Source organism: Apteryx mantelli, chromosome 3 (genome assembly GCF_036417845.1).
Source record: "Apteryx mantelli isolate bAptMan1 chromosome 3, bAptMan1.hap1, whole genome shotgun sequence".
NCBI classification, from domain to species: Eukaryota; Metazoa; Chordata; class Aves; order Apterygiformes; family Apterygidae; genus Apteryx; species Apteryx mantelli.
In genome coordinates this window covers 1933381-2406002 of record NC_089980.1, presented here as the reverse complement: position 1 = coordinate 2406002, position 472622 = coordinate 1933381, and the positions used below count along the sequence as shown (strand labels likewise).

Sequence of the window (472622 nt, the reverse complement as noted above, 5' to 3'; positions counted from 1 at the left end):
CTCCATGTCCCACTCCCAAAGGCTACTTTTACACTCCACAGCACAGCCAATAGTCCTGCTGCATAACTGTCCAAATTAATTCTGTAGAGAACGGTGTCCAAGGGACCATGATGTGCACCCTTCTGTCTAGGAGAGAGGAACGGTGTGTCCTTGGTGTCATCTTGCCCTGGGATCACAGCCTGGACACTAGAAAATTTTTATAGAACCTCAGCATCTTTGACACTTTGTGTCTTTGACGCTCTCTCCTATAACATCCTCATAGCTGAGATGAAGTACGGGCTAGATGAGCAGCCAGTGAGGTGGACTGAAACCTGGCTGAATGGCAGAGCTCTGAGGGTTGTGATCAGTGGCACAAAGTCTAGTTGGAGGCCTGTACCTAGTGGTGAACCCCAGCAGTTAATACTGGTTCCAGTCCTGGTCAACTTATTCATAAGTGACCTGGATGAAGGGACAGAGTGCTCCCTAAGTGTGCTGATGATCCAAAGCTGGGAGGAGTGGCTGATACACCAGAGAGCTGTGCTGTCCTTCAGAGGGACCTTGACAGCCTGGAGAGATGGGCAGAGATGAACCTCCTGAAGTTCAACAAAGGGAAGTGCAGGGTCCTGCACCTAGGGAGGAATAACCCCATGCACCAGTACAGGTTGGGGGTTGACCTGCTGGAAAACAGCTCCATGGAGAGAGACCTGGGGGTCCTGGTAGACAACAAGTTGACCATGAGGCAGCAATGTGCCTTTATGGCCAAGAAGGCCAATGGTATCCTGGGCTGCATCAGGAAGAGTGTTGCCAGCAGGTCAAGGGAGGTGATCCTTCCCCTCTCCTCAGCCCTGGTGAGGCCACATCTGGAGTCCTGCGTCCAGTTCTGGGCTCCTCAGGACAAGAGAGACATGGACAGACTGGAGCAAGTGCAGTGAAGGGCCACAAAGGTGATGAAGGGACTGGAGCCTCTCTCATATGAGGAAAGGCTGAGAGAGCTGGGCCTGTTCAGCCTGGAGAAGAGAAGGCTGGAGGCAGATCTTATCAATGTGTCTAAGTATCTGAAAGGAGGGTATAAAGAGGATGGGGGCCAGACTCTCTTCAGTGGTGCCCAGTGATAGGATGAGAGGCAACAAGCACAAATTGTAACACAGGAAGGTCCAGGCACCTCCAATTCCCGGCAGCTACTGGACCAGATAGTCACAGTTTTGGTTTTAGGCACGTACATCCTGCCTTAGTGCCAGCCTTGAATTAGACTTCTCCCAAGCCACAAGCAGGATCAAACCCTTGCAGTGCTCTGTGGTAACCTGTTTTTACCTAATGCCTGAGGAATTTAAGCGCTTGCCTTCCTTTCTTTTCATCTAGCAAGCAGGAGGGAGTTTGAAGACAAGCCCTCATCCCTACTCCCCACAAATGGTTTTTAGCCTGGTGGCAGCCTCCCAGGACTTGAGCATTATAAGCTGCATGTGCTTGTACGCAGGAGATTCCACCACCACTGCTCGGCATCCCCCAAAAAAATGCAATCCCAGTTCAGTTGCCAAGAGCAATGGCCAGAGACATCCCTTTTAAGAGAAGCGATGGGGTTACGCATTCCCCAAAAGGCTGCGGCATGGAGTGCCTAGACATGTTAACCACCCCCCTGCAGATCAGGTGCCTAATGGTTAGGGCCTCCAGTGCCAAAATCCTATATCAGGCAGCCCTTAGGTTGCTGGGGGGGCTTGCATGGTTCTTCGAAACTTCAGCTCCTAATTCGTGGTGCCAGGAGGTGGGTGCACACATCTGCTCCCAACACGTCATGCTTTCTAGAAAGCTCCTGAAGCAAAGAGGCAACGGATAGCCACGTCTCCGAAAGGGAAATAATGCAGACGCAGGACTCGGGACAAACTGCAGGTATGTTAATTTTCTGTGTGTGTGTGTTTTTTTCTCCCTGCTGCAATGGTAATCAGCCCTCTTTAGCACAGCTGAATATCTGCCCACTTCCCCTCCAGCTGCTCTAAGTGGGCTGGAGTTTGCATTCAGTGAGAAGGAAACTCATCTTAAACCTCTGACTGCTGCGAACAAGCAGCGCTGTGTAATTGGTGTGAGCCTTCTTCGCGGTGCCAAGCAAATCACCAGAGAGGAGTAGCACGGAATAAACAAAAACAATTAAATACCACAGCCTGGAGAGAGCAGGTGCAACAAAACCACTTCAAAACGGCGCTGCTGCTTACTGTAACTGCTCACACGAGAAGATTTTACAAGTGAGCCTTTAAAGAACGAATGAAAAAAATGTGGCATAATTAATGTGTCAGCTGCAGTACAAATGTCTCAAACGAGCAACATTAAAAAGGGACTCTGCTATTATTTTTGTGTGTGTGTGCGCGCACTTAAATCAACGCTTTTCCTGCCTGAAGTTCTTTTGCGTTGGCTGCAATAAGAGCTTGGATTTTAGAGTTATATTTTCTAATGTTGCAGAGCAATGCCATCTAGGGCATATAGACTTGCAAATACCAACAGGAATACTATCCATCCTTAGTGACAGAGCTTGCCGGATTGAATATTAATAACTGGTTCATCGCATATGCATTAGGACTGCTGGGATTTGCTCATTTTCAGTATCTGTTTCCAATTTTCCAGAGTGTGCTCTGTGTCAGATATTAATGGATAGTTTCGTCTCAACTGGAAAATAATGAGTTTCTGTATATACCTTATTTCCTCCTTAAGTCCACTTAATAGCTTTCACCTGTGTGGCACAGCTGGGTTTAGTGATGGGCTCCATAACTTTTGACTACTCAAGAATTCTGCTGTGGCTGTGATTACAGCAGTGAGACACTTGGGCAGCAGATTAAAATATTAAACATAATAGGCCAGATCTTGGCATCCTTACTCGGAAAACTACTTACTCCGTTACTCAGATCCTCCCATTCAAACCAGGCTACTGGTAGAACATGAGTCTGCTTTAAATGAAAATGGCTGCAGGAGTCTGACCGTGTTTTAGTTCTGTCATCACTACTAGCTATCACAGCTTTCCCCAGGCTGTTTCAAGTCACAGAGAAGATCAAGGTCCAAATATAAATAGGGAGCAATTTCCTGGGCTCAACGGAGTGCTATGGCTGTAACTACTCAGAACCTGGCCTTATATGCATTACACTTTAAGTACTGCCCTGTCCTCTTATTTCTTGCCGTTTGACTTCATTACGCTTGGCCTTCCCGAGGAATGGTAGCACTATTTAGCTGTACTTTAGGACACTGTTATCTCTGTAACAGGTTTTTATTCTACACAGGCAAGTTTGGTCCCTGCTAGAGAAGAACATGGACTTTACCTCTCAAATCAATCTCAGGAGATCCTTCAAACACCTAGGCTGCACACCAGCTTCTGGAACAACCAGCTTCTGCCCAATTCTGCAGGAATTATACTCAGAGATGATCATCCTCAGGTTATTGGCCTTATATGTCTTAGCTGTTTTTACAGGCCATTCCAAACTGAAGGCAAAGTCCAGCTGTATTTGGCTATAACTTGATAGAACATTGGGAAATGTTAATACCTCCACTAAAAAATGACAAGAGCTCTTAACATAGCTACCGGCATTTTTTCCCCTTGAATAATGGCACTCGTTGCTACCCAAGCAAATGGAGGGTCTGATTCCCCTCCAGCTTTCTAGTGGAATTCTGGTCTGGCTGCCAAGAGATAATAAAGTAAATGCCTTCTACTACCTTAGGATGGCATTGCCTACAGGCACAAAAATGCACATGCACGCAGGCATACTGCAGCAATGGATGCCCTCAAATGCAATGGGCAGATGTCAATGGTGCTAATTAAGAAGCAGAAATTACCTTAATTCATTTTTGTTGAGTTTAATTAAACAGTGCACTGCTACAACATCATGCTGAAGTGACAGGTAATTAGTTGATCACAGTTCTCCTTAGTGATTTGTTTTCCTGCAAATTAGTATTGCATATGTTGTTTCTCATTCTAACTGGAGGTCTGAAGCACAGTTGACTTTATTTAGCAAACAATTTTACGGCCAGACTACAAACAGGGTCTTTTGTTTCCCCTTTTTTCTCCTTCAGTAAGGTTTTAAAGATGAAAGGATGACTCACAATCATTACTTTTTTGCAATTGAAGACAGACCCAGAAGTATTAGTGGGAATGCCAGCATCTGTTTTTGGAAGAGGATGAGAATATGTTCTCATTCGCAGTACCACTACCACCATAATGAAGGTGGAACTAGTTTACTCCTTAACCGGTAGTTCTGAGGGCTTTAAAAATGATGTCAAAACTTTAATCTACTCAAATTGCTGTAATTCAGAGGTGAGTCTGAGACGGCATCAGCGATTCAGAACTGAGATGGAGCAAGGAAACAATTTCCAAAATACACGTCCTGGTACCCGTTCCCTCCCCCAACTTGGAGTCACACTAAAAAAAAAAAAAGATATGTGTTCAGTAGTGTTTTCCTGTGATCAGAATATGGCTCTGATTTTTCCCCAAATTCCTCATGATTAATCTCAGCTAGTATCTGGCAGTCACTGTCTCTTTGGACAGAGATCTCATCTTTACTCTCATGTCACATTGGCTCAGGCTATAATGCAAGGAATAGTCTGGCACATGTGCAGCTGGAAGGAGCTTTCACTGGCAGCCTGAGGATCGTTCGTGCTCCTTCCCTTCTCACACCCTCATCTAACCAGGCTGCTCGAGATGGCACCTGAGGGCCATGGCACCTGATCTCTCCTTAGGCAGCGCTCAGAGCGGGTTTGCCTGTGTCAGTTTGCAGAGAGGGCAGAATGTGTGTAGAGCACTTGGGTTGTTCCCAACTTGCGCTCTAAAGGGACTTTCTGAGAAATTTAGGGTTCCAGGTCACCCAGGATTTAAGAGCTGGTATACCAAAGTGTTCCCAAATCGGTGTACAGATATGCATTTTACTGTTTTCAAGAAATATTTTGAAATAAAGAGAGGGAAGGTAAAAAGCAAGTGCCACTGCGCTTGGAAACACAGTCATGCAGCATTTCCACTTGTTCGTTTCCCAGCTAACAGGAAGAAGTGTGAAGACTAGCCGGCTGTTGGACCTCTCATCAGCACTCAACGATGAAAATTCGTCTTGATGTGGGGAGTGCTGAAAATCAGTTGGCCAGATCAACCTTTAATGGGACAACGCTGAGAGAGATGAACTTAGAGCACAGAACCATGAAATAATAAAAGAGTAATCTCTTCCCAGGGGTGTAGTGACTAATGGTCATAAACAGCTCAATTATAGTCCTCTGCTATCAACCCTGAAGAAGGGGGGGGAAAAATGAAGAATCAAAAAAAGTGGCTCTTCCATGAATGCAGAAGATAAAAGACAGAAATTTTCTTCTTCCATATTGGAGAGGCCATATGAAGAAGTGGAAGAAACCTTTTCCTTTTTTCCATAAAATTTGTCCCGCCTGATTTTTATTCCACTTCTGTAGCCTTTAGTTCAATAAATGCAAGAGCACTGTTAACTATTAATGTTTAATAAATGCACGCTCACACCCTGCAGTTAATGGTGTTACCAGCAGAAAGAATTAGTCGTTGAGAATCACATCGGCAGAGCTGGGAAGCGAAACAAAATCTCTTGAGAACCAGGCGAAGCCGCAAGACATCTTCTCTTTCAAGAAACGTTCTTAAATGTCAATGTCATGCTTTTCATTGACAACAAGTAGCCAGCAATTAAACATGACAAGGGAGAATGTGCCAGGTTCATGTGACTGCCAAGACAAGTTTTTGTGCGATAAAGAACATTACCAAAATATGGTAACGACAGGATGCGAAGCAAACTGCAGTACTGGCGAAACTGCCGTATTGCTCAAAAGGGAGACCTGGCAAGGAGAGAGAACCTAAGTCCCTGTTTTGAAGTTAATCACTTTGCCTGACACCAGGGTCGGTGCTCATGGAAATGGCAAGAGGTGCCCACTGGCCAGAAGTCAAAGGGTTCAACCTTCAGCCTTCCTCACCCTCAGGGATTAAGTCAATGCCGTTTGGCTGCTCCATTCAAACACCGGCTCTGTCGGAGCCATAATTCAGCTAGCGCCAGCCAGCAAAAAAATTAACTGCTTTCTCATCTAGAGGATGTCAGCATCTCGTCTGATTAATGTCAGGCCCCAGCGAATTAATTATAAGCTCTATTTCATTCCAATATTGGCATGGTATAGCTGAGCACAGGCTATCTGAGCGGATCAGGATCACTGTAGAATCAGGATTCAAAGACCACACAGTAAAATTAGGTCTTTGCTTCATTCACACTGTGCTGTACTGTTCAAGTAGTGTAACAGGGACAGAAGGTTGCTCTCAAAGGGCGCAGTTATTTTTTCCCTGTTGAGGGGGAAGCCAAGATGGCTCTGCTACGTGTACCAGGCAGGAACGGGTCTGAGGCAGAGCAAGTGATGCTCAGGGATAGCCAGCCCGGACTGCCCCGGCAAGGCTACACTGGTAAGACTGGTTTGGGGGAATAGCTGGCTAGGGGAAGGAGCAACTAGGATTGCCCTGGCCTGGGATCCAGCTGCAAACTCTTGAGTTGTATCACAGCTCATGCAGGGCTGGAAGTCTCTGCTGCCTGGGACCTTCTCTGGGCACCCACTCTGCTTTTTGAGGTTCATGGGGTGTATGTCTTGTGGCTGTTGACTCTATGAAATTTTGGAGTGTGTGGCTTATAGGATCAGGATAGCTGACTACCTCAGTACCAGCAAATCCTGAACTTGGACGTAGTCTCTGTGACAGCATCATTTTGATGAACATGAAATCTCCTCTGCATCCAGAAAATGAAGCGGTGGAGTAAAGAGAGAGTCCGGCTCACCATGCACAGCAGGTCATTGCTGATCCAAGGACAGCCCAGGATTCCAGTACCAGCATCACTAAAGCTTGCAGAAAAACAATTGGCTCAGTTGTGTGAGTTTTGTTTGCTTGCTGGTTTGTGGGTGTATTCTTTTTCCCTTTCCCTGTATCTGAGTGTACACGTCCCTTCTGCTCTGTAGACTGTATGAAGTCTAAAACTAAACAAAACTCTAGGTCTTTTTTGCCGTTGGGCAGTTTTTGCTGTGCCTCCTTCAAGCAGTTTGATGCTGGTCTCCCTCCTCCCTTTGTTACAAAACATCCTAGTGCCAATGTTGTTTTACAAAGCAGAGCAGGAAATCCAACTTATAGCCCAAAGCATAATACACACAACAGGTAGGATTTGAATGTACTGAATCATTGGCACATGCTGTAAACTGAAACAGAAATCCTGTTTTAAGGTGGAAAAAAGATCACACTGTCTTCAGGGAACATGGCCAGGCCCTGGAGGACTGGGGGGGTGCACTTCCAGGGCTGGGAGATCATAGAGGTCTTCCTGCGGTGTTGGAGCAAGGTGTTGAGCATGGAGGACATCCCATCGACTCTGCCTTTTCTGTAGTGAGGCTAGCCATGCTGCAGCTGCACTTCTCCCCCTTGCAGAGCTCATGGGGATGTGGCAGACTCCTAGGAAAGCAGCCAGCGGAAAAAGGGTGTATCTTGACATAAGAATTTTGGCCACCACAGGAGAAGCAAGCTGAAGGATGTAACAGTCACTGCTCCTTGCTACAGCTGCCAGGCTGTGACAACAGATAAGCAAGTCTGTTTCCTGTCCACTCAATGTCTGCTCAAAACACCGGAGAACCCCATAACACTGTCTTGCTCTGTGACTGCAGTGGAAATAGGAACCAGGCACATTTTGATTTTTACAGAGCCAAAGTACATGCTACCCAGGCTCATCAAAAATGAAATTAGATGGGAAAGCCCATGGGGTGTATAACACAGCAATGCAGCAGCGCTGGGAAGGCTAGGTGCCATTTCTTGTCCAGACTAGCCAAGTCCCCTGGGGCCTTCCACCGATGCCTACAGCTGTCTGTCTACGTGTTGGTCTCTGCCCCACACCCACGTGCTGACAAATACAGCCCAGCAGTTCAGATCCTAAGTTAGGGCTTGGGAAAATCTGCTTTCCTGCAGGCTTGCTGTATTTATAGAAAGTCATGCCAACCCACGCTCACAACTGGCTTTAGGGCATCTCAAACAGGGATAAATATGAAACACAAGCCATAAAACTTCACCCAGTGTCTCGGGTACTTGAAAGGCTGTTTGTGGCCAAGTTTCTGCGCTTGGCTTTATGAATCTGAAATGGAGAGGCACACCTGGCGTGTAGTCCTGGGCCAGATCTCATCCTTATCGGCTCCTTACAGAGCCTGCAGAGGTATGCAGGTTTTCTCTGGGGCTAGCAGGCACCTCAGTGAATGCTCTGAATTGCTTTTTGGGGGCAGTGGTGTCTCACCGCGCTCCGTATACGTAAGCCAAGCGCTCTGACTAGCTATGCCGTGCCAGGCACTGCAAAACTGAGCTTTAGGAGCTAGACAAGGCCACCTGAACAAACCCCTATGTGTCATCAGGTTCAAGAGGTAGCAGGACTGGAGAGTAAGTCATAGCATCCCTTGTTGTAAGTGCTTTTTAACGTTTAAGCGACGCGTGGTATGCGTGGCATGCGGGCTGGCACGCAGGAGCGGAAAGGTCGGGACGGCACTTGCGAAGGCTCGCAGAGCTCACCAGTGTTTTCCCAACCCGCCGACAAGAGCGCTTCAGCTCACGCCAGGAAAGTTTCACGCCGCTCTGGCAAAAAATGAGAGCTGCAGATTACATCAAAGCAGCAGCAGCACCACCACCACCACCACCACCACCATGAGCTCCTCCTAGGCGCTGAAGGGTTGCACCCACGGGCTGGCTATTGCCTGGGGATTCACGGCCCCTCTGACAGAAGCCGTGGGTTAACGTAAATGCCCGCAGTGTCGCTTTGTCCCAGGTCCCCCAAGCTGTTTAGACGTCCGCCTTTCTTTTTTGATGGTCCGGATGTTGGATTTGTGGCCTCTGAGGAGGTTCCTAATCCTGCTCGACAGGTCAGCTGCTGTCTTCAGTGGGGATTGCTAGCATTTTTGATGATAAGCTATTTATGGAGAAAGCAGCAAGCCAAACTGGCAGGAAAACCTTGGTCCCACCGCTTTGTTACTGAACCAGACGGGGTAAACTTGTGAAATACTGAGCGCTAGGGGCTCCTGGAGGGAACTGAAACCCGCACGCCCCGGCCGCACCGACGCGGCAGGTCACCTTCTCTGCTTCCTTAGCCGCGGTCAGCGAACAGGAGCGCTCCTGACTAATCCTATTTACGGCGAAATAAAAAGGTGTGAGAAAAGGGAAACAAAAATAAACCAGGAACCCAACTGCGCCATCACTAGGCGGGGGGGGGGGGGGCATCGCGTGCCTCCACACGCAGCGAGCAGCTCGGACGACGGCGCGAGCAGCTGTGAAACGCTCCCCCCCCCCCCCCTTTTTCAAAGCGCCTCAGCCGGAGCAGCGGGGCGCGGGCCCCACCGGCTTCCCGGGGCTACAGGCGCCGCCGCCCGGCCCGGCCCGGCCCGGCCCGGCCGCAGTTAGCCGGGGCCGCTGCTGCTCGCGGCGCGGGGAGCCCCCAACCCGCCGTGGGAGGGGGCGGGAGGCGCCGGGCGGCCGTTGTGGGCGGGAACATGGCGGGGGCGGGAACATGGCGGGGGCTGTGAGGAACGTCCTCCCCCCCCGCGCCGGGAGGGGACGCACGTGGGGAAGGGGGAGGGCTGCCGGGGTGAGGGAGGGGAAGGCGCATGGCGCAGGCGCCTCGCCCCCAAGGGGGGAGCCGGCTTCGGGGCCACGGGAGGGGGCGGGCCGCGGCCAGCGCGGCGCGGCGGGTAGGGTCGGGAAGAGCGGCGGGCACAAAGCCCCGGCTCCTCCCTGCCTCCCTCCCCCGGCCCCGGCGCGGCTGCAGCCCGGCGGCGGCTGCCGCCGACCTCGGCTCGCTCCCGGCCGGCGGGGCGAGGTAAGGGCGGGCGCGGCGGCGGCGGCGGCGGGGAGAGGGGAGAGGGCAGGGGGGCGCCGGGGCGAGGGCAGCCTGCGAGCGAGCCGCCTCGTGTCCGGGGGGAGGAGGAGGAGGGCGGCTTCCTCGCCAAAAAAAAAAAAAACCAAAACCAACAACAAACAAAAAAAAGCCGTTTCTGGGCTGGTGGTTTAGGGGCTTTTCGCCGACAGCAGCGCGGGGAGTGACAGCGGCGGCAGCCGGGCCGGGGGCTCGGGAGCCCGGGTCGGGGCTGCCCACGGGGCCCCTTCGTCCCGTCCGAGAGCAGGTAGCAGAAGGGGAGGCTGAAGCCAGCGAAGAGCCGCCGCCTGGGCCCTCTTGCTCGCCTGTCCCGCTGCCCGGCTTCCCCCTCCGCTACCTGCCCTCCCGCGGTGCGCGCAGCCCAGGGGAGGCGGCTGGGGGCTTGGCCGGTGTCCTTGGGGGCTTGGGGGCAGCAGGCCTCCTCCTGCGCCCGGGCATCGCCGTCCGAGCAAGGGGCCGGAAAGGTTTGGGAGCCCCTAGGCCTGCGAGCGAGCGAGCGCAGGGCCCCGCGGCCCGCGACCGTGCCCACGAGCAGGGAGCGTGGCATTGCCTTCTGCGCGATTCCGTCGTGCCGACTTGGAAGCGGAGACTCCAAGTGTGTTTGCAACGCGAATCGCCGAGGGTAGTCGGGCCAGGTGTAGTGAAGGGTCCTTGGCCTGGCCATGGGACAGGTACATCCCTTTTCCGACTGGGAAGGGGGTTCCTGCGTGCCAGGAGAGGGGGTTAAAACACGTATCTTGCCCGTTCGTCCTCCTTGACGTTTCCTTGCAAACCTGATTGTAAAAGTAGATTTTTAAACCACGCAGATGGGATCGCTTGTGGAAAAGCAGAAACCTGTACTTTCTCTGTTGGCTTCATTTCTTTGTCTCCTCACGCCTCCAAGCAGTTCATGCATTTCACTTACCTACTGCTCAAAGTGCAACTCTTAAGCGCTTTCAGGTAGGCAACATCTTGATGTGCTTTTGCCAGCACAGCTGTGTTGGTTAGGATTGAGCAAAACATGATTTCCAACTGGCGTTTCTGTGCTGGCTAAAGTCCCTAGGGTAAACATGACAGTGCTTGCAGGAGTGCCGTTAGAGCATAGTTTATGGAGACCAGCTGAGGGACTCATTAAGTTAATTTTGTTTACAGAGGTGCACCCTTGTCCAGGTGTGGATTATATGGCTGCTTTAGAACAGCTACTTGGAGCTGTGACTATACCAACCTGCAGCAACTCCGTTTTCAGTTCAGCTACATCTGTCCTGGCTCTTTTGCTGGGATAAGGTGTGCCAGCATGGCTGTAGAGCCAAGCTCTCGTCTTTCCTTGGGTCAGATCTGTGTTGTTTCATTAGTTTTAGATCTGTTTAGCGCTCAAAATATTTAGTTGTTAAGGCCCTTACAGATCAAGTATACTATTGAATGTTTAATCAGATGAGGAGAAAGACTATGCTAACTAGAATTGTCTATTAAAAACACACAGATAACCAAGAAAATTGTGCTGTGATTCTGGAGACGTTTATGTGGCACAGTCCCCTGTGTTTTACAGTTTGAAATACTAGACTGCATTTGACTTCATTGAGAGGATTTGTATTCTATCCACTGCCTCATTCTTTGTGTTAATTAAACACAAACTTAAGTAATAATTACCAAGAATATCAGCAAATATTGACTCTTCTGAAAATGAAGGTGAAACAGCTATGTGAAACACGGTTCCTGTATCTTGCTAGGAATCCACCTACCAAATCACTTTTGAAGCTTATGCTGACTCTTTCTTTTTGAAGAGATTTCTGTGGATTGGATTGCTTATATTTAGTAAAGGGCGTTTGGTGGGTTTTTGGGTTGTTTTTTTTTCTCCTCCTCGCTAGGTTTGCAGACCAGACAGTATTGTTGGAAATGGGCTTCCAGGGTAAGGTATCCCTGGCAGGTCAGGCTGACAGGACTTACTTGTACAGTAGCCCAGTAGCAAAGTGTTGTACGGTAATGTAGGTTACCCCTTTTGCTAAGGGTTTAAGAGGGCAGACACAGTGAAGGTCAACCTGTGTTGAGCAGCTGGTCTTACTCAGCTTCAGGAGTTCAAGGTTGCTTGAAAAAACCTCTGGTGCCCTGAGAAACTTTTGTGCTGGACACGGTACAAACCCAGGAATGAAAGAGCTCTGCTATTTGGAGTGCAGGTGGCCCAGCTGTGGGTTTCTGAGCAGCTCAAAGTCTCTTATGTCAGGACTACGCTATATGGGTGATATGAGGCTCTGCTGGCAAGGGGGCTGTGGGCAACTTGCATTCCTGGCACAATTTGGTAAGGGGCTATGGGGGTTGATTTTGGTAGGTTGCTCTAAGGCTCTGCTCTAAGACCAAGCAACTTACTGTTCGTCAGTCCAACCCCAAGGCCCCACTGGGAGATGTGGTCATGGTCACTGCGTGAAACTTGGCTACAGCGTCCTTCTCCCTCGCGTTCTGGAGTGCACAGCATGCGCTCAGTCATGTAAAGATTTTGGTTTTCGGCTGACAGGACCAGGAAGGCTGGCTGATGTCGCTCTGAAGCGTATGCCTAATGTAGGAGAAGACCGCTTTTTTTTTTTTTAACCTCAGGCTTAGAGGATTTTTTGGATTGTTTTCTAAAGATAAAACAAAATGTGATTTCTAAGGCAGTGAATGAATAGTGGATTGATTTTTTTTTTTTTCTTGCAGGAGGGAGCTACTGCTTATTTTAAAAAGATTAAAAGCAAAACAGTACCGCCAATGTACCTATTCAAGGGCTTCTGTTATCTACTAGAAAATGTGGCTGTTGTGCCTTAGTGCTGAGTAATGTAATTCATCTCCCGTGAGGCGCAGTGAATTCGGGCAGTGCTAGATAAGGTAGGTGTGGTCGCAGGCCTTCCCCTAGCAAACCTTTCCAAACCGCGGCCACCACTAATCAGCCCTGTAGGATCACTGAGGGCTTTAGGATCAGAAGCCGAAAGCGGCTCAGCAGCAAAATCGCGGTCTTACCTTCCGGACGTTGTGACTCCAAGCTGAGAGAGGGGCACGTCAGTGGGGTAAGGTGCAGAAACCTGGTGCTGTTGTCATGTGTACTGCAGGCTCCGTGGGTAAGCAGTACTTGACTGCGGCTCCAAATACTTGGCCCATCATGCAGATGTTGAAAATAAGAGGCTTATGATACCTCTAATCTGTAGCCAGAGATTTATCACGGTATGCAAGTGTCTGGCAATCCCCCACCCTGCTAAAATTCCTTACTTGAGAGTTGCCTGGGGAGAAGGCTCTTCAGGGCCAAGTGTTGCCAGTTAGACCATTTGTTTTGTTCGAGTCGTTTATCATTAAATTGGTAGTGTGTACTGGGAGGGGGGAGGGAAGTGTAACGAGGTATTTGGCACTGTATGTGAAATTAAGTCATCTGGTAATGAAATGCAGAGATGATGTAGTAGGATTTGGATGGATATGAGGCTTTTTATGAGCATGTAATATCCGATACATTTCTGAATTTAGAACACTGGAAAAAGTGTTTTCTGACAGATAAAATGGTACAGCAGGACACGTAATGTAATTCAGTTATTTCATACTGTTGAAGCAGCGTGTTCTTCGTATCAAGCACAGTACTGAAAGCTGGAAAGGATGTCATGTCCGCTTCTCAGCGTTTTTGGTGCTTGTGACCTAGAATAGAGCTACTTATTGTCATTAGTTTTAACTTTACCACCTGCAGTTACCCCAAATCTAAATCATGTTATGGTTCAGCCTACGGTGCTTGTTGAGGAACCTGAGCAACTGCTGTTTGGGAGGATGAGGAGAGGGGGTCGGCGGCGATGTGGAACTTTCTTCTTCGTTTGCCTGGCTGCCGTGAGCCGCAACGCAGTTTGTTGGTGGATCAGCGGCTGCTACTGTTTCGCCTTCCTGGCTGTTGCATCTGAAGTGCTTTAGATGGTCAGATCCTGCTTTTCGTCGAGGTGATGTGATATCACAGCCTGTTTTGAGGATCTCTTATAGGCTTCGAGGCTCTCATAGATGGGCTGAGATGACACATACAGACCTCTACCCTCTTCTCCCCTATGCAGTTGTTTAATGTTGCAGCAGAAATGAGAGGAGCTGAAGGACCTAGCAGGCACCACAGGTGAGTCTTAGTCCATAGCTGTTTCCACACTGGATTTCTTGCCCTTAAAAGCGCCAGCTCTTCCAACTGATGATTTGGTTGCGGAGATGGACACAACGGTAGTGCAGTATGGAAACGCAAGTGTTTTCTTCATCTCTAACTGCTGCGTTATGTTTCCTTGTGAAAAGCATGCTTAACAGGCAGCAAGCCTGCACTTTAACAGGAGGTGCACGTGTCCTCTGTGGAGCCAGCACAGCAGGAACGCAGTAACAGGGAGGTGTTTGTGCAGCACAGGCCATTAGGCAACCCTTGGCCCAGTGTAATCTGAGGGATGTTACCCTTTGGCCTGTGTCATTTTATCACGAGGATGAGGATGGAGTGTTTAAGCAGAAAACATGCCCTAATAGGCGCGCTCCTCTGTGCTGCCCATCCTGAGCAGGAGGGGGCTGGCTGCCAGGGAGGGGTGGCAGCTGCCTCCATCCGCAGCAGCTGGCCGTGCCCCTCCAGCAATCCCCCTCCGGCCGGCCCGATGCCTCCGGGGCATCTGGGCCAGCTTCCCTTTCGCTGCTGTTCTTGTGGAAGTTGGGCTGAGCTGCTTTGCCCCTTCACGGGGCAGCGTGGCGGAGAAGTGTTCCTGTGCGGGAGTTGGGTGAGGAGATGCATGGAGAGGCTGGTGGCCAAGAAAGGAGCTGTCGGGCTCAACAGCAGGTAGATGCAGTTAGGGGCATTATACCAGAACCCGTGTCCGGTGCCCAAGGCTTCAGAGGAAGGGGGAATCATAGCATGCAAGTGTTATAATTGCCTCTCTCCTACCAAGAGTTGTTTCTTGAATTTTTCAGAAGAACAAAAGCAGAATGATGTGAATTTCTAAGACTTAGAAAGTCCATTATTTGTGAGGATCACTCCTAGCTCAAGAGAAGACAGGCCTGATTCTTCTCTCTTTATGTGAACGTTTACAATTTTACATTTCCATTGACTTCAGTGGAGTTGCTTCTGAATTCATGCTATTAGTTGTGAAAGCTGAATCAGGCCCAAGATTTTGGTCTTATCCTTATAACTTCTTTTTGCCGTTTGTAATTTTTATGTGAGCCTATATATGTAGAGCCCATGCTTAACTTCTTTAAAATTGAACATTTATTTTGCAGGTTGGCTAAAACTGTATTTCTGTGCATTTTTCCCCCCTCTCACATAACACTGGTCACTTCTCTTAGAGAATACATTAAAATCTTTCTGCAGAGTTGCAACAGAAATCGTTTGTCTTAACCTAGCAAGACTCTGGTCTTCAGTGGCCTTCACCCATTTGTTGTATAACTTAGAAGTTTGGGAATATTTTTGCCTACCGTTCATTCTGAGGTAATTTCATTTGCGATTATTTGAACGCAGTATTGACATAGGGTGTCTTGCTGCAGTTATAACTGCATGTGGACTTCAGTGCTTTGATCTTGAAAGGCTGAGGAGGGTCTTGGATTTTTTTAATCATGCAGCAGTGTAGCGTGACTCACACGTAAGCATCGCGTTCGATTCATTTGAATGTTCGCTCTGTATGTCGAGTGCTAAGCCGAGGCTTGCGATTCTGGGTTTTATCAGCCAGAGTCATTTGTCTTTGAAAAGAAGCTGGCTGATAAAATAGGTGTGGGGGTTTTTTTGGTGTTTTTGTTTTCCTACCTTGAGATCAGCAGAGACAAATTATACATATCAAATATCAGGGAGAGGAAATTTAGGAGCTCAGTCCCACTCTCTCTGTAGTTTTTTTAAACAACTGGTTCAGCTGAAAATCGCTGAGCATTAATGCTACACTGTTCCCTTGAATTTGGTAGGGATTCTACCATTGGCTTAAATAGGAAGAGAAGTATAAAAATCTCACCATGAGAGAGTGAAAGTGTAGCGGAAGCAAGTTATTGGAGTCCAAACGATCATTTGACAGGAAAAAAGTCTTTCCTGGCATGTAATTATCATAATATATGATTTGCCAGCAGTGAATCCCTTTCTGTTGGGTGCTGTGTAAAAACAGAGTGAATGAAGCTGCGCTATGGAGGAGTATGACCAGAGTAGGATAAGATGAAGGAAGCGCATTCTCTTTTTCCCTGCAATCTTGGAACAATGTTTCCAAAGACAACCTTGCAAATGAACGTTTTTGGAGGATCCTGCATCTAGGTTCCTGTCTCTGAAGAGTCAAAGTCCAGCTTTACTCATGGGCAGATATCATCTTCCTGAGTTTTGAGTTTCCTGAGTGGAAATCACTGAATCGTTTTTGTAAGGTATTTAAACACTAAGGGACAAATCCCTAGCTGGAAACAAGTGTAGCTCCGTTAGAGCCAGAGCAGCACCATAAGTTGCCGCTGGTGAAGGATGCTAACAATCGGTTGTTCCAGTCTCGTGTTTACAGATTTAGAGGCTGAAGCAATTTAATTTTGAGAGGCTTTCCTCAAAAGAAAGCTGTTTTTGCTCCTTGCTGCATCAGCTCCAGAATGTGAATGCCTTTTGGCTAAATGCCCAGGACTAGACACAGTACTCTAAACACGGTCTTACAAGTGGCTTGCAAAGCGGGGAGGGGGGACTTTTTGGACTTGTAAATGATTCTCTTACTTTTTTGCATCCTAAGTGATTTCTTTGGCTGTTACTTTATATTTGCTGAATACAAATCCCTACTTTCCAATAATTAACTCCAGAGCTCTTTGACCTGGAGTTTTTTGAAACATACTTTCAGCATCAAAATAACCCACTGTCCTATTGGTTTTCCTCTCATGTCTGATGTATTACATGTGATGACATTCCCTTTCTTAACCTACCTGAGGATCCTTAGCCTTGTCTTCTTCCTTTTAATCCTTTGCTTACTAGTTCCTGTTAGTAGATATGAGCGTATGTCAAAAATACATTTAAATACATAGGAGAATGAATGTGCGGAAAATGATTGGAATATTTGCTTGACTGACTTGAAACTATTGTGTTCCTCACAGAGCTGGTTGGTTCACATGAAGACTTAGTTGTGAAGCGTGGGAGAATGGCAGAAAGCAGAGCCGCGGGACTGGTCTGAATGAGCGATCAGAGCAGCACGCTGAGTCGGTGCACGGAGAAATAACTTGCTCTGTTAACAGTGTCCTCTTCTATCATCTTTCTTCTTGCCCTGCAGGTGCCTGGTCAGGTGCTTAAGGCAAAAGCCAAGTGCTGTGGCCCAGCGTGGTTTCCCCTACGTGGAGCAAAGGACAAAATTGTCAGCTCTTATTATGCCAGTGCAAACTGTGCCCCGGAGCCAACGTGGCGGGGTGCTGCTTTTTCCTCCAGCTTCGTGCTAATTCTGTAATTGAGCCTTGTGATAACTTATACTTGGGAATTAAATAAGGCCCAGACGGAGGTGTGGGTATGGAACTACTCGCCTAAGAAATGGCTCATCAATTTTGGTGAATAAATTCAGTCTTTGAACTGAATTTCTCGTCGTAAAAATAACGTAACCATCACAAGGATAAACATACATCCCTTCCGGTTGGGGCCTTGGCATGCTTTTGATGCATGACTTACTGAGACTATAATTTCTAGGGAAAACATTTAGATGTTGGCAACTGTGGAATGCCAACACACACTAGATTGTCATAATAAGCTATTTTGGCTGTGGTTGGGGATTTAAACAAAAAAATGGCTTCTCAGTGTTCAGAGCAGTTAATGCAAGATGGAAAAACGTGCTAATTTAAACATTTTGCATAGCTATGAAGAAGGAAGCCAGGGTTCTTGCAGCATGTTTGCTAAGGACCACACCTGTTTGGTTCGTGTCTCTGGAAGAACTTCAGGATACTGTGTGTTATTTATGCTGTGTCTGCTCATGTGCCAGATTATAAACCCTGCTTTGTAAACAGTTTTTATTACGGTCTAGAGACAGCCGTATAAATTGTGGTTGTTTTGGAAGTTGATCAAAAACTCAGTGTTTGACAAGAGTTTCAGTTTTGGAAGGTATGACTAGAAAATGTAAATTTTCAGTCCTATGACTTTTACTGCTAGTAACTTTAACTTGACTGATTTAAATAATAGCTGCAATAAAATTCTTAAGTGTTTCTCTGAACGTGTGTTAGACCTGGGAGTTACCGCTGAAGTCTTCATAAACTGGTTATAAAAAAAACAGAAATTTTAGAAAATTATCTTTGGGTAGTGAGTAAACTTTTCCTCTAGTTAAATATGTCAGACTTGTAAAACTCTGCAGTTAAGTCAGAATTACAAGTGAGGATCAAGAGTCTGTTAGCCTCCCTCCTGTGTCCCAAAAAGGCGCCACCTCCCTTGTGAAAAATAGACTACAGCTCTAGTTTAATGTGGGGTGGAATCTAGGAACTTTAAATAAAATAAAAATGATTAACAAAGTTAATGAGCAATAGAAAAGCTTGAGTCTTACCGACTTATCGTGAGCAATTACACAGAGAACCGTGGCGCTAGCTTGTGTTAGTGCAGCGCTCCTCATTTTATGTAGTAAATACTTCTTTGGGAACTAGGTTACTTGGAATTTTTGGCTTATCTGATGGGAATCTGAAGATTCAGCATCTAGAGAGCAGTAAACCTTCCTTGGGTTAATTCAAGCTTTCTATTTAATGAGTCCATAAAAATTTGTAATTCATGTTTGATTTACTTAGATAAATGCACGGCTCATCAATTCAAAGATACTCCTTTTATTTATTTTATTTTATTTTATTTTTTTAGTATGTCCTTTAAAATATTTAACTTTATTGCAATCTTTTTTCTTTTTCTGGGAGGTATGAGCTGCCAAGATAAATATCGGTTTATTAGATTGTGGACTCGCTTTTTTTAAACGTCTAAATGAAAAATGTTATTTCGTCCCTTGGTATTTCATGAATGATAGGACATATGTTAGCTATCACTTCAAGTGTATTTCCCATATCGTTAACAACAGCTCTAGAAGCCAGAAAAGCGTCTTGGCTCCCTCTTGCCCATCTTGTCCATGGCTAAAGATAGTATCCTAATGCGTGCACACCCTTTTTGCAGACAGACTGGGCATCCTCCCTTACTGCTCATATTCTTCTATTTGCCATATGTCAGTCTAGACCTGCCTTGCATTTACTGCTCCACAGTGTGCTGGAAACATTTTTTTTTAATATCACAGCTTGAGAGCTATATTTAAATTTAAATTTTTATTTTATTTAAGCTTTGTTTCAGGCCAAGGAACTCTCAAATATTCTGCCAAGTTCGCTGATGCCTTTTGTGGTGTTTGGGGCCGTATGTTTAACTGCAGATTGCTGGACAGAGGCACTAACTTATAAGCAGTGAACTGAAGAAAGTTGTCTTAAAATGTCAATGCGTAGTTTCATATCGCCTTTTCTTTCACAAATAAATGCACATTCTTAGCAACACAGTTGTAAGTCCTCCTGCTAGGAGGCAATGCATCAGTTGTGATGGGCAGACTCCTTGGGGTTGGCTGGTTGGCTGTTTTTCCTTGTACCTTCCAGTTCCCAAGCGTGGGTGGGTGTTACATTCCCTCTGCAATTCCCATTATAAGGATGTTTCCTTTCGGGGGCTGAGGCAGGGACAGACTGGTTACAAACGTTTCCTCCCTGTGAGTTATCAAAGCTGATCTGTCCTTTTTTGAGTCGCGCAGAATGGGTGGGTAGCCTTTATTTAACTAGCAAAATCTGATTTGGAGTATTTTACTGCGTTCTGGTGCGTTATCTGAAAGAACAACGAATTTAAGAAAGGTAGACAATCTGTTCAGCCCATCTCATACTCAGTAAACTTTCCATTTGGCCAGGTGTGTATACTTAATATATTATAACTTTAGCTCTGATGATCTGTCAGTTTTTCTCTGGCCATGCTTTTCCTTAATTGCTCTTTATTAAATGAGCTCTAGCGGAGGATAGGCCAACAGATTTCGTTTAACTCTTAAAACTGCTGTAAAGGTCCTAGCAAAAATAATGCATCAAGTCTAGTGACTTATGGGTTGTATATACTATGCTTGTCATTTATAAAGCTGTATATATTCTGAACGTACAGTATGCAAAGCATGGCATTTCGTGTAAATGGGGAAAAGGCTCATTATGTGTTGTATCTGTGAGTAAAGCAGCTTGTCCTCTCAGCTGAGGAAGCAGGACTCTATAATCACGAGTCTGAGGAGGAAAACAGATTGATTACAACTTTTTTTCGTGGAACCAGACCTGAGTACAGGGCATTAAGTGGTCCAAGATTTAAACGCCACAAAAAAATTGTGCAAGTGATGAACAGGTCCTTGCAATTGCACTGATTATTTCTGCTCTCTGTCTCTCTAATTTACTCTTTATGGCTTTAATCCAACAAGTGTAAAAAAAAACAGAAGACCCTTTTCTATCTCCAACTAGCTGCTCGGTTTTCAAACTCGGAGCGACCTGGTTTAATGATTCCAGCCTTTCCAGAAGATTTTGGCCCAAATTTTCAGAAAAGTTGGCTGAAGTGAGGTTACTAAGTCTCAGCTTAGACGCTTGCCAGACCTTCAGAAGCGTGGGGTGTTCTGCAGTTGCCAGCGATGCTGACAGTGTTTTCTGGGTGTGCAACAGCTTTTTAAAAACCAGGTGCAAGTTTAGCAGACTGAGTAGGGACATAAAAGCGTCCTTTAAGGCAACCTTTTGCCTAGGAATGGTAACTTAAACCTACTAACAGTTAATAGGAATCGGAGGTTTCCCTCTTTAAATGCAGCCTCTAAACTGTTAGATAAATATTCGGCGAAAACTGAACAGTGCTGAGCTTTGATACTCCAGCTGAAATTGTGGCTATTTAATGCTTCCTAAGACAATTTATAGAAGTTACATGACTTCATCTGGGGCATCTAGTCTTGAAAATTTTTGTCGTTATCCCTTTTTCTGTACCATGTTAATCGTAACAACTGTTAATTAGGCCCATATAACTGCCTTAAACTGATGGGCCAGCACACTCGGTATGAGAAGAGTTTGGGTTTTGGGAGAGGACTGCTGGGAGAACTGCCAGAGAGCAAAACATGCATTCCTTAAACCCTCAGTGTCGTTTAAGTTGACGTTCTTATTTCTAGGCTTAGAATGACCTACAGCTATCAGTCAGCAAGCTTGATGTTTTCAAGTGCAAATGAAAAGCTGCTCTGGCTGGCAGGCAGGCAAAGCCTAATTAAATGGAACTAGTTTGGGGTTAACCTGACCTGATGAACAATAGGCTTTTTTCTTGTTTTTTTAACAGTTGCGCAGCTGGCATCCAGAGCTGGGCGTGAATATACCAAGGCTGTGTAAAAACCAGATCAATGGCCTGCCTGTGACAACAAAGTAAGTCAGAGCCGTGTGCCAGAAACCCGAGGCTCCCTCGGCGAGCAGGTAGTTGGGAAGAGGCTCCCACAGCACTGTGTGATATCAGGTGTCCTGTGTAGGACGAGATACGTTAGTTGACTCCGTGGCTCTCTTTAAAGTTATATTTATCTGCAGATTTCCAGGCAACGCTGTGAAAATAATGCAGTCATTATAAGCTTAGCTGTAGAGCCATCTTTGTAATGAGTTTCCAGTGCCAGAAAAAAGAGAAGCAGTGTAAGAACGAGACCCTTATCTTTTACCTAATGCTTATTTGTGTCATCCCGGTTGTGGAATATCAGTGAAACAGGAGGTGGGTGGTCTCAGTTAAATACAGTAAGTAGTCTTGTAGACCTTTTGTCTCTAAGAAGACAGATATAATTGTAGCCCCAGTCCCCAAATCATCTGCCTCTGTTACCGTGCTTTGTTATCTAAGTGTTTAACGTGTGCGTCAAACTTTGCATGGCAAAGAGCGTCTGAACAAGAATGATATTCAGTAGAGCCTGTGATGCTCATCAGTGGTCTCTACCCTGAATTTGGATTGTGGATTGCATCCGATTTCCATTTCACTATCTGGTAGTCTGTTTTGGTGCTGCACAAATTTGGGAACTATCAGGGTGTGATTACTGCCCAACTCTTACATTTCAAACTTGGAGACCATGGAGAAGGGCAATATTATTTAAAGTGATTATTTTTTTTTAAACTTTTAAATTGTTAGTCAAATGTAATGCAGTATTTGATGACAGCAGGAAGAAGCTTCTTGTGATGTTCATGTCATGCATCTCTGCCACCATTTTCTCATGAATTCTGCTGAGAAGTAGAGACGTTTATTCCTGCAGAAATGAGGAGCACACTTGATTCAGTGCTAATGCTGGGGTAGAGCAAACTTGTGTCTGTAGGGTGACTCACCTTTTTGTGGAATTCCTTGCTTTTATTCATCCAGTGACCAGTGGCAGGCATTGGTTGTCAGTTTTTATCGAGCGTGCTAGATTTTAGTTGAAGGCGATACGGTTATTTGCTTGGCTACCTAACTCTATTTCTAGGCTCGCGTCTGCTCCCTGCCTTTCAGACAGTCATTAACCCCAGCAAGGCCATAACCGTTACTCTGTCGGATCCAGTTCAGTGTGTTGGAGTCCTTGGATCTGTGTTGGGAACGGGCAGGCTCATCCCTGAGGGAAACTAGGCCATTTTCTGGTACGTGAAGGCGCTCAGTCCAACATTAACGCTTGACAAAGTATATTGCACAGCATGAACCTAGGAAAAGATCGGTGCAGAGGGCACGTGTTGTAGTGAGATTTTCATTCGTGGTCCGATCCCTCAACACCGTTGTTACTGATGGTGGTATAGCTGAATTGAAGGAAACACGTTGAAGGTGACGCTGCTGTGCTGCAGAGGTCGAGAGTCGTGATGGTAGTGGGCTAAAGTGTGAGGACTGTTGTACTGAGTAAAGCTGTAGCCCTGTGTATCAGAGTCTGTCTTTCTGGCCTGACTGGCTTGTCTGGTGTGGCTTTTTGTGGCTGCGAGGGAAGCTACCAGAGCAATTTAAATGTATGCCAGTGAGTCTGCGAAAGGTGGGATTCCTTGCTTTGACAGCTTGGGGTGGTTGCGTTGACCCACATCAACAAGCCGAACGTCTGGAATAAAATGCGTAATTCAGAAATGCCTCAGATAACTGAGGGTTCTGTAGCGGCAGCATATGCAATGGGAGTAAATCCAAGCAGGTAAAAGAAATGTTAATCATTTTGGTAGTTTTGATAATATAACCGACTTTTGCTCTTTTTGAATTGTCAGAAAACATGCTTGTCCGTCAAATAGCTAGTAAGTGTGGGAAGTTATTGCCATAAATAAAGTTTACATGTTTAGCAGGAAAACCCCTGCAGATCAAACATTTTTAAAAATGTTTTTATTCCAATTATTTTTGTACACATTTGTCTTTAGAGATGGGTATATTACTATTGAAAGCTTCAGCTCTTCTGATAACGGAAATTATGGAAAAATGGGTCTTTTTGTTTTACTTCTGCAAAGTGCTTAAAAGAGTTTTCTTGCGCATAAAAGGGTCATAATTTAAATTCTGGTCTCCCAAGGCTACACATAAATAACTTGTGTTGTTGGGAAGGGGCAACATTATCATTTATTGTTTATCTCAGAGCTCCAGCCTTGCTCATGAAATGACCAATTAAAGTGTCACTGTTCCAGGCCGGATGACAGGATGGTGATGTCAGTGTAACTTGGGTGGGGGCACGAAATATGTGCCCAAGGGTGCATACGTGCCTCTGTGTGCAATTGCACGTTGGAGGAGGCTGGAGAGATGCTCTTTTGTGTGATGAGCTGCTCAGAGCTGAGGCAGCCGCTTGAAGCTGCTCGTGGGCAGGGAGCACGTTTCTGATCAAGGGAGATTAATGAGCAGAAGGCGTCAAAGGTTCACCAAACCTGCACTTCTTCACATGGATAGTGATGCTCTGTCAGGGCGGTGGCACGTGGTTGTCTACCTGGTTGGTCTGATGCCGTGCAAAGAAGCAGTGGTAGAAGGCCTAGCAGGCATCTCGCTGGCAAGATGGACAAAGCGTAGAAGGAGAAACGGGCTCGGAGCGTGGGAAGCGATTTGCCCACCGGTGTGGTAGATGTATTTAAAGTCGGGGTTGCAGCCTGGGCCTCTTTCCGCTGAAGCGCGTTGCTGAACAATAGCTTCCCTGGACAGGAAGGACCACAGCAGTTCTGTCCCGCGGAATATGACTTTTTATCTAAAGGGGAAAAGGAAAAAAAAAAAAAAAAAAGGTTCCAGCCCTTCAAGCTAAGAATAAACTTGAAAACTGTGAGCTGAATGCACGCAGGGTTGCAGCTGACGGCGGCTGCTGCTGTTGCACCTTGGGCCGCAGGGGAGAGGTGAGAGCTTCGCTTGCCGCTTCAGCCCGTAGCGGCATCAGGAAGCCCAGCTGGCTGCAGCAGTCCCTCTTGGCTGGCGAAGGAAGGCATGGGAAGAGCGGACTAGCAGTCCCTCTAGGCTCTTGCTTTCCTGGTCCACAAGGGTTTCTCTGTGCCGAATGCCAGCTAATTACTTGGGGGGGGGGTGCCTTTTGACCCCAGCCAGGTTTTTATGTGCAGCTCCAGTTATCCTGTAGCCAGGCTTTGGGAAGTAACGGAGCGTGCTTGATTTCTGTCTTTAAGGGGGAAGCTCATAACCAGCTCCTTGGGCCTCGTGCATGGTCATCTTCTCCAGCAAGGGGTGTGGCAGGGCTTTGCAAGGAGGGGAAGACACAGGACTTGGCGGAGGCGGTGATCCTGCACGTGTGAGGCCAAGGTCCAGGGCCTGCAAAGGGGAGGGAAGGCAGAAGAGGAAAGAGAGAGTGAGTTTTAGAGCTGACTTGAGTCCCCTTAGCTCGGTTGCAGGAGGTCAAGTTACTTGCTCAGAGAGATTTGTGACTCCCTGGAGACGTGGGTTTGTGTTTATGCAGATGATGCCGAGATGCATAAAAACAGCGAGAGATGAACTTGTTGGTGTTTATTTTAAGAGCAGTTGATAGACTTTGTCAGTGAAGATTTGTTTTCCACTGCACAGAATTGATACAAAGAAGCTGTATAAAAATTGGCACCAAATGTAGGAGCAATAAAATGCCACATTAAGTGTAAGTCTTGAAATTGTGGTACATAACCACAAGAACTGTTTTCACCCATAGGCAGCTTTCTGTTTATTATCTGCGGAATAACTTGTTTCTGTTAGCTATGTTACTCGAGTTAATTTTTTATTTGTAAAAAGAGCAAGTAAACTTGTATCCCAGTGTACCTGGCAGTCTGCTCCAGCTCCCCACGCACTATTATTGCCAGTGTTGTTGGTGCTAGCAGTCACAGGAATCTTCTGGCACCCATGTGGCAGCAAGAATTAAACCTAGAAAATGTCTTGTCATCTGACTGGTACCTCATTTTCTGGGTTTCATCATATGATTCGGATCAAAAATACAAAAATGTGAGACTAAGACTCTTTATCTAACCTATATACATAACAGAAACCCCTTGATATAGTAGACCTCTGGAGTCATCTATGTGTTTTACTTTTGAATGGTCTCCTGTAGTCAGTCCTTTGACCCAGTTTCACCATTTCACCAAACACAGCTTATTCCTCTAAAATACCTATTTCGAAACTCTTTGTCCCGGGAGAGAGGAGAAAACAAATTGTTTACACAAGCAAATGAAGACTGGAGAATTAAACACCCACACTTCCTTCTTCAAGAGATCTCATACTAGTAGTTTCTGCGAACTCATAAATCCAGTGGGGAAAGAGAAACTAAGCAGTAATCAAATGGTTCTTGATGCAATTGCTGGAACTGCTGGCGAAGCAAAGTTTGGAGGTGATAATCCTCCCTGTACCCTGGGGGATCAAAAGTAGCCCAGGCAGAGAAGCAAAAACTGCTCATCTCAAAATCTAGGCAGGGGAGGACTATTTTTTTTTTTTCTTGTCCAGATGAAGACAGCCTGGGAGAGGTCAGTCAGTGGTAGCTGCATCAGTTCCTCCCTCTTTTTCTGTATGAGAGTGTATATATATATCCTTATCTTTGGAGAGGGACCTGAGGAAGGAAGTGGATAGGCGTGTTGTTTGGGTGAGTCTTGGACCATATTCTCGAATATAAGTGTGATGCTGAAAGATTGGGGAGAGATGAGCAAGCTTTTCCAGCTTTTGTGTAGTGCCAGATCTTGGAGATGTTTTTTATAAAACGAAATACATCTGTCTTTCCAGGATCTTTAGGCGAATGCTAGGGAGAAAGGGGGAGAAAAGGAGAAGAGCTTTAGTAGGGAGTTGAAAATGGTGAAAACTGCAAAATGTGAAGAGAACTGAGGTGGTGGACGGGAAGAGGAACATTGCTAGGAACATGCCTGAAGGACAATTTACAGGGAAGAAGGCTGGCAGAGTCATGGGGCTTCATCCCCAGGGGTTCAGCTGCAAGAAAGAGAGGGCAAGGTGGCCAGGAGAGGCTGGGGCTAGTCAGGACAAGCAGAGTGAGCAGGGAGAGCCAGTAGTGGACCTCCTGATAGAGCAAACAGCAGCTGGGGAAGGAAAGAGGGTCAGGAGAGCAGCAGTGACCTTGGTGATATTGAGGAACTGCATGTCACTGGTGACAGAGGAAGGAGCATTAAGTTGGAGGGGCCTGAGATGGTTACTGGAGAGAGAAAACTCACAGGGAGAGGTCAAAGGGAGTAATTGCCCTCTGGAAGAGGGTGAAGAGGAGCAGCATGAGGATAGGAAGGATGACCTCTGTTTGCAGACTTAGACCCCAGCCAGGAAACTTGGTCGAGGATAACATTGTCTGTCCCGTAGTGTTTATGTAAAGAAAGGAAGAGGAGTGGGATTAGCTTGGGACAGATATTTCAACAGGCTCCAGCTTTGAATTTCCTGGGTTTTGTCAGCATGTGTCATAACCTTTCTGTTTTCACAACTTATTTTTTTTCTGTCAAGAAATGGGAGGGAAGAGGAAATAATAAACATCGTGTTTATCAGAGAGTAGTATGTCATGTTTGGCTTCTCTCTCATGTGGTTGGTAAAAGTATATATTTAGAAATTAAACAAATTTTAGTTTCTAAATATTTGAGTCCCTCAAAAAACCCCTTCCAAACACCCCCCCCAATAAGAAACAGTTCAGTTGTTTGAAAAATCTAATTAAAATAATATTTTGGAGAACAGTTCAAAGTTGTGCAAGTGAATGCTCCTCATAAAAACAATCACTCTTGTAACTGGTCTCAGTCCTGATCCTTAAGAAAAATGTGCAGATACTCCAGAAATGAGTTTGGTCATTAAATTTCATAGCTAACTTTCATGCTCTACATCAAAACCCATAGATTGAATAGAGATACTGGCTTGGTTGCATGTTATAATTGCCCTCCCCTTCTGCTAACCACTTGCTGGTCTATGGAACATTTACTATGTGTCTCTCCCTTTTCCGTAAATAAGCACTCTATGACTCCTTTATATCTCTTTCCATCCACCCCCCACTCGCACAACTAAAATCCCCTTCGCTCTTCTGATATTAATTACCTTTTCTTTCAGAGAAAGTCACACTGGTATGTACCTTAGGGGAAGAAAAAAAAACAGAATTTACTTAACTTGTAATTAGTTTGGAAATTCTTACTCCAGTTTCAGGACTGAAAAAGGGATTATGAGTTGAAAGCCTGTCTAAGCTACACCAGTTGGCCTTATAAAAGGTATTGACCCTATCTACAGACTTCATTCTAAAGAACTGTTAGACTACCCTGTTTTTTTTCCCCAACACACCAGATCCTCAAACAGGTGAGAAATAAAAACTGTTCAAACTTTGTTGTTTCCCCAGGCTCTTGCGTGTGTGGTTCCCCCCCAGTAATTGTGAAATATATCCGTGCGTTTCACCTCCTGTGCTATATGACATAGCTAAAAGGACAAGGGCTGGGCTTTGGGGATCGTCCTGGTTGCTATGTTGGCACGCTTGTACAGCACGGAGCTGACTCACAGGCATGGCTCAGTCTGTTTTTTCCGCTGTGCATAGTCAAGAGAGTGTGATTCAGGAAGAAATTACACATTCTGGGCTCGATGGCAATTTTCCCTCTACATGCCACAGGTTGGAAAGCGCTGTTTTTTTAACAGCCGAGAAGGTGTAAGGTCTCTAGTGGCGCTAACCCACTCCACTTGCTTCTATCCAAAGCCAAGGCAAATAAGTATGGAAGCTTTCTTTACCAAGTAGCTTACTCATTCAGTGCTAGCAGCTCCTAACTAGATCAGGCCAGTCAAAGCTCTCTCTGGTTTGGGCATATGTGCGTTGCTACTGCTGTATTTACATGGGAGGTCTGTCTTTGTATGGAGAACAATCAGTTCAGTTTAATTAAATGAAAGACTTTTTCCTTTTTCTAAGCAAAATAAATAGATCAAGACATAAGCACTATTCTTCTCATGTTTTTCCAGTGAAAATCTTTTATTTTGTTCACTGATAAACTCATCTTTTCCTTTGTACTCAACATTGTGGGTAATTGTGCAGTGATTCTGCAAGAAAAATTGGTAACAGCTTTGTAAATATGCTACAGAAAGAAGGATTAAAAGCAGCTGATGGTTTTCTGCAAAAACTTACAGGTGAGTGCTGAGTGAATAAAGAAAGAAAAAAGTGCAGGTGTTTAAGATGAACAGTAAAACAAAAATCCCCTTGTTCATGGGTGGTTTTTTTTTTTCCTCTCATATAGCTTGTTTAATTACATTAATCTCTTGGTCAGAAAGCAATAGCAGAAATGTAGCTGATGACATTCAAGTATAATTATTCGTGGACAAAAAGCAAATCCACAACTGCAGAGCTTAAAACCACTTAAGTTAGTCACTTAGTGACCTAGTTCAGTTCAATATGTAGGAGGCTTTGCATTCCTAAACAGGCATGGCGAAAGCTAATCCTTTTAAATGCAAGCATTCCAGTGGATTTGCACTAGCTGGCCCTGAACACTTAGTCTTTATTTATTTTCAGAGGGGGAAATGAAGTTCAGTCTCTCTACAACTTTTCATTTATTTAAAGTAAGATAAATGTATTGTTCTGCATATCACTCACTGGGTCACTGCTGGTTTTTGTACGTGCTTGCCAGGGGTGGGTAACTAAATAGTCCTGGTTTGTTTAGTAAAGTTGTCCCTGTAGGCCATGGACCACCAGAGTTGCCTCGCCCCTACTGATACATCCATCCAAAAGTGTGTCAAACTGTTTGCTCAGAATTTAGAGTTTCCTGCACCTGGAGGAGATATTTTCTCATCCAGCTCTCAGGTGTGTATCACGGGTGTGGGGATCAAAGGGCTGCGAGCCCCAGCCATGCGCACTGGGTGCATTTTATATTTAAACAAGGAGAGTTGCTTTCTTCTCCCACCTCTCGAGCATGGTGCCCTGTTCTGTGACCTTGCGCTTGAGCCCATGGAGTGCCCCATAAAGTCTCACACGGTAGATACTGTTATCGGATAATTATTTCCAGGAATAAGCTTAATGCATTCTTCAGTAACTTAAACAGCATGCTGGGACCTACCTGTTTTAAAATCAAAGTGTATATCACTTTTGATTTCAGAGGTACTAGAGTTTCATACTAGACATTTGCCTTCCACCTGTCAAATTTCTAGGAGTTACTGTTAAGCATGTTTTCCTTTTCTGGTGCAGTAATGTCCCAAGGAGAGTAGCACGGCAAACAGAAGGGCAGTCTGGCTGGAGAGCTTCTTCATTTCATCCCTGTTCTGGTGTTCAACAAAATACTTTCGTTTGCTGATAAATACAAAGGCACAAATCTTATTCAGTAAGCATTTAAACTGATATGGCACTTTTTGATTTTTGTAATGTAGTCATTCCTGTGTGATTAAAAAGTGAAGGGGGGGGCATAAACTATAAGAAAGAAAAAAATATTTTTTCTCCAATAACTTATTCTTGCTACTCTTTCCAAAAATACCACAGTTGGGAAGCAACCTGGAACATGAGGTTTTATACTTGACTTTGTTGTGTATGAAATAGAAGTTCAAGGAAAGATTCCCCAGTGGTGAATGGGAACACACATCCTAGGGGAAGTCTTGGCCGGAATCGCAGAGGCCGGAAGGGATCTTCCAAGGTCAGCTAGTCCAGCCTCCTGCTCCGAGCACTTCCAGTCTGATCACGTTGCTCAGCGGCTTTGGCCGTCACCAAAGATGGTGACACCTCAGCCCCTCTGGGTCCCTATTCTAATATTTTCCCTTATATTGAGTCAGAAATTCCTGTGTTCCCGCTTGTTCCCATTGCCTCTTGTCCTTCCAGTATGCGCCTCTGAGAAGAGTCTGGCTCAATCTTCTCTACACCCTCCCATGAGGAAGTTGTAGACAGCGATAAGGTCTCCCCTTAGCAGAACGTTACAGAACAGAGACGATTTCAGTGAACTGAGCCAAATGGGTGCAGCACTTCTTTGCGGTGGGGGGGTAATGTGTGTGTGTGTGTCAGAGGAAGCGAGTTTCCTTTAGGCACGCTTTGGATATTTATTCTTTCGTGTTGTCTCCTCTGGTTTCTCTGTGGTGTGTACCAGTCCTCTGTTCTTACCTTTCTTTCCTCTATAAATGGGCAGCAGTGAAGGGTTATCATACACGAGCCCTATCATTACAGTATCCGAAAGCCTTGCGGTGTTAAATGTATTACTCCCTGAAAAAACCCTGTGAGGTTGGACGGCGTCGTTCCCAGGCTTCATGGGAAACAGGGACTGGTCGTATATCCAAGTTCTCACCGAATCTGAGATTGGTTCCCTAAAGCTGGAGAGTGCATTAGCTGCTGGGACTTTTCCCTCTCCTGCCAGCTGGCTTCTGTTTGTCTTGACAGAGCTACGCAGGGGGGCAAACAGCATTTTCTTCCCGAAATTGTGGAAATCCCTGTTTTTGAGATGATGCTATACTCTTTAGCTTTGTATTGTACACAGAGAGTGTGAAAAGTGATTGAAATGCTCCCCTCCCTGTGGGCCTGAATTTCTTCAAGAGCGGCTTGAGGCTCAGGTACCAGTAGGATTTGCAAAGCGAGCCGATGCGGGATGCTGGCAGTGTGTCGGAGTGCTTCCCACCCGTAGAAACGTGGGGCAACTTTCTACGCTACTGCAAGCAATGAACATTGTCACTTTTGCACTTCTGATGCTGCTTTTTGTATTGTTTTGGTAACTGAGCTGCTGACTGATATGTAATCATTTAAGTGAAGGCTACGAAGGCACTAATATTTTATACAGGCTTTCACAGGCGTGGTACTCAACAGATTGCGTGCCTTGGGATGCTTTATTATGCAGCTCCTTGATACTGTGCAAAAAGATTTTGGTATAGAGCTGAAGTTTATACTGTCCACAAAACTACTGTTTCATGTAATATGCTAATAGCTTGAATTAAAAAAAAAAAAAAAAAAAGCATGAAATTGTTTTTGACTAATACTGAGGGCTAAATTGAGAAGTGGCCCAGGCAGTTACATGTCTTAACAGCTTTTACCAAGAAATTCAAATATTTGAATACTGAATACTGAAATACTACTACTATATAGTTAACTGCCTTAACTTGCTGCGCTCGGAGGAAGAGCAGCCTGCGTTCTGTAGAGCGGCAGCTACTGCCTACTTGGAGCTATGTGAAAAATAAGATCTCGGGGTAGTGCAGTTCTGCTGGCTTGATTCACTAGTTAATAGATAAAACATTAGAGCAGTGGGAGCCCAGCTTACATATTTTCTTTTGAATGTATTGCTTAGAAGATGGGTTCAAGGTCAACACTGCAGTAAGAAAAAGCAGTTCTCTAGCAAATCATTACCGACAGCTAACGCTGTGCTGAAGTTGTGCACAGCAAGGACACTTTGGGCGTTTGTGTTCAGCAGTCTCAGGACGAGGAGTGCCGGCTTTTGAGTAGAGCTGGGAATTTCGGACGTGCTCAGTTGATACGGGCTTTCTTACTGACTCGCCTTGCGTGCCGTTTCGTGCCCGCTATGCTGAACCTCATTCCAAGAGCTGTGGGCGTTGATGGAAATCTTTCCTTTGATTTTAACGGGCAGGGGATGTGACATCTTACACATTAGCTACCTCCTGAACAGTATTGCACCCTTTAAATAGAGTTGAGCAAAGAGTGATCTCTGCAAAACAGTTCTTGAGGAATAAAAAAGACAGTTGCTTACAACTATAAAATAGTTATTTTTTATAGGAAGATGATATGTATTCAGCAGATCAGTGATACAACAAACATACAACTAGAAAGTGCTGTTGCATTACAATTGAAAGCTATGTTTTGTTATTGTTCGCTGCAGCTCAAACTATTTGTTTTATTTTAAAATAGCAAAGAGACTAAAAAAGATCGTATCTTTCCATTGAAAATTTTTTATGCAACACTTACAGTTGTTTTCAGGTCGCTAATAATCGGTGTTTATTTTTTACTTTTAAGGTAAACAACTCTTAATTCTGTTTGGCTTTTTTTTGTTTTTGTTTCTTCTTGTGCTGTTCTGGGTAAACAAATGGAAGCCTTTATGGTCCATTATATGAAGTTTTGGAAACCAACCAAAACTTACTGCTCAGTATTTCTGAAAACACTGAGCAAAATGAGTGAGAGCTCTGCTGTACTTAATACTGTGCCACACTGGAGAAGTGCTTTAAAATGGGACTCATGCATGTTCTAGAGCAGTGGGGAAATTTAGTCCTCCGATGTTTATTAACTGGTTTAGGCCCAACGATGAGTACTAGAAGGGCAATCATTACTGCTTATGCTAACCCAACTAACGCTGTAGGACAGTATATGTAGTCTGCAGTGGCAATGCCTTCTGGTATGATGAACACAAAATATGTATTGGAATGTGTTGGGCTTGAGAGGAGACTGTAGAGAATGCTATAAATAGTGTGTTTGACTGTGCAGAGCAGTTGTGCTTCTGTGGTCAGACTAGGAAAATAGATAAAATTCATTCCTGGCTGGTTGATCTCAAGTCTCTGAGATACTTAAGCGGCATGGGAGGAATTTGAGATTATCTGAAGAAAAGAACATCTTGTGTGTGAATTATTGATACCCAGTGTAAGATGAGTATGTGATTCCCCCTGCCCTTAAGAGAGCTGATCACTGTTTTGTGATGTTTCAAGTTACCCTGAAGTCAGTTTTGATTTAAAAAGCATTATCATAAGGACTGAGTCTCGTTTTTTTAAAAAAAAAGGTGGTTGGGGGGGCACAAAGAGCGTTTGCCATGGCCCTGTCCTTTGTGTGGCTGGCCTGGTTTATTCTGTTGAGTTTGAAGAGGCTTGATGCATGCCTGCGAAGCTTTCTAAGGAGTGTCTTTGGGGTCTAAGAGGTGAACTGGCCAAGGTTAACTTTGGCTAGGGCAACTTACCTCCCTAGGCTCTCCCTCTAACCAGGGAGGAGACAGGGGGTCCGGGAGAAGTCAGTGCAAAACATCCCCTTTAAGGGTCTTTTCTGAGTCCTACTCTCAGCAATTACTCTTTTTGCACTGACTGAGGGGTACCCAAGAGAAGTTGGGCCTCTCTGAACTGAACTTGGTCCTTGTGAGTGCCCCTGTGAGTGTCTACTGGCAATCTGGAAAACTCTTCAAACAAGGAAAAGTAGACTATGTATGGGATTAACCGAATTAAGAAAGAAGGCCCGCAGAGTCTGACACTTAAATGATAAACTACAGGGCATCTTTCTTTCTGGTACTGAATTTATTGCTGCTTCAAACACATAAACCACAACCAGTAGCCAAAGAAACTTGTTATGCAGGAAGCCTCTTGCCATTGTACGGATGTAAGTTCAAGTCCGCTCTCTTATATTAGGGTATTGCAGGATTTTTCTTCTCTGTGTATTGATTGTGAAATGACACTAAAAATTGACAGCTCTGGAGAAGAGGCAGAAGTATCGCATAGTAGTTTTAAGAATGTTGGTGTCCATTTTGGCAAGCCCTTAAAAATATAGGGGAAGGTATCCCTTTTTTTTCCATCAGGCTGTTTATTCTAGGGGGAAAATGTTATTCGTGACTTCTTTTTTTTTCCACCCTGTCTTCTAAAGTTTTGTGTATCTACAGATACTGTGTTTATTTTTAATATAGTGGCAGGTCGTAATTTTTTTCTCCACCCAGAAGCATTCTGCTGTCTCCTAACCTGGCTGCCAGTAGAGTCGGCAGTAAAACCTGGCATGATCTCAGTGGCATCAAAGTTAACCCTGTACAGAACCGGTTTGAAAAACTTTCCTTTCTTTTCTTCTTCCATTGTGTTCGAATTGAGAGATACAGGAAGGGGAAATGCTGTTTGTCTTCATTATAGTAATTTAAGTTGCAACAAGAGGAGGACAGGAGATAGAAATCAAATGCAATTTCCATCAGTGTTCATAGTGCAAGTTCTAACTGAGCATGCCTATATATTTCTTTTTTTTTTTTTTAACAGGATGAAATAGAAATTATGGTGTATATAAGTAATTGCCAGGGGCAAGAGAGTAAATGATAGAGAAAGGTGCTATGCTACATGCTGCTATCTAATACCAAAATAAGCCTATATAATCACTTAACCCTCAATCATGGAAATAAGTGCATAAAAGTTTTTAACCTGCTTGAGTGAGCAGTAGGTCATGTCCGTGCTTCATCTGTGCTTAAGGGGAGAAGGTTATCTCTTCTTGGTGCTTGGCACCTTCATGCGAGAAGGTAATAGTTACTACCTGGAAGCCGAAACTCTCGTCCTTCTCTGGGGTTCATGGTACAGGAGACAGAGATGCTTTTCACAAATGCCTAAAACAACCCACGGTCAAGCCCAGCAGGTGGTCTTCATGTGCATCTCCATCTAGATGGAAGTACTGTAACCATCTCCCTCTGCGTATGACTTTAATGCTTTGGTATGACCCCTGAAGTTTCCGTAGACCTTGAAGCTATATTGTGATTCAAGCGATTACTGTTTCTTTCTTCCTCCAATAACTTCAGCTGAATGTTGAACACTTTTTATGAGGCTTGAAAACATATTTCTGAATGTTTGCACATTTAATATTTCCTCCTTTTGGCAGGAATAACAAATGGAAATTACTGAAATACTGCAAGAAATTCTAGTTTTGTGAGATATCCAGGCCAGGCAGTTTAGGATGAATGTGAACCTTCTGAAAGGTTGTCTAAACCAAAGCCAATCTTAAATGTATTGCTCTGACATACCTAGAGGCAAAAACAAGACGTGAACATATCAACATACAGTCATTTTCTTCTAAAAGACAGGATAATATCCTTCACAATTAAATGCTGTGCCAAGGGAAATTACTTTGGGCTTTTTTTCTTTTTTTTCCCCTCTTCAGTAATGTGGAAAGTATGCCATGGAAGCAAGCAAGGAAGAGGTGGCTTAGTGCATGGGAGGAGGAGGAAGCCGTTTGGAAAGGCTGCAAAGAGACAGCGCTAGCAGCAGACAAACTTTGCTCAACATGGCATGCTATCAAGAAGATTAAGGGTTGGATTTTCTGAGGCGCTCAGTGTTTGCCTAACTGTACGCTCCTGTTGGAAGCAATGATGCAATGTCTGTTCGTTTCAATGGGAGCAGGGTCGGGCCAACTCTTGGAACACTTCTCAGATGGGATTTTCAGATGCTTTCTTTTGTGCATTTATAACTTCAGCGTAGATGAAAGACTGTGTGTCTGTGGGACAGTGGGGGTAAAAGACAGCTATGAGTGAGACAGCACATCTATCCAAAATCTAATGACACTTAAACCCTCTCCTGAGGCTGCTGTGCTGAAACATGTTTCAAGTAGTTCCTCTTCATCCTTTAGTATCTTAAAAGGCTGCCAATGAGCAGGTTCTTGAATTAAGGTGAAAAAATAAGCCTTTAGGCAGAAAGTTGGTTGGGGCAGGAGTGATGACTAGCTGAAACCAAATGTAGAAAGAACAATTTATAAATTTGGCAGTGACTGTTCCCGCTGTTGGTAAGTCACCTATATATAAACAGGCCAGTTAGACTGGTTCACAGACCCTGGAGATCAGTCTGTCAAGACAGTAATTCCTTAAGCAGTTACTAATATTCTATGGCTTAACATACAGTGAGGAGAAAGAGTCCTTGGAAGGGAGTCCTTGGCTGTGATCTTAGCAGTGTTGTTACGTTAACCAGGATGACAAGAAGAGTTGATACTTCGGGATGCAAATACAGGTCTCAGAAATGATCAGCTGAGGAAACTGAAAAAGACTGAAGAGTAACCTTCATGTAACCTTTCCATGATGCAGTTCGATATCTAGGAGAACATCACTGTCTGTAAGCTGTAAATGGGGAGTGGGGGAGCGTTCTTTTTGCCAACTGGTTGTTTTAGGAAGAAGGACTACTAGCAAAAGAGCAGCCATACAGGGTCCAAGTGAGGGTCCATCTAGACCAGTATCCTCCTGTGAAGAAGAAAATGAAGGCTGACAGAAGGTTAGCAAGTAAAAGATGAGACAACATGTCAAAAAAGGCAAGATGACAAAGGCTAAGGCCAAGTCCTGGTTTGCCTGGGCTGGTGTCTAGTTCCCTGTAGTCCGCGTGCATCGTCTGTTTGTCCAGAGCTACTATATTGAGTGGGTTCGTCCTGGCATCCCGGTGTATCTGCTTGCTGTGCTGAGGTTATCAAGCTGGCTGTGAATGTGATGTAGGATAACAAGCAGCTCACCGCTTGCAGCTCAGCATCCACAGCAACGTTTTGAACAAGCTGGTAGGGAAGTCACTGTTGCGCAAGGTTGCACAGTTTTGCCCAACATCCGGACTAGTGGTGCTGAAAAAAACCCAAGAGCCACAAGGCCAAAGAGCAAATAAATTAACCATTGAGAAAAAGAGGTCTCTGGGCCAAAGCAAAAAAAAAAAAAACGGGGGACATATTGGCATGACACTGCAGGTTGTCATGTCCATCTGGCATGCTCTGTAGCACTGCAAGTTGTACCCAGAACTGGTGCTGTCTGGTGGTCAGATTGCCAGGTGAGAGGAGGGAATCTGGGTTCTGGCTGGACACGTGTGGCCACTGATGTAGGCAGGAGATCATCTGTAGGACGCTGCAGTGAAGAGGAGGGTGATGAGGAAGGCTGTCCCACAAGCCTTGTGCAGAAGAGGGCTGGGTGGGAACAGCTACTCGTGCTCAGAGGGTGCTGTCATGAAGTCAGCGAGTCTAGGCAGCTCCAGCGTAGACAGGGCCCTCAGTGGCTACCTCTGGGAAGTGTGGGCCTTTCCACACTGCTTCAGGCATGAGGGACAGCACATTTCTGTGCTCAGAAATTGCCTGTTGCCTTTCCAGGGTGAGACTGCTAAGTCGGGACTCCGAACACTTCACTGCACTGCCAGAAACCATGTCTCACCCCTTAAACTCATTTGCCAGGTCTCAAGGCATCACTTCTGTCTCCTGGATTTGCAGCTGCACCACAGCTCCCCGTCGTGGAGCCAAGGCGAGAGTGTTGGGCCTTGGGTGACGTGTGCGAGCCCAGGCCATCCTCAGGGAGCTGGCACGGGTGCAAGCACCCCCAAAAGCTTGTGTGCTCGAGGAGGTCGGAGGCTTCTGGGGGCTCTGGCCTCCTCTGTGCAGGCCTCCAAGAGGTTGAGGAAGCCAGAAAACAGGGGCCCTATGTGAATACCTAAGGAAGTGTAAGCACAAGTCTTCTCCCATATTTTCCCAGCCTCCAGCTGTTCTCTTCATGGGTGACGTCCCGAGCCCCATGCCATTGTGCAGGTTTAGCGATCTTCAGCACTTTTACTTGTCCTGTCCTTTCCCAACCCATGGAAATTCGGATCCCAGATTAGGACTGTGAATGAAATAGGAGATAAGTGTTACGGTGGCCTTGGTGAAGTCCATGCCTTGGCTGCTTTTCCATAATTCCTGTTTAAGAATGGGAATATCTAAATGACTGTCCTGGTAAAGGTCTTGATTATAGCATAGCAAAAGGCAAGGTGCTCCTACAGAGGCAGCTTTGTGCCGTGATCCGATTGCTCCGTGATGTTAATAGCCCGCGAGGAACAGTTACTGCTGCGGGGATATGCAATGTCTTGTTCTGCTGATACCGCAAAATGGGATTTAAGAAAGAAAATACCTAATGTAACAAATGTAGAAATCCAAAACACTTGGAAGCTAAGCCGTTGTGATATAACTGAACCTTATTTCACCGATTAAAATACTTGCACATTGTTTAATTCTGCTTGTGGGCTTTAACTACCTCGTAGTTGTATCTCCTTTCCCTTCTTGAAGGGAAAGGTAATGCTTTTCCTTAGGGGGCTTTAGTGAGGTAAATAACTTCGTTATGCCCAAATGCATGGGCCTTCAGCTCAGTGATGCTGCCTTTTGAATTTTGCAAAATGCATTTTTTAAGAGGCAGGTCAGGGGAGCGGTAAGCACTGTATCGTCTCACTGTGGTAGTGGGAGCGCTGCGTATTTCTGCTTCCTCTCTAGTTTTTCAAGAGAGTATTGTTTCCTGGAAAGGATTGCACATAGTCGTTTACGGCCCTTCTGCCTATGGGTGCAGTGAGTGTCTATCCTGGTAATATTTTTAGCTCAGTATGGGCAAAAATATCGTTGCTCACTGAGTGCATACTGGTGGCAACCAGGGTCTCTCTGAAGGAGTTCACACCAACTCATTACATTCAGGTGGCAGAGGCAGAAGTAAAATCAGTGCTTAAAAGGAGATTGATCAAGGACTGCTTATTTCCAACTTTTTTTTTTTATTCAAAAATGTTTTAATTAAAATGGCAAAAATGCGAAAATGTGACACTGCGTAAATACCGAATTGCTGTCATTTTTGCCGTATGCGTTATTTGCTTTGTGCGAGTACACATAGCGTGCTCTTGCGTTATCTGGAAAAAGAAATGACTGTAAACCCTTTCTGCAGTCCGAAGAATGGCGGAAGTTAGAGTCCCTTTTCGCATAATCCCCTCGCTTTTTGCTTGTGGATACAGCTGTGCTAACACAATGCGACGTTTGAGTGGAGAGGTCTGCAAAATCCTGGCACCGAGGGTAGCTTTCGGGCTGAGGCTCTTAATTGATAGGTTTTCAAAGTGATACTGTGTTCGGTTGTATCTGCGCCCCCCCTTGAAGCAGGCTTTCAGCTAACCTCTCAAAGGAAATACTTTCAAAAGGAAAAGTTTAACTTTGCCAAGACCCAGATAAGGTCAGAGTAATTAGACAAACCAGCGCTTTGTGGATTAGAGATAAACGCAGCCCTCTCTGTGGGGTAGTGCAAATGAGCTAAGAGAACAGGAAAGCAAAAGGCACAAGGCTGCTTAAATTCGCTGAAAAATAGGAAGGTTTGTGTACATCTCCTACCATATTTTCAAGCGTAGGCTTGAATTTTAAAGTGTTCTTTCATGTAAAAAAAAAAAATTTATATATGATAAATATTTATCCTCCCCGTTTCTAGTAAGACCATCCAGTTTAACCCACCAGTAAATAGGTTTCACTGACATTGTGCGACTTTGCCGTGTTTTAAAAAATGCCATGTATTTATAAATTATCATCACTTTGTGATAATATTACAGTAACTTGCCATAGGCTGTTAAGTACACAATGTAGTAGGCTGTACCTAGCTTGCTTTCATTTCTGTTACGGGATGGTAGGGATTGTATTTCGGCTCCTTTGCTGTACCCTGCTGCTGGATAGAGGGGAGGCTTAGGGACAACATTCACAGCTCTAAGTGGGTATGTTTCTGCTGACCTCAGCTGATTTGTGCCATTTACTACTAGAAGGAGGTCCGGACTAATGTTTTCTCCTGTTCTGCCTAGCTGCAAAATAGTAAAACCCTTATTTGTTTGCCTAAAAATAGTTTCTGTGCGTGTCTAAGCTCAACGGTGGCGTGGCCCATACAAATTGAGAATGGAAGAGGACAGCCAGCTCTTTCAATCTCATAATATTTTAAAAATACACACACGCACGCACACACACACACACGTGTGCACACACACACACGTTCTGCTAGATTAAGGAGGGTATCTCTAAAGCATCGATTTGGTCATCAGGGTTGGCTATCACTGGCTTACAGTTGGGTCAGAGCGATCTACTTTGGAGTGTTTCTGCACAAAGTCTCGTGAGCTAATTAGGTGATAGCTGTGAGCTTCTTTCTAGCAACTTTATTCAGTAAAGGGGAAAAAAGATTTCTGTGTTAAATGTTGTATTGCAATAGAGCTTTTTTTCTCCTTTTTTTACTCCAATATTTATCTCGGAGGAGTCACATAGCCAGCTCAGGGGCTGCATCTGTGAATTGTGATAGATTGACATAGCACGCTGAGAAGGCGGTAAATGCCTAGCATTAAAGCCTTCGGAGGGCACTTCTTAGCCAAAAGTGAATGCAATCGATTCTCCGCTGTCCGAGACATTCCCAAAAAGAGCAGTAAATGGGGCGCTTGTTTCGGAGGCGGCGAGACACCTTTACTCGCTCTCGTGAACAGTTTCATCGTAGGTCGCTAGATCAGGTAGGGGATTGGGTGGGACTTCCAAACTGGAGCTGGCTGTCGGGTTTTGACAGCCGTGGAGAGAGGCTGTTCTCTTCATTTCGGCTTTTGGGATTTGGTCGCTAAGACTGGTTTGTGTGAAGTTGAGACACTGGGAATAGAAGAAACAGGAAAGGTTTTTTTTTTTTCCCCTCTTCCAGTTTGCGAATTAATAATAATAATAAATGAAATCTACTGGTTCTAAATACTGAAGAATATTGTTCCTAGATACTGGCTTTTTGGTTTGCTCATTGGACAGCGCTTCTTGACACATTAGTAAATTTTAAACACAAAACAAGTATATCAGTTTTTCCCATTCTGTCCCTTAACAGTTTTAAGTTAATTTCATTTAACTACCTCAAAATGTCTCACTTGGTTTAACCCAACTTTTTATCTGAATAGACATGGAGAAACTTAAGAGGTAAAAACTAGTAATCAGCAAAAAAAAAAAAAGCCATCATTTGCTTTTTAAACATGAAATGACAAAAATTTGAACATTAAATAGCTTATGTAGTTGCTTAAATACAACTAGGACATCACTAAGATTTTGAAAAGATACCAAAGTTATCATAAAGGCTATGTTATGTTTTTAAGATACATTGTTGAAGAGAATTTACTTTTTAAGAACATAAGAAAAATGCAAACCAAGATTAAAATAAGTAGTGGTTTTTAAATGCGTTCCCTTGCTTGCTTTATTCTGAATAAAATGACTTGGCCGTTCCTCCCAGGCTTGTTTTCAAGCTCCGGTGCCGGTTTTTAAAGGGAGGCCTCTGCGATGGATAGAGGGGTCTGCTCTAACGCCTCTGTAACCTCTGAGCCGAGCCCTTCGGATACGTGCATAAAAGAGACAAGCACGCGCACGGCACAGGAGAGGTTCGTGCAGGCAGATGCCCATGTTAGATGTTTGCTGAAATGTTCCTTGGGAACGGCAGGAGGGGAGGGAAGAGGGCAGACGGGGTGGCAGCTCCCGGGAGGTGGCAATGGCAGAGGCAGGGGGAAGGAATGCAAGGACAGCGGGAAAAATGGCAGATTTAATCCAAGTAAAAGGAAGGCAGTGATAACAGAGCACAGGTCAGGGAAGGAGGAGGTCTCGAAAGTGAAATCGCCTGTATGAATTGCATGAAGGGAAATTCAAGTGTGGCTGGTGAAGGGGATTCAGTTTGAGAAACTCGCCCAGAGGAGCAAGAGAAAGAAGGTTTTACATGCGCGCGTGGAAGACAGTGCAGCCGGCAATGGTCGTAATGAGGCTCAGTTTTCCGGGCTGGTTCCTTGTCCTTTACGCCACCCCGCTGCCAACTCCTCAAGAGCCTGCCATGGGGCAGCGTCCTCACCAACAACCCTGCCTCCTCCCTCCCTGGGGCTGCTCGGATGCCCTTGTTCTCCCTGCCCCTTCTCCAGCTGCTTTGGATTACCCACCCTGCCTTCAGCTCTTCGGTTTTATACCTCCTGCAGCGTACTTTTCCAGTGCAGTCCCTCTGGGTTGCTCTCCAAGCTGATGATTAGCCAAGCCGAAGGAAGGCTAAATAGCTCTCCTTCAGCGACAGCCTGAACAGAGTCTCTTCCCTCTATCCCTTTGCCTGTGTTCATAAACAGAGACTCTTCTCTGTCAGCTTTGGCTAGGTTGGCCAAAAGGTCAAAAATCACAGTTAGGAAATAAGGAGGAGCAAGGCGGTGCAGTTGTATAGCCCGGATTCCTTAGGAAACCGAGCTGGTGGGGGCAGGGTTGGTGGCTGGGGACTTTTTAAGTTCACCAGATCCCTGTGGCTTTTGCCCTCTGGCTCCAGTGATGAACATAGACTTCTCATCTTTGCTAGGACTTTTCGATAAAGAAAGTGGGATTTTTGCCCTGTAAAGGCAAGATCGGATTAAGATAATGAAAACACGAGCAAGGCTTCTGAAGCTAAGGCTGGGCAGCAGATGGGTTGAAGGGAGGGATGGATCATGAGCAGTCCAGCAAGACACCGATTTGCTGCTGTGCTACTGTTAGTAAGTATAATAACACACAAGTACCAAATAAAATTGCATATGAGAGAGGAAAATAGGAGCTGTTGTGACAAGAGGAAAGTCCGGAGTCTCGGTTACGTTAGGCGCCTGAGTGGTGCTCTGGCATTCTTGTGTAAATGAAAAGCAGGAGGAGAAGGGATTGGAAGAAGCAGCTTGCGTGGGAGTCGACATCCACGGAGAGATGTTGTTTATAGCATTGTATTTCTGCGGAATTAGCCAAGCAGACAAGTCATTCCGCTTTCCTGTCCTGCCTTGTCCTTCACACACGCATACTTTGTCCTGAGTTTGGAGAGCTGTAGGAAGGCGGTGCTTCTTGCAGTATAGACTATCCCTGCTGGAAGGGAGCCATCCAAGCATTAAAGCAACAGCATTCGCAGGCAGAAGTCAAGTAAGATCGTAGAGCTAGCACCTGCTACCCCTAGAGCGAAGGTCTGCATGGACTGCAAAGTAGGCAGGGTACTGCCTGCTTCAGCAAGTGCAGCAAACGCCACCTTGCAGCTGGCTAGACGAAAGCTTGCGGAGATTATGCAGCGGGCTGGCTCCTGTGGCCTAATCGCAGTTTCAGATGGATTTCTGAGCGCTCGCCCAGACAGTGTCTAAACCCATCTATCCGGATTCTCTGCCTCAGTCTGGAAAACATAAAGGAAGGAGAAAATACCAGCCTCAAGTATGTGTAGAAATAGGCGTGCTTTGACATTTCTCTCCACCCAACTTCCCAAACACAGAAGAGAGATTTTTCCCTTCTGTCCATCTCTTGCTATCAGGACTCAACAGGGACCACTTCAGAGCAGGGGTTTGCAAGCTGGTCTGGACCTGCAGAAATACAAGAGACAGACAGCCATGGAGAGAAATTAAGCTTCCTGACTGTGCATTTGGTTGTCTTCGGTGGGTTTTGTGTACATTTTATGTACCCTCTGAACCCCAAGGTTGAAGAAGGTGAAGAGTCAACCCTAATTCTTGGGAATGTTCCTCCTCCCCCAGAATACTTTTTACTAATGGACATTTACATCTATTTACATATTTTGTAGCCTAAATTGAGTCTTCTTTGTGACAGCCCATAGAAACAAGAGAGTCCAGTTTGTTTCCTGGATTCTGGGGTGACACTGCAGAAGTGTCAGTTTGAAAAAACAGTGTTTCACATTGAGTCAATTTAATCAGGAGATATGGAAAAACATCAGACATGGAACAGTATTTAGGTCATCCTAAGGCAGTTTGAAATTACACTTAGAATTTATCTGATTGCAAAGCCAATTTTTTAGTATGGATTGGTTTCACTGGCTATGTAGAGAGCTGGGAAGCACAAGGCCCAGGCTAGACCCAGGCTCAGTTCAGGCTCTGAGTTATGATCATAGAGGTAATAATAATAATAATAATGTTACATACATAATAATAGCTACAGAGAAGCATAAAGCCTCAGAACTTCCAGTAGGAAAAATAGGCAGTAGTCTGAAACTTCCTTCTTTCTCCTGTCTTAGAGACCTATACCATTCTTTGAAGGACAATTTTTGTGTGTTTGTATGTTTGCATTCTTCTTTATGCACAAGTGTGGAAGCTTATAAACTTCTGTTGTGTTCTGAAATAAGACGAACTCAAAAATCTTGGCACGGTCTTGTTTTGGTAATAGTATTGCATGTAGATGTCCTTGTGGTTAAATTAGAGAACAAAATAGATTTCCCATGAAGGGGTCATTGTTTGCAAATGGAATGATTAATGGCTGAGAATAGAGAGGCAAATTTAACTACATGATCATGCTCATAAACCCCTAGTGTAACTCATTTGAAATCTGCGGTTTTACTGTAGAGTTGAATTTGGCATTGTCATTAAAAGGATAGCATCAATTTGGAAAATTGCTTTTTTTTAATCCTAATTCCTTTTTTGCTTGTATGTTACAAATAACACTGATCATTTTGGAAAGAAGTTGGCAAGGAAATACTTTTTCTCTTGTTTCCTTCGCTTCTGAACTCTGCCTCACCCTCACCTACTGCAAACTGCTATGATCCCGGTGGTTCTGGTGCTGGAAGCTGATGTTGAGCCTCTTAGCTAGTTCTTCCCCATGTTTCCCTGCTGCTGTGTGCAGAAGGAGGGGGAAGTGGCAGATGTGCCTTTTTCCAGGACCTTGCAAGTTGGTGCTTGTTAATAGGAGCAGAACACCAAACTTTTCTGTCTGAGCACACAAAAAAACTGGGACCCTATGAACCATCCAGAATGAAAGCAAGGGGCAGTGCTAATCCATGTTTCACTAGGAACTTAATGAGTTGGTGATGCATGTTCTTGCCCTTTTTTGGTGAACTTTTCCTGGCATCACACTTGTATGCATGAGATGTCCAGCTTGGTGTGTCTCTAAATATAGAATCTGGAATATCTGTTTTTGCCTCTGAAATTGTAGGCCCCATCACAATGATTGTTTTTGCTAGCACCATCTTGGCAGAAGTGGAGAGGGAAGATCAGCAGAGCTGTTTTAAACACAAGAAGGGCTAGAATGAGGATCCAAGCAACTACAGGCCTGTTGGCTTCACCTCAGTCCCCGGTGTTGGAGCAAATAGACCTGAAAACCATTTTGAAATACGAAGGACAAGAAGGTGATTGGGAGTAGTCAGCATGGATTTATGAAGGGGAAACCATACCTGACCAACCCGATAGCCTTCTGTGATGGAATGACTGGATCAGTGGACAAGGGGAGAGCAAGGGATGTTGTTTTTCTCTGCTTTAGCACGGCGTTTGACGAAATCTCCCATACAGTCCTCACTGGCAAACTGATGAAGTATGGCCTAGATAAGCGAAAAGTGAAGTCGAGGGCAAACTAGCTGAACTGTCAGGCTCAGAGGGTTTTGACTGAGCAGTACAAAATCCAGCTGGAGACCAGTCACTAGTGGCTTTGATACTGGAGCGACTACTGTTTAACATCTTCACTAATGGCCTGTATGATGAAAGCAAGTATGATGGGACCTTCAGCAAGTTTGTAGCCAATAAAAAATTGGGAGGAGTGAGTGGTGTACCAGATGGTTGTGCTGCCATTCAAATGGACCTTGACAGGCTGGAAAAATGGGCCAAGAAGGATGTCATGAAGTTCAACAAAGGGAAGTACAGAGTCCTGCTTTGGGGAGTAATAACTCTGTGCACCATGCAGGCTGAGAGACAACCAATTAGAAAGCATCTTTGCAGAGAAGAATCTGGGTGTCCTGGAGGACAACAAGTTGAACATGAGCCCTCAGTGAGCCCTTGCAGCAAGGAACACCAGCAGCATCCTGGGGTGCATTAGGAAGAATGTTGCCAGCAGGTCGAGGGAGGTGATCCCTGCCCTCTGCTCAGCCCTGGTGAGGTCACACCTGGAGTGCTGAGTCCAGTTCTGGGCTCCCCAGCACTAGAGAGACGTGGACCTGCTGGAGAGAGTCCTGCAAAGGGCCACGAGGAGCCACTGGAGCACCTGGCATACCAGGAGAGGCTGGGAGAGTTGGGACTGTTCAGCCTGGAGAAGAGAAGGCTCAGGGGGATCTTACTAACGTGCATGAATACCTGATGGGTGGGACTAAGGAAAATGGAGCCAGGCTCTTCTCAGTGGTATCCAGTGACTGGACAAGAGGTAATGGGCACAAACTGAAATACAGGAGATTCCTTTTAAACATAAGAAAAAACCTTCTTTACTGTAAGGATGATCGAACACCAGAACAGGTTGCTCAGAGATGTTGTGGAGTCTCCATCCTTGGAGATAGGCAGAACCTGACTGGACACAGTCCTGAGCAACCTGCTGTAGTTGGCCCTGCTTTGAGCAGAGGGGTTAGACCAGATGGTCCCCAGAGATCCCCACCAACCTCGACTATTCTGTGATTCTGAGTTTTGAGGATTGAAGTATGCAGAGAGAAAATGAAGGGGGAGTCTTAGGAGATGATCGTGAAACCTTGTTGGATTCACCGGTCTAATCTGTTTTACAGCACTTGCGTTGTTCTTTTGTGCAAGGCAGGTTGCAATGGCAGCCTGTGGCTCAGACGATGGAGAACATGCGCAGCTACAGCTGGTGGTGAGCCAGTTTGTGTCAGAGCAACCAGCACGTGTGAGTTAGCCATATGTCTGGCTGGGAGCAAGGTTCACAGAAGTGAGTTACATGCCGTTTAAGCTTCCTAATCAAGATGAACTTGTGAATTTAGTGCCAGAAGTTTTATTCTTTTGGTTTGTGGTCTGGGACCTCCACGAAGTTCAGGACAGGAGGAGGCTGGGGGGTAAGAAGAGGATGGATTTCCTGTACAGATACTTAGTAAGATACTGTCAGAGGAGGAATGATACAGGTATTCTTGAGAACTGATCAGAAAAACTCTGATCAAAGAGTTTGGGGAGTTTGGGTTGGTTATTGCAAATGTTGGTGGTTATTGCAAACAATTTAAAGTCAAGATGTTTTGTAGGAAGAGTTTAGTTTTTGGCAAAGTACCTCCCCTTTGGTGGGAAGCTGTTTGCTTTACCAGTTGCTCGGCAGCCCAACTAAATGGCTTCTGAGGAGCCAGGGTATTTGGGCTCCCAGCTCTTTGACTCAGCTGGTAGGTCAGGGATGCTTTGAAAGCTAGAAGACAGGAATCTTGAAGAAAACGGGAAGGGATTTCTTGGGTTTCCCTCCACCTTTGGCCTTTCACGTGAAAATTCCCTTTTCAGAATTAACTGAAAGAAAACGTTTCCGTTTGCCAAGCTTTGAATTTTTTTGAATGGTTGATATCAAATAGGAGGAGCCTTTAAAATGTCTGGTATTCCCCAGGGTGGAAGAGCTGCTCTGTGCCCAGCTTTCCTTATTGCTGTTTTCAATGTGGCAAACGAAGGCACAGAGCCCTACAGAGCCCTACCCTACTAGATGTAGTAGCTCCTGCAAACCCACCCACTTCCCTGGACTTCAGCCTCTTCCAGGATTGGCTCGGTCAACTCGTTTAGATGCACTTTAGGTAAGCACTGTGACCTTAGTCATTTTAACTGCTTCATCAGGGGTTTATTCCTTTACATGTGCTGGTTAAAAAAGAAACTATGATTCTGAGCACTGCTTTGGGGCTTCTGCGGGCCGTCCTCCTGTGTTTGCTTTGCACGAGAATGAAGAATTCAGGATTTTTCCTTGCACCTTTAAAGCCTGCAAACTCCGCCTGGAAAAGGGGCTGCTTCATGAGCTTCCCAGCACAGCTGCTCTTTAATCGGAACCCGTAAATGGAAAAATGTAACCTTTTCTAGTGCTGTGGTGATATGAGCTCTAGAAATGGGGGGAAGGAATTTTAAGCTTCCCACTGCATGTTGAAACCACGAGAAGATATTTCTTTTCTCCTGCTTTTACCTCTCACCCTTTTCCAGTGCTTGTGCTTGCCAGGCCTTTTCAATAACCTCCCACCCCCCCCCTTTTTTTTTAAGCTCCTCCTTGGTCCTATTTGCCCTTGTTGGTGCTTTCTCATAATGCATTAGAGGGAAATAGAAATGGGGGTGGGGGAGCCTCCTTTTTTTTTTCTTCTTTAACTCTCAAAATTCGTTGCTTCAGCTGCTCCTTTTGCTCACGCTTCATCTGCAGCCACTGTAAGCTCGTTCCTCACTGCTACTCCCTGCCATTTATTATCATTTACATGTGTATCACATCAGAAGCTGTGCCTCTACCTTAGCCTGTAATGCTTTGCACTTGCAATATTTGTCATGTAGTTAGCTGGAGCTTCCAGCAGAAATACCTGCTATGTGGTCCCTAAATGTGTGAGGAAGAAGAGGAGGCTCTTTAAAGGCGGTTGAAAGTTCGCTGTGGACAGTCCTGGGAGGTGTTCTTAGCTGTGGAGCTCAGCTCCTGTTTAGGTCAGAAATTTGTGCGCAGATTACTGGGGCGAGCTGGTTGTGACTTTAGAGGACTTGCGCTCATCAGCTACGTGCACGTAGAGATCGCCGCCAGGGTGTTTCTGGTTGCCTGCACGCGCGGGCTAGCTGTGCGCCCTTCTGCTCTTCTGGGTATCGACCAGTTGGGTCAGCTCACGCGTCGATGGGAAACGCTGCTTCTTCCCAGCTGCATCTTCAGTTTCTCTGTGTTTTAATAACTTCAAGGATTTTCCTTTTCTTTTCTTTTCTTTTTTTACGTTTATGATAATGTGTTTTCTCCCATGCGGGTGATATTTTTTCTCCCTCGCAGTTGGCCCCATCAAAACTGTAGCCCCCGAGAGCAGACTGCGGTGACATCTAACATTTGTTCTGTTTGTACTGCAGGCTGAGGTCAAGCAAACAAACAAAGCAATCATTATGCTTCAGCATTCTTCCTTAACGAGCACACTAAGGTCTACTCGGAGCTGCAGGATCGGTTGCGCGGAGAAGGGGGAAGCATGGGACTCCAAGCACTGTCTTTTTGAAGCAATCTATAGGAAGATAATAGGCTAAAAGGATATGTAAGGGCTTTGGTACGAAATAAATGGCACTGTGTTGTTGACGGAAAAAAATCTTGGCAGAAGGCTTGTTGTGACTGTTTCTGTGGCTTAGAAAGGCATTTCCTACAGACTGGACTAACCATGAAAAATGTCTCTGCTTTTAGGAGTTCAAGGCATTCAGTGGAGTCTTCCCAGGAAAGATGTCGTCTTTGACAATGGAAGCCCGTTGTCTGGACAAAAGAGGAAGTTTCTTTAAGGTAAATGGTATATTTGATTTATTTCAGTAATTAGGAGGATGCATTTGCTTTGAAGTGCTAGGTTGCTTATTTTCTCTTTAGCAGCTGTAAAGAGCCTTAGTGTCTCTGACAAAAAAAACCAAAACAACCTCCCCCCTGGTCCTGAGAAAACTTATATTATTTTTTACTGGCTCTGGGTTTTATATCTTGGTAGACCAACACAAAACATAAAGCACCTGGGTTTCTGTGCACCTAGTGCTGCAGAAAGTGCAACAGAGTCTGTGATATGTAGCCCATCTTTTCTTTAAAATGGGAAGCATTTCACTGAGGATCTCTTTTACAGGTTTTATTTGAGGTTAGATTGCCGTCCAGTTACTTCATGTGTATATGGTTTTCCTGCACACTGGATAGAATATCTGGTGCAAAAGGGCTTGTGGCTTTCTTTGCAGCTGATCCTGAGGATATAAGCTTTATTACACACGGGCATAACATGATCAGAGCTTTCGTAAACTGAATTCTTTTAGTTTAAAGTTGTGTCGTTACTGGATTAGTTTTACTTGGGGCGAGGGGCTCTTTGTTTTTGTGTTATCCAAACACAAAAATACTATCTTTGTCGTCCCAGTGTATATGTATCAGTCGGGTTTTTTTATTATTCATTCATTTAAGTATTTAAGCTGAAGCGCACTTCATTTGAAATCAAGAAGAGGAACCTAATCCCTCCTCCCTTAAGATACTCAGCCCAGCTTCCTGGGTCACGCAGGCACTGAGAGTTAGTGGTTCTGTTCTGGCATTCACGTGCTTGTACAGAGAAAACGGAAATAGTTTCACTTAGTGTTCTTGTACTCTGAGTGCTGTTTGAGATGCCTGACACCCCGGGAAACACCTGTGGGCAAAGCAGCGGTGGAGGCCTCATCGGATTTGCGGCAGTGCTCAGAGCCGCATGAAGGCAGGGCTCTGGCTCAAAGCATCTTCTTCCCCTCGGGTACTCCCTGGAACTCTTTAGAAATGCGTTTTTCCCTGGGTATTAACTTTGCTTTTTTCCCCAGTATTCCCTGCGGAGTTAAATTGCATGTTTGGCCCCAGATCTGAGCACCAGCAGTAGCTTAGCTCAGGCAGGAGCGATCACACTGCAAAAGCAAACAGGGGTTACTGTGTCCTCGCTCCTGCCGCCCGCTCTGTGCGGGTTGCTCCAGCTTGGGAGGACCTGTCAGAGGGTTTTCTGTGCTGCGATGAGCTAACCCTTTTCCAGGGCGACGTGGGAACCCGTTTTGGTCCTTTTATGCGGTAGGGTGGAGAGGCTTTGGAGAACTGTCAGATCTCAAGTTGCACCTCCACTGCAAAAGGTGGAGGTGGGGTAGGAGTTAATCAGTACGGCTTTCAGAAGACCGCTGGATGCCATGAACTGTGTTTTGTTTACGTGTACCGAGGGAGGTCTGGAGGCAGGGCTTGGGTTAATTGCAGAGAAGGCTGTGGTTAATGTTTTGTTCCAGAGACTGCTGGCTCTGCGGCGAGGTTAACAAAACCTTCCCGTGCACCACGTGAGTACGGCTGCGGACACCATGTACTCCTAGAGAGCAGGGCAGGGAGAGCAGTGCCACTCAATTGAAGGCATCTGACCTAGCGAAGTGCCGTGTCCTACCCCTGCCTGGGGACTATCTGCATATTTTTCAGAACTGTTGCAAGAAAGAGAGTAAACTGTCACGTAGGCCAGCTTGGGATCGGGGTTAAATACGACAAAGCTGAATATATCTGTTCTGCGCTAGCATTTTGCTGTTAGCGTAATGCCAGGGTCACAGTGACCGCCTTGTGAGGCGGAGGTTCGCTCTAAGGAGCGATGAAAAAGTTACGGGTGCTCCTGAACACTGGATTAGCTTATCTAGAGTCTTTCCCTCAGAGTATTCACCTCCAGCCGTCCTTCCTGCGAAAGATGTTGCTGTTTGCCGCCATCTCAGCTTATATTAAGGAAAAGAATACTGATCTTCCTCTACCGTTGCAGTCAATGTGATTGAACAGCCCAAGCTTTAAGTAGAGGCAAGCGGTTGCCGCTCTGCTGATTCTTCTTCTTCTTAGTTTCTGCGTCCCCTGTGGTACCACCACGTCCTCCTGGGTTGTGCTCCGTGTGTCACAGGTGTTGCCGTTTCCATTCCCTGTGTTCCTGGGTGGCTGAAAGGCCTCTCCCTTGCCTGAATCTCACCTTAATTCTGTCTTTTTGGGTTTTTTTCCTTTCTGGCAGATAGAAGAAGAAAACTCATAATAGGCTATGGGGAAAGGGGAACGAAGCAGTTGTGCCTAACGTCCCAGCTGTAATCACTACCAAAGGAGTGCGTGGGACCACTGTTCAGGCCAGCAGCTTCACAGTGCAGTTGTAGTGACCCGTACACACTGAAATGCCCCGTTAATGTGTTGCGTGTTCTCTTTATCTTGAGGCAATCTTACCAGGCCAGTCTTTAAGAAACGAAAGACTGGTGCTGCAGCGACTGAGTATTTTCCTCTTTGACTCACTCTGAGTTTCATGTGGTCAGCAATAAGCAGGAGTCATCTGGGGACAGAAACTGCTTTGCAGTTTTGCAGTACGCTTTTGTTATGTCCTCTTTCTCATAAGCACAAACATTACCTTGTTTGGTGGCAGTCCACAGCTGTATGGGGCGAATGGTCCTACTTTCAAATCATAGCAAGAAACTGTTTCAATGATGAGGAATATTTCTAGATTTTTCGCTTATGTGTGTGCTGAGGGAATAATGATGTTGGTGGAACTGCAAGTGTCCAAGTCATTTTCCACAGTGCGTTGATTTCTTCACCTTTAGGTAACTCTGGGGTGGTCTATAAACACTGAAACGGCAGCTCTGTGTAGCTCCTGATCTCGCTGGTGTCATGGATGGAGTTACTCAAAATGATTAGGACAGCGGTATGCCGTAGCAATTTCGTGATGCCAAGCTGTTTTAAGGCTATCATAGTGTCAGCTGAGAAACTCTTAAGGTTCATCTAAATTTTCCTAGGGACAGCCTGGCAGGGGAATGCTCTGAAGAATAGTGGGAATAAAAGATGCCTCAGAGGTATGTTTTCAGACTTCTCATCCTCTTGTGAAATCATGAGAACAGTTACTTTGGCTCTGAGCTGGATGGGTTAGTAAAGGCACTTCACCCATCAAATTCTTCTATCTGCATTACTTTACTTTTTTTGTTGTTTTTTCATGTGTTCTTTAGATGCAAATATTTTTTCCTTGTCTCCCTTTGTGTTTTGGAGACCTGGTAATTAAGAGAGATCCTCTTACCCATGTTACCTGTGCTTCAGAACGTTCTCCAGATGTTCTCCCAGATTGTGCATGTAGAGTACTTCTGCATATGGCTCTTGTGTTGTACATGGTAATTTAGTTGCCCAAAATACCTTTAGTGTGCTGGGCTACAGTTTCTCAGCACACTTCGAGTGCTCATAAAAAGTGTCTTGCTATTCTCGGTAACTTTTACTAGGAAATTCATTGGCACATACCAATGGGAAATGCCAACTTGCTCTTTCTTCTTGGTTGTACTTAAATAGTACCCATTGCTGTAGCTTCTAGCCGTCTCTTTGTTTTTTTTCCACATTCATTCTTCAACCATTAGTACGCTAGGAAAAGACTATTGTCCCTCTTTAACAAAGAGTGAAGGCCTGTATTTTTAGAGGCTAAATTCTGCCAGGTCTTTAAATGTAGTACTTGATGAAGGCTCGGAGCCAGCGAGTAGCAAAAGGGAAGCAAAGATGGAGTTTAGGCTGGGTAATTGCCTGAATTGCCAGTGATTACAGAGGGAGTCTGTGGTGAAACAAGGAACTGAATATATGTCTCTGACAAACATCCTTTTTACTGAATCATCCTTCTTCTCATCAAAATATTATTAAGTTCCAGACTGTACTGACCTGACATCTGAAATGTTACACCATTAATGCTTTTCTGTCCTAAAATCAAGCGTCAGCTAAAACTGTGTTGCTTACTGATGAATAAGATCCTGAATAATGTTAGTGGTCTTGGAAATTCACCGTGCAAAATGACCAGAAACTGCAACCGCGTATCAAAATATTTAATTGTGTACAGACATTTGGACAAGTCCAGAAATAGCATTCCCCGTTTGGCTCGTGCCTCTGGCGCCCCGCCAGCTCCGCGCACAGGGTGCTCTTTGAGGGTTGCTACACTCTGCTTATCAAAACAGGAAGGCGAAGACGAGATGCCAAATAGGATGCAGGGCTCCAGCAAGAATGAAAAACGAGATGCTGGCGGGAAGAGGGGTAAGTGCTGGGGCGCGTTTCTCCAGTCGGACACTGATGCCGGTTGTCTTCAGCCCGCGTGCCCTCTCCGGGTCAGAGACGCTGATCTCACCTTTCCTCTTGAGCTGTTGTAAAAGGCAGAGCTCGGAAACTCTCTGCAGTGGTCATCTCCGTTGTCCCCCTTAACGCACTTCTAAGAAACGTGGCAGTTTCATTAATTCTTCACTCGAGCTTATTTGCATTTCAATACAGAAAACAGGGATTCAATTGCCATGCGGCAATGGCTGAATGATTTTCTAAAACGTCCTGCGACAGCCGTCAAGTCTAAGCCACCTGTCATCCTCTTAGGACTGAGAAACTTTGAATGAATAAAAAGACCCGTAGCTGTGCCAGGCTTCAGCAGAGGCGCCGGACTGTGCCTTCGCGGGGCCGCGCGTTGCCTGGAGCGCTTCCGAAAGGCGCCTGTAGCTCCCGGAGGGCGCGTTGCTTCTTACGCACGCACCGGCGAGCAGCTTGGAGGTTGCTCTGGTTTTTGATGCTCACAGGACATCCTGAAGGATGTAGAACATGGAAAATGCTCCTTCTGGTGAGCGAACCCCGTGGTGCGCTCTGTTTTGTGGGCTGTACATCTAAATTACGCTGTCCTCCCTGCCAGCTTGTAAAAGCGGAGATGAGTATTGTTCAGTGAAGGCTCAGCTGACGTTAAGCATTGCATGATGCATTAGGACAAAAAATACTGCAGTTTAAGTTGTTTCCATTTCATTCTTTCATTCCTGGATTTTAGGAATGTAAACAGTTGGTACTTGGGTATTTGGGGCAATCTGATGTTTAGGATAGGTTTGGTTAGGGAATATGGTACTGCGCTACTGTGTGACTTCATGCTGCCCGAGTCATTATTATTGGGGTTTACAGTGGCTGTATTTTATTTCACATGAAAACAACTGGCTGAGTGGTAGAACTGTAATTTCTTTTTTTTACTTACAGAATAGTGCTGCCTAACGAATAGTAGACAAACAGTTAATAACATAAAGTTATTTAGCACGTTACGTATTTGTACGTTAGCTTTTAGTTTTGGTTCTTTTTGCTGTTAACTAACTTCCCGCCTGAGAAGATGTGATGCTTTCAAGCACATTTCTTTTTGTGTAAACCTCTTGTTTCTGTAGCGTAGCAGAGTAACAGCTGTTTCCTAGTCCTAAATAATCTGTGACAGATTTCTTCACATCACTTTTAAGGCTTGAGACTCGTGTGTGTTATTTTACACTAACAGGCCTCTGACAGAAATATTTCCCTCTCTGCTTCAGTCATATTTCCCTTGGAAACTACATCTTCTGGTCTTGATTTCAAGTCTGTTGAAATCGATGAGAGGCTTTTTCCATTATTTTCAGCAGAATAGGAATCACGGTCTTGTGAGCAAATCTGAGAAATCTGTCTGAAGAATTAAAATACCCTGAGCCTTGTGCTGCAAGGAAGGCAGCCTCCTGCTGCCTGTCTTCTAAGGCCTGGACCTAGTCATCTTGCCCACGCGGGATCCTTGCTATGTTTTCTTGGAGAAACGTATTATTAAAAGCTCCTCTTGCAGCAGGCTAAGCACGCAAGCATCGCTTATGCTGTATAATGACCAGGAGTTTTGTTCATCCTAAATACTTCAGAAATTACGTCATGTAGACATGACGGCACCTCACTGCTATTTTGATGGAGAATAATTGGTCAGGTGCTGCTGGTGTAACAGCACGTGGCAATTAATTGCAAAAATGCTCAAGGTGACTTAACTCCAGAAAGATTTTTTTTTTCCATCAGGAGAAGAGTAACGTGGTGTTTTTTTTTTTGAATGAAAGAAAAATTTTTCACCCAAACCAGAAAAATTCTGCTGAGGAAAGACGTCTTCTAGGAAGTTCTCTTTAAGGCAGAAATACAAATCAAACAGCATGAAGATGGCTTAATGTCTTCAAGATAAAACTGTGTAGCCATCCTTGCCTTACTTGAAGGGAGTATATGTTTAAAATCTCTTTTTAAACAGTTATTTCCGAGAGCTTTAATTTTATATAAGCAAGCGTCTTTCGCAGACAAGGGTTTAAACGGCAGTTGCGCGAAAGAGGCCAAACACATGGCTAGCATGCAAAAATGACTACAAATACTTGCAAAGACAAAGCTGGATATCGGAAAGCAGCGGAAGGCACGGTGCACAGCAGTTGAAAAAGGCCGAACCAAGGAGCCGCAGCCGCTCCGAGTGGGAGCGAGCGATGCAGGGAGCCTGCCCGGTGTCTACGTTACCCTCTCGCTCTGCAGAGCGGTTCCTGCTTCTGGGCTCACGCTGGTACGTGAAGGTGTAAGACCAGCTTGAGTTTCTGAGCCTTATGTCGTGCTGCTAGTGCAAGTTGGATGCGATTTTTTTTTTCGCCTCCCAATTCCCTGAGATTTTTATCTGTTTGTTTGGGAGGGGGCTGTTTCCTGAGTTTTTTTCCCCCCGATCCTGGCTGAAGCACAGCCGGTTAGCAGCAGGCACTGAGCTGGTGGCCGAAAGCTGCTCCCCGGGCACGGATGGTGCGTGGCGCTCTGCGGAGGAGAGCAGCCTCCGTCCCTCCGCCGCTTAGGAATTTTTGTGGGCAAGGATGTCCAGGCTGCGGGGCTGAAGGCGTGTGAGTCAAAGGCAGCTGCTGGCGTGACAAGCGGTTGCTCCACTTCGGTCACCGTTTCCCCTTGCCGCGGCTCAAGTGGCGTTAGGAAGATGTTTGCGAAAGACCCTGGGAAGCTTTTGCCAGAGCCAGGTTTGGGCCTGCCTGTGAAACCTGCAGCTCCTTTTTAGCCAGCGGAGGGGAACGAAGCTGTCGCAGGGTGGGTGTTTGCTTGCTCGCGCCTCGGTGGGGAGAAGCAGGACTCGGGAAGGATGGTCGTGACGTGAGGAACGCTGGTCAGCATCCCTCTCCTGCTGCGAGAGGCTCCCTGCAGACCGCTCTTCCCCTCCTGTGATTTACTCCGGCCTCCTGCAGGACCTGCCGACCCTCACGGATAACCAGGACAAGCTGAAGGAGGAGCTCGCCGTTGCCACCACCATGGTGGTGTGCCACCAAGGCCAGGAAGGCTTCCCGGGCCCAGCCGTCTGTCTCCTGCTCTGCTCAGATCTTAAGCAAACACCTGAGATTTGAAGGAAGACCATCGCTGAGAGAGAAGACATGGAAGACCATGTGTTGCCAGGCGAAGCTGTAGGAGCCTCTGCAGGAGGTTTGATGGCAATCCCTTGGAAATGAATTGGTTCAGTGAGGAGATCGCTCTGTTGGCCTTGCTCATCATCCCACGCTGCGGAGCTCATGCTTACAGCTGCTCCGTCTCATCAGCAGATTAAATCCTTTAATAATGCTTAATGATGCAGTGAAATCCGGCTCCTGATTTGCATCATGAGTTCCTGTTTTCAAAGCCGGACGCAGTTGCGGGTCGCCGTGGCTGGGTTGCGAGAGCACGCGAGGCTCCAGGCGCCGACGCAACGTCTCCCCCGAAGCACGAGTGGCCCTTTGCTTCGCAGTGGCTAAACTTGGAATGGTTTTGTTGACCCAAGGTACGCTCTGCTTTATTCCTGTGTTTGTCACACTCGTTACTGGAGAATGGCAAATTGTATGTTCCTTTCTGAACAGCTGTTTATCTGGAGTTTTTTTACTTGCATTTCACACATCTTGATACAAGTAACAAGAAGAAATACACCGAAACAACGTTTTAGAGTGGTATTCGTTATTGAAAACTAACTTTCAGATGGTTTATGAAAAAATACTCATGTTTAAAACCAACTGAATAGTTGAGAGTGGTTCTTGTAGCTAGGGGATGTAGTGGGTTGCTTTGGGTCATGTTCCTCAAGGTTCAGCTCTCGCGGAGCCGATCATTCTGCTCCCCTTGTTCAGTCACAGCTCGGAAGAGAAGCGCGGTTGTTCCAGCTTCCTACACCGCCAGGTCTGGAGTTCACGGGCTCTTGAGCCGGGTGATCAGGAGAAACGGGGGAGCGGAGCACTTTCTGCTTCCAGGTACAGGAGGACTACCGCTGTCAAGAGTTGGCCAAGCACACGAACAAGCTCTGGGTTGGGTTTGTAGCCGAGGGCTTTCCTTAGATCAGCGATTTCATCTTCTTTTAAACGTGGGCAGCGATCACGTGATTAAATAGCTCGTCCTGATTTCAGGTGTTATTTTAAAAAGGAAAAATAATTGATTTAAATACGCTGGGAGCTGTTTCTTCAGCTGTCACCCCCCTCTGAATACAGCGTACGATAGGAGCCTGCAGGTCCCTATTCCCCACGGAGGCTGGTGGTTGCATCTTTTTGCTTGGCGAGCGTCAGCCCCAAAGCGTTTTATTTTTAGCGTGCAATTTTTGTTGGCGTAGGGGGCGCGGAGGTGCCGAGCCTTGCCGGGAAGCGAGAGCGTGCGGGGGCCCTGGGCCGGCACCTTCCCTGGGCTGCCGTTTCTCGCGCGCGGGAGCGGGTCGCTCGCATCCCCCTGCGGCGACTCCGACTCCGTCTGGAATAGCTTTGCGTAGCGCAATAGCGGGGTGCAGCGCCGCCAAGGACTCGGACCTCGAGAGGAAGAAGCCTATGGGATGAAGGCAGCGTAATTCTTGCTTCAAGTATGCTTAGCAGGGTTTGGCCCGTTGTAAACGGAGGGGGAAACTCGAATTGATCGGAAGAACGCGGCACGGAGAAAGAGAGTGTGAACAGCTGAGGCAGAGGAAAAGAAAACGTGCTATAAAGCGAGGTGGTAAAATGTTGCCTAATTATGATAATTCTTCAAAAACCCTGCCCTCCTCGAGCTACCGGTGCCACCTGGCCTCTAAGGTGGTGCCTTGCAGGTGACCGTGAAGCCTTGGGACGTGGGTCGGAAAGCGGGTTTTATTTCCCTTCTGAAATAACTCGTGCAGCTCAAACTCCGCTAACTTTGCTTTTTGTTTTGCTTTGTGGAAAACAGATGCTACAACTGACCGAATCGTTTGGTTCTTTGGAGTTATTGCGTAATATAACTGTCTTTTGAGGCTGCAGAAAATAAACAAATCCAGCCTGGAAAGTTGTGTGCAGGCACACAAGAAGAGCTGTTCGTTCTCCAAGAACAGTTATAAGTGTCCCCAACCTTTTTCCTTTACAAGGGGAAATCCGCATAGGGTGGGATTTAAAAAAAAAAAAAAAAAAAGGTTGGGATCTCTGGTGACTAAACTTGCCCGGGCTCCTTTTCCACGCCTCTTCCACTCGCTTGACGTCATACTATTTTTGTCCCTTTGCAGCTCATTGACACAATTGCCTCAGAAATCGGAGAACTGAAACAGGAGATGGTACAGACGGATCTGGCGCTGGAGGATGAACCCGGCGGTTTGCAAAGGTGATGAAAAATGTTTATTTCTGTAGCTCCTGGCGGGGTGACAGGGCAGGCGTGCTTTCACGGCGCTGCTTTCCGCGGTGGCGCACGCCCTGCCCCGGTTCAGCCGGGCAACCCAGAAGCGGGTAGGTAACATCGCTCTTCAGCACCAGGCTTTACTTTCGTGCGGGAGGAGCGTCCGGAGAGCCGCTTGTCCTGTACGTTTGCCTTAACAGCTTCTAAAAGCAGCTGAACTTCGCTGCTACTTCCTTGTCGCAAGGGTAGGACGCAGCCGGGCGTCCGAAGGAGGAAATTCCTGATGTTATTCCCGTTGTGCGTGGCAGCGCGCTCTGCCCTCGCGCTGAAAAAGCTGAAAACGTCCATTGCTCCGGGCGGCTTGGTGAAGAGTCACGATAGCTTTCGCCCAATAACGTAATTTATTTATGTTCTCGGGTTAGTAAGTAAAATAGCGGTATGAGCTGACCTGTGTCGTAGGAATATTTGTGGGGTATGTGTTTAAGTTGGTTTATATGTGAGTATCTTGCACATAAAAATTAGCAGATGGATGCATTTTGTTAACCTTAAAATGATTCGAGATACAGATTATAGTACAGATAAAGATCTGGTGTTTTAAGAGATCATGCCATGCAGGTAAGGACTATGGAAACTTGTAGTCCAAGCCTGTTGCTGTAAGAGGGAGCAGTTGGGCTGTGAGGCTTCGCTGTCAGCGGCTGTTTGCCAAATTGACATCCAGAGGATATCTGGTATTTTAATCATTGTGTTAAGTACAAAAATGGGTTCTCTCCTTAATGACGAAATATCTGTTGCAAGGGGAAAGTCACCAGTGCCAACATTAGGTTTCATCTGACTGCGCTTGGTGGGCCAGTTTTGTTGCTGGTGGACTGTGTGTTACAAGGCAGCGAGTTAATGAAGTGGATAATAGTTCGTTATTCAGAATTACATCCATGTTTTTCGCTAATTTTTTCTTTCTCTGTAAATACTTTTGAAGTGCGCTAAATCTCACTGCAATTCGTTTGAATTATTTACATTAATTAAAACGTTGAGCAACACCTTTGTTGCCCAAGCGGTAAAGAACAGCAGACGAGGGAACTAATTAGTGCTTGGCGAAGCCTCTGGTCGCGTGTTGTTCAAGTGCTAAAGCTTTTGACAGCACGGTTCTTTCCAGGGCAGAAAGGATACTTTCTCCATTTCAAAGGGTTCAGCTAATTAATTTCAGAGATCGTTAGCTAATTTTCAGTTGAGAAAAGGCCTCTCCTTACTTTTGAATGCAACGTAAGCATGGGAGACTAAGACCTACGAGTTCTAAAATCTTGGTGGAAGCACTTAGCTGGGAACAGTCAATTAAAATCTCCTGTTTTACACATAAAAGGGATTTTTTTTGCTTACTGACTCAATTTTGAGTGCGAAGTATATTTTGATTAAAATATGCAAATAAAACTAACCTAAAAAAGTGAATTTCTATTTCTGTGAGTATTTAATTGAATTCTGATTTGCATCAAAATAGAATTTGATGCTAAAACTAGCCATCCAATAAAAAAAAAGAAATTCATCCTTTTTCTTGTCCTTTTGAAGATGATAGATATAAAATAGGAAATCTGAATAAATGAATTAAGGTGAATTTTATATAACTACATACATCCGAAGTTTATGCTTCTGTGTAAGTAAAGGTTGTATCAAAGTTAATATAGATTATATAATTAGTGTATACTGATATATTTTGGTTATTTAGAATTACCAGGCAAGATTTCAGTCCTTTCAGCTAAGGTTTTCCAGGGTGCTCATCTGAACTAGACTCCCATGACGGATGTGTTTCCTCTTATGACTATTTATACCTCTGGAGTTATTTTAAAACTTTGTAATTAATGTAGGTTGCTTTTATTACTGTATATTTTGTTGTTCAGGAGTCAGTATCTTGATACGGCATTTGGATTTGAATCTAGAGAAGTCCAAGCTAAAAGTTGTGTATTATTCTTGTTTGCTTTTCACCTTAGACTATTTCCACTGCCCCCGGAACACTTTTGTGAAGGCGGCGTTTGCAAGAGGCCTTAATTGTATTCAGAAAAATAAGTACATGAAGTTGCATGTCTGCAACTTGAGTGTATTTTTGTGCTTGTGTGGTGACTTTCAGGTTTATGCTCCCGGACTTTTGTATTTTGGATATTCCACTCTTTTTACGCCTCCAGCCCAAGTAATATTGAGCGTGATTCAAGTAACGGGGCTCGCATATATTGCTTGTAAGCATGTAAATGCCATGCAAAACAAGCAAACAAAAAAGGATAGCCTGTCAAAATGGGCCACTCGGGTCACTGGTTTCAGTAGTCCATGGTGTTTGGTGCCTGGGCCTTGTTCCCAGGGCAGGAATACAGCTCGTTCCTGCAGGTGAGTGGAGCTGTCAGGAAAGGGCATCACGAGGATGCGTTTCTGGTCGGTGCCGTGTCGGTGGCCCCCGTCTTCCCGTGGCTCGTTGTGCCTGCGCAGTGGTTGGCGGTGAGGTGCTGGGTGGTGGCAGCTGCTGCAGCTTGCTCCCTTCCTGCTCCATCATCGTCACGGAAGTAAGGGCAGAACTTTGCCCCCTATCCTTCATGCTTTACCTTGGACAGCCCCTGTGCCTATATGTCTTTTACATTTTTCCGCATTAGTTATTAACTGAAACAGAGTTTTCACCCGTGTCTTGCATGGTGGATTACTTCTGGTGTTGTCAAAGTTATTTAACCTTCTCCCCTGCAGCCTGGTCCTCTCCCTTCAGCTGCAAGGGGATGGAGAAGTGTGCGACAGTGCAGCTGCTGAGGCGTGGAGGGAATCCTTGGAGCCTTGCTCCCTCTGCCAGCTGCTGCTTGACATGACCGTACACGCGAGGCTGGTGCGGTTGAAGGCTGCTAGTTGGTAGGATTTACAGAAGTGCAGATGCTCTTGCAGTGGAGGGTCAGCCAGGAACTTGCTTTAACCGCGCTGGCTGTGGGCAGCCTTTGGCAGCACTGCAGCAAGGTCCGCGCTCCTCTCTTTGCAGCTTTAGCAAGACGCACTTTATCTCCTCGCCCTTGGGTCTGGGCAGGAAGCAACCGGGAGGAATGTCGCTCGCCACTGAGGAACAGCGGGGTGAACGGTGGGAGAATCATGCGTCTGGCTGCAAAGCCGAGCCGTGCAAACCTCTCCGCCCTGGCGCAGAGACGGCAGCACGGCTTGTTAAGCTGCATCTGCTGGGGAGAAGCTGAGCGTCCTACCAGCAGGGGCAAAGAAGGGACCTCTGCCTCTCCCTCCCTCGTTGGGTAGCGTGATCCTAGTGTGTGAGCATCCTCAAAACAGAGACCAATCCCAGCAAACAAACAGAGCAAGGTGCTATGGGCACCTCCAAGTACAAGTTAGACCATATCGTCTTTCCAAGATTAATCTGGTCTCTTGCTGATGTTGTCCCTAACCCTCCTGACTGTGCACAAACCCCCTCTTCCTGGCTAGTCTCTTCATCTGGGATGAGATGCTGAAACTGGGTGGCTGTTTCATTTGGGCTGATAAGCAGCTTTCTCCATAGCATGGGTGCAGACTCAATCCCTCCAAGGTCCTTCAGGTCCTTCCTCCAACTCATTTCATGCCCTCACAAGGACAGGTCAGTTCTTCCACTGTTTCCAGTGGAGGTGATAGTCCTGGAGCAGCTTAGTTTAAGGGCAGTGCGGTGAACCCATGGAGCAGCACTGGTCATCCTAGTGGGATGCAACTTCCCCAAGTTAGCAGTCCCAAAGAAAGACATCCTCTCCCCAGGCCAGTGTCTGTCCATGCGGGAGGTCTGGCGGGGTTAGAGAGCAGATAAACTACGTTATCCCAAGCCCTACAAAAGAGGCGGGAAGAAAGGTGAGAAGTTTAGGTTACAAGGTCAGAGCAAGAGATACAGACAGGGTTTGACAGACTGAAAGAAAAATTCACATAGAGCTGGTGCACGGGGAAGGACGGGAACATTTGCTTTGCATGGACGTGATTGAGGCGTACGTTGCAGCCCCGTAGGTATGAGGGAGAAGATCATCCTGAGTTACAGGCTTCAACCTGTTCTCTGTCCTTTTTACTGTGAGCCAAGCGTAACCAGGACGTAGCAGTGTTGTTGATCTCAGCCGTTATCTTTGTTTACTTCCCACGTGCTTTTGGGTTTCCTTAAATCTAAGGAGACTTGCATGAATCACGTATTTTCGTTAATCCGCTGTGAATAGTGTGGAAATCCCTAGGAGGGTATAAATCTTTAGGAGGGCCCGGTGTAGCCGCGCCTCCGCGTTTAAGCAGGGCATCCATGCAGATCCGTTTGGTGTTTGGTTTTGCGTGACCTGGTCACTTTGTCTTTTACCGGGAGCTGCCCTGCAGAAAGCAGGAGAGGAGGTAAATCGTTGCGTGAGATGCAGCCCCATCCCACCGGGGCCTTTGACAGCTCCTTATTGGAACTGATCCTCTCCCTGGTGTCGTTTTGGGCGTGTTCGATTTGCAAATTTGGCCACCTTAAAGCACTAGCAGAGAAGAGGAACGCCGTGACTTAGGTGGGTGCCCAAACTTTTACCAACTCGAGCCGATTTCACGGTAAGAAGCAGTGCCTGGCCCCATAGCAGGTACCGGTACCAGGGAATTAGAAATAGCCTTACCTCGTCACGCCTGCAGCCAGCGTCGGTGTATAACCCTCCTTTTGCCCCGGGTGTTTTGGGTTGGGCGTTCTGCGTGGTGCAACACCGGGTTTTGCTGAGACCGGGCCTGAAAGGGGAACCTCCAAATCCTATTCGGGCAGTTTTCGGAGCCCCGGTACAACTTCCGTAATAGCACTTCCCCGCCGCACAAGCGCGTTCCCGCGTCCTCGGCGTCGCGGGGAGGCGTCTCGGCGGTTGCTAATGACCCTCGGGGAGGATCATCTGCTCTGCGGTCGCGGCGCCTTGCGAGGCTCGAAGGCTTGCCTGGGTGCACCAGTTCTCCTCGGACCATGCAGGGAAAGAGCGAGCAAGCGCCCCCCCCTCCCACGCGCACCCGGTTACTTCCCCTTCCACCCCATCCGGAGATGCTGCAAGATGCTGACCAAAGCTAGAAAAAAAATAAGTTTTTTTTTTTCCTTTCCTTTTTTACCCAGCACTCCCGTGCTTGTGAAGCCTCTACCACGCTTGCTCCGGCTGCGGCATCTGGCCTAACGAAGGTGGTAGGTGCTGCTGACGCCGCTGCCTGCCTGCCAAATCCCCGAGGGCCGCGGGGCAGACTCGCGGCACGATCGAGCCCTCTCCTGCCCCTAGGAAAAAAAACAACCTCGGACGCCGGCATCAGGAGCGCGGGTCCCCGAGCGGCTGTGGCGCGGTGGTTTCTCCTGACGGGGAAGGAGGGATCGCAGGACGTGCCCGCGGCGGGACTTGAGCCAGGGCACGCGTGGGCGATGGGGAAGCTTCGCGTAACAACAGCAACTCTTGGACTACCCAGTTTCTTTAGATTTTTAATACCCAACAGGTATCTGTAGCCTCCAGGGGTTGTTCTTTATTACTGAATTTAGCAATAACTTTATTAACTGTCCTGCCCCTAAATGTATCTTGACCTTAAATTAGTGTGCCAAGTTCACACTTAGGCTGGCTTTTGCCTCTGTTCCTTACACAGGAGTCGATCCAGAACCAAAGGAAGTAGGAGCACAAATATATAATTCCTTTTTCTGATCAGATTTGTAGTTCTAACATGTGCGGTAAAGCCCTTTCTGGGCAAAACTGTCAGTATGCTGAGGACTTTTCTTAGAGCACGGACCATGCAAGTTACTACCTCTGTGGATGATTTCTTAGGAAGCTGTGCCTTACGGAGGGTTATCTGTGGTTCGTTTTCTTCTCTTTCCTCTGCCTTTTCTTTTTTTGTTTTTCTTTTTCCCCCCCCCGGCGAGATTTCTGACCACACATGAGCGGAGGAGGCCAAAGATGGATAAGCAGCTGAGAAGCTGGCAGGGCTGGTGGAGCAGCGATGGTAGTCAGGCTCGGGATGAGCTGCAGGGAGGTTATTTTGAGCAGGCTTCCTTTGTGAGAAAAATCCCTGCGGGCGGAGAGAAAAGAAAATCATGTTTGGTGCTGCGATGGCCAATAAGTAGTTCAGCGCTCCGTTGCCGGAATACTGAGCAGGTTTGCTGGCAGGCAGGACAGAGGGAGGTTTCTGTGCGTCGCAGCTTTTGCAGTCTCGCTGGGAATAAAAATATCTGAATTGCACGAACGTTAGTCTCTGAAGATAAAGCTCTCCAAATGCAAACGTAACAAGGAAATGGGATTAAGTGTTTAATCAGTTCATACATGCCTGTACACGCGTATCTGTTTGAGGTGACTGCTGAATTTCAGCAAGCTAAAGGAAGAATGCTAAGGCTTAGCTTAAAGCTAGCTGTCAAACTGAAGACAACTGAAGAAAAGAAATCATGCAGATATGAGAAATTTTGTCTATATTAATGATGGGAATTCTCAGTAGAAGAAGCAGCAGTCCAGGGTGCTGGCAGCACCACTAGCGTTGTGATAATTCTGTTTGCTGGATTGAGTGATTGCTCATGGGAGATTTGCATGTCTTTAATTTCTTTTTTCTTTCTTCCTCGCAGCTTAGTAAAGGACATGGATAATGTCTCTCCTGAGAAAAAGGATGTAAAAGGCTGCCCCCGGGACTCTGGCTACGACAGCCTGTCCAACAAGCTAAGCGTATTGGACAAGCTTCTCCATACTCACCCTGTGTGGCTGCAGCTTGGTCTGAACGATGCTGAAGCCGTGGAGATCCTGCAGACCCAGCCGCCCGGGGTAAGAAGTCACATTCCCGATCGCTCGATGCAGCTATTGTTGGAAAAACTATTTCTTGTGTGCTTTCTCTAATCCAAGTGAAGACTAGTTTGGGGTCTGCTGGAGCTAAGAGCTGGACTGCTGCCGTTGGAGCTCCAGAGCAGGACCTTGCTAAGCAGGACTGTAACAGATATATTTCCCTCATATGGAGAGAGAATTGCTAAATAGGAAATTTGACCACATTTTCTCCTCCACCAGTGCCTGCATTGAAGATGCTAAGATGGAAACCAGGCGCTATCTGCTCAGATAAGGCTGGTGGCTGTTTCTGCACCCTCCTGCCTGCCTCCCTCCTGGCGCAGGAGAGTTGTGGGAATAAGCTGCTGGGATGCAGGAGCTCTTTCCCATCCGGCTTCCCCAGGCTCCGCGGCCTGAGCCGGGGCTGGGATTTGCTGTGGGTTAGACTGGAGAGGTCACAGATGGGCATGATGGACTCAGTGTCACGTGCCTGTGTTATATGAAGACGAGATGTTTTTCTAAATGTTTTGGTGCTGTTTTGCACCAAGTTGTTGAGTGAGTAAAATTCTGAGATGTTTCATATAGAAAATCCGAGATTTTGAGGTTGTTACGTTTCCTTTCATCTTTAATATCTCTGTCTTTTTAAGGCATCTTCAATGAAGCTAAAACCTTATCCTTTTGCCTTCTCCACCACAGATATTTCTGGTTAGGAAATCAGCAAGACTGCAGAAAAAGGTCATATCTCTGCGTCTGCCCGGTGAATGTGGGTCCTGCCTGAAAGAATTTGCAATAAAAGAAAGCACATACAGTAAGTTATGAATTACAGACTTTTCAGATAGCGGTCACCGTGTACGAGCCAGGTGCTTTGCACTGGTGAAACCTGCAGCAGAAAATCATCCACAGTCATGGAAACACAAACGGCCTACAGTGATCTCTGCTGAGGGCATGAAGGCAAATCTATTTGTTTAGGCAAATCTAAGAGCGGGTCAGGTATGTCCCGGAGAAGGAAGATATGCAGAAACACCTAAGCCTGTGTGGGGGACACGGGAGTATTTTCAGGTTTTTGTACCTTGCTGAATTGGAGATGCATTGCGTCGTATGGGTAGATATCCACTTCTGGAGGAATTAGCAAATAGCAGAGTTCCTGCAGTTTTTGAAACAACACTGCGCTCATCTCTTCAGAGAGAGGAGGGGAGAAATACTTTTGATATGAAGGAATGAGAAAAGGAGGCTGCAGCTGGTGAGCGTATGTGGTGCAGAAACCGCAAATGAAGAAAGGGGCTTATTTTAACAAGATGGTGAAAACTGGAGATAAAATTAGCAACAGCTTCAGTTAAATGACCCTGAGGTGGAGGCTCTGTAGTTAAACTCTATCATTCTATTACTGACCTGAGTTAACTTCAGTTATTTTCTCCTTTTTATCTCTCCCTTCCCTCCCCACCAACAGAAAGTTAATTCTGTGTGTCTGATTTTGGTTTTGGTTAGAAACAAGGCAGATAAAGAAGTTGCTAGCTTTCTCTTCTAATATTTAATCTGTGTGGTCTCAGGCTGTGTCCTCAGGCTTGTTACACTAACGAATTCCCTCTCTCCCCTTTAGAAAATAAAATAATTAATATTACGTTGTCTTTCATGCATAAAATTTTACCACAAGGGGGAAGTATCTACTGGTGTTTTTACCCACCAGTCATGGTTGAGGTTTTCATTGTAATCTGGGATCTGGACACGCATCTTCTCTTAAACTCCCCCGCAAGATCAGCCACCCGTACACCATGTGCATTATTAGTGTGCCCTTTTGAAGAAATTCCCTTTTTGTGGGCACGCAAATGACCAGCTTGGCCTGTCCTTCGGCGACAGTACGCGAACAGGCAGTGAAGATCCACCTGAGGGCTCTGGCTGCTCTCACTCGGAGGTGGTCAGAAGCAAGGAGACCTCACTTTCCCCCCCTTTGCAGAAGTGGTCTCAGGCTGTGCAGAATAGGCGTCGGTGTATTTTAGGAATCTGACCGGCACAACTGTTGTATTTCATAAATGCCTTCCCTTCTCTTATTCTGGTCTCGGTCGTGCAGTGAAAGACCTAGGTGGTGTTCATCTGGGAATTTCCCCTGCTCGATTCCTTGAGCTGCTGGGTGAGATTTGTCGCTGGCATCAGAGCGAGCTTAATGTCAGCGAAGTGGCAACCACTTATGTATCATTATTACTGTGAACAAGCATTTATAACAGTAAGGAGGAATGATTTGGAGAAAAAAACATTGTTCATGCCTTTTTTTAATTGCAGAGTAACATTTTGGGGGGGGAATCTCTAGAAGAGTTTTGATATAATTTTACAAGGGAAAAAAAAAGACGAGTTGAAACTCAGCACAAGGCAATGCTGTGAAGCAGAGTTGTCTGGGTTTTCTCAAAGGCGACAAGCGAAGGAAAATTCATCCTTTGCCTTTATGTGCTAGCACAGCTGGGGAGCAGACAAATGAGTAGGAAGGACTGCAAGAGGCGGAAATAAAGATTAAAATTAGCTTTATTAGTACACTAGGTAAAACAAAGCCTCAATGGTTGGTTCGTCTGATAGTAAAAAGTCGTGCATTTCTAATCCCATTTGACCTGTTTCCCAAGAATGAGAACATATTTTTGGAATGCAAAAACAAACCCACCACCAAGACTCTCAGGACGGTCTTTACAACGCCGTTAGCGTAGACACGTGCTCCTCCGCACGGTCGTGTCTGATTAACCAAACGGTGGCTAGTTTGGTGCAAACATGTTGTTAATTTTCTGGGGGAAAAAAAGGGTTTTTTATTAAGCTTTTCTACGAAACAGTGGATATAGATGTGTGATTCTTTCCCTCTTGTGACTTTCTTCACAGCTTTTTCCTTGGAGGGGTCTGGAATAAGTTTTGCTGATTTATTCAGGCTCATTGCTTTCTACTGTATTAGCAGGTAAGATGGTGTGATGTTCTGGGTTTCATTTGCTGGACTATCCTGAAAAAAGAAAGAGTCTCAAGGACTTTCCTGGCTCAGCATGATAAAAATATTACTGATCTATAAATATTCCTGGGCGGTCATAGCAGGTAATGGGCTAAATAACAGATGAGAACTGGAAGTAAGGATCTGTTGTATTTGCTGCTGAACATTGAAAGGGTGGTTTTATGTTGTCCACCCAATTGTGAGGTGTTGCCAAGTATAACTTGACTTCAGCTGATATCTTTCAATGCTTTCTCAACTGCTCTATAACTCCTTTAGCAAGCACCATAAACTATCAGCCATCTTGCAATGGCCGTTTCTTGGAGTTGCTAGTAAAACACATTTTTGGAGCATACGGCATAAAGGTCCGATCGCACTGGAGACCGTGACAACTGAGAGGTTCCGTAAATTGCAAACAACAAAAATGGTTTCATCGGCTTTCCAATTTACAAGTGCCTGGCTTGTTTTTCAGAGAAAAAAATGCCTGATGTTTTGTCTTTTAAGTTGGTTTTAATTTGAGTTTAGTTCCCTAGTGACAAATCCCAGACAGATGCTCACGTCCTACGTTTATCCACAGGTGGGACACAGCCAAGCTGCACGCCTAGGTGCATTTTCTGAGGGATGGGGACAGGCATTTTGAAGGTCTCCGGCCTTTCGCTGCAGCACGGTTGCCAGTTAGAGCTGACAGTGGTGATTTCTGGCGTGGGAAATGCTTGCTGGCCGAGGATGCACTTGGGTCGTGGGGCTTCTTGCTGTTTTTGTGGTGGAGAAGCAGCTAGAAGCCCTTGGCTACAGGCCTCCGCTGCGCCAAGCTGTACGTGCGTGTGATGAAAGAAGCATTTATATCGCAGAAGTAGCTGGTCAGCACTCGGAGGGGAAACGAGCTGAACTGCATTTAAAAGCAGTCTAGTGATGAGACGGTCTTTATCTTGTCACCCTTTCTGTTCTCGCTGGCCCTGGCCAAGCTCTGGTAACTCTCCGTCAGGGCATACAGGGAGCTTGCAGCAAATGTAAAGTTATTTGCAATAGTTTATCCCTTTTTGACCGCGGGCGCAAAGTTGCTTCGGATTTGCCTGGGCTGAAAGTAAGCCCGCAAACGTGCCGCAGTCTGTTGCCTTGCTCCCGTGTCTCAGCCCTGAGAGTCCCTCGCGTGCAGTAGCTTTAATTTTATGCACGGTATTTCGGTCAGCGCAGTGTGAATTTAAAACGTGCGTCCTGATGCAGCGCGGCCCCCGTTGAGGTGCGTAAGAGCGCGCGCGAGACTTCACCCGTGTGTTGTCCTTGTTGCTCTCCTCGTTGCCCTTTGAGGAAGGGAAGGCAAGTGAGAGCAGAGCGGCGATCCCAGCTTAGACACGGCCATAAAGATTTCCCAGCGTTCATCCTGCTCGCTCTTAAATACAACTTCAGCTGCAAACCCGTCCAGAGATAAATCAGTAAATAAAGCTCGCCTTTGGTTTGTGGCGTGCTCTTGGAAGCTGACGCTTGCTTCCCCGTTCAGTGTAGAAGCATCTCAAGCGTTTCTGTTTGCCCAGTGTTTCTTAAGTGGCAGCAGCTACCTGGCTTCCTTGTCCTCCTTGCCAGTGGCGTGGGACCGCTGGGGATGCAGAAGGTGCAGGCTGCTTGGGGACACAGGCGGGCAGTGGTCGTGACGGAGGGTGTCCCGTTGGGTGCGTCACAGCGAAGCCGGAAGGGTTTCCTACATCCAGAGGGAATTTCTTGCTGTAGGTACCACATCGGTGTGTATGAGGAGTCAAGGGTTACCTCTCTTTGTGTTTAGCTGGAAGGTGTTCTGCGCTGGTATAAATTGGACTGGATTTTACGTGGTACGTTGCTGAAAATGTCTTTTCACATACTTTCTAGTTAGCGTGTCAGCCTCGTGCCTATGGTAGATTGGAATTTGCTTGATTTTTCATCAAGTTAACATGCAACTTGGTGATATCTCAGCATTTAAAAACCATGTCTGCCTGCTGCAATAGATGGTTGGCTTGTCTGCAGCTTTAAAAAAAATGATCCTGACGCCGGTTGTACGTAGGATTTCTGTGCTCCGTTTCCTCTGATTTACTCTAATTACGTAGGTACTTCTGTTACAGATTTTACAGCTTAGCATGCGCTATTGCTTGAGGATGTATTGGTACCAACTGGGTGGGCGAGAGGTATGCTATCTGCTGATGGTAGTACTTGTGTAAATGTAAGTAAAGCTAAGTAGTTTTGCCTCTTAAAATCTCTGTCCAAAAGCTTTTTACACTAGCTTTGGCTTACGTTATGCACATTCATGCATCTGCCTTTGTAAACATCCATTGACCTTCTAGTATTCATATAGTTCTGGTATAGAAATCAGATATGAGGATAAATTATGAAGACTTTCTTAAATGAAATGTGTTTTCAGCCGAGGACAGAGTATCACAGAACGGTTGAGGTTGGAAGGGACTTGTAAAGATCCTCTAGTCCGACCCCCCTGCTCAAGCAGGGTCACCTGGAGCAGGCTGCCCAGCACCCTGTCCAGATGGCTTTGGAATATCTCCAAGGGTGGAGACCCCACAGCCTCTCTGGGCAGCCTGTTCCAGTGCACCAATACATCCCAGGTTAGAAATTTTTTTAAACTAGCCACCCAAATACTCATTTATTTTTATTCGGAGAACTAGGTGTTCAATTTTGAGAGCACTCAACAGTGTATTTGGAAAATACGAAGCTTAGTTAAAGGGTTAAGGGCAGATAAAGCTTTTGCATCACGCTGGCTTGCTCTTAAAAGACCAGGTGTTAAAGCCTCTGCTATAATGGGAGGAAAATAAGGTGGGGCTGTAGAAGGGAGCCCAAAGAAAGTCCTGGGGACCTGACTCTCATTTGCACTTCACACCGCTTCCCAATGTAAAGGAGCCTTGGGGTTGGGACCGCTACATGTCTACACTGCATGCTGTATGTTTAAGGCTCTTGCTACCTGCCATAGCTCAAAAAGAGAGTAAGAATCTGAGCTCGACTACTGCCTGTGTTTGAAACAAATACTTCTAAAACTGTGGATGTTGTTGTGAAAATCATTATTGTTTTTCTGTTCTACAAACAGGGATGTCCTGCCGTTCACCCTGAAGTTGCCTCATGCTATTGCAGCAGCAAAGACAGAAGCTGAACTTGAAGAGATTGCTCAGCTCGGACTGAGTAAGTAGCTATCTGCATAGCTCTCATTCCCTATAACTTTGCTATAAGCTTGACGAAACAGTCTGTATTGGTAAATAGTTCGTTTTGGTCAGCGATGATCCAGATAGCATTTGGAAAAGCAGCTTCTCCTATTGGGAAGGCCAAAGCCTTGTACTCGCCAAATGGAGACCTTGGCGTTCTTCCATCCTTATGTGCCTTGTGTGATATTCTTGACTCTGTTAGTGTTGTTTCCTTCCTTCCTTCCTTCCTTCCCTCCCTCTCCTCGCTATGCAGCCCCTGGGCTGACGCAAAGCAAGTCTTGCAATCGCCAGGCAGAGGTTTGAGTTAGCTTGTCCTCCACGCTGGAATATTGGCTGTGGTCTCATGCTGCAGCCTTTAGCTGGATAATTTGCTGTGGTTGTCAGTAGGGTGTAGGAACTGTAGTTCACTGTTATCAAAACTGTCTATTCAGACTGACGTGTGATTATTTACCTTGGAAAGGCAATTTTGGCATCAGTGGCTTAGTGCGGTAGCGTATTAGTACAAGGAGGGGTGTGTGCATAGCATCTGTAGAACGTGCCCGTGCACTTTGGTTTGGTGAGGGTTTTTAAATCAAGAAAAGAAAATGCTAAGAGCTGTCTTTGAAAGATGCACAGCTTGACTGCTACAACCAAATACAGCTTCATTGCAACATGCCCTTTGAGCTTGCAGCAGATGCAAAGCCTGGCAGGATTTGAAACGTGGGCTTGACCCAGATGAAGTGTTGAGCAACTCCTGCAAAGTGCTGAATGGCCTTATTTCCTTTTGGAGGAGGAGAGGGCTGACTGAGGGCAGTCTTTGTCCCAGTAGATTTTTGAATCATCTTCAGTTTAGAAGCGGGTCTTCATTAAATCAGGGTCGTAACACAAGGCTCTCCAGAGATGTTGGCTGTTGGATTTTGCAGCAAAGTCGTACACAATGAAGTATTGTATTGCTTTGCGTTTTGTTTTGCTGCACTTGCTCTGACAATCAGGAATTCACTTTAAAGAGGAGACAGATGTCTTCTGTGCTGCTAATCCGCAAGGTTAGGTAATTAAATGAAAGTATGGATTTTCATGGGAACGCAGGCAAATTGGGAGGCGGTGTAATGAAGACAGTCCCCCCTAGAAACCTAGAGGCCCTGAAGTAGCATTTAGACAAGTGTCTCCATAGAAGCTAATAATGGTGGTGTTGAGCAAGCTCTCCAGAGTAATCATGCTGTCTTTTGTCCTCCGTACCGGAGAGCACCGTGGCTTACATGCCGCAGGCTTAGTCCTGTTCTTGAACCATCTCTGCTGTGTTTGCAGCTTGTGTTTTACTTCTTTGTTTTAAGCTAATGCACTTGAAAGCTGGAAGGAGACTGGTGGCTGATCGGTGCATAACTTCACGGTTGGTGTATTTGCGGTCAGTGGCCTGCTGTATGCCAGACTAAGACCACAGTTTCTGTGGGCAAAAAACGGGCAACAAAGCTGAGAATTTAGCGGAGTTCTAGGTGACTCCGTACAAAAGAGCACACCGGAAAGCCAGGCCCGCAATGCTGTTGACCCAAGAGATGCCTAAAACCGCTCCGAGGGGCCTTCCAATTAAGTGTGAGCTTTCCTTAAGCAGCAGACAGGCACAAAACGGCCTGATCTGAATGCTAAGGACCATAGCTCCTGCCAGAGCTCTGTTATGCTCTAGGCTCAGAGGAAGCAATACGCAATGCGGGTCAACAGCATGTAGCCCAGCAAACCGCATCCGGAAGAACTGGTGGTAAAGGCTTCAAGGCTTTTGCCGACCCTTTTTTGGTCTCTCTTCTCACGTTTCGCCCGCTGTGGTGCTTATCTCATGCATGTTTGCAGCAGCCCACGCGCCAAGCGCGCTGACCAGCCCACTGCAGGATCTGCAAGCAGGGTGTGAAGTCACGGAGCAGGAAAAAACCGGCAGCATTGCATGGCCGTGCAACGTGCCTCTCCCTACAGACAGCCCCTGGTATACCCCCTACGTAATTCCCAGGTATATTCCTTGGGAGCAGCCTGTCACCTTGGGCCGTACTCTTGTTTTCTGCCCCGTGGGCAGGACGCAGCTGCCAGGCAGGGACCCCTGTTGTAGAGCTCAGTATGAGAAATTCATGCCGCGGGCTTCACAAGGCTCATTTTTTACCCAGCGGCCAAAAAGGGGAACTCTAGGAAAACTCTAGGGACTCTAGGAAAAGGGGCCACGTCAGGACTGGCAAATTTTACCGAAGCCTTCCTCTGGCGTTCCTCCCTTATTTCAGTCTGATTGCCGTCCCAGAGGGCCCGTCTGGTTTCGGCTGTCGGAGTCGCAGGAGCCGATGGGCTTTGCTGTTAACTCAGTTCGGTGCACGCACGCGGACGCTTTGCTGGGACAAGCCAGGAGGCTGCGGCGGAAATTTGCTGGTTTAGCACGGGGTTTCCGCGCCGTGCCGATGGGACGGCACGCTCAGTCCGTTTACGTGCTGCCGAGTGTCTGAAACCTCCGGCGGACCGTGCAAGCGTTACAAACGCGGGGCTGCGGGCCAGGGCTCTTAAAGAGGCACGAGCGTTGCATCGGTGTAGCTGAAGGTTGGTTGGGCACCCGGCACGGCAGAACGTGAGCCGAGCTTTCCTACCTAGTTTTATTTGTTCACTATAAGCAGAAACCAACCCCCGAAAAATTCTGCTTTTGATGGGTTGCCATAAGTGGCTGTCAGCTGATGTAAATCAGCCTGACTCTGTTGGCTTGAGTGGAGCGAGTTTATTAACACCAGCTGAGAATCGGAGTCTTCTTTCTCCCGACTGATGTGCTGGTGAGTAGTTTTTGTCCATTTTAGCCTCAGATCGGGAAGAATCGCTATGTCGCGATCTCTGCGCCTTTCTTTGCTTCTCGGTTTGTTTTTTAGCTTCGTTCTGTGGGCTGATTCGAAGCTACGCGTTGGCTGTGATATTTATAAATGAATAGGAGCAGCCCCGGGAGTGCGACGGGCAGTTATGTGTGACAGTGCTTTAAGCAGCTCACTAGGAATGCTATTCATCTCGCTTCCTTTTTCTCCCTTGAATTATAAAAGCTTGCCTAAATTTCTTAATGCTTCAAAGGGGTTACGTTGAGCCGAGTGGTCTGAACGCCCGTCTGCGTGCCGTTTGCCTTCTTACGTTAATACAATGATGACTTTCAGGTTTTTGGAGCTCGCCGGCTAACAGCAACCCCCCGAATCCTTCGCCTCCCCGCCGGCCTGCGCCCGCAGACAGCGCTCGCAAAGACGCGCGCCAGCTCTGCCTTATAAATGGCGTGCACGCTATACGGACCCGGACGCCCTCGGAGCTGGAGTGCAGCCAGACCAACGGAGCTCTGTGCTTCATTAATCCCCTCTTCTTAAAAGTGCACAGCCAGGACGTTAGCGGGAGCCTGAAAAGGCAGAGCCCGCGCGCTCAAGACGCGAATGGCACCGAGAGGCCTCGCTCCCCCCCGCCCAGACCGCCACCTCCTGCTATTAATAGCAGCCTGACGAGCCCGCAGCTTTCCCGGACTATAAAGCCGGCGAGCATGCCAGCGCCGGTCAGCCAGAAGCAGCAGCGAGACTCGGGCGCGCTGCGCAGCAAGCCGGCCCCCGTCCCGCCGCCCCGGCTGAAGAAGCAGGCCGTCTGCTCGGAGGCGGAGGGCAGCGGCAAGCCCGCGGCGGCGGCGGCGGCTGCAGCCCCTCGGCCCGGCGGCGGCAGCCCCTCGGCGCGCGCCTCCGAAGCGCCCGGCGCTGCAGGTGCCGCCCCGCCTGCGCAGGATCCGGCAGCCTCCAAGAAGAGCCCGGCGGCGGCGGCGGCGAACGGTGAGTCACCGGCGCAGTGGGATGGAGGCAGGCAGAGGCTGAGCGACATGAGCATTTCCACCTCCTCCTCCGACTCGCTGGACTTCGATCGGAGCATGCCCTTGTTCGGCTACGAGGGGGACACTAACAGCAGCCTGGAGGATTTTGAGGGGGAGAGCGACCAGGAGAGCATGGCCCCCCCTTTGAAGCCCAAGAAGAAAAGAAACAGCTCGTTTGTTCTCCCCAAGATTGTGAAATCTCAGCTCCGGAAAGTTAGTGGCGTTTTCAGTTCCTTCATGACCCCCGAAAAGAGGATGATCAAGAAAATCGCGGAGATGTCCCGGGACAAGCGCACTTACTTTGGCTGCTTAGTGCAGGACTATGTCAGCTTTCTGCAGGAAAACAAGGAGTGCCATGTCTCCAGCACCGACATGCTGCAAACGATCCGGCAGTTCATGACCCAGGTCAAGAACTACTTGTCCCAAAGCTCCGAACTCGACCCCCCGATTGAGTCCCTGATCCCCGAGGACCAAATAGGTAAGAAATACTGCCCTGTCGGCTGGGGGAAGCTGAAAACGGGAGCCGAGGCTAGACTGAAAGTCTTGGTGCCGCTTTGGAAGGGAGGGAGTTGGCTTTGCTAGCGGAGTTTAAGTCGTGGATTATTTGAGTTTTAAAACAATCAAAAAAAATAGAATAAAACTGCAGCAGCTCGGAAAAACTATGCTACAAAGAGTTGTTTATAAAAAGTTTTCCTTACAATTAATAGTGGTGAGCGCTGGATTTGATTTACCTGTGATTTTTTTTTTAACTGCTGTACTGTTAACCCCCTATTTGCTGGCACGCACCTATTTTTCTCTGAGTTGTGTTGAAATAGTTTTAGATGCTGCAATGCACCAATTTTAACCCTATGTTAAGTATGCGTTGGAGCCATAAAGCCAGAATTTATTAGAAGCCAGCAACAATTAAGAGCAGAGAAACGTTTCTTAGCAATTTCCTCTTGAAACAAATCTCATTCATCCAAACAAATTCTCATTCACTCCTAGCAAAGCTGCAGTGTCCCTACCCTGGAGGCTAAATAAAAGGATATGTAAGTTTAAAAAAAGGAAAAAGGAAAGAAAATGAAAAAGGAGAGAAGAGGATGCCAGTTTCTGCATTTCTATACCTCTCTGTTGCATGTCTCTGTTTATAAATGGTTGCCGCTGAACTCTATATTTGAATGCATGTTTTACCAACAGAGAGAGACTTGTGTATCCACAAAAGTGGAATCGTTGTTGCTGCATAAAATCTCTCTGTCCCGCTGTCTTGCCGAGCCTGAGCAGTATTTGTAAAAGAGCTTATAAGCCACATTGAGGAGGTAAACATCCCTCAGGGCAAAATACTTTCCTTGTGAGCTCACTTCAGTCCTCATTTGCTTGTTTTTCCTCCTATACCCCAGTGTCCCAACAGTTGGCCCGGTACAAAATTGGCAGATAGTTCTTTCCCTGGGAGTAGCTGGGGATTTTCTTTTGACGTTTTTGTCCGTCCTTGACCGAGGCGAAGGATTCTCTTGTAACCTCAACTTCGCTTGCACTGAGCCGAGCCAAAGCAGCAAGCGCCTCTAAAGCGAGCGCTACGCTACTGAGAGTTCCCTCAAAATCGAGACTCCCTCAAAGACGTGGAGTAGCCTCGCTACAATAATAAAGAACGTTACGTGGGTGTTGTGTGGAAGAGAAAGCAAACTGAACGGTGGCGTGGGTTCCCCCCACGGGCCCTCCGAGGCTGTCGGACAAAGAAATACAGGACTTCTGCGCTTGTAGTTTGGTCTGACTTGTGCTTTTCATCGCAAGGGTGCGGTTAAGTCCGACCGTGGGTCTCTAGGGACTGGCAAAACGATGTCTGCTTTTAAATGTCGCGGTAGCTCGGAGTAGCTTAAGTTACTAAGCTTTATAACTAAACTACACAGGTTTTCTTCAGCGACAGCAAGTCTGACTTTGATCGTGCAATTAAATCTAATTAATTAAAGCAGGGTAGTTCAAACAAAGAAAGAACTTGCTTTTGAGTCATCTGCTGCCTACTCCTGGAGCCTGCGAGCAGCCTCAGTGGATCAGGAGCATCGGATGGTGCTGATCTAAGCAGATAACTATGCGACAGCCAGATTTAATCATCCCTGTAGAGCAGAACTTCTTAGGCTAAAGCAAAAAGTCAGCCCTGCCTATCATCTTGGGGTTTTGCTTGGCTATTTCAGTGCAGCATTGCAGCCCAAACTTGAACTTTGTAAATGGTCGTTTATCCTTTTCTTTTTGGTCTGTGCAGTCGTGGTGCAGGTTCTTCCTCTCGATGCGGCGGCTGTAGCTTGCAGCCGCCCCTCGCGGCTGAGCCCCGCCGCCGGCGCAGGCGGCACGAGGAGGGAGCCCGTGAGGGTAAATCGTCGGCCGTCTCGGCTCCCCGGCCCTTTCTGCTCCTCCCGGAGGAGCTCGAGCCAACCCTGTCTCCCTCTCCGCCGCCCCGCAGGACAGTTGCCTGCTCAGGCGCCTCCAGGTTTCGCGTTATCCCGCTGTCTCCTGACTTTTAGTACGTGCCAGAGCAGCATCGCCCACGGCTTCTCGCAGCCCTTGGTGTCTGTTTAACGACCGGGGCGACTGCGTAGCTTGTCTTGCAGCGCTGCTTCCCTCGCTTCTCTGGCCAGCGAAAGACTTTGGCGGGAGATGTTTGAGGTTTCCCGGAGAAGCGCGTGCATCGGCCTTTCTCCTCGCTCCTGACGGGCGCCTCCGAAGCTCAGTGCTGCGGGCGGGCTGTCAGCCCCTTCCGAAACACCAGGATCCCCAGCGTTGGGAGGGAATTAAGGCTTAAGGTATGCTGCTCTTTATCATTTAAGAATGAATGCAAAATAAACTTGTAAAAGTTGTCCACGCCTGAATACCTGTCCGCAGGATAAAGACCTGGACCGAGTCAGTGGAGATCCGGACAGAGTCGGACAGTCTGCTGCTGCTCAAATTGCAAATGTTTAGGAGTTTTTGTTTGTATTTCCCCTTTTCCTGGCTGTGGGCAGAAAGGAGTCGAGCTGAGTGTCGTCATTTTGTCAGGTGATCACCGGACAGGCTCTATAGCATCCGACCAACTTCATCGCGATGCCCAAACCCGGGCCTAACCCAAGAAACGTCTGACTTGAATAATGTGGCTCTAAGGTATTAACCGATGGTGCCTGAACGTCCTCCCTATCATTTGCTTTGGTATTTCTAATGCACGCTGGATTTTGAAATAGTGGATTTTCAAACAGGCTTAGGCAGAATGGGGCCTGGAACGACTGCTTCCACCTTGCGTTTGGGGGGTCTTTTCTTACAACCTGTCGAACCGCTCGTCGAAGTCTTCGGTTTGCCGGACTCTGAAATCCCAGCTTCATCTTCCGTGGCGCTGCGAGCTGCTTCGTTGCTCTCCGCTTTGCGCTTTTGCCTTTGCGCTCTTCTTGCTGGAAGGCAATGTTTTGCTTCTGTCCCTTATTAAATTCCCTCGTTAGCTTTAGGCCTCTCCCCAGCTTACGAAGATAACTTTGAACCTGCTCTCCCCAGAACCGGCGATGTCTTTCTCCCGCCCCCGCCGTGATATCGTATGCGGGTTTTGTATGTGAACTGCCTTATTTCATCATCCAAAATTCTTAACGCAAATATTAAGTAGCCCAAAGCCCAGAGCTGACCCCCAGGGGACCTCTTCTGAAACGTCTGTGTGTTTGACAGTGAACCATTGATAGCTGGCCTCTCAGTGCAGTATTTCAACCAGCCGGGCACCCACCTTATGGTAATTACAGCTAGACAGTATTTCCCTTGTTTGCTTATAGGAAAGTTGCATGGAAGAGGGTTAAAGGCCTTTTAAAAAAGTCAAGACATGGCCCAGCTCCTACTCCACGCTTCTTTACTAAGCCAATTATCCTGTTAACGGAATGAGAATGGTATGTCGTTATTTACTCTCGAAAAACTCATATCGCCTGTTTTTTAGCGCTGTGATTTTTTTTTTTTTTTTTTTTCCAAGGGCCTTATACATCTGTTTTGGGTCCTGCTCCCCGCTGTTCCCCCTGGTATCTCTTCATGTTGAGTTGAGGCTGGGGGACCCGGTCTCCCCCGTGATCTTCCCTTCGCTGAAAGGGGGAGAGGGCAAGGAGGAAGCAAGTGGTGCAGGCCCTGAGCGGAGGCAGACGGCCTGGTTGCCCCTTTCCCCGTCATCCCTTCCGTTTGCTTTGTGACTTATTTGCGGCTCCTTCATTGCTACTTTTTCAAGAGAAGACGTGTTTCCCTCACAGCCATAGCATGAGTTTTAATTAACCCACAGGTGGTCTGATTAAAACAGAATAAAGCAAACAGAAATGTCTGTGATTCACTGGTGTGTGGTTTAGGTAGGTAAAATGAGGGGAAGTTTTATTATTCTAGAGACCTTTCTTGCCTGGTTGCTCTGCCGGTTTGCTTCTCCTGCCGCTGGTCCGCCGTCGCCTCTCCCCTCCCACCGCTGTCCTGCCTCTGCCTCCAGGGCTGTGCAGGTGAGCAGGGACCATGGGTCGTGGGAGGTCTCGTCTTCAAGCCTTGCTCCTTCTGCGGAGATGGCTTTGAGCCGTGGGCCGGGTGTGTGTGCGAACATCAACACCCACCAAGAATCGGCGACTTGGCCGTTCTGACCGAAGCTGCCTTAAAATAGACCCATGTTTTAACAGTGCCATTCTGCAAACACGCGGGATACTGGGGAAAATCCCAAACGAAGCAAACACGGCATGGTCAAGCGCCCCACGTTTGCATGCCCTGTTGAACCTGAGCGGCGTTGTGCTCTCAGCCCCCCCGAGCAATGCTGCTCGTGCCGGACCGCGCGGCTCCCGGGAAACGGCGAGGAGGAGCGTGCAGTTTCGGGCTGCGAAGAGGCTGCCTGAGGACGCTTGCTGGGGCTCGTGCGTTGTCCTCTCCAGGCGCAGACTTGTGCGGTTTGCAGCGAAACAAAACAGCGTGTCAGCACAGGATACAGATGTGTTTCCACAAGTCACAGCGAAACTAGCTGGCTGGCCTTTGCAATTCATTTATCAAGGCACTTCCAGTTCCCATTTTGAGGCCAGAGACTAATTATAAATATCACTGCAGGAAAGCTAACTGGGACTTCACTTAAAATAATAATCAGCTTAAAAAAATATATATCTGAAGCATGTATGTTTGCTTTTGAAATATTTAGCATCCGAGGGGAGGTTTGGAAACACTTTGCTTTTGCTGAAGTTAACAGGAGTTTTTGTTGCTGGCTTTGGTTTGATCTGAGAAATACAGGGAAATGTTAACTCAACAGATCAGTCCGCAGTTCGCCACTTGTAGACACTAATTTGCCCGGGAAACCCTCCCGTACTGCTTGGGGCTGCTAGAAATTAAAGAGCCAAAGCTGCTGCTGGCCGGGAATCGCTTTGCGGGGTCATATCCAGAAACGCTGTCTGTGAAAGGGGCAGCTCAGGAAAAAAGGTGCCTAGTTGGGTGATGTGATAACACTGAATATTGGGCTGAGACCCAGATCACAAGGGATGCTGTCCTTCCACGCTTCAAGAGTAATGTAGCTATTAATATGCTGCTAAAGCATGTTAATAGCAAAGTTTTTGTATGAATTAGGATAAATATGGGTATTGTTATTTACCATAAAAATGTCCAATCTTTCCGACGCTTGCCAAGTTCTTGGCCTCATCAGCTTGCTAGAATTTGCTGCCTTTTAATTGAGGGCAGAACTGCCTGGTTCTTAGGTCTGTTCCAAGAATTAAGAAGGAAGAAGAAAAGATTAAGGGAAAAAACCTGTGGACGCATTGCTGTGTCGTCTTACTATTGACTTTCTGCTTGCTGGTTAGTTCTGTGCAAAACTGCCGCAGTGAAGTGCCAGGTTCTCCCAGTCTACCATTACCAAGCCTAGCCAGCGTTAGCGTCTCTTTGGAACCACAGATATATGTCTTTTATTTAAGTTATATCCTATTAGCTGTAATGTAGTCACTGAAAGCACTGAAGGAGGCTCTACCAGATAGCCCATCCGATTCTTATTTACCCGATCGGGTTAACAATACGGAAACCATCAGGAACAGCCGTGAGTAACGATCCATGAGGAAGTTACTCGGATGCTTTTGCCTCTTCTGCTTAGCGGACCAAAGGCGGGCAGCTGCCGCGCGGCGCCCCGCGCAGAGCTTTGGCCATGCCTATGTGAGCTGCCTGCTCTCTTCCTCTGCGCGGCTTCGAGGCAGTTTAAGTTCCCTGAGAAACTGGGGAATGCGACCGAGTAAATGTGAAAGCGATTTCTAGGCGCTGCTCTAGGAGCCTGGGATGAATTGCAGATATTAAGCAACTCCTCCTCCCCATCTTGCAGAGCCGTAAAAACCTCTGTGATTCATCTGCACTGGAAGCTGTGGGAGTGGCGCTGACTGACTAAGGGTTGAGGGCAAAAGACTCGACGCTTCCATTTCCCACCTGCAGACAGCAAGGCCGGCACCAAGGAGAAGGTTGGGCTCGGTGGGAGGGTCTCCCGCAAAGCCTTCTGGCAGCTCTTCTCCGCTGAAGGAGCGCCGGGATGGTGCAGGCAGCGGTCGGGCCAGCTTCCAGCTGGAGCCTGCAGGGATCAGCCCCAGGAGCAGCCGAGTTTCCCCATCTCCCGTCCCAGGCCAGGGGCTCCCTCCCTCCTCATCCGACCAGAGGAATTTGAGGATCCGCACTGAATTCTTTCCTGAATTTACTGAGCCTCCTGCTACCAAGTATGGTGGCGACCCACGTTATTTCGATGAAGGGAGGCTGACACGAGCTGCCCGTGCGCAGGGCTCCGGGGGAAGCCGGCGGGAGTTAAAATTTCACGGGGATGCAGAGTCCTCTCTCCTCATGTGCTGTTTGCCAGCACTGGCTGTCTTTAAATCTGACTTAAACAAGAGCAGGCAGCTGGAATGCAAACAGCAGAGGTGTTCTGCTTACAAGTAAAGCCATTAAAGGGGTTTTGCTATTTAAAAAAAAAAAAAGGCAGGCAGTAAAAATAAATGAAATAAGCTAAATTGCCAATAAAAATATGGCATCAGTGAAGCCAGCAAGGAACTGTGTGTCCCATGTAGAAATTAGCTGGCTAGTCTACCCCCAGGTCAGAACTGTGGCTTTTCCTGGGTGGAAAAATATTTTTCCCCGCTGTCTTGAGAGTGACTTTGATGGCAGGGAGTTTTGGTTGCTGCGCAGAGGGGTGCTGCTGCTGCTTTCCCGACCAGGTTTGGCAGTGCTGTCCGTGCTGGCTGTGGCTCCGCTGAGTGCAGGAGATAAGGACCGGTCATCTGAAACGTTGCCGCTTGTTGTCTGATGGGTCGCTCTGATCCGCTGAGACGCTGGATCCACCCTGCACGCTGTATGTTTGTCCACCTAGGTCGCCGTGAACATCTGTCAGGCCGGCTGTGCCTTTCCCGGTGCCCTAGGGACATCTGGAAACTCGGAGCACAGGGGTGCACAGGGCTTGGGGTCACCACTAACAGCAGGAATGCCCGCTGCTACCTTGTGTAATCGTGTGGTCCAGCAGCACCACGCTCGCCGTCTCTCCTCTTTCCACTGCCGGTCCCTGCGCGCGCTTCGTGCATCTGCCTAGCTTTCCCTGTTGATGTGGTCCCTACTTTGAAAAGGGAGAATGTTTGTTTAAGAAAAACCTTCAGTAGAACAGGAATTAAAAAAAAAAAACACCCTAACTCGGTGGTTACTGTGCCACGTGCCCACAGTGGCCAAACAAAGAACCTCAGGTTTGATGACAAAGCTGTATATAAGCTTGCATGATGAAATCTGAAGCTGGACAAACACAGCTTGGTTTTCATTTATAGTCGAAAGCCCGTAATCTGTCCAAGTTCCATAAAGATTTTGGCAAAGTTGAGCCAAGTTTTAGGAGGCCTTGGTTGAGTTACAGTTTCTGATGGAAACTATGTGAAAAGGGCTGGTTTCCATGCCAAACCAGACAGAAATTATAGTTTTGACTGTTTTGCTTCAGGTTTGGAAGTTCAGGTCTAAAGCTCAAAGTAAAAGCAAAACACAGAGACTTCTGGCCAAAAAATAAAAATAAAAAAAGAGTTAACTGGAGCCACAATACTTTTTGACAGTCTGTAGCCTGTCTTTATGCTGTGGGGTTTTCTGCATTGTCCAGATTGTATTCCATCTGAACTGATGGCAGATTCTGCTCTGCCTTTTGTTTTCTTGTTAACAAACATCTGGAAACTCAGCTTGTGCAATAAATAGGCCGTGGTGAGTAGTTTTTGCTCTCCGAGGTCTCTTTTGGGAGTGGGTATATTAATCCTGGCTCTGCTCTAGAGGAGGAAGTCAGCTGGACCTGTGTTTGCCGTTGCAGATGTGGTGCTGGAGAAGGCCATGCACAAGTGCATCCTGAAGCCGCTGAAGGGCCACATTGAAGCGATGCTGAAAGAGTTTCACACTGCCGACGGTTCTTGGAAACAGCTAAAGGAAAACCTGCAGCTGGTGCGGCAGAGGAATCCTCAGGAACTGGGTGTGTTTGTTCCAACGCCAGACTTTGTGGACGTTGAAAAGATTAAAGTCAAGTTCATGTCCATGCAGAAAATGTATTCACCTGAAAAGAAAGTCATGCTGCTACTGAGAGTTTGCAAATTGATTTACACTGTTATGGAGAATAACTCAGGTATGGTGCTTTCTCTGATAAAAGCTTGCTGATATTCCTAACCTGGGGTTGTCTTTTGGTGCAGGAGATGAGGTCACTGGACTCTGCAGAGACAGATGCCTCTTTCTCCTTGAGCTCTTGTAGTGTTTCCTCTTAGCCCTTCTGAGAGGGAATCTGCCTCTCCACTTCTTTCCTGATGTGTCTCATGCTACTGGCAGCACATCTGCAAAGTGTGTGTGAGCACATCTGCAAAGTGGGTGTGAAGGTGAGGCAGAGCTGTGGAGCAGCTTCAAAAGGACAGCTTTACTTAGCTGTTGGCTTTTGAAACTGGCTGTCGGAAAGCCTGTTCTGTGAGTCTTGATTTGACACTGAGACGAAATGAGTATTATTCTGGAAGCTGTAGCAGAGGCGGTTAAATACACCCTATATTTCAGTATAGTAATTGAACAGTGTGTATGTAATGCCACAACCACAAGGGCTCTGTGTAACTGGGTGGAGAAAAACAGCCCCTGATCCAGTACTTCTGGCTTCCCCTGAATGTTCTCATTTGGACATTTTCTTTAGTGTTTTTGGAACAGAAGTAACAATATTGACTTCTACTCTGTAGCAAGTGTCAAAGAGTGACCTTGAAAGCTAGGTAGCAAAATGGAACTACAGAGTAATGAGAGCTGCTGAGCCATTGGTGACACACCATGAAAACACTGTGTTAGATGGCATGAAGTCATGCGTTGCCCAAAGTCCTATCAGACATTGCTGTAGTAGGTCATGAGCTAAGGTGAGCAGTGCAGGTGGTGGGAGATTTTTTTCCCCCCCCCCCCGTGGCAAATCTAAGCTGCTGCAGGTGGTTGGCAGATTGAGCACTGAATCTGCAGCTGAGCCTGGTGCTGATCAAGACACCTCCTTTCTTGTGGAATTTGAACGATTGTGGCTGAAGACCCTCAAGCACTTTTGCGAGAACCGGGTCCAAGCTCCTGCTCAGCTTTATTCTGTGCAAACTCCTCCTGCGTTTTGAAGTGGATATAGGAATCCTCGCCCCAGAGTGCTGTAGGCTCTTTCTTCTGTGCCATACTATCGCATTGAGTAAGGTGTTTCCAGTAAGCAGAAAAAAATACTAAGCAGGCACTGCCAGGCAATTACTGCCTTGAGGAGTTTGGGCTAGGCGCGGCAAATGCTCCTTGGGTTGTACTGTCACGTGAGGTTTGTAAAGCCTGGCACTGAGCTCGCAGCTCTTTGAGTATCTTTGTTTCATCTTGTGCTCTCAGCTAGGTAATAGTGTAATACCTGGAGGGTGTGCCTTAGCTGGCCTAACTTTAGATCAACCCTTCAATCATCTGGAGTTTCATCAAAGATTAAGATGGCTCTGCTCTTGGTGGTGGTAGGTGACCAGCACACCAGTTCTACAATGAACACAGATTGCCCAGATCCAGATTGTATTTTCTACAAAATACAGTCTGTATATACAATATTTTCCGTCTTGCAAATGGAAAGCTTAAATATAAGCAGTAGAAGCACAGCCAGGTGTAGCTACAGCATGGTCTGTGCATTAACTGTGTGCTGCTCTTGCTGATGCTGCTTCCGCAGCTGCTTGGAGACGATGTGGGCTTGTCAAGGAAAGGAGCTGAGTTTTCATGTCAAGTCTTACTGTTTTTGACAAAAGTCTAACAGGCCTTTGTATCCAGGCTTCTGTGCTGGGATTCAAACTCAGAAACTGGTATCTGGTTGGATCTTTCCAGAAAGCAGATGTCCTTGCATATATAAAGAAAATGTCTACTCATCTTCTCCTAGCTGGTGGTAGAAGTGCAGGTGGGATTCAGGTCAGACCTTCATGGCAGACTTCTGTGAAGTGACCAGTTGAGCCAGTGGCCACTGATGCCAACGTGGGCCCAGTCTTTAAATTCCCTTGCAAGCCTGCATTCATTATCAACATCCGATGTGTGCTTGCTGGAAGTACAGGATCAAGCTGGTGTTGGTCTCCTGTCCAGCGAGTGTTGGATGATGTTCTGTTTGCCACAAACGGAAGGGTGTAGAGCAATACAATTCTGCTGGTCTTTACTAACCAACCTACTACTCCTGCCTTTACTAGCAGCAAAATAACGCTGTGCTTTGAAACTCTGAACCTGGTAAAAAGGTGTGGTTTGTCTATCACTCTCTGTGTTCCCTTCACCCCAGGGAGGCTGTATGGAGCTGATGACTTCTTGCCTGTGTTGACATATGTACTAGCCCAGTGTGATATGCTAGAGCTGGATACTGAAATTGAATACATGATGGAATTGCTGGATCCATCTTTGCTGCACGGAGAAGGTAAATTTCCTTTTTTTTTCCCCCCTTCTTTTTTAATTAAAATTGAGTAAAGGACTAGGGAATGGAGATTTTCTTTGATAGTACAGTTGCTATGACCTTGTTTGATTGGAAATCTCTTCAAGGAGAGTATTAAAGTCAGTGATGTTAGTAACATAACAAGAGACTCTAATTATTTCTACCTTAGAGTATGAAAAACCCTGACTTTCCTGGTGGGATGTGCAGAGCGTAGACTTGGGTGCTCTGGGAATCTACTAGTGTATACTTCCTTATGAGGGAATGCCATTTTTTTTCAACCGAGAACGGAGAGGCATCATGACTTGGCAAGCAAACCCATATACCATGCAGATGCCGAATGTGTTTATCCTTCAGTGCCTGAAAATATCTTGAGTGTATTTATAGTGCCACAGCATTCAGTTAAGTGGTGTGACTGAAAATGGGGCGTAGGGTAGATACTTTGTAAAAGCTTCTGGGGGAATTTTCTGCCAGGGAAGTGCTTTTGAGAACGCCTCCCCCTTGACGCTCTTTGCTTCTTTCCAATATTTGCTTCTTGCAAAATATTTTATGAGCCCCAGGAATGAATTTCTTATGGCAGGCATGACTGAAAGCTGAAGCCCACTAGAGGCAGGGAAATCTGCCTCCCTCTCTCTGCTTTCATGGTGGTGTTTTTAGCACAGAGGTATCCTGCAAGACCTTGGTAGGCCCCAGAATCCACCACCTTGTGAGGAGGTTAAAAGGCTCTTGTGACCAAGCTCAGCTGTGAGTTTAAATATATATGTGTATATGTTTCCTGTCCCTGCTATCTTTAGACTTGGAATTGCTGTATCCTCTTGCAAGCCGGTATGTGTGAGAGAGGTGCGCCAGGATTCCTCCCCTTTGGCACTAGCCTGTTTGCTGCCTTTGCATACAGAGCATCCTCTAGTGCCTTGTTCAGGAATCTTAGTAGGGAAAATACTTGAGATGTGAAGCTGGAGATCATTAACGTGCTTGAAAAGCAGAAACATCTACTGAACTGTTAAGTCATGTTATTTTTAATTCAGCAAAAAGGGGTCCATCTGTTGGTTGGCCCTGTCTTTGGCACCGGACGCACTGTGCCGTGCAGGAAAAATTGTTTAGTGCTTTGGGGTTATGCAGTTCAAATGTGTTGTATCGTCCAATTTGGCTCACGGCTCTTGCCTGTGTTTTATATATAGGACTTGTTGCAAAGCTAGAGGCCAAGAGGATGCTATCTGTCATACTGAAAATACTCCTGTCAGCACAGAATGCATCTGTAAATGACAGCGTGGATAGACTGTGCCACTCTTAATTGGACACTCCCACTTAACTAGTTCACGTAGAAAATGAAATAAAGCAGAGCATGCCTTTTCCCCAGGTTGCTGGGGGCTCTTAGCTCATGCCGAGACGCCTCTTCCTTTGCGCACTGCAGCTTCTTCTGTATGTCAGCAATTGTCTTGGCTTTATTGAATTCATTCTCCATTCATGTAATGAAGGTGAAGTAAGGAGGATTGCAGACATCGCCTTCTGTGCTAGCTGGCCATGGTGGGGGATGCCAAAAAATGGCAAAAAAACCCACATGAAGTCTTCCTTTAAAAGAAAGAGCAAACAAGCAGCAGAACTGCTAGAGCCAGGCTTCTGGCTAACTGGTTGGATTGTGCATTCAAACTATGGGAAATGCTTTTGGGATGCTTCCTGGGTGTTAATCACACTCCCAGTTGTTACTCTGTTGCCATTAAGTATAGTTACTCTTAAGTTCCTGAACCATGGTAGATTGTCCTTTATTTTGCTTAAACAGCTATGTGTATTCCGTCTACATTTGAAACTTGGGAAGAAAATAAATCACTGTTTGAAAATTGATTAGAAGAAAACTCATGTCCCAGCTTCATTAAAACGTTCAGGAGTAAGCGAGCATCTTACACGAGACACTTAAGTAACTAGCTGTCTCCAGCACTAGTGGACCCAGAGGTAGATGTAACTGCACCCCTTGATAACACGCAGTGCACGTAACTGCTGCATGTCCCTGAGCAGCTCAGAACACATCATCCAGTATTCAGAAGGCCCGTGAGCACACACAGGTCAGTTCACATAACCAGAAACACTGAGCTTATCATAGCTGTGCATGTGCAGAGTCCATGTCTCCAGGATTTCCAGACATCAGGAAGATATGTTGGCCCGATACCCGTGTTACTCTTGGAAGTAGGAGAGCAATATGTTAATAGCGGTAACTGCTGGGCAATGCATCACTTGCAGGGCGTTGCGCTGCTTGTAAAAGCGGCAGTCTGAAGTATGGAGCAGTTGATTGGGTAGTACAGAAGAAAAGCTGAAAAAGAAAAAAATGTAGTAAAGAGCAGTTCTAATCACGTCACCAAATTTGCTGCTGTAAATTACATGTCTGTATGGTAAGAGAGATTATGAATTATTAATTTTTATTTTCCCTACGAGGGTCAGTAGTAGTAGTATCACCTCATTGCCCAGTTGAGAATGCTGGTTGGGGGGAAACGAGCTGCCTGCGACCTTTCTTTACATACAGATATTTTGACACCAGAGTGCAAGGACTTTCATTCGTACACATACACACACAGATAGATAGATATAGCAAACGCGTCTTTTCTTCTGTGACCAGTCAGAACGCCTGGCGCCCTGTTTGTGACCATTCTGAGAAGTCCTTCTCTTGCTGTCCTTCGCAGGAGGCTACTACTTGACAAGCGCATACGGAGCACTTTCATTGATCAAGAACTTCCAGGAAGAACAGGCTGCCCGACTGCTGAGTTCGGAAGCCAGAGATACCCTCCGGCAATGGCATAAGAGGAGGACAACTAACAGAACAATACCTTCAGTTGATGATTTTCAGGTACAGCCCGGGGCTTAAGGAAAAAAAAACAGAGGGAGCAATTGTTTTGTTGGAAATCTCCATTTGAGAGGTGTGATTCTTTGTGATTCCCTTGGGGGCATGAAGGAAGTGAAGCAGTGCTGAGAATATGGCTTACAAGTTTTCCCCAGTTTTTTTAAGCCTTTGCACTTTTTAACAGAGTTCGATTGTGATGGTTGGAAGAAAACACTAAATAATGGAACTTCCCCCCCTCCTTCCCCCACCTTTCCATGGACAAAGTGAATCATATCTTAGATTTAGCTTCTTTGTATGCCTTACTATTAAAAAGAACAAATCCAGATTTCCAGTGCTGTAGATCAGCACAGCTCCCCTGGTAGGTAATGGTGGCATACAGCAGGCAGCAGAGGAGAGAGGTGGGAAGAAAGCCGGTCTACAGTGTTGATTAAAAGTTAAGCAAAGACCAGAGTTCTACACTATGAATGTCTTCATCTTTCTTTTTTTTTTCCCCCTCCATTTCTTACTACTCTTTCAGAGTAGGGCAATAACTTCAACTGAAGAATAACAGTCTGGATTATTTCATCTTCTAAAATCAGATCTGCGGGTCTTTCACATAAAATCGTAGTACGCTGTTGACTGGCTGTTCAGATACATCAGTTCCTGGACTGAAGCAAGGAAGATGTTGAAATCGAGAAACAAGGATTTATTTCTTTGGTTTTAGCTGTTTCCTGTTGATATCATAGCCCAAAGTTTCCAGACTGGCTAATAACAGCCATCGATTAGCTATGATTTGGTTAAGATCTTGAGAAATAAAGGTGGAGGGTCATCAGAAGACAGTGAAACTTTTCAGTTGAGGCTCCTTGTGCTTTATCAGTGTCCATGCAAAGCACTAGAGAGCAACACTGAACAGGAAGGAGCTGGGAAAAGAAGCGGTCTTGCATGATGTGTCTCTCTGTGGGAAGAGAATTGATTAACAGAGATCCTGAGCTGTGGCCACAAAGCTAGTCCATCTTGCTGGGATCCATTTCCTATTTGGCTTATCTGTAGTTAGGGGAAGTCTCAAGCTATTTGAATCTGACATTCCAGCAAAACAGGGCACCGTTTGTAGGAAAGTTCATCATCTTGTCTATCCTCTGAATGACTAAATCTCAGAGGGTTCTTTTGGCAAAATCTCGTATTCTGTTTCACCTTGGCACAAATTCATGCACTTTGCTGCCTGCTCAGAACGCCAGTTTTCAATCTAATTCCTCCGCAATCTTCAGTCCTGAAATAAAGTACCTGCTCTATGGACACATACGTAACGCAGCTTCAGAACAACTAATCGTTCCCACGTTGGACCAGGATGCGCTCACTGTATTTCCATGGTGCAGTCTCACAGCCTTCTCAGCTTCTGGACTCTCAAAGGCCTTCTCCTTCCGTCCCTCCCTCAAGAGGATGGAAAAGCAAAAATCCCATAAGGCGATGATTATTAAATAGAACTTTTTGATACTGCATAAACGAATTTGATACTTATTATATGAGTTACAAGCATTTGTGTAACCTTCAGCCTCTTCTTCAAGCAATCCTGTCTGCTTAAAAGCACATACATCTAAAAAAACACATCCTTTGTGTGTTAACTACATTAGAAATTAAAATTGTGGTGCATTTTGCCTTATTTAGGGCTGCTCATTTATTAGATCCTTAGGCTGGATAACAAAAATGGATTCGTTCTGTTCAGCCAGCTTCAGTCCCAGTGGTTTAAATGCTGCTGCAGAGCTTCAGTGTTTCAGTCTGCAAGAGCTATCCGGGAATGTTTATTTAAAAAAAAGAAGTGCTCTTTGGAACTTAAATAATAAGTCATATGAACATTCCCCTTGGTCTTAGCTTTTAATAACTTGTATGAAATGTAAATTTTTACCATAGTGATTTGGCCTGCTTAATTTATTCCGCATACAATCATAGGTACCAGCTCATTCAATAAACAGTTCTTTCTCACTGTCATCCTCTTACGCTTCTCACCTCCTTTAATTTTACCACTTCTCATAGTATTTAATTCCAGATAAACTTCTCTTAATGAAGCACTGCACAACAGGCTGCCTCGTTCATGTGTCCAAAATGTGACTTTGCCTTTTACTTTACTTTTCGAATGCTTTTTGGAAGGTAGAACTGTGCCTCTTAGGGCATATTTAGCATTTCTCCATGTTCTCAGAGCTGTGGGCATGTGTGAATTTCTGTAGGAAAAAAAAAAGTCCAGTTTTTGCCTCAAGGTTATATAGATTCATTCAAATGCTGCACAGTAAGCTTTTTTTCTGCAGCATCCCTCTTCTTTAGAAAAGAAGAATTAAGAAAACCCTGTCGCACACAACCCATTACCTAAGGCTCAGACCCATGACCAATTACCACTGGATAATTGATGAAAATGCCTTAAATGAGATGGCATTACCTTTTACACACTGCAGGATAAAAGCGCAAACAGATGTTTATCATGTAGTAACTTGTTTTCGGGTCAACACCCTTGCTTTAAAATTGGCAGAGGATTTGGGGTGGTTTTTTTCTTCCTCCTGACTAATGTAGTGTGTGAAGCTTCTGTACTCTAGGCTGACCCAGCAGTGGCAGCAGCATCTTGTGGACGTGCTGCCTCAGAGGTTTATTTTGCTTCTCAGCATTTTATTCCCTCGTAAAGCCAGGCATGAAGTCCCATTAAAACCACTGGGGCTTTCCACGTGCTCAAGGCTGTCTCTGCTGACTCTTAATTGCAGGGTTAGACTGTAAACCACGGGGAGGAGGACGAAGGCTTACCGAGTTTGTCATGCCCACCACATCTGCCACAGTTTCACACCGCCATCGTAATCGGCAAGGTGGTCATAATTTACAGAAACCGCCGGAGTCCGTTTCACGGTTGGAACGGGAAGATGCTTGCTGTTTATTGCTGACTCCACAATTTTCAGAGGATGAGTTTCATGGGGGGGGGGGGGTGTTTTATTTTGGTTTGGTTTTTTTTCAGTTTCTTATGTCTGTTTTCTCATTCTACAGAACTACCTTCGCGTTGCATTCCAGGAAGTTAACAGTGGATGTACAGGAAAGACCTTGCTAGTAAGACCATACATCACTACGGAAGATGTGTGTCAGCTCTGTGCTGAAAAGTTTAAAGTGGACAATCCCGAAGAATATAGCCTGTTTCTTTTTGTTGATGACACCTGGCAGCAACTGACAGAAGATACCTACCCTCAGAAAATCAAGGCCGAGTTGCACAGCCGCCCGCAACCCCAGGTCTTTCACTTTGTCTACAAGCGCATTAACAGCGATCCTTATGGTGCCATTTTTCAAAACAACGATGACTCTGCTTCTTAAAACCAGCAACTCGTTGTTTAATTTCTGTTGCTTGTTAACTGTTGGAAAACACCTTTGCTGCCTACCTGGGGAGGTAAAACAGTCTATGCAGGTCTTAAACCATAAATGCCTAGTAAAACACGTGCAGACGCTTCTAGCGTTGCTTACAGAAAAACCATGTAAACCATGCGTATGGCCAGTCGTGTGGAATATTCAACCAGCGTGTTTGAGTAAACAGCCCATGAAGCGGAATTTCTGGTACCGCAGTCTTCTGAAACATATTATGCTGTGGCCCTCTGCAGGTCTTTTGCTGTAGTGTGCCAAAATCTAGCTTCTTCCACTCATCCTTTAGCCAAATGTCATTCTGATTTAAATGTATGTATGCTAGACAAATGTTGCAGTGAATTGGCTGGTACATGCTCAGTTTGACCAGCATGAGTTTGACAAGACTGTCCGATGCAGGGCATCAGTTAACTCATAATTTCCTGGATGGTTGCATCCTTTTCTAATTTTTTTTTTTTTTATTACAGAAAATCTCCATGTTTTTATATATATTTCATAGAAATTTTATAGCAGTTGCAGGTAAACTGTCAGGGTTGGTTTTTTAAATATTTTTTTAACTATAAAGTATTCTATAATTATGCATGTGATTTTAACATTTAATATACAAGAATAAATCTCTTGCTGGTTTTAGAGTATTGCATTAAAAGTCTCTGTGGTTTCTCTTTTTTCATGTTACAGGAGGGTTTTTATGAAAATTCTGTTATCTGTAAGAAGATTGTAACATTGGTGCTGGTGATTTCAGTGCCTTTATCTGAACTTGATGTACTGTTGCCTGGATTATTGTTTATATGCATTGTTTTAGATAAAAATATGGTTTTGGAAGAGGAAGATGAAAGAAAAGGATGTAGAGAAGGGGTAGAGAAAGAATGTAGAGAACCTAATTTAGGAATAAAATGTGTTAGTCTGCTGGTTCAGGCTCCTTGCAGAAAGAGAGTGAAGGAGGTTGGTAAGAAACTTTTATGTATACAATATTGTAGATATGCAGATGGATTTGACAGCACCTATCCCAGATATTATTTGTGTTAGCAGAGGATTAAATATCAATAAAATGAATGGGAACACTAACCGTTTTGTATAGTCTGTCAGCAACATCAAAATGTGCTTTGGACTGAAGAGTATGTTGTAGCATTTCATGATTCTTAAGTTACTGAGCAGGTGACACATGAAAGTCAGAGTCCTAAATACACAAAGGTAAAATGGTATTAAATGTGTGTGTTCTTGTGACTTGTCTAAGGTAGTAGATGCTGTGGGTGACACTCTGGTCCCTACTTAAGTCGAAGAGGACTATTCTCTTTACAGGGACCGAGGGCTCTCCTCCGGTCCTTGGAGCGGTGTAACTTCAGGCGGGTGATTACAAAAATGCGTCATGAGTAGCATGTATATTGTACATATGAAGATCTGTACCATTTTTAATGTCAGTTTGCCATGTATCTGAAACCTCTGGCACATGTTTGTATTTCATTTTGTAAATGATAAATGGTGAGTTTTGCACATAATACATTGTAATAATGAACTGCAATAATGGGATGTTGTGTGCTTTTTCTTAGAAATAGTTTGCACTTGAATGTTTTGTGTGTCAGTAGACTCTTATGATACTGCTTTTTGTATTGCTTGGCCCACTCTAAACTCTTTGAAAGGATGCAAGAAGTGAGCTGTAGCTTGTGTAAAGTAGTGTTGTGAGAAGCTGGTCACAGTAATTAGTTTGACGTCAGACCACAGGAAAAAATTATTTTGATGTTAGATGGCAGCAATGATATTCCCCAGGCTAGACTTCAATTCACTGATTCTTCCTCTTTTTACAATACAGTATTAACTACTGTATCATCATTTTGTTAGTTTTTTATACAGACTAGTAATGGGCATATGAAAACATTTGAAGGTGTCAGATGCCTGAGCCAGTCGTTCCACTTTGTGTGCTTGACCTAAACAGTCAGTAGAAGCCGGCAGGTATCTTGGCTGCTGAACCACTTCTTGCAAAGTTCAGACTGACATTTAGATCTAATGAAAATCCCACCGCTCTCATTTGATGGCGACTCTGTTGAGGGAGGGAAGGGCTGGGACGGAGAGGGCAAATTTTGAGAAACTCAGAACTTCCAAGCGTCTAACAAAGGAAAGCAAAAAGGGCAAAAGGGAAGCACGTGCCCCAACCACCTCAAGCTGATTCCGCTGCCCGTTCTTGTGCAATTGTTTCTTTTGAAAACCTGACCATTTTATTCACTTCTCTGTGCAAAACACTTCTTACTTCTCATAATGCCAGGAAACAGATGATACCAAAACTTTGGAAGCAATTTGCACTTGTAAAAATAAGCTATTCCATCTTCTCTGATGAGAAGCGTTGGATGTTATGAAATACTGAGAAAGAAAAGAGAAAAGTTTTTAACTGAGGTACTTTGGTTTTTTTAATTATTACTGTCTCTTTTCTGAAATAGAGAAGTAGCTGTAAAGGCTAAAGGAAACTAAGCTAAGTAATTAATCCCTAAATCTTACTAATAAAACAGGCTTAACAGGAAAGTTAACACTGTTATTAGGGAATTAGGGATGTGAATGCACAAGAAGCAGCACATCTTGCAAAACACCAACCGGAGCAGCTTAAAATCAGGGCTGCCTCTTTGCTGTCATTCCCCCACGCTCCCTTTCCGAGGGCGAGTCTCAAAGGCCGCCATCGGCCTCACAGTCCCAGCCCTCGGGGCCAGTCTCGCGTTTAGGCGCTTGCTCTTAAGTCACCGCGTCAAAAACCAAGCGGGAGTTCGTTACAAAAGGGCAGGGGCTGCCAGCCCATTGCTGCAGTGTCCGAAAAATAAAGCCTGCTGATAAATCAGCCTGATTTCCCTCACAAAAAAATAAAAAATAAAAAAAATCGGCATTCTGTATCCGCGTAGCTCTTGCGAGCTTCCTTAATGCCGAGGATAAGGGAAAGAAACCCCAAAATGGCGCGGCGCCGCCCCGCTTCGCCAGGCCCCGCCCCCTCTTGGCGTCGCCTAGCAACCCGCCACGGGCGGAAGTGGCCCGCGGCCGCGCCGAGTGGCGGAGGGAGTGCTTCCGGGTCGGCGGCGACACCGGCGGCGCCATGACGTCGCTCCGGGCCTTCACCTGCGACGACCTCTTCCGCTTCAATAACATGTGAGCGGCGGCCGCCTCCTGCCTTTCGCTCTCCCTTAGCTTCCTCCCGCCGTCCGGGGCCGCGGAGCCCCGCGCTCGCTCTTCAGCGCCGGTTGGGGGATGGGGGACGAGGGGGGCGCGGGCCCCGCCGTCCCTCAGCCGCCGCGCGTCGCTCTGCGCAGGCGCCCGCCGCCCCGGGGAGCCCCTCGGCCGGGACCGCCGCGCCCTGAGTGTCGGTTTCTCTCCCCGCAGCAACCTGGACCCGCTCACGGAGACCGTATCCTCCTCCCTCGTGGCAGCCGCCGCCGGCAGCGGCGCGGCCCCGTCCCGCGGCGCCCTGCGGAGAGCTGCCCCGTCGCGGGCGGCGGCCCTTTCCAGTCGAGCCATGTTCCTTAACCAGGCGCTTCTAGTACGGGATCCCCTTTTACCTGCAGTATCTGGCCCACTGGCCCGAGTATTTCATTGTCGCGGAAGCACCCGGTGGAGAGCTAATGGGTTACAGTGAGTGGCAAAGGGGGGGGGGGCGTTTACATGCTACCATTCCACTGCATTTCGATGTTTTGGGGGTCACAACTCACAAGCTTCTTCTTACTCTCCACATTTTTCTATATGTTCAATACTGAAGAGGAGCATTATGTAGTAACGCGTTGTCTCACGAATACCTAAGGGCATTATATAGGTTTAATAGCTTTTGTTTTGATGTTCATATCGCATGGCAAAGGCTCATGACTGTGGTGGCACCCAGTCAAGCTTTATCCTTGTAAATGTATGCAGATAAACCTTTATATAAGCAGGAAATTGAGTCATTGCACTCAGCGTGATCTAGCATGCTTTTAGTCAACCGTGAGTAAAAATGCTGGGATTGGCATCGTCCTTTAAGGGAAAGCTCTGGGTCTGGACTTTGATTACATTTGCTTATTTGCTTTGTGATATTCATATTGCTCGGGACTCATTCTAAATAGAGCTATTTGTTTGCTTATTCCTTCCTTAAAACAGCGTGGGTTTTTTTTCACCCTCTTTTCGTGGTCATAAAGCAGGGACCTGGGAATTAAAGTATTTAACAGATTACGCTTAAAGCATTTACGATACAGAGGCTTTTTCCAGACCTGCCGCTTCAGTTTATTAGCAGCAGTGACTGTGCGCTGTTAATAGCGCTGTATGGGATAGGAAGTGTGAATGACCGCCAGTGAACTAACCCTGGACTGGCACTATGCAGAAAGGGAAGGAACTACAAAGAACCTCCCCCAAAACAGTCCCCCCTTTCTTTCTTAAACATACCATCTTTGCAGGGCCTCAGCCTTCCATTGCCAGGTTGGCAAAGCTTCCCAAGCTGTACTCCCCTTAGTGACCAAAAGTCTCCAATAGTGGGCATGATGGTTAGTTTGGGGTTTCTGGTCCTCCTTCCCTTCATTGTTTCAGTCAGATCCTGAGATTCTGCTCAGTTAAAGACTCACAAGAGTCGCTTAAAATTTTTATTTGAAAGTTAGGCTTAAAAAATGAATTTTCAAAAATGATTTTTTTTTTTTACACTCATCAAAAAACTAGCGTAGAGCTTGTGCAGAATGACATTTTCAGTGGAGCTATAATGTGAACTGTTTGCCTTTTCTACAGTCAGTTGATTTTGATGTTGCAATAAACTCTCTCCACATGCAGCTGGCAGGATGAGGAATTTGGAGGTTAGGGGGTCTTTCCAACAGAACTCACCTTATCCAGGTAGACAAGGACCTTGAAGGTCATGTTTCCAGCTTTTTATTAAACTGTGGTGTACGGAACAACTGTACGTAGTCACTGAATAACATGATGATGCAGCCATCACTATTTCAGTGTTTACCACGCTCACTGCAGTGCTTATTTAGAGAAGAACCAAAGCAATGTATAAACACGTTTAGCTGCGCTTTATCCCAAAAGCGCTACTGTCCTAAGTGCTCCGTGTGTTTGCAGTAATGGGTAAAGCAGAAGGCTCTGTGGCCAGGGAGGAATGGCATGGACATGTTACTGCCCTCTCTGTTGCACCTGAATTTCGCCGGCTGGGTTTGGCTGCTAAATTGATGGAACTACTGGAAGAAATTTCAGAAAAGTGAGTAGTGTATTTCCTCTTAAAATTTATCTCACTGAGTCATCTTGCTACAGGCTCCTGTCCGTGGTTTAGATATTTATGTGGAAACAGACCCAGACTTTTCCACTAAGCAGTGTTGTGATGCACTGAAATTCCCTGTGGTTAAAGAACAAGAATATAAGGGCCACTTGGCAGTTTAAAATCTCATGTTTTCCGTGACAGCTATCTTGCCAGGTTAAGTAGGGAGTAGCTTGCTTTCCAGTAGAGGCAGTCTATAAAAGTTGCCAAATAAAAGTTGTCAAATAAACCGATGGAGAAATGTCCCCAACTCATGCCGGTAGGGCAACCCCACTGTAGCTGATAAAATCCAAAAATAGTACAATGCTTTGAAGAACTTGCCTTGTGAGAAGTGCTATCTCCAGGTGGGGAACTGAATTTCATGCCTGATTTTTTTTATTATTATTATTATTATTTTCCTCCTCTGTATATTTTAAATGAGGCAGTCCCTAAGTTAGTGCAATCTAGAATCTTGGATTCTTTTTTAATTTCATTTCTTACAGTAATGAGGCTTGTGTGGTTGTTTAGCTTGTCTTGTTCTTTTTCTTAATACTTTTGAACCTGCTGGCTGGTGTAGAAGATGGTCATGTGACAAAAATATACTTGTGCCTGTACAGGATCTGTTCCTTGGAAAAGGAATGTGTCTGTGTTTACAGTATGAAAGGTGTTTTATTAGTGTGCCACATCATCTGACCAGCTTCTGGCCTGATTACAGGCTATGGGTTATTATTTGGAAATACGTTCACAAGCTCTTCCTTACTGTCCTTTATTTATTTTTACAAAGAAAGGGTGGATTTTTCGTGGATCTCTTTGTGCGAGTATCAAATCAAGTTGCAGTAAATATGTATAAGCAACTAGGCTACAGCGTGTACCGGACGGTGTTAGAGTACTACTCTGCTAGCAACGGAGAGCCAGACGAAGATGCTTATGGTGAGTACTTGTTCCGCTTCTAGCTGAATGGGAAGGTTCTCAAGTTGTGCATCTTTGGGTTTGCTTGTTCTTTTCTAGATGAAGCTAAGTTCAGATAGCTGTTGAAGAGTGGAATTTTGTATGTGACTTTAGATAGCTTTTCCTACGGAAGATTACTTCAGTTACAAAACTTAATCATGCAGTATATGCGTTCTGTACTATCAGTGGCAAAATAAACTACCAAAGATGAATAAATTAATAAGTGCAAAGATGTGCCATTCTGTAGGTAAGATTAAAATAAAAATGCAGTTAGTTATCCAATTCTTTCCAAAGAACGCTCCTTCCAGGTGGCTGTATTTGTGGAATACGTTGCTGGGATCTTTTTTTGTTTTTTTGGGGGGGACCTTTGATAACAGGAACTTGAAACTTTTTCCCCTTAGATGTCCTAATTACAAACTTAGAAGTATTTATGGTCAACAGTGACAAAATCAAACGTTAGCATGTTTCATCTGCCACTGGTAGATTTCTCACATTTCAGAGCTTTCTTCAATTTAAAGGGGAAAGAAAATGGAAATGTAAAGTATGTTACTATTGCTCTGTTAACAAAACTGAAATACTAGCTGCTTGCTATTTCTAGATTGTCTTTAAGAATCCTCCAAAGAGGCTTATGTGGCCACATTAGGCATCTCTTCTGTTCTTGCACTGTTCATTTGATTTGAAGGAGTCCTGTGAAATACAGGGGCTGTTGTGGCAGATGCCTTAAATCCTTAAAGTCCTTTTAGCTTGCCGCTTCCCTTACATTCTGTTGAATTTAGTGCAGTGATTGAATTTATAATGTTGCTACTGGAATGTTCTTGATGAAAAATAATCTTACTGTACTAGTGAATTCACTTAATATGGCTTTGGGTAATGGCTATCTTGCTATAGTAACATTTATTTCTTTTGAAACAGATATGAGAAAAGCTCTTTCCAGAGATTCAGAGAAGAAATCAATTATACCTCTACCTCATCCTGTGAGACCAGAAGATATTGAATAGCTGTAAGCTGTGATTCTCAGGCAACATACTAAGAGCATCAGGTTTCTTTTTCTCCTTGCCCTTGAGCTTAAATGGATGAGAAACCTTAGGCTCAATACACCCCCTCCCTGAACTCCATAAGTAAAATACTGAGAAGTTTACTTACATTACTTCCCCATAGATTATTTAAATGTTGTGCCACCATATTTTACAGTAAATATTAAAAAAAAAATCCAGACAGGAAGCAATTTTTATTACTGAGCCTGAGAGTCACAGCTATGCAATTCTTATTCATCCCTCCTGTTTGAAATGGTGAAGCTTGAAAAATCTTTTTTGAAATAAAATGGCTTGTACAATACAGACAGACTGTGTGGTACTAATTTCTATATACATTTTCTTTCAGGGGTTAGTTTCAATATATTTAGCTTCTGTTATTGTCCTTTCTGAATAGTTTCTGGGATAAAAGCTTACTTTAGTAGGGAGTTGAACAGGTTGCAGTTGTCAGCAGTATTTATTTTGTTTTCAGCTATCCTTGTGATGAATACATATTTTACAGAACTACTGGAAGGCATCTTTCTCCTTATAGAAAGGAGATCTGGTGTCCTGCCATGTTAATAGCCTTAAATCAAGCAATCCTGTGACAGTTTCCTTAGAAGAGCTGGTCTTGTGTTTGAAAACAAAGCTGCAGTCCACTGCTTCTTACACTTCTCACACATTGGTAATAGCTGCAGACTTCTGCACTTGCCTGTGACTTTTCCTTTCAGTTGTTAGAAATACAGACTTTCAAATGGAATCACCTTAAAATATGATTTCTTTTTGCAAACCAAAAATTTAAGTCAGTAATAGTAAAACTCTTCAAATACATTTATTCATCATCAGTGAAAATACTGTACAATATCCCCAAAAAAGGAGTGGGAGAAGGCAATGTTTTAAGACTGGCTTTCATCAATGTCTTTGTCGGGATCCATCTCTGCAGCTTCACTTTCCTGTTGCTGTTTCTTCCACAGTTTAGCCATAGCAAGTAGTTTGAGATTAGGCTGATTGGCAGTATCTTCTGGGAAAATATAATCATAGTATTCCTCCCAGCCAGCATCAGACTAGGAAAAAAATGTAACAAAGAAAGCTTAAGCTGCATGTTAATGTCAGCTGTTAGAATGTGCTTCTAATGAGCATAACAATAAGATGAAATTAAAATCAGTGTTTGTTAAACTACCACAACAGCTAAAACCAACTAGCTGGAGACAGTACTACTTCTACTATGGATAATGAGCAGAGGAGGTAGATCTGGTGGACTGTACTTTTCCCAACAAAGCTGAGAAACAGATACTACAGATGTACAGTACTACCTGAAGCTATTTTGAGATGTTTACCATAGCAGGTTGAAGTAAAACTAATTTGGTATGAGTGTTTTGACTTGACTCAATCTCCCACCTGGACATGCTGAAGAGCAAGGAGCTCAGCAGCATCTGTTTCAGGCCAGTGCTTTGCTTCAGCTACTGCAGTAAAATTCCTACACAGTTACAGCATCCATCCCAGCTGAACCTGGTTTGTGTCTGAGATAACAGCATAAAGCCACCAAGAATTCAAGATAGTTACTTGCATAATTTTTATTCTTACCCCATCTTCAGCCTGAAGTTTTCTTCTCTTCTTTATTTTTTCAGGCATAAGTTTATCTATCCTCTCTTTAGTGGTATCAGTTCCAAACTCCTGTTCAAAGCTTCTCCAGGATTCCAGAAGCATGACTCTCTCCTCTTTCTCCTCACAGTTTCGCATTGCCTTATTAGCCTCTTCGTAAACTTGCCGGCATCTTGGCAAACTCTCCTCCTTCCCTGCAGAAAGCTCAAACTGCGCAAAACTGATCCATACCTGTGGTGAAAGCAAATGAAAACCAAGGATGTTTTGTTTTGTTTTTTAATAAGTAGATAACCCTAACCTTCATGTAAGACACTTGGACAAATTTATTGTAGTTGTTTTGAGTCATGATAAATTTGTTTGAATTTAGTCAAACTAGAGCACCAAACTATATCGCAAGGAAAAATTAGTTGTGATTTTTTTTCCCTCCCCCAGTGTTTTTGTAATTAAAATTCCAAAGCTGCTCAGTAGGAAAAAGGCTGCTTTGGAAAACTTTTGCAAAGCTCTCCTTCATATAGGAAGAATAGCTGCTGTTAAACATCATTGAGGGTTTTTTTTCACATTTTCATGGCACAGGCCGTGGCACAGCACTGGGAACTTAGGTTCACAGCTGATCTGAAAAAGCCACAAAACCAAAGCAGTCAAGGCTCTCCCTCCAGCATGGACCATAATCAAGACCAAATCCGTGTTCTGCGTACGTGTACCTACTTTAACATGCTGCGTCCGCTGAAGTAATCTGCGGTAAAGGTTTCTTGTTTTCTCATACTCTTCTTGCTCAATTTCAAAGTCAATATAGGATTTCCAAAGCACCTGTAAAAGAGAAGTGTCTGCTTATGTTCACAGCATCTTCAGACAACCCTGTATCTAATACTGAGATAATGAAAACAATTTTTTTTCCTTTTTCTAAAAGGAGGAGCATGGGTAAACAGGAAATTTGTAGAACTACATTTCAGAGCTCTGTGAGTATTAATTGACCGTACTACCTGGAATTAAGGCTAAGTAATATCAAAGCTTGTGCACATAATCCAGTCAAGAACTGGCTGTTTAGGGATAGAAAAATATTACTGTAAGCATGTTTCTCCCTCTGTGTTTCATCATGGATTTTATAGCCCCAAGTAACCTGTCAAGAAACATGCTAAATAGATGAGAAGCAGACTAAGCCACTAGGATAAGCATTTCTGTTCAAACTGATAGATTATCTGTATTTTAATCAGCCACACTGGGTAATAAATGCCTTCAAATTTCACTACCTCCGAGTTCATCTACCCCCTTACCTCTGGCATGTCTAACCGGGGCTGGCCAATAGCCAGCTCATATATCGCACGGGCTCTGTCGATATCACCGAGAATGGTCTCTAATTCAGCAAATTTAATCCATGATGTGCAGTTTTCTGGTGCAAACTCCAGGAATTTTTCATACAGCTTTCGGCAGCGATCAAATTCTCGCAATTGTAATTCCAATTCAATATAACCTTTAAAGAGTTTGTTTTTTGGACATTTCCCTATGGATGTCCCCTGTTTAAAAAACAAGAACAACAACGACACAAAAAACACTCAGAGGTCTTGCAAAAAAAAAAACCACCCTATTTTCTGAACAATCTTTTACTGTTCAGTATTTGAACTAAAATTCAATTTTGAGCAGTTTCTCAGGCTGACCAGGACCAGTATGAAATACAATCAGTGTTTACAAAGTGAGTGTGCATCCATAAGCTATCAATGGAAACTCTGAAAACAGAAAACCTTCTAAACTTGTTTGATGCTTTTAAGTAATAGGGATTCCCCATGGATTATCAGTTGAAACCCTGACTCATCAAATAAACATTTCATCTTGAGTCAAAAGCTGAAGAAAGCACAGTAAGCAGTTCCTGAGTATCTTATATTACAAATTATATCAAGAGAAACTGGCTCCTGGCCCACCACTGCTATTTACCATTGCACAGAGAATTGTCCACACTCCCTGCCTGCTGACTTACAATAGTGGATAGATAGATAAATATGTTTAAAAAAATATTTTGGTGCCAAGCTGTGAGAAAGCAGTTTCTGATTCTTATTCTGGGAATCTTTTTGAAGAGTTAAGAAGGGGTGCACCTGAGACAGGTACACCTACAAGCCTGCAGCGAGCTTCACTCTTTGAAACGCTTCTGTAGGCAAGTATTGTTAAGCACTGGAGCCTCTCTCTTCCTTCAAGCTGATTTGAGCAATTAATTCAAAAATCAAACTTCTTTACTGTGATTCTCCCACACAACTTTCCTACACATTGCCTACCTCAGTACTTACTAAATGGAGGAAACCACTATTTGGGAACATCGATTTGGTCACCATTATGGGTCTCTCTAGCTCCACAGTTGTCTTCTCTATTTCAAAATATGCTTGGTTCGCCCCCATTACTATTTTCTGAAGTAGTGTAGGCTCCGCCTGATCTCCTGTCATCCCAATTCCAGTTCCTCTCAAACCGTAGGAAAGCAAAGAACCCACACAACATGTGCAGCCAGTGAAAATAGAGCAGCATGCTGTCCGCATACTGATGAGCATTTCAGCAAAAGGCGCTGGACCTCCTCTTCTGCACAGTGACAGTGTGGGACCCAGATACCCTCACCTCAGGACAGAAACGTGGTTCAAAGTCAATTCACTGGGAAAGAAGGGAACTGCTTGCCAAATCTAGGTCCAGTCCAAAGAAAGATTATGGCTGTATCAAAATCTGGTTTCCAAAATATGGTGTGACATACTAAAAACAGGTCCGTCAAAGAAATAACAGAAGGAAAAAGGACTACCAAAAAGAGAAGCCTCAAAGAAATCGAGGAAACTAGACTTCCAGACAGACCAAAGCAGCCTTTCCAGAATCCACTAAGTCATTTACCCCTAAAAATGAAGGGTAGAGGCAGGGTGATGATCCGTGAATATGCTAATGTTTAGCCGTGGTATCTTAAGCCAAGTCTGAACAGCAGCACGCTTAAGGACAGATGGTTGTGTTCTCCTGCAGGGAGGCATTAACAATCTCACAGTGGACGTAATCCCTCTGCTTCTTTTTTCTGGTCAAGGGCAGGAGTCCAGCTCACCACACAAAGCTTTACTAGCACATTAGGGGGCAAACATGGTCCAGTGTCAGCTACAGGAGGCCATTCGTGTTTATGCCCCGTCACCGCTGTGCCACAGATAAAATGGAAACCCCACCAATTTTTCTCTTTAGCGTCAAACCACCTCAACTGTTACCAATACTGGCTTTCTCTCCAAATGCTTCATGCTGTCACCCAGCTTATTTAAAATATCCGAAAGGAACATTTTACATTCCAGAAGGTTTTTCTGCCAAAACGTATTCCCTTATTTTCTGACATGATAGCGAATTCAGTACCGGAGTTCAGTTCACTCTCTTAAGCCTGTCCAAAGCCCCTGTGATTGCTTCTGTTAGCAATCTGCCAGCTGGGACTCAAACACTCCATTGTGTAAATCTCAATTTCTCAGAGTCAAGAACTACCGATTTTAAAGTGTTTGTTAAAAAGCTATTTTTAGCGCAGGCATCATTTAAACAAATCAGCAGCAGCTAAAAATTTACAAGTGCACTAAGCTGATTTGGGTACTGTTGCTGTTCAGATGAGTGTTTTGCCTGCTGAAATGAGAAAGCTGCATTCATTTCAGCCAGCAGCTAATTCACCGCATTTCAAGCTATGCTTCTTTTTAAACCATACATGACAGTAAATAGTGGTCCCTGCAGATTTCCAGGATGCTTTATTTAAATGGATAAACCAGCAATTTATAAAGGACAATTTAAGATCTTTTAATGCCATTCCCTTGCTGTTATTAGTTAGTTAAGGCAATTATGGAATTAAGCCCTTCTTTTACTTACCAAAGCTCTTCTGGCAAGTGGCAGATTTTTCTGTCGTATTTCAAATTGCGCATACAGTAGCCATATTTTGGCAAATGTAAACTAAAAGAAAAAAAAAAACGCGATGCCTGAGTTGGAAGCTTAATAAATGATGCTGCATATGTTCTTTAAAAAACATCACATAGACTACACAAAGAAATGTTACTGCTACCTCAGTTTGTTGCATTTTACCTCAGTGTTTTCCTGCTGAAAAGCTGGGAGTTCATAACCCCAAACAACCTTTCTAAGAAAGGACAATTTTCTCCACCACGGATAAAAGTGAAAATGGCCAGCACAGGAAGTTTTCTCAAGCAAAGACGATGGTTAGTTTACCACTAAATCAATTAATAGTTAATCAATTCTTAACGATTACAGATTACCTAATCCACACATCTGGTATGCAGATGACATGATTAACATCACATTAGAAAAGGAAATATATATTGCCTAAGATTTTGTGGCATTCCAAGGCAAAGCTGGTTGACTGTTTTAAGGGTTGGGCCATGTGGCAAGATTAATTAAAGCTCACTGACAAAAAAGAGAAAGTCAGTCTCGAAGAGGTGTAACCCTGAAGATGTTCACCAAATGCCCCTTCCTCAGCTGGGACCATGCAACCAAGTAAAAACAGTAGCTATTAAAGGCAGCAGCCCCCTGCAAAACGGAACACTAGATATTCTGCAGCGGCTGTGAGCCCGTAGGCTGAGAACGGCTACGAAAAGATCAACCTGAGGAGGAAAACAAACAAGGGGAAAAAAAAGAGATAACAAAGTTCTCCCCTGCTGCTTAATGGTACTAAGCTATCCTCTGACTTCATGCTATTTCAGCTTTTTAAAGCAAATTGGGTAACTTGAAAATACTGAAAATACCCTTGCATCATGTCTGTCCTAGGCAACAGAACATCAGTGCGTGGCCTGCTGTTTCCCCCGATGATGCAATTTGCAGCCATCTAACACCTTAACTGAGGAAAACGTTGTCAATTTTGGAAGAAGAAATTAATGCTACTGGAAGGGAGTCCGCTTAAAATTTTGGATAAATACCTCCCTTGTTCCTGAGCAGGAGCTTCATGAATGTGCCAGTAGTTGTTTGGAAGGGTGTACACACCTGAACCTTGTTCTCATCACTGCAGCTGACTGTGGATAATCCCAGTGGCTTCAGGGCTAGGAAGTGGTGGGAGTGGGGAAAGAAAGCTCAAGGATCTTGGTCTTGGGGATTTTAATCCCAGACTTGAGACAAACTATTAGAGAAGCCTTACCTTCTTGTGTGGAATGAGCTCAACACATGCCTGATACACCTGCCTGGTTCGTTCTGGATCCTGTAAAAACAGGCAAGATTAAATACTTCATTCACTGCTGAGATTACATTGGGTTTTGAATGAGGCAATAGTTGCCAAACTCCAGAACAATACTAGAGTACGTTTAAGTCCAGTTGTTTAGAATCCTGTGTTCTTAAATATATATATGCTTACTTATTTCTGTGCATAATTCAAAGATGGTAACTTCTAAGAGTCAGTAAGAGTCATCTTTTCAAAACAAAATTTAACACTAAGATTTAGACAACAAAACTAGGAGTGGCCCTCCTAAAAAACTCTTTTGGGGGAAAAAAAATTTTTTTCCTTTAACGGACTCTGAACAGCTACGAAATAAAGAGCAGCTGGAACATGAAATGATTGATAACAAACACAGAGAAGAAATACCTACGCAACCTCAGAATTTCTGGCTGCTTCACAGAACAACTTCATAAATTCTTTTGTTCAAGACCAAATTGTTTCACAAGTTCAGACCACAGCCTGGAACAGGTCATTCAAACAGAGCTAGGAAGACCTACTTCTGTTTTTATTGATCAGCATATTTCTGGATGACTTCGTGTGAAAGGGAGATACTCTTTTCCCTCCCCAAGCAAGGGAGGGGATGCTACACACAAATGAATGGAAAAAGACCTCTTAAGTAGCAAATCCTGTAGCTGATTACACAACACAAGATATAAGATGTTTAGCTCCCCATTTTCTTATTAAAATGAAAATATCTGTAGCTACTTACTGTAAGGAAAGTATCTGGAAAGGAAAGAAAAAACCCCGAGTTCTTACTACTTGCCTTTGCCTCCAGCTCTTCATATAATGCATAATTGATCCAAAGATAGATGTATCTCTTCCAGTGTCTCTTCTCTTGAATCGGGGGAACATTGGCAATGGCTCTTTCATACACTTCTCGGACAGTGTCGGCATCTGCATCGCTTTCAACTAACCTCAAGTAGTCAAACCACGCGTCATAATTATGTGGATTCGCCTTACAGAAACATGGGAGCAAAGAAATGGGAAAGAAACTTCAGTAACTTTTAAGTAAAAAAAATCCTGTTCCTTTACATACAGCTTTTATTCAGTTTCTCCTTTAAAAATGGCTACTGAAATATTAATGAAAACTGTCAGTCTCAGGCATACTTAAGGCTTTTGAGGGGGTGGGTTGTAATTTATTTGTTTTTATTTTATCTACAAAGATTCTTTGAGTGAAGACAAACAAACCAAACAGTGAGAGGGTAAGGGGAAATGATGAAAATCTGCAGTATTCAGCAATTCAGTGAATAGTAGGCAGGTATGGCACACTTACTTCCTCACCAAAAGGTATTTATACACAGACAAGGACTCCTGTAAAAGTTACTACGTAACAAAAGTGAAATAAATTACCAGCTAAACTGCACGTCCCCCTAAGATGACTGCAAAGAATACTGAGGTCTCAGTGCAATCAAAAATTTTGGAGCCACAATCTATTTAGACTGCAGAAAGAAAAAAGCAGTGAAGGCAAGTTAGGTACCGTTCTCTCCTCTATAGATTGAGTTCTGCCTCTAAAAAGAATGGAGGGGATTAGGGATTTTTTGCCTTGAGCATCGAGGGTAACGTAAAATTAGTTAGCCTTTGTATCACAAGGTGCTCGAGTAGCTTAAGCAGCACCTGTGTGTGTGATGAGCCCAGAGGATGTTTACAATACATACCTTTACTTCCTCTTCATACTGGAATCTCCTCTTGCTGACAATAATGTCTTCAATTCCCCTTCTGTCCCCAAACTTCTTCTCAAAGATGGTGTAATTCTTGAAGAGATTTTGGGCTTCCTGTTTTGGAATTCTATCCAAGGCATATTTGTAGATCACCCTTACTCTTTCAAACTGAAAATATTAAATATCACTTGAATTAGATTTACAAAACAACTTCTCTCTCCTCCCCCAAAATCTGTGCTTTAATTTCTCAGTCAGCTTTTGACAAAATTTAATGTAAACAAGTGTTTTAGGACATGACTAACGGATCTCCCTGAAGAGTATGACTTGAAAAAACTGATTCTGTAACAGGTATCACCATCTCGCTTACTCATTTACAGGTTTGGGATGCTTAGAATAGTTTTAAGAGGCTGTGGCGTGGGGTTTTTCCTTCCCCTTTACAGAATGTTTTCAATTGCTTAATGTCCTGGGTACTTTCAAGCTGGCATCTGGGAAAAACATGGCTATTTCAGCATTTTTATCATGTAGATAATCGACCCACCATCTCATAGAAACTTAGAAATCTGAGGATCTGTATTAGATCCCATGGCACTAGGACAGATTTGGTGCCTATCTTTCTTAAAAGATATTTCCTCAATGTCACCAAATGGCAAATAAAAAGTAGGCAAAAAATTGTCTCCTGAACTCAGACTACAATAACAAGACCTCATAAGGTGCTGAAGAAACACAAGTTTTGAAGTAATGTTAAATGCCCTTGAGTTTGATATTTGAGAAGAAATCTTGTGGGAGTGGTTAGTATTAATCCCGTGTATAATCAAGAAGGTCTTACTTCTTTCTGGTTCTCCTCAAATTTTGCAAAAGCCACGTACAAATGCTCATCCATATGCTCTTCTCCAAAGAACTCCACTGCCCTCTCATATACTTTCCTTGCGTGAGCAAAGTAACTGTGCTTCTCTTCAAAGCGGGCATACTTGATCCAGTTTTTAACATCAGGATGAACAATAACAAGTAGAGTTATGTTAAAGAAACGGTAACAGTTGAATTGGACATTTCAAATTCCATTCCTCCCAGGGACTACAGGGTCACGGACTACAAACCACCACCCAAAGATGATATATGCAAGTGATACACCTAGGAAGAAGACTCTTCTGAGTTCTGAGCAGGCAAAGGCTTCATGTTCAGTCCGGAGAACTTAAGGAGAGGAGGAAAAAAAGGAGGTGTGGGGGGAAAAAAAAAAAAAAAAAATCAGGCAAGGGTCATGAAGAAGAAGGAAATTTGAAACAAATTATGACTGCAAAGAAACTGGAAACGTGAGTACCGTTAAATAAAAGAGAGGAAGAATCCAAGCCCAAACCTGGGTAGGAATCACAATGCGCTAGAAAGGATATATCTCTCATAAATGGTACGTGCCCTGTCCACCTCCTTGTATCTCAGCTCAAAGTTAATATAGGAATGCCAAGCTTGCTCCTCTGGTTGCCACTCCATCCAACGTTCAAACACCTGACGTGATCCAGCAACATTCCCCAACATCTCTTCCATGTAAGTATACTTGTACCTTAGGAAACAAGATCAAGTGTTTACAATCATTTAGTAAATACTTAAAAGTACAATGATTTCTTGAGTGTTCAGTAAGAACGTTACTGAGATTTCGCCACCTATTCACCACTTGCACTCCAGAAGTGCCTATAGATACTGTTGTGATTGGCAGCATGCAGACACACAAACATCCTTCTCCCACTACTGTTAACCACTTGAAAAGTACAAAAACTTTCCAAAACTTAAGCCTTTCCATTTTGGGGGATTAACCGGAAGAACTGCAGAAACAGAGAACACAGTGCACTTTTGCATGATGCCTAAATAGAAAAATGACACATACTCTTTGAGAGTAAAAGCAATGCTGTACTCTCTGAAAACATACCAGAACTGGTTGACCCTGGGGAGGGTAGTAATGGCTCGATCCCAAATGTTTCGGGCATGATTAACCTGGCGGTTCTTCATTTCCATTTCCGCATATTTCAGCCAGAGAGTGACATTTCTGTAGTCTACATCTAAAGCACGTTCGTAAATGGAACGAGCTCTGGAAAGTAAAGAGACATGGTTGAAGTATGTTGAGAACATAATGTGCCCCCAAGACTTTGATGGTATTTGTCAGCATGTGTCTAAAAAGGTTTAAAAAGAGATGCCTGCAGCTATAGCATAATTACCTTTGTATTTCTTTTAAGCTCTCCTCCCATTGTGCGTACTTTATCCAGTTACTGATAACAGTTCTGTTTTTTCTTATGTTATCTTCAAAAGTCTGAGGAGAAAATTATTTCTGTAAGTAGGAAATTCCTCTGTGCAGAATGATCTTGTTATAAACAGCTTACAGAATATTATTGTAACTGGACTACATTCCAAATATTACATCTATGCAGATGTTGAAACAAGTCATACTCAATAAAATATTTTCTAAAAATTGCGTAACAGAGCAGCTAGAAGCAGAGATCAGTATATAGATGAGGACTAAACTCAAATTCCTGCAACTTAATACATAAAATACTGAGAGAATAATAACACACAGCACTCAAATCTTTTCCTTTTTCACCCTCAATCTCCTGGTTAGCTATTTCAATAGCAACATTAACTGGACATACAGAATCCAGTCATTGCAGACAACACTGAATATACTTGGATGTGTCAGCAAGAGTTTGTTCGCTTCGATCTGTTTGTATCATTGCGCTCTCGCGCGCTTTTTTTTCCCCCTAAAAAAAGCAAGGTGCATTATGATTATTCTCTTGATTTAATATTCTGGTGTCAAATGTGCTAGACAAATTTCACAGCTCATGAAATGCAATGGTGAGGGCCTCTTCAGTGTGTTGTAGACTACTGTCAGGATCACTGCTATTGGTATTTAACATGTGGCTAAACATGGTTTAACACACACAATTAACATGTGGTGTTTTGTTATGGCTCTTCAAACAAGGGATGAGAAAAATGTAACATCAAAACCTGTTTTTGCAGTGCCGTGATGTTGATCATCTAACTCCAGTTGCCCTGTACGTGCCTGAGTGAGATAACAGCATCACCATCCGGCACTGTAAAGCTCTAAATCTTCATTAGGAGTCCTAAACATGATTGTAAGAGCGCAAATGGACACCCACTAAGGGCTGAGTACACAAGTGCCATCTGCTTGTGCTAGAACAGTCACCAGTTCTGAATATACACATATGCTTCAGCAAATGATGTTCCTAATTTATCTCTAGATATTGGTTCTATCTTTAGACATTGGCTGTATCTAAAAAATAACTGAGTTAGTCTAGTTGAAAACATTTAAAGTTCACTGTTAGTGATATACTTGGCCTTTGCTTTCTTTTGATCCAGGACAGGAACTGTCAAAGCAGAAAGCAGATCAAAACAGCACGCAAGTTTGCACAAGCAAAGGAGTTCTCTTTTTAAATAAAGAAGAAAAGTTTATACCTAAAGTCTCACAAGCAAAATGGCTAAGTTTGAAGGCAATCATCAAAACATAACCATGATTAATGTAGACAGTTATATTCTAAAGTCTGCCCAATAATAACATCATATGGAACAGGAATATCAGTTGGAAACCCATACTCTTATTTTCTACTATACAGTTGGGGGCAAAATAGCAGCATTAGTGTAAAGTTAGCTAATGTTATGTCATACTGCCTGGAAAGATACTGGGAACAATGAAAAAACTCCTTATAAACCATGCAAGCCTTGCAATGTTCTCAACATATATGTGATTGTGTTCAATGTGTTATGTACTGCCAAATTTTATGTTAGACAGCATGTTTACAACTTAGAATTTCTGCATGAAAGTATCCAATTTTCTATTGAAAATGTTTGGATTTTTAATAATTGCTATTAACCTGAAAAGTGCACTAGTAATGTGAAACACATCTTGCTTAAATTAAGAAATATTAAAATTTTAGTGTTTTATATGAGCAGCAATACTGGGGGGGGGGGGGTTGCCTTTACCTTCCTTTTCCGAAGTTTATAGTCATTTAGCTCCTCCTCATCTGTGATCTTCTGCTGAGGAGGCGGTGGAAGAAGTTCAAGCTCCCTCTCTTTTGCTTCTCTTAAAAGCTGCTCTGCTGTGATCTGAACTTCTGCAGGTGCTTTATTTTTCACCTGTAAAGTAAAGGGGGGGGGGTTCATTTAAAATTTTCCACGTTAACGACAAAACTGAAGCATCCCATCGTGAGCAATTTAGTCCAGCAGGGACTCAGCGCGTTCAGTGCTCACCAAAGCGGGATAGGGGGCCAAGCTGAGAGAGAAAAGCGTCTTATTGGGTTTATCAGCCCAAATCCGTGCTGCTTCTGCCCGCAGCGCCAAAAAAAAGGGGGGGACGACTTCCTAAAGCCGCGAGCCCGGCGCGGTTCCGCCGCGGAGAAGACGGGGATCGTTACCGACCCTCTCGTGAGGGGGGAGCGCTCGGAGCCCGGCCCTCGAGGCCGCCCCTGCCCGGTCAGGCGGCTGCCGGGCGCCGCCGCGGCCCAGCCCCGACCCCGGTTTGGGACGACTCCCTCCCTCCTTCCCCCCCCGCCGCCGCCGCGGGGCCGGGCGCCCCGTCGAACCTTCGCCACTTTCGGAATCCGCTGCTTCCCGGCCGCCGTAGACGCCATCTTGCCGCCTCTCCGCGCCGGCCCCAGCCGGGGCCCCCGTTACCCTCTGACCTCACGCAGCGCCGTTGCCGCGGCAACGGCGGCGTCGCGTCTAAACGGCGGCTCCGCGCGCGCACGAGAGAGAGAGAGAGAGAGAGAGAGAGAGAGAGAAGCCCCCACCGGCGAGGACAGCGTGCGCTCGTTTCTCTCTCCGCCGGCCCCCAGCCCCCCCGCCTTGCCGCGCTGGGAGCGCCGCGAAGCGGGGAACCTCCGCGTCGCAGCCGGGGGAAGGTGAGCGCACGGCGCGGCGGCGGGAGGCGCGGCAACCTCCCCCCCCCCCCGACCCCGAGCCCCGAACTACATTTCCCAGCGCCCCCTGCGCGCCCTGGCTCCCGGCATGCTCCTGGCGGCGGGGCGCGGCGCCCCCTGGGGGCCGCTGGCGTGAGCGAGGTCGGGCTCGGGTTGGTCTGGATTCCGCCTGCCGCTGCAGATTAATTAATTAATTAACGAGCTAGAGAGGAAATTGTTCTACGAACTGGCTCAGAAAAGGAACAGCTCCTTATCTGCTTGCTTTGCCAATTTTCTTAGCTGTCATGTGCTGTTCTCCTAATATAGCCACGGCAGTTATGACAGGAACAGTACATTTTGTTTTTATGAAAACAGTACATTTTTAGTGTATAAACGTTACTTTCTGTCAGTCATAGTTGCACTAGTGTTTGAGGGGAGGCGGGCTGGTATTTTTCAGTGCATGAAGCTAAACAACTAAATATGGAAATTTGGCAAACTGCACATTCCTCAGCTGCAGTAATCTTAATGCTGAAGTCAAACTTGCTGACAACATTTAAAAATTCCTGGTTTTTTTGATTTGTGGAGATGAAATTAATAAAAATTAACCTATTATTTTAGTAGTCTCGTAGTTTAAAGTTACTTAGTTAAATGCATAAGTGAAGTATGTGGACATTTTGTCTGCTCATTTTAGGAACCATCCTTCACTTAGCCTTAGTATAATCGCTTCCACTGCACTAGAAAGAATATACGTGTCTTACAACTTAAAACATCAGAGAAATTGCCTATAAAAGCTAGTGGGTTTTTCTATTTTTGTAGATGTTGTTGTCGTACTCCATATTAAGTACGTACGTTCAAGCCTAGCCGGATGAATGAGGCAGGGGTAGGGCAGTGGCCGTAGCTATCTCTGTACAGGGGTTAAAACCGGTGGACATGTATGATGCTTATGTACGTAGAGAAAATCTCTCGCTCGCCAGACATCTGGAAGACAGAAATTTCCCTTCTAGTCATTAGAGGGAAAACTCATGAGATTCATCTCTCTGCTCACTACAAGAATGGTAGTTGTGCATTCCTAGGTATGCAAACCAAAACTGGATTCGTTCTGCATAACAATTCTGTCCACTAAGCCCGTGCGTTAAAACCTGCTGAAGACGTTTTGCCTCAGGTCAGTGCCAGGGCCTTTTTGCAAACACAAATTTGCATGACTGGGACCAGTGGTATTACATACAATAATCTCTTGACTGTGTATGAAAGATGTAGCTGTACACGTGACTTTGTATTTAAAAGGTAAAAGATTCAGGATTTCCTTCATTATCTCATTTTGGTTGGGATCTGGGGAGCACAATTGGGTGATTGGCATCGTATCTGGGTTTGGAGCTGATGTTGGAATGGCTGTTGTATTTGGTAGATTGGTAAAAGAGTTCTGCTAGTCTAGATGCGTTGGCAATATTGACTTTTTCTTTTTTTGGATTAGCAATGCAGTGTTTTACACACATATATTTAAGAAATTGCAGTAAATGACTGTGTTTGGTCCATTTCTATATTTTTACCTGCCTAATTTTTATTTCCGTTACAACAGGGTATAGTGTGTCCATACAATAATGGGTGGCAACACAGCTGAAAGATAAGTGAACTGTTAGTTGATAGTCACAGATTGGCTCACTGCCTGTTGCCCTCTATGTTCCAAAATTGTTAGACGTCTTAATAAATCACTTGGGACCTGACAAACTATGCAAATGTGGAACCACACAAATATTTTCCTTCTGGGCAGGGAAGCTATAGAGCTTTCAATTCCTTCTGAAGTTTAAACATCAGTGTTGATTTAAAAAAGAAGCTTGAGGAGCTGTTTTGGACAAAATGCGCTTAACTCGTTTGAGGTTGCTGTTTAACGTTATTACGTCGTTATTATTCTGATCGCTTGAGCTGGTCCTGCCAACCCTCTAGACTGAAAGCTCTTAAGAATTTGAAATGACTAACAATGAGTACTGTTCTGATAAGTAGCATGTGAATGCCTTTAAATAAAAAAATAGACGCAAAAGCAGTTTGTAGTCCATTAAAAACACTTCTGTGTAGCATGCGGAATACATACAGTAGGTATGAGCGCCTGCTGTATTTCCACACGTGTGCGCTGTATCTATATGCAGGGAGTAGTTGTGTACACGTGCAGAGGCCTCCAGGAATTAGGCACTTACCTTGCAGTCTTCCCAGTGCTTTAAAAAATTCCATTTCAAGTAACTACGTTCAACAAGGAATCGCTGCAGGATCTGCTAGAACAGCAATGTCTTCTTTCTCTTTGTTACAGTCCATAAAATGACTGCAATAACTTCATCGAGAGGAAACACAGAAGTGGTCAGTGCCAGAAGGACAGAATCACATGATGTTCCTGATATTATCAACCTCATCAGCAATTCTACAAAAACAACTTTTGGAAGGATTAATGTCACATACCTTTTGTAAGTAACTCTTTAGGGATATTATATTTCTGTTCTTGCAGGAAACGTCAAGAAATTGTGTTATCTTTGAAAGAGCAGACGAACGTTATGAGCCTTGACACAGTGTAGCGTAGTGGCTTTTTATGCCATTCATCGAAAGGGAAAGAAAATCTGCTTCCCTCTCCTTTTCCGCTACAAATGTGCACGACTGCGCTACCTCGGATCACTGCAGCCGGGGACAGGATTTGACTCTGTCCTACCTTGCTTTTTATAAAAGTTCAGAAGAAATACTTCTGCTTATTACCTGATGAAACCATTGGATTCCAGTGTCTGCTGTCTGCTTCATCTAATTGAAGCCTTTTGTCAGCTGGAGAGTATTTGCAATAGAGGGGTGGGGATTAGCGGTTTTGATCGCTGTGTGGCCGTGACCCTTCTGTTCTCTTTCCTTGCTTGTGTCTAAACATTCCCCTTCTCTGCCGGTGTCCCCTTAAGGAAAGGAGTTGTTCGGGAGGGGGTTTCGCCTCTCTTGTTCTGCCTTGGGAGACAGGCTCTCTCCATCTGCTGTAAAGTGTGTGTTTCAATGTGCCTCTTCCTTTGTACTTCCCTACCACGGCGATACTTAATATGCCCCGTGTTAGGACATCTGTATCCTAGCTTCTTGCACGGCAAAGCCATTAGCAAAAGCAGGTCGTTGTGGAAGCCTTCTGCTGTAATATGTGCAGCGCTGGAGACTTTCTTTTCTGTGCAGTGATGTATAACCCACAGAGACGGAGTGCGTGAAATGCCAGTGGGTCATTTCAAGCTTTTTTGCACTTGTCCTTAAAGGCAAATAGATACCAGCTATTGGGGAAAAATAGAATTATGAGGAAAAACACAAAGAAGAGGGAACTTTTAACTCTTGCATGCCAAATATGTAGTAATTGAGAGTTAGAAAAATCATTTGAATTGTTATCATTTCAGAATCCACTAAATAAATAAGTGTTTGGAATTGAGGTATTAACAGCAAGTTAGGACTTAGGTGATGACGTTTTATTGAGGCTTGAGCCTCTGAGCTCTTTTGAATGTGATTAATTTTACAGTTCTGACAGGCTGAATTATATGCTCGGTGCTGCTATGCATGGTAGTTAAGTTGAGTACATGCATGTGCAAGATTAGAGTCTGGAGAACTTGAAAACAGAGAGAGAGAGATGACTGAGGGTCTAAAATCTAGTGATCTTTATTTTCCCCATTTCCAACTGGTAATTTATTGATGGGGAAAAAAGGGAAAAATTTGAAGAGAAGGAGAAAATAATATAAAACTGGCTTTATAAAGGGTTCTCCTCCTCTAGAGAGACGTCAGTGAAAGACAATCAAAGAAGATTCTTTTTTATTTGGTGCATCTTAAACAGGTAGCGACATCAAAGGAAGATGCAAAGGGACAGATCGTGCAAGTGTGTAAACGGTTCGTGGGGGTATTCTAGGATTCCATGAGTTAGAGGTATACTTTAAGAGGTGAGGCATATGGAAGGGAGGGACTTGTCTTTAACGTTTTCCCCTTCTGTCAGAAACTGTCAGCTTGGGAGAACAAGATAGATACATCTGGTTAAAAACCAAAACCAAAAAAAAACCATCCACAAACAAAAAGCCTCATAATTTGTAACTTGTGTTTACATCTATGTATTACATATTAAGAACCCTGTTTGAAGAATAACTGAAGACCCGTATTTAAAGTTAGAATTTATGGCAGCAAATTTGTTCCAGCCTCTCTGCTGCAGTGAGAGGTATTGTATGTTAGGTCTGAAAGATAGAGGCTTGTGGAAAGAGTACAGCTTGAGTTTATGAATGAAAGGATAAATCTGAAATTGGAGGAGGGTCTACAACGTTCTCTCAGAATAGTACCTCTTGGTTCAGGACATTTTATTTGTGCAAGGCCTTTTGACTTAGCCCAGTTGTGAAACGCAGTATTTACATTTGTATTCACCTTTTATTCCAAGGTGCTTTGGAAACTGTGTCCCTAGAGGTACCTTTGCTTTAACAAGGGAGTTGTGCGCAGGCTGACTACTGCTTAGGAATCCACCCAGGGGCACTCTGAGGTCAGGTTTCAGCCTTCATCCCTGCAGGATTTGCTTTCAGTCCATGCAAAACAAAGCAAAAATAGGACTGTCTCAGCAATAATATAGAGATTTTCTTGAAAGTAAATAAGAGCCTGTTAAGAGCGAACTCATTTTTGAAGATGTTTATTTAGCAAGATACTATATAGTGTGAGTACTGCTGTTTTATAACTCAATAATTTCACTGTTAATATTTTTAAATGGCAAATATTTTTCTTGATAGTTTACAGAACTTATTTTATATTTGCATTGTTTACTGGGTTAGTATTTTGAAGTGTGGGCATACTCAATGGATATGACACACACAGGCTGCCTCTAAGACAGATGAAAGGGAACTACAAACAGCTATTTTAATGTCATTATACCCTTCTGACTGTTTTTGTATCCGTTTTGAATATTTCTAGAACACATCCTGGTTACTAAGTATAAAACTCCCCTACACTTTTTTTTTATGTAATTTCTTCAACTTCTGCATTTAAATTGTTTTAACAGAGAAAAATCAAATCTTGCTGTGACGCTCTGCAATGAGAAGAAAGAGGCGATTGCCCATGCTTTGTTTCTGGACTATCCAAATTGGAATATCACTGATCAGTCTGACTGGGAATCATTCTTACATGAAAACTACATTAACAACAAATGCACTGTAAGTAAATTGTGTAATTTTAGTTGAGTTTTCACTTAAGGCTCAGATATAAAAATAGGCGTAGGCATCTAAAATGTAATTTAAGTAGAATTTAGACACTCGGATTCCTCACTAAACTCTCAGTTGCTCAGAAGTTCGTGCTTTTGCCACTAAAGTAACTTAAGGTATCTGCCATTCTGACAGAGGCCATTCGGGAACTGCACGTTGAGTCCTTTGCTAGACATGCTCGGAACACGTCTAGTGGACCGTGATAGTACTGAGAGCAGCGTGAATCGTAGTTGTCACCAATACTTTTCATTCAAAATGCTGTCCAGCTCTGGTGTCATCCAACAGAGCGTTTTTCCAGGAGAAAGAGACCTTGCTCTAAGGTTCTTCTCACTGTAGGGGACTTGAAATCCTCATTTCTCACCTTTTGGAGTAAGGCTTGCTATTTTATAGAATGGAATACTAATTTAATGGGTTCAGAGAAAGAACAAGGGACGGGGAGTGTAACCCTCTTTGAAGGATGGTGAGTTAGGCTGGGCAGAGGACACTGCTGACATGAGTGTCCCGGTTCTGGAGCTAGCTTGTCCGGCGCTGGTGTGGCGGTTGCTGCCCTCCGTTCTGCGTGATGGCAGTTTTCATACGGGCTCCACAGCCAGGTTTATGGATTTCCTTCCTCGAGCCCAGCACTTAGAAGTTCAGCCCACCCGTGCTGCCCATCATTCAGTCCATCTGGGAACTGGCTCTAGGACTGTTGAAAAAAGATGGAAAATGCTAACCATAAACACTCAAACCCTAGGCAGTATATGCCAAAATAATATACTGGCTGTATGGAAATTACGTCCAGACAGTTTGTTCATCAGTTTTCCAGTGTTGTCCTTGATGATATTAAACAACGGCTTGCAGAAAAACTGGCAAGTCAGCAATTGCATTTGAAAATGCTGTTATGTGCTGCTAAAAGAAACTGAAAATTATTACAACCAAAGCGAGCGTAGAAAAAACATGCTATTTTCTTATAATCTGTTGTCTTTGTCACTTGACAGCACTTTGTGTGCAGGCATATGGCAGGCACAACCACTTCATTTACTGTGCAGCTGCAGCTGCCCGCGCTGGGTCGTGCTGTGCTGTCGGTTGTGTAAGCTCTTCCTCAGGCTGTGTGCTTGACAATATCTCTCGCAGTAAAGCTGCAGCTGACATCAGAGCGCAGGGGCACGCAAAGAGAAAAAGAAACAAAAAAAGAAAAAGAAAAAAAGAGAGCTTGAGCATGTTAGTAGTTCCTGCTCGTAAACAGGAGTGAAAGATCCTTCTGAATGTTAACAAGGAGCAGAAGAACCCTTGCTTTTCTAAAATAGATTATTTTCTAAAATCCATACCTAACATTCAGTAGATGTTTTATGCTTCTGCACTGGCAAAACAACTGAACGTATTCTGAGTTATAACTACATGAGATATTGTCAGTTAACTGCAAGTTAAATCCGTGCCGAGGTGCTTAACAGAATTGAGACCTTTCTGAAAATAGAGTTTCTTGAAAGTGTAGTTGACAAGAGTCGTCTCAGAAGTGCTCAGAGATAGCTTAAGGGTCTAAATTATGAATTGGCTTGGGCAGAATTTAATTAGTGAAGCTGCTTTACGGGATTGTCTGGTTACCATCGCTATTCAGAACTGGTTACAAGTCAAATTCTTGCCTCCTGGTCCTCCTCTTGGGCCTCAAGAACAAACCGTTATTTTTTTCTCCTCCTTTCTCTTTCACATTTTACAAAAATACATAAAAAGTCTGATTTTAGAAATGGCTCTTGATGTTTATTCATTACGACAGCCTGTTGTCTTTATGCTGTTCCATTACTGCAGACCTCTAGTAAAATCGTTCTTGCTGTAAAGTTGCCAAAATTCAGTGGTGACTCTAGCCATTACATTTAACTGAAGATTAAACTATTCAGAAGACCGGAAGTTTTCCTATTTAAAATACTTTTTATAGAAATACCTCATCTACAGATGGACCTGCATTGCCTCGACACTTGGAGTAAATATGCAAGAGAAAACAGCTGAATTAACAGCAGTTACTGTTCCAGTACAAGGGTATTCCTTTGCTGGAAAGCCGATTTTCCAGGTTAACTGGAGTCTTTTAGTATGCCCTGTTTCTGACTGGAGATGTAATTGTGCCTAATAATGTAATCTTAAGTTTTTGTTATTTTTCTTCCTTCTTTTAAAGAAAACGGTTTTTGGAGTATGTGAGACTCATTTTTTAACCTGGAAAGAAAAAAAAAAGTCTTTCTTCACCAGCCAAATGTTAAATTAAATGTTGCTAAGATTTAGTTGTTAATAGTTGTTGTTAAATTAAAATGTTGTTAATGTTGAATTAACATTGTTAACTAAAAACAACAGCGATGCGTGTAAAATGTACTCTAACGAGAGTCAGCTGGAGTGTAAATCAATTATCAAAAATATTACAGAAGCACAAATCATGATATTAAAGAGCCTTTATGCACATAGCTTTATCTACCCAGGCACTTTGGAGGCAGCAAGTTACTCATATGTGAAGCTACTCATTTTGCATGCAGATTATATAAATTGGAAATAAATGTGCATATTAACATTTGTATTGATTTAATAAATACTGTATGCCTGGTGTTTAGATTCTCTTTCTGTGTATTGCAGCCTTTGAACACGTTGTTCTTGCATCTTTTTGTGGCGAGAGAAGAATATGCAGCTGGATGTTCCCAAGAAATTGTTAGGTGAGTTAATATGTAACTTTCTGTAGTGAAGCATGTACACTTTCCTCCCATCATTGGGGAGGCTATGGAATTAAAAATGCCTAAGATAAACACTGGACCAGAATTAGCTGTCTATCTAAACAGTCTCAGAAGGTAATAAAACATAACCCTGTATTAATCAAATATGCACTCTCGGCTTTGAAACCAAACTGTCCCAGTTCTGAGTATATTTTCCAAACAGCGTTAAGCATTAGCTGTATCTTTGCTATAATTTTCCACAGAAATATCAGTACTGCAGTTGCAAGGCAGATTGCTTTTTAGGAGTGGAAATTTAGGCAAAAGAAAGATCGAAACGCGTGACTGAGCAGAAAGCGTAAAAAGCTGTGGATGTGGCTGGAATATGGTTGTTCACATGTGGTCTTTTGGAAGTTTGTTAGCTACAGATTAAATAGTAGAGAGACTACACACTATACAGTACAAACAGCACTATACATCATTGCGTTAGCTCACTAGTCAAACAAGCGTTGCTCAGGTTATTTGGTATAGCTCACAACATCCCTACATAAACAGAGTAAATTGCATTTGGTGCTGTTGCTGTCAAATTTACAGTTACTTTGTAATGTCCAGCAAGCTCATCCAGATGCCAGGTCAGAGATCTGCCAGCAGATATCTGGCATCTTTAATTTTTTTCTCCACTGGGGAACTGATATAAAAAGGAGGAAGTATGAAATCTGAACATTGGGAGATTAAAAAGAAAAATGGGGTAGAAAAAAATAGTCAAAAATGCCCAGATGATTTTCATATCATCCTATTTGTGACAAATAAAATGTTTTAATTTTAAGCCATGTGGATTTATGAAAGAAGATTAAAGACACTGGAGAGTAAATTTCTTACATTAAAAGATTTACTGTTGTATCTAATGTGTGTAGTGATTGAAGACTGAATATAATTATGTTATTTGTCCAGGACAATTTTTAATGTAGTACCAGAACTGCAATTTGTACTTCTCTTCATACCAGCTGATGAGAATTTAGGTAAGAATTTAATATCATTTTATTCTTAAAATAATGAGAGCAATTTCAAATCTCATTATCATTAATATACACTATGTTATTTTTTCAAATACTAAGAACAGTCATCATTTTCTAAACATGCAGAAAATTCAATCCTAAAATACCCTTTAATGGTCGTCCCTTGTGAAAGAGGTTTATGTGGTTGCAGGTTCCTTCCAGCAGTCCCTTCAGCGATCTATCCGTTTCGTATAATCTTGGAACTCATAACTTTTCCAGGCAAATTTAAACAGAGGAGTGGAGATCTCAGAAATGAATTGCTGCAAGTTTCGTGCAGTTGTGGCTGAGCAGAGAGAGGGGATTGAAATCAGTGCTCATACTCTGGCGGGCGGTGGCTAACAGGTCACTCAGCGTACGGACGCACACTTGTCCTCCGGTCGTCAGACCCGTACGTCTGAACCCATACATCCCATACTTTCTTTCGCTTAGCCAGGTGGCTACAGGGGGAGGAGAGGACTCTCTGGAGTGGGAGAGGAGGAGTGCGGGAGATAAGAAACTAGCCAAGGTGCAAAAGATGGAGAACGCGCATCAGGAGATGGGTCTTTATTAGCTTCGTTGTTCAGAGAACAGTGTGTAACTTGGAAATTCAGTCCTGAATTCAGACTATGAAACCAAGCATCTGGTTAATGGCTAATTTTTGCTTGGAGCTTGCCTTGAAGTGAACTGGAACCTTTCCTCATACGTTGATTTCCAGCTAGCTTAGGTTCCAGGTCATGTTACACAACTGCCTTCCTAGTGGTACGTCAACTACGGAAAAGAATAACTGAATAAGGGGGTTTGTTGAAACTACCCTAACAACAAATCTCAGCTTTCCTTCAGCATAACAGCTCTTGACAGAGAGAAAGAGATTCTCCAGTGGCCTACAGTGTTGGTCATTAGGCTGCTTTTTCTATAGGGATTTGCTCCTGCCAATTTCTGCTTGCCTTGAAGCTCATTCAGGTTTCGGATGCTGGAGGCTGACTCGGCTCTCGCCTCTTGTTCCTACAAGGCCCTAAGGAAGTAGACACTGGTTACTTGGAGGAGCTAAAAGAATTGACTGAATAATCATTAACAAGTTAATCCATTAACAATTCTTTCACGTTTATACTACTGCCGTTTCAGCTTCATTGCTTAACTTAAAAAGACTTAGAGCATTATGCCATCTGTGATTTAAATTCAAAACTCCATTTTCCTCAGACAGTTCTGCTGATGATTTGAAAGTTTGCATAATACAATTCCTCTGTCGCTCCTAACAGATTTGTGTCATTCGCAGACCCAGCCTTGGGAAATATCTTTGAAGAGATGACGACTATGCCAGGTTCCACAGTGGATCCGAACTTTACTTTGCTTGTGTGCCACAGGCATCAGTATTGCCCCCAGCTGTACATTCGCAAAGCAAGGTAATGCGGTTCTGTCTCTCCTACTTCTGTGAGTAGGTCCGGGTCAATTAAAAAAACTCTCTTTTTTGATTTTTCACATCAGCATCTTAGTTCAACTGCCATTTTTCCTTGATAACCTAATTAAATAGTTGTTTTATGACTGTGCTGTCTTTATTCTACTTCATCACAAGATCAACTGTATTTTTTGTAAAACTATTTTTTTTATAAAAAATAATTCAAATTTTCAGCTGTGATGTTTAGTCTGCAAATCTATTGGCTTAATCACCTGCTGCATATTTTACTCAATGCATTTGAGCTTTTTACTATAGTTTCCAGGTCTCTTTTTGAGCATATTACAACTAAATTTTCATTTCTCTTGTTATGTCATATTCTGACCAGTTAAGCAAAGTCTGAAGAGGAGGATTTATCATCTAGAGGAATTGTGTAATAGTAGAGAATCCCTAGTTCCAGCAGTCGTGCAGACATGGAGAGTAACCCTTCTGCTTTCCTATGGGTTTTTCAGTGTCAGTACTTCGTACATCCTCTCTCGCTGTGTTTCAGGGGAGCAGTAACGTTGCCGTTAGTACTACTGTACCTGCTTTTCTTTTTCTTCCAGTGTGTCATCTGTTTCAACGCGTGCAGTCTGGAACAAAGACTCTTTCACAATACGCCCATACAAAGTGCCATTTAACACAGCCTTGTTCTTGTTTGGGGATTTTAGTCATAAATGTCGTTGAAAAAGTCGAGAAAGAAAAACATAATTCCGAGTCTAGCCGCTTAGCTGCCCGTAGCCCGTACCAGATAGAGAGATGCAAGTCGCTCGAGCAGCCTTGCCTGCTGCCGCCTAGCTGCCCGTCGACTCTTACCGCTCTGTTTTTTCTTGCCGTTTGGATTGTGCTGCCTGTGCCAAATCGCAGCTCTCTGTGCTTGTGCCAGCATTGTGTACAGTAAACCAGAAACGCAGAGTTTCTGCCCTATTCGGCCCTTGATTTTTTTTTTCTGGGGAAATTGCTGGGCCATACACTCTCTCGTTACTCTGCCGACGCTTCCCTGTAGCGCATTCAGAGCGTATCTATCACATTTGGGTTCACTCGCTTGTCCTCTTCACGCTGGGAAGAGTGTATGTATTTTATGTGGTAATATTTTTCTTTCATTCGGATTCATTCTGGAGTTGTTTTTGTTTGTTCTAAGCGTAAGCCTTGCTATGTGCTTATGTAGTAGAAGTATGACTAAAGAAAGGTTTCTAGTACTCGTAGCGGAAATGGATAAAGTCTGTCATGGTCCCCATTTTAGGGACAAGCGCATCCTGGGTGCCTACATCATATGACACTGATACGTGGTCCGTACTGACCAGTGCTAACAGGGAAGCTGATGCCACATTAGGCACGTCTCTCTGCCTGCTAAATCCACTTCTTCTTAGTTCGTGGGGTAGCTGATGCCACTGCCTTGGACTGGATTCTGACAGAAGTCTGTCTGTCGTAGAGAGATGTTTTAACCAATTTAATTTTACCAGACAAGCCTGAAACAGATTGATGGATTGGGCTCTTTATCCATCAGTTTCAGTTAATGTTTATGATATCCTGAGACTTGGTTTTTGAGCATTTTGAGTGTAAGGACTGAGGTCTGACCTGGACCACTTTACACAGTCCTGCTATAGCTCTGGATGTTTCAGTGTGTTACAAAATCATTTGCGTGCTAACTTGATCTACGCTTTTTAGGCTTTTAAAAAGTATTTCCTTTTAATTTTCTACCATCTGTCTATATGTTAAGGAACCTTAATACTGAGGAATTATCGGTAAGTAAACTAATTCCTGCGGAGTTAAAGGTTTTCCATATCCCTTGCTTCTGCCCATTATGTTTGGTTTTTATTTAATTTGAATCGCATTCTTTTGATGGCCAGTAGATATTAACAACAGAAGATATTTTTGCTATGACTGGAAATGTCAAGAAGACTGTTCCAGTATTACACAGAAGAGATACCATTTTGCCGGGGACTTTTGTGGTTTGTTATGAATAATAACGATGATTTGCTTTAATAAAAAACAAATTAGAAAACTAAGCAGGAAACTGCTTATTTCTTTTAAATCACACAGATCTGGCGATGTAAAATTCATACTAAAGTATTGTCTATCAATAGATTCTTTGAGTCAGCTAAATTATATTTTCAGGAGATGCTTTGCCTGTCCTTTTCCTCTGTATTCACCTTTGTACTTCATTGGCATCCATAGTAACATTCACTGGAAACCCTTTAGAGACTTATCTGTGAAAGCTGTCCCCAGCCACCTGCCTAGCAACATGTTCTGGGTCAATGATAGGAGATTAGGGTAATCTCTGTTCCCTCTTCCTTTACTTACAGGGGAAAAAAATGCTGTAAATTGATACTTTGCTTAACCATTATTTTCTGAAGTTATTCTTTATCTGACCTTTATAATGCGAAATAAATCTGTAGTGTGCCAGAACACGGTCCACTGAGCTTTTATATTTAAGTTTCTTGCTGGTATATTATGTTTAGATTTTGTCATCCTTGTTTTTTGTACCAGGTATGTAGAAGATCACAAATTTGCGGTTCTGTGGAATGCCTTTATTGTGCTTTTTCTCTCAGTCTGTGAATTTTGCTGAATTTTTATATTAAAAAGCTATTATTAAAAAAAAAAAAAAGCAACCCTATGGTGGTGGGGGAACTGCAGAAATAAAAACAGTCCTGTTCCTACAGTTTGTAGTACGCGGGGAGATGATTGCACCCATGCGGAGCCCCGTTGACTGTCGTGAGTTCTTCATACGTGTAGCAGTCTGTCTGCACACTGCAAATCTGCAAAATTGCTGTCGGCGTCTCGCTCCGTGGCCTCACGTAACGCTGTGTGTTGCAGAGCAGAATGGTTTAAGGGACTCGGAGCGTCAGCATAATGAAGCATCGCATTGACGAATATATTGGCAAAACATTTAGTTTGGAGGTGGTGCACGTGTTATCTGTCCCAGCAAAACAACACATTTCAGTTACAGTACAGTCCCATTCCTTTACCCCTAAATTACTTTGGCTTGTTTGAGGTTCCATAATGCATTAACGAATTTGCTATACTAATTGATTGTGCTAAAGTAGTGAAGTTCTGATGATAGAAAGCCTTGCTACTGTTCTTCCCTTGAGATGTTGCCTGAGAAGAAGAGAAAGACTACCATTTTGATTTGAAATATAAAGTATTAAAATTATTAGAATTCTTTTAACAAGATTTCATTGTTCTTGGAACATCATTTTAGTTGAAGCTTTTGTTCTTGGAACTTCATTTTAGTTGAAGCTTTTGCATTAGTGCTGTAGATAAGAGCTTTATATTGTGTTATATTTTCAGGTGGTAATTTTTTCTTACATAGAATTTATTGCAATGAAGACTCTTGCTAAAACTGGAAAAAAGAATGAAAAAGTGTGGTGCTTGGAAATTTGTCGCCACTGACAGCTGTCCCCAGTTTTGAGTGGACAGTCACGATATTCATCTCTGTTGGATTCTCAAGTTGACTTTCTTAACTTAAAAACTGTATGAAAGAACCTCACGACTGCCCTTCAGAAAAGGAATTAAATAATTTAAAACTCCTGGCAGATGGAATAGTACTGGGACTTGGGACATCCTAAAGGTCACAAGTTAAACATTTATCCGCTCTGCTAAAAAGGCTGTTAGTAGGACTGTATGTAACAGATACTCGCTGCAAGCTCAGACAGCTCTCCCGTACTGTCCATCCCGCCCAAACAACCCGCTTGCTTGACCTGAACAAAAAGAGGTCGATGCAACTGGATCGGGCATGGAAGGACGTTCAAGGCCTTATCTGCAGGCTGTTCCCGAGCAGTGGGAGTAACAAGAGTAAGAAGAGAGCTTTCAAACAGATGGCCTGAAAATAAAAAAAAAAAAGAGAAACAACGTCAGAATAAAAGGGGTCACTGGTCCCTCGTAGAAAGGTAATCTTACTCTGAAGGCCACATTCATCCTGGCGTGTAGGAGCAGCAGAAATCATCGAGATACCACTTAAATTGTCCTTCAGTCACGTGTCAAAGTCTGTCCGTACTTAGAAACTCAGACCGGGTTTGTGATGAAGTTAGAAACACAGGTTTTGGCCCAGTTGTCCTTACATTAAGACTTCTTCAAAATCCAGAAAACTATAAACAGCCGAAATTAAATCAGTTAATTTTATTTTTCTGAACTGCTGCCTACACAGAGCTAAGATATCCAAATTATAGGTACAAGAATTTAGATACATACAAACTTGAGCAATAGGAGCCTGAAGCAAAGAAACATTTTTCCTAAAACTGAGGGAAGTGTTAATAAGCATTCCAGCTTAGCTGTCTTGAGCATAGAATAAAATAGCTGTTGTTTCTACAGTATGTAAAATTTTTAAAGAAAAGAGAACTATTTTAAAATATTCCTCTACTGACATCTTATTTTAGGGAGATTTAGAAAAGGATATTCCAGGCAGAGAATAACGGTGGTGTGGAGTGATAGCTACATAAAGTCATAGTCATGTTGTGAAGGATTGCTCAGAGCTACAAGACTTTTAGGGCTTTGGGTTATTAATCTTAAGAAATGTTATCCTCCTTTCATGCCTCAGATTCATAGTGTGGCCTCCAGAGGCCACAGAACCATTTAAGATCTTTCAAGAACCATGGGGTCCTTTGTTTTTTTTAAGCTGGGAATTAAAAAAAATTGTCTTAGTACCTGATTCATTTTATTTGTGGGATAGTGAAAACCAAGAAATCAAATCAAATTTAAAAATTCAAATGAAATCAAATTAAAATTCAGAGAGGAAGACAAAACCCAAACGTATTAGGCTGGCTGTCCTGCTGTTGATAGTTATTCAAATAAGGCGCAGTAACCAACCAAGGAAGCAAAACATGAAACCGCTTCGAAATTGAACAGTATCTTGAAAAAAATTCATTTGCAAGGGAACTAATGTGGCTTACACAACTGCCCTGTTTGGGGAAAGAAGAAAGGAAACAAACAGTGCTTTGCTTGCAGTCTGTAAAGCATCGCGAGGGCCTTGACTGGCGAGCAAACACAGTGTCAAAGAGAGTTGTTACCACCATCAAAGCCCTAGCACCTAAAACATAAAAATGAAAGAAATGCAAATAATTTTTTTTATGATTTTATCCAGGCCTAAGTGTATGGCCTTTTGCAGCAGAAAGCATAGCACTGATTAAGGTACTGTTGTAATGACATCTCATTTCTACCTTGTTTTATTTTGTAGATCGCTATTTAAAAAAACCTAAAAAATATTTATTAAAAATGCAGGAAAATGTCACATGATGTATTTATATTAGTCCTGTTTTCTGTCATCTGGCTGAGAGATCGAGAGAACCAAAAACATTTAAGGGAAGGTATTATATTACATTAGGGCAACTTTTATCCGGGGAACCGCAGGTTGTACAACATACAGTACGCTCAGATCTTACAACGATTTGCAAAAAAAAATGCTTGTCAGAGGGTTTAATCTCTCCCAAGTAATGAAGTAATGAAGGAGAGACTCTAATAACAGCTAAGAGTTTTCAGACCACGAAGCCTCCGAGGGGCTGAAAGTATGTGACTTTGGTCCTTTGAAGATTTTTCGGCAGTTGATTCAGTGTCTTGGGGAACAAATATGAGCCCTCTACCACTAGAGGTCATTGGAGACCTTGCAACCAAACGGTTTCTTGCATTGCTTCATGGTCACAGCCTAAAACCCACAGTTTTGTTTTTATCATAGATACTGATCCAGTAGGTAGGACCTAGCACGGACCCCTACGGGTCTCCTTACTGAGCAGGTGTATATGATAACACCGTGACGGAGCGCGGACCCTCTTTGTTTAGAAAAGTTTGCTTTGCTGTGCTGTTGCTTTTCCAGGACTACTCCTGGAGCTCGTGGCAGCAGACTCCTAGCCAGCAGCAGGAGATCCTTCTGCTTTTTTTCATCGGCTGCCGCAGCTATACATAGAAAAAAATGAGCCTCAAAAGCAAAGCACGATTAAATAGTGTTATCAATGCTATAACCAAGAAGATGCCTATGCCAAGGAGAAGGCTGCACGCTGCAGTTCACAGCATGGGCAGAGGACAGGCTCACCCTGACTCGCTGAAGACTGTAATATATTACAGCAATTAGTCACGGGAGCGTACTGTGCTTGTAGGATGCAGCCGCTGCTGCTGCAAAAGAGCCAACTGTGGCGGTCGCCGTTCCTCGCGGGAAGCGCGGCTGTGTCACAGCGTTCGATGGAGTGCACTGTCTACTCCCCTCGGTTTAAATCTGCTCTCCCTTAGGGTTCGTCCTTCTCCTTGCATGCGTCCGTGAAGGCTGAAATTACCAAAAGCATGTTTTGTAGCAGCCTATTTATGGCATTGAGGAGAAAGTGATTTCTTCTAGTAGCGAAAGTCATGCCTTCTCGGGGTCCGTCACAGCCGGAATTTCTGGCTCCCTTTGCAGTTATAGAATTGTCCGTTGGACTGCTGTTACTTGTTACGGTGTTTAGCTAGATAGATAAGAAATGGGCTTTCATCTTCCCGTTGAAAGTAGCTCTGTGTTAGAGCTACGTAGCCGTGGGCCTTCATGCTGTGGTTGCAAGCACATTTATCTGTTGAATTCCTTCCTTGCACTTTCTGTACATTGGTAAAAGCATTGAAATTTATTGTTAAGACTTGTTGATCCTGGTTAAGAATTAAAACCAAGTTATTTAATGGCAAAGAGGGTGTTTATGTCTATTTAAATAAAAATCCGTGCCCTGTGGGACCTATATGGGTATCAAAGTGAAAGTTGGACTGATTGGAAATCAGCTTTTACAGAGACAGTGTTTACCCAGGCCGGATGGAGAACAGACGGGAACAGTGGAAGCGGTTACAGCCTTGATGCCGCGGGCTCCCGCGTAGGCAGAGGGATGCAGTAATTGCACTTTGGCCCCTGGGTCTGTTTTAACGGTGGAGCATTAACTTGACCTTACAGCGGCACCGTGGCTCCGTTTCTGCCAGGTGGCTCTGCACCACTGTGCGTGATAACTGTAATCTCACCCGTGTTCAGCGCTCTTTCTCCCGTACAGGAAGGCACTATTTTGTCTTTCTTTTCTGAAGAACTGATTTTCTAAATTGCCCTGGTGTAGCTGTTTGAGATCTCTGCCAACTTTAACCAGCTGATGGTTGGATGGACTCACTGAATACAAATATTGTAAATGAGCCCAAAAGCCCAGGTTCATCTGGCCTAACTCAGCTGCCTTAGGCAAGAGAATTTTGGTGTGGGCTACCCTCGTGTTTTGTTGGAGAAAGATGAGCATCTCCAGTGGGCAATCGAGCTCTTAGGTCGGTTGTGTTGCCTCCGTCTCTCCTCTGGTGTTGAGGCTCCCAGCTGAGGGTTAGGAGTTTTGGCTCGGACGTTTTTAATATTTGTCAATATGCTAACACAACATAAGGGAACGGGGACCTATGGATAGCAGAGCTTTAGGACATTACGTAACCTCTGTTCCCTAGGTTGGAAGATCATGACGATCTCCTGCCAATCTTGACGTGCCACAGTGAAACTCTGAAAGAAATCTATGGTGACTATTTCCTTGCTGATCTCTTAGAAACTCAGGATGAAGAAAATCAGGCCGTTGTTGGTGAGGTAAGTCTGTCACGTGCAGTTTTGTCTATCCCTAATGTTAATGATGTCGTGTGTGAATAACAGCTCACCGTGCAGCTTACTGAATAAAAAGATGAAGCTCACTTCTGGAAGGTGGGATCCACGGTTTGCGTGTACGCGATGCCCTCCACCGTTTTCTTTGTGACTTCCTGTTCTTTAGGAGCGATGACTCCTGGTAAATAAATGAAGCTGCAATTCCCAATAATCGTGTAGATTTTTTCCAAATAATTGGAACGAGCCATCTTGAAACAACTATGTAGCCATTTAAGACATTTTGCATTATAGATGACCAATTTTCATTCCCTGTAAAATAAATATTGCATGTGAAAACTAGTAGCCAACAATACTTTCACAGTTAAAAATGCCCCAGATTTTTTTCCATCTCCTGGCTCAGGCAGCCAGATTTTTGCTGAAGTGAAAACACAAACCCAGGAATTAATTTCAATAAGAAAGCGAGGTGGCAACGGTTATCCTACCGAAAATTCCTGTTAATATTTTTACGTGTTCGTAACTGTGTGCGGTAGTGTAGGCTGATGGGCAACGTAACCTACTTAACTCTAGAATTCCGCTTTCTGCGGCGAATGATTTTAGAAAACCTTCGCATGTAATCGCTACTATTGGAAGCCAAATGGGAAACAATCAACCATTAGTGTAATAGCGCAGCGCAAATGGCTATCTTATAAATAATACATTTCTATTGTACGTTTATAGCTCAATATGAAACAAGCAAAAGGTGTTTCGGGCCCTCGTAGTTCCGACTTGCTGCTGCTGCTGCAGACTGGAAAGACGCCTCCATGTGAACCAAGATAGATGCCAATTTTCCCTGCGGAGAATGAGGCTGGCAACCTCTTTTTGCACATATGGTAGATGGATTGGTTAATCAGCCTCTGCTGAGCCTTGGGCCTAAAATTACATAGCAGCCAGACAACTGCGGCGACCCGGCTTTTGTTCGGTTAGGCAAACAAACAATCACTTGTTGTTTGGGGGAAAAAATAAACTATATATATATTTTTTATTTTTATTGAAGTGCTGATGGCCTGATAAAACAGCCAGACAAATCCAGCCTTTGGGTTTTCATTATGTTGATAAAGGATGTTTTCATTATACGTATTAAGGAAAAAAATTTTTTGATTGTTTTGTGTTTTATCAGAAAGTTGCATAGAGTACTAAAAATTCTTCCAGGCTGGCTTTAGGGGAAAAAAAAAAAGAAAGCCAACACGCTGATTCTGATTTCTCAGAGTCTGTTTCTTTTTGAGCAGTGCAACTTTCTGGAAAGTTTCGGTAACAGTCAAACACAGAGTAGCATGTCATTTCAGCGTTGCCATTCGCATACTTTCCAGGGCTTTTTTTTGAAAGACTGGTTCTTTCAGATACGGATATTTCTGGATATTTTCAGAACTTGAGAATATTTATATTATTTATAATTACTGTATATAATACATACCATATACTATATTAGATATTGTTTATATAGTATGTAATTACTTTTTTGAATGAATCACTCTCTTAGGAAAATAAAATACGTTTTCAGTTTGAACACAATTGTGTTTGCATGGTAGTGTCTAATAATTAGTCAACCATTAGGGTTAGCTAAACCTAGATTTTACTGTAGCTACACTTTAAGGAAAAATTGTACAATTTTTGGAAGTCTGTAGTTAAAAAGTTACATTTTTTCTTTGCTTACTGTCATAAATGTTTTATTGCAACAACAGATCATCATTCGGTCCATATAAATAATCTCAGTCCCCCTACAAATTGAAGGTAACAAAAAATTATAGCATCTAATATAGAGGGCCTAATACACATATTGCAAGAAAAATTAAAAAGGAATGCTGAATTTAACTTTTGCCAAAATAGTATCTTTATACTTTTGTATTGTGCACAGCCAGAGACTGACCATTGTTATTTTTATGACTTACCAATCTTTTGTTTGGCTGAAGTGAGCTGCTCAACATTGGCATATAAAAATGTGACATTGTTTTTCTGTTTCAGGATGGTGGCACTGCAGTGGGATTCATGAGCTTGTGCTCTCAAGTAAATATTTCCTTGCTTCACGAGTGTTTTGACTTAGGGCCCTTCCATGGACTCTGTAAACCGCATCCTGATGATATTCTCAAAATGCCGCAGGAACCAAACTTTCAAGAAGGTATCTATATTATAGAATGCTGTATAGGCTCAAGGTGCATTTGTTTCTAGCTTCTGATTAAGCTATTGAAAAAGATTGGAATAGGATGTAAGTTTATATCAAGGAAGAAAACACAAATGAATGCAGCTGTTTTGGAGGTGGTTGCCTGTTGTTGTTTTAATTCAGGAGAGAAATTTTGATGGCTCTGATCTTTGACTGTGAAGTGGTTGCTGTTCTTGGGGAACTGGTGTATACAGGTTTGTCCGATCGTAGGCTGTCCTTGGAACAGAGGTATGGGATGAATATGGGTTTCAGGTTTCGGAAAGCTACAGCATTAGGTATATTTCCCACTAGTTAGCTACTATGGTACTATTAATTGAAGATGTAATTTTGAACTTCGGTTCTAATGTCTGCCAGTAGTTAAGCAGCCGGTTAACTGTGGCTTTTATGTTGTCCTGTTGGCTTGTGTCCTCTCAACTTCCATGTGGTCCACTGTCTGCTTTCTCTGCGTACTGTTTGCAGAGTTACTCCAAGGTTACAAGATTTGGGGGGATCAGGGATGATCCTTGTTTTATTTTTCTGCATGGCATGATATGACAACCCATCTACAAGCCACCTTACTGCAAATAATATATGTCACCTGTTTGTAGAACAGAAATCTTGTCTGTGATTTCTGTTGTCATCTTTATTTTTCAGTGTTGAAGAGGTTTTTTTTGTCCTGAAGAGCAACTTTTTGCTACCTATTAATTAGCAGTAATAGAATTAAAAGAAACACTCTTAGGTTTTTACATATCTGCTTGTCTGAACACAAAGCATCAGGCAAAAAAGGCCACTGGACAGGCTCAGAGCAGTCGCCAGCTGGTATCTTAGAGCTGACAACCATGGAACACAAAAGGGAAAGGAAGAATCCTCTTCCAGCTACTCCTGTGAACTTCTCCTCCCTTGCAATGAAAAATCTTGCTAATAAAAGAGTAAGGAACCCAGCTACCTTCTCCTGTATCATTCCGCGCTCCTGGAGATTCAGGAGTATTATTTCAAAATAGGTGACAGACATATGTTAGGAATATAAATAGGACAGAGAGGAAGAAAGATCGTTTATGATAGTCTCTTCTGAAAACTAATCTTTCCTTTCCTTTCCTGGCATTCTGGGCTAGCCTCCCTTGCACTGTTTGGCCAGGTGCAAACAATGTTTGAAAAGATCTTACCTACCCTAGAAAGTCGTGCAAATTTGGTTTAGGATTAGATCTTAAAAAAGCTGAGAAGGTGCTGAAAAGTATTAAATATCTTTCCTTTTAAAACTGCAAATATTACCACTTAGTATTTTAAATATCTAGTAAGTGGGAGAAGTGTTCATTTCTTATTATGACTCCTGTTTTACTGCTGCAGATCAGATCTGATCAGCAGGAAGTCTGGACGTGTGTATGGACCTAATCTGTCAAATTTGGTTCTAGCAAGACCCTTAGTTACTTATATGTCTGCTTTCCTTGTCCAAGGACCTCAGGAGGTAGGCCCATATTCTGTGACAAATTCTGTGCTACTCAGCCTTTTAATGAATATATGGTTAGAGATTTTAACCATACAGCTGTTAGATCTGTTAATTCTTAAATAATATTTATATAATAATTATTCTAAATGTGAAAAATTACTATAAAAAAAATTCTCTTCAGGCTCTTAGATGACTCTTGTCAGCCTAGCATCTGAGTGCTTTCCAGAAGCTTATTAAGCAACCTGGTTAGCGTTCTCGCATGAGATTACCTTTCTTATTTTTCCTCTTCATTTAAAAACTACGTCGTTTTTGATGGCTGGTTTTGATTTGCAATGCTGTGTGTTTGCTTTTGAAGGAAGATTGAAAAAAAGCAGCACCATCCCTCTATTTGGAATGGCAAATTAGGTTTTTATTGCGCATCCTGTGAACTACCTACGGTATTAAACCATTTACCAAGTTCTAGCTCCTGAGCAGAGTGATGTTAGGCACGGCGACGACCCTGCCTGCTTTGTGCCTGCCTTGCGGGCAGCCTGCAGGATGTGGCGGCTTTACACGTTTTAGAATATAAATGAACAACCACAACATTTTTAAGTGCTGTTTGTCCACATTGTGATGTCTTGAAACATCATCTCTGCCCAGTATAGTCAAGCAGAAAACAAGGAAACTAAAGGCTGTGGTACTTGAGTTTTAAGGAAACGCAAAAGAAAGAGGAAAAAATCAAATACATGTTATTATTACTCTAATTTCTAATACTGGTTGAATAAGGTATTACTTTGTCACAGGTTACAGGGTCTGTTATAGTTTGTTGAAAATATATGCTTTATATGATAGCTATTTGTAAAAGGAGCTTTTCTGTCTGCTGTTTGTTAGGCATTTAAGTTAAGACTATAAACAAAAAGCCCATATTTTTTAAACAGTCGAATAAAAAAACTATTTCCTTCTGAATGATTCAAGTTTCATTTTTGCAGCAGAGGTGACTCAGTCACATCTAGACTAGTTAACCAGTCATTCATAAAAACTTCGAGGAAAAGAGTGATGTTTTGTTTTTTATTAAGAACGGAAAAGAAAAAAAGCACACCATTTTAATAAAGAAGTTTACAGGAAAAAAAAAACCCATAAGCACAGTTCCCCTCCTCTCTGACTTTTTCATTTGCTTAAAAATGTAGTTTGAAAAGGAAGTTATGTCTTGATTTTGGTAAACAGAGAGCTCGTATATAACAGTTGCACGTAAAAAATTACAATGTAAAGTCAGTGAAACTTCACTAGACACCTTACATCAGCCGAGGATATGGACTTTCTTCTAATGAATTCGAAGGCTGAGATTTTAAAATGTAAGCTACATTCCTTTTAGAATAATTTTATATTCCCGTTTAAATAGTATTGAGAATTTTTCAAGCTCTGTGGCTTGTAATAGAGACCACAGGTTAATATTATTTTTCCTTTCAAAATGTAATACTCAGTAATAATGAAAGCGTGCACAAAAATCTGTGTTTAACACAATATTGATATGCCACTTACGTTTCATGGTAATTACAGTAATTTGGTTGTTACTCTATATGGTGTCATGAATTAGTAGCTAGAAAACATTACGATGCAGCGCGAATGATTCAAGGGCTTTTCATCAGGCTGCACGTTGAACTGGCTTTTTGCTCCTGCTGACTGTTACCTCTGCTAACAACCCAGCAATCACAGAGTTATTTTAATTCGCTTTTTGTTCGTGTTCCTCGCTTCATTTAGCGCAACAATATTTACGTTCTTCCCCATCACGTGTACAGCATATATGTAAACAACAACGATGCAGCTATATTTGACAGTAGTGGATGGTGGAGCCATTAAGGGACTTCATTTTAGTATAAAGGCAGAAGCAACATATCAATATTTACATGACAACGAGAGGCTTGTATTAATTAACTTCTGACACCTGCAAGGCTGCTTATAATGAGAAATGTTGCTGGGTTAATCAAGACGACATTTGATCATTTCTGTGAAGTCTCACATCTGTGATACCCCCAGAGAAGCTGTGGTTTTTCTAACCCCTGCGTTGCTCCTTGCCCTGCGCATTGCATCTGCATTCTTTCCTACTAATGGAGAAACTGATTTTCAGATCACCGGTTTTTAAAAAAATACTTTGGGCTGAAATATTTTAAACCTTTGAGTTTAAAAAAAAAACAAAAAGCTCATCACTGTATGAAGAACAGTTTATGTCAGTGAATGTCATTCAGATGGATTTTCCAAGGTAAAATAGAGAGTCCCACAGGGCTGTTGTGCGTTGCAGCTTAATATAGTTAAGGCGTGTGCCTATCCTGGTTAAGTACTTAAAGTCAAATGTTCCAGATGGGTTTGGGACGTTTTTGTCCTGGTTTCTTAACATTTTAGATATGAAGGCATGACTCTGGGCCGAATCCTCAGCTCACGTCAATTGGCAAAATAGTGAAGCTAATTTATCCCTGCTCTGGATTTGGCCCCAGCCAGGGAACAGAATGGCAGAAAATACGTTTACATCAGTATTCAACGGGACTCCCTAACATACAGGTGTTTGCTGTTTAAACAGCTTAAGCACTTAACCAGAAATGTTGTATATATACCTATATATATTGTATCTCATATGTTTATATCATGGCTGTTTATCACATCAGTCAATGATTAAATATGAATTGATTGATCTGACGGCTACAAGTAATTTCATCCTATCACCTTAGTTACCTGTTTTGGCCACAAAAATGTTATTACTCAGGTTAGGCTGAACTCGATTAGAACGCAACTATAATGTTACTGAGGACGGTAGGATGATCTGTTAATGCAGATTTAAAACTTGGTTTACATTAATTTGATTTTTTTTTTTTTGGTAAATTTTTGTAAATTGCCCTTCCTTTCAGTGGAGCCCTTTTATTCCTTCCTTGTGTCGCTGCTGTTCGGAAGCTTACCAAAAGCTGTGGTCGCCGCTGCAGCGGGCGTTCATTATGCGGCTCAACCAGTGCCTGTTTTTTGCTCGAGTGTGACGCCAAAGATTTGCAATGGTTGGCTGACAAAAAGTGCTTTGAAGCGGTTCCTTCGGCATCCAGGGGAGCAGCTCTCTCACGTGTCTAAACACAGTATCTAAACGGAATGAAAGCAGCAGGCGAGGATTCTTTTAGACAAGATAAAGGGGAGGAATTAGACAAAGCGAGAAAGATTGATGAAACAGCAACCACCTTTTATAAGAAACGAAGCAGGGATTAGAGAGGTTAGTTAAGTTTAGCAGTTGAGAGGGGAATTTCAATCCTTGTTTCTCATCTCTATTTCCTCCTCTAGGTAGGGATTCTGGCTTGGCCAGACTTTGTTCTGAGTTTCAGTCCTGGTAGGGGATTTACTTTTAGAATCAAGAGCCCTGCTCATCCTTATGGTCATGGGAAAACAAATTAGCAGCAGACATGGGGGTTAAGATATCAGTCAATACTCTAATTACTTCTATTTTTCTCTTCTGATATGGGTCAAAATTGATTGCATATAATATACTAGTTCAGAATTGCTTCCAAAGTGTGTCCTGTTTAATTTTTATTTTAAAACTGCTTCTCTGATTTTGTCTTAAGGCCAAATAGTCTGCTGAAGTTCTAGCTAAGTAAATGTCTCTTTTAACTGTGGCTGTAAAAATTCTTTCAATAGAGGCAGTCTAGCACAAGTTACTCTTTAGTTATTGCTGTGATTCTGATGGTTAAGCTCACATTTTTAAGCCTGTTCAACGCATTTATTCTTTTTCATTACTCAGATGAAGATAAAAGCAAGCAAGGGAGTCCAGAAGCAGAATCTGTTTCATCTCAAAACTCTGAACGTATTAGTGATCCAGATGCAGCTGTTCAGGTAACACCACTGCACACAGCGATGCTGATCAGCTCTTAAAACTAAATTGAAGCAGAGGTGGAGGTTGCTAGGACGAGCAATGCTGCTTGTTTCCACTCCTGCACCGTCCCCCGTAAGTGCCCACACAGTCGTAGGTGCTGTTGTGCAGTGAACTGGATCAGAAGGTGCTCTGGAAGACAGAGCAGAGTTGGAAACACAACTTCAGGTGGGCTTTGCTCTGCAGATTTAGTGTTCCTCAGGAACAGACAGGATATGAGTTTCTCTACTTTTAAAGGAATTTTGCCTTACTGTGTTACTGAACATCAAATCTATTACTGACAGCGAGCTACCGAAGCTGTTAAAGGCAGCAGTATAGCTTCAGTTTTCCCCCCTAATCTGTAGAAGTAAAAGGACACATGTTCTGTCTGTGCTTCTTCTACTGTTTCCGGTAGTGAAAGGTATAGCATAGGGACAGGTCTTACAGATTGAGACTGGCAAATCAGATGGTAAGAGGATGGAGTAAGGATTTCCAGATTCCAGTCCAAGGAATCAGAAGCTCCGTCCCTCTCTGGAATCCTGCCAGAGGAACGTGTTACAAAGAACTCAAGGTCATCACACCAAAGTGCTTCTAGTTGTGTTTACTGTCATTAGCCTAATATTATGTTGCCTTTTCAGACAAAGAAGTTGATTTTAAGCACTTTTTTTAACAACTGCAAGGCTGTTAAGCTTTTACAGTTTTCCACAGATGGAACATTCAAAAACAATACAAGTCTTATCACCGATTTCAAAGGAAGAAAAATTGAACCCATCAGATATGCCCATTGCAGTATTTCATGAAGAATATCCCTTAGCTTTAAAATGTCATAATAATTTTATAAAAATATTATCTAGACAGCCTCCAGCAAAGTAGATGTTATCACAGTCTAGACATAGTTTGACAGATGTATGTGATGAACCAGAGAGAGAGGCTGCGTATATGTTGTCCTTGAGAGAGGTGGCCAGAGAGTGGACCAGGGAGTAGGAAGAACACGGCAGGCAGCCTGTCAGCCCAGTGTCACTCGCCTGCTGGGGCCTCAGGGACAGAGGGATGCGAGGTGACTTTGAAGTTGTTTGAAATACAGATTTAACTAGCAAATTTGGGGGTTCTTACTTGGGACCAAGCAATGACTCAGTGGCAACCTGAATTAAAACTCAGGACCTCCTGTATTGCGGTTTTGTGTGTCAGAACTTCCGACATGAGGAACATTTTCAGGATAGTCCAAAAAAACAGATAATTTGCTGGTTTGTGAATGTCAACTTGTGTTATTGCTTGCAGTCAGTACAGGTTGATGCTAAGACTGAGGATGTCATTTCCCAAGCTTCAAACACAGTTTCTTTGCAGTCTACAAGAGAAAACGTTCAGACTAGTGCTTCAGAGGCAACTGTTCTGATATTTGAAATCTTTCTTAAAGTCCCAAACCTTGTGGTCATATTGTTAAAACAGAATTTCATTTTCCAAGAAAAAAGTAAATTTCTGAACGTCATGTTCTAAAGCTCAATAGAAGAAGTTGAAAACCTTGCAAAAGCAAGGTTTTTTTCAGCCTAACCGCTGAAAAAAAAAGGAAAGGTAAAAAGAACTTAGGAAATTTAAAGCAATCCTATGCAGTATTGAGGCCGTGTTTAGGAACTGAAGGTTGAGAGTGAATAACTCTGCTTTCCTCTGCAAACTGAGCGTTGGATTCTAAATGATTCACGGTAAATCAGGTGAAGGAGACCCCTTGGTATGGAATCGAGATTGATCTGGTTTCTAGTAGCCAGAAGCTTTGGCAGAAGGGCTGAACTGCATTTTGCCACAACCAGATAATGGTAGACTCTGTAATTCTCTCTCCTCCTTCTTTTAAAACAGCTGTATGATTTCCCACCATATCCTATTCACTTGGGCTTTTGTGTAAGGGAGTGTTCCTTTCATTCACAGTAGATCTGAAAGAAAACGCGAACTGCTGATTGTTTGCTTTTGGTACCGACTGTGAAATTTCTTTTCATGCTTTAAAACAAAAGACACTATAAATTAAAATACTATAATTCAATATTTTTATGTAGATGAATCAGTTCAAAGGCAATACATTGCTCGCTTGCTTGCTTTGTTTCTTTTTAAATGAGGCATGTAATGTTTTGGATGAAGTTATTATTTCAGAGCTAAGCCGTGGAAGTTGTCCTAGTAAATCCGACAGACAGCGTTGTCAAAACAGGGCTGTTATTTTGTTCTGTATTTGTATAGCGTCTGATGTGACTAGGGCTCATACAGTAATATAAATTGTAACACCAACTCGGACATCATTTGTGTAGGTATAAAAGAAGGATTTTGTCTAAGCTCCTTTTCTGAAGCCGCAGATTTTATAAGTAAAAATATTAGTACATAGGAGATTAAAATTTCTGTTAGTGCTATGATCTATGTATTCATGAAATGTTAAATTATGTAATGATAACACCACTAAATTAATTTATCTTGGGCACAATATGAATCAGCGGAGAATTTATCCCAAGAAATCTTGTTATATCTGTCTTGTAGTCTCTCTTTCAGTACTGTATCAAACTGCTCTGGTTTTCTTCCGATAATTGTTCAATTCCATTTCCACAACATTCTCTGCATTGATTCCATTTTCTTTAATGTAACACGCTTTAATTTTCACATAGTTTCAATACGCATCTGGAAAAAACATTTTTATATTGCAAAGCATTTCTGAAAGATAAATATTTTGTTGCCTCACAAAGGGATTCTGGAGAAAACTATGAGTTTGTGGATATATTGCTCTCCCGCAAGAATTGCTATATTCTTTTAAGACCATTTTTACCTACTGTTTCATAAGCAGGTAGATTTCACATTAAAAACACCTCCTTAACCTTCTGTGTTTGTGAAGATGCGACGGGTGAAAAGTACATCCCTGCGTGTCTGCTTGGAATGCTCTGAGATAGGAATGAGGCGAGACCTTTTCATTAGAAAATGGAAATGTCTTCTGCAATGTTGTCAGTGGTCACTTGTCTCTTACTATTCCAGAAGGATGGAGTGAATACTGTTTCCCATACTGAACTGCCATTAGATGATGTCAGAGGCAAAGATTTTAAATTCTCAGCAACACCTGTCTTGGAGACTGAAGAAGAAGATGCTTTTCGTCCAGTGTACAGAGGCGCTTCAAATGCTTTCTGTATTCGTCTGTTTTGTATAGACGAGAAACATGAAACTAGGCAAGTATGGAGGAATAGTTATTGTTTTCCTAATCTTATTAACAACTTTATGTTGCATTTTTAGGACAAATCTGAACGTGACAGCACCTGGTGCAATTAGATTTAATTTTTCTGACCTCTTTTTTTTTTTTCCTTTTCTTTCTTTTACCTTCACCAATAACTTGCTGAAATTTTCATCATCCACCTGCAACTTCCCACCTCTGGTAGGACTGTGGGGACAAAAATTTATAAATTTCCAATACTACAAGTAATTTTTGTTGGAAAAATACTTGTTGAAATTGTGAAAAAAGGCTGCTTGTTTCCAAAAAGAAGCATTAATTCTGAAGCTGGTTATCAGTGAAGAGAGACAGACGTTAGGGTGCTGGTCACCTGTGCTACTGGGGAAAATGAGGATGTTTTTAACTCTGCAGTTAAATGTCCTCATTTCCAGACACTGAAAGAGTTTTTCATCACTGAAGGAGTTAATTTGGTTTTCTAGAATCTACCAAAGTTTGAAGAGAACAAAGACTTTATACCTTAAAATGCTTGCTGATGTTGACCTTGGACTCTTAGATCTTGGGGGAGTAGAACCAATCCATAAAACTGCTTTAGAGAATTTTTTACAAATTTCTTTGCACCCTTAAAGAATGAGCCCATCCTCAACCACGTCAGCAAACCTACTCTAGGAACACCAGCCCTTTCTGATTGTAAATGTCACTGAGCCCTGCACTTGTTGCTAGATCCTAGAAAGAAAGATAAGACATGTAGATACTTACAAAAAGTAGACAGAAAGAAGCTTGGTCTATGCAAGATCTTCCACACCTTAAAATAAATCTAATTTCTAGAGACAGGTGTTGGTAGCAAGGAATTTAGTAAGTGTTGAGTTTGACAACTGTAATATCATTTGAAACACCATCTTTCTACATGAAGTAGTAGTCATGGGTGACAGAAAACAACTGATCTTATCTGGCTTAAAGGAAATTTAGGAACAAACTGTATTAAGAACAGAATTCAGAACTGCCCCAAAATTAATTGGACGTATTAAGCTGTTTCCTGCATAAGGACGGAGCCTACTCAAAGGAATTAGACACTGTAAATCTGCTAGAGATGCAAATATCCAAAGTTACTGAAGCAAAGCAACCATATAGTCTTCTTGGTGCATATTTACCTAGTAATTTAGCTTAAATTCATTAGGAAGAGAAGGAATACAGTTTCATTAAAAAGTGATATGAGTCTCTGGTCTACTAAAAAGCATTCATCAATGTATATACAGTAGAATAATTACTCTGCAGAGAGTCTGTTCCAGAACAATTAATATATGGACAACGTATTCTAAAATAAAATTGAAGTGAGATAATTATTCCAGAATAAAACCACTTTTTATTTTAAAATAATATTGAGATGAGGACTCATCCATTATACTGAAATAGCAACGGAGGACTGTGATTCTGCTGTTACCATGTTGGGAAATAATCTCTCTGTAGACTAGTCAAGCTCTCTGCTCATAGCATCCTGCACAGGATAAGGATCTTTCATTTCTTTGCCCACTTCTGACATTCTCTCCTTCATATGCACCGTTGTTGCTTCTGTTCAAGGTATGTCCACTGTGTTTATCACTGAACACTGCAGATTGTCGTCTCTCTCTCTTCCCCCCCCCAGAGACATCTCTGGAACAGTTCGGATTCCAAGATAGATATCTGTGGGGAAGACAGGATTCCTTTTTGTAGTCTTTTGCTAAGATTAACATTTATTAACATTCATGCAAGATCCTCTCCTCAGAGCTGAGGAGCCTGCAGATCTTGGTATTTTAAAATATGTATTTTTCTTCGTATACTTCCCTAGTTTGCCTTGATCCTCCTGTCTGTAGAGAAGCAGACAGAATAGCGAATGTATCTGAGAGGGTGGCATGAGATAATTTTGTCGGGGATCGGTATCTGAGAATTTTGTCCTAAAGCAGTTACTGCTGACCCAACGCAACATGGATCCAGAAATAGTAATTTGCTTGAAATGTTGGTACGATTGCATCTTAGCCCTCAAGGGGAGCTTACTACTGAGGAATTTGTGTTATCCAGTAAAGTCGCCAAATGTTTTCATCTCTTTAAATCCGTAGTTGTCATGTGGCTAGTTAGTGCACTGGCAGTGAAATGTGAAGGCACTGAACTGCTAGTTGACCTGCAGATGTTTGGTACCTTTTTAAGCCCCCTGAAAAATCGCCCTTCGTTCTTGAGTTCCATGTTGCCAAGAAGGTACTAGATGCTGGAGAATAGAAAATTACATTGCAATAGCTTTTCCTTTCCCCCATTCAGCTATGCTATTAACTAGTCGTGATTACGTATTATATAGGTCACTATATAATACCCCAATCCAAATCTGTATTCATAACTTTTTTTTAGTTTTCACATTTTTCACTCAATTACAAATATTTCGATTCAAAGTTATTTCTCTTTCAATCCGGTAACATTACTGGTGAAGAAATAAAAGTAACTTGATTATTTTAATTACAGGTCTGGAGGGGCGAGGTATTTGTCAGTATTTTTAGGTGATGTATATCTGTACTGAATATTTTCAAAAGACATTTTCTATTGTGGGAAAATGCTTCATAAAGTTTCAGCATAACTCTATTTGATGGGTTTAGAGCTCTTTGATATTCTTACACATAGGAGAAACAGGATGAAATCGTTAGATTTGTCTTGTCTTTTTAAACTCAAATATCACATTTCACTGTCACCATGGAAAAGAGAGTGGAATTATTCTAAACCAATAGGTGTGAATTGAAAAAGAAGGAAAGTGTTCAAAAACAATTTCAAAGTATTGATGTTCCTGTTAGTCTGATGAAGTCTATTGGGTAGATTTACCGAATGGATAGTGACAGAATTCTTGGTACATGATGGAAATAACATGGACCGTAGCAACAACTGTTTGTAACCTCAATAAATATGTTTACTATATATCAATAGTGCTCTGGCAGTCTATGAAAGTCTTCTGAAAAATGCTTCTGAGTGAGCAGCATCTGACTCAAATTTTCAGTTTTTCTTTTCAGTGAAGAGACTAATGTTTTGATATGAATTCAAATGTTGATGTTTATTCTTGTTTATAGTGCTACTTTAAGCATTCAGAGTCAACAGCTGATGTGCGTATACATCTGCAAGTGATTAATTATGAACCAGAAGAAATTTCTGATTAGCATTGTGAATAAGTGTTCCTTGCATATATGGAGAAGTAAATTTTTGGAAATATATAGTGTCTGTTTGATATGCACTCTATTTATGTAACAATGTTTGCTTTTGGTTGCAGATCACTGGATTTATTGCATTATGTTTTCCAGCTTTTTCCAGTACGTATAAGCAAAGTTTTAAGGTGAAAAATGTATTTTCTTTTAAGAAATGATAAATAATATTATTTTGCCACCTGTACATACTTACTCAAATTTCTCTCACCTCCGGAAAAATGTATTTAGGTTCTACAAGGAGAGCTTGATGAGGTTTCCTTTATTATTGTGGGACAGTAGCGCAACAACACATAAATTGGAATTAGCTCACTAGTTTTTACTATGATGTGCTATGATATTCACATGGTTGTTCTGAAAGTCTTTATAATCAGCTTGCCTCTATGAGGCCTATGTAGAAGACTTCATTATCCAAACGAAAGGTTATTTGAAGAGTTGTTCAAGGAGTTCTCAAGATAATGCCTCATTTAAACAGTAAAGTAAAGTAGTATTTCCCCTGTCTTTTCACATGTCTGAATCTCAAGCTCTTGCTCTGGTTTGTCTAGCGTTGATACTGCCTATTTCCATGAGTGCCTGGTGCTTACAAAAATTGCTTACGATAAAAACTGGACCTGCAGTAGATCTGAATCAGGTTGAAGAGCCAGAAAAAGCAATCTGTGTATGCATGGTGGGACAATAGTGCAGTTGTCATCCAGGATGTTTAGATATGATCTGAAGCCTAAGTGAATGATTCATAGGAGTATGCCATGGGCAGTGACGTTCAGCTGTATTCATGACCTGTGAGCCATGAATCTCTCCTTGGCTGCTTTTGGACTTCATGTACATAAGTTCTTTGCTTGCATCCCATAGGAACTCTTCTGAGATGCAGATTTAGAGAGCAAACTCCTCTAAATTCATATATAAACTGAGACTTTGTCTAAATTAAAAATAAAGTCAGGGAAAACACATGAAAGGCGAAGAAATTAAAGCCTAGAAAACAGCAGTATTAAGAAAATTCATATTCTTTGCCTATATCCTAAACAGTTGGACTGAAAGCTTACGTACAGGGCAAAGCTAATAGGCAGCTAAGGAGGCTGTGAATTTACAGTGCAGTAACTATTTCACCCCAACTCCCTCCATGATCAATCTTTATCTAAAGTAACAAACTCCACTTTCTAAGACAATTTTAATGCACACCGCAGTGTGTTGTAAATTCACACTATAAATTACTGCATAGTAGCATCCCTTAGAGACAGGTCCTGATGACCAGAGATACAGAGTTGGTCCTAAATGTCATCATGTTTAAAAGTGCTCACCATCAGGAATTTTCCTAAGTGGAGACTGGAGTAACATCAGCACTTAGGAACATGTTAACTTATGTTCCTAAAGATGCTGAGCACAGAAAACATTTAAAATTTCAGAATAATTCATCCATCCAACAATGCACCTGTCGTCTGTAGTGCCTTGAAACAAAATGTCGTGATGGAATCACCAGGCAGTAATCACATGGTATTCTTGAAAAGAAGAAAAGGAGTGAGATTCAAATGGTACCTTTCTATTGAAAAGATCACAGACTCACAGAATGGTTGAGGTTGGAAGGGACCTCTGGAGATCATCTAGTCCAACCCCCCTGCTCAAGCAGCATCACCTAGAGCACATTGCACAGGATCGCGTCCAGGCAGGTTTTGAATATCTCCAGAGAAGGAGACTCCACAACCTCTCGGGGCAACCTGTTGCAGGGCTCTGTCACCCTCACAGTGAAAAAGTATTTCCTCGTGTTCAGATGGAACTGTCTGTGTTTCAGTTTGTGCCCGTTGCCTCGCGTCCTGTCGCTGGGCACCACTGAAAAGAGTCTGGCCCCATCCTCTCGACACCCTCCCTTCAGATACTTGTACATATTGATAAGATGCCCTCTCAGCCTTCTCTTCTCCAGGCTGAACAGGCCCAGCTCTCTCAGCCTTTCCTCACAAGAGAGATGCTCCAGTCTCCTAATCACCTTTGTAGCCCTTCGCTGCACTTGCTCCAGTAGTGCCACATCCGTTTTGTACTGGGGAGCCCAGAACTGGACGCAGTACTCTAGATGCGTCCTCACCAGGGCTGAGGAGAGGGGGAGAATCACCTCCCTCAACCTGCTGGCAACACTCTTCCTAATGCACCCCAGGATCCCATTGGCCTTCACGGCCACAAGGCCACATTGCTGCCTCATGCTTAACTTGGTGTCCACCAGCACTCCCAGGTCCTTCTCAGCAGAGCTGCTTTCCAGCAGGTCAACCCCCAACCTGTACTGGTGCATGGGGTTATTCCTCCCTAGGTGCAGGACCCTGCACTTGCCTTTGTTGAACTTCAGGAGGTTCCTCTCCGCCCACCTCTCCAGCCTGTCCAGGTCTCTCTGAATGGCAGCACAGCCCTCTGGCGTATCGGCCACTCCTCCCAGTTTGGTGTCGTCAGCAAACTTGCTGAGGGTGCACTCTGTCCCTTCATGCAGGTCATTGATGAAGAAGTTGAACAGGGCTGGACCCAGGACTGACCCCTTGGGGGACACCGCTAGCTACAGGCCTCCAACTAGACTCTGCACCGCTGATCACAACCCTCTGAGCTCTGCCATTCAGCCAGTTCTCAGTCCACCCCACTGTCCACTCATCTAGCCCACACTTCCTGAGCTTGCCTTGACTGTCAATACCAGATTCTTATGCATATGTACCCTGGAGCGCATGGACACTAGCAGTGCCAAATTTAGGACGAGCTGGACATTGCTGTACATATGCAAACCCAAATTCACCAGGTCTGCAGTGAACATGGTGTAAAATCAATCCATGCATGCACACGGACTGTTTGTTCAGGGTTTCAGGACACGCTGCTCTAGTTGATGTTCTAACTGGGCTGCAAATGTGAAAAAATCCCAGACAGACATCCATTGTCCTAAAATTCCACTGCAGCAGAATTGTAGGGTAGAAAAAAAGGACATTGCAAGGAAAATACATTAGATGTGAGCATAAAGATAATCTCTACTGAGGAATAAAAAAAAGAAGGCCATTTAGAGAATTTCAGGATCTTAACTCATTAGCCTCTTCTACTGGAGCTGAAAGATCCATTTCTGTAAACCAAATTTGTCTTGAGCTCATCAGTCCTAAAGAGACTTTGCTTTCCTTTTATTTATTTATATTTATTATAATTGCTGCCAGACATCATGCTGTCTAGGTAGAGCAATGCTTGCAGTGTACATACATTTTAAGTATTGCATTGAGGTGTGGGGTTTTTTTTTCCTTCCCTGTAGTCAGAAGCTTTTGTGTAAAGTTGGTGTTGAGATTACTAAGAGTCTGTATTCTTTGCATATGTTTTCAGGACAAAGACTTCTGTATCATCGTTGTGCCACATCTTGCACCAGAGTTCCATCTGATCCAGAGTTTCGTTCGAGTTGTCCCTTTCTCTACTTCCACATTTAATCATGAGCTTTACGTATTCCACCGTGCTGGACTGCTCAAGTGAGTCATGTGCCTTGTGACAACAAATATTCTCTGAAGTACTTTTATGGAATATACTGGCATCATACAACCTAGCACCAGATGGGTATTCCTTCATTACCTTAGAACAAGCTGGTATGGCTGCGTGGTACAGCGTGACGTCTTGCAAAAATGATAGCTTGAGTCCCAAAAGCAATATAGCTGAATAGCACAGGACTGTTCCTAGAGTAATTAGGAACAGAGCTTCCGTATTTCCGCCCCAAACCTCAATCTGTGGCTTTTATTTGCATTAATCAGCAGAGTGCTTATGGATGTAGGGATGGATGTTGTAAGAATCTTGTGATATTCAAGAAGACAGTAGATTTCACCTAAATTAACCCCAAGTTTTCCATATTCCCCTCCTTAATTCTTTATGGTGCTGTGATCTGTTCCTTCTATTTATGTTAACTACAAGAAAAAGGGCCTGTGTCTTTAGTCTCTAACTGTCCGATGATTAGGGAGTAATGAGATGCTCATGCTCTGTAAGGAGGATGCTAATAGCGACTTTGGCAGTTAGTGGGGACTTGCTTGGTTTCTGCCCCTGCCCTGGCATTTTTTCAGCGAAGGTGGTGGTGGTATTTTTAAAAACTTTTTGTTTTTTTTCCCCATTTTTTGTCGGTTTGTGGAGTTTCTTCCTTTCCATTTTTGGCAGCTTGTTTGGGATTCTTCCTTTTTCTTATTTTTTTCTTTATTCTCTCAATTTTTCCATGGTTGGGGAGGGGTCAGATTTCTTTGCATGTTTGTTTGGGTTTTTTTATTTATTTAACTAGGGGAGTTTTGATGGGATTTTCTTTGGGGATTTTTTTTCAGAGTTTTCTTTTCCTTTCTTTTCCCTCAGCAGTTCTCGATGGGTTTATTTATTTAATTAATTTACAGTTTTGAGGGGGGTATTTACTTAGAGAGGGGTTTTTTTTAGTTTTGTTTTGTGTTTTTGATGTTTTTGAGGGAGGGAGATTTCAGCAAGTTCTCTTCTTTTCCCCTATTTTCCCCCCAGCAGTTGTTTGTGGGGTTCGTTTGTCTCTGTGTTTATTCATTTATTTATTAGGATAGGGGTTACCCTTTAGGCAAGGGGATTTTTGTGAGGTTTTGAAAGGTTTTTTGTTTGTTTTTTTTCCAGCAGTTTTCTTTAACTAGTAGTTATTTGTGGGGTTATTTATTTATTTATTTATTGTGGAGTTTCATTTACTCTTTTGGGGGGGGGCTGAGGGTTTTTTGTTGTTTTGCATTTTTTTTTGGCAGCTTCTCCCCCCACCAGCAGTTGTTGGAGGAGTTTATTCCCAATTTTATTTATTTATTTTAAGGTTTCTCAGCTGCACTTTTTGCTAATTCTCCTTCAGTAGCTGTGTGGCTTGTTAATTTATTCTGGATTCGGTTTTGTTCCGGGTTTTGTTTTCCCGAAGTTCAGGTTGCTGCTTTTAGTTGCTTCTGGAAGTTTCCAGGAGCTTCTGCAGCTTCTGTTAGCTGTTTTTTGATTAGTGGGTTCTCGATTAAAAACGTGCGTAGTCTTTGGCGGCCTCGTGGCACGGAGCTACGGGCTGGCCGTCTCCAGCGGGGACACCCCCAAGCTGCTCGGGGGACCACGGCAGAGGCACACCACCAACCTCCACGGTCGGCATGGCAGGGGGACCTGGGGAGCCCGTTGCTGCTGGACGGGATGGGGACAGACTGCGCAGCGTCGGGGAGGAAGAAGAGCAGATAAGAGGGTCGTCACGGGCACCTTGCCGAGGCAGGAGCCCAAGCTCCCAGCTGCAAGGAAGCCAAAACGGCTGGAGGCTACCACTGAATGAGTGATGGCTGGAGGCTCCCAAGATGAAGGAGGCTGGAAGCCTGTGGCTGCTGGCAGTGGGAGGAAGGCTCCTTCTCCACCTTCAGGGTACAGTGCCGTAAAATAACCAGTGAAGGGGAACAAGCTCCATTAAAAGAGGTTTCGGAGCCAGCTGGACCTGACCTGCGCATTAGCACCAAGAGGAGGTGTCAGGTGACAGGGGTTGGAGATTCCCTTCTGCAGGGGTGGAGACACCCATCCGCTGTCCCAGTGTGCTGTCACTGGAGGTTTGCTGCTGGTCTGGTGTTGTGGAGAGACTGCTGAAGCTAGTCCTGCCCTCAGGGCACCCGTTGTTGTCCATCCATATGGGCACCAAAGACACTGCCGAGTGAGACCTGGTACAAATAAAGAGGGACTACAGCACTCTGGAAGCAAAGGTGTAAGATACGGGCATGCGGATGGCATTCCCATCAATCCTAAGGTGAAGGGGAAAAGCTGAGTAGGAGCAGTTATATCCTGAGAGTTTCCAGCTGGCTACATGGGTGGTGTCACAGGCAGTGCTTTGGCTTTTATGACCATAGGTCCCTTTTAGAGGAATGAGGACTTTTAGCGAGACATGAGATTCACTCGACAAAGTGGGATTAGAGCAACTTTGCTAACAGGCTTGCCATCCTGGTGAGGAGGCCTTCAAACGAGGTACATTGTGGATGGGGATAACAGCATGCAGTTAAGAGAGGGAACAGAAGCTGGGGCGGTAAGTTCACGGAGCAGGATGATGGGAGCGAGAAAGTCCTTTGGAAGAAGAAAAAATTGAAAGGGGGCCCACCTCAAGTGCTTGTGCACGAATGCACACAGCCTGTGAAGCAGTCAGGAGGAGCTAGAGCTCTGTGTGCAGACGCAGAGCTGAGACATGGTGGGACACCGTATGTCAGGAGATTCTGACCGGATATAAAGAAGAAAGTTTTCCTGAAGAGAGTAATTAAGCACTGGAACAGGTTGCCCAGAGAGGCTGTGAGAGCTCCATTCTTAGGGTTTTCATAGAATAATTCAGGTTGGAAGGGGCTTGAGGAGGTCTCTAGTCCCACCTCCCCTTGCTCAAAGCAGAGTCAGGTAGGAGATCACGACCAGATTGCTCAGGGCTTTATCCAGTCAGGTCTTGAAAAGCTCCGAGGATATTTTCAAGCAGCTTGGTCTAAATTCAGTGTTAGTCTTGCTTTGGGCAGGAGAGTGGACTAGATGACCTTCCAAGTCCCTTCCAAGCTGAATTAAGGAAAATGCTGTAAAAAAAACAGTGGAGGTCTTACAGCAAGAGCTCTGAATCCAACCCCTGCCCCCATCCCTTATGTTGTCAGTGGAGAGATACAAATGTTTTTAGAGGGAAATTCAGAAAATCTGAATTAATCTCTTGTTCTGAATCTTCTCTGGGGTAGTCTGCCTCTCTTCATTCAGTATATTGGGAGCTTAGAGGGTTAGATGCCTGAAGTCAGGTATTGTGAATGCTCCCCAAATTTTCCATAGCTCCTGTCGTTGCAGACCACCTGGGTTACAAGCTCCGTCTCTGCCTTTCTTCCTTACTGCGTCATTCCATCTTCATCAAAGGGCATTTATCTTTGAGGGAATGCGTTTCTGGAACATACAGAACACACCTTTAACCTCACTGTTGAGTATCTATTTTATCACCTTATTGATCTCTGTTTTTTTCTGATGAGTCATGTATTTCATATTTTTCAAATTTTGCGATACTCTGACATTTCTGTTGTCTGAAATACTGGTTAACTGGGACACAGAACCTCTCTTGGCATGATTTCTGTTATGTGGTACAAGCTTTCCAATGCTCTGTTTATATAACAAGGCTATACTTGCCCAAACACCAAGCTTAAATTGTGGTAGAGTTAGAGATTTTCCTTTTGTTTGTCTTATTAATGTAGCTAAATGTTGAATGGTTGCAGAGAAATACTTCTATTTTAATTGCATACTTAATCACCTTTGTTATGCAAATAACTCACGCAGGAACTGGACAGCTACTCTTGGACCTATGCAGAAGCTTTTTTCCACGTGATGAAGTTGGGCTTCTACGTATTATGTAAGAATCCACTTCCTTCTTCCAGCTGGCCACTGGAGTAATTCCTGTTAATCTCAGTCACAGCTGTTCAGTAATCCGGCACTAGGGTTGGTAGTCATAGTTGTTTTGCTATTTTGGTCAAAATTAAACTTATTATCAAGGTTTTTTAAAGACCTTACAATTTTGATTAAATTGTGCATATTCCAAGGGATACCAGCCTTTCCATGAAACCAGAATAAGGCCATTAGTGTCTTTTTCCAACCCCCCTGCAGCTGTGTGAGAAAGTAGGAAAAAATAGCCTGTGAATGAGGTTCAGGATCAGAAAAGCTATGGAAGAAACTAGTTGAAGCGTTTTGGAAGTTTCTGAAGAACAGAAAACTCAGTGCACAACAGCAAATACTCCCTTAGATAAAAGCAAAATATGAAAAAGTAAAAGATCAATGTACTGTAGTTGCACTAGGAGCTTTCAAAAGGCACGTGAATGAAAAGAAAGTCACAGAAAATGGATTAAAAGTAAAACAGGGATGAGAAGGTGGGAATGTAGAGACACGAAAGGGCAAAATCAGAAGAGGCATAGGCACAAAATGAGATACTGATTAGCAAAGGTTGTAAAAGGAATAAGAAAAAGTATTAAGTACACAAAAAGCAAGAGTGCTGCAAATGGAAGTGTAGGTCTGCTACTTAACGGTGAAGGAGAACAAATAACGACTGACAAGGCAAAGGCTGAAATGCTTAATGGATACTTTCCTTCAATTTTCACCAAAAAACATAATAATAATAATGATAGTGTCCTGGCTTCTGAGCAGTCAAAGGAATTGGACATTTAGAATGAGTTAATCATTGCTGGAAGAGAAATGAGCATGCACAGACCTTGGATAATCCCTCCTAGTCTTTCTTACTCACGGTGGATCTTGTTGTTTTAATTTTTTTAAAGCAGTTTCCATTTTTGCATGTTCTGTTTTCCTTATGCTAAAAATTACAGTTCATTATCGGTATGATTGCCTTCTCTTGTATATGTCGCGGAGTGGGGGGAAAAAACTCAGATGCTGGGCTCAGTGGAGTGGCAGGAAGACAGCGTGCTCATGGGTTGCAGAACCTAACCAGATTGCTGGTCCTGCTGACTGCTCCATCATCTTCAACCGCTTGTTTGACCTTTCAATCAACTGTCTGTGGAAATGTGTGAAAAGCAGAAATTGAGCTGAAGCTCACTCAGAAATTCAGGGTTAGTTTGTAACTTGGATGTTAACTACAAGGTTTGTTACGCAATTTAGGAATCAAATGTCTGCTTCTGAGCCCTCAATCAAATTGAAAATGTTCAATTAAGTTTTAAGCTATGAAATTTCTCATATCATTTTGTATTTTGTAGCTGTATTTTTTAAGTTATTAGATCTAATTTTTATTAAAACCATATTTCACAAAATCAACGTGGATGTGACTTAACAGGCTGAACAGGCACATAGAAGTTTAAATTGAAAACAAGAACAGGATTGGAAACTACTACATGAATTCCAAGTTTTTGTTAACTGGGGATAAATGATCTTATTTCTTGGAAATTAAGTTATAATTGAGTTCCTTGAACAGCAGCACTCTATAAGCCTTAATTATTTCAGCCTTGCTTAACCAGGAAAGATTGATGTCTGTAAGAGACAACAAGAGCAAGTTCCTCAGCTGCTGTAAAATGTCACAGCTACAGTTAATGGAGAAGAGCTATGATAAATTGCACCAAGTGAAGATCTCCTCAGTCATGGGCTAGAGTTGATGGGCTTAGTCCTGTGTATTCTTTGGGTCAGCTATGGCCTGCCTGTGGGGCGAGCTCATGTACTTCTGTAAGATGTGTTAGCTTCGATAAGACTCTCGTCATCTCCTTCCTGTAGAAATAATTGGAGTCCCCAAAATCAAGTACTGTTGAGCTTTGAAGTTATAAAGCTGTCATGCCTTCTCAGTTTACACTTCTCTAAACATCTGAGTTTCTATATATAGGCTCTTGTTTACTTAGCTATTGCGTATTTCACCACCACCACCTTTTTCCAGATTATTGAAATAGGACCAAGTCCCAGCGATTGGCTGAAACTCAGCTTTCTTCTTTGCAATCCTGATAGCACAGGCACCTATGGATGATTTCTTACAATCTCAGACACAAAACTTTGCATCTTTTTTGAGTTGAGCTTGCTGCCCAAAATCTGTATGCTTGTTATCATCTATGGAACGGGCTATCATGTTTTCTCTGCCTTGGAGCCATCGGTCAAGGGCAATCAGACTGCATCTTTCCAGCCAACAAGTCATGTATCTCCTGTGTAGAAATACTTGCCACAGATGAATCATAAGGAGTCTCTGTATCCCCTACTGAATTCATGAGAAGATTCATTCCACCCAAATAATGTGTTGCTTCATTTCACAAATTTGTTTTCCTTCTCCTCCAGAGGAAGTGTCTTTAAAGTCTCAGCAAAGAGAAAAACACTAGTTGCCTGTTTATTTAACCTTTTAGAAATGCATTTGGTAAATTTGTCAGAGTAGTGATAATTTTTTCTTTAATAATTACTGGGGTGCTGGGATGTTTTATAGCTGAGTGGGTGAACTAGGTCAGCACCAGAATGTTCCTGTATGTAGTTGCCGTGTTGCTGGTTGTATATACTGCACAGACGTTTTAATACCATGTCACTGTTCTGTGGTTATTAATTGGCAGTCTAATGTTTATCAGAGCCTCTTTTAGTCAAAGTAAGTTTATTCTCATATATTTCTGTTAGAAGAATCAAGGCCTAGCACAACAGTTAGTTGTTTGTTTTTGTTGGAGAAATTTCTGTACTGCATTGATGTTCCTTCCATCCCGTTGTACAACATCCTAGTATGGCAGTTGTCTCTGCTTATTGGTTTTCTTTTTCCTCTCTCTCCTTTTTTTCTTATTTTTCTACATCTCTTCTCCCTCTTTTCCCCATGTGTGTCATTGTGCAGGTATGGACTCTATTTTAGGAGATTTTTTGCTTCCTTTCTCTGCTGGCTCACTCTTGGTCACATGGCGACTACGTGATACCTGTGGTTAAGGCTATGGCTAGCCTTTGCTTTGGGCTGAGTGCTTGGCAGCAGTTAGAGCAACGTGCTTGAGGAGTTTTAAGGAGATGAAGTGTGATCTTTTATGTAATTATGCAATAACTTAACATATGCATTTGAAACGATTGACATACATCACTCAATTTCAACTCTGGAAAGATGCGCGCTCGGTGCTTGTGGAAGGCCCATCCTCACAGGCGTGGGAATTTGATTTGTTGCACAGCTAACTTTTCCTCTTTTTTCTTTCTCTTTTTTTTCTTATAGGTCATTTAATGTAAGAAGAGCAACAACTAATGATATACTTGGTGTTGAAATGCTCATTAAAACTCTTAGCTTGAATGAAAGTATATTAAATGACTTAAAGATGTTTACTCTGGCTCGCAAGGATCCAGTGAGTATTTGTTGCAAATATATTTACGATAACAGAATGGGTAAATACTGGTAAAAACACCCAGTATTTATTCTGTTGTTCTAAACTAATACACTATATAATACATAGGTATTCAGCCAACAGTTGGTAGTTTGAATTCAGCCTGACTTGATAGTTCTTCTTACCTGTGGTCTATATCAACTACCTCAACTACCACTTTAACTGTGATTGTGTGGTGAAATACAGAGTTATGATTAAATAGTGAGATATGTAACGTAATGAAATAGGAAGTGTGCCTATATTCTTTTTGCCTTGCAGGATGGGACCCCAGTGCAGGCGTTCGTAGCAGAAGCTTTGGATCAAATAGTTGGCATTTCTGTCATTAAAGATGAAATGGTAACTTGTATTTATATTTTCCCGGTTTGCTATGTTTGCGTTGTATGAACACTGTAGCACCTAGACAGCCCTCACGACCAAAGGCTGCATTCCATGCTTGTCGCTGTACATGTATGTAACAGAAAATATACATAGCAAAAAATACTGCTTCTATAAATTTACAGTCTGCATAGTCAGTAAAGAGAGAAGAACAATTATTTCCCTTCTCATAGGTGATGATTGGATACACGGGTGAAAAAATCATCCTCTCATTTGCAAGAAGCCACTGATGAGTTTTGAATCTATACCTCCTGCGCCTCTTTTTGGTTCTCTGTGACAAAGCCATTCTGCCTCTAAATATGTTGCTGCAGTCACCTATTTTGCTGCCCAATTTCCAAAGTCAATAACTGTTTTTCCATGGCATACTGCAAAGGGTAGCAGCTGTCCTTCTAAATTTACTTTATTAATTTTTTACTGACAGTGGCTTCTGAGCAGCATGAATCACACACAGTTAACTTCAGAAAATCTTATTCTTTATTGCGGTACAAAAAAGAAGACAGTTATCCATTATTCATGAGAAAGTAAGCATTTGTTAAGGCTTTTATTTGTTTTGTGGCATTCTTCTGATATTGAAAAGACAGATTTTAGATCTTTCAACACCTGTGGTGCTCAGTTTTTAAAATAAAGAGTAGTCACTCCTGTTTTCAAAGTCACTCCTGTTTTCAAAGACAGTTCTTAATTATATCAAGAGCATTGAGTTAAGAGGTTACAGCAATTTCTATGGAGTGTATATATGTGCAGAAATCTCAACTTTTACCACTTTGACAGGGAAAACTTGTTGGAATGATTTCTTGCACAGCTCTTCTCTGTAAAATTCCCATCTTTCACTTTCAGTGCTGTGAGAGGGCGACCTAGGTTTCCCTGTCTTGAACAGCAAAACAGAGAATTGGGCTTCGTTTTGTTTTTTTCCAATAATGCCCATTAAATTGTATCAGACATTCTTGTGATGGGGTCAGATATGCATTCTCTGTAAATAAATGGGGGCAATTTACAAAAATAGATTTTGGTACAATGAGAAGATTGTCAAGAGAGATGTGTTCGGTCAGTATGTTTTGACTGAGAATAACTCAAAGGCCTTCATATTGAACACTTCATATAAGTGTTCAAATTTAGTTACTAAATGGATAAAAAGCAACTTGTAGGCTCTTTGTTAGTCTTGCAAAAGTAGCTGTTTCATCACTGCTGAGATTTCCAAATTCTTATTTTCCAGGATATTGAGTATATTCATTCACATTACAACATTGAAGATTTTATGCATTTTTATCACCACCAGCGAGAGGAACACGGACATCTTTATCACTTTGTGTTAAATCCCATATTTCATCACTATACCAAACACTTTCTAAAGGAGATTCTTCGCTTGGCCCACAAGTCTTCTCTTTACTACCCTGTTTATCCACAGTATGTGGAAGGCAAGGTAAGAAGGAAGTGATTTGTATTTTATTTATTAAATATTGTCACTGTTGCTCACTTTGTTGTTTTTTTTGCTTCTATGACTATTTATCAGTCTTGCATGTAAAGTAGTGCATGTAAATCCAGACTAATCACATACCTTCAGGCACATGTTTGAAGTGTACTTGGCCTTGGCTTATTACATAGTCTGTGAAGAGAGAGAAGCTCTTCCTAAGGTGGTTCCTTCTGAGCTGAATCATGCTTTAAAAATGCCTGTTTTTCAATTGAATTTAGAGGGATACGAGGGCAACTGAGCTCTAAATGTAGTTAGATGTCTTAAGTTGCACACATTGGTATGTTGCCCTGGGAGCAGCACAGTAGAGGAGTAATTTGTTTGCTATTTTCTCACTTATCTCTGGGAGAAGTAGATCTGCTTTTTACCCACATAGGTCCTCATACTGCTGCTGCTTTGTGCATTGCTTCAGCCCCCTACGTAAATGTGTTGTAGTAACGATAGTCAAGTTTCTGCCTTTCCTCCATTCCCAAAATAGCTGTTCCAGGAGGAAGTAGCAAGCATCCAGTATTCCCAGTCCTGCCTAAGTAGGACCCTGTGTCTGAGCTGTAACCTCTAATCTGGGTTTGGCTCCATCTCTTGGATGGATATAAAAAGTGGATATAAAAACTCTTCAAAAGTGATTTAGGTATTTCAGTGTGTGTTTCTTCCAAAGTCAGTGAGACCTGGTCACCTCACTCCCATTGAAAATGAGACTTGTGCTTCTGCAAGTGCCACTGAAGAACCGTAAGAACTTAGTGCTGTGTGACAGAACGTACGTTTTGGGGAAGCACATAATTTGTGTAAGTTTAAAAAAAAAAAAAAGTTTCTTTTGAAAATACTCCCATGTCTGTCTTGTCATCAGCCTTGTGTCAGGCAAGAAGAGAGGACATAAGGTAAAATTTTCAAACATGTCATCTCATTGATGTGTAGCCATCTAAAAGCTGGTATCTGGTCTCGCCTAATCGCCTAGGCTCCAGCGAGAATTAATAGAGAAAACATGGTGCCTCCAGAAGGCAGTTCATCCATCAATCGTAACTACATATCTTAGGATGGAAAGAATTGCCCTCTGGAGATACTCATCTCTTCTCTAACTCTGGGACATGTCTGCATGGCTAGCTAGACTAAGCGCCTTGCTTTTAGATGGTACTGAGATTAATTATATCCTCAGTAACTTACGTGTTTTTGAAAATGTCACCTTTTTGTAATATAGGAATTTTGACAGGTTAGACATACGCACATTTTCAGAAGGATGTTTTTTCCTGCTTTGCCAGTGTGCGCTTTTGTGGAGTTTTAATAAGTGTTCTTTTGAGAAACCAATGTCCTTGTGTGGCATTAGGTTCTCAGGTTCTTCAGAGGCACTTATAAAATTGCACTTTAATGGCAGTGGATGGAAGAGAAAAGTTAAATCTTACTAATGATTCCAGTTTGGTCTATTTTTAGGTTAAAGTGAGTTACTTCAAGTTACTTTAACTCATTGATGCTTTATAATAAGCAGTAAATGTGATATTTTACTCAGTTCTCAACATGGTAACATTAATAACATTAAGGGTTTTTTGATATTTGTGGGTGGAAAGGTACTTCAGTGTAATTTAGTTTGCATTAATGTTCATTCTCCATTTCCTGTAATTCTCTTATTTTTCCCTTTTCATGTCATAAGTTATGACAGAGCCAGTCATGCTGTAATAAATGGGATAAGGCTTCTTCTAATGATCCATGCTATTCACATTAACATTAGGGTTTTTGTTCACTTCAAGTTTATGCCAGTTTATTAACATTTATCACTTGGACAAAATTGACATTTTAGTCGGTTTAGAATTTCTATATAAATTCATAACCATTCTTTGCCAAACAAGCAAAGGTTAGCAGTAAGCAGATAACATAGCTTAATGAGGTCAAATCAAGCTGATTCATGATCACTATGGAGAAAAGTATCCTCCTGGGGAAAATACTTGTGCTGAAAAATCCCATAAACCAAACCACTTGTTTATCTGTCATTCCCACAGAGATAGTAATGTAATTACTCTCATAATTATCTTCATTAGTGTCAGGAATTATCTGCAATTCATTCCTCTGCTCTGAGTATGTTTGTTTATTTGCTGATTTTTCTCTCAGATTTAGCCAACAGAGCTAAGAATTTTGTATTTGCAAAGCCGCACAGCAGACATCTGTGATGCACTGTGCTGACATTCTCTCTGCTAAAATATAGATTGCTGTCTTTCAGTTTCAGAATCCCTGTGCCCATTCCCTGACATCTGCCCTTCATTACATGGTTCCCGTGCGACCAAGACGACAGATTGTCTATCCTCTGGAAGAGCTTGGCATAAACGCTCCATCAGAGCAGGTCTCCAAGGATCAGGTGGGTAACAGAAGCAGCAGCAGGCACGAGGCATAGTGCCAGCTAATGCAGCGTTTGGCAGATGGGATGGCATTACCATCTTAGTGTTGATAGGTTGCTTCTTAATTACACTGAACACGGTGTCCATACCCTTACAGTCCCAGCTTTGCTTCGGCGCTGCCATCACTTCTAAGCTTGAATTTCAAACCGAGCGTTACAAACAGCAGTCACTGAACTATAACATTTACCTACTAATACTTACATGTTAGCAATATTTTCCGTGAAATAACTTTCAAGCTCACAGTACATTTTAAATGTTTTGACTTACTATTTAGTCACTCTTCCTGGTAAGCTTATTGAGGTCTTCTGCTCTCCAGCTGAAAAATACTGTCATGCTTCTGACAACTGCTGTTGAAATTGCTTAAATAAATTTATTCATCAGTTCTGAAGCCAGATTTCTTTCATGCACAAGATGATACCTTCAAAAACACTTCAAAATGTCAGGAATGATTCAACATTAAAGGAAAAGATTCCTTTCACTACCAATCAGATCGTATTTATATAGCACTCTTGTAGTCCAGAGGTTCTAAACTGGAAGTCTCTTAAAATTTCATTTGTTAAATTTTATAGTGTCTTAAATTTTTAAATAACTAAAATTTGATGTAAAGATGGTTCCCTCACAGAAGTAACTAGTGAAGCTGAAATATTAGGAAAAATCCCATTAGTGATAGATACTCTCAGTATGTGGCTGTAATTTACTAAAGAAACATAATTAGGGAGCTTTATGTCTGTCTGCTAACTTCCAATTGGCTGAGATAGGCTCTCATATAATATTTTTAGTGCTGTCCCTTTCACAGTTAGTCAGTAATTTTTGGCATCCAAAACTCTTAATTAGGCAGCGATTGGCAAAGCAAAATCCAGAACATGGCTGAGGCAGTGAATTGAGTTTGGCACTATGGAGCAGACTTCCACTCAGCATTCACATCACTTCTCCTACCTTTCTCTGCTCTGCAGAATAAATTATCTAACCTTTTTCTTTAAGCTACTTCCTATTCTCTCTTTAAAATACACTGTTTCTGTCTCAGTAGAAGAGCTCATCTTAGCATTTTTGTCGGAGCCAGAAAATCATAGACCTTTTACCTCTGAGAGATTTGAAAAGCTGGTGTCTGCTCTGATCCCAGGTTCTTCCTGAGGATTTTTGAGAGTTGCAGATAGTGAGATAATTGTTTAAAACATCCCAAGGTTAGTGAATTCCTATTGAATAAAATGTCCAGGATTTTCAATAACATAGTTTTGCTGGGAAAAAAAAAAAAAAAAGGAGGCTAGTCACTCTATAAGGATCCATACATATGCATCAGCTTTAAATATCAATTTTTGACAGACTGTTCTATCAGAACTGACATCTGGGGTTGATCCCTAAGTGGTAACTCGAGCATAAAGCTAGTCCACTACTGCTGTGCTTTTTTGTGGCATACCAAGAATTTGAAACCACGCAAAGCTAAATTGACTCTTCTGTTGAGTGAATGAAATGACCTTTGGCCACCATAGTTTGGGAAAGCTTTATAATTTAAGAGGTGACCAACCATGGGGGACTGAGCATGCTAGTGAGAGTAAGGAGCTAAAACTGCTTTCTCATCTGGGATGTTTCATGAACTCTGCTAGGGGCCAGGTGTAAGGCATTTGCTCTCTCCCTACTCTGGTATTTCAGAAAGGGAGGATTGATCTCCATCAATAATCCTGCTCTTCCCTGCAAAATCCTGCAGCTAAATTACAAATAAAGTATGGGATGCATTTTATAAAATTAATAAAATCAACTGTTAGTAGATACAAATTGATTATACTTTTACATTACTGTAGCAATCAAAACGCCTGCTCAGACACTCGGTAAACAGAATGACACGATCCCTGTTGCAAAGAGCAAAAAGTCCCACTAAAGAGTTAGATGTGTTACCTCCACAAAATGGAAAGGTTGAGACTCGTCACCTTTAAAAATACTGTGAGACAAGGTGATGCACATATAGTCTTAGAAGAAAGATGCTAGCAGGCCAGAAAGTGAAGCAAAAGAGAAATGGAAAAGGAATGTCAGAAGGAAGGCATGGAGAAGAGAGAGAGAAAAATGAAAGGCAGGAGAAGATTCTGGAGTAGGATGTAGTGGGAAGCTGTTTGAGGCAAGCACTGGGTTAGGAGTAAGGAGAAAATGTCCACTATTATCTTTGTATTACGGTGGTTTTAAAAAAGATATTCCTCAAGCTGTTGCATCGATAGGGGCACGATCTTGCCAGGTCTTAAAACCTTGGGGCAGGCAGCGATTCCAAGTAGTTGGGACAGCTCCTGGGTTGTCTTTGTCACACTTCTCTGTTCTGGCTCACCAAGCTTGTTTTCAGTGAGGGAGCTTTGAAAAAGAACTTGGAGGTCTGATTATCCTTGTAGTTCATATTCTAGGTAGTCCTGCAATGATGGAAGTTGTTTTTCAGATAAATTACAACACAAGGGTTGTAAATACAAGTCGCTTTTGGAAATGTAAAATTTTCATTCGGCTGCCCATCCTAATTAATTGCTTGAGTATCTCTCTCTTATGATGGAGATAATCGTAATGAAATTTTTGCTTTGATACCCACAAGATGCCCCTTGATATCCACCCATCAACATCTGCTTCTCATCTCCTGCTTTTGCAGCTTTCTGCTTTTCTCTTACTCCAGCCTCTTTTGAGCTCTCTCTCTCTCCTTTTCTTGTTGCAAAATTTATTCTTTACCAGTAACAGCTTGGGTCTCAGCAGCTCAGCCATTTGGTGTCTAAGCACAGCTCTTGATTTGTGCATACGTATCTCTGTAGGCCATTAGTAGCTTAGTGTCTTAGAGAGAGTGCACAGTGGGAGCCCTGGGGCTCAATCAATTTGTATACCTCTTTAATATGTTCCAGCCCGCTTGTGAGCATGAAGAGATTCACTCATAAATATTGACCTACTACAGATAACTCAGGCAGGACCCGCAAGGACTCTCTTCCCCATTTCCTTTCTTCAAAGCTGGAAGCTACAGCACTAATCTAAATCAGAAAAGCTTTGCCCTCAGCTAATTCCCACACTTTGCCAGTCCAGATGGAACTCAGTTGTGCTGAAGACAGTTTTCCTGCAGGTCTGGACCAGTTGTGTCACAGACAGATGAGCACCAGAAGTTGCCTGTTTAAGTCTGTGATAATTTGTTTTCTTTGTCCTTCTGTCAGATCTCTCTATTCTACCTCCGTGTCTGGAAAAAGAAAAAAAAAGGTGACCCCCCCCCCCTTCTGCCATGGATTCCTGGCCTGCTCTCTCCTGCTTCCAGCAGACTGAATGAGCTCCATTTCATGGTATCTAAGAAAGCATGGGTCCATCTTTCTGTAGTCTCTTTGTGGAGAGCTAGATGTAGGACAGAGATATTTTTGTTTAAAATCCAGGAATTTATCATATAAAATCATAATTTGCTGTAGTGTGAGAAACTATTTAACACCAGTTATCCAGCTTCCCTGTTCTCTTCATGTCCATATCATATTTCCCTGGCCCAGTATTGTTTCCAGTTTGAAACTTGGCTTTTGGGTTATGGTTAAAATGATTCTCCAAAGAAACAGAGAGTTCAGGATCTCTGCCCTTTCCTCCTCTCTGTTGCCTGGCCTTCTTATTAAAGGTTGGTCTTGGTTTTAAGGCAACCACAAAGTTTTTTCACTGTCTATCTTCAGCCACAACTCTATGCTTTGTTTTCGTCTTATGCTTCAGAAGACCTGTCATTTCCCTAGCAGTGGCTGTCGGTTTCTTAAAGGGCTGTGAATTCTTGTGACTGTCCTAACCACTTCCTATAATAGCGCCTAATGGCAGAGGGTGTTTTTGCCCCACTTTTTCAGCTGGCAAATACATTTCGCTGCTGACCTCCTGTGCCTGTTTCTACAAAATTCTGTTTCACATCGCTCTACTGATAAGATGCTAAAGGTCTTATTTGCATCTAGTCCTGGAAGTGCCCAGACTTTGGGATGCCTGTTCAGACCGAGCCTCTGCAGCAAACCCATCAGAGGTTCCGCATATTAGCTCAAAATTTCATCAGGCTATACATCTGCCAGGCTATAGAGTTTCATGACGCAGACCTGAAAAAACTCCTGTCTGCTCATTAGATCAAATCCTTTCTACAGCTGTTCCAAACCAAAAGGAAAACTCTGAATTTTGTATTCTGAATCAGTAACCGGTATTGAAGCACCAATTGGCAAAAGATCCAAAGATTCAGAATCTTAATTCCCACAGTGATAAAACAGATTAGATTATTATCATACATTGCACATCTGTCAGTCATTTTAGTAAGGTTATAGCAAAAACAGTTGGTTATGACAGAACACTAAACATCTTTAAAAGTTCTGCTGGCTTTTAAGGTGCATGTAGTAATTGGTGGAATAGAAAACTATAGATAATTAAATAATTTTTAATGATATCTTCATAAATAAACAATTTATAAACTTGTTTGCTTTCTCACCATCTGGGAGCATTCTGTTATCCATCTGCTTCATGTAATTATCAATAAAATGGAAGAATAGGTGATATAATTAACAAGAATAACTGATCCACAATGAAGAATAAAAATGTCACACATCTGCTGAATTATTTTTTTTGTTTCTGCCCTTTCATTATTATTCATGTGGTTGGATTTTTTTTATTTTTACTTCTTATTTCATGATCACATTCAAGCTATCAGGTTTTATTGCACACGTCAGAACTAGTTTTTCTTCTGCTACAGCTCATAAAAAGAAGGCAGAACAATTATTAAAGTATTGCAGAAACCCACATGGCTTCGTATAAATTGATAAAAAGCCTCTTTATCTTTCTCAGTTAATTTTGTGCTTCTCAAGATATGCTATAGGTGCATTACAGGAAATGTTTAAATCGGGACAGGAAGGAGGGAGTGGCAAAAACCTGGAGTCAGATGCTCTGCGTAGCTTTGACTTCTCTGGACTAGTCCACTTCAAACTTGTTCAAGAGCTGAGTTTTGCCAGCGTGGCTAGATAGATGTACAGGAATTGACAGAGGAAGGGGAAGAAATGCCTCTACAGTACTCCTTTCAGGAGCCACGAATTCATTTTTGTGTATTAAACGGTATATTTTCTCAGCAGTCCATATCTGACTGCAAATTCCTCGATATTCTTTACTGGAAGAAGTTGAAGAGGATCTTGAATGCTTTGAATGAACCATTCAGGGTGAACATAATTCGTTGCACTGACCTATCCAGGAGGAAAAGTAGGAAGGACTCGGAATGGAGACGCTGACAGTTGACACCTCGCTGCAGAGGTGGAGAAAAAAAGGCAGAGAAAGAGGAAGGGATGTTCGCAACGCGCAGCCAAGGCCCCAGCTGGTCCAGAGAGTGCAGTTGAAAACTTAGCTTAGGTACATTAAAGGATAATAAAAAGTAAGCAGATTTTAAAGCATGGTGGGAGAAGCTGTGAACACCAGAACAATCTGTTCCAAACACAGCTCTTTGTTTCTAACTGAGCAGTGGAAAGAAATTGCGGGAGCAAGCCTTTTCCCTCCTTATACAGCCCAAGAGGAACGTCAGGAAGGGGGACAGGTATGGATACAAGTACTGTGAAAGCACCAAAGCTGTGGAGTGCATGCCCACCTAAAGTGCAACTCAGTGCGGTTCCTGGGAAGTATCCATTCCCCGTCTTGGTCTGTAGGCATTACCAAAAAATAGTTAGCACTGCCTCTGTGTATTCCTTCTCTCCAGCTTTACTCGGTAATTAAAGTTGAAAGTGCACTGAATTACTAACAGCAGTTAAGAAAAGCTGGTGGTGCTATTTTACTTTGTAGCAGTCTGCATTAGAGCAAAGTATATTCTGATTTTGGAGAAAATCTATAGTGATAGGAGGTTTCATTTTGGCCCAGTTTCAGTTCTATATGGATTGAAGTGAGGCACGGGAATGTGCTGAAAGTGGCTACAACATGAAAGTGATTTTTTGCTCAGCAAGCCTCATATCACTAAGATGATATGGCAAAAAAGCCTAAGTAGAATGGCAACAGAATTCCCTCATTTTTGAATATCAGGATTAATATATTCAGGTTAAAACAGGGCATTCCTACATGCAATAGTTTGTATGTGAATGAATCGGTATTACAAACAACTGCTTGACATGTGTAGTTTTCATTTAACCAGGAAAGCAATATTAATTTTTAAAGAAGTAACTGTTGCTTAAGATGCTATTGTGCCTGAATAATGAATTTTTAATGCTTTTATAGTACATGCATGGATTAAAATCCATTATTTATTGTACTTCCACTTGCCTGGTAAAGGTGATGATTTTATGGCGCTAGTAGTCATGCAAACACATCCATTCTGAACTGATTGCTGATAATAAATTTCCTTACTGTAAATGTCAGTGGGTTCTGTGTGTTGCTGCCATTACATCTTGTTTGGAAGGCTGAGTATTACACAATTATGGGAGGCACCAGATGGCATCATTAGCAGGAATGCTCTGAATGTTTACCACTTATGTGCATGTGTGAAATTAAAAGTAAGATGACCTATCTTTATTTTGAAAGCATGATGTCAGTACTATACAGGTGTTAATGACATTTAGAGCAAGCTAAAGTAGTCATTCCTGCTTAGAAACGGGGCGTTCTTGTTTTAAAGATTTTTCAAAGATTTTGTAGATTGCTTTTGCAAGTAGCATAATTCCAGCTTGCAAGGAGGGAATAGATATTTTTTCCGAAGAAAAGTAATGTTCAGTATTACAAAATAAAGAACCCCAGCTGCTGTCACTAAAATATGACTCTGCTACAGTAAGTTGCAAATCAATCTCCCCTTTCATCCTGGTACTGTTATTTAGCAATGTTGTGCTCATTATTTTCAGTATGAAATGCGACGTTGCTTGCTCTGCTTTTTAAATTTTGCTTTTAAAGCTTATAATTTTAGACATGTCTTACATTTTTCAATGGATTCAATGCTTGAAGGAAATAGCTACTTATGTTGCCCTGTGCTGTAGGCAGAGTAGGTACCAGAGACAGAGGTGCTTCCGTCTTCTCCCTTTCCAAAGCAGACCGGTCTTGTTTTGAAATGGGTGTTGGAGTAGTCATGATACGCTGTGGTGGTGTTTACTAGCAGTACCTGTTACTAGCAGCCGTGGCTTTACTTCTCTCCAGAGAAGTCCCCCGAGGGAGACCTTCCTGAGCCAGGCAGCGTTGCGAGATGTCTGTGGTTAAGTCCCGGCCGGGATGTTCACAGCATCTGCTTTGTGCCTCTCGGAGCTGAACCAGAGACATGAAGCAGGAGCTGCTTAAAATCAAAGCTTAAGAAAGTTCTGCCTTTCGTTCTGGAAGAAGGCAATTTAAAACCAGGAAATGTTAGCGATAGTTTCCGTTACCTGTAATTTTGCCGTTTATGGGTAGTTCCTAATTTTACTTTATTTTGTTTATTCTACCTGAAGGCAACATAATCAATGTGTACTCTGGTGGCACAAGAACTCAGTAAAATAAACCAGCGAAGTTAAGGAGACATTGTTTAAGCTGATGGTGATCTTTGATCAGACATAGCATAGAAAACTATTTTCGATATCCATTTACACTCAGATCCACTTGGAATAAATTAATGTTTTGCCATTAATTATAAATATCTTTGGTTCAGGGTGGTAGACCCCAACTTCTCTTGTGAAATTTTCAGTAAAAAAAAACATCTGATTTAAAGTGATGTTATTTGCAGTCTACTTACTTACTTACCTAGTTAGAGTGAATTAATCGTGCATTAATAATTATGCCACTAAAAGTCGGATTTGAAGACTTGTCTGTCAACTCTGATGGCTGAGAAGCTTTTGCGTATTCATTTGATCCTCCAGGCTCCAATCTTCCCCAGGCAGGAACACAGAGCACCATCATTTCGATTTTGGTGCAGAGAAGTGATAGGGATCCAACCACAGGGACCCACTTGTTGGCTCAGGACTGGAAACTTTCTGCCCCAGCCAGCACGCCCAAAATATCTCTGAAGTATCTAGAAGATCTAGAAATACACTGTAAAGACTACACTCAGAAATTGAGGATGTGTGACTCGGTGAAAGCAAGCTTGGTTATTCCATTTATGTTATTCAGATGTCTTAGAAATTTATTTGAAAGATGAGAGTTACCAAAACTAATCATATAAATTATGTGGTTAGTTCCAACCATTCATTTCGGTAGTTTTCAACTTCAACATTATTTGGCAAATATTGTTCATGTTACTCAATTAGCTTATTATGGCAGTCTTAGTAGGCTATTAAAGAAAATCTTCACCCTTTAGCAGCTTTCTCCGTTAAAGGTACCGGCTACAAATCGTCTTTTGGGGCGGCTGTTTGGTGAGCCTGGCGAGGCAGGAGCCCCAAGGTGCTCGGCACGCTCGGCCTCTCCAGAGCCACCATCTCCCGGTGGCCTGGCGTGACGCAACGCGGCACAGCCTGGGATGGGCTTGGAGGTCAGTTCTTTGAAAGGACTTCTGAAGAGCGGGAGAGTGAGACAAGCTTTTGGCATTGCACCGGTGGAGTCTGTATGACGACTGCAAGCTCCAGCTTTGCTGTTGTGCCTTTGGGCACGGCTAGATCCTCACTTGGGTTAAATTGGCATAGCTCCTTGATGTCACTTGGAGTAAACCTGTGACAGTTGATGAACTTTAGGCGTACAGAATCAAAAGTCGACCAGCTCAACCTCTCCTGCATTTCCACATTTACACTGGGAATCCAGAAGAGTCCAGCTAGATAATATCTGGAAGGTGTTTCAGGCTGAAGCTCCTAGATGTTACTACATTTTCATGTATTTCTTGAATCTTAGGAAAAGAAATGTATGTATTGCCTATTTTTTAACTACTCCCACCCCAGCCAAAAGTACCTTGTGGGACAGAAAGAAACAACAGGCCAAGATGAATTGGGAAGCCAGGACTGCCCTCAGAGGATTAGCGACTTAATTAAAACAAGAAATGAGAATCGTGACCTCCACAAAGCGGTTTTCTTTATCTTAAAATCTGGGGAAACAAGCCATGAGAGCCAAGCCCCGTGCTTCACCCGCTCGCCAGCTGGAGGGGCTTTGGTGAAGTGCCTTGCGAGGCACCTTCCTGCGCCGCGCTGTCTTCTCCTGAAAAGCAGGGAAGAACCGAGCTCTTTTCGGAAACGACACCAGTTGGACTTTAGCCACTTGCTCTTCGAAGCTGAGCAGCTAACAATCCTATGGTCTTTATTCAAGTATACACTGTCCAGCCCTCTTTGGGCTGGGAAGCCAAATGTTAATGCTCAAAGAGAAAAAGAACAGTTTCTTACCATTGTAGCAGTGGTTCTGCAAGGAGGTTAAATATACGTGTCCACGCTCTGCTCTCCTTCCCTACTTTTTGGAGTTTCACAGCAAATCCCTGGCTTCCCAGGGAGTCGCAGGAATTAGCGTAAGAATGGCCTTCAGTATGTAGGCTGCGTTTTTCCAGAAGACTGAAGGTGAGCATTTCCCCATCTGAAGACTGACATAATAATCCTGACTTCATTTATAAAAGCCTTTGAGGTCTATAGATAGGTCTAATATTATATAAAGGCTAGGTGTTATCATTGCAAACATTTGTGTTATAGAGTCACAGTTAACTGAAGAATGGTTCTTTGACAAAGAGGAAGAAAATGATTCAAGCTGCGTTCTTCATCACAGTGGTACTTCTTTTGCTTTTGCCTTTGCCTTCTGCTTCTGGTGTTTGTGTAAATCTGTGAAGGCTTGGAAACACCATTTGAAAACATGTTTACAGATATTTCTAATGAGACTTTTTGGAATGTAGGTTTTTTTTTTTTTTATCTTAATGGAAGCTGAAAAAGCATGCACTTTCCAATAATTTTTGTTCATATCACCTTGGTAAACATAGATTTTTTTTTTTCTTGTGATTCAAATGGAGCTTGAAATTAAAATAGCTCTGTTTGTTCACTTTCTTGTTTGCCTGCCACTATCGCTGACCTCAGCACCAGTCTAGGAACAGGTTTGTTAATCATTTTGTGCTGCCTCTGATGGTTTTTACAGTAGCAGAGTTCAAATTGCGTACAACCGGTATAGCGGTAACTATCATGCAGTTTTCTCGGTGACAAATGCTAGATTAAAACAAAAGCCTTGCAGGCAGGCATAGAATCATATAAAATGGGGCTGGGAACGTCCCTCCAAGCAATTCACTTCTCCTGCCTGTGGTTTATAAAGGATCTCTGAAGATGCTGAGTACACAACAAATCAGTCAATCCCATGTTTATCTTTAGTACCCTGAACGGTTCTCCTGAATTCAGTGGCACTTTTGCATGCTTAAAATTAAGCGAGCATTTAAGTGGTTTTACCTGGATAAGGCCCAGTTCTTGGTGTCTAATGAAACAAAGTCCAAACTCTGCTGCTTTGTTTTATGGAGTATCTGCATGAACAGATCTAGTGATGACTGTAACAGCTTTCCTTGACACGCTTCTGTTTTTTTATTAGAATATATTTACGAATGCTCAGTTCAGAACATCCCACTGTTCCTCTTCCCTCAAAGTTGGAAAAAGTTCTGTCCAACTTGTTTTTTTCATTCTTGTGTGCTCACAGTTTCCAGGTTTTTCTGTTTAAGTAGAGGTGACATTTGATCTAAAACCAGAGCTGTTTTAGAACATTACAATAACTATTTCTAGAAATCCTCTAAATAGCCCAGGGTGCAATTTTTAAAAGCAGAATCTACAAAGGAGCTACAAAATATTCTCCATCTGAGTTTGTGCTATCAGTGATATCAGTATATTGATATTCATTTATGAATATATTGATGAATAAATGGACAATGAATACATTTCCAGGCAATACGCAAACTCGATAGCTACCCAGATAGGAGATGTGGGCATGCACAGTGAGTGTATGTGCTTCACCTGGTCTGAAAGTGCAAAGGAAAAAATGCATACAAACGTGCTTGCTAAAACCAAACAATTCTTTCATGTATTTTTTTTCCACTGGTTACTTAGGGCAGAAGGACGTGGGGGACTTTTTAATGCAGCAGAATATCTTACTCTGGCACATATCGTGCTGTGAGATCATGGGTGCGAGACGTGATTCACAGGCAGGCTTCGTGTTTTCCGCGGCGCGTTCTGAGAGTTGCCGAAGCGTTTTTAATGGAGGTAAAGTACGAAGGTCTCTAAGTGGATGGAATTGGCTGTTCACATGCAAAATCAGCCCCTGTGGTTCAATCCGGGAAAGGCACCTTTGTCCCAGCAGCTGGACTGGCGGCAGTAGCGGGGCGCTCTGCCCTCCCAGGTGGAAGCAATGTGGCAGGTGGCAGAGCCGCGGAGGCTGTCGGCAGCGCCAGGAAAAGGCGGAAAAACAGGCAAAAAGGACCCCACCGACACAGTTTGATAATCAAGGAATATACTTTTTTTCTGAGCTGTGTACGCCTCTTCTAACGACGGCAATAATTGCTCTCTGCCTTAGATTAGTTAGCGATTGCTGTTTTATTTAATAAATTGGATACAAAATAAACTAGTTAGAGTTTGCTATTGACCTATCAATTATGATGTCTGATTACTCCTCTGGGGAACATATGTAGTCATTTGTCCTGACATTTTGCTAAAATAAGGTGGTATTATGGGACCAATCCACCTAATTCCTTGCTCCCTGGGGCCATTTAGTGTACTTAGCTGTTAGAAAGGTGATTTCTGAAGCATGACAGCTGTTGGTGTTGGGGCCATTGTGTGGTGAACAAAAACGGTTATATTCTACTCATATACTGCCTTTGTATCGTTGATACAGAAGCCATTTCATAAATTAGATACAGCTCTTCCCTAGCAAATTGTATTACTGCTTTATATTTCATTGTTGGAGTACATTTAAAAAAAAATAATAACAGCACTGCAGTAGAAGGAGATATTTGAACTTGGCATTGCTGTAAGGTCTATTTGGTTTATCCTATTAGCTGCTGACATTCCTGTCTGGTTATTTTTGGTTGATTAGATACATTAGAAGAAGTTTCTCGTTGTGTTCCTTTTACCATTTTATTAATTTTGTTAAAAGCCGCATTTCAGTAAAAACCTCATAATAATTTTTCCCCAGAAGGCACTGCTTTTTCAGAAAGGTACAGCGCTCTCGGTGTGCAGCGTCTAATTGGAAAAAGCCTCTCAAAATCCTTGTCTGCAGAGTAAAGGCGTATTCAGTGCATACATACATATGTGCCTATGTAGCGACACGCAGTTTGCTGCCAGAGTTTTGCAGATGATGTTTATCCAGGGGAGCTGTTTTATTAGAACAACTTTTGGAATGTGTAGGCACTTCCGCGGGAGCAGTAGGTAAGTCTGAAATCCGGCTCACCCTCTTCGTGCGAGGATTTCTTTCACCCCTGGTAAATGCTTAAATGTCGGAAACGAGAGGGATATATCTGAACATTCAAATGGCATTCTCACTGTAAAACTGAGGGCCTTCTGATTTTTGTCACTTTAATGACCATATCTATATATATTTATATATGCTGATGTAAAAAATTCTTGCTGGACAACGGACCTTTTAGCTCAAAATGCCGTTAACAGACTATTTCAAAATAGCAGTTCTACCTGAAAGCTTTCTTCCTGTAAAGAAAATACCTGCCTAAACTGGCGTTCGGGATACGCTTGTATTCCCTGTGTTTTCAACACGTTTGCTGCGTGCGTCTGGCAGCTCCTTATTCGCAAGCGATGAACACTCACCCCTGGGCCCGTCGGATAGGTGGCCTTGGCTCAGCACACGCGTGTAGGTGAGCTTAACCGGGAAGACAATAAGCGTTCTACGGGGCGGTTTTCCTAGGGCAGATCCTGAGGTGTTTATGTGTTATATTTCCAGTTATTTTGTTGGAGTTGCACCAGTGGGGTAATGAGAAACCTAATATACAAATGTTCTCACCATTTGAGTGGCCACCAAAGCATCACAGCTGCTTCCAGGACCACAGTAAAATTCCCCTGCTTGCGGGGAGGAGATAAGAATTCCCAGACAGATTCTGAAAGAGCTGCAGTATCTAAAATGACTTATGATTTTTTTTTTAAATGGACCAGATTTCGAGTTAACCGTCCCATTGAACCTGATGATACTCAGCAAATCCCTTTTAAGAGGTTTCTTTTCACAAACTCAAGTAATTAGAGCGCAAAGGTTGGGGTTTAACTACAGGAGCCTCAAGACACGGTTGTGGTACTATGAGATTTCCATGTCAACGCTTGCAGAACAACGCCAAATGCTGGAGTCAAGGTTTACCCATTTAGCATGTTGCAAGAAACACAGTACAAACTTTATTTTAAGCGGTGCTTTTAGATGGAGGGATGCCATTAATAATTTTCATTTGTTTTTTCGTTTTGAAAAATCTTTTCCAATGATTTACAATGTCGAAATGTTATAGATATATTTTAATTTATACTTAATTATAAATTAATAATAATTAATAATCAAACTTTTTTTTTTAGCAAATCCTGCCATAAGAAATGTTTAACCACCTTAAAAAGTGCTGGCTTTGTGTTAGGTTGTTAAGCTTGCTGGTTTGTTAGTAGAAACCTGTGTCTTATATATAACAAGAATTTGGGCAGCATTACGGGCTGTTCTGTGGCTTAGTCCTGATCAGTCAAACCATTTCTCCATGCGGGGTTGCCTGTGAGACTGTGGGAATGTGCTCGATTTCATACACATGACTTTGGAATTAAGCAGTCCACTACAGGCCATTATATTTTTGAGGATATCTTCTGGAATTTTCTTAGCGGAGTCCAGTCCCTGAGATTAATCTGGCTCACCACTGGATGTCATCGTTGCACTGTAAAGAACTACAGCTGGAAGAACATTTGTCTGGCAGTAAAAAAAAAAAATGTTGCCTGACCACACCACACATTTAATTCTGCAATCTTCTAAATTATTTGCCAGACAGTGATGACAGTTTGCAAGTACTTGACCCATATTCCTCTCTTAAGATACGGGAAAGCACTCTGGTGTGGTGTGCGGACGGTTCCCCGGCTTCTGTGGTCAGACCTTGCTGGACTCTCGGTGGTGGGTCGCCACAATTGCAGAGATGAGGTGCCAAAGGTCTCTTGGGAATCTCAGTGTCCCGTGTGCTTCTTGAGAAGGCCAACATCATTGCAGTAGCTTTAAAATCCAATACTCAATCTTCCTATGTTAAGTTATTCTGTCAACTAATACACAGAGAATATATTTCTACTGTAATTTTGTAGGAGAAATTCAGAGGACTTAATGTTATTAACCCTCTGTCTCTTATTAGTAAGAGAGGGAGACCCGTTAGAAGTCTTCGATTGCTTCCTGGATAAGTGACACTGCAAAAATATATAGGAGGAGAAGAGTGTCTGACAAATAATAGAAGTAGCTCTGTTTTCTATTTCTCCCTTCAGTGCATCTATGAATCTACAATTATGCTTTCTGTGAAATGTGTACAACCCAAAGCAATAACAAAGATGCCAAGTGCGTTGGGCTTCAAGCTGGAAAATGCCTCCCTGTCTTTCATTAGAAATTCGGAAACTATATGTAGTCCAGGGCAGAAGAAAAAGTATTTCTGTCAAATCTATTTCTCTTTTTCTCACTATTATCTCTTGACCCTTTCTATCGTGTTTTTTTTTCTGGAATCTTTCAGTTAGCTAGCGAAACCTAGAGGCACCGATAAAATATACATGGAGTTTATTGTCTCTACCACTGTATGTATTAGAATAATGGAAACTGTGAAGCTACTAATTAAGTTATTTATAGCAAGATTTTTGGCCAGAGGATTGATCTCAGTGGCATTGTTTACCCTTTTGACAGCCTGGTTTTCAATGTAGCTGTTCTAATAGATTTAAAAAAAAAGGTTAATTTTATCATTTTGGGAGAGAGAGGGTTTTCAACGTGCTAATTGAACCCATGAAGGCATTCAAGATGTAAGGTCTTAATTAATTTACAAGTAACACCATTTCCATAAATAAAACAGCAAGAGAAAAAATTGCTCCAGAAGGTACAAAAATGGTCTCAACATCATGTAAATATCTGCTCCCCAGGTGTTAGCTAAATGGTAGTAAATTACAGAAGAGGCAGTGTTTCAGCCTCTTGTACAAAGACTCCATCGCCTCTTTTCCAAGAGAAGCCAGACCATTAAGCTCTGCTAGTTTTCTGTGACCTATTAAAGATGCACGTATTTCAACATTTTTAGTACCATTTATCTACTGTGTTATCTTGCGGTGCGCACAGGAAATTCATAATGTTAGTCATGTCCGTGAGCCATAATAAGTTTTCTATGAATGCAAGGTAATGCATTACTAATGGCTTAATAATTCCTGGCAGACTTCTCTTGTTTTTTTTTTAATGTATTTCTGTGTCATTGTGCATTTCTTTTGCAGTTGGGTTATGCTCTGAACTACATAAATCGAAAGCTGACGCTAGAATCTAAGGTGTCTATCAACACTAGAATTGTGGTGGTTGGTGCATCCAATGTTGGAATCTCTTTTCTGGAAACGCTCATTTTTTGGTAAGTTTTTTATTTGGCTTCCTTTACCGAGAAGAATATGCTACCTTTCTGAAAGGGCTCGCGCGCTCCGTTTAAGATTCAGCTCAGGCTGTTTCTTTTGCAAAAATAGAAATGTACTTTGAGCCTGTATTCAAATACTAGATGTTAAAGCTGTAAGCGTCGAATCTGCAGATGTAAAGACATGGGTGTCTCCACCCTGCCTGACTCTGGAAGTCAAAAGCGCTAATAACATTGCCTGAGCGCACCCTCAAAGTGAAGGCACATTGAAAATGAGAATGCCACTGCAGCATACTTGAAATCCCTTTGACCACTGTTCTTATACAAAGTTACTGCAGATGGAGATTAAGTTCATAGCCCTTCATGTGTACACCAAAGTCCTATTGATCTTTAAAATTAATTCTGCCCAGTGGAGACACAAACCAGTGTCTGAATCCCTCCATTCTTTCACCTCATTATGATATATTGTTTTCAGAGCTATGCAAAAATATCCAATGAAAGCTCAGTCCTAATCTCACTGTGATGCCTTTAAGCAAGAAGTACCATAACTTTCATTCTGATGAGTCTCGTGATGTTTGGGAGTGTTTGGGAACCATAAAATTGCATAAAATTGTAAATCAGCTCTATGAACTGACTGAAAAGGGGAAAAAAACATATGCAACTGTTTAATACCTACCACTGTCTGAGCTACAGTAAACTTCTGCGTGTGTCAAATTTAGTTGTTTTAGGGACTTTCCAAAGTTAAGCGCAAATGTTATTTCAGGTCCAGTTAAATCATAGCCTTTTCACTGGTATATTTAAGCACTCATTTTGGACCAAATATTCATGATACAGCAAAATGAAAAAAAACGGTCACCATCTCAGGACTGGATATTACACATTTCAGTACCTTCAGCTACCCACCAGTGGTATTTTCAGTTTCTCCTCTCATTTGAATTGGCTCTTATGAAGGGATGGAGGAAAAATTGGGTCTGCACAAATTTCATTTGGGTCTGCACAAGTTTCATCAAGGCCTTGGACACTGGGGTCTGAGTGAAGCTCAACATCCTATGGTCTAGGGGAATTCAGAACAGATGATCTGATGGCCCCATCTGGTCTTAAATGCCATGATTAATAAGAACATAAAATAGCCGGTCTATGTGAACAGAATTTAGGTCAGATTCAGGTTATATGAAGTTTATTGAATGACTGTAGGAAATTTATTCCATGATGGCTATGACCATTGGATATAGCAAAAGGGGCATCCTATTTCACAATAATACACTTCCCAAAATAAAAGGGTCCAATGTGACAATCATTTTCCTCATTGTTTCGTGTTTCTATATACTTTGCATATTTATGTAAAGTTCATAGGTTAATTGCAAAGCAAAACAAAATATCCCTGCAATTTATCATCACTGCAGGTTGTATGAGTGTGCAGGTAGCAAGAAAGGAGGTTCGTCTTAGAGCCCCCCTTCTCCAGTGGCCCTCTCTCTGATATAGCACTGCTGACTCCTTCTATTCCAGTACACCTCCATACCAATTTTATGGGTTTATCAGAAGGTCAGATTATATATGTGAGAATGGAACTCCTTTTATACAGTTATTATTTTCTGCCTAGATTAGCTGTACATAAAGGTGTACTAGAAACGCCCTGAAAAGATTACAAAATTCATATAAAATTCCAATCTTGAATGTGGTCATGACAACAAAGTGCTTGCTACAAAAACTGAGGGAGTTTGGCCTTTTTACGGTGGGCAGAGAATGGAGAATTTTGCCCGTTTTTTTCAGTTAAGCTACAAGTTTGGTATTTCTACAACCGTTAGCGACATCACAAGTTAAAATATCAATATAGTGAGAGAAGACAAAGGTAAATTGTTCTGTGGATGTTATTGAGCAGTGAAGAAAAAATATCTGATTCTTGCTCTTTCTTCTTGGTCCCTGACTTTTTCGTATGGAGCAGCCCTCTTGGGCTAAACGTTTTCTTCTCATCCTGCTGCCCTCAGCACCCTTTAGACTTTCAGCCCCATTCAAAGTTCAGCTAAAAATGTGTTTTAGAGCTGCTAACCGCTTCCTTGTTATTCGCCCCGTGCTGTTTATGATTACCCTTTCAGTATATAATACGGTGAGGGGAAAATAAAGCCCATCTCTGCCTGCGTTACAAATGAGGAGCTGAAGCCCGTCAAGACAGAATGTTTTGCCAAGAGCAGACAGAAGGACCATAACGCATCGAAGCTCCACGCACCTCGGCGGGGAGCTGCCTTCTTGCAGCAAACAGGACGTACGGACGGTATCATGTGCGCGGGGAGAACCTTTGTGCTTCTGAGACGTCGCCTCAGCCAAGACCTTTCAGCCACAAGTACCTGTTTGAACCGTATTCCGGTGAAGGGTTCCGGCAGGACGTGTCCCTCTTGTGCGCAGAAGTGTACTTGTCCTCGGCACCTACAAATGGAGCGCTCGCTTTCGGGAGAAATCGAGTGTTGCTCTGAGAACTCAAAGAGCAAGCAGGCAGCGCTCGGCGCAAAACGCTACAGATCTTCTACTAATTTAGGTGCGAGTTTACGGAAGATTTCGGTTTTAATTTTCACACGAGCGACAGATAAAGAAAGTCCCCTGATCAAGGCGGAGACCTTTTGATACGATTTAGTTTAATTTACTCGTAATTTTCTAATATTCTTTGCAAAGGTTGCGTGCACTAAAAATAGCTGGATTGAATCAATTTGTAAGCCCCTAATCCTTAAAAAGAGGAAGTAGTTTTCGCCTCGTTATTCTTCATACTTAATTATTTTACATTAGCGGTCACCATGGAAACAGCCGAATGTAATTCACTTACCTACATAACAATTATTAGGACTAGATTTTACAAGTGATTTCAACTTGAGACTGGAGAAATATGTTTTTCATTAAATCCTGAAATAATAATGAGGATTATGTCTCTTCGCTTGCGAGACGTGGCAAGCTGCCTCCGAAACCCGTTGTGCTCCCGGGCAGCGCTGTAGTTCCCAGGGCGTCCGTCCGCGGCAGCGCGTTCCCGTTATTTTTTCCAGGGAAGTTCAGCGTTCTCGCTGTTCCAGCGGTGCCCCAAAGCAGCCTGGAGCATCGCTACCCATCCGCCGGGACCCAGAAATGAGCTTTCTAAGCAAACTGCTCTCCTGCAAACTGCTCTCTTGCAAAAACGCTCCTTGAGCCTGTCCCTGGCATTCGTCACCCTGCGCTGCGGAGAGTTAGCGTTTCGGGAAACGCAGAGATCGGCGCAGAGCGCCGGCACAGCAGGACACCCCAGTCGGTGTCAAGTATTTCACGGGACAGCGCTAAAACGCCGAAAATGAGTATATAGAGTGACCTGCCAGGATGGGAAGCGGCTTCCTAACACGCAGGTGCCCTGAGTGCATTGCACCCCCTGTGCTTAATCTAATGGGATGTGAGGGAAGGTGATCCCCTCATTCCCCTTCCACCATTCCAACAAATATCTCATGCTGCTGTTTTTCTGGAGCGTACCGCTTACGTTTGCAGTAATATGAGCAGCTGACTTTGAAAAATTATCGCCGATCGAGACCCTGAGAAGGAGCCTGCCTTAAGCCTAACAGAAGTTTTAAAAAACAGCGCGCGCATATTTCGTTCGTAAATGGAAAACCTATTTTAAATGTTCAGCTGTGAAATTTGTATCTGAAAACGATTTTCAGGTGTAAAATCTGTTTTCATGACTACAGAATACGAGTAAATATGCGAAAAGGAGTAATGTATTATGTTCAGAGTTCTGAAAGTATCGGTCCTTGGAGGTGAGGTTTGAGCACGAGAAGTATCAACTGCAGTTAAATAATTGATTTCAAAAGGCTACGAACAGCTGAAATCCGTGAGAAGGAGCTGAATATTCCTCAGTTGGATCACTGTTGCCCTAAATGCGGCCCCTTATGAATGTAAGCTACAGCACAGCATTTTAATCTTTCCCTTTTCCTGGTTTTGACATGCGCTAGGAAATAACCTCATCCCCAAATGCTGATTTTACCAGGAGGGCAGGCTTGTTTTTTTCTTCTTGTTTTCCATCAAGTCTTAAATCTGTTCGAATTTAAGAATGACAATCACAGCAGCAGAGTTCGGCCGGAATAGCATATAATTCAGAAATAGCCTTTCCGGTTTATTCTGCTGGGTGATTCATGACTGCTCCGCTCCGGCAGCAGGTGAGTGAAGTTGGGCTGCAAGAACGCGGAAAGCGCTCGCAGCGGTATCTTGTCATTGGTTCCAGCGCGGTGAACCAATTAGCTTTTTATCCACCTCTTTGCATATAGCTGTGGAAAGTGTTATTGTCTTCTGATTACGGGGAAAGCCCTTTTTAATCCGTGATTTTGAAAACCTTCTTAATCCAACCTCTGGTGTAAACAATGGCTGATTCTCTGAGGACACCGGAAATATGCATAATGTGCTATACAAAATAGCAATAAACGAGTGGTGGCTGCGATCGCAAAATTCTGTAGGAAAATGTTGTGAAATATGTCCCTATCTCCAGTTGCATATGCGAGAATGATTTTTGCATTAAAAAAGCAATGGCGTTAATTTTTGTTAAAACCCTGCGTCTTTCCCTTAAAATAGAACTAGAGTGTTTCTAACGTTGTAAATCTCCGAGTTTTTGTCTGCAGGACAGATTCTCCCTTTCTGAATTAAAGGTGTCTAAGATTAGCTTCGAAACGGCAGGGCTTTTTTAACACACTATTTCTGACAGAACAGCCACGACTCCTGTTATCTGGCAGCGCAGTATTACACAATATCCTGCACATCTGTCCTGCTTGGCAATAGTTAGCATAATGCTTGCTGTTTAATTAGGCTTTTTATCTTTGCATTTGTCTGCGAACATCTGAAGCCTTCCATGTTGCCTGTCACTAATTAGTTGACTAATTAAATAGTTAGTGCTTACTTGCTGATCACAGAGCTAACATGTAATGAATGGTTTAGCGATCTTCATTGTTTCATACTATCTATCTTTGCCACATGAATTGATATACATGTGCTTCCTTTTGACTGCCTTTTTTTTTTTTCATACCAAGGCAAATCCAGAACAATGTTGTAGTCGACCATGCGGTCGGTGTCACCGGGCCTGTGTCCTTCAGACGTTGCTGCCTTCCATCATTTCCAGTGAATAGAGATCGAGCTGTGACAGAGATGAATAAGATAGGTCATATCTTGCCGTGTTGTTAAGTCAGGGTCACAATGAACACTGTCCACGACTGATACTAGACGTGAAGTATGGCAGAGGCGTGTGGGTCAAGATCATCCTTCCTAACAGCCATTTGACATGCCTCTGCCGAGAAATGATACAGTACGTTATTATTTTATAATTATATTCTTCTGTTAGAGCCTGTTTTCATCTTTAAATGAGATTATTTCAACTTTAAATGCTTGCCCTTTAAACGTACGCAAATATTTGTCTGAGCCCAAACTATTCTTCCGCACTTTGAATTTATAGGTTTTCTTTTATGTTAATATTTATATATGAATAGCCCTAACTTCTTTTTGTGTGTCAAAACTGATATTGGAAACAGTAATTTTCTCATAAAAAGGCCTGTTTCAAAATTGAAATGAGTCAAAAATAATTTTTATAGAATAATCCTTTATATTTTTTTAGAATCCTTTATATTTTTTAGAAGCCGGGTGACTAGATATGGTATTAGCATGATCATTTCATCAGCTCTTCGCAGAGCTTGGTAACGTGACTACCTGAAGCATTTGGTAGCAGTCTAATCAATGCAGTTCAAAGTAAATAAAAATAAATTCCAAGTGCAAACGCTGCATTTAGCTTTTTCAGTTCTCTGCTAAGCGATGAAGGAGATGTACTTTCTGTTTTGTTCATTATTATTTTTCTTTGACGTTTCTTAAAAAATATTTTTTACCCAGAGTTGCTGCAGAGGTCTAACTACTAAGCTCTTCAAAGCAGTCAATAAACTGCCCGTGAGTTGGTTTTGAAGTAAAGTAAACTTTTCAGATTAGTGGAGAAAAAGTAATTTGGCTGGTTATGTTGTGATTCTGCCCTCTAGTGTTTAGTATAAATTTAATTCCTGTTCATAGATACATATTTTAACATTCAGTGTGAGCGTTTTGAAAAATGAAGCCGACTATTTGAAGATACTTGCTTATTTTTTTCTATATGTCTGAGGAATTGAAATTTTAAGGTTCCTTTGTGGACTGCTGTAATTACCCTCCAGATCCCAGGAAAGAGAAGCGTATGAGTGCAGTTTACACTGCAGCGAGAGCTGGGGGTGCACAAGACACGGTAATGAGGTGGTGGGTCTTTACTGCAGGCTGGCTAATCTAGATCCCCCGAATTGCTAAGAAAGATCGGCTAGCTTGGGACTCCACTGCATTTCTGTGTGAATTTTAACCCATTTTATCGTGTAGTTTGTTCCCCTGGGAGTATGGTTGCCAGTAGCATCCCTGCACCATTCCAGCGTAATTCCAATTTCCTGTGAGCTACAGGGCACAAGGCTGTTTGGGAAGGAGGAGCTGCAGAAGTTTCATGTTGCCCTGTGATGGTGCCTCCAACCATACAACTTTTACGAGTGTGTTCTCTTTCTGCATGTTCTCACTGTCGAGAGGAAAAGATACGGTCCTTGACTATAAGCAAGGACCAAAATGCTGGCACAAATCTCAAGCCCATCAAGTTCAAGGGGAGTCTTGTCTCTTTTGACGTCAGTGGGCTTTTTTAGGGTGCATGCTTTTGCTCGGTAAAGGCAGCATTGCCACATCCGCACCAAGCAATATCAAAGAGTCAAAATATTATTCTCACCTGCAATAATACGGAAAGTCGGGGTCTGGAGAATAGACAGCCATAAAAAACCTTACTTTTGACTTAGGTGGTTGGCCAGTAAGATTGAGAATGTCCTGTTAACAAGCTGGACTTTGCACTGTGTTTTGCTCGCTGAAACGTTCATACAGCAGTAAACAGAATAGCAAAATCTCAACCACACTGTAGTTGTACAGCCCAGTTTATGGTATTTTTATTTGTGGAAAATGCTGTTGATGCTCCTCAACTGTGATTTTGAATCTGCTTGGTGATTAGATTTAAACAGCTAAAGACTGTAACTACCAAGGCCATCCTCGCATATCGCTCATTTTCTGTCTAGAAAAATAGTTGCCATGTTTTATAGTTTAAAGAGAATACAATATTTATGGAAGGGAAGTTGAAACTTTAGTAAGGAAATACTCTCACTAAAATGCTAATGGTTAGATGGTACTTTGGCTTGATCAAATTCAAAGCCAACGTGCGTTCGGGATGATAGTGCTAATCTTGTAAACCATGTAGTTAAGGATGTTCCCACATAGGTTTATGTACCTGCCTGCTTTAGCTATGTGTTTTGCATGGGCCAAGGAAAGAGCTCTTCAGATTTTCCTGTTCGGTCACATAAAGATTTATAGTAGAAGGACTTTGCCACGCTAATTTTCATAAGCAAGATCCTGTAAATGCCAACTATCATGGGTCAATAGTCTAGTATTGAAAAGGACCTCCTAAGAAATCTGCAGCTGGGTTGTCTGAGGAGTCACAGTCTGGATTATGCTTCTCGTGTGCTACCCAAATGCAGTGTGTGCTCCTGGGGTTCCTCAGTGCCGAACGGTAAGGCAGCTCAGATTTGAGCCCAAAGTGAGGTTAAGATAAAGGAGGGAGATGTAAATATGCTAGCACTTAAGACTCAGTTTTAAGTTGCAGTACAAGTTTGCTCTCGATAGTTGTAGTGCAAGTATTTGAATGTTAGAGTTTCATTGATATGCACGTCCAAAGCCTGTTATACACTTTACAAATGCTGGCAAGCTGCTGAGTAAAAGTGTTCCTGAGAAGAACGCTTAACAGGAGATGGCTAAGGGCAGGGAGAAGAGCTTAGAGGGAAAATTGCAAAGGTCAGTATGGGTTGAGAAGCAAAGTGTAGAAGAGAATTAGTCAAACAAAGGACCAAAGGCTCACCTAAATTGCAGCAGAGAGCCACAATCGCTAGAGAAGAATGGTGCGTGCAGGAGTAGGGAAAGCCGAGCTGACATAGGGGAGGGAAGCAAAGCAGTTGCTGGGACGTGAGAGGTGGTTAGAAGGGATAAATGCAGTGGTGGGATAAAGGCAAAGGGAGGCTGTTTTGTTTCGGAAAAATTAGCTATGATATGGGGATTTGAAAGAAGAAACTGGAAAGAGATGTGCTTGGTAAAGTTCAGGGGAGGAATAAAGACAATGAGATGATCTAAAGCTACCTAAAAATAGGTGAAGTGAATAAAAGAATTAAAACGCGGCAGTGTCAAAGTTGCCAATATTTTTTAATCATGTTGTCTGGGGAAGGGGCCAGCATAGAGGAGAAAAGAGAGAGAGAGATAGGTATTAAAATTACAAGATAGAAGTGAACCTAGGAGTAACCACTCGAAGGAAGAAAGCAAGAAAACTAATTGATCTTACCTAGCAGGGAAGTCAAAACTTAACTGGAGAAGAATGTTTTTTGAGGCAGGATGTTGAAGAGTGATCACTGAAGGAGAGAGACATCACATGAGCAAGGATCAGAGGAGGGAAACAGGTTTTAGGGAGAGCAAGGAAGGAAGCAGAAAATATTTATTGGACAAAAAGAGGTGAAGTGACAACACTGGGGCAACAGAAGCTGTGCAAGATTAAAGCCTATCCTAAACATGAGAGAAAGCAGCTGGCATGTTTTTTGGTCTTGTGATAGTAGAGACTAGACTTCAAAACCAAGGAGGTACCTCCAAATGCTGTGTAGAATAAAGCAATCAAGTGCAAAGTTTGGAGAGAGAGACCCAGTGAGGAGAACTGCCCGTTGGGAAGAGAAAGAAATTCCGGCAACATCACTGGAGGGTGTTGGTAAAGGTCAAAGTAAAAATCACTTTCCTCTTTGAAGGGATTCTTGTTGAGATGTCAAAAGTGCTGGTGGCTGCTTTCACAGCCTGAGCATATAGGCTGCTGCTCTTCTTTGGAAGAAAGAAGGTCTGATAGAATTCATAAAGAAGATGATCATCACCAGCAAGTTTCTGAAAAAGCAGCCCTTTACTGCAAAGCACTGTTCCATCAAAATCTGAGCTTTTGAATGGAATATGTTTTATTTGATATTAGGAGAAAATAGTTGGCACATGGCAAAATATTTTGTTAGGGTGTCACTAAAACAAGAAATGGCTTTTTTTGCTTTTAAAGACATTTCCTCTTGAAAAATTTTAAATCAAAGTTGGAACCAAACATTTTCCTTTTAATCTGTTCTGAACAATTTAAAGAGTGTTTTCTGAAATTAAACTGGAAGGTATGTTTCACCAATGTTGTGACCCCTCTTGGAATAGGAACAGTCATGTTCTGGGTAGAAAGAGGTGTGAATTTCCCCCATTGAAGTCTTTGACTGAAGTATCTATCCCCTGCTGTCAAAATTAGACAAAATTAGACTGACAAATCAGCCAGATTAAATGAGCTACTGACAATTGGGTTCACTTATTTTTTTTATTTCTGCTGGTGTTCTTCTTGATAGTTCCTTCTGGTTTTTGGAGGAAGACTCATCGCAGACACAGTTTACTGAGCAAAGGAGTATGTGGAAAACCTGGAAAACCACTTCCTTGACCCCTGCATGGAAAAGTGTCCCAGGAAAGGCTGTACGGATATTCCCTCTTTCTTTGAACAAATTCATTCACAGTCTTAACACTTTTTCTTAAGGTTGATGCAAAGGACAACTGGCTTATCTTTGTTTACTCCTAATTAAAGAGGGATGACTTCTACGTGGACATCTGTCGGTCAGCAGTTGAGATGAAATCCTGTTCTGCGATCTGTAATTGATGCACTTACATAACGTTCTGGAGAACAGGCGCTTTTGGTAATTGCTGATACAAACAATAAACCCTTTCTGCTTCTTCTGTTACTGACTCTCTTACTAAAAGCTTAACAACCAAGTAGTGTAAGATCAATTGCAGAGCCTTCATGATGCCAGAATGGTGTAATTTAGCATCATACAGGGAAAGAGTCTTGCTATGTTATTTTCACATATCTTCATACTCGATTTTGTGTTGATTCTTACTTGTCTGAGTCAAATATATCTGCCTAAGAAGTGGGAGGTAGTGGAAAGGTATAGGCTTTATTTCAGCTTGGCCTGAGAAAGCAATGTGCTTTATCCACATGAACATAAGCAATTTAGGATAGTGGCGGTATGAAAGCACATATTACTCATAAAGAAAGTCTATAGTATCAAGTAAAATATTTATCCTTTAGTGAAAATATGATTTTTTTTTGCATTATCATTTGCTTCCCTTGTTAAGCCGAGCATTTCTATTTGTAATTTGTGTAGAGCTGGAATTTTTTTTAGAAAATCTTTTCCTTTTGGAAAAGTCTATTCTCCAAGTCATGTTCTGATTGTCTTCTTGTTGAAAAGTTTGGGGTGTAGATCTTTCCTAAAAACTGCTTTGGATATTACATTATTTGGGCCAAGTAGAGCTACTGTCTATGTAACCCTTCTAGACTGAGACTGGCCACTGGGTACGTTGGGTTTCTGTGCCCTGAGCCCCAGGTTGGTGGCACTCCTTTCTCATCGTCTCTCCTTCTGCACCCCTTCCTCCCCCCAAAATCTTAAGCTCTCTGTTTTGTTGCAAGACAGAGTGAGGAAATTTCTCCGATTCCAAAGTTTCATTAATGCAAGAATTACTCACATCTGATTCTTGATAGTAGTGAAAACAAGCTACTTGTTACCATTTTTAGACTCATCTAGAGCTGTCATATTTAGAACGGCTCTGCTGCAGCAAAGCTGAGGATACAGTATAATTATGACTTTGCCTTTGCATAGGATATAATGCCAAACGTTAAATTGTTTAAAGAGCATGCTTAAAGGAGATTAATGCATGGAGTTACCTATTTTGGTAATCAGATAAAGCATTATCCTCTGTCACCCTTTTTATTTTAGTTTTTATAAATGACTAATTCAACCTTTATCTAAAAACCTGTGATGTTCAGTTTCAAATAAAAATTGAAGCATTTAAGTTCATGTAGACTAATTTCCTGCATTTTATTTTTTATTACGAAAGTTATTTGACTCATCATTTATCATAATGAGTGATTTAATGAAAGCACTTAATTAAATCATTTGTTCAGACAGTTTTCACCATCTAAGCCTCCCTCCTTCCCCCAGCCCCCGAAGAAGAAAATGCTAGCAAGACATCAGGCAAAAAAATCCGGAAAAACTAACACGGACTGTTCTAACAGATTGGCAAATGCCGGGATATATGTGAATAGCGTGCTACAACTTTTTTGTTTGTTCCCTTGATTATGCTCACGATAAACTGGCGATCCTATTTTGTTTCAAGTACGAGGGTGTTTAGACCTTCTTTTGTAGCTGTCCTCCAGAACTGTGCAATGAAACCCGATACCTTTTACTTATTTCCCTAGATACTCTAATCCCTCCCTGCTTTACCAGTATCTTTGAGCTATTCTTCCCTTTTGTATCCACAGCAACATGAATCCCTGCTGGAATTATTTGCTTCTAAAATGCAGGTGCTCTTGTTTCACGTTGCGTTGGTTCAGGCTCTTAACTTGAAGACTTTTTTCGCCAAATGGGCACCTCTGCTTTTACCACACTTCAGATTAGGCATTGTTATACATATTAAAGTACATATTAAAGCACATAAGACATTCTCTCTTCTAATGCACGGTACCTGTTCCCAGATCCTTTGTTGTTTTTCAGTTATTAGGGGCTTTTAGGCAGCAGCGAGGAATCTATAACCATAATAAATAAGCCGTCCTTTTTTGTTAGCCTGCAAATAAGGATGCTATTTAGAGAAGAAGGGAGAACAATATAGAGTTTGATAACGTGCATTATAGTCACTGGGCAGAATATCCAAAGCTGTGATCTGTCTGTAACTTTATATTTCAGTGCCTGATATTAAATGTTGCTAAGCACCTAGGGCTTGCCTGTATTTTTCCGACTTGTATTTAAGCACCTGTATATGGATTTAAAATCCTAGGGTTAAGCATCCCAGCTCCAGTTCTCAGTTCAACCTTTGTAATTTAGCAAGCCAAATTTGTGCCATAGGGCTAGTTTTTGTATTCAGTTTCATGTTTAAAGGTTCTGATAATTTTCACAAGTGCCCGTCTCTGCTTAAACACTTAGCAAATCTGAGCCTTAGCTGCTGAATAATGTTACCTGCCTGTTTGAAAATCTGACCATTATTTGGACGAAATGGACAGAAAGAAAGATTTGCTGCTTGACTTTTTTTTGGAAGACACTGCAGTTGTCATGTTTTCGTGACACCACAAGCATCTACTCCTATGTTTCAGCAATACCTGAAGGCAGTGGGTTGTACATGCGAAAAGCCCTCACTGCAGTGAGTTTTACAATTGCCGTCTCCTAACTGTGGATGAATACGCTTCCTGTTGTCCTTAAGCCTTTCGTTCCGGAGTGGCTCCGGCGAATTTAGAAGCTCGCTTTTCCACACACACACATCCTTTTTCTTAACAGAGCTACCGAATATGAAGTTTTACAGGGGGATGAACATCCTGGCTCTTCATTGTAAGGTTTTCACTGGGCAATGCCTATTTTTAAGGGGGCCGATTACTTTCCATTATAGAAAATGGCTTTCCCTTCCTCTTAACTTAGCCAGGCCTTACTGGTTCAGGCGGGGGCTTCTTGGGGCCACAAACGAAATCCTTTTAGAAAACTGCCACACAAATAATTGAGCCATTTCCTAAAACAAGAGTGAGGAGCAATGCGTGCCCGTTGTCGCAGGTGAGAATGTTGGGATACCTTCCTCCGATTAGCTGCAGGGCAGAAGAGCCCAGCTTCACGTTGGCCAACAGCGGATCCCTTCCACCAAATAGTGTTTAAGGCACTGCTCCTCGCGCTAACTTCTTCCACTGGAGAAGCCCACAGTCCCTGCTGAGGGGGCAATCCAGAAGGTCCTCTCTCTCAGCTCGTTTGGCTACCACTCTATTACTAGACAAGATTTTAGGGTAAAGAATACGTTTCATGTATTCTATAGAAGTGTAGGGTTAGACATTTGTTTGACAGGGTTGGAAGCAATGTTGCAAGGGAAAAACAATACACATTTATCGAGAAGATCCTCTGAAATTGTCCCCATGTCTCAGCTAGATGGGGGGATGCCTAATTTTCCTTCTCTCCAAGATTGGCACGCACTGAAAAGCTGCTGGGGTTCTTATCCATTAAAAATGAGGATTTTCTTTAGCTGTTTTAGACAGTTGTTGGTGGAGCCCACTGCATTCTCCTGGGATGCTTAGAACAGCTCTTTCTTCAGTTTCCTTCTTCTCGCCAAAGTGGAATATTCCCTTTTCCTTCCTCCTCCTCCTCTTCCATTTCCTCCTGAGATCATGGTTTAGAGAAATACTACCTTAAGTTTGCTGTCATCCTCTGTTTCTTGGGACTTTATCACCTAGATGCAAATGTAGTAGGCAAATACATGCTCCCCTTCACTGCTTGGGGGTTTATTTTGTGCCCTTTCTTCTGTGTTATTTCTTAGTTCATGTTTCAGAGATACTTAGTACATTCCATTAACCGGAAGACTTGCTTTTTCTGTTTACCGTGTACTTAAGACTGTAATCATTTATCATTTACTGCACACTCTAGGAGGTATAATTTCCCCTCAGTTGAAGTCCACATATGAGGAATTAGTAAAATAAAAGAAGGCTTTGGCGTTAAGAATATTTTTTCTAAATTAGATTTCAGGGCTTTACCATCACAAACTACCAAAGAAATAACTTATTTTAATATAATTTATTGATCATATTTAAAAATAATAAATACATATAATAAAGTATTATATAGAGAGAGTTATATATATATTATATATGTGTGTGTGAGAGTGTGTCTGGGTATATATATGTGTGTATATACATATGTGTTTGTGTGTGTGTGTATAAATACAAGTAAAAGAATACAAGTACTTCTGTACAACTCCAGCACTTTTATGTTTTGCAGCAAAGCCTTGAAATCAAACAAAGAAGTCATTCTCCTATCAGGGATGGCCTTGTGTTCTCCCACTAAAATAAATAAAAATAATAATACAAAATGAAGCAACCCGGTAATTGAAGCCCTCATGGTGATGTGTCAGTAGGGGCAGATCCAGAGAGACTGAAGCCAACTCTTCCGCCATCAACCCTGGGAGCAGAGCGTGGGAGCGTGCCGCAGAGCTGCCCTGCTGCCGCCTGAACGCAGCTGGTCAGGCTTCATGGTGCTCTGTTGCACCACGTGGCCGTACAAGCACAAAACGCCGTTTCCTAGCATAGCTATGCCCGGTAGGGCCCTTGCACGATTTGTTTCTGAAGCCGAAATGAGCTCCATGAATAACGTCTCTGCTCCGGAGAGCTGGAGTCTCTACGGTTGTGCCGACGCGCGCGGGTAGTGCAGGCTAATAGAAGCAGGCGTGCAGAATAAACCCATTGGTGCTGAGGACCCAACATCCATGCCATAAACATTTCAGCGGGGGTTACCCTGGCTTAACTCTTTTGCGTTCTCCTGGGTTGAACTCCCGTGAAGAGGTGGAGCTCATTAGATGTCCTCTCGGAGTTCATTTCCAGTTTAGTTTCATCTAAAGGAAATCCAGTTCATGCCACCCACGCTGCAAGCCAAAGTGTGATTGGGAGAGTCCCTTCAAAAGCAGGCCCGGATCTAAACGGAAACGCTAGTGTAGCGTCCGTTTCCTCTTCTGCCCCACGATACCTGCGTAACGGTGGGCAAGTTTCATAAGTCAAAGCGTCTGCAATTGTTCGTTGCTTATTTTGAGAGAAAATGATCGGAGGTGGCAGGAGCTGGACTGATGGACGTCTTGAGCTACGCCAGCTTCTCTGGCGCGGGAGGGGAGTGGGACTGTACTTTGAACACCGGGAAGGCAATCTTTGGTGTCCGGCTCTGGTTCTCGTCAATCGGGCCTCCAAAATCAGCGGGCCTTTTTGAGAAGTTTAATCTGAATTTCTTTGTGCCGTGATTTTCTAGATGTAAAACGGGAGTCGTAAATATAACTCATTTCATCATGGTATTCTAAGGAGACGCTAATCAACATTTTTATGCCTAGGGAATTAATGCATGAGAAACATGAATTAATGTTTGGGGCCCATGGGAATGCCATGGGAGCACTGAAGTAGAAATTAGTAAATTGTATAGAGTGAAAATCTTGAATTGAAGCGGGGAAGAACGGAAGAGATATCAAATGACTGTGGAAATACTGAATGACTGTGTACGGACCAAATAGCGTAGAGCATCTGTAGAAGAAACTAGTATGTGAGCAGATCAATAAGGATGGCATCCTACTGCACACATACAAAAGAGGCAAATTAATGTTGCCGGGGACCTTCATCCTACCATTTGCCGATGCTTGCTTGCATCATTTTCATCCTAAATATTGTTAATGTAATTTAAACTTACTGTTACTGTAGCACCTGGATTTGGAGACCCATTAGGCGAGAGGCCGTGCAACATGTACAAAGACACTGTGCTGTGAGGGCAGGCAGGATAGAAAAATGTCTTGGAATAATTTTCCTCATTGTTATATGTAAACTAAATGCCAAGGAATCGTACTTTTTAGGTGAATACAGTTAATCGTATTTATTCACATTTGCGCCCCACGAGAAGTGCTTCATGAGTGCAGATGGCTTTCTGTACACTTTAAAATTCAGCTTAATGTGTTGGGCCAGACTCTCATTTATGTTAAGACCACTTTATATCACTCAGCCAGCATAACGTGTCTACAACTGAAGAGCAAAATCTGTTTACACCCACCTCTGCAGAGTGACCTTAATTTAAAAGAGAATCAGGCCCATAATCTTTATAAATATATGCACTTTGTTACATTAAGGTTATTTATTACATTGCACTCATCCTAAGTATGCATGGAGATTTACCATAGATAATCCATAATCCAGAATTAAACTATTAATATGCATTTTGAGGGTGGCAGCCCTAACCTTGAAATTCCTTGGTTTAAGTGTGACCTTTAACTTTGTTTGAATATATTTTTTTAAACGTATGAATAACAAATTAACATTGGTTGATAAAAAGCATTCTGATTCCTTTGTAGCATTTGCACCAATCCATACTTAACTTACACAAAGCCTTGAAGATTAGAAGGCTTAATCACTCATAATATTTATTTGTTTTTAAATGTCAGACCACATTTAGTTCAACATAGTGTCAGTCCTATTCCTCCCCACACTCCAGTGTTAATGAAACTAAGGTGGAAAGTATTCTTTTTGTGTCTGAAGACATAGGCGTCTTAGAAAAATGATAAAACATATTGTATGGCCTATGTAAATGAATTGTTTTCTGTATCCTGCTGGAGCTGGAATTAAAATCTGTGTTGTTTCCTTCATAAGTCCTCCCACTTCCAATAGACCTATTGTAGGAAGTGGCCAAATTAATGGTCGTGGGGATTTATTTTCCTGTCCTGCAGCCATGTCTCTTCCTACAGAAGCTGGGCTATAAACAGCGAAGGCACAATAGCTGTTTTTCTTCTCTTCCGCCGAGAGAATGCCAACTTCCTGCCCTTTTCACGTGTTGTGTGATGGTATATTGGAAAGAGTAAGTTACTCATGAAAACATCATAAAAAGTACCCAGTTCCAGACACGCTGCCTCATGTTTTAGATCCCGGCTTTAAGCATAATACATTGCACTGTTGCAGAGGTCCTACTTCTTTTTCAGTATGTACTGAAAAAATCATGTAAAACCAGTAATTGCAGTATTGCACAGATTTTTCCAGCAGCTGTCCGAATAACTGCAGATTTCCAGCATGGTTTGTTTTTTAAAACGGTTCTTCTTGAGCTCTAGTTCCGCAAAGCTCTGAGCACATTCTTTAATCCATATTCCTGTTAAGCAAAGCATTCAAATCGGTGAGACTCCAGCCTGGACGTATGAATTAATTTTTCTTTCTTGTAAGTTGGTTTTCTCTATTGCCCATTTTCCTTGGATTCAGGTGTGAAACAAGGAGCAGGTGCCGCTTCCCGAGTAGGTACGTGTGGACGAAAGGAAGGGGAAAATGGGAATGACGGGGACCCTCTTCTCTGGAGCTAGATGCTATACAGCTAACGGAAATGGCACAGGGATGGACTGGGAAACTCAGCTGCCTGCAAACACTCTGTATAACCATATGTTGCAATGCGCTCACGTTGCAGCTGCACCAGACTGAGCCTCAGCAAACTCATATTGACTTAACTGTGGCATTTTGTTTTTCTTTTCGCAGTCCACACCTGAGGTTTAACAATCTGACCTTGATTTCAATTCATGGACTTCCAGGGAAGAATCTACCTGGCTCCAAACATGGAAGATTTTTAATTAACAGGTTTGATTTAGTATCTAAGTACTTCCATAGCTTCAAAGGGAAATATAACACTTTGCAATTCTTTGTGAATTTGTCCTAACTTTTAGATAGATACTTAGACAGATAGATAGCCTCAAAGTAATCCCGCCTATCTATAGAACATGCATTCACCTGTGAAACAAGTCAAATATAATTATCCCCAGGGCAATACTGCAAAGCATAAAGCAGTAACATAGGACAGCAGCCCATTGCATTACACCAGGACACTGGCCTCTCTGCTTTCCGAGACCTCTTGGACAGTTTAGATCTCTGGGTTAGAGAAAAATGAGAAAAGTTGACTTTTGCTTTTTTAGTATTTAGTTTTTAACTTGGATGAGTTTTGTTCCAGATAGATAGCGCTGAACCAAAGGGCATCTAAGACTTAATATTAGCAAGGTGAATAGTGATCTCCTCATAGCAGACACGGGGTAAAATGCAGCACCCACTGATGCTGGTGGGAATTTTGCTACCAACATCAGCATGCTCAGCGTTGCACCTCGCCCGGGGAGGGCCAGGGACGAGCTCTTCCCACGTTCCATCCCTACTCATGTAAGAAAGCCCGGGGTGGCTGAACGTCTTCCGCAGAGGCCACGCTGTATATGCCACTTCTTGTGACCTGCTTATTGTTTTTCCCAAATCTTTTCATCGGTAAGCAGCAATACCCTAAGGGACCGGCTCTTTAAACGGCCAGACAACTCAATGGCTGCTTGCTGAGCCTTGAACGTGAAGTCTCTACAGAGACATAGGCGTGAAAATGTTGTGATGCTTACCAGTTTCAAACGAGCTCCCCTCATTTGCAATTTTGCCCTGTCAAGGAATTTTTGATAGATAGTGACCTGAATTAATTTTTCATTGCAGGAAGGTATGTTTTTTAAGTACAAATCTAGTAAATGAAGGGGTTATATGTACAAACAACATGCACACACTGGCACTTATTAGGTAAAACACTTCCCTAAGCATAATGTAAAAAAAGAGTTATACTGGTAATTACAAAATACGTATCCCAACGGAAAGTTGTAGTCCATAGCTGCCTCCCCAGAACTAGCTGTTAAAATTTGAAAGCAGATTAAGGGTGAAAATTGAACTCTGCAGGGTATGATTTTTGAAAGCATCCCTGCAATTCTGGATTGTCAGTCTCCTGGGAGCCGTGCACCTCAATTATGAAGGTGCTTTTGAAAAGCCTCATCTGTCCCTGATGTCCATTTTATTTATAGATTTCTGCATGATTATGGTTTAGAATTGTCAATGGTTTTCTTCCCTTATTTATTTCCCTCCAGTGTTTGTGAATACAGAGAATGCAGAGCACCTCAGAAAGCCTGGTCATTCAGTTCTCAAAGTCGTCAGGTCATGAAAACAACTTTATTTGCTTCTGTGGCATCCTTTATGACAGTTCTGGGAACTCAATAGGAGCAATTAATCTGCAGCAATCAATTCTGATGATTTAGAATGTATATTCTGGTACAAATGGCAAAATAAGAGCAGTTATTAGTGCTGGGTCTCTCTCCAGTATTCTCTGTTGCAGTCACATGATAGGGTATAAAGGCATCAAATGGTCAAGCACGAATCGAGTCCCCTTTTTATTTAATCATGCTGCATTTAGTCCTGTTGAAGAAAACGGAATAATTTTTGTCCCTCAGCATCAATAGAAAGTAAAGTTATGGAGCCTCTCAATGCCAGTGAGCTTTATTTGGTAGATGGAACATTTTATTCCTGCTGACAGTGACTTCAGATCACAGACTGAGTGAAGTCCAAGATTTTTTTAGTGACCTTTCTCATCTTGTCTCAGAGGCATGAGGTGCTGCTAGGGGTGAGCCCCAGCTTCCTTTCAGGCTTGACGGGCGAGTCCCCCCTTCTCGCCATGTCACTTCTCTGATCTCGTAAACTAGGCTTTTCTGTAACATGAGCCATTCATCTTTTTTGCTTTTTGCTTGTTTAGAACCTGTGTTACTCTTCTTCACTGGATTCTGCAGGTTCATCCCTCTTCAAGGCTATAAACAGATTTAGGATTAGCATTAATTTTCAATTCTACTGAAAGAACCTTATTTTTAACAGCATTTTCCCCGTTTTAAGTTTTCAGTGTCAGGAAGGTATTGAGTCTGGCTGGATTTGAAGGATGGCCAGCAATCTGTTATTTTCATAATGGGCTATTGCAAGGCTCAGCGGTGTTCAAGAGTCATCATGGACCAGGCTGAGAGCATTATGCCTCTGTTCCTCCATGCATTTTATAGTGATGTGTCTATTATACATCTGTGTTGAATTATTTTATCTTCAGGAATCTCTGGCTGCAGGATCTTTGCCTTTCCAGAAGCCTGTTAAGCAGAGAGGGCAGTATAAATGCCATAATAAATAAATATCCTGGTACTTGTTCATTTGGGCAGGATCATAAGAGAACTTTTTAATCTTTTTAATTCCCATTACTGAGGCAGTAAGAGAGTTTTTAATTCCATTCCGATTTTGCTTTAAAACTGGCTTTTTAAACAGCAGCTTCTAGATCTTTGATACTTCCATCCTATGGATGGATATGTGTTGTAGTTTACATTTAAAACAGGCTGTAACACCTCTGAGATCTAAGAGCTGCAGAAGTAGATCTTACTCCAGATTTTCAAAATCAGCAAGCGATTTGGGGTTCCGTAATTTTTTTGGTGTCGATGTTGAAGCATACTGCCAGAACCTGATTCTCCGAATGTGCATACCATATCCTCCCTGAACATCAGAGTCTTATCAAGGTGTCGCATTTGGACACCAGGACCGTGGGACCACCAAAATCATCAGTGACTTGTGTAAAAGTTTGATCAGGCTTTCGTTTCAGCAGAGTCACTGCTTTCAGTTGGGCTTTCCATCTAAACTTTGCAATGCCGTCGAAGCTCGTAAGACTGCACTCTATAACCAGGGACATCATCTGTCCAGCAGAATTTTGATTGCTAAGATAACGCATGGTGCAGGAAGGGGAATATCAGCTTGCTTCTTAGATACAGACATATGTTTGCGTCTCTAGCTGTTAGGGAAAGAAGCAGCACCTTTGGTTTGGACTTAGATCACTGACACTCCGAGTAAATGTGGAAATTCCAAGAGTTGAATGGCTGAAATAATATCTAACCAAGATGGCCAGTATAATGACTGTTTGCTATCTCAACTTACGAGCCACTTGGTTTAATTTTATGTACCTGCTTTCTGAGTTTCCTTAGAAATCAAAACATATTTGAAAGAATCTACTTTCCATTTTCAGAAGTGACGTAGCAAGTTAAACAACTAACAGCCACTAGCATTAAATGTTTAACCTGCTTGGAAACTTTTGAAACTCTTAGTCCATTCTTGTCTGTATCATTAGCCGCTTGTGTATCTTCACAATCTTGGTTCTGTCTTTCAAAGCCACTTTTAGAAGTAGGACTCAGACTTGTGTGCGCCATTGACGTTTACAAAAATATGACCTGCATTTCTGGTGTCCCCATAATTCAACCTGTTCAAAAGCAGGAGAAGAGTAGGGAACGTACGTCAACAGAAGAGAGTGACTTCAAATCCCCTTTCTCACTTGCCTAGGAGATTGAGGGACAAAATGCCCTGGAAACCATAATTACTATGATGTGGAACAAGGCTTTGCTTCTTAAAATGAATAAACAAACCTTTGCATTGCTTGTTAATTAGCACTGAAGGTAATTTCTTTGAAATTATAAAAATTGCATCTCCATGCAAGTTGAATACCAAATGAAGCAAAAGTGGAAAAAAATTAACGAAGGAGTCTTGCATAGGAGAAAAAAATAGCTAGCTAAAATACTTTACTTTCTTTTGCAGGTGCAAAAGCCTGCTTGTCGCATCACCCTGCAGGTTAAAAGCAGAGTAAAGCATATCTTTCCGTCTTCGTTTTTAAATTCCGTGGTAGTATGGCCCAACACTGGGAGGCATTATTTGGTTTTAGCAGAAAGTTGTCAATTTGTAACTGAGTATTTCGTAATGAATACTCTTTTACTATAGACTTCTCGTGAGCTCACAGCGAGAGAACAGGCTTGAACCACTCGGGGACTTCAACTAACTCACCAGATGTCTAATTAATGCCTGCTGTCAGCTGCTAAAATGTCACTTACAGATATTCTTTCTTCGCAGCCACTGTTTTAATGATCAAGATTATGCACAGATGTCACTTTGTTCCTGGGTTAATGTTGTGGTTGGTAAAATGACTGGCATAAATCGAGCTGCCAAATACGTAGTTGTTTCCAAGGGGAAAAAAGTGCCATATGACCACCTTGTTCTCTGTACCGGACAGCAATACCAGGTAAGAGTGTGCGCAGGCACACACGAGATCAATATGTTCGGTGTTTGCAGCGAATAATGTTTCTGTGGTTAGCAGAGGAGGCGAGTACTCCCTAGCGAGGGTATAACCAGAAGGTTTGCAGCCCTTCGGTGGAGCAGGTCGTGCTATTTCGGTGCACCTATAGCGTCTGGAGAAGTAAAATATATTCGAGTAGATGACAGAGGCTTTACAAAATTTTCTACCAGTAGTGTCAGGATCAGATATTAAGCAAGGCTCCTAGTGTTTTTTCCACCGTGACCATTAAACCTGCTGAAGGGTAGCCCCAATTGATGTGGCAAATTCGCCCCAGCCACCAGAGACGTGACTCCAGCTGGTCTGACACTGTTTGACCTAGTTTTGGCAGTGGGGGGAATTCCCTATCAAATTAATTACTCAGTTCACACGATGCCTATGCCTGGGCACATGCACGGTGCTATATATTACTGTAGCACGTGCTTCAGTAAAGGTCCAAGTGGGGTAAAACGCTACAGAGAAGGTGGGCTCTGTTGCTCAGTGAAGTCCTGCAGCATGTGTTTTGGGGGATGCAGTCTCAGGAAGCGAGGGTGACGAGAGAGAAGGTCTGCATCTCCAGCAGAGGTGGCTTGTTTGGGCCTCGGTGGAAACTTGTTTGGAAACTGAAGCAGTTCTCCCATTGCCCCAACTTCAGCAGCAGCTCTGGTCTCTAAAGAGGCTGTGTATAAAATGAACTCATGCAGAGTGGGATTTAGTGCTCTGTCTTGCTCCTCAATAAGACCTCTCTATACACAGATAGTTGCTTCCAGGTTTGTATCTCTAGTGTAATTCTAATTATAATAATGATTATAAAAAAGGCATGGAGCAGTTCCATGTAACTTCAGCATTAAATGCATCCAGTAGGAGAAAGTGGTCCACAGCCTGCCAGAAGAATTGTGCAAGTGGCTGAATGGAAAAGTGTGATATGATGGGCTGCAAAAGGTGGTCTTCTCCTGTCTTTCTTTTTTCCCTTGTTTTTTTTTCCACAGCTCTTCTTGTCCAAGTTCTTTTTTGTTTTGTGGAGAAGAGTTAGCTGGCAATTGCTCCGGTCAGCTTAAGTGAGCTAGCTAAGGAGACTTGGAGACATATTTAGCCACTTTCCAGGGTGCTGATAGAAGTTCCCCAGATCTGGAAGAGCTCTGAGAAGAGTGCTGCTGGTGGGGAGAAGCTGAGAATCTGGGGAGCTGTTGTGTCCTTATGGCTTCTTCTCTATCCAGTTTCTGGCTTGGAATATAGCATCGTATCACACTTATGAGATAAAGCATATTGAATTTATGTAGGCAAGAACCACTGATTGAAGCAGACCCATTCACACTTAGTTATATGTAAAATGTGGATTCAAGCTCATCCCTAGCCCTACAGACTCTGCTTGGACTTGGACGCCCCAACCAGGGTTCATTTTTTCTTGTGCATCATCACATGGCCCTCACATTATATTAACCAGATGGCAATATCATCTGCATAGCCCCACTGCCTGCAATGATTTTGCCTTACTGATTGGTTTTGAGTAGAAATCACGAGCAATGTATTTTGCCTTTAAGTCAGCAGATGAGACTGAGCATGTGTCTACAGGTTTTTTTATAGTGCTCCTCATCATAAGCCACAAATATTAATGTAAGGTATCTTCAACTCCACAGTTAGATCTGTATTACATGCACGCAGCAGATTTGTGGAGCAAGAAAGTCCCATTTTTTTCTGTACTCACTTTTCAGAGTAGAACCATACTTTAAATGACAAATGATGTTCTCTCTTCAGCAGGGATGAAACAAAAATTAAATCAAAGTATTATCAGAATGAGTTTAAGTGCCCCTAGAAAAAAAAATATTTGGGGAAAACTCTATCACTTGCAAAATAAGTTATGGGAAGTAACTTCCACTGGAGGAGAAAGAAAGATATGGGAGGCAAGGGAAAACTCAGGTTTTATCTGCCTTCGAGTCAAAAACCTAACATCATCTATTCTTATTTTTAAGCTGTACAAAAATTAGGAGGGAGTTATTTTTATCACCTGGTTTCTATTTTATTATGTAGAGCCAGAGTTCATCCTTTTTCTAAGTTGTCCCTTATTTGGTAAGAAGTCAAATTAACGTTAGAAGGCCTAGTGACTATGTAAAACATTATTCATTATGATTAAGAGGATTTACTTTTGGGGTAAGACAGATCATTTGATGTCATGCCTGTTCTTACATGACTGAATCATATCTCAGTTGGTCCAAGTGGCAGTGAGGACATTGTTAAGGGCATTAATCCCTGGTGCTGTACAGTCATAGGTGAGATTGCCTTTCATGTTCAGTATAATGCAGATTTGTTGCTCTAGTAGTAACATTATACAATTAACACTTTACTGAATCTTGGTATTTTAACCATCAAGCGGGTTTTGCTCCCTTTCTCTTGGACAAAATCCCTCTTATTTTAGAAAGTTGTGTTTTACTGCAGAAAGAATTTTAAAGTGTCATTTAAAAGTCCGTATCAATCAAATAACTGCAGAGATCCCTCAACTGTGTATTTATGCACTTCTGCTGGTTGTTGTGAAGTCCCTCGCATTTGCATTTTGCCTCTGTTGTTATTTGCTTGCTCTGGCACTACTGTTTAAAATGGTCCCTTAAGGGTAATGGTGTTGAACAAGTGCGAGTCTCCTGGCAGCCAGTATCCATCGCTGTTCCTTGCAGGAGCATGGGAGCACACCGGCCTTGAACGCGCGACGCGTGTTTTTTGCTGTGCCATTCTCTATTACCCACTATTTTTAGCCCAAAGGCAGTTCATTTGCAGGAACACGTGCGTCTTCCTGGCGAAACGCTGTCAGCATTTTTTAAAGCATTACAAAAAGTGAATTAGACCTAGTAGACTGCTTGAGCTCTTCTTGCATGAGGCCACGGGAAGAGGGACCCCAGCTAGATTTCGGCAGCCTTCCTGCAGTCGCAGGCTCCGTGCCTGGCTGTCGTGCGAGCCACCCTGCCTCCTGCTCGCTGCGCCACCGAGACCAGCCAGCTGCTGGTTTGCAGACTTCTCCCAGGCTCTACCAAATGTTCTTCTGAAATGAAGTACATACGGGGGAAAGGCTGAAACTCGCCGTCTCTTCTCTGTCCCTTAAATTGTGTGTGTTTGGAAAAAAAAACACAGCAAAAATTGGTGAAGCCTTGCAGGTCTTTCAAGAGCCTGCATGCCTCTGCAAATGCCACGCAAAATCTGGAATACACCCACGCATCCGTGTACGCATGCCTACGTGCGTGTGTTTGCTTGAGCTAGCGCTGAGCTAGTCTCCCCGTGACCACTTCTGCGTTTGCTACTGCCCAACGTTAGGAAGGGTTAACACGTGTCACGTATTCTTTCCTCTGCGCCAGGTCCCGTGTCCCACCGGAGCAGACATCAGTAAACTCCCCACGAACAGAGAAGTCGCGAGGAGACGTCCGCAAAGGTACGCGGGGAAGGTGCCTTCCAACCTTTTCGTTCTGCGCGACGATCAGGACTGCTCGAAGGCGACGCGCTGGCTACAAGAAAACATTGTCAGTGCGGAAGGTAAGGGTTTTGGTAAACACACATGCGCATTTGCGGAAACGTTTTCGAGGCTTATTGTTCGCTTAATTCCATGGTATAATTGGTGCCTGATTAATTCGAACAAAGTCTTTCATCTGCTGTGCTTTGTTTTCCAGATTAATTTACAATTTGTTGTCATTTTTGATACCCAGCATATTTAGCTAGGAAAAGGAGGCTTGAGATAGATTAATTATCTATAATTATTATATAAAACAGAATGAGTCCCAAATGCAAAGCTGGCTGGAGTCATTAATTAGCCAACTAAATAATAATTTAATTAGTGATGTGTTTTTCTGTTGTATAGAAAAATGTCTAGACTTGAGGCATACCACAAAGAAAAGAGATCTGTATTAGGAGGTGGGTTTTTTCAGTATTTGTCATCTTTCCGTTCAGTTACATCAGTTACAGAGTCTCACGCAGAACTGCAGGCTCCCAACGTTTTTTTATTAACCATGAAAGTCACACATTTATGCAAATTTTTACCCATCATATTTGTAGTTCCTCAACCTGTTTCTATAAGTAGTAGTCTTTGACTTTAAAAAAAAAAAAAGGTTATTTTACTGGAGTCTTCTACATTTGTATGTGCATCGTTCATATGTTCGTTAGTTGAAGGAATGTATATGCTGTAGAAAATACCTGGAATCACCCAGGTTTCCAAGTTAAACTCTTTCAACTACAGAAAAAGAGATCAAGGAGTAAAATGAACTGGCATGACATGAGTGGTGTGTACCACATATGAGCTGGGGCACTTCCGAGGAGGAAAGCTATAGAAATTTATAGAAATTACGAGTGACTGATTGCAACAACTGAGTTTCCTAAAGGCGTAGTGTAGCCTTCACTGACTCGTCTTCAGTTGTAAACTAAATCCGCAGCTCCTGATGAGGTCAATCTGGAGGGACCTTTTAGAGACGTGGGCTGCGGGACACTTGGTGCCACCCCCTACTTCCCCACCCCAGCTCCAGTTCCCTCTCATTTCTCTTCCCGCCTTATGTCCCCTGCTGCTGCAGACGTAAATTATAAACCGTGCTGAACTGGAGAAGTCCCTCTCCACCCTCTCCAGTTTCCTATCTCCGTTTCTGTTCTTCACCACTCTGCTTCTTTTTCTGCTTATATTTCTTATGAATCTTGTTCTTTCGGACTTAATCATAGCTCTGCCTAAGATATCTACTCTATCTGAAAAACAAGTGTGCTTTTCAGCAGCTAGCCTATTCTGGAGGTGAAATCTAATAAGCGCCTGGGTCGGGGAGATGTGGAAGCAGGGCTCCTGGTGAGTTCAGCAATTGCCTTGGACGTCTGTCAGCTCTCTGCAGGCCACGCGATCACGTCTGCTGGGATGGCTGCAGTTTTGTGCTTCCGTTTCGTTTCCATCTCTACAATTCTCCCCGTTTTGCCTTCAATAAACAGGAGGGATATTAATCCCACCTCATGTATTTCTGGTGTTCAGATCTCACCCAAACTTTGATGTACTGTTTGTCAAATTCTACTAACTTACTTTAAAAATGTTAGCATTCAGAGTTTTTCAGATAATATTGGATATTAAAAAAATAGGATATGCATATGTTTAATTTAAGAAAGAAAATTAACTGGCTAGTAAAACTGTATTATACTGATTATTGTAGGTGCACAGAAATACACATTTCATCCTTCCACTTCAGGTATAATAATAATTCTCCTCGACTTGTACTCAGTCTTCTTCCCATACAACTTTCTTCCACTTTGTGCTACTCTTATTCAGCTATTTACTGTTTTTATCGAAATTTGTCTTGAGCCCGCTGTGTCAAGCCATGGGTTTTTTTGGCATGGGGAGGGTGCCTTATTCAACCAGTAGTTAAGTGTGTTTTGGGATCCCGTAGGATCAAACCCCTGAGAGAGCTCGGGCAGAGGAACACCCAACGTGGGAGCTTGGGCAGCTCCAAGAGGGAAGGAGGCAGCGTGGGCCAGTGCTGGGCTTGCTTGGGAGCCGATCTCTGGATGCCTGAGGAACTTTAGAAAAAGAAAGTCAGCTCCGGAGGTCTGACCCTTCCACGCCAACATCCTAGCTGAGCTGTGGGGGGTCAATTTTTAAGTCAGGTACCTAGAGTGAGGCTTAACAGTTAGCCGAGATAACTGACACCAGTCCATCTGGGCTTCTTAGTCAATGGCAAGAGATCCTAGCAGAGGTCCACATGCATGTCGAGTTTGGTTTCTGCTCTCAACTACCCCCAGCTACACAGCGAGCCGAGGAAGAAAAGCCCCAAATCAGGGAGTGTGAATATTCCTCCCGTGGTTCTGGAGGTTTTTAAAAGGAAAGTGTTAATCATTGAATTTTAACAATTTGAGTCTCACTAGGCTAATTGGATGAAATCTTCGTTTGGTAGCACTGATTTTGAGAGCAGCTTTTAATTAAGAGTTAAGGTAGGGGTTTTAATTGCTTTTCCTCCCCTCTGCGAGCGCTGGAAGCGGCTCCGCTCTAGCCGGAGTCGGCGGATGCTTTTTGACGGACGTCAGGCAGAGCGGGATCAGCCTCGTGGCACACACGGGCGCGGGAACGGCTTGGCAGGACGCGGCGGCCGGCCCCCCCCGGGATGGGGCCGGGGCTGGAGGCATCTGCCATCTGCTTCCCGGGGGTTTGCGCAGGCAGCTCCGGAAGGGCCTGCCGACACCGCGCGCCCAGCAGCAGGGCGAGCGCCAGCCCTTGCGGCCGGCGCTGCCGCTCCTCTGACGAAACCCAGCCGCCTAATGCATGTAACCTATTATAGCTGTAATTGCGACTAATTGAAATGCATCTCCTATTAGCTCTGCACTTTCCATGAAAATAAAAAAGTAGGATGGGAGTAAAGTCAAGAACGAAACTGCTTTAATGGCCCAAAATGGAGCAATTATTTTTTTCTCTTTACCTAAACATAGTTTACTGCCTTATTAAAAGCATGTTTGTAGGAATACTATCGCATTAAAATTCCAGTGCATGAATCACCAACCAGAGCCACAGTTGCTTTAGCTAATACTGGTTTTCTCCTTTAGCTTTTGCAAACCAAAAAAGATTCAGGTCATGCTGGGGTCATTGAAATCTTGTGCTTCCACTTATGGAAAATGAATGATACTGTTCTGCAGCAGAACGTTGGCATTCTAGTAATAAATGATAAAACTACTCTAACAGTCTTTATTTATGGCTGCTTTTTTCCATGGAAGATTATTATGTTTACTCGTAGATAGATACATTTCCATGCAGTTAAGTAATAAAGGCATCTTGAGGAATCGCTATCTGTCCGGTGAACATAATTTCAGTCCATAATGAATATCTGTAGTTCCTAGACTACTAGCACTGTAATCTAAAAGGCCACTAATACTGTAATAAGCAGAAACCGTAAATTGTTGATTTACAAGAGGTCAGTAAAGGAGCATTGCTTTCCTTAATCTAATGTAGTTGTATTTAATATTACCATATAAAACAGAATTTTAATTTTCCTTGAGAAATGCAGGGCTTGAATTTGATCTTGTATATACAGAAATGCCAACGTATAATACCTCTGAAGAAGCTTATTCTGCCAAATGGCTCAGCTCTCAGTCGCCCAGGCTTGCGTGCCTTAGTCAGAACGAAGCTTTGCTAGGCTGTGTCCTTGCTAAGCGCTTCTCACTCCCCTTTTCCAGCCGCTGCATCCTCTTCGGCTGCTCATGTTCTTCACCTCTCGCTAATTAAGAATGTCTAAATGTAATGTGAGATTGTCAGCATACGCATAGCGTGTTCTTACCTGCATTATTAGCACATTAGGTTATTAAAAATGAATATATCAAATTTCACCTTTCACCGCTGCTTCTGTTTATTTACTTCTTGCATTACACCCTGCCGCAGCAGTGAAAGAACGGATCAGTCTCACTTCTTCCTTCCTTTTTGGCTCTCTGATGAGGACAGTCCTGCCTGCAAATAGGTGTCCTGGCAGCTCTGAGCAACTGAAAGGATTCTTCCGGCTTGAAAAGTCAACTTAGCAACTTTACACATTGGACAGAATTCTCATTATCACACATTATACATATTCTGTATTATATTTATGAAAGCAGTAGAGTCTCTTTCTTCTTATAATTTCAGATAAATACATTTTTGCAAATAAAATTGTTCTGTGTCTCTAGTCACTCACGTGAACAGTAAAAATATGCTTTCCATCATTTCTGAACATATATAATCATGGGGCAAATCTTTTCTCTGACCATTATGAAGACATATGTTTATTTGGCAGCTACAAGTAGCCAAACAGATGCGGACAAAAAAATAACCTTCTAGTTAAAGGGGAATAATAGAATATGCTAGCAATGTTAACATTACTGTTCCCGGGAGCTAGAGCTCTGTGAAGTCTCCGTTTAGTATTGCTCTGTGTCTCACACAGTATAACATGGTTCCAGGGAAATTAGTTTAGCCTATGAAATAATAAGATTTAGGTTGTAGGGGATGCTGTCACTTGTAGCGAGACCTAAATGCCAATGCCGAGAGAGACGTACGAGTTAGTTGCATGAGGCACTCTCTTACCTTCTCATCACTGCTTACCGCGGTGCCAGCAAGGAAAACAAGCCCTGCCAAAAATAAAGATCAAGCCATGTGTGTAGGAAACTCAACTGTGGGTCCAAATTCTGGTCGCAGTTACTGCTACATAGTCTGAGGGTGGCCAGTGCCAGCCGCTCTTTATGTCAGTTAAAAGCCATTTCTGAAACACCTCACGTGTTTCAACACTTTTTTAGTACATTCCTCCCTACACGTTTCCTTCAGTGCCAAACCACGGGCTATTTTCATAGAGACCACAGAGAAACTTTTGCCATATCATCCCTCTTCCCATAGAAGGCCATATTTCCACTGTGTTATCCATCAACTTCCACCTGAGCCTGGACAAGGCTGGCGTGGCCTGGGGTTTATGCATCGGCTTTCTTCTGGTTTACGGACATCACCTGGAAAAGCAACACTAGGGCATTTTTAGCTGTCCCGCAATTCCCATTCTCTCACTTCCATGCTGGAGTGTATGATGTCCTCTACTGCAAGCACGTTCACATGTCGGCTTGCATAGGTAGGGCTCTATTATTTCCTGTTTCTGCCGAAGTTTTCCCAGAGCGCGATGAATGCACCTGCTGCCCAGCTGCTCTGCCCAGGTACAGGACAGCAAATGCACTGTGAAGATGCCCTTGGTGCATCCTTGTGCATATTGACGGCGCAATGCAGAGCACCTTTGGGCACCAGCCAGGGTAAGCGTGCGGAGCTTTTGCAGCACGTCTTCCTGACGCTTGCTAGAAGCTGTGAACGTATCGCATAGATGGAGCATGGCTACGTTGCATGCATTTCTTGAAAGTGCTGGACAGACTGCACACCAGCGCTGTATGGCCTAGGGGCACATGCAGACACTTGTGATTTCTGGTTACGGGATGGTTTGGTAGTGGCTATGACACAGTGGGTCTCATCAGGCTGCCATGCATCTGGAAATCTTGCAAAAACATGGGAAGTCCTCAAAATCTGAATGGAGAACGTTTGAGTGCAGAAGACAGGGTTATATGCATGAAACCAGAGACCTGCGTTAGTCTTTGGATAGATCCCATGAGAGTTAGACTAAATAGACTCACCTTGCTCCAAAAGATGTCAGAATCATGCCCTTAAGTTGCATATTTCACCTCATGGCTATGAAGGGAGGCTGCAATGAGCCTCTCAGAAGTGGACACACAAAGTCAGATGAGATGACTCTTACTTCCACTTCAAATGCCAAAGTCCAGAGTTGTAATCTCAGAATAATCACTCAACTGCAATATAAGGAAGTGCCTAAAATCCCTGGGTATCTCGGTTCTGCTGGTACCTTTCTATAGGCTCTGTATATGTTTCTTGGCATACCGCAAGACCTGAACACGTAGGAGCTTATGGGTCTTATGAAGGCCTGGCCGAATTCACAGGCTGGGTGCTCCTCAGCCCGCCTTGGCCTTGCAGCTTGGGGCGAGCTGTCCGAGGGGTCGGACACAGCACAGAACCAGAGCTGGGGGTTGTGTGACTGCCTGCTTCTGCATGCCGGGTGTATCCACGGAGGAGCCTGGAGGCCTGGGTTCCGTTCTCCCCTCGCTTGGGGAGGAATTCAGCTACAGGCCTCATGGCAAAGCATCCGAACCACCAGGAAAGCAGTTCCCAGTCCATCTTGCAGGAGCTGTTCCGTTCTGCATAGATTATTTGAAGGCTTAGTTGATCACAGAGCAGAAAAATGCTGTCTATCCTGAGCAGGGGGACAGAAGGAACAAGGAGGAGAGAAGCAGGTTTCAGTCCCTGCTCAGAGGAATGTTTACATGTTTTATATTAAACCATCCTTAGATAAAACACCTAAATGTTCCGGTGTATCCTGCCTCCCTTGCCCCCAGGAGGGCTTTAACCATTAGGCTGCAGAGTCACGTTATATTCGCGCAGAACCTCCTTCCCTCCCTTCCGCACGTCTTTACTCTCCTCTCGAACTATGCAGCGGGAAGGGGAACTGCTTCAGTAAGAGGATCTGCAAGATGCTGCCGTGCAGCCTGCCGCTTCGTGGTTACGGGCAGAAGAAGGGAGATTGCAAAAAGCAAGGCACCTGGGTACATCTGCATGGGTGTCAGCGTTGGCCTGAGGTCAAGCTTTTGCTGAAGGAAGCGGCAGCGCTGGTGACCTCCCATATTGCACGACGGCTTGTTTTCTATAACTTGTTCTTTCTGTAGTTTGCATTTCTTTTTCCTGTGTGATGAATTTAATTCGCTCCTGTTTCTCCCCTCTCCCCCCCCCAGTAAGTGCTTTGAATAAGCAAAATTGAGAAGGGAGAGGAGAACAAAATTAAAAAAAAAAAAAAAATCCCCCTAGAGGATTTTCAATCAAAATAATTTCAAATTATGGGGTCAGAATGAATGTCATACTTCTATGTGAAGTACTTGCCTACTTTGTGGGATGTTTTGTACAGATTCTTCACTAAATTATCTTAGCTACTGTTGCTAGGTAACATTATTTGCTTCATAGCATCAGAGAAATAAGAGGGTCAAAGAGAGCAATTTCATATTATTATCATCTGAGTTACACTAATAAGGTTTTCATTGTATGTCTTAGAAATTTTTCCCTGTTTTTGTTTTTTTTTTTTTTTCCCTAGGGAATGTCATTGTCTATGGGAACACAATTGACATTTACACCACAGTGGAAACCCTCTTATCTCTTGGAATTGATGGTTCTCGCATACATCTCGTGCAGCCTCCGCTTAGCTCGCACGTTACTTGCCTGAACAACAGCGCGATCGAAAGTGCCGTTGAGGAGGCGCTGGCGCAGGCCGGTGTGTCCGTCTATTACGAGAGCATCCTGGCAGAGTGGAGTGAAGGCGACCACCCGGGCCGCATGACGTGGGCTTCTTTCACGACTAACACAAAACCGTTTAAATTGCACTGCTCAGTAAGTATACGCTTTCGTTGTATTTCCTTCTGTTTTTTTAAGACAAAGACGGTCAGACTTAGCTAATCCCTCATTGGTTTATCTGTTTTCTCGTTGTCTCTAGAAGATTTAACGTTCGCTTGTTAATCTGAAGGATTGTTTTTTAAAAATCCAAATAAAACCGTTGTTGATTCCCTGGCTGATTTGGATTAAAATGTATTTAAGTCAGCTGACTCACAAATAGTTGTTCACTGATGAATGACAAATACTCTTAATTCATTTTCTAAATCATTCTAGAGATCCTTTTATTATTTAAATGAGTACAGTAACTCCTGCCTGTAGTTATGTGAATTCGATTAAGAATCTGAAATAAAGTCATACTAGAAGGCAATGATGTTAGGACAGAGGGGCCTACTGCGTAACTTAATTAAAATGTATTTTCGAACAGTTCTTTCTCTCTCTACATTTGTGACTGCATTTTTGTTCAACTACAGTATCAATAGCTTACCTACGTATATTACACACACACGAATGCATATGGCACCACGGGGAGATTTGGGTCAGTTTTTAACCTTTCCTAATGGGCAAAATAGGCCTACTTTCCCTTATTGGGCTAATCAGTGCGAGCGAGCACTTTTAGTAGGATCATTTCAAAACACGCATCCGAAGGAGGCCTTATGGCCATCTCAGAACATCCCCTCTGCGCGCCCACTCCTTTTGCGTCCTAATTCTGGAGAGGAAGGACCATGTGCTACCCCCCAAAAGCGCTCCAGGAGTAGGCGTTCCCTCCCAGCTCCCCTCCACTGGAAAGCTGTAAAACACTGCTTTTTTTCCAACCCTTTTCTTTTTAGTTTATGGATACCTAAATCTTTCCTGATGGAGGTGAAGACCTTGCATGGCATTTTTATCCCACTAACAGTCAGCTGACTTAGTTCTCTTTTCGGTCCGCTTATCAGTAGTCCCGGGATCTAGTAGTCTAGAGGTCTTGAGACCAGGCTGAAGCCCACGGCTTTGAACCTTTCATTCTCCCCAAACTTTCCTTCCATTCTCTCCTCCTATGCAGCTTTTCAGTTTCTCTCCTCTTTCCCTGAAATCCCTCTTTTTTTTATCGTTCTTCCCCAAAAATATTAAACTGGTTCTTGTTCTTACAACTTAACGTTCGTTGTCCTCACCACCTCCCCCTAAACTCCCTTTCTTTTCTCCGTCACCTTCTCCGTGTGACCTTTATCTCTTCTTCAGTGGCCCCGTTTCCTAGTCGTTCTTTTCTTCGCCCAGCGTCCCTGGTTATGGTTATGGTCCTTTCCTGTTACCGTCACTCTTCTCCATCCTCTAGGAAGAGGAAGGAGCAATTGCTTGTGACACGAGGGGCCGTGTCCTCTCCCGGAGCAGTTCAGCTGTCCAGCTGCCTTCTGCACGGAGAGCCACCTGCACGGGGAGGCTCGGCGGCGGAGGAGGGATCCCGTGGGGATTTGAGCCGATATCCAATGTTGATTTGGCACTTCTGGGGGGGCTTAGTTTGCTGAGACCTGCAGGACGAAAATGACAGGAGAAAATCTCCTCTTCCCCTAAAGCAGCCTCCTGCCTGCCTGCCTGCCTGCCTGCCTCCCTGCTCGCCCTCCAGGGCTGACAGATGGCTCCCAGCCCGGCGGCTGCAGCGGTCCCCTGCCACCCGGTCGGTGACGAGGTCCTGCCTGCCAGCAGGCGCAGTGCTGGAACGCGCCGGTGCACAGAGCGGCCCTGACCTCAGAGCTGCTACGTGGCCAGAACTCCTTTGACTACGCTTAGCTCATTCGATGTCTTGCACACACAAAAAAGCACAGCCTTCTGCTGCTGCATCTCCGTTTCAGCAGCGTTGCTGGACCTTCATGCTCTCTTCGCTTCCCTCTCCTACGCCTTTTCTTCTGGCAGCTCATCCAGTCAACCATCAGTGTCTGAAGCTTGCCTGAGTCCGTAGGAAGGTTCTTCAGTGGTGTTATTGGGCAGTACCTTTACCCAGGTCACAACTCTGTCCACCCTGAGGCGGACCACAAGGGAAGTATGTATTACTGACGCTGTTTTACCCTGATGCAGTTATGTCTCAGGCTGGTTGAGATGAAGGCAGTAGGACAGCACATGCTCCTCTGATAATTTCTTTCACCCTTTCCTCAGCCTGTGCAGCAATATTTCTTGATGGTAGACAGCAGCACTCATCTTGCTGTATAACCATTTTGAAAACGGAGGGCGCTGATTAAGGGGAAGACTCCTTATTAAGGGCCCGGAGCTTGGCAAAATGTACTGTAGCAACGAGGTGCCGTCAGTCTTCATCTCTATCCTTCGCAGACCATCTGACGGTGTAAAGTGTATCTCAACTTTGTCCTTATTACCTGTAACCCTGAATGTCTCCAGTCTCCACTCTTATTTCTCACTGTTTTGGGAACCTCTGTTCTCCCAGCTCTCGTCCCATCCTTTATAACATGCACCTAGGAAGAAGACATTGCTCATAGTTGTAGCTCTTTTCATGACACGGTGGAGGGGAGACCAAATAACTCCGTCTCTATAGCTTATGTTGGAAATATCAAATGCTCCCACAGCACCCTAAAACTCCAGCTCAGCTTTGGTCTTGTCTCACCCATTCCAAAAATAGCCCTTGTAGCTTAGTGCCGCCCGCTGGGGACCCCGATGCTGTGCTCAGGTGCTCGGCCCAGCAGTTGATCTCCACCCTCACTCAGGTTTAGGAGAACAGAAATCCTTGTGGTTTGCAGCTGCCCGAAATCTCTCTTAATACCAGATAAGTGCTAAACTGACAGTAAAAAGCAAGTATTCTTTAATACTAATGCAAGTCTTAAGATTTACTCTATGCGGAGACAGGCACAAAAACAAATTAAAGCTATACTTCGGTTTCGTTCCATGAAGTAATTCAGCTAAAAGGCTGCGACATCCGCTAAGATCCAGATTTTAGGCAGGATTGGTTTTGCTTCCCCCGCGCAGGCCGGTTTAGGACTGCGGCATTGAAATCTGCTTTCTCTGCTAGGTTCAAGCTGCCGTTTTCTGGTTTGCTCTACACCGGGAATCTCTCCCGCTTCTGTTGTCTAAAATGGCTTTTGGAGAGAGCAGCAAATACGGGGCAGGGACTGCTATGTGCTTGTGCCCCTCCGGCTCCGAGCTGGAACGATTCAACCTTACTGACCTGCTCCTCGTCTCTTATAGCTTAGAACTGGGACATCTCCAGGTGACATGAGGGTTTTACGTTCCCTAACTCCTGTCTCACCTCGACCTGAGGAGACACCTCTTTCCTTAGTGAGCACATTCTTGGTTCCAGATCTCAGCCTGGTTTTTGCCCCTCTAAAATCACTTTCAGACAAGGTAGCAAACCAAATAAATCACATATCAAGAGAAGCGTTGAATGCCTGCGATCCTAAGTCAACTGACAAGTTTCTCTGTCAACGCGCAGAGCCTACGCAGAGCATGCAAACAAAATGAGGAGCCATGTGGCGGGAGCCCGCGATCGTCCCTCTTGCAGGGTCTGTGTTCGCTTTCGGAGCAGCTTTGGGGGCACCTGGGACATTTCGCTTGCCGTGCTGTGGGCCCATCTGTTCCACACTGGTGCCTAACGTGTCAGATGAAATGGTGGCCACTTCCAGCGCTGCCTTCTTTGCGATGCTCGGCATGGTAGTGCTGCCCCGGACGTACCCCAGCAGTAACTAGGTGCAGGCTAATCTGCCGCCTAAAGCAAGTGTCATCCAGAGCTCGAGCAGTTAGAGGTGTGTTTCAGCCTTGACAAAGCTTGGATGTTCTTTCCAAAATTTAAGTCGCTGTTAAGTATAATAAATCTGACTGCTTTTCATTTTCCTGTAAATATTCGGTCCTTTTGCAACCCTCACAAATCTCTTGGCCTCCACAGCTTCCCTTGGCTTATGTTCTGCCTCTGCGCTTTGACTGAGGATGACATTTCCTCTTGACAACTTGAATTTCCTATCTTCTCATTTAATTGAATGTCCCTATTCTGGTAGCCATAGTAGCGTAGTTTGCTGGTAAACAGTTAGGTACAACAGTTCAAAAATTATTTGCAAGATGGAGTTAGCCTGCTAAAATGCAAAGTACATCATTACTTAGTTTTTCAATTGGGCTTAAGCATTTGAAAGAAAAAAAGCAACTTTTTAAAGAATTCCAGTCTATTTCATATATGCAAACTAACACAGAAAATATGCTAATCCACTCAGGCTATTTGAGATAGTTAATATTAGAGTTATTAAAATAAAATTAATCTAATTTACCAGAAGTAGATGAGTCTAGTTTCATATTTAATAGTTATAAATATGGGATCAGTAGGATATATCTGTGTATATAAAATCATGCTGTATTTCATGTTCTTGTTTGTAAAATAAATAACATTCAGAATGAATGTTTTTTCATTCAGAGTGAGGATTTTATTTATGAAACCAGCCAGTAACTAATGTGTAATAACCCACGCTTACTGACATCTTTTTTTTAGGCATTTTTTAGCTTTGCCAATAGGACGGTGGATTATGAAACCTTCAAGGCAATTAATGATGCTTGCCTTGTTTATGATGGAAGACTTGTGATTGATACCAATTTCCAAACTAATGACAACAGCATCAGGGCTGCAGGTCCCTTAACAAAGTTCTCCAATAGATACTTTGCAAATGAGTGGACTCACAGCAACTTCAGTTCGAAAGAGATCGGCTTCCACCTTGCTGTGTCTATGCTGAATCTCCTTGATCCAACCCTTGAGCCCCTTTCTGAGCCACAGAAAGACGTGGATAGACTCATCCCCCTGTACAAGGGGTGTAAAATTAAAGGTATGTCAAAATGGAGTTCTGCCATACTTTCATACCCTCTTCAGTATTTTCGCTGTTACACGGCAAAGGTAAGTTCATCTCACCTAAGTAGCCATCTAACAGCATCAGCCGAAGTCACCAAAGCTCCCTAATGGTCAGTGGCGCCTATCGGAGAGTGCCTCTAGGTGACACTGGGGAGCGATTCTGCTTGCATTAAGGGAAGGATGCATTTCCCCTTGGTATCACCCAGCTCAAGACAGCTAAAAGTTTTATCTCTATGCCAGATTATGTTCAAGTGAGAGGAATAGCAGCATCCAGAAAATGAGCCATGCTGTCTACTACGTGAGATCTCAGAGAGGTGGGATGAAGGGTTTGCAAGAATTCCATATTAACCGTTCTTCAGCTGTCTTTAGCTCCATAGTCTTATCTAGCATTTGCAAAAAATAAGCTTATATTTTAGATTTTTGCTAATAATGGACCAAGTTGTTCTTTCATTTATACTGCTGTGAATATGGAGTGATTCCAGTGAAAATCAGTATCTTTATTCCAAGTTCAAGATCAATAAAGCCATGATCAGAACTTTTCACTGTGTGGCTACTGCACCAGAATATATAAAAGTACAAAAAAATATATATATTTAGAACATGAACTCCACTTAAAAAAAAAGATCTTTGTTTCCTCTGTGATTTAGTGAATAAATACATGATTATGGGAGAGGGAGGGCAAGCAAACACTTTATTTTCCTTTTCTTTTATGATTGAATAAATCTAATCTTTTAATTTATGGCAGGAGGTGTTCTTCCAGGAGGTTATAATTACTTGCATGTTTCCAAACCAGAAATCCCTATGTGCTTGGACATACAACTTGCACAGCCTAATTATGTAAGTTATATTATTTAACTTTCCTTTGTTTTGCCCTCAGTTTTGAAAGATGTTCTTATTCAGAACACAAAACCAAAAAGAGATAGATACATAAGTATCACGCGTCTCAAAATATATCTTGAGTAAGGGCGGACATCAGCAGGTAGTTAGAGGCCTTCTGAGCTGGGACTCAGCAGCAGACTCTGGAATGGAACAAACTGCATTAAAGCAAGTCTCTATGTATTTAATGTAATTTAATTTACTTGTAAATTCACTAGCACATTGTAAATATAGTATAGATACAGATAAGATTAAAGCTACATCTGACCAAGCTCTTTACTTCAATTCTTTCTTCTTTTGCCATGAAATCTATCAAAATGTAACGATCCTTGAAGGCAGGAGGTAGCGACAAAGCCCTAAATCACCCAAACTCTTCATCACTACATGTGGCACTTCTTAGGATTCACACAGTTCCTCGATGTGGCACTGCAGCCTGACTGCTTGACCCTCTTTTTGGAGCTGGTGGCTCAGTGCCGTGCCTCTCTGGCCACCTCTGGAAGAGGTGCGCTCCGTACTTTGCTAGCAGAAAGCACCTAACGCTGCAACCATGAGTCGTCTTCCTTTGGACAGCAGAGAGAGAGAAGCGCGCTGTGCAGCTGCGCTACGTGGGAGAGTCTCCCACGGCACAAATGGGGAGAGGCTTCTCTTCCTGGAGAAGCGGATTTGTGAAGCAAGAAGACTTTAAGGCCAGAGAAGACCATGCCTCATCAAGCTCCTGCTTCATAGAGATTATAGCTTGTTCCTCGGGGATTTCTGCATCAAACTCATTCTTGTGGATGATCTAAAGAGTGTCTTTTAGAAGGCTGCTTCAGTGTTGATTTTAAAACTCAGATAGTAGCGATCCACAGAAAGAAGAGATCTTTTTAAAAAGGAACCCAGACTTTAGGAGGAAGAAGAAAAAATCAGAACGTGGCTCACCTTTTCTCCTAACTTCGCAGTCCAGGAAGAGCATTATGGGGAGAGGAAAGCCGGGTCCGGTGGCTCACGTTGCTGGCACATGACTATAGCATTCTGCTGCTGCACCTTGGATCGCCGTTTCCTATCCTCTTTTCAGGGGCTGCGTCGGGCAGCATCTTTAGAGCCACTCCAGAAACTTCATGTAAAGCCTAAAAGCCCTTCCTAAGAAAGAAATACGAGAAGCCGGTGAAGCATATTACCTGCGAGATGTGGAAATAACAAAGGTTACTGTAGCCTAGCAACAGATTTTTAAAAATATATAGAAAAGGAACATGAATACAGCTTTACAAAATAGCTTCGAGCCTTTGATCACCTCCCGGCGATGTGAGGTTTGAAACACAGTGTTATATTTCTGTCTTCCATTAATTTTACCAGCTGATTTAACCAGCTGAAATTTCCATGATTTAACCAGCTGAAGCTAAACACTACAGTTTGAGCATCAATATTATTATTCTGTTGTTAATAGCAATGTTAGTATTCCAGCAAGAGTCTGCAGCCCCTGCTCAGGTTAGCAAGGGGGTGTCGCTGTGCCGAGGAATATTCAGTTTATAAAGAGAAAAAGAGGCTGCCCGGGGGAGGCAGAACCACGAGGTGGAAGGCTGTGCCTGAGATTGCACCGTACGGGGTGGGGGGCGAAACGAAGACCAGCGCCGGTCTCCTGCACGGGGCACTGCGCGACCCGACTGGCAGCTTGCCAGGCTGCTCTGCGGGACTGCAGCGAGGAGACGATGGAAAAACCAGTGCGTGTAACCCGTGAAGCCTTGAATAGGCAGAACTTCTCGCGTCGATGGGAACAGTTTTTGTGGTTTTGTCGAAGCAAAAATATGCTCTTCAAATAGCTGATCAGTGTCGTATGTGTTTTTTATTTACATGTTATTATATATGTATTTATATATTTACATATATAAATATATTATGCCTATGCATATACATACACATATATATATATATACACACACATAAACACATGCACACATAGAGGCGATACTAATTCATCAGTAGTAAGGCTAGAAGATAGGCCCGAAGGAAACATCCTAGGAGATCAAGTTCAGCCTCCTGCAGCTGCAGGCAACCATCTAGCACGCGGTGCCACTTATAGCATTTATAACCTTTGCTGCAGAACTGGACAGGGTCCTTTTTGATGCTTTTTCCTGTTCCAGTAGGTCACCCCCCTCTGACTACCGGAAAACTTCTGCACAAAGCCAAAAAGGCTTGACTGATATGTGATAAATCTCTGGTTTAATATCAAAACATGTTTGTACCTGATTAATAGGGTGATGTGAACCTTCTGCCTGTGGTCATGTAGCTACAATGTGCCATAAATTTAGACTCTGCAGACATACCATATATATATATGTGTATATATATACACACACATATGCATATATATATTATATATACATATAGATAGAGAGAACGAGTGTAAGTATACCAGTGTGTGCTCGGTTCCGCAGGATGGTGCCCTGTAATAAGAAGTCATGCAATGTGCATGCAATAATACAGATACTGTGCAGTAAATTAGGATGAATAGGGTTCGATTCAGTAGCTTTAACAGAGGCATCCAGTGTTGTCTAAGATGCCCCAGGGCATCCCTCCCGGCCTCCAGCTGCTGCTCCAGCAGGTCCCCAAGGCTCCCATGGCTCCCCGGGTCACCGTCGTGCGCTGCGCAGTCTGCGCGCCGTTAACCAAGGCGCAAACCGCACTGCACGTCTGTGTGCCCAAACCGTGGCAAAAAAGGGCCTTGTTGTATAAATCGGGTTACCAGGAATGGACAGTCTTGGTTAAAAAAAGGGAATTGTGGATTTCGAGAACTGGCGCACATCAGCGCGGACACCCCGCCTGAGCCTGTACGTAAGCCAAGTCAGATGTCCACAGCTTCCCTTATGTTTGCTCTTCCAGGGGACGGAGATTATAACCGGAGAGGCAAGACACGGGAATTATTTCAGGCTGCATGTCAATGAATACAGTATGGTCGAATCCATCACCTGCTTCTCAAAGGAACCCCTTCCTGTCTCCAACTACGTTTGCTTGTACGGGCAGCATGAGCGTCTTCTCAACGACCTCTGTTCCCGCTGGAAGGAAAAGCTGATTACAGATCTTTACAGGTAGGAACTCAGCGTTGTGCACAAAATCTACATTCTGGCAGAATTACAGTTTTCTTCTATTACGGCTTATCATCTATTTTCCCTTAGAACTCCAACTAGTTTTTTAAAATAATTTTCCATTATTTAGCAAAATTATCAGTGGCAATGCAAGCTCTGAAGTCCTTCCTAAACAAGCTCCATCTCTGAGATTTATTTAGAGAAGCAGCAGTGGTTTGCTTCACCAGCTGTCATATGAGAGCCCATTTCAGTAGCTTCATAACTTCTGCTTCGACTGTTCAGTTGGCTTAATTCATCAAGCTGCCTGAAGGATCTTTTTTAATGAAGGTTCGTATTCAGGAATCATTTTTTAAAGTTTTTTAGTGATCTGAAATCGAATTCTTAAGCCACAGGCTTCTAGGAAGATTTAAATCACATATGATGATAGTCACACTGAGCAGCTTACCTGCTTATATGGTGATAAAACATCAAACATGAACTTTATCCTCTGGCCTGTGTTCTCTGTGTAACGACCCCAAGGGAGTTATTTTCACTTAAAATTAACGTTATAGCTGGAAGCCGTGTCAGGACTCTGTATACCTAATGGAGGGTCCCCATCCGACTTGCAGGATTTTCCCCTCGAAAGCAGGTCCCAGCAGCGAAGCAGGACTTGCAGGTTTTCTTACGCTGCTCCCCTCTGCCGCCTGCGTCTGAGCAAGGGCAGGGAGGCGTCCGGACTGGACGGTCTGAGGCCAAGGCAGGTTCTCTCAAGTAGTAGGAGACGGTAAATTCGCTTTTGGGAAAAAGCCTGGTTATCTCCAAGGTTTACGTGCCACCTCCTCAGAGAGAATTTTTCTTTGCTTTTGAAAATGCAAACTTAATTAAAGAAGTTATCATGGGCATTTGAAAACCCAGATCTATGTCTTAAAATCTGTGCTACTTCTCATGAATTTCATAGCTCAAAAAATTACCTGGCCTAAAACCTCCAGTTTGTTTTATTTCTTATGCCTCAGTGAAAGTAAGTGTTTTTGAGGTCAGGCTTGGCAAAGAACTCCCGGGTTTCATTCACGTGCTAGAATTCTTTGAGCATGTAGTTGAAATAGTAGGTAAAGAAGAACCGGCTGATACATCTTATTTTGATTTTCATTTAAGAAAATCCCTCCCAAGTGGTGTCTTGGGAACCTCAGTTATCACAGAAGCAAAGTACTGCCTTGCATAAACTGGTTTTGAGACAAAAAAAAAAAACAACACAGAAACAAACGGTAAATCTTCCTCATGATACAAGGCTGATCTGGCACCTTGAAAGTTTTTAAAGTTTGTTCAATATATTTACAACTGATTTGAAGAAAGGCATAAATGGCAGTAAAAATTTCAGATTAAACAGTATTATTTAGATCACTCAAGTCTGAGAGGAGCTTCAGAGGGGGCCAGTCTACGCTTTGTGAATATGAAGCACTGATGATAGCAAATGAAATGTAATAATGACAACTAAATAATTCACACAGGAAGCAATAATTCCAGCTACTCGTACACACTGGTATGAGGTTACAGTAAGTGGTGCACAGCTGATTCACAGACCTATTTTATGGATGTAGCATCTTCAAGTAAAAGCTTGATGTAAAGGATGCACCGTGGTCCAAGAGAAACTTTGCGTGATAGAAGCAACCCAGCGGTCCCAAAAAAATCTGGAAACGTGTAAACCAAGGTCTCACTCCTCGAGAGGTTTTAATGGCACAGTTCTCCGGAGGCGCAGTCGCGTTGCTCTCACTGAGAGTTATTACATGCCTCCGTAGCAGAACGAGGCACCTGGGATCTTGAGACGGGGACTGAAGAGCCCTTGAGTTCCTGCACCTCTTTCTCCAGCTTTTGCCCTTCTGCTGGTTCCACGGCGAAAATCTTCGCCAGAATATGGATGAGACATCGTACACTGACAAGGACAGAGAAATAAGAATTCCTGCTGAACCTGGGGGGGGGGAAATCCAGTCGAGCCCTTCACTTAATGACAAAAGACTGGCTTGTATGCCAGATTTAGAGAACAGGGGTTTCAGCGGGCGGCTCCAAAGGTGAATCCCCCTGGAGAGGACTCAGGACTTCCCCAGGACTGGATGCGCATCTTTTCCAAGGCTGATGTGTTCTGCAGCTCTCTTCCCGTAGTGTCTCCTCATGATAAATGCTACAGAGTACAGTGCTTCAGTTTTTGATTCTCATCTTGTACGAGAAGACAGAGATGAACCCAAACTTCAACTGTTGGGTTTAAAGGTTTCTTGGCCAAAAATGCTTCTTTGCAAATTGCCCTCCAGGAGAGCCACTGCTGAGAGGCCCGTGAAACTTGTGAATTATTACCACAGCAGAGATTGAGGTCGATTTATGGAAACTGTTGGGCTTGTTTTACAGGAAGGGAATGGCACCCAGCAAATGCAAAGTTCACCTAAAGCGCGTATGGTCAATAGGTGCTAAGTAGAAACCGAAGGAGGCTGACATAACTGCGCGAGATAGCGGCTAAGATAATTTTCTGGCACTGCCACAGCTGATCCGGTTCAGCTAATATGTTTTGAGCACTGGGAAAAACTCAATATTCAGATCGTAGCAAGGCAGCATCAGGTTTTTTCCATGGTGTTACAAGCTGCAAACACAGCTGCGACCGGATCTTTTCGATGAAGCACGAAAGCTGCCAGACCCTGAGGCCTTTGCTGCGTGCCCAGACGCGGCTGCGGGGCGGTCGGCGCACGCGCTAGCAAGCGTCCCTCCAGCGGCAACATCAGCAACACCATCTCGCTTTGGGACTTCTGGCTGCGGCGTAGCTAGCAGGAGTTTCCTGACCTTGACAAAATTAGTCTCTGCACCGCTGGGGTGTTTTCAGCACACGTTACCCAATCGCTTCTGCAGCCTCCTTTGAACCGCGTGTTTCTCCAGGCACTGACTCAAACTAACGCTTTTAAGGACCCAAGGGCAGAAGCGATGATTTTGGCAGCACCGGAATAATCGCAGCGGTGCAGGAGAACGAAGGCAGCGTGACCAGAAGCAGTTACCGTTACAGCAATGACAGAGCAATTCTGCCAACCGCTGCGGTAAAAATGGGCAGCGAGTTTTCTTCTCCACATCTAAGGGCATAGACCCTAAAAAAAAGAAGTTCTGAAAGTGTGATTCGTTATTGCTGGCCTGCTGGGGGAATTAGCAAGCCACATCTGGGGACAGGGGAGAATTTGCACTTTCTTTTTTTTTTTTTAAAGCACTTAAAATGCCTTTATGCAATTACTGCTTAATGGACATTTATATTCAAACTGCTGCAGAATCAGTCAGTCCCATGGTACTGTGTTCTGTCTATTCTTCTATCAGATGAAAATAAAAGAGGCTGTTTTTAATGGCTTTGGGCAGGTCTTCTACTGGAGAAGCCAGGGGCAATGTGGTGAAGATGCTGATTATCTTCATCCACCTGAAATCAACTTTATCACCCACCAATCTGATTCAGCCTGCGGCGGGGCACAGATGAGGACTGCCCAATACGTTACCTGGAAAGCAAATAAGGGAACTTCAGGAGAGCGAAAGGATTGTCCGAGTGGACATGCCTAACCCCACTGCAAAATCTGAAGTATCTGCCCAGAAAAAAGATGTTAGAGGTGAGAGAAGCAGCCGTTTCGGCCTGCAGCTTGGGAGGGATAAACAGTGAAAGACAGCAAAAAAGGGAAGGGGGAAGAACAATAATTATTTCGGCACTGATCACTTTTAGCAAAATAATATAACTGCTGCTATGCCCACATATGCCATTTCCGCTTGGGCCAACAATTCCACACCACACACACACTAATAAGCTTTTGAAAGCTTCATTTGAAATAAGCCCTCATCAAGAACTTGTCCAAACTTCTACTTCTTCGAGCTTTAACTCTCCCTCTTGTAGGATATCTTCACCCTACCGCAAGAGCAGTGCTCACCTCGTTCCCTTCGCAGCAGCCCGGCGTAGGTGCACGGAGGCATGCTGACGGCCCTTCTCAGGCGAGCTTTTGCAAGACTGGACGCATTCACATGAAAGCTGTGCAAGCTTGCTCTCCCTTGTATGACGGTTTATAATCCTCCGGTGTAACAGCTCAGCGTCCCACGGGCACCTGGGTACAAGGAGTAAACCAGGACCCCTGCGTAGCTAACCCGCAGTCCTTGCTCTCAGATTTTGAAGAGATGACACATTAACTTTCCAAACGGACAGCTTATTTCGTCGTGAGAGCAATTAAGAATGTATTAGCCTCTTTGGCCATCGTGATAGGATCCTCACACCGTGCACAAGCTGATCGGGGGATTACAAGCAAGGTCAAGTTCTAAACAACCATAGAATTTTAAAAATCTCAAGAGGGATGAAGATCCTGGTGATGATCTGTTAATAGGATGAGTTGGGCCAGTCAACATTATAAGACTAGGAAGGACAGCTTCATCTTATCCCAGCATATATACTCACTGGGGAAGTCATGAGCTTCTGCAGAAGACAGGTTGTTTCTTAACTGGCCTTAGCCGTGGTTATTTGTTGGCTGAAACTCCTAGGACCTTACCAGGGTTGAAGTTTCGCAAGGTCAGAGGTCCTCTCACATCCACATACTCACAAGTACCACAACCTGCGTGTCCAAGTGGTCTGGCCAAGATCACTTGTGTACAACACAGAGGGACGTCACTCATCAGGTCTTCATCACATCTCTTGAGCTCTTCTTAATTAGTGATGATGAACTGATTTTGGACTTGCCTTTTATATCCTTTAGAGGTGGATGTTCTCTGGGATCTTCTGCCTCATTATTTCATCTCACCTCTCATAAGTCTGGGGCAAAATTCCTGAATTTCAGTTGCTATGTTTTCCTTAGCTGACTATTTTATTATCTTCTTTATGCCTTATCTTTAGGTCAGTTTGTTCCTTCTCTTCTTGCTGTTTGGTCATTTGAATGAGATCAAACATATGGTGCTCTGTAGCAATTAACACGTGCTGTTCTTCAACCCTTGTTCTGTTGTTTCTTCTGGTACTTTCGCACACATATGCGCACACGTGCACACATACATACATTTCCGTTCGTAGCAATCTTAATATTTCAGTTACAAATGTCTACACGATGAGGAGGATAGCTTCTCCAGCTGGTTTAAAAGATGGAAGACAGAGAAGAGCAGCCCACTGCAGCAAGGGACACCTCCCCCCAGGAGCTGTCACCTTTGCCTGCTACTGTTGTTCCTTCACAGTCAGCCAAGGAAGAGTGAAAGGTCTAGTGAGAAAAGGAAGAGACAGTGAGAGGAGGTAGAAAACTGCCAGTAATCTCCATGTAACAGTCCTAGCACAAAGCAAAACTGGCACTGGGAATTGCTTCTCTCAGGAGGAGGTAGCACAGTGGAAAAAGGCTGGTGCTATAACACAGTCTCATAATCTATAAAATTACATATGCAATATATCAAATGCAATTAATATGCATATACATATAATATACATACATATGATACAATAACATTGCAGTCCAGTCAGCTGCTTTCGTGGGTGCTGCTGGGCCAAGCTATTTCTAGGTTGCTAAATTCCCTGTACTCTAAAATAATTGAACAGAGTATGTGATGCTGTCTACCCACTAAACATTATGTAAAGCTAAACTTTGCTTCCAGATGACCTGCATTGTTCTGAAATAGTTGCATTTGTTTCTGAGATAGTTGTGTCATTCTGTAAAACAACTATGAAGTTACTTTATCTTCTGATATATTGACCGGTAGCAAGAAGTTGAGGACATAGTAGTATTTTACTTCCATCTCCTGTTTCGTTCCTGTAGAGTGAATTCATGCATGATAACACGACCATAAAGCCACCATAGCCATCTGCATTTTAAGGTATTACTAATTATTATACATCGTGAGTACACATAAACCACTATCAGGTTGAATTACAGCTGCACAGACAATGTGACCGAATTCTCGTCTTTCTAAATTTTTGGCTGTTCAGCTTTGCAACCTCCATAATGTTTAATTTAAACTTGATAGAGTTTTCAGAAAGGGTAAATAGGCATGTGGCCGGCACCTGTGCGAATGTCTATTTAGTAGGACAGGAACATCTATCCATACGCGCCGGATACATCTATCCGTTGCCCCCTGAGCTGATGTGATGACTAATAGCAGTAGTGTCTTGCCGAGCTCGTTGTGGCCCCTCACGAGAGGAAGGAGACCCTCCCAAAACTATTTCACACCTTCCCGGCAAACCCGGTCCGACCTGAACTCCTTGAGGCTCTTAGCGAAGATTGCTCCCTCCATGTACCCAGGCCATGTTTCCTCCTGAAAAAGGTTTCTTTTCTTGAGGCTTTTAGGCAGATAAGAAGTGGTGACTTGTCTTCCTTTGACAAGGAATATGAAAATGTATTCAATGATTTCTGTGTGCGTGATAAAGAGAAGAAAAACTGGTTTGGGTGTTCTTCACATGAGCTCTAATGATTTCACATCGCTGCTTGAATGCAAGCCTGATGGGGCTGAATTTCTCTTTCTGACCTTGAAAAAAAAAAGATCCTTTCAAACTAGTACACATTACACCTACATCCACTTGTAGGATCTTCCAGCAAGATGTAAAGTGCCCTCAGTGAAAAGAAAATGTAGGCTGTGGAAATGTTTGTGGTCCGTTAGTTAAGCTTCTAGACGTGCTGATTGAAACATTAATTTCCCTCGCCCCTCCTTTATGCTTCCATTTTGGCGAAGGCCCTCGTCTAAGGCAAGAAAGTACAATGTTTTAATCTTTTTTTTTGGTCTGCATTTAGATTTCCCAGCATGACATCTAGTTCCAGGAATGGACACAGTGGAACAGCTGTCACCTGGGAGCTAATTTATCTCTAGGCAGCATGCAAATTATCTTTTAAATAATTAGAGACTGCACCTAGCAATGGATTTCCTCACTGATTTGCGTTCAGCATAAAGGCTGAAGGTTAACCCCATGATACCGGATCTCCTGACCGTAATGTGCCAATGCCATTTTCAAATTAGCATTAACAACAGGCCCTCAAGATTCTGCTAACTTGAAGAAGTAACCCCTTCCGGTTGCGCGCGTGAAACTGCCGCTAATGGTAATAAGAAGATAAATAATGTTTCCTTTTGTTGAGGGAAAAGTTCCATTGATTTCCGTATGAGTTCAACATGATTAAAAGCTGCAGAACTTGACCCACAACCAAATTCAAAGATCAAAACATTTCTCTCACCTTCTCTCTTCCCCCCCCTACAGTAAATTTACTCAGTGTAGGGAACCAAGCAGGTTGGTGGGGATCCATCCCCCTAGCCATGGTGGGAACCTCCCCATCGTTCTCGAGGAACATGTTCTTGCTTTGGCAGTGTGGGAACTTCTCCATCGGTCTCAGGGAACATGTTCATGCTTTGGTGGTGTGGGAAGCTCCCCATCGGTCTCGGTGAACATGTTCTTGCTTTGGCAGTGTGGGAAGCTCCCCATCGGTCTCAGGGAACATGTTCACGCTTTGGCGGTGCGGTGGCCTGTTCCTTCCACATCTCCTTCTGCACTGAGGTGTGAGGAGAAGGTACAGTTGCATCTACAGTCATCCAACCCCCCCCCCCCCCGAAAAAAGATGGATCTCTCTTATCCCAAGGAAGAGCTGTTTGGCCCTGAGAATGCAGCTGCACTTGTCAAATTGATTATAATTATTCAAAAAGACTTTAATAAGTTCATAAATTTATGATCTCAGCAGGCAATAATCGAAAAACAGCATAAAATCATCTGACTATAGTTCCACAGTCACTTGGCTACAAAATGCACCAGCGTACTTCAGTCTGAAAGTAGTGGAAGCTTTTAGTGCGTTAAATACTCCTCTATTACAGTACTTTCACCGCTCAGTGAAAGCCGCAGATGCTTTTGAACTAAATTTTTTTCAGTGGAGCAGTGCTTTTAGTTTTCACAGTTAAACCGGTCAACGCTATATGTGATGGAACTAATCAGTTTTAAAGTTCAAGACTTCTCCTTTCTCCTTCTTCAGCAGCCAGTTACTATGGACTTTTTAAAGGAGGTCTCAGGGCAACTTTACAAGTGCCCAGTTAAATGCTCCTCAGCACGCTCACCTGCCTGAGCTGCGATCCCAGTGATACAGATATTAATGTGAGAATAGCAGATGTTAGGCTTTTCAAAACTTTGCCTCTTGGCAGGCTGCTGCAGCCATACTTAGGCCGGATTCTCTGCTCTAGCTTAATTCAGAGTAGCCTTTGAGCGGGCTCAGTTCATTTACTTAGCTAAACATGAATTTAAGAGCCAATGTTTTTGTTTCTAACTACACAGACAACAGCTGAAGAAACAGGCTGTTAAGCTAGAAGATGAACACATCCAGTCAAACAGGTGTCTCTTCTGACTGCACCACGGTGGGATCCACTTCATCCCTCTGACTATTTTATAAGATGCCAAAGTCTACTCGGCAACTTGTCAAGGTCTTGGACAGGCAATATTTATTGACCAAGAGAAGTTCCATCCTCATTTGTCATTATGCTACAAGAAAAAAGGCAGGATTTGCCATCAGGGACAGTGACTGGTCCATCTTTCTCCTGCCCCGCGTCGGGTGGCCTCCATCAGGTCCCTTAGCTAGCGTGTTCCTCAGCACTGAGATTTTAAGCTGTGGTTGTCTAATGCCAGGGCAGTTAAGACACCAGGAGCCAAAGACACATTACCCTAAAGCTGAAGATTATGTATATGAGTCTGTTATGTCACCTGGACATTTACGCTAGGCTAGCTTAGGTATCCGCTCCAGGAGAGAGTTTTTGTAATTTTTATTGAGTTAATTTCTCCTAAGGTTGCATCTTAAAAAGGCTCAACTGGAACTTGCACTCCCAAGAGCCAGGCTCTTCCCTGACAGGAAAGACTTTTCTTCATGGAAAAAGAAAGCAAATTCCAGTAAGTTTAATATGAAGTGCTCCCTATGCCTCACTCCTTCAGTGCTCTTGGAAGTCTCTGGTTCTTCCTGAAAGCCTTCAAATTCTTGCCGTTGCCACAGCAGCAGATAAAAGGCGGGGTGAGGGAGAGAGCTCCAAAATATTTCTTATATTTTATTTTAAAGCGCGTGGATTTGTTGTTGGTCATTGGTGCTTCACGGCACTTCACAGGAGAGGAATGTGCTAAGTTTTGCCTGGCGAGGGACAACCCTTTTGTGTGCGGCGGAGGTAAAGCTGACCGTAAGACAGTTGCCAAGTTATAGGACGCATCCGTAGAGCAGTGGAATCTCCCTCGGCTGCATCTGAAGTATCAAACAGATAATTAGAGGGGTCTCCTGATACCTGGCAACCAAACGAATGCTCGCTGGCATCATGCCTTTAATATGATAGAAAAGCGCTTCGTATATGCTCCGTTCGGCGTTAATGAAAATCAAATTTACTAACATAATGCGTAAAGAGCCGGCCCACTAGTTTCTAAAACTACTTAAGTAGTTTATTTATCGGATTAGGTGCGAGTGGTTTTCGTACTTGGGATTTTGCAATGCCGTACTCGCGAATCGGTTTGCAGTCGCGGCCCGCAGAAGATGCCGGCCGCCTGGCGCTGGCGAGGCAGCAATCCCGACGACCAGGCGAAGAGGATACGTCCTGCGGGCGCGTGGCGGGGCGTGCAGCCGAGGCGGCGCCGCTGCAACGAGCAGCGCCCGTTTGGGCTCCCAGGGAGCGAGGGCAACACCGTCACGCCGATGGGTTTTTAAGTGGCCCGCGGGAATTTCGTGTTGCTCAGCCAGCCCCTTTTCACGGCGCTTCTCGTGCCTATACGCCTGGTTTGCTCTCTGCGTACTGCTGAAGTTAGTAAAATGTTGTATGTTGAACACCTTGTGTATTTAACAGTTTCTAAAGCACGGTGGCAGACTAATGTATGCCGTAGCAACCCAAGTGCTTGCAATAACACGTAACACCTCCCAGAAGAGCGCCTTTTATATTGCTGCAGCGTGTGTATGGGAATCGCTAGTACGATACTACTTCATTTGCCAGGACGGTCGTGTGCAGTTATCGATACGTCACGTGCAGTTATCGATACGTCATGTGCAGTACCTCGCTGGCTTTCAGAGGTCGTAAAGTTATCAATATCAGAACGATGGGCTAGTTAATGCGCTTTCTGACAGGTGACACACCTGGGATATTGCCAAAGTTAAAGAAAAGGGTTTCCAGCTCCCGTTCTGTTGCCTGGGGAGGGCTTCCTTCAGGGCACAGTTTGGTCAAGTTCCCAAGGCTGGTCAAAATAAGAAGAGGAATCAGTTTGCCTCGTGGAGCAACCTCGGTGCCGGTAGGCTGGAGATCTTTTAGAAGAGACCAAACTGCAGGATGCACCTCAGGAGCGGCCCCCAGCTGCACACTCCGTGAGATCCTCCTCTTCCCATACGCAGCCGGCCCGTTATGGGTATTTCTCATTTCCCGGAAGGTGGATTTGCACATAAAAAGTTTAGACCGATGCGCTGCTGGGCATCCCCACCACCAGAGGTTTAGGCTTTTGGAGCAGAGCGGGGCGAGGTTACACGGCAGCTACGTGACAGCTCCTGGGGGCCTTCCGCGGACACACCGGTGTGCAAACTCCCGTTCGCTAGGATGCGTCGGGAAATTCCACCCAGAAACTATAAAACTGGATAACGTCACTGGGTGTGTCGGTAGCTGTTCTCATTTATGCTCATGTTAAATTCTTTTGCATTAGTTATGCAGGCTAAAAGTGCTCGAAATACTTCTGATCAGTGTAAATAACATTCGCTTCCTTTAAAGTAACCACTTTGACTTTCCTGCTTCAATTCAATTCACACATCATAGCGCTATTTGCATTAAGCTAAAAGTGATTAAATAATCATCAGTGTCATTTTATGAGAGTTTAAGCAGAAACACCCCACTGGATTGTTTAATGACACAATTTTAATAAATCTCACAATGTAACAGAGAAACTAGGGAAAAACTGAACGCTTTTACTTTTTTTAAACATTATTTTTAAAAGGACTAGCTAAAGATATGAATTTAAGATGATTTATGGCCTGGGTAATCAGGGTTTATTGCAACATGAACTAGATGCTAGGTACAAAGGACAGTTTTAGACCAGGCTTTCAAAAACTAAGAGCGATATTGTTTATTAAAAGAAATACTAGACTGCATCGCTGTCTGGAGAACGCGATGGAGCCCGTAACGTTAGCACACGACGATCACAGTTAAGGGATTTTGTTCATCCTGCAGACCACGAGACCTGTCTCCTGCAGGTGGAAAAAAACAAAAGACAGGGTATGATGTGGCAGGTAGTGAGCGTGCTTAAGAGGGACTAATGCTATTCTACACGTTACAGCCTAATTAGAGGAAAATTCATGTGCTTTCTATGAAAAGAGAGCCGGAATAAGGAAAAAGGAACACAGGAAGGGATATTAAAGCACTCTCAGCTTTTTTTTTTTGAAGGGAATTAAATGCTAACCCCAAGGTACACTGGAAGAGCTGTACTTACCTAACAAATCAATGTAAATAACAGACCCCTTTAGGTGGCTTTAGATTTATATATATTTAATTAACATAGTTTTTTAAGGAACAGCTAACTTGCTAATGAGGAGCTAGGTTACCGAGAAACCCCACGTTCAAATTAGTACGGAAGGGCCAGTCAACTAAATCTTACCGTATTAATTTGCAGTCGAACCTTGCTGATTCATATTAATAATTATGCAAACCATTATGAATGACTGAACTCTGCGAATTAATAAACAAGTAATTGTGGGAAAGCAATCATACCACTCCGCACAGCATATTTGTTGACTTTGTGAGTCAGGTTTAATTTCCTTTTAATTGTTCTTCATAATACATTACATGTGATATAGCATTATGTGAAAAAATGCAATAAACCTTACTGCAGGGTCAGACGTAATTTTCTTGTCCAAGCAGCAGACAGCAATGATTTTATACCAACTTTAAAGAGCACAGAGTTTAGAAAGTTTAAAAAGCAGTTTAGCAAGGATCAGCTAGCTACCAATGACTGCTACCGTTTAGTGAAATATATAAACTTTATGAAACGCCAGTGCTGAAATAATGAAGAGCATCTCTCTAGGCTACTTCGAGCAGGAAAGAACTGCAGTATTTCAACAGGAAGCAAGTATTGCTAAAATTTGTTTTCTAATGGGGCCCGTAGGTCACGAGACTTTATGACCTGGAAATGTAACGTTTCCAGGATATTGAAAATACAGAAAACAACAGACTTGTTGGCCAAGATGGGTAACCAGCCCTTGCAAACGGAAGATGCTGGCAAGCAATGCGCACAGGTATATTACAGACCGTGACCCAAACGCCATTCGCGGCAGCGTGTCTCTGCGGCGACTTCCGTGGGGTTTTGGACTGGGCCCAGTGGGATCAGGACGGACCTCCAGGAGGTTTGGATTCAGTGGCCGTTTTTCTTAAGCAAGAACTGCAGGATGAGCTATGTTTTGCTACTGCGGCTACAGACGAAAGGGCTTTATATCTGTCAGATTTTAAATCAGTCGTCTTTGAAATAAAAGACATTTGCTGGTTTGGTCATAGTCCTGTTAAAAGTAATAAATAAGCGCAGACTTCCTCTCTGTGATTTATTTATCTCTGTTGAAAAAGTGCAAGAGAGATGTCAGCCTCTAAATTAGCGTAGCATATCGTTATTTTGTAAATCTGCCCAATAAAATAAATCACAGAGCCAGATTCAGTGTCCATTAAAGTCTCCTGCTCTCACTAATGGCTAGGTCAGAGCAGTAGCAGCCCTAGCTCAGTGAATTTAACAGAAGCACCTAAAACGCAGGCACCAATAGGTGTCCAGTGAGCAGAACTACAGAGTAACCAGTTAAGCATCTCTCTTGCTACAGCCATGCTGGTTTTTCAGCATTTGTTTCATTGTTCAGCAACTGTAAGTAAATCTTCAGAAATTACAAAACAGGGAACGTTTTTGCTTTCTTTGTGATTTAAGAAAAATGCTTTCGGTTGATGCATTATGGGAGTTTACACAAATTAATCTTGCTTTACACCTCCGTATACAAGCTGCCTTTTGAAATTATCGGTCAGCTGATATTTAGCAGGAAATATTCCGTGTTTTTATTTATGCTGTCATTCATTATTATCGGCAAGTAAATTTATACTGTACGATTCCTGGTCCAGCTATGCAAGGAAAAGCTTAGAAATATGCTCTTATCCTTTCCTGGAATCATCACCATTTCTTTATAATTAAGAGTCTCAAACATATGCATATATTTCCCCAAAACAATGCATCTCCTCTTTTCCTGGCAAGATGGGACCTTTCTTCTTACGCGCGCTTGTGTCAGAGAAAAGACATAGGTGCCTTCACAGGTACTTCTAGCATAACTGAAGTTATACCCGAGCCCTCGTCAGCTAGCCAATCGCTTCGATTTCATCTGTGTTTGTCCTGCTGTTTGGGTTCGTGTTATTTTTAATAGCAACGGTTTTCCTCTTACTGAATACACAGTGGCAAAATCGAGGAGAAGCAATGAAGCAAAGGCACACCAGCACTTGCGTAGCTTTTTCCATCACGTGCCAAAAGCACCAATGAGAAAGTCAGCTGCCGTAAACTGGTAAGATCACTGCAAGTTTAAAGAGTTTAAACATATTAAGAAATAGCCTAGAATATTTTGAAATCTGAATATTTGAGAACTGATACAGTATCTTATACAGATGTAGAGAGATCTGCATTTCAAGCATTACATTTCTTCTTAAAAAAAAATGTTTACACCAGAAAATGAACATCTAGCTTGGCTATTCACTATATTGTACTAAGCGTGGGAAGCTGCGGAGAAGAGAGGGGACTTTTTAAACTCATCCCCTGCAAATCTGTGCGTAGGGCATCAGTGACTCTGTCTTTCTTACTGTGTGCCTGAAAAAAATTGTGCCAAAAAGGAAACAGAAAAAGCCTACGCTAGGTTTACCGCCTGCTGGAGTTACGCCAGGTACGTAAAGCTGTGGAGCCACAAGGGGACAGTGATCGGATGGATGTGTTAGGCTGACGTGTATCGTGTCTTCAGCACGCTGGTAGCATATTCCGATTACGAGCTATTCAGGGCAAGTATTTTTTTCCTCTGCCTCTGTAAACTGCCCAGAACGATGGATATTTTGCCACGGATCTAAGAGTTACCGCAGCGTGAGTAAAACGGCACGGGATAATCCGTGCTGGACTCAAGATAGCTCTATGCTGAATTTAGGTTCTTCCCGCATGCGTGTGTGTGTGCACGCACACGCACGAGCGAAACAGTGGCGCTACCAGGTGAGCGAGGAAATTGCATTTGCTTTTATTATTGCTGCTTCCATAAAAGCTGTAGGCAGCAAGAGAACACCAAGAACGGACGCAGCATCCTCAAAAGCTTTAGCTAATAACGTAGCAGCAAGCCGTGGAAGGATTTTTTTCAAAGGCGTCGTCACAAGGAAGCGGTGCCCACCTCCCCTCCGAGCTTTCCGAAAATCCCCCCGCTTCGTCCCCGTCTTGGGGCAGGCAGAAGTTACCGAGAGCGTGAGACAAGGCCGTGGAGAACACCCCGCTGATCAGGTCCGGCGTTGAAATCCTCTTCGCTGGATTCTGCACCGGCGGGTAGCCGTCTCAGCGCGCTCATGGATCCCGGGAATTCAGCAAGCTCACCTGCAGGAAGGGATTATTCCGCGGTGCTTTAATGAGCCACCAGGTCTGCGTTTCCCAGGGCATAAGGTGTGCCCACAGGCACGGTGGCACCCGTTATCTCCGCTGTCATCTCGTTCACAGAAGAAAAGGAATTAAAGCAATTAAAAACGTATTACCATCCCCGTATTAAAAAGAAAACCACTATTTTTAGGCTATAATAATGAGATTTACTTGCACATAAAAAGCAATAAGAAAATTAAACCTTTTTAAGATTTGGTTTCTGATTTTTTTTGCCACTTTAGTATGTTCACATCGCTGTTTTGAGTTTCTCCCTCCACTAGCGATTTTTTTTTTTTTCTGAGAGGATCCTAGGATTTCAGTAGCTGAGATTTCCCAAGAAAAGTATCAAATACGAAAAACATAACGACAAGGAAACACAATTGACAACAATCCTCATAAGTGCATCTGATATGAAATGATACAATATAATATAATTGGAAATTATTCAGGCCTCATCTTGTCTCATTTTCATGAAGGGAAACCCAAACTGCAGAAGTTTGGAAAACATGACAGCGGTGTGGTAAGACTGGTCTGTATTAGTACTACAGTTGTGCCGAGCTTGCAAATGGTATAGGATCATGTCTACCGGAATAGGTAAAGTCTGTCTATGGAGCTCACCTTTACTTTGTTGCTGCGGGACTTTTCCTCTCTCTCCTCCTGGGATAATTTTTTTAAATTTTATTTCTCGCCTTTTATTTTTGTCATAAGAACTGTGTGCGTTTTACTCTTAAGGTTTTCCGTTCGACGGTTAGAGTCGGCGGCAGAGCTCGTGCCTGTTACACGCGTGACGGAGACGTTGCCCCCGGGTCAGCGGCAAGTCCCCCCCCACCCCGTCCTTGCTCGGGAGGGCCGGTACACAGCGGAGAAGTGCCGCAGCTCCCTAATTAGCTTTCGTGTAGACAAAAACGCTGTTCTCTGAAAGTGGTGTGGAGCTGCAAATTAAATGAGAGTCTGGAGAATAAATGTAGATAGCTCTCAGACCGAAATTCATTCGCATGCGTATTCCGTTTTTGTTGGCTCGCGGTGGCCCGCTTCATCCATTTTTTTTTTTAATGCTGTTATCTCTAGAAGGGAAAGATTCCATTCCTTTTGTATAGGACACCACTAAATATTTTCCTCCTTCCTGCCTTTCATCTAGCGCAGGCTAACACATGGCAAATGAGGCAGAGCCGACTTTAAATACTGTTTGCCAATGACAGGCGAGAACAGCCTCCTAGCGACAAAAAGGCTGTCGGGTTTTTGCCGTCGGAAGGAGACCATTGCATGCCGGTCTAGTTACGGACGCCTCGCAATGATAGCTCCTGCAGGTATGGAAGTCCACCAGCAGGGGATCCCCCCCGTTAGGAGTCTGGAGAACCCCCGTCGCGCTCCGGGCAAACGCCGCCGTCTCCTACGCGTTTACGTGGATCTGCTTTCTCAAAAGCACCACGCGTTCTGTTAGCAAGGTGATCCTGTCTAAAAAATAAGCAGATTAAAAATGCAGAGCCAGCAAACAAAAAGTGAACCGCTTGTATCTTTAAATTGTCTTCGATGGTTACGGTTCTTCCGCTGAAGGGAAGCAAAGGAAATCTGGGAGTAAACGGTTGCTTACGGAGAGCTCCTCTTGCCAGACTAACCGGCAAATACAGGCATTTTCCGTTCCCCAAATAAAGGCATTTTATTTGCGTCTAATATTGTAAACCGGTGACAAACGTCAGGTTTCAAGCTCCAAATCTGGGAATACCGAGATGAACAGTTAAAGCTGCACTTATCAGCCGAACTGGTAACGATAGCAATAATACGTAGCATCCCTAAAGCATTTTATAAGCATCGCTTAGTGCTCACAGCATCTCGGTGAGGCAGCTGAAAAACTTAATTAAGGCGACGCAGTTAAAAGATTTGCCTCAATCGAGAGATGAAACCACTATCGGAGTCAGAATTAAAACTAAGATGCTAGCTTGAAAAGATAAAACAAAATGCTCGGCCAGAGGAACATGGCTTTTAGCAGGGCATTATCAGTAAAAGTACCGAGTCTTTAATTATCTTCGTGTTTTCTAGTATGCAATCCGCCCCCCCTTCCGCTGCTTTGGTATCTCGTACCAACGTTAAGTTAAAGGTTTGGGTGGCGGGTTTTTTTTTTTTTTTAATTGATGTTTGTTTAAATATTTGGGGAATATCCGTTTCCAGCTCTCTGCACGTATTGTAGGCATGTAATTACTTTAATCACGATACTTAGAGCCGAGCTCGTCTTTTCCAACGTTTCTAACACCTGGAAGACTAGCTGCTCTCCGTCCTGGCGACGCGCCGCCAAGCCTGCTGCCGGAGGCTCCTAGCGTTTGCCGTCACAAGAGCGCGGGAGTCGCAACAGCACCGGCAAATATTTATACCGCGGCAGCGCCTAGCGGGGGGGGTCCCAGCGCGCCGCTTGCTGCACCCGCCTGCAAGAGAGGCAGCCCCGGCGCCGAGAGCCCGCGATGCCCGGAGCAACACGGAGGGACGGCGAAAAAACGGCGCGTGATGGGATGAGCATATTAAAAAAAAAACCACCCTGGCAACGTGCTGCCAGGTACCCGGCGCGGTGGCCTTTTTCCCGCTTTTTCACAAGGAGGATGTTGTCACGGATGCTGGCACCGAAAGAAAAAGGAAAAGTTGCAAGCGCTTCCTCCCCGAATCGGTTCAATTTGGCGTCGGTGCACTAGTGCAAAGAACATATTGCAACACCGCGGTGGCCTGTTTTTCTGGCCTTTATTAATCCAGAAACCTTAATGATGAACAACATTTGTGTCATTGTCTACACAAATTTAATTTGTTTATGCAGCAGTTCAGTTAATCCTGCAATCTGCTTTCCTCAAATGAGGACAGATAATGGAGACACCGTTCTTTACAGGTCTTCAGGCTTTTAAATTCTGATAAAATCAGGATTCTTCACTGGGTCTTGCCACAGCTCTGAATTAAGCCACTTTAAATGTAATTACTGAAGCTGGCTGTACATCAGGAACATCCATTAAAAGAATTGATTGACCATGCTGTTACGGGAGGCATTTTATGAACAAACGATCATGATGGGTCCAGAACTGTAATTTATAAAGGCAAAAAAGCAGGTAAATACTTTATTAGTGGTTAATGAGAGGTTCACAAGATAACTAAATTTCTTCTCTTTTAACCAGCTACTTCAGGGAACCTTGGTCCATGGCCATCTATCACGATCGGTTTATTGATCTTAAGAACGAACTGCGCCAAATCCTAATGACGAGCGAGGTAAGAAAAATGACTGGAGAGGGCATTTTATTATTTGGGTAATTTGTTACTGTTGTTCACTTTGGTTTCTTTTCCCATTTTTCTCCTAAAGCTTTACATTTCTGTTTAGCTATTGTCTTTGGGAAACCTGAACATATTCTATGCCTAAAACAGAGGGATTTCACCAAGTTCAGCATATGTTTCATGTTTCAGCATGTGTTTCAGCAGTTTTGTAATTTTTACATATTTTCAAATTTGCCAGTAGAACTTGTAATTAAGTTACTTTGTTTTCTTACACAGCATTTTTGCATTACATATGCAGTTTAGTACAACTCCCTGGCAAAAATCTGTAAGCTTATGCATTCAGTTATCACTTTTTTTTTAAAAAAAAAAGGTTTCATAATATGAATACCCCAAACGCCATCCTAAACTATCTGGACCTACGAGAAGTAAATCCTTCAACATCCACCGCTTCTGGGAATGGCTTTTGTAGCTGACAGAGGGAAATCAGCTGGCTTTTTCAGTCATAACTGGATTTCCCGAGTAAGGATGAAATGAAAATGTTTGCTGCTGCCGCAGCTTCAGTCTTAGCACTGTAGCCCTCAGCATAAAGGCTCAGTAGTCCATAACTTTGCCTCCTCAAAATCTAAAGCGCACTGCATTGCATGGAAAGCACCCACAGACCACAGCAGATTTCTAACGATTTTAAGACCCCCCCCCCACCCCAAATATGAATTTCTGGCTGATCTAAAACACAATTACAGTCTGAGTCTCGATACTTCCAACCCACTATTTGGGACCAATTTACCCTATTCCTCCTCGTGCCGCTTTTGCTTTTGTTTCACATCCCGAAATTCTGCGCGACTGCGTTTTTTTCAAGCCTTCGCGCTACAGAATTTTTAACAGCGTAGGAAACGAACAGAATGAACTATAAGCAGATACAAAAGGAAGGGACGCCGAGTGGACTGTAGCCCACTCATTTATATGGCCCAAACCGTGGTGTGCTGTCATGTGTCACAGCTGTAGCTGCACAAACGCCCGACCCCTGCCTCCTCCCAGAAGGGCTAGATGTAATTTTCCTCCTATTGTCACGGTAGAGAAGGTGCCTCAGTGCAGTTTTATTTTAGATTCTCTTGAAAGACATCTATAAAAGAAGACAAAATGAAATCCTGTGCAGAATGGGAGGCCTGATGAGAAGTGTTTTTCTTGCCATCACTCAGCCACGCTTCGCACGCTGCAAATGTGAACAGCTCGAGAGAAAGGGGAATTGGTGTCCTACAAATGTCAGAATTAAAGACTCGCCTGCCTCACCCTTTTCTCGTTGGCAGCAGCCCTGACACACAAAAATAGTCTCACTGAACTCGCTGAAAGCACCTCTATGAGTCAGGATTGCTTACATGAACGTACATTACCGCATCTGCACCCGAATGCCCATTTGTCACTACTTTTTGCATTTTTATTCCGATTTTCTTCATGGTGACGCTAACTATCTTGGTATTTACTAAATGTCACATGCGCACCTATGGAATACATTATAAGAGCCTTGAAATCGGCTGTATTTCTATATGGAGCAAAAGACCTACTGCCTTTGTTTCCTGTGGCTGTCATTGCAGCTCGTTTAAGCACGCAGACAAACTAGCAGCGAAACGTAAAAATGAGGGGAAAAAAATGACACATCCGAAAGAGATGAACGTAAGAACGGCACGTGTAAATGTACAAAAGGCAGGCAGTTCTCACAGAGACTGGAACTGGGTCTCCTATACTTCGGGATAACGCATAAGTAAGCGTACGCTAGTCGTAAGTCATACGGGCGCAGGAAGCACAGAGTTACAGCTGGTTTGGGGGCTAATTCTTTAAGCCGTGCATTGAGCTTTTCACCCCAGCGCTGCCTTTGATTTACGACTCGGGTACAGGATGTTCTCGGCCGCCGCTGAAAGCCGAGCGATGGCGCTTGGCATGTTTACCCTGCCGCAGGACCGCAAACATGTGTTTATTTCACCATGCGGAGCTCCAGCTATGCAAACATGCAGATGGCGGAGCCGGGTTTCCGCACCTCCATCAGCTGCCGGAGCGGCACCGCAAGGGCGCACGTGCGCGCCGCGAGATTTTCTGGAAAAGGCACTTGTCCTCGATAAGAAATAATGGTCTGGTTTTTCAAATAGCAGCTGTGGCTGCTCTGAAAAAAAAAAAAAAAAGAAAAAAGAAAAAAAAAAGGGGATCAGGAGGAGCCGGTAAATTAGACCGCAGGCTCCGATGTAGCGGGTCGGTGGCGGGCCGCAGGGGACGGGCGGGCGCAGCGTCACCCCTCCGCCGTCCTCGCCTTGCAGGTGGGCGGCGGCGCCGGGCCGGGGCCGCTCCTCGGCCGCCCGGGCGACGGCGACAGCGCGGACGAGGAGGCGCCGCCGCCGCGGCAGCTCCTGGAGAGGCACCTGGCGGAGATCGCCTTCGAGCGGCGCGCGGCGGGCCGCGTGCGCGCCTACCTGCGCGGCCACGGCCGCCACCTGCCCATGTACGCGCTGCCCGCGGGCGGCCGCCGAGGGGCCGCGGCGGCGGCGCCCGCGCCCCCGCCCCGCCCCGCCCCGCCCCGCTCAACAGATGGCACGTGAGGTTTGAATGCCGCGGCGCGGCCGTTAATTGTTCCCGCCGAGCGCCGGCCCCGCGCGGACAGACGGCGCGGGGAGGGGGGGGCGGGGAGGGGGGGCGCGCGGCCGTGACCCGGCAGCTGCGGGCGGGCGGGCGGGGGCGCCCCCGGGCGGCGGGGCGGGGCGGGGCGGGGCGGGCGGCGCGTGCCCCGCGCGGGGGGGGGGGGGGAAGGGGGGGAGGGGGGCGCAGCTGTATGCTAATGGCGCCCGCGGCAACGGCCGCTGTCGCCGCCGCCGCCCCGGGAGCCCGCGGGGCGCGGCCGCCGCCCCTTTGTGCGCGGCCCCGCCCCGCGCAGAGAGGGGATTTATCCCCCCCCCCGCTTTATTTTTTTGTGTTTTTTTTCTTTTTTTCTTTTTTTTTCCAGCTGGCGGGGACCAGCAAAACAAGCGCAGAAAGCAGCCTGGCGGCACCTCCGCCGCTTGCCGCGGGTTAGAACTCGCAGTTCGGTGCGCTTTCGCCCGCTTTTTCCCCCGCGAGGTCAGGGGGGCAGGTTGGGCTCTTCCCCCCCACACACACACACACTCCCCAAAGGGTCCGTATTTCGCCTCGTTATCTAACGGGTAAAGAATTAAAAAATTAAAAAAAAAAATCAAACGCCGGGAGCTGTGTGCTCGCGCCGCCGCCTCCAAGCGCCGTATAGCGGGGAAGCGAGGACCGGGCGCGACTCGCAGGGTAACGACGCGAAGTGGAGCAGCGGGGAGGGGGCGCGGACGGACGGACGGACGGACGGACGGACACACCGCAGCGGCGAGGGGCTCATTCCCCTCACAAAGGTGGCGGGGGAGCCGCTCGGACCGCGCTCCGTCTCGCCGACTTTGGGAGAAGGAGCGTTTCCCCGCCAGAGGAAGCGCGTTCTCCGTAATGACAACAATAATAAAAGTTTTCTTTTTCACATCGAGTTTTCTCCCCCCCCCGCCCCCCAAAAAAAGGGGCACCCCCAACCCGTTCCACCCCGACGGACCCTCAGTGGACAATTCGTCGCTCCCGCGAGCGTGGCGAGGAGGCCGGGTGGCACCGGCTCCGGATCCCCCCGGCGCTCTGAGGGGCCGCAGCGCCGCCGCCGCGGCTCCCCGGACGGGCCGTTGCGCGGCGCTTCCCGCCCGGCGCGTGTCGCGGCCCCCCTCCCCCTCCCCGCCCCCCTTCGCGCGGCGGGTGCGCGGCGCGCGCCGGGCGGGCGCACAAAGGGCGGGCACGTGCGCCGCGCGCGCGGGGGGGGGGGGGTGTGTGGAGGGGGGTCGGTGGGGGGGGCGGGGCGCGCGTGCCGCCGCCCGCGGAGAAGAGGGGGGGTCGCGCGCGCGCGCCCGGGGGGGGGAGGGGCCCCCTCAGGTGCAGCCGCGCCGGCTCCACCCCGGCGGGCGGCGGCGATTGGCTGCGCGCGGCGGCGGGCGGCCAGAACAATGGCCCCCGCCCCGCTTAAAGGCGGCGCGGCGGCGGCGCCGCGGGCAGAGGGGACGCGTGTGCCTCCGCCGGCCGCCGCCCGCTCCGCCGCCGCCTCCGCCGCAGGGGCGCGGGAGGCGGCCGCCACCGAGGCGCCGCGCCCCCCCCCACCCCAGCCTCCAGACCCCCCCCCCCCACTCCTCTTCCCCTCCCGCCCCTCAAGTGCCTTCGCGGCGGCCCGAAGATGCCCCGCGGCTTCCTGGTGAAGCGGAGCAGGAGGCCGACGCCGGTGTCGTACCGGGTGCGCGGCTGCCGCGAGGCGGCCGCCGCCGCCGCCGACACACCGCCGCCGCCGCCGCTCCTGGCGCCGCCGCCGCCGCGGCGGGAGTCGCCGCCGCCGGTGCCCTTCGGCACGCCCGATGCGGCGTGCCAGGCGCTGCGCAGCCCCACGCGGCCCGTCAGCCGGGAGAAGTACCTGGAGCGCGGCTTCAGCCTGGGCTCGCCCGTCTCGGCCGAGTCCTTCCCCGCGCCCGCCGTGCCCAGCAGCATGGACTCGCTGCTCTTCGCCCCCGCCGAGCTCAAGCTCTGGGCCGCCGGCCCCGCCGAGCCGCCGCCCGCCGCCGCCGGCCCCGCGCCGCCGCCGCCGCCGCCTCCTCTGCCGCCCGCCGCCCGCCCGCCGCCGCCCGCCAAGCGGCCGCCGGGCCCCGCGGCGGAGCCCGGCAAGCCCAAGGCGGCGGCGGCGGCGGCGGCGGGGGGCAAGAAGGCGAAGGCCATCCGCAAGCTCACCTTCGAGGACGAGGTCACCACGTCGCCCGTGCTGGGGCTGAAGATCAAGGAGGGCCCGGTGGAGGCGCCGGCCAGGGCCCGCGGCGGCGGCGGCGGCGGCGGCGGCGGGGGGTGCCGGCCGCTGGGCGAGTTCATCTGCCAGCTGTGCAAGGAGGAGTACGGCGACCCGTTCGCGCTGGCGCAGCACAAGTGCTCGCGGATCGTGCGCGTGGAGTACCGCTGCCCCGAGTGCGACAAGGTCTTCTCCTGCCCCGCCAACCTCGCCTCGCACCGCCGCTGGCACAAGCCGCGCCCGCCGCCCGCCGCCAAGGCGGCGCCCGAGCCCGGCAAAGCGGCGGCGGAGCGGGAGGCGAGTGGCAGCGGCAGCGAGCGGGACACGCCGAGCCCCGGCGGAACCTCGGAGGCCGGCGCCGAGGAGGGTCCCTTCGGCTGCCCGCGCTGCGCCAAGCGCTTCCGCCGCCAGGCCTACCTGCGCAAGCACCTGCTCGGCCACCCGCCCGCCGGCGAGGAGGCGGCGGCGGCGGCGGCGGGGGGGGGAGCGGCGACGACGACGTGCCGCCGGTGCCCGGTGTGCGGCGAGGCCTTCCCCAGCCGCAGCGGCCAGGAGCGCCACCTGCGCCTGCTGCACGCCGCCCAGGTCTTCCCCTGCAAGCACTGCCCCGCCACCTTCTACAGCTCGCCGGGCCTCACCCGCCACATCAACAAGTGCCACCCGTCCGAGAACCGGCAGGTCGTGCTGCTCCAGGTGCCGCTGCGGCCCGCCTGCTAGGGCCACCGGCCCCCCCCCCCCGTGTAGCTTTAACGCGGCTTGCGAACTGCCGGAGTCCGCCTCTGCGCCTCTTTCCCGTCGGGTTTGTTTCCCCCCCCCCCTTGTTTCCCCCCCTTCCCCCTCCTCTCTCCTCTCCTCTTTTTGTTGGTTTTTTTTTTTTTTCTCCCTTAACGCGAACAAATCAAACCGCTTTGAAGAGCGACTCTCGGCTAGTCGCGGCCACAAATGCCTTGAACTCTCCGCTGTTGGGTGGTCTCCGGAGGAGCAGAGGTGATTCCGAAGAGGAAAAAAAAAATACAAAAAAAAAACAACAAAAAAAAAGCTGTAGAAACTGCCTTAACTGTGACACGCCAACTTCCCGCTGTTCCGCCGTCCTTCTTCCCCCCCCCCCCCAGGTAGAGCCCCCACCGGTTTGACTTTTTATCTGTATATGTTGGTTTGAGTAATTATGTTTATTTATTGGTTATTTATTTATATTGATTATGGAGATTGATCGATTGATTTAATTATTTGGTCGCGGATGTTTTGATGCGCTTTTTGTCTCTTCCCCCCCCTTCCTTCCTTCCTCCCCTCCGCTCCGCTCCGCTCCCCCGTCCCCGCGCCCTCCTGCCATTTCACTGTGCGTTTTAGAAGATCTTTTTCTTTTTTCTAAAGGGATCTGCTAAAAAAAAAAGAGGGGGGGGGAAAAAAAGGGAGGGGAAAAAAAAAAAAAAGGTTTTAACTTTTATACCTAGAATAACACACGATCTTAACCGTTTTATCCTGCGCAACTGACAGCTCTTACTTTTAGATGCAATCTCTTTTTCTACACACATTATTTTCTTAACTGTTAGCTATTTATAGAGTGCTTCGATAGAACTGTTTCGACTGTATAATTATTTACTATTCAAAATAAAATATTTTCAAATTCACCTTCCCCCCCCCCCCGCGCTCCCCTCCGCCGCCGCCGCCGCGGTGGCGGCACCGGGCTGCTCAGCGCCCCGTAACGAGCTTCATTAAAGGGGAATTAGCGGGGAGGGGGGAGGCTCGGCGCATCCCTTTCGGAAGGAGGCACCGAAAAAGGGTCTGTTTCCCCTTCCTCCCCCCCCCGGCAAGCCAAGGGGTGAAAACGCTGGGATGGGGAGGGGGCGCTTTGCGGGGTGGGGGGAAAAGTGGGAAAATGAGGCGTTTTGCTGCTAGGATGGTGCCCGGTCGTTGCCTGGCGTAAGCGGCAAAGCCGTGTCCTGCCGCAGCCCCTGCGCTCCAGCCTGGTCCTGGCTCGCCGCTGCCCCAGGAGCATCCGTCGGGAAGGCCCCTGTGCTGCGACTCCGGCCGGGAGCGGCCGAGCCAGCGGGGCACGCAAAGACGGCTCGCTGGGCCGGCGGCGAGCGGGATGCAACGCAGCCGCATCCCCCGGGCCGGGACCCCCCTTGTCGATCCGGTGGGAACGGGCGATCCGGGGCTCGTGGCTGCCAGATGCAGGATTTGCCCCGCTTTGCTGGGAAAGGGAGTCCTCGGATTTGTTAGCGAAATCCCTATAGCATCGGTATAGACCGGGAAGAGGTGAGAACGTGCGCTGGGGCAGCGACACCTTTCACAAGGTGACGTCTTTCCCAAAGAAGTGACATCTTTCCCAAAGTGACGTCTTCCTAGCAAGTGTCCCGGCAGAGCCGCGCGCTTTCCCCCTCTCGCTCCCTCCCCTGCCGCAGGGGCGACCTGACGGCGCTCGGCTCCCGCTCGACCGGCGGCCGCGAGTGCAGATGCCTCGCTGCACACGCGCGCGCGCACGCGTTAAGAGCCCGGTTTGGGCTGAAAGATTGCAGTTTGGGCGGTTCGGGAAGCCGCTCCTGCGGAGGCAGCGCGCCCCGCGCGCCCCGACGGCGGTGGCGGCTCCCAGCACCGCCGGGTTAATTCGGGTAATTCAGCAGAGTGTCTACAGAAAGAGAAATGAGGCTTTTTTTTTTTTTTGCCTCACTGGCTCAGGCTAAAAAAGCACCAAAACCAGTAGGCTCCCGCCGCCCTGATTCCCAGGAAACCGAGCTCGTTACACCGGGACTCAGACGTCCCAAGCTAAGCTGCGGTTTTGGCCGTAAACTGATACATCGGGAAGGAGAACGGGGCCTCGACACCCCGAGGGATGCGGGCAGCCAGAGGCGCCTGGCCAGAAGCGCTGTTTATTCCCTGCCTCTCCAGCCTCGGAAAGCCCCGGGTGCAAGCCGGCCGCCACCTGGCACGGCTTCTCACGGGCCAGCGAGCGCCACGCATGAAAAGCAGGAGCTGCTCCAAGGACGTCTTCAGGGCGCTACGGAAGTCCCCTCGGCCGGCGTCGGAGCCGGTTTCCCAAGCGATGCCCGGGGGCATCCGCTAGGGCGGCCGGATGGGGGGGGGGAAAACGCGTCCTCCCGGGGGTGTCCCAGCGTGGGGCGGGTGGAGGGTGGTTACGGGGGCGCCCGTGCCCAGGAGCAGCAAGGCGAGATGAAGACTTGGGCACCTTGGGTGGAGAGGCCAAACCGTTGGGCTCCCCCCGCCTCATCTCACAACCTGCGGCGTTAGGGAGTTTGGGGAGAGGCGGGAGGTTTCACGGAAGCCCTTTAGCTTCTTCTGTGGTGCCAGCAGCGAGGGGCACGGCCACCACGGGCCACCGCGCTGGAAGAGGAGAGCAGGCTGCAGGAGCTTCGAGGGTCTTTTGGAAACGCAGCGCAGAGGCCACCGCCGAAGCGCGGGTGCAAAGCTCGGGCTAGACCAGCAGCGGCCCCGTGGCGAGGGGCAGCGCGGCCAAGTGTCGCGACAGCGATACCCGAAATCCTCGGCAATGGTACGTCTCAAACGTACGTGTTCTCTTTCTAACAGTTTTGACCTCAGCAGAGCGGTCACCGAACAGCAGCGCCCGCAGCCGTCGCCTGCCTTTGCCTGGAGAACTAGCTGGAAAACAAAACTGCGGGAAGCCAAAGGCTTTGCAGGTGGCATGCGTGGTTGGGATGTGTGCTTGGGATGCGTGGTTGGGATGCGTGGTTGGGATGTGTAGTTGGGATGCATGGTTGGGATGTGTGCTTGGGATGAGTGGTTGGTTGGGATGTGTGGTTGGGATGTGTGGTTGGGATGTGTGGTTGGGATGTGTTGTTGGGATGTGTGCTTGGGTGTGTGGTTGGGATGAGTAGATGGGATGCGTGGTTAGGATGTGTGGTTGGAATGGGTGGTTGTGATGGGTGGTTGGGATGCATGGTTGGGTTGCATGGATGGGATGTGTGGTTGGGATGCGTGGTTGGGGTGTGTGGTTGGGATGTGTGGTTGGGATGCGTGGTTGGGGGTGTGGTTGGGATGCGTGGTTGGTTGGGATATGTTGTTGGGATGTGTGGTTGGGGGTGTGGTTTGGATGCATGGATGGGATGCGTGGTTGGGATGCGTGGATGGGATGTATGACTGGGATGTGTGGTTGGGACGCGTGGATGGGATGCGTGGTTGGGATGTGTGGTTGGATGCGTGGATGGGATGTGCAGTTGGGATGCGTGGTTGGACAGCCTTTCCAAACTTTATTATTTGCCCGGCCTCCCCGAAACACGTCCCCGCAAGCCTCCCCCGCCTTTGCTGCAGAGGCGCCTTCCCGCGCACCGGCGGGCGATCTGCATCGGAGCTGCGGCAGCTCCCCCAGCGCACCTGGCCGCGGAGACGGAGGAGCCGGATGCCTGGGCCCCTGGACGTGTCCCCCCACCGCAGCCCGCTGCGGGGAAGCCGGCGGGACCCTGGCGCGGGTCCCACGCCGCTGCTCGGCCCGTTCCTTGCAGCTAGAAAGCCTCATTACAGCCCTAACTGCTTTTAATTAAATTTAGTTTGCGATACGATTCGCATAAGAAAGGGCTGCCGCGTGGAACCCGTTGATACGTTAACCGGGAAGACGGGCACGGCTTTTCCATTTCGCAGGCGTTGTGATACACAGAAAGGCACCCGAACGGGACGGAGCCCGACGGAGCCCGACCTGCGCAGCCTGGTCTCAGGCCACCCTGGCGGCACAGTCCCTCGGAAAAAACGTGTCGCTGGACCGGCGGAGGTGGTCCATACCACGGGGAAACTTTTCAGAAACCCTCCCGCAACTACTATCACTCTAAAATGATTTTTTTCTAACAGTTATCCTCACACTCCAATTAAATTACCTGTGCCTACGGTTCCCTTTAGAAAAGAATCATTTACTACTTTTAAAAGTAATGAAAAAAATCCCACCCTACTTGGAAGCTTATGGAGCATAAATAACCACGTAACGGCCACGATGTCTCATGATGTTCTCCATATTCCTTATCAACGCCCTTAGGACCACAGTAGCTTGGTACAGACTTAATTTTTTAAACCGTTTCTCACGGGACTGGAAAGTTGATTCATGAAACTATTTTAAAGCAGAGCAAAGACTCCCTTCTTTCTCCAGCGTACCATGTTAGCGTAACTTCAGGGTCCGTTTGGGTCTCCGAATTGATGAGGTATCTGCCGCAGTAGCAAGGCAGGGGAGAGAGAGAGAGAGAGACAATAAATGACATAATTGAGCTTGAAATCAGAATGCTTTGTTATTTATGGGGGTAAAGAACTGAGCCATCACTTCATTTTCTACTTTTATGGTTTTTCATATGCAAATTAAATGTATTCCAGTAGTAGTTCAAAAGAAAAACAGCTCATGAAAACATCTGCAGCTGATGGTTCCCGAGGTTCTGATCTGGAAAATAACACACACACATAGATATATATATTTAGGATCCTTTTTCCGCACGTTATCGGAAGCTGGTGTGTTTGATAACTTCGGCTCCGATTCAGAAAACATGCACACGCATCTGCTCACACTAACTCTTCTTCGGCAAGGAACACAGCCGTGCGCGTCCCAGCAGCTTCCGTAGGTCTTCTTCCGACCAGGGGTGGAAGCCGGGGGTCCTAATTCCTGCTACCTGGGTCAAGTTATTTCCACAAATGGTGACGTTAAAGAACCGATCTGGCTCCATTTCCGACTAAAGCACCTGAAGGCAATTCAAGAGGGAACTTCTTCATCTGCGTTCAAAACACCGCACCGGCAGCGCAAAGCCCCTTTTCCCACTGCCAAATCATCTCATATCGCTCGCACCGGCACAAGCGGGAGTTAATGCACACGCACCCCTTCATCTCCTTAAGTAATGCCTCCGTAAGAGTGGAAAATCACCATTAGGAACATATTGTTTTTAATGCTCATGCAAATCGCTCGGCAAGAAGGCGGCACGAGGCTCGGAACGGGCCGCCTCGCCATCGCGCGTTCCTTGCCGTGAATAGCTTATAAATAACGTCTTTGGGGGGGTTAGTAACGGTCTGTAATTAGTATTAGCGAAATGCCGCATTCCCCCCCCTTCCCGCCCCGCTTCGGCGAGCGCCGAGGATGCCGCCGCCGCCGCGGAGCCGGGAGAGGAGATGTGACCTTGCATCTCACCTTAAGTCGGTGCTCCAAGGTTTAACCGGTGTCGGAGGAGCGACGGGACGGCTCTGTTGTTTGTTTTATACCGCAAAAGCCCACCAGAATTTCGCAAATAATGAAATTTTTTTAAATTTTCAACATCGGGAAAATAGCAGTTTTTATTGGCATTTTAATTCTTCCCTGAATTAGAGATTTGCATTGCTCTAAAGAGAAAAATTTAGTTTTATTCGGAAAAAAATGCCCTTGATATTAGTTCAGACAGTTATTGGATAGCTACGAACAAGATGACAGCCTCTCCTATCCCGTCAGGAAAATACAATAGCAATAAATTAAAATACACATTTTATTTTCTAACTCACTTTACGGACGCACGGTCAGTAGAAAGCAGAAGCAAAATCCAAAGCGGAAGATCGAAAGGGCAGTCGGAAGCGACGCTTGCAAACGCCGCCCCTCGCCGGACCGCTCGTCCCGCGAAGCGCTGCCGTCCCCAGCTCCCGCTCGGCGTGACCGGCACAGCCGCTCGCAAGCTCCCGCGTGTGGTTAGGCCGGGCTTGAGAAGCTGGTTACTGCTAGAACCAAATAAACCACTGCATAAAGCTAATAGCACAATGTCAAGCTATCTTAGCATTACTGTAAATATTTATCCAATAGTATTCCTTATTTACAGGGAAATAACACAGACTGCTGCCGGCATGAAAAGAGACAGACGTTCACGTTAACACATAAGTAGAAGTGCAAAAAAAACGGTGGCCCAACGGTGCGTTTTGCTTCACTTCAAAATAAATCCCCTTCGCTGGGAACGAATCACATTAGGTTTAAAGGAAGATGTGCATATACGTGCTAAATAATAGCATAATAATAATAATAATAATAATAATAATCGAACAAAACGCAACAATTTTTGAACTCGACCTGAGGAGGATTAGGAAGGCTGGAGGTATCTGACACGAAACTCAAACTGGGGCACAGCCGCTAATGTACAAAACATCAAAAAAAGAAAAGAAAAGAAAATTAAAACAGTACTAGTTGTTTTACAGCTGTCTCCCTCGCTCATCCTGGTGCATGAAAACCCAGTGCTGGAAGCGGCCCCCATCCCGCAGGCCGCCGCTTGCCGGCCCGGCAGCATTTCCGAGGCGGAAGCTCGCAGCCGGTCGCCTGCGTCGCTGCCGCAAGGCAGAGCCTCGACGAAGCTTTCCCGTAAGCCGCACATCCTTCCGCACGCGAAGGCTTCGAGCTGTTACAGTACGATGGCTCTCGTTTTCCTTATTTTCATAACGCAGGTTTTTTTTAAGCTAGGAAAAAAGTTTCCACCTCTAAAAACGTATGACATACGTAGACTGGAATACGTTTTCTATTCAAAATAAAGTATTTGCTTACTAGGCAAAGTGCCAGCAGGACGCTGTATGTCCTCAAAAACTTCCAAGCTTATTTTACTCCGATCAGAGGTGCTTCACCTTGCAGCTTATTGCCCTGATGCTGCGGGAAGATGAGGCGGGAAGTTTGCTGCCTCCTAACTAGCCGAACCTTGGCGACGAGCAGTTATTGCAGAAGTGCAGCATCTGCGCTTCAAAAAGCAGTTTTGGTTGTGTTTATCCTTCCATGCACCTAGAAAACGTGGCTAATTCACGTGACGCAGTTGTCACGTGCAATAGTCCGGATGAGGAAACGCTCCAACGTTAGTGCCGGGAGAGAGGGTTTCCGTCGTAAATAAACGGGCAGGTGGGAAGCGGTCCGAACCCAAGTGGTGCGGCGGCTTTCGATGGGACCGGGCGCCGATCCCCTTCCACCGCCGCCTCGACGGCAGCCCGGCGCGGGACGGCGCTTCGGGACGGGAAAAAACCTGTTTAGACAAAATTCCCTAACATGCCGCTGAGCGTTGACCAGCCAAAATCAAGGCTCCAAGAGGACGCTCCACGTCGGAAACGGCCCGGCGACGGGCCCGGCGACTTCCGCGGACGCGCCGAGCGATTTAACGCGTTTCAAGGGTGTTTTTTGTTTGCTTTTTTTTTTAAAGTTCCCGGGAGGGCGCCCCGCTCCCGAAGCGCTTCGGTCGGACTTGCCGAGGGCGCCGGCGGAGCGGCGAGGCTTTCCCTGCGGCTCCGCTCCGGGCGGCGCGCGGCGGGGCTGCCGGGGTCTGCAGCTCGGCGCTGGCACCGGCGGCGAGGCGGCCTGCAAGAGAAAGCGGGCAGGGGGGAAAAGCTGGAATCGGGCGGAGGGGAAAAGCCGGAATCGGGCGGAGGGGTTGGGTGGCCGCGGGGGGAAGCAAGCGTGCCGTGGGCCGGCGAGACCGGCTGCAACGCGGGTGCTGCCGCCGCACGCCGGCCCCAGGGCTCGGGCACCCGATGCGCCGGTGCCTGAGGCCCAAGAAAAGCCACGGAGGCAGCGTGTTGCTAAAATCATCATTTTTTGGGGGTTGCATTGCACTGAAAGGCTCTTCTGCATTCAGCCTGTTGCAGAAAACCCAGTTTCCTCCGCGTGAATAGTTTCGTGAGGTTCTGCCCAGGATGAGCCTTGCTAAAGGAGACAAAACCCCCCCCAAGTTTCCCTGATTAGCTCCACCGCGGAGCTAATCCGCGTGATTCTCGCACTCAGGAGCGCGATTTGAGAGCGTTACCCGCAGCCTGGGAAAGCCTGAACGGCTGCGGCGCAGCCTGCGCGTACGCGCGCTTCGCTGCTCGGCAGCGTCGAGTTACGCCTCGACTATTCCCCGAAGGCGGCTGCGGCTCGAGGTCACCGCCGAGCAGCTCGCCGCGGTGCGAACAGCTGAGGACAGAGCTATTAAACGAGCGAGCGAGCGAGCGAGCGAGGCGGGAGCGCGTGGGCGCCTGCCCTCCCTCCCCCCCCGCGCAGCGGCAATCCCTCCGGGAGGAACGGGAAAGCGCATGTTGCAACCCGGCGCCGTTGTTGCCAGCTCGGCTCCGGCTCGCTCCGGGACGCCGCCGCCGCGCGCGGCTTGCCGTTTCGTCAGCCCTCCCGCGGCACGGCTCTCCTCCCCGCGCACCTCGCTATAAACACGGCTTGGCGATGGTCTTGAAGCAACTTCATCAACCCAAGGGGACGCGTTGAGCGCGCAGAGAAAGCACCGGGGGCGCAGCCAGCTGCCTGGCTGAGCCTGCCGGACCCGTTGCCCATCGCACCGGGCAGGAATGGAAAATCCAGCCCCAGGATAACGGGGTAAAACCTTGCCCTTGGGACAAACACTTCCAGGCTCATGCAGGACACACACATATGCGGGCAAGGTCCAGCACCCAAGCTGCCTCCTAGGCACGAAGAGTTGACCCAGCTGCGCTCCGGACATGCAACTCAAGCGATGCCGGGTGCTTTCAACCTCCCTCACCCCCCTGGCTCTTCTGATAGCTGCGATAAAACGAAATGGGCCAGATTCCCCAGGATCTTCTGCATAACGTTCGGCATAGTGATGCAAAGCGGCTGTAAATGGGTGCTTAGCACCGCTGAGCACCATGGCTGCGCTAAAGGTGGTGCCGCGCTCCGGGCTCTTCGCCGGGGCCGGGGGGGGGGGGGGCTCCAAAAACGGGGGGGTGCTGCAAGGTTTAGAGGATGCTGCAAGGTTTAGAGCGCAGGCCCCGCCACGGAGGCCGCGTTTCGGCTGCCTGCGGACGCCTCGGCAAAGCAAAGCGCTGCCGAAACAACGCCGAGGAGCGCCCGGCTCGCCCGCAACGCCCGAGCCGGTTTGCCAGCTCACGGCTGCTTTTCAGCTAAAATCCTCCGCTCAGCGGAGTCGCGCTGCGAGGCCGTTGGCTGAAGGGAAAATATCACATTAGAGAAAGGTGAAAAACGGGATTTAACGTGCAAAGGCACGCGCTGTGAAAAATGGGGACCTGTCCGTTTTGCACGAAACCCCGAACCTGCCGCGTTTTCCTTCGGGGGGAAGGGGTGGGAGGGAGGTGCTGGCTTTGCATTCCCGCAGTTAAGCAGGACAGCAGGTGGCCCAAATAACGCCGTTTCCACCAGGCGGGCAAGCTCGAGCGGGGCTCGCGCGCCCCCCGCGACGGCGGGCTCGCAAGCTTTGGCGCCTTGGCCTTCCCCGGGTCAGGACCCGGTTGCGCACGCACTAACGCCCAGCCCAGAGCACGAGCACGGCGCTGGCACGGGGACGCTTGGGATCGGCAAGGACGGGGAGAAGGGTTTTGCCTTCTCGCCCCCGCCGCGGAGCGTTATTGGAAGCGGGGCAGACGGACCGGCCCGCGGAGCCCACGAGCTTTGCGGCGGCTTTCGCGGTAGTGAAGCCAGCAGCGTGCCGTAGCGCAGCCTGCGGGGAGCGTTGCTCTTACCTTTCGCGATTACCGTAAGGAGACCTTCACATGTTCTAATCTAAAGGGAAAGAAGGGAAAACGGTGTAAATACAGGAACAGCACAGCCGTTGCTCTACCGCGAAGCTCGGACCGTTGCCTACGCGCGCAGCGGAGCAGGAACCAGCGTTGCACGTCCACGCACACAAAACCCCCGGCTTAACCAAGTTCCCCTCAACGGAGCATTAGGGAACGGGAGAGAAACGGGTAATCGCAGACTCTTTTTTCTTGCTCCTGTCAGTTTGCTGATTGAAAAAAACAGAGGGAAAAAACATGGGGAAAAATTAGAATGAGCGATCATTTCTCCTCCTCTCTTGCCCGAGCTGCGGGCACGGTGGCACCGCGAGACTTCGGCCGCTTCAGCTCCGCTCCCAGCACGGCAGCGGTCGCGGCGCTCCAAGCCCGCTAAAACCTGCGGCGTCACAGACACCCAAACAGCTATTACCCTGTAGCCAAGTTAAAAACCCCTGCAAGCGACTAACATACAAATCGCCGTGCCATCCATACGAGCTCCGCTTTCGTAGCGCGGAAGCTCACTCGCGGGTGCACAACTCCATGCAGTGGGACGCCCGCACCTGCCCACGATTTGCACGTCCGCACGCAAGCAGGACTCACAGGAGCGAACGAGCAGGTTCTCAAGCCGACGACGCGTTCACACCCAACATTTCCTATGAGTGTAGCACACACGTCGGAGCGCTCTGCAAAGCGCTCCAGTAACATCTGGTGTCGTAACTCCCCCCCCCGAAATTCCCAGCTCCAGGAATCATGTTATCGAGTAAGAAAGTCACTGTTTTTTAAGTGAAAGTTTCTAATCCTGTCACTAAGATGAAAAATGAAGGCTCAAAAGCAACAAAGCAAATGTTTATTTCAAAATACGTTACGGTTCTCAAACCAAACTCGTAATTTTTGCATGGTGACCGGCGTCGCTGGCTGTTATTTCAACACCGCTCTCTCTCAGACGCGGCCAGGGATTTCAGCTAACGTGCTGCCATATGAACCATCTTCTGCCAATTCTGTTATGAAAACGAGACCCTCCAGCAGGGGCAAAGGGACAGCTAGGAGCGTGTAACGTTGCACATCAGTGCAGCAAGATCAACCAGAGCTTGCCTGTCCGTCAAAGCTCACAACCTCAGCGTCTTCCCCAGGCTCCAAGATCTTGCTGCGCTCTTGTCTGTGCTTAGTAAGACGGAGATAAAACGACGACGTCCCAGGCTTGCCACCTGTATGCCAGCCTGCTTTAGCTGCGCCCTGTCTTCATCACTCCGATGACACTTCTTTAAAGGCTGTTTCACAAGTCCTTGAAGTATTCTTCTCTGTCTCCTCCCATAAGACTACCAGACTGTTTCCTTTCAAAGACACAACAAAACACCCAATTCCAAACAAGTCCACACTTAAGGTATCTAATAAAAGCAGAGGAAAAAAGACCTGATTAAACCAAAGGAAATGACTCGCATTACGAATCTCTGCTACGGGCTGTGTAGGTAGCCACCATTTGGACGCTTGCAAGAAAACAAGCCGTACTGTATGTTTTCCACGGTACGTCATCCTTTTCCACTTCTGAGCACATCAGAGATCATCCTCTTTTCAGGGATCTTGCTTCATTGGCCTCCTCCCTACTGGCTTTGCAACTCTCACGTGTTTTTAAATTCTTTGGTAGAACTTTTCAGCCGGCTCAGATGCTGGCAGTCCCCATGCTCCAGTAGAAGGAGTTTAGCTCTTTCCCAAAGGCATACGCTGAGGAGATCACAGTGCTTGCAGAGGTCTTCATTTTAAGATACGAGACCCTTACTGAAATGCTGCAAAACTGCTGAAGTTTGTTTTTAAGAACAAAAAAACCAAAAAACAGATAAAACTTGTGTATTATAAAGCTACTGAAAATCTCAGGCGAAAAGCTGCTCATCGCTGCGGAGATTTTCCACTAAAAATGTATGTAAGACTAGCCAGTGGACTACTGCTAATTCTCCTGTGGCTGTCCTGCCCTCACCCCCATCCCAACGCGCAAGTACAAAAAACTTTAATCTCTTTAATCATGTTGGTGCACAGGTTTGAGAAGCTGCTGGAGTGTCAGGAAGCTAGTTTCATTTCTTGACACGATCTCTATTGCATTACTCTTCTAGCTTTCTCTGAAGCTGGACACTGCTCCAGACCCAAGTGTTTATAACTAGAGTTCGATGGACAAGGGAAAATCCTTAACAACTCCTTCTTGCGTTTGGCTATCGCCATCCACCTTCTTAGCAGCACCCCACAGCACCGCTATGACCTTTTCCTTTTCCTTTATCATCCATGTCAACTTGGGGGATTTTACAAACTAAGCAGAACGTTGTTGTTCTTCCTGAGTAAACATCCCTATCGTATAAGAAAAAGACTAAGAAAGTTGGGTTATAATATGTACCACTTAAGTATACAGAAGAGGATTTATCATCATGCATGATGGTTAAAGAGTTTAAAGCTTTATACTTAAGAAGATGCATGAAGTTTTCGCATTGGCCATGACCTATCCACCACCACCCCCCAATCTAACTGACCCATCAGTCACGACAATTTGGTGGAAATCTTTGTTTTCTTTCGTAGTAAATATGAAGTTAATAATAAACTTCCATAGAGAGTCAAACCAGTAAATCTGCTTAGCATTTTGTTATGCTCTACTTTGAAATTCGTTGAAAATACTGTATAATCAGACATCTTGAGCCTGTACGTTCAAGTGAACGTATTTTGAAGAAATCGTCAATAAATAAGACAGCTGTGGCTCTGTGCATCCACAACCAAACATGTTTAAATGCCAGTGATCAGAAATCGTCACAGTACAGTAACAAACTATACATTAAGAATGTAGGGGATCAAATAATGGGAATTACATTTGCACCAGATGCTCCTTTGGTCATCTGTCTTGTCTACTATAATCTGATAAAAGATTTCATAATGTTTATGAGTAACAGCTGTTCAAAATCTACATTTAGATCTTTCATTTATCTTACACTTTGGAGCAAAAACCAAAGGGTATGTGGTTCGACCTCAGCAGTGACCGAGATTGGATCCTTTGGAGGAAAAAAGGTGGGTGGCCAAAGGCTGGTAGCTGGGCAATGATATATCATATAACTGAACGTGTCACTTATAGCTTTATTAGCTCAGTTAACATGACCTACCCCGAAATCCGTGAAAACGAAGCCTAAGAACGAACGATATACGAGTTCGCTACCCCAAACGTGTAACAGCTGCCGTGCGGCCAGTTGAGCAGGGCCAGAAGAGCACGAAAGCTGCCCCTCAGGAGAACCTACGGAGGACACGAACGCGGAAGGGCAGCGCAGCCCTGCCCGTACCGGGGAATCGAGCGCGACAGAGCTCAGGCTTCGCTTGCGGCGCCCACCAAAGCCAACCGTGGTTCTCGCGGCTGCTTCCTCGGGCGAGGGCAGACCCTTGACGAGACATTGCAGCACAGTCTGAACATCGGCAAATGAAGAGGTTTGCGCCACAGTTACTTGCTTATGAAAAAAAATAATTAAATAACGGCTTGAAAAGATACAACTTAAGCAGTAAGAAGAGCCTGAAACCATAGGTTAATTAAGTGTCCAAACAACCCTGAAACGGCAGATAAGCACTCACAGCCCCCAGCGCAGGCAAGGAATGCTTGGCACCATCAGGTACAGGGCCCTGACAGTTATTTTAGAGATTCTAAAATAAAAACTAGATGTAGCCATCAAAGCTTTAATTAGTCACGACTTTGAGTAGTTCTAAATCAGTTCTGCACTGGTTTGCAAATCAGAGGGACCTCGGTAAGTTTGAACAGTCGTTCTCCTTTGAATAAAGCCATCTAACGTGCAACGTGGTCTTAAAATACCACCCAAACCTTCCCGCTTCCTAGGCTGGGGCTTGCGAATGGAAATGACAACGCTACCCGGGCCATCGCCTCCGTGGCTGGCTGGCTGACATTTGTCAGTTAAGAAAAAAACGTAATGGGGCCGCATCGCCTGGAGCTCTCTTGCTAGCTGACAGCTCTAGCAGCTGGAGCTGTCAGCCCAGCAGAAGAGAGAGGCCCGTCAAGCTAATATTTCTTCCCATGCAAACGCCGATTGCTGGGGACGAAGCCCTCCCCTGCCACTTCCCCTTCCAGAGATGGCAGCGAGGAGAGCTCCCTCGGAGACCATCAATTACGGAAGGGCCCCGGCTGAAAGCCCCGCTGATGTTCTCGCACTCTCTCCACCAGAGCCGCAGACCCGAGGTCAAGCGAGCCGTGGGGCGGAAGCAACGCCAGCACCGACACGGCCTTGCGGGACAGGTACGGACTGTACGCAATCCCGTGCCACGGGCAGGAAGAAGAGTCATCCTCATCTCCCCCAGCAGGCTCGCAGCCTCGCGGTGCTCTTCGCAGACCTGGCTGTGCGACGGCTCTCGCCTCCTGCCCACCTGGGGTAAAGCCTCGTCTCGGGCCTCGCGGGGACTCCTCCACCGCCCAACTTGGCCAGGGCGTCCCGTCCGACCCTTGGTGCGAATCTGCATCCCCACCACTCAAGGCAGAGGAGGTGCCATCGAAGGAGCTGCCTCGTGGGAGTTATCTACGACTGTGTCTTAACTTAATAACAGAACATTTCTGACCCGCACAGGGAACTAAGAATTTTACTAATTAAATACAATTTTTCTCTTTCATGAAAAAAATGCAAAATATGGTACTTCCAACATACGCTATATTGAATTCTTTAAAAATGTTAAGGGCCTGCTCAGGCCACAGAATCAGCAGCACGGCGTGTTTAAACTCCTCAGACTACCGACAGCACGAACAGATTAATGAACTAAGGAAGACATCACAGCCTGGAAAAGATTTGCACTGAGCGACTGAATCTGGAAGAAGAAAAATAGCGGGTTTGAGCGTTAGTGTTGTCTTTGCAAGTGTTAACGTGCGCTTCTGCGCGAGAAGGGCTGCGCTTCCACTCAGGCATTATTTGATTCTTTGGCAAAATTATAATTTTGTTTATAGTATCAATCTGCTGTCCTAGAAATTATTGTGATTTCTCAGTTTTGCCAGGAGAAGATCCAGAAGGTGGATCAAAATCGCTGTGTCATGTTATTTGAATACGCTCGTGCTGGTTTCATAAATGAGAAGGAAGGAAGGAAGGAGAGAGTGGAAAACGTGAAATGGATTTATTTCATGTGTCTATCTGAAAGGCATCTCGGGGGAGAAAGGGTAAATTTGGGGTTTCTGCAGATCCTCCTGACTTTCCTCCCTCATTAAACCAGGTAATTGTGCTTGATCCAATTGAAAATTTCATTTGGCACCTTTTCATTCTCTACTATCGAGCAGCTATTACCATGGGCCAAATGACCGTCTCCCGAAAGAGAGAAAAACAAAACGAAACAAAGAACCGATGTGCTCACCGGGCTCCGACTTGAGCAGTCAGGCCAGGCTTGCTATTAATCAAACTGTGGGTACCGAAAGATTTGCGCAGGGAACTACTTCTTGCACCGATGATTCTGAAGTTCACATGCCTGAAAGCTGCATCAGAGGGAGCTCCACCTTGCACGTGATAAGGATATGCTGAAGCATGGCTGGAATGCCAAGAGGTCGCTCAACAGGCCTAAAAAAGTTCTCTTGTTGTTCAGGGAGAAATGAGCTTCAGCATCTCTGGGCTCTGGCCACTTTTAAAATGTTTCTTCAGTGCATACACAAATACATTTTGCAGTAGCCAAACAGGAAATGGTTTACTTCAGATCAGGAAACAAAAAGTCTAAGACTGTAATTTACTGGAGGTAGAACTTCAAGATCCCAGCATCTCAAATGAAGATCAATGTTCTGGCATCTGTGGGCCTCACCATTAATTCCAGAAATACAGATGGAAAATGGGTTAAAAAAATATGCAAGAGGAAATTAAGAAGGGCAACTGTCATGACAGGAGCAGGTTGCTGGCTCACCTATTCTTCCTGCAAAGGAAACGTCCACCACAGTGAGGTCATTTTACTATGGCCCCTCGCCTCCCCCAAAAAGCAGATGCTTGAAGAAGGAGGTTCAGAGCTCATAAGACAACTGAGACTCCAACCCAAGAAAACCTGCTACAAAAACCCTGCGATATATCTAGCAGTGCTGGAGTCAGCCTCTTTGCAATGGTGAGATACAGCAGAGCCTCAATGAATTCACCCCAAGATCCAAGGAAGACTTTCTGCATGCTTTCCACATTCCAGTCCTTTGCCCAAGCATCACTCCAGCCTGAAGTGGCACAACTGCCTAAAAAGGTCCCTGCAAATCTTTTGGAAATACTCCTGGATACTTCTCCTACTTGATGCATTCAAAGAACAGAAAGCAGAAAGGTGAAAATCAGGATACAGAATTACCAGTGCTGAACAACAGCACCTAAAAGCCCACTAGGTAATTGCTCCGGTTAGCATTCTTTTATCTGTTTTTGACATTCTTACAATTTGTAATAGATGGGTTGATAGCGGCCATGAAAGGTATCATGGAAGAAACCTTTCGACAGGGTATCTCCACATTCCTGAACCAAGGGCTTCAGGACTGGCAGAGATGAAGATAGTTATTAATCTGCCATTCCTGCAGATGACTTTGAATGTGGACTTGCATGCACATAACACCACGGACGCTGAAAACTGCCCCAGAATAGTTTTCACTTCAGCTTGGCAGAAAACAGGGCCCTGTGCATTTCTTATGGCGTTCCCTGCAGGGGCAAGAAAGTCCAAACAGCTGGTAGCCCTATTCAAGAAGCGCAAGAGGCCTATCTGCAGAAAAGCCACGTACGGATCATTAGGGTCGATAAGCACGACCATCCCGGAAAGGAGTAGCTCCTCAGCCTCCTGGAGAAGCTGCAGCCATCTTGGCTGAAAGGGAGGTCCTGGAGCGCCTGATCCCTTCCAAAGCAATCACACTAGCCGGCTGGGCCAGGCAGCTAACTGAAGAGTGAAAGCTGCTCTAGGTTGAGTACTAAGTGTAAGAGCTACCTGATTAAACCAAGAGGAGAAGCAACCCAGGTCCCCACACCTCTCCTGAACGTGCTTCACAGGGAAGACAAAAGAGACAGGACCTTCAGCCTTGGAATACCTGCAGTCCTTTCTCCTTTGATAACTCTTCCTGCTCCTTTTTTCCACCTTCTTAGGCTTTTCCCTCTTTATTTGCTGCCTGGACATCCTCAACAGTGCCAAGGTTTCAAGCATGTGCGTAAACCGGCCTTCTCACCGGCCTTACGCACGGAGGCAGCCTGGCTGAGCTGACTCAGACGTCGTAACAAGCTCTGTGCTAATTAGGGAACTTCTTGTGTTTTCGCCCATGCTGGAAAGGGAATGCTTTTCCTGGAAAATGAAGAATTTCCAGTGGTTCATACACGTCTCAGGAAAGCACTGCATGTAGTTCCATAACAGAGTGCACCAGGATGATCTGTAACAACGGCCAGACAATTCCCGTATCACCTCTTTTTTTCCTTTGAAAAAACAGACAGTAGCTAAATGTACTTACTGGGGAGCTGCGCAGCGGATTTACAGCTACTAGACTATTACCGAATTCTGCAAGTCTGAGTTACTAGTAGCTACTTTTCAATTTTAGGCAAATTGTTCAAGCGCAACACTTGGCATGTGCTGCGTATGCTGTAATATGGCTATTTATTTCCAGACGTGTTTTTTCTAATATTCAGCTCCATCCAGCTTCCCTAAAATATATTTAAAATCATTACACAGAACCTGGAGATAATTTTATTCCATCTAGAACACAAAACTGACAAAACACACTGCTGACATTCTGCAGATTTTCAAGGAAAAGGCACAGACAAGAAAGTAAAAAAAAAACCCAAAACAAAACCCCCCAAAACAGCAAAACCAAACCAAACCTAAAGGAGACATTAGTTCAATTAGCTTTAAAAATAAGAAAATAAGATAAGTATGTTTAAGACACCAGTTACTCTGAGTTCCCATTTTGTCCTATCAAAAACATATTTTAAAATTACATGGCCATTTGAAATATTCCTTCTCCTTCAAAGAGGAAAACATAAAAGCTCAGCACTTCACCAAAAGTGTTTTAAAAATACACCAAATCTTGTTCGTTGCATATTTACGTATTTCTTATAACAAATTTATGTGTATAAAATTCTGGAAACAAAAGAAAAGCATGTGTCACCTTTTCAACAAAAAGCCTGCAAAATTTCAGCTTTATGTAAATAAGCAGGCGAGGGTTCCAAAGCTTTAAAACCTGGGAATGCTGAAAATGTCTACAGTTCCTCAACTCAAGTGTTGCTCCTGGGCAATGCTATAATATTCATTAAAGAATCCATTTATCAACAGATACCACATGTCAGAGTTTTTCCAGCACAGTTTTCCTGCCGCTCCACTGAAAAGGATGCTTTACAAAAAATTAAAATCGGAAGAAATAACCTGAGATACTTTTGCCTTCCTTTTCACTCCACAACAGCTATTAGCAACCAAAAAAAGTAAAGATTTACATTATATCCTTTCTGATAACGTTAAGCATTACGCTTTATTTTCCAAATCATTAGCATGCACAAGAATGACCTCATGGTGAACAGATGCACTTGGATATGGCAGTGATTAGATCAGTCCTCTCAGCAGTCAAGTGTGCCCATTTCAATTAACCCTTTGAAGCACTAACTGCACATCTACAACGCTGAAAAACAGGTCTGTAGGTTCTCCTGAAAGTAGAAATCTACTCTTGTAAGCACAAAATTGTCAAATATAAAGCTTTCTCCGACAGAACAGCTATTTTTTCCCTTCTAGAACCTCCTAATATTTCCATCTCCTACGAGTTAAGACCATTCTCTGGCTTCTGATCTTAAATCACAAATATAATACTCTGTAGTCAACAGAGCTAATTAAAGTTGGATCGTTTTGGTATCTGTTTGTACGTGTTTAATAGTAATGATTTTTTTAAAAGAACATATCATCTAATTATCTTCTAAAGTTTGTGCACAGTTTAAGCATTTTGTTGAATAATTGTTTTGATTCTTTGGCTGAGGGAGCAAGAACAGGAGAAGACAGCAGCTAAAACCCCCATCCTTAAAACGAGAGAAATCTGCAGAGGGAGAGGATAAGAATAATTCAATAGCGCTGGATTACTGAGGATTTCCTGGGTTGACTCTCATACCCAGCCTAATTAAAATACAGCATGTAATGTACCAGTTAACAACAAAGGCCTGTATTCTCATCTTTTGTTCCTAATCTGCACATCCCCTAAATGAGTTCAGGGATGTTCATTCTGCCTACTGGTCTGCATTTTCAATGCTCGAGATATACAGGGATATCGGTGATGAATATAGGCGGTTTAAGGCTCTACTTCTGAAAACAGCAACAGAGGTCAATTGGACTATTCTCATGCAGAAAATTGAGCACCTGCAAGACTATTTGTGATATGGGAGACTAAGCTGGAGCACACTTTAAAAAAACCCATATCGCATTTGAATCTAGGGGAAACGTCCCCAGAGGCAGTATCAGAAAAAATAAAAACATTTAATTTCAATAAATAGATCATTGTTAATAATGCACCAATAAGGTATGCCATTAGCAGCTATATATTCAGTTCATATAATGGTCTTGATTAGCTTCTCATACTGCATGAACTACTAAAAACAAACTTAATTTTAATAAAAAGTATACTAACTCATTGACCCTTTCTACCGCGCACATGTATACGCAGTGATGGCAGGGTTACAATCAGGTGGTATTAAGAATAAGATCATGGAAGAATTAATCATAAATTTACCCCAAAAGTTTAAGCTAGACGGGGTTAGTACTTCCAGCTGGCTTGTTGCTTGAGAAGGGAAAAACACAGATCTTTGTCAGCTCCATAAATTTCTCCATGTTTCGGAACAGAAATTCCCCTTTTACGTGAAGAAAAGTGTAATGACTGTTCCTTACATGGCAGACGGCCACTTTTGCATGCACAGTGCGCGTGAATCGAAATAGGGAAGAATTCTAACTACATGAGACATACGGGAAAATGGACCATTTACCGAAAAATACAGCGCTGTTGCAATCTGCAGACCGAAATCATGTTTGGTACTTGGTTGTGCTCACATTTACTGTGGAACGAATGATTTCAAAACAGTTTTTAACCCCTTTCTCACCACCGAAAAGGAACGAATAGATCCATGCAAATTTATTCCAGCGCATTTCGTAGGAGTTGGTTCTTTATTTTAAAGAAAAGATATTACAGCCTAAGGAAAGGTCAAAACACGCCATATCTTCAACGAGATGCAAGTGTCAACGCTGTGTGTCTAGTTCACAACGGAAGATGAACCCCAGAGCGTTAGGTATTTCTTGGACGTCAGCGGGGTTCATTTTCCATAAACACGGCAGTATTGCATAGGGATCTGAGCGCCGTCGATCTCGGAGGCAGAGCCCCGCGAGCGCCGCGGCAGCTCTGCCGGCTTTCCCGCAGTGCTTCAGCACGGGAAAGCCCGACCAGGAGCCCTGCTCGCAGGACGAGGACTCGGCCGAACGTCCGACTACTGGGAATAGTCAGCAGCAACCGTAAAACGATGAGTCTTGCATTCGGTCTCCTTGCTGCTTTACCTTACGGCGTTAAGAGAGCATCCGATGAAAAAGTACATCCTAATGACATCCACTGATAGAACTTGTAGTAACATTCGACGAAACATTCAGGTAAACTTGTAGATAAATGCGGGGAGACCGTCTTTTAAATGGAGGGACTTTCCTGAGACACGGATTCACATCTTTGCCAAGACTGACCTGCCACATCCAGAAAACTGTGTTTTAAAACACCGAAGAAGTTACTCTTGCCTCGTTCAGGGCCGGCAGTCTTGCACGGTTGTCTTCTAAAATCCAGAAGGGAAATACGTAGCTTGCTATGTCAAACTTCCAACATATTCCGATGGTCAGAAATTGCTTTTACAAAAGCCTCCGTTTCGTACAGCCTTCCGCAGGCTGGAGCTTTAGTTAGTTCACGCGAGCCTAAAACTGGTAGGAGAGGGGCAGGAAGAGACGCAGGACTGGGATGTTTCTAAATTCAAGCCTACCTTTGAGCTTTTTGTCTTTGTCCACGATTATTCAAAAAGGATTTGTGAACTGATAACTTGGGGACAACACGTACAATACGATTTTGACTCCAAAAATCACGACCGGCCTCTAGCTTCGTTAAGAGCATGAGCTAAAATTCTGACCTCAGATGTTTGGAAGTCCGAAAAATCAGGATCTGGTTGTGACAAGTTTTACTCTAAGAAAAAATAAAACCATGAAATCATAAAATCACATTCAAGTACTTATTATTTTAGCAATGTTCTGAATAACTTAGGTAGATATTCATGAACTTTTAAAATATTTTTTGCATACAAAATATACTGCAGAATTTGGAAAGTATGACCAGAATTCAGAGCGTATGACTGCTGCGTTATCAAGCGAATCTCTCCTTTCTTGTTATACTGCATTTGATTAGAATAAGATCATTAAGTGCTGTGATAAGAATGTGCAAACAACAAATGAAAAAAATCCCGCGCCGAGCAAAACATTTAGACTATAGCAACGTATCTATATTTTTACTTGCTGATACGCAAACAGATAAACGATTCAAAGTGCTAACAACACCGGGCAGCAAATCTACATTTCTATTGAAATCGATAATTTTTTTTTTTCGTCTCAGACTTTTGGCAGAGCGTATAAAAGAATTTAATTCACAGCTGTTCTACTTTTTAATGTAGAAAACATTAATCAAAGCTTTAAGTTATAAGCTTTTCTAACGCCGTTTAGTATTCCAGTTCAACAAAGATCAATAGAGGCCATCCCTGTGTTTCTTGACGCCTCTCCAGGAAGCGGAGGCGCGATTATGTAAATCGCCCTGGCTCCCCTTTACTCCTGCCAGCTTGCTTATCTCCAAAGCCTTCTGCCTGCTGCTGCTGCTGCTGCTGGCGGCCGGCACCGCTACACGCGTATACCTCTTATCTCCTAACAAAGCTCTGAAAGCTCGAGGAGCGCGGCCAGTAATGTTAAACAATGCTGCGCGGCTGATTTTATTTGTAAGTGATTTATTTTAGCAAATTTAATTTCTTCCTTCCAATTTTTCAGTTTAGATGGAAGATATTTGCTAACAAGTCAGCCTAAAGAGAAACAGAGCAGATGTCCCGCAACATTTATACAGGTTTGAAATAATCTATTAAACAATCCAAAAGAGTATCAGGAAATAATTAGAAAGGGCCGGTTTCACCCAATGAGTGTAAAAAGGGGATTAGGGAGTCTTTATTAGAGAATCCATCATACAGTGACCATCCGCCTCTTTGGAAGATGGAAACAACAAAACTTGAGGCTACGAGAAACCTGGATTTCAGAGACAGCGCTTCCTTTCAGAAGATATTTATTTAAGCTTAATTAAAATAGCAAAGCAGTAGTTCATATCCTACTGACAACTTAAAAACTCGGTAAGACACACACGGAATAAATTCACAGAATTTTGCATTCAATTTCCATCTTTCAATAGGGCTGATGAATAACCATTAGCATAAATGGGTGCATATATACGTATATGTATGCATAAATATAAATATACGCGCGCGCACACACACACGACCACACACATATACATACATATTTATAAAAAAAGAAAACAAAACAGGCTCCAAGCGCAGCGTTGGAAGGAAGTCTGAAATTTGCCCATATATAAAGAAGATGTTAGCATACCGCACTGCTGTTGTGATTTGCTAACAGAACACTATTCTTACATTTCTTTTGCATTAATCCCTGACCCCGGTATCTCAGCAGCATAATCCCCATTTAGCATTAGTAGCAACGGCTTCTGCTGCGAGGAACTATTTGTCGATAAGTAAGCACCGATTCAGGCGTAGCTTTTGAACAACATATTCCCAGCTCAGCAAGAAACCCACACTCCTGAATGAACCAGAGCACATTACTGCGAGAAAGTTCATTAACCTTGCTAGATTCGGGGGTTAACAGGATAGCTGAAGAAAGGAACTGAGTGAATAGCTCTGATGCAAAACAAATTAAAATGAATGTCATCATTCCTTTTGATATTCATTAGTTGATTCAGGGGAAGAATGGTCGTCTTAAATTTGCAAGCATTTATCTACAAAAAACAGGTGTACATCTGCTGCTCAAGTGCTTCTTAGTGCTAAAGAGAAGAAAAACGTACAGAGACTCACCAGTTCCACTGAGGGAGTAGCTGGGAGAGGGAGAAAAGACCTGAGCTGCAAAATCTTCAAATGTCATCACTTCTTTGTGATTCTGGATTATTGCTTCAAGATACAGAGCTCTTTCCTCGTAACTGCAACGACCAGGTTAAGGAAACGTAGGCACAAAATCCAGCGCGGTTACACAACGTCCAGGGACGGCAGCAGTTCAGATCCACAGGAACACACAGAAAAAGCTGTACCACGGGCACGGAAAAGAGCATCCCAAAATTTCATACTACTACTTAACATTTCTGAACATGAGCAGCGAAGAGCAAAAACACTTAATTGCTTGAAATCACGAATAACATCTTTATCTTCATTACCGAAAGGGACTGACTCAGAAGAGCCAACGGATTGACAAAGTTACTGATGGCAAAAACAAAGCCTCCGGACCGCAGGCTTTTTTAAACCCCAAACCAACTTTACCAGAAAAGCTACAGCACTTTGCAATGATCCTTGCCCACAATATTTGTAGGACTATAACCTTCTCACACCAGAAAAATAATTAGATTGTAGGCACAAACTACAGGAAAGAGGAAAAAAAAAAAGAGCACATTTAATCGATCACTGTACTCTTAAAACGAAATTTACGGTAGTAAACATTTGCTGGAAGTGTGAAGTTTACATTTAAGGCAGCTGCTAGGTGGTGTCGTCTTATGAATCCTAAATAAACGATACAAATTGGGGAAAAAAAAAGAAAAGAAAAGAAAAAAGCTTGCGCGCAGCATTGTCCGCGTGCCGCGGACAACAAAGCAATCTAAAATCAAGCCTATTGCCTTTTAATTAAAGCTCGGCAACCTGGAACACACAGCATTCAAATGTGTAATCAAAAACCAGTCACCAATAAAACTTACAAGCGTAACAAGCTGAAGCAACTTTCCAGCTGTCTTAATAGGACCCCTGCTTGCGGCAGCTTTTCACGGCGGAGAAAGCAAAGCTTTTCCTTTTGTGCGCAGCTTCTGCTTTCTCCCAAGGTGAATCGTGCACTTCCAGTAACAGGATAACGCCTGAAACAAATCTCCGAGAGCCCGGAGAGCCGCGCGTACGGCTTCATGAATTAACGCTCTCCGGAGCTGCTGCGACACCTCGTTTTCCCCCTTTCCTCGCTCCAAGCAGGAAAGTTTGCAGAGCCGCGTCCTGCTTTTGCTGCGGCGGAGGCGCGTTCTCGTGCCGCGACGCTCCGGCGGGGGAAAAAGCCCGTTTTCGTTTGGAAAGCGGGAGTAGCTGGAATAACCCCAGCAGACGCAGAGTGCGGGTGAGGCGACTGGGAAGCGAAAAGCGTCGCTGATCAACACCGCGGCGGTGTTTGCGACTTCCATTACGTGCACAGGGACGCTTTGAAACGGCTTTTTGGTTTTTTATTTTTATTTTTTTAATTCAGAGGAAAACAGTATTTGAAAGCGCAACGTGGTATTTCTAGCGTTCTGCCTGCAGAAGGGGATAAGCAAACTTTCGGTCTTAACGGTACGCGGGTTCCTACAGACACGGTGTTAAAAGGGGGGGGGGGGAAAACCCCCGTGGTGCCCAAAGCGGCGGAAGGTGCGAGGGAGCCCGCCGTTCCCCTGCCCGCCTCTCGCATCCCCCTCCGGCGCGGCTGCCGAGCGCGCCGGAGGCGACGGCGACTTCCGCGACACGCGCGGAAACCCACCGACACCATCACAGGTGAGACGGTCCTACCAACTTCCACCTAGTCTAAGCAGTGCTAAATCGCTACGGGAACTGTAACGAAGCTCCCTGCTAGCCCCCGGGGTTGATCTGCCCAAATGCTAGTGAAACCAGCTGGAATCAGTAAGCGAAAAAGCAACCCAAGTTCGAGTGTTTTAACGGAGACGCCAGGAAGGCAGGAAGCGGTAACGAACCCTTCCAGAACGCGTTCACCCTGCAAACGCAGCTCAGCGAAGCCGCGCGACGTCGCGAGCGTCATCTGAGCTCGCCCACGAAATCCTGGTCCCAGAGCTCATTCAAGCTGCGCTTCTGGGTGCGAAAAGCACAGTTTTGCGATTTAACTCTGCTCACGTCGAAATCTTCTGCAGGCGTCGCTGCATTAGCCAACAGTCAGATACCCCAGAGTCCCCAAAAAACATATCGCGAGGATCTGAGAGACCATCAAACCTCCAAAGGGTAACCTGGGGGGAGAGAAGACTTGACGATCAGCGTTTCAAGACCGTTTGTACAGAAGCAGTGTGAAACAGATATTTTCAGTGGTAGGCTTGAGAAGCCTCAGATTTATCAGCGTGTAAGAACACGCTCACCCAGACGGCCGCTAGTGCAATACCGCATCCGTCAAAACCGCAGCCGTTGCACGTTGGCTGTGCCTTCGTGCTTGAGAAGCGGTGTTTTGATTTTACTTATTTAAACGTATGGGAACGCGAAGCTAAATCCGCATGCCGTATAAACGACTGCCTTTTAAAAACTACGCCGAATGTCTTAGCAAGCCGTCATTCCCAACCCTTTGGGGTAAGCGGAGCCAGGAGGACGCTTGAAGTGCCTGGCTGGCTTTTCTCGGGAAGCCTCAAGGCCAGACTGCTCAAGCGAAGCATGCAAATCGTTCCCCCCACGAAGGCCGGCTGCGCCGACGATGGGTTATGATCTTGAACCCTGCGCCAGCGAAGAAGCTGGACAGCTGGCTTCCCTGATTAACTAAGCCCCCATTTAGCTGAAGGTTTTGGGTGTCCCCTGAGATCTCCAGATAAATGGAGTTATGCTACACATTCAAAGGAGCTGATCAAAAGCAGCCTCTTTTAATATGTATGGCAATTTGACTCCCCTCTTAAATGACCGGATTATTTTACATTTTGTTTCTACCCAGACAAAACTCCAGAACAAAATGTTTTCAGAAGGCGCAAACATTTTTATTTACTTCATGTTCTAAGTGAAGTAGAGAGCCATGACAAGGCATGAATTATTGACCACGAATGCATATGAATGTGTGACATTAGGACATTAGGAATTTAGCTCAAATTAGAACATGATAATCAAATCTCAGTATGTGAATATTATGGCTTTTTACAACTATTTTATCACTTTATCAATTATTCTAATAGTTCAACCATACAACATAAACTGCAGGGGAAAAACATTAAAATGCTGAAATTCACTATTTGGAACAAACCTCTCCGTCTTACTGCAATTCGCAGAATGATCTGCGAAGTATTGTTATAAAACACACTAAAGACATTCTTCTAGACTGAAAAACCAAAACAAGACAAAAGGCAGAATTAAAAGAAAACACACCCGAGCGCCGTGTGTCAGCAGGTACACAGCTCTGCCCGTGGTCCTCGGCTGGCATAAATGAGCATAGCGCTGAGCAGAAGGGAAGCAAGCAGTCATTCGGTTATCTACCTAGAAGGGTCTCTGCTGTTCTTCTAGGTTCATATCCTGACAGAACGGGGAATATTGTCGAGAGACTGCTACGATTACCAAAGTAAAACCGAGAAAAGTAATTCTTGAAAATACGGAAAAGTCACTTAGCTGTATACATAGACACTTCAAGTTATTATTCAGCAGAACTAGACTGCTAGTTCTTAAAGAATAGCTCAAAAGCAGATACGGCATCAGAAGGACAGCTCAAATACAAAGAGACTATAAAAAAAAGCAAAAAAAAAAAAAAAAGAAAAAAGAAAAGGACATATCCGAAGCAACTTGAAAGCAGCAGATATTCCCAGGCATTTTACAACTGGTAAATGAAAACTGATTTACCATTGACAGACATCTGACTATGGAAATGAAGAAAACGGAGCTGTTGGATTCGGGCTTTAGAGGATTCCGATATGCTTTTCAACCAAAAGGATTCCAAACAAAAGTCTTATTAACTGCCACGCATAGACAAATTTTAGGAGATTTCCATACACATCCTGCGTATTAAATGTGCGAAAGGATCATGACACCACTTCCACATTTAACCTCTACAAACAGAGCCAGTTTCGAACACACAGTTTAAAACGTAAATACTTAGAACAGCATTTGAAAGTCTTCATCGTCTGGCTTCTGCAGTCGAACTGAGCCAACCTAGGGTCAAGATCTGTCCACAGTTTCCCTCTCTGTACATACCATAAATGACGATGTATTTAGAAAAGGGGGGAATATAGATGACAATTTTTCAGACTGAGCCTGAAAATTCTTACTTATTAACTCTGTGATGACCACAAGCAAAAATATCAGATACCCATCCCTGCTGATTGTGACGGTCAGCAATTCCTTCTCCGTATCATTTCTAGAAAATAAAAACATTCTGGCAACACTGATATACTCTTGCCGATACATGGACCCAGCCATGTATTTTGTTGATGGTAGCACTCTTTTCATGCAAGCAAAAGACAAAATTATTTGTGGGTTTGTGAACAGGGAAACAGAGGGTTGACTGGCTGCTCTCCACGGTTCGTTATTTGCAGCGTGCCAATGCCAGGGGGCTCCAGGCCTGGCCTGGCACCCAACTGCTGGGGTCCACAAAGAACTCGCACTAAAATCACTCTTCTGCTGGCGCCAGGGGGATTGCCAAGTAAGTTAATGCGGACTATTGGCATGAACCTATTGCAATTCCCATCTGCGATGTGAATCCCACCCTGAGAAGGGGTTTCGGGGCATCTGGCCAGCGGAGAAGCTGAAAGCACAGAGGTAGACGGTTCCTTCCAACCCATCAGACAACAAGGCTGTCTGCATGTCTAACTGCCAATTCCTGATTCCACCAACTAGGGCTACTCGAAGGAACGACAAATTCTTTAAACTTATTGTCACATGCGAGAGAGCGCATTTCACAAATCTGCACTTTGGCTTTCCAGCTTCACAGGTGCTTATACAAGTGATTGCACAGTCATTCTGTAGATAAGTTAAGGAAAACCTGTTTTGTAAATAGCTTTTTTCTTAGGCCAGCTTGACAGATTCTTAGGCAGAGGAAATATAAAGTTGGGGTGAACTTTTATTTACTGATCGTCCTTTCAAGAGTTCAGTGCCAAAGAACTCCTGGTAGGCAATTTCTGGCACCAGTCTGCATTAGTAATGATATCTTCAACATACATTTAGTCTCTAAGTTGAATAAGACTGCCTACGACATATCTTTTGATGTATCAGTTTACGATGAAGTGGCAAAAGTGAGATAAATAGTAGTTCTCTAAGTAGCGAAATGTCAACACTTGGCTAAACAGCGCTTGCTGAATTTCTGCCATCCTCTTCCATACTTGCGATTAGGCAGTTCCAAAGCGTTAGGATCCTGATCCCAGTTTTAAAGACCACCACCTGCAAAACTCCAATTAATTCAAATAGGGAAGAATTAAGCTATACCGAGCTTCCTTTGCTTCCGAGTATGCCAGAGAGTTCGGCAACAGTTCCCTCGTGTAATTGCAAGGAGGGGAATCACTGTTCTCGAAATACGTAGCAGATTACGCCTGTAACAGCATATCAAACTCCATCCCAACGCAGTTATGCGGATGTGTAGTTCAAATAATCTTTTACTTGCATACTCTGAAGCTAAACTATCCTATGCAATACAGACTAAAAAGTAGCCTTTTTTCTTCCTCCAGCAAGCAATAAAGGGGAACTAAAGCAGCAAGGTTTTGCAGGTCAAATTCAGGTTGTTAAGACAGCAAGCACACCCATCAATTGCCTGCTTCATTCTTGATCCATAAATGTAGTAGAGATTCTTCACTTATAGGAATATCAAGTACACAGCATTTTCAAACAAATCAGCAAACTCCGGAAATAAATACACCTTTACATTTATTTCAATATCCTCTTAATTTGTAGCATAAATGACAAAGATGGTTCTACAAAAAGGTTTCACTCCTGCCACCAAGTTAGTAGTTTTGAAAATTAATATGAATATAAATGTTTGGGACTTACCAAAGTAGAATAAAGCAGAGACCATAAAATTGAGGTTAACATAAATGTGTTGGTAGATAACCTTTACACACCTGATCAGCCTCCTTACAGCTCTGAGCACCACAGACTTACCGTACTTACTTTGTGGTGAGTAATTTCAGTGTGAAACTCGATATGCTTGATAGGGCTTGCCATCATTTATGGTCTAGTGACTGTCACTACTGCATAAATTTAACTGAAAACTTTTGGGGGAATTTTAGTAACATATATCCTTCACTGAACAGGTGCCATTAAGCTATACCTGTCAACAACCACGCATTTGTTTTTTAAACCAAAGCATCCGAGACCAAAACTTTAGAAAGTGAAACATGTCTCAGATTCATCAACGCAACCTTTAAGAACATTAGATGAGGTTGACTCTGCATGTAATTCTCCGACTCACAAGGCTTTGTGTGAGATGGGAATACAATTCACTGCCTTGCCCCATGGTCAGGCCTGAAGAATGCCATCTGTTTGCCTTCCAGCCCGTGGGACTTCATGGTTGATGCCCTCCCTGGTGGGACCTGGGCTGGGTAGTGCCAGTGCTGCTGTTCCTCCTCCTCATCCAGAACGAGCAGATGATCTTCTTCTGCCGAAATCAAGAGATCATCCGCTCTGTAGCATAATTTTCCTTTTCTCTCCCACCCTTCAGTACACATTTGCAGCACAAACAGCCACCTTCTACCTTTACGTACTGTATTAGGTGGACTCGAGGGGAGATTTTTAAGTCATAGGGAGCGGTTAGAGGCCAGAACACGCTGGCTTACAAAAGGCCTGCCTCTCAGCGAAACCTAGGGGTGTCAAGAGATCTTCACACAGATTGCTAATTTATGGAACATTTGCCTACTGCATCAGCATCGTATGTTTGATACTTTGCCATTTTTTTTCTCCCCCCGAGCAGGACTGTATCTTTGCCCAGGTTTACAACAGAATCTGTCACGACCGATGGCAATTGGGCTTTTAGATACTACCATAACGTATAATAAAAGTGACCTGTAATTGCTTAAAGTAATACAGCAAACTATTCTACAGCATTTTCCAAAACACTAACACCGCGCAATACATTCGTTTCCTCAGAGCTAATTGCCATTAACTGCTTTGAAGAGGAAAGCTAAGCAAACAACAAAACCCCATTTCACACTGTTTGAAACCGACTCCTTGGAAATCAAGTAACGTAACAGCAAAATCATACAGAAGGTGCCCCGAGGCAAAAAGCGAAGGCTTATGCTCTTATGTGCTGAACTACTCTCCAGCATTCGCTCCTGACTCCAGTTTATTTTTAGGGAGCGAGTTGCCCAAGGTGTGCTGTGAACTACCAATCTGGCAGTAGCACTCAGTGTGCTGCTGTGGGATGTCAAGAATATGTGGCACATTAGTCATGCCTACTGCTTCAGGGGAGAACTTTGCATTTATTATGAATAAGGCAGAAAACAAGCTTTCGTCTTAATTTACTACTATTCTTCCTTGAAGGAACCCCCAGGGAGCAGATATATCATACCATTATAGAACAACCACCTAATGGTAGAAGCGAAAGAACAACGGCTTACTTTCCTGATACACTACAGCAATTCTGTATTTTAATAGCACTCATGTTTATCCATATCTTCAGCTTTTTTATTCTACTGTAGAGTACTCGGGATGACCTCCTATCAGGTACTCCTGCTTGTACAGATACCTGCTCTGCTGAAAAAAAAAAAGTTCCAAATGCGTCTCATCTCCTTTATTAGATTTACTCTAATTGAGGTCATTCTTAATGCAGCAGAAAGGAAACACCGCAGCCGTGCACAAAGCCGTGTCGAAACCACCAAACACACGCTTGTATAGAAAAAAGGCATTTTTAAACTTTGTATTCTACGCTCAGCCCTCTGCGTATCCAAGGCCCATTTAACCGCTGCACCCCCATGCTTCGCCTTTGTGATCAGACTTTGATTAAAATATTTCAGCTGATTAAAGTGATGCCATAATTGCTTATTACCGGTTAGCGCAGTCGAAGCCCTAACTGGTAAATCTTCAAAACCAAAGAACTTGCTGTATAGGGCAGCCGACCCCGACTGCTTCTCAGGCCCAGGAAGCCGAGGCAGCGCAGACGCAGGCAGGAGACCCCCGAGGAGAGGGCTTCTTCCGAGGCAGCTCATCACGAGCAGAGGGGGCCACGCGCGACCTCGCCTGCGCAGCGAGCAGGCGTCTCTTCGCCGACAAGTACGAGAGGGAGCCGCCGGCCCGCGGAGGCATCACGCGACGCTCCTTTCGCTGCACGGGTCTCCACCAAAGGCAGCCTGGTGGCTGCAAGACAAATGCCTGGGTCATGTTTTTTACGGAGATCATTATAACAACGCAACTGCCCCGTTTTATCAGTGTAGGTGCAGCTGCCGACGCCGGTGTGCTGCAATTATCTAGCTTGTGCCGCAAACGAGGTGATCATGGAGAGAGAAATAACTGGAGGAAAGGTCGCATGTTACCGAGCAATGCTGCCCCTGCGCTTGGTCGCGGCGTTAATTTTATTCAAGCACTAACAAACTGCACCTATTGCAGTAACTCCGCTAATGAGCTGTTACTTCTGGACAGCTTCGAAAAAGGGCAAAGTTACAAAGGTTCAATTATTTGCCATTTACTTATGCCTTCCAGATCCTTCAAATTGGCTGGCTGAACACACACAATAACATACTTCGGTCTACTGTTGTGAACCACGTACCAGTAATACTATCCACCCTTTTAATTTTGGTATCGTCTTTGCTACAACACGTATATGCTACAGGGAATGGAGGCTCCTTTTGAAAGCAGGAGGACTTTTTCCCCGCGACGGTGTTTTTTGTTCATGAAGAGTAGTAGGTAGGCTTTTCAGAACTGTTACAGGTTGCCCACACTGCCCTTGGAGTGGGATGGTAAAATTCCTGACAGCTTTTATCAAGCAAATTCTGAGGACTTGAAAACCTCAACCCCGTAATAATAGCAACAAACTAATACGGCACTAGATGCGAGACTGTGAATCTATGTCCCTCCCACCTGTATAATCGTTTCAGAGGTACCCTTCATTTCAAGTGGCTGCAGAAACAACAGCTTATGAAGAAGGACAGTGTATTGCACTAAAAACCTTCACAAAACTTTGTCGGAAAAAAAAAAAAAGCAGGTATGCTTGCTTTGGGTCGTAGGCATAATTTTCATCTTTTGGAGGAAAGAAAAGAGAAAAAGACCAAGTGACTGAACCACTTTGGAGACTGTTTAGAGGACAGCAGTGGTGTTACGGAGCTACAGAGCAGAAAGCCACAGAACATTACTACCTGGATTTATACATATCGTGCTTCTGCCTTCTACTTCATGTGATTGATTCTCGGCATGCAAATTGCGTTTTTGAGTCAGCTTAAGGAGAAAATTATTAATTCACTATTTTTTGCAGCACATACGGACCAAATACTCAATTAAACTCAAATTTGGTGTGTGCTGTCCCACTATATAGCTTATCTGAAGGTGCAACATGAAGACATTGTTCACCAACGTTCATGACGAATTCATCACTTACAAATGGCCAAGCCATGTGAGCATTATCCAGCATATTCCAAGTGCGTGACCCTAACTGTTAGGTTGGATGTCCTAAGGGAAAGTAAAGGGATTAGTAGATGCTGAGTGACAAATACATACACCATATCCACACAAATAAATTACATATGCGGAGCTATGCTCTGGCACTTCTCCCATCTTGTATGGAAGGGCTTGCGTCCATATTATTAAACTTCCTTAGTTTCCAAAACAGGATAGCTACATCCAGACTTCTTACTTGTGCCAGGAATTTTGGGAGAGTGCCGCTTGGCCTGGGTCAACAGTATGCCAAGGACCACTTTAGCAGTGCAACGGTATGGATGATAGAGCTCAGGGGCCTGAGAACATTCCTTGGATCCATCTAATTCACTAGTATAGAATACAGACTGATTTGTCCAAAATATTTTACTCTTAAGAAGACAGAGAAAGCCTGATGCAGAAAGGGAGTATTATTACCATCATTTGACAGATGACAGATGTACAGAAAGACTGCAAATGTATTTGGAAGTTACATAGGATGATTTTGAGGTAAAGAAACTAGAGTATAACTCAGGTCTCAATTTCTTTCTTTCTTAACAGGCTTCCTGCTGTCTCACAACAGGAAATTTTGGGAGAATTTTTAAAATGTAAATGATACATTTTTAAATACCTCCATTAACTGATATATTTTAGAAACATAAAAATGACTTAAATTAGGGTTTTTTATGGATAGGAATTTCATACTTTTAAAGTCTTAATTAAATACCATGCTTGTTTCCTTTTCGCAAAACTAGAAATGATCTCTCACACACAAAATAAAGCATCAATTTTTGGCAGCATTAATAAGACTGCAAAACATCCAACCCAAAGCCTTTGATTGATCTTGGACCTCGGTAGCTTTAGCTTTGGGCCATATACATGTGTTAACTGGGGAATCAAGTTGAGGGGGAGCAGTAGAAACAGTTTTTCTGGCAGCTTACTGTTTGTATCTGACAGCTGTTGGAAACTGCTTACATGCTGGAAATATTAATAGTCTCGATGGAGATAAGCGAGCCAGGGAGACAGGAACGAGAAGCGCTGTTTATCACATGGCTCTACTATATGGCCGCAACTTCCTCTGGACAAGTCAGATAATACAATTTGGTCACAAAAAACATTTCAGCAGAGATAGTGGAATGTTTACTTGGAGCCGTAACCAGAAAATAAACGCAGCAGCACGCCTAAACGCAAGCGAAAACCTTGCGCCTTTGCGTCAAACGCTGGGCTGCTCCTGGACGTTTAGGTAGCAGCGGCGATCACTTTTGGAGCCTACCCGCGAGGGAAGGAGCGGCTCCCTTCTCTTTCCTACGGACCTTGTTTCAGTGACTTATGCCTCTGTCACCCCCTGATTAGATCGCTGCAATGTGCTATACATGTGCGCTTACCCTCAGGGCACTCAAAAAATAAAGCTGACGCACAACGCAGCTGTCTGCTTATTAAGCAACAACCTCTGCCGGGAGCACATTGAGCCGCTCCGTCAGGATCGGCACTGGCTTCCAACGGTGAAATTCCAGGTGGGATACAGACGGATCGTGCTAACCTGTAAAGCCCACGCCGCGTGGATCCAGGGCATCGCGGGGATGTGCTGCGGGGACCCCAGTCTGGGCTGGAATTCTCTCACCGTAAGTGCGAAGCAGTTGCTAGCAGCGTAAAAATATAAAACACTACTCATCTTGCCAGAGCAGGTGTTCCCATCTTTGACCAGGACTTTTAGGGAAGGGGCAGGCTTTTGACTGCAGGGTCTGCGGGTTTATTTAATTAATGACATCAGTGGATGACAAAATGCTGTTAAGCAGTTACTTGCATGTTATAATTTTGCAATTCTAAAATAAATAAATAAATAAATAAACAAACAAACCAGCCCAGATCATAAGAAAGAGGCTTACAAATATCTTCATAAATTTGTTGTTATGTTTTGGTCTTTACACATATGAACATAAACACACAAAAACATATACGTACGCATTCACATGCACACTTCTCTCCGTGCAAACCTATGTGCCTATATCTTTCTCAGTATAGTTTAACATTACTAAATTTATAATCCTCACATTCTCCAAACGCAAGCCCATTCACATAAAGCCGGAAACCTCACCAAACTGGCACGCCGCCTGCTAAGAATTCAAACACCTCATCAGCTCGGCTCCTCAGCCCACTCCGTTAGGTGACGCAGCTTGAGAAAAGATAGAGGTCTTACACCATTTCCTTAGAGTCTGTATTTTCAAGCTCTATCACATCAATATCAAAGTGAATCTAGAGTTAAGGACCCTCCTAGATAATGACTTACTCAAAACCATAAAAAAAAGAACTTACCAGCAATAACCTAAGTTGTCCTTTGAATGAAACATGAAACAACCAGGGACTGGGGAAGCAAAGATAATCACAGATTCGTAATTCAAAACCACTGTCTTGAGAACTGCTCATCAGACTTGCAAGATACCTAAAAAACTTGTGAGATACTTATGCCACAGTAAATCGGAAGTCAATTTTTGTCTCAACATTACATCTACATCATAAGGGAAAGCAAGCAGAGTTATGAAAATATTTTCTCCCATGTTTTGTTTCAGAAATCTGGAGAATTTCGTGCTTTGGAAGTTGGAAATGGGATAATTACTGACAGATTAAATACGACTGAAACACTCAAAACGCAGGAAAAAACTTGCAAAACCATCTGGATAGCCGCACAGAGCAATCCGGCTGGCCCTGCTCGGCCGAGCTGTCCAACGACCAGCGCTTTGGCTGTAACACCTCCGGCTGGAGGAAACGTGGTCGCTCCCGCGGCGGGTGCTGAGGACAGCTCCCCGCGCCCTCCCGCCCACCGGGCCACCGGGCGCTCCTCCGAAAGCCTCCCGTTTCCGCCGCCTCGGAGCAGGTCGCACCTCGTGACATAAAACAAGAAGATTCCTTGAAGCAATCACTTGATCTAAAGCCCATCCCTAAAAGCAGAGACCCTTCCTCCATAAACTTACTTGCCTTTCCCTTGAAGAGCCATCAAAACTACCTCGCCCGATAAGCTCTTCTCCACTACTGGCTGCGGATTTATAAAGCCACAATACTCCTTACGGCAACACCAACCAACCCCGGCGGCGTGATTAATCTATAACGCGCTCTTGCCACAAAGCTCCAAGTTGCTTACTGCTTTACCTGGTAGGTAAACGTAGAGCCCTGCCGCAGCACAGCTAGGTGAGATGATGATAAAATTACCTAGGAAATCCATGCTTTAAACGGGAAAGACAAGGGTCCACACTTAATTGTGTATTTGTGCAAACAAGTTTTGCTTTTTTTGATGAACGGAAACTCACCAGTCAGCTGAGGTTATATGTATCTACGAATCTGCTGGGAAAAGCCTATTTCAAGTTTCTGAGCAAGGTGTTACAGGTGTGATTTAAATGGTGGTTCTCAGAGGCCAAGAACAAGCCGGGGGCTGCTTCTGTTATCTCTGGGATTCACGTCAAGTAATATGCGTATTGTTAGTAAGCTTTTGCCTGCTTAAGTACAAAAAAAAAAAACCCAAAACTTTCTCTGCATTAAACAAAGATATCTGAATAAATATCTTTCTACGAAGATGCTCTTCATGAAACCAGTGGAGGTCAAAGCCAAGCCAAAGACTGATCTTGAGGTCACAGGAGCAGTACAATGTACCGCGAACAAGAACCAGCTTTAAATTCTGAATCCAGACTCCTAAACTCACACTTCTCCTCAAACTAGTCTCACGTGACCCACACACCAACATTCAAATTTGCAGTGAAAGACTGAAGGAGCTGCCTTGAGTCCTCTTTAGCTAAAAGAGGAGTCATCCTACAGCGAGGTCTGTAGGAGCAAAGGTCTATACCCCGTGAGAATGTAGATGCTCTCCTTTCTTCCCTGCACGTCCCTCCGCAGAAGAGCACGTGGCAAGGTAACAGGCAGTTTCTCACAAAACATAAACTTTCAAGTTCAACTTTCCACCCAATGACACCCGGGAGTCCCACCAGCTTCAAACTGATCTTGAACGTTATCCTTTTAGCGTTGAGGGTGGGGAGGAAAAGGGAGAGCGCCAAGCAATAAGGCAGCAAGCGATATTAAAATCTGAACTGCCATTTCCAGGTTCCAGATTTGAGTCACTGAGATAAAGGCATCTTAACTTTCCCAAAGATTAGGCAGCTAGCTGTCTCTGAAGGAGAAACTTGTACCTGTTTAGAAGGTTACAATCATAAATTAAGCATTCCTCCCCCCCCCCCAGATAAAATGAATGCTAGAATCTGGCATCTTACTGCAAAGTACAGGACCTTCCTGCCTTAACTTCCAACAGTCTCACGTCAAGAATCACCAGCTAAAGCCATTTGGTCACAGTTTCCCCATAATGAAAGTCTGCTTACAGGCCCATAAGCTAACCTCATCTCTTCCCCAAACAAACAGATGGTAAATAACTAGCTGCATGGTTAAAAAAATAAAAAAAATCACTATAACATGTAAAAATGTCTTAATGCGCTTTGTCCTTAACCTTTAACCAGGTTCCACCCATTTCTATATTTAAGTTGTCTCCTAGAATTACAGTAGCTCTGTGTCACAACAGGCGCAGGTATAAGCAGGATGGCTAGCAGCAAGTTCTCAGGCTGTTAACTTTCCTATCACCCCACTCAGGACACAGGAAAAATGAGGGGGAAAGTATACGTAGCCCTCCCTTTATTTTGACTTTTTGGTTAAAAATAAATATAACAGCAACGTTAAAACACCAGTTTTGACTTAATCTTGATTTGGTTTTGAATTTTAAGAATGAAAACAGCCATCCAAATTTTTTAACATGAGCAAAATGAAAATAGCTTTCTTGATTTTAAACAAACTGAAACAAAAAATTGTGATTTGGTTAGAGTCAATGTTTTCCCCCCACTATGAGAGTAGTAAGCTGTCTGTTAAACCCACCTACATGACACACAAACATCATGTTGACAGGAGAATCTATGCCTTAAATTAAGGAGTAAAAAGTAGTAGACTAATAAAAGATAATGAAAGAACAGTTCTGTTGCTTATAAGAATGTAATACTCAGTGTATCACTTGGACAAATATATTTGTTTTCTTGATACTCCAAAATGATATTCTTTTGGCTCTTCAGAATTGAATGTTTTTCAAATTTAAAACCTCGGAAAGTTTAACTTGACTGAAAATATAAGATTTTATGAACGGTGAAGTAGCTATGTTTACATAAATATTAAAAGAGGATATCCCCCAAAGCGCCTTTATACATGGCCTAGAAAAAAATAAATCAAAATGATCTTTAATTATTTCAGATTTTCTTCCCCACCAGGAACCAGTGCAAGAAAGCCGGTTTCTAAGACTGCACGCAGCCTCGTGGCCAAAGGGTTCGGCGCGAGCTTTGGGGCAGCCGCGCGGCGGAGCGGCACCGCAGCCACACGATCCCTGGAGCCGCGCGGGTTACGGGTACGGGCTGCAGCCCCCGTCTACGCGCGCCCACCAGCCACCTCTGCACCTCACCCACAACCGGCGGGCTGGCATCTCCTCTTTCAAAAATCTCTCTCTCTCTGGTTAAGGAAAAATGTTTTCAGATCCATTTATAATCATACGTTTTCTCCCTACCCAAGGTTAATAAAGCATCGCTGTCAGTTTGATAAGAGTATAAGGATCAGGCAGCTGCCACCAGAACAAAATATAATTACACAAAATAATTTTGCCCCTTATAGTTTATTAGAGATCTTTTCATTATTCCTTGGACTAACACTAAATAGCTCAGTTTTAGGCCTATTATACTTGATAATTTACCTTCATTACAATCAGGGATAGGTAACTGGGGGCTTATTATCACATCCATTACCAGTGACACCATTTGCAAGACGCTCGACACTGAATGTACTTGTTGCTGCAGCGATGCCGGCTAGGAAATTGCTCTGCATTAGAGGATGCGAAGGAAGAGCAAATTAAAAGACGACTGCTCCAAAATCAGCGGGAATATCCTAGGTTTAATTAAAAATAAAGAAGAGGGAAACTGGGATGTGACGCGTTCACAACCGCTGTGGATACTGGAAACCAGGACAGCACCGGGGATCGATCCGAAAGCTGCCCGAGCGCAGCGCTCCGAGCAGCAGGCGTTAGCGCGCTCGAAAGCATCCCCTCCGCGCGGATTTTCCGCCGCGGAAGCTTTCTTCGGGCTCGACCCGGGAGCCGGCAGCTTGGCGCCGCCTGCTCGCAGTCGGGCTGCTCGCCGGGGTCCGTCGGGGATCAGGGCCCCCCCCGCCGCGCGGCACAACGCCTGGTGCTCTCAGCCCTGCGCCCTCCTCGGCGGCTGACGGCGCAAGTCTCCCGACCAGGTGGCTGCACTTCAGTCGCGTTCGCCAAGGCATCGCAGGGTTAACAAGGAGCCCGCGCAAATCTTTTATTCATGCGCCGTGTTTTGCGGCCCTCTGAACAGCGTTGCTTAAAATCCATTAAATTAAAACACCCTTTCACGCGCGCAGATTGCAACAGGTAGAGCAGGACCGTGCCGCACGTCCGTGCAGCGCTGCCCCGGGCTCGCGCCCTCGCCGAAACCCGCTCCCCAGCGGCAGCTGATCGACCCGGCGGCGTTTCGCGTCGCGCTCTTCTCCCTGGAAGCGACCTCGCGGCGGGGGGGAGCGGAGCCCCCCAGCGAGCGGGCAGGCGAGGACGGCTCCCGGCCTCCCCGGCGCAGCAGGGTGTAAAACACCGCTGCGTGTTCATGAAACCCGGTGTTTCGCTTGCAGCGCTGGGAGAGGGGGAAAGAAGCAAAACTGAAAACGCAAGCGACTCCTCCACCAAGAGGTTAGTTAATACAATAACTTCAACTTCACTGCTGTTACTTCCTTTGAAACATTCTACTGTTTCTGAAAAAAGGTAGAAAAAAATAAATTCTTTCGTTGGGTTTTGAATAACACGAGTTGGTCACAGAGTCTTACCATCGCACTTAATTACGGGGCAAGAAACGAGTCAATGAAAGAATTGCACAGTAATTGCATAAGTCAAACAGCTAAGTTCTAAATTCAAGCACAAGACAAATCCCCGGGAAAATGGGGACAGAGTAGCAGGGCGGATGCCAAAGGTCTCTCCGGCTGGTTAGGTAGCTTTAGCTGACAGATTACTGTTTAGTGCCTCAGAACACCAGTCAGTTTTAAGCTGACATTAAAAAAATGTGAGAGTGAGACACAATCAGAAAACAGACTGTATGACACAGAAGATATAACGAAGAGAGGAACAAGAATAAAGCTGCTGAAAACAGCCCAAAGACAGTATGAAAGAAAAACTCCCCATATAGGAAGAAATTAGATTACATAAAAACTATGAAGGGCTTTGAAAATCCAGCAGGGTGGACAGAAAAGCAGACGAAGTACAGCTAGAGTTCCTGTAAGACCAGGGCCGTTAGTCTCTGTTTTGGCATAAAAAAAATGCTAAGCGTGCCGCAGCACAAGAGGCAGGCTGGAGTTGGGATGCGAAAGACCTACACACACCACAGAGGAAGAATCAACCCTCAAAGCGAAGACCTCTCAAACACGTGGGTGACTGAGGTCAGGCGAATACACAGGGAAAAAGTCAAGGAGCAGTTCTGCTGCAGAAGCGACGAGCCGCTGGCAAAGGCTTCATACCGCTGCCCATCATCAGGGCGTCTGGGTTACGGAGCATGTGTTTCCACCGAGATGAGTCACCGAACCTGACTCACGGGCTGATTCACCGAACGGCAGCGCTTTGTTAAAACTGAAAATTCATCTGCTTTGAGAAGGCAAACGAATGAGCTAGCATTGCCGTAGAGAAGGCCCCGATACGCAGGGGAAATACTCCTTGAGAACCCAAAGTTAAGCTCTGCTCAGACGCACTGCGAGCTGACACCGGACAGGAGAGGCGGACGGAAACTTGAGACAACCGTGTGGTTTCAGCCCCTTTCTCCACGGCTACCAAGAACGCGCCGGAGCCCCAAATGGAAGCGCAGAGCCGTACTGCTCTACGCAGCCCATCCCATCCGCTCCCGGCCAGACCTTCTCGACACAGCTCGTTCCTCAGACAGAACTGCAAGAGCCCTCTGCGTACCGCATTGAAGGTGATCACAAACCACCCCGTTGGCTGGTTCTTCCCCAGAATACACCTTGAAGGAATACTCCAGCTCCGAGCAATCTAATTTTGAATTAACATAAGAACACAGTTTTAAACGTTTCTCTTAGTTCACTGTTTAATTTGCAACTTACTCTGTCTTTTTTAAATTGCACCTTTTTGAAAGCTATAGTTTTCTACTGCTTCAGAAACATAATAGGCAAATTTTTTAATTTTGAGCAGAAAGCTGTTCCGCATGTTAAGTGACACTTTCCTACAACATCCATCATCACAGGCTAGTTTGCAGTTACTCGACTTACTCTCAAACTCACCAGCCAAACTACGTCCAGTTTTAAAAAGGAAGATCTGTATTGCTAAATTAATTGTCAACTACTATGTCTTCCACAGAATATAATTATCACTGAAATAACTCCTGCACAATTATACACTAATGCTTCCCATATTTATCTTCATGAGGAATTCAGTGAACTATTACTTAGCAATTATTAACAAAAGTGGAATCAGAGAATCAGTATCTTTGGCAAAATTAAGAACCGATGTTAAAAAAACCAAAAACCCAAACCCTTACCCATGCAAATTTTTTTAATACTACTGTGTCATGACCTGCATCAATCCCCTGCTATCTAAGCCCTGAGTTGTCTCTGTGAGCAGCCTGCAAAATTTCATCCATTTGCTGGAAAATATCCACTACAGCAAAAGATGAGGCTCTCCAAATAATTTCACTTGCTAATTAACTTTCGAAATACATTAGAACCCTGTCTTCAAGAGTTACCGTAACAGACTACAGTGCCTATTGCACCATCAAGCTTTCGTTTTATTTTAAAACTGAATTACATTACTTGGTACAACAGCAGCCACAGTAACACGTAACCGGATTCTTTAATATTAAATATTTGGCTTTTTTGCAACATCTATTTTCAATAAATGCCTTGGCTTTGCCTTGGTATTTATCAGCGGAGGCACACTGCTATCTGATCCTAGCGTATAATGCCATTAATATTATTGCATATTTATATTATGCTACCTTGAACAAGGTTTAACTACAAGGGTATTAGAATCTGCCTATATGAAGCAGATACTCTTCCACAGCTCAAAACAATGACCAGCACTTCTGAATGAAAAGAGAGAAAGTGAACATTAGCACATCAAAGGCCCCTTTCTGAAAGAAGAAAAATTGCATGATGCACACTTTAATCTTTCTGACAATCTATGCATGGATTGAACTGAATTCCATTTTTCACGCAAATGCGAATGCTTGATACAAGGACATCTTTACTGACAGCAAAAGAAGAACACAGAAAGATATCCTAGTGCAGTCTTTGAACTTTGAAAATATGGATTAACATGCAATAATATTTAACCACTGACAGAATGGCATCTCAGCTCTCTTAATAAACCCAAATAATGTGAAAATACATCAACTGAAACAAATACAGATATTGAAAAACTGTTAAGTATTTTTATCTTAAAATAAAAAAAAATAAGAAATTACTAGTAAATAGAATACATGCAATATTAAAAAAAATTCTGGCATTGCAAAAGACTTCTGTCAATCAGTCCTGAGAAACAAACACTTTTAAGAGCTACACTGTGCGAGCTAGACAGCTCTCTGCTCAACAAAATGCCCAGGGAAACGGTTCCAGAAAACAAGACGACATGTCAACAATACAATGCTACCGAGCACTGCAAGGATGTGTCGCCGATGCATTTCTACATATCCCCTCAATCAAATAATTACTCTTACAGCACAATACTTCATGCTTGACAACTTTGATTACCCCTTTTCCGCTAAAATGAAACTTTGTTTTGTTCTATTTATTTTTTAAAAAGAACAAGCCAGAAGAGGAGTATTGGTAATTAGAATATATTCAGCGTATTTCTTCAGCAGATACACACCCAGAATATGATATAGCACCTTTCGAGGACTGCTACAAGATAGCAATTAATGGCCACACGTGCAAACGAGCTCACAGTTGCCTCCCTTCTGACGGATGGAGCCTGCACTGCGTATCTGGAGCAGAAAGCCAAGGATAACGTCTGCGGAAGGTGAGAGGGAAAAGAAAAAGCAACGAAGGACAAGACATTCTCCCCTTATTCTTTTCATCAGGATGCTCTGTCTGCTAAAGCTGACAGCTGCCAAAATTTTAGCAAGTCCTCTCGCACCTTTTTTTTCTGCTGACAACAGGTCAACCCATGAGCCCACCTGCTTGCAGAGAGCAGCAGAGGCACTGGACAGAAAACACAGCTGAGAGTTTCCTTCATGCAAACAAAAATGCATCCTCATAACTAACTTTCCCTTGCAGATTTGGAAGTGTCCTGAAAGTTAAACTGCTTCAGTTACAAAAAAGGAGCAGCAGACCACATCTAGATAGGCCTAAAATGGCTGTTAAACTTCAGGGTTAGTGTTGCGTGGGTGAGTTAGTATATAGAAGATAACGGAAAATGAATTAAAAATAACCGTTTTGAAAAGGTCTATTTTAGGACATTAAAAACATTCGACATTCTTGTTAGAACTGGTCCAAAAGAGGACAGTGACACGAGGAAACCCCAGGATAAGAGATTAACATGTTTGGGGGACCCTAATAACAGAAAGGTTTGCCTATGCCTTATCTTAGATAAGCATGATGCCATGGGATAGCATACTGAAGGTAAAACAAGAGACATCTGTTCCTCATTCCACAAATAACGTCTGAAATTTAGAAGGCAGGCAATACGGTTCACTTGTCTAGAAAACAAACACCGTGCCTTCAGCCCCAGCCCCGAGACACATACGTCACTTCTCCAGGATATGGTCTTACTCAAACCACCGGCTAAAATACATACTGGAGGAGAAAAAGAATACCTGGACCGGACAGATGTGTTGCGGTTAGACGCTGAAAAGGATTTTGAGAGAGTTGAGTGGTATTACTTAATTACGTCCTGATTATTTAAGGTAAACACAGAACCATCCAAATTAGACGGACCACAACCGCAGTGCTACAATACTGTGCCACCTATCAAAACTAGCAAAAATGCGTTTTCTCCTTTACTAATCTCTCTAGCTCTAAAGTCACACTGGGGATAGTAATGACATTAAAATCTAGTACAACTATCTGACCCCACATTCTGAGTATACAGAAATTATTATAAGACTGTTTTTCTTAAAAGTCCTGACACTCTTGAAATATTGCCTCTTCTGTCTAATCAGGGAACAGTAATTTTATTTAAAAAAATGCATCTAGTTATTCATTCTGAAAAAAGCATTAATTCACCATGTTACTGCTCATTCTGAATGCGTATATATGAAGCAGCAAAACCACTCAAAGTGCTTAGGAATACCGTTCTCCTGCTCTCTCATTCTTCATGATTCTGGACCATTATTATAATAATTATTATGATAATTCCAGTACGGAAGACTACAAAAAGAATGGTCCAACCAAGCTGGTCCTAGGCATGATGTTCTGAATGTCACAGAAAGATGAAAGGTAAGGAAAGAAAATATGTGTGTGTGTGTGCAGGTGTGTGTGTCCACACGCGCATGGGTGTTTTAATACGATACCATAACACTGATGTTCTTTCAATTAATACTAAATACAGGAAAAATAAGTCATTTTGATTACCGTTCTCTGTGTATCTTCTTCAGTGATATAAAGGAAGAAGAAATCAGGAAGATTAAAAAACTGTTGGTTTGGGCATTAAAAAGAGCAAAAAGATCCACAGGAGCATTTTATTTGTAGCCCCACTTCTGCAGATATTACATTTGATATGAAAAAATCATACTAAAAGTAAAGCCTCTCTAATCTGCTTTACGAGATCCAAGTACTTTGTGCATTGACTTTTGGGATTCCAAAATGCATGTTGCTGTGGTATTTCAGAAAACCACCGGAAATGCTGGCATGCAAATCCTATTCAACAACTTGAGAATACTAGGAGCTTTTACAAGGCAAAGAACACGTTAAAAGTTCATTAATTAAACAGTGCTTGTGAACAGATGGAATGGCTATCTGGGCTCTAATTACTGTAAGTTGGTACAGAGGTTTGCAGACCTTAATGAGGTTCAATAAAATGAATGATTACACATCAATCACAATTAGAGAAACCTGTAAGATGAGCTGGATCATCATGGCAACAAGTCATAAAACACGGGAACACAAAAACCAACAGGCTCTGCAAAAGCTAATAAAGAAAACGTTTCTGAGTTAAAACAGTTCTTCTAGATGAAAACAATTCCCCTGTACTGACGACCCTCCACACAAATTGTGCCATGATTTAACTGTGTTATACCATCTTCGTCTTCGATCCTGGAGCACTCGTTAGCCATGGGAAAGCACAGGGAAGTATAGTACCTAAGGAGTTAACAAAACAAAAAACCAAGGCACTGATCTGAAAAATAACTAGCTACAGAAATGAAGAGAACAGGAATCTTTTGGCATACATTAAACATATTATTGAAAATAAAAACACCAAAGGGTGGTTTTTTTCCTTTTAAATCTTAACAACAAAATGGAGATGTAAAATGCCAGGTACAGTTGCTGCTTAAAACCAGTACAATTAGTAAATACTACTATCTAGAAAACTGGCTTATTAGGTTATTAAAAACTTGTTGATTTTTTCAGTTGTTCTAATTAGACCTTTATTGTTTATAGAAACGTAAAAAGCCCTTAACCTTGTATTTCTAGAGCTTGTTTTGTTTCCACGTGGTATAGAAGAGACAGTTCTCACTCTGAATGAGAAATTATTTAATTCATTAAAATACAGTAAAATCACCTAGTGAAACCTTTGACGAGGTTTTCACTTAGCAGCCTACCAGGCTTGTATTTCATCAAGGCAAATGGTTAACATTTCCTCACTCGGAAAAGCAGTCGTGACAATGAGCTTCAGAGCAGCTGACTCGAGCGAGAGAAGAAGGTATTACAAACTGCCACAAATTAGTCACGGTTGCGTAAAATATTTTAAACGCTCCTGTACTTCATTGATGACGGCAAGGTTATAAAACCGAAACTCTGAAACTTGAAAACCTACTTAAATACTTCAAAATCTGGAGACCATGGCGTAATCTCCTTTATTTTACTGGAACTTACAATATAAATGAAATATTAATATGCATTTAAGTTGAACGTACTAGACGAAACTAACACTGGTTTCAGTCATTTATAATGTACGGGGTATCCATAGGAAAATGAAGTCTAAGACGCTGCCTCCCTCCAGGCGCCAGGGAGGAAAAGCAGCCAGGTAGGAAGCGCGAACGGTGAGCGCCCGCAACCGCTCGCTGGCTGCCGGCAGCCACCGCCCCGCTCCGCGGCAGGAGGAGGCCAGAGCAGACCCTGACTTACGACGGTACCGAAATCCGAAATGCTTCTCGTCGGACGCAGACTCTCCCAGAGCAGGCACGTTACTAGCTGCGTGTGCAATTAGCATTCCTGCAATTCCAAACCTTTAAAGCAACGTGTCCTTTCATTTAAAAATTAAGGACAAGAAACTAATCACAGCCTTCTCCTTTCCTTACCCCTGGAAGCGCCTGCGGGAAGGGGCGTTTTTAGAATTCCCGAGCTGTAATGCATCTCGGCAATAGGGAGAGGAAGGTGTTGGATGGAGACAGACATTAACAGCAAGGGGACAAGTTCCCTTGTAATACGTGAAGTCCCAGAACATCGGCTTTCCTCAAAGTGACAGATCTATACCTCCATCATCTTCTTGATAACGTCTGTCACCTTGAAGGTATTCGACTGGCGGACACACTGCTCACATACTCCCGAAGTAAACTTTCAATACAAGGAAGCTAACTGGAGTCACAAGTATGGCACAAAATAAGGTAAGATCTTCCACGAACCAGAGAAATACATGCTAGCTTAAGAATATATTTTGTATTTTAATGACTTCGCTTTCACAATGCTGCATTCTTGCTATCAAGACACTGCAGCAACGAAAAACTTGAGCTAACTCCAAGTTTGCCTGTTACAGTGATGACAGGAGGATTTCCAAGGGGAATAGCTGCCACTTCAACAACACGACTTTGCCCGGCAGAGAGGTGGCCAGGAGGCCGCCTGTTTTATTTTAGGATATCAACAAACCGTAGAATAGGAAGATTTTATAAGATCAACTGCTTAGCTACATAGGTGAACACTAACTAGTTTGATAACCCCAGACAGGCAGATCTCTCAACTGCTAGACCTAGCTGTTTAACCAAAGTTTTGGTTTCTAAAACACACTGCTGGACCATCCCAATTCAGAGAAAATATTAAAAACATCACAGAAACTGAGAGATTTTTACAGAAAATGCTGGATTCTTACTTGATATTAGGTTTAAGCAATCATTAAAAAGCCATCTGCTCCTTTATATACACTAGGACTCTGACAATTAAACTTACTGTGTAATACACGGAAAAGTATGACACCGAGGAAAGAAAAAATACAAATTAAATACACTAGCCAATAAACCCACTATGAAAAAGTATCTTTCTCCCATTCCTCTCTATTGCTGTCTCTAAGCTTATTTACCCAACCTAAAAAAAAAAGTGTCTAGTAATAAAAGTTTCAAAACTTTTTCAAGTGTATATAAAACAAAAGCATTTCTTCTTTAAAGGATAATGTAAGATTATAATAATACCCATTAAAAAAGCTTTTTAATAAGAGCCATAAAAATTATGTACCTCTCAGGATCAGATTCAGAATCAATCAGGTTGGAAGGGACATCAGGAGGTGATCTAGCCTAACCTCCTCCTCAAAGCATGGTCAACGCCGAATTCCCAAGTTAATTTTCACTAGAAACAAAGCGATTTAGAAAATTCAAAGCTAAACCTAAATAAGCCTCCCTTGATTTAGCAAATAATTTCTTAATTTTTGAATGAAGCGACTGCAGCATATACAGTCCATGTACTTCAGTCTGATTTTCTTAAAAAAAAAAAATAATAATAATTTTGAAAAGCTGGTATAAAATACATCAGGGATTGTACACTTATATTAAGGCACATATTAACGCAATTGCCTGTATAACTGGGCTTGTGCACATAAAAATACCCATTTGCACAGCTAGTTGGTCTTCTGCATCTTTGTGCCTTCCGACACGCGGCGACGTGAACAGGCAGTTTTAGGCATACAGGAGCTGCCATATGGGATGAAAATTGCAGCCTTTCTAAGCTCGCATCCAGGCCTCCGGAAGAGGTAGGAAATCATGCATCTTTCAGGACAGATTGAAAATGCCACAGCAGGTCAATATGGTATCATCTGCTCCTCGAAAGCTCTCTGCCTATTCCCCGGGAAAGGCTGATTTGAACCACGGCTTTCACTTCCCTTTAAAAACGCTTTTTTTTCTCCCCGAATATTAAACCTGTTGAAACGGCGCGCCGGGAGAGCGTCCGTAAGAAGCTGCCGGGACTCCCGGCGAGCTCCCGGCGGCTCCGATTCAGGCACCGCTATATGGGAGCCCGGGCGCCTTTGTTCTTCTGGTGCAAAAGGGACCGCAGAGCTCCCTCGCACGCGTCCCTCGGCTATTCACTGCCGGCTTGTACTTCTCGCTTATGCTTTTTGTCTTTCTTCAGAAGAAAAGCAGCCTGATCTTTTCAGTTTCTCTTCTAAAGGGCCTTTTCAGAACCTATATAATTTTATATTCACGCAGAGTATCTCATGGTCCAGGCAAACAGCGTGTGCTTTAGTTTTTTTCTGATCTTGCAGTTTAATTCGACTGTTACACTGTAAACGTTTAGACACATCCTTTTAATCTGAATTACTCAGGGTAATTTCACAGCATTTTATTAAAACGTAGAAATGACCGCTGTATATTCCGCACAAAGGAATTAGAGTGGAAGGTTAAGAATTAGTATCGGTGATATCAGCAGCTCCCTCTAGTTGGAAAGTGTATTATTTTTTGCCACCCCTGAGGAGCTAGTATAGAGAAAAGACAGCCAGATATTACAAGCATCTTATACGGAGGGGCTAGATAGCTCATACTGCAATAGAAGATCGGTTGTAGATGCACTGGTTGTATCACTGATGCTTTTTAAAACAAAAATGACTTTTTATCACCCAGGTTGACTTCTGACTGCTTTTCTAATATGCAACTACGAAAGAATAAATTTGACTATGAATAAACTGTATTTCTTTTCGTTCCCAATTAGAGCAGGGAAGTGATCTGAAAACCGTGTTTTACTTAAATTTAAAATAAGAACTAGAACTGGCCTGCGCTTTAAATAAATCTAAGGTTTCATATATTGATCCAGAAGCCACCTCCTTACATTTCCAGGGCTTTGAAAGTAAAAGAAGAGGCTTTTTAGCCCGAGGGGTTAAAAGTGTGGGTGTGGAAGTGGGCTTTTGTTAGAAAAATTAGCAATGCTATGAGTCATTGTGCATTAGCGGCAGAATAGTTTTGCATCTTGTATGAATCCAGACACCATATGCCATGCGAGGGCCTATTACTTTATTCGGTGCCGCCGCTGACAGGCCGACACGTGGGTATCCCCAGCGGAAAGGCCGTCTCCTCGCCGCGGCGAGCGCAGGAACCCGGCGACGCGAACACAGCAGACATTGTCGGGAGCAGCAGGAACAGCTGGTAAGCCAGCGCCGCGGCGCGCGCGGGGCCGGCTGCGGAGCCGGCATGCTAATGAGCGCGGGGGCGCGCGAGCCGTGAGGCGGCGGCGGCCCACCATCACCGCCGCGCGTCGCGTCGCGCCACGCCGGGCCCTCGGCGGGACGAGCTCGCGCTCACGCTCGCGCCGGCGAAGGTTGCGGCCGCGCCAGGACCGCGGCGCCTCGGTTGCATCTAAAAGCCAGCCAGATAAAACTTTGTCGTTGTTCTTCTCCTTTTTTCTTTTCTTTCTTTCCCCCCCTCCTACGTTCGTGACAAAAAGCCAAACGAAAATAATCCCGGGAAACCCAGAGGGCAAACTAGCATGCGGAAGCGAGTTTTTAAAAGACACGACACGGGTTTTAGCCGCGAAAATCCCTCTGAAGCTAACAGGAGCTGACGCGGTAAAAACCACCAAGACTGGTTTTAAAAACATTAAGGACACAAAACCCTTCGTCGGGGGTACGTACTCGGAACGAGCCACGTAGCGTTAACGCGAACGCATCAGTTCTGGCTGCGGGCGCAGCTTCAGAGGGAGGCCCGCGTCGCGCCCGAGCCGGAGGCGCTCTCGCGGTGGCAAACGCGGGAGAGCGAGCCGGGGGCGCCCGGCCTCTAGCGGCACCTTTTTCGGAGAGAAGGCGAGTGTGAACTCACACCACCTAGGCAAGGTATGTTCACTAGCTTAATTATAAATAAAACTATATACCCTGCTACTTTCTCACTTCATTACTGTAACCTAAATTAAAACCAGACCGACGTTACCGGCTTCCTGAAGGCCCTTGGGGTAGGGCAAAATTACACTGACAAAAACCGCACTGTAATAAAACTGTTTTTGTTTTCTGGAGGATGATGGAGGCACTTTGACGGTCGTCAGCTTGACCAAAGTGTCAAAGCTATTCCCTGAACAACCCCATCAGAGCCAGCGCGATTGCTCACCGGAGAAATCTCTACCGAAGGGCCCTGTGTCCCCTGCAGCGCCACCGGCTTCCTCCCTTTGGATCTTCTGAAATTCTCCATTATTACTTAATATTTCTACAGCTAATCATAAAGCGCTTTCAACATGGGGAAAACAGACCTTAAACCTGCCCAAACAGTACATTAAGATTCCTCCCCCTTTTTTGCAGCCAAAGTGCGAGAGAGGGATGGCGAGTTAATCTAGGGATGCGGACAATTTCAGATGGCTTTAAGCACCCAAATATTAGGGACTATATTAATACCTATTAGATATTAGCCACTTTGTACAAAATGCCCGGAATCTTATTTTCCTCTTCAACTCTTATTCATAGTGCTCTTCATCGAATTTCAGAGAAAGCTATCAAATTTTGCTTGTGAATATATAAAGAACTATATTATACTTCCATAGATTTAAACTGGATCAACATTACTTCCCGCAACTTTACAAAGAACAAGCGGTGGTATATGAGCACTTTCGCACAGCTCAGTTTGACTAAAAGCCCAGGACATAAGAGTTTAAAGCAACAATGAAAAGCCCCAGCTTCCTGCAAAATTTTTCATGTACAAATAAATTATTGATGAAGAAACAGAAGCAAAGAAGAAAGAAAGTTTCACGCAAAGCAGCAGCTTTTCCACGTCAGAGAATTAAACTTCAAATTCCCAACTCCAAATTCTGATCTGCTTTTTAAATAATATAAGCTATACTATTTCCAGCGAGATCATGACTTTCCAGTCTTTGCTAGGGGCATGGCAGTGTATTTTAGGAAGCTTGTTTTGAATTATTGTATGTGTGCATCGTTAAATAAATCCAAAGATGACTTTTCTATTTGTGACTTAGATCACACAGCGAATTCACATTTCATTTTAAAAACCATTTAATTCAGGATGTCACTTAAACACAAGTTCTTTTTTAGAACTGCTTTTACATTATTTAGCAAACAAAAACCTTGAAGGCTGTTGGGTTTTGTTTACTTTTACTGAGGAGCATGTGCACAAATGCAGGTCATCGCTGGGAAGAGCAGCAGACTGCTATTTCAAATTCTATTACAGAATTAGCTTGGGACTTTACCAACAGCCCTCAGTGATCTTTACAGCTTCCAACTGTGGAGAAGAATAACGATGCTCCGCGTTACAACAGGAAAACCAATTGTATTTTTAGCATGAAATCATATAAAGGCATCCTAAAAGGTGGGAAGACTAAGGATCACCGAACTAATAATATTTTTTGGAGGTGCAAGGGGTCTTTTATCACACAAAACAGCAAGCTTTGCTTAGAGACCCCGAGCGCAGTTTCTGCAGCGATCCGGGGGGGCGGAAACGGCCGCGCTGAGAACAATGAGAAGGAAGGCGAGAATCCAAAGGGAAGCGGCAGCAAGGAATTAACGCAGCTAGTCTTCCTACGCCGATGGTGGCCGTCTCCAGTCACAGGAACGAGGGACATGAAGCAGGCAACCAGGGCAGGTATGACTTTTTGTTGTTATACAAATTCTGTGAATAAATAACGGAGTTCACTTGGAACGTCTAGCTCCCACCTGATTTTTTAATACCGTTACATGTGATAGAGAAAGGAAGACAGGCAGCAGTGAAGTTTGCAAGCTGGTGGAGATCATGAGCAGTTAAGAGTAATGTATACCCAAGGTATGTTACAAGGGAATATGAACAGTGATGGATATATGCACAGTTGCACACATAAAAATATAGAAATTTAAAAGGCATTGCATCCGTACATCATTCAGAAACATCTGAAGACTAAATTCGTATAAGTATTAGATAGCTCTTTCTATATTAATGAATGGAAGGCAGTAGATTTCCCGGCTAGTCTATGAAGAGCACTATGAGTAAGAGCTGAAGAGCCGCCTCCGCAATCCCGTGTAATGCCACCTAAAAGCTTTGCCTCGCATGACTTATTACGGGCTGGAACAGATTAGAGCTATCGATTGCCGCCCGGAGAAGGTTCTCCCTGTGCGAACGGAAGGTAAGCAGCAGAGCCAGCCGGCTCCGCTATCGACCCGCTCCGGCAGGGAAACTGCACTGCAGAATGAAGGTCAGCGCTGCTTCACACCACCTACTGCAGCTCCCGGAGCATGCGCCAGCGTCCTTCGGAAACCGGCGCCGCTGGACCAAACGCTTCTGTCGGAAGCTCAAACCCGTCTCGCGCTGGCTGGTCACCATAACTGACAGGAAAGCCAAGGACGGCAAGTTAAATCGGCGGCTTTCTGCGGGCAGAACGACAGCGACTGACCACAGCTACTCCCGGGAGCCCGGAGTGACCGTTCCGGCAGAGACCTGTCACATGCCGTGTCGTATCAATTGTCACAGCCACCGTGACGCACGCTTCAGAATTTCATACTGATTTCCAGCAGGGTCTATACGGCTTGAAGGCACAACCCCTTCGGATGAAACGAAGGAAAGAAATTATGGACTCTTCCCTAAAAGAAGTAACAGGCTTGCTATTTTATTTTCACAGTACGATCTCACCTACCATTATAATCAAAACAGCGTTCTTCATGCAAGCTCAGCAAAACACACTTCGAAAGGTACACGAAAAGTGTTTTCAGCCAGCTGATGTTACATGCAGCTACAAAATAGGTATGCCAGTCACTCACACGATTAAATCGAACAGAAAATATTTTTCTCGTTTGAAGTCTCTGATAAAACAAATGAGAAAATCAATCACTCTGTTAAGCTAATCATAAATTGGCTTGAACCGACAAAAGGAGCTACACTGCAAATTCAAAGTTGATGTTCTTTGCTTAATCTTCTTGATTCCAGACACGATATATTCATATATGATAACTACGTTAATATCTGGATGCAATATAATTAAAGTTACAAATATCTTTTTTGTTACGTATTTAGACGGTCTTTTGAATTCATCCCGAGCAGCTACTTGCTTGGTACAGCTAAGTAGGTGTGCTCTATTCATTGCAGCACATAAACCTTTAAAAGCTATGTACCAAATTGCTTCTCTAAAGGAAGTGCTGTGATTTCTGCTGGCCGCAGGACTGCAAATCTTAGCCAGAGAAACGGTGACATCCAGTGCTCAGCTATTATGTCGAGTGTATGCATTTTCACAATGCACCGACGCATTAAGCGCCTAATGCACAGACACATTAAGTGGCAGCAAAGTACCGTGAACATCCAGGACAGACTCGGGAAGAATTTAAAACTTCTGTTTTCAGGGTTTCTCTTTGAAGGAACGACGACAACAAACGCAAACAACTTTGGAAACAGTATCACAACTTGCCACTGTGGTAATTTTTTTTCTTCTCACCAGGTTACAGATGCTTAGTTCAGCCTGTATGTAATTCTCTGTATGTTAATGAAGAAAACGAAGCAGCAGCACGGCTGATGTCAGACATTTCTGCTCGGATTTCATTTCCGAGAACGCTTGCGCTGCTACCTGAGGCAGCTCGGCTGGAGGGCAAAAAGAGCAGCTGAGTGGGGAGATGAGTCACGTGTCTCTCCTCCCTCCCCCCCCCCCCCAAATTTCAGTTATTTCTTCTTTCCCTAAAGAGTAATTCGGCATTGTACTCTAATCAATACGCTATAAAAGAGAATGAAAAATATGCAGGGATCAAATGGATCAACAAGGAGGAAAAAAAAAAAAAAAAAAAAGGCAGTTGCATGGTAGGACCAAGCCAATTTATTCTAAAGTGAGGTTGCTAAGAAGGTAATTTTACAAGAAACATGTTAATTCTTATTAAACCCCAACAGGAACTACCTATTTACCCATTCACAGGAAGATAAATGTAGCTTACACTCTTAAGAAAATAATTTGAAGACTACGAAATCCACCAAGAATACAGGAAATAAGTGGTGCACACATATAGGGGAATTTTATACTTTCCAGTAGGTTCCTTACAAAAAGCTAGGAGAAGCTGGGGCAGCATATCAGAGACGTCAAGTCCATCCCATTTTTCTTCACATGCAGTTAGTAGATGGAGAGTAGGACTAAATGTACAATTGCTATTCACAATGTGGGGGGGGAGCAATAGAATACGACAAATAACTTTGAAATACCTTAAATTATAAAAGTTATGAGATTTTTTAAGTAATGAAATTTCTTAAATAAAACTTGGGCCCAATTTACGAAGTTCTAAACCAAAACAACTTTAAGGAGCAAGGACAGTACTCCATTCAGACGGACATGGTAATCAAAACTGCATTTCTCCTGTGCATGCTGAGTGTATCTCTTTGCTAAGACACTGCTTTCCCCAAATCCAAAAGTCTTTTTGGAGACCAGCAATAAAATATGGACCAAGGTGCCCAATACCCCCAGACTTAGTTACACTTGCATATTTGGAGGTTTACTAGCATCTGAGCTTAAAAGCTGTCAGCTTAAAAAACAGCTGTAAATTGAACCTATACAAAAAGTCTTAAATACAAATCCTGTTTACTTTTAATATTTATCTGTACAGACAAGACCAGCTCTCAAAGATGTCCATGACTACACACAAGGCAGCTTAAGGCAACTGAGACTCTAGAACGTACAAATGTTCAAAAGAAAACTTTAACATACAAGTAATTGAAAATAAGCTGGAAGAAAGCACGAAGATGCAATTTCAACCGTATATTATCATCCCAATCATTTTTTGAAATATTTAATATTCCTGGAACTAGAACGGACTCTTGCTTAGCAGGACCTTTCATTTTGATTATGAACAGCTGGTAACTATTCTCCAGCTGAGTTTGCCTAGCCAGTTGTATTTCTATCTTAGCCATACCCTCTCAGCTCCCTTCAGAAAATATCATTTAGATGGCAGAACCTTAGTGCTGCACCTTAACACCTGTAGCTTCTTTCTTGTCCACAGGTCCTGTTATGTCACCGCCAAGGAAAAAAACTGGTACAACATGATTTGATCTTGTCCAATGACACTGGTTGTTACCCACGTACTAGTTTTCCATGGGCAGCTTCAGGAATCGATCCAGTAATTTTCTGGCAATTTATGTTACGCCGACCGGTCTGCAAACTCCCAAGCCCTTCTGTCCTCCCCCTTACTTGGCCTCAGCACAATCACTCCTTTCGTCCTTCTTCTGACACCTCGCTAGCTGCTAATAGCTCTGAAGTTGTTTCAGTTCTCGTAAGCATGAAAAGAAAAAATGGAAATCCAGAATTTCAAGAGGAAAAGCCACCAGGCCGGCATACACAAAAGCCATCTCATGTATCAGGCCAGCCCTACTCCTCCGTCACTGGTATTAGCTGAACGTGTGAAGGAAACGGTTGGAAGGATAGCAATGGGATGAGCTGAAGAATTATTCGCTGCCCGCAAGTACAATGTGAAGCCGTGTTAATAATGATTTAAAAAAAAAAAAATTATGGCGTGTGACTTAACATTGCAACTACTGTTCACCTTGCTCCACCAACTTGTCTTCATCTCGACCCGGAGGGACAAGGTCGATTTGTCTACACAAGCCTTACCCTGAAGTACACAACAGGCAAGTACACAAACAGCACCTCCATCCGCAGACCGAAAAAATCAAGAACTTCCTCTTGCGAGACAGTCTACCTATGTAGCTAGTCTAGTCAAACAGCAACGACGACGCAGAGCACGAAGAGATTCGGATCTTCTGAAGCAGACTGCACACAATAAAGAACTCTTCCCACCTCCAGGCATGTTTTCAAAAAACCCCAAAGGGGATAAAAGTACTGTCACTAAAGTATCTCAATTTAAATTTGTCAGAAAACTGCATTTAGGGAGTTCTAAACTGACCAAGACATTTTGAAAGAAAAAACTGTTCATAGAAGGAGAAAGATACAACAACTTATTAACTTATTCAAACCTGGATGGATTTTACATTGCATCACGTATTTTACATACAGTTCATGCTGCTATATCTTCCTTCTTCCTGTCTAATTTTACCAAAGCCTTACAAATACACTGTTTTTCATCCCTGCTCTTAACTCCTAGGGCATTCTGCTTACAGACTTGCATTACTCTTAAAGACAATATTGACAACAAGCAACCTCTGCTTTAACCGGGCTCAGTTAAAAGGAACTTTAGTTTCAACACAGATAATTATTTTAATCTGACAGACTAGTTGTTCCCTCCTTTCCCCAGCAAATGGGTGGCTTTAATACTCTCAAAAACTTGCATAAGTACATACATTTCTATACAACAATTTTAGTAAGTTTAAACGCTATTCTTCTGGTTTTAGATAATTTAACCCACCTTATTGTTTATGATTACAATAAAATATACAAGCGTATTTAAAATAAAAATTACTGCCTGAAAAAGCAGAATGGTGAGGCTTCCTCCCGAAACATGTTACCTAGCTCTCAACAGTTGCTTACGGTTTGTGAGAGCACCATTTAGGAGGGTCTGCAGCTGCTTAGTCTCGATGCTTCAGTGCACCAAGGACGAATGCACTTCTGAAAAAAAAAATGAATATTTTAAACATATGCTAATGTATAATCATCCGCAAACATTGCAACGCTCGCAGAGCACACTGGGCTTTAACCACACCCAGGAGAAGCTGACGCCACCTAACTGCTCCGTGTCTGCTTCGCTCTAATGCCATCATACGCCATTTGACTCGCGCAACAAAACTTGCAGCCAGAATGGCTTTAGACTAAAGTTTAAATTAGTTACTTTTTAATGCATATTTTCCTTGTTCTAATGAATGCCTTAAAACAGAAATAGCTACATCAACACAAAACAGAGATTAAAAAAAATCTTCTACAGTCTGCCATAGTTACCTTTTCCATTTTCAAAGAAATTTCCAACAGAAAACTGTATTTGGGTACAACAGTGGAATTTGTGTCATCCTGACCAAATGATTACAGTGCAAACCACAGATTCTTCGGTGGCTCCGCAGGCTTCTGGTCCCCATGGTAACTAAAGCGCAGATATTGTCCTCCACTCAGCTGGAGCACTGAGAGTTGGGAGGCTTTTGTGCCTGATGAGCTTTCTTCCACAACCTTCTAGCAACAGACCCTACCGCTTCCTCCTGACTCTTTCCTAATTGAGATGCAAATTAATCTCTGTGGCTGATTACACTTCCCTTAAAGCTACTGACAAGTGCAGCTGTAACCAGAGTTTACAGACTTTCCAACAAGTGACTTCAGCTGTCATTATTTGCATGAGGCTGCCAGAGCTCAGCAGCCCGCTACCTACAAGATGCAGATCACTTCCCCTCGGGCACCGCAAACATTTATTCACTTCCCATCCTTCAACAGGAAAGCTCAAACGAGAGTTCTGCTGGGTGCGATACGCTACGGTTAGAATACCGTCCCGATAAATATTTTACACCGCCACCAACTTAACAGTGGCAGAAAGGGAAGGTGGAGCAGGAGCGTTTGGTTTTATTTTTAAACTTCCAGCGTCACTCGATGAGCCAATCCCTCAAGTCTCCTACTTCTTTTATAACTGACCCTTGATCTCCCTCAGATTAGTCAATATTTTATTACTATTGAACCATTTACAACCAAACAGAGTGTTTAAGACGTGACCTGAGCAGCCATAGAGCAATCTTCACTGCTGTTCTTTCAGTTATTCTGTGCAATTACCAATTTCTAACCACACTTGAATCAAGAACATTTTTAACTATTAACTCTTACTATGAGTGCTGATTTTTAAAACGGCTTGTTCTACAAAGAAAACTGGAAGGTCACTCCTCAGCTCTGCCTTAACAGGCTACCACAACTCTTCTGCATTCACCCAGCTGCAAGGTTATGTCTCACGTGTTGCAAAACATCATTGTTTACTTTTCCAGGATTACTGCTTTTTATTTCTGCTTTCCATTGACATTTTTGAGTTATTCACCTTACTTTCAGTACATTTATAATTCTTAAAGCTGACTCTTTGTCCATTAGTTACAGCCGCTAAAGCCCATTGCTCTTTTGCATCCTTTTCCTTTCACCGTCTGAGTATAAAACACTTCAAAATTTTATCATCTGCAAGTTAATAAATAAAATGCTAAAACGTCCTTAGAAATAAAATGACTTTTTATAAAATTCTATGTAATTTATAATTTAAGAGTTCACTTCTGCAAAATCAGCCATGTGCATTTATTTACATGTGGCAACCCTAATTAAAGCACACACATTAAGCTGGTTTAAAACTTTATAGAACACCTTTTCCCTAAAATACCGCTGTTCGCTATTATATTTTAGAAGCTAACTGAGGAATTGCAAGCAGTCTCTTCTCATTTCATGTTCATCTTCTCCCTGCATCACAATACGCAATCCCGTCTCTCAGCGTGCCTCGCACTTACAGGCGGTTGTAACCCAACAAAGTTATTAAACTTGCTTACGTTACTTCTGAACTGCTGGGTCTGCTTTTCTCCTGTCCTCTTAATTGTAGTTAGTACAGCGAACACCGGAGAGCAAAGTCACTCGCTGAGCTTGCATACTGCGAGAAGAGCTACAAACCAGCATCGCCATCCGGGACACGTTCAAACACTTCCTTCTGCAACTCGCAGGATTTGCAACAAGAATACAGTACCCAGTTGTAACCAAGTAAGTTATAAAGTCACCCTCAGACCACCACGGGGCTGGGAAACCCCACGCATCACACCTGGAAATTAGAAAAGGATTTCTGACTTATTCATGGTTACGTCAAATGCATCTGGTTGGATGTCGCCCCACCGTCTGGCTCCATCTCAATCCTCCTCTCCCAGTAACTTCTCAACTGCAATCCATTTCAATATACATGCATCCATAAACTTAAATTCAAGTTTCTGGCTCATTAAAAATTTTAGTACCTCCTTGTGCCTTTGCTATAAAAGGTGTTCAATTATCTATCATAAAAGTTATGTATAGCTTTCTCATCTACCCCAGCGCCATCCTGATGGGATCTTCCCACCACATCATCTTTAAGCTTCAGAAGTCTCTCAATCTATTTTCAGTTTTCAGAAGTAGCATCTGATTCACTACAGAAACCTCTGGTGCAAAAGCACGCACGAAAAGGGAAACTGCGCACCTGGGGACAGACACCGTTTCAGCTGGACCCCAGCATATGCTGAAAAGCAGTATAGGCTGTCACGTCTGTGTCGCTCATGTTTCATTGGGATTAAATAAGGACCTAGGAAGAGCCTACAGGAAAGCAGGAGCACAGCAGGCTGGTGAAAATTGTTTGCTCACAAAATGCGAAAGCCCTAAGATGAACAGGAGCTAAAAATCAGAGGACTCCTACCGGGAGTTAGGCGGTAGGGTAACAGTAAGGGGCAACAGGATCGCTTCATTCTCGTAAGCACTGTTCTGTGTTAATTTTACCACACTGTAGTTTTACTGTGATATGTAGATTAATCCATCGGCTTATATAGTCAAAGTTGCGCATTAAAGGAATTTTAGTAATTAGCTAGATTTCTCTCATTAAACAAAACTGAAAAACCTGGCATGTTTTAAATAGCTGCGAGGTACTTTTGCATTCAGCTGCTTATGCAACAACCACTGGCTTACTTCGTTTTAAAACGAGTAAACAATGAAGTTAATAAAATGTGAATTCATTTAACTACAATGCTGCTCTTAATTCTGAGCATATTTGCCAAGTATATTAAACTGCCTCTTCTAAAGAAAATATTTGGAAGATATTATGCGTATTAAAAATGTGTCTCAAACTAATTAACCTATGTTCTTTCAAAGACCAAAACATTCCATTTCCAAACTCTTTCTCAAACTCCTATGATTAGAAAAATCCTCATATGAAAAGCACCCAAAGAAAGTAAAGTGTAGTGAGTGTTGGTCCTGAGACTAGAGAGATGTGATTAACAAAACATGCTATAAAATGTTTCCAGCGTAATTAAGGCATTATGAGAAGAGAATCCCAGAATGTCAAGTAACAATTTTGTGCTCTTAGTCTGCGTATCATGTAAGAATAAAAGTCAATACTACATGTTTTGTAACAGAGAAGCATACCATCTAGTTATCTTCCAGCAGCTGTTAGAAAATATGTTCTGAGAATGCTTAAATACAGACATGGCTGGAATAAAAATTGAATTAGGCAACTGAAACATCCAAATCATAGGCCAAATCCCATCTGTCTTACTAATGTAACGAGTCCCAGTAAAGTCAGTGGGACTACTTCCTTGAATAAGAAGGTGGGAATACGGTTTGCTTTCTGTATCAGTCTAGCATATACTGTAGGTAACTATTTTATTAGCACGAAAGGAAACTGAAGATTATCACCACTTACAGTTCAAAGAAGAAATGTTAAGTCCAAATCTACCATAAGCAATTGTATGAAACAGCTGGTGAGATCTTTCTTCTGATGTTACGACCTTATTTTTAAAACCCTGGATTACAGCTGGGCACGAATGATGCTAAAAACATCGAGCTTGACAGAAAGAAAGCTTTGACATTTTTCAATAAAATCAGATTGGAAGGATTCTCATTAACACTTACCTCTAACAGAAGAATATTAGGAATGAAGAATCCTACCTCAGAAGTGCATTGCATGAGTAGGAAGAAAGGATACAAGCTCTGGTAGAGGGGGATGAGGGACTTCACGGCTCTGCTGGCATTGATGCACGTGGCACACACAAGGCTTGGCAGCAGCTTTGCAGTCACTATCGCTCCATCAAAGAGAGGACCAAAAAATGGCACCTGCAGACCCCAAAATAAAAACAACGCATATAAAGTCAAGCCAACTGGAGCTACAAGGTTATTTTACATGCATAAGGGCATTTTATAGAATATTCAACTCTAAACATTAATTTATGATTTATATTAACAAAATTCATCTATGAATTCGAAGTTGATTTTCCATTTTGAGTAGATATTGAGATGTTTTCTATGTTGCATCTCACAACAGGAGACCCTGATTCACTGGCTGAGCAACACAGCATCGGCAGGAGTTTTTGCAAGAAAGTGTTTGTATCAAATATTCCTCCATAAACGCCTTTCCTGGACTTCACTACAGGAAAAAATTGAGCTGATGCAAGATAATCAGGTCTGTGGAAAGTAAAGAAGATGGCAGAAAACTAAAACCTCTCGAAGTCAGTAGCACGTAAACAAAGCTGGGACAGATGCCAACAGGTCTATTCCAGTATACGATGTTCACATGTTAAAACTGTGTTACTTTAGGGTTGCCTTCAGAGGAAACCATCACATAATGTAATTTGATGACATACGGCTCTTCAGAAAAAAGCTGTATTAGGTAAAAAGCCCAAACACTTCATAAAAGTGAAAAACATCTGGAATTACACATACACAACAGATTTTGCAATGTCAAAATGAGAACATCTAAATGTTAAAACGTATAATAAATGTTAATATTTACAAGTAGTCAAATATTTACAAACACTCATTTTCCTATCACAAATTCAAAATGAAACAAAAAAACCACCCTAGACAGAAGCTAGCAGCAATCATCAATATTTAAGCTATGGATTTTTTCCACCTGTATAGAGGCTTATCACATAAATAAATACCCTCTATTATTCTTCCGCAACCGCTTGTGGGTGACTGTGACAGTCATTCAATAAATGGACAAAGGGAATAATATAAATCCCTTGCATCTAGGGAATTCTTCTAATTAGAAGTGGCAATGAATTACAGGAGAAATTTGGTTTTAATATAACATCTGCAAATGACAGCTGTCTTTTCCCACAGTTTTTCTGTCATTCCTTTACTTAAAATAATCACCAAAGCCCAAAAAATAGATCAGCGTAAAATGCTTCCATAGTGTGGGTTTTGTTCGGTTTTGTTTTCTTTTTTAAACTAATCCTGGATTCTTCTCATGAATTATTGCTCATGTGGCACTGCTCAGTATTGCTTCTCATGTACTACTCTGGGTGTGTGTGTGTGTGCACATACGCTTTTTTTTTTTAAATGCTAACATTACTAACTAGCTAGTTTGAACGTTTATATACGTAAAATATATTTAAGGTGTTTATGGGCATATCTGTCCATATATACATACACACCCTCTCTTTAAAAAAAAAAAACAAAAAACCTTTTCCAAGGGCACTCTTCAGTAAATTTATCAAAAATATCTCCAAACCATCATCATCGACTGACATTTTAAAGTGAAAAGTTTCATTAATAATAGTTTTCTCTGAGAGTTTAAGAGTCATGCTCCATTCAAACATACTTTTATGTACCGAAAAATGCTTTTTAAACAAAAAAGCGACGGACTTGACGAGCTGCCCCGCGGGGCAGAAGCAGAAGCACACGGGGCGCGCGTGCGTGGGCGCTGCTCTCCGCGGGGGGCACCGCGGGCGCTCGGATAAGCGCTCGGATAAGCGCGCCGCCCGGCCGGCTGCTACCGCCGACGATCGGAGGAGGAAGGAAGCAAGGGAAGAGCACCACCATAAAGCCGTACTGCTTATGACTTAGCTCACCTCCCCTGCACGTGTTAAGTGCGGGACTTTCAGAAAGCAGGTGGGAAGCGCAGGTTAAGGAAACCTGCTTTTTTCAAGAAGAAAATCGGATTATTTGAAGAAACGCGTCCTAGGGACATGCTTTGCCAGAAATTACGTTTTTCCTCATACAAAGCCAGCATACACCGTCAGATGGAAAAACAACAAAGCTTTAAACGCAGTAAAGGATAGAAGGGACTTTGCATGGAAGCGAACGATTTTGTACTATCAAAGAAAACCAAACATAATCCAAACGGAGCCAGAACCGAGAGTAACGCTTCCCAAATCAGCGTTCATAGCTCAGCTGCGGTTTCAGTGCAGGGGGCTCAAATGCTCCGGCGGTCCGTGCATGTGCTTCGTTCTCCTGAATTTCCCCCGGGAGCGAAGGCCCGCTTTCCACCCCGCACAGCCCGCGGCAGGACCCCCGGTTCCCAGGCGGATCCGGCACTACGCCGCCCGCGCTGCCATCCGCATGGATCCCACCGCACCGCCGAGGCGGAGAACAAACCGCAGGCGCAGCGGTACGCTCGCCGCTCAGGACTTCTTGCGAGTTGGTATTTTGCAGCCATTCGAAGAAAACGCTGTTTCAAACGGTTGCAAAGGAAATGACGGTAGACTTAAACAGGGATCAATTAAAAAAAAAAAAAATTAAAGAGTAAAGGGCAAATATCCCCTTCCTGAACCACTCCAAATGTCAACGCAAGTTACCCGTGAAACAAAAATTAATATTCGCCACGCTGCAAACACCTGCTTCATTACAATTCCCGCGGAAAAAAAAAAATCATTATTTTTGTTGCAAACAGTAAAAGTAGGCAAGGTTAAATAAACCTTTTGAGTACAAAGCCTTCACTTCTATAGCAAGCAGCACTAGTTAAAAGACTGGGGAATGGGTAAATTATTGTACCAAATGGCTGAGAATTAATCTCTGATGACTAGCTGCAATCTAACGAGGCATCTGTGTCCCAGGGAACCCGCAGCATGTCCCTGGCGGTATGTGCAGCGTGTAGAGTCTGCTTGGCATTCTTTGTCCTCTTTTGCAGGCAGCTTTTCGTCTCATTGTTCCGAATATCCTCATGCATCTGTGACGCGTGGAATGCATTCATCCTAACAGACTTACTATTGTTTTCTCCCAGAAGCTTTGTTGAGCAAAGACTGCATCACGGTTCCTGATAATTATATTGCTTAATTAATCAAGACAAAAAAAATTTGCAAATCATTGCCTGGTTGCCAAGCAGGGAGATAAAAAATGAAAACAATACAAGCTGAAGCAATATAACAAAAGTAACAGCTATCTGATCAGAAATTCTTATATAATGAAGCTATTAATGCTAAATCGGTTAATGTTAACATTGCTCCAGGTGTCTCTACTTAGATGCAAACAAAAAGGCTAACATTATGTATATAAAAGGCCAAATGTTGCCATGGATTCTGTAACCTGATAGAGAGGACAGCCTTTTCATTTGATTAGGGAATGCAATTTAAATACCAGGGACTGAAGCCAAACAACAGACATTTCTCTCTGCAAGCCTCTTTCATTCACCCTGGGGTCAGTAGCTGGTGAACAAAAGGTCAGCCACACTTGCCCTGGAAATGTCTGGATTAATTTTATTACATTGTAATGGTTTGTACTTTAAATGCAAGGATAACACTAAATTTCCAGTTAGCTATTATTCTTGCAGCCCGTCGGGCATTTTTGACTAACATATACGGCGGCATAGCTTTTTTTCGGATTGATTCATAGAATCTTCAAGCATGTTCATAAAGCTAAATTCTGATTTCTCTTACAGAACTCTTTGAGGTCGAGATACATTAAAAGCTCTTTGACATTTTAAGGTAAAAAATTTTTTTTTACTAAAATTCCTGAGAAGTAAATTGTAGATCTGAAAAATCAAGTTTAAGACAAAAAAAGAAATTATTTCAATTTATTTAAAAAATCAGGTTTCTTACTGAAAATGTCTGCTGGCAAAACTCCAGCTGTTAACCTATAATAGCTGTATCTTTTACAACTCAAAAAGTACGGCATACAGTGATAAATATGTCAGATTTATGCGTTTTCCACAGCTGGTTGCTCTCTTGGACAAATATTGCCTCTCATATGAGGGAAATGGTATTTATCACACTGATGACTTTCATAAAGCATATTTTACCATATTTGTGCACTTACAATGCCAGACCAGCATTTATTAAGCTAGCACTTTTATATACATACATATACAAACACACTTGACGTTCTGCAATGAAAAAAAGCCATTATTTCAAAAAACGTCTAAAACGTAGTTACAAAACATTACCATCAAACTACTCTGATGTCAGGCTGTCCACGGACTACATCATCTCAGTGAGCCAGACCATCACGAGGGCTCAGAAACACGTGAGGTAATGCACAGTGCCATATGTACAACAGTAGCCAAGCCTTATGGGGTGAATTAATAGCAAAGGAGGAACCTAAATCTTTAGTATTTTGCACTGACTGGCTTACATTGGAAATCACAATCATGTTAAACATTGTTCATTGTACAGTAACTTCTATGGGTTTAGAATTTTGAAATGTTTCCCTTAAGCACTAAGCAGTAATATAGTGTGAATTACTTTCTTTTCACATGTAGCAAATAAAATACATCTCACTGCTCAGCATATTTTTAAACCGAGATGGCTAAACTCTGCTTAGTATTTGTTGCAGAAAGGAGGCGAACGCTAAAACAGTCAGTTTTGTTCAAGCAACAGAACTGTTGGTCGCTTGAATAACACGTATGACAGATCCACTACAGCAGTCAAAACATACCTCTGGTTTCTTCATTATCTCTATGAAAAACATGTGATTCTTCATCGGATAAATAACAATTAGAACATCTCCAAAATCTGTCGGTATAATGCCCCTGCGGTAGTTCCTGGTGTGCTCCGACCAGACGATGTGAACCTCATCATTTCCCAAGTGGCGAAGCTGCAACAGCAAATTGGCTCTTTATTAATCAGAGTGATAACAACAGTTTATGAGGGGTCATGCCTTACAAATTGAATTACAATGCTCAATAGTAGAAATATTTCATTATGGAAAAAGTTAAAATATTGTTTTTCCCTGGTTGCTCATGAAAAGATCAGTTAAATAATTTGCTTCATTCAGAAATGCATTGTTATCTGACGGCTTAATTAAGTAATTAGCAAATTACCCATTAGCACAATATGTAGATGTACATTACCTATAATAATTTAAAGATGGCAATCTGAATTACTAGAGCAAAACATTAACCCAGAGAACATCGTATTTCAGTTAAAATACCATAGCTGTCACAAAAATAAGGAACGCCTTGACTAAGGACGTCGAGAAACTTTCCACTATGAACCTCTATTACTCAATTTATCATAAAATGAATATTTCCTTGCGGATTCGGAGTCTGGAAATAATTTCTGTTTGAAAACGTAAACAAAATCCCTCGGGACGACGCAAATTACAGCAGAATGGGAAATACTGGGGGAATTACTCCTTCATTTTAAGCAGAGTTGCATAAAACGTAGATACATTTTAAATACGACTGGCGTAGCAAGTCCCTCCGCAGATCCGTGCGTTTGCTTTGTTAGGGGGGAGCTGGAGGTGATCTAACAGATGGCAGGAAGCATCTGAAAATCACGTACGAGCCGCGCACAATAGCTTCCACGGCAAACTCGAAAGGTAAAGTTTAACCCGCAGGAAGAACGCCAGCCCGAAACAAAGGGGATTTCAGCCCCGCTCAGACCTTAGAAACACCACCTCCGCTTTGGCGCTGCCTTCTCGAAGAACGCGTACAACGGACCTAACGAAGCAGCCCAAGCAGAGACCTGCTTTGTTCATCATCTCGATTTTTCATTAGATAAATAACAACTATATAATCTCCGCAGGCCTCGTATTAGCCTCTATTTATCAAAGCATCTTCCCTCTTCAGAACCAGGTAACATCTTTAAAAGTAAAGGATTTCATCCCTACAAGATCGGGCGGCAAACTGGGCTCTGGCTGTAAGAAAAACCACGGCAAGACCATAAGAATTGTTAAAACCCACCAACTTTGCCAACAGCTTGCACTCTAGCAAAGTAAAATAAAGCTAAGTTCACGGAACGACTCAAATTCTCAGTTTGTTTTAAATGAAATAAAAGAAAGATGAGGAAGAATTGTATTGTGCTTACACCTATAAAGGAAAGACATTTTTAATTCTGTTTGAAGAAAATACAAACAGTTTCTGAGCTGTCTTATAAAAAATATGGAAACATTAACAATACTACTGCTGGAGCTTCTTAAATGCATAAAAATTAGTACGTATTGCTGTTCTCACAGTCATCCTGAATTTTATGCATTTTCTTAATTACTCAGTGAAAGTAAAATAACATCCAAGAAAATATTCATGTTGATAATATCACAGTGCAGACCAATACATAGAAAACCAATTAGTAATCTAAGTGTACGATAAAATTCTGATTTCACTGCAATCACTGGCAAATGCCACTGTTTTCAGCGTATCTAGATTTGCATCTGAATAAAGAGATGCACAGCTAGGGGACCTTAAAAATGATCAAAAGTGAGATGTAAAGTTTAGTCTTAAAAAAAAATAAAAATTAAAAAAATTAAAAAAAATCCTTCCAGCTACAACACTATGTGCGCAACAGGTCACACATCCTGTGAATCTTGGCGTTTGGCAAGGCCGCTCCAAATGCGGCCGAAACTGAGCTCCACTCTCCTATACGAGCCTACGGAAACGCGGGCCCCCTTTACACCAGCTCTATTCGGAGCGGGTCAGCGGTACCGAGCTTGTAAAGAGGCACCCAAAATTTGTGACCTGCAACACAGGTTCCCAACTCGTCGCTGATGCTATAAAAACAGTAATCAAAATATGTCTGGATACGTCTTAAAAGATCCTTCTTAATTCACAGTTAATTATTCAGATGACGATCAAATACGTTTCACGCTCAAGAATCCCAAAACACTTCACACCTGTATTACGTACGAGAGAGAACAAAACTCACTAAGCAGGGAGAAGTCAGATCAACAGATGCTTGTTATGCTTGTTTTAGACAGCAGACGACGGCTAAGAGCTGAAAACCTTGCAAACATCACAGCGCGGTAAGAAATTACTGCCTCTGCTGCCATCCACATTACACGGTGATAATGACAGTCTTCCGCGCTCTGAAATGAATTAAGTCATGCATTCTTAATCGCCGCGTTGATAAGGTGTAGTGTTACAGACATAGAGTTGGTCTTAATCAAAAATATTTGTTCTGGAAAGATCCTTTCTTTGATAAAAACCATTATTATAATCTTATCAGTGACAACATGCCAGCTGCTAGTTTCCTTATCACTCATTAAAAATACAAGTTATGTGGTAGACCCAAATACCCCGAAGGGTGGAAGCAAGCAAGTTTGGTTATGGGTCCAAAGCAGCGTCCACGATGCATATAGGGCAAAAGATTCATGCTATACTCTCCATAGAGAGTATGGGTGGTGGTGGTGGGGGAAATCCTCATGAAAATTGCAAAACAGCCAGAGAATAAGATATTAAAAACAAAAACAAACAAACAAAAAAAACCCCAAAACCAAAAACACCCTGATTTTTAAAAATTCATTCCTAACTTGAATGATCTCTCTACAAATGTTCAGGGAAGGAAACTCTTGAGACCGTTTGCAATTTCTTCCCCTCCCCAAGCTAGCTGCAAGCATAGTGAATAAAACTAATTCTTGGTCTCGGGCAATTTCACAAACGTGAACGCAACGTGCACGTTTCCACCGGCACGCGCTGGAGCACAGCGATTTCTTGATGTCTCCGCTCGCCCGACCGATAAATACAGCTCGCGGCTCGAAGGAGGCTGCCGCCGGCGCGGCGCGCTCCTCGGCCGCGGATCGAACGCTGCTTTTCCAAGCTTTCCGCACACCCCGTGGTTCGGTTCGGCTCGGTTCGGCTCGGTCCGGTCCGGCTCGCCGCCTCTCCTCGCTCCTTGAGCGAGCGGCTCTGGGCTTCGGCTGCGGCGTGCACCGCATCGCCTGACCTCCTTTCCCCCCCTAATTGCGTTAGGAGGCCAGCTGGCCCCAGAAGGGAGTCGTCTGCTCGCCTGCCGGACCGCCGCTCGCGCCGAGGAACCGCCAGGCCTGCCCCGGCCCATTGTGCGCCCGGCACAACGCTCCCTAAAAATCGGAGCGGCGTTCGCGAGCGGAGGGGCGGCTTCCTGCCCGAGCGGCGCCGATAATGCGCCCCTTTCATCGCCTTCCCCTCCCGCCGCGGCGCTGCCAAGCGGCGCTTGCCGCCGCGCGCCAGCCCTAGGCTATGGGAAGCCTTGTGAGACATAAGCGCAATTATAGTCCTGGAGTCAAATGAATTGGGCAAATCCAATAGCGCAGCTCTGTCCCCACTTTGCAAACCCCTACAGCAGTCAGATTAGCCGCTAAAAATCTAATCTAGCTCGGGCTAACAAATTTCTGCAGCGAAGGAGCAAGAGTTCAGTACGGGGTTGCAGCCAGGTTTCTGAACTGAACAAGTTCTGCTCTGACAATGGGAGAAGATGGAATAAATCACTTAAAAATTTGCAGCTCGTTTTAAAACTGTTAGGCACAATTTAGGCAGAGCAAGAGAGGGGACTGCAGGATGCTGTTACTATGACTGATTTTCATTCTTGCTGCAAGACATCCACATTAAAAAAAAAGTTTGGAACTAATGATGCTGAATCCTACGGCAGCAAAAGATATCAGCTGCATTTTGATTATTTCACTAGAAAATTTTTTTTCAGAGCCAAGTCTTATTTGGAGATTTTTTCTTTTGAATGAGCAATATAATATGCCAGCATATAAAGGAAGACAAACTGCAAATTACAACTGTATTGCACAAAAATAACGGGCCACATTCATCCTCAGTGGAAGTGCACTTATTCCGGAGAATTTATACCAGAAATGAATTTATCCTCCTGTGTTCAGTAAAAGTAAGGAACCATAACAACATATTTAAGTAGAATTACTGCATCTGCTTAATTCCACAGCCCACAGAATTTATGGCCTGCTGTACGACTTCCTTGGCCAGCAGGTGGTAGGACCTTCTGTTCGGCTCTGGAGCTCGCTAGCCCAGCAAACTGGTAGCGAATTCTTTCTGCCTCTCTGTTGGCAAAAGAAGCAGAGAAGAAACCAGAGAAATGAAATGCAGATTCTACAGATAACGGGTAGCTTAGATCACCGTATCTCAAACAGCAAGCCTACCTGACGGAAGGCCAAAAGACCTCCATCTCATACTGAATGGCAACAGGCTACAAGTCTCTCCTCCCAGTAATACTGTTTTCTAACATCATCATATATTTCCATTGCAGCAAAAAATAAAACGAAGCAGATGCCAAGTGACAACATAGCAATCCACCTTCCCCTACGCACTGTTATGAAATAGAAGCATTACTGAAATGAGTAAATATAATTTTTTAAATCATAAGTGACCCACACCTTGACGCACCGCTCCATTAATCTGAGATGAGAACTTAGGTCTGTCATACACTAACTTTTCAGTGAGCACGTGGTACTATTAAAATCCTTTTAATAACGCTGAGTGGCACCAGGATCTGGGAAGCACCATCACCACTGGGTGAACCACGCGCAAAGTCCCATTTGAGCACGACTCTCTTGCGCAGGTGTTGTACCATTCGCCACCGCAATAAAAACAGGCAGCGGAAACGGGCACATTCTCCTTCTGTTTAACACCACACGGCAGTCAGGCACGTGCTTCTTCCGAGCACTTGTGCCAGTTGCGGTCTGCACATGGAAAGGCTGCCAAAATCAACACGGGACGCTCAGAGGGAACCGCGGAGTTTCGCTGCTGAAGCGCCGGTGCATTTGCCTGCAAGTATATGGCCTGCTTGCAGCTGAGATTCACAAGTGACGATTCAAGAAAAGGACACTTCAGGCTTTATACGTAGGGTGCTGAGAGCTCTTAAACAACTTACAATATATTTAACGCTGTCTTTAGAAACGGTTTGGATACACACTCGTGCTGAAAACACTGGCTTCAAAATGAGGTCTCCTTCCTCCGTCATTGCCAAAGAATCAGAGAACTACCAGTCTTCCAGAATTTTTACAGCGCTTCTGAAGTGCATCCTGCCTCCACTCTCAGCTGCAGTTTTGTACAGTTTATTAAGAAGTATACACTAATTTGCACAGAAATATACGCTAGTTTACAAGAGAGCTGTAGCAAGTTAAATAAACAAAACTGTTGTGTACAGATGCATAGAATATTGTGCATTAAAAAGGACCTCTGGAAGTCATCTGGTCCATCCACCCACTTAAAGCGGGCTCCACTCTGAAAATACATTAGGTGGCTCAGCGCCCTGCCCTTCTTTACAGGAATGCAGTTCGATACCTGCAGCATTCCCATTCCAATAGCAGATCTTCCTAAGTTTCAAAGCAACTAATTTGTGGTATTTTCTGTGGATAATACATACTGGAACTGGCCTTGTTTCCTAACCCTTCAAGACTTGGAGACTGCCAGCTAGTAAATGCTTTCGCTTTTTGTTTCTTAAGAAGTTGTCTATGTTTCCTAAAGGCTAAAGCAAATTTAGGGAAGACAATTAAATACAATAAATACAGACTCTCTCAATAGCTATGTTAATCACCAATATGGGTGGGGATTAGGGCTAAGTAAAACAGACTGTTTGCAAACAAAACCCAGTTTTTTTTTCCCCAAGCTCTCTCTGTCAGACTGTGTTCTCTCTATTCCTAGGTGATGTACTACTCAACAGCTAGATGATATTTCACTGCCTTTGCTATACTTCCATAAATAAGACTGGGAAGGCACGATAGCAGTTCTCAAACATGAGCAAAAGGAAGGGAATAGTCTGTTCTCCATATTCCTGTGGAATAAGATAAGAATAGATGGGCTTAAATCGAACACAGGTAAACAAAAGAAGAAATTTTCTCGTGGTACAAGGAGCGAAGCATTGGAATATGTTGCCTAGAGAGGCTGTAAAGCATTCAACATTGGAGTTTTTAACTAGAAGCTTGACAAATATCTGCCAGGTACAACAGAAGTACAGATGAACCTACCTTGGTACAAGGGTGTGGAATATACAGCCTCTCAGCGTGTACCACAGCCTTATTTCTCTATCTTAAAGTACTCAGATTACACTCTTTCGCTCTTGTGTAAATCCCCCAATATGAAGATAATGAGTTGCATGTGTACAGAGAAACGTAACTTTGTTAAGAGACTTTTCTTCTACGACAGAGAGCATAGGGAAAAAAGGGGTTAGCTTTACTACGAAAAGGCTGGGCAAGTTTTCGGGACAGGTAATCGGGAATTCCACCCTTTCAGTTCTAAGAAAAACTTTTTTTTTTTTTTTTTTTTTTGAAACTAATAGGACAACAAATAAAATTATCTGGCGATACACAGATACTTTTCAGAGTACAACGGTATCATGTAGCAGACTGGATGGCTGTGGTAGCATTATTCATGCACATTAACAATCTACGCAGGACAAGTTGCCAATCCTAATTAAAAAGGAAAGATTTGGTATGCACCTAAAATCTTCTTTGACTCTAAACAGTAGTTGGCAAGCACCATAATCTCAAATCGCTCCTTATTAGGGAAGACAAATAATTAAGTAGTGAAACCAACAAAATTTTGGGCTGAGTTCTGGCCATCTTTGAAGCAGACTCTGTTTGTCAGAATTGTGACTAACTGGATAATAGTTTTAAATATCAGCTGGCTGCTTTTGGTACTATGCTTGTCACTTCTCTTTCTTTCTGTTATCCTCTGGACAATTCGTCTGTAAGGTTTTATCATGCTGCATTTGGTTTTTTTGTTGTACCAAACTACAACGGTTTTGGCAGGCAGACAACATACAAATGGAATTATTGCTAATATTATTACTAATGGTGGTATTTGAGGCTACCATGGAAATGTTAATTGTATTCCAGAATCCAGAATTTAGATGCCATTTAATTCAAATAATCTAGCTGCAGAGCACCATGTGCCACAGAGTAAAGACAGCCTGCTAGGACCATTTAGTACAATCTGTTTTCAGTTTAAACTTTAATCTAAGCGTGAGAAGGCTACATACAATGTTTGGAGATACACAGCAAGTGATTTACCTTTTTGGTCAGTGAATCATCCGAATCCGATGGCATTCTTGTAGACACATGAAAAATGATTTCCACAGTAGAGGTAGCATAATACGGTGCCGTTTGTCCCGTGCTGCCATTACGTTGCAGGCCGCCCATAAAGCCACCGTGTGTTGAAAGATCAACCTGATGGATTAAAAGGTGTAATTAGAAGAAATTGAATAATCATATTTACTTAGGTATCAAGGCTTTAATTGTGAATTTACCACTCCAGAATTCAGCAATCATCTCAGAGAGAAGTCTTCCTATACGGTTTTTGTGATCTTTGCATAAGATTTCAGGACCTGTCAGTTTCCCATTCCTGTATTTGACATTTTTAAAATAAACATCTCTTAACTAGTTACCAAGTGATTATCTAGAAATGGTTATATGACTGTCTGTTTTATCTTTCTACTAGCAACCAGCAGCAAGGAAGCAAAAGAATTCTGCCATGCTAAGCCACTCTGAGGGCTAAGTGTGGGTTACCAAACCTGCCCAAAGCATATTCAGCGAGAAATGAAGTATGGAGAAAGTATAAACAAACACAAAAACTGCAGAAGAAATTGAAAATTCATACAAAAAGAAAAAACATGGAAGAAATTATTCTAAAACATTGTTGAGAAGAAATGCCTCCCTGAAGAAGAACCTGTGTCCAAAAGCTTGTCTGTTTTCCCAGCTACCCCAGTCTAACTGGAGATGCGACCTCTCCCTGAAAACCTTGCTTCACTTATACATCATTGCACGTGAAACAGAGCTACCGTGCATTTCCAAAAACGTGAATGCCCGTGTCTCAACAGTGCAAAGAAAAGACAAACTTTCCTGCCCTCTGCACAACAGTCTTGGGGTTGGGTATGTGGTCTGACCACATGAAGAGGTAAGGGCAGCTAAAATTGTGGCCAGAGAGTATTCGTCTTCTACAGCTTCTAACAACCCAGAAAGCAGAAACGGCGACTGCAGTACCACTCGTCCATCAGAAACAGGAAGGATTTGTAACAATGGTGACAACAAATCATATTATACGGGACTGCGTGTTGTGCATGCCAAGCTAGTGACAGCAAACAAGGGAATCAGGAAGAACAACACAGTGCTGCCTATCTTTCCTGCTCGACAGGTGCCTAAAACTTGCAAAAGGTGGTACTGGAAAGTAGTATTTCCAACAGGCGATAGGCACTTAAAAAACAACCAAAACCCAAAAAACCGAAAACCATCACCATCAAAGAAACAATGCTCTAAAAATTAACTTCTTCACGCCCCCTCCGCTACTGCTTGATGAACAAACGGTCTAATGACTTTCTAGGCAGGGGATTTTTAAAACTTGACTCAGTTTCCTCCTCACATTAAAGATACCCAACAGTCTCCACTATTTTAAAGGAAGAGAAAGACAGGAGGATTCTTTCTTCGGTCGGTCTGGCAAAGACTCTTGAGCCCTTTGCCAGGGGACAGCTTGGTCATCACAGCAGTCTGATGAAAAGCTCAGGAAAAACCCTCACAAACTTTCTTCTTCTCTTGGCTGAACCAATGGTGGCTAGAAAAAAACTGACCAAAAGGCAGAGAATCGTGAAGACTTAAGGAGAAAAAGTACAGGGCATATAAGATCAGCAATGGTTTCAGCGATGTTAAGATGTGGAAAAAGAAGAAAAACAGGACTCTTGACTTGTTTAAAATCCTACAGTCCTGGGACATCACCCTCAAAAGAGATAATTACAATTTTTCTCTTTCCACAGAAGAAAAGGATGAATTACTCTTGATTTCTCAAGTTCCTATTCCAGAATTGCTTATGTAAGTGACCACAATCATCTCTTCTTCCACCACTGTCCTCTGCTGTGGGTCACTGTTTAAAAAGAAACCCAGACCAAACCACTGACTTCTTCTGAATGCCATCCTGGAAAACCAGGACCAAGGCTGCCAGGCAGTTAGGTCAAAACAAGCAGCTATGTGCCATTTGGTAGCTGAGATGAATGACGCTGAGTGGTCACAGCGGTTCACACGATCCGAAGGACACACTTAACACATCTCCAAGATGTTACATCCAGGACACCTTCTGGACTACTGGAAGGGTCAGCTAGCCCATAGGAGCCTGACCTGAAGAGAGCGTTTGCGGAAGCGAGCCAGCAATTCGCCGTGCGTCAGCAGCTGTAATGCACGAGTCCTCTGAGCGCTCCGGCCCCCAGAGCTCCGAGCTGAATCCTCCCAGGATTCAAGGTCTGATCCCTGAGCGCTTCTCAATTCCAGGCACTTAGAAACCTACCTTGCCTCAGTGATATCTGAACTGGCACCACAACTGTTGGATTTTACTACAGATTACTCATGGGCTTCTAGTAAGGGTTAATTTCTTCAGTATCTGTTCCTAGAATCTGGCCTAGATAAGGACATTTTCTAGATAAAGATGCATAAAATGTTCCAGAACAAAGGAAAACTTAAAAGCAGAGAGATGAACTTGTTCTGCTGAACTCAAACTAGTCTTTCCTAATTAATTATTTTGCTTTCCCATTTCTACCAGCTAACAGAAACCTAAAATAACCTACAGTGTATCCTAACTTACAGGAAACAGGTGAAAACTTTCAATGTTTTGCAACCTGCTAATTGTAACACCCAGTATTTACAGTAATTGATTTAATAATCAAAAACTCCCAGGTTCTTTTTTCATGTTATGATGAAAAACAGAAGTGCAGCTTCCTACTAAAACACTGAAATTCTGAAGCGCACTCTGATGGCACACATGTAAACTAAACTTGCTTGAAAAAGGCTTTCGCCTTCCTTATATGCAGTTTTCTAAAATATTTCGCTGGATTTATAGAATTCTGCTAAATAAAGTGATCTTTTAAGAACAGTATTGCAAAATTTTAATTAGTATGTATTAAAATTTATGCTGTTTTTGAGAATTAAAAATATACGCAGTTATATATGCAGTTTCTTTTCCATGTACCTATTTTAACTGACTTCTGTTGATTTTCATAGGTCTTACAATTAAACACGTTAAAGTTTGCCTAAATCTACGACTATTACCTCCCAGCCCAGGCCAGCAACAAAGTCTTCATAGGCCTGGCTTCCCCTGGCGTTGGACAGTATGGAGCACTTGTCTTCCTGTCCTTCTGCAATGTAAAACACTGCAATCTTGTGAGTTTCGCGGCTGTAATCGGATATAACACGAAACGACAGTTAAAAAGGAGTTCTGGCTCAAAATTAGTTTTTTAAAATCATCTGCACTCTGAAGAATACGAACAAGCGATTGTGTTTTACTCTAGGTGTCAGCTCCTTTTATGAACGCAGATACACCACTCGACCTCAGTCAGAGAAATACATTTTCACCATTTTTTTCCCCAGGATCACACTTCAGAGACACCACAGTTCGGAGAGCTGAGCAGATTCTCCTCTTTCTGGGCATCAGCACAGGAATTGATTACCAAGTTCCAATTACAAGATTAATCACCTACATCTGTGCAACCTCACTGAGGACAATAAGATTGCACAGGTGTTAATGAGAGCATTATTTGACCTGCAGAATTTTAATTACGGGGTGATGATATACAAGAAAGAAAAGACATTTATTGACTTTGAGAGCCTAGGTTGAGTTTCACAAGGCTTACAGCTACAGTTGGCTTGTTTGAATACAAGCGGAGTGGATTTGATATGAAAATTGTTGGGATACAAGAAAAACAGAACGCTATAATGCTGCAGACGGTTTTCAAATAGCTATATGCCAAGAAATGAAAAATAAAACACAATATTCAGAACTCTATTCTGCCACTAGCCAGTTGTAAAGAAATGGATTTGAGATTCTCCTTTAAAGTATTGCTCCTGACACAGGGGTCATTCTGAAGAAAATATTCTTTTGTGTGAATCTAGGCAAGATAATCAACATTTTTGCAACTTCTTCCCTCCCCTCTCAACTAAAGACATGGGCAGGAAATAGGCTGTTGTGTATTACTGTTTCTGTTACTTATTTTGAATTCTGTATACAGTGCCAGAGAAAATAGCTTGTCCATTCTAGCTCCAGAACTGTCTAGAAGCAAACAAACCATTTTCATACAAATATTTGTACTGCTATCACATGTAATTTCTATTAATTTTTGGTTTGGTGATGTACTTGTTCCTTCTTTGGAAAAGCTGACCTTATCAATAGTGCGCTTAGAAAACATTACCTACCATTGACGGGAATCCAGATTTTTCAGTTCTCTCAATAATTTTGAATTTTTCTTAAGAAGATGAAAACTTTTTCTATAAATTAAAAAAAAAAAAGATTTAAAGGACAATGCATCACAGTATATAGTATCTTATTGTTCATATACCTAAGAGAAGGGAATCATAAATGCAAATATAAAATTTTACTTTTATTATAAATATTCTGAAAAAGTCTAAAATAATCACTGAAACAGCTACATGTTAAAGGTTAAAACTATGCTCTTTCTGACTGCTAACCAACTACATAATTCTTGCTCTTTCTTAAGTGTGTTTGGGGGGGGGGGTTGAAGTGAGAGAAGTTTTGCAATTTTCTCTGAAAATAATCAGATTGAGTGTATTCTAGACCCATGAATACTTCACAGAGAATTTCAGGCTAACAAGGTCTTGCTTAGATAATTGTAAGTCACAAGAGCAGTGACACAGCATGACGGCAAAAAAATAAATCCTTGGTTTTTGTTTTTGTTTTTCAAAGTCAGAAGTAGCAAGAGTACCGTAAACATCTGTTCAGAAACATCTGTTCTTACCTTCTATCCCAAGAATTCATTCCCAAGTCATTTAGCAACAGCCTACAAAAATAAAATGATGCTTGGGGTTCAGCAGGGCATGGCTGTTCTTGATGGGCTACCTTCATACCAAAGTCAGAACTGCATTTAAATATATACTCTTTTTCCTGGGCACTCTGCCTTATTAGGGCTTCAGTGATTTCCTTTTCTTGATCATAGCTCATACCAAATGGTGGTGGCGAGGGGTCATTTAGCTTTCGCTGGGGATGTAAAAGGCATTCGGGGCTAGAGTTACCAATTTTTTCCAGCAATCTGTCAAGAGCATCTTCTCCTTCCTCCGCCTGAGAAATGTCTTTCGAGGAATTAAATTGCTGCTCAGGATGGCCTGCAGTCACAAATGAGTTTGTTCCACTTTGCCGTGGAAGACAGCCCTCCAAAGGTCCATATAATATTCTGCCATCCCATGAGTATTTCCCTGAGATATCTCTGACAATTACTCTTACATCTGAGGGGGCTACTGCTGGCTCAGTATCTGCTTTTTTTTCTGCAGGAATTTGAAGGTAAGATAGAAGAGTACTGTCATTAAACACAAATAATTGCAGGTTTGGACTTCTGAAGACTTCTGGAGACAGCTCAGAAGATTCCACATAAGAGTTGTCATGATTCTCACTAAGAAGACTGTGAAGAATTGCAGGACCTCCACTGAGGGGATAGTGGCTTAAGTGGTTTACGAGATGCGTCATAACCATCCGCGCAGTTAAGGGTATTAGTTCTAAGCTTCTTCTTCTTTTTTCTAAAACAATCAATAAAAAGATAATAAATAAACAGGAGGAGCAAGAGGTAATTAAAAGGAGCATCTGCAAGTTTCTGTTACATTTTAGAAGCTTGCCTTAATTTTCTTTCAAATCGTTCCTCTTCAAGAAATGATTTACAATAATTTTCCAATACGTTTTTACCTTTCACGCATTTTTATTTTATTTTACCACTTGTCCTTCGAAATTTAGCTTACAGCGACAGCCAGGCAAGCAGTAACAGTTCCTGACCCTGACTGCTTTGTCAGCAACCCAACGCTGCAGTGCTGCTTTAGTTAGTTATAAGCTGCAGAAGATTGCTCGCGAAGATACAATAATCACACCCACCCCAGCCCTCCCAAAAGAGGAAGCTTAACAAAGCGTCTTAAAGAGACAAAGTGTCATCTAAGAAACCTGGAGGCACTTGTCGAACGAACATGAAACACATGGCGAATAGGCCAGGTTCCACGTCAAGAGCCTTGTTTTCTACCAGGAGCAAAGCACGGTGCTGAGGCTAGACACGCTCTGGTAGCGTTCTGGGGGGGAAAGCCCTTGGACAACCCTTCTGCACAAGTACCTGTGAGATAGGATGAAGGTAGGATCTTTGCAAACTCCAGGTCAAGAACATACAAGCCTCTGACAGACATTCTATTTATATATATTTTTTAAATGTGATCTTTTTATATATATGTGTGTGTGTGTGTGTGTGTGTGCAGATAGAGAAATATATATTTTATATATATATATATATATAAAAATATATATATATAAAATATCCATGCAAAGTACAATACGTGTTTTAAACCCATCCCTTTCAATCAATACAGTGGACTGGCATTAGATGACTTTAGAACAAAACCTTCTCCTTTTCCTCATTCTTTCGGAAGATACGCAGCATTCCTTTGTCCTCTCTGAAGGACTGGTCAGCAAACCTGGCAAAAGAAACTAAGGCAACTGGGGAGCCACGCAGCTTTTTTGTGCTCTGTCCCCAAACGTAGGTGCTAGGGGGAGAGGCTTGTGCAAGTTCTGACAAGCACTGCTTCATCAGACCTCCCAAGCTGCATTCCTACCGCTGGAAAGACGTAGCAGTCACTTCGATCACTTATATCAATACAGAAGGACAAGAAAAAGCAGCAATGTTTAAAAAAAATAAATATATATCATCAACACACACTGAGTGTGTTCTTTGTGCTCCATCACTACTTAGGCAGTGTATTAGTTACAAAGTAACTTCAGAAATTACAGACTTTTTTGTTAATTATCTGGGAATGCTGTCTCCTAAAAGGTACGGCTTACATTTTGAAAATACTTATTTTGTATCTCTAAACAAAGGAACGCTTTGCATTCCCGATAAAACCCACAGGCTGCGCCTCGAGAAGCCGGCTAAGATGGTTAGGCTCCGGTCACAGCAAGCCGTAAGAACCTCAGCTTCTCGGAGACGTCGTTGCACGCAGGCTGCGAAACGTTTCGGGAGGGACTTGCCGCTTCGCGCCGCGCTCGGCTTCTGGGCGTCTGTCCTCGAGGCAACGCCAAGCACTGAACGCCCTCGTGCAAGGCGCCTCCTTCCCCTGTCTAGCTCTCCCATTACACCTTACACACCAAACCTTAGGTTCATTCCAAGAAGATCGGATTTTGAGGCCTCGCAGGCAGGAAAATGGGGGTTATTTCCTCGTATAACTGCTGCCCCAAAGACCCCCAGCATCACTTGCAATGACATTTTACTGCTGCAGTTGTTCTGTTTTCTCGGATTCGTTTGGGCCGCCTTTTCTAATTTAAAACGCATTTAACAAAGACGACATACTTGATATAAAATTAGAAGACTGGCTAGTCTCTTGTTATCTACAAAGTAAAACAAATACATTTTTTGAAGACTTAATTACTTAGGTGGTGCGTAAGTACCTGAAATACTTCCGTTTCAATCTCAACGTTATAATAGGATACAAATGCCTGTAAAACTCAGTCGAACCAGGTTTGTGAGAACAGCTGGATTTCTATAACATGCTTCATACCTCATGACAAAAGACAAAAAGCTCAAAATACTGCTTAACGACTTTGAAACAGAAGCATGACCAAAACTAGAAACAACTAAACCACCATGCGTGTGAAACCTGGTACTCTGAGCGATGTTATTAAGTTTTGAATAGCGGCCTACTAATTTTGTTAGGTAACTGGCTCAGATGATTAAGTTTTCTATTTTCTTCTTGCCCTCTTAATACAATATGAAGAAGTACATACAGTACTATATACAGGTTCTGTATATAATGCCTGATGTCACTATAGCTTCATCTGTCAGCTTACATTATTTCTTAACTACAGTATTTCCACAGTCGTGACTACAGCAGTGATAACGAGACGGAAAGGCATAAGAGCAAGAAGAGATGCAACTAAAGTTCTCAATCGTCTTTAACACTCATTTGAGAACAGTATCATGGTTAAATTGATTGTAACAGGCAGGAAGAGACTTTCTGGATCCACCAAAGACATTGCCTTCATACCACAGGCAAATGTATCACAATTACTTTCATAAATTGATTGTGCTGCCAACCACATTTCGCTCCACTTCTCCTACTGGAATGTTACTCTAGAGTTACACTGCTTTCATAGTTAGAAACCTTATAATTTCCAGTCTAACTTTGTTCAGATTCAGTTTGTACCCATTCTTCTTCAGTTTACATTTTCTTCCTCTTTCCTTGGTATTTATACCTCCTAATATGCTTTTAAACTGCAGGTATATCCCTTTTCAGGCTTCATTTTGCTAGGCCCCCAAAAACCAAATGTTTTTAGTCTCTTCTCGTAAAAAAGGCTCTCTGTGCTTTTCCTAAATCTTTCTCGAAAACAAGCAAAACAAAGAACTTGTAGGGCACTAACATATCCAAGATGAGAAACAGCTTGTTCTGCCTAAAATGACAAATGTATCTGACACGTACCTTCATCTTTCTGCTTTTCACAAAATGTACCCACTCAACAAGAAATCCGTGCAGAATAGGTCTTAATGTTTCTAACCTTTTTGTTAAAACTAATGTACAAAAAAAGAAAACAAGATGTAGGGCTGAATAATGGTACAGTACCACAGAAAATACTATTTCAAAGCATCACTGCAAGTCCAACATTAGCTTGCACTTCTTCATATTGCATCCATATTTTTGATTCTTTTTAAAATATATATTTATGCATACTAACACATAAAATTATTCAAAACGTATGGAATTCACAATTGAACGGCCTTTGTTTCGAAGGCTAGTGTTAAAAAGTGTTTGAAATAAAGATGTTCACTAAGAAAAATCACAATTACCCTATATACGAGGAGGCATACTTTTAAGCTGATTTTAAAGTTAGTAACATGAGGTACCTAGATCTAAATAATCTCTTTCTACTTTGAAACACGGTGGCAGCTACACATCTCTCACCTAGAAACTTCCCTTCACTAAGACCTTCGTTGGGATTTTTATTTAACACAGCCCTGTAGAACCAGCGACTGCTTCTGCTCCAAACTGGATTTCCCTGACCGGCTCTGCACCCTGGATTCTCCGTTTCAGCTAGCTGTACATCAGTTTGCTGACCTGTCTCTCACTGCTTCTCGTGTTTAGCTTAAGATCTTGGTTAAAAGTTCAAATTTTGTCCTTACCCCTTCACAATCCTACCTGAAATCAACAGGAATAACATATTTAAACAGCTGCAGAATTTGGTCCAAATCCTACATTTCCATCTCAATTCACTTACAATTCGTAAACTCTCTATGACAGTGAAGTCATTTCTACTAAAAGATTCAAAAAGGACAGCTGCACATTTCTGAAAGAAGTTTGATTTGGGGTTCATCTTATTTGTTGAAATTTAATTCTATATACTGAATTATAAATAGTACCACAAACAAAAATGGCTTTTCAGTCTATCCTGTCTCCAGACAACTGTCTCACTACGAAGCACCATGGTGTCATCTCCTCCTGGTTTTATCCAAAAGAGCAACGTTGGCAACAAATTCTAATATTCTGTTACAGTGGCAACTGAAATTCATTAGAAAAACAAACCAAACAAAAAAATACAGCAATCTGCAAAACCAGGATAAAAGTTATCAATAAAGTTTCCTCTATCATAGGATTTGATCATTTAATGTCAAAATAATGAGCAAATGCCAATGAAAATTGAATATCAATAAATGGGGCTTTTTGAAAGTTATTTCACACTGATCAACATTTAAAAACAGCATTTTAGGAAAAAAACAGTAAAGAAAAAGGAAAAATGGTATATGTTTAGATGTCAAGTACTGCATGCATTGGGAAAAGCAAGAAAAATATGATTACCATGTCTAGACCAATTTATGTGAATGTTCACTGAAAAGAGCTGACCACTAAAGAAAAAATAATTGTTCTTGTTCAGATTCTTAAAAATGGGATTTATTTTTGTTGGACTGAATTCTTATACTGCATTAAGTTCAACTGATTAAATTACCAATTCTACTTTGCACAGATATTCTTATAAGCTAAAGAATTCCATACCACATTTTCTGTATGTAGTAATGGCTTTAAGAGTTTTTTGGTTGCTTTATCAAGCAGCAAAGTCTTTGGATAGTGGCAGGACTCTGTAAAAGATGTGGATCTCAGATTTCAATTCCTCAGACAGATTTGAGTTTAGGTAATCTCAGAATTTTGTTGCAATTTACTCCAGAACAGATTGGGAAAAATCACCTTTTCTTTGATAATTCACTAAGCAGGAATGATTAGCTTACCAAGTACATACAAAATTCATTATCCCAATACTACAGATAGAACTTTTCACATGGGATATAATGGAATTAGTTCTTCTATAGGGAGAAAAGTCCATTCTTGCTCTTTGAGCTGAGGACAGCTGAGAATAAACATTCTTTCCCCTTAATTCAGTACACCGACATTCTCTGGAGCTCACACAACAGCAGAAACCCTTCTAACTAGCCTTTTTGTGGCAAAGTTTCACTGACAAAACACAAAAGATTCATTAATATCTTGTTTAGCTGATTTTTACTCTAATTTGTACAAAAACAAAGTGCATCAAGAACCATTTAAAACTTCTAGTAACTTACAGGTTTCCCATCTAAACGCGGTACATCTATCTAGATTCCTTGAACCTCTGCCAAGAACATTTTTAACTGTTTCCGTATCCTCCCACCCCAGTTTTCAAGGACTAATTGTTACTTATGTGCAGTAAGGACAAGCACGTTTCCAAGCAAGAGAAGTTACTTAGAAAGTTTTATTTCCTAGTTGCCAAAGGCTGACATGCCGGTTCTCACGCTTTCTTTGCGAAATTTCTTACCCTCAGCAACAGTGAGCAGGTTGCCCAAATCCGTGGAAGAATGGCACTGGGCGGGCTCACAGTTCCTGACGTTCCCCAGTGGCAGAAACGGATCATAGTCACCAGAGGAGAGATCTGCAAGACTCAGTACGTAATGGCTTTGCTGAGTATAGGTACTGGAACCGTTAACGCAACAGTGCAAAACCTATGAGTAGAAGAACACGATACTGAAAAAGCAATGAAGTGCACATTAAAGTATCAACCTAAACACAGTCAATGACGAGTGATCTACCACAATTTTAAACTATGAAAGCCAGCATATGTTACAAATAACATTTATATCTAAATTCAACATTTTAAAATAACACTCGCCCTTAGGATGTATTTTGTGCTTTAACAGATCAAACTTTATCTCATCCCACTCCAAACAACTCAACTATTTCTGCAAAGATTATTTTCCTGACTTGTTCTGAGCACATTACCTTCCTCTTTTCACCCTCCTGTGCTCCACATCTCTACCTCAAACTGCTTTTCTTCCAAAGATTCTTCACACTAATCTTATCTTCTTATAACAATAACTACCATACTCTTAACATTTTAAATTCTTCACTTCTCATCTGAGAATTCAATGCTCATGATTCTCTATAGCTTCCTAAAAATGCTTCTGTTCCTAACAGGGTCTGAGAAACGCACATCTTAAAACATCTAGACTTATAATAAATTAAATAATAAATTGTGTTCATTTGTTGTACTCACTCTGTAAATATAGTCCAGTAAAGGAGCTTTGGAGGTATGTTGGTCTTCAAGAGCACCAGCAGACACTGGCTCTAGTAATGTTTTCATTGGTAACGCCATACACCAATCCAACAAGCAAAGTAACAATGAAACTATAAACTAAACAGAAACATGTAATACAATATTTAGGCAGAATCCAACAAACTCACTAAAATCTTAAGGTGTGAATTTGAAAGTTTAAAATAAGACTTAGGACTAAGCCATTTCATTTAATAACTCGTTCAAACAGCAAAACCAAACAATAGATACTGTTCTTTTAAGTCACATACCTTTTTATCTGCTTCCACAGAGGAATATTCAGCACTTGGCAAAAGAAATGCAATAGTGGCCACAAGGATCTACAGGAAAATAAAAAAACAAAATTCCAGGAAGACATTTAAACTTCTTTCGCTATAAAGAGAGAGCATGCGCTTCATTTGAGCAGGATATGAAAAGCGTTAAATTCTCTAAAGGGCATCTAACTGTCCTGGGAATCAATGTCCAAGCCAACCTAAAAGCTTCCCTAAGCATTTTGGGAATACATCAGTACAAACGAGAAAAGCACCCCGGCCCTAGGACTGCAGCAAATAATTCATTTAACAATAATTGCAGAAGAAACAAAAAGTTTAAGCTTCTGTAACCATGAACTCATGTCAAACAAAGAATTAAGACAGCTCCTCATAGAATTTCCATACAAATATTTTAAAGAAACAGACATACTTCAGTAATCTTCCTGGGTAGAGAGGATTGATACTTCTGAAGCTTTTCCCAATAAGAAACTAGCAGCTGAAGAACATCACAGGCTACCTGAGCTACCAGTTTATTAGAAAACTGGAAGAGAAAAAAAGGTGATTAAAAACCAAAGACAATACTCACATATAATAAAATGCATTTAGTTTTTCTACATCCTAAGTTATTTTGCACCCATACAAGCTATATAAAAACATTCACATTGTAAAATCACACGGCCAGCAACAGGAAACAGCAAATTTGACATGATCTGTGTAATCTTAATTTGGCCTACTGCAGTAAGAGTTAAGTACATAATCACATACTGCTTTTGTAAAGATTTTGTACTTTTATATAGCATGCCACCTTAGGCACACTAAAGAACTTTGCCAGTCAAGAAACTAAACTGAATGCTCATTTGGACTTCAAGTAAAAAGAAATTTATACATATACGTATGTATGTGTGTATATATATATGTATATATAGGTATGTATATACACATGCATATATATGCATAGTTAGTGAATATTTCAAAAATTAAATACTTTTTTAATTACAGCAGTTATTAATCATACAGACCATCCCAGTAATACCTTCAGTGTCACACCTATGACATTTATTGCTTCCTTCACTTGTGGGTGGTTTGTACACTGTGATAGTTCTTCACATATCCAAACTCCAAGGCCACAAATGGCTATGCACCTTTTTTTTTAAAAAAAAGAAAAAGTATTGTTGTTAGAAGGTTTAAAATGAATACTGTCCTCCTCAGTATTTCATTATTTTCCGAATTTATACTTTGGAAAATAATAATCACTCCTGAACAGGACAAAGAATCTCAGAGGCAGTTTGTCACTGACCATTAGCACGCACGTAGGGGGGGAAAAAAAAAATCCATTCCTGTACCTAACCTTTGAGAAATACCTATTTTATGAAACCTGCAAAGCTGAGAGAAGAGCACAGAGAAGCGATCTCCTTTCCCTTCTCTCAAGCCGCACGACAGGTCACCTGTTACAGTTTTAGTGCACAGAGCACAACTCCTCTAAAATAGGGCTAAAGTGGTTTAAAATACAAGACAGTAGTAATAACTTTGCTGTATAAGCACAGAAAAATACATAGTGAAAAGACTCCCATTTTCATGTCATCTTCAAATGCGCCCAGACAAAAACATTAAGGAAGCGCTGCTAAGATCTGACAGACTGTAAGGAAAAGTGTCGTTTGCGAATAAACTCTATATTACATTAAAATTTATTATATTTTATCCTGCGGTCATTAGGAAATAAAAATCAACGGCAAAATTCTCGCTGCCTTTAGGTGTTCCGGGTGGATATCCATAGGGGAAAGGGAGGTTACTCACCTTTTGGGGGTTGTTTTCCTTTTTTGCACAGGAGCTAAACACAGTGCTTATTATTTAAATGTACTGTGCGTTCTTTTTACTTTGACTCCTTCGAAGAAGGAGAGTAAAGGGAACTACGGACACGCCTGCAAGACGTGCGGATCGCTAGCGAGAGAAGCGCAGGGGCTCTGCCGATTTAGAGGGGAGCCGCGTGCAGGCGTCCGCCGGCGCTCCGCCGCGGGTCCTCAGCGGCTTTGGGGCTCCCTGCTCCGCGTGCCACCGCGCCGCGAGACGGCCCTCGGCACGCCTGCCCGCTCCTCGTCGTTTAAATAGCACCGCAAACCGAAAGCTTGTAAAAACGGGAACGCTTCTAGATATCTAAAATTAGAGCCGGTTAAGATATCTACTTGAAAAGAGTCAGGATACAAGTAAGGGCATTTTATAGGTAAGAGGACATGTTAAAAATACCCGGTCTTTATATTTGCCTCACCTTTGTGAGCTTATGTACTTGCCCTTCACTCTTTGAATTAAAGAAATGCCTTTTCCTTAATTCATCATACAGAGACACCTCCCCCCACCAAGACCCCGTATAAAATTTGTACTTTCTGAATTAAACATAGGCCAAAGAATAACATAACAAGGGTTTGATGTTCACGCAAAGGAGAGTGCCCTACCTCAAACTTGCTAGTATCACAACAGAGTAAGATTAAGTCCTGGTTTTTGTTTTTAATGACAATCAAAAAATTCTTTTTGCTTGAGAAGTTTCTTTTACGTGTTGATGGAATAATTACAGTGCTGAAAGCCCTGTCAAAGCACAGCACACTTCCTAAATACAAAGTTCAGTCTACCTTATCTCTAAGCTGCTTGCAACAGGCTCGAATAAACCCAATAAACAGGCTCATCCAACCTATTGCTCTTGATACCTTTTCAAGCTTACAGATTCCAGAAAGAAAAAGCAATATTTTCGCGTTAAGTTATTCATATTTTTATTTGCCATTTTAGCACTCCAGATTGTTTTCTTTTACTCAATATTTTACCTTGCAGCTTCACTTGGCTCCTCTGTAGCATTCTTCAATAAAATATTTATGAGGTAACACTAAAACAATAAAATAAATTAGAATAAGCACCTTTTTCATACATACATTTTATTTATAATTGTTTTATTTTGACACAGTCACAAGTGAAATAAACTTTTCCCAAAGTATTTTTACTACACGCCAATTTTACATTGTCAAAGAAGAACTATTTGCTGATTATAGTTAAAATATTTCAACGTTTGTGGATAACCATAGTTGACCTAAAAGCACATACAGGCACCAAGATTGAAATTAAATCCTTTTCAGAGCTGATGGATATTTACTAGCTACGAGTATTCAGCATTTGATAATTCAAACTATGGGGTTTAGGTTTTAAGTAAGCTACGTTTTGTAAAAGTCAGCCTCCATTCCGGCCCAGAAACGATACTAGTTCTAAATCTAGACTGTTTTAACACACCTCCACTGACTCTCCGCGAGGCTTCAGTTGTGCTTGGTTAGGAAAGCAAGCAGGGGAGCAGGGCGCGTTAACCGCTTTGCCTTCTCCTCCTTTCCACGTGCCGGAGGCGTACGACCCGTTCAGATTCCTCCACGGACTCGCCGGATTTTCCGCGGGGGTTTAGTATGGCGTCTCGAGTTTATCAAAGAGCAACCGACATCGGCGCTAGGGCCACCACTAGGACAGGTTTTAACGGCAAGTGATGTTCTAGGTGCGTTTGGGGGTTTTTTTGTTTGGTGGTGGGGGGGGTGGTAGAGAGATGAGGGGTTTTTGTTTGTTTTCCTCCAAGATTCTTCTTGTGAAGAACATTAAATCACAAAGGTTTGCCTCCAGTTGTACAATTAACATCTCAGCGTGCCCCAATGAAATAAATTCTCGGGAAAAACCATTCAAGTAACCTGACTGTTCTGTCTAATAATGGGATTTTCTCCACAATTTATTGCAATATCAACAAGGCAAAAATATCTCCCTTTACGCACACCCTACATCTCTTGTAGGACCAGCCAGTCAGTATTACACACAGATACAATGAATAGACACTTTAAATAATAACACCAACAACATTTAATGAATTGAACTGACAGGCATCTGGCTGAAAAACACAGCATTTGATCATAGCCAGTTCACTCTCCTTGAAAATAAAATGTAATTTGCACTATCTCAGCTTTGTTAATTTTATGGCGCGTTTTAAGCAAAGCAACGCTTATCAAATAAGTACGTGTAATGTGTGCGGTTGTGGGGTTTCAGGAGAAGGAGAAGTTTATTTTTAACAAAAAGTGTACAGTAAAAATAAAATGATTCAATTGTAAAAATGTTTGGCTACATAAAGATTTATTAGTAAAACGTGACTTTACTTTTACATCTGCAGTTCCTGCGATGATCTCACCAGCTTCTGAAATGGGCTGCAGTAGTGGGATTTCTTGGTAGATATTTGGAAAGCAAACAAGAGAACCAAGGATGGTATGAGCTTCTGAACGGGGTGCCTAGAAAAGGAAAAGTACGACAACAGAAAATTTTTCTTTATGAAATTATAAAAATAACACCTTAAGTTGTGAGCTAGTGGATATTACCATCTATGCCCAATACCTGCTTTCCTTTAAAATTACAGTGGAAGAAACGTTGCAGCAGTGACTTGTAAACCCTTACTTTGTCCATGCTTTTTGTTGCAGTGTTATTTTACTCTTTTTCTGACTACGTACCTTACACCAAGCTTTTGCTTCAGTACCAGTTAGATGCACCTGTGCATTTCAGTGCAATTGCCCGATTTCCTGATGTGCACACTACCTTCCCCATTTCTCTCACTTCCACCCAGGTATTTTCAGGAGTCCCTAGCCTGACACGAGTATCAGACAAGAATCTCTTCGTGCAGCTGGGCAGGGTGCCCTGCAAGCCGGAGTCCCCCCTGCGCCCCGAAGCTGTGTGCTGACTATGACGGGATGAGACCTGGACGCACGGTGTCTCCCTGCGCGTTTGGATTTTCTTTCCAAAGAAACCCAGTGCATAGGATAAGCAGGGAAGCTCCAGGGCGTTCAAAGAGGTCCCCGGATATGGGTGATTAGATGATGAAGTCTATGAGCTGTGCCATGAAATGTCTTGCCCCACGATACAGACACGGACTGCATGATCACAGGTAAAGGTGGCAATTAGATCACTGTTTCTCACTGCAAGGTCATGTTTTCATTACGTCCACACTGCAGGCATGCTCTGTGAGCAGGTTTTAAAAAATATTTTTGTAGTTTATCCGCTTTGTGCTTATTCACTGCACTTGTTATCACTTCAAGCATACTTACTGAAATCAGGAATCAGCTGCTCTATTTGTTGAGCTGACATAAAGGCGTTTATCTTTCCTTAACTTAGCAATTTCTGCTGCTGAAAGGCCTCAGGCCTGCTTTTGAACATAGTGGCAAAGAAGATTCCAAAATGTTAGCTACGCTGATGAAATACGATGTTAACAGCATTTTTTGCATAAGTGCAATACCTATAAATGCATACTATATGCATTGCAAATCAAAGTATTCGTTTTTATTAACTGTAAAATGCAAACAACTAGAAAATGGAAAGTGATACAGAATTAAACCTTTCTAAACAGCTACAGAGTCCAAAATTAAGATAAGAGTGCTGAAGCTGCTTAATATTAGTTTTGGATAATTAACATTATTTCATGCATTTATGTGTTGATTTAGGAATGTAAGTTTAGAATTTAAACTTTCTATGTGGAAATCTTTATTTGAAAAGTAGATGTACATTCACTGGATGCATAAAGATTTAAAATAAAAAAAATGGAAGTCTATTTATATGCCCAGACTGTGACACAAAAGGAAAGCATAATGCACTAGAACAGACTATATACATAACAAAAACATGTAGAGAGATTCCTATTTCAATAAAACCATCAAAAGCAATAGGGCAAAGTGCTATAAATGCATTTACTGCTACGTAACCTTTCGTAATGTTGAAAATACGCACGCTGTATACTAAGTTTCATGTTTGTGGGAGAAATAGAGGTTTTTTAAAAACACTTTCCGTGGAAAGTTGAGTTTTCATTTCTTATTAGCACTTCAAGCTTTGGATCAATAATTTATTGGCGGATAAGATTTTTAAACAGATGTCAGAAAATTAATGGTTGCAAATTCGTTGAGGGACCATGAAGAAGGGGAACTAGAGTCACCGTTTCAGTTCTGCTGAAAACGCAAGAGGTCTGGGCGCCTGCGCAGGGCCATTAGCACAGCAACCCAAACTTCAAGAACAGCAGTAAAAACACGGGCAAGACAGACAGAGAGTCTCTCCCGAATTGAGATTTCATGTATACCAAAGGTCTCCTGTTTCTTTCCAGGATTGTCAGATCTTTACTCTTATTTTAGCATCCCATCATTAATTTGCTATTTTACTGTTCCTTCATTAATTTAACGGATTTGGAAACGTATCTCTACCAGTGCTGATAGTTGGTAAGAAGCTCTGTATTACCAAAAAGCTCCATATTTTCAATGTTCGCTTACTGAAAAAAAGCTAATGAGATTCTGAAATTCAAGTCCTGCTTTTAGTGTGTAAATGCAGCACAATATTAGTGAGGATATGATTTCTCACACTTTGGCCTTTTGATGAAACACCTTTGCAATACTAGTATGTCACCTTATCCTACAATTTCACACATCAGCTGCCATGGTATCTGCCCCGAGAGCCCAGTTTCACATTGCACTAATGAGCCAACACCTGTTAGAGTGGAGAAATCCGAACCTTGTTAGCAGCCGGGGGCTCTCCGGGGAGCGGCGACGTTGAGCATTGTCATACTCACCTCCAGCATGTCTGTGCTAAGGATTCTGGCCGCAGCCGTAATGAAGTCTCCTATCAGCAGCGTAAAGCCAGGCAAACCCAAGAAGAAAAACCACGGTGGGCAATGCTTTATGACCGTATTTAAGATATCCTGGAAAAGAGAGAGAAGTTACCTCGTTGAACGAAAAAAGAAGTAGAGAAACGAACGAACCCCGAAAGACGAGACTTGGGAAGATGCAGCTTCCTAATTCGCTAGCTCTAGGATTCGCCAGCTCCACACTAATCGGAGCGAGAGGTAGCTCTTCACGCAGTCACACTGCGCTCCGTATAACTCATTAGCACATAACAACCGCTACTTTCCACTGCGGGTGCATTTAGTAGGAAAAAGGGCTTTCTTGTTAAATACGATTGCTTTTTGTATGCTAAAACATTCAAACTGTTCATCGGTTTTAAGATGAAGTTATACACCTTCTAAAATGAGGTATCGCCTAAAATCACATTATTCAAAATTCAGTAGCCTAAAAATAATGAAATAACACAAATTACTGTCTGCTTTTCCCTGAAGAAGTTCAAGGCAATAACCTACAACAGGTTACTTACTGCTGTTATTTTGCTCCAGCAAACACAGGATTTTTTTCTAGGCTAGCTGAGAAATACACTGATGTCAAATGCAAAAAGTGATTGTACACAGCACAGTAACACAGATAAATCTATGCTACCTAGATTATAAATCCTTCTTCTCCTAAATAGCAAATATAGATAAGTCTTGGGGGGAAAAATATATTTATTAACATTTTAAAGAACATATATATATTTTTTTTTTTTAAAGAGGAAGCACTGTATTTGTAAGAACAGACTGCTAACCCCATCTTTGCTCTCATAAATTACCCTGTGACACAGATCAGATGAGACAAGCATTTCAACTTTAACACCTTCCACATTTCAATTCTTCACAGTCTCTCCAGATCTGAGCAAAGTTCCTGTATCTGAGCTGAGATTTCCCTTCTACAGGGTTTCAGCAGGCTGAAAGTTAGGCACAGAACCTATACAACACAAGTGCAATATTACATTTGCAGAAGAATTAGATGAAGTTATTTCTATATGGAGTTCAAAATTATTCTTCTTCCCCTTAAAATTTCAAAGAAAAGGAAAACAATTTTTCACGGCCATCTGTAGCTTTACTGCTCTTCTGATGTGGTAAAAAGGCTTGCACCTAAATTTTAGTCCCAGAACGTGTCTTTATGTTCAATTTCTAAATCAGAAGCTAGAGAAATCAAATTCACTTTTCTCTATTTGCAGATTTACTTTAATTACGTTGGTATTTTCTCGAAGCACTGCTAAACACCTGCACAAAACCTATTTATTGTTCTACTAAAGTACTTACAGCAGGAACATGAAATCCTATGAAATACTAAACAGGGTTATATATTTCAAATATTACCAGATAAATAATATTCAGTTTTAGCGTCGTACCAGATAATGCTTTCACTTCCCTGAATAAGCTAGAACGCCACTCGAGTTAATGTTTAAACTAGTTTTAATCACTTCCTTTGATACATTTTAAAGTCAATATCAGTCAATGCAAACTTTTCAGAAAGAGAGAGCAGATGGACGCAGCGGCTCATAAAGCGGGTGGTAAACCCGTGCCCGGAGCAGAACAAAAGACCCCCCCCCCCCCTTTTTTGTAATTAAGCGTCTGATTAACGCGCAGGGCTCCTCGCGGCGCAGCGCACCTGTAATTACTGTCGGAGCCAGGTACGGCGATGTTGGGGCTCGGCGTAATTGGGCCTCGAGCCGGCGGCAGCAGATGGGAGCGCAGCCCTGTTGACGCAGGCTGCGGCAGCGCTCGGAGCCGCCGCCGCCGCTAACCCGGCCGCGAGAAGGCGGCGGCGCCTACGACAGGCTTTGAAACCCGCTGTCGCAGGGCAAAACCCCCCCTGAAGTCGCACCGAAACGCAAACCTGCGAGGCTACCAGATGTCTGCAGACTGCATAAGCATTTATTTTGATTTGAAGCTCTATCCCCCGGTGACTGCTAGTGCGCCCTCGAGCACAAAATCAAGATGACTATAGGTACCACACCGATCTCTTCGTTATGATCATTTTATATAACACTTAGAAAACAGGAAGAAAAATAATTATAAAGCCATTATATTAACACATTAATACCTATGAAATTACAGTGTAGCATAAATAACAGTTTTAACACCCAACACAGTCTGTAACAATACTTTTACTCCAAAAGCTGTAAGCATTTGGCCGCATGTAGCCTATTTGCTGTTTATAAGACATTCTCCTAAATAAATAAATAAAGTGTATTTTTTTCAGAGTAAGAAGGAAAAAGGTTTTAAAAATTTATTTTGAAAAGCTAACGAAACAATCCTCAACTTTTCATTTTTGTTACGTAGCTTCAAAGTTATGAGCTCGCTACGCAGCTCATACGCGCCAGCGACCCAACAGGCTCAAAACTGAACAGAGTTGACGGCGAAGAGCGGTGTCCGCTTGGGTCCAGCCTAGCTGCCTGTTTTTCATCTCCGACCCTTCGGCAGAAATCTGCGGCAGCTTTAGCGACTTCCCTCAAGCGAACGCGGTTCCGAAGCCGCCGGGACGCGCGCGGAGCAGCCCGGGGGGGGCCGGCGCCTCCGGCAGGCACCCGCCGCGGGAGCCGGACGAGTTTGCTCGTGTTTCTCAGCCGGCGGACCCCGACGCACAGCGCAGCTCCCCGTAAAAGCCCAACTGCAGGCAGTAATTCGGTAGCATTGCAAGCTTATCGAATGCTTTGGGTTTATGAGAAAGCAGCCGAGAGAGAACATATGTCCTATTGGTGATGCTGCAAAAATCAGGTAATTCAAACAGAGGCACGTTGTTTCCTTCCCCCCCGGAGCACCGCTCCACAAATGTAAACTCCGTTCAGCAGCTTACCGCCTAGTAAATGAATCACTTTAATTGAATGCTATGTACACAGTAACTGGAAAAACACAAGCAATAAGAAAAACATATGGTGATGGCAATAGAAATTGGTTTACTCATTTGGTACGGTGTTGTTTCTTTACTTCTTTCATAATTGACCTTTAGAACGACAAATGTGTAAAATAATTTTGGTTTATTATGGCTCCAAACCTTTCAGCAATTACACAAAATGAAAATTTAAAAGGAAGTATTCATTCTGGAAGCATTTCTATTGTTTACATAATTGCACAGCTATAATTTAGTGTTCACGTTGTTAAAGAAAAGTGAAAAAAAGGACCATTATGGACTATTTCAATTCAAAATGATGCACTGTAGTGTTAAAAATGGGGAGGAGGGGAGAGAAGGGGGCAATCACATGCATGTCCATCTCAAATGGATTAACTCTATCTCAAACGGATTAACTCTATAAAGGGCATAATATTTCAATATAGGATAATCTAGTAATCCAAATAAGGTCATCAACATCCTTTGAGTAAGTGGAAGAAAAAAATTTATGCAAGTTCATCGAAAGGGCAATTACAAAAATATTCTTCGCCTAATTTTTGTTCGAGCTTTTGCAGATTGCAGGTGTAACAAAATAGCCTGCCATCTGTCTTCATCACGTTCCCAATTGTCCCTCAACAGGAACAACATGGATTTTTCACTTAAAGTTCACTTGTTCTGCATGGAGAGATACAGCATTAAGGGCTGAAATTCACAACACAGGAAAGATTATTAATTTAAACATGACTTAATCAGCAAAGCCTTCATCTTCCTGTTTTGTTTTAAGGGAACAAACACTTCCATTTATTGATTCTAAGCTCTCCTAGGTATTATTGTATGTTAGGTAAGAGTTAACTTGTCAAAAATAAAGTTCTAATAAAAATTTAAGAAGTACTTCAGCACACTTTTAAAAAAAGAAGCCACAGAAATAGCTTGTCAAAACAAACAAACAAACAAGATCCGAATCTGTCATTTAAATCTACCCTCCGAAACAATTACATTTGCTAAAGTATCTTGTGACTGAATGCAGTAGGGAAAGGCATTAAAACCAGGAAAATAAGCTGAATTTGGAAAACATGGGTAAGGTTGCGCACAAACGCAAAATTACCGAATAAATCACTTGCTGCCAATCGTTGCCTCCGCTCTAGACTACGCTGTGTCTCTTCTGAAGCCATGTTAATAACGCAAAACCCCCCCAGCGCTGCGTGCGGAGCGGCGTGCGGGTGCCTTATTAGCAGACACCAGATAAACATAGGAAGGGAGCAGAATTTAAGTTTCTCCCATTTTTAAAGCATGTTCTGTGTTTTTATAACCTAGGAAACCACTGGAACTAAGGACAGATTCCAAACCGACAGAAACATGTGAAGTTCATGCACGAGAGCAGGGGAGTATCTCAGTACCTATTTGTTATAGATACACATACCGAGAGCATAGTTATTATTTGATGGCACTGCTTAAAATAGAGATGACTCACATGGGTTTCTCCCAAATCTCTTTGGCAGGACTGTTCAGAAACATCCGATTTTAAGCTATTAACAGCACAGCGCTGGAACAGCCGTAGAGCGTGGGGTTAACAACTTACAGAAAGGCCGGTTTGAGCGAGGGGAGCGCGAGTCGATCCCCGAGGAGCCGCGGAAAGGAGCGCCCTGCAGGGCTTCGCCGCGAAGGCTTGCCTGGGCAGAGGCAAGAGCATCTATCTAGCGCGCGAGGCTGAAATTATTCGCTGACTTCTGAGGACTTTTCACTTCCAGCTATGTGCTCTATCAGTTTTCACGATAAAGGAATGCATGCAAAGGGTAAGGGGCTGTTTTGCACAGAAGAGCAAAAAAAGGTGCAAATATGGTAAATCATGCAACCTTGCTTAAATGTTCTAAAGATAACGGCGAAGCAAGAAGATGAAATAAAACACTTGTGAACCAGAGAAACCCAATTGCATATGCAGAGAAAAGAAATGATACTGAAGACTGGGGAGACTCCAGCGCTGCAGAGAGGACTGCGGAGAGGGAAGAAGAGGTGTGAGCAACCTGGAAGGAACGAAGGGATGGAAGTCATCCTACCTATTTCAGAAAAACCTATTTCTATCGAGGCCAGAACTCAGGAAAGCCTCACGGGTACGGTTACAAGGGGAGCGGGCCTGGAATACAGACGAGACGGCCACAGCGCAGACGACGAAACAAGCGTTTGGGTGGGAGGGAAGCGATTTAGAAAGAACAAAAGCGCTCAAAAAATGAACGTAACTACCCAAACTGTTGCAGAACTCGGAGCTCCTTCAGTCAGCATTACGGGCCTCCCCTCAAAAGCAGGGGTCCCCCCTTCTTCTTCCCGGCAAGCCTAGCAGCTCCTTCCCTCCGCCGCTCGTAGGAAACGACGCTCTGCCCGGCCAACACGTGCTCCAGCACGCAGCGCTAGCGGCTTTGCGGTCCGAAAGCCGTACGCTACCCTGCGCCGCAGAGCAAGCTTTTACAGCTTTCTATTAAGTTCTTACAAGCACTTTTTAAAAACCTCCGATCAATGTTAATACAAAGCGATAATTAAGACGGCTTCTCCAGGAGCAACTCTACTACAAAATGCTTCGTATTATAAATTAGCAATCTCGTATGTGAAGCAGTCATACTGTTCCCGCATAAGCTTACTATACAGCTAACACAACTTCCTTTCCATAATTAGGGACAGCGTATTTTAAATAAACTAAAAGGCTCACAGACAACCATGCAGAATACATTAGGAGATATAACTAACATCGCCATCTTCACTGGTGGAGTATTTCATCTTTAAGTCATTCCTTTTGCTACTAAAAGGAACCGAACAAGAATTTAGCTGTTAACTTTTCAGCCTTCAGCTGTACAGCATTCTGTTGGCTTTTACTGTTCCCTACGACGAAACAAATCCAATCTGTGTGTGTTGAAATTTAATCACCATGGACATCTGTTAGCCCATTTGGATTTTTTCCCCATTTTTAAAGTTAGCTCTGCCCTTAACATCACTGGACTTAAAAAGGCATCAGCACAATCTCTTTCCCTGGCTATTATTTGTCCCTTTCATAGAGGATTTATAAAGTCTGTATTTTTACTATGTTCTTAAATATCTTCTGAATACAGTAACCCTTTTCAAAAAGGCTCTGGCAAGACAGTGTAATTGTGTAATTATTACATTTTCCAAATTTGTTAAAACTTACTTCAAAACCTGTTAGCTCACTTCTCAGGCCACAAATTAGGTGCCATGTTATTAACAGGTTACACCAAGCACATTAACTGATGCTAAAGCCTTGGTAGCAGGGTGGAAAAAAAAGAAAAGGAAAGGAAAAAAAAAAAAGAAAGAAATGCACTCAACAGCGGAGGGTCCTGCAACTTGCAAAGTACTGCAAACCAGCCTTTTTTTCCCGTAAAGCCTGACCGTAAGGTAAGCCCTAACTTGCACTGCATCCTCTTCTCAAACTTACAGTGCACATTTAGACAGAAATAAGACAGTGACACAAAAATCCGCGAAAGCTTGTTTTAGGAGAAAACAGTAATCTTAAAAGGATTATTTAAGTACTTGTTCATATCCGACGGAGTACTTCAGGATTCATCCGACTGGGGACGTTACGAGATTTTACAGCACTTTTGGAACTTACCAGGAGTACCAGCAATCAGGATTATCTCAATAGCTGCTTTTGCAAGAGGAGGTTCGAGCAGTGTTAGACGTCTGTTTAATTCAAACCGCGGGCACTTAAACCTGTCATCCGTCATGCCAGTATCCGCATTATCACGCCGGGCAGAAATGGAACGGCCTCATTCACTGCCATAGTTCAGGACAACGGGGGCTGTTCTAGGATGTTAACAGTGCTTGGGACAAAGCCCTGTAAAATGTCATGAGGATCTACACAGCTGAAGCAACATCCTTCAGTAGGACTGGAAAAGTCACAAAATCCTCAAAAAAGGAAGGAGGAGCTGGACCAGAAGAATTTTCCCTCCAAGCCAGGTCTGGCAGGTGTCCCAGGTTTCAGTGGCACAAACGGAGTAACAGAAGACTCATGTTCCAGGGTGAAGGTGCTGGCTGTTATCCGGCCCTGCGTCTTTTGGAGCTTTCAGGAAATACTCAGCTCATCCGGGCCATGAAAGTGTTCTGCAGTGGATGCTTTAAGCACCACCACAATCATCACTGACCTGATGTCTGAAAAATTGCTTCAGCACAAAGTTGGAGGCCACAGGATTTGTATGTTTTTATTTTTCCTAGAATCATAGAACCACGCAGGTAAGAAGGGACCTCCAGAGGTCCCGTCCAATCTTTTGCTCAAAGCTGGTCCGGTTAGAGCAGGTTGCTCAGGGCTATATCCAATTATGTTCCGAGTATTTCCAAGGATGGAGATCCCAAAACCTCTCTTGGCAACCATTTCCAGTGTTTGATAGTAAAATTTTTTTGTCAAGACAAAATTATTCCCCTCCCTTGACCAGCTGGAGCAGTCTGGGCAGAGCTATCACAAGCTTCTTCAGTATACTCTTGAGAGCTGTGGAGCACTGGGCAAGAGATACTACATGGATTTACTCCTAGAACAGAGTTCAGATTCACAGGTGGATTCAAAAAAAAATTTTTTTTTTTAATTTTCATTCAAAGTGGAGTCCTCTACAGTAAGATTCAAGGATCAAGACAGAAACTTTCCAGGACAATTTTAAGATGCACTTTGCTCCACCTTTCTCGGTCTAAGCTTAAAGTCTTCACAGTCAGAACACTCAGAATACTTCTATTTCTCACCTCTGTACCTCCAAAAAATCCAATGTGAGATTTAGCAGACAGAGCAAAATTTGAATAGTTAGAAAAGCTATAAAAATGAAAAAGAAAGATTTGCCTAAGAAATAGTAGAAGAGATGCAATAAGAGAAATGAAAATGGTGCTAGAAAACTAAAAAAGCTGCAGCTAAAGAAAAGCTGAAAGTACACAGTGAAGACCGCAACAAATAAGGATGTTCCACCTCCATCTTACACTTGAGAGGAACTGAAAACATGAAGACAGATTTTGTCTGTGTATTAACACATGTATAATGCATAAGGTAAGTGGTATTTGCCTTAAGAGCTGATTTGAGTGATCACACCTAAGCATACATGCATACATGCAACATGAACATGCGCACCAACAACAGTTTGAAACATATGGTTGACACTAAGAGTATGAAAGACAATGTATGCAACACCAATTGAAGTAGACTTCTGAAAAAATGACACATCAGAGTAAAATCAAGGCAAAGAGATAATTAGCAACAAATATTTTGAACTATTTACTCCTGTCAGTAGCCTTTTTTTTTTTTTTTTTTTTTTTTTAAATAATTTATGTCAGTGTTTGCAGAACTCCATTTGTGGCAACAGTGACCACTTCAGCTCTCAAGGCAGCTAAGTAAACAGGCAAACAAGCATGCATCAGATTTAGATGTCAAGATGAGAAAGCAGATGTGTATACAGAGCACCAGGTAAAAAATTTCTCATATTTCTACAAACTTACGCCCTGAGTGCCCTGTCAGTGCTTGTACTTAAGAAGTTACTTGAACGCACAGTGCCATCTGAAAGCATACTCTATTTCATTTTGATAACTGTTGAGTGAAAACAACATTCAGGTTAAGCTAATAGTAACAAGAAGTCTCACTGACTTCTTGGATATCTTAGTTCAAAGAAAGGAAGAAGAGTTTAAAACCCTCTTGAGACTGTATATTTACTCCTTCTTCTTCCTCAAAACATCCAAAAAAATAGACAAGGTCAGTCATTTGACGACAACAGATAGTTACTATACTTTTGGGGTTATATTTTGGATAAAAACATAGGAAAAAACACTTTGTCCCTGCATAATTTAAGAGGCTAGCCATTAAAAAACAACCTGCAAAACTGGTATTTGGAATATATCATTGCAAACAGTTATAGCCTCACTGTATTCAATGGAGTAGGATCTCTATTACTCTGAAATATTTTAAAAAGAAGTCTTGCAGCACCACGATTACCAGACAGAGCAACTATCCCTCAGCGTATAAAACTCGAATAAACCGGCGGGTGAACATTTAACAGGCGTTAGATGTCAATAATCCAGAATATACTTAATGAACACAGAAAAGATTTTTATGCTACACAGAGAGGAAAACATTAATCACAAAGCAACATTAAGCAATTATGACTATCTGAACTGCAGGAGGGTCTCCTGGGGAATGTTCTCAAAATCATATCACAAGAACATGTGATGACTTTCCATAAGCCAAACCAGGAATTGTAGCAATCAAACCAGGATGGCTTTCCTGAAACAGCAGGTTCAAAGACGCAGCAGAAGAAATGGATGTTCCTGGGAAAGACCGAAGCATTTCCTTTACTGTTGCTCTCTGGCTCATTAGGTATCAGAAAAATACTGATCGTTCTGTCTTGTTCTCGCAGAGACTTGCATGGGTACCACACGCTAGAAAGCCCTTCAGGGCATTTCAGGGCAGACAGACCTCTGCGACACAAAATGTGAAAGGAATGAATTTAGCACAAACAGTACTGAGGCCCTCTCTCCTGCATCCCATCTGAATGGTGCCTAACGATCTGCCTTGCTCAGGATTTTCAGAACCAAGTTCCTAATGCAAGTCCAAATACTACCTTCAGTTCTCTTTTTTTTTGTTGTTTTTTTTTTTTTAGAATAACGCATTAGTTTGCTTACAAAGCATTTAACACAAGCATTGTAAACAGCCTTTGGAAACCATCTGAAAACTATATTTTAAAACAAAATAGTTCAAATTCAGTTTTGTTCATGCCAGAGGTCAGGGAAGGGAGGTGGTAAGACTCAGCGTACAAGTCGGAACTTCTTCAAAAAACTGTGGAAAAATCTGGGCTGACTAAACATCAGAAAAATGCCCAGTGACTTCAGTGGTACAGGATGAGAATCGTCACCCTATAAACATTCACTTGGTGCCCGCTGAACTTAGTCCACCTGGTAACACCTTCAAAGACCACGTGCAAGTGAATCTGATACCAGCACACGCCTGTTCCAAAAACCTTTCAGTTCCTGACAGAGGGAAAGGATTTTAGGCGATCTTGCTGGCTGGTTGAGAGCACAGCTGTAAGTTGTGCTATTGAGTTGCTGGCATGTGTAACATACATTTTAGTCCTTCAACATGTTTTTGATATGCAGATTGTTTTTCTTGGGGAACCAGAGGCCTTGTGCCCTTCAGCTGTTAAAGCTGAGGAATTCCATATAAAGCACATTGGGCCCAAAACTAGACATCCTGCCCGAAGTGAGACTAAGGCTATGGGTAAAGCCAGCTCTTCAAGTCCTGAGCACCAGGTGGCTCTAAAGGCAGAACGGTAAAACTGCAGTTAAACAGTACATCAAGATTAAAAACAAAAAAACAAAGAACAGCTTGGAAAACATGAGACGTAATGATAACTGGAACACCCAAAGGAGTGTCTCCCAGAGAAAGCTTCCTACTTCTACTACTCTGGGCTTACATTATGATCTGTATACAGCATTATGGAGATCAGGACTGCTGGTTTCGGAAAGAAGCTTTTTTGAGCTTTCTGGAGCTTCCTCAGGCTGGGAAATGTTGGATCATAAAGAAGCTGCTTAAGTAAAATTGTCCTCTTAACTGGCCAGCCACCACTAGAAGTTTCCAGTGATGGTACCAATGTTCCACATGGAGTGGTCCAAAAGCTTCATGGTCCGATGACATGCTGAGCAGAGTCTGACAGGTATGGTCTCTTCTCCTAACCAGCATAAGCATCATCTCTGTCACGATGCAGGATTTCACCTGGATCCCATTTTTGGGCAAGCCAAGTTCCATAAGGAAGCAAATAACTACAGACAATAATTCAGTGTTTCCAGATTATTTTTTCAAGTGTTGGTGGCATTTGGTAACACTTTAAAACAATTTTACACTGGGAAATATTGCCGACACTTTAAACTGTTGTTTGCCAAATTTCAGAAAAAGGAGATTAAATAGCTGACTTGCCATATTCAACTTCTTACAACTGTTTCATTGAAAGGTTTAAGTGGCTGCCAGGCTTTGAAGCAGGAACTTAAGACCTGGCAGAAGGAAACCACTTCAATGTCAGAAGAGATGTGACTTTTGCTCTTTCTGTGAACAACAATCCAAACCTGATGAAGTTGTAAATCCGATTCACCCTCTTGATAGGGATAGTTTAGCAGTTAAGTTCTTGCTAGAATCAGTCTTCTACAAGCGTGGGCAGGATCAGGGTTGGAAGGACTCAGCGGGACAGCTGTCACGTCAAGAATCGGAAGCGAGAGCAGAGACCTGTTGCTCCCTTCGCCTCCTCCCGCCAGCTTTCTGGGGGACAGAGCAGAAGGAGCTGAATGGAAAGGGACACGAGAGAGACTTGAGAGAGGCTCAGAAGATAGTAACAGATCGAAAGAGTAAGCCGCGATATGGAACTAGGGTTGAGAACCACTGTGACAAGGCTCTAATATTTAGCAGAGCAGCTGCATTTGGAAGCGACTACTGACAGAAAGATATCATCACATCATCTCACAAGGTGACACGGGGATAAATGCCTTCCTGTTTCTCAAACACTCAGACACGATAATGATGGATACTATAGAAAAGCCTGTCAAAAAGTTCACAGCGCTATATTCAAAGCATAATTTACACAGCATGTAATGAGACAGTTTTGAATTATAACTTAAACAATGAAGATTAACCCAAATACTGAATATTTGAGCTCATTAAGTACTACTGCATACACTACCTTACTTGTATGAACTTCTAAGTTTCAAGTGTTTGCTTTGCTACGTGAACATCATTTGTTCTTAAAATTTTTAAATATTTAACGGTGGACAGAGTTGGATCCTCAAACAGATTTGCTTTTGACCTTTGCCACAATGAAAATCTTACTGAATTTGGTCTCCTGGAAAGTTTTCGTTCAATGGAAATATTTCATCTCTCACTCTAGTACTAGTTAATTTTTATAGCAAGCTCTTGCCAGACACTGTGTCAAAGACCTTGTAAAAGTTTAAGCAAGTTAAGCCGCCTCCTTCTCAATACCCATTCCCTTACCGATATGTTAAAACAATTTCCAAATAATAATTTCCAAAATATTTTCCAAACTTCTATTGTCAAAACCACATGTCATGATCTTTTCTAGCAGAATAAGTAATTCGGCACTGCCTTCAGCCCATGGATTCAAACAGAAATTGTTGCTCAAAGGGTTAAAGTTCTAGGACCGAGGCTGACCTCAGTCTAGCTTTGCCTAGACTCGGTGTTGCTTGTTCACCACGACTCTCAAATACTTGTATATACGTATAAGCTCTTTTCACACCCTTGAGCGTTGACTGGGTCAGTCCTTAACATGCAAGATGGCAGAACTGCTCATCTGTAACAGTGGTTTTCCGTACGTTATCTAACACAGCTCATGAAAGGGGACGGCTTCTGATAATTCAAATACAAATGAGTGATACTATCACTTGAATTCTGAAGGTTTGGGGGTATTTCTAGCTGAGGTCTCCTTTCTGTAATTTTCTTAAAACATAAAAACATAATGATTCTTACAAGAATTCTCTCCCCACTGATTCTTTCATGCAGTTTTTTTTTTTAAGTGGTATTATAAAATGGCGTGTTTATTACAACAACAGCGCAAAGAGACATTTAAGTAACTATTTTTAGGTAAGGAGTTGGAGGTAATTCAACTGTGACTTACTCTATACTGCCATTTATACAGTGACTTCTCTCATCTGAGAAGGTGATGCAATTGTTGCAGAGAATTATTCACTTCTTCATGCAGAGATGTTTGTTATTAGACTCTTAGATATGGGCAAATTAGATGCAGCTCAGTTACATCACTATCTCCTTTCTCATCAGCTAAGCTAATTGCTAAATCTTGAACTCAGAGTGCCATGGGAGCTTTTTACAAAATACTCCCTTGCATTGCTCTTTTATATATCCCATGAGATAACACAGACAAGTCTGAAATGTTAGGCTGCATTTGCCATGAATAATACTGTACTAATTTCAGACACATATTCAAAATGTATTCTTTTATTTTTCTACCAACACCAAAATTTATACAATACAGCAAAATGCTCATATCCTTAATGGAGGAGTGGAAAAAAATAGAGTAACTGCAAGTGACAAGTAATGAGAACAGTACATGCACTCAAACAGGAAGGTAGTACTCTCACCAAAGAGAAACCTTTTTTCTCCATCCAGATAGCTACGTGTATCTGGACCAGCGTCTACTGAAATAAATGCAGCTGCATTTGTGTTTAACTCCTATCTACTCAGAAAGTAAAATTAGTGCTTTATCTAAGTTCTTTATCTTTATATTGGAGGTGCTATTTTCATTATGATTAACTCCATAACAACAGTTTGCTCATGTAACACAAGACGTGTGTTTTGAGAGAAACATGTTTCAAAAAGAAACATCTTCTCAAAAGAAACTGATGATAACTAAAATACTGATAATCACACTTAAATTAAAATTACAGTCGGAAACCTTTTTAATAAGTTATGTAGCCACATAAAAACCTCATCTAAAATAGTCAATGTGATTACGTTCGGTTAATCCATCTTTCCGTTGCTTCTCCCTATAATAATTTTCCCATAAGAAAAGCCCCCTCCCCTTTCTCCATTAACAGCTGGCTTCCTTAAGAGCGAGTCATTTATGCTTGTGCTTAGCAAATAAGAAATCTCACAAAGTAGGTCTATCTTCCACTGTAAGGTCTCCAATTTCCAGTCTCTCCGTGCAAACTGGATCAAATTTCCCCCACACCTGGGAAGTTTAATCTTGTTAGTGGCAAGGCAACAGACTACTAAAATGTCTTGCCTATGCCATTTATCCCCCTGCGGAACAGAGACCCCGTGCCCAGTCATTAAGGTACCATGGACAGCACACACACACAAAAAAAACCCAAAACAGAAAAAAACCACACAAATAATTTGAAAAATATATCCATGACCCATATTGGAAGATACCAAAGATATTGACGCTTTTTATAACATTATCTAACCTGAAGGATTGTCTCACAAGTATCTATTTTGCAGACATACTGAAACACACACACACACGTCTTAATAACGACATTACTACTAGCAATATTAACTCGGGGTAGAGAATTCCTGGCCTGTGACTGTGACGCCTACATACTTCTACAAGAAAAAAAAAAAATAACAGAAAGAATGACAGCATTATATTATTTAAAAGTAGCGAAGCAATTTAAATTAATCATTAAATGATTTGTGTTTTATTACCACTGCCACCACTGTTAAAAACACAGATGGAGTCTTCAAAGGGCAATTCTAGTTACAACTGATAACTATTTTTTTTTTTTTTTGATTAGGGCATCATTTCACTCCTTGACAGCCATGAACCAAATCTTGTAGCAAGTCTGCTTTGTAGAAAATTCAAGATCATTCTGCGGCACTATCAGACAAACTTGAAAATTAAAGATTTTATGGAATGAAATACAAGTAACAGTACCCTTCTCACTACAAACTTCTCTAGATTCAGCTGCCACAGAACTGTACTTTGTTAATAATATGACAAAATACAGTGAGCAGTAGTTCACAGCTGTCAAAAGAAATTAGTGGTTTTGGCTGCTTAAGCAGGGGACTGTTAGGGCTTCTGAAACACAAGGAGTCATAGCAATCCAATTTAACATACACAGTGGCCACGTTTAACAAGACAAGTAACATCTCGAGCTGCCGCACGGTACCTAGCGGGACACTGTTTCAGAACAAACACTGTGAGACATCATGGGCAAAAGTTTTTATCAGTTTCTCACGTCTGGGGAATTTCACAGCAAACTGAGCTAAAAATAAGTTTATTTCGGTATATGAAAACTTAAGTCCTAGAAACAAGGTTGTGGGGGGGCAGGCGTATTCTGCAGTAATATGAAATGCTGGGATCCACGTTTGACTGGTGCCCAACAACACACCCTCTTCCATACAGTGTTTACCAGGTAACAGCATATCCCAAAAATCGTTAAGAAATGTGAAAAACCGCCAAATCAGTACCAGGACAGATTCTGCAGTATATTGTGTTTGTTGTATATGATCATCTTTTAGTGGAAGCTGTAAGGACTTAGGACAGCAAAGTGCTACGCAATGTGCACTTCATGATACGCTGCTGTTTTCACATATCAAACTAGGTACTTCTGCCTCATACGAAACATTCCTGCATTTGTATTTGGAACAGATTTTATCCTCAGCACGTGAAATGTTTAAACAGTCTAAACAGCCATCAAGCAGCTTGATGATTACCATAGTGGAGCTGCATAATTATAAAGAATATACTTCATAACAGAACATATTGAATGAGAATTTAAGCTCCAAAGCAGCATGAGTTAATACTTCAAGCCAGCCAGCTTCATAACTGAGGAAAACAGACAGAATTGGAAGGAGAGTAACACGTAAGGAAACTTGTGGTCAAGTATGCCACCAAGAGGCAAAAGAGGCAAAAACGAGCAAGCCAAGGAAGAACAAAAGAACAGCACCAACGTGCAAAGCATCTGCGAAGCCCTGGCATGATCTCTAATTTAGGGTCTGCCTTCACTGCACCGTCTGCGCTCCTAGGGTATGTTTAATTTCTAAATTGCGCAAGGATTGAAATCCCGTTGACAACAAAACAAGAGGCTTAAATCAGTGGAACCATTACTATCATTAAGTGTCAAAGCAACATAAACAAACAGGGTCAGAAATACTGATCATCGACAACCAACAGCACATTTGATTTTTTTTCAAAACACAGAAAGGGGCTAGGCGGAAGTCCAGGGGGTCTGACCACAGGGGGTGTTACGTTATCACACAGTCCTTCTTCGCGGGGACACGAAGCGATTCTGTACTCCAGGACAGAGTACTCTGTCCGACACCTGAAGCGCGTTAGGGAAATGCAGAAAAGCAAGTGGCTCCGCAGCCCCGGGCTGCGTGAACTGGACCTGGGCTCGGGAGGCGTGGGGGCTGCAGAGGAATCTTTTCCTGGAGCTCTTCCGTTGCTATCTGGAAATGCACTGAGTGTGGCCAAAAGGAGCGCTTCCTCTACACTTTTATAAATCACAAATGGGAAAAAATAAACGGCAGGTGTTTATGACTTTCCGACTTGCAGCAGCAGCTAGGACTCTTACATGTTATCAGAAGAAAACTCTCCCCCCTCCCCTCACTTTTTGGCAATATCTATTTGAAGGGAAGACTTCCCAAATGTTCTAACTCTTCAGGAGGGAAGCTGGGATTCAGAGGGGAAGAGTCAGGTTCATCATTTCTCTCCTTTCCTTCCCAACCATCTCAGAAAATTTGTTTATTTTGTTGATACTTAATTTTTTATTGACTGCATCTTTGCAAAATCAGAATGTTACAAAAGAATTCTTAAATACATATTTTACCAAATAAAATTTGCTGAGGTTTTCTTTCTCTCAAATCCCTGAGAGAGAAAACTGAGTCTGAGAAAAAAAAGAAAGTTTGATTTAGATTTTCCTCCTTTATCCTAAGGAGGAAAAAGTCAATCTAGCGTAATGCAAATCTGAAGAAAAGGAAGGGGGGGCGGGATTAGGAATATTCAAGAGTTCATCTAGAACGCCAATATTTAAAGACTAGCCCTATTACCTTGCTAAAGCGTCTTGGCATATTTTTGCCAATGCGATTCTCTTCTGCCAGTCTTTACCCTTCTTATGACCAATTATTATTGGGGGGGGGGGGGCAGGAAGGGCATGAGATTAGCATGGTGGAGGGCAATATTAAAAGTCTTTAGCGTTATCATCTTACTGTGAGAACAGTACTGGGCTACACCCAGACCAACCACAATTTACACCCACTTGTCTTAACACAGTAAGGAGAACTTCGGGACCTTTCTACAACAAGCAACAGGAAAACAACAAGCAACACGGCGGGACAACCAACCTAAGTGGTATGCAAAGCCAGCTACAGCAGGAACGTGAACTAATACTTTACTTCTCCTCATAACGACAGCGCTTGCTGTAAGTGTTTAAAGGAAAAAAAACAACTCATGCTAAACGTATGCCTCAGGTTTTGAAGGTCAGAAAGGAGATGTCTTGGCATATATCACAATTCAGTGTTTTGCTTTTATGATGTGCAGATCAAAATACGAAAAAGCTCAAAGTCTGATTGGCATATTGAACGCTGATGAAGCAAAACAGAGCTTTAAAACACCCCCAAAAAAGCATCAGTGACTTAGCGCTAGTTAAGCAAAAGGCCAGGTCTTCTTCAGGATTAGAAGTGTAATTAAGATTGGTTGCAACTGGAATAATCCTGTCCATGCAAGTCGCTTTCTACCGGCTTAATATGAGCCAGGACAATAACTTCCAGGAAGAAGCTCTCTGAAGAACTGGAGATGACTACTACCCTTCTTACGAAGAGGGCTGTGTGCCCTCTGCTGGAACCAGGGGCACAGTGCCTAGCCATTACTTTCATGAGAACACTTCTTTCAAGGACAAAAGTTTACTCCTACCACTATAAAAATATGGAAATGTTTTCAGATATTATCAATTTTGTTGAAAGTCTATTCCTTACAATTCTTACATTATGAATATTTAGCCGTTTCTGTGGCCAAATAACCTAACATCTCAATAAATTAACTCTTTTCCTCATCTCCCGCTGAGTAGTTTATAAGATCAGGCCAAACCGCAGACCGACCGACTTACAAGTGACATTTATGCAAAGAAACAAATTCTCGTCAGCAGCTCCTTGTTAGAGTGACAAAATAACCTTCTGTCTCACTTCTCATTTAAAAATCCTGCTTCAGTCCCGCCTGTACCAGGTAAAACGAGCTGGAACGACTACTGTAAACATCCCCTGAAGGATTAATTCTGAAGGCGAAAGTCTGTGGAAGAATACGTTAAAACCAGTTTTGGAGGACCTTGTTGCAAGCAATGGCAAAGGGCATTGGAAGGAGCACGCTGAGAGCAGACACTGCTCATAATTTAACAGAAAGCTCTTTTTAGCCCCTCCATTGCCTGCGAGTGCGTCTAGCATTTTACACCGTCTTTAGGCCCTGCGATAGAAGGAAAAACCTCTGTAACAGGAGGTGAGAGTAACCAACGTCTACCTGAATGTGTCAGGAACGTGAACAACAGGCTACCTCGGGCAGCTGCTCAGGGAGCACCAGCTCCAGAGCGGCACGCTTGCTGACAGTATGCATTAGATCCTTTGGGCGTGACAGGTTCTCGCTTTAGCGAAACCTAAATTTAAACATATTGGTCAAACACGCAGCGTAGCACAAGACTTTATACCAACTGAGCATGTGAACATTTTGAATATGACCAGCTTGACTCATCTGTTAATCTTATGATGTGGAAGGACAGAAACTCATTAAGATTATTCCTTAGAAGCCTACAGAACCCAAGGAAGAAACATCGAATCTCTCTGATACAGTCGTGACAGTAAGTCACAAATGAAAGGAAACAAAAGCAAAGCTGTGTGTCATTTAGACACTCAATGTTCACATGGATCTTTAAACCTTAGCATACAGTGGCTTGTTCTCTCAATCTCTTGTTTATAACTAAAAATTGAATAAACTTTAAAACACAACATTAGGTCACGTGCCAGACAGCAAAAGCAGTAAGTGCCATTTAACAGTGGCATCCTTTCAGTTAAACTGTTTCTTTTTGCAACTCACCAGTTCCTAATTTATTCTTAATGTGAAAGTAATATGAAACTTAAACAGTTGGATTTCAGAAGAGATACTTGTGAAAGGGCACAACCAGAAGTTATTTAAAAATTTATAACCTGAAGAGTAATGAGAAAGTTAGGACAAAGGGGAAAAACATGCTATATAGTCTAAGGTAAGAATACATTAGGCTACACAGGATATTAGGCTACAGGATAATTTCACACAATTTTTTGCAAAGGTTTGCTTCCTTTCTACTTCAGATCTTCAAGTATGACCATATAGACATTTCCATCAGCACACGGCATACAGACACATCCATTTGTAATTACTGGAATATATTTTTTTTCAAGTAAAGCTTGTACCTGGTCTTCACTTGTTAAGCCAAGGTGCATCACAAAATAAAAATGAACCAAGAAATCCGAATTTGGCAGAACATCTTGACGTCTAGTCATCATAGCACAGATCAGCCTGTACGCCTGAAGTTTGCCTTCCTTATATTCATTTGGCAGGGTGGTTGCCTGAAAAGAGCAAAGACCTTGCATTAACACATCTTTTCTAGTGGTCAGCTAACCCAATGCTGCATCTTCACCAAGACTTTCTATAAAGCAAATCTAAGGCATGTATTTATTAAAATAGACTGAGTACAAATAATAAACAGAGGGAAAAAAAGCTGCTTTGGTAACGTAGATCAGTGATTTTCAATGTATATCTACAGACCTTGGAGGGTATCCATTATCTTAGTCAGCAGTGATTGTGAAAATTAAGCATCACGCAACTAACTATATACAGTTTCAGTATTAATATGGTAGAAAACATTAAACTGAAGAAGGAACTTACCTTGAATAACCATGACGCAAATATTCTGAGAGGAGGAATTAAAACAGGAGGAGAGGGAGTAGACTGATTGTCCAAACTTATAGCAAGGTTGTCTCTTATCTGATGTTTTAAAACGAAGAAGGTTAATAAAAATAGCAGCTTAGCTAAAAACAGTTTTTTTAATTCTAATTATTGCTTTTCCATTTTCTTTTATTTATTTTACCAAAGGCACTACACCCTGTGGTATACGCAGGATTCTTACAGAAACCAAAACTACCAAGAAAGATTGTTTTATAGTGCTTCCCCACATGCTAAGCAAATATTACCATTTTAGGCATACCATGAGCTTTTACACTGAATACAAACATTTATGGTATTCTAGTCTACACCTCTATTTTCTTTGCTATTGTTTCATCATCCCATTTAAAACAACTAATTTAAATTCTCTTATCATTGAAGAGGAATGTTCTATTGGGGATACCTACTGGAACGCCAACAAAATTATCTTTGTCTATGATAGAATCCCCCAAATATCACACTTATGTTCCGGATGCTATTCCTAAATCAAAATTAACAATCATTTTTATAATAAATGAAAAATCATTATCATTGAAGTTAGCATTATATACAATACCTTTGCAAGTTTATACCACAGCTCATAGAGATACCCAAAAACTTTTGCGTGGATTTTAGGTGACTGTATGTTGTTCACATCACCAAGAATTCCCAAGATCCGTCTCCACAAAACAGCAGCAGAATCAGGATGCCAACCTATAAGGCTCCCACCAGCAATTATACTACAGTCATCAGCAAGGAACTCGCTGCTATCTGCAAATTTAAAAAAGTTCAAATTCAATGAATCAGAAATGCAATGTAAATTTGGTCAGTAAAACATGAACACAACTACACAACAGGAATAATTATTCTAAACAGTTTTGAAGGGATCTCCTTAAATACAAGCATTTGTCTAACACAATGAGTTGGAGTTTCATTTATTACTACCTAAATCAAAATATTCTTTTAGGTAACAGAGAAAATTGGCTACCTCAAGACAAAATATCATAAAGATTCATTCAGATTCAGTGTGCCATACAGTCACATAATTAGACAAGGCTTTTGGTATAGATAGGTAATTTGCTTGGGGTTCAAAGTTTATGAGTTAAACCATCATAATCAAATATAAAGTAACAACAAAACTTTCAAAATATTAAAGATTCAAAAGTCCTTTTCCTCACTGAACTGCTTAAGCATCATTCCTGTTTGAATTAACCGTAACTACCTTCCAAAATTACAAGCAAAACCAGAAAGATATCAATTATTAGGCTGGATAATATGTCAAAAAGTATTAGCCACTTCTGCAAGAGTGTCAGAATATTTCTACAACTTACATAAAACTTTACACATAAATCACCACAAAAAATTGACTTGATTCTTTTAAAAAAAGCATTCTCATCTAGAAGCTATGTTTACAAACACCTACAATTCCTCAGTGTTTATAACTTGGGGATTTAAATAAGTAACATTATTAGCTCTCAAACACCAAAATTGTGAATATCATATAAAATAATGGAGTGAAGCATATCCAGAAGTCAATTATAGAATATATACGGAAAACTGACAAGGGGGATTCATTTTTCTTATTTGTTGAATTACTGTTGTGAAAAGAATTTCTGTTTCACAAGGAAACAATCTTGCAGTAAAACTCCTCTTATGGCCTAGGGATTTATATTGTTCACAACAGAAGAGACGTATAAACTTTTGCTCAGAAAAGGTGAAAAGCAAACGTTTATGTTTTAATACCAATGGGAACATTAGAATAGAGAGATCTGAAACACATGATCTCCAGAAACAGAACATATTCTGTCGCATATGACTAACTCTCAGCATTTTATCCCTGAAGAGTCTGCACATAAAGGTTCAAGACAAGTTCCAAAAGCTCAAAGTCTTCACTGTGAATTTTGGAAAATTTATTCCTAAGTGAAAGAGAACAGAGCTTTATATTTACATTTAAAAGGATACTGCTTTGGTCTCCCTGCCCAAACGCATGCACAAATTAGAAAAAAACACAGAAAAAGAGCGAATGCTTATTCCCAGCCCCCCGGGCTCGAGGCATGAGCAGCCTTTCTTGATGGTGCGTGCGAGATGCTGGCCCTACACACCAGAAACACACCACAGCCACCGGCCACCGGCCTGCCTTCTTCACCTACTACAGAAAAGCCCCATGGCCTTCCCAGACGACACCCAGAAAGCTGTTAAGACCAATTACTACTTCTAAAAGTTTGCCATCTCAAACGGATTCTGTCTCACCAAGTCACCTCTCTTTTGCATTACACAAACTCTTACGTGACTCAAAGAAAAAACAGGCAAGAAAACACAGGCTGAAGGGCTTTCCATACAGGTGACGCTTAGCTATAAAGCGGTTTTTCATCAGACAAAGACTGCCCTCCCTCAAGCTTTTTAGTATGGAGACAAGTGCAGTTAGATGGGACATTCATGTGTGTTCTGGAAGATTTACTCCACTTTTCTCATTCTACGGGGAGTTCACAAGAGATGTCCACATAGAGCTGACAGAAAAAAACTCCTAATTCTCATTGCTTATCAGTTGGAGTTAAGCATTTGTTTTCCTCAAGCACTTTTGAGGAACTGCCAATCCATAACTGGCAATAGGTAGAATTTCCATTACTAAGTATCTTCTTTTTTAAGTTCGCACAGCATAAAATGGCCTGGAAATGCAACAGAAAAAAGGAACTAAAAAATATACAGTAATAGTGAAGAACATGCTCAAGCATTAACATTGTACGCAGAAACAGTCAACTGAGATAGCAAGATGCAAACTGAGAAGGAAATCAGGGATCTGTGAAATCTGTCAGGATAACGGAATTAACATTTTTAAAAAGCAAACAAAAAATTCCATATTCGAGCGCAAACTTTAACGACCCAATGTCACGTTATCTTCTATTCGACCGAGACAAGGTGCGCGGCAGCTGCCTGCGCACCAAACGCTGCATGGGACCCAGGGGCAGCGGGGCCGGCGCTCCCCCCCGCAGCAGGGGGGCTCCGACGGTCCAGGCAAAGCCGCAAGAAACCTCTACGCTGGCAGATAAAGGCAACTGGCTTCCTAATCAAATTGTAGCCAAATCCTGGAAGAAATTAGTTTGAAGTCGAAAGCGCAAGATTCTCTCTCTTCCTACAACTTGCTTGGTCCATGGGTTCTTCGAAGTACAAACAAGGAGGGCAAGAAAATTAAAACGAGGGAAATTATTGTGAATTAACCAGTTATCTCCTATCAGTTGAAATACATAGTAAGGACTTCCTGCACATTCTTAGAGCATCCTGCTACAAAATACAGTCTAACTTAAAATGTGTATTAAATTAATTCATTTTACTTCAACCCCAGGGCAGGCTAAGAGCGCCCATGTAATCAGCTACCACAACTCGGCTGATGAGCGGTGATTTGATATGATAATGCAATCATTTCAACTGCGTGCTCATTTTCTGCATCACAATTCATGAGAACCTACATCAGCTTCAATCCGATCTTCCAAATTCCTTAAATTCTGGGCATTCAAATCTCATCTTTAGAAAACACTAAGAACAAAGACTTGGTGATAAAGTTTAAATCATTAACAGTGTGAAATAATTTGAAGAATACCCTTAAGAATATACACAACAAAAGCAAATAAATAACAGAATCTTCTAATCTGTAATTTACTTTCCATCTACTTTGTCTTCAAATAAAGATGAACAAATGCTCGAGAATACATTTTTGGCCCTGCTTCGAAGGAATCCTCCACAAAATAACCCCTGCTATGTCTAATGAAACACAAACCACCATTTCAGGCTCATGAGACAGAGTTAGCTACACTAACTTCTGAGAACATTTTTGTAATCTTTCTAGTTGTACACAAAATTACACAAAATACCAGCCTTTATTTAGAGATGAGGACACAGCAGCATTTCTGCCTTTGTAAAACCAAAGTCCGAGCCAGAGTCTCCTCAGTGGTGCCCAGTGACTGGGCACGAGGCAACGAGCACAAATCGAGATGCAGGAAATCATGTTCGAACCTAAAAAACCCCCCTTTTTACTGCGAGGGTGGTTGAATACTGGAATAGGTTTCCAAGAGAGGCTGTGGAGCCTCCATCAGAAACACTCAAAACCTGACCGGACACGGTCCTGGACAACCTACTCCAGCTGACCTGCAGGATTAGGGTGTTGGACTGGACGATCCTCGAAGGTCCCTGCCACCCACAGCTATTCCGTGACTCTGTAGTCAGGTCAGTAGTCATATTTGCAGTATTCAGCCTTGGAAACAAGTTACGGGGCGACAGGGGTTGAGTAATATATAGCCACGTATTAACTATCACCTCTTTTCAGCCTACCTTCATTCAGCCCACAGGAAAAGGAACACTAACTTTAACTACTACGTACCTGCTGCAGCCGAATATGCACAGAAGGGTAGTTTTTACGTAGCTGATGCACTGTACCTAGTTCATGTTCACTTTTTCTATACCTATGCTCGCCATCTCCAGTGAGCAGTGATGGAGTTGTTAGACGGATCTCCCGAAAGGTGTACAATCAATATACATTTTAGAGCAATGATGGAAAAACAAATATTTTAAAATGATATGTAAATGAGAAAATAATTAGAAAAGATTAAATATGTATGTTTTGAAATAAATGTTTCATCTGTTCTATACACCTTTCCTGTTTAAACAGCACATTCAAATAAGACTAGGACTAAAAGAAATATAAATTATAGCCCATCTTTCTCTTACATTTCTGAAAGAGAAAATTTGTTTCTCATTGGCAAATACGTTGAACTTTCAAGAACTAGCTGCTGAAGAGATTTTTAACAGGGAAGGAGATTTTTCAGGAGAAATCCACGCATACAAGAAAGTTTAGTTAAACCAAAGGAATCTATTCAAACCACCTTTGCCAGGCCCCGGCTCCGAATTATCCCTTGTAGAAGCTTCTCTTACCATTGAACACAGAAGCCGCCTAGGCAGGCTGCACATTTCTTAACTGGGTTAAGTTTCTGAAGCAGGCTTTGACTGAATCCATCCCAGTGGATCCTCAGCGGAAAGTGCTGTAGTTTGACCAACCAATTTAAAATTCCCAAATGCAAAAGTTCAGAACACAACTTCCACTGATAGTCAGTGTTCTCATTTTTGAAACTCCAGTCACAAATAATATTACTATTAATAGTAATGAATCTACAGAACCCAGCCCTACAATTCTGCAGATGAATAATCTGACAGATTACAAAACGATTATTTACTATTCAGGGGAAGTTTTCAAAAGCTACTAGAACTTGTACTTCTAGCCTCAGAGAGATATTAACTAGAGCTCGCTTTGCATGCACAAAACTCCTCCCTAAACAATATCCAATATAATCAAAAAGATTTCAGTGACCTTGACATCTAACATGAAAGCAGATTCCTCCACTTCGAAATGCATAATAAGCAACATGATTCACACCTGGAACACTAAAGATTTATCACAACGCCATGCATCTCTGTGAAGGCTTTTTTTAGAACATTTTCCATTTCACAGAAGGAAACTTTTTTCCATTTTTGCACCATAGAACACGTAACTACCTACATATTTACCACAGCTCAAGCTGAAAGACTACTGGAAAACAAAAACCAATGTGTTCAATATCCTTTCTACTGCCATGCTCAGAATTACACTTCATAAACTACAACATACATTTGCTAAAAATGTTTCACTGTCTTTTTTTCTCCCCTCCTCTTAACAACAGTTATGACCGGCCTGTAAAATTAAGTGCATTGCTGCAAGAAGTATAGCTGGACACAGATTTACTCGGAGAAACACTCTCAGGGGAACTCTTACATGCTATAGCACCCTTCTTTCACCTTGCAATAGTAGTAGTCAATGCTGTAACCACTCAAGCTGCTGCCATATTGCTTTAGATCAGATATGAACACAACTCTTACTGTGAAAATACTATACTGCAATTAAGTAGAAGTTAAACACCTATTCTTTGAGTAAGGATTAACTGTGCAGCAACTGGAAGTGAACACAAAAGCTATTAGTGTATTCCAAAATTAAGAAAATGGCAGGTTGCATCAGATTACAGTATTTTAATTTAAAAAAAAACTGACTGTGCAATTAGGATGAATTAAAACAGTAATTAATTCTTACCTGGCTAAAGAAACATACTCTTTATAACCAAATTGCACTGTATAAACTCCTTTAGGGATAAAAGTCTAAAATATTAAACGCACTTTCTTTAGGGTAAGTACCTGTTAAATTTGTAGCATCCGAAGGACTAAGCTGAAGCCAGCGAGGTGCTTCAGGATCAACACAAACATCTGCTGATGCATTAACTTCATGGTCGTCTTCAGCAGTTTGCCAGGGGATAAGTGCGATCTCTACTTCGTTATTATAGCCAATGGATGCGTCACTACTAACGCTTTCACCTAAAGCAAGCAGGGGATTAATAAAGATCAGGAACCCTGGTTTTAGAGATAACATCAGCAAAACATCATGAAAAGCGTCTCATGTATCTGTAACAAGAGAAAATTAACACACTGATATCAGCTGCTATGCTTAAGAAAAATACTGTATTTCTTAGAACTCACTCTTTTCTCTCTCCCGGCGACTTCCATGTGACTGCTGCAAGTCTGCTTTCAAATCTAAATCAGCTGGACTGCTGCTCCTTCGTACTAGGACCTTCGGAGAAAAAAAACTGATTAGTAGCAGCTTATGCCTATCACAGTTTTGAAAACTGCATTACATTCCAACAAACTCAAGACACACACACACACATCTATATATACACACATATATATAGAAAGTTACCAGAAATTAAACTAAACTCAGGCAAGATATTTTCATGTACCTTTTAGACTACCCAAATTTCTTTAAATGTCTTAGGACACTGGCATGCTTTCGATTTCTGTTTTTATCCTCCCTTTCTCAAACTCAGGTCTACCATAATAACAAGAAATAGGCAGGATCTATGTTTCTCAACAAATCTGAAACCATTCAATATTTTTTGAATCACTTTCTTGATTTTAATAGATTTTTTTCTAAAATTCCTACATAGATCCCTAAGAAAAACTGTTTCACTTGTCTTTCCCTGCTATGGTAATAAAGACGACCCACTGGATACAAGAAAAAACTGTGGATAAATCTCCAAAATCCCATATAAACCCTTATGAACCAGCAAAACCTTTAAGAAATTAATACGCATCTCTTACATCAGATGCATTATTTGGTTGCAAAACAACCTATGTGAAGACTCCAAATCTTTTGTTTACTTTATTCACTTTTTTTTTTTTGCAAATATTTATAGCCTGCTTGCTGAAAACCCCTCAGAAGTTTTCTACTTCAAGATGATATTGCTCTGTCCCTAGGCATCATCGTTTTGTTTTACATCTGGCAGATCACCTTTAAATTCACATCTCTTGCATCTCCATATAATCTACAATAGTAAAAATTAGTTTGCTCCCCCCCCCCCAAAAAAAAAGTCTATCAGGTTATCTATCACTATATAACTTTGCAAAAAAAGCCCTATGTTCTACACCTTACCCCCAGGAGCATATTACATGTAACTGCTCAAGAAATCTCAATTCAGTTAACATTTTTGAAAATTCATCTTGATAGAAGACATTTTGATTTTTTATTTGTTATTACTATTTTTAAATAAATTATTTCTTGAAGTAATTTTTGATCCGCTGGCCAGAAATTAAACCATTCTGTCTTTCCACATATATTTGAGAAAGCAAATTATTGCCACCAAAGAGACAAAGAACTGACTTGTAGGAGTTATTTCAAAACTGTGGATTTTTTTGGGTTTTTTTAAGCTGGAGAGAATTCACAATTATTCCCAAGAAATACACATTTTCTTGTGCTGCCTGATAGACTGCAGAGTGGTTTCCTTGCCCCGGCTAATCTGAATTTTGGTTATCAGCACTGAAAATTTTTCACTGGAGTTGTGATTTGAAGTCAGAACTTGCTCACACAGTATCTTAGCAAGCTATGCAACAGAGACATGGTCCAACCCCCAGCTTCAGCTTGCAAAAGAGGGTGAAACTACAGTTCCAGGAACAGCCCCAGCAGCAGAAGGGTGTAAATATTTTATAATACATGCTGCTAAAGTCGAATGGGGAGGCAGGTTAATTTTTAATTCCCCACAATTACTGATCTTGCCTCTCTCCCTCTCCTTTCCCCTCCACCACATAGAGTGGACTAGATTTTCCTTTCTTTCTGAGACACTGTTATTTCTAAAGAGATTAATGAAAGCATTGCACAGGAAAAGTCTTGCCCCTCTTCCCCAAAGCCAAGAGTTAATGGTACTTAAAGTCCACGTGTACGGAAGAGCCAAGGACCAAAGACGAGATCCAGCCTGAAGTCCTGCATGCTGTATTGCATTATACTGCCACCAGAACGCTCAGCCTTAGTCATTTATTATTTCTACCGTTTATTCAAAAGTTGCATTAAAAATTTATGAAACATGCCCGTCCTAATGTTAACTTATACAAACATCTACAACAAACAGCTGGCGGTACAAACTGTGCTGAAGGAAAGCATTTCCCCCAGCACTTCAAACCATTAAACATTTATTCCAGTGCACTGTAACTCTATAACAGCCATGAATTATTCATAAAAAACAAAGTATGAACTTCCTGTTCGTATTTGATATAGAAAAGGATAGAAATCTATTTTATGGGAATAGAGTATAGCCGATTACATAGAACTGCACTGGCACCTTACCATACCAGAAGACACACAATGATCAGACCAAATAGTAAAAAAAAAAAAAAATATTTACAGCTTAGTTACAGCTTCCATACTAGAAGTGTGATTAACAAAATGTTTATGCTTTCAGTTGCTAGCACTTCCAAATGCTAAAGGCATCTGATTAGAAATAAAATATACTTTGTATATAAAATATACTTTGTATTTTGCCTTACATGCTCAGCTTCATGTTCCTTTTTTGTACATCCCTTATTTTCCTGTATTGGTTTGGAGTCTGAAGAAGTTAAATTCTGAGAACTCCCAGCCTTTTTACCTACGCATTTCAGAAAGTAAACAAGTGAAAGAAATACAAACAAAAGGACCTAGCAAAGAAGAAAATTTCAGCTACTTTCACATACACATTTCTTATTATTTATATAAAAGCAATCTAATACAATAAATATTGTAAAATTGTCATGGACTAATCAATATGAAGAAATACATGATGTTTTGAAAAATTCTTCATAAACATACTTACGTATATCATAGATACAGAAGTAAAACTTGAGCAAATAAAATTTAAATGCAATGACAGATGAAAAAAATTAAGTTACATGAAAATTGCAAATATTCAAAGGTTTCATTTTTAAATGAAGTATAAAATGTAGTATATCAGGACTGTTATGTCCTGCACTCGTGATTTTGAAATAATTATTTTTAAAAAGGTACAAAAGGTACCAATGATACATTTACCAAGAAAAATGAGATACAAAACATTTTCGAACAGCAGAGTTGGAAACCAAAGCAGACAACTGCAGCATCTATGAGGCTGAACATTCTCAACACTTTTTCTCCACAAGTGCCGCATCATTATATTCCATGAAAATTACCTTGAAAAAAATCGGATGTAAATTGATCTGTAATATCTGAAGTGCTACTACTTCGAGTTAATTGTTGCTCTTGGTCTGCAAATAGGCCAGTAGCTTCTGCTCCTGTTGATGTTTCCAACTGCTGAGATTCTTCAACTTCTGTTGGTGTAAATAAAAAACAAATATGCTCAGAACTGCAGAATTATTTACATGGGATCAATCCCGATCTAAGAAAGTTATGTGAAAAGGTGACCATTTCAAATATTTAAAACTCCAAATTACAGAAGTTAAAATGACAGTGTAATCTGAGTTTTATAAAATCACTTTAGAAAAGAATAAAGTTCAGAGAGACGTATGAGCAGTATAAATGGTAAAAGGTCTAGAAAAAGTAAGAGAAATCACTTCAAGGGTTCAGAACGCATAACGAAGGCTGGGAAGACGTCACGTGAACCAACCCTAGAGACCCAAACTAGACTTGGTTTGTTCTGGAAAGAAATAGAGTAGAGGAGATGCAGCAAAACTACTATGAATTCATAGCACTGAAATGGTTACGGTCCTTATTGATTTCTCCTCCCTAAAGAGGGGAAGGGGAGAACAAAAGGTAACAGTTCAAACAGTTAAAAATAAAAAAATAGAAACCCTCAAATATCCCTGAAAGTTCTCCCTCTCCTCATCTCCCTCTCACATCCAGTCCTTGGCAGAGAATGTGTGCCAAACTAAACACACTGCATTACACCACAGATAAGCCACCTCAATCATTCAGAAAATTCATTTTCTGCACTCTTTAGAAGATTTACAGAAAGACTTTTCTAGGAGACTTTAGATTTAGAGGTTTTCTTGCTGGGAAGAGCTTAGGAGAGGAACTCAATCATAAGAGAAGAGATATGTGAAAAGAGGAGACTATGACATTTCCCTCTTCTCCTTTTAGTTCTCCTCACGCCCTCAGGAATTGCACTGGTACAGGAGTCTACTGGGTAAGAAATAAATAAATAAAACCACGAGTTTTTGACAATCTCTTTTCTCAGTACAGTGGTGAATCTTTGCTGAACACACAGGTTGCACAGCCCTCAAGGTTCTTTTGCAGGTGAAAATAAAAATGTGAAGTCTTTGCTTTGACTTGAACGTGAAAACCTTCTCAAACGTTATGAGTCCCAGAGCGCGGCCAAACAGCCCTTCACGCTTCCAGAAAGCACGTCCATCCTTTCCGGGCAAGAACCGCACTGTGTGCCAGGAAGACTGAAACAGCCGTGGGAGTCCGGGCAGTTCTTGCAAGCTCTTCCAGCAGCTCAGAGCTAACAGGATCTGACAAGTCTGGTAACGCTTCCGGTATCCAAGAAAGGTTTACGGGATCGCATTTAACCTAATGGGGTTGTGAAGAATGGAAATCCTCTGGGAAGTTGGGCTGAACCTCAAAGGACTGTCCCAAGGGTACAAAAGGTTAAAACAGCAGTATCAGTGTACCAACGAACACTTTACGTTGGAGACGCTTTGATGCGACTGCTACAGCTTTTAACAGCACTTTGGATTCAAGTTCGTGATAGCAAAAGCTCTGCTTTGATTGTTGTGCATTACTAATTTATGAAAAGCTATTTACTGGAGATAGAATATACATTAAGATTTCAAAAATATATCCTAAATCCTACAGTTTATTAAAAAACAAAAACCACCTTATTATGTACTCAAAGAGCCAGAGGGGAGAGAGAGGCATGAAAACTCAAGTGAGAAAAAGTATACTGATATCCTGGGGAAGGAGCAACAGGAACTCTAGACATTAGCTAGGAACACACTTTTAGAAATGCATCGCTCAGTATTAGGGAGAAAACCCCAGGAACAAACAGAATCAAGTATGCTTCATTCAGCAGTGACATTTCTAATTACGGCCATGATACTGGTCAGTGCCACCTACCATACTTAAGTTAATTGTCAGTTCTTCCCCCAGAAAGCAGTAAACACGGCCCCTCAAAAAGAAAAAACTCCCACCACCATCAACCATCAGGTTGTTCAAGATGTCCAATGTCTACATGCCCAAAGCTGTTTTGCTTTTTCTATAAAAGAGGAGAAATGTTGCTGTAACAGCTCTGTGACTTTATGAGCAGTCTTTTTCTTAAATAACGAACGTGGGCTGATTGACTGAGTCTTCTAGCTTTCTTTCAGCATATTATTACAGAACATGTACATTAATTAAACTGACTTTTCCACACCTTTCTATTCTTCTCTTTCCTCATTTTCTTTGCATCCTATCTCCTTGCTGCTCTATGTTCCATCGGCCTCTTTGCCGGGTCGGTACTTCTCCCACCATCTAAACTGCATCTGAAGGAAGCATCTTTGGAAGCCTGCAGAAGGCTTACGTGCCAGCTGGAGACTGCTGGGGCAGGAATGCAGTCCTCTCCTCTGCTGCTTCTGGCAGAGAAGTCAGCAGCAGTTTACAGACACCGGTGTGCCGCTGGCAAACCTTGGGAACTGACGTAAGGGAGGGTCTAACTAGGCATAAGGAAGAACTTTTCCCCCACGAGGGCAGGGAAGCACTGCAAGAGGTTGCCCAGAGAAGCTGCGCCGTGCCCCTGTCCTTGGAAGATCCCAAGAGCAGACTGGACGAAGCCTGAAGCAACCTGGTCTGATCTCACAGCTGACCCCAATTTGAGCAGCAGAGACCTCCTGAAATCCCTTCCAACCTGAATTATCCTGTGATCTTATGACCCTAACTTCAAAAACACCGCAACCTTTTCATCTTGAAGGTAATATCATTACCTTTATAATTTGAACAAACTCCAACAAGTAATATGTCAATGAACTCTTTGTGAACTAATTTTTTAACAGATACTGTCTATCTAAACACATCTGTTTATGTGAGCTCACATTGAGGCTATACTTGTAAAGAAATTAGCAAGAATTAGCAAGAAGTAATATACACAGATTGAAGCAGCAGCTTGGAGAAGGAGGATACTTGTTTGGTCAATCTACACCACCAAGTGAGTTAATACCTCACTTACAACAGATATTAAATATCTATTTATATAACATATTTAATGATTTCAAAAAAATGCTAAAGATATTTCATGGAATAGGAATGCCTGAAGAGCCACAATGCATCAGATGCAGAACTTTTCTTTTTCTTGCTTACAGCAGCTAACAACTCTGGTTGGGGCTTAAGAGTCAAAAATCCCTCTCGGGAAGTGAAGTATAGAAGGCAACTGAAAATCCATTTTTCAGACACCTACTAGTTAGAAATAAAAGAAAGTCCCCCAACAGGGTGGAGAAATCTCACTACTTACACCAACAAACCTTGGGTAGGCGAGGGGACTGAAGCGTAAGACGAAGCCGCTCTATACGCTTAGGCCGTTACCTCCGCGTTTTTCACATCCACGTCCGGCACGAACATGGAATTCTGTTCACGAGCTGTACACCAGGGCTCGTTTGAGCTTTATTTACCACAATAGCACGTTCCACAGGGTAAGACCAGAAGTAGGAAAAAACACCCTACTACACTTTTCTGAGTGAACATACATCTGCTTAGATATGAATAACCACCAAAATGTCCAGATCTGGACGACTGACCTATTTTTAGTTTTTGCATTCCTACCTCCCAGTATGTTTGTTTTACGCTGTATTAAAATTTAAACAACTACTTGGAAACTTATAATGAATCAAATTATTGAAAAATGTAAACATGGAGAAAGATATTATTTCTTAATAGAGAAAATTAAGTTTAAATAAGTTTAGTTACTAGGGAATACAAATCTAAATATATAGTAATTCACAGTAATCTTAAATATTAAAATGAACAAAATCTGAATTGCTTGCAGTGCTAGAAACATTTCGAGAGAAATCAGACACTATCCAAGAAATAAGAGGCACAGACAAATCTTTTAGATTTGTTTCTGGAATCAATAACTCCAGGAAAAATTCTTTAGAAGCAGAAATCCACATTTGTAAGCATTTGATTTGTAAGAATTGATTGTGATGCAGACTAAGACTTTTTTTTTTTTTAATCAAGTAGCTTTGACCAGCTGTATTTTTTTTGCTTGCACATTGTTTCCACCATCTCTTACATTCAAGCATTCAACTAGTTTCTACGTTAATTCCTTGAACCGACTTTGCCATCCTTCTTTTCCCTGAAGCAGTCACTTATCTTGATAAAGAATACAGCTGCAGCAATCAAATAAAAACCACTAGAAGTAACCACATTTTACTAACCTTAGTAAATTTGGAAAAGGACAAGATATGCTCTCACATTACTAAACTTGCTCATAAAAAGGAACCATCTCTAACAGCTACCAGTACTACTTAACAACCTGTTTTGTACAGATCTGAGGTAGAGAACCGGTGTAAAACATCTCATTCGACACTACTAAAGAATACTCAACTGGACAGAAAAAAGGTAGACAGATAGCAGTTTAAAAACATAAAGAACATTTATATACAAGATGACTTTAAAGTACAGTACCTGACAGTCTGTGAGAGCAAGAAGTGTAAGAGATACCAGGTAAGAGAGAGCTCACAGTGTGAAGCAGAAGAGGTACGCTTTTAGTAGCTGGCAAAGCCTCATAAAGATGAACACAGTTGCTGATAGACTGGCTTCGCTTAGCTTCCAGGAAAAAAATAAAGCAATAATTATGTCAGAAAGTAGTGAAATACTTATTTTTTTCTTATGATATTTGAATGGCAAGATACAATGAAACACAAAGCTTTTAAAAGTAAAAATCTTACATCGTTAAACCCAGAAATATTTCCTATAAACTGTAAGTTAATGATGTGCAACTGTATCCCGCACATTGAGAGTACTACAATCATGACCGATTTCTGAATACCACAATGCGCAATATTTCATTTTGGCAGCATATTGCTATCTACTGGTTGGTTTGACTCACCTGCTTTTATTTTCATTGAATTTGGCAGCAGAAGGAATATCTATAGCAGTACAGACAGTTCAAAACTAAAGAATGGAAAAATTCTCATTCAATTTCCTTTCTGCTGGCAATGCTGAGATACAGGGCTTGTTTTGGGCCTCCACTTTGAAAGTTCAGTATTTTAAGATAACTATGTCTTTCACCAACAAAAAACTCATTTCAGAGAAACATGCAAACAGAATATATGGCTAGTAACAACAAAAACAGCATCAAGCAAGCTGTGTGCATGGGCTAAACTGGCTCATGTATCAGAGATACCAGCAATACATATTTTCTCCTTTGGCTATGAAACTGTTCGGAAAAGCTACGACTATGGAAGATGTTGCTAACAGAGAGGAATTTACCAGGTAAGAACGTTCCCTTCGTGTAGCAATCCAGCATCTCTCATTATACTGCATATACATAGGGAATAGTGAATAGTAAGGTGGATGGTAAACATATCGAGGCAGAAAGGATCTCCCCATGAGATGAAATACCTCAACGGCATTTCAGGATGAACATCTGAATATACAAAGCAACGTCCTGTTGCTTTACCAACTTCCTCAGTAAAAGCACAAGCTTTCTATCCAAGAAATATGGTTATCACATATATATATATATACACACACACACACTTAGGTATAGGCCTCCACTACGTCAGAAGGAGATCTACCTGGCATATTTTCTGTGATGTACTACTTGATCCGTGAAGTCAGAGAATTTGCCTGTCTAAAATTTTTGACAAATCAGGTGAAAAAGAGACTGCCTTAGTTAAACAGGTTACGCTCCAAGGGTGTCAAGAGCCTCATGGGACTAACACCTGTAGGCAGCAGATCCGCAAGTTGAGAGTATAAACACAGCTCGGGTAACTTGATAAGGGCTCTTGTTCAAGGGACAACTGCATACGAGAAACTAGGAGACACAGTAGCTGGACACACTGAGCTATGGATGGCCTCGTATCCACAAAAGCCAGAGCTTAAAAAAGGTGTTTTCTTCAAGGTTGTCTAGCTACAGGCATCCTTTAGCAATATATGCCTGTCTGAGGAAAAATAAAGAAATAAAATCAGGATGTCCTTCTCAATTTTAACCTGAAAATGGCACTTGACACCACCTCAGTATGTGAACTGTGACATAACGTGCTGCTTCTCTCACTAGATATTTGAGCAATATGTTTTCTCAGAATGAATATAACTGAGAGCCTTCAAACCTGACCCTGTTTATGACCACCATCACTTCCTTTAAAACAGTTTTGACGCCCGAGGAAGGCCAAATAGCAGGTTTGTACGGGTAGCAAGGTAGTCTATATTCAGCTTACAGCAGATGAGGATGTTAAAAGACAGCCAGCTATAACCAGTAAAGGAACAAGCCTCGCCTTATCAAGGCTAATACCTACATCTGGATTTTACTGTGTTTTTCATTTATTCATTCCTTGAGTTAATGGGACTCCAGGGCATCATCATAGATCTCTGTGTGAGAAAAAACGTGGAGTATCCCTTTGAGACTCTTTCTCTGAAGGCATCAATTCTAAGTCTGCTCTACCAGAATCTCACTATCAGGTCTTGTTCAGAATGGCTGCTTTAGATGGGTGACTGGAGAAACAGATGGTGTTTAGAAAAAATTAATTCAGAAACACTAATTCACTAAGAGAAAAAAAGAAAAATCTAGTCACCCGTTACACTGATCCATCTTTGCTAGGGATATCTCAGCTTCAGACTGGGGAAAACCCCGAGCAACCCGATCTAACCTCATAGCCGACCCTGCTTTGAGCAGAGGACTCTACAACTCCCCGAAGTCCCTTACAACCTGAATTATCAGATAGGCTCCTGGTTTTGGTGCATTGAGTCTTCCTTTCCAGACTTACAAACAGGATGATGAAAGGGATGCAAGTTATGTTGTACTTTCAAGTCACCACAAAGGAAAGCAGAAAAGAGTAGCTGCAGTTTGAATGCAACATCTTAGTGAACTTCTCTTCAAAAATACCAAAACCTTTATGGGTGCACCACCTACTTTCAACTTTGGGAAATAAACCATCTTTAGATGGAATTATCACAGTTTTCTTAGAGATCCTGCAGAATCATCTGCTCTTTTTTCTATTGCATTTTTTTTTCCTCTTAGAAGTTTTACTCAGAGTAAATATCTTGAGCACTCATTTCAGGTTTTTTCCACTCATTCCAAACTACACCCTCAAAGGCATGCTACTTGCCTTCTCCTAAAAACTAAATCTTCTTTTGCAGAACTTCATGATCATACCAACACATTATAAATATGACGCCTGTATTAGATCTACTGGGTAAGAAAATCAGGATAAATGTGAAATGAAGGAAGGAGGGAAGGGAATGACAGCTGAAGAGTAGCTTATATACAAAGAGAAACACTATTTGCTTAGCTGCCATATCTTTAATTATGGAAACAGAACTTTAACAATTACAGAACGTATTCTATTTATCATTTGTAAAATTTATCATCTAAAGAATCACAGAATGGTTGAGGTTGGAAGGGACCTCTGGAGATCATCTAGTCCAACCCCCCTGCTCAAGCAGCGTCACCTAGAGCACATTGCACAGGATGGCATCCAGGCGGGTTTTGAATATCTCCGGAGAAGGAGACTCCACAACCTCTCTGGGCAACCTGCTCCAGTGCTCTGTCACCCTCACAGTGAAGAAGTTTTTCCTCATGTTCAGATGGAACTTCCTGTGTTTCAGTTTGTGCCCGTTGCCTCGCGTCCTGTTGCTGGGCACCACTGAAAAGAGTCTGACTCCATCCTCTTGACACCCTCCCTACAGCTTTTAACAGTTGATGTTTTTGGACCTCCATGGTGCTAGAGTGACCATTAAGTGTGCTTTCGTATTTGCTGTATTATCTCCTCACACTCACATGACATACACAGCTATAATACCAAATGGAAGTCTTTCCAATATCCCAGAAGTTCATAATGTTGTGATTCAGATTTGACTGCACTGTTATTCTTGCTACTCCAAATATAAGCAGCAGATCAAAAGAAAGCCTTAGCTGGAAGCAGCAGGCACTCTTATATACGTATGTTGACCCCTCCCTTCCCCCCCCCCTTTTTTTTTTTTTAAATAGAGTAGGGAGAAGGCCTGGGGGGAAAAGCCTCCAGTAGGAGATACTTTTTCAGCATTTCCATTCTGCTAAGGAAAAAGTTCTTCCATGAATAGCCCTCGTGTTTGTAACCACCTTAGGGACTACTGTATTTCATTCTGAAAGGTGACACCTCTGGACTCTTAGCTATTAAGTTACTCTTAGGAAAGGGATATGCATTTTACACAGCTGAGAGAATTATTTGCTATATCTGCATGTGCAAATAACAATTTTTCTACCTACTGATTTGGGAGCCATTGACAGGCACAAATCACATGAAGGCCAGAAGACTTCTATTCTCACATGATCACGAAACAAAAGATGAAACCAAGGGCTTTTACACACAAAGTTCATCCTCCTAGCTGACAACCCACTAGTTCCCTACCATATAAACTTCTCTCACTAAAAGTAAGATGTGCCTTTAATTTGAACGTACATAATCAAGAAAAGCCCTTGCTGATCAGTATTTCCAGGTTCTGTCTACTGCTCTGGTGACAGGTCTGCAAGAGAAATGCTGTAGCAGAAGAAACAAGGAATTAGAATCTTAACACTCCAGCAACACCTCTGCTGGAGCACAAATACAAACTCAAATTGCAAATAGATCTGACAGGAAGAATGAACTGACACAGTTTTGATTGTCAGAACTTTTCGTGATCTAAGCTGAAGACCGTGGCTTAGTTCTGAAGCCTATAGCCACAAAAACATACCGAATCACCTTCAAATTTTCCTGGTAAGTAATACTACTGCTCCATTACGAATGAGAAAGGAAGCCGTGCAGCAAAACATCTATTCAAAAGCAGGGAAGATTTTCTGTTGAGGGTTTTATTCCATAGCCCATTGAACTGGGACCACAGACACACGCTCATGGGAAATGAGAATAGATCAATTCAGGCTGCTGGAATGCTCGAAAAAATCTGGTGTCCTTTCTACACCTGGGGACTCAAGATATACCTCATCATTCCTCACTCCCGTTTCCCCTCTCTCCTGTTTTCCCTTATGCTTTCTTCTTTCCAATATTAAAGAGGAGAGGAAAAGAAAAAGGAAATTGAGGAGCTATATATACACACCTCATGACAAATAAACTGCATGAGAGGATGAAAAAGGCAAATAAACTGAATAAGAGGATGAAAATGTTTATTAAATACCTGGTTTACCCATGTTACCTTTTGCTCTTGGTAGATAACTAACTGTATGAAAGTTCAGAAACTATATATAATCTGAATGATGTTAAAAAATCTTTAGTTATGGACTGATGAAATATAGGAATGTACTTCAATTTCTTTACAAAAAATATAACTCACACATGATTATCTTGCAATGAATTTGTAATGCATTTAAAAGAATGCACTTAGTATTTTTCCAGAACATTTTCATTCTTTATTCATACTGATAGGGATCAAGACATCCAGACGTAGGTATGTGAAGTCTCTGCTTAGACATTTAATTAGGCTACACTGTTTTCAGAAGCATTCACAAACCAAAGGCAGATTTAGAACTTGAGTACTATGGGAAGTTTGGGGGAATAAATATTTTACGTTTGGGTCTAACCTGTTGCTCTTTGACGAACCATATTTCTGGCTTTCTCAACGCCTGGTGCTCCGGAGGTGGTAGCACTTCTGAATCTCATTGGCTCCACAACTTCAGGGTGACTTTTCCAGCTTAACGAAAAAGATCTTCCCACGACAGCTGTCTTTTGAGGCTCTAAAATTCCACCTTTGATATAAAGGAAACAAAATTCTCTAGTATTGGGTGCTTTGGCACATGTTTTTCTACAGTATGAACAGACTTACAAGCAAATGGAAATGAAAAATATTAATCTTTTGGTCTATACAGATGAGTTTTTACAACTATTAAAAACAATCACTACTTCAACTAGGTATATCAATTACAAGATGGCACATAAATATAGTTAAAATACTATAAATAAAAGTACTTTGAAATAATTTTTTATATTGATGACTATGCCAGATTACAGCACAGGAAACGATGTGTTTCAGTCTTACTACACAGAAAAGACTAGTCTTGAGCTGCTACTAAAAACTGATGAATAGTTATCTTCTATTGACTCTTATTCCCTTTCCTTCCACAACGAAGAATGAGAACATATAAATGCAAAGCGCTTCACCTTTGCTTAAACAGATTCTTATAACAGACTGGGTGGTATTTAATGTTAGATTAAATGAAATCAATTTTTTTTTTTTAACATTTAGCTTGTTTGATATAAAAAGCACTGAAACAGAGACTAACCTTTTCCTCTCTGCTTTTTCTCTTTTTGCTCACTCAGCTTATCCAAGGGCAAGTTGGTCATTTCAACTCCGTACACCGTCCTGGCTAACACTGCCGTTAGAGAATCCATGATATTGGCCCATTCGTTTATCAGCTCCTCCCAGTCGGTGAGGGAGGACAGGACACTAAGCAACTCATCCCAGAGCTCGCGGGAAATGTAAACGCTCAGGTTTGCTCTGATCCAGGCTACGATGAGAGTCTGCGGGCAAAGAAACAAGTGACAGCATATACCTGTTCCTGTGGAGACGAATTCAATACACCAACCTGTGATTTGAACAGGCAACAACCACCGAGTAGAGCTTATCGCGTTCAACTACTAAAAGCCCCCTTTTCTTTCCCAATTACTTCCTGTTTCCAGGGGAAAAAGGTTTTGAGATTACGATGCATGGAAAGGCTATTAAGCTTCAGTCCCAGCTTCAGGGGAGGTGAAAGGTAGCAATTCTTCTCAGCCGGTAAGAAACTAAACTGGCAGCGTACGCTCCAAACCCCAGCGGAGCAGCAGCTGCTCACTTGAACCATATACAAGCCCCACTACAGGTTTTCATGACTTTCACTCAAGGACCAGAGGAAAGCACACGTAACAAATGTACGAAATTCAGACTTCTCTGTAATAAAGCAGACTCTGCAAGTGAAATTAGCTTTTCTATTTGGATAAAGGAATTGACATCTTTGAAGATTCAGAAACAACTGATACGCAGAAATATTTACATGATATACTGTATCTAACACAGAGATAAACTCTGATCATAGTTTACAATTAATAACATATATATTATATATAACATAAACATTAACTGAATCACCCTAACTCAAGTTTAGGTAGCCAATTCTAATCTATATTAGCTTCTCAGATAAAGTAAATGCACAGTTCTGAAACAAAGGGGAGTAAAATGCAGAGTTAATTAATAAAAATTTAATTATGCTACATAGCAATACTGTTCTGAGAGAAAGGAAGAAAAAATATTGAAAATTCAGTTTCACCTATGCAATCTGGGGCCTCTTTCCTCATTCTCATGATTTTACAGAGGGTCATTAACTTTGGTGTCTTAAATATGCCTTGTCTTACTTTAGTTCTTCGTTATACGTACCCTTCATTTTACTTCCCCCCCCCCCCCGCATGCTTTGAAGAAAGAAGATTACTAACACAGATGGAGACATTCACTCTAAGTTCAATAACTATATTAAGAGACTAATCTTCCTAGGTTCTTGTAAAGTAAATGGAGAAAAGTTAGTTTTCAAAAACACAATAGGACTTCTGTTACCAAGTAGCTTGGTACAAATGCTTTTGTCTCGTTCAACTGACTCAGAATTTTGACTTGCTAGCTGAGTTTACTTCTAGGAAAACAGCGTTATAGAGCTTATACTTTAGCTCTATCTGAAGATATCTAAAAAAGAGACCGTGTGGTTGCCTGTTCTACCATGATTTGTAAATACAGCCCTAAAGAATAGATCGGATCAACTGCTTGTTTCACCTGGAACCTGTCTTCCTCTGTCAGTAACATTTTAAAAATAATTAATAATGACATACCAAAAATTGCATTACTAAACAGAAGTAGTATTTTGTGTTTTACAAACAGCTTTCATAATACTCTGCACTACTAAACTAAAACTATGGATAATCAAAAAATCAGAATAAATCACTTCATATCATGGAAAACCATCATCACAAAAAAAAAAAAAATTACTCACTCGGAAAAGCAATCCTGACATGCTTTGAGCAAATGTATCCTTTATTTGGTTCTCCTTTGGCTTCTGCATCACAGCCTCTGTTATTCTGAGGAGTATCTGTAACATCTGCTCCCTGATTCCAAAACAAAAATGTACTTTTTGTTCACATTTTATTAATTATACTTGCAATTTTCAGGTACCAAAGAAACTCTTAGTTCTTCGATGAGCTTATACATCAAGAATGTGATCATGCTTAAGCAGACTTTACAGATCATTTGCAAAACAACATTAGTTGCTTGCAGACATAAAAGCTAATTTTTGAGGAGGCGAAGTCGGGAATGAAAACAACCACTGAAACCTCAAAGCCAAATAGCAGCAAGATGAAGACATGGCAGAATCTACAGTCCTACGAATTAATTCAAGCACAAGTCACTAAGAATAACTAAACCCAAAGTGTGTTTATTACGTAAGGAGGACTATAATATTTAAAATTTGATATTTCAGTAAGTAGCCAAGTTCTATTTTGCTTCCAGAAAGCAGATGTTTTTAGGTGTTATTTGCAGTAAGAAATATAAATACTTGTCAGAGTGTTTTAGATTCAAAACATCAGAACCACACTTTATTAATAGTAACACAGCGTTTGCAACTTCGGAATTTTATTTTGTTAGTGCTTAACCATGCAATATTAGCATTCTCTCTATACTGGTATATAAACACCACTGGTTATTTTTTGAAAAAGAAAAGCATCAATAAAGCATTCAGACAGTACTACAGCTACAGCAGTTGAAGTGTGGCTGGTTTACAGAACCGAGAAGCAGAGCATTCAAACCCTGTGGCAGGAACTACCTGCTACCCGTCACTGGCATTGGAATCTATAGTTTTTGATCAAGCCGCTGACTGGCGAACGCACAACCACCTTCGTCAAAGCAGAGTACTAGAAAACCCCAACAACCTCCGCTTATTTGTTCCACAAATTATGTATTTCAAGTCAAGATTTAAAAAAAAGCTTTGAAATCAAAATTAAGTAAGTTACATCAAAACTAACCCTCTTATGTTTCTATGAAAAGCCTGATGGTTGTGAAGACAGAAAGAGTACACCTGGCGAACAAATCAAATAAAGCCAAATAACTCTTCTTTCACTCTCCCCTGCCCACTGCACCTAACTTCCAAAGCTGAAGGGATTACACCCAAGGAGGGGTTATGATTTTGCTGTGACAGTCTATACCAAATTTTGGAGGACATTTGCAAGCTTCTCTGGTTCCTAGTTGTTCAGATGAAATTACTGAAAAACTAGTTTTGTGATATTTCTGATGCGGAAGACAGGCAAAGAAATGAACCTAGACCAGACTTCTGTAGTTCTAAAGAAACAACTTCTAGATCAATTTAAATTTTAGTTTAGGGACAATGCACACTTCAAAGTTTGAACAGACTACTGAAAAACAGACAAACAAACAAAAAAATAAAGCCTGAACAAGAACTGAAATTTTAGAGTTAACTGCAGTTCATTTAAGTATCTATGCAAAACAAATCTCATGCGTTCAACTGGGTAAGAATATTGGATCTTGACCTGTAAGAGAATAAATCAGTCTTTTCCCTGCCCAGTAATTCTCCCATAAGGTTTAAATGTTGATATATTTTTCTTAAATGCTGTAAATACATTAAACTTACCACGTCTTTTTATTCATTGATAGTTCCATTATCATGCGCCTAAAAATACTCAAAACTGCTTTGCAAGCATCAACTTGCTCCTTCAGAAGTGCAGGGACTTCAACGCATGGCTCCAATAAGAAAACATTTGCAGAGTTTGTCAAGAATACCTTTGAAAGAGGCATTTAAATTCAGTTTACACAGTGTCACCAAAAAAAAAAAAGTCACATCTTACAATAAAACACTTGTCCCTCTCTAGCCACACCTTTCCCTTTCCTTAGGGAAAGCCTCAGGTTTTATCTGTCACTTCGACTTCCCTGCATTCTACATCTTTCCAATGAAAAGTAAGGAGGCGTTACAGACACAGCAGAGACATGCATTACACATCTGGATCTTTTAGGTATTTCCCGTTCTGCCAGGTAATAGTATCATTCCTCCAGCTACTTATTTCTGGCACTACATGCTTGAGCAAGCACCAATGTTTCTGGTAAGTTATGTTCAGCAAAAGCAAATGCAGAGTTCCCATTAATTCCAAGCACCTGAAGTAGAAAACATGCACCTCCTGCATTAAAACTGGTATTTGACTCCAAAACACGTGCACATAGCTTAATACTCATTTTTGAAATGCTACAAATGAAGTTCAAAATTTGTATTATGAAAACTCTCAATTGCTTGTAGTTGCTTTCCCTAGTCTCAGAGTACATAAAGGCCTTTAATCAAGCCCGTCAATCAAAATTGAGAATTACTACCTACATTAGCCAGCAGAATATTATGTTCAGTAATCGAAAAGAAAACACTGGGATGCCTTCTGGCATTTTGATGTTACCTCCTCTAAAGCACAGATGAACCGCTTTGATGATATCAGAAGGGCTCCCCACATTAATGTATGTTGGGGGGCAACAAACTGTTACAAGTGTCCATTGATTCCGTCTTTACAGTTTTCAATCTACAGTGATTTACATCTCATTAAAGTCGCTACAGCTCAGTTATTTAGGTAGCTACGCAGACTGAATAAGGAGAGATTCAGATCAACCGACATAAAAATCAACAGCTGTTTGGATCCTCTCATGACAGACTATACAACATTGTACATAAAAACTTCTATCCATTCCTGCCAAAAGGAAGGGCTATTTCACTAAAAACAATGTAATAAACATAATAATATAAGAACTTCCACTGTTAATTTTCCCCAAATAATCAGCAATGATATAAGTTTCTTTATGTGCTGGCAAGTACAGTGTTCTCAATGGAGTAAAGCAGAAATTGAATATGACAAGACAAAATTTTTAATACTAACAATTTTGGATTATTTAAACAAAATTCATTTTATGAGAAGGTTCTCTATTTAAAAGTTCTGATGAACTTTTCTGTGAAATAATCTATCTTGCCAAGATTTCAAAGCCTAAGTTTTCAATTTGTCAGGACCTGGGGTTTATATTTAGGTGTGCCTTATTCTTGTCTTTCCGTGAAAATCTACCCACATTTGACAGAAATCTAAAGAACAAAAGAGCCCTCAAAAAACAAAACAAAACCAAAGAAATCTCAAAACCCCAACAATGCGCATACACTCAGTAATAAAAATCACAAAATTACCTATTAAAATCTAAGCACCATCGACAATACGCCTGACCATGATGGACCTGCTCTAGCCTGCTCTAAGTCCTGCCCTGTGAATTAAGAGGAGCGAGTGTGGGGGCACAAGGCCCAGATCTGTGGGATAAGCAGAAGGGAAGCTAACTGGTGGACAAGGTTCGATGCAGACCCCAGAACTAACACTGGAGGACAGAAACAGCTCAAGGGATGTTGTTATTCCCTTCTGTTCACTGGAACAGTGAAACCAGTTTTGGGCTCCAAGTGCAAGAGGGACGAGGAGAATCTGGAGAGGGTCCAGTGGAAGATACCAAGAAGGTCAGGGCTTAAGGCACAAGCTCCATGAAGGAAGGCTCAGGGGTCTGGACTTAAGGCTGGTGAAAAGGAAGCTAAGGGGCATCTAACAGCTCCCTACAACGACTTCAAGGGCAGTTGCAAAGACTAGAGAGTCAAACTCTCTGTTTTATCTGGTTCCAAGAAAAGGGGCAACAGCCACAAACTGCAGCTTGGGAGGTTCAGGTTGGACAGTAAGGAAAGTTTTTAATTAGAAGGGAAATGCAGCTCTGCAACAGGCTGTCCAGAAAAGTTTTTCTTCTTGCAGCCTCTACCTGGCTCCTGACCAGCGCTCCAACTTTTCACCAAACAAGCATAACTTCTCTCTACAGCAAGGCGTTCTGGGCACTCAGCGCAGCAGGGGCGCACAGGAGACAACAGCATACGCTCATAAAAATCAATGTTTATGTCGTAGCGTGTAGGCACAAACAGCACAAAACAAGGTTGCACAGACAGCTTCAAGATTTTGAGCATCAGAAATGGCCAACCTTTCTAACCCTAGAAGCGACAAACAAAAACTTGCATATGGACAGAAGTCACAGCATACAAGGTGTTGGAGTGATTTTCAGATTCACAGTAACAGGAATTTCATCAGTTGAATTGCACTACACGGTTGGACTGTATGTGATACCATCTCAAACCAGAACCCAGCTTTCTCAGCCTCAGCTGAATACTTTTTTTTTCCCTTGTTTTAACAGTGTTTATAGCTTAGCTTTTGTAACTAGCCACAGCACTTTGTGTTAGCGATCAAAATCTAAAAGTGAAGGAAGCCAGAACATTTAAATGCTCCAAATTCAAGGCTGAAAAAGAAAAATAATTTTCCATTTTGAACTGGAAAGGAGGTTATACAGTGCTTCAAATGCACAGTAATCATGCCCTAAGATTGATCACAACAGAAACTAAGTCAAATTTGGAAATCCAGTAAGTTTTCTTCTTTAAAAGTAAAAATCTCATCAAGAAAACAAAGCATAAATATTAAAAGTTAAAATTAGATTTTTTTAAACACCTGATAATCAACTAAATGGACTGAACTCAAGATAAATCCTCACAGATAAAAGTGTGCTTCCTTTAGATCACTATTTACAATACTGTCCTGAAATACATTTTCAGTTGAAGTTTCAACATTTTTTCTAAGGAAATTAAGACTCATAGTCAGTGCTTCTGGGCAGGTTCTCTCCTAAAGTCTCCTACAGATACAGCGCTCCTTGAAGGTGAACTACAAATGGCTGCTGGCTCGATTCCCGTTCCTGACATAGGGCATCTTTCACTGAAAAGCCAGAGGGGGCTGCCACACGCGGAGCTCAACACACGCAGAGCGCAGCGGGGAGCCAACCCAGAACGCTCCCACATCACTCTAGTCTGGAGTTCGGCATAACATCCAAGAGCCGCGGCTGGCTATCGGTGCTCCGTTCTCCTTCCAGCCTCTCCAGACGTGTGGGTACCTGCACGTGGGAGGAGAGCTCACCTGCGGGGTGTAGGGTAGTTTACTATAAGGCAAGAGCGTCTGCTTTAGCAACGTAGGATGACAGCTTGCACTTTGCGCAGTGGAGAGCGTGCATGAGAGTGTGCAAAAGAGAAAGCGGAGCACACGTGCGCATTTGTCTAGAGCATGACCGGTTAAAGACAAAATGCGGTTTTACAGAAGGAAGCTGTTGTTTAGAAAGCTAGCCAAGCCCTATGACAATTGCTTCTACTTTAATACTGTAATGCATTTAATACTTTAATACATTTGCATATGCATCACCTACAAAATTAAGCACACAGTTAACATCCAAGAAGACTTTTTAATAGTTACACAAACTCATAGCTTTGTTAATTATTTTAAAGCTCATTTCTGCCAGCTTCAAGCACTTACTGATTGCAAATTCTATTACAGGATTCAAACTCGAATTAATGTATCTCATTAAATTTGAATGGAAGTAGATACCAGAGGAAAGATGATCTATTTTATTTAACATAATTTTCTTAAGCTGTATTAAAAATCCATGCTGTCTTTGCGAGTTTGTTGTAAGTTTCCCAGAAGTACCCAACAGTTAAATTAACATTTCAGAAAGCTCTAAGTATATGAAAACTGCTCAGAATAAAACAAGTATTTTACCTTAACTAGGGCTGTCAAGAACACTAGAATAAATTGCTACATTTGTTCCATAAAATATGATTATACTACAGTTTTCTATGTACCACACCTGTAATGCAGCTTGAGCACCAGCTTTAACGTTTTTGTCTTCATCTTCTAATATACATCCTCTGTTCACGGCACTAGTGAAGGAGTACGTTCTTCCCCAGCTGGATGATCGCTTATGGCCTGAATGGTCAGAGGCAAGCTTTCAAAAACACGGTTCAGTTAGTTACGAAGCAACAGGGGGAGAACTGTCATGTCTTAAGTCCATTTCAGCAAGGAATTCATGTCTACTATTTATACATCTCTGAACAAACAGATGATACATGAAGTTCAAAGAGTCATAAAAATTTTAAGGGCTGTCTATCTTAAAATATCATATATTACATTTCACAAAAATCATTCACTGTTCTAATATTTGAATTTTGAAAGCCTGGTAAAATTGTAAATCCTCTATGAAAATAATCCAGTCAAAACGAATTTTCACTATAGTTTTACAACCCAACCTTCTGTCTCAATATAGCTTCCCTTCAAATAGTTTCATGTCAGTGTCAAAGTCAACATTTACAGATGCATCATATCTTTACAAGATATGAATTCTGTGGCATCATCTTTTTCATATCTACATTGTAGTTTCCAAAAGTTAAAGTGTCTGGATCCAAAGTTTTGATCCAGTATATATGATTTCATAAATATTTCCAAATTCTTGAATGCTACTATCAAAAAGAAATGGTCCCACACATACTAAGACAATAGACAGCATAAGTTTAACACTGCAGAACATACTAAGTTCTTGCTTTTGTATTTACATAAATAGGGAATAAATAAGAGACAATCTTTTTCAAAATATAAATCTGAAATCCTTCCTTGCTCTCAGTAAGGGGTGCTGAACCCTAAGTATTTTTTGCATTTCTGCACCTTAAATACAGAAGACGACTTGTTAACCTTGCTTTTCCAAACATTTTTAAGTTGTTACCCATTCACAGTTAGTTTAAAAGATAAATAATATACTGCATGCAAACCGAATAACATAGTAGCACTGATACCATACATGTTTGCTATCCGTTTGCACTGATGAATCCTCCAAGTTGGTAACATCATCCTGACCATTTTCCTTTTTGTCTGGCTCCTCCATGAACACAGGTTTCTCTTGCAATATCCATTTTCGATATACCTTAACCACTTTTCGTGTTGCAGATATATCAGAAGAAGGCAACAAAAAAGCCTAAATTCAAAGTTAACTCAAATTAATATACATAGGACATAAATATGTGTGTGTGTATGTACACCCCCCCCATTAAATAATACAGCCCAGAAAGAATAAGGAAATGTGATTTTTACTTCTACACCTATACCAGAGCAAGTCACAGTTAATCAACAACCTATGCATACACTGCGATATTCCACAATTCCATAATTATCGATCCCAAATAACTTCCATGCTGTCCTTGTTCAAACTAAAAGCAACAAAATGTTTTCGCTCGTTGCCAGCTCCGTAACTTAATGCGGATTCTCTTTCCTTCTCAAACCGTCACGAGCAGTAGAGGTTTGGCAGGCCGGAGCTGTGTGCTGTGCTACACTTTCTAGACCAGCCAACTTCAGACGACATCACCAGTGTGAGATGTGAAATGCCACTTCAGCAAGTGTAAGCAGAGACAAGGCAATGAACTGGGATGGGGATAGCGGTGGCTAGCATTAAATCCTTTCCTACTGCGCATTTGAAAACCAACAGAAAAAGAGAAGTTATTTTCAACATGCTCCTTAATGCCTGTATTTGGGAATCATTCTGTAAAGGTGCCCTCTTTGAAAGCCTTCAGAAGATACGCTATCTGCTTCCCTGCATCTCTGGAGGTCTTTGGTGTCTAAACAACATATCATGATGCACGTTAGCCTCTTGCAATATTTTTAAGTCACGGAAAAAAAATCAATATGCTCACTAAACTGAGAGCGATGCCTACCTTCTTTTTCTTAAAAAAAGATTAACCCTTATTTTGATATGAAGTTTTTGGTTACAGCAAAACTCAGACTGCTAAAAATCAATCTCACTATGTAGTAACACAGTAGCATCAACTGCTAGAAGACCTTTGGACTACAGTGAACACACAGAGCAATCTATATCGGAGAACTTCACGTGGTACAAGAAAAGCATATATTGGCAACAGAGTGACCTATTCTGGTAGCAGTACTCATTATTTTATAAAAAACACTGAAAGACTGAAATACGTTTTTCCAATTAAAAAATAGATCCTTCCAGCTATGAAGCACTTGCTCTCCATGATTAACAGGGCAAAACACAATACCGTTTCATCTCAGAGTATTCATACAGTGTAATTTCCTATACCAAACTTATCTGCAGAAACAGTGCAAGGGTATTTTGCTCAGGTCGGGGGGAACCCTTCCTTCAGGCAGCACATTTCCTTTCCTCTAGCCAGCACGAAAGGCAACACTCAACAGCTGAATGTGGTGTTCAACTAAGAGTCTACAGAGGCTGAAGGGCTGGCAAAAGCAAGTGCACACATGCCACACGGCAATTGCTGTACGTGAAATTTCTGAAAAGTCTTCAGAACCACTGTCAGGTTATTAAGGATGCAGGAGCTGAAGAAGTCAAGGCATCTGCTAGGATATTAGAGCAACAGCAGCTCTTGCCAGCTGGATGAACTGGCACTACAAGAAACACTTCAGGAAGGCTGCAAAGTAGGGTGAGGAGAAAAAAAAGAGTCGAGGAATTCAGAGAGACTAGGGAAATTCCTGCAAGGCTGACAAACACGAAAAGGACCAAAATACCATTATTTGTGCCAATTACTGGACACCGATCATCATAAATTAGCAGGGGAGTATTGCGTCCCGTTAGCCTTTGCTCCCTGGAAGATGGCGAAGTTTTACACCCGCTGAAAGAGCACCAGGAGAGGGCAGCGTAACACAACGGCTCTCAAGCTACAGGAGAAGATTCCTCCCCGTCAGAGAGCAGCCGCGGTACTGAAGCGACGATTCCCGTCTGGGTACCAGACCAGACAAAATGCTGGGAATCTCCAGTATGTCCACATATATTTCTCCCAACCAATTGCAAAGATGTCAAATGAACGAACAGCGCTAGCAGAAGCAACAGATAGTGTCCGAATAGATATTGACTTTTTCCAATAAATACTGACTTTGATCCCAGGAACAAGAATCTTACTAATTCAAATAATAAATTTACAAGCCAACGAATACATCTCTTTACATACTTTTAAATTACATCTGCTAGTACACCATCATAGTAAGCAAGAAAAAAAAAAAATAAAGTGACACATTCACGAAAGACATGCTGCCATCTGGTACCAGCAACAAACTTCAGCTCCTGTAAAGTGGCTGTAATTTCATCATTAAAACTACCCATCTGTCAATAAGATCTTCTATCAAGAAGAATTTAATCTTTACTATTGATAAAAATGTCTAGGTATTTTAACTGAAATTGGAATTTTTACTTGGAGAACAACGAGCACACAGCTGCCATCACTTTCTTCATTTGCAATTTATCTTATATTGGAATCCTGTCCCAAGTAAATGTGGAATAATCTTATTTTTAACCAAAACTATTAATGGTTACTGCCGGTCAGTTTAAAATTACAACGTATAAAACATACTTGAAATCCTTCTGATTTCACTAACAACGATTACCAAACTCAACACATTTATAAGAAGCTTTACACTAAAACAAACAAATGCATAATGCTGTTTACCTCTGTTTGGGAAAATAAAAAGACCTAGGAAGGACTCCAGAACAAAACAGCGCAGATGTCACTACCATCGGGTTTGACGAATTATCTGCCTGAACAGGCTTGACAGTGTTCTTCCTCACAACCATTCCTTCTCCTTTAAAAAGGACATATATAACAGCCGCTGTACACACACAGGTTTCACACGACCTACCTGGCGGAAGACTTCGTTAACAAAGTTGACATAGCCTCGAGTGGACAAGAGGATTCTCTGCACCATCTCGTACACGGTTCGGTGCTGCTCCTCGATGCTGCAGAGGCTGGAGTTGCTGAGCCTTCGGTCAGACAAGGTGCTGCTGTTGGAATGGTTCCTCTCTTGCTCGCCTGCGTAAGGCAGGCTGCTCTCCAGCTCCGGGGTTTTGTCTTGGTTCACAACACCAACAGTCTACACGGAGGAAAACGGGTGCCTAATTACATTACCGAAATACTGTGCATAAACAGTCCAGATTTTTGGTGTGGTTTATTCAGAATGTAGGACACTAGCATTTATTTTTACACAATAAAATGGTCCAGTCACTAAATGCAACTTCAGTCTAGTGCTTGATCCAAGATGAAATTCAACCTCATATTTATACACTTCATATTTCCTTTCCCTTCCCTCAGGATAGCTGATTGCCTTGTCACTCCCGTAAGAGACACGAGCTGGGAAAAACAGGAGCAGACAACTGCGACAGGCACCTGAACCACGAAACAGGCACCCCTGCGAACCGGCGCAGGCAGGGGAGGACTCGCCTCCGAGGCGGGAAGGGAGAAGGGTTCGGCCACGTCCCGCCGAGACACACGCTGCACGCGGTGAAATTCAAACCCACCCTTGAGGCAGCACGGGCCAAGAGCTAACTCGCAGCGTCAGCTGATAACTTTGACACTCTCAGTTTTGAGGGCAACAGTATCTCTGTGTAAGCTCTGTATTTTAATTGGTGTCAGCTGTCTGGAAAATACAGTGAAAATAAGATATTCTTCTTCTGGTCCCTGCCTGTTGGAGTGACTTAGCAACTACTTAAATAAAAAGACAAAATTCTATGGAAAAGATCAAAATCAACAAAAAGCACCTTCAATAGGCATGCTATGCTGTACTCAACATTTTTAAGGCTTCAAACTCTTACACTGAAGACCTTCAAAAACAATTAACACAAAAACATACAGTTCTACCATAATAGTTAATGTATGCTTTTCCAGTGAATCCAAATTTGACATAGGCATACGATTCAAGAGAAGCATATAAAGTCAACATTGATCCTAATCTTTTAATAGGAAGATGGAAATTCTCTTAAAGAAAACACAATTTATTTTTTATAAAATTCATAGTAAAGTCCCTAATCCTAGAGAAATCTCTACCAGCAATTTGACAGTAAAATATTTTTCTAATATCTCACTGTAAACAGCTATAATCAAGAGAAAAACTAAACAACTTATGCCATTACTGAGAAACTGTCCATACCACAAATAAGTTTGACAGTTTATAGATCAAATTCTGAAAGTCTAAAGATAATGTTGATGCAGCTGTTTTTATTTTTATTTTTTGAATGGGGCATAAGGCAAACAGCCAAGGGGAAAAAAATTCTCTAGTACATGGCTAAAGGGCTTCCCCTGAAGATTCCGTCTTCCACCAAAGAAAAATCGATTTAAAATATATCATTTATTCACTTAGAGGCAGCATTTCTTTCTTCCTTCAGTTGTCAGTGCACTGTGATCATTTGCAAGGTTTGTAGAAGTATATAAGAAAACAGAAGTAAGCTTTAAAGCACACCTGAATAATTTTAGGGAGCATTTCTCCTCCATTTTTTGTATGCTGAACAGCAGTTAAATATTTCTTTTCAAGAAAGAAGGTAACAAGCCACTTAATAAAAACAACTCGAGCTGCCATATATGGAATTTTTGTGCTATAGACATTTTCATTGTTTCGCGTTGCAGTAATGTATACTGGTCTCGGTCTTATATCAGGAATATCTGGTGAGATAAAAGAGAAGACAAAGAAAATCTAATCTTAAAAAGCTGTAATTGCTTCCAGACTCCGGTTAAACTGAACATTGAAAATGTGACCAATAACATGTTTTCCATAAGAAATAAAAAAAACAGTCATTAATTGCATCTGTTAATACTTCTAAAGAAAAGCAAAGACAAAAACACCGACATTTCCTGAAGGGTGCAACTCATATCGGGCAAAACAAAGGAAAAAACAAAAAACAAAAGAGGGCTGCAGCAAAGAGAGGGGCAAAATTCGAAACAAAGAACTATTCCTACTACAGTGTAAATTAATTTGAGAAGCTTCACAGGTTTTATTAATAAGGTACAGTGAGAAAGACAGTATGGCTCAGGAACAGCCAGAAGCGCAAAGAACAAGAGAAGGGATACTTAGCACATTGGAAAGGGATGTTAGCTCCGGTGCAAAGAGCAGCGCACACACTGAAATAAGAGAGTGAATATGCATAGGAGGAAGTGGAAGATTGCATAAGTGAAATAGGTTGGGTCATACTTAATCCAGATGCTTAGAATCAGGGAAAAACCGCTCATAGGCTGCTGAAAAACAGGGAAGGACTGCGCTCTAGTTGGGAGCGACGAAGCTGAAGAGGTACAGGGATGCCTTTAGACACTAAACATTGAACCGCGAAGGACAGGACTTAAAAGTCAGAGAAGGGAGCAGAGGGAGGATGAAGAGGCTGCAATACATCAGGTGAGCATTAACACCACTGCTCCTATTCAAGCTCTTTAATACTGTTCAATAGGACATTGGGGAAAAAGTTAAAGACAAAAATGTGAACATCCTGAAACAAAGTCTTTAATCCTACAACTGTACTTCCTAGATGCTCCTAACAATATATTCCCCGTTTACAATTTCCTTCACAGCCACATATCTATTTCCTTTCATGTCCTCCTTGATGCTCAGTTTTCTCTTTCTCGCTTCACAAAAACAAGAAATAAAATAACACTATTTATGTTAACTACTCCCTCACAACTGGGCATCTCATTAATTGTTTTTAAAATCTTGTAAGAGAGCATATGCTGTCCTCATTACATATCACAGGGACACGTTCCCTGTTCACTCAATATAGATGCTGCGCCGGAGGAAACGTTCATGCGCAGGGAGGACCAGGACAGCCCATACGCAGCGACCAACAGGAGCAGCTTCATGGGGTATTACAGAAAAACTGCAGCTGAGCTAGAAAAATTCAGCAGTACTGTAGTTACACGCCACTAGCTAAGAGAGATGCTACCGAAAATATTCACCATCATTTCTTCTTCTACTTTAAAGATAAAATTCACTACTTACCAAGAACAGGCTTGTACAGGTTGGTTAACTTTGTAAAAGATGGAAACAAGTGAGGAAGATAGTACTTTCTAAACAAGGTAAAGAGAAACTTAAAACCAGTGTCTTGGTTCTCCTTATTCTTCCACTCCAAGCTTGCCGCCTTTGCCACAGAGTTATTAAAAAAAAAAAAACAAAAAAAAAACTTAAAGTTAATGTGTTATACTGAGAATCATTCCATGTTGATGACAAAATGCTGTTTTACTGAATGTGAAAAATAAACTATTACTCTGCTAAGATTTTGTATCTTTTGTTAAACTGTCCCTAAAAAGCTTTACAAAACACGGTAAGAGTTTAAGATATTACATATAAGGTCTTCTAAATATGAAAGAAAGCAAGCTCATCAAAAACCAACATACTTAGGCAGTTCTAATCCACTGAATCACACAAAATGTCACATTAATGTTTTCGTATGTTTTTAACAAGTTTGCTTCTCACCTGTAAATTTAGTTAGACATAGTTTTTAATTTTTCCGGGCTACATTTTTATCAAATCTATTTTTAATCACAGAAAAACTATTCTTAATGTCAAGTTTAATATAGCTGCACATAAACATATGCAAAAATCCTTTTATAAATTTGACTTGAGGCACTAGTGATTATCACTAACAAGGGAGAGGCCGACACCGGGGCTTGTTTTTAAATATGCTCATTTTGTTCTTCTACAGATCAAAGCAAAAGAACCATACATATATTTCCTAGTTGTTCTTTCCCAACCGCTTTGAATGCAATTCCTTAGAAGACTGTACCAAAATTTGTTACTACTCTTCATATTAAAACACTTCCAACGTGGAATAAACGGCATGCAACCTATCTGACTTGGTTGAAAGTAGAACTTTGTACAGCAAGCTTACTGTTCCACTCATGACTTAAATCTATCTGAATTTTAGTCTCTTGCATCACTTCTCTTTTTACGACATTCTTAAGTGAACATCAGTATCAAGCATTCTTTTGACGTACACTAAATTTAGCCCTACTTTTTTTTTTTTTTTAAAGCAGCATCAGAAGACTACAGGATTTTTAATAAATTCTTTTTTTGCAGTAAAAATTCTCAGAAGAGCCTACTCAACTGTATAGAACAGATGACAAGTACTCTAAATCTCTTTCCAAGATGTTAAGATATTAAGTGCACAAAAAAAAGTTAGTTTTCAAAAACACAATAGGACTCCTGTTACCAGGTAGCTTGGAACTACAAGGACCCGGCCATCTTGCCATTAACCTACATCCCTGGGTGAGGCACCTGGACTCCTGACACAACCTACTAGAGAAGGGTAACAGGCAACAGAAGCTACAACACCTAGAAGCTATCCAGTGGCTGACAATGCGTGTTTCTTGAACACTTTCTTCTTCAAGACCTCCATTCAGGAGTCACAGTCCAAAACAATCTGCTGAAGTTAGGTGACAAATTCTACCTCCAAAAAAATGGATCAGGAGTCAATCCTTACCTCTGAAACCTGGCTGCAGGAATATCCAGTAGTAATGCCCGCTGTAAGCAATGACCTAGTAGTCTAATTGAGGATTCAGGCTTAATCCCATCCTCCTTGAAGGCCCTAGTGAAAATCCTGGTTGTATAAATAACTATGTAGAACCATTTTGGAATGTAAGCACTCACTGCTACTGCATTTTGTGCAGGGCTAGATCCTGTTGATACTCAATTAGACTTGGCAGATCAGGAACACAGAGAAGTAACACCAGTTGTACCTCGCAGCGGAATTTCAGAGTGAAACGAGCATTGGTTTGTTCAGGACTTACCAGATGGAAATCTCTCTCATTATTATGCAAACTCAGAACTTCAGGCAATTAGAAAACTTTACTGGCCATCCCAAGTGCTAAAGGGCAGTAACGAATACCAGCAGCAGTAAGAGTGTCAAAGCACTGCATTTCTTTATTTAGGTGCTTAAATACCACTTAAGTCGCACTTCTAGATACCCAGGACCACCCTGGATGTGATCCTTTGGGATTTTTTTTTGGTTTGGTCTAAAATCTTTCACATTACGTATAAGCATACTCCTGAAAATTCTAGCTCAATTACTACTCAACTTGCAATTCCTCATTGTAAGTTTTGTTGCCATTTTTCCTTTCCTATTTAAAGTATCTCATCTTGCAGGTTCTTCATGCATTCAAACTACCGTAACAACTTATCACCTTCCCAAATCTTCAAATCCAAGACTTCTAAACTCTAATAAGCCAGATCTGTCCCAGTTTCACTGTCCAGTGTTGCTGCCATGCTCCTATTCTGGCAGGCTGGGACACAGCAGTAGATCATGAAGAATTCAAGTGATGGTTGGCAATTCACAACTGACTATTAAACATCATCTTCACCCAGCCCCCCCAATGCAAACCTGTCCGTTTGGATTTTTAGGACTCTTAAAAAGAAGCCAGGATGAAGTGAACAATCTGTCCTTTTTCAAGTAAAATAAACTCTAGGTTAAAGTAACAACAGCAGAGTTGTACAATTCACTGTTTAACACAGGGGGAAGAAGGTGGTGGGGGGGACCACACTGATAGACACTGCAACTTCTACAGGTTACTGAAAGCTTGACTAGAGCATCTTGACTACAGTATGGAATGAGGACCAGTTGAAAACAAACGTAGAAATATGGCAGATTGCAAAGCATTTCATGCTTTTTACATATGTCTCTGATTTTTTTTTTTTTAAAGGCAGAATGGCCTTCCCTCAAGTTTCAAGTAGAATAAATTATTTGTATGCAAGTCTGGTGCTCTGAAATCTACACAGCAACAGCTATTTGAAGCGCTGCACCTGACAAAGCACTTAACAGAAACAGCCATGATACCTTTTGTAATATGGAAAGCACCGACGGCTAACAGAACCATGATTCTGTTAACCGCTTGTGAAACATTTACTATATACACGTTATGTAAAAAGCAAAACTTAACTTGAACTTTGAAATCAGCTTTGCAGCGGCAGTTGCTGAATCACAGTAACTACAAATTTATGGGAACTGTTTAGTGTGTGGGAGATCTTTATGGATACAAAGTAAAACTTAAGTCTGGATAATATTCAAGTTTTTCACATCTGTGATAAAAATTATCATTTTTGACACAAATGCTACAAGGAAATATCTTTGGGATGATTTTCTTTTTAGAAACAATAAGGAAATGCAGAAAACAGCTTCTTGGAGAGTGTGTGTAGATACAGCATAAAACTAATTTTCTACCACAGGTACATTCCTCCAAATGTGAATAGTTAAAAACTTATCTCCTTCGCACCTGAATTACCATATATTTTAACAGTAACTGAAGAAAATAGCAGGTTTGGTCTTCAGCAATTTTTTCTCCAGAGACAGCTGGCAAAAGTGGGGTTATCTCTTCGGGATAAATCTTAGCTAAAATACAAAGAAAAATGTGTTTTAAACATAGAAAAACTGAAAATAGTGAAATAAATATTTTCTATAAAAAGATTAATTTGCAAATAATTAATAATATGCTACTAAGTCTTACAAAGCCAAATTCCAGTAACTGTTCAGGTTTCCAGTATTTCCCCAGGTCCCACAACATTTAACTGTGGATGGCACCAGCTCTTTTCTTTCTGCCTCGTTATGTTTGTATCTATGAGTGTTTAATGAAGAAACATCGCTGATCTGAATGAACAGCTGCATAGCTCCTAGCGCGGCATGTGACACAGGAACACGCATACTGAGAGAGGCATTGTCAGTCCACAAATACAAAGTCTTCTAGGTATCTATAATAATAATTATTATTATTAGAAAAAAATCTAAATAACCTCATATATTCTAAATTTAAACTAGAGATTAATTCTTTATCAGAGAAAAGAGTCCAGAATCCTAGTCTACTTTTAAATATATATTTAAAGACTCCCTGACAGCACTGGTCTAAAAACAAACAAAAAGACAACACAAAAAGAGAAGGCTAATGAAAATTTGTAAAGGGAGGCCTGAGTTTGCAAATAGTCTAAAACAACAGCTCTGCGAAATACAAAGACCCTGCTCATAATATCAATTACACAACTGAAAAAAATCTATAGCATTCTGAAAACAGTGATCATAAACCAAATACATCTGAGATATATGTCTTTATATAACACGTGGAGGAGAAACACACGCATTCACGGGTCACAGGAATTTCAAAGCCCATCCTGAATGAAGACGGGGATACAGTCTTCTACAGATAACGCAGGCCAGGCCAGTGGTGACCACGAGGTGCGTCCTTCCAACATTTTTACGCCAGCCTGAAAATGGATTTATTGCGTCTTCTAGATCCAGACAGAAGTCCGAGGCTTTTTTCATATAGCGATATGAAGAGCTTCATGCATGCTGCAAGTATCTTTCGCTTCATTAGGCTTTATTTAGACTGAGCAAGTCTGGGCACGTTGCTCAGAAATGCCTTCACCGATCCTTATTTGTATTTCTACTTCTGTCCATCTGTTTAGATGCCTGTTGCTGGCATTTTCTGAAAACGTAGTCTACAAGCCCTCTCTACAGAAGCCCTCGTTATTCTCCTCTACACGACAGTTGATATTATACAACATGGGTGGCGGACCCTCACTCCTCTGGTATATCATAACCCATAGTCTCTTGCCCATCTTTTTAGGTTCCTCCTCTCCCAATTGCAATTTACATTTCAAATTCCATGTATGACACTACGTCCCCAAGCTGAAATTCAGATTATTTTCCTACCATTTGAGAATATTTCGCTCTCAAGGCATATCTGGAAAGTAATTTTCCACTAAAAAAAATAAAGCACTATTTGTATTATAATATTTGTGCTTTAAGATTTACACCGGATTCACCTCACTCAGAGATACGGGGGAAGTAACAGGTAGTATCTATTTCTATTTCTTTAAACACTATGGAAATGACAACGCGAACAAGTTCCCATGAAGCAATAAAGCCGCAGTTACACGATGTGCTACATAAAGAAACTACTCAGTGTAAATTCTTATCAAAGGACAAATATGAGGTAGCCTATCACTCAGTGGAAGTATGGAAAGTAGTGTCTGAGTTACTGTAGCTTAGAAGAATGTACACACTAACTTATTTTGCAGTAACGTGTTCATACAGCCAAACCTCAATAAACTAAAACTGTTCTCAACTCAGAATGACAAGACCAGAAGGCTATACAGCTGCAACAAATATAATAGCTCGACAAATTCAATACATCGCTAAACTATAAAAACCAACGTTATCATCCACTTGACACCTTCCCCACAAGCAACTTTATAATTCTTTGACTTTAATGGAAGGGGGGAGGTAATGCATTTAGCACTGAATTCGTCTAGTTTACTTACCATCTAGTGAATTAGGAGGACTAATGACGTTATCTAGTGTACAGGGACCCCTCGAGGACATAATTGGTGGAAAACCAGGCACAAGGCATGCAAATATTAATATTTGCTCTTCTGCACAGTTAGTCTGAAGTGCTTGAAGCCAAAGAAGAAACAGTCTGATTCCTTCACATCTTATCTACAAGGAGATGATTTTGTAGAAAATGATAGTAAAACAAACTGAAAGTACAGCAACACAATTAAATATTTAAGAAGAGGCCGAGTAAGTAGTTTCATCCCAATTATGCACTAGCGAGTCTGAGTCATAACAAGAGTAATCACGTTATTAATTCAATCGTGAGGACAGAAGGCAGGAGCAAGCTGCACTCAAGGCAACGGCACTCTAAGGAGGCAGTATCACCATTTCAGTTCGCATCAGAGGCCCCACAGACCCGGATTCCTCCCTCATTTCTTTGGGCCAACGTGTTCTACAGTCATCTTCCCTTTCTGCCAAAGGCAGCTTAGCTGTTCTCGAGGCTCAGAATCCGCACACTGACTTTGGAAGTCCAACAGCAAATATAACCTACGACAAGGAGAGCTGCCAATACTGCTGGCCTCACTAAGGGCGAGATCTTGGCCCCGCAGAAGTCAAAGAAAATTACTGACCTCAAATTCAGTGGTCTCAGAATGTCACCTTGAAAAGTAAGGTGCAACAAAATCACCCAAGGTAGAGTATTCAGTAAGCTTACTACGTTTACCTTTTTTCTTTTTAATTAACTAGATCCACTTTTTCCAAATACAATGGTAAAAATTGTAAGAGTGGATTCAAAGCTATTGGGCAAACAAGAAAGTGATACATTTAGCACAGCATACTTCAGGCTAAAAATATCTGAGGAAATAAAGTATTAACCCAAATATATGGATGCCTTTTCCAAATATCTTTAGAAAGATTTTTAAAATAGCAAAGTGCCCAAAGAACAATCTAGGGATACAAAAACAAAATTTATGACTAAGAGGTGAATAAGTAAAATTATACCCAAAGTGTAATAAACTGAAAAATATTGATACTAGAAGTCTGTAAAGTAATATGCTTTATAGAAATTCAAGTTAAAAGAAATCTATTAGAAATACCTTGATAGAGTTTCCAGTGTGCAAAAGTTTCTTCAAAATGGACCCTGGATTAGAGAAATGAAATAGGCAAGTATCAAATATTTTAAAGATGTCCACTTTCAGCCAGAATGCAAAAAAGCAAACCCCAAATGAATTTAATTACAACTATCATTATCATCATCTGGTGACTAGCATTGTAATTTCAAATATAATCTGTCTTTGCAGTGAGGTATTTTGTTTCTAGACAGATAATGTATTCAAAATACACTAACATTGACAATAATAAGGAAACACACTAGAAATCTAGTCTATATTCACATACCTAAACAACCAATATAACTATTAAAAATACAAAATCAATTGATTCTGGTTTTAAAGATACAGGGTTAACTGCACATATCTTCACATATCTCACCTGAAATCAGAGAGAGATCACACATTGAATAGTTCAGTTAGAAAAACCAAAAAGTTATAGAATTTTTTAAAGCAAAGTCTGAGAAAAACAGCAATTTAGCACTCAGCTGTTACTTCTCCTGGATTTGAGAATTATGTGCATTACTTAAACGTGACACTTTTCTCAAGATCTCACCGTTTCACAACAATAAATGGAACTTATTAACATATTTGCAAATACATATCAACACACCTGAACATTAAGCAAAGAGCAAATCACAAGGTGCATTTGCAAACAATTGCACCACCAAATTTTGTAGCTCATTTACCGAGCATAGCTAAAAATTTATCCAAATAAGACCATTCAAAAGAAACAGAAATCTAAAGAATACTTTAGCTACAAAGCAATCGACTAAAACCAATTTGTGCTGGTCTAATTTAGAGGAAGTTGCAGTGAAGGGGTCAAACAGATGCCTCCTTTTATTTCTGTCAGTGCTACCTGGAAATTTGACAACAGCCCTTTCCTTGACCCTTAGCTTCCACTCATTATTACTTAGGCCACAGCAAATTCATTGGTCTGATGAACAACACGGCAGCTGACAAGTCAGCGCTGGAGACCAAAGCAAACCAAGAAAAAATGTGGGGGGAGGAGAAAGAAAAGGAAAAGAAGAAGAAAAAAAGATGACACCCCCCCCACCACCACCACCAGCTTTATCTGTCCAATTTACTTAAGCAACAAACACAAACACATTCTGCCCACTTTGGTAGCATCCAGAAGCAGAGTTTTCACAGCAGTAGCAGATCGAACATTTAATTCAAAGGAAATGATCGGGTTAAACTATTTCATTGAATTTCAAGTTGCTTCGACTATCAAGAGAAATGTATTTTACTTTTCAATGCTTCTGCATCCATGTTATTTTATTCAGTCTGGTATAATGATCAAATGAGGACAGGAAGAAGTTTTGCTTTCTGGTTCCTGTACATTAGCACAGTGCCAAAATATTCACTGTAAGCCTCAGCAAACACCTAAACCATTCAAAGGTAACTATCTTCAAACTAAAGACAGTTCAACTTTTTATTCCCTAATGTTAGAATCTAATTTTAAAGCATGTCGTTCACTGCCCTATACTACACATGAGAAACATGCCCCTTAAGAAATGTGATACTTGTTCAGAAGAATTAACCTCATTTTTACTATTAAGATTTCCAAAGTTCACAGGTGACTAAACCAAGCTCGTTAGCTATCTTACATTGTCTTTAGGCTTAAGGAAAAACAGCTATAGTGGAAGAACATTAAGTGTCTTAAGTCAAGCACGTCTTGACTATGCTTGTTGACATCTTTATTCAGTTTTTTATGCATGTGTTGCAATACGATCTTCAGTTATATGTTTTTGATTTTCTTCCGAATACCTGCCTCAAAGCACACGGAACAGACAGGGTGCTGAAGAAAAACCAGCAGAGCTTTAATAGCTCCAGGACTTCTCTCTGTTGGGCTTCCTATTCCTGCCTTTGCTCCAGAGCTACAGTATGTACAGCAAATAATTTAGGAGCGCAGGGGAAGAGCAGATAGTCTCCTTGACTGACCGAGTGAAGGATATCGACATTTACCTAATGACTATCGTAGCCACTGTGAATAATCTGATAGGATGCCAGGCAAATCCTCCACTCTGTGAGCATCAGTGAAAGATAACTGGGATCAAACTTGAACTGTGCAAGTATAGAACTTGTGCTGGGTATTCGTAATTCCAGTTATAAAGGCCGATGAAATCATGAAGCATTCTTAAAAAAAGCGAGTGTTTTGATCACAAAAAAGTTACTAAAAAGTGCATATTTTTGTCCTTAATCTCTCTGCTTCATCATTCCAGCTGTAAAACAGAAACTTCTCACTTAGTTCTCACAAGCAGTGTGAAAATTCAGTGCTTCACAACTGTTAAGGAATGCAACTACACTGAGGATAATACAGGAATATCACAGCAGCAGTTAAGCTCTGATTCACAGCAGCAGTCCCGGGGTCTGCCTTTAGCACAGCCTGTGCTCCGCTACGGAGTCTCACCTGTAAGGGAAAACCCTGAACGGCCGCCTAATTCAGAGAATAAAATTTGCACAGGCGAGGCAAGGTTTGAGGTCAGCCCCGAACCCGTTGTTAGGCCACGAGCAGTATTTCGATGCGTGAACCTGGACGGGCACGCGATCACAGGTGAGACACGCGCACACGACGCACGTTTGGCAGAGCGCCAAGCGAGGGATCGCGGAGGGCTGTGGATTCCTATTTTTGGTGCTGCTCTGAGCACAGAGGGAAGCCTCAATAGCAAGAGGTCTGCTCTATAACCCTCCTCTTCTGCAGGGCTACTGGAACATGGAAGAGAGGAAAGGGAAGAGGACCCGGGCAAATCCACAAACAGAAATTTCAGGAGCCTTTCTAGCAAAAGCAGCAGCAAGCTGGCAATGAAAAAGACACAAAAAAGGAACACTGAACTATTTTAGCAGGTAAAAGTGTTTTTCATGCGTTTCAAAAATTTTTAGCTGCAAGTCTACTACTTCAGTAGCATTTATGTACTGGGCCACACTAAGTGATTCTATCATTAAAACAGGTTCTGTTTATTAAAATAGAAGGACAGTATCCTAGAATTATAACACAGAGTCTTGAAGTTTATATTTTAAATGGTGCTGCTAACCGGCTTTATTTGTACAAAGAGATTAAAAACTAGGATTTACCACTGTATAGAGAAATTTAATTTGAAATTCAATCAAATCAAATTCTGGGAAATGACTACATAAAACATTCATTTTACTTTTACTATATGTATATTTAAAAAAACAAACCAAAAAAAACATTACTTCTTACCTATACTGCGAAAATGCCATCGATAAAAAATCCTCTCAGGTAGTAGCTGCAATATTTTCTGCAGGAAACAAAACTAAACAGTCAGAATTTCCATAACAGACTGGCTCATTCAGAGGATACGGAGAGACTAATACACAAAACATAAATGGATGGTGACATCTATAAAGCACAACAGGAGGCAGATGCCTATCCTAACAAGGATTCCTGCCTATTCATTTACTCTCCTGTTCTAGAGAAAGATACCATGACAGTGTCATGAAACTTTCCCTTTCCCAGGGTCTTGGAAAACCCTACTATTTCAGAACATAAACTGATTTCTGATGAAGAAGTTCCAAATCAAACTTCTTCTCAAGAAGCTCACTTTGGGTTACGCTTTTCTGAAGGATCTGGTAGTGACCACTATTAGGTTGATACAGCCCAGATTTTGCATTTCTGTAGTCCAGATTTGTCTTTTCACCAGCGAGTGGATCCAGCTCCCAGCTGAGGCAGTCAGAGACGAGCAGCGCTGCAGTTGTTCTTACCGCGAACTGCTTTACCTGCGTTTTCAGCTGCTGAGCGAAACCGAGTCCAGCTGCACAAAGCTAGACTAACTTAATTCCCAGCGGGTGCAGTTAATACAGCGCCCACGGGGAATAACGTGCAGTGGCCTTCCTCTGTGGTTTTGAGCTGACCCTAGCAGAGGCAGACCAAACAGAGAGAGGCTGTGGTCAAGACCATTTCCCTTTAGTTTTGTTACTCCCCAGGGCACCAACAAAGCCAAGCGATTTAAGCACATGCTTAAGTGCTCTCTTAAATGGAGTCCTATAGCCTTAGCTGCAAAGAACAGTTGGGGCCATCAGATGTTGTTCTTTGCCGGTGTATTGGACAGTAATGCTGTTTAATAATCTGAATAAATCAAAACTATCTGGAAGTCTTACTTTGGTAAATATGGTTTTTAAATGAACTTTAAGTCAACAGTCCCAAGCCAAAAAAATTACTTTTTTTTTTTAATGCATTAGCACTAGAGACTAGCACTGGGCAAGCAGGTGTAGCACATGACAAGTAATCTATTGCTGCCCAGCCTCTCTCAAAAAGATAAAAAAGGCAAGAAAATGCACATTGTTTTGTGTAGCTTTCACAGAACAACGAGTACAGAACTTACCGCTTTCCAGCCAGTGAGATATGAATTTTAAGCAATTATATTTAAATGGCAAACTAGTTTTTAACATCTAGTTTTGGAAATAAAATTATTTAAACTAAACAATGCTGTACGTGACTAACAATCGGTGCCTTGTAATTATCAAGCAAAGTCACCGCAATAAACTTCCGCATAACAAAGCGCCATCAACTCTTCAGAGAAACTACACGCAGGATGCACAACAAATGACGAATCACTTAAGCAATGGTGACCCATCTGTTGGTCTTTCACACGTAAAAGCTCACAAGAGAAAATACAGCATCATAGCCAAGGCGGCAAGAAAGGACGTTTCAGGCAATCCTTCGGAGACGGCCAACACATGAATCGCTATTGCTGTTAAAGACAATGTGCTGAAGAGGAGGGGTATGACAGGCTTTTGGGGGGGGGGGGGTTGCTTTTTTTTTTTCGGACAAAGTGCTTCAAAAGTTATATACAACACTCAAAGTTAGTCTTTTTGAAAATGGAACATTCCCCTCTCCATAGCAGAAAATGGAAGTCATGACAAGCTCATAGACTTAGAGAACTAGACCTCAGGTCACTCAGACAGACCACGCTTCCTTTATATCTTTACCCCAGCAAATATCCCAAAGTAATATTTAGTCTTTTTAAAAGTTTACCCAGCATAAAAATAAATATATGTGTGTATATATATGTGGGTGCGTATAGATATATACACACACACACTCAGGTATATCCCTTCCATATTCTCATCGCATTTGGTTTCTTCGCTATTCCCCAACTCCTTCCGCAGGGCAGCGGCTGTGGCTCACCTAGCAGCTGCCGTTAGGAGGGGGTTACGGGAGAGACCCTGGGCCAGATGTCTAGCTCTCTGCCTACGGGCAAGACCAACGCACTTGGAATGAAGAGGTCCGACTGGCTAAAAATGAGGCCGTGATTTCACGTGTGGGGCTTTACCTGTTAGTTAAGGACCACGTTTCTGCCCATCAGACCGCAGGATCCACAGACAACGAGCTATAATTATCCATCTCGGTACGAAGAGACTAGCAGCCCGCCGTGTTTCAAGCCTACTTCTGGCACTAATCTTTACCTCATTTGGCAGGAGGGCAGCAAGGAGCTTCTAACCTAAGTCATGATTACTTTGAGTCATTCTCAGCGTGCCGGTACTTGGCATGCACGGAGTTCAGTACGTACTCAGCCCAACGGCAGACCTATTGCACACCGCAGACCCAAAGGGCAAAATGAAGCACCGTATTCAACAAAACCCAGTACAATTGGCAACAAAAAAACTGACTGAACCCAAATATCAGAATAAACTGCAGAGAGAAACCTTTGCACGTCTCCATTTTATTATTAAAAAGAATTATTTCCATTGCTTAAGCCGCTATAACAAGTACAGCGGATCATTACAGCGAAACTAATTTCCTCCCACGGATCACACTAAAGAGAGCCTTCGGCTTCCCTTCGGATGTACCTTCCATCTTATCCGTTTTAAAAACACTAACTCTTGAGAACTATTGAACTTCCAAAGAATCAAACACTTCTGCTGTATCAGAATGTTGTTTCAGAAATCTGTCAAAAACGAGGTAATAAAACTAGTGGAAAATGCATAGCTTAGTATATTGCAGGTGTTAATGTAAAATTCTTTATTGTAAAGCAAAAATTATACTTAGAAAATATGTTTGACTATTGGATCTATACTTAAACACCAGGCATAATATACTCACGCATTATTAAATGAAAGTTTGTGAAAATAATCTGATGATGCACAAACTGTGTCATGAAACAGAAATATTTTAGATTCAGAATGGACAGAAACAAGTTAGGTATGGACAAAAACTTGCTTCTTTAAAATGTCCTTACAAACAGAGTGAGACAAGTGACAAAGACTTCATACAAAATATAAAGCAATTTAAAATCTGCATTATAAATAGGTATAGAGAAGAAAAATTAACGGCAAGATTAAATGTGAAATAATGAAGTTATCTGTATATGCAATTATTCTAAACAAAACCGACTCATTCTCCCTTCAGGACTCCAAGCTGCAAACCAAGCATAAACCCCGCAGAGAACAGAAAGAGTGTTATTAGAGGAACATGCACCAGAAAAACAGGTTTCAGTAAAGTTCACTTTTATATACATGTGCAAGATTACACCTGAGAGATTTTATTTGCAAAAAGAAACAGTATCTATTTCCCAAGAGCTTCAGCTCTTAGAGTAATTCAGTTCTTAGAGTAATTCTATAGTTTGAATATCCTAGTTGATTCAGTATCCAAAAAAAAAAAAAAAAAACCAAAAAAAACAAACAAAAAAACACAACCCCCCCCACGTACATCATTTGTTAGTTGCTTCAAAACGCAATAGCACGTTCAAGGAAGCTAGGTTTTACCTACGCTCTCCCTGCAAGCTGCAGAACATATTAACGGCTAATTTAGAAAGCAAGTTGCTGCGTAAAGCTGTGAGCAAATCAAGAGAGGCCTGCTGCAGAATAACGTCCAACTAGTCGAAAACACATCAACACTCACGGACTACAACACAGATGAGGTAACTTTATGTGGTTCACGTGTCACAGTCGTGTATTGCACTGAACTTCTGAATCGATGTGGAGGCCTTCCTAACACAGGAGACCTGGTACCGTTAAAGACTTGTTCGCTTTCGAAGCTTCGTACCGCTGCTGCTCATCAGCACCACTTTGCTCACGCCATTCAACACATCTGAGTTTCCGGACTGGGGGAACTATAGTTCTAACCTACTGCTTTAAAGGTTCAAGGAAGAGGGGAGGAAATCAAATCAAACCAAACCACCCCACAAATTACAGGACATATGCTAATAATGCTGTCATTCAGAAGAAGGGACACAACACTAAATAAGCCAGCCAGCTTGTCGACAGTCACAGGCATCTCCAGAAAGGATGGAATATTTCATGCTGTTGCACGTGGGAAGCTACACTGCTTGTCTGCAGCCTAAGAAAAGCCACGCGTTACCATCAATGCTAGAATTTGAACAGTGAGTTCGGTGGTAATCAACATTTTCTTTCTGGGCTTTACAAGTAGAGAAATCCTTAAAACAAGGAAAAAAAGGTGCTACACAAGCACCACGCTAGAAGGTCTTCCATTTCTCTCAATGGGATCCAAACAGCTCCCTAAAAAAGCTCAGGATGTGCAAGGCCAGAGGCATGATACCGTGCAGTAAAGGCAGCATCTTGCCTGTTGTACAGTCTCACCTAAACTTCCAGAGAGTGAACTCTGACAAGGTAGACCAAAGCTGCCTAATAAAGACCTGGCCTGAGAAAGAAGGTAAGAGCATCTCTCTCAGCTGAGTACTACTCCACTTAAGCTACGTCCAAAGCAAACCTGAAGCACACAGATGCTGTGGCAAAGCCCGACGATCGCTAGAAAAAGCAAGCTTAAGCTCTGAATTGCATGAAACTGGGAGGGGAGGGGGAGAAGGTAAGAACATGCTTATGGCTTCCCCCCCTCCTCCCTCTAAAAAACACAGAATTAGAAAACATCCTTGCCAGGTCACTGAACCAAAACCCTTCAAGGAGGTGCAATAAATTGTAAGAGGACAGAAGTTCTTATCTGAGAGAACCTTCCAGATCCCCAAATCTTCTGATATGGCAAAAATTGAGACACTTGACTTGTGTCATTTCTCAAGCCTTTCTCTCTTTTTCAGCACCTCAAAAAACATGAAAAAATATGGATGCATCTTGGAAAAATGCAGACAGGCAATCACCCGTATAGTAGTAACAAACAGTAGAATGAAGTCACTTTAAAATCACATTAGATCATTAGCATCACAGCTACTCCTGAAGATATTTCAAAGCTCTACGATGCACTAGAATTAATATAAATAATCTGAAGCTCAGAGTGCACATTTGCTCCTGCAATGCAAAAAGAAATTATCATGCTTAAATGTCTATACTATTAAATGGCAATTTCTGGATGTTACAAGTAAATTAAAAGTTAAGGCTACAATGCCTTTTTAGTTAGCATTTTTTGCATGTATGCATTGGAGTCCAGAAACCAAGACGGTGTTATAGTGTGACACAGTACTAGAAGAGTCATGAACAAGCACTGGTTGTTGTCCTTTCAACTTAGTAATTCCAAGAATGTATTCTTCACTCTCCCAACCCGGAGCGATTAAAAAAAATTGCTATTCCTATATAACAAATGATAGTTTCTTCCACTCCAGTGTAGATTTTTAGCAATACCGCTGTGAATTCCAAACTGGCTATTGACATCTTGTTTGTGCTTTCGCAGTACACTAATATGACATATTTTAAGAAACCCCACAGTGTGAAATAATATTGCTTTTTCAGAAAACACATAGATCTATTTAATGCTTAGTGCTTTGCTGCATCTATATGGTAATCCATTATAGCACACTCGAAATAGAAATTAGGTATTACTACTGATCAACGCATCAGGGTATCTGTCAGTTCTTTTAACTGATTATCCATAGTTCTTTTTCTTCTGGACTTACTGCATGACTAGGAATAATGTTAAGTTTAAATCTTAGTTTACACAGAATGCAGCTTTTTGAAAGATATATTTCTCTATTTTAACAGAGAAATAAAAAAATACTAGGGTTTGGATTTCAACAGATTCACCCTGACTTAACTAATACTGCAATTGCTTGTAAAAAGGCTTTTATTCTTGCCAGCTTGGTTGAATCAGATTGCGACTGGAAGCCTTGCACCTATTATGTTACACACTACGCTGTTTTAGAACGTAAAGAAAACGAAGGCAGTTATCAAATCTTACACTGAAGACGCCTAGACCCTGAATATTTTCCAGCTTAACTTACACAAAACTGGAACGAGAAGCGCTGTTGTGCTACCGGCCATAGCTCGGAAAAGCTGTCCCCTAACACTGTACGCAGAGTGCCTGACTAAACAACAACAACGACCAAGGACGTGTTCTTGTCGGTCGCCTGCGAGCGAGTGCGCGTTCCAGGTCAGCGACAAGTCCTGAACACTGTTCATCCCACGGGGACGGAGTCCTAGAAAAAACAGTGCTTTTGATACAACCTGCACGTAACAAGGAGTTGCTGTTAGTCGGCTGGCAGGTGGATTTACCTTGAGCTGCGTCAGAGGTAGAGCAGCGCTCCTGCGCCCTTACGTCCAAGCACCGCCTGCTCGGCAGTATCTGTACAACAGTCTCAGCAGGTCCGTTCAGTAAGACCTGCAGCAAGTCAGAAATCTTCCTGCTAGTATTCGCTGATTTAGGTGAAGTCAAGAGCTCAGCGACATTAGCACGCCTGCAGCAGATCAGTCTAAATAAAGGGATATCCATTTGTTGCATCAATAACATATTTATAGTTATTTGTCAAGGGAAAGTGCCTGCCCAAAGCATGCGAGCTACTCGTTCTTCCCCCAGCAGGCACAGCAGACAGCAAGGTTTCTGCAGCACAACATAAGCAGCGTGTGCGGAGATCTTTCGACAGACCGCTGCGAGGGTAACGGGTATTTTAGGAGCAAGAGGGATGGGCCCGTCAGAATAAACCCTAGGTGGTTCAGAAAGCCATTTTCTGTGTGTTGGAAAGAATCACCCTTTAAGCAGTTTTATTGTTATTAAAAAAAATAAGCTCCTTTTACTCTATCGGTCTTAAGAATCAGTCAACCTAGTCTGCGTGACAGTGGTGATTACAGTATGCATCGGGCACCGACTGAAAAGCTGTAACAGAACCTAAAACCTGAATTTAAAGCAGAAACTCCTAATGGCAGTGTGATTTCAAGTTTAACATCAGCTTACACAAGGGAAAATTAAGCCACCCTGCTGTATAGACATGAGAAGAATACAAATAGTAAAAGGATGTTAAAAAAAAAGGGACATCCTCAAGAAAGGGGAAACCAGGAGCTGTGGCAAGAAGAACTCAACAGTATCTTGATTTGATTATTCCTGGCAGAGAAGTTTGCAAGCGCTTTTTACGCTGTCCAGCTTCACTACACAATTTCACTGTGCAGAATTCAATTTTATTAATGTATTTATTTAAACCAAAATGGAGCAAAGTAATAGAGAGCAACATCCCCAGATAAGCAAACCACCCTAAGAAAACGCTACAGATTAAAACTGCTAACATTATTAGAATGTATAAAGTGGAGCCATAATGCAACAGAGGAGTTCTATATTTAAAATATCCACAGCAACCTTAGTCCAGAAAGAACCAAAGTTTTTTATTTTTAACTGATATTTACGTGTATTGCTAGGCAGTACTAAAAGAAGGGTATATTCCTAAGCTGCAGCAGTGAATAGATGGATCAGGTCAAGCTGCTATCGGAGCATATCATTCTCCCGACAGATGCAGCGTTTACTGCATATTGCCTGGAACCTGCTTTTCCAAAGGCTTGCTCCCAGACCGTGCTCTATTACAAACTTATACTGAACTATCCTTAGCACTTGCGTGACAAGTAACTTGTGCACATCTGCAGCAATAAAATTCAGGATATACAGCTGCTTCTGTAACCGCTACATTCAGATTCCGATAGCAGATCAATTAACGTTTCAATGGATTTACACCACATCTTAATCCTCTGAGCATGGGGCCACGTGCAGGTTATATTTAGATGTGTTGCTAACGACAACAGTACTGTACTAAAACCAGAAGTTAGCGATACAAAATAAAACAGCTCAAAATATGTCTGAGCAAGTTCAAACAGTTTTGTGGGTTCTCTCTGGAAAAACGCTTACCGTCATACAAAAGCCACAGCAGACTCATGAATTTGGATTTGTGCCATATGAATACTGCCAAGGTTATTAGTACATTTATTTCCTTCCATTTTACATCCAATTAATATTTAAGTCTGCTTGCTGTACGCCTCATATTCAGGATACTCCAAAATAACCTAAGCGCAACACGCTGAAGTTTTGCTGCTGAACCTCCACGGAAGGTCAAAACAGACCGATTGCTCCGCTCCAGCCCGGTAACCACGCTCAGCCTCTCGCTGCTCCAGCGGGGCCGGGGCACGCGGGAGAAGGCCAGGCTCCACAAATAAAAGGGGTCAGAAGCACAACCGTACCAGGGCCGAGCCTTCAAGTCATGGAAAAGAGCAATATAAGAAACAATGTGAACCCTTTCTGAAAATGTGTTACAACTCTGCAGGTGACCAAACCTTGCCAAAGGGAAAAACAAATTTATTTTTCACATTGTTTTGGCCTTTCTGGTAAAACTGGGAAAAATAATATAGATAATTGCAGGGGCTGTATCATTTCATGCATATCTATTTGGGAAGTGGCAAGGCCAAATCACCATTTAGAATATAAAACTGGATCTAAGAACTCCCTAATATTAATTGTAAAAAAAACAAAACAAAAACTTTTCTCAAATGAACTAATGTTAACATCTCATATTACTCCCTTTTGATTAATAATCCTTTGTTGATTAATATAGTGTTTGATACTATTATCAGGTGGCTAAGCAACATAACTGATGTGAAAAATTAAGATCTCACTAAAAAGGAGGAGCAGCACTGCTTTTTAATTAGAACCAAGCCAGCTTAGCTTTTAGAGCATTTGTGGGAAAGTGTGTTACTTATGTTTTAAATACACACTAGGTGTCACTCAAGAACAGCAGCAAAAACCCCAAACTGCACTAGAAAGGAAGCCATGTAAATCCTTCTCACAAGTATTTTTATTGATTCTTAAACAGCTAACCCCCAGCACCTGGATTCAGGAAGTGTTAATCCAAAGCAATTACCTACTTAGCTAATTAGAATAAAACTCTAGGAAACCTGTTTCATGCTGACATCAAATGAAATATGGCAAGCTTCACAATCAGTCAGGTTTGCTTCCTATGGCTTACAACATGAATGTTTAATTACTTGGCATTTACATTTTCTCCTGCCCTGTTTTCAAACACAGGTATAGTTGGCCTGGGCATTAAAAGGCCCTCTAAAGAGTTTTCCTCCTACAATGCATTAAGTTGAAGCGTTAGAGAGATAAATGGGTTGTAAACTTACTTCCAGTAGGGAAACATCATGAAGCAGATTGCTCCAAATTTCACACAGATATCTTAATCGATTACTTCTTCCTCAAAGCAGTTGATGGCTAAGTTATAACACAACTCTTCAAGGTATGTATTTCAGTAGGTTGCATCCATCTATGTCCTCTGACTTCCATGAGTTTTCAAGGCTTTTGATACTCTTTACCAGCCTTTAAAATGTTATCTCCATAGAGAATTTAAATTCACGTTTAAAATTAACCATGCACTTCAACGCATCTCTATTCAACAAAATACAAGCACATTCACGTACCCAAGTTTTTCAGTGACACTTAAGCACACTACTAAGCAGTTTATTTAATCAGGACTAAAGTGACACATTGTTCATACACAACTATGCATTTTTTCTTCTTCACACATTAATATGGGTTAAAAACATTAGGAGAAGATAAAGTTATCAGCCACCCATTTTCAAGACACAGGAAACCTACTTATTCACTTTAACTGCGTGAGTAAGCATTAGTTGTCTTCCATTCAAAAACACAGCTACGGAACTTTACTTACGTGTTCAAGACAGAGCAACTGTATTAATAAGCTACAATTAAGATCCACTGCCTTGCTCAGTCAGTAGGGCAATACCTCCTCCGTTGGGGGGTGCGCTGGGAGGAGGCGGTCGAGTTTCTCCTGCTGCCAATACAGGCTGCGGGGATGTTAACGTGGCACTGCCTCACGTAAAAATCCTAAAGCAGGCTCTTTTGCCAAGATTGTAAGCAACAGAAAACAACTTGATTTTTAGATTTCAGTCTGAAAAGGTAGTCTTGTAGTTTAAGGAGGGAAGGGAGGCAGAAAACGAAGTGGTTAGAGCATAAAAGTCAGAAGACTAGACTGCAAAAAAAAACAACCACCCCACACAACAGAATTTCATATCATTTTCATCACCATTTTTCATACTATAAGCACGTTAGGCTAAATAATATTTATACCGATAATAAGCTACAAGTTAACGCAAAAGTGAAGCCACATACTTCTGTAAGGGTGTTTTGTTTTGCTTTTTAAGGGAGGAACTACAGGAGCCGAGAACAAGGTTTACAATCCATTTTAATTTCAGCTTCTAGGGTTCCACTGAAAGTCTGTTTTTTTCTACCACCCCTACCAAAAATAATCCACAATATAAACAAAGTTAGCACTTTCATGATGCAACACTCCAATGAAAAGTTACCAGTTGGATTAACAAAGAGAAATCAACAGATGTGTACGTTTACCCTTAAAAAAAAAAACAGGCTAATTATAAACCTATTGATTGTTAAAACACAACTAACTGAAGGTCCCACTGCTCTCTGACTTCAGAGACAGGCAGAGCTTATGCTAAGGCTTCTGGTGTGCATTATAACTTTCGTTTTCTCTCTGTATGTTACAGTTTCATCTGCTCCAGTGACATTTGCTCATATCCAAATATATTTAGACAATAACTACAATCTAATTAAAGAGGTCCCCAGGTAAAATGATCCACCACAGTTCTATTCTTCTTTAATTAAGTTAAAGCCATCCTAATTTGATTAAGCAAAAGTTAGGTAGTTACCATTTCCTCCATAGCCACTGTAAATGATATAAACACCAGCCCAAGTGCTGGTAATGATTTGCTTCTGGGAGTAAAACAAGATACTCCACCGAATTAAAAAAGTTAAGCAAATTAACATTTCACACACTCAGATCAAACTGATATGCAGTAGTCGACAACTCTCATCCTTTTATTTTCATGGTCCTGCAGTCATAGTAGCTGCCTCCACCTGAAATGGGTGGCACCCCAATTCTTCCTGTTACATGTTCAAAACAGATCAACGCTGAACTTCATATTGACAAAACATAGAAAAAAAAAAGTACTAAGTACTTCCCTTGAACTAGCCCTCTCCCCATGCGATACAAAAGATATATAGAGATATTTAACGGGGAAGGAAGGAGGACTATTTTGAAAACTTTAGCCTAGCAGAGGCTATGCAGCTCCCAAATTCTACTGAAAAACAAAAGGGCATTTTCAGAGAGCTGATCCTTAATTAAGACATATATATTATTGTATGGTTCTCAATTTATTTTGAGAGAAATATGGGTGTATCCAAGACCCTGACTTAAACTTGAAAGATGAAAGTGAGCTTTGGAGTCTAAGTTTTTTATTCTCCCATTCCTGCTTCTCTTGATTTCTTGATTTTTCCAGGATTTTCCTATATTTCAACACTACCACTTTCATGTAATCTCAAAGAATCAAGTCTTTAAGGTTTTGTTTTAAGGTACAGTAGTATCATAGAAAAAAGTCACATGTTGTCAACTTAACTGTTAAAAAAATTCCAAATAAAATTTCTGTTCTTAGAAGCGAAGTGCAACACTTGCAAAATTTAAATCTCAAAAATGAGGTTACAGAAGTTGAGTAAAAGTTAGGTCCACTCCTCGATTTCACAAATAAGATGAGTATTTCTCTAATGTTTTCTTTCTACCAGAGTAATGAAGAGTTTGTAATTCATCATCTTCTGCATCAGTTGAAACAAGCACTTCATAATATTTATTTGGACACTTTTACCAGTGTTCCAGCAGAAAGATTATTTCAACCAGATGCCTTTTAAATACTTCCATCGCAAGAAGGTACTAAGGAACAAGTATTTGTTACCACATCAAGACCTTTGTGAATGGAAACGGTGCTGCACACCACTCAAATTCAGCGCCACTGCTGCCGCTAGGTAAGGCGGCCTCTCAAACGACTGCCGCTAGGAGCGGGACAGGAGTTACAGCCGAGCGTGCCTAGGCCAGGCTTGGAGCGCTCCCGTACTGAAGCTACCCTCAGCTCCTCGCCAGCCCTCAGAGCAGCATCAGCAGCGGTCATGAGTGAAAGGAAAGGATGCGTTATGTTGGGAGAGCGCTAGCCCGGCAGCATTCAGTCAAGAATTCATTCGGGGAAGCTTTTCTCCTCCTGCTGCACCACTCCTAGCTACTACATCAGCATCATTTCACCCATTTTCACTATCGCCAGGACCTGGGGTTAAGGGCGAACAGTATCTCAGGAGCCAGAAGCTTGACAGACAGACTGCCAAGAAGCAAGGCTCAGAACTACCACCTTGCAGAGAAGTTAGAAGTGATTTTTGAGAAGAGAAAACCGTAAGACAGACATGGTATAAGCACCTGTGACAAAAGATTGCGAGAGAAAAATTAGCTAAGCTAGCACTGAAACAAGAAACATACAGATGACAAGATCCCTCTCACCAGCACATCCTCCAATTCCCCATATCACCATCAGACTTTTAGGTCCAAACATTCCTTAGACCTGAAGCGTTTGCACACGTAGAAGTTGCGGCAATGCACATTTCAACAGTTAGAGGAAGCATATTCCAGTCTGGTAAGCCTTGTGTGGTTATAACAGAATTTCAAACTTCCTGTGGCGACGACTTCAAAACCACGCAGTATTTTCCTTTACGTTCTTAAAAACGAGCCAACTAAATACATGGTTACATCCAAATTAATAGGGAAAGCCCCCATAACTAGGCTTAGCTACAGTTAACCTGCTTTTTACATTTCTTTTTCTTCTATGAAATCCCAAATTTGCATCAAACCCCTTTGATGCTTGAATATATTATTCAAAAATGGATAATATGAACTGGAAAAAGAACCTGACTTTGATAGCTGAAGTCCAAGTATTACAGTTCAAGACAACCTCAATGAAGACCACGTTGCAAGAGAACTTTGGACAGTAAAGAAGAAAAAGGTTAAATCTTGAAGTAAGGCTTATTCTGCTACCAATTCTAATTTTAGTAATTTTAATTTGCATTTCATCATTATAGATGATTTGCAGATGACTTAGCAAATATATAGACAGACATATACTCAAGGAACTTGACTTGAGTTACAGGAGCTGACATAAGTATTTATAAATAGCTGTTCTCATAATTAAGAGCCATACCTTCTTACCAAGAAGCAATCCACCTTCTTTAAAGTTCTAAAGTACTCTTATTCACTCTTTTCAAAATCTGAAATTTTGACTGGCTGTGTTAATTAGACTTTCTCCCTCATATTACGAGCTACCACAACATCAGGTGCACTCCGTACTTTGAAAAAGTCAAAAAGGAAGAACAACAAAACTGAATGATTTTTAATATACTTAGAAGCGACGCATCACTTTTACACCTTGAACAGATTCTCAGTCAAGAACTGCAAGGGGAACTACAACAGGCACACTGCTGTTACAGTACAAACTCACTACATGAGATTCGTTTCAGAATTAAGCATCTATATTTTTACATCTGCAAAATAGTTATGATCTAATAGAATGAGATTTTTAGTTAATCTTTCCATTAAAATGTATCAGGAAGCCTCAATGGCTGAAGCCAAGAAGTCTTTTTTTTGTTCAATCAACTTGTCTTCCGGCTGAGGAGAGCAAATTAAGAAAAGAGTACTTAAGCACCTATGACAGGGTTCTAAGCCAGATTTCAAACAATTCTGCAAGCTAAATTAGTTTGCTTGCCTTTGATAAAATCTCTTAACCCTGGATATTCACTCAAGCCAGACATTCCCATGGCATAATAAAAATGCTATTGTTTTTTGTATCTGAAAAACTTAATACAGACCCCAGTTCTTTTCCGCCTTTCACCTTCTACAGTCATGGACACCTACTGTCATTTGATAGATATCTCTTTTCACCTCTCATTGTAAAGGTGTAAGTAAGCATATAATGACAAAGTTTTAAAACAAAAATTAGTTCCATGGTATGGACAACTTACTTCAAAAAGAAAGAGAATGGAGTCCAGCTCCTCCCTTTGTGATTTATTCCCTGCAAGACAAAACAATAGACTGCCATAAATAAATGGTGTGATAATAAGACAGAAAAGGTATACTTTTCTTACTCCACTGACGTCAAGGATGATGTACTCAGTTCATTATTCTTCATCTTTCTCTCATGTCAAAAAAAGAGTAAGATGCTCTCAGTTTCCAGCCCCTCTTTCAATTATAGAAGAGGGGCATCTTGAGTCCCAAATCCGCAACGTATTATCATTGTGTTCATCTCCAAACAATTGGCTGTTCCTACTGACAAACCTTCAATGCTGAAACGTGTTCTGGGGATTTCAGGTAAGATGTTCAGTTGAACAGACGTGTACGCAGGATGAAGGCCCTCATTATTTCACAACCACATGTGAGGAGATGTGCATAAATGCACAAGATCTGGTTTTTGTACTGAAGTGACACTTAAAGCCATAAACACATACACTATAAACATATAAACCCTTTTCAGTTACCTATGACAGCTCAGCCATTAATTTTCCATGCTTGTCTCTCTTCTGATACCACAAAATTAAGATGGCTACTAATACTGTACTGCATGAAACTGTAATTATACATAGTTGTGGATTATGTACTCATTAAATAACAGAATCTAACAGAATGCTTTTGCAAACAGTTAGGAAAAAAATGATTCAACAAGATTTCTGCCAAAACCCCAGAACTTACCTTTCTGTTTCAAGCTATTTTCCAGTGTTATGAAGTTTTCATAGAAGATAAAATAAATTTGAGAATAATTGTTCTCAAAAAATTGCTTCAGGTCACTTCCATCCACAATATCTGAGGAGAGGAACAAACTGAGTCACTACAGAACATCAGAAACCTGAAAAAGTTTTTCTAAATGCAAATTTAGTATAATAGAATAAAATAAATGTAATACAAAACAATTATAACTATTTCATTTAAAAAAAGTGGCCATACATCACCTGTAGAGATATTCTTAAACTGTGAGAGAAACATTTTTGTTACCCAGTATTAAAGCTGTCTGCAACTAAAAGAATTCCCCAGTTCTCTAAATATAGATTGCATGCATTATTATACCAAACTTGATGCTTTTTGCTAAACGGAGGTATACATTACTGAAGAGTCTCCTCTGTGACCCAAACTTTAGAGTAGAGGAATTGAACCTGAACACAGCAAAGGTACTATATGGCTTAGGCACAGAGTTGCATGGTTATAATTCACTGGACAGCTGAGGGAGTGGGAACTCCAGTGAAACTGAGGTTGCGCAGTAGAAGAAAAAAATACAAGCCCCAGTTGTTTGTGTGGGTTGCAACAGAAGCTTTCAAATTTCCCTCTCTGGTCATACTGCAATATGGTAAGATTTTTCTCCATTTTGCTTTAAAATTAGCTGCTGGCATTTATCTATTCAATAAACAACTTGAAGAATATAGGTGACTTCAATAAAATTAAAGATCTCGAGTCCTGGGGGGAAAAATGGGGGGGGGGGGTTACTCTGCACCCTTTTGGGGCTAGTGAAACGGCTAGGACACTGGCTAGGAAGGGCTGTAACCGCATCTTACCAGCATAATAATACTATAGTCTTATAGCCTTGGTCCTTGAGCAGGGGGGAAGAAAAAAAAAAAAAAGGAAGGAAGGAAAAAAAAAAACCAAACAAACCAACCCCCTCCACACACAAACACACACACACACAGAAACCCCCAGCATGGGGGGGAAGAAACCACAAAACTGCAAACGTAGTTGACTGAGTGACCGAATTCTGGAAGAGCTTTCCAGAATAGAAAGCTTTCTCCAAATGGTGGATGCAGTATTCTGCTGGCTGCTGACATACTGCTTTACTCTAGTTCAGGGTAGCCCTGGAGACCCGCTGCCTACCTAAACATCATCAGAAGATGAAAGATTAATCTAGAACAAGCACAGCCCAGGTACGTTCAGTCTAAGAGACAGAAGAAAAGCAGACTCGGTTGTCATTCAGTTGTACAATCACTAGTGATTCAGACTGAACACACATTACAGAGCACAAGCGGCTCTTTCACAGGGACAGAAGGGCCAAGTCCAGATTGGAGCCCGATACAAGCCAACTAAAACACACCGCTAGAAGAAGCCGAAGAGTTTCCCCAAAACAGAAAAAGCATTTCCCCCTCCTAATCTCCCCGGCAAAAAGCTGGGGCTAAAGCAGGGTATCATCATGGAGGGAAGACAGCAGCAAGCTTTAACCTTGATATTATCCCTGTGAAGGTGGTATTTTTGCCAGCTAACCATAATCAGAAGTAGTCCAAAAGATCACGATTAACAGACTAGGCAGAACAATCTCATGGAAGGCTCATTCATATCATCAAAGGAAGACCCAGAAGACCCGAAGTAATAACTTACAGTAACAGTTACCCTCAGTACCTGCTCAGCTAATGGGGATATCTCCCTCCCTCAGGTTTTGATGGTCTCCTCCTAAACAAGCCAAACTACCATCAAAGCAGTTGAACTGCATACTGTGGGCATACACAATTCATTAAAAGAGATGGAGAGAAGACAATACGACCTATCACTAAACACACAAGCAAAGATGATCATGGGAACCTACAATGTTTGCCATTTTTCACCAGGACACAAAACAAAAGCCTTAAGAATGCACTTTGGCAAACCCATTACTTTTTAGCCCATTTGGTAGCTGATGACACCAATAAAGAGTCCTTCGTGAACAATTTTTAAGTTAGTATGCAAATTACACTCCTCAGTAGCCACTAGGCAAGGATCCGAGACAATACGAAGAATCCCTGGCAAACCTGAAAGAACACGCACGCACACAAAAGTCTTCCTTCAAGGGTAAAATAAAGCGTGGATATTTAGTAAAGGAAGCCTGTAAGGCAGCTGTTGAAAAATATCTTAGAGAAAAGGGGCAAAACCAAGTGGAGACTAGAACAGAGTCTTTTTCATAAGGAGCTGTTGGAGAACTTCCAGTGCTTTGTGGAAACGGAGAGCTTACAGAAACGCACATGAACACACAGAGTTTGGGTTTTCTCAAGCTTCCTTAGTCTCCCACTTTCTGGTGCCTTTCCGAGGAACTGGAACAGGGGATCTGTTGCTGGTAATGGAAGCAGGTTTTGTGCACAACGGCTGGGAGTGCACCATAGCAATCCAGGGAGGAAGCGACAGCTAGCTGAGGAGGGAGGGAGGCAAAGCCCTACATGATACTTGGGCAGCAGACAACGTCCTATCCACTCTGCTAGACACAGGGGATAAGATCGTGCAGGTAAGAGTTAGTCCCACTCACAGGAAAGAGCTCTAGTTTTCCCACTGGTCAGCAAGCCATTTGGGTAAACACCCCTGAGATGACAGTCTTTTTTGCTAGTTCTGTAACTTTCTTCTACTTATGCACAACTTCAGGGACTATCCTGCAGACCAAGTCCCTTTGATTTGTCTCTCAACTGAGAAGGTACGTTCTTAGGAAAGCCGCAACTGATGGGGAGAGGAAACTTACTACTGTAGCCTTAATGTTTTGCACATTCATTTAACTGCCCTAGGTATTGAACATAAGAAATGAAAGAGCCACGTGAAGAATTTCATAGCATTTAAATGACTGATACCTAATGAGTAAAAACAGTAAAACACATCCTTACAGAGCAGCAGGAAGCCACACAGGAATTTTAAACAGCACTGGTAAAGCGATGTTTTTACATCATGCGTAAAAGAATGATTAGCTTCTAATGTAATATCAGTTCCTGAATGAGTTAGACTCTGGCACTGTACTACCGTAGCACAAGAATAATTGATTGAGTCTAAACTTTTGTAGTTATTTATTAAAACAAATAGACTGGGAGTCTGGCCAAAACCTTTCATAGGTAGCAGCATGTTACAAGGAAAAAAGGACGGAAGCACCTAAGAAATATTCACACTTAATTTCTGGATGTCATGAGTTGTACCAGCCAAAAATGTTATATTAAAAAGAAAGGTCAAATTCATGCATCTTTCTTTGTAACAAAACTTAAAGTCACAGATTTTTTAATTAGTCAAGTGTATAATCTGTAAGTTTACAGCAAACACCTTGATTCAATCTTCTGTAATTAAAAGCTTATCCTGCAGAGACACCTGACAAAAGAAAGTTTATTTTTACTTTCAAGACAAATTTAACTCAGTAATCTGATCCTCTAAAGGGTTAGACTTGTATCGAACAGACAGGAAATTGTTTCAGTAAACTAAAAGAACCTTAATGCCAAACAGTCCATCTAAATAGATCTAAGTTAAGATTGTCAGTAAGATCAAATGAGAGTACATTAAAGTTATTAATTAAAAAATATATATATTGCTTAAGGGCCACAGAAATTTCTTGTCGTATTTTTCAGGATATAGAAGCTACATAGTCACAAAAACACAGACTGACACTGCAGCAAAGGAGGAGGAAGAGGACCACGCTGCAGAGCACCACTGCGACATAATAAATATTGGTGTCTGAAGACTTTCATTACCACAGCTAAATGAGAAATTGGATTAAACATGAGTTTTAATACACATTTAGAAGTAATTACACTGGGAAAACAAATGTTTCTAGGAACAAGTTGATATACTTTCATAAACCAAATATTGAAGAATTAAAAGATGCCAAGGGAGAAGTTAGGCTTTTAATTTAGCATGAGAATCCAAGAACCTAAATCGCAAACTAACAAATCACCTTGGTAGGAAATACTCCTAGACCACTTAGCCATTTCTTTAACTGTTTCAAGTTATACTTCATGTCGCTGATATCCTACGACAGAAATTAAAGATAAACAAAAGTCCTACAACTAATCCTGTCCTACCATGTTAAAGGAGTGCATGGCACGTGTCAGCAACCCCAAACAAAACAGGCGACTAGAAGAGGAATGGAACGGAGTTCATCCCAATAAACTAACGATGAGCAACAGTTCTCAGAGGCCTGAAGCAACCTGTGAGAGACTGCAGCGTCTCTCTCCTTTTCTTTTACGTGCTAAAGCACGCTGAAATCGGCACTCTATCGCCAGGGAGGGTACTACTTAGCACTCAGGTTAACCCAGATTTAGAGGTGCTGAGCGGGGCAGCGACAGCCTGCAGCACGGCCCCTCTACAGCATCGCAAGGCTTTAACAGCTGCTTTGGCTTCCTGAGCAGAGGGAAACAACTTCGAGGTACAGAACGTACAGCAGCAACGTTATTATAGTGCTAATACATCAGTGCTTTCCTTCCTCCTCCAGTTTCCTCAGCATTAAAGCAAGATTTTCTGCTCTTCATTGGAAGAGAACTGAAATGCATAAAAAGAAAGAACAAACATACTTTGAGTCAATCTGATGAGTATGGGGTCTCTGTTTTATAAGAATGAAGAATTTCCTTCATAGGAGGAGCAGCTAACACATATTTAAAGAGTTGTATTACTTAACTGTAGTTAGAGTCATTCTTCTTATTAGTTAATAATTTTACCCATGATGTATGTGGTATCATGGAACTATTTATTAGATAAATAAAACTACTGGGAACAAACTGCATCAGTCAGAAAAAAATAACTGTAAGAAAATATTTTGAATGTATATCTAATGCTTTAAACGGAGATCACAGATGGCTAAGAGACCAACTGTTTGTACTGCCTTTATCTCTTTTGAAAAACGCACCAGTCAAGAAATATTTTTGAAAAACTGATCCTGTATCTTTTAGATTTTTACAATTAAAAAAAAAAATCTTCATCATCTCCCCATCTTTAAACACACACACTAGGATACTTCAAGTTTGTTTTTTTTTTTTTTCAATCCTCTGTTTCCAAACCACTTCTGATTTTAAAGAAGCTTACACAGGAAAATATTCTACACAATACCTTTTAATGACAGTTTTGTAATCTAATCAGATTGTTTCCACATAATCAAAACACAAGCACCTACTTTCGGAATAAAAACAAACACCAGCTATGGTTTATATACGCAAACTGCAAATCCGGCTAAGGTTATCGGGCAATCAGATTATTAAAACTTTTTTTTTTTTAAAGTAGTACATTTTCAGTTCATTTTAAAAAGTTCCCTAGGCTTAGCTAGGCCTTAAGTTATTTTCCAAGAAGAAAAATCTTACATATGCAAATGTAACATTTGCAAAACATACTTTAATTTTGTTTGTTCGTTCCTTATCATAATTGTTTTTGTCATGAAGAGACACACTTAGATGATTCCACCCAGCAATAAAAGGATAAAGGGCAAGAATTATTAACAACATTTCTTCCTATTGAAGATTCACTTCTCAAGGAATTCATTCATTAATCAAGATTACAAAGCTGATTACAGCAAGACCACCCAATAATATCATATCACTGCAGAACAAAGAATGAAAATTAGCTGAGGACCATGCTTTTTAAAAAAATTAATTATTAATACCTATTCAGTAGTAAGGCTTTGTTGGGTTGGTTGTACTATGAAAACAATTAGTCCTTGGAAAATGTTCTACATGATATTTGTTTCCTACAAACTGCTGGTCTTGAATTTGCAAGCTATGTGTAATCATTCCTCTCTATGAATGCCTTCTATTAAGCACGCCACTAGGGGAAAACAGGGCTTTCATTTACAAAGATTTCATATGAAAGAATGAGGTCATTAAAAACAAAATGAAAAGGAAATTTCCCTTTAAATTGTGAAAGGGGGAGAAAGGAACTGCCTAATCATAAAAGGAAATTCTCCTTTACTAAAAGTGTGGTGTTTAGGTGGTTATCAACCTGTTATTCTGGGACAAGCATGCATTCTTACATATATCCTTTCTCTAATAAGCTATTTTGTTCCTTATACTCTTTTGCATGGTAGAGAAAAACAATTCACAACCCTAAATGACAAAAGGCCAAAAACAACACTCCCATTTACTAACCTAGAAACACATATCTGCACTGCAAATAAGATTTTCTTGCAATTCTGCATGCAAGTTGCCATCCCAATACAACTGCCCACTTAATAATCAAAAAAAAAAAAAAAAAACAAACACCCCCCACACAACCAATAATTCCACTATTCAGTTAGAGATAGAGCATTCTTGGGCATTTCATTACTGAATTCCTTATTTTTGGCATATGGTGTGAAAACATCATTTCTCTACTCCTTTATAGTGTATTTGTTCACACTGACAAGAAGTGGAAAGCATCACTTAATCAATGTTTCACTTCACTTCTATCAGTACAGGCAAGATAGACAGTATCTTTGCCTGCTAAACAGACCTCTGGCTGGTAGGAGAATGTGCAAAGCTAATGATGATATCCTTTCTATCAATCTCTCTCCTCCTTAAGGCAATACAGGTTGCAAGGAAAGCATCTCTAGATAGGCGACACCAAATAAAGCCCGTCTTAACCTTGCAAGCTTGTTTTGTGTTCTCTTTATTAGGTTCTGCCCATAGCGTTGCTCAATTTGTTCTGCCCATTTTACAAAAAAATGGGTGTCACAGACAAACAGAAAAGGTGACAGAAAAGACTCCTCCTCAAGAAGACTTATTAAAAGCTGCCAGAGAGCTTAAGGCAGTAACTCGTATCACTATCACAAATATGTTCAACTTACAGCACGACAGGCTCATTCTTCTGTTCTTCAAATAGAAGACACAGTGAAAGCTTCATTCACTATTTATCATTTAACATACTAAGGTCAGATACTACTTTTGGCAAATCAAATTGACTAAAACTGTATTTATAAGCATTCTAGAAAATTAAACAGCAAGCGTGGAATTGAATTACACGTATTAGGTATTTATATTACTGATAAATAGCTCAGATTACTATTGTTGAAAAGCAATCACCTAGTGAATTCAAAACTCTGAACGCTAAAACCTAAGGCAAACTGGCAAACATTTTATAAAGCCATCATCAGATACTTAGTGGCTTTCCAAAAATACACCCATTGTACCTCCATTCTCCACACAAGGATAGTGGGTTCTTTGGCTCATGCTTCTAATTAATACTTCCACAGCGCTTAGAGCAACACAAAGGAAATAGTGAGACATTCACAAAGGACAGATGAAACATTTCGTCTATTTAAAATACTAAAAGGTTGGGTCATCAGATGAAGGAAAGTGACCCTTCCTTGCCTACTATTTCAGCTTAAAATTTAGCAGAACAAATCACTCGGGTGCTACTTTGTAAAAGTCTGAGCTTATGGCAAGTTCCCATTGCTCTTCCTCATAGAGGCAAAACATTAAAGAAGGCATGTTAGAGAGAAGGCATTTAAAAAAAAAAAAGGGGGGGTTTGGGGGGAACGACAATTGCGCCCTTAGCTCACGAGTGCTCCTTTTATTTTTCTATTAACTGCCAAATGTTATTGCATTCATTTATGCAGTCAGAAATCTTCCCTTAATTCCATGAACTTCCAAAGTCAGTTCATTTTGTTATTTATATATACTGTAGTTCTAACACTCCTGAGGGATTTTTTGTACAAAGTAAAGGAGATAAAGAAAAGATTTTGCAGTCATACCATGGTTAATGATAAACTTATTACTAGCCTCACCCCAGAAACTACATACAATTTTCACTCACACTCTCAAAATCACACTATTTTTCAAATTAAAACTCTGAATGCCATATAAAAGCCCAAAAGATATTTTTCCTTTGTTTTTTGAAAGAAATTTCCATTCAGCAAGGAGATACACTATTACAAACAAAAAAAAAAAAGCCAGATAAAACAATTTTTTAAATAATTTTAACATCTCAAATTTCACATGAAATCTATGGAACAACTACTTTTCTAAATGCAGAAATAAGTTTAGAAGCATTCACTTTTGCATGTGTCTAAAAATTTCTGTTAAGCCTATATTTATCTAGCTATCTGTAAAAGTGTAAAAAACTGTGCAAAACAAATAGTGCTATAACTTAAAATAAAATCATCATATTATTTACTAATTAGTAAGAATGCCACAAAACAAAACAAATAAAAGGCTTATCCCCTTTTTGAAATAAAAGCAAAGTATCACGTGGTATCTCATCCAATTTTATGAGAGAGTGAAGAGTGACAACATCTAAATCGCTGGAGAACCATAACAAACAGCATTAGTTGTTTCATAGCACCTTTATTGATGAAAGATGCATCATGACAGAGCAATGACAGAGCAATTCTGGAAACCGGGAAAAAAAATTTTCAAGGGAAATGTAATAAGCTATACAAAGATGTTAAACTAAGCGTTTCAATTGTACCCAACGGGAAAATACCAAAAGACAGGTTTCAATAAAGAGGATATTTTTTACCCAAGAACAGGCATTGAAACGAAGTCATAAAGAGCAGGGACACTTTTTAACGTTAACAAAGTCCCATAAAAACTACCCTGGGAAACCCTGTAGTAACTTATGAAAACGACAAACCACTGCGAAAGAACAACTTTCACATCACCACCACCATTTATAAAACCACTCTTTAAAAGTCTATGCTAAAAAAGTCCATACTACTGAAGCTTCGGCACTGTATTTAGAAAAAAGTTACCACGTACTTAATATAAGTTCTGAAAGTTAGTACATCTTTATAGGAATGAAAAACGATCAAAAATATTTCCTCTATTTTACCTAACACACGTGAGCATTCATTTTAAACTAATAAGGTTTGCTTTTATGTCTAATTATTCTGGTTAGTATTCTGTGTTGTCATCCAGGTGGACAACTGTACCAGTATGAAACAGGCCATCAGAGAGAAGAAAGTATCTCATCAGTTCAGTGCCCCCACAGAAGTGTGATCTCAGCTCTTAAAGGACTCCAGAGACTTGAGAGATACTGTAAATAACAAATTTAAACGGAATCTTATTTTGGTTAGGGAAGACAAACTTGCACAGAGAACAACTAAGAGGCCTGAAGCTACCAAAAAACAGGTTTCATTGATCCCACAACTTCTTAAGAAAATACATATCCCTTTCCCTCATCCCTCCCCTATTATCTTCTTTTCTCTTATTTTTATCCTCTTACATCAATAGGATCTTAGAAGAATAATTGTCAAGCTGTTTGCATACAGTTCAATTTATGTGCATTTAGAGCTAACAAAAGAGGAAAAGGTGGAATAGTCCTAAGAAAACATAAAACAAGCATAGCTATTTTGAGGACATGTATCATTATAGCCTAAGTGAAGGAGTCTGGGACGGGAAATGAAAGGACTCAGTAAAGGTTAATTAAACTACTGACTTTTCATCTGCGAAACAACTCTATGTGCTGTGCTTTATTTCTCCCCTCTCTGTACAAGTTTAACTTTTGTTCTTCAGCAGAAGAGAGTGGGAAGATTAAGCAAAGGTTGCTACCGACAGGTAGTTTGAAAATTCAGAGTCCAGGAACTAATTATCATTGAAGCACAATTTAAAAGAAATAATAATAATAAAAAAAAAGGCTATTGGCAAGTAATCACAGCAGAATTATATACTGCATTACCTAAAGAATTTCACAATGGGGTAGGGGAACACTAGGACACAGGTATTTGACAGAATCGACAGAGCCTTCCCAACCCTCACCAGGACAAGGGGTGTCATATGTGGAAAAAAAAACATGAAGAAACATCCAACTATTTTTGAGTCCTTCTATCAAAAGCTTTGATTTCCTTATTTACAGGAGAGGTTCACACCATGCTTTCATTCGTTTTTCTGTGCTGAATAAACACGTACCAGCAACCACAACTACCAAGAGATTACCTTAAAGGAGCCACTCCCGTATTATCTAGAAGTCTTACATTGAGGTTCGAGAAGGAAGACACTTTGGTCACATAACTAGAACCTGCCCTGATGCAGTCCCAGCAATAACACACATTCACTAGAAGACCACCAAGTGTCGCTAATATGCTACCTAGCCCTCTTGGCACTGGTAACAATTTTCACTTGAAACCGATATTCAGTACGAAGTTTCATGAGAAGTCAGGTCATTATATCTAAACGTAACAGACCCTTGGGAAAAAGGGTTTATCTTGAGAGGCGACTTCGGCCCACCCCGCCACCAGCTGGGTAAAAATACAAGTATCTTCAGGGAAAGCTGCAAGACCTTCTACCTTCTTCACTGTCTGCTTTGGTACATAAATTACTTCTGTCACGCTGCTAGGCATATTTTTCCATGTGTCCCACCTGTCCGGTCCATCACAGAAAAGTGGCCATGCTTTGCAACCTATCAGGTTCCTCCTCGGTACCTTACTGGCTCACAAACACCGCAACAGAACAACCTATACACTCGTGAGATGGGCATGCCCAAGAACCATAGCAAGTCCAGTGTTTCACCATAAAGCATCCCTCTTTAATAGTTATGAAGACATGTTTTGGTTTTAGTCATGTCTTTCCGAGGGGCTGAAAGGGAAACATGAATAGAGAGTTGCCATATCTCTCATATTTTCAAGTTTCTTTATTTTACTGAGGCAGATGGAAAAGGAAGAAATTCAAGGTCTGTGAGCCATGACTAAAATCCTTTACTATAGTCTTTCTGCAGGATGATTTCATAAATCCATTCTAAAACCTCATCTTGTAAACAATGAATTTCCCAAAGTTATTTAAAATGAAATTTGAAATTGTACTGTTTGTGCAGCACATGATCACATGAACCGTAAGATATATACCATTAAAGGCACACCATGATACAGGTAAGGTATTTTCTGTCTTTTCAAATTCCTCTCTTTAGGTGTTTAGATATATGGTATAATTTTAGTATAACTGCCATAGTACAAATTTAAAATAAACATTTTATTTTCAGTATAAGAAAGTTTCAAGATTGGACCCCAGTGTGAGATTAACAGAATACTGACCAGATCTCTTAACTACTGAGGGTTTTATCTTTCACATACACTTATGGAATAGGAGGAATTTATAACTAAAGTAGTTATATATTGTTCACTTGTGGCTTAGCTCCAGAGCAAAGGTTCAATACAGTTCACAGAAAACGTGAACACTGCAGACATGCAGGGAGCATAGCTTGATATTACACCATAAAAGCACTAGAAGCAGAGGGAGGGGGAGGATTTTTTTTTTTTGTTTTTCCCTGTGAATCTGGAAAGTCTCCAAATTCCTGACCAAGATCTTCCTAATTACCTCACATACAAGCCTTCTTGTACCCCACCACCATACTCACTGATCAAAACTACTTCGAGTCCAAATTATGAAGCTTGAAGTAACTATGAGTTGAGCATTTCAAATTTCAATATATTGCTATTCACTCAAAGGACAAGCAAAGTCTGGCCAGTTTGGAAGCATGATACAAATGGGTAGTTTGTCCACGAGTTAGTTACCAACACAGAGACTAGCTAGTTAAACACAGCAGATCACGGAGGAATATCGTGCTTAAATCAGAGGTGTTTACTTAAACCTATAAGAACCACATCCTCAAAAAATTAGTAAGATAATTAGTAAGATAAGAGAACAAGTAAATAAATAAATTAGTAATAATCTAAACTATCAAAGACCCTTCTACCAGTTAGTTTCCACACTCTCACTGAGCGCAACTTTTTCAAAGGGACTATCCTGAGGAGAAACTAATGTGCTACCCCTTTTCTCATTCATGATCATATGCAGTGCCTTCAGCACAAAAAAAGTTTTTTCCTCACATTGTTACAGTACTTTCAGACCTTCCTGTATATATATTTTCTCCTATCAATGGAATGTCACAAGGAAAATGCATTTAATCTCAAACTTAATCTGAAGTACCACTAACCAATCAACACTTCAGACTATCAATGAGGTTCTTCAGGTAGAAAATCTTGAAATCTGATACACACTGAACACTCGAAAGACAGCATTTTTGTTCTTTAAAGGCTAAACATCTTCCAGAGCAGGAACTCCGGCTCCACACGTTCTTTACAACGCTGAAGGAAAGCGTACTCTCTGGTTCAAGGAGAGCCACACGAAGGCTGACTGACCAGAGAGCTGCTCCGGAGCGGAAGATACAGCGGCCGAGTTCTGCTTCTCTTTCTCTTGACAAGCCACTAACGTAGGACCCTCTCCTCCGGCTGGTTATTGATTTCTTACAACCTAGTAACAAAAAGTCTTTGAGGTTCCTACGTATCATGCAAACTAGACTGAAACGGGTCAGCAGATTAAAAAAATTACTAGAACACACAAGTAGTACAAATCATAAACATCATTTCTCCTCCTTGTTTCTTAGGAAAATAATCTGAAACGAGGTTACCAAATTTCAGTATTTTCACTGATTCCCCTAAACAGGGACAGTGCAGAAGAGTTCTTGAAAGGGTCTTTTCCTGCTGCAATTTGCTGACTAGCAGTAGAATGGGACCACTCAAATCCTCGCAAATTGTAGCGCACAGCTAAAATAGATCAACTGGCTTAAACATTAAGAATAAAAAGATTAGGGTTATTGTTTCAACTCTAAGTGTACATTAGAGAAAAAAGTTCAGCCTCACCACAGATAGGGTATCACAAAATACCGCTAAAATGACCCCCTTTAAAGCTACAAAAATACCTCTTAATATCAAATTGTGTGTTGTCGACAACAGTAGATTTCTTATGCATGGATCTTTCCAGGAACACCGCAGGAAGTATATTTTCGCACCGTTTTCCCCAAAACTTCACAAATACTTTGACATTGACTGACGCGAGTAGGTTTCCAAAACCAGGAACAGTAGCCACTAACTTTTCACTAATTGTTCCTGTAGCTTTGCAAGGACATGCACAGCTAACTTTCAAAATGCTATACCCAAGAGAGAGTTCAAGGAACTTCCCAAAACTGAAAAGCAAGCTTGAATAAAAGCTGAGGAAGCCTACAGTGTATCTTCAAAAAGTATTCCGGTTTCCTGTACAAAAGAAGTTTTTATTGTCCCATTTCACATTTGAGTATCCCTCTTATCCATCCTTATAAGGGATTTAATATCTACAAATAATGAAAAAAAAAAACCACCACACACCACTTACTGGAAAATCCTATGATTAGCTATAGGCTTTGCAGATGACACAAAAAAGTGCATGTTTACACCAGAAGATAGCTTTTATCTAGATCTCATCAATATTAACTCTAATAGAGACTCAGTAGCAAAGGCTTCAGCACAAATTGAAAAATAATTTACCAGAAACTTTGGTTACGTACTTCATTTGGCAGTCCTCAATTAACGTCACATAACCAGGTTTCTGCTATTGTTACCCATGTTAGCCATACCAAAGGAGGATTTGGCATGCCTTCCTGCGCCATGATCGTGCTTTCATGTTGCTGCACAGTCCTACCCAAGAGACAGAAGGGTACTAAGCGAGGACATTTAGTGATGGGAACATTCAGGTTCTCGATCTAACAACTGAACTTTCACACTATTTCAAGTGAAGTTCAGAGATACATATGTGCAACAGAGTCTGCATGAAAAATATGAATCTTACTAGATGTACTTCAAATTAGCATTCCTGCATTTGAAAAAATGTCTTTAGCTGCCTTAATAGTCTAGTGATCCATCCTATTCCATCTGTATTTTTTCCACTTATCTACATACAGAAAAGACTTTACAACAGCAAATATCATAGGATTTCAAACCTCCACTCCTTCCAGAATAACTCCCAATTTTGCTAAGCAGCAGGTCCAAGGTTAAGTAACCAGGAAGTTGTCACATACATACATAAACAAGCATTACAGATAGAGAAATAAAGGACCTCAAATCTCTTTCTGCACATGCTAAGATTCTGTTGACTTACCAAGTATAAATAAATGCATGTTTCCTAACATCCCTAACACAGACCCAAAATAAATATCTTCTATCACAAAAAAACAAACAAAATTCTTACAACAAAACTGTTTGACACTGATATGTTGATCCACTTCCAAAGAAAATTCTTAGGTTATCTGACCATAAACAGTTACAATCACCTTCCTATTAAACTACATAGTAAAAACTATTCCCAGAATACATCAGTTGCATGTACTTGACCAAGAAATGAAGCAGTCATTCTGCAGAGTTCTGTCAAAATGAAAACTACAAGTAGCTAAAAACTTACAGCTTTGAGGTTTGAACATTCTGCTGTGACTAAATTTCTCTTTATTCTTTTCAGCAATATTAGGGATTTTTTTTAATCTTAACATTTAATTTTTTGCTTTAATTTACAAAATCAAAGTACATAAAGAGAAAATACACACTCAAGTTTAAAGCCTCAATTATTTTAGAATTACATCAATTTTTTATTTACTATCTAACTTCTATGAGGAAGATACTTAGCCAATATACAGTGCACTCGGTCTCCCTATATGTTATGAATGCATATGCCCACGTACATGCTGTCTTATAAGCCCTGGGCAAGTAAAGCTTAAACAGCACTTGAAAACACAAAAGCAAAGCAGTAGTTTAGGAGATTCTGTTAAATGATTTGTGCTGTCACATCAACTTTACAATGTCTGCACAAAGAATATACTCAATATTTACAAAGGGACTTGGAAGAAGAGTAGAAATCACCAGATGACACGAGCACTCCAGCAACACCCATCTTCTAGTAACAGCCCTATGAAAAAGTCAACAGACTATCAAGTACGTAATTCTAAACCACATTTTAAATCAAGGATTTTTTTTTTTTAGGTAAAAGCTAGAAAGATATAAACATAGCATGCCAATCTTACAGGAGTTTTGATGTTAGGGTTTTAGGGGTTCTTAAGTTCCCCGAAACATTAACCTGAGCTTGCCCTCTACTAAATTGACTTAGAACGAGTTTGCGCACTTTATTCATCAGCGGGTGAGGAGTATCTCGACGAAGCGTTGCTCAAGAAACTCGAATAAGAGATTTATATTTCACTTCGGAGACACGGCTTTGTTGGATTTCCTGGAATACCAGGAAAGGTATAACGCATTCTAGTGGGTGCCCCCAGCGAGGATTTAATACCACAGAAACAGCCTAAGTAGTAATTCCACAGAGAAGCTGCCTCCTTTTAGCATGAGGAAATTAAAAAAAATTTTTTTTTTATTTATTTAAGAGCCGGTAACGCTAGCAGCACGAGTCGCACCGCATCTGGCGGCGCAAGAGGGACTCGAGGCAGCCCGAAGCACCAGCAGCGGAGCAGGGCGCGGGGAGCTGCCCGCGGCGTCGAGCTTTGCCTCGCACAGCGGCACGCGTCTCCCGGCGGGTCTCCTTCAGGAGGAGGAGGAGGGGGAAAATACAAATACAAATATAAATATAAAAATAAAACAGAAATAAAAATAAGTTCTGGTTCCTCCCCTGCTCTTGGCTCCTCAGCCTGCCCAGCCGCAGCCTGACCTCTTTGTTAACGTGATGGATAAGGGATAAAAGGTGGGAGATTTGAGAGCTAGGAAGAGTTCGCAACAGAAATGGGGGGGGGGGAAGGGTGTTTTACCCCGCCGACCCCGCCGCCGACTCACCCAGGAGCGCCCGGAGGTGCTTGAGGCGGGTCAGCACGTCCTTCTTGGGGTCCAGCGCCTTCTGCGTGGATTTCCTCACGTCCGCGTGGCTCCTCCTGGAGAACATCCCGCGGCGGGGGGCGCGGGGGCCCCCGCGGGCGGCGGGGCAAGGTCAGGCAGATGGAGGAGGAGGAGGAGGAGGCGCCGCCAGGTCAAAGCGAGCCCGTGTGCCCGGCGGCGGCGGCGGCTGAGGAGACCCTGCCGGGGGGGGGGGGGGGGCAGCCGCCTCCTCGCCCCGCGCGGCAGGAGACGCGCCGGCTGCGGGGGGGCAGGTGCGTGTGGGGGGGAAGACGAGCGGAGAGCCCGGGCCCGGCTCCCGCGGCGAAGGTCCGTGTGGGGCCGGGCAGGGCGCCCCGGCTGTCCTCCCGCCCCCAGCGCCTCGCTGCCGCTGCCGCCACAGGGTGGGGGGGGGGGGAGGGGGGGCGTGTAAACACGGAACCGACCGGCCCCGCCGCCCGGGCGGTTTAACCGCCTCCCGCCCGCGCCGCCGCACTGCGCAGCCGCCGCCGCCGCCGCCGCCGCCGCCGCCGCCGCCGGCCGCGCCCGCGCGCCCCCGCTGCCCGCGCGCCGCCTCGGCCGCCGCTCCGAGAAACTACAGCCCCCAGTGTGCAGCGCGCGCGCGCGCGGCGCCCTCCGCGGGGCGGGGCGGCGCGGGGCTTGCTGGGACTTGTAGGCGCTGTCCCGCTGCCTCGGGGCGCGGGGCGGTGGCGCCCGCAAGCAGGTCGCGCCCTGTCTCTCACGCCCGCATCGCTCTGCCCCTGGCACCCAGAAATGCCCGTGCCCCACGGGCAGGGCGGCATCGAGAGGGCCCGCTCTGTGGCGGGGGCACCGCCATGCCAGCGGGGCCCCCCTCCATGGCACGGCTGCCCGCCCCACGACTGGCTTTTGGCTGCCATTTTAGGGCCCGCGACCCTCTAGGTTTAAAAAGAGCGGTTGCTGCTTGAGACCGAGCGCCTGGTCCCTCGCTTCAGAGGCCGAGCGAGCTGGCGATGCCCTCCCGCGCCCGGCTGCCCGGCCTGGGGCCGGAGAGGAGCCTTTCGGGCGGGCCCGGCCCGGCGCTGCTCCCCCTAATCCCTCGCGCAAATCTCCCCTGCATGAGCGTCGCGTTTTCTCATAAAAACCGTACTCACAACACCTGCGTATTCACCGTTTCTTTCTTTACAGGAACACTAGGTGGTTTTGAAAATCCAGCTTTGGGCCGGGGCTTTTGGACGGCAAGTAGCCACCGGCTGGATTTCAGGGTAAGCGTAGCTGGGTTGTGGGGACAGTTAGGGTAAAAACGGAGTGAAACGTGCTTGTTTAGGTACTTGGAGTGCAACGCGCCATTTGGAATTGGCACATAAGTTCACTAGGTCTTGTTTAGTGGAAAAAACTTTGTGTTTTGAATAACCGCTTGCACTGTGAATACGTAAATAGTAAGCTGTGCTTTTACTCCTATAATACATAGTACAGATAAAAGGCTAAGGGGATTTGTAGTTATGCAATGAAAGCAGGTTATGCCCCAGAATTACAGCCCTAAAGGGTTTCATTTGAAGGTCCCAGGATCCTTTCAGGAAAACTCCTGGCCAGAAAAGTCAGTTTTAATAAATACCAAGGCAGGATGAGGTCCTATGAAAGAAAACCATTTGTTCACACGAAGATATTTTACTTACGTTTCTTAGTTTTTAATGAAATTTATTTTTAATTAATTCTTATATATTTATATAAATATATTCTTTGACGGTGAATCATTGTAAAAAAAAAAATCACAAAAATTACTATTGTTAGGACTGGAAAATACGTTACTACCACATGTCACTTCCTGTGGGTCCACTCCGGGATCATTTCTTCCATTAAGGTCTGAAGTCACCAAAGCAACAGATCCATAGTCGTTTGAACAAGGCGTAAACACGTCCTGCTAATGAGAGGACGAGCCCAGCTTCTCGGTCGCATGAGGGCCACCATTAACATAGCCATGCAGCAAACGAGATCAAGGAACTGATCTGTATGCAAGCTGGCCTGGCAAAATAAACAGATAAATAAGGCAGCAGCTTGGGTTTAGGACGGGTTAAACTGATTATGGAAATATGGCGATGTAACTTCTTGATGTGGCGACCTCGGCACTAAAGCTGGCTGACGATATTTGTGCCCACCGCGGCGTGTTTCTGTCCCTGTGCCCCAGTCCGTAGCACATCAGTGATCCCTGGTGCAAGGAGAAGGAGCAACGGTGGAGGAGAGGAGGAATTTCCCAAGCTAGCGTCCTTAACGAAGCCAGCGCCTTTTGAAAGGTAGACAAGGAAGTTACACCCATTTAAATGCCATCTGTTTTCAAACTAGTTTTAGTTTAGTGGTAAAGAGGCTGATTACATTTTAGTTTAATTCAAGCCCTCATCCATTTAAATTAAACTGAAATAAAGCTAGTTCACTATTATCCTGGGCGCCATAGAGCTGAATGGAAAAGCTCTGAAAGATTTTTTATTTGAAATATGCCCTTTCATCACAATCAAGCCAGTCTGGAACAGTTTGATGTCATTCAAATTCCTCTGGAAAACAGTAAGGGTTTGTTCCTTGCCAAGAAGAATTAGGAACCTGTCTGATTTCTTGCCAGTTTCTTTGCCTTATTCTGAAACAGGTTGTCTTGTGGGCTGGCTCAGAATCAGGGACCTTGAGGCTGTATTCAGATATTTTCAAAATCTGGGTGGTTTATTCTAAATAAGATCACTGTATCTTCCATGAAACAGACTTCTCAGTCTAGGTTTATTGCATTACTTTATTTAAAATTATTCTTCTTCCGTTAATCCAGCGTAACTTTGCTTTGAAATCACGGCTTCCTGGCCACTGCCTCATTGATTTCGGGGAGGATAAGAAGGCGGTTGTCGACCGTATTCAGGAGCGCTGCTGCTTGCGGTGCGTGTATTCTGGGTCACGCACTATGGATGTCACCGTGGCATGGCACTGCCTTTCCTCCCTTTGTAGCACAGCTGGATTCTTGCTCTGGAAGGCTGTGAGCAGTGACTGGCCTTGACAATGCAAACTGAGAGCAGACCTCTTTTTGATACACCAGTATTCACAGAAGCTGGTCTGTCTGATCAGTCAGATTTATTCTCTGTTCTGAACTGTATTGAAATTCTTACATTTCCAGCACAGAAAAAAAATTCTTTTTTTTTTTTAACTTTGTAGTGTATCTTGTATTATTTCCCTGTAGTGTCACCAAACCTTGTGATATTCCTGCTACTCTTAAGGATCTGGTTCCTGGAGTCACAGGAATAGGAATAGTACTGAGACTCAGCTTTTTTTAAATAAAACTGTAACCCTTTTTGTTATACGGAGAAGTTTGAAAGCATGACCTCAGAATCAGAATGTGAGAATTTATTATCTTCTAATAGTCTATTGGTTTAGAGCCTACAATAGTTCATATTGCATATTCTTCTCATACCACTGTTACGCAATGTTTCATGCTGGGAAAAGTTATAAATCTTGAACAATTGTCTAAAATTATTTGTCATGTGTTGCAGATTGAGTATCTGAAGCTTCCTGAGAAGAGTGAATTAGGTCATTCCAGCTTTTCCCTTTCACTGCCACAGATCAATACATGCAGTTGGCTAGGGAAGCACATGGCTAAAATCTTGGCTTGCTCTTTTCTTTTTTCTTTTTTTTTCTTTTCTTTTCTTTTAATTGAATTAGAAAAATAGCAGCTTTCAGTTTGTCTCTTCTGGTAATTTCTGATCTTTCTGTTTTTCTTTTTCTGCTTTGCTCAGAAAAAATCACTGCTGTTGAAGATAAAGCAGTCATGACTATTGAGCCATTCTAATGTCTAATAATTTTTATGATAAGGAACTAAGGATTTGGGGGCTTAGCACCTAACTGTGTAGCTTGAGGCATTCACTTTTTTAAACTTTGCCAGAAATTTTTCTCTTGAAAAGCTCCATAGAATATAGATTTCATGACTTGAATTGCAGAGCTCTAGGAGGGCAGTGCTTTCTCTCCCTGTTAGAACCTGGAAGATGTAGTCGCATGAAGCACTCAGTGATTCAGCATAGTTTAACATTTGCATAATTAGTGTGTTTTTCAAATTGTGTGAATTGAGGTTATTTGAACTCAATTTTTGGACAGCAGTGAACTGAAGAGATGAAAATGTGCCTCTGTCACTGTATGTATATGGTAGGACAGTTAATTCTCTGTTACATGCTTTTACAGACTTTGGTAAGGAAATTCATAATTGGGGATTGGAAGGCTGACACTGATGAGTAAACCCATTCGTAATACCCTGCTGCAAGCAGCCAGTGAAGGTTTGAAAACCACCTATTTGCTTTCAGGAGTATTGAAAAGCCTAGCGAAGGGTTTGTGGACCAAATCCAACCCTGCTGCAAATCCAGTTAAAATGTTAATATGCTTTCTGCTTAAACGAGGACCAAATCTGATCATTCTATTGATAGTGGCTCTTCCGAGGCAAGAAATAAAAAGACAGCTAAGGGGACAAACCATAGACATAATTCACTGATTTCCTATGAACAGAGGTTTTGGCCCACTTGACTGTGAGGATAAAAACTTTAAAGCTGCCCGAAATTAAGACACTTCCACACAGGGTATGATGAGAGACTCTTCTCAGAAGCTTCATCTTTTAGTTTCCAGAGTCCATATCGCTTAGAATTACATAATGTTATAAAAAGTTTTTAAATACGGAGTTATTCTAAATGTTTCAGACAATTCTTTTCTCCATTTACTTTTAATATATCTTTTCGTTAATGGAAACATCACGGTACAGGACCTCCCAAAACTTACCGATAAACCTTAAAAGTTCTAACTCGCATTTTCTTCTGCATGTTGTGCTATACAGCACATGAGCAAGGATGTACATGATGCCTATAAAAACATCATCATATATTGGCTAATCTTCATGGTGTAAAATTCCTTTGTTTTTTATTAAGAAAAAGCAGTCAGTAAAACAAAGGGATGAAAAGCCATTTAACAATTTTTCTTCTGAATTTTAGGCAACCAAATGCATCCAAATGAATTTACACATTTAGGAACTCAAAATTATATGCAACTTAGCTTTAACCTATTACAAATATTTTGATTAGTTAAAACAAAATGTAACTTTTTAAATTATTCATTTATGAAATGATGTAGCATAATACAAACAAATCTCTGTAAAGTTGCAGCAATTATTTCAGCTTGTGTAGAGGAACTGCTTGCAAAGTGCTGTGACTTCTGTTTTCTAACAATATAGCTGTTGCAATTTCCCAGAAAATCAGCTAATGCATTTCCGAAAGTTGATGCTTAAGGTAGAATAATTTCCTGAAAAAGATTTGGTCATGCTGCTTTCAGGATCTGAAGTAAAAGCTATTTAAAGCAGTCATCTAAACAAAGAGACAAAGCAGTAATCAGTTATCACAGAATTAAGATTGTAAATGTATGATGCGCTAAGTGAGCTGAATTTATGAGCATAAATGCAGCAGTGGTGTGAATGGATTAAATATGCACTTAGATAAATCACCGTCTTGTTTAGTTAACTATCCCTTTTCAGCTGTGTGTGCATTTAGACGATACGGTGGGCAGCCCTCCTCTCTTACTGGCTCCAGTGAATTAAGCCCAGCGTTATATCAATACTGGGGAAATTTCTGGGAAGTTTTAGCGTGGACAAGACTCCACAAACAAATGAGAAGATAATGACCTTGAAAATAATGTCATGACTTTGTGCACCCTTAACATTTAAATTTTTCCTCTGACCATTTTAGCACATCTGACCTGGATGAAGGGACAGAGTGCACCCTCAGCAAGTTTGCTGATGATACCAAACTGGGAGGAGTGGCCAATACACCAGAGGACTGAGCTGCCATTCAGAGAGACCTGGACAGGCTGGAGAGTTGGGCGGAGAGGAACCTCATGAAGTTCAGCAAAGGCAAGTGCAGGGTCCTGCACCTAGGGAGGAATAACCCCCTGCTCCAGGACAGGTTGGGGGTTGACCTGCTGGAAAACAGCTCTGCTGAGGCGGTCCTGGGGGTCCTGGTGGACAACAAGCTAAGCATGAGGCAGCAATGTGCCCTTGTGGCCGTGAAGGCCAATGGGATACTGGGCTACATTAGGAAGAGCATTGCCAGCAGGTCGAGGGAGGTGATCCTCCCCCTCTACTCAGCCCTGGTGAGGCCGCATCTGAAGTACTGTGTCCAGGTCTGGGCTTCCCAGGACAAGAGAGACATGGAGCTACTGGAGCAAGTCCAGCTGAGGGCTACAAAGATGATTAGGGGAATGGAGCATCTCATATGAGGAAAGGCTGAGAGAGCTGGGCCTGTTCAGCCTGAAGAAGAGAAGGCTGAAGGGGGATCTTATCACTGCATATAAGTATCTGAAGGGAGGGTGTCAAGAGGACGGGGCCAGACTCTTTTCAGTGGTGCCCAGCAATAGGATGAGAGGCAATGGGCACAAACTGAAACACAGGAAGCTCTGTCTGAACAGGAGGAAAAACTTCTTTACTGTGAGGATGACTGAACACTGGAACAGGTTGCCCAGAAAGGCTGTGGAGTCTCCATCCTTGTAGATCTTCAAAACCCGCCTGGACGTGATCCTGTGCAATGTGCTCTAGGTGACCCTGCTGGGGCAGGGGGGTTGGACTAGATGATCTCCAGAGGTCCTTTCCAACCTCAACCATTCTGTGAGTCTGATTCTGTGAAGAGGATCTGCACATAGAAGTCACGATAGTTCAGTTTTCCTTTCCGTTGTATTACTGGGAGCAAAGGCATGTCAGGTACATAAAATGAGGTCTTTCTGTGAAAGGAGGAAAGCCTGCCTGATAGTCACAGCCCATCTCAGCTGTATGCGTTCTCACGGTAGCAAGCTTTTGGAGATGGGTACAATTTTAGGCACAAGTTGCAAGTAAGCAACACAGGTAAGGGACAGCACTTTCCCATTTAAAATAGAATAGCCTAAATTATTAATATTCATTTATGCTAACAGCATGCTATCCATAAATTATATTTCACTAGTCATCCGTTTTGTTCTTTCCCTTTTGGAAGCAGTGTGGTGCTTTTGGATAGGAACAGGGATCATGCCGGCAGTGACTGCCAAGCGCCCTTTAGGCTGCCCCCCACAGCAGGTACCTTGCCCCTTCTTTTTCCTGCAGCCAGTGTGTGAAACCGGTGCTCATGTGTGTCTCCATTTGCTCTCTCAGCTTTAAAACATTGGAAGGGATGCGTTGGAGGAGGGAGAAGAAACAAATTGCACAGTATTTGTCATGCTTTTTACGCTCACTTCAGGACTCTGCTGATGTGGCACGTGCTGCTCGCTGAAGGGAGTGACAGTATACAGACCAGGAACAGCGGCAGGACATGTCCCTTACTAGTTCTGTGCTGGAGCAAGCTGCTTAGATACAGACTGTATGAAGGGGAGGATGCTGAGCAGCGCTGCCCCAAGAGAGTTCTGCCTTGGAAAGGAAGAAGGCTTCCTGAAATTCCTGCACAATAAAAGCTGCAGACCCACCACTACACCCTTCTGAGGAGGGCAGTGTTTTCCCACACCCCATGCATCTGCTTCCTTATGCCTTTTCCCGATGTCGGATGTGCCCAAGGCCTGAGCAAAATCTGAAGGACAAAGGAAAAACTCTGTAAGATCTCAAGCCCAAATAAACCCGCGTGCCTGCCTGGGGACACCGCTCACGCTCAGGCAAACGTCTGTTTCTTGTGGTTGAGCTGGCCGTGTGGCTGGCTATTAAAGCTGCCCCCTACTTCAAATGATAAGACTATAGTATTTGCTTACAACTTTGCCAGACTTCTGCTCCTTGGGCTCCGATTTTCAAAGGCAAGTACCTTCCTCAGGATAACCTTTAATTATTGTTATTCAGCCCTTTCAGATGACGAGGCCGTAGGAAAATGGATTCTTTGGCCTTTGATGAAGTTTAGAACCGCTCAAGTGCCAGCTGATTTGGGGGCAGGAAGATGACACTTCTGAGGAAATGTGCTCTGTGCGGATGGGATGTGACTTTTGCCAAACACATAAAATCTCCAAAGCACGGTTATGTGATTAGTCTTCAAAAAAAAACAAAACAAAACAAAACTCAGTTAACGCATATTCACTAAGGACTTTGATTTTAACAAATAAAACCTCCAAAGCTTCTATTTTTATTGTGCCTTTTCAAGTCTCCTTTCCTCTCTGTATTTCCTATGTTACCTTTTCTCCAGATTTCTCTCTCCTTCCAATGTGTCACCCACGAAGGAGCTGAGCGCCCACAAGAGCGCAAGAGGGGAGCTTGAGCAGGGCCTGCACCTTTGCGAAGGTAACCAGGAGCCCCAGCAACGCTGTGGCTAAGGGTCCACGGTGGAAGAGCCTGGGTGGGTTTCATGGACGCTGGCTGTTCTACGTACAGACTGGATGTCACAGTGCACTGGAATCTGTTTCCTGTTTTCTTACCTGAAATAAGTAAGGGTGTATGATGGTAAGAAATTGTGCTGCTTTTTTCAGTCTTTATTGAAATATAAAACACACAGCTGAACCTGTAAATACAGCCTCCTGAATTTCACTTGACTTGATGAACAGGCAAGGTTACTTTTCTGTTAAGCCTGAAATTTTAATGGCAGAGATTAAATTACGGAACTTCTCTGCTTACTTGTGTCAATATAACACTTTATAATGATCCTGGAAAAAAAAGAGTAGGGGAAAAGTAAATAAAATAAGAAACTTGCCTCCTAAATGAAGTAGAGGTGAGATAATTTTGTTAGCATACGATGCCATTACTGATTGTTTATCCTTCAGACCAAATGCTTCAAATGACATTTAGAAAGTAAATCTCCCTCCTGATATGGCAGCAGTATTTTAGAACTATTTTTTCCTTTCTAAATCAGAAGTTTTTACTTAACTACCTTTTACTCTGTGGTTTCTTTACATGTTCTTTAGCTTTAAGAATGTATATGTTTATATTCTTTAAATGTAGGGGGAGTCTTAAGATTAATATAATTTATGTCCTTTGAAAAACCCTTTACATTACCAGTGCAGGGGCTGTCATATAAAAACAAATTGCGTTCAAGCAACTGTATACAGTGTAAACACCGAATCTGCTGATATGTGTCTGATGTAACGACCGAAAGGGAAGATACTCGTTTTACTTTGTCCATGGCCTTTACTGTTCCTCTTTAACATGCGTATTTCTGAGAACCCGAGGCAGCCAGTTTACAAAGACTTCTCTAAAGTTGTCCATGGTGTGCAATACTGCTTAATAATCAACGTAAGAGATGTCTGAGGAAATAGCAAGAAGAAGGTCAGTGAGTGGGGCAGGTGACACTGAAGAATAGGGTCTGTGCTGGAAAAACAGTGTTGATACCTGTTAACTAGGAGGGTACCTTTAGGAAAAAAATCAGAAATTGAAAAGGTATCTGCTGCCTTTATTAATTTTAAGAACTTTTATCTTCTGGGATGAGCTAAGGTGGGAGTACAGATGTGTTTTTTGTGGACTGTTGAACATCCTCAGCCTGGCTGACATCTACTGAGGCACGGTAACTTCCTATTTTTGTGTGTGAATCAACGTGCACTGATGTTTCCTGACTTAGGTACAGCGTGTTGTCGCTTGGCAGAAATTTGTTACTTTGCCAGAGTGCTTAGTATGGAAATCAGACTCCAGTGTTTTAGTTACGATCTGCCTAAGCTTGTGTAAAAGATTTTGCAGCTGGCTCCGAGTCTGATGGATTTATTTTCCTGTCGGTGTTCCTGTAGGGTATACATGCATGGATCCCCGTAACAACGACATACTGCTTTAGACTCAAAACCATACAGCTAGTGTTTAACGACTAATGCAAGCCTCACTTTTCCCAGGTACAGATCCTGTGAACTGATTTCCATGGACCAACGTGCGCAGAGTTTCACTGAGTTTCTCAAAGCAGAGGAGCCTCATCCATTTGCATTAGCTGAGGATCTCCCCCAGGTATTTGCATTTGGCAGCAAAAGGGTTTCTTATTGTCGCTTTGCCTTCTTCTACATGAATTAATTAATGACACCAGATGCCAACTGCGTCCTAATTGGCTAGACCTCCAAAGGAAGCTGGGAGATAACTTGTAACTAATGCCACAGCTTTGTGGCCTAAGTAGAAAGGAGGGCTGTTCACAGAGGCGTGGTGTCTGCAGAGGATTACTGGTGAAAAAGTGTGCTGACTTCTAAGATGAACACGCTACAGCCTTAAGATTTCTCAGAAAACATTTATTTAATAGGGTTACTTATCTACTATTTATTTCATATGAGTTGAATATTTTCTTTAGGAAATCCAAATGGGATTCTTAGGCCTCTTCAGAATACAAAAGCTCTTCTTCCTCAAGGAGATTTAATTCTATTTTAAGCTGAAATAGGTCTGCGCTGCAATATGCAGATCTAAGTTAACATATGGATGGAGAATTAGTCACCATCTCCTAGAGCTTGGCAACAGTCAGGTGTGGACTCCAGTGGGGGTTATTTGTGGACCAAGGGATTGCTCATTACGAGACTGGCTAACCTGGTATACGCAGCTGGATTCTTAAGCCCTGGGACAAGAGCTAACAGAACATTTTTTACTAAGCCTTGTTACTTTGGCTATAAAATATAACAGTACCTGAAGATTTTCAGGCATGAGATCAGTATGAGTTATCCGCTATGTCGGATCATTTGCAAAATAAGGGGAGGAATCAAATGCCAGGTGCAGATGTTTGAGAGTAAAGTTCTATAAATTTCTCTTCGACATCTAGCTAGAGCATAAGGTAAGCCCCAACCTAGTGTGAAAGAGATACAAAGTTTAGAAACTGGCACAGCAATTTGAAGGTTTGAGGCCTGGTGGAAAAGATGGAAAGATCCAGCCCTGATCCTATTTTGAGCATTCCTTCCAGTAGGCTATAGTATTACAAACAGTGAATGACAGCACTGAAATAAATTATGTGAACCAAGCATAAAGCTAGAAACAGGAGAAAGCCCAGGCGGAGCAGTACTTAGGAACAGGATATTCAAAAGTTCTTAACCTTCAAAAGCTGCCAGTAAAAACAAATGAAGCTCCTGGGTGCTAAGCTATTTAGAAAAAAAAACACCCCCCCCCCAAAAAAAAACCCCCACAGATATAGAAGTGGTTGAAAAATATTCCCCGTTCCTGCTTGGAAAGTTCTGACTTTTTATGGAAGGAGAGAATAGTTTAAAAAAAAAATTTAAGATAAAAGAGTCAGAACTGGAAGGAAGGATTAATGAGGGTTGTTTCATCCATAATTTTGAAAAAAATTCTGAAATTCATTAGAAATGACCCCTGCCCCCAGCACTGTTCTAATCAAAAGCTCTGTTTTTATTCTAACGAGAGTTTTGAGAGAAAGTTTCTAACCGTCGCAGCATATCAGGCATCAAAATGTCATTGATATAGTAAAAATAAGAGAAAAAAAACAGCTGTCAAAAAAAAGACATCAGTTTTCCTCCTGCCGGAATTTCAAACTGTGTATGAAAGGAAAGACAAGAAGTTATGTCTATGAACCCCAAAACATCCCAAATAGAAGGAACATGGATTCCATGTCTCTTGGTACCTTCCAAGAGGAATAGGAACTGAGAATTAGAAAATTTAATGGAGTAAAAATATCTACACACTACGGAGAGATCGAACTATGCTTGCAAAAGATTGAGCTGCATCAAGAGGTTTATGGCAAGTTGTGAAAGCCCGTAACCTATTGCCCTTGCAAAGATCGTTCCGTAAGGAGGTGTTACAGCTTAACTTGAAACCGGAATGAAAAAGCAGAGATGGCTTACACCTTAAAAGCAGGAAAATAACTACTTTGCTTCCGTGCCATAGTATAGAGATAAAGTGCTGCTTGTCTCAACTGCACTAAATCCAAGATAAGTGTTGTTTACTTCACCCCTCTCCAAGATGAAAGGTCACTTCTAGTTCTCCTTAGAGCTCTAGCAATTTCCTCCTGGCAGATAATTCACCTCTGCCCTCCAGGAATCAGCTGAGGTTCTGCCAAGAGCACGTGCTCATCTATTTTGGCTGGTTAACAATATCTCGGCTTTTGGGGGACATGTATTAACTCTCTCCCTGCCAGCTCAGGCCTTAATAGGTTTACTGATACAGTTCCAAAGACAAAAGCAGGTTAAGAGAGAAATTAAACTCAAAGTCTCTATAAATGCATGTTGCCACCAGAGCAGTGGGATCCTGCTGATGCTGATGGTCGACTTCAGCAGGTATCACGCAGGGTGTTTTAATTATGGGCATTTGTATATATTCCGGTAACACAGTAAGTGAAAATGAAAGAAAAACCTAAAATAGCCATGTCTGCACAATTCAAGAACTTTTAGGAATCTTTTAGGACTTTTGATTTGTAATTCCCACCTGTGATACAGACTGTTTTCTTGATCTTGGGAAAACCCACCTCTGCTTTGATTTTCAAAAACAATTAAGTGTTTACTGGGAACTTCAGTGGAAGCTGTATGCTGTCAGCAGCTCTGAAAAATCAGGGTTTCGTTCCCTCCGCCTCCTCTAGCCTCCCTTCCTAAAGGGACGATCGCACACATACCGTTGCAGCCCTGGGGGAGCATCCCTTCAGGACATCCATCAGCCTGCTCTGTCTGGGGCTCACGGCGTGCTACTTTGCTCCCTTTCAGCATTGGTTTGGAATGAGCAAGGCTGCAGGGATTGCTCTGGATTTTCTGCAATTCCTCGTTCCCTTTCCAGCTTCACTTTCCTTCGTGTTTCCTCAGTTGTGCCTGCCCATTCATAGCCCAATAAAGTCAAAAGCCTTCCTTGCCAACTTCTTTTCGGTACCGACTAAAGTATATGTCCAAAAAACCATGTGAAAGAAACTCTGCGCGCTGGTGCTCTGTGCCCTGGGCCTGCTTCTGTCCACTTGTTTTCTCCCGTGAATGGATTGGGTTCTTCTAGATAACATCCTTATATTCTTTCCAGATTCTGCTCCCTCTTATACCTCTGTTTAAACCTATTAGTTCCTATTCTTGTTTTCTTGCTCCATGAGCAAGATAGATCAGATATGCCTTCGTTCAGTTAGGCCAGTTAGGTGCATGTAATTTGGGGTGGTCTTAAGCCTATATTCATAGATGTACTAAAATGTCCCTGTCAGTAAAAATAGGACCTCGCAGCTCAGCTCTGCATAGTCTCATGGGCAGCCCCCATCCCCAGAAACCCTGCGTTTTCAGTATACGCTTATTTAAAGACAGAACCTTGTAGCACTGTGGCATTGTGGGACACATAGCTTGATGGAAATGGATACAGATTTTTCAGAGAATCAAACAGTCACTCTTTACTTACTAGCACAAGAAAAATATAGGTTTAGATAAAACAATAAGACACCAGGTAAAACCATAAAGCATTTTTCCAGCAGTAATGAATGTCTTCTGGGCTTGGCTTAGAGTTGCTTAAGGATTCAAGATACTACCTCCAATGTCTTCCCTTTCTTCTCAGCAGCTCCTAGAAGTACAGTACAACTCAAGCATGCTTCTCACTCCCCCGCTTTTTTCTTTCCTATTCCTGGACGAATGTCTTTTATCCTTATGAATTCCCACATGAGCCTGTTGGCTCAGTTTTTATGGAACAATGCTAATATTTTACATATTTGTGGAATTTCTACTCTCTAAATCCTGCGTTCTCTCAGTAGGAGAAACTGGAGAAACTGGTGAAAAATGGTGTCATCTTTAATGTGACCGTCCCCATGTAAGAAGGTGCTTCCTTTTGAATTGGAGCCAGCAAGGTGAAATGAATCAGCCCTCTTCCTCAGGGCTCTGTCACATCTCTCTCAGGCTAGGGATGACGGAGGGTCATCAAACCTTTTGTCTTCTCTGGCTTGTGAGATATGTGACGCAGCCCTCACAACAGATGCTGGGACTGCACGTGCGCAAAGGCGTACAGTGGTTCAGCAGTTTCATTTAAAAAAATCACAAAAAACCTTACAGAATTTTTAAGCTGTACACAGCCAGTCTCCACAGATCACCAGACCTGCTGGAGGAGAGGACATTCATAAAGATAAGGTTTTTAAGAGAAAAAAATTACTTCTAAGTTTTGGGATGTTAAAATGAATGGGTTTTAAGAAGGAAAGAAAAAGCTAAGCGTGATAAAGGGGAGAACTCTGAGTTCTGACGAAGTTGTCCAGTTGTTTGCTGTTTGTAGTGATGGATTCAGGGAGGAAGGCAGTTGTGATATATGAGTGGGGAAAGGGCTTTCATAGTCATATGGTAGCCACTGTTTCATGTTATTTGGGCCATAAAGACTCCACTTTCTGATATGAATGAGAGTTGCAAGAGGCTGCTGTTCCCATCTTCTCCCTCTTTCCCTCATATCGTTTTTAATTCCTCTTAGAGAATCCATTCTTTGAAGTGGAACCAGAGCTAAGCTCTGGGAAAAAAAGAGAGAAAAACACAAAAATGTTGGAAAAGGAGGGACTGTAAAACAGAAAGCAGGAGATCAGAAGTAGAGACTCTGCAGGATCTCACAGTTCAGACTGCTGGGGAAGCCTGAAAAGGCGAGTCTGTCGGTGGTGGTCCACGAGCAGTCTAGACCAGCAGTCCGGGCAGCGGGTGGCGAAGGCCGTCCCCTGTACGGGAAGGGTATCAGCAATTGCGTGCGCCTCTTGTGAGGCGATTTGGTGCTGAAAGAGTTTGCAGCGCTTTGTAGTCTCTGGTAAATATGTACATGTGGAGATGTTCTTTGGACCCTGCGGCTACATATCTTACTGAATAGCTGCTCGCCCTTGCACAAGACTGGACTTGAGTACCCCACGTCCAGTCCTGCGGTTCTGCGACTCCGGTATTTTTGTGACACGCTGTTCCGGTTTCCCCAAATGCAGCTCTTTAACCGTACCTGCAATGTGGGGCATTTATTTATGACATCAGTTCAGTAGAAGCTGTTTTAAGGACTGGTGCAAAGAATTTAGTACATATTTGCTTCTTTAAATTTCCCCTTTTAAGTGCAGAAAGAAAGCCCGCTTTGAGACAAGGTACTTATATATATGAAGTTACAGCAACATTAGACAAACCCTCTTCTTCATCCTCAGAGAAACTGGAACTGCCCTTTTCATCCTGCCCTTTCTGCTCACTTACTGGAACCAGCACAATCACCCCCCCCCCCCGAGATCTGCTCTCTGATACCATGCATATGTCAATATATTTTTCAGTTGAAAAATAAATAGTAATCTTTAATGCGTTCAGTTTATATGTGATATTTTCCTAAAAATATTTTTAATCTTCTCTCTGAACAGTTTCACAAGCGCTTTCTTTATCCGGAGCTGAAGTCGAGATGATAGGATGCTTGAACACTGAGAAACTCACGGTGACCTCGCCGTAGACTGTAATTCTCCACCAGGTATACGCTGATAAGCATCGGAGTTTGAGGCAAGCTGTTTCCACAATTTAAGAATCGATACTAACAAATAACATACATATTACATTTAGGTATGGGAGAGCTAGTTTTGTTGACACAAAAAATGTCATGTGAAGATCTTCCCACCCCTAAAAATCCTCCAGTTTGCCTAATGTTTATTCCTATGCCGTAGATCTATGGTATTTTTCTGGAAAATTGTATTTCTGTGGGGAGCAGGAGGCTGCCTTCGGATGGTTCGTGCTCTTACTTCCTGAAACGTAATGTTGGAAAATATAGAACTTCCTAAATAGCTTGAATGTGGTTGGTACCTCAGATTAACCCTTTTTTACCTTGGGAATAGAAGTTGTCTTAGAAATTCCTTATAGACTCTGAGCAGACAAGCAGAATATGTCAGTAAAGTGGTTTTAATTATCGGTGAGATGCTGTCAGTACAGAAATAATTTTGGTCATAAGAAATGACGCACGTAAAGATAAGAAATGCAGATCATTTTTGATTAGTACAAGTTACATTTGAAGTATTCTCCCAAATGAAATAGGGATCTTTTCTCTTGTTCTCTGCTCAGCTCTACTTTCTTTGTTTTGGTTTTTATACTGCCATATATTTAAGCTAAAATGGTTTTTTTTTGACTCGGCAGTCAATTCATGTTCATGAATTGGGTGTTCATATTTTCATTTTCTCTCACCTTGCATTTGCTGTTTATCATTCTGAGAAACAGTAAATAAGGAGTGAAGGAAACAGTTGACTAGGATCACTCTTAAGCTAAGCTTTGTTAACATAAAGAATGACCACACAGGTTGTCTTAACCATGAGTACAACATAGACCAACAAAATAGGGTTTACATAATGGCAGTATAATTTGTTAAATTTTCCTTCTGAAGGTAAGGTCTCAAGTTCTCTTATATAGGGAAGAGAACAAAACAAACTGCAAAATAAAAAGCTAACTGATCACTGACATTACATAGACCCTTCCTTCTTTTCTTTTTCACAAGTAAATTGCTGTAGAAAGCAGTGCAGTAATTATAGCCTTCAAAAATGCCTGAAGTTTCCTTCTATAGACAAGCATGACAAAAATAATAAAAAATAATTTTTACTAACACAGCTGGTGTTCAGATGAAATTATGTGGCTAGCTTTGAAACGATATTAAAAGAGAAATTTTAATTAACCTGTACCACTAGTCAGAAGATAATATCTGATGCATATAACAGGCATGCAGACAAAGTATGATAAAATAATTATTTGCAATTAGATATATGCATTACAGACAATGCTGTAACTAAAATGTACTTAATGTCATGGGAGATCCTTTATTATCAAAATAATTTGTAGAAGAACTTTGGAAACAATGTGGTTATTATCCATAGCTCTGAAAAAAATCTCAAAATTTACCAAGGGCCCAAAGTATTTTCTATAACACTTTCTGGTTATCACAGATATTGATAAGTTGAACAGCTGGACTCCTGTTTTTTAGTACCTTAACCATTTTTTACCGGAGTGTGTTTAAGTCACTCATTTATTGGCGTTCTTTTTTCACGATCCTCTGAAATCTGGCAGATGGACACTAACATTCGCGTTCTGTGCTGATTGGAACAGGGTGTGCACCTTAAAATGTAAATGCATTTCTGCGCAAACCAAAAGAAGGCAGAGATACCGTGGATTGCTATGCCATTCTTTCCACCGTGAAAATAAATCTCTTTTTTTTTTGTTTTTCATTATTTGCATATTAGTCATGTGGTTAGAGAAGCAGTCTGGGGCTCGATTAACCCCCGGCGTTATCACAGGCTTCCTCTGAAGACCTGTCTGAACCACCTTCCCTCGCTTCTCTGTTCTGGGACTGAACCTGTTTGCACTTCCTTTTCTGATGGGGCTGTTGTGATACGTAACTGAAGACCACGAGCATCTTGGGGGGTCACTAGGTACCTCCAAGACTGTTAATATTGGGCCTACGTACTCCGAAGGTACCAGACAACACAAATTTGGCTCAGACAAGCCTTATGTCCGCAGCCACAGGTCTGTGGAATTAGCCAGAACACGCTGGCTTTATGCTTGCTTTATATTATGTTTTCCTTATATTGCCTTGATTTGGCATAAGGTTAGAGTTTTACAGAGGGACGATGCCAGGTCTTTCATAAGACCTGCCTGGTACCCAAGCGTGTACAGCAGACACAAAGCTGACCCATCGGTTTTGGTATTTTTGTTTGTTTGTCTTTGGGTCGTATAGAGCAAGCTCGCGGGTGTTTTTCGTCAAGCGGGCATGGTGGTTTTCATCCACGGGCCCTGCATTTACTGTGTTCACAAACTGCAGCTCAAGGTAAAGCAAAACAAGTGCAATTCTTGGGAAACTTTCTGGGTATATCGGCACATACGTGAATGACTACAAGCCATGGAAAAATGCCGCCATAGCTCTATCCTCTTCTTAAAAGCCACTCTTATTGCTGAAAAAGATCGGATGTTCTCCGTACATTAATACTTCATTCAGATGGCATTTATAAAGTGCTACACGTATTTACACTGCACATCATCGTACAGGGGGTGAAACCTTGGCCTTATGGAAGGCAACGAGAGTCTTATTATTTTTCCAGTTAAGCGGAACAGGCTTTTTCCCAGTTTTGCACAGATCTTGGTAGCGTTGCCAAGTTCACAGCACCCTCCTCGTGACCCATCTTTGAACCGTTTCTTAAAAGCACTAGATGCCAGAGGGCTTAAGTTTCCCGAGGCACGCGCACCTCCAGGAGTATAGAGGTCAGACTAGGGAGAGATGTCACATGGGAAGCAACACCTCAGCACTGCGAGCTTTCAGGGCTGAAGTAGGGCATCAGTGCAGCAGCAGCGAACAGTAATTCCCAAGCTTGTCGCTAGACCTTGTTATTTTGTGAGTTATGCGTCTTGGCTCTTCAGCCGTGACTGAACTGCATCTTTGTGACTCCTTTTGTCAATGACACGAGACATCTTGCTGATAACTTTTGTCCTTTTTGCTGTATGCTTTTTTTACCTGGTAAAACCTAGTACCTAGTTCAAGATTTTTTTCTTCCAGCTTTTTATTTTGTTCTAGCTTTAACATATTCCTTTTTCCCCTCTTTCCCTTTATGGAAAATCCATTTAAATTTTGGAACACTTTATCATGCCAAAGCATCTCAGGGTCTTTTGCAATAATATTGAATGATAAAACTTACTGAGGCTGATTCTCTTCTCTACTAAGACCCTTCTATGACACTCCAGCCATAAAAAGAGGCCGGAGCCAAGCATAAATTACATTTATACTTTCTTGAAGGGCTCTTTTTCACTTTTACACGTCTTGAAGAATTAATAGAGTGAAATTCAGCCTCCACTACTTCTTCAGGATGAAGAAATAGTTCTGCTGGCCCACCAGTGATTGAAAGCAAGCATCCTACTTTGCTGCCAGACAAGCAAAGGTCATACTTGACGGCCACAGGCAATAACTTGCGCAGGCAGTTCATGATCCTATAGTTGAGCAACCAGAAAAGTAATATATTTTGACACTGAAGATACAAAGAACTCTGTCTCTTCTTTATGGTCATCACTAGAGAGAGCAGTCATCAACTTAACACACAGTTTTGTGTTCTTTGGGATGAAGATAAGCAGAATCTAGTAAATTTGGAAGAATTACTCAGTTATCAGGAGTGAGGGACAGCTCAGCCTCTGAGAGCTGTGTTTACAAAATCAAAGAGGCTGATTCAACCACAGGAACATAAATGTAGTCATTTGCATTAGACTCGACAAAAGACTTGCTGAATCCTAAGGGAACCGCAGCACAACATGAACATTACTCCTGCGGCTCAGGAAATGGATATTGTTGGTATGTCATTAAATAATCTGTCAGAGCTTTTATTTTCCAGTCAGAGAAAAAAGAGTATCAATATACCTCTAAATAGCAAGCATTTCTGACTTTGTGGTGTAGACTATTTGGCAGTTTACAATCAGAAAGAAAAATCTCATTTTATGCAGGTGATGTCAAAACATTTCATTTTGAGAAGAGATAAAGGTTTCATTCAGTTATCCTGCATAATGCTGTTTAGATTTCTATGCTGCATTCAGGTACTCATTTTAATATTAGTCTTGCTGACGCCTGGAAGTTTTTTGAGGCTCCGGATCCCCAGCGGCACAGAGAAGTGCACCTCAACCAGTTCAGCCTCTGCACTGTTCAATCAACCAGCATCTCTTTGGGTTTGCTGTGCAGCAATTTAAGCTAATCTAAACTGGTACCGCAGCGACTTGTTGTCGGTCCTGCTCTTGCGCCGTTGTTTGGTGGGCCAGTTCATGGAGCTGGTCCAGCTGGAAACGAACCCTCTGAAAAAGAGGATCCATTTTTGGGAACAGCTGGGTGGCCAAGCAGTGAGGCCAAGCATCTCACCAAGCCCTTTAGAAATAACCTGTCCTTCTTCTTCTTCTTCACCCTCGCCCTCCGTGCTTTGGATTGAGTTTTAATTGGATCAGTTAGCCGCCCCAGCTCACAACGCAGTCTAACAAGTTTTTGCACTGAAATAAGGACAGGGTAGAAGTGTGCAACCAGGGTACGGGGGGGAGGCTGGGATCACCCCGTCACTGCCTTCGTTAGTTTTGAAACGATCGTGAAACCTCACCTTAGCAGAGTTCCTGTTTGGCTGTCCGAGTGTGGAGAAATAACCCGCCGAGCGCTTCGCTCATCCTTCCTGTTAAACATCGCCGAGGAGGGCTGCAAACTCGCCAGACCTCCTGCTCAGCGGACATAGTGCGCTGAGCGCACGGCGGCGATGGTTGGACCACGTGCGAACTTCGCTACCGTCCGTTTTGGCTGACAGCGAGTCCTTCTGAGCTCACCCATGTAGCTATTTCATAACGCAGAGGTGCCGGGATCAATTCGAGGTGCCAGACGCTCACCCCGGGGCCCGATCTCGTTGTTGCTAACGAAGATTTTGGCTAATCTCTACATCTGATTAACGTTTTTCTGTTCAGAGCCGCTGCACTGTAATTGTTGAGGATTTTTGCTGTTTCTAAGCTTTTTCTCATTGCCATTTTAGGATTTGTGCCTGTGCACTTGTAAAATTCCTCTTGAAGTCTGTGGACTGAATAAAAAGGGAAGAATCTAGCCTCATTACAGGGTGTGTATTATCTTAGTGTCACATCTTTCTGGGAAGGATAGACAGTTGCAATCAACCCTGATGAAGTCAATGTTTCTTTATGGAAATACTGATTTCTTCAAATCATAAATAGTAGGTAAAATTGCTGCAAAATACGTAAAACTGAAGGAATTGCTCAAGGGGAAAACAAACCCCCTAGTATACAATCTGCTGCTTCTTTATCTCCCCTAGGCTTCTCAACTTTCCGGTTTTCAAAAGAACAAAGAGAATGTGCCAAAACTGCTTTGGGATTTCAATGCAAAATAATGAGAATCCATTGCTAATTAGGGCTCCAATTAAAAAAAAAAAGATCTTTGCAGGGACACTGTTAATGAACCTGTGAATTACAGCTGCAGACTTGCATTGCTATAAACATTACTGTTGTTTGATTCAATTTGTATATGTAGAGGTGACAGGAAAGGCTGCCGGCATATATGCGTGGATGGCAATAATCAGTTGGCCCCTTTACAGGAGTCTAACAATCCCTGCTGTTGCTAGCTGTATAGTCTGCTTTTTAGGTCACTTTTTGGACCAGAGTGGCATGTCAACGATCGTGGCGTAGATTGCAAAAGTACATACAAAAAGCTTAGCAGTTTTAACAGCTAGTCTCTCAGTATGCGCTAGCTTTCCTGCCCATGGGGGCAGCTGAAGCAAGATTGCTGCAGTGTTTGTACTCTGCCCAGATAACACCTTTTCCTGTAGAACAGGGAAATTATTCTGTATTTGGAAATAGACTTACACTCTTCTTCTTGGTGAATCTCACACCCTGTACTCAGGGCAGCTTGTTCACTGAGGGTGATCATTCCCTGGCAAATAGGGACGATAAGCTTGGTTAAAATAAAGAGAAAAAAGCAAGCATGGTAGAGCGGGGAGAAGGAAAAGGGGAACGTCCAACGCAGAGCGAGGCGTTGCTATACGTTGCTGCTGGCTGGGGCCCTGCGCACCGCTGTTACCGTCCCGCGAGCTTTACCCTTCCCACTGGCTTCTCACCGTCATTACTCAGAAGGGCTGCTGAAAAAGAAGCGCAGGGCCAGCTGTCATCGCTGTGTCTCTCGGCGGTGCTCTCCGCGTACACAGCCATCCGTGAGAACCGCGAAAGTGGTAAATGGCGGTGGTGAATAAGGGGAGACCGTGTCTGGGGGCAATTATTAAACACTAAGCTGAAGGTCTAAGCTAGGATGGCATTCATCTCTCAAAATAGGTGGCTTTGTAAAACCTTCATAAACTACAAAATAAGAATGGTAGTTTATCATGTATTTTCAATCGCTCTTGACTCAATTAGAAACCTTTTTATTTTTTCATATAATACAGTGTATTAAGAGTGAAAGATGATCAAAGGTACTGCAAGGTAAACGTTGGTATGCGACTGCATGTTTGCTCATGACAGCAAACAGCCAAGTAGTGTAAATCTACATGTTTATACGCTCGGAAGAGGCATTTAATTAGAATAAGTGGTTACCACAACCTTCCTCCACCTTCACCCAGACCGCAGCTGTTAGCTGCATTAGCACTTTGCGGTTTTTCAACAGTCATGGGCTATATATGATGTACTCCACCTCACACGTGGGGGAAGAGGCAGCCTGCACAGAAGTAAGTGAAAACATAAATGTGTTAGGGGAAAAATCACTGTCTTTTTGACCAGCTGCTGATTCAAGGGCAAAAAAAAGAAAAAGAAAAAAAGAGAGAACCAAATTCAGCCATCGTGCAAGTCCATCAGCTACAGCGGTGGCTAGCGGCGGCGCGCTGAACCTGGGCGTTTCACGCCGCAGACGAGCTACCTGGCGGCACTGATGCGGCTGCGCGTGTCCCTACGACGAAGCCCTGCTCGCACAACTCTTCCTCGCTCTCCGCTTGCCGGCGTTCGTCAGCGGGCGCATCCGCATGGCGCTTTGTGCCAATGCTGTTTTCCCCGTCCCTTGCAGGAGAGCGCTTCCTCCCTGGAGAGCCGTGGGAAACCCTTGGAGGGCAACCAGCAGGCGATCCGAAACACTTCCGAAATCGCCAGAGGCTTTTTGGCGATAGGTGGCAAAACACGGATAAAATCCACATTGATCGTAAAGTGCAGATATACCTGTTGTCTCAGGCGGGTGCTTGGGCCAGTTTAGATTTCTGGGGTTAGCCACCGAGTGAAGGACATTTTACAAACAACTAGCGATAAAGACAGTGTGACACAGCGTACAGGAAGCTGGTAGATGCCTAAAATATCTACTAGCATATTCACAGAAAATCACAAGCCGTAGGTGACAATTTGAAAAGCATTGAGTTTATTCCGTTTTTAACTCAAATATTTTAGAGCCAGGGGCACAGGCGTCATTATTCGTATGACATGTAGTCTTTGTTGCCATTTGTGACACCTCTGAGAAAGTTCAGCCAGTTTTTATAGAAAGACAAATTCTTGCAATATTTCCATAAATATTAGAAACACATTTGGCATTTACTAAACTTTGTGTATCTATTGTTTTGAGAAACAAAACCCCATTCAGATTGCAGGAAACGGAAGAACTCACTATTCTGTTGATAGGCAGTAAAAGGTAGTGCTGTTTTACCTAAAATCTTCCCATTTTGGTTAGATCTTTTTTTAAAAAAGGTATGTTTTTTACAATATCCAGTTTAATATAAGCTACTGAAGTACTTTCCTTCTGTCTTTAATTTTTATTCTTCTTGGCTAACATATGGTGCTTTGCAAACAAGGAAAACTGAAATATCTTTTTTTCTTCAGATCGTGCCTTTCAAATTAGGTTTAATATAAGAAGCGAGGACGACAAATTAAATTGGGTGATGGGGAAGGCAGATGAAAAACGAAAAGCATTTGTTACAAAATCACGGAATAGTTGAGGCTGGGAGGCACTTCTGGAGATCCTCTGGGCCGACCCCCCTGCTCAAGCAGGGTCAGCTGGAGCGGGCTGCCCAGGTTCAATATCTCCAATTTCTGCCCGTTGCCTCTCGTCCTTTCACTGGATACTACCGAGAAAAGCGGCTCCAGCTTCTTGTGCATTTTTGCCTTTTAATCCCTAGGTTTCTGTTTCCATTTCTCCAATTAATTCTGCTACAGAAAAAGTGCAGTGAGCTTCCAGTATGACTTTGGGCATAGTTTTTTTAAGATGTGATCAGGACTAATTTCACGTAGTACAGCAGATTATGCTGTGTTATTTGAATTATTTGAAACATTGTTTAATTTTAAGTGATTGCAGGATATGAAAACTTGCACTATCCCCTTGGAATTAGTTAAACTCTTAAATTTAAACATATCTTATTATCAGATGGGACAAAAATAAGAAACTGAAAACATTTTACCAGATAAAATGGCAATGCTTTGTAGTTTCGGAATTGCTGCTGTTGGTTTGACTTTATTAGGCTCCTAAACAATAATTACTAATAGTGAAAGAAAAATGTGCTATATGATAAATACTAAACTCTGATTTGAAGATCTAAATAACCAGCCTAATTTTAAAAAGTTTTAAACTCCTAAAAGTTACCATTCCCTTCAGAGATGGAAAGAAGCTCTTCGGTACTTTTAAGAAATCAGTTCTGAATCCCGATGCTGAGTTTGGACTTTGGAATCTTGTGGAAGACTATACATTGCTTTAAAAGCTGGCCAGAGTCTGTTACAGAATATTCCCCTTCAGTGGTGTCTGGGCCTCTGGAAGGCCTTCGGGACCTGGGACCTCCATGGGATGCTCTGCCTCTCGCCCTTGGCTTTTGGCCGGGAATTCAGGGCTGGGATGCACCCTGAACTAAAGGTGAACGAACAGTGTGCAGCGGCTGAGAAGGAAAGTCAGATGTCATTCTGGGATGTGTTAGCGCGAGGGTCGCGTAGGCGATCTGACAGCTTCTGCTCTGCTTGCTGTGAGTGAGGGCTTGCACTCGAGAAGAGCTAGGTCCACTTGGGGGAAGGCGATTTCGGAAAGACGTAACTGAATTGGAGAGCAAAGAGAGCGGCTGCCCGGAAAGCAAAGAGGTCGGCGAAAAGGATGAGGAACTGAGTATGTTTCTAGGTTTCACTGACACAGCGCAAGAAGCAATCTGCTTAATTTTCCAGCATAATAGATATAGGTTAAATATTAGGGGAAAACTTCAAGGGTTTTAAGCACCAGATCAGACTACCGAGACAAGTTACCCAATTTTTATCATTGTTTTTTTTTTTAAACAGTGTTAAATGCTTGCAGGTTAACTACAGATCTGTGAGGGTTGGTCTAGGCCTGCTAGACGCTGCTTCACAAGGCAAGGACTTCTGAAAGTTTTTTCCAGCCCTGCATGCCTACCGTTTATGTAGTCACTGCCTATAAGTCACCGACCACATTTTTTGTCTCTCTTCACTCACTATTTCTTAGTGCAAATGGAGAATATCTCTGTATAAAATGGAAAGAAAAATGTGTTCATTCAGTAGGAGAAAGCTTCTAAAGCAATGTCTAGTGGATATGCATTGCAAAGATTACAGAGTGCACTAACATATTGTCTGCTGAGAAAAAAATTTAAAGCCATTAAAAAGCCTTTTGATTCATTTACTTCATTTACTGTAACAGCGGCATAAATCAGAAGAAATTCTGCTGAAAAACATTATGAATGAGAGGAGAATTGGGCCCTAAATTAGCAATGTTCAGTGCCTGGGCAGCAAATACGAAATGGAATAAAGAAATTTGGAATGGAATAAAGACATTTCTGATACTAGATCAAAGGCATTTACGCAACAGGAATCTTCCTTTGAATGCAGATTTATGGACGTAACCCAGCAATCGTGCGCACACGTGTCTGATCTCTTTAAGGGGAGTCCTGACTGCTGAAAAACAGGCTCTGCGCTACTGCAGCTCGCTGGTCCTGGAGCAGTGCTGCCAGCAGCAGCCCAGCTCACACACGGGGAACGCTGAAAAATGTGGGTGGGCGGCAGCAAGGAGGGTCGAAGTGCCCGTTGCTCCCATGGACGCAACTGCCTCCGTAATGTGGTGACCCAAGAGGAATAGGAAGGCGAAATTAGAAAGTAGGAGCCTGCCCCGTGGCTGCTACAGTGAGCCTTCAGCTAAGCCTGTGGACCTTCCTAAGGCACTTGGAAGCCGTTTGCGCCCTGTAGGTCACGCATTAGCTTCGCTTTCCTGTTCTTAGCTTCACAAAATACAACCCCACCGCAGGACACGTGGGCAGAGCAAGATGGACTTGTTTCCTTAGTTGCCTGAGAATCGGTTTTGTGACGATCCATCTCAACAGAGATCTCTGTGCTCGTGCGCGAGCTGCCATGGAGCCTCATCCCCTCCTTAACCTGCTCGGTCGCAGACAGTAAGAGCTGACTGACTGGGTTCCCTGTGCTCACTCCTAGAAGACAAAGCAAAAACGTTTTCATGTCTGTTGGCAATGTTTGTCCAAGCGCTATAAAGCAGCCACTGAATTGCCTGTAACCGTAGCCAGTTGGGCAAGCAGCTTCCAGAGGGCGTTTTGTGTTTGCACACTGCATATAAAGTGCAGGTACGTTTTGTTTTTTTCTTAAGGGACAGTTTTAATATCCAAAGAAAACTGAATCATGCTTGAATCTGTCTAATAAAGATGACCAAGGGGTAAAATGTGGTCAAAACATTTTTATTTTACACTGGGGATAAGTTGTGTAACCTCAGTCATTGAGGAAGAATAAAACTAGAATGAGGGACTGCGATTCACGGACAGGGACTTCCCTCCATACCTCCACGTGCACCCCATGCTCTGCTGGCTGCAGAAGAATACAGAGATTGAGACTGTACCCCTCTGCAAAAAGTAAGGGACATCAAATGACGCTACCAGGTGGCAGGTTCAGGACAAACACAAGGAGATGGTTTTTCACACCAAGTGTAGCTAATTTGTGGAATTCCTTGTCACAGAGTGTGGTAGATGCTGCAAGTTTTCTCGGATCCAAGGGCAGAGTGGATAAGTTGATGGGAGAGAAATCCTCTGAGGCTTCAGGTGATTCAGGGATAATGCCAGGGTTTTTGGTTCTCAGCTTCATTTTTTTCTCCTTCGCCAGGTCTGTCCCCCTCAGGTGGCTCGGTGTGCGTGTGTGTGCATACGGATATGTGCAGGAAGGAGAAGCAAAGGCATCCTCTGCCACAGGCTCCCCTTGGTCCTGAGGCAACCAGCTGAACCCCACATATCGTGGTACAGCCAAGGTGGCGCACAGTCTTGCTTGTCCTGACAGCTGCGAAGGAGGTAAGTTGTGGAAGAGGTACGTGTTTCATGTTGTCGAGTGACTACTGCCAAACTGGGATGGCAGCTCCGTGATCTGCAGTGGGATATCCTGCCTGGCTCCCGTGATCTTGAAATGCGGCGCTCCTGCTGTGAGGCAGTAACGTCTGAGGAGGCTTTTGCCAGGTTATCATTTCCTTTGCAAGTTTTCGCACATACGTGTTATTAACCTCAGAGGAAGAGTGCTTTAGAACAACAGGATATTTGTAGCATGCCTTCTCACGTCTCCTGAAATTACAGTTTTGTGACAGTCATCTCTCAGTCTGGTAGAATGGCGTTAGATTCACAAACACACCCCAGCATTAGTGGCTAAGTCCAATCAAAAGCCGGCATGCAACATCCATGTCCTAAGTCTAAGTCTCGACTGAGAAAAGAGAATATTAAGTCTATCACGTATCAGAATTCTTGCTCGGTTTTCCCCCAAGATGTGTCAGGAGCGTGCATTAGAGTAGCCTGCCTTTAAAACAAAGCGCACGCCGAGGTCTGAACCTTCAGCACAAGAGACACAAGCAAGCACCTTATTAGAGGGCTCGGCGTGTTGATGTAGTAGGGAAAATTATTCCATAAACAGAACTGTGAAACCTTTACTGCACTCTGTCTGAGTGTTTGCGAATCCAATAACGTATACTCTGTGTATTATTCCCTGTCATGACCCATAGGAAAATATCTGTGAACTCTGTCATAAGATAGATATATTTGTACGGGGGATTAATGTTGCGTGACTGTCAAGCTGTGACAATCTGAATGAGGGAGATTGCAGATGTCTTACTGCAACACACAGCAGGATTCTTCCTTGTGAGGGAGGCATACTCTGAAAACTATCTTATGCACGGAAATTTCCCTCCCGGAGAGGACGAATCCAGATACCTGAATGCTGGCCAGCACACCTCATAAGCTGGACACTACCATTTATTGCTACGCTGCTTTATTTTTAATTTACTGGGAAGGTTCAGTGCCTACAACTGATGCTAGGCTTTCAACCCGCTCAGATTCTGAATGTGTGCTGAGGCTAAAGGTTTAAGGACTCTGTGGTGCCAAACTCCTACATGTCCTGCTCCGAGCTGGAAGCCTTAGCTGGGACTCAACCCCCCAGGCTGCCACATGACCCATAGCTGGAAGAAGGACCTGATGGGGTCCTTAGGGATAAATCAAATCTAGCCAGGGGCAGCATGCAGAACCAAGAGACAGACCTTACAAGTCTCCCAGGAGGCACCTTTTTTCTTTTGGGGCTCCTGAGCTGCGGTCCTTTCCTGAAGTATGTCCCTGCAGCCTATCTGAAAAACATCTGGAGAGCCAGGATACCCGCTCAGAAGGTTAGATAGTCCCTCAGGACAGCGGGACAGGGAAGTTCAAAACCACCTCTCACACCAATTGCTGTACCCCCCAGAGGTGGCAAGGCCTGTGGTAGTCACGGCATATGAACAAGCGTAACACGTGTATGAGCCCTTGTTGTGAGCCCACGTGAGACAGAATATGAAACTGAGTTTCTCTTTCGAGCACGTCGCTGCGGTGGCTTTGGCATGAGCATGCCCCAGAGCCGCAGACGGCTGGTTCCTTCTGGCACCGGGCTGTGGTGGTGCTGTTGGGGGTTTCTCACTGAAGCCTATGTGACCGGGACTCAGCCTAGAGCATGGGGTGGGTGTCCTGACTGACGTCGCTGCCCTCATCGATGCGACACTCACAGCACGATAGGGATAAAATGCAACATAAATATCAGGAGCACAGGAGTGAGGTAAAAATGTTTCATCGTTGGTCCTGAGTTTAATTTTATTTCTGGTAGCATGCTGATAACATACATAAAGGAGCCATTCTGGGACATCTCTGAATATATACTTTTCCCACATGTAAAAATATACCTGAAGTTTTGAAAGACTGAATACTCATTTGCCAATTTGCAAAGAAAAGAGCGAGGGCGAGAGAAAGGCTTGTAAAGTTCTGGGTCTTCATAGAAAACTGATGGAAAAGCACGCATACATTTGGATGATGTCGACATTTCTGAAATAAGAGAGATGGCATTTTATCTAAATTACGCCAAAGCCCTTCAAGATAATGTGCTGTGTAATAACTAGAGTTTTAGACACTATTTCTTTTTCAAATGATTTTCTAGACAGAAAGCATGATTCTTATCCACAATTTCAGTTCAGTGTTTGACAAATTATTAGCACATACTTCCCAGCTACATCCAACATAGGGAAAATGTATTTCAGGGAAAAAGACCTCATTCCCACCTTCCCCGTCCAGTTGTTATATATACATTTTATGCTGCATAGGAGAGTAGGCAGAGATTTTTAAAGCGTAGAGAAAAACGGAAATGTCAGAGCCCTGTGGACACTAAAAGGCCTCAATTGCCCTGACTGGTGTCACCTGGGACCCTGGCACCCCCTGCTTACTGGCTTGGGAGCTTCATTTAAGCTCAGGGCCAGGACCTTGCTCCTTGTTTGAGCTGTGCTGTGGATGTTTCTGTGCTCAGTGCTGTTGCTGGTGGTCCTGGCTTACTGACTGGCTTCATGGATGGATCTTGGACCTAAACTGTGGACCATAGACTTGACCCACTGCTGTGTGTTGCTTGGGGCATAAGCAGGTGGTTTTTTGCTAGAGGCTTGATCTTATGTGGCCACCTGCGCTGCCAACGAAGGTGAGAGGCAGCAGCCAGAGGCTGCTGTGGGGATGCAGTCCCTTTTCAAAGGGAAAAGGTGTTAGTTAAAGGAAAGGGAATTGGTGTTGGATAAAGACCTAACACCAACTAAAACTTCAGGGGCACATCCAGCTTTCCTAGCACTACGACTGCTTCATTTGCAGTCCCAGTTCCTACTGTGCTTTTTAGGAATTTTCTTCCTGCTCTTTAAGAAATTCCTGTGGTTAGGAATGAAGCAGTAAGCAATGTCCCACTAATGGCTGTGGGAGTAAGGCTGAGCGTGGTTGCATTTCAAGTTGGGTGGATATTGGGTTCCCCCTGTATCCAAAAGTAATAGGCTGCTCTGCTGTTTTCCCTAATCTCTGGTGCCTTTGCAGATTAGAAACTTATTTAGTGCATCTCCCCCATTCTTGATACTTCTCTTTACTGGTCTGAGCTCCAGTACTTTTGAGGGATCTTGATGTTGCAGATCTAACATGGCTGCTCCTCTAAAACTAGAGCAGTAAGTTAGTCTTCAGGCTGTCAAGGCAGGCCCAGCAGGAGGGTGAAGAATGAGCTGGGCTTTTTAGCCTGGATGGCTAAGGAAGGCTGGAGCATTGAGAGGAGTCAAATTCTATTTAATTCTTGTGCAAAGAGCAAGTTACTGTGACAGAGTTAGCAAGATTCAGCAAAAGTGAGAGGATAGATGGTACATGCTTATCTGAAAGATGTTTCCACTCACTTCTGGTGAGATTAAAGCCTCCTAGGTATGACCAGATGATGGACCTGCTCTGTCTACAGTAGAAGTCTTGACTTGCTGTGTGTTGATTTACCTTTAGCATTAAGGTAGAAATACTCCCTTGTGCTGGCAAGTCTCTTTCGAAATGCTTTCAAACAGAAATCTGGATGGACTTTTTCTTCTTCTGCCTATAGATTTACAAGTAAGCAGTAATCATCCAAAATACAAGGCTAATCAGAGGAAAGGGGGGAGCACCCCCTTCCCCTAAACAGCTGGTCGCAGTGAGCTACTGAGCAGCAGGGGGGAGGGATGCCAGCATACCTTGTAATTATCCGAGAAAAAAGGAGGAGGATCCTGGTTTTCATGACAACCATAAAACAACAAAAGTATAAATTAAGCTCCCCTAGGAAATGAAATTCAAGGAACAGAAATAGTTCCCTTGGCAAGCTAAGAATAATGCTAGCAACGCTTAACTGGTTGCTAAGTGAAAAGGCAGCAAGAAAAGGGGTAACGGTAGCTATGATTATTGCTACCTGCACTAATACATGCATTGAAGCTAATAAAACTATACTTCTATAATTAGTTTCCCAGTGTCACAGTGATTTTTTTTTTTTGTGTAAACACAGTAAGGGGAACCAAGGGTCAGTAAAGCCTTGCTATGCATCTTAGGAGATAATCTGTCCATGGTCAAAATAAACTTGTTTATTTCCACGTTGGTCACTAGGAAGCTTATTCCCACCCTATAAATATGCAGGGAGGTTTTTCTGTACAAGGTTTAAATGGGTGCATAAGTCTTTGGTAAGAGCAGCATGTGATTGGAAGGGGGAAGCTATCTTAAAGAACAACCAATTGGTAGGTTCTCAGCTGGTGTAAATCAAAGTAACTTTCATTAATCTGTCCCTTCTCCCTGAGTGCGCAAGCCCTGATCCAGCTTCCACTGAAACAGAGGGAAAGCTTCCCACTGACCCTGGTGGGCATAGGCTCAAGCCTGTATAAAGTGCCAGCTGAAGGAGATTGAGCAAAACACTGGAAATTGCTGTCTTCTCCTCCTAGTCTCAAGTGTTTCGTAGTGTGACCTTTGGCTTAATTCTACTTGTCCTCCTTATGAAACATTGAGATCCGTGGCTGCAAAAGTGCTGCAGGAGTTCAAAACGGTTAGGGAAAATGCTTTTGCTGCAAACAATGCAAACCAGCCCCCAAATCGGGGGTTTCCACGCCTCTTTTGGGGCTAACGTAAAAGTCATGTCTTCCCACGAAGCCAGGACATAGTGGAGATGTTTTTGCAGTTAAAGTTACAAGTGAGTTGCTATTTTGGGGCACGTATTCCTTTCAGTAGGACTGAAAGGGCAGAGATCCCCTAATACTGTGCGTGTAGCTCTGCTGAGTAGTATAGCTGCCCTTCCAAAAGCACGTGGAGCAGTTTTAAAGGTATAGGTCTTACGGAGCCGGATAGGCTGGCTTGCTTCGATACCAACCTGCGATGAAAACATAGGCTTTCACAAGCAACTGCCATAAAGCCTACCCCAGTTTGTACTGCAGTCGCTTGAAGATACTCAGTTTAGTGTATGTTACTTCACGAATGCAGTTTGTGTTACCCCCCTCAGAGTTCAATACACACCCTCCCTTCCTGCTTGTTCCTGAGGCTCGTTATTCCGCAGCTAACTTAAGTTCTCAGAAATTGCTTGAAAGTGTAGGAAAGTGAAGTCTGCACAGAATTCATATAACTTAAAAACATTCCTCTGCATGTAATAAAGAGGATCTTTGCAGAAATAGAGCGTGGAGTGTCTCTTTTGCGTGTCAGTTATACTTGTTATGATGAATCAAGAATATTTCAATCAAATGGATGTATCTTTGCTGGTTACACTGCAGGATGGACTGTGAAAATGGAGTGGCAAATGAAGGTGCAATAAGCAGCCTGTAGAGCCTGACCTGATTTTGGAATTGTGTGTTTAATCCCAGGACTTACTTTACTAAAGCTGCCTTGAAGGTGGAGTTTTAATGCTAGTAAGTATTGCCACAGCAAAAGGATGATCCGTGATCCTCTGGAGGGTGAGTTCCCGGCCGAGGAGCTGAACAAATAAGGGACGTCTCTGGCGTTGGTGCATCTCACGGAGCGTGCCGCGTAGCGATGGAAGCGCAGAGCTGGGCTGCCCCGCAGTAGTTAACCTCCCGCTGCTGCTGGGCTTACTCAGCTTACGCGGGGCTGTTGCTTTGCAAGGTGTTGTGACCCCAAGCTTGTGACTGAGAAGTACCGTTTCAGGGATGAGTTGGGGGGGGTTGCCTCAGTTCACTCCCTGTAGCCTGCTGTTTGCCTGACGCCGATCAGCCGGCAGTGCACCTGTAATGAAAGGACGCGCGTGCTTGCAGCTGTGCTGCTGTAGGGGCTGAGCTAGCAGGGCCGTGTGGGGCTGCCTGCGGTCCTGAACACTGAGCGGTTTTCTTACCGTGGGTCTTGATTGCAGGGTCAAACCAAACCCAGCTGCATAAAAATTGCAGTCTCCTTTAGCAGAGAAAGAAATCCGGCTTCGTGAGTTTTGTTACAGTAATAATGAACGACAGCTAAGACCGCATCGCGGGCATTTCGTTCAGGGACTGCCCTTATAGGTATGATATACACCGTTCGGAGGTCTCGCTTTGGCGTGTGCTTAAGCGTTGTCTTGAAATTCGTTTGACTTCGGCGTATAATGGGGTACTTTCAAAGGGCTTAACTTACTGTGACAATTTACTAATAGTTGGACATTGTCCGAGTTTGTGGACATTTAAGAGTTACCACAAAGCCAGACTATTTCGCTTCTGTAGTATCAACAGGAATATATGCAAGAAGGGCAGGTGAGATGTGGCTGTGACTTCTATGTGCAAGTTAAAATGTCAAAACAAACATGCTGCTGAACTCCAACATTGTAGTGGAGACACAGAAATATCACTAGTTTTAAGAGGGAACTAGATAAAATCATAAAAATGAGCACAGAATAGAGCTGCCTGGGATAGCGATAGGCTGGCTTCAGTGACCAGTTTCTCAGCAGTCCTAAATTAATAAATGCACTAACTTCTAGTATGCCAAAGAAGATAAGGCCTAACTGAAAAGGTAATTGGTATGGTTTTGCTGTTTTTCAAATGGAAAAAAATAAATTTTTTATTTTATTTTATTTTTTAGAAACTAAAGAACAAAGCCTTAAGAAGTCTCAACTGACTTTTTTTTTTTCCCCTAGCACCCCAGCACCACGCAGAGCTCTCCTTGGAGACCGCTTCTGCGTGCTTCTTCGCAGGCTTTTCTCATGCCTCAGACCCTCGCTGCAGAATTTGCCCTGCTGCAGTTTTGCTGGAGTCGTCCAGGTTGGAAGAGAGCCGTTGCGCCTGGGAGGCCGCTCGCCGCCGCGTGTTGCCGGCGGTGCCCGAGGCGTTTGCCCTGCCGCTGGCGGAAGAGCCGGAGGACGTTTGCAAGGTGGGCGGCTTGGTTCGGCTTGCGGACGTGGGTGCCCAGGGACGTGTGCGCCTGCGTTGGTGCCTTGGTGGGGAGAGGCGGCAAGCGTGGGCTCCCGGTGGCCCACCTGCGGGGAGGAGGGGGCACGCGCTGGAAGCAGTTTGTCCCGAAGGGCCTGCAACCCCAGCGACATTTCCAAGGGAAGCTCTGGGCTGAGCATGTTTATTCCAGGGCCAGGAACAAATCCCCTCAGCTGGCTGCCTGCTTCACCCCAGCTCCCCTCTCCCACCAGCCCCATCGCTCCCCTCGCTGTGCTCCTGCGGGCCCGGGCGCCCACCCGGGGGCTGGGAGCGGGCGTTTGCCCACTGCTCCATGGGCATCTCCACAATCCTCTGCTGGAGACTTGCCACACCGGTGCCAAAGGGAGCTGCTGCACGCTGCTGGAGCCGCTCTCCTGAGAGTGGGGACCCCGGGGGGCTCTGGCCCTGGCAGGGGGGCGACCACCACGGGGACACCCGTGCCTTGTGGGCATGATGCCGCTCCCATCAGCAACGATCCCATGAGGCATCCACCTGCAGCTGGGTGCGCCATGCAGCCTCTGCACCGCTGCACCCCACCACAGCCTCCAAGTACTTCCACACGGTGGAGGCCCTGTTCCTGCCGGAGGAGGCCCGGGAGGTCCTGGAGCTCCACATACGGGCAAAGAGGCTGCAGCACCAGTGGAGCTTGTCCGGGGAGTCGCTGGGAGCACATGTGCCCCCGGCATCGGTCTCAGCCCCCCCACAGCACCATGCGGAGACCCACGTCCAGCTGCCCCCTTGGCATCCGCCCTGCCTTTCCCGGGCCACCCGGCACCGCACAGAGCCGCAGCCTGAGCCCTTGCCTCTGGAGAACGACAACATCAGCAGGCATGAAGGAGAGAGACACCAAGGGTTGGACACCCACGGCAGGATGTGGCACCTGAGCGATGCCAGGGGAGCGGTCATCTACATGGGCCAGCGGCTCTCCTTGCGCCCCTCTGTCATGAGGCAGGCCATCCTCAAGGTCCTGAGGTCCTCAAGGTCTGACCAAAAGCTCATTCAATTAAACATAAAGCCCCAGCCAGGATCAGGGGAGCAGGGAGAGACGGAAGAAACCACAGGACCAAATCCAGGAGGAAGGAGCACACTGAACCAGCTGCTCTGCCAGCCATCGCAGGAGAGCAATTTGGCTGTTGTCCCCAAGGTGAGACCCACCAAGATGGGTCAAGGAAAGAAACTCTCTCAGCGATGCTGTGCAAACTAAGGGGAACATGGCCCAAAGGGCTGTAGGACTTGGTGTGGCATGCAGCAGTGAGGAGGCTTCTGGGATGGAGCTGAGAGACTTTGGGGACTGCAGCCAGCATACTCTGGGATGTTCAGGGGAAGGACACAGAAGGTGAAAGGGAAGGAGCAAGGCAGATCGGGGAGAAAAAATGTGGGAAATGTGAGGGGAAAAGGGGGCGGTCATGTGTAAACAAGGTGCAGCTCAGTGCGCTGGTCTGGCTGAGCCCTGCACAGGATCACCCCCGTCCCTCCCATATTTCGATTAAATCCTCTTTCTACCTCTTTTCCGTGTGGCATGCGTGAGCCTCGCCCCCAGCGAAGGCAGGCACCAGCCAGCAATTTGCTCTGGCACTGAAAGGCGCAAGGAGGCCTTGGGGGTCACCAGAAGGCACATGGGAGCTCAGAGGAGGCTCAAGTGTAAAATGGAGTGATGGACAGGCGGGGGTGCAAAGAGGGAAACTGTGGGTGCGAAAACACCAAATGGGGAGATCTGGGTTCACTGAAAACCATGCACAGGGCTCTGGGGCCGCTCTGTACCTGCTGCTTCACCCCTCCTCGGGGACAGGCACCCAGCACCTGCTGCACACCCGCAACTGCCAGGGCTTTCCTAGCTGTGCCCAGTCCCTCTACCACAGCCGTGCTCTGACCAGCTATACCTTGCTTGCTTAATTGCCCTCCCCTAGACACTATTATTAACGAATTCTAAGGCTATTCAACACTCCTGTGCCCGCTCCAGCGGCTCCCAGCACAGTGGAAAGATCCCTAACTGTGGCGCCTTTTCCCATGGGGCTTAAGCCACTGATCATACATGGGTGTTTTCCACTGTGAGCAACCTGAATATACCTTACTAACATTCGCATCGTCCCACTGAATCTTAATGTAAAATTCACGTACTTCAGAGGTAAAAACTGCAAATCTTTTGGGAAACCCTCGGGCAACTGTTACTGGTGTCGCCCCAGCGGTGGCGGAAATCAGGGCAATTTCATACCGCACGCGAGCCCTGAGCTCGGTGGTTAACAGGCACACAGGTTCCCATGAGGAGTCCTAGCAGCTCCGCTCCCCGCGGGCATCACCCCCCCTTGTGGGGATTATCCGATAGTTTTAAGTGGGTACAGCTTCAAGCTTGGGGAGGGGGGGGTGGTGAGGTGGATACCTTGCTTTTTCCTACCCCACTGGCCGGTTTTAGATACATTATTTAGATATATTTAAAAGGCAGCTTTGAGTTGAGCCTGCTAGGACCGTTTATTCACAGCTCCAGCACCTTCCCTCACAGACGGGCTCGGAGCAGCGGCGCCGGTGAAAACTGGCTCTAACTGGCCTGGAGGCGGGAAGGGGGCCGCCTGCCGCGTTCCATATAAGGAAAGGGCTGCGAGCCTGAGCGCTGATTGGTTAGAAGCTTCTCGAAGGTGTCAGGAAGTCCATAAAAGGCCTCGTCAGCAGTGGGGAGGCAGTTGAGTGCGGTGCTGAGGTGCTGTGTGTGATGCTGTGTGAGCACCCCCCCCCCCCCAAAAAAAGCACTGCAGGATCAAAGTTGCTGTTCTGACCTAGCCCCAAAAGGGACCCAGGATGTCTTCGACAGGCTCCCACGGCCTCCTGTAAGTTTCTTCCTCAATCAATGCCACTATTGGATGTTTTGCCTGGGGTTCGAGAAATCTGTGTGTGATTTCCTAATCCAGAACAGTTCTTTGGTTTTTTCCCCCTCCTGTAATCTGGGTGAATAATTACAGTTAGATCCCCCAGAAGGCTTATACACAAGCTTACACACTGTCAAGCCCTATTTCTAGGTTCCTCTGCTTCTATGTTGAAGTTGCCTAAATGCTTAAACCTCTGCTTCTAGGCAATGCCCCTGCCTTCAGGGACCTGAGTAGCTCAACTGTTAAATAATGCCTATACCCATCACTTGGTCCTAATCCATCAGGATTAAAAATGAGGTTTCTGCATGCTGAAGTTATCAGAAGGGTTGATTGGCCATGTGAGTTTTGAATGTTCGTAACAAATCAGCATGCAAATCTGTATAAATCAGCGGTGGTGAAAGAGGGTGGGCAACTGCTTTCCTCCTCCCCGGTTTTCATCCAGTAGGTTGGTTATAAAACCAAACATATGGTAGGGTTGGGCTGGAGGCCTCTTCCTGGCCCTCAGAATTGCATCTTTCAGGGGACTGTCCCAGCCATCATGCTGTGGGTTACTGGGGAAACTTCCCCTTGGAAATACTAAAGGTTGAGTGGGTCAGAGAAAGTGTTTTAAGTGTGAGTATGAGACTCTGCTTTAGTTGAAAGGTGGATCTTAGTCTCTACTGCCACAGCCCTTTATGTACTGCATTATCGACTAGTCACAGGGTGAAACATGAAGATGCAGGGTTACTTTAATGATGAGGGGGCCCTGACTGGGCTAAAATGTCTCTTGTTCCAGGGACGCATGCTTATTATGACTCTTTTACCTTAAGCATATTTAAATATGCCTTACAAACTATATCTACATCAACAGGAGGAAGTAAGTGTAAAGTACACTGTCCAAGGCCTTTGGCAGACCTAATCCATGGCTCTGATGCCTTAATTTGATGTCCCTATAACAGTTAGGACAACATGCTACCATGTATCTCAGGCTAGGATCCACTGAAGTAGGATGTATAATAAAACATGAGGTTTTGGCTATAATATGTCTCTTTTCACACTTGCAACAGAAATGTTGATGTTCTTTCATGTTTATATCTACCTCAGTAGTTTTCTCTCAATTCTTGCAATGAGTATCTGCTGTCCACTTAGCACCCAGTTCTCTCAGATCACACTGTGCTGAATGCTGTAGAGAATTGTGGCTTTTTTTTTGCTTTAGGAACCTCTGCTTCTTCATTTGAAAGCACAAATTAGACTTTATATGCAGAAGCCTGCAAGGGATTGCCCTGAAACTGCGTTCACAAATATATGCAACCCAAACCTTCCCTTCACATACCAATGTCTATTTTGCTTTACATCAACCTATTCTCAATTAAAAAAAGGAAACGAAAAAGAAGGGGTACTCCTATGTTACTAATTAAAGACTTACCACGGGCTACTGTAGTAGCTGTGCGACTGTAGCTGTGCCCGCCTAGTACTAATTGTCGCTAATTGAATGAATCCTTTGGTAGGCCAGCTCCAGGACGGCTGTTCTCGCGTCAGAGGCAGTACCTGCTCAGGGCTGAGAGGCGCTGGCAGCCTTCCTGGGGGAACACGTGTGCAAAATCAGGGCCTGCTCACTCGTGTTGTGTATAAACCTTATGGAGGAGCAAGCCTCACCCCCGCGTTTTAGATAGACCGGCTGCTCTGCCGTCTCACAGTAGCTGCACGGTGGCTGTGCTGACTGCAGGGGGCTCCCAAAAGGTCTGGATTCAATTGCATCGTTTCCTTCCCTGCGTAACCCTCGTTTGCAACATGGGAACGAAATCACGTGGAATAACGATGTTTCCCCTCTCACGAGTACAGGGAAGACTGAAAAAGGGAGAGGGAAATTTAGGTAAACCAGCAGTTAGCAAGGCACCTGCAGTAGTGTCCTGGCTCTAGGGTGAGCGTCGGGCATCCTGAGGCACTTGCAAACTGCAGCAAGCTCTGAATGAGCCACCTTGTTAGAGTCTTTCTCTGCAACTCTTCCAAACCCTTTGGCTTGAGCTGCTGCTTTGGCTGCCTTCGCATCCACTGCTGCTGATGCTGCTTTAAAGCCACCAGTATGGTGGTCACCGGTGAGTCTGCATGACCTTGCAGCACGGGAGCAGCATGGCCTGTGCCGCCCGTCCGCATGGGGCGCAAGGCTGAGTGGAGGAGCCCCATGGGAACGGCACCCGGGAGCAGAGAGCAGCTCTAAGGGGCAGCAGCCCCAGCACCACAGCCGCTCGCCGCCTGGGGCTGAGCTGAGCATGCCCGGCACCCGCACATGCCTTTCCTGGTGCTCCAGCATTCCTCAGTGCGGCATTAAAACAAGCGAGCTGACTTTTGGCAGAACTAGCTTAGGATTTCCAGGCCGGTGTGCGCTGGTGCTGCAGAGCGAGAGGTGCTTGGCTGCTTGCGGACCAGCGCGGGCTGCACAGCCATGCAGCCACACCAGTTTGGACGCCCCATCATGCAGCTAAGCTCGCTGCGTTCGAGCTACGCTGTCTGCAGCTATCGGTATCCCTGGCGCAACATCCAAGATAAATGACCTGCTCTAGACCCACAAGTAATGCATGCTAAAATTTCCTCTTCCTTTCTTTTTAAGGAAGCCTCAGAAATTAGCTTCAGGTTGCTTGCTTAGCCTGCTGTGATTTTGAGAAGCAACCAGTAATTTGAAGCGCCTCCATTTGCTGTTGTGAGACTTAAGGCTCTTAAGTGGTCTTTCTTTTTTACAAAGTTCGCTGGCCTCTCAAAGTTTGCTGCAGATGAGCACTCGGGAAATAAGGCACGTGAAATCCCTAGTTGTTTTGGGGGACGTTGACCATAATATACCCTGCTAAAGCAGCTGTAAGGCCCAGTAGGTAGAGGATGGTGCTGGGATCTGGGGGTTGTGGGAGCCTTTCCCGGGCTGCCGTTGGCAGGTGCTGACTGCGGCGCAGCGTGCCACAGCCTGGCCTCCTTAGCTGGCAATAGCAATTCTGCCCCTGTTTGTAGAGGGCTGTTGGAGCTGCTGGGAAAGGTCTTCTGGAGACCACTCCTGGAGTGTGCACACTGTTTTCACCGTAAATAATGCATTTGCTTACATGTTGAGGAAAAGGAGAGGCACAACCAGGTGGCAAAATGATTAACCCACGTTCAGAACTTGCAAAATTAGATCTCTATGCAGTCATTAGGCCAGACGCTTGTGCAGCCAGAAAAGCTTCAAAAATTATGTTAGATTCTTAACTACCTGCTTTAGTTGGAGGCCGCTACAATACACTATAATTTGAATTACTGTTTGGTTTTCTGTCCTACAGTTGTTGGCAGCTCCCATACAGAAGCCTTTTTTTAATGTTTATCTGAATGTTTAATTACTCTATAATAGCACAATAATTACCATGTAGCTACAGAGGAATTACATGGTTGTCTGTACTCTGTAAACTACAGTGCCAGCCTCATCTGCAAACAAATAATTATGCAGCAAACATACCTGTTTAACTTAAACTGTAATTACCAAAGAATCAGGAGAAATGTAAGAAGAGTAGTTACTGCTTTTATAAATAAACCCTGGAAGAAAAATTCTTTGCACTTCCCCATTTTATTTGTCTCTTTTACTATCAAAATGTTAGATTGTATAAATTGGAACAAGGAAGAATATTGCTACAGAATTAAAGATTAAGAAAGCTACCTTTATATGAGGCATGTTAATAATATGCGGTGTTATTTCATAGCCCTTTTTTTCCCTAGCTACAGGTTACAATCAAGCAAATGAGGATATTTACAAATAAACTTGACATTTGCTTTGGTTGCATCTGTGAATTTTGAGGCCTCTTCCAGAAACTCTGGGTGAGAATAGCCACAAGATGGCAATGTACACAAGGAAATAAAATTACAGGCTATCAAAATCTTTTGCCCCAAAACCATAGCGCTCCTCAGAAAGAGAAAATTATTCAGTCTTGAGATTTAACTGTGTTGACAACTGTTCTGTGTTGCAGACGTCAGTGTAAGGATTTTGAGAATCTGTTCCATTTCAAAAGGATGTCATAGCTGTAAGAATAAATGTAAGGCCAAACATCCACTCTCTACTTTGTTTCACCCTGGTGGATATCTTTAGTAAATTTGTGCTTGTGTTTGCTTTAGACTCAGAGGTTGCTCAATGAATATTTGTAAAACATTGCATTCAGAGACATGTTTTCTTCCCCGCGTGCCAGTTCCCTGCTTGGAAGTCTGTTCTAATACAGCCCGGTTTTGTATTTGTAATGCAGCTGGTACTCTCGCTAGGGATCGGATGCTGAAATGGAGTAGCACCTTTTCAGTCCGCCAACCCCACCCTCATCCTTCCTTTACTTTTAGGTGGGGAATGTGTTTTCATGAGAGATATCTCCAGGGCATCCTACACTCTCTTTAGACAGCAAATGCGTACTCAAGGTAAGGGTCCCTATCAGATGGCAAGACCTTAGCAGCTGGAGCTGGAGGGATGCGCTAGGTGAGCCCCTGCTGTCGCAGCTGCCACATGATCTCACCCAGAAGCCACCGTTCAGCCCTGTGGGAACATGGTGGCCAAGGAATTCCTCCGAAAACACCCCTCCACCAGCTCCCATGGGTTTCACCTTGCCTGTGCCAGCTGCAAAGCTCCCCCTGGCTGAAGAAGAGGTCTGTAAGACAGAGAGGTCTGTGACCATCCAGGCTGTTAAAGATTAGCATCAGGAGGTTGACGTGGGTGTAGACTGGCTGGGGAGCCAGGGAGGAGCATGGAGGATCGATGCCATGTGCTGTCATCTCTCTCCCCCATGATGTTGCTCCGGGTATGTTCTCTTTCTCGCCCTCTGTTTTTATTACTGGAGGATGTCTGCATAAAAGCAAAGCTTAGGTGTTCCTGCTGGTGATGCCTCCATCTGACCTGAGGCCGCCTGCCCAACAGGACTGCTGTGGGGATGCCACAAAAGAGTGAAGCTCTCAGGAAGGGGATGAGCAGGAGCAGCTCATTGCAAAGGGCAAATGACCCTTCCCAGCCTGCACGGAGGAGCTTGGCTCAGGTGCTCTGCACGCGCAGGCCCGGAGCTATGTCATGGGGCAAGCGGCAATGCGTGCCACACAGGGCGCTGCGGGTTCTTGGCTATGCTGGTCTGAAAGGACAGCATTTTTTGTTCTTTTGACCATGGAGAGGAAAATGGATGTTGTTTTGCTTCAAACATCAGCGAGGAAGGAAAGAAGCTTCAGAGAGGACAGGAGGCACATACTGTGAAGTGTGGCACGTGGCGAATATACTCCACAAGTTACGCCTGAGCATGAGGGCACTTGCCAAAGTACTGTGAGATAGTTTGGCGTCGTTTGTCCATAGCAAATAAAAAGTAATTTATTAGTATTTTTAAGCAGTCTCCCTCTTCCTCACTGTGTTAGCAGACTTAGTTCTCTGCAGAACAAACGCTTTGGCTTGAGGAAGCTCCTGTGAGTGAACCTCTCCTGGCAGATGCCGCCCAGCTCTGTGGTGCTCACATCTGAGTGTTCTTTGAGAACACGCGCTCAGCACCGGCATAGTCTTTTCAGCATGCTTATGCGTGTGCCTTGTCACAGTTTATTAGAAAAGTGCTTGCAGTAAAATATTATCAGATCTCCGGGTGCTAGAATAAAAGATGATGTCTCTGCTAGGGGTCAGATAGGAGATGAACAGTTTTTGCAGCTTTTCTAAACTAAACTGTATTTTGTGCAGGCAACAGTCCAAGTACCTCTTCAGCGTTAATTTGGTGATAGTCCTTCTGGGTTTATGCTGAGATTTGTCAGGTTACGCTTGCAGGATCTGAGGTTTTTGGTGTTCCTGTACTGGAACAAATAGGGGAGGGAGAGGAAGGACTACATTTCTCAGACACAGCAGGGCCCACCGATGTGCAGTGTATTTAAGCAATAACATAGTGGAGTTTGAAACAAAAACCTGTTTTTAGCCCATGTGAGTTAAGTTTCGGATCTGGATTATCCTCAGTGGCGTTGGGAATCAAAAGGCTGATTGGTATTTCCTCCTGAAGGAGGAGGGCTGAGGTTGTTTCTGTTACATCGCTTCAGTGAGGGCAAAACTGGCTGAGTCCTGGTGAAGGCAGGCACTGAACTCAGCCCCCGTGGTGGAGTGTGTCGTGCCCTGGGTTATCTTGGTGCTGCAGGAGCAGTTATTTAGGGTTTGGGAAAAGGTGGCTCGGCAATCGGGAATTCTGCAAGGCCGCTATGTCCAGTCTGGGTCTTCTTATGGTTCAAGGTGAAACGTCCTCAGATCTGGGTATATTTGAGAAGCAGTGGGGCTTGTTAAATACCTTCTCTCTTTTAGCAATACATCCTGGGAGTCCGTGAACCAAAGCCGATGGGATGCTGGTAGACCCAACCTTTCGCTCTTTCCTACTGCTGCCACTGACCGGCTGCTTCAGCGCGTGTCCCCTCCTGGGTGCCTTGCCAGGGCACCATGCTTGTGGCCCTGCGCGATGCCAGCCCCACGGCCCAGCCTGGGAGCTGCAGCTGAGCCTGAATCGCTGCCCAGGCTGACAGCTCACTTTATCTGCCTGCCATGGGCTAGAGAGGCCACCTGCCCTTCAAAGACAAGTAGGACACGAGAAGGGATGGGAAAAACCGCAGGGCTGCGACTGTCTTTAGGAAGCACATCCTCCCATTAAGTATGCCTCAGAGGTAAGGAGTCAGACCTTTGCATCTTGGAGCACTATTGCCAGTGAGAACTAGGGCAAAACTTACCCTGCTTTGGCTCATTAGAAGATGTATGATAGCAGGCACTAACTCCAGGAAATCTGGGGGGATGAGGGATTGGGGATGACCTTTCTAGTAGGGGAAACGGAGTTTGTTTTCTCCATGGGAAGTTTTGTCCTCAACACCACTCTTGTCTCAGTTCTTTTAAAACAAAAACTGAATAAGCTTTGTATTTAGTATTTGCAACTGAGACAGTACTGCTCCATATCTCCATATTCTGCCCACTTTTTGTGTCCTGCCTACATGCTCGTAGCGGTTTAGAAGATGAGCTGGGGAAGAGGAGTGCCTTGCCCGGGATGTGCCCCCTTCTGTGGCAAGACCAGAGTCCATCAGTGGCCCAGCGCAAGCATGAGAGGACCCAGCGTGTGGGCCCTTGCGTGTACAAGGAGCTCTACGCTGCGGAGATGAGCCCTAATAAAGACCGCTTTTTTCTTTCTTTCTTTCTTTCTCCTCTATTCCGTTAAACAGGACATAGTTGTACCATGCCTGGCCGTTGAATTTTGCCACTGTAGCTGCTGTGCAAACTCTCCTGTGGATTTTGAGGCCAGCCTGGAAAACGTCCCAGGGACAGTGTCAGTGTGCAGTCTGATTAATAGCTGCCATCCTTGGCTGGGAAGCTGTCACCTTTAGCTGGGGCTTTGGTATTAAGCTTTGGTGAAGAAGTCTTTATGTTTGAACTCTATCTGACCAGTGAGGACAAAACAGTCTTCCAAGAGAAGTAATAAATGCAACTGGTTTCAACGTAGGTTGGGATAAATTTATAGAAAAACCATCATAAAACGTGGTGTCTGTGACAAGAGGCACTGAACTTCACGATTGGGATGTCCCTTCAGTCCTATTTCCTACCCCTTTCTCTAAGGGAAGGAGTATACTCAGTTTCCTGCTTCTTTATGAAGTCAACTCATTTATTTGCTCTTCGAAAAGACTCTATTTACAGCCCCTTTAGGCATTACGGGGACGGCAGTGTCTGCTAGGTCTGGGGTAGGGCATGTTTTCTTCTGGCGCTGCAGTGTGGTGTCAAGACAGCTATTGGAGGCAGCGGGGCGACTGGGATGTCTGCAGTCCTGAATCTGATGGTTTAGAGCCAAATCCTCATCCGAGCAAAGACATTAGCAACATTAACAGAATTTATGCACATATTCCGCTTAAAGATCAATTTACAGTTGGTTAAAATGTTGCTGGGGCATGATTCATTTTGGTACAAAGAAAATGGTCTTTTGGCAGAACCAGTGCAGTGAATTATGGCATGTGTTTACTAATCTGGGGGTTTCTTGCTCCCTTCTGAATGTCTTTTAAATTCTTTGCCTAGCAGAACCCCTAATATTGTTGGGAAAGTTGGCTGTTTTTACTAATACTAAACACCAGATGGCATCATATTTGAGTGACAAGAGCACAGGCGGTTGAACAGTGTCAGAGGGAAGCTCAGCTTTGCTGAGTTTTTCTGGGCATGGTTCCAAGCAATAATATCTTTTCCCACCAGTTGTGTGACAGATCTAAACTTTCATTTGCATTAGAAGCTTAAAAAAAGGAACTGTTTAAAAAACAGAGTCTCTTTTCTGTCTTGTATAGTGTTTTGGGGACAACTGGTTTGCAGTGTAAGGCTTCCAAACCATCAATTGACTGTGTGTGAAAAGACCCATGTATTAGTGCATAGGTTCTTTGAACTTGGTGGGTCTTGGTGTGGGTCCGGAGCCCTCCTAAATGGACTTAATTTCAGGATCATTGTCTGCACCGTTAATAGCACAAGACAAGCAGAGTTTATTAAAGACATAGTAATGCATTTGGTTATGTGGAGAGCAGGACAGGACACCTCAGAGGGGCAACAACACACAGTTTTTGCAAATCCGCAAAGCTCTGCCCAAAGTCTTGGTAACATATCTTTGGGCATGCAGCATCGGGCACCTGCTGTGGGTGGTTCCACCCCTCCGAGTACGGGGCCTTCTGCAGGCCTTTCACGCCTTGCAGCTACACCAGCAGCAGCCGCCTCCGAAACCGCCTGGTGTACCTGGGCCTGAGCACCTTCCCTTCCCTGCCGTGCTCCACAGAGGCTGGAGATCTCCCCACTCGGCCGTGAATGCGCAGGCCTAACAGTTTCTGTCGTGACCCTTGGCTAGGTTCGTGTTCATGAGGGTTCACACCGGAGACTGGTGTGTCTGGAAAGATGCACAGACTTTCCCCAGATCCACTGGGAAATGCTCACAAAGCATCTCCGGGTTGCCAGGTCCTAAAACCCAGGCAGGCAGCTGTGGAAATCCCCCGGCAGCACGAGGGACGCTGCAGCTCCTGGGACGCTGCGGTTGTCCTTTGCCTGCGTTGCCTCTGTACTGCAGAGCTGGGCAGCTCTGTAGCAGAACAGGCGATGGAAACTAGGCCGCAGGCGAGCTCCCTCTCTTCTGAGCTTCCCTTTCCCACGTTTTCTGGTTTTAAATACTTTTCAAAATGTTCCTATAATTCTTTCGCTGTTATTTAAGCTTTTTTTTGTGTAGTGGAAAAGTTTTGAAAATGCAAGGTGGTGTCCCCCCAGAAGCATTTAAAATTGTACTGTGAAAAAGTCCACTTTTTTTGTGTGCGTGTGTGGCTCTATTAAGATAATATTAATACAAAAAGCTCCACTTCCCTCAGCATAGCTCCTTGGTAGGGGCGGGTACGCAGGAGGCGAGACGTTGCGCACTACTAAACACACCCATGAGCTTTTCCCACTTGATTTTAAACAGTTGGGGTTTTTTTGTTTGTTTGTTTTTGCTATAGATTTATAAAGGTTCGGCTCAATACAGAAACAAACAGCAAAGATGACGTTCACTTATATTCGTCTGTATCCTGCAGGACAGGAAAGCAGGCTTCACCAGCCCAGATGATTTTGAGATGAATTGCAGGGCTGGGTGGGGAAGTCAGTGGCTCTTCTCTCAAGAATAGAGCCCTTAGTGTCTGAGCTGCAGTACTATTCCCCTTTTGTCCGTCCGTCTTTAGCTCTTTGTTATGTCAACATCTGTAGTTTTGAGTAAATAGCGTAAGGAGAGAATACATATTGTACTTGTGCTAAAGAAGCAAGCCTCTGCAAGAGGCCAGATGACTATATGAACTATGCTGCCTCTGTGTGCGAAGTGAGGAGGCCTCCAGTAAATGCATATATAGGACTCCGAAAAGACCCTCGTTTCATCGGGAATGAATATGGCTCAGTACTTCATGGACTAGACCCTCGGTGTGTGCAAAGCAGAATAGCCCCAGTGTCGGTCCTACGGCTATGCTGATTTACAGAAGCTGAGTACCTGAGGCTGTAATCAAAGCGGAATGCAAATATTCGTCTAGTTGTTCTATGAAACATTCGTGTTTTCTCCTGTAAGCTCCCTGCAGATACTTTTCAGCTATGTGGATTTTTGAATGTTTTCAGTATACATTTTTATTTGTATAATTACATAAATACTCATAAAACTCATAGAAGGAAAACTCATTTATGGCAAGAGGGCTTTCTAAATCATGCTGTGCTTGTGGCTAGCATTGCCATTTCCCCATCCTCCTCCCTCCCTGTCCCAACCAAATCTGACAGCAGAGTTAAAATCTCAAAGATGAGAAGTTTTTCAGTTTTGGAGAAAAGAGGCAGCTGCGCAAAGGGGCCGGATGCTGTTGGTGTCCACTGGAGGAAAGGCTGCTGCGTGAGCTTGGCACTTGCAAGACCCCGGAGGTTTTATGTGGGCGATCGAGTGTGAGAGGCATGTTCACAGAAATGAGCCTGTGCCGCTCCGCTGCTTGCAGAACGGCCTGGCAAGGGTAGCCGGGCTCCAGAGGAATACAGCCCGAGCGGAGAGCCGTGGCTTGGTGCTTCGCCGCGAGCGGAGAGCAGCTCAGCGAAGCTGGCGCCAGCCCACGGGGCACCACCCTGCCCAGGGAGCCAGCTAACGAGCGGGCCAGCCCCGCGACTTCAGTGTGGCTTCCAAACAGATTCTTTCCACAGAAAAAAGCAAGGTCAAAAAAACATTTTCCAAGTAAAAAATGTGATGAAACATTTGTTAGACTCCAAGAGAGGAAACTTTGGAAGATGTGGTTCGTCTTCTCTTCTCCATTTGCCCATTATTACGTATCTCCTTTAAATCAAAATGCTGTCGTCCTTTGAACTGTTCCTGGCAGTCCTGGCCTTTGCTACAGCGTGTGCTTTTTTGGGGGCACGTTGTGTTTCAGAGCTGTATTTTTTCTGACGGGATCAATATACTTCAGGTGTGAGTTCTCCTTGCAAGAAAGATGGCTTGGTATATTTGCAGCAGTCTTACACCTAAAAAGATGTTCACACAACTCTGTTGCCATGTTAGGCACCATACAGGCACGTGGCGTGAAGAATTAGTCTGCAAAGCATTTGCAAACTACTTAGGCAAAGGGAGCAGCATGCGAGGGAGTCACCCGGCGTCAGGCAGTTCTCTGACAGCAGATCGGGGAGCCGGAATCCAACCTAACGCTGGAGTCTGTGGAAATACCAAGCTACTCAGGTGAGCAGCTTTTGTTTTGTACACCTAAGGGTGTATTTATGCTACAAGCAGTAGAGACGCCTGATCCAGCGTAGGTACCGGAAGGCATCTGGCCATGCCGTCATGCGATTTGCTGTGGGGTAACTTTTCCTGCCTGTCGGCTGGCTGAGGCTAGCTCAAGTATTCCTGCTCTGTGCTGCATTCTGCCACCCAGCTATATGTTAAGTAAACACATCTGAAAAGACTCAGTGGGCCCCCCATCACAAGGAAAGGAATATGGACCATTCCGAGCAAGAGGTGCACACGGAGCTGCTCAAATGACGTGGAGCAGAACAAGAATCCAGGGAGAAGCAGTCTGATGTCAAAATATCCCTTCTACTGACGGGCTTTTTAGTGACTCTCTCCCAACAAGCCGTTTGACACCTGAGCGTATGACCTGGTTTGCTGAACAGATTTGGTGCCCTGGCTGGGGGCAGCTGAAAACTCCTGGGAAAGTGCGACAGAGTATGGTGTTAGCTATTAGCTTTATCTAGTTGCTTGTATCTTCCAGGCCCTAGGTTAGAGAAGTCATATTTCGTGCATGCACTTCAGTCCCATTTGGAGTTGTCTGGACTTAAGCTCATGTTTAAAGTTTAATACACTTCAGCGTTTTCCTGAGTAGAAATGGGCTTAAGCCCATGTTTAAATTGAAGTGCTTTATTAATCTGGAGCCTTACACATGCTGTGTAACAGGAAGAAATCGTGAGAAGTGCGGTTCTCCTGCGTTTGACTTCATTTGGTCCTGAGGATGCTCAGACGTTCCTGTTTTCCCGGTCAATAGGTGTTGTGCCATGGGAACGGTAGGAGTATGCAGCAAACGCGGGTCCTGGCAACTGAGAGCTCCCTTTCAGCCTCTCGTATCAGCAGACACAGCCCAAATCAAAGCAAGCAGCATTACTACAACCCAGTATAGACCTTTGACAAGATGGTCATTCAATTATGTGGACATTAGATTAACGAGCACTAGTGTTCATATATTCACAAAATTAAGTGTCCAGCTGGAAATGAAGCAACAGTTAGGACCGAAAATTAATGTAATATTTAGGATTTTCTCACTGTCATAGGTAACTACAGAATCAATTGATATGAGCAGTATTTGGGAACATCAAGCATGCGTTTAAACTTCACAAGTCTTGCACCCTCACGGAATAAAAATCTGGGCGTGCAAGTCCCAGTCTCGTACACTGCAGAAATGACGGCCGCTTGCATCAGTGTTCGCTTGGTTTTGGAAGAGGTAACGGGAGCAAATGCTTCCTTTGAGCTGCATCCCCCAGCACTCGGCACCCACCAAGATCGGCTCTTCCAGGACAGGAGGGGGCTTGCGGAGAGCTGCTCTTTGCTCTTCTTCAGTCCCTGCCAGCAGGCCCAAGGCTGCCCTGGAGAAGCCAGAGTGTGACTGCAGTGCTGGACTGAGCCCCCCAGGAACAGGGCAGAGACCAGGCTGATTTTCAGGTTCTGAAGCAGTGTATTTTGGATCCTGATTTCTGGTGTTCTCTGCCCACTCACTTTTCCGCATTTTTTGCCAGGTTTGGGCTTTTTGTCTTCAGTGGTGCATTCTCCCTGAAGAAGAAGTTGTGAGGAAACCCTAGGGCATGCTTGGCTGTAGGCTGCCTCCCAATACTCAGGAGGGGCCAGGGAGCTGAGCCGAGCCGGTGACTGCACTGGGGAGAGGGAGGAGGAGTGTATGTGGGTAAATCCCAGCTTTGGAGCTGCACGCCATCTTTAGCAGCCTGAAAAACGGGATAAGAGTGGATGCCTTTGAATGACATGCTGATAAATAAGCAACTTCTGTGTTTTCTGGTCCAAAACGTTCTCTCTGAATGAAAATCTGCTTTTGCCTGTATTCAGCTGTAAGCTATTTCTATACCGTCTGTTAAATTAGCTTTGTAGTATTCTGACCCCACCAGGCTTTGTATTTTTTAGCTTCCATAGATTGCATTTTGGTGAGTGTGTGTATATATATGTGTGTTGGACTAAGGTAGCATTTCTCTACAGTAAAGTAAAAGTTAGCTAGAAAAGGGTATAACAGTATAAAAACTTTTTTCCATGGTGCTTCAATCCTGTTTTCACACATACAGCATCAAGCTGACTGCTGCATAATTCCAGTTTATGATTTCCACCTCA

The 472622-nt window shown here is 43.0% G+C and overlaps 6 protein-coding genes across 11 annotated transcripts; 4 read left to right on the top strand and 2 right to left on the bottom strand.

Moving 5' to 3' along the window:
• Positions 1–9730: 9730 nt before the first annotated feature.
• RIN2 (Ras and Rab interactor 2) lies at positions 9731–93443 on the top strand. 5 transcript variants are annotated; one of them, XM_067292615.1, is made up of 13 exons: positions 9731–9812; positions 21094–21176; positions 48566–48658; positions 58122–58216; positions 64770–64962; positions 65653–65764; positions 67810–67882; positions 70965–71056; positions 74208–75368; positions 83151–83456; positions 85605–85736; positions 88418–88581; positions 91570–93443. In XM_067292615.1, the coding sequence occupies exons 3-13, from the start codon at positions 48602–48604 to the stop codon at positions 91885–91887; spliced, it is 2703 nt and encodes a 900-aa protein (XP_067148716.1). In that variant the 5' UTR covers positions 9731–9812; positions 21094–21176; positions 48566–48601; the 3' UTR covers positions 91888–93443. The 5 variants fall into 5 exon arrangements, with proteins under 5 accessions (XP_067148716.1, XP_067148718.1, XP_067148720.1 ...); XM_067292617.1 differs by lacking the exon at positions 91570–93443 and adding an exon at positions 89093–90537; XM_067292619.1 differs by lacking the exon at positions 83151–83456.
• Positions 93444–94960: 1517 nt separating this feature from the next.
• NAA20 (N-alpha-acetyltransferase 20, NatB catalytic subunit) lies at positions 94961–99426 on the top strand. Its single transcript, XM_067292614.1, has 6 exons — positions 94961–95049; positions 95281–95305; positions 95439–95529; positions 96970–97105; positions 97926–98071; positions 99002–99426. The coding sequence occupies exons 1-6, from the start codon at positions 94997–94999 to the stop codon at positions 99085–99087; spliced, it is 537 nt and encodes a 178-aa protein (XP_067148715.1). The 5' UTR covers positions 94961–94996; the 3' UTR covers positions 99088–99426.
• CFAP61 (cilia and flagella associated protein 61) lies at positions 95312–236167 on the top strand. Its single transcript, XM_067293896.1, has 26 exons — positions 95312–95437; positions 114733–114883; positions 117445–117595; positions 120233–120309; positions 121255–121322; positions 122611–122737; positions 130177–130309; positions 132320–132473; positions 137684–137775; positions 140789–140976; positions 144250–144289; positions 147503–147642; positions 154797–154923; positions 155221–155298; positions 156548–156754; positions 159006–159140; positions 174426–174553; positions 191706–191804; positions 195921–196089; positions 199458–199632; positions 206745–207037; positions 211488–211815; positions 212584–212675; positions 215571–215776; positions 233492–233582; positions 235889–236167. Exons 2-26 carry the CDS (start codon positions 114741–114743, stop codon positions 236165–236167), a joined length of 3720 nt encoding a protein of 1239 aa, XP_067149997.1. The 5' UTR covers positions 95312–95437; positions 114733–114740.
• CRNKL1 (crooked neck pre-mRNA splicing factor 1) lies at positions 99910–112260 on the bottom strand. 2 transcript variants are annotated; one of them, XM_067292611.1, is made up of 14 exons: positions 112119–112259; positions 111520–111672; positions 109743–109834; positions 109457–109615; positions 108927–109093; positions 108368–108546; positions 107539–107709; positions 106647–106838; positions 105809–105868; positions 104539–104619; positions 101973–102212; positions 101407–101508; positions 100684–100932; positions 99910–100163 (listed from the first exon to the last, which is right to left on the bottom strand). In XM_067292611.1, exons 1-14 carry the CDS (start codon positions 112164–112166, stop codon positions 99996–99998), a joined length of 2061 nt encoding a protein of 686 aa, XP_067148712.1. In that variant the 5' UTR covers positions 112167–112259; the 3' UTR covers positions 99910–99995. The 2 variants fall into 2 exon arrangements, with proteins under 2 accessions (XP_067148712.1, XP_067148713.1); XM_067292612.1 differs by lacking the exon at positions 101973–102212 and having other exon boundaries at positions 112119–112260.
• Positions 236168–237825: 1658 nt separating the features above from the next.
• Positions 237826–239213, top strand: INSM1 (INSM transcriptional repressor 1). Its single transcript, XM_067292613.1, has one exon. The coding sequence runs from the start codon at positions 237826–237828 to the stop codon at positions 239134–239136; it is 1311 nt and encodes a 436-aa protein (XP_067148714.1). The 3' UTR covers positions 239137–239213.
• Positions 239214–244671: 5458 nt separating this feature from the next.
• On the bottom strand, positions 244672–423177 carry RALGAPA2 (Ral GTPase activating protein catalytic subunit alpha 2). The gene is made up of 40 exons (XM_067292610.1): positions 422953–423177; positions 407421–407531; positions 406697–406746; positions 392864–392936; positions 389647–389690; positions 388540–388714; positions 386502–386617; positions 383236–383374; positions 381715–381914; positions 380122–380352; positions 377264–377437; positions 376280–376417; positions 372192–372340; positions 370545–370656; positions 368817–369054; positions 368118–368282; positions 358606–358743; positions 357952–358049; positions 355615–355705; positions 355276–355452; positions 349643–349836; positions 349030–349128; positions 348555–348710; positions 329707–329835; positions 327269–327397; positions 325919–325977; positions 324142–324250; positions 323539–323649; positions 323109–323177; positions 322801–322938; positions 322066–322249; positions 316013–316784; positions 315453–315524; positions 314313–314436; positions 311298–311453; positions 304008–304166; positions 299341–299468; positions 261945–262066; positions 248824–248863; positions 244672–246700 (listed from the first exon to the last, which is right to left on the bottom strand). The coding sequence occupies exons 1-39, from the start codon at positions 423056–423058 to the stop codon at positions 248859–248861; spliced, it is 5640 nt and encodes a 1879-aa protein (XP_067148711.1). The 5' UTR covers positions 423059–423177; the 3' UTR covers positions 244672–246700; positions 248824–248858.
• Between the last annotated feature and the right edge of the window lie 49445 nt (positions 423178–472622).

Coding starts and splice junctions, on each gene's coding strand:
- RIN2 (XM_067292615.1), top strand. CDS start 48,602: ATGTCGTCTTTGACAATGGAAGCCCGTTGTCTGGACAAAAGAGGAAGT. Junction 48,659..58,121: donor AAAGAGGAAGTTTCTTTAAG/GTAAATGGTATA, acceptor GTCCCTTTGCAG/CTCATTGACACAATTGCCTC. Junction 83,457..85,604: donor TGTTATGGAGAATAACTCAG/GTATGGTGCTTT, acceptor CCTTCACCCCAG/GGAGGCTGTATGGAGCTGAT.
- NAA20 (XM_067292614.1), top strand. CDS start 94,997: ATGACGTCGCTCCGGGCCTTCACCTGCGACGACCTCTTCCGCTTCAAT. Junction 95,050..95,280: donor CTCTTCCGCTTCAATAACAT/GTGAGCGGCGGC, acceptor CTCTCCCCGCAG/CAACCTGGACCCGCTCACGG. Junction 98,072..99,001: donor GCCAGACGAAGATGCTTATG/GTGAGTACTTGT, acceptor CTTTTGAAACAG/ATATGAGAAAAGCTCTTTCC.
- CRNKL1 (XM_067292611.1), bottom strand. CDS start 112,166: ATGGCGTCTACGGCGGCCGGGAAGCAGCGGATTCCGAAAGTGGCGAAG. Junction 105,869..106,646: donor ATGAAGAGCTGGAGGCAAAG/GCAAGTAGTAAG, acceptor CTGTTTTTACAG/GATCCAGAACGAACCAGGCA. Junction 100,164..100,683: donor AACTTCAGGCTGAAGATGGG/GTAAGAATAAAA, acceptor TTTTTTTCCTAG/TCTGATGCTGGCTGGGAGGA.
- CFAP61 (XM_067293896.1), top strand. CDS start 114,741: ATGACTGCAATAACTTCATCGAGAGGAAACACAGAAGTGGTCAGTGCC. Junction 132,474..137,683: donor GGAACCAAACTTTCAAGAAG/GTATCTATATTA, acceptor TTCATTACTCAG/ATGAAGATAAAAGCAAGCAA. Junction 144,290..147,502: donor ATGTTTTCCAGCTTTTTCCA/GTACGTATAAGC, acceptor ATATGTTTTCAG/GACAAAGACTTCTGTATCAT.
- INSM1 (XM_067292613.1), top strand. CDS start 237,826: ATGCCCCGCGGCTTCCTGGTGAAGCGGAGCAGGAGGCCGACGCCGGTG.
- RALGAPA2 (XM_067292610.1), bottom strand. CDS start 423,058: ATGTTCTCCAGGAGGAGCCACGCGGACGTGAGGAAATCCACGCAGAAG. Junction 380,353..381,714: donor TGCTCCCTAAAATTATTCAG/GTGTGCTTTAAA, acceptor TCCTCCGTGTAG/ACTGTTGGTGTTGTGAACCA. Junction 368,283..368,816: donor GAAAAAGCAGAGAGGAAAAG/GTTAGTCTCTGT, acceptor TTTATATCAAAG/GTGGAATTTTAGAGCCTCAA.